Below are 431,424 nucleotides of genomic sequence, written 5' to 3'. Positions count from 1 at the left end.
TCCACTGAGCCCGTCTCAAACGCAAGGCTGTGCGAGTGTGCCGGGCGTGATGTTATAGGAGGACAGTGCGGCAACCCAACAAATTATTTTTAAATATTAGACATTCCTGTTCTTCAAAGCTTCTCAGTGACATTAGCACCAGGGACCTCACTCCCTGGACACTTTTCTGTAGCTGCCACCTCCCACCATGGTGCTTGGCCCTTCTCTCCTTTCAACTCTTCCCCTCCTGTCTAACTTTTTACTTATATCCCAAATTTGAGTTAACTTTCTCAGTACACAGGTTTGGTTTCACCTTTGTCTTCTATTAAACCTTGACCTTCAGGCCTCACATCCCACACCCACAGCAGTTTATCGATATGCTTTTCCAAACATAGTCCACGGCCCAGAAGTCTTGTGCCAGATGTTACCGTCCCCACGTAACCACACACAGCCCCGTCCCGGCTCCCGCTGCCTCTCCAGTTTGTTACAACTTGCTCTCTCCACTCTGGAGTCTCCTATGGCGAGAACACGGGGTCGGGAATCAGCCCACACTTTTTGATTGAATTATACATAGTGTCCGACACAGAGTGGACACTCAACAAACTTTCTCTAGTTAAATAAAATAAAATTGAAACCAGGCTTGAAATTGTTAAAGCGGACAAAACCATTAAGTCACATCAGCGATATGCAATCTAGTTTATTTCTTGAACATAAGCACAGCCTAACTTAGGTTGTTTCTTGTAAACGTCTCTGGTAATCATAAAAGAGGCTTAAATCACCCTCTTCACATGGTGTAAGATAATCCCCTTGAACCAATCCCGAGCCTTCTGGAGACCCCAGTGAAACAACCAATCGTTGTAAAGGCAAAAGAACTTCCTCGCTCTATAAGCCATCTTGTGAGATCGTGCCTCTGAGCTTCGTACCACTTTTTATTTGAAGTATCCCTGCTCGTGAACATTTGTTTCTCACTTCATAAAACATTCATATCACGCGAAGCTCTGTAAATTCCCTTTAACGCTTTCCTTCTTCCCCAACCTCAGTCTTCACCACTGTTGTCGATGAAGCTTCCTGGGCCTGGTGGAATCCCTGTTTCCACTGACCTCTGACCCTCCTACCTGACATCTCAGCTCTCCTGTGGCATTGAATCAGGTCCCTGCTTTGTCCCCGGTGTTCATTACTCTGTGTTCCCGGAGTCTGGAACCACTTAGAGTTCCCAAAGTTACTCTTTCTCATCTCTGGGATTTTGCAATGCCTTTCTGCATGGGCAGCGTCTACTCAGCTCTGACTTAAAACACCACCCTCTCTTCCAGAAAGCCCCCCCCCATCTCTCTAGACCACATTGAAAGTCACTACTCTCTGCCCCTCTAGCACCTACGATTATCTGCATGGCATCCACTAGTGCTCTGTTTTGAAATCACTCATTATTGGGCTGCCCCACAGACGGCAAGCTTTCTGAGGTAGAGGGACGCTCATTAAAGTTCCATCCATAGGCAAAGATCTGTAGCAACCGTTCAAGACTGCTCGCAGTTGAACACATGCGCAGTGCGTTGCCTTCATGTTAGGGACGGCCCACCGTCCGGGCAGGACAGAGAACAATAATCACTGCCCTCCAATCACTTAAAAACCACCCTCCTCCTGCTGCCATCGCCACCTCCCATCGGCACATATACGTTACCAAAGAATCTGAGCAATGGAGAATTCCGAAGAGGGATAAAAGGTAAGAGCTGTGTGTAACTTACCTTTGATAAAAGGATTGTACAACTTGGGTGAGAGCTCTCAAGTTTGGTAAATACAGGTAAGGAACAATAAACTGCAAAAAAAAAAAAAAAACCCCAGTGAATGAGAGCCGATGCTGTAGTGAACTGGCATTTGACGATTGATAGGCAACTGTGGAGAGAAGGCAACATATTTAAAGAAACTTCTTACAGAAACGACAAATTTCTGAACACAGTAGTGATGAGGGGACTTTTGTTTATTATTTATTTTTAAACCTTTATTTATTGATTTTAGAGAGAGAGAAACACCATTTTGTTTTCCTATTCATTTACACACTCATGGGTTGATCCTTGCGTGTGTCCTGACATACACATACAAGGGATCGAACCCACAACTTTAGTGTAAGGATGACACATTAACTAACTGGCCAGGGCAATGAGGGGGTTTTCACATCTATGCGTATAACATGACACATTATTTTTGTTGTACTCAGTGGTTAACAAGTACTTGCATTTGAAGAAAGAAATTTCTCTTTCTGCTCCTCCCTTTGCTTTTCCATATGATCCCAACTAACGTGGGAATAGCTACAGAAATGATTGGTATTAAGTCGCAGCTCACAGATATAGCCGAGCTGCCTTACCCCAGCAACTCTTAGGTCAAGACCAGAAATTTCCAAATGGCATTAGCACTCACAAGATGACCAGGAAGATGCAGAAGAGCTGGTGAGAGATGCCTGAGAGAAGCTCTGAAGGTCGTTATCTGCTCTCAGCATCTCTCAGGTACCCCCTTGGAAACCCTGAGAAGAGGACAAATCAGAGATATTGTAATAGTTCTAACGACCCAAGTCTCTCTGACACACAATATTTAAAAAATTTAAATGAATGAATAAAATACCTTGGAACATCTCTGTGTTGGTGCTAAATAATCTAACATAAATATATGAAATCTCAAATATAAGCCATTAAATACAAAGTGCTATGAAGTTGGTACTAAGTGAAGATCATTATTTTTATGATTTATTAACCTACCACATAGGTTATCTGAATCTCAAAACTAACCCAGCCTCTGATGAGGTCAGAGTTCCAAGGAGAAGGTTACCCTCTGCCCAGCCAGGCAGGTGTCCCAGAATGCACACTTGGCTCAGACTCGGGCACTCCTCCGGCATGGAGAAGGCTGTGTGGTTTTACTGCCATTTCTATATCAGGGGGGAGTACTAAGAGAAAGCATCACATCTAAGCTGCTCGAAGGGATCGTTCTACAAGCAGTGTTAGGCAAAGTACTTGTCTTTTTGAGTCTCAGATGCTCGTTGCACCGAAGACATAAAATGAATACCGGTATCCATTAGTAAAAAGTTCTGGCTATTGTAAGAAAAGTCAAAATAATTGTGGCTTAAAAGAAGCAGGAGTTTATTTCTGTCTTCTAATATAATCAGAACAGAGCTGAGAGGGCAGCTTGACAGTTTTGAGACCAGGCTGCTCTGATTCTGTTTTGCGTCTCCAACACTCAGCTTTCATCTTAGGGCTAAGCTGTCTCTTTCCAGCTCTTGCCTTCACGTCCACATTCCAGCCAGTGGGAAAGGAGAAGAGGAGAAGGGGGGGACATAATCCTCCCCTTCGTAAGGGTACACATCCCATTGGCTAGCATGGAGCACGTGGCCACATCAATCTGGAAGATGAGCTGAAAGAAGGGGGTCTTTAGCTGGGATGCCATGTATCCTGCCAAAATTCAAGACTTGCTAACAAAAAGGAGAATACACACTCAAGGACAGCTAGCGAGTACCCAGGGGATTCTTGGCAATCTGCTGAAATAATATAGGTAGAACATTTGACATAAAACCAATGTTCAGTTGGTAGTAGTTAACACGTCTTTTGTAATACACAAACATTTAAATCAGTCAACTTGATTCTGTTTGATAAAGAGACAATAGAAAAGGGTGTGTGTATTTCCACCCAGGGACACATGATGTGGGTCTGATGAAGCAAGAGAGAGGTTTGGAGACAGAGTGATTCTCACTGCATGGCCCTCCTGGCCTGTCTCAGTCTTAGGTAGGGAAGGCTTATCCGTGGGCTCCGACTCACCCAGTTCCTACAACCAACCCTGAACAGCTTCCCAGGGGTCCAACAGCTCTCTGTTCAGACTCCGGGCTGTCTTGGGTGAGTACACATGGCTGCCCTCCTTTAATGCCCAATTCGTTTTTTCAGTTCAGGCATCTGAGCTCCTGTTACATTTCTTCCCATTCTTCATTGGTTCACCTGTCCCTCGTAATCAAGCCCACTCAACACATCACACAAGGGAATGTCACCTACAACACTTGGGTGCGGCAGTATACCATTATCATTACCTTCAAGGCAGAGATTCCCATCACTCCCCCTTCTCGGAAGTTCTCTTCAGTGCCAATCCTGTCTGCAGGCTGTCAATGTGTGAAGTTTTATTCAGTCACATACTGTCCAAGTAATTAGTACAGTTTAGCTGAACGCACAGGTTCTCCCATCTTTATCTGGTTACCTGAGACCGAGCTAAGCAGGTCAAGGTTAATCAATGTGGGTGCTCACACACTCGTGCGTGATACAGTGGAAAACACTGAACTGGCCAGAGACATCACTGCTCTGTGTAACTTTGGGGTAGGAGTTGTTAAAGTCTCCAAATAATAGGGTTTGCATCTTCCAGGAGTGTATCAATACCCTTGCTGTCCACTTCTCAAAATTGTCACAGAATAGTAGTAGCTTGGAGCTGGAAAGAAATAACTTAGAAATACTAAATGCGTGATTATACCGAGGGAAGTATTGTGACTTTGCCCTTGAACTCGGTCAGTCAATAAGAGGACTGGGGCTTAAGAACCAGGTGTCTTCCTCCCTGTCCTGAGTTCTGTAAAAAGAGCGAGAGGAAGGAAGGTGGTGTGGACAGAGGGCCAGATGTGTCTCCTGACATGCCCTCTTGCAGATGTGGTCCATCAACGCTTGGTCTTCCAAATGTGCCTGAGCAGCACCAGACTTGATCCGAGGATTAAACGAGCAGGGATGTGAAAGCACTCTGGAGCCTGCAGACTGTGAACCTGTCCCCAAATGTAAGGAGGGTATTAGTACTAATTTTTATCTGATGTGTGACCACAGGCAGCTCTTTGGCCAGTGGCAGTGCAAGTGCCCAATGCTGATGCAAGGAGGTCAGAGCCAGAGCATGTGTCTGGCTCAGTCTAGACACTGTCCCACTCCTAGAAAACACCGTGCAAAAGCAGGTGTTTGGGGTGCCTTTCGGTGCCATTGGTGTGATTGCAGAAAGGCAGCGGTGTTATAGTGCCATAAGGACAGAAGGTACAGTTAAGTTGTCATGATGCATTAATGGCATCGGAAAATAAATCTCCAAGGCTAATCCTGGTTTACAGGTATCAGAAGCTCCACCCACCTCTGGGCCTTCTCTGAGTACCTCCATGCTTCCCTGCCTGAGACTTTGTTCCCTACCGCCTCCTGCTGGGGTCTAACCCCATGCCCTCCGTGAAGAGCCTCATGTAGCTCCACAGGACCCCGGCATTTGAGACTTTGCCTTAACGCAGAGCACACCCTTCTGTTCATGCAGCTGGCTTTCCAGTGTTAGGCTGAGTCAGGGTCTCACCCGGAGTTCGTTCTGATGCACGCCAAGCCAACCGGATTTGCTATCCGGCTTTGTGTTATTAGAGTCAGTCATCTTTTCTTAGCCAGCTGTTTGGAGTTACATGAGAGATGCCCCAATTCTCAGCATTCAGTTTTTTTCCCTTAAATATCAAGCTTGCTCAGCGTTAAAGTGTCTCCGAAGTCCGTTATGCACAACCTGCCGTATGGTAGGTGCGGTGGGCGATCCAGAGATGTTACTGCCGCAGCTGCTGCCACAGGCTTGGCGCTCCGGCGAGTGTCACACTTTTCAGCGCAACGATGGAATTTTCAGTTACTTCCAGGATGTGATTATAAATGCATGTTCATCTTATAACCTGCTTGATAGGCTTACTCTTCCATTAATAGGGCACTGTGCTTTTGGGAATGTGAGTACTACCCACTGACCTTCCCTTAAAGCTCAGCTGGAGCCCTACCTCTGTTAGGATTTCCGGCCATATTTTACCATCTAGTTTTCTGTTATTCAGGATATAATAAATAATATAATTATATTATGTGTTAATTACATTGGTTACAATTAATATATCAGTTATTGATAGGTTAATAAGCAAGACCAAGACATTGTCATAATATAGTGAATGAAATAATATGCCGGTATCATTATTACAAAGGGAGTGGGGAGGAAGCTCTGGGAAGCGGAGGATGTGCCCATGGACTTGACAGTGGTGATGCTCTCATGGGTATATGTGTATCCTCAAAATCATTGAGTTGTATACACGAAATAGATACAGATTTTTACATGTCACTTGTACCTCGATACAGTGGCTTAAAAAAGAAACTATGACAAAACTATTGATAGGAGTGGGGCCCTGCTATGTTCAACCACTACCCCTCTGATGATGACCTGTTCTGTGAACCCTTTGGAGGTGGCAGGGACACGCCAAGGGGGAGAGGGAAGGACTGTGTCTTTCATGTGAGTTGCAATCAGTGGTGATTCAGAAACAAATATAAACTTAACTAACCTCTCTTCTTTCCCAAAATACACCATAGGTAATTGACTCATAATGGGGAGAGAAACCTGACCCTGGGGTTACTTAGGGCAAAGTCACAGCTGCCTTGATAATACAACTATCTATTTTCTTTGCATATTGTAGAGGCCTTGTGTATTACAGCTGCATTTCCAAAACATAAACTGACATAGATACTAATCATCAGCCAAGTAAGGGATGTTCAACAGTCTTGAATTTCGGCCTATTGTGCGCCTGCTTCCTTTTCCTAATTTTTGTTTCTATAAATAATTTACGGACTTGTGCAACATGCAGATGACACATGGAAATCGGAATTACAACTTTTTTGTAGACCACAGGTTTTTTTTGCCTGTAAATCACCTCCAAATGGTTTGGAAGAGAATACTGTTTGATGCTGTTTTCAACCAAGAAGAGCCAATAATACTCAGCAGAGCCTCACTCCATTCAGATGGGACCCCTATCAGCTAGTGTCTCTTCTTCAGGAATAATCTCACAGGGTTGCAGGAGAATTTAGAATTCTTGACAAGAAGTTAAAGAAAGAAAAACTGCTTGGAGAAAATCTGGAGCATTCTAAAAGTTATCGTAATTAAAACACAGCAGTTTATAATTATCCCAAAGGAAAAAAAATTATAAATAAGGCTCAAAAACACGAATGTGGTTTACCCAAGGCCCTGCCACATTAATTCAAATTGACTTGGACAGATAGGATATCCTTAGATGGACCGAAAACTAGTGGGAAGCCTTAAAACAAAAGAAAAGGCAATATAATTAGGTGGAAAAAGTAGTGGGTTTGGAGTCGCTGGTGTATGGTCAGTCTGCCTGTGACTGACCGATTGACCTTTGGCAATTCATGGAACTCCTCTGTGACTCAAATTTTTGAAACTGCAAAACAGGATACTACCACTTAACCTTGGGTTAAAGGAATGTGTGCGAAGGTCCCTTTCTGTTCACAAGCGCCGCTCCCCACACCCCTGTACTAGCCTCTGTTTCTGTTCTCTGTACACAGTGAGAGACAGCCTCCTGCCTGCCGTCTCCACCAGCCACCTGCTTCCTTTTAATCTCTACGTTGAAATTCTTCCTTAGCATAAGCTCTCAATTTACAAGGTGTTGTTTTTCTAAATATTTCATTAAGCCAGCATTTAACATCATATTTTTAAATGAATCCATTAATAGTATATTTATGTTCAGTGTTTCTTTACACTACATTCCAAATTAAGAGACATTTCTCTCATCACCCCTTTGCTCTGGTTGACAAAGCATCTCCTTGGCTCCTATGAGCAATTCTTTATTCACTGTTCAAATCCTGGGCGCAAGGGAAGGGGTCAAGTTCGGACGTGTTCCACGGAAAAAGTCACAGTTGCCCCAACTTCCCGGGAACGATGACTGTGGTTGTGTTTCAAGAGAAGTCCTTAAACTTTATTGTGTATTGAAGTCACCTGGGAAATACGTTCAGAATAAAAAGTCCAAAGTCATTTTCAGAAGACGCTGCCCTGGGAAGTGTAGGCCTGGCGCCCACATCCGCAGTGGTGACCAGCACCTGCGGGGTTCTGACGCAGGTGCCTCGGAGATGCTGTTGGAGAGTATTTTGGCAATTCCAAGAATAACTCGGAGTTTTGCATCACTGTGGTTAAAAAAATGAATATTTTACAAAAGGAAAGACCAGGCAAAGAATCCTTTATATTACAAAATGTCATGACATGTGTCCTCAAAGCACACACTCAAGTTGGGATGTTGGTTTGTTACTGGATACCTGTGCATCTCAGAGAAGTTAGTCTTCCCTCCCTAACATGGAACACAGCACTACCAGTCGGCCCCCAAGGGGGTACTGTAGAAATGAAATAGCATCAGAAAAAAAGTTAGTCATGAAAGGTAGGATAGGGACATGAACAGTTACCTCTTTAGCGTGGATAATTTCAGGAACTAGATTGTCCAACTAAATGAAACAAAGTCGAGGCCAGATTTTCCGCTGATTTCTTTCCCATGGAGTGCGCCCACCCACTCGCAGTGGGAGGGGTGAGTGCGTGAGCACTCAGTGAGGAGCGGGCCAGGGCGAGCGCGGGTGTGCCCGGAACGGCAGTGTGACGGAGCGGCCGCTCTCCGGCGTTCACAGTAATTCAATAAAATCTGCATTCGATTTAGTACAAAGAACTGCCACTAAGTGTAAATACAATGTAACAGCAAAAAATTTGTTTTTCTTATTGTCCTAATTCATTTCAGGCAACCGTAACCCATTCTGCAAGAGAAATAAAATAAAAAGAACATTACTAGTTACAGACTGGCTGAAAGCGAATTCTGTGATTTCCCTGTTATCTGGGAGCCATTTTAAAATTCTGTTTGAGGCAGACTATAGCTACACTGGTTATAAATTTATTCTGTATTTTGGAATTTAGCAAAAGACCAGCTGCAAAATGTGGTGCCGTTTATCTTTCATTCTCTCCCCTTACCCCTTCCAATGTATGTATGCATGTATAGCTACAACATGCATACACTCAGTGCATAATAATACAGAACATATACATACAATGAGTGTGTGTGTTTGCGTACACCATTTTCAGATTTGGGGAGGGGAAATTGTTTTCAGTAATATTTCCCAACATTGAATGGCTTACCATTACCCCAGGAAGGACTTTTCTAGCAATCTGAAGGCACAAGTTTCTATCCTTATTGCCTTGGTATCCTGATGTCTGCGTAGTGCCCACACATGGCATGCGCTAAACAATATTCATTAGGGTGATGTGATCTTCTTTGGAACAATGTTCTCGAAGAAGTGATAATGCAAACAGGCCAGATTTTCTCCTGAGTTTTGTTTCATCTTGTTGAGTTGTATTAAGAAAGATCAGATTGTGTTTCAATAATAGAAAACTCCCAGGACTCAGGGACTCACACTCAAAAGAGGGTTATTTCTCATTCAACTGAAACCATTTGTGGAGATGCTCCAAGCCAACAGTCCTTCGCACAGCGGACTGCAGGCTGTTTTGATCTTGTCTCCACAGCTGCGACACAAAGACGCTTCCACTGTCACCCGGCAGGGGACCAGGGTTTGGGCTGGTCACTCTGGCAGCAGTCATCAGTTGTTTGTCTTGGAGGGACACACATCATCGCTCTGACCACAGCTCATTAGCACTGGTAGCACTGCTCCCCCAGCAGGCTGTGGGGAAATGCAACCCTGTGCCCCTGAAACAGGAGAGAACTAGAGTCTAGGTTCAGAAATCTCTACCATTCAGTGCTTCTCAAGGAAATACATAACAGGGTAGTAAGTTTCTTTTAAGAGGGGGAAATCATAAGAAAATAAATTGATTTATGAAGAAACTACTTAATTATAAATAAATTTAACACATCTTAGATGCTGATTATAAAGAATTTTTCAGTTTGAATACATTTTTAAAAATCTAACTAAAGCTAAATGTAAATTTATTTTAAATGTTATGGATCTAATATTTTCAAATAATCTACCTCTTCTTTGTCAATGTATAGCTGAATAAATAATTCTAAACAATAAAAACCATAATGATGTAAGGCCCAATGGGAAGCTGATTAAAATGCATTATTCTAGAGGGATCACAATACCTGACATTAAACTATACTACAAGGCCACTGTAACCAAAACAGCCTGGTACTGGGATAAGAACAAACATATAGATCAATGGAACAGAATAGAGAGCCCAGAAATAGACCCGAGTCTCTATGGTCAATTAATATTCCACAAAGGGGGCAGGAACATAAAGTGGAGTAAAGATAGCCTCTTCAACAAATGGCGTTGGGAGACCTGGACAGCTACGTGCAAAAATATGAAACTCAACCATTGACTTCCACCATACACCAAAATAAACTCAAGGTGGATAAAAAGACTTCAATATAAGTCGTGACACCATAAAAGTCCTAGGGGAGAACATAGGCAGGAAAATCTCAGATATTCCACACAGCAATGTTTTTACTGATGTATCCCCTGGAGCAAAGGACATAAAGGAAAGAATAAACAAATGGTACCTCATCAAAATAAAAAGCTTGCGCATGGCTAAAGAAAACAACAAAATGGAAAGGGAACCAACCATATGGGAAAATGTATTTGCCAATGATCCCTCAGACAAGGGTTTGATCTTCAAAATATATAAAGAACTTACATGACTCCATTCCAGGAAGACAACAACCCAATTAAGAAATGGGCAAAGGACCTGAACAGACATTCCTCCAAAAAGGACATACAGAGGGCCCAGAGACATATGAAAAGATGCTCAGCATCACTAGCCATCAGAGAGATGCAAATTAAAACCACTATGAGATATCAGTTCACACCAATCAGAATGGCCATCATAACCAAAGCAACAAACAAGTGTTGGCAAGGTTGTTGAGAAAAGGGAACCCTAGTGCACTGTTGGTGGGAATGCAGACTGGTGTAGTCACTGTGGAAAACAGTATGGAATTTCCTTTAAAAAATACTGAAAATGGAACTGCCTTCTGACCCAGCAATTCCACTGCTGGGATTATACCCTAAGAACCCTGAAACACCAATTCAAAAGAACCTATGCATTCCAATGTTCATAGCAGCACAGTTTACAATAGCGAAGTGCTGGAAGCAACCTAAGTGCCCATCAGTAAATGAGCGGAACAAAAACTATGGTACATTTACACAGTAGAATTCTATGCAGCACAAAGAAAGGAGTTCCTACCTTTCATGACAGCATGGTCGGACCTGGAGAGCATTATGCTAAGTGAAATATGCCAAGGGGTAAAAGACAAATACCATGTGATCTCACCTGTAAGTGGAACTTAACAAAACAAGTAAGTGAGCAAAACAGGTCCAGAGACATGGAAATAAAGAACAAAGTAACAGTAACCAGAGGAGAGGGGGCAGGGGAGTAATGGGGGAAAGAAGGGGAAGGGTTGTCAAGGAACATGTATAAAGGACCCGTGGACAGAGAGAACAGAGTGGAGGATTGAGTGTTGTAGGAGGTGGGGGTGGGTAGGGTGGGGGGAGAGTAGGAGGGGAAAATGGGGACAATGGTAACTGAACAACAATTATAAAAAAGAAAAATATTTCATAGATTCTCAAATAAAATATGATAAAACAAAAAATAAAATGCATCATTCTGAGGCAAATTGTTGTGCCACTAAATTAGAGGTATTCAATTCATTGAGAGTGTGATTAAAATTTTTTTTCTTTCCTTAAATCACATACATTTTTTTTTTTAGGGACTTCTTAGAAAAATATAATATAATGAAATTATTTAATTCATGCTAGACCAAAGCTTAAAGTATTGTGCTTCTGGTCATCCCAAAATCTTTCTAAAAGAGTTGCTAGAATTGAGTTGATTCTCTGAGAGTCCTTTACAATGGATTTTGTCTGGGACTCTTTCAACACTGGATCCCACCTGGATTTAAAAATCGACCAATCCCAAACCTGACATATAAAGCTGACACCAGGAATTCAGAACTAGGTTGTTAACATATTTATGATACTTCATTTCCTCCTCAGTCACAGAGGTGTGATTAAACTTACTGATCCGGCCATTGGAGTTGGCTAGAGAGCCTTAAAACAAGAAGAAAAAAATTGTATACATTTATAAGAGATGCGAGCCAAGCTTGGTTTTAATTTTTGTGTGAAAGAGTCTTTAATCATATAATTAGCCTTCTTGTTTGGATGTCGCTTAGGACAGTCTGAAACACCATCTGCTACGGGAGAGCTCAAACGCAGCACCTCTTGGATATGCTGGACTAGGTAAAGTCTGAATTCCCCTCCAAACCTCGGATTTGATGTGTAGACAGAGCGTGCAATTTTGCAATCTGCCGAGCCAGAAGAGGATTTAATATTACATTCAGAACTGTACTCAAATTGTCAAAAAATGTTCAATAAAATAACATTGCAAATCATACTCAGTGAAATGAGCTGGCACAGGCAGTACGACAAAACAGAAAAATACAGCATATGGGACAGAGCGTATTTACATGTTTTAAGGGCTGACGCCCTGGGTGGCTCGTTATTTACAAGACAGCAGTTTCCACCCTTCCCCTCTGCTTTAGGTTTGAGACGAGGCCAAGTCCTTCATCTGACTTCATATGACTGTGGTCTAGTTCAGATTAGCATTTGTCACCACTCCTCACAGCAGACAGGAAGGCAGCAGACTGGAGGAGGAGGAGGAGGAGATTAAGGGGCGAGTCTGTTCAAAGGAAGCATACCTGAGTCGATGGAACAGTGAAATACGGAGTTGAACCAATTTTAGGTAAATCTTGGAGGGAAAAGCATTTGAGAATTCTCCAAACAGTTCCTGCCACTAGGGGAAACATGTTACTCAGTAAAGCATGACAACGCCCCCTCCCTGAAGATGCTTTACAGGGTTCTAAGCTTCTTACTTAGAAACTTAATGCGACAGCTGGCTGAAAGATGGCAGATAGTAAATGCTCCTCGAACAAATTAAGACACAGTTCAACAGAGCAGAAGAACTATTAATCAGCACAAATGAATCAACATAACAGAAGTATTGTGAAAAGCCAAAAGTAAGGCTTTCTCAAAAATAAAAATAATAACAATGAAACACTTAGAAGTAAAGATGATGTAAACAGCAATTTATTTTTCTTTACAAATACAGAACATAAACTCTTAATTATGGGGCTGACATTGTTTTATTGGCTTAACATGTGTTAACCTTCTAACCTTACGATGTGACTTCTAGTGTTTTTCTAAAACTGAGGAAACTGAGGCTGAGAGGGAATAAACAGTAAGCCAGTAAATACCATGATACTTGCACCAAGACACTCTGGCTCCATCCTGTATAAACTGTGATAGATTATGAAAGGAAAAAACACATATTTACACTGAGTCAAGTTTTGCAATGGGAACAATATTGTGTATTTCTAAATTACTTAATATGTGATGTAATTTCTGATGTTAATCTTTCTGGTTGGTTGTATCAATTTCAATTAATAGGTAAAAATTTTTGTACACTAAAAACTTACGTAATTTTATTAACCAATGTCACCCCAATGGTCTTTTTAAAAATTTGTATTGTATTGTTTCCATTCCAATCGAGTCACCTTGTAACTGCGGCCCCCGCCCCCAGAAAGCACCACATCGTCGTCCATGTCCACGAGTCCTTTCTCCATTTGAGGAAAGGAGCTATTCGTTCGTGGCTCTGTGTTGTGCTAGGATTTAGAACAAAATTAAATCACTTTATTCAGCCATTGCCACTTTCTTCTCTAAAAAAATGTAAGGTTATGATACTCAGTACATTGTGAAGTTATTGATTCAGACTATGATTTCCCCTAAGAACTGGTTAGAGCTTGTGGGGGAGATCAGTCTTCTGGAAGAATCGTTACTGCTACTTTATGGTAGTTACTATCGTAGCAGCTGATGCCTTGACTTTATATACAAGGCAGGCCTTCTTGACATTTACCTAGTGTAACTTCAGGTTAAACCACAGAATTATGTAGTATTGATCTGCTTGAGCTGTGAAACATAAATCTTTTCTCGCCAGGTCAACAATAGCAATTAAACAGAATTTGGCTCAGAAAAGAAATGGTTTTCCCACAACTCTGTCCCAACAGCACAAACCCTGTTTCTCCAGCAAACCGCAGGGTTTAGCGCGGGCTTCGGGGCTGCACCCGACTCAGCAGGGCCTGGTGGCCGCGAGGCTGTGCCTGGAGCTCTTGCTGAGAAAGATCATCAGCACCTTTTGAGAGAAGATTACAAACATGAACCTGAGCAGCGTGAGAATCTAGGTTAGAAAAAAGAGATGGCAAAGGGGAACATGTGCCCCTCTGGGAAGCTTGCACTTCATCCTTCGGGAGACCTGGGTTGGGTGTCCAGCTTCACGTCATAGATGCAGTGTCACAGGTGAGTTGCTGAGCCTAAGCCTTTGGTTTGCTCCCCTTTGAAAGAACCATTAAGCACATTAACTAGATGTAATATGGCTAGCACAATACATGAAACGTAATAAAAGCTCAATAATCTTTTTTTTAATGAAAAGCTACTTTTCAATAAATTCAATGATTGCAGGGGGAGGGGTGCAAATAAAGTATTTTTGAAGACTCATAACTAACTAGACATTCTTTATTATTCACCAAAAATCCATTCTAGAAGTCTGAATCCTTATTATTCAGTTTCTGGATAATGAATAATTGGAAGTATTCTGAATTAATATATGAGGTTATTCAATTTTTGCTTAATGTTAAAAGTTGCTCATATTGACTCTCTAGGTACCTCTCAAAAGCAAAGCAACAGTAAGGCCACAGTATTTCCTCAAGTCTAGAAAGTGGGTTTCTGATTTTTAGCATAATTTTGGCCCAGGATCAGAGAAATCCCTTCCTGTTGCAGGCACTCCATTAGAAATGTGCTCAGCTCCAAGAGCCATTCATTACTGAGAAGGGTTTTTCAATAAGGTGTCTTTTACTGGCTACTCATGATAACATTAAAATATATCTACAGCACTAGCTCCTTGGCCTTCTGCTGGTAAGATCCTTCCTTAAAGTGTTTCACATGCATTTGTACTCATGATGTGTCTACTCCCCACGGCAATCTTCAGGAAGAACAAAAGAAACACATTTGTACTGAAGATCAAAGAACCCGGCCACTGCTTCTCCCAGGAAAGGGGATTTTAATCCCCACTGTCAAATAGAAAAGCTACTAGTCACATGCGACTAAGTAAATTACAATTAAATAAAATTAAAAGTTTAGTTTCTTCAGTCACAAGAGCCACATTTCCAAGTGTTCAGTAACCACACGCTACCACATTAGACAATGTACATGCAGAAAGTATCCATCCTCCCCAAAAGCTCTATCGGGGAGCACTGCTGAATACAGGGTTTGGCACTGGGCTGGAGATAAAAGTCTGCTCTTTAGCACAGGGAGATTATATAAAACCATGGAATCAGATGGGATCACACTGAAAGAATAAAGAAAACAAAACAAAACCAGGCACCAGTCCTGTCACATTTCAAGTTAAGGCCTACGAGGCAGTGCGTTATTGGTGATAGGGCATTTGAAGGCTGCCCTGGTGGAGGACAACATGCACCATGGGCGATGGGTGATGGGTGATTGTGCATCTCCGGTTCCGAGGACGAGAGATAAAACACACTTCTGAACAAGGGCATTCTTCAGGTGGGGAACTGCCAGTGTGACAGAGGGTTTACGTCAGGTAGAGTCACTGAGACATTTTCAAAGAACTGCATCCGTGTAAAGTGAATACATCTTACTCCTCAGTAACTGTAGCTCATTATTTACCTGGATTACTTGGAACCTCCCGACCAGAGTTTTCTAAAACATCTGACTTGATATTTCTACCTTGTTTACCTCATTTTTATATAATTGCTACCCAAATGCCAGTTTTGATTTGCTGCAAAGTATAAAAGTCTTTTCCATGCTTTGTGAGAAAAGAGGAGGGAATTATGAGAAAAATAAATTGTGTTGCTTCATTCTCTGAAAGACCATGAATATAAAAACACATTGGCTTGCCTGTAACATTGTAACATGGAATGAATTTTAAAGAGTATTTCATTGAGATACCAACTAAAATTTTGCTTATTGAATCACTGTTTAAACACTTTTATAGTTTAAATTAAACATTTACACTTTGGAAATTATGGAAAGCAGACAAAAAAGGTAAAGAACATTAGAGAAAATGTAAAGGTGGTGCTTTCCATGGTGTCCGGAGGCGACTAACGTTGTCGGGGCACCTGCACAGAGGCAGCACCTCCAACTCAGCACATGTGTATCTCGCCACAAGGAGTTCTCTACGATCTGTCTCAGTATCAAAGCTGTGTTGCAGTCAGTGATTTGTACATTCTGTGGCTTCAGTGTTTCCTTTTGAAATCAGCCCCCAGACTTCTGAGAGCTGAATGTTTGCCAGGACTGAGTCAAGTTTTCCTACCTTTTGAATTAGTCCGTTTCTTGATTTCTGTGTGTGTTTCAAAAAATACAAGCCCAGTACATATCACAATTGGGAGATGGAGGCACATTGAAGAATTCTCTCGGGTATTCTTTGGCGTCCTTTATCAGCAGGACTCTCACGCCGCACTGCTCTGGACAGTCCCTGATCTGAGCCACGCCCAAGCTCCTCTCCTCCTCACCCACAACTCCCACTGGACCTCCTGGTCTTGATCACAAAACCAGGAATGCAATCTCTTCTTCCAGCTTGCTCCTTCCCTCCCGGTCGTAACTAAAACCTGAGAACCAGGGCCAGTGAATGTAGTACATACCCTATAGACTTCTCAGTGGGATGCTGTTTCTTATTCCTATGGCCAGACACCTCTTGGCAACCTAATAAATTATTTCATGTATAATTTTCCCAGTGTTCTCCAATACTTCCACTCTTAGAGGATCTTCTAAATTTGGGTTGCACATTGCTATCAATTTATTAGCATTCTAGAGCTATGATTTAGCAATTTATTTGTTCTAGTAGCTTTCAGAAACATGAATTCACCTCAGTGTCCAGAAGTTTTGTTGATTTATGGAGGCTGGTTACTGTTTCGTGAGAGTTCTTTTGTGAGAATACTGTTTTGAGTTCTTAGGGAACCTCATTTAGAAACACAGGAGTTTTAGCTAATTCATTAAATTAGTAGTCAGAATCTATTAGCTGGGGAGTAGCTGAGTTATATTACAGGTGCAGTGATTGATTATTCAATGATCTATGAACTCACAATTACACACTAGGTCCACTCCAAAGACTAGGCACAATAAACTGCCTTTATAAGAAACAAGACAGATGTGGGCTCTTCAGGGAGAGATACAAGCTAATAGAAAAACAGATCATTAATTATACATGACAACACAAAATATTATTTAATTCTCTAAGTACTCCATAGGAAAAATCTAGTACGTAGTACCTGGGGTGGGGACAGGTGGAGTACAAAGGGGACCCACTTGCTGAGAATGGATGCTTCAGAAACCCCCCCCCACAAAATTAGAATGAAGAAAATTTTACCAACTCTTTTCCTTCTATTTGTATTTACCGAAGATGGATGCCCAAGTAGCCCCTGCATTATGGCAGCTTGGGTATAGGAAACGTGTTTGTCTCTCAGTGAAATAACAGGAGGTTTTGTTTTGCCTGGATTAAGAAAAAAGTCTGGAAGTCAGTCAGCTGTGAATTCTCATATGTTGTTTCTGCCCATTTACTATGAGGCTGGTGGCGATGCCTACAAGTAAATGGCCTGTGGACTCAGAACGCATGGGCTTCTGCTTCTTCAGCAGTTCCTGGAGTCGTGTTTGACTGGCGTGTACGCAGAAGAAAGACCAGAGGCTACGTGCTTCGATCCGACTCTCCTCTTTCCATAGTTTTATGCTGTCTAGTTTCTTCCATATGGCCTTTTGAAAAATGCAGGGTTCTGCAAAGAACACCTTTGTAATTCAGTAAATGAATAATTATTTTGTTTTATTGTTATTTAAAGCAAAGGCAGCCTTTCCTGATTCTACCTAGTATAACTGTGAGATAAAAGAATTTAAATTCCAGATACCTGACTCAGGGCAGAATAACACCCATCACAGGGGCATAGTTCCGGTTTTGATTTCAAAGCAATCTTGAGCAGGACTCCTTTGAACTGGAACATGAATCAGCATTTAGCAGAGCTGAGTTCAAACCTCTACTCCAGATTGTGAGTGACAGAGAACTTCTAAATAGGGCACTGTTTGTTCATAGTCTTAGGTATCTGTGATTTACTTGGCCTTGTTAGACAATAGGGGCTTTGATTCCGTTATATTTTTAACACCCCTTAAAATAAACTGGAGAGTTCCCATTTTGGGTTAGTACGGTGGAGGAAATGAAGAGCTGCCAAGCGCCGGTATCCAGGGGCTCTGTGCTGGACTGCCTCGGGTAATATTTTTTTTGGTTGCACACAATAGAAATGGGCTCTGGAGAACTCAGGGGGAGAAAGTAAGTGGTGCTGGCATATTAGAAGAACATTTGGTTATCTTATAGAATCCAAGACTCAGGAAAGATAACGATCCGGAGACTTCTGACTTCGGAAGTAGCGTTCATCTCTGTCTCCCCGGGGAAAGTGGCTGAAGTGTCTGACCATGTGACAGGGGGCCCAGCCGGGATCGGATCTTCGTCTGTGGATCAGTCAGTCAAGGTCAGAGGGGCAGAATTATACCATTTAGCCAGTTGTTTGTGGGCAACCACACCTGTACTTTGTGGGCAGTTCTCAGAGAAAGGGGGAATTACTGTGAATTGGTGGCCACGGCGGTGAGGTCAGCTATGTGGAGCATTTTACAAGCTTAATTTAATTTTCACAAAAAAGCTTATAAAAATTGCTTTATGCACCTCACAAACATGAAGACTGACACTCAAATTGCTTAGGCAACTCGTCCAATGGTCCACAGTTAGAATGTGGCCAACCTAGACTTCCAAATAGGTTTACAAGAAGAACTAGATGGCTTTCGTCTTAAAATATTGTGATAAGACTCCACGGGATAGAAACTTCCAGATATTTGGTCTCTCTAGAGTACTGGAGAGAGTAAAGCTGAGTGTTGAAAGCTCTGGGGTTGAATCCCAACTCTACCTGGTCATCATGGGCAAGTAAATAAATATCTAATCCTCTCCACTTGTATACACCAATCATCTACTTCGTAAGGTTCTTTTAACTTCACAGGGTTATTGAGACGTGTGAAAGTATTTGGCACAAAGCACATACTCATTTTACTGATGGGGGAAAATGAATCCTTTCTATTCATGAATCCTTAAGCATGTTGCTAAAGAAAGAGTCACAGTTTGATAGTGGCTTTATCACTCCAAAAATACAATGGCTCTTACTCTCAGCCTTTCAAGATGGTGCCTTATTCACTTAAACATAAAATAAGAAGATTCGATGTAAAAAGGGTTAAGAAAATCATACAATAGGCAAAGAAAGTTTTAGATACAGAACATACTTCTTCTTTTGGAGACTTTGTCTTCATACTTCAAGGAAACCCCTTACCTCTGGTCAGTGCTTGACCATCTCTTCTCTTGGCGAACACCGCCCTGACGGCCAGTGCCCTTGGGTCACCAGAGCAAACACAGAATTCGGGTCTGTGGGTGGATTTCTGTAACTTGAACATCATTGCCACATATTAGCTAATTCACTGGCTATTCATATTAGCTAATTCATTAATTATTCATTGGAATAATTAATGTATTTAACAAATAACTTTAAGCCCAGATGATTATTCTCAGTTATCTTTAAGGGCAGCTCTGAATGGGGGAAGTACCATAGCAACCCAAGAGTTTATGGTTGTGCACGGTAGCTGTTCTGCAAATGCTCAGACTGATTGGTATTAATTTGTTCCAAATTACTTCAGACACTGAGTCTATGTCAACAGTGAAGTTGAACCCTAAATGGAAGAAGGGAACTCTTTCTGTGGTGGTTGGGGTGAAAGAGAGGTGCGGACTGGTACATTCTCTCAATATCTCCATTATCTCTGGGTCGCAGTCTCGTAAGATCTTAGTGTGTGGTCTTCAGTGCTTCCTTTTCATATAAGACATATCTGAGTTAAGTTGTAAATATCTTATCATTTTAAGTTTGATGACAGAGAATAAAGTGATTTCCTTTCTTTCATTTTTTGGTCAAGTGATTTTAAATATGACCATAACATTGCATTACTGGCTTGTCCCAAAATTCAGGGCCTTCTCCTTTTATTCCTATGCTGCATTTCAGTCAATGACCTCTTTGCTTGCTTTAATTTCTTATTTAAACACGTAAGAGAAAACTAGTTATTCACATTTCAATATTTTCAGTACATATTATTGTAGCTACTTAGGGTATATGTTTAAAACATCATCATCCATGAACACATAAGTTGTAAAAATTTTTATTCATTGATTTTTTACAGAGAGAGAAAGGATGGTGGGGGAGGGGGGCAGGACAGAATGAGATACTGATTTGTTGTTCCACTTATCTATGCATTCATTGGTTGGTTCTTATATGGGCCTTGACCAAGAATCGAACCCGCAACCTTGGGGTATCAGGATGATGCTCTAACCAACTGAGCCACCCAATCAGAGCAGAACAAATTTTTTAAAGAAAGAATTAACTTAAAAAAGAAAGGATAAAAAAATATCCAAATAAGCTTCTGAAGCTCTTTTTATTATACTTATACCCCAGAAAAGTACAAGGCCCATGAAAATAAAAGTATTTCTGAAAACAAGACAGAATGTTTACATAATTTCAATGATAACACTTAGTTTTGATATTTAAAAAACCTCATGATTTTGCATTGAAGCACAGTGCTCATGAATCAAGTACATTCTGAAATTCTGGGAATTTCATATTCTTATATGAGCCCAACTTCATATAAATGGTTAAGTCACATTCCCTTTCTAGAGATGAAGTTCATGGCATGATTTGTTTAAAAAATGACTATTGATTTATAGTGACTCTGAAGAACAGAAACAGGAAATAAGCATATATCACACACATACTCATGTAAGTAGTACATCAGATCACAGTTAAATTAATATAATAATCTTTAGTGTTTACATTGTTACCAATAAGAACAGACCCCATTCAAGATGTGTGGTGATACCGGGAGATACTGAAACCCATGCTGTTTTTATCTTCAAAATCAAGTAAACTTATGATTACATTCTAACATCTTATCGAGTCACTGTCAAGCAATAAGTAAAGATATTTACGACTTTTGCCAAATACAATGTAACAGGCCACCAGGGGCTATAAGGTTTACCTGATTAACTTGTGGTGATGTGGCCATTTGCGATGGCTTCTGAGTCACATTATACTTTTTGTTGCTGCTGCTGCTGCTGCTACTGCTATTAATACTACTATTACTAATAAAATGCTAGTAAATGTAAAGGAGAAAACAAAAAGAAATAAGTTAGATCTCTTGATAGTCCTAAATATTGTTTCGGTTTATCCTTGAAGTGAAAATCAATTATCCAAGATGTGGAAAGAAAACAAAGGCGTCTGTATCATTCACAGCATGTATTTAGAGGTCTACTGATTTATCCATCACCAGTGTGGGTCGACTCGGCGGGCTCTCTTTACTCAACGTCAGCTGGCTCTGTGGCTATCAGAGCACTTAACTGCTTCTGAGCACAGGAGAGAAACAGTTCCAAACTGGACAGGCTCCTCTGGCGGATGACTTGGTCAAGCTGTCAATTTATTTTTAAAGAGAAAGAGAGAGAAATGGAAGAAAATACACTTAGTTGGAGGATAAAGACTATTATGTCACTGAAGCCTACTCAAGAAGTCATTCGCATGATGGTTTAGAAAACCAAACAGTGCATTAAACTCAGGGACCCTGGGCTATTATCTAAGGTGAGATGCTAATCATTACTGTTTTATAGTTGATGTTATTACTCAGTTATTGCAGGAATGCAAAAAATTTGATCAGCATGATTTAAAAGTACATATAATAGTGTGAAATGCTAGTTCTTGAAGAATTTACAGATCAAAGATCACATACACGTTACAGGTGCAAAAAATGAAAGAAACGCACAGCCCAGAAAAACCCAATTCCGTCGCACACAGGGTTTAGTGAGACGGAGGGTAAGGGGGGAGGTAAAGGATTTTCTGAAATTAGAGACAGTTTTGGAAAAGATGTACTTTAAGAAATACTTGAAATTATAGAACTATTTGACTTCGTCTTCCTGCTGAGTTAGAGATTTTTTATTAGAATTTTTTAATGCTTCAATAACAAATTAATAAAGTAAACAAGAGGCTTAATAATGTATCATAAAGAACCTACAGCATGGTAAGGATTATTGAATACATTACAAAAAATTTCCAGCTGTTCTGCTCTAAAAAATTTGTCCATGGTATAAAAATGACCAATGACAACACATCACCTATAGTTACAGACAATGAAGGAACTCAAAAGAAAGCCAAGTAAATCCCATCTCAAAATATGTACCTGTGATAATTTACCTAAAAGTTGACATGTTCTTTGCACAAATTCCCACCAACATAAAATTTAAAACACAAATACAAACAAGAATTCTGTATAGAATTACACTTCTATAATCCACTGATATTCAAAAGGATATTGAAAAAAGATTAAAATTTTGAGGTATCATAAAAATTAATATGAAAAGAATGCATTTACTTAACAAATGCTCATGTAAAAAGATTGAATGCTACTAAGATTCCTTTAAATTCTAATATCTGGGGACTTTAATATACCTAAAGAAATAGGATTTCTGCTTATCCTTTTTCCTCATTTTTCCCTTTTCTCTCAAATGACACCTCTTGGTGAATACTATATACCTTTTGTTTATAAACGTCTACTAAACAAGGCAGTTCTTTGCACTGGAAACCCTGGGTAAGCAGAGACCTGTCCGTCTGGCGGACTCATGCACTCCAGCACCTGGAAGAGGCTTGGGCCCTGTGTGAGACCCTCATAAAATATTTGCTGGGATTGAATGAATCAATAAATATTTAAGCCTAACAGATCAAGGCAATGTACTATGAAACAATAGATGCACTTTTAAAATGAAACATGCTTAACCTAACCTAAAAGATATGCAGGGATTAAAGTAGAATTTTTAAAAGTGCTATTTTACTATATATGTAAAACAGATAAAAATCTAAGTATTGCAGTTTTTGAGATTATTTTGCATGTGGTCCAAGTTCAAATAATGGAGAAGACTTTACCAACAACAACTACTACCAGTCCGTTTCCAGTAGTTTCTGTCTACTTTGGGATGCTTTCAAGCATTTAAAGACAGTTTTTAAAAAGTACTTCATCCAGGTCTTATGATCGTAACCACAGGAAGGATCACACAATCAGTTAGTTCTGCTGTCATTACTGGAAGATTTCCCCACCTCCTCTTTAAGAAACTGCTTGAGTGTATTCCATGATTTATTCAGCCACACTTCCACGGACAGACATGTGCTTACTGCAATTCTGCCTTGCTTTAAAAGCACTGAAGAAATTTACAGGATGAGTATGCTCCCTTCAGAATATATTCAATGGCTTCTCTTGGACAGATTCTAATATGTGGAATTTCTAGGTCATAAGATTTGCATATTTTAAATTGTGATAGAGATTATAAAATTGTTTCCCAGAGTGAGGGTATCAATTTATCAGGACCATGTACAATGTATAAGAAGATCATTTTGCCCTGTTTTCTTAAATGGTTGCACAGTTTTCCATTATATATTTATAATTTAATATACAGTAGATATTTTGTTATTTATTTATAAATTATCCTATTCCTAGACTTTTGGAGCATTCCTAATGTTTTGCTATAGTCTTCAGTGTGGTAATAAACATCCTTCAACACAGACCTCTGTACATTTGCTAGTATATCTCGTAGAAAGTGCTTGAAAGTAAGCATATGTTACCTGCGATGTTACCTCTGAAATGAATCACGGGTCCATTTATGCCTGAGTCTGTCTTTGGGCTCCCTAGCCCTACTCTGTTCCCACAGAATATTCACCTGACCCTTCAGAAACATGGGGCCGTCTTAATTACTAACACTTCATAACAAATCTTAGTATAGCACATCCTAACAACCATATTAACAACCATTCCGTCAAATATTTTAGATGAATATAAATTAGTGAACATGGAACAAAACTGGATTTAAAAAGAAAGCGATCAGTCTACAGACTCTCCGATACCCTTTTTTCATAAAGCAAAAAAAAAAAAACACCAGACCTAGTTCAAAAGTGTATTCCTTTCAGTGACATCAATAGGCTATCATTTCCAAGGCAAGGAAATTATACAGGTGAGAACAGCAGTACTGGAGTTTTACTAGGAGGGCAGCGCCAGGCAGGATGAGGGGCAGAAGTCCATTATGGAGGCTGCTGCATGGGTGTCTGTTTTACTACTACTGTGTTTCATGACTTGTAAGTGTTAGCTAATAATTCAAAGTCTTTTAGAAGCCCTCTAGAACAATCAGGAGTTTCATGGAAAACAATTGTGACTCACTATCTTAAAATGTATGGATGTTAGATAAAGAAGAGACTGTTCTCCTTTTGAGGGTATACAGCACAAACTTACAATGTGCCTGGATAGCAGTCAGCCAGTGATTTTTGCTGAGTAATAATAATCATCTGGATTTATGCATTCAGGATGAATACTCCATAATTTTTTAAAAAGTGAAGATATGTATGAGGACAAAAAGTTTCACAGATTTTTATATGAACACACCAAGCGCCTTTCCCTTGCTTGTGTTAGCAGTTGCTCTGGTATGAGCGACTACAGGGTGAGGGACACACTGGTGTGGGGTTCAGGCCGCTGCAAGACTCACTCGCTTATTTCACCATGCCTCCCAGAGATGTCTGGTGGCAAGGATCCATTCAGTAAGCCAGGGCTCAACGCTTTAGAAAGCAATGAGGGGGTGCTGATACTCTGGGAGGATGAAGATAAAATGGGCCATCACAGTGCTGAGCTTCTGGTTTGGTGGGTCCTTCCTGGGCGTGGTACATAAGGTCATGTCTGTGAGGGGGACCCTTGAGACCTTTCTCTCACTTAAATGGTGAATTCCTCTCTCAGAAACAAGAACATTAAACTGATGTTCTTGGCAAATTACTGAATTTCAACAGTTTCTGTTTTATTAAGCATGACCTTATTATCCTTCATTGAAGCAAGAAGAATTTTGGCAAAATACTGAACTCTTTTTTGCCCCTCTAAAAGTGGGGCTTACCTCTGCATTTGTGACTTTCATTTCAAAGTGAATCAAAGATTTGTGTTCTGTGACTTCATGTGGGCAGTATCCTATCAAGAGTAGGCAGACATTTTTGGATACAGGTTTACAATCTCTTCTTAATGGTGTAGCTCTAACTGCTTTGTTTTCCCTCCCACTTTCTGTTGTTACAGCTGCTATTCAGCTCTTTCAGATACCTGAAAAATAAAAACAACTAGAAATTCTTAAGTCTCTGAAATAGACACTGGGCCTTTATGAACCTTTTTTCCCCTCTTTATCATCTTTTCTGTTTGCTGGTATCCTGTTAAAATCAAGTTGGAAGCATACTACTTGCTAAAAGTTAATATTTATAAGCTTAGGAGGAAAAAAGAACACATGACTTCCCAATAACTCTCCATGTTAGATTTATCTTTCCATTAGTATTTCATGCCATAACAAAAAAAGCAAAAAACCAAAAAAAAAACCAGGAAAAAAAACATCTCTAGACCTTTGGTTTTAGCCCCTCATCACCAACACACAGTACGATGGATATGAGGGATGGTAGATTTATACTGGTGTAGAGAGCAAAATTCCAAATCAATGGCAAACACATGTGGCTTATTTTAATGGGACTGTTAAGAATGCTGTTTACATCCAGGAAATCTGAAACATTGCTGTTCAATATATACATCTTACACGTGTATATGTATCTTATATGTTATATGTAACACATATAAGATCTTATATATAGATATATCTATATCTTACATGATCTATATATGTACATGTATATATACACAATACTTAGAAATTGTGATTTCAATATCTTTTGGGCTTCTTCCAACAAGATATACCAAAAGAAGTGAAAATATTAGCTATATCTTTATTACTGTTACTTTTACAATCTTCCCTTCTGAAATTTTAAACTAATGATTAAAAAGTGATCTAATTTTCCCAAAAAGCTAGAATGGATATTCAGCAAATCCACCAACAGACAGGCACTCAAACACAAATGTTGTTGCTTTAGTAATAATACATTTGATGGGTTCGGTTTTCACGTTCACTAACAAGTTCCCTCATGGGCACCGAAGAAAGGTCAAGTATGATGATCTTGAACTTTCATTACTTAGGCAAATTTTCCAGTTAACATCATCATATTAAGTAATACGGATTGCTTATGTTTTGATAAGAAACAAAATAGTTCTTTAGTCTCTTATTTATTACAATTGCTCTTTTAACATTGTTATTTGGATACGAATGCCTCTCTTTCCGACTATATTGTACACCCTGACAAAAACACACACATGCAAGCTGTTATTTCATTTCCATATTTGAGATGGAGACAATCAATTAGTCAACCAGCTGATAGTAACAGAGTCATGGGCAAAAAAAAAAGTACCCAACAATGTCCTTGTCCTTAGAAGGTTTATATCTTTCTGGAGAGATACAAATGCAACAATTAGGTACTGAATGTGGGTGAAGACTGAGTCCAATGGGAGACCCGAGTGGGGACATCGAGCTGGGAGAGCGTGACAGAGAAGGCACACAGTGCAACCCGCACGGGCTCTCAGAGCATCGAGGCACCTCCTTAGACGAGGAGGAGCGATACACAAGAGAAATTCTAGGAAAGCAGATTGGCAAGAACAGAGGCAGAAACAGAGGAAGGAGACATTATTTAGAGACATAGAGGGAAGAGGCTTGAGTCCAGAGGAGAAAGTCTGCTAAGGATATTCAGTCTTTCCTTTGCCCATTTATACAATATTTATTTAGTGCCTCCTATGTGCTAAGCACTGTTTTAGGCACTGGAAGTATAGTGGTGAATAAGATAATTCTTTGCTTTTACCTAATTTTAGTTTGAGGAGACAAACAAATTACTGGAGATGAGTACTATAAAAAATAAAGTGGGGTGATGGGTTTGACAGAGACCGAGGGGCAGCTTTGGGGGAGATGATTAGGGAAAACCATTGAAGAAGGCGGTAACAAGAGACGTGAGTGGAGTGAGGGAGGAGAGGAACCAAGCAAAAACATCAGGAAAGAAGATTTCAAGGCAGATGAAACTACAAGAGAAAATCCCAAAATGTGGCTCAGACTTCATTTGACTGACTATTGGCAAAAAATAGAACAAGAATGGAGCAAAGTGAGCAAGGGGGCGGGGGGCTGATAGGAGAGAGGGTCAGAGAAATGGGAGGTGGCCAGAGCATGTGGGGGACGAGGGGTCGCAGGAAGAGGGTTTGCAGCAGGAGTGTGACTGTGCATTTGAGAACTACCACTCTTGTTACTGGGAACAATGGGTTGTAGGGCCACAAGAGTGGAAGAGGACAACCCAGTCAGAACACTTTTGGTCTGGGTAAGATATACAGTTAACCAAATCGCTGGCAGCAGGTCAGATTGGGGACATATTTTGAGAAAGGACCAACCTGAGTAGCTGAGGGATTAACAATGTGAATAAAGAGAAAGGTGATTCTTAGAATGATGGCATCATTTACGGAGATACGATGAACTGGACCTACAGTGAGTTGAAAATTAGTTTTGTTTTGAACCTGGTTAGTTTGTCTAATCATTACTATTAAATATGTCAGAGATATTGGGTTACAAGAGCCTGCAATTCATTGGAGAGATCAGGGCTAGTGATAAATCTTCTGAGTGGAGACGGTGCAGAAGAGATTACCTAGGTAACGGATGCAGATAAAAGAGACAAATCCAGAAGACTAAGCCCTGGGAACTCTAACACAGGATCTGGCAAAGGAGCATGGGATATGAGGTTTGACAGATATTCACTGTGATGGCTGAATTATATCCCCCATAAGGATATGTTCAAGTTCTAACCTCTGGATTTATGAATGTGACCTTATTTGAATATAGTGTCTTTGTAGATATAATTAAGAGGTAATTTAAGAGGAATCCAAATGGATTAGGGTGGCCTCTAAATCCAGTTACTGGTGTCCTCGTAAAAAGAGCCACACACACACAGATGCAGGGAAGAACACCATGTGGAGGAGGAGGCAGAGATTGCAGCGATGTGTCTGTAAACCGAGGAATGCAGAGAATTGCCAGCAACACCAGAAACTGGAGAGAAGCATGGAACAGATGTGCCCTAGAGCCTTCGGAGAGACCACAGCCCTGCCAACACCTTGATTTTGGACTTCTATCCTCTAGAACAGTGAGATAATAAATTCCTGTTGTTTTAAGCCAGCCAGTTTGTGGTGCTGTGACGGCAGCCCAGGAAGAGGGCTGACGATGATTTCTGCGCACTGTGGAGGCCCCTGTGTACCAGAGTAGCATTCCCAACAATGTGCAAAACACCATTTCTATGTAGAAGGCGTTTTGTTTAAAAGAAATAAATACAAGGCTTGTGAGTTAAGTTTGGGAAACTGGGGATCAAAAGGCCTCTTTTCCGAGGAACCTCTCAGGGCACCTGTGCGGAGAAGCACTGAGGTGCTGCAGTGGCTCTCCGGTGCCCGCCGTGTGGGTCAGGGTCCGGTCCCAGAGCCGTGTGTGCGTGCGTGGACCAAGCACGCTGCAGACAGATCGGTTTCTCTTGAGACTCAAAAGAAACTGTTAACATAGGAAGAAGATTACACTGATTAGGTTTCCTTTTGATAATGTGTGACCATGAAATCTAATGTCAGGGATTTTGAGGCTGCTGAGTCTAACATCTCCATTTTACAGCTGTGGTCAGCTGGTGCTCTGAGTGGTTAAGAGACCGATTTCCCCAACCCAACAGAGCCTTCTTCATTTAAAAACATATATGTACATATTTCTTTAAACACGTTAATCTGAGATTATCTTTGTTTAAGAAACCCTACTACGTATCCAGTAGATTTTATGGCCTCACTCAGGTCTCGACAACGGGAAGATCAGATGCCCTGGGAGGACCGGTGCTACGACCAGAAAGGTGGTGAACACTGTTTGCAGTGAGATGACTTTGCTGCCTTTGCTCTTGATGTAAACATGAAGGAAGTGGGTTCTGGGTCAATTTTAAACTTAATATACAAACATAATTGTAATGCAATTGTCCCTGTATGAAATCGCCACATTAAGGGCTGGAAACGTGAAGAAGAGCAAGTCATTCTTGGGGGGGGGGTCTGGAGGGAGTCATTCTGGATTATTTTTATTGTAACATTTAAACATTTCCCCTCTAAACACCACTATCTTTACTCTCCTCCTCTCTCCTCAAACTCTGCGTCCCATCATATCTGCCTCAGAAAATTGACTTATCTGTGGCATTATGGTTGCCTTAATGGAGGTTCTACAGTATCTATTTTATTACTGGTACACTAACCATAAAGAGTTTCTCTTTTAAAACAGTCTTTTCCTTATATTTTCAAATAGGTAAATGCAATTTATACAGGAATATACTGTACATAAAACTGAAGCTAAGACAGGAAGTCCCCTCACTGGGAATGTAACTATGCCACATGGTAAATCATGTTGGAAGAGACTGTGAACCAACCTCAGGATAACAGTATTATATACAATGCATGTTTAGAATGACTCTGACTTAAAGATTCAATATAGGTGGGCAGTGGTTAGAACTAAGGCAGTACCAGTTGGCTCAACCTTGAACTCAGAAAATATAGACCTAACCTCTTTATCAGAATGTTTCCAGGCCATGATTCACGTCCCGCGAAGACTTGCAATCCAGAGTTGACATATCCTGTTCTTTTTGAGAATACTTTTCAACTTAAGAGTATATTTCAAGTCTGACTATATATTTAAAAAATGTCAACATACAAAGAGGCTGTGTAACTTTCTAGCATGCACAAGATGAATTACAGATGCTCTTTTGGAGTAAATGAAAAAGAGTCTTAAACCCTACTGGCCACAACTTAAAAACGGGTTTTGGGTTTTTTTTTTTTTTTTTGGTCTTGTTTTGTTTTAAGATGTCTTAGGGTAAGTAACTTCTCCACTTCTGAATCATCTAAAATAAATTCTACATATTTGGGTAGTTCTGCCTTTTTATTCCAAACTACCATAGAATCCAATGGGAAATGGGAATATTCGGTTTTGCTCTTAACTAAATCATCTGGGCAGAATAAACCAATATGTATTCCAGACTCTGATGTGCAGGCACCCCTCCTTGGAATACAGGCTTATCCACCATTACAAACTAGGCAACAGCGATGAGCCAGGGACAGGTCCACTGTAGTAGTCAGTGAGGGCTGCACTTCTACTTGCCTGATAGCAGGCACTACTCTAATACAACATTCCATAGTGAAGTTTAATGAAACTGAAAAGAAAAGAATCCCAGTAATAACGGCTTTACTCCTCATTTAGACAACTTCCAAAGAAAGTCTAAAGATTTCCAAAACACTTTAAAAAGAAAGCTTGAGATTGAGGGAAATTTAAGGAAAAAGTTAAGACACCTGAAATAGTTACAGGAGTTGCCCAGAACTCCTCCCTCAGGGCTCTGATCCAAGGGTTATTTTTCCCCATCAATGCCTTCTCCATCCTACTTTCTAGAGTTGAATCTCAAGTAAAGAGTTTATCTCAAATATGAGAAGGACTGATTGTGGCAAGAGGGGCTACCTGGTTTTAATTCAATGTTACACAGAACGTTTTTAATAACAACATTCCACAAAACTTTTTTAATACAATTTGTTACATGCACCCAAACCACGAACAACTTTTCTCTACAAATCTTTCTGAGATCTTTAGTGCAAATATTGCACAGGATGGCCTTTTGAAAATTAAATTAACATAAAGATCCCAAAATATTATTAAGTAACAAACTGTTCAAGTAACACAAACTATTGCATTTTTATTGACTTGACTTAAAGATTTTATCAATTGTTTTGTGCCAATCCAAGGAATGATATCTACAGATGACTTTCCCCTTTGGTGTTGACTCTTGGCAGTACAAGTATTACCTTAAAATTCTCAAATGACTGATACATTCTCCTTATAAGTTTTAATTTACAAAAGCAGGCAAGGGACAATCCGCGAGGCTCATTCCTGAGCTTTCTGCACACATTTATCAAAAGCAATTTATGGTGCATGATGAATAATCCTGTAATGCTGGGTTGAGTTTGATCTTTTCTTGTTTTGAGAATAGTGTTACTAATTCTTGATTGGTGATGTTTGCTGTCTCCTAAGCATGGGTGAACTTTCTTATGTGTTGTATTACTTATAGTTACTGTGTAACAAATCACCCTTCACCCAGTGTTTTAAAACAAAAAAAAAACCACAAGTATTTATCATCTTAGTGTTTGTGGGCGAGGAACCTGGATGCTGCTTGGTTGAGTGCCTCTGGTTCACTGTCTTTCCTGAGGGGTTGCAATTAAGTTGTTGGCTGGGCCTACTCAACTCAAAGTTCAACCTGGGGAAGAATCTACTTCCAAGCTTACTCAGTGGCTGTTGACATCCCTCAAAACACCCACTTCCAACAGAGCTCCTGTGAGCCTCTCCACAAGGCTGCCTAATGTACAGCAGCTGACTTCACCCAAAGCAAGCGAATCCGAGAGAGAATGGGAGTGAACACGAGCACACCAGGAGAGTGGGAGAGCACCCACCATGGAGGCCACAATCTCATAACAACCCAATGCCACTCAGTACAGCCCAAGCTCAAGGGGAGGGAATTAGACAAGTGCAGGACGTCATTGGGAAGCACCTATGTGTTATATCGTTTCTATTCTCTCGAAGCTCTCTGAATGAGGCCACTGAGCCTTAGCGGTGTTATAACTTGCCCAAGAGGAAGGGCTAGGACTCAAATCCAGGTGTGCATGACTCCAAACCTGTTCACTAAACTGCACTACTACACTACCTTCTCAGATCAGAACTTCAGTTATGGCTGGGGCCCTTGGCACAGCATCTGTTTTGCTATAATACATAGGGGTTTATTGCATTGCATACATTAGTACAAAAACCCATTAAGATGCCCAAAGCCCTGTAGATACAGTCATTGAAACATGTAATTATCTTCTCTTCCTAAACAGTAGGTTCAGGAAAGTTGCTGTTCCATTAACACACAAATGGTTCCCTGAAACGCAACAGAAGCACTTAAAAAAAACTGGCATGTTAAATACATCATGCCTTAAAGAATTTGTAAAGGTCAGTGGTTGTGTATAAAAACAATAAAGTAGTTCGTTCTAGATCCATACAAAAAAAGGGGAAACATTCATAAAGGTGATGTGAGGTGTGGATTTCACCTTGCAGTACTTCAAAGCTTAGGCTATATTTGTTTGCTTATCTTCACATCTCCACTGCTGATAAACTGGCTCAGTTCACAAGTGTGAGCTGGCTGCAGCTGTGATGCATACCTGATTCTCATTAGGAAACCCTCAGTACCCAAAATTAAACCAATGGAACAAAACACCATTTAATCAAATGAAAGCTAGTGTGACTACCCTTTTCCCTCTCATTTTAAATAAACAGGATTGCTCTTCCTCGTCATTCAGGATTTTACGGTGTGCGCTTGATCATTGAAGCCTTATTAAAAAAACCAATACCATCTGTCTGGCACATTTTTAAACAGACTTACTCTACTGAAGGAACCAGTGGGAAAACACCCTGTCAGTCCACTTAAAATCCACCACTGCCTCCCAGCTGGAGTGAGGAATGCAAGAAAATCCTAACCTTCCTCTTTTTTGTAAACAAGTAAGGGAGGAGTGCTTTCAATTAAGGAAGCTCAACATGGCTATTAAAAGTGGAAACAGCACCTGCTCAAATAGAAGATGCTAAAAATAATTAACATTAAACCCCTACCAAACAGAAGACATGAGAAGCCAGGGATTATGGCAATGCCCTCAAGTTCTATCCCTAAAACCCATTCTTCATTTCTTTCTTACAAATAACATTTCAGCTTAGTTCTAGGGACAGTGTGAACATTCTCAGGCCACCATTCCTGACTCCTTGCTAGCTCGGGGAAGCTCAGGAGATGTGAATGTAAGATGTGAATGGAGGCTCTCCAAGAGGGCTCCTTAAAAGTGGGACAGGCATCTCCCCTAAATTCCCTTTCCTTTTTTGCATCTTTCATTCTACCTTTTCCCTCCCTCTATGACAAAGGTGTTTAGTAAGTAAATGAAATAGTGCTAAAGACGGAAAAAGTGCAAAGACAGAAGGATCCTGAATTCCTCATGACTTTGTTTGGCTTACAAACTAACTCTAAACTGCTTACTTTGAACTTGATCACACCATCGCTATTTCTAGTTTCTGTTACTAGGAGGCGAATATAGATCTTTTGTTTCCATTTCAGTTGTTCACTTTTCTTGTCAACTAAGGAATACTGACCTACTGTATTTGCTCTTTGGGGATCTAAAACAAGCAAGTGGTTGAAAACTACAATTCCTAGGTAATTGATAAATGTTATCAATTGATTAAAAAATTTCCATTTCTCACCTTTACTTATAGGTAAGAAAGGTTCAGTAGAAAATCTGGTAAAGCAGCTAAATGTTTTATGTAACCAATGTTTACCAAGCAACATTATAAAAGGCATTGGAATTAGGAAGTAGAAAAAATGAAGGTTGGGATGTAATCTTTTAAAAAAGTCGTTATTCATAGAGTACAGGGCAGTCAAGATGCCCCTCAACTACCAGGTATAGTAGCAACACAGGCCCCAGACATCTGCTCTCCCTGCTGCACAGCACCTGAGGGCCCATCGATCCAGGTGACTCAGCCAAAGCACTGAAACTCCTCCCGTTCTTGTGTTTTAATGCAAACAAATGACATGCATGGGAATGAAAGGATCAAGTAATCTAAATGACATATGTTAAATCACATGCAAACTATTGGGGGGGGTGGCTAGTTAAGATATCTTACTACACCTTTGACACCTGTGTGGGGAGCAGCCCCTGCACCTGGGGTCGGGCGCGCAGAGGAGGCCATCCCAGGCCCAGGCCCTGCAGCCCAGGGGCCAGACTGGACTGAGCTATGGAAACTAACACAGTATGTGGCCATTTTCATTGGTGATTACCAATAAAATAATCATAATAAAAATTAAGTATCTGTTCTGAACACTCTTTGGGTTTTTCCTGCTGGAACAGAAGTGTACAAAGCTGTAAAAGTACATATACAGAGTTTTGCAAACCTTAAATAATGCCCACCCCACTTTCCTGATGGTTTGCCCAATTCAGCAGATGAAAACTATTACCTTATAGAAATGCCACAAGTATGGCCCAAACGACTTACCACATCATTTACTCTATGGGTATTACTACACTTAAGTGAAAAATTAAGATAGTTTTGTTGATGTATATCTAGATTTCTCCAAATAAAAAACACTACGTAGTTTAAAGTCTCCAGGAATACCAAGATAATGATACCAAATATAATTGTATGCATTAAAAATGTATGAAATCTAAGTATGCCAAACTAAAACTCGAATTATATTCTCTGAACATTTGGAGGTCTTACCCCTTCTTTATTAAAATCTAGTAGTCTTGCCCTGACAGGTGTGGCTCAGTGAGCTGGGCATTGTTCCGCAAACCAAAGGGTTGTGGGTTGGTTCCTGGTCAGGGCACATGCCTGGGTTGCAGGCCATGTCCCCCATCAAGGGCATGCGAGAGGCAACCAATCAATATTTCTCTATCATGTCAATATTTCTCTTCCTCTCTTTCTCTCTCCCTTCCCCTCTCTAAAAATAAGTAAATAAAATACTTTGTAAAACATATAACAGTTTTAAAGGTTATATGGATTGAGAGAACAGAAGCAGAAAGAATACTTTCTAACTCATTCCATAAGGCAGCATTACCTGTATAACAAAACAAGACAAAGACATTGTGAGAAAAGAGGATGACGTGCTACTCTCTCTCGTGAACATGCAAAAATTCTCAACAAAATATTAGCAAATAAAATCCAAAAACAGTTTAAAAAGAATTATACACAATGACCAGGCAGGATTTTTTCCAAACTGTGCAAGGCTGGTTCAGCTTCCATAATCAACAGATATTATCATCACATCAACAGGCTGTTGGAATCAACACTGACCATATCAATAGATGCAGAAAAAGCAGGTGACAAAATCCAATCCCCATTCATGATAAAAGTTCTCAGTAAACTAGAAACATGGGGGAACACTATCATATTGATAAATATTATCTATAAAAAACTAGAGCTAACATATTTAAGGTGACAAACTCAAAGCTTTCCCACTGAAATCAAGTGTAGACAAAACTCCAAGTCCTAAATCAGTGCTTCAATGGACATTAAATAGAGTCCTTTCAGTGGCTTCCAGATGTGTAAGCTCTGCTTATTCGAGCAGGTTTTAGTAACTAGCCCTCTGGTCATTCTTCTTTGTGCATTTCAAGTAAAATATTAGCTACATGTGCTTATTTAAAATTAATCTTTGAATCCAAGCCATGCTGTCCAGACATGAAATTATCTATAGAAAAGAATTTGCCCCTTACACGAGAGGGAAGAGGGCAGCATGGTAGGAGGGAGCAGATTCCACTCCCTGCTACACACAGGAGAAAAACCTAACTGATCTACAGAGGAACAGAGCAAACAGCCAACAGCACCACAGCATATATAAAAAATAGATAAAAAATTGCAGTGGACATTGAAAAAACAGATGGTAAGGAGAGTGCTTCAGGACAATAAGGGCCAATGGATCAGCACAGGGACCAGGGAGGCTGCAGCCCCAGGCCCTGCACTCTCTGGGTCTGCCACAGGGCTCTTGGGAGAGAGCTGGGTCAACTGCTCCCTCCCCAGAAAAACAAGGTTTGAGCAGCACCACAAGAGACCTGGTTGCTTGAAGTCGCAGAGAGGGAAATCAAGACTAAGTGGCAAACACACAGGGGCTGTGAGCACCCACGCATAGCCCTGGGAAGAGTGTGCACCCTAACCTGTGCGACCAGAGGAGGCCTAGCCTCGTGCGCCCGGGCCGCGACCCGGGGAAAGTGTGCTTCGTGGAATACCTGGAGCCCACACCCGTAAATCCGGGGTGAGCGCGCAAGCTGCAGGAGGCCTGGAGCCCACATCCAAGACCCTGCAGAGAGGCGCCAGGCTAGCCCTGGGGAGAGTACACAGGAGGCTGACTTAGTGCTGAACAGGAAGGGAGAAAAGCCATACCAATCGCCCTGCAGCCTGCTACAGCCAGTAAGACCAGAGAAACCAATTTGGCCAGTTTGAAACTGGCCAAGAGATTTTTGTTTGTTTGTTTGATTTTTTAAAGTATTTTTTAATTTTTAAAATCTTATTATTTTTATGTTTCTCAATTCCTTTTGCTTCTCTATCCTTTCTAGTTTTATTCCTTTTTCCTTTCTTTCCAATTTTATCTCTTCTTCCTTTCTTCTGCTTTTTTCCCCTTTTTGTTTCTTCTTTTTAAATACTCACAAGTGAGACAAAAAAACCTGGAACTGTGAAAAGACCAGAGTTGGACCCAAAGGGTGGCATCCCAAAAGCTGAGACAGTGAGACAAATTTCACTTTGATATTACAGAGAACTGCAAGTTATTGCGTATTTGTAATATTATTTTTTCATTATTCTTACATCTTTTATTTTAATAGTATTTTAGTATTCCTCTTCTTTCTGTATAGTGGTCTTTGCTTGGCTGGTTATATTGTATCATTTGACAGGTTTCCCCGATCTCTCATTCATAGTGTATTGTTAATTTACTGTCTTTCACTTCACTTGTGTTCCATTAGCACACACTCAAGGGCCTATGCTCCCTATTCTTGTTATCTAAATCTCACAGATTCTGTCATATGATTGTTGCTCTAATATTATTGTAAATAATAGCTGTCCCACACAATTGTAAATACTACACCACACCCCTCCCAGATCTTAACCCACTTCACAGTTTCCTGAAATCTATTACTGTAGTGGTTAACTCTATTCTCTCACACACTACACCTATTTACTATTCTTTACTCTCACCTTACCTCAGAATCTGACCTCCCACAACCTCACTGCTTTCTAGATACAACTCACAATCCTTCCCTCCCCAACAAGAGTCTTCTTTCCAACCTTTCTAAAAAGTGGCTAGTTGGGTGGAATATCACGGTTAACACTATACATAGTGAAAGAATCTGCTATCTCTTCTCCACCAGCTGCTACTGTAAGCAGCATAGAATACTCTCTTGCTGTCTTAAACCATTTTGCCTTCCCCCTCCAACTGATCACAAAAAAGAGGAGGTGGAAGATGTGAACACCAGGACACCTGAAGGAGACTGCAACACTGAATCCCACAGGTATTCTACCACAGAAGTTCACACCATAAACCCAGGAAGCCAGAACAGATCAATTTTAGAAGCTGAGGCTAACAAGAAGAATCTCACAAACAATGGAAAGACAAAGAAACAATCCCCAAATGAAGAGAAAGGAGGAAGCCTCAGAAAGAATGCTAAATAAAATAGAGGCAATTGAACTATCAGATACTGATTTTAAATCACTGGTTATCAGGAAGCTCCATGAGCTCACAGCAAATAACCAGAAACTACAGGGAAACTACAATGAACTCACTGCAAACTATATCAACATGAAAAAGAAAATAAAAACTATCAACAAGGGCCAAGAGGAAATGAAGAGTACAATATCTGAACTGAAGAACACAGTAGAAGGAATCAAAAGCAGGATCAGTGATGTAGAAGACTGGATCAGTGAGCTGGAGGACAAAATAGAAAAAACCCAGAAACAGCAAGAAAAGGAAAAGAGGCTCAGAGAGAATGAAGAGGAATTAAGAGAAATGCAAGACAATATGAAACATAATAATATCTGTATAATAGGGATACCAGAAGGAGAAGAGGAGGAGCAAGGGATAGAAAACCTATTTGAAAAAGTAATGATGGAAAACTTCCCTAATTTGATGAGAGAAAAAGTCACCCAAATCCAGGAAACACACAGAGTCCCAATTAAGAGGAACTCAAAGAAGCCCACCTCAAGACACATCATAATTAAAATGGCAAAATTTCAAGACAAAGAGAGAATCTTAAAGGCAGCAAGGGAGAAACAGAGAGCCCTGATAAGGTTAGCAGCAGACTTCTCAATGGAAATGCTCCAAGCCGGAAGAGAATGGCAAGAAATATACCAAATAATGAGAACCAGAGGCCTGCAACCAAAGCTACTTTACCCAGCAAGGCTTTCAATCAAGGTAGAAGGCCAAATAAGGAGTTTTCCAGACAAAAGAAATCTAAAAGAATATACCTCCAGCAAACCAGCTCTGCAACACATGCTAAAGGAACTGCTTTGAGGAAATGAAGGAAAAGAGAGAGAAAAAAAACCCACAGGTACAAAAATGGCAATGAATAAGTACCTATAAATAATAACCTTAAATGTAAATGGATTAAATGCTCCAGTCAAAAGACATAGAATAGCTGAATGGATAAGAAAGCATGACCCACATATATGCTGCCTGCAAGAGACCCTGCTCACAACAAAAGACCTACACAGACTGAAAGTGAAGGGCTGGAAACAAATTTTCCAAGCAAACGGACAGGGAAAAAAAGCCAGGGTAGCAATACTCACAATCAGACAAAATAGACTTCAAAAAAAGGGCCATAAAGAGAGACCCAGAAGGTCACTTCATGATACTCAAGGGAAAAATCCACAAAGACATAAACATTGTAAATATATATGCACCCAATGTAGGAGCACCCAAACATATAAAGAAAATATTACAGAGTTCAGGAAAGATATTGACAGCAACACGATTATAGTAGGAGATTTTAATACCCCACTGTCAAAAATGGACAGACTTTCCAAACAAAACATCAACAAAGATATTGTGGCATTGAACAATGTCCTATATGAAATGGACTTAACTGATAATATATGGAGCCCTCCATCCCAAAGAAGCTAAATACACATTCTTTTCAAATGCACATGGAACATTCTCAAAGACAGACCACATGATAGGACACAAAACAACCCTCAACAAATTCAAGAAAATTGAAATCATACCAAGCATTTTCTCCAACCACAAGGGACTGAAACTAGAAACCAACCCCAAGGAAAAAAACCCAAAAGACTCAAAATCATGGAGATTGAATACCATGCTATTAAACAATGAATGGGTCAAGAATGAAATTAGGGAAGAAATCAAAAAGTTTCTGGAAACAAATGAACATGAACTCACAACAACCCAAAACTTATTGGACACAGCAAAGGCAGTCTTGAGAGGGAAGTTCATAGCGATACAGACCTACCAAAAAAAGATAGAAACATTTCAAACAACCTAATCCTATGTCTACAAGAACTCAAGGAACAACAACTAAGACAGCCTAGAGCAAGTAGAAGGAAGGAAATAACCAAGATCAGAGCAAAATTAAATGACATAGAGACTAAAAGCACAATTCTAAGGATCGAGGAATCTAGAAGCTGGTTCTCTGAAAAGATAAACAAAATTGACAAGCCTTTAAGCAGGCTCATCAAGAAAAGAAGAGAGCACACCCAAATAAACACAATCAGAAATGAAACAGGAGAGATTACAACTGATACCACAGAAATACAAAGAATTGTAAGAAATTACTAAGATGAATTGTATGCCAAGAAATTTGAAAATGTAGATGAAATGAACAAATTCCTGGAAAAATATAATCCCCCAAAACTCAATGAAGAAGAAGCAGAAAGTCTAAACAGACCAATAACAGCAAATGAAATTGAAGCAGTAATCAAAAAACTCCTGACACACAAAAGCCCTGGACCAGATGGTTTCACAGGAAAATGCTACGAAGCATTTAAGGAAGAGCTAACCCCTATCCTTTACAGACTATTCCAAAAAATCCAGAATGATGGAACACTCCCAGACTCCTTTTATGGAGCCAGCATCATCCTAATCCTAACACCAGATAAAGAGACAACAAAGAAAGAAAACTTCAGGCCAATATTGCTGATGAACATAGACATTGAAATCCTTAACAAAATACTGGCAAACCGTGTCCAGCAATACATTAAAAACACCATACACCATGACCAAGTGGAATTCATCCCAGGGATGCAAGGATGGTTCAATATTTGCAAATCAGTAAATGTAACACACCACACAAACAAAAGCAAACACAAAAATCACATGAGCATATCAATAGACAAGGGAAAAGTTTTTGATAAGGTACAACACCCATTTATGATAAAAACACTCAGCAAAGTGGGAACAGAGGGAGCATTCCTCAACATAATAAAGGCCATATATGAGAGACCTACAGCCAACATCATACTCTATGGGCAAAAACTAAAATCTTTTCTACTAAGATCAGGAACAAGACAAGGTTGTCCATTTTCACCACTTCTATTCAATATAGTATTGGAAGTTTTAGCCACAGTGATCAGGCAAGAAAAGGAAATAAAAGGCATCCAAATAGGAGAGGAGGAAACAAAACCGTCACTGTTTGCAGATGACATGATAGTGTACATACAAAATCCTATAGACTTGGCCAAAAAACTGCTCGACCTAATAAATAAATTTGGCAAAACAGTGACATACAAAGCCAATATCCAGAAATCAAAGGCGTTTTTGTATACCAACAATGAAACACCAGAAACAGGAATTAAGAAAAAAAATCCCATTTGCTATAGCAAAAAGAAAAATAAAACACCTAGGAATAAACCTAACCAAAGAGGTAAAAGACCTCTATGCAGAACACTACACAACACTGAAGAAAGAAATCAAGGAACACACAAACAAATGGAAGCATATACCATGATCATGGATTGGAAGAATTAACATCATCAAAATGTCCATACTGCCCAAAGCAATGTACAGATTCAATGCAATACCTATTGGTGGGCAAAGGACTTGAACAGACACTTCTCCAAGGAGGACATACAGAGGATCCGAGACATGCGAAAAGATGCTCAGTATTGCTAGCTGTCAGAGAGATGCAAGTTAAAACCACAATGAGATACCACTTTACACCGGTCAGAATGGCCATCACAAACAAAGCAACAAACAAGTGTTGGAGAGGATGTGGAGAAAAGGGAACCCTATTGGACTGTTGGTGGGAATGCAGACTGGTACAACCACTATGGAAAGCAGTATGGAATTTTCTTGGAAAACTAAAAATGAATCTGCCTTTTGACTCAGCAATTCCACTGCTCGGATTATATCCTAAGAACCCCAAAACACCAATCCAAAAGAACCTATGCACCCCAGTGTTCATAGCAGCACAATTTACAACAGCCAAACAAAAAAACAAACTAAATGTAAACAAAAACACTGAAATGGAGAACAGGCTGACAGTGACCAGAAGGGAGAGGGGAAAGAATTTCAGGGGGAGAAGGGGTAGGGTTTACAAGAACAATTATAAAGGATACATGGATAAAAACTAAGGGAGTGGAAATGGGAGGGAAGTGGAGAGAGATGAGTGGGTGGGCCAGGATGGGAAAAAAAGACAGAAAACTGTACTTGAACAATTAAAATAATATTTTTAAAAAAGCTATTTATATTCCATTAGTTCATATTTTAAAAATGCTTCAAATGGATATGTCTCTGAATATGAAGTATTTTAACCTCCTGGGGCATTTTATTTTTCATTAATGCTTCATCAAGAAATAGCTTTTTAAAATAACCTAGTTTTAGAATTCCATCAATAAGTACAAAGCTCCATAAAAGGTCCTTGAACCTCCATTCTCAATAACAAGTAACTTTTACCTCTTTGTTTTATACACACTATACACCACAATTAGAGCCCCCTGTAGAGACGTTAGATTAGAAATTGTAAAATCAATATGGCATGCAGTCATTGCCCCACTATTTTCAAACCATCAGCAAAAAATTGTAAAAGGGGCAACTTGACTCTGCCATGTGGGACCATATTATGCAGCAGAGTATATCTATAAGATGCAGTAACTAAACTGCCTGTGTAAAGTTAGATAAGTGGTAGGCTTAATGATGAGGAAAACTATAAAAATTATGCAGTCCACCAAGTGAAGTGACATTGCACCCTGAAGAGTCTGAATCAGATGATTCAGCATGTGAGGAAAAATATTTGTATTTAACTTGAATTTAATTTAGTTTCACATCCTCACTATAGGTAATTGTCCTTAAAAATAGGTCAGTAAATTGGTAGCAATTTGAGGTATGAATTTCTTTTAATGGTAAAAGTTTTGAAGTTTATAATATAAATTCACATGGATCCAGACTAATTTAATTTAATGGTGATAGGTGAAATGGCTAAAATAAAGACTATTGTTTCTTAACAAAAAAGAAAAAAAAAGAATTTGCCCTTGTCTGCACATATCTCCTTTTCTGTCTCTCTCTGAGTGGAGGAGAAGTGGCCCTGTACGAGTCAGTATGGCTGAAAAACAAATTACCCTAAAGCTCAGTGGAATAAAGCAACCATTTGTTGCTTGAGAAAATTGTGGGTTAGGAACCCGAACACTGCATAGCCATGACAGCTTGTTTCTGCTCCATGATGCCTGAGACCTCAGCTGGAGGACCTGGAGGCTAGAAGCTAGAATCGACTGAGAGCTCGTTTACTCTCATGCGCGGTGGCTGATGCTGGCTGGGGGCTCATGCTGGCTGGGGGCTGAGGGGCTCAGTTCCTCTGCACATGGGCTCCCAGGTGGGCCCACCACACAGGCTAGTTTGCGGAAAGAAAGACAAAGAGAGAGGAGAAAGCCTTATTACCTTTCATGATCTAGCTTCAAAGTCACACAATGCCACAGCCATCACATTCCGTCTGTTGAGGCAGTGACAAAGCTTAGCCCCAAATTCAGGGGGAGGGGAAACAGCCTCTGCTTACTGATGGGGGATAGCAGGTAAATGTTGGACTGGGAACACTACTGGGGCCATTCTGGAAAACACAATGTGCCACAGGTCTTAATTAGATGCTATTTCTTAGCATTCTTAGTTTCCTGAGGTGTTAATCCTATCTCCGGTTCAGATAAATGTGGGTGTAAGTCACGCCTTACAACTAAAATTCACCTAGATGACAAGAGGTAATATGAGTCCCTCTGAATTATAGTCAGGAAGAATGACTTCAATCTTTATGGCTCAAAACTTAGGAAAAAGCGAGATTGAGAAACAACACATATAGAGGCATTAGCAAGTAATGATGAAGATAATATAGTTAGGGGAGAAATTATTTTCCCTATTAGTCTTATTTTCAGCAAACCACTTGTAATTGGACTTGCTTTACTTGTTAACAAGGTAGAACTTCCCTAAAAATACATCCCACTGTTGTCTCCTTGAAAAATATGCCCTTGGCTACACATAACATTTCTGTCCCGATCTCAGGGTGCCTTCCTCTACAAGCAAAAAAACAAGGAGAGAACAAGGAACATGCACTCCTTTTACCCTACTGACTTCATACACATCCCGTTCCTAATACTGTGGGTTTATATGAGAGTTGAACAGGATAAAGACTTTCCTAAATTCTCAGTGTAAATGTTTCCTAATCCTATTAAAGCCACAAACAAACCAAGATGAATGAGTAGGAAACTGAACTAAAGATCTTCCCCTGACCCTGGTACCACCCTCAGGCTTTGCATTGACGCCACTGGCCGGCATTTCTCTCCAAGCACAGCACAGCTTACATGGGAAACCATCACCCCAGTCCACTCCTGTCTAGTTCACTCAAGCCAAATCTGTATGCTGTTGTAGTCACAGCTCTAGAGAATTTAAAGAATAAGGATTGAAATACTAGACATATGATAACAGACACAAAACAAAATAACAGTCTATTTAAATAGATTTTCTCTATTTAGAGCTAAAACATCAACATACCCCATATTGTCAAAAAAAGAAGTATAAAGTAGGAAGCAAAATTCGTCTCATCCCCCCTCCCAAAGACAATCACCTTTGTCTTTTGTTATTTAAATATATTTTATAATACAACATACACAAAGTGATACATAGAAAATGTATTTAAATACACAGAATCATACAATGCAGGTGATTCCGCTACCATGTCAACAAATGCAGATGAATGTTGTGCTTGTTAGTGGATGTCCAGTGCTCTGCTGTAACATACTTCATTTAATCAGTCCCCTCTTGTTGGACATCACAGTTGTTTCTAACTTTAAAAATGTCAAGAAATAAAATTCTACTGTGTGAACATGTGTTGTGGGATACTGAACAAAAACAAAACTTCCAATTTGAGAAGGACTTACTGTTAAACTATCTTAAGGGGCAGCTGAAAGGGAAGAGAAGGTTGTTTAAAGTTGTACACATGTAAGATGATACTCTATTTCATAGAACAGAAAAGTTAGTATAAGGTTTTGCTAGTAACATTGAGGACACGGGCCCTTGTTAACGAGACCCTTGGGAAAATACAAGCACGCCTCTTGAATTCAAATCTCGAGCCTCCCCGCCACATTCCGGTTTTCAGCTTGAGCTCCCGGCCCTTTGGCCAGCAGTCGAGGCCACGCACCACAGGCCAAACGAAACAGGCAGAACAAAAATTGTCATGACCTCCTTTTTTGTTTGTTTGTTTTAAGACATTTAAAAACACATGCCATGAAAGAAAGCAAAGAAAAAATAGGATGGGGAAATAATTCTTAATAAATAGGAAACATCTTTCAAAGCATTTTTTTGTCTTCATACCTCATTCAGAGTATGTAAGAAACTGCCAGGGTAGATTAGCACGGAGGAAGGCTAGATATCAAATCTCTCACAGATATTAGCGAAAACCCTCCGAATAAAATTACCTACATGCACGGGTAATGGCAAAACAAAGAGGCATTCAAACTCACTTTCCGCATCTCCGTGTCTAGCTAACTTTGCGTGACTGACTAATGGGCATCCTTGTGAAACCACAGCAGATCAATTCTTGTTGTTTTAATCATGAACTTTTTCATTTAGTTGAAGCCTGCTTCACTCTATTTTAAGAGGAAAATACTGGTCTGTCCTTGAAGGCTTTCATATTCAACATGTCAAAGAACATTACTGATGACGTAAAAAGCACTCTGACATGATTAGCATGAAATACTTCAGTGTCAGAAGACTATTCTCTTCTTGAAATGCCGGATTGTTCTCCAAGGCCTCAAGGAGTCTGTGGACTTAGTAAAAGAACATGCTAACATCTCCTCGATGAGTCCTTACAGTGTCTGTTCCAAGGGCAGGAGAGTGGCTCCCGCTGGGGCCAGCAGTGGTTGGAAGGAGGCCTGGGGGGCAGGCTGGGCCTGGCCTCGGCGCTCGCCACACAGGTGCATTTCCTGTGTGAAAACGTGGTGAGTGGTATTCTTAGAATTTATGTTAAAGTAAAATTTTTAGAAAAGGCAGCAGCTTAGTAGATACGGCCTCATATATACAGTTAATTTCTCTTAATATTTAAAAGATATTAATGGGATATTATGGATAATCAGCACATCGAAATGTAAAAAAATGAATGTGTCTACAATGATGAAACAACAGCTAACTTTACATTATTGTGAATCATTCTGTTATGTATGTCCTACATACAAACATTTTCTTAATTCTTGAGAGAGTGATGTAATCAAGAGTTAATTTATGTTTTTCTTACTTTCAGGCATATTAGCATAGTTAGAGCTGTGTCTAAAAGAAATTAAGACAATTTCTTGTAAATAACAAAAGTGAAGGTTTATTAAGCACCTACAATGTGCCATGTGTCAGGCACTTGCTGTGGTTTACACGCCCACCACCACTGACTCTTTGGAGCACCAGTGTCTTTCCTGCTGAGAAACACCACTCTGAGGTGGCACACGGTGAGCACGCGATAACATGAGCGGTTGTTTACACAAAACTTCCTTTCTTTCTAGTTTGCATGACTTTTCACTTGTGCAAACATAGCTGGGGAGGCACAGTCTGCACAATACTGCATCTTCCCGGACCTACTTCTCCAGTGCATCTCTGTGAGCGAGTTAAGGGAGGCAAAGAGTTTGGAAACCCTTGCTGACAAAGTTTTGAATATCTTTTAATTTTATAACATATCTGGAGCTTGACAAAGACAAGCACAGAACAAGGGGAAAAGGCAGTACAAGGACAATTTCTGGACTTTGACATACTGAAATAATCAGCTCTTCTGCAAAGTAAATGTGCCAACCAACCACCATTCTGAGGTGTCTGTTTTCTTCATTATCATACAATTGGGCACTTATTGATTCATCAATTACTCCATGTTTTAATAACCAATCCAATTAATTAATAAACTTTACTAGAATGTCATGCTTTATATACCAGGGTTTAGCAAATGTTTTTTGTGCTGGGACAGAGAGTAAATATTTTAGGCTTTTTGAGTCCTATTTTCTCTGCCATAATTACTCAACCCTGCTCTTACAGCATGCAAGCAGCTGTAGGTAATATTTAAACAAACAGCTGTAGCTGTGTTCCAATAAAACTTTATTTTAACCCCCTGCAGCTTAAACCCTTGTCCAACGTATCACTGGCACATCTCTTCTCTCAAACGGTCGGTTCCCTTTCCATTTTGGTGATGGTTCCTTTAGCCGTACAGAAGCTTTTTAATTTGATGTAGTCTCATTTGTTTTTTTCCTTTACTTCCCTTGCCCTAAGAGATATACTGGCAAAAATATTGCCACATGGGGTATCTGAAATTCCACTGCGTCTGTTTTGTGTTAGGACTTTTATGGTATCACAACTTACTTTTAAGTCTTTTATCCATTTTGAGTTCATTCCGGTGTACGGTGTAAGTCAGCTAATGAGAAAAACAGAACCAGAGACACGGGAACAGGGAACAGACTGACAGAGGCCAGAGGGGAGGGGGATAAAGGTGGAAAGAGAGAGAAGGTACTAGGCCCAGACGTGTTCAACCTTTTGGCATCTCTAGGCCACACTGGAAGAAGAGTTGTCTTGGGCCACACATTAAATACACTGTGACATGTAGCTACACAAAAATCCCATCATGTTTTAAGTAAATTTACAGTTTTGTGTTGCCAATACACGCATGCATAGCCAAGCCAAGCTCACGTGGTCCACAGGCTGGACACCGCCAGTAATTGAAGAGCATGTACTGATGACCCATGGACGTGGACAACGGTGTGGGGACTGTGGGAGTGGGACGTGGGCAGGGCAGAGGAGGGCAGAGGGGGGAAAATGGGACAACTGTAGTAGAATAATAAAAAATAAAAATAAAAACACCCGTCTCAAGCTGAATTTGAGCCATCAGTCATAGTTGGCCAACCCCTGCTCTGCCCCCCAGTGCCTTTTCTAGTGCTACACGGAGAGCTGGCCTTGGTAAGCATGTCTTGCTTGGCAGAGTAAATGACAGTGAAAAGGAAATGGAGGAAACTGGAGGGAAGTAATACTCATTTTAAGTTCTCTAAGGGAAGTTACTAGCATTAATAAATACCTATATTTCCTCTGCTTCTAATCTGAAATGTACCTTTTTCCTCATTTAAGTCATATTCTAGAGCCACAGAGAATATTCCTTTTAGTGATTTAAGGAGTTTTCCTATATTAGGAAAAAAATATGACAAGAATTTCAAATTGATGGGGAAGTACAAACATGTGCTCAGCATGGTAAGTTTTTGCTTGTAGGTAGAAAACAGATATTTGTAGATAAGGAGAAAATCCACTGAAACAAGAACCTATGCATAAAAGAATGCAGAGAAACCCAAACATGGGTGGTCCAAGCAGGCAAGAGTGGTTGGCAGCGGGATTTAAAAACTAAGATTAACACAAGATGTTAGGTACTGAAACCCATCTAGTCGCAAACATGTGTGTTTTTAATGACATTCAGAGCCATTTCCATAAAATGAAAGAACAGAAGTTATTTTACATCATTGCGAGCATTATGAAAAATCCTAGAATACCCTAGAACTAAGAACCTTTCATTATTTTCTCATGGCTGAAAATTCCATTCATCTGCCAGCGGAGGGTAACGCTCACGGGGACAGCGGAGGCAGAAGCCTGACAGCACAGATGATGGCGGAGGCCACACCAACACATCTTTTCCCAACATACAACTGACATGTGAGAGGCAGACCCAGTGCAGGGGGTCCTTCAGAAAACAGTGTGCAGAGTAAGCGAGCTTTTCCTCAGACTGTGCTGAGAGGAACAAGTATTTCAGTAAGAGGAATGGCCCTGGGCCCAGTCCTTGCTCTGACCCTCATTCTCACTGAGTCAGAAAGGTTCACTGGACGCCTACAGAGTATCGGGCATCAGTGTGTGTGCTGGGGAATACACAGATTTTTGTCTTTTAAAGCATGTCATTTTTTATTGGGGGGAACAGAAAACAACCACTTAATAAGTAAATTCAAGTAAAGGTGAGTGCAAGGAGGAAAACGCTTTGGTGGGACAGCGCAGCAGGTGGGAGGAGGAAAGCAGAGGGTGGTTTGAGGTGAGCTGGCCTGGGATGGCCTTTCTGGAGAGGTAATTGTGGGGACGCCTTTGGAAGACTTCGGCTATGGTAATGGAATGATGTCACGGTGCTCCGGGAAGATGGCTGCCTGGTGGGGAGGGACACGGGTCCTGCAAGGCTGACGGCGGCGGCTTGCTCTTGTGACACAGGAATGGAGATGGCGATTCACGAGCTATGCTGAAGGCAGGTTTGACCTGCTCAAAGACAACGGTGGCTGGGGCTAGAGAGCATGCAATGGAGAGATGATGATAAATTCACAAATTAAGAATTATTTCGGAGTACAATTGGCATGCTTGATGAAAGACTGTGTGTGTTCTGGAAAGAAGATGACTTGTAGAATTCTGGTTTGAGGGATTGGTGCTATTCATTGTGATAGGAAAGATTTCCAGAAGAGAAAATCAGGCAGAGGATGGGATGAAAAGTTGAGAATTCTGCTTTAGACACATGAAGTCTCCCTCCCCGGCCCAGATCCTAAGGTAGACTCCACCAGAGAGGAAATCTGGGTGTTGTGTTCCTCTAGGAAAAAGAGATTATTTCATATTTATTCATATTACCCAAAGAATGAAGCCTATATTAGAGGTTCAATAAATACATAGTGAATGAATTTATGAAACAAGTCATTATCCAACTATTTTTTGAAGTCTAATTATAGGAGAAGAATTAGCCAGCTGGATAAGGATAAGAAAGGCTTTCAGGGAAACCATTTATTTCCACGTCTTATCTAAAAAACAGCTTCTCCACCCTTTCCAATTGCAAGGTTTAACCCTTGGTGGCCACAGGCCCTGCCACACCGGTACCCCTGGGGGTATAACCATACTCTCAAGGGGTCAGAGTGCAAGAATGACTACTGGTACACTGCTGGAGCCTGCGCAACTTTTATCAGGCCAGAAACAGGAGAAGAGTTGTTGGATCACGACATACAGATTTTTACATCGAAGTGGAAGTAGTACTCTTCCACCAACACGTTAGTCTAGAATTAGCCTTGAAACATGAGAACACTCTCCATTAATGCCTACTTATAAGAAATAGAAATTCTCTAACTAGGTGCTTCAGAATTTACTCTGCCCTCTGCTTGTTCCCATAATTATCGACTTTAAAAAGCAATCCAAATATTTTCATTTGGATAGTGCACAGCTAGCTATGACACTTATCTTCTTATACAGTGTACAGTCTATAAATAGTTCTTTAAACATCTTTAGTTGACTTCTGCAATGATTATCTATAGTTATTTTGAAAGTGAACTTAATAAGACAAAATTATTTTTAAAAAAACCACTTTTAAGTTACTTCTGGCATCACCTAGGACTAAGCTCTATTAAACTGTGATATACATTCATTTCTATGAAGAGATTCCCCGCAAACATGTTACTTGAAAAAACTAAGTAGCCACCTGCCTAGTGAGATGGCACCCGAGCACCCCACCCATACCCTGTCACTGAGATTCACACCTCCATCTTCAAGACCTGGCCCCCAGACCAATGCCGCGAATCAAGTTACTTCATAATGCAGCCTGGGAAATGCTGTGTCTGTTAAGGAAAGAAAAGGACTGTAGGACTTCACCAACACATACCAGCAGGCGGCAGGAAGTTATGTATGAGAGAGTGATGGATCAAGAGAAGACAGAATTTAAGTTTAGATAATCGAGAGTTTATTGATTGGGTACATTCAATAAACAACCTGAGATGATGCTAAGATACTGCTATGATGACCCTTGGAAGTGTATAGAAAGCGATGGGCCTCATAATGTGAGCTAGAGATGCCAGGTAGACAGCAGAAGTCCTATTAAAGGTCACACCGCCCAGAAGCTGCTGGCTTAATAGGATGGCTTACAGAAGGTACAGTTGAGACTGCACCTTGGAGAGGGCCTCCTGTAATACATTCTCTAGGACACGGGATATGCCCTAAATCGACAACCATTATAAGGAGCTGCGTTCCCAAGAAGCAGAATTCATAGGTCCAGGAATCAAGAGGTGGCACTAAGAGTGGCCCTATTTAGCATCATTCTCAGTAACTGACTTGGAGGGTTTGCACTTCCCAGTCTTGCCAACTCTGAGCTTTGGAGATCCTGGTTCCTGGAAGAGTGATATGCTACTGAAGGACATGGTATAAAGTCCCACAATGTAACTTTAAGCTATTGCTATCACCTGGTCACTGCAGGCTCCTATGCCAAGGACTGTAGACAAGGAAAGAAGGCAGGGGAATCGATCCTGATCAGCAAGAGGAGATGGCACTGTCAAACAACAGGTTAAGTTAAAACTGTAACTGACATCCAGGTGACCTGGTAAGGGCATCTCTTAGAACTCTTGACTAGAAATAGGTAAGCTCAGCAGCACAGCCTGAAAAACACGTGGCAACGGAGCTTTAGAGATCTTACGTACGCAGCTCTGCGTTGTCTCAGCAGGTAAGTGCCTACAAGAGCAGAGTTCAGCTGAGAGTAAGAGGAATGCACAGAAAGGAGAAGAGGAAGGATATGAGAACCTTGACACCAAAGCTGTAGGAGTTACAGCTCACCCTAACAACTAAACTTTTTAAAATTTCCCCACAAAAGACAATGAGAAGACCCAGCAGAATTTCTGGAGGAACTGTTGCAAGAAATCACCTAAACGACTGGAGTGGTGCGCAGGGTGGACTGCAGTGCACCACCTGCAGCCAACCTTCCAACCTTCGGGACTAACAGAGTAATTCCACCAGTTGCTGGGAGCGTTGGTGGCAGGAACTGCTCCCTTGGCCATCGTCATGCCCTTTCTCTGAGTGCCTCCCATATTCAATGACTGGTCATTGCAAGGATATAAAGGCCCAGACACCTGCCTTAAAGTGATTCAGTTCTGAAGGGCCACCCCAGCTCCAAGGCTTTATGGGATTAGCTGACCCTTGTGCAAGTATATTATAACTTTTCCCTTTGCCCCTGCCTTCCCCCCAGGAGGTGTTCACCTGAAAGGCATTTCCTAATAAATTTCCTGCACACAAATCTCAATCTCAGAGCCTTCTGGGGGGCATCTGACTTAAGACAAACTGCTAAGGCTGTGCTAGCATCAGATGATTACTAGATCTGAATGAGGCATAAAGATGTTAATTAACTCCTACAGCTGAAGGATACCAGGAAGAACATGTTGAGTGATAGTCACTCTTTTTCCCCCCTAAAAGATGAATTCAGAAAAGCAGTGGGAAGGTAGAAAGATACCATCAAAACATTCCAAGTAGTCTTTATAAGTCTCTTAAAAATATCTTCATAATTTAGAATACTTACTTTAGTAAATAGAAGAGTATCACTGAGGAGAGTGGGAGTGTAGTTGGAGTCAATTGTTCTGGTGTCACAACTAGGGGGTGGGTGCCTCCAGCATCTACCAAGTAGAGGCCAGGGATGCTGCTTGACATCCGACAGTAATGGTCCAGCTCCCATACAGAACTGTCTGGCCCCAAACACCAACAGTGCTGATGCTGAGAAGCCTTGGTTTAGAAGTTATCAAGTATATTATACTCATCATCTCATTCTATTCATGGGACTATGGGATTTATTAGAATGTATTCATTACAGATGGGGAAATTGAGCTCAGTAAAAGAAACTAACTTGCCAAAGGTCAAAAACAAAGCTACCAGTAAAAATGGGTCTAGTAGTTCATTACATTTTATGCATTTTTTTCTGTCCCACGTGGCCAGACCCACTGCCTAAACTGGAGAATACTGGAAACCTTTTACACCCTGCCCCCACCCGTACTCACCTCCATACAATACAGGAGGCTGCAAGCCTATGAATGCAGCTTGATGTACAGGTTCGGCATTGTCATTCACTGATATTCAAACTCTTCATTATATTCAGAAACTAAACTCTTAATTTGCATTATAGAAAAAAATCATTTGCAAATTTATGCATTCTGTATTTACATAACATTTATTTCCAAAGCTTGATTCTAAAGCAGTACTTCTATGTTGTACAAAACTACTGGAACATTTATGTCTAGCATTTAAAATAAAAATATTTTTTGTTTTGTCTTTTACTCGAGAGATAGGCCCAGTACACACTATCGCTGCTGCTAGTGCACAGACCCGTCAGGAGGCGGCCTGGAGTGTGGTCATCGGGCGCATTAATTCCTCTGTACCAGTTCTGCCATTTTCTAGTGTTGTGCCTTGGACAAGTTTCCTAACCTTTCTCAAAGGCTGAAGTTTTCTTACCTGTAAAATGGCAACTGAGTATGTGGTCTGTTATAAGGATTAAGCAAGACAATGCACACGAAATAAAGTGACTGATAAACCACACACATTGAATGAAAGGTAGCTGTACTGAATGTTGGTTGCCTTTTGGCTTCCAGCATTTATTTCTCCTCTTTAACAGTGCCTTGAATTCCATTTGGGGAATGAGTTCTCCCCCATGAGATAAAGGCTGGTGGACTGTCATTAGGAGTCTTGTCCTCCTGTAGTCCACAGGAAGGCATGCAACCCCAACTAGTGCAATCAGGTGGCCCACCCTGGAATTTATATACAGTGTGGAGGAACAAAGAGACAGAAAACGTTGAGTTCTGTCCACTCCTAGCAATGATATCCTGTCCAGGTTCTTTTATTTTTTTCCACTATGACACCACAGTTAACATTGCTGTCTCTGAATTTCCAAAGACAATTAGCTTCTTTTGCTCATTTCCAAGTCTGGTGGATAGCTCCTCATCAGTTCTGCACACTTCTAATATCCTAACTAAATTTCTCTTCCTAAACTAAGCCTGATCCAGTTTCTATTACTTATATCCAAAGAACCCTACAAATATACATTAGCTATATCTCACATCAGCAGCAAATTAATCTAATCAATATGTGATTCAATTAAGTGAGAATGAGATTGGGTGACTTCTCTCAGCTTTCAGAAATATCTTAATCATTGATTTGCCTTTTAGCTTTAGCCCCGATGCATTATCCGCAGGCAGTGAAATCTACATAGGAATTGAAGTTTGTTTACCTAAAAGAAAATTTTCCTGTGGAGCAAAGGTGCTGTTTAAGCAGTCATCTCTGTTTGCTCTCTGTTGGAGCAGTTCTTGGTAGGACTTGAAGAAATATAAGGCAAATAAAAAGCAACTGAATGTCCGATTGAAGTCTGACTTCCTGGATCCACAATTCTATAGACTTACCTGAGATCTTAAATAAGAATCTTTACAGATACAGAAGCTTTCATTAGTTTTGGCTTCACTTGTGGGTCTTGGATGTGGTTGCTCTTTGGGTATAGGCTATGGGTCAGGCTCCATGTGGTAAATCTGAATCTGCAATTACTGGCATCAGGGTCAAAGGAGGGAGGGGAGCAGTGGTGTAACAGCTTGTTTCTTAAACAAGAAAAAAAGTGAGTAATCACTTTGGTTTTTATTTTACAGACGTTTTCATCCACTTCATTTTTCACTGTGGGAAGACAGAATGACAGTTTTCTGAGTTCCTTTAGCATTCACTTCCTAGGACGGCTCTTGGAAGGCCGTGGAATGTGATCTCTGTCAACTGGGTGCCAGATGAAGCCAGTAGGATGGCATTCCAGCGTGGGGCTCAAAAATAAGTTCTCTCCCATCACTTGGAGTGCAAAACTCAGGCTCCATTAGTTCTCCCACATTCCAGATTAAAGGATTCTAAAGGCAAACAGTAACGATTTTTTTGCAGGGACATTTGGAAAAATTAAACACATAGTTAAGAAGGTCAAGACTCCCAGGTTCTTGTTAAATAATTATGCCAAACACCAGATTTTTGTTAAAATATATAAGGAGAAAAGAAATCCACTTGCAGATACTTCTATGGGGAACAGTCACTATATTCAGTATTACTGAAGCAGTTATTACCAGTTATAATGTGTACAGTTCAGGGTGTTCTATAGCACCATTACCCACACAGAAAGTCATTTTATAGGAAGTTTCTAAAACCAAATGGCAACTCCTTGAAGATCTCCACAGATTAATTTATAGCAACGGAGAAGCTGTCCTTCTGCTAAACTTCACTCAAGTCAGGTACCTGCCAGACAGGGCCTTTTTTTTCCTTGATCTATATACAAGTGAAATATATGCATAAGAATCTTTTAAGGGACATAAGCATTTCCATGTGTATAATTTAGTAACTGATTCAAAACTCCCGAAAAAAATAGAGGGTATGGAAATATTTAGTTATTATATAATTTATCCCTTCTCATAAGAAATACTTTATCCTCTGGTGGTAAGGCAGCAATTGATTCAGGGTGGTCTTCTGATACTCTTTCTTCTTCATTGTATACCCTCTTTTTTCAATCCACTAGCTAGGAACTCTATGTTTTGTGAGAAATGCAGGACACCCTGGCAAATCTTATGGGTTATGCTGTGCTGAACACATAACAGAATTCATCAAAGGTCTTTTTAATGCCCTTAGTGACATTTTCAACATCCTGTCTTATGATAAAACCTTATTCGTAACACAAATTTCAAGCACCATAAATTATTTCAGTAGGTACTGTTTAAACCATACTCTAATTTTGTAATTTGCAGCCTGGTTCAAAGCATGCTGTGGGGCTTATAATACACTAATTTGAATTCTGAAAGCAGAATAAATGTTCTTCTGTGTGTAGCTGCACCTGTTCACCCCCTCACTCCTTATAGGAAATGGGAGAACATGGTAGGTATTTCAGCGATTCTCATTATTTCCTACCTGAAATTCTACTAGCCCCATCTCATCAGGGTCAAGCTGAATGCTAACTACTTTTATTAAAGTATAATATTTTAAGCTTTTATCATTTTATAATGACATTTTTCAGTTCAAACACAATTAAGCCAACATACTCACTGCCTTTTACATTACTTTTGAGAATTTTATTTTTCATTAGTTTAAGTCAGAGATTACTGTATTACACCTAAGAAAACTAGCAGATGGTACAGACTTTAAAAAACACGATCCTTTATAGTAATGCTGGGTGTCCATCCTTTATACAGACTGCCCCTTCCTCAAAATGCTGCGGACAAACTACATCAACATCAGTGACTAATTCCTCTCTGAATACAGCATTTCTGTGGCACATACTTGTTGAAAAGAAAGGCACAATTACTGTAATGGCTTGTCTTTGATCACAGAGTGAGATCTTTAAATAATGGGAGAAGCCTGAAGTCTACAATGGATGGACTATTAAACAACTTTAAATGTATGGACCTGCAGAATTCTGCCTTCATTTAAGAAACCTGGACAGAAGAAAGCCATGTTCTTTCAGATGATTCATAGATAAAAAAATAATTCAAAACACTACCCTAAATAATTAAGGCAGTTTACATATTCAAAAGTACTGATAGGTTAGTTAATACAAACGCCACTTCTACACTCTGCTCAGACAAGTAACCTCCACCTCAGTCTGAAATGTACTCACGTTGCTGACCTCCCCTGGGACTTGATGTTTTGTTTCTCCCTTCACTTTCTTACCTATCCTAATCCAAACTATTCTTACCAGTCAGAAGTGCATTCAGCTGTGCGTAACAGAAATCTGACAAACAGTGGCTTAAACAAGTTTATTACTTAATATACCCTCCCCTGGGGGTGAGCAGTGCAGGACTGATAAGCATGCCAGGAGCTGGACCATTTTTCTCATGTGGGTATCTTTAGTGCACGCGCACACACATGCACACATCGTGTTTTCCCTTTGGTCACCCAAAGGTGCAAGTCATCAGTCTATGTTAAGATAGGAAAGAAGAGAAAGGACAGGCAAAATATACTTGCCAAAGGAGTCTGTCCCTTTTTACCAAGAAAACAATAGCTTTCTAAGAAGCCTCATGCAATATACTCCCTCTGGGACCTCAGTGGCTAGAACTATGTTACCTGGCCCCTAGAGGCTGCAGAGGAGTTTCAGGAGCCACCTGTTTGTAACTGTGCACAGCTCTACCTGTAAGAGTCCCAGGCCCTATGGAAGGGCTGAAGAGGGGAATCTGTGTTACGTAGCGCTTAGTACTCTGTGCCACAGTTCCTCCGTGCTAGATGAGGTGTGGTCCACACAGTCTTTCTTTCCTGTTACAGTTCAGTTTTTCTTGATGTTCCAAGGTCTGAATGATCAGAGCAATAACAACTGTCTGAGTCACATACTGCAATTATATACTATCTCACATAATAATTTTAACTACCTTTTTTTGGACTATAAGACGCAAACGCCGAAATTTGGGAGGAATAATGGTTGCTAATGCTGCTGTTGAGTTTTGTTTACATTTATATTGGTGAAATATTATATTATTTATGTTATTAAATATTTTACCACATTTTTTGCTTCAAAATTTTTTTCCTATTTTCCTCCTCTAAAACCTAGGCATGTCTTATGGTCTAAAAAGTATGGTATATATTTAGATTTATCCCCAAAGTCCTTAAAAATAAGAATCAAATTCTATATTACTTCTGTATCATATAAATATATGGATAACTTACTCATGAATTTACCCATGAGGAGTAAATAGCCTATTGTTTTCATTGTTATTTTATTCTTGACTACCATCTAAGCAATGTACCTATTATCTGGATTGCTTTAAGTCTTACTGGCTCTTTATTATATTCTCTAAGTTTAAAGTTTTCCTATCAACTTTATAACAATAGAACAAAACAAATGAAGTGAACACTGTCCTTTATTATATCACAGGTCTTAGGGAGTGAGTTATATTTTAAAAATCACTTTATATGTAGTATTGAAAGAACTGTAGTACAAATAATGACAACTACTTTGCATCTCTTTCCATCTAAATTTTTCTTCTCAAATATGTCTTCCAACTAAAAGAATGGAAGAACAGACTGAGTAATTAGTGTCTTTAGAAAGACAGGAAAACTTTGTTACGAAAGATACAAAACTACTATCCTCACTACACTGTCTGCTTTTTAAAATAATATTTTTATATATTTATTTTTAGAGAGAGGGGGAGGGAGGGAGAGACAGGGAGAGAAACATCGATGTGAATGAGAAACCGCTTGGTTGCCTCTTGTACACACCCTGACTGTAAACCAAACTCACAACCCGGGCATGTGCCCTGACTGGGAATTGAACTGGTGACCTTTTGCTTTGCAAAACAATGCCCAACCAAGCGAGCCACATAGGTCATGGTACTACACTGTTTCTTTAAAAATTCTTTATGGAATCTTTCTTGGACATAAGAATGGAGAAAACCATAAATGCTCCAACATCTGAATTATAGGGGTACCAGAAGAGGGAAAGGAACAGCCACCAGTGGAAAACATTTGCACAAATAATAAAGGAGAATTTCCCCAATCTGCCAAAGGAAATAGACTTCTAGGAAATCCAGGAAGCTCAGAGAGTCCCAAAGAAGTTGGACCCAAGAAGGAACACACCAAGGCACATCATCATTACATTAGCCAAGATTCAAATGAAGGAGAGAATCCTAGAAGCAGCAAGAGATAAGGGGACAGTCACCTACAAAGGAGTTCCCATCAGACTGTCAGCTGATTTCTCAAAAGAGACCTTATAGGCAAGAAGGGGCTGGAAAGAGGTATTCCAACTCATGAAATCCAAAGACCTAAAACCAAGATTGCTCTATCCAGCAAAACTTTCATTTAGAATGGAAGGGCAGATAAAGTGCTTCTCAGATAAGATCAAATTCAAGGAGCTCATCATCACCAAGCCCTTATTATGTGAAATGTTAAAGGGACTTATCTAAGAAAAAGAAGATAAATAATATGATCAGTGAAAGGACAGCAAACTCACAGTTATTAAGAACCACACCTAAAACAAAAACAAACTAAAAGGACAGCTAGATCAGGAGCAGAAACATAGAAATGAAGATCTCATAGAGAGTTAGCAGCAGGGGAGAGGGAGGAGGAGAAGGGGGGAGAAGGTACAGAAAATAAGCAGCATAGACAATAGGTAGAAAATAGATAGGGGAGCAAGAATAGTAGGGGAAATATAGATTCTAAAGAACTTGAGACACATGGTCAAAAACTAAAGGGGAGGAATGGTGGGGGCGGGGGGTGCAGGGTGGAGGGGAATGAAGGGGGAATAGAACAACTGTAATGGCATAATCAATGAAATAAAAAAAATAGAAACTTTGTTCTCCAAAGAAACATCTATAAATTCATAAATATGTATTCAATTTTATACTAATATATGCATATTATGAAATACATACTTTTTAAGAAGGGAGACTAATGCAATTGAATGATGATGCTTCATTATATTTGAAACTATTGATTAAGTAGTTAAGAGCAGTGCCATGGTGTGAATTCAATTTCAAAACATGACTTTGCCTACTGTGTTAAGGATAAACTTTGGAGGGCAAGAGTGGAGGTGAAGAAATCAGGCAGCAGGGCCCTTTACAGAAGCCCAGGCAAAATGAAACAGTGGCCTGGACAGCGGTGAGAGCAGTTGGTGGTCAGGATCTGGACATATTTTAAAGAGAGATCTCCCTGTGTACTGGATATAGGGAGAAGTGATTTCTGAAGTTTTAGCTTAGAAACCATCACACTGTGGTGGGTTCTGTGAAGTGCTGGGATGTAATTACGTCCTCGTATCCTGTGCTCCTACTTATCCTGCCTGTCCCTGTCCTATTTATCTTATAGCACTATCTATCATGTGGCAATTGCCTGTTGCTTTTTCCTGGTATCCTGACTAGACTATAAGCCTTGAGAGTGTAGGAATAGTGTCAACCTTGTTTGTAGTGTATACTTAGTATAGACACACTCAATAAGCATTTTTTAGTGAATGAATAAGTCTACACAATAGAACTCCATACTCTATTGGCAATAAAAATAGTGGGAAAGATTTTCTTGGTAAGATTGTAAACAGTCTTCTTTGTTATTTTTCAACTGTGCTGCATCACGAGTTCTATAAAATAGTTCATAATCACTTACATTTTATTTGGAGCCACTATATTTACTTAGAGTATGTTCTTCAGCCAGTGATGGTTGTTCTTGAATGACTATATCAATGACATCTAATTTTTTTCATAGCCTGATGTATAAAAAAACTCTAAGAACCAAAAGTTTATATGAGAATTGCAGTGACTGGTTTTGTTAGAAATGTGAGATTGTTCAGACTGTACACTGTCAGACACTAACAGGATGAGTGTAAAAATAAAACAACTATGGCTTCAGAGATGGTGCAGGGGGTGGGGGGAGTTCCTGTGCTGACTTTTCATCATGCAGTTCAAATCTCCATGGAGCAGATCTGTTCTGACAGCCTTCTGTTGGGCTGTTGCTTGGTTTTGTACAGCATATACATACTCCGAAACAGAGTTCTGAAAACACAGCTTTAGAAGCCCCAAGTAAATAAGTACTATGACTTTTATGGTATCTGTTAGTCAATTTAGCTCTTCACCATACCCTTTGTGTTTGCTATGTATGAGCCTAATGCAAAAGGATTAATATTTTATCATCAAAACTATTTTGGGTGGAAACCGTGAAGCAAAAAAGATAAGGTGTTTCAGGTGAGCACAACTCCCATGAGACACTGGGAGTCACATATCCTGTGTGAAGATCCTTGTTCATTATCTTTAATATGCTGTATCTGTTTAGAAGGGAATTAAATGTATACTTAGTTAATGGTGTCTATCTCTTAAGAAGTTTCTCAGGATGGTTTTACACCTTGGCGAACTTACTACATTCAGAAACTGGCTTTCATCTGTGCAGGTACTGACCTCAGGTTTGCCAAAATACTACAGCACAGATCTTTGTCACAAGAGAAGACTTGGAGTAACTCAAGTTCACAAGACTCACTATAAAGACATCCCTGTGTTGTAAACGAGTCACAAGTCAGAAAGCTGCCTAAGGAGCATGGGATCTAAGCAATGAAGTTAGAGAACATAAATGTTCAATGACATTCCTTCACTCATGAAACATTCCATTGAACCTCTGCTATGTGTCAGGTTTTCTTGAGACACTAAAAATAGAGCAGTGAACAAAACAAGAAAGTTCCTTTCTCCCTCTGAGCTTATAGGTAACATAGATGTTTGTCTTTTTTATTTACTGATGCATCCCTAATATTAGAGTATGGCCTGGCACAAATTAGGTATTTGACAGTATTTTTTGATTGATTAAACATGTAACAAACTATTGACATGGTTTCAGATAATGATATGTGTTAAGAAAAATATAAAACAGAGTAATGTGATAAAGTAAGGGTAGTAGGAGAGCGGATAAATAACTTACTTACTGGGTGGAGTGGTAAAATATTGTCTGGCAAATATTTATCCATTCTTTTCCTCCACCTCCAAGGGAAGAACAGACCTTCCCACTCTACTGATGCTAAATGTGAAGGTGCAGACTGCTTGGCCTCCTGGTGGATGCCATGTACTTGGCCATGTGACTTGCTTTGGCTGACAGGTGTCAGAACTTGCAGTGTTATGTGCTTGGTTTTCCCTTCCCTACTTCCCCCACTGATCTGAAAAGAACATGCTCTGGGCGGCCTGTCACAGATTCCTTCTGAGTTTACAAACTGTTCAAGCAGCTTAATTTCTTTCACGAAGTACAAGGGATTTGATCCTCGCATGTCATGCTGCTGTCACTGTCTCAGGACTACTGATGCGTGAGTCTTAAATACAGAAGAAATATGAGTGAATAAGCTGCATTTGGTGGGGAAGGTGAAAGAGATTTCCACCATGAAAGTACGCAATAAAAAAGGTAGATGAAAACTTTTTTATTAACTGGATTTACAGTAATTTAACCACTAAAATCAACTAAGAGCAGAAAGAGAACATGTTTGTTCAGTCCAGTGGCTTAAACTCCACCCCAGACAAGATATTTTCATTTTCAACCCATGATACATAAGAAAAGGAAAATGTGAACCACAGGAATGGAATAAATATTGAGAACAAAAGCAAAGTGTTGAATATATTATAGTCACACTAAATCATAAATGAATAAGCATTTTCCTTTAAAGCACTAAACTGTAAATGAAAAACTAAGCAAGAAAGGTATTTTATATGCCAAATAGCCTCGGAGATTAATAAAAATCAGACATTAAAATTCTCATAAAATGGCAAAAAACTATGATTAATATGTTCTTGGTACGAGGTAATAATCACATTATACATGTAAAAAGATGAAAATATGAAGAACCATGGTGACAAGAAAGTGGAATTATTTAATGAATCAATCCCAATGTACGCTGAATATTAGATATAGGATTTATCCTTAAAAGTTGTACTTCAAATTAATGTTCAGAAAGCCGTCTACACTGGGGAACTTCATCTAGAGAAGACTCAGCTGGATTGCAGAGATAGTGTTGAGCTTATAGGTACAGTGATGCTCTAGGCAGGCAGCCGGGCTTTGAGCAGCCACAATTCTCCGAAACTGCCCACGATCTCAAAGGAAGGCAGAAGTGGAAAGAACCAGCGAAAAAAGCCCCACCAGAGCCTACATACTTATTAAATAGTTAAGGACTGAAGCCTCTTCTTTTTCGGGCTTAGAATATATGTGACTGGACTTGATAAACAGTACTTGTTGTTTAGTTTCTCATGTTTTTCTTTGGGTTTAGACTTAGAATTGAAACAAATGGCAGAGGCGATGAATAACGGGTCTGACGGTGACAAAATGGAGAGGAGGGCAGGAGAGACAGACATTTAGGCAAATTCAGCAGAAAGGTTAATGAAGCTCTTTCCACTGTAGCAACCTTCGTGGCCATCATTCTATGAAAACTACTGTTATGTCTAATGTACAGAGGATGTCCCTGAATTAAGAGGGGAAATCGTTGGTTGACTCAAGGACCATTTCATAACTAACACACAAACACTTTAAAAATCTATTTATACATACATTCTAAAATTACCTATTTTTAGCATACATCCACAGAAACAAAACTCATCTGCCCAAAATATTGTCTATCCTTTGAATAGTGCCATATAATTTGGGCATAGCTGTAAAAACCTCAGTTTTTTTTTAAAACAATGAAATTGTGGTAGCCAAGTGACAGATCTTCTACAAGATGTCAGATGAGTCTGGTGGTCCCTAAAACCCAGTCTTATAGGAAGAATGAAACTCACCTAGTTTGACTTCAAAGAATTAGTTTTTAAATTAGCCAAGAAACTAAAAAGCTGGAAAAATATTTCTACAGTAACCATAGCAACTTGGAAAAATTCCCAAAGTATGTAGTAGCCATTTGTAATGTTCTCTGATTGCTGGTACCCTTTCTAGGCTTGATGGATTTCTAGCCTTACGAGGGATGACTTCCCTCATACCTCAGGTAAAACCCAGAATTCTCAGTTACTGAGCCTGCTTTACTCCCAAGGATCAGTCAACTGTGAAAGGCTCTGATCAGAAGGGAGCAATTACAGGAGGAGACTCTATAGAGCATCCATTGTGCTCATAAGGATGTGAAACATTCAACTGTTGGGCATCACAGTGATTTAATTAAACAATGAGCTCTCATAGTGCTCGATAAAAATGTTGTAGCAAAGGGAGACACATCTCTACCCAAGTTTTGAGGTGTAGTTTTGGTATTGTTTCTGGAAGCTTACCCTTGATCCTGGTTCTCCAGGTCTCAATAATAATTTCTTTTTCATAAACTTTTCTGCTGCACAACTAGCCAGAGGCAGCTTTGGTGCTTAAGTGACCCCTGGTTGATACTAAATGGCTATGGAAGTTGTTGAAAGCGATATAACCTCAGGAAAATCAGAGAGCTCTCCAACTAGTTATCAGGCTCTCTAAGGGTTGATGGCTCTAAAAATCCAGCTGGTTTTCTAAAAAAAAGTAAAATCCATCACCTTCAGTAGCAAAGTAAAGATTACTAAGTACAGTCACTTAAAACGAAGTGACCAAAGAAGGCAAGTGGCTAGCAACATGCAACAACAATATGAAGAGTATGAAGAATTCAAAGAGCCCTGGCTGGTGTAGCTCAGTGGATTTAGCAATGGGCCTGCGAACCAGAGTATTGCGGTTTGATTCCCAGTCAGGGCACATGCCTGGGTTGCAGGCCAGTTGCAAGCAGGGGACACACAAGAGGCAACCATACATTGATGTTTCTCTCCCTCTCTCCTTCCCTTCCCCTCTAAAGATAAATAAATAAAATCCTTAAAAAACAAGAATTCAAAGAGAAAACTAGTTGCTTCTAATTGCACAGGACAGCATTTGAACAGATCATGAAAATGGTCACAATCCTAAATTCTCACTTCAAGGCACAGATCACAATCAAGAGCTACTCACTATCTAAAATGTTCGCTGGGAGGGAAAAGACATCATCAGTGAAGGACACAGTCTATCTTCCACAGGCCAAGAGCCTGTTATTGTTGGTTAGCACTGTTTTCAATGTATATAACGGGAGGCCAAGGTGGCAGATGTCAGACAGAAGCACTTAATACAAGAGGCAGGAGGGAATGGCTACTGCTATTGCTAGCAGACCTGACTTGTAATCAGAATTCTTTATCCTGCAGTGACCACTGGCTTTGGCCACTTGATCAGATGATCCACATGGAATAGATGGGCATGCAAATGCTTCAACTGAGTCAAATTATAAAATACTGTAGGTTTAACCTGAGTCTGCCTCATATCCAGCTCAGTAGGGCCCTAAACACATGGAGTGCAGCTGGCAGTGGAGAAGGAGAGTGGGTTACTAGAGCACCAGTCACTCATTTCAGATGCAGCTGCAGGTGCAGATGTACATTCTTTACTGGAGCGCTTAGCACCAGATGTGTGACTATTAACCTGGCAAATGCTTCCCCCTTCTTTCCCCAAAATGGAGAACACCAATAACAGCTGTGTTTCGTGACAGGCAGAACAATACATCTTTTCATCCTAGGGTCATATAAATTAACTGGCTCAGAACTACAGTATATTTCACAAAGGCCATTACTATATCACCACCACACAAGACAATGACACAGGCGACATACATCTCTAGGACCTGGAAATTAGGAAATAATAAGAACTCAAGATTTTTGGTATGTAAACCGTATCTATGAGTCCAGTATTCACGCAGTACGGCGTGAGATGTATGACACAACAATCTAAGAGCTACTCCTCAGTGAAGTGTCTGAGGGTCCAGCAATCTCGAGCTTAACAGGATGGCCTCCACAAAGGTAAAGGTAACTTCCTGCACCTGCACCTCCGGCAGTCGACACAGGCGTAGCGCTCGGTGGATCTCTTTGAAGGTAATATATGTGACCTTGGCAATCCTACTTTGACCTATTTATGAGGTGTCCCATAAGCCTCCAGCTGTGAGTGAGCCCCAGAGGAAAAACAGAGGCTTCCTAGTTAGTCCAGGCTACAGTTCATCTACCTGGCCTCACTGACCAACAGGGTCAGCAGGTGTTATACCAGGATGCTCTGGTATCTGTGGCAAGTTCCGATAGAGGAACTGCAGCAGAGATCTCTAAGGCTTTGGAAAAAAGTCATCAGACAGGAAAACTCCGGTCCCTTTGAATGCAGCATTTATCTTACTAAGTGCTATTGGAGTTGGTATATTTGACTGTAAAACAACAAGTGTGACCTGATCTGTCTAAAATGAACTTGGTTTAGCTGGTTCACCCAACTCTCAAGTCGCACACGCTCAGTACCGCGCCATACTAAGTGACCGTGACATACGTGGAGTGGGACTCGAGAAGTTCCGACAGCAGATGTCGCACAGTTAGATCCCCCCCCCCACACTCGGGACTTGGCCTGAGGCAGGCAGGCTGCCACTAGGGACTTCCGGCCATCCCCTCTGTGAGCGTAATTTGTTTTATAAAGGACAGCTGAAGTGCTCTGTGACTATTTTAGTTGGTGTTAACTGTTACTCTGTTAAGAACAGAAGAAGGGTATATTTGGAAAATTAGGCTTAAGTATTAACAAAGAGTGTACACTAATGTTGAAGAGTCAAGTAATGTAGTACACATTGCTCATGTTCTTTTGTTCTGACACTTTTTGAAAACTTCTAACATATCACAGGATTATTCATTGCAAGACAGAATGAAAGTTTTTCTTAGCTTCTTCTGTTCCCAGTAGGCAGGCATGTGACCAGAGTTCTACTGATCAGGCTTACCCCAAATTGAAGAGTGAAACTCATGTGGGACTTTGCCAGGCAAGGTGGTAGCAGTCAGTGACTTTGGCTTTTGGCAGAAGTAGTAGTTGTGAGATGGAGTTAGTGATAAACAAACGACCTAAGGGGGGAGTGAAAGCAACCACAGCTGTCTTCAGTGCTTGGCGTGGAAGCAGCAGCAGTGAGATTTCCTCATTAGGTCTGTTCTATACCATGGCCTGCCCTTTGCCTCTGGAAGCTGAGCTTCGAAGCCTGTTTCTCCCATTGAAATAGCCTCTTACTTAACAGACCCCTTTTCTGCTAAACCAGTCAGAGTCAGCTGAATTGTTTTAAAAGTTATAGTTTTCAAGACCAAAAATCTATCAAATATTTATAGGATCTTCATAAGAGGTTAACCTGAAATTCTCTGATAAAAAGAATGATAAAAGTTAGTTCTTGGAGCAAACTGACATGAATATTGGAACTTTATGTATAAAACTGAGGATCATAGACTCTCAAACATAGAATCTCAACTGAACCAATCCATAATGAAAACAATGAATGAAAATGTGCTAGGAAAGGAAAGGATATTAAATATCTTTAAAAAGAGATGGTTCATCAATCCTAGAGAAGGAAAAGAAGTGCTGGTAAAGTCACTGTCTTGATTATCCATTTAGTCTTCCTTGTTTAAAAAAAACAAAAATAGTCTGACAATTTAGTCAAGACTAAGTCAGACATGTGATTCACCCATAATCTAAGGGATTTCATTTAAAAACAGTTCGATGATTATAAATGATGTATCATCTTCCCCTGTTACAGCCTAGAGTTCACGTATATTAAATAACTGGCCTTCCTTTAAAGAGTGAGCACGAAGCTTCCAGAGCAAAGGAGCACAGAGAGGTCACGTTGGTGCATATGAATCAGCATTGAACAGAATGTCAATGAGGTTTTCTCTGTTTTCATATGAGAAGAAAAATACCACATCTTTTAGAAAATGATTTTTCATGCTGTTTCTAAAACACTATTAGTTACAAACCGAATTGTTATTTTTTCTATTTTTTCAAAGGAAAGACCTGATGGCCGAGGAGACATATATGATGGAAAACAACCATATAATAAATCAAATAGATTAAATTTTAAAACAACCAATGTCTTTTAGTACTAATACCATCTCCTTTCTATTTAAAGAGATTTTGATAATGGAAGAAATAAGAAATAGTCATTTCAAGAGTTTCATTTAAAAAACACACATGAAAAATAACTCATTTCTGAACTATTTATATATTTGAAAAATAAGTCAAAGACTGGAAAGCAACAGATATTCATAAATATTCAGTATAGTTTAAAAGAATATTCATCATTACGGAGTAAGCCTACAGTCCCATAAACACAATTTCTATAGTCCAATTATTTAAAGTACCCAAGAGAAATTAATTCTAAATGTTTTATAAGAACCTTTTATAGACATTAGTGCAAAGCCTGAACTGTTATCGTTCGATCTTGTACCTTTCTTGCATATGGCAATAACTTCTTCTCCTACCTAGCAGACAGTATGAAGAATTCAGAGTTGTTACAATATCAGATGAAGTGAATACTAGGGTTATATTGTTCAGCTCGATGCTAAAATAGAATACAACTAATGTTAAAATTAATTCTTTAAGCTAACAAAATTTCAAACTTAACAAAATGAGTGGTTTTTAACAGAAAATGTTGGGATTATGACTCAGTTTTTTTAATTTGCTATATAAAAATTTGTTTGCAATAATGACATATATTTGGATGTATTTTAAAGAACTAAATAATTCTGACATGTTATTTTTGTTTTGTTTTTTAATTCCCAGAGGGAGTATAATTTTAAAGGATTTTGACATTAGCCTGTATTCCAGTAGAGATGTGCATTGATTCCAAAGGTTTACCTCGGACGACTTTTCCAGGAACTAACAGTTGATGGTCTAGACTGGACAGAAGGCACAGATAATACGACATAACACAGCAGAGCTCAACTGCGTTTAAAAAAGCAAAACTTGTCTTCCCTTTATTCTTCTTCTTCCCCCATTATTACGTAAGCTTATAATGGTGGTTTTAACTTCATGGCCAAATTCATGCTGTGCATTTTATAAAAAACCCTTAAAAACTTTGTCAGTCTTTTACCACTACCTAATGTGGTCATAACAATTAAGAAAACACCAGGAATGTTTTTAATAAAAATCAAAACCTTAAAACACTGCAGGATTGAAATAATATTCAAAGTATCTAAAATAATACTTTTTGTTAGGATACTAAAGAGTTCACAAAGATATAAAAACTATTTAAAATAATTTACATATGTATTTAATACACAATTTCAACAATCTCCCAAGTGAAGGGTGTGTGTGCTCACAATCCATGCTCTTTTACTTTTCTTCTTAATATCCGGATGGAACTAATTTGTCTGGATAAATCCTGTAAAATTTAACTAATTTACATAGATGAAGCCTGGAAGTAGAAAGATATATTAAAATATTATTAGTGGAGAAACTAACACTCCTAGAATAGGCAAAAAATAATGTGCACAGTAAATGATCCAACCAGACTTAGAGTTGCTGAGCAATCTCCCCATGTGGTTTACAGTCAGGCAGGACTAAGTTAAAGTCTTGACTTTATACTGACCTTGGGCAATTATCTATCTGAGTCTCAATTTTCCTTATATGTAAAAAGCAGATACTATTTTTGTGTTCTTTTGAGAATCACATGAAGTAGTATGTATAAAGCAGCTACCATAATATTTTAGACAAACCTGGCATTCAATAAATAACTGTTTTATATTTTTCTGTGACATACATCATTTTACTTTAAACAACTTATTATTGATTCCACTTGAACTGAACATGTCCAGGTATTCCTTTAGCTTTGGGGTCAAATTAAGGTGTTTTCTGGGTTTCAATGTTGCTGAATTTGCACAGTAACTTTTTCTTTAGTTGAACAAGCTCGGATCTTTCAAACTCCAAAGTTATATCCTCAATTGTTCACTCTGAAAATCTTGATTTCCATGAGAATATCTACATCTTTTCCAAAATATAGAACTCAAAACTGAGCACAGTTCGGTAGTTAAAGCAGCATAAGAAAAGAAGAAGAATGTGGGCTTCTGTTTTTGTGTTGAGTCCTTGTATCTCTGAGTACCTCCTGTCCAGTTCTCTTAGCTGTGGGGTGTTAGGATTGTACCTGGTCACTGGTTTTAACTACTGTGGTCTTTGATAATCACCTTTAGATACTGGCTTCCTCGTAATAGTACAATGAAACTACTACTGTGCATGAAGTTAACAAGAGCAGCTGGTGTGACACAGAGGAAAGAGAAGAGGATCAAGAGCAGGAAAACTCAAATCTCAGCTCTGTTATTTATTACATGGAACCTTGGAAAAGTCAACATTTCTATCATCTTTGATTTTCTGGTTTGTAAAATCAGAATAGTAACTATGCAGGTTATTGTAACAGTCACATAATTTACGTAAAATTCTTTATAAGTTCTAGTTGCTAAATAATATATATCATTATTATGGATACTAGGGTGTAAGCTCTCCTTTGCAATCTCATTTAACCTCGTGTTCTGAGCACAGTGCTTAAACACTAAGGACGCTCAACATTTCTCTATAGATTGAGGAAAAAAAAAACATTTCTATTGAAGCTTCTCAGTACACAGCCTAGGATAGAACACGAGAGGCAGATGCTGATGCATGCCGTCTGGATGTACAGACAGATCAGCATGCTGGCAATCTGAAATGCCACTTGATTGTTCTTTTTTTAAAAAAAGTTTAATACTTGTGGTTGGAACAGCATGAAGAAGGCAACTTTGGGCCTGCAATAAACAACTCATGAATAAATCACCAAAATAGGAAGATTAAGAAGACTGTTTAAAGTGGAAGATAGCAATAAGTTTGATTTTAAAGTGTGTTGTATGAAATAAGATTTCAAAGAAATGTGTAAGAGAAAAACAGTAAATACCTTTTTAGATTACCTGTACTAATTTTTTGAAAACTATAAACCTTTTAAAGCCTATTCACCTCACTGGTTTTACTAACCTTCCTTCTGAATCAAAATTTCTATTTTTTAACTTTAGAAAGGGGGTCAAATTTATGACCAAGTGAAATATCATTTGGTAAAATGATCTGTACTATTTATTTCAAAATCCAAATTATCCTTCCATTTACTTGTTATTGTGCCACTTAAAATGGGTGAAATTTTACAAATTTGAATGGTAAATTTTTGATTGTTTGAATTAAAATATAGGTTGTGTGAAGTAGGTTAAATTCCCTCTGGCATTGAAAAATGAGGCACAGCTGGAAGCACAGAAAACTGAATGTTAGGGTGTAATGTTCATTTCAATGTACCTTGATCATATAAAATCACTTTCTAATATGAGACCCAAATCGTGACTTAACAAAGGCAGAGGCTGAATTGCTACTGAGATGTTGCTTGCATAGGCAGCTGGACAGCTTGCCTCAGGGTAAGTAAAAGCAAGACTAATTAATTAGGATAAGACTGGGATAGGAGGATGGGGCAAAAAAGTGTCGTTCTCTACTCAAATATATTAATATTATATAAAATAACTGCTATGATAAAACTGATTTATAGCAAGAATTAAAGCCTCTCAAAAATTACTCACTTGTCAAGGAAAATGTTAGTTAATCAGAGTCTTAGTAGATTTTAGAACTGTTAGGAGACATGAGATATCACCTAGTTCAAGTTCCGTATCAGTAAGATGAAAAAGTGAGGCACCATAAGATATTAAATAACTTGTCTTGCAATTATGGTTAATTCAAGTAAATGTAGAACTGATCAGACAATAGAGAGTTCATTTTGGCTAAATAGTGCATTTTAATAAATAATTTGAGATGTAAGCACTCACAGATATTGCAGCAGAACCAGATTAAATGAATTTTTATAATTAAGAAATTATGATAATGTCTTGACCACAAAACATCCAAAGTAAAGATAATTACATCTTATTCCTCTCTGAAGATCTAAATTAAAAGGATCCTCTAAAGTGAAGATTATTTTCCTGGAGGGGATTTAGAAAACACAGGCCATCATTCAGGTTCTTAAGAGGAAAAAAAAATAATCTTTTATTACATTTGGATGAGATTTTATTTTTTAGGAATCACTGCTTGGCTGTGAGTAGTTGTTGCTTGCTGAATGTTATTCACACTTCCTCCCTCATAGGAAGCTCATGTATAACAGTCTTAACTTGTGGAATGGGCTGGAACACTCCATTCTAATCCAAGGGCCATAGGTCATTATGAACCACGTTCTTCCTCCCTAGGGAGTGTCAAAGGATGTGGTCCTAACCCATCTCATCTTTTTTTCCCCTCCAGTCTTTTTCAGGCCAAAATAGAGTTTATGGCACCAATGCCCAGATCTAACATGTTATAATGCTGTATCTGGCAATTAGTTTCAAGAGAGAAATCTTTTCCAGAATAGCACCTAATGAACTTCAATTGTCTATTTGTAATTTGGCATAATAAAAAGAATAGTTTAAAGGGCAAAGGATAGGAAAAGAGTTTCACCACAAGATGATCTCAGTGACTTAGAACAGGAGTTGACAAACATTCTTCCATAAAGGGCCAGATGGTGTCTCTCAACAGCTCAATTCTGCTTGTCACAGCATGCAACCAACCAAAGAATAACGTACACATGAGTAGATATGGCTATGTGTGTCAATCCAACTTTACTTCCAAATATAAGCAGCAAGCCACATTTAATGCATGGGCTATAGTTTGCAACTTCTTCCTTATCTAGAATTTACCATATTCAAGAGAGTTTGAAACCAAAATAACTATACTTACAGATACCTTGATGATTCTCAGAGAAATTAAATATATTTTCAAATCTTTTTTAGATTTTCCTGTTTACCTTTTCTTCTCAATATATTGCACAAATTATACTGATAAATTCTAAATTCATTAAAGAATTATACAATTTCTATTAAATGATATGGAAACCTTATGAGAGCTGAAGCTGCAAAAGTTAGCTTTTTAATTCCATACTATATTTGTGAATTCAATATAACATTTTCCTGGGCTTACCAAGATAGATTTCACAGAGGAATTTTTTAAAAACTAATTTAGAGTACTTATAAGAAAGGCATTTTTTATCACTGGAACTGATCCATTATTAATTTGAACTATTTTTCTAGTTGATCATTTAAAAATTTCTTCTTGTTTTATATTTTGAGTAGACATGAATTTTTGGTTATTATTATGATTTAGACTAACAGTATAAGTGCTTGTATTCAACTTAATAAAAAAAACTAAGGATGCACTCTGAGTATAAATTATCATTTAGTTTATTAGTTTATGTACGGGTAGCTACTTTGACCTAAGATGTTTAGGCCACATGAATGGGGTGTATTTGTAAAGATGGGAGACATCTCACCTGAGTTGCTAGAAGAAATGGAGAAGTAGAATTTAAAAGTAAAACATTTTTTCATTGTAATTCTAATTCCAGTAAAATCCTAATTCTAATTCTAATATTCAAAAGGATTGTATAACTGATTAAAAACTTGTTAATTATTGATAAACAGAAAAAGGTAGGTTATCTTCTATATCTGTGATCCCACTGCATTTTATATGGAAAGGTAAGATGTATTTGAAAAGTTTGCATTTTTTCTCATTTTGTGTTTCTCTGTCTTTTAAAAGTAAAAGACTAAAGAAAATGCAGGAGAAAAAAGTCTTTATTTCAGTCTTTTAGTAAATTTGTTAAGGGTAAGATGATGTCAAAGGAAAGAATGTTCAGGATAAAAGACATATAAAAACAGGAACTAACACAACATTAGACTTTTTTTTTCAAAGATTTTGAAAAACTTCAAGAGTAGATTATTTCACAGACTGTAATGTAAGCCCAGTTGGAACCAAGGTCTGTAGGGCTTTTGAGGTGTCTAATGTTGAAAATCTCAAGTTGACTCTCTAGTTAAAAAAAGTTGGAGAGGAGAAAGGAAAATTTTTGTTCTGGAAAAGTGTTCTTCTCTGATGCAAATAGAAATTCATTTTACAAAGGAAGAAGCAGAGATGAGTTGCCCTAGTTTAATGTTTTGGAAAGACTCGGGAGATTATGAATTTGCTAAAAAACATTTGTTTCTTCTAATTATTACTTTATAAGCTTTGAGATGTCTTATTTTATGTGAAAAAACCTTCAATCCCTGAAATAGTCATAAAAATTAACTTTAAACTCACAAATCAATATTTTTTGGAAAGAAGAGTATATAGATCTTAATTATATATAAATATAATATATATATACATATATATAAAAGAGGTCTAGTAATTATTTTACATATACATACATAAAAGAAGTCTAGTAATTATTTAGTTCTTTTATCAGATATTTTATCTACCTTCTTTTTTATAGCTTTTATGTTCAGAAAGACAGAAGCATTCAAATCTTGAAAGTATTTCATAACATGTATTATTTAAAAAAAACCCCAAATCCTAAAGTGGAAGTAATAAACTTCCTTCTAGTAAACTGATTAAATCAGTTTTAATTTGTCAATCCAGTAACAAGCATAGAATAAACTTTGAGACTCATACTATAAACTTCAGAGGACACAGAATGCCAAACATTAATCTAAAAAGAACAATTTAAATGAGTACAAATGATGCTATTGGGAGTTTCTTAGTTTTTAAAAATAATGTGGTAAAAATAGTAATAATCATAGCACATATTTATTGAGTCCTGATTTGAGCTGTTTGATTTTATTATTCAATACATGTAACTCAAAACAATTTTGTAAGGGAGGTATTAGATTTATTTTCCTTTACAAATAAACAAGCATAGATTAGTTAAAGTCAGATATAAGTAGGATCTAAAGTCATGATTTTGTTATTGTTATTTAATAATCATTTTTATATGTGATAACTGGTTTATCTAACACAAATGAATAGTACTCCTTTAATTCAATTTGCAAGAACACAAAGATTAAACGACAGAGCTCACTGTGAGTTCCCTTCAAGAGGTAAATTTGCGTCACATAAGAACCAGATAAATCCTAACATGGCATTTCTTGCTCTCATTTAAAACATTTATTATGGAAGCCCCATTACTCCTTTTGATGGGAGAACAGTATGGTTGAAAAATAATTTTAAGAAAAGCCTTACAGTTTGATCAAAAAAGTATTAATAAAAATCATATTAATGAATGGATTTGCCCTGTTATATAATATTTTGTCAAAATATGAAGCTCAAGTAAGGACTGGCCATAAATAATTACAAAACATGATAAAAAGTATACATCTTGATCCCAAATAAACTCTTTGGGGTCATGCATGAAAAGAAGTGTTTTCTGAGAATATATCACTTCCTGAAAAGTCAACTACTTTTGCTTCTAAATTTTCTCTTCAGAAAGTTAGGCACCTACCAGGTGATGTCATGAAGAAATTCAATGAGCTACAAAATTAAAAAAACAAACAAACAAAAATAAAAAAACCCTCAATGATAGTTCAATGAACTCAGAAATAAAATTAATGAACTGGAGTGTTTTAAATAGAGTTTGGAATTCTAAAAAAAGAACCAAAAATAATTTGTTCAGCTGAAGATCTCAATAAAATAGCTGAAGAAAGCATTAGAAAGCACTGGGAATAAAGCAAACCGTACAGAAGAACAAATTAGTGAGTTTGAAGACAGAAATCTAAAAATTATTCAGTTGGAAGAGAAGAGAGAACTAAGGCTTTAAAAATATAAAGAAGTGCCCTGACCAGTGTTGCTCAGTTGGTTGGACGTTGTACCACAAAGCAAAAAGGTCACTGGTTTGATTCCTGATCAGGGCAAGTGTCTGGGTTATGGGTTCAGTTCCAGGTGAGAGCAATTAGGAAATGCAACTGACTGATGCTTCTCTCTCACATCAATGTTTCTCTCCCATCTTTCTTCCTCCTTTCCCCTCTCTAAAAATAAATGAAATCTTTTGTAAAAAATGAAGAAGCTCTCTAAGAACTATACAGCTCCATAAGGAGAGGTAACAGAAGGACAGTGGATACCCTAGCAGGAGAAGAGAGGGAGAAGGGAACAGAGATATTATTTAAAGAAATAATAACTGGAAACTTCCCAAACCTGGAGACGAAATTAGATATACAAGTCCACAAAGTATCATCTCAATGCAAACAGGCTTTCTCAAGATAAACTATATTAAAACTGTCATAGTTAATGGTAAAGAATTTTAAAAGAATCCAGGGGGAAAAAAGGCAGTAACCTACAAAAAAACCTCCATTAGGCTATCAGCAAATTTCTCAGCAGAAACTCTGCAGGCCAGGAGAGAGTAAAATGACAAAATGACATAGGCAAAATACTGAAAGATAGAAACTGACAGCCAAGAATACTGTACCCAGCAAAGTCATTTTTCAGATATGAGTGGGAAGTAAAGGCTTTCCTGAACAGTAGGAGCTGAGGGAGTGCACAACCACTAGCCCTGCCTAGTGCTGAAAGGAGCTCTTCCACCTGAAACATAAAGGTATAAGCACCCAAATTTGAGTAAGATGACAAATAAATTGGATCAGGAACTTACAAATCTGTCTCAGAATAGGGAGTTAAAACACTCGGTTATAGCATAAAAGTTAAAGGAAAAATAGTATTAATATAACTACAACTACTGCAGTTCAGTGATAATCTCACAATATAAAAAGGAATAATTTGTGAAAATAGAAATGTAAAAGGGAGGAGTGAAAAGCAAATGAAGATAAGATGCTATTTGCACAAAAAGGACTATTGTATCTGGCAGTTTTTATACAAACCTCATTCTAACCACACACAGAAACCATCTAGAGCAAAGACATAAAACGCAACAAAAAAGAGAAAACTCAGGAAAAACATTAGAGGATCCACCAAACTAAAATGGCAGACAAAAACACAAGGAAAATGAAACAATAAAGATACAGATCAATCAGAAGATAAAAGATAAAATGGCAGTAGTAAGTCCTCCTATATCATAATTACCCTAAATGAAAATGGCATAAGTGGTTGGCAAGATTATAAAACAATACCTGACTATACACTGCCTTTAAGAGATACATGTCAGCTTTAGAGACAAACATAGGCTTAAAGTGAATGGGTGAAAGATGAAGCTGCAAGCATATGTTCGCCAAAAGAAAAGGTGGATGTAGCCATGTTTATCAAAGACAAGACGGATTTCAAGCCAAAATGGTAACAAAGGTCAAGATGGACACTATCCTGACCTAGTTATCTTGTCTAATGATAACGGAGACAATGCATCAGAAAGGCATGTACAGGTTCCAGCAGAAGTAAGACCTGTTTGAGTGTGGTTGACAGGGTAACAGTATGATTATAATAACTTTCAGTCTTAATTTGAACATTTCACCTATAATGTCATAGAGTGTACTTGAGTGTATTTTATTATGTTACAGAATTACATATTTATGATTTTGTAATAAAAAGGGGGCATTATTTGTGCCGGACCCTGTATTTATTAATATAAATGCACCCAACATAGAAGCACCAAAATATATAAAGCAACTATTAACCAACCCGGAGGGAGAAACTGACCACAACAGAACAGTAAGAGGGGACTTTAACACCATTTACATCATTCAGATAAAGTATAAAAGGAAACCTTAGCCTTTAATAATATAACCAAATGACTTTAATAGATATATAAAGAACATTCTATCCAAAAGCACCAGAATACAGTTTTCTCAAATGCACACAGAAGAGTCTCAAGGACAGAGTATGTTAAAACAAGTCTCATAAATTTAAGAAGATTAAAACTATCAAGTACATTTTCCATGACAATGGTATAAAAATAGAAATCAACTAGAAGAAGAAAAGTGGAAAGATTACAAATAGATGAAGATCACACAATATGCTACTGAAAAATTTTGGCTCAAGAAAGAAATCCAAGGAAATAAATAAGATGGAGACTAGAGATGATAGAAAAAATCAATAAAATTGAGCTGCTTTTTGGAGGAAAAAGATAAACAAAATGACAAACCTTTAGCTAGACTCAATAAGAAAAAAAGACAGAAGGCTCAAATAAATAAAAATCAGAAACAAAAAGTACTTAAATGGATACCACAGTTAACCTCTATCAACAGCTGTAAGCCAACAAATTAGAAAATTTAGAGAAAATGTATACATTGTTAGAATCATACCACCTTCCTGACTGCACCATGAGGAAATATAAAGTATGACTAGAACAATGACTAGCAAGGAGATTAAAACAATAACCAAAAATCTCCAAGAAAACAAAGTCCAGGACCAGACTGCGTCACTGGTGAATTCTACCAAGCAATCAAGTAAGATTTAATACTAATCCTCCTCCACTCTTCCAAAAAACTGAAGAGAAGGGAATGCTCCCTAATTCAGTTGATGTCACCAACACTGCACTGAAGTCAAAACCACAAAAAGACAAAACACAAGAAAAATTACAAGACAGTATTTGATGAACATATGTGGTGGGCAAAAGTAGGTTTACAGTTGTAACAAATAATAATACAACAATACACTGTGTTTTGTGTACTTGCAACTGTAAACTTACTTTGCCCACCCTTGTAGATATAAAAATTCTCAACAAAATATTAGCATAATCAACAGAGTTATTCTAGGATGTAAAGATAGTTCAACATACATAAATCAATATGATATGCCACATTAACAAAATGAAGAATAAAAATCATATGATCACCTTAGTAGATGCAGAAAAAACATCTGACAAGATACAGCACCTATTTATGATAAAAAATCTCATTTCAATACCATGGAAATAAATAGAAAGTATTTCAACATAATAAAAACCCACAGCTAATGTCATACTCAATGGTAAAACACTGAAAGCTTTTCCTGTAAGATCAGGAGCAAGACAAGGATGTGATTTCTTGACAATTCCATTACTAGCCAGAGCCATCAGGCAATAAAAATAAATGAAACCCAAATTGAAAAGGAAGAAGTTAAGTTGTCACTATTTTCAGGCAACAAGATTTTATGTATAGAAAACCCTAAAGATGCCACCAAAAATAGCAGAAAAAATAAATGAATACAGTAAAGTAGCAGGATATAGAAATCAATATACAAAAATCTGTTGCATTTCTATAAACTAAACATGAGCTATCAGAAAGAGAAATTTGGCAGGAGACAGCAATGGGGGAAATTTGGGACAACTGTAATTGAACAACAATAAAAAAGATGAAAAACAATCCCACTGATAATCACAACAAAAAGAATAAATACTGAGGAATAAATGTAACCAAGGAGGTAAAAGACATGTACATTAAAAATTGTAAGACATTGTTGAAAGAAATTAAAGATATAGAGAAATGGAAAGCTATCCTATGCTCATGGGTAGAAAGAATTGACATTGTTTAAACGTCCATGTTACCTAAAGCAATCTACAGATTCAAAGCAATCCTATTAAAATTCCAAAAACAATTTCCACAGAAATAGAACAGAAAATACCAAAATTTGTATGTAACCGCAACAGACACTGAGTAGTCAAAGCAGTCCTGAGAACAGAACAACAAAGCTGGAGGTATAATACACTCTGGTTTCGAACCATATTGCAAAGCTATAATGAGCAAAACAGTATGGCATGGGTAGAAGAACAGACACATAGATCAATGGAAGAGAACTGAGACCCCAGAAACAGACTCACACAAACACAAAGAACGAATTTATGACAAAGGAGATAATAACATCAAATGGAGAAAGGTATTTTCAAACAATGGTTTTGGTAAATCTAAACCACCATATGCCAAAGAATGAAATTACACCACTATCTTACACCATAAATAATCAAAATAGATTAAAGGATTAAGTGTAAGGCCTGAAGCCATACAGTACATAGAAGAAAATACAGATGGTGAGGTCCTTGACATCGGCCTTAGTGATGTTATTTGTGGACTTTACTCCAACAGCAAGGGAAACATAAGTAAAAATAACAAATGGGACTATATTAAACTAAGGAACTTCTGCACAGCAAAGGAAAGCATCAACATAATGAAAAGGCAACCTACTACATGGGAAAAGATATCTGAAAATCATATACCTGAAAAATGGTTAATATACAAACTATACAAAGAACTCATACAACTCACACCACCAATGGCAAATAAACCCAAACAACTCAATTAAAAAATGGTCATGGGTTCTGAACAGACATTTTCCTAATGAAGACATACAAGTAGTAATAGGCATATGAAAAGATGATCAATGTCAATAATTATTAGGGAGGGTATTATGCTAGTTGAAAATAATCAGATAATGAAAGATAAATACCATATAACTTCACTTATGTGCAATGAAAAAAGCAAAACAAAATGAAAACAAGCTCACAGAGGCAGACGCTGGGTTGGTGGTTACTGGTGGGAAAGAGGGGTTGGGGGCAGGCTGAAACGGCTAATGGGGGTCATCTACACGGCGGGCGACTTCTGGTGGGGAGCACAAGGTAGTGCATACACGTACTGAATTACAATTTTGTAGACCTAAAAATTACATAATGTTATGAACCAAGGTTACCTCAACAATAATCTAGAACTGTCGCCTTTTTTCACAAGTGTAAACTTAAGTTGAAAATGGTACAGGTCATTTCTATGAGGGTGGCAAGAAATTATTCAGTGTTGCTTTTTTATTGACAGATGGTATTTATGTCTATAGAGGTAACTATCAGAATATATAATTGTATCAGAAAATAACCCTGGATAGATATTCCTAAATTAGATGACAAAGGACTTTTAAATATTTTAACATTTCATGCTACTGTATGGAAGCTACTGCTTCTGTTTGGGGAAGCACAAATTAAAACCCTTCAGGAGATACTTACCCTTTTCTGTTCTTTTACATACTCTATCAATTCGTCTCTTGCTTTTTTCACTGCCTCTTCCACAGCCTTTTCACTTCGTTTTTGCTCCTGGATTATTGCTGCCTTAACAGTTTCCTGTTTGTGGGAGGAGGGAAAAGGTCAGGGAAGTACATACTATGACAGAATCTCTGTCCGTTTTATATTAACTAAAACCCTCTTCAAAGGTTTGAGCCCATTCTGTTCAAAACGTGTCTTTAAACAGGAATAAGAAACTACAAAATATTCTGAGATCTGTTAGAGATTCCACAGAATGCACTTTTCTAAACTGAGTGAAAGGGAAAAGAAATGGAATAAGCCATTTATTGCAGGGAGCGACTGACAGACTCCAATGGCTTCCTTACCAACCTTTCATTTGATGTTTACATGATTGATTGCCTTCCTGTACTTTGCACTATCCACATAAGACTTCCAACTTGTGTTTATTCTTCCAAGAACACCCTAATGCTCGAGCTGTTTTATTCACGTTTAATTTTCCCATCATACAATAATCAAGTGTGGTCTGGGTGGTAAGATTTACAGCGCGTTTGGTCCTCCTGCCAGGTTAAGATGTTGAGAGCTGGACACCATGAATAAGAGGTAAGAATTCCACCCTCTGTGCTAATATTTGAAATGAGAAATCTAGGGAGAAAAATGGTACTACCCATTTTACTGAAATAATAATCAGGTACCTAACAGATTTCAGAATTTCAGACAAGGAGAAAGAGGGCTAAAATTTTGAAAAAAAAATAACACCTCAAACGGCAGTAATATTTTCTGCTAAAATAGTGTTTTTTGATTGGATGAATTCCACAAAACAAACTTCTTTAACTTCTATTTATCTATATAGGTAGCATCCTTTTTTTGGACAAGCTCTCAATTACAAAACACCTTAAAATTTCTCATGAGTATTTCCTTCATTTTGTTGTTCTTAAGGACTCTTAACATTGTAGTTTTTATTTACATAGCTTTTCTCAATTAATTTAATTAAAAGAAACCTTCGCCCAAGGATATGATTTTATTGTCTTTAGAGAGAGGGAGGGAGAGAGAGAGAAAGGGGGAAAGGAGGATGAGGGGAGGGGGAGGGAAAGGAAGAGAGAAAGAGGGAGAAAGAGATATTGAGAGAGAGAAAGAGAGACAGAGACAAAGAGAAAGAGAGAGAGAGAGAGACACTGTATCGACTGGATTGGTTGCCTCCTGCATGTGCCCAGACCGGGGATCAAATCCACAGCCTAGGTATGTGCCCTGACAGTAACTGAACCCACAACTTTTCTGGTGCGTGGAATGACACTCCAACCAGCCTTGCCACCTGGTCATGGCTAATTTTAGATATGTATATATGACCCAGAAAATATGAAATAGTAACAGTTTCTTATTCTGAATATACTTACTGTAGAAAAATTCAAAGGACAGAAAATATGAACACAGAACAATACACATATACCCCACATGGGTAAAGCAGGATGAAGCTCGAGGTGCATATACTATTTTCTAACTAAGGCGTTTTCAGTTAAAATACATTTTGAATATTTTAAGCTATTATATATTCTTTTATAATTTAGATTTGATTACAAGGATTTAACTATAATAGCTTGTTTTACCAATCATTACTCATGGGTATTTTGGTTATTAATAGAATAAAACTGGGGTAGCATTTATATGTGTATCCTTGTTCTATATGTATCTTTGTTTCATATGTATCTTATATTTCCCTAAGATCAATTCAAAAAGTAGAATCATTTTGGCTAAAGGATATAATTTTCATATAATTTATAGCTTTTGACATTTTGCAAAAAAAAAATTTCCCATGAAAATGGCTGTGATCTTATATACTTGATTATATTTAATCTTCACAGTTTTTTGAGGAAGAATGACATCTCACTTCATTCTGCATTTTAAAAGGATTATTATGTGATATATATTTTTACAAATATACACAGTATTTCTTATCATTTGCTTGATCATATACTCTTGCCACATTAATATTGGTATGCTCTTAATTTGGAGGTTTCTTTTCTATATAAAATTAAGCCACAAATCTGAAAATCCCCATAATGGTGACTTTGAAAATTTTTACTATTTTATTTTCAATAAGCTGCAATTTCATTGATAAAATGATAAAATACTAAGTTACTTCCATAATTATTTGAAAAGTTGAAAAACTATAGTAATTTTAAAAAGAAAAAAATTATATTTAAAATAAAAGTATTTACAATTAAAACTCCTGTTGGTTGCATACTTAATAATTTAGAATTTGAAATTTTTCAGATTTTTACAAGGCAAAAATATTTCATATATTAATAAAGCCATTGAAACAAATCATACAAATACTTCTGCAATGAAGAGTATGAATATTCAACTATGAGGGTAAATTAAAAGTATCATAGCTTCACATCTGTCCAGGTAACATTAGGTTTTGCCAACAAATGAATTACAAAAATCAGTTTTCAGAGCTTTCAGAATTTTAGAAGTGCACACAAGCACTGCAGACCTGGATTATTTGGCTGTAAAGCTAAATGTGTCCTGTACTAAATGTCAATCAGAATTTCTACCTAGCAAGGGTCATACTGGTTAATTTGACCAGACATGTTTGAAAGCAAAAGCTCAGTTTAAATAAAAAGAATATATCTATAAAAAAACATGAGGAGTTTACTAATATGTTCAGTTGACATTTTGGGGGGATTGAGAGTTTATATTAGGTGCTCAGTCCACATTTTTGAGAATCTTCTAATCTTCCAGCTGATAAAGAACCACTCACAGAGAAAGTTCCCCTGGACCCTTTCCTCTTAAACTGGTGTTAGGTGATAGGCAGGGCTCTGAAGTCAGTCCTTACAAAGTGCTGATCAGTAAACAAATCTCTTTAAATATAATGCAAAAGGAAAGTTTAAAGCCTTCCATTTTCTCACCAAACCAAATTCTGAATTAGTTGGAGATGATTAAATAATTGCGTATGCCTGTATCTGCTTGAATGCTCTATTGAATCCCATGAATGAACTAAACTGTGCCAATGAGTCACGAGAATTAGTCCAAAATAAAATATACCTAACAAGGAATGGTGATTTGACACAATGAGTATATTCAAATGAGCAATTTAAAAAATCTATATTCCAGAATATTTTAGTAACGGCCACACCACTGGAACACGGTATATTCTCTGAGGAAAGTTCCCTCAACCGCAGACTACTGATCATTCTTTGCTGGAGGAGGGGTGGGTGTTTTCTGATAAACAGCAGACTTGACACGTACTCACTGGATCGCCTCCCACTGAGAAACACTGCTGCTCTAAGGTAAGCAGTTTGGAGGGAAAAACACCCATTTGCATGTATGTTTATGGTTGGCTTGTTAAAACATTCAGTTATGTTTCTCATCATATACTAAATATTTTTTGTCTAAAAATATATGCAAGAAATCATGTCCAAATAATTATATAACTAGTTTTTAAGTGTGGAAGAAAGTTCTACATACTAATTTTTGAAAAAGTGAATGACTGGAATCAGTTTCTATACTGTTACAATAAAACAAGTCACAGAGAATGTCAATGGGACTGAAAGCTTATATGAAATACCTGCACAAGATTTTAAAAGTTCTCTTTATTGGTTAAAGTACAGTTATGCAAAATAACTGTACCCATTAAATTGACTCTACATTCCCGTAATCACAGGATCTTGAATTAATAAATAGCCTTGGTTATTTGTTCTTTATCAGTGCAATTTAGTTTAGGATTATAAACACAGTCAATACCCAACAGTTCTCAGCAATCAACTCCATTGTGATCTGCAGACAGTAACCTATCGTATCAAAGATTTTCTGGGGCAACTGTCTGCTTTAATTATTTTTTGTTTCTATACACAGTTTATTCTTTATGTATTTAACTATGTATCATTTAAAAAGTTTCATGTGCTTGTGAAAATACACCATAGAAGATGAGTGTTTGAATCACAAGCAAACTAACTGCTTTATACACTTCCTGGGCATCAATGACTAAAAGGAGAAGTGAGACTTCCATTCCTACGGAGATTTAAGAGCCCAAACCACAGTTTCATCGGTAGCACAAATGAAATGCGCATATTCTAAAACCTATTTATTGTGCTTCTGAGACACTTTCCTCTAACTTTTAATGAAAAGTAGTTTGCACTGTAATTACATCCTAAATGGAAAATATTAGTGAACCATAATTATAAAAATGCCTGTCAAGTGATGAATATGCTCAATTAAAATCACATACTCATTGACTGATATCAAAATTTGCCAGTATCTGTGTGAAAGGCATTTTAAAAGATGATATGAATGTTGAATCTCAGTCATATCAGCATTAATAAGTATTTACAACCATTTTTGATAGGGATACCTAACTTTAAACCACAATAAAGCAAAATCCACCCCCCCACAAACTCTCTTCTTCTTACTAGACCTATATTATTATTACTGTATAAATTAGGACTGTATTGACTTCTGCCAAGATGGAGGCGTAGGTGGAAACACTGTGCCTTCTTGCACAACCAAGTTTAAAGACAACAAAGTTTTAATAAAACAAATACGTAGCCAGACCACAGAAAATTAAATTACCGAAGTCCCACAACAAGGAACCCTTCAGCTAGACCGATAAGAGGGGCGGAGCCAGCGGCTGGTGGAGCAGGGTTGTGCAGGAAAACCAGGCACAAGGTCGGCGGTTGGCAAATCCCCAGATGTGGGGTTGCGATGGGCAGACCCAGTGAGGGCACAAGGCAGCAGGCTGACCTCAGTCACACATTCCCACGCAGATAAACCAGCGAAGGAGGGAGCAGTGAGACGGACCACGCAGGCCCCAGAAGCAGAAATCAGCAGAGGGGACCGCTATTGCCCCGCTCTGCCCCCGCCCCCACATATAGCGTCACAACCCAGCGACCTAGGTGGCCCCGCCCTGGTGAACATCTAAGGCTCTGCTCCTCATACGTAACAGGTGCGAACAGATCAAAACATGGCTCAAGAACAACTCAAAGTCCCAGAGCCCATAATTCTAACCAACGAAGAAATAGCAAAACTTTCAGATGCACAGTTCAAAACACTGGTGATCAGGCTGCTCACAGAACTGGTTGATTTTAGTCACAAATTAGAGTAACATGAAGGCTAAACTCATTGAAATGAAGAGAAATGCAAAGGAAAGAAGTGGTGATGGAAAGAAAACTGGGACTCAAATCAAGGGAGTGGACCAGAAGGAAGAAAAAAATAACCAAACAGAAAAATATGAAGAAACAAGAATTCAAAAAAATGAGGAGAGGCTTAGGAACCTCCAGGACATCTTTAAATGCTCCAACATCCGAATTATAAGGGTACCAGAAAGGGAAGAGGAACAGCCACGAGTGGAAAGCTTATTTGAACAAATAATAAAGGAGAATTTCCCCAATCTGGCAAAGGAAATAGACTTCCAGGAAATCCAGGAAGGTCAGAGAGTCCCAAAGAAGTTGGACCCTAGAAGGAACACACCAAGGAACATCATAATTACGTTAGCCAAGATTAAAATGAAAGAGAGAATTCTAGAAGCAGCAAGAGATAAGGGGACAGTCACCTACAAAGGAGTTCCCATCAGACTGTCAGCAGATTTCTCAAAAGAGACCTTACAGGCAAGAGGGGGCTGGAAAGAAGTATTCCAAGTCATGAAATCCAAAGACCTACAACCAAGATTGCTCTATCCAGCAAAGCTTTCATTTAGAATGGAAGGACAGATAAAGTGCTTCTCAGATAAGATCAAATTCAAGGAGTTCATCATCGCCAAGCCCTTATTATATGAAATGTTAAAGGGACTTATCTAAGAAAAAGAAGATAAAAAAGATGAACAGTGAAAGGACAGCAAACTCACAGTTATTAACAAGCACACCTAAACAAAAGCAAACTAAGAGGACAGCTAGATCAAGTGCAGAACCATAGAAATGAAGATCACATGGAGAATTAGCAACAGGGGAGTGGGAGGAGGAGAAGGGGGGAGAAGGTACAAAAAATAAGAAGCATAGATGGTAGGTAGAAAATAGATAGGGGGAGGGCAAGAATAGTATGGAAAATACAGAATCTAAAGAACTTGAGACATGTGGTCATAAATTAAAGGGGGGATGGTGGGGGAGGGGTGTGCAGGGTGGAGAGGAATGAAGGGGGGAAATAGAACAACTCTAATGGCATAATCAATAAAATTAAAAATAAATTAGGACTGTATTTTTAGTTTCGTTGAGAAAAACTGCAACAATTTGTGGGGGTGTTTTTCATTATGAAAGTACCTACATAATACTTTCAATTAAGCCTCTTGGCCCATTCGACCCCAAATATTTACTATCTGGCCCTTTCCAGAAAAAACCCTGACAGTAATCCCTGATGTAGGTCACGATGCTGCATTGGCCACCTAGACTGGGCTCAGCTGGACAGTTGTCTTGGTCTTGGCTGGGCTCTCCCAGGTATCTGTCTGTAATCAACTGCTGGGCCTGACTTGCCTGTTTATTGCTAGAATGGAACTGAGAGGACAGCCTGTTTCTCCTTCCTGTGGTCTTCCATTCTGCAGCAGATTAGCTCAGGACTTTTCACATAGCCTCTGGATAGAGTTGCAAAAGAGCAAAAGAATGTAAGGTCTCTTAAGACTTGGGCTCAAAAACAACAGTGTTACTAAAGCAACATTATACTGGCCTGAGCAAATGTGTAGTATGAACTGATTTCCAAACTCTCACTGTCTAAGTATTTAGTCATTATTTTCAACTATACAAGAAATTCTATCATGTTAATGTTGGAGAGATGTCTCCAAACTGGGTTGGTTGTTCTCTAGCTCCGTGAAATAGCTATTTTGGGATCGCCCTCAGGTTTATCTCCAGGGATCCACTGTATCTCTGTGGAATAGTACCTCCAGCTTCTCAACACTGTGGGATTCTTTCTTTTTGTTTTGATAGAGCACCACCCCCAGCAGATTCCTGGGAAAAGGTACACGGGGGTAAAGCTTTAATACCGCCTTTGTCTGAATATAATGCCTTTATTCTATCCTCACTCTTAATTTATAGTCTCGCTAAGTGTGGATTTCTAGCTTGGAAAAAGGTTGTTGAGTCTGATTCCATTCTGATTCCTCATCATTTGCATAATTTTTTCCTGTATAACAACTTTTATGCATTTAGCTGTTTCTCAAAATATTCCTGACAAACCTAGTTATAGGCCTATCTAGAAATTCATATCTTACACTCTAGAAACTCATGTCCTTCAATTCTAGTAGTTTTTTCCTTTAATAATAATAATTTATTATAATTGTAATAGTTATAATTTATAATAGTTATAATTTATAATAATTATTTCCTGCACTGTTTTTTTTTGCCTCAAAATCCTATGATTCAACTAATGAACCTCCTGAGTTAATTGCCTAATTTTCTGATCTTTTCACTCCTGTTTTCTTTTTTGTATTTTTACATCCATTTCTCTGGAAGACTTCTATAACTTCCTGGTTTTAACTTTCTACCATATTTTAAAGTTTTAATGTTTCATAGAGGTAGAATCTTCTCTTAATGCTGATGAGGTTAATGATAATTTTTTAAAACTCTTCGCGTCCCCACAGCATCTGCTTTCTTCTTGCTTTTCACAGAACTTGACTCTTCATACTTGGCTGTCTCTCTGCTCATGTTTAACGAGGGAGCACGAAAATGCTGAGTAACGTCTCCGTGCATGCAGCTGTGGTTTGTAGACTGTGATCTTACAGCAGAGCAATCTGGCTGAGTTGCTTCCTCGGGGCAATTTTTGATACCAATATATTTAGGTCTTTTTTCTTGAGCTGTCTGGATTCCTCAGAAAAGAATCTTCCCATTTCCTGTCTGGTTGTCAGCACTCTGAGAGCTGGGATGGGAAAAATAGCTAAGGTTTTCAGTAAGCAACAGAAAACTCTCTACCTTGCTCTCCTCCCAACCCCATTTCATTATAGCACCTGCATCTTCAGCTGCGCTTAGTGATCCCCGGGCCACAGACCCTGAAATTTGTTTCGTTTTTTGCATAGAACCTCAGTCCTCTGCCAGGATTGGAAAGAATGAGTGGGAACTTAACTGCTTATTAAACAGATTTTTAAACTTTCCTCCTATTTGAAGTTTCATCTTCATTTCCACTTCCAGAGGTATCTGGTGCCACTAACTAGTAAAGTTTTGGAGTTTCTACAAGGTATATTGATCTCAGTTGTCTCTAGTTTCAGCTGAAGGTTCTGTTTCAGAAAATTTTTATTTCAGTGGGGTTTTAGAAGGCAGTAGATAAAAACGAATATTCTAACTGTTCCTTTGAACTAGACAGGTTTTAAGAAAAAGGTCAAACTTTTATTCTGAACAAGTTTATGTATCTTTATTCTAGCTTCCCCTAATATAACATCATATAATAATTTTATTCAGACTATAGATTTTATTTGTATTCCACAAAGATTCCCCGAATGTTTTCTCTGTTCCAGGAGTACTCTAAGGTAAAACACTGTACTCACACATCGTATCTCATTGCTCTGCTCTAGTCTGACAGGCTTTTGGTTTTTCTTACTGTAATGACACTGATACTTGGGAAGAGTACTTTTCAGGTATTTGAAGAAATGTGGATCTGTCTCCTTTTCTTTATAATATAGACTGGTGGTATAGATTTTGGAAAAGAGTACTAAAGATGAAGATGCTTCTCATTACGTTGTACGAGGGGGTACGTGTCACTAAAGGTAATTTATCAGTGAAGATGTTAACCTTGATCATTCAGTTAAAGTGATGACCGCCAAGTTTTTTTAGTGTAAAGTTAACATATTCTCCCTTTCTACAGTTTATTAATTTGAAAGCAACAACTAAGCCAAGCCAACACTCAAGGAGAGGTAAATCAAGTTCCATCTGCTGAGAACGGGAGTATCTACATTTATTTTTCATCAAGACATATGAGTATGAATATTTAAAACTACAGATACAGTTTATTCTATAGCTATATAATTATGTAGCATTCCTAATTCTACTTGCATCAGTTTTGGAATTTATATTTTTCTTGGAAATTTTTCATTCCATCTAAGTTTTACAATTAATTAGTATTGTTATTAACACTGCTTATGTAACTTCAAATTTGTACAGCATATACATTAGGTCACTTTATTCATTCCTCTAATAATGTGTATTAATAGCACTCCTCTTTATTCATCAATCTTGTCAAAGACTTGTAAATTTTATGCCTTTTAAAAAATGAAGTACGGTATTTTGAAACTTTCCAATCTATATCATGATTATCTTTTATAACCATTATTATTTCTATTTTCTTTGGCTTATTCTGTTTTTTCTTTTCTAACTTCCTTAATAAATTAGAAGTGTTAGACCTTATTTCCCAATCTTTTCTATTTTTTAGTATAGGTATTAATATTCTAATATGGCTAAGATTTTCTCTGAAGTGACAACTTAGATGCTTCTCATAATTAAAAAAAACTATTTTCAATAATGACTGCATTATTTTTCCTTTGTGCTCAGCTTTTAAACAAATTTATGCATAGTAAAATACACAAACCTTAAATGTATAGTGCTATATGTATATTTGCTTACCCACTACCCAGTGAAGAAAAAATAATTTCTATGCCTTAGAAACATTTCTGATGCATAAATAAACACTATTGTGATTTATACCATCATTGATCATAGATTCTTTTTGTCTGTTCTTAAAGGTTATAAAAATTAAGTAACAGTATTTATGCTTCTGTGACTGGCTTTTATTCTACACATTTTTGAGATTTATCCATACAGTAGAGTATATCATTAGTTTGTCTTTCTTATTTTGGTATAGTTTTCTTTGTATGAATATATCACAACTCATTCATCCATTCTACTACTAATGGATATTTGGAATATTTCCATTTGGGATTATTATGAATAAAGCATCCCTTCCTTTACGTATCTTTCGGTGGATGTGAGCATTAACTTCTGTGACGTGTACAGGCATGCCTTGTCTTACTGTCCTTCACTTGACTGTGCTTCAGATACTGCACTTTCACCAAGGCAAGACCCTCCATTACAGCTCACTGAAGGCACAGCTGATGGTTAATATTTGTTAGCAAAAAAAGGTTTTTTTAAAGTATGTACATTGTTTTTAGACATAATGCTATTTATACATTTAATAGACTATGATATAGCATAAACATAACTTTTATATGCACTAGAAAACAAAAAGTCTGTGTGACTCACATTACTGCAATATTTGCTCTATGGTGGTGTTCTGTAAGTGAACTTGCGATGACTCCAAGGTATGTCTGTATACATAATTGTGGCAATAGGGGTATCAGAGTATACATGTGTTGGGCCAATCAGCAGATGGGTCTGCAGTTTTTTAAAGTGGGTAGACAAATTTAATTCCTCCAAGAATGTATGAGGTGAACCTGCTCCGCATCATCATCATCGACACTTAGTATTGTCAGTCCCTTTAGTCAAACTCCTACCGGGGCAGAGATATATCGGTATCTCACCGTGACTTTAAGTCACATTTCTTGGAAGAAAAATGATACTGAGCACCTTTTCACATGCTTTTGGACATGTTTACATGCTCCTTTGTATAGTGCTCTTACTTTTAGGTTGTAGCCTTTATTCTGGAGAGAAAAGCCCTCTGGGGTTCTCAAGTGAAAGCCCTTGATTTACCTGAGCCCGTCCATGTTGGCAAGACTTAGCCTCCAACTCTCCTTCCCCGAAAGTGTCTGGTCAGCTCCTTAGCCTCCCAACTTTTCCTTTTTTGTTAATGGATTTCAGGAGTCTTCCCTCTGTGTATGCAACTTGGGATCTGGCCAGTCTTGTGAAGTGGTGGATGTCTGAACACTAATTTTTGTTGTCCTAGAATTTGTTCTGAAAATCTGCCCCTTGGCAAAGCCTGAACTTCTGCCTCTAACTTTTATAAGACTGAAATTTTCTGCTTGAATTTTAATTCTACATGCTGCCAAAGAGAAAATGCTTTTTAAAGCCTGATTATAAAATTTACCTTGATGAGTTTCATTTTCTCTAGTACTGAAATCCCTCCACCCACCTGCATTTGTTGCTCTACAAAGCCTTCACAAAGCTGTTTTACCTACATTTGTATAGCTTTTATGAGTGTGTGTGTGTGTGTGTGTGTGTGTGTGTGTGTGTGAAAGAATTAGTCCCACACAGTATACACCATAATGGGTAGAATAAGAAGCTCTACTCATTAAGTTTTAAATTCCAATATTATATCTTTCACTTCTAGAAACTATCTTCAGTTTTCTTAAAAATTTAGCTGGTTGTATTTTCACAGTCTTTTGTCTTTTTCCTTACTCAAAAAAGAGATTTATGAATGAAAGATTTTTCTTCTTTAAATAAGTTCTACAAAGTGTCACTTAATTTTTAAATTCTATACAATGATACCTCCGTTCCATTTACCATCTAGCTTTTTTTCTCTCCTGTCACATGATACTTTGTTGGGGATAGGAAAGATGCAGTCCTTGCACAAAGGACCCAGTGAGAATCTCCAGCAGTACGACAACCTACAGGGGACCTTGTGAAGCACAGATATTAGTATCTCTCTGGGACATAATGGTCCTCGACCACACTCACTTAAATAAATGTATGACACTATAAAGCTGTTAAAACAGAAGCCCCAAAATACTTAAATATTCTGCTTTTCATAAATGCAAATAAATACAATGAATATTTGCTATTTGAAAATAAAATTATTAGCAATAAATGCTATACCTAAAGAACTCTAAAGCACTTAAATCTTGCTGGTTTATTAAAATGTATTTTGTTTACTACTACTCAGAATGGAATCACCCTGAAAAAGATCAATTATTGGTTGTTTGCCCCAGATACAGGTGACATGAATTTTATTAGTCACTGAAATTTCATGTCTCAGACACGTGTTTGATCTGATACCCTGTTTGCAGTCACCAGGGTCAGTCTTTTCCCCTCCAAAATGTTTGTCTTTTCTTTGCCATTTTAACTGCCATCACTTGGGCCAGGCTGCCCACTTCCTGCATGTCAAGTATTCTAGCAACTTCCAGGGAGTATTCTTAACTTCCAACTCCTCACATTTAAGGCTGCCAAGGTCATCTTTCATAAAGGACACTTAGCCCTTGTCACTCTAGTGCAAGGAAGTCTTTAGTGGCATTCTATTTCTGGTAGTAATAAAGGGGAGTTTGATTATTTACCTTCTAAGTTCTTGCAATCTGTTCAAGCATATAAATTCAGCCTGTTTTATACTACTTTCCCAAGAAACATTTTCAATTTCTGTTGCATCGATACCCACCACCTACTAGGCATCCTCCTTTGTGTTCTCAATGCCTCAACACACAGATGCGCTCTGTCAGAGCTCACTTTGCCTCACATTAGGGCAATGTATGGATCAGACATACTCCCTAGTTCATTGTAAGGTCCCGAAGACAATGGCAAAGTCTCCTTCACGTGTGCGGCCTCTGTGAAACTACTGTTCTGTCATGCACAAAGTAAGTATTCCATTTGCAGTTCCCTGAGAGATCAGTTCTGTGCTCTCAGCTTGAATGGCTTCCCCTTATGCTTCTCTTCTAATAACCGAGCCGACTCCTCCTCCTGCACAATTCAGTTTAAGCACTGCCATCTCCAGAAGCCTTCCCTGAAATGCTCCACATCTCCATTGCTCACAGTGTGCCTGGATCTACTACCACTCGTACCTGCTCTAAGAGCACTATACATTTACCTCTAAAAGCACTCTGTAACTCAGAACTGTGTAACTGCTTTACTTGTCCATCTTACCCAGTTGAGATACCTTTGAAGTCAGGGGTTATATTTACCATAGTTCCTATTCTTTATGACTCGAACTCTAATGTAGTATCTGCTACAGAGTTCAGATGCATAAACCATCATCAGAGAATGAGTGACTTGTTTCCCCAATTCCAAGAAAATCTACCTAAGTGTAGCAACTATATCTTACACTTCTTGAGCCCCCCAGAACACCTGATAAGGTGGGCATAGACTAGATAAAGCTTCCCAAACTTTCTCAGTTCATGGCTTCACTGCTGCCCAAGTAATTTTTTCATGATGCTGTCTAAGCCAAAATAAATACCTAACTGTTCCATTTATTAATTAATTAGGTTATAACATAGCAGCTATTTAAGATACACAAAAAATGAAAGAAAAATACTTTTATCTCATCCTCAACCACAGTTACTTATTCATGAGTTTTGTCCACACTCGGCATTGCACAACTTCGTAAATCCTGGCATGAGGTTGAGCAATAACAATCTCATTTCCTGTTCCACACTGACATTTGCACAGTATTTGCTTTTTATCACAGCCATCCCTAAACCAAACCCAGGTTCACTAAGACATGAAATAACAGAAAGAAATACAGACAAATTCGAATGGACAAGATAGTGGTTTACCTGGTTCCCGTGAGGTCTGTAGTATCTCTGCAGTGCCCTCTAATATTTAAGAGACCCTGCAGCGAGCACCGAGATGCATGCTGGAAACTAAAGCCCGAAGTATTCACAGTAACCATCCAGTCACTCAGTGTTTCTCATGCACAGCCCTGAGATGGGTGTTAAAACTACAAACTGATGAAGAAGGTCATAATAATAATAGTATCGGCAGCAGCAGCAGGCATCTCAGCAACAAATACACATACTATGTTCCAGGCATGAGGCTAAGTTAAATAAATTTATGCTGGATCATAAGCTTGTTAATGGTACTTACAGTTAAAGAGTCAGTCAACTAACAGAGATCTGTGTGAAAGACACAGTAGAGTTAAGCAAAATATAAAGGGTATTCATCAAGGAATACGTAAAAAGGACCCAGGGACAAAGCCAAAGCAGGGAAGGATTGAGGGTGGGAAGTAGGGGTGGGTGGGGAGGGGAAAGTGGTGGCAGAAAAATGGAGACAACTGTATTTGAACAACAATGAAAATATATTTAATGAATATTAAAATAAAAATATATAGGTAGTAATATTTGGTGTTATGTATTATTTAATCCTCAGAACCATTTTGAGAAGCAGATATACTCTGAGGTTTAAAGCAGTCAAAGCTACTTAACTAACGTTATATGTTTAAAAAGTGGCAATATTTTCAATGTATTTTAACGTGATTGTATCACTATTATTCCTGAAAAGGAATGTTCAACAGTTAAATGATAAGCATGTCAGCACCTGAGTGAAAGTCTGCAGGGGCTGCTGCTGCCATGTACCTGCAACAATTGGGGAACAGAGTTCCTCCGAGCAAGAAAAGGACAGCAGAACTCACAGTCTCTACACGTACATTCCTCAGTCTCCCGCCCACTCCATGTCTCACCATCCTGGACAGGAGGGTACACTCTTTGCTAGATAACTTGTGATTTGACAGCTTCATGTTGTACTGAACTGAAGTATTTCACCTCTGTTTCTAATTTGTTCCCATTCAGCTATTCAAAACCACATGACTAAGAAGTAAAAAGTGTCACTTTGGGACGAGTATAGGTACCAATAAATGTCTAAAAGAGTCTCATCCTGATTTGGAAATGTCTGTCTCAAAACACGGTCCACAGAAGTGAAAGTGCTCTCCCAGGTGACCAAGGAGAGACACTGTACCACTTACTGTGACCTAAAGCTTCCACCGGCTCCCGCTGCCCCTCGTCACCTCACAGGAAACCTGCACCAGTTGTTCGAAGTTGACACTGCTCTGACGTTGGCAGTAACTGCCCTTCTTTCTCCTAGATTACTTCCTAAGTATGTCATTAAAAACAGTAATCATCATCATCTCAGCTGAGCACCCTACAAAAAAGTTGATAAATACTTTTTGTAAAGGGATCATAACACAAAGCACTATTTTTGGTGACTCAACTCTTGTTAAAATATTCCATTTCAAAACAAGTAAAACCCTAAGAGCCAAACTGTGTTGTTAAAGATTAAGTCCATTTTTAGAAGATTAATCTGTCCCATGAAAACAGTACTGGGCCTGCATCATTTTATAATCTACTGAGGTCTGTTCGAGACTCAGTTCCTACTTTCAACATGCTGCTAATCTAGTGGAGAAGATACAAACAGATTCTTTTAACGTGATACGGCTGGGCAGTGGCATAGTTATATACTGAATACCAAAGCAAAAAGAACATCTGATTTAACCTGAGAAGCAGAACATAAGTTTTCTGGATTAGAAAATGCTTACTCACTAAATAAGAGTGGGTTTTTCAAGTTAGGGAAGCAGTGGCATCCCAGGCTGAGGTGCTGTAAGGCTAAGGGTCCAATACCCTAGAACAGCATGGCTGCTACGAGTACCAGCAGTTTGGTCCAAAAAGCACAAAATGTGGAGCAGCTGTAGACAAGCTGGAGAGGGAGGAACCAGGTTACTGGTTCATGGTAAGTAGCTTGAATGTTATCCTATTGGCGACAGGGCAGCAGTGAAGAGTTTATAGCAGGGGAATGGCATTTTCTATTCCAAATACAAAGAGGACAAAATTGGAGGCAAAGAAGTCAATGTCGTTGGTCAAGGTAAGCAATAAGAACCATAATTAAGAAAATGAGCCCTGGCTGGTGTAGCTCAGTGGATTGAGAAAAGGCCTTCCTTGCGAACCAAAGCATCGCTCTTCTTTATAAATAAGTAAGTAAGTAAGTAAGTAAGTAAGTAAAGAAAATGATAGCTGGTAAAAAGGAAGTGTATATGTTTAAGGATTAGTTAACAAGTAAAATGGGAAGGTTTCAATAATTAAACAGGCATGACAATGGGGGTAAGAGAGGGCGAGTCTAGGAGAAATTCCAGTTCTCTGGACAGAAGGAAAAGGTTTCGAGATACGAAAAGGTAAGCTGGCACACTGTTTGTTCCCTTGTCCCCAGATAACAACACTTGTCACGGTTAAACTGTAATTGAGATTTTACCTACAATTAACTAGGTTACTATCGAAATGTTAAATACAAAGTTTAAAACAAACCACTGAATTAAAACTAAGTAAGTCAATACAGAAAAGTTATTTCAGTTTGGTGAAACTATCTGGCCTGCTAAGCTAAAACAGAAATGCTATTTCCTTTTTTAAAAGAAGGGTCAGGTGGCAATACTAAATTTCTTAAAAGAAAATGTAACCACTGATTGTAATGTCTGTGGCTTTTGGGAAAAACATGACCCCAAATTACAGTGGCTGTGGTGAAGAACCATTACGATGAGCGTTTGGCGTCAGAAACGGTCTAAGCGTCGGTGCGCACGGGAGCCCTGGTTGGGACTCTGCCAGAACAGCAGGACTGGTGACTTCTCCTGGTCCATGCTGGTGTCAGGAAGAAGCGTACTTCCCTTTCTTACCAAAGATTTTCAAGGCACACAGAATTAATTTAGTAAAGACGAATACGTCAGAGTCAAGTTTTCTGGTTACTCAAAAAAAAAAGTACAAATGTATAATCAACACTATGACTTAGTCTTAAATTTACGACCGAGACTAAACCAAATGGGCTCTCAGAGGAGGTGGAAGAGACATGCGCCGCCCCCTCAGCTGCTGCGTTTTCTATCGAGGTTTAACGTTTGCCCCCTCAGTTAAGGACACTGTTAACACAGAGAAAATCCAGAGAGAAATTAAAGCAGAAGCCGTTTTATTTTCCGTACTTTCTCAGGAGTAATTTTAGTTGCTGAAGTTTACACTGACTGTTTCACTTTGCCATAGTCTATCCTTTCCTAATTTCTGGTGGGACTCGGTGGCCAAAGATGCTGATTTCTGTTAATTCCAAGTTTAAGTTTCAGAATTCTATTTATTAAAGAAACATCTGAGTGCTGAGAAATGACCTAAATCTTAGAATTAAAAAACAGCTTCCAGGCTTTTCTAAATCAGTGCCTTCAGTCAGTACACAAGCAGTCTGCAGTTTCCTGGAAAGTAGCTCTTCCAGCTCCACGGACCCCAGCTGGCCGCCCGAGAACTAGCGGACACAATGAACGGTGGCCTGGGAAGCCAGGCGGGAGGTGGGCAGAAGGTGGCAGAAGCTACTGTTCACACTGGTGACCCTGCACTTCCTAGACAAGTAGCTGAAGCCCGGCCTCTCGGCCCTGGGCAGCAGTGTGATACGGAAACCACCAACCACTTTAACACTTTCACAACTTCACCTGAAATATAATTTTAAGAGACTATTCCACTAGTACACAGTTAATCTGAAGTAATCATATTATTTGTAAGTAGAAGATGGCTACATGTCATAAAAGAATGTCACGTAGAATCTTGTACAGAAAAGTTTTTTTGAATTTATTTAGCTTTAAATACCATCTAATTCTTGTCATTCCGACTCTGCAGCGCTGAGAAGCCACGTGAACTCCAGAGCCGCGTTTCCAGTTGCCTGCCCCACATTTCCTCTGTCTCGGATTAAGAATAGGCACCTCTAATTTGATATGAACAAACTGGGCTTTTTATGCCCATGAAACCCAACCCTTCCTTACTGTAGCAAATGAAGTCAGCACCTGAAATCACCACCTACACAATAATTTATTCTGGGAGGAATTTGTTTGAAAAATATCTTTATGAAAATATTATATACATATAGTAAAATGCATCATCATTAAATAATTGGATAAGTTTTGTCAAATGTAATCACCACCACAATTATAACTAAAACATTTTTCCATCACCTTCAAAAAGTCTTCCACAACCTTCCCAGGCAAACACTGATTTCTTTATCTTTTCTTTTTTTTAGATAGGAAATAAATACTTTATTGCTAATGTAAAGAATAATCCTGTATCACAAATATAGTGGATTTAGGGAACTTAACAAGAAGAACACTTACAATGGGGTTTTAATCTATTCTCTTAATTTGTAGTAACTGTATTTAGAAAAATGCATGCAAATGTGACTGATATGTACATATAGATACATATAAATGCATCTAAAATTCACTGCTTGAAATATAATTATAAAAATACTACTTATGACAAACCTTACTACTAATTCTTCACGTAATTTTGAATGTTATATATACTTCAAAGTTGAAACAGGTGTTTCCGTTATTTTCGGAACAACTGATGCTAGGATTAGTCTGCTGCCAAAGCGGATGAGAAAGAAACAGTGGACACCGAGGTGAGGGCAGGCAGGATTCCCAAGGCCGCAGCCCCCAGAGGTGGCTGGGGCGGGGAGGGAGCCGGGGCAACCTCTGCAGCAGCTCCGGTGCATTACAATGTGTGGCTATGATCAAAGGACACGCCTTGGGATCTTCTGGGAAAAATACAAAATGAATCAGCTGCTTCCTGCAGGGGTACATGAACTTCAAACTGATTTCAACGTGAGTATAGAAGTTGGGAAGGGCTGGGCCAATGATATAGCTATTTATGGAAGATTTACATTAATTTACAGTGTTTAGTATAAGACTCTTTTTCTTTTAAATTTGATCTTTATTGTCTTTTTCCCATTACCATTTAGTCTCCTTATACCTTCAAAAAGTCTTCCCCACCATTCCCAGGAAAACACTGGTTTCTTTCTTCTCAAATTACTTTGGCCTTCTCCAGAATTTCATGTAAATAGAATCATGTAGCATGTAAATTTTTTTCGGTCTGGCTTTTTCCCTAACTTCTTTAATCTAAACAAGTACCCATTCCCAGCTAAACACATAACCCTGAATTTTTTCTTCACAGCCTATAGAACTATATGAAATTACCTTACTTATAAAGGTTTTTTTAACTTGAATATAAGCTCCATGAGTGCCTAGGAACCTTGTCTATCTTGTTAGATGCTATACATCAAAATCTTCCCACAGTGCCAATACAGAGCAAGTGCTTAATAAATGCTACTGAATGAATAAAGAAATTAAAATAACCCTTTGAAGTACCTCATACTGAAATTACACATTAAACGACCAATAAGCTGAATTCGTACTGTGTTCTAAGATGAGAACACTGGGGAGAGATAGTGTGGCGGCGACTTGCAGGTCTTGCAGGTCCTACTGAGTGTGGCTGCCCGATTCTGGATCCAGACTACTGCCTCTTCTGAAAAGTTATGACGGCCTTGAGCAACTTACAGAACCTTTCTAAGCTTTAATTTCTGCTACTGCAAAAATGAGGATAATAATAGTTTCTGCCTCACAAGGCTATTATGAGGATTAAATGAGATGAAATATGTAAAACAATGAGAAAGAACCTAGTACTTAGAAATAAATTGATAGCCAATACTATAAATATTGCCAATCCTAGCACCACCGCCACCATGACTATTATTTTACTATTTTCTGCAGCCAGAACTGAAGAAAAATTCCATAAAACAGCTTTTCAGCGAATAGCCTAAAATATTTGTTTAGAAAAAAGCCAAATAGATAAAACTTGAACATAAAGAACTATTATTATCTTCCTTACTGATATGTGATAACATTCTGTCAATTTCTGTAATGTCTAAAATTCCAGGTATTTTTCTGAAAGGAGTAACAAGGATGTTAATTATAATTGTGAAACTCGCAGTTAAAATCCTCAATATCATGAACAAGTTTAAGAGGCAGGATTTCAGATTCCCATTGCTAGCAGCTCATGGACAACGTATACTTACAAATTGTATTTCTAGTCCTGCAATTTAGTTAATTTGCACTATTCAATCAACTTCATGCGACTTTTACAGAGCACTCTGTAATACTTTATTACTTTTTCTAATTTGCTTTCTGGGAATTAATGTGATCGATGAATGAAGTGATGTATATAAATGACTGCACATCGGTGATCCCCTAAACCCAGTATTAAAATGCTAACGCAGTGCTTTCCACACTGGGGGCTGACAGGAGTTTTCTTCCTATCAAAGTGCCCCTCTAGGAAACACCATACATCGAACAAATGTAAGAATATATAAGAATATATATATATTCTTACATGGTAACAGGTAAGATCTGTTCATTTTTACAGTAAGTGGGTAACTGTGTTAATAAAAAAGTGATAACTTTTAAAAATGTATAACATTTATCTTGGATATTAGAAGCATTAAGTTTTTGAGGGCTTCAATAAAGTTAATGAGTTATAAGAAAATAATTTAGGTTGTTTTATCCCAAAAGATAGTCATTTTATTTTTTGATTTAATCCTTATTGTATTTTTTCCGTTACCATTTAGTTCCCTTTTTCCTTCCTCCAGCAATTACCACACTGCTGTCCATGTCCACGAGTCCTTTCCTTTTCGCTTAGTCCTTCCACCCACTAACCTCCCCCACGCTTTTGCAACTGTCAGCCTGCTCTCTATGTACGAGTCTGTTTTCCTTGTTCATTCAGTTTGTTCAGTAGATTCTACATGTGAGTGAAATCATACAGTATTTGTCTTTCTCTGACTGGCTTATTTCACTTCTCTAGGCCCATCCATATTGTCCCAAAGGGTAAACTTTTTTCTTTTTTATGCCCAGTAGTATTCCGCTGTGTAAATGCCCCACGGTTGTTTTATCCACTCATCTACTGATGGACCCGTGGGCTGCTTCCATATCTTATGATTGTAAATAATGCTGCAATGAACATAGGGGTGCTTATATTCTTTCAAATTAGTGTTTTGGGTTCCTTTGGATATATTCCCAAAAGTAGGATTGCTGGGTCCCACTTTTGGGAATATATTGAAAATTCAGATCCATTTTCAATTTTTTGAGGTATCTTTATACTGCTTTCCACAGTGGCTACACCAGTCTGTATTCCCACCAACAGTGCAGAAGGGATTCCCTTTCTCCACATCCTGGCCAGCACTTGTTTTTGATTTATTGATGATGGGCATTCGAACAGGTGTGAGATTGTATCTCACTGTGGTTTTAAATTTGCATTTCTCTGATAATTAGTGATGTTGAGATCTTTTCATATGTCTACTGGCCTTGTGAATTTCCTCTTTGGAGAAGTGTCTATTCAAGTCCTTTGTGCATTTTTCAATTGGGTTATTGTTGTTGATTTTTTTGGTGTTGAGTTTTGTAAGTTCTTTATAAGTTTTGCATATTAACCCCTTATCAGATGTATCCACAAATGTGTTCTCTCATTCTATGGATTGTCTTTTCATTTTATTGATGATTTCCTTTGTTGGGCAAAACCTTTTTAGTTTGATACAATACCATTTGTTTATTATTTTTTGTTTGTTTCCCTTGCCTGGGGAGATATATCTGATAAAATACTCTATGAGCAATGTCCAAGATTTTGCTGCCTTATGTTTTCTTCTATGAGTTTTATGGTTTTGGGTCTAACATAATAAGTCTTTGATCCATTTTGAATTTATTCTTGTGTGTGGTATGAGAAGGTGATCTAGTTTCATTTTTCTACATGTGTCTGTTCAATTTCCCCAACACCATTTATTGAATAAACTCTCTTCAGCTCATTGTATGTGCTTGCTTCCTCTGCCAAATACTAACTGACTATAAAGGTGTGGCTTGATTTCTGAACACTATCCTGATCTATGTGTTTGTTTTTATGCCAGTACCAAACTGTTTTGATTACTATTGCCTTAAAGTATAGTTTCATATTAGGTGAGTAATTCCTCCATCCTTTTTCAGGACTGTTGTTGCTATGTGGAATATTTTGTGGTTCCATATAAATTTTTGAAATATTTGTTCTAGTTCTATGAAATACATCATTGGAATCTTGATAGGTATTGCATTGAATCTATAGATTGTTTGGGTTATATGGACATTTTAATGATGTTACTTCTCCTTATCCATGAACATGGTATGTGCTTCCACTTATTTGTATATTCTGTTTCTTTCTTCAGTGTCTTAAAATTTTCTGAGTACAGGTCTTTTATATTCGTGGTTAGGTTTATTCCTAGGTATTTTATTCTTTTTGCAGCAATTCTCAATGGGATTGTTTTCTTCCCTTTCTGTTAGTTTGTTACTGGCGTATAAATTTTTGGATGTTAATTTTGTATCCTGCTAGTTTGCCGAATTCATTTTTAAATCCTAGTAGTTTCTTGGTGGAATCTTTGGTGTTTTTGATATACAGTATCATGTCAAAAAGAGTCACTTTAGATACATTTATAATGAGTGGTTGCATGAACGATGGTAGTAATGTAACAGTTTGATTGTGTAAAAGAAAAGACTTCTATGGATTTTTCTTTTTTGGCTTTTTATACTTATTTAAGGAAATGCTTTATTAAGATATCTTTTTGCCTCTATAAAGAAAAGACTAAGTACAAGTAAATTAAAACCATGTAAATTCAATTATAAAAAATAAAACCACTAAAGTTTTTAGTTGTTCATATAAGTAATCAAGTTATACTGTACGTAAGCCATATTTGTACATATGTATATATCTCTTATGAGACTGTAAGAATTATTTCTGAGGTTCTATTAAGTATTACTATGAATTACATCTATAAATATATATAAATTAGACATAAATCAATCAAATTGTTTTCTACATATATTTTTTGTATTGGCTGTATGTGTACATGTGCTGTTTGTGAAAAAATCCACATACTTTAAACAGGAGGCTTAATGTAGTGGCAATGACTACACATGAATCTGTACTGTGATTTGTCTTGAAATATGGTTAAAGGTAAGATTATAAGTATGAGAAGGTAAAACTTTACCTATATTAAGAATTACTTATTTAAAATATTAATACCAAAGGCAATATAATTAAATATTGATATGTCTACTAAGTTGATTTTAAGATAAAATAGGAAGTATACTGCATTTTGAAAAAAACAAGAAAAAAATTCACAAAGAATTTGTTTTACTAACCTCACTAATTTTTCTTTGTTCTTGTATAGCTTTTTGAATTGCCTGAGATACTTTTTCTTGATCTTTTGCATGCTCAGTCTTCCATAATTCCCGTTCTTCAGCATGAGCTTTTTCCAATTTTTTTCTTTCTTCTTCTATGGCTTTTAAAACTTCATCCTTCACTGCTTCTTTCTCAAGCTTCAAAACAAATAAAGACCCAAACGAAACAATTGAAAGGATGACTGCACAATAATTCTTTGAATAAGACAGACTTGGGCTAACCTAAAAAACACAAAACTTTGATTCTACAGAGTTTAGTTCTGATTTTTTTTTTTAGTTCTGATGTTTTTAAGCACATTTAATAACTGCTATGAAATCAAATCAATCTGTTTTTGTACAAATGATCAACTTATTTCCGTGGCATTTCTAAACTTAAAAGAAACCAAGCCTTTGCTTAAAGTAACAGTTGTTGAACTATTTGGTCTTAGGGTCCCTTTATACTGTCAAATATTACTGAAGACTTCAAAGAGCTGTTGTTTGTAGTGGTTGTACATATTAAGATTTACCATATAAGGAATTTAAACCAAGGCAAAATTAAAATACATATTTATTAATTCATTTAAAACTAATAACATTAAAGGCATTGTATAATAATACTATATTTTATAAAAATAAGTATATTTTGCAAAATTAAAAAGTGAAAAGAATGTTTCTAAACCTCCTTAATATATGACTTAAGACATCTAGAGTTTTATATCTGCCTTCTATATTAAACCTGTAATGATATTATTTGGTTAAATTATATTAAAAAGAAAAAAAACAGTCTCACAGAGATACGTAGTAGAAAAGGGAAGAATATCTAGTAGCCAGGTTGAGAATACTGTATTCTTATGATTCCACACAAAACTTAATAAGAGGTAGTTCTTACAAGCTACTTGTAATAAGGAAAACCAAATCATGTCAATGAAATTTTTTTACTTTTACCTTACAATCCTTTCTTGCACTTTGAATAAATTCTTTATCTATGCATGATTTTAAAAACATTTTTACTTGAAAAACACTAAATGAAAACAAATACAAATTTTCCAAAATTCTAATTTTTGCTTTGAAGCTTGAAATTTACCATACATAACAAAAACTCTCTCAGTTTTTTTCCCCTTCATCTGCTGGGCTCACTCCACATATTTTGGAGAAAATGTCTGTCAAATATTAAAGTCTAGTAACTCTATATAGTACAATGGATTTCCACAAAAAGTGCCTACACTTCAGCTGGAATTCAAAAACTGCACAAGAATTTTCCTCAAGAAAACTATCCACTCCAGCATGCAGCGAAGTCCACAGACCTCCCACCCCTAATCCCTAGAACGTACCACTCTTCTATTGCCTCTAGTTCATGACTGATTTGACAAAAACTATAGAAGCTGATAGTTACCACTTTCTAGATTTCTGTTAGCCGGCCATTCTTTTCTTAAACTACTCTTACTAGGCTCACCAGTACCTTCCAGGGTGTTATTTTTTGTTGTCTTAGTTCTTACTTTTGTTAACTTCAAAGCAGCATTCTACACAGCTGCCTATTTCTGTTTTCTTGAAGCCCTCTCTTTTGTTGGTTTGCACGACTGCATACAGCTTTTATTTCTCCTACCAATTTGGCTGAGTCTTGTCGGTTTTTGTAACCTCTTCCTTTCTCTGGATTTTAAATTTTCTTTCAGGGCTCAGACTTTGGACCACCTGTTACCTTACACTCTCCTGTGCACATACATGACAATATTTCCATGGCTACCACTGCCATCTATTTGCTGAAAAACAAAAACCATTATTAGTATCTTCAGGTCACTCCTTTCTCCCGAGTTATAAATGTCAGATTGATTCAGTTATCTGCCTGACTCTGCCATCTGCATCCATCACAGGCACCTCAAAGTCCATACCAAAGAAATAGCCTTCGTTGTCATGTTGCTGTTAAATCAACGAGAGTTCACAGAATGGTGACATCCTTTACCATCCAGACCAACATGCATGTTGATCTCATCTGCTATTTCTAGAGTTTGCCTATTTATTTCCTTTCCAAGCTATTCCTACTGCTCTCTTTCTGCCAGTCACTGTATCTTAACCTGACTTCTGAGGCGCTCAGTTAATTCTTTCTCTGCTTCTCACCTTTGTTGTATCTGATTTCCCAAAAGTTAATGTCAATTACCAGTATGTCACACTAATATTAAAAAATGTCATGGTGCCTACCCTTACCTACAGAATAGAATTCAAACTTATAATTCAGAATGCACGCCATCTTTCAAGACTCATTTCGAAAGTAATTTATTGTTAAAAACTTCATATTTATTGTCACATGGAAATACTACCTATACACTCATAATAATTTCATGCATTGCTCCTTGCCTTATTGGTGCATAAATCACATTTTTCTTACCTGACTGTAAGTTATTTAAGAAGAAAAAATCACAGTCAACCTTGAAATTCTTACCCCAGCATAGTTATTGACACATATGAGACTTCCAGTATTTGTTTACTAAGTTTAAATCCAAATCTCAAAAGTTAATATTATATATGCATTTGTTGGTACATATCTATGAATCATTACTCAGATGAACTATTTCAAAGTTGGCTTTAAAAATCACATATGTAGACAAATAATTAAATATACACACATGAACATACATGTATATACTGTGTGTACACATAAATACAGATGCGCATGGTGCACTCACACATTTAGGGTCCGGCACAAATCACACCCCTGTTTTACTACAAAGTCTTTTATTACAAAATCATAAGCATGGGATTCTGTAACATAACAATATCCCACTGAAACACACCATATGACATTTCAGGTGAACTGTTCAAATGGAAACTATACATTATTACGCCCACATTATCACCCTGCCACCCCCACTCCAGCAGCCTTACCTGGGGCAGACCCTCTATTACTCATATGATGCCTAGCGAATACCAAGTGGAAATTAGTGTTCATATATGTATTCTTTTAAAAATTCTTTTAACAATTCACTAGTGATCTAAATGCAAAACATTTCAACATCTTCATAATCTTGTACAATGTGAATTAACAAGAATAAGAACAGTGATATCCTAAAAATTTAAGAGGAAAAATAAGGAAAAAATATGTTTTTACTGGAATAAAATATACAGAATTAGGTAGGTTGCACCATCAATGAACTCAGTTTTTTAAAATTCTACTTACAAAGAATTATTATAGATGAGTTTATACCAGCCAAATAATTGATAAATACAATTTTCATATGACTCTCAAAAATATTCAATTTAGGCTCTGAGGTGGAGGTACACATAATAACAAATAGAATCAATAAAAGTGACTGGAATTAAACTATAGGATAAACTTTTCAGGTGGAAATACCTTTGCAGCGGACACTAATGTCTCCTTATTTTTTTGCCTTTCTTCCTCCAAACATCTTTCCAGTATTTCCTGTAAATAAGGCAGACTAAATGTATTATCCGAATTAACAGAACACATTCTCCCCACACTCTGAGCAAACTTAAAGTGTTACCTTCTGTTCTTGAGACTGCTGCGTCAAAGCTTCCTTTATCTTTTCTTTTAACAGGTCCTTCTCTACGTCTAGCATTTCGAGGAGCCTCTGGTGCTACAAGGAATGGAGAATAGAGTATGATTACACTGTGAGATCCATAATCTATCAACAAGGAAAACAGCTGCTAGAATTCATTTGCCCCAAAACATTGTACCTTACCACACATTCAAAAAATGAATCTATGAAAACAGTCAATATTATATCAGAGCTAACGATAAAGTACACAGGGTTCCTGTATTTACTTTAGTACACAGGGTTCAAGTACACAGGGTTCATTCCAGCACGCTAGTTAGAAACACACAGAACCATCAGGCAGTCATCATGAAGTAGGCGCTTGGAATTTGAATTAAGTTTTCTAAGAAAACCTGACTTTGTAGCTTCAGTATATTCAATCCAGATGAGCCAGACACTTGCTCTGTAACAAGTTTCTTATGGCGAACCAGAAACAAAAGAAAATATATGCTCTTATTCTCACAGATTTTTCTTTCAGTTACTGAGGACAAATAAGCTATTTTCTTAAATTTAGAATGCTCTTTACATATAAGCCTCCTTTAAATATAAATTTATCCTGATACCAATATTTAAAAATAAATGTATATCTTTCAAAGTTGTTCTGATTTAAAACTTTTTTAGGAAGGCAGTCTGCACAGTCATGTGTAGTTCGCATAATCTATTATTCCTGGTTTTAAATGTTATTTTTAATCTTTATGTGTTAAGAAAATAAGAAAGAAGACACCCTTACCAACAAAAGCAGAACAGAATTGCATGGACTGGGAGAGCAGCTAACCAAAGAAACCGTTCCACATTTGGAGCACAGAATTCTTACCCCCAAATACTTGGTATTAGCTATGGGCTATCATTGCTGATTATTTCATCATTCTTCCCTTTATAAAATAGAACATTTGTTGCAGTTATAGTTGACCCTTAAACAACACATGGATTGGGGCAATGCCCCTACGTAGTCAAAAAATCCGTATGTAACTCCTGATTCCCCCCAAACTTAACTGTTGTCCCTCAGTATCTGTGGGGGATTAGTTCCAGGATTCCGTGAGGATGCCAAAGGCCATGAACGCTCAAGTCCCTTATGTAAATATGGCAAAGAACAGTGCATGCAGGCGGCCCTCTGCATCCAGGGATTCCCCACCACAAAGAAAAACACTATTTTCCATCCTTGGATGGTTAAATCCACGGATGTGAAAACCAGAGATATCAAGGGTCAACTGTATATTTATTGAAAAAAATACACCTGTAAGTGGAGCCACACAATTTCAAACCTGTGTTGTGCAAGGGTCAACTGTATTCCGTTCCTTCTCTTCTTTTTGAATTTATTGATTATACCTCTTATTAGGGGGGCAAGGGTACTTCTACTTATTTTTTGAAGATTTTATTTATTTATTTTTAGAGAGGGGTAAAGAGGGAGAAAGAAAGGGAGGTAAATATCAATGTGTGGTTGCTTCTCGAGTGCCCCCCACTGGGTATCTGGCCTGCAATCCAGGCATGTACCCTGACTGTGGATCGAACTGGTGACCCTTTGGTTCGCAGTCCGGCGCTCAATCCACTAAGTTAGTCACACCAGCCAAGGTGCCACTTTATTATCCCTGTTTCTTCAAAGTTCCTTTTTATTAGTTTAAGTCAGTAACTTTCTCATTTGAAATGTTTCTCCAATACTTGGTCACCTTGTTTTGTATGTTCATAATTAAATTTCAGATGCAGTAATGCTGGTAGGAAAATCTGTGTATGTGGGTGAACTTTGTAACAGGCACAGAAACCTGGCTTTCATGGTTGTGGTAGAGTTTCCCAAGGGCGGGTCTGTAAGTGTTTTCTCTTTTTTGCATCAAAAGAAAAGTATTAGTTGCAATTCAAAATTAAAGTTCTAAGAAGGAGCATCCATATTCTTCTTCAATAATATTTTTGAAAATACTTCTCATAAGTGTTATCTTTTCTGATCATACAAACGTTATTTTAGTGTATATACCTAAGAAGTAGACCTTATAATCAGGGCTTCATTCCTGTCACTGACAACCTAAATCCAGGGGAAAGAAGTCAAAGAGTAAAAGCAGTAGTTCTAAAAGCTCAGTTTTGAAACCTTTTGATTTCTTCAATAGATACGATTTAAACAATATCTATTGTTGTTGGATTTTTCTATTATTCTTTATCTAAGATGTTCTACTTGTCTTTTCTTTCTTAAAATTGTTTAAATTATAAATCTTCATGGTTGAAATTCTGCTACTACCCTTTGCAACAGCATGGATAGAACTGGAAAGCATTATGCTGAGTGAAATAAGTCAGGTGGTGAAAGACAAATGCCATATGATCTCACCTTTAACAGGAAGCTAAACAACAAAACAAACAAGCAAGCAAAATATAACCAAAGACACTGAAATACAGAACAGGCTGACAAGGACCAGAGGGGAGAGAATTTCAGGGGAAAAGGGGAAGGGCTTACAGGAACCAGTATAAAGGACACATGGACAACTAAGGGGGGTGGAAATGGGAGGGAGGTGGGGAACACTGTGGGGGGTGGACTGGGATGGGAGTAAAAGACAGAAAACTGTACTTGAACAATAATTAAATAAATTTAAAAAATTAAATATTAAATATTATTATACTACTACAACTACTTCTACTTCCTTTTTTATTGGGATAAAATATAACCTAAAAATTTCTGTTTTAACTATTTGTAATTGGACAGATGTTATTAATAATATCCATGATGTTGTGCAACCATCAACACTATTTCCAAAGATTTTCAAAATCTCCAACAGAAATTCTGTGCCCATTAAGCAATAATCGCCCATTCCCCTTCAACCCACCTAATGATAACCTCTAATCTTCTGTCTCTGTGAATCTGCCTATTCTAAATATTTCATATACATAAAATTAAACAGTAGTTGCCCTTTGTTACTAGCTTACTTCACTTGGCATAATGTTTTCAAGGTTCATCTATGTTGTAGTATGTATCTAAAGACCATTCCTTTTTTATGATTGAATGATATACCATTGTATGTATGCACCACATTTAGTTATTCATCTCTTGATGGACACTTGGTTTGTTTGCACCTTTTAGCTATTTTGAATAATATCTCATACAAATATCCATTTGAGTCCCCGTTTTCCATTCTTTGGGCATACATGTATACCTATGGTAGAACTGCTGGGCCATATGATGTGATGATTCCACTGTTTAATTTTTTGAGAAACTACCAAACTGTTTTCTATAGCTGATGTACCATTTTACATTCCCACCAGTAATTTGAAAAGGTTCCAAATCTCTCTATATCCTTTACCATATTTGTTCCTTTCTGCTTTTGAAAAAATTATTCTCATTTTAGTAGTTGCTGAAATGGCATCTCATTGTGGTTTTTATTTGCATTTCCCTTATGATTAAACATATTGAGCATCTTTACAAATGCTATGTCTACTTCTGATACTAACTACTACTATTCCTGTGAACTATTACTATTATTACCTTCACAAAAGAAAAATAATCAGAGCTTTTTGCAACTTAATAAGGAACTGTACTAGAAAGTGCATTAGATTTGAGGTTTGTTCATTGTCTGAGATTCTGCCAGAAGTAGGAATACCTTTCCACTCTGAGCTACAGATTATTTTAATTATTTTATCACAGTCAACTAGAAATTATAAATATCATGAGAGAGCTTGGCTGAAAAGGTTTCAGCCACTCTTTATTCTATCTTAAAAAAAAGTATAAAACCTATCTGGAGATTGCCTGCATTACTCTTTTCCTCTGTCTCAATACAGAATTCCTTAACTGTCCAAAAGGTCTAGTACCTGGATACGGTTCATATGGTTTCTGATAGTATGAGAGATGGTCAATACATTTCTGTACCTTATTAACTGATCATTCCAAGGTAGGGATGTTCTGAACAGTTTTTGCTACAGAGAGGTTGAAACTGAACCAGTGGCAACATTGAATCAAAAGATTCTTTTTCAAATATTTATAACTTCTCCACAAAGAGAGACTTTCAGCAAAGTTTGCAAGACAGACTTGCAAAATTTTAAAAGTCATTATGAAAATTAACTGAAAACTATACCAGTACATTTCATCCAAGAAAGGTGAAGAATTTGCTACATTTTACTTATCTAAAATAGTCTGTGAATGTCTTAAAATTATATTGTATTTTGGAATTTTTAAAGAAAATTGAAGAAACAAATTCAAACTGTAGAGTTCCATTAATCTTACAGAGTAGAGGCTTAACTCAAGGGTGTCAAGGACAGTGCTTCGAAACTCAACCTGAAAAGAACAGGCACTCGGGATAGGTTCTGCTGTCACTCCCCGCCCCACTTAGGAAGGAATTCTTCCAAGTGAAAAAGATGTAATGTACACTCAAATATAAATATAGATGTTCTGTGGGTTTTACCGATTCCTGTCAAAAAAAGAAATACAAAAAAGCTCTCTTTTTTTTTCCTGGAATGTGAGTCATAAGAGATATTGTAAACAGAGTTAATCACAATCGCACATGGATAGTTTTTATATATTAAATTTTAGACTAAGCAGTTGTGGAATCTCATGTTCAGTTAGTTATCCATTTATCACAGATCCACAAGCTAGCTTCACATCATGTCTATGTGTGTATGCACGTGTGTAGAATGTACCCTGTGATGCAAACCCAAGAAGCAGGATCTCATACCTTCTATAAATCACAAGCATTGAACAAGATCAAGTAATCCGGCAGGATAGTCTTAAATCACATGTTCTTATAGGCCTCCATTCAATCTGACTTGAAAGATGCTAAATAAATTTAATAAACATCTTAATCTAAAGTAAGTCACAGACATTTCACGTCTTCATGAGCCAATATACTAAATATTATTTGGAAAGAAAATCTAAAAAAGATAAATGATGAGGTTAAATATACTTAAAGCAGTTTACCACAAGCCCAATAATATCAATAAACTTTTTAAGTGAATAAAACAGAACTATAATATAAACTATACTAGTTTTACTTCATCCAAATAGATATATTTCTAACAGGCATTTAAAAATGTAAGCAAATAAGTTATTCACCCTTTTTAAATAGGCCATTGACTTAAGGGAGTGATATAAGGAATGAAGCAAAAATTGGGAGACATGTCAGCTTTATTAAAAATACAAGGCCAGTTTATATTTTCACAATGGCATTTCTTTAGTAAATGCCAAAGACATGTCACAATCCTGAATTTAAGCAGAGTATTTCTGCTTCAATCATTTTCAAATGAAATAGCTTTTAAAAATGAAACTTAATTCTGTTATTCCCCATTTGCCTAAGCACAGTGCAGTAAATTTACTTCAATAAAACAGTAGCCTTCAAATGGGTATTTGAAATAAATGACCCATGTATATAAGATAATCCCTTCAGCAAGCAAGAAAAAAAGAAACAGATTTATGCACACTTCATGAAAAGTATAACATAATTTGTATAGTACTTTTCAGGAAACAATTTGATGGTATACTTAAGAGTTATGAAAATTTCCGTGGTCTGTCCTCCCTATTCCTAGATTTTATCACCAGAAAACACTATACAGCTAGCTCTTGGCTTCTCATGCTTCTCAATTTTATAACCTCCACTTTCAAACTTTGCACAATAATATCCTTATGTCAGTTACAATAAAACATTTTTCCAACATCAATGGACAAAGAAATATTGTAATTTATTGCAGGGTGAGGATCTGCCAGGTAAGAAATCAGTTTCAGGAGCATAACTTTTACCTTTTGTACCGTCTCTCCTGTGCTGGATCTATGGTGTGCATGTGTGTGCACACGTAAATGAAAAAGAAAAAGCGTTGGTAACAAGTGATAGGAGACAAGTGTGTCATAAAATGAATGAAATTATAAGACAGAAATTATTAAACTTGTTGAAAGAAAGGGATTATCAGAAAAAAATGGGTACTCACTGAACCAAAGACAGTCTATCTAAGGTCCATAGCACTGACAAAACATAATTGAACAATCTAACAACAAGGATAAGGTTTAATTACTGGTATCATAATTTTGAGCTGCCTAGGAAATGAAAACACTATTAAGTAAGTTTATTTATTACTGTTAGCACATTTCCAAACAGCATTAAGAACAAAAAAGTACAAATGAGTAAAAAGAGTATTATGAAGATGTATATAGCAATATTCCTTGTAAAAATGCAAAACTCAAAAAACATTTTAAATGTTCAACAAGAGGGGGTTGTATGATAAACTACGGTGTGTCAGCTAAAAGTATCATGTCAGTAAATAAGTGCAAAACTATGAATTAATACAGAATTATGTTTATAAAATAAAATTGCTTCAAGGCAAAATATTTAAAGCCATCTTCATTACTGTAACTGCATATATTATTGTTTGTATGTATAGATACATATATATAAACTATGTATATTATAACCATATATAATATTATATATCTGAATAAATATTGAAAAGGATCACCTAAAAACCACTGTTGTATAGGGGAACTGATTAAGAAAATATTTTAAATTTAATATTAATATTAAAAATTTTTTAAACTTCTTTGATGCATCTTTATTTTTATTTTTTAAATTTATTTAATTGTTGTTCAAGTACAGTTTTCTGTCTTTTACTCCCATCCCAGTCCACCCCCCCCCCAGTGCTCCCCACCTCCCTCCCATTTCCACCCCCCTTGGTTGTTGTCCATGTGTTCTTTATACTAGTTCCTGTAAATCCTTGCCCTTTTTCCCCTGAAATTCCCTCCCCTCTCCCCTCTGGTCACTGTCCCCTTGTTCTCTATTTCAGTGTCTTTGTTTTTATTTTGCTTGCTTGTTTGTTTTGTTGTTTAGCTTCCTGTTAAAGGTGAGATCATATGGTATTTGTCTTTCACCACCTGGCTTATTTCACTCAGCATAATACTTTCCAGTTCCATCCATGTTGTTGCAAAAGGTAGTAGCTCCTTCTTTCTCTCTGCTGCATAGAATTCCATTGTGTATATGTACCATAATTTTTTTGATCCATTCATTTACTGATGGGCACCTAGGTTGCTTCCAGCTCTTGGCCATTGTAAATTGTGCTGCTATAAACATTTGGGGTGCATAGATTCTTTTGGATTGGTGTTTTAGGGTTCTTAGGATATAATCCCAGCAGTGGAATTGCTGGATCAAAAGGCAGGTCCATTTTTAGTTTTTTTAGAATATTATTAAAATTTTTAAAAGAAATGGAATCAATAATCAATAACCTTCTAAAATAGAAATCAACAAACCCTGATTCATTCAAAATGAATTCTACCAAACATTTAAGAAAGATATCAATTCTTCACAACTCTTCCAGAAGGTATATATAAGTGAGAGTTCTTTAGTTTTCAACTGTCTATGTTCTCTATGACATCTTGCAGAACTTAGAAGAGAAAATATTCTGAGGGTAACATTAATACCAAAACCAGACATGACTAATAACTGTCATGAACATACATGCAAAAATTCTCAACAAAATACCAACCAAATGTATCCAAAATTGTGTAAGAAAATTATATGTCGTGAACAAGCGGGATAAACCTCAGATACGAAAAGCTGGTTCAGCATTCAAAAAGCAATGTAATCCATCGATGAATACATTACAGAAAAATTACATGACCATATCAATACATGCAAATAAAATTGAACAAAATTCAACAGCCGTTCATGATAAATACTCTCTGCACCTATGAGTATAGAGAAGTTGCTAGGGTTGATAAAGGACATTTACAAAACAGTGTACAGCTAACATCATACTCAAGAGTGAAAACTTGAAGCTTTCTGGTCAAGAGCAGAAATAAAACAAAGATGATACCTTTTATAACTGCTTTTCAACACTCTACTGAAAGTTTTGGCTGAGATAAAAACAGAAATTGGAAAAAGAAATTAGGCTGTCTTTGTTCACCAACAAACAAGATCTATTTAGAAAATCCAAAAAGATCAAAGACAACAACAAAACCCCTGGAACTAGTGACTACAGCAAGGCTATAGGATACAAAGTTAGCGTACACAAGTCAACCCCTGTCCCAAAGAGCAGCAACAAACATGTAAAACCTGAAAAAAAATCACAATACAATTTATACTAGCACCCCCAAAATGAAATAATTAGGTATAAATCTAACTAATATGTATAAGATCTATATGAAGAAAATTAAAAGACTCTGATGAAAGATATCAAAGAACAGTGAAATAAATAAAAGTATAGACCATGTTCACAGAAAGAAGACTTACTGTTGTCAAGATGCCAATTCTTCCCAACTTGACCCAGAAATTTAATGCAACCTCAATCAAAATCCCAGCACGTTATTTTGTGAGCAGTGAAAATCTGATTTTAAAGATTATATGGCAAGTCAAAAAAACAGAAAAGCCAACACAATATTGATGGAGAACAATATTGATGGAGAACAAAGCTGGAAAACTACCACCATTAGACTTCAAGATAAGCAATGGTGATCAGGACACTGGGGTCCCGGCCCAGAATAAACAGACAGACCAACAGCACAGGGAAGGGAGTCCAGAGAGAACTCCCTACAGAGTCAACTGATTTTTGACAAAGGAACAAAGGCAACACAATGGAGCAAAGATAATCTTTTCAACAAATGTTGCCAGAACAACTGGACATCCAAATGCAAAAATATAAATCTAGACACAGACCTTACCCACTTCACCAAAATTAACTCAAAAGGGATCACAAAGCTAAATGTAAAGTGCACAACATGTAAACTGCTAGAAAATGACAAAAGAGAAAATCTAAATCACCTTGGGTATGGTGATGACTTTTTTGATACAATACCATAGGCACAATTCATGAAAGAAATAATGAGTAAGCTGGACCTCATTAAAATCCAAGCCTCAGCTCTGGGAAAGACAATGTCTAGAAAAGAAGATAAGCTGCATATTGGGAGAATATATTTGTAAAAGACACATCTGACAAAAGGTTGTTAATCAAAGTATACAAAGATCTTTTAAGTAATAAATAATAAAGTGATTGAAAAATGGGCAAGACACCAAAACAGACACCTCACAAAGGAAAATAGGCAGCTGGCAAATAAGCATATGTGAAGATGTTCAACATCACATGTCATTAGGAGATCACAAGTTAAAACAACAAGATATTAATATACACCTATTAGAAGAATAAAAATCCAAAATGCTGGCAACAGATGCTGATGAAGATGGGGAGCAACAGGATCCCCTGTTCATTGATGGTGGAAACGCAAATTAGTACAGCCACTTTGGAAAACAGTTTGGCAGTTTTTAAAAAAAATAAAACTACATATACTCTTATCATTTCATCTAGCAAAATAGCTCTTGCCATTTATACAACTGAACTGAAAACATGTCCACACAAAAACCAGCACACAGATATTGTAGCAGCTTTATTCAGAATTGCCAAAACATGGAAACCAACAAGGTGTCTTTCAGTGGGCGAGTGTATAAATAGTCTGTGGCATATGGACAACAGGGTGTTATTTAACGCTAAAAGGAAACGCATTCTCGCATGGAAAGACACAGAGGAAATCTGAATGCATACAGCTAAGTGGAAAAGTCAATCTGAAAAGGCTACCTAAGGTATGATTCAAACTATCTGACAGTCTGGAAAAGGTGAAACTATGGACTCAGTTAAATGATTAGTGGTTGCTAAGGCATGGGTTGGGAGGAGGTGTAATAGGTAGAATGCAGAGGATTTTACAGGGCAGTGAAAATATGCTTAATGACAACCAGATGCAATGGTGGACACAGATCATTACACTCTTGTCTAAACCCCAGAATGAACAACACCAAGAGTAAACTGTAACATAAGTTATAAATTTTTAATGATAATGATGTAACAATACGGGTACTTCCATTGATGGTGAGGGAAGTTGTGCATTTGCAGGGCAGGAACACTGTACTTTCCTCCTAGTTTTGCTGTACATCTAAAGCTGCTCTGAATAATACAGTTTATTTAAGGAAAAAATGGTCAGGCCAAACTAACAAGAAGAATCTAACTATATGCTGTGACAGTAGTCACAGCGAACCCCAGAAAGACTGATAAATAACAGTCTTAGTCATACTAGTATCAACAGCAGATGCTAGGCAAAAGGCACTCTCAGAATAAAGATATCATTGCAAAATGATACTAGGAGGGTAGAACAAATACAAATTTGTATACACATAATAGCATAGTCTCGTAATATATGAAGCAAAAATTGACAGAACTCCAAAGGAAACCCGACAGTTCCATTATGGGTATCAGAGTAGGAGGTTTTCATGCATTTCTCTCAATAATCAGTAGATCAAGCAGTGGAAAATCAGTACAGTAAATTAACATTGAACATAAATCACAAGCTTGACTGAGAGATATGTAACACTCTCCCAATAGTAGAATACACAATGTTGACATGTGTGTATTACAAGCACACACATTTAGACTCAAAAAGGGGCCACACACTACCCCTGACAAGCTCAGGGGTAGTGCGCCCAGCAAGGCCTTACAAACTCAGAGGCCGTAAGTAACCTCATAGGAGAGTTCTGAACATAAAAATTCCAACTAAAAGTGAGTTGTGGGCAATAGTTGCATCCTAGGCCATTATCTTCCTTGACAAATGACAATCTATACCTTAACCGAGCCTGTCTACTGTCTTTTTGCATATAAGATAGCATGCCTTTGGAAAGTCAGAGTAATCGCCTTTCCCGGACCTGGACTCCTCAAGGCACAACCACCAGCACCAAGGCAGGGGACCCCAGAAGCATTACCATCTTGTTCTCCCTCACGGCATCTGTGTGTGTGGTCAACATTAACTGTCCTGTACCCACCAAAGGAAAAGTATGTATCTCCGTTTTACTTTGCATCCAATCCCAGAGATTTTCCTGCTTTGCTTTCTCCTGTCACCTTAACCAATCACCAGTGGATTTCATGTAACCCTCTTCACTCCAATGTATAAAATAAGCTGCAAAACTGCTATCTTCCAGAGCATTTTCTCAATCCCCTGAAATTTTACTTCCTGGCTACTGTCATTAGTTTGGCTCAAATAAATTCATAAGAATTCTCTATAGGCTCCGACATTTCTTTTGTCAACGTATGGACCATTCATAATATTTTGCCAATTAGTGGGTCCTTTTTACACTTAAAGATGCAGTGTCATTTAAATATTATTTTCTGACCACATTATAATAGTTAGAAATCAATATTTAAGAGATATTGAAAATGAACAACTATAGTATATTTACACAATGTGCATATTTACACAATGGAATCCTATGCTGCAGAAAGAAAGAAGGAGCTCCTACCCTTTGCGACAGCCTGGATAGTATTGGAGAGCATTATGCTAAGTGAATAAGCCAGGCAGTAAAAGACAAATACCAAATGATCTCATCTTTAACTGGAACCTAAACAACAAAATGAACAAGCAAGCAAACTATAGCCAAAGACACTGAAAATGAGAACAGGCCGACAGTGTCCAGAGGGGAGAGGGGAGGAGATAAAGGGGAAAAAGGGAGAAGGGTTTACAGGAATAATTTTAAAGGACACATGACAGTAACAAGGGGAAAGTGGAAAGGAGGGAGGGAGTGGGGGAAGGCTGGGGTGGTGGGGTGGAGGGAAAGCCAAAAAACTGTACTCGAACAACAAGAAAAAAATAAAAGAAAGAAAAGAAAAATGTCATACCTGGAATCTTAAAAATTCTAAACATAATTTTACACTAAATTAGACACACTAGTTTATCACCGTCAACTACAGGACTGAGCGACTACAGGACATCCCTGTCTCGGGCACAGCATCCTCCTTTCACAAAGAAACAAGGAGTCGGGGTATGAAATAAGTTTTACTGCAACACCTCAGTATGTGCTTGATTACTGAGGAATTCACTGATGGGATATCCACCCTGTAATGGAGTTCATTATCCCTCATATAGTCATCTTTAATGATATTTCATGTAGAAACATTTAATTAAATCTATATACAACTTTTTATGTTTCTTTCCAATATACACACAATCTCTTTATAGGAAATTCAATGACATATCTACTTTTAAAATAATCTTTTATGTAAATACATGTAGCATTAAAGGTTAGATTCCTATTCCAAACTGCACGTTTCTAGACGGCAGTAAACGTACCAGCTTTCACAAATTCTGCAAGGACGTGCTGAGAATGGTGCTGGCAAAGCGAATGTATCCTGGACACTCACATTACTGTTTGCATTCATTGCCCTGAATATGCCAACACACTCGTTTTGACTATTGTTGCCCTTTATTCTATTTCCACCCTTTCATTTTCTCCTTTTCAAAGCCATCAGTCCGTCCTTTATGTCATGCCTTGGCCTTTACAAAAATCACAAAACAAGACTGTGTATTTAACATTATATTTTTTAACTATATTTTATTGATTAGGCTACTACAATTGGCCTGATTTTCCCCCTTTGCTCCCCTCCCCCCAGCAACTCCACTCCCTCAGGCAATCCCCCCACCATTGTTCATGTCTGTGGGTCATAACATTACGGTTTTTAATCACATCATTTCCCCTTACCAATAAAAATAGGTATTGTAATTTAAGGTTAAAATAATATGCATCTGTAAATGATTAAACATTTGTAATAGTCTTCCTAAGTTACCTTACTAAGACAGTCTTTTAAATAATACAAATTTGAAAGCTAGAAAAGAAATGTCTGGCAAAATATACCATATAGGATGAAATTATTCGGTATCAGTAGTGTTACACAAAAAGTTTTCACTCAAAATTTCTACTTAATATATCTTAAAAATACTTGTATAGATTGACTACAAAGGAAATGAGGGAATTTGGGGGCTGGAGGGGTTGAAAAAATGTTTTTTAAATCTTGACTTAGGTAGCAGTTACAACATTAAGTGTCAAAATCCAAAAAGTGGTACACCTAAAATGGGTAGATTTTACTATATATGATTTATGCATCAATAAACAAAAAAAATACACATACATTATAAGTAAGTTACATTTGAACACAGACTACTTCTGTGTACTTACAATACACTTTCTCTTCAAGTCAAAAGCCAGTCTTCCACGCCCATCATGAAAATGGGACCTCTTGGAGCTGCTCCCTCAACACGCAGGAAGCGTGTCCTGCCCCTGACCCGTGGCCCCAGAGCAGTTTGTTTCCATCACTGGTGTGGTTTTTTGTTTTGCATTACAATTCCTTTTACATCAGTCTCCCGTAACAAGTCTAATAGTTCTTGAAGGCAGAGAATGTTCTTACATTAAAAAAAAGAAACTTAAAATATAGTGCCTAAACTACTGGGAGCTCTCAATGTAAGCTTATGACATCACAGATACTAGTGTTCAAGAGAAATTCTACCAGTTGTTAAAACAACTGCTTAAAGATATATAGTTTTTAAAAAGAGTATTGGATTAATACCTGACTCTGATAACAACAGGCAACTGTCTCTTTCTGAACTACGATGAAAGAAAAAAAAAAAGTAGTGGTCACCTAAAAACTGCACACAAATATTATTGGGACACTAATTAAATAACTCTCCTAAGTGCAACCTGACCAAGGCTTTAACAAGGTTACAGCTCGAACCACACTCATCGTCTGGTTTGCAAGATTTCCTGCTGGACATCAACACCAACCGCTCGTTAGACCCAAAACCACCCTGGGAAATAGCTGTGGCTAAGATTTACACAGACCAGTAATGGACTAAATTACTGGTTCAGTTGAAAAACAGGTCATAAGCATATATAACATGACAGAAATTGAAAAGTCAATAAAAAGAATTATATATCAGACTCCCGGCCCCACTCCTCAAAATCTAGCCGAGAGTTTTAAGACTCTGAAGTTGTTGGAAGACTTAAGAAATGTCTAACAATTTTCTCACACAACCTTATAATAAACATGAAATGCAGAGTTGGTGAATAACACCTTGGGAAAGCTTATCACGTTTTTAATATCTTTTAGGTAGGAAATAAAATAATCCCACCAAACACTTTTAACATGTTTTCTTAAAGATTATACATCCATCTAGAGAAAAAGAAGTGTAGAAAAAAATGCCCCCTTCTCTTTTCTATGCAAGATTAACATATTCCATAGATGAGAAGGGTCATTTCTTCAAGAGGATTATTTTATTTTCTACAGTCACATGAACACATATTCTAAAACACAACACACTCCACTTCCCTCTCAAATAAACTGTATTTCTATGAAGTATATGCGGCCACACAAACACTGTAAATGGTGAGTGAGCACATTATGTAATTTAAAACACAGTATTAAGTACTAAGAAGAATAAAAGACAGGATGCTTGGCAAAAACCAACAGAATACTCATAAGGGCTTGGTCATGGACCTGATCACTTCATAGAAGGGACCGGCAGTTTCCGAATTCTGTTCTGCAGAGAACTAGACATCCCATCCCCACTTCAACTAGAGTCACCATGACCTTGTTAGTCTTAATTATAAGGAGTTTTCAACAGATGCTTTTAATCGAAGGAAGGTTTTGATAGATAAAACACATTTGTAAACTGGATAATAAAAACATATGTTCACACTGCTGCTTTCAGCTCTGACATATAAAGAGCCGGGCATGTCACCCCAATTCTCAAGACCAGTGATGTGCCTCGGACCCATCAGAGAACTATGACAGGGCCAACAGCCACCCAAAAGTCTGCAGAGACAGGAAAATCCAGGGAGACACAGCCAAGACCCCCATCCCTGGAACAGAAGCTGCTGAAGGTGTAAACTTGTAGGAACACTGAACTGATAAATTTGAGGAACTGCTGGAGGCTGAGTGAGGATAAGTATGACAGTAAGGACTCGAGGGCTGATGTCACAGGGCAGTGGTTTTCAACCGCTGAGCGGCCAGAAGTTTGTAAAACACGCAGTACCTGACTATTTAGTCAGGGGCACTGACCTCTTTTCCCTAAGACTGTAAAATTAAAACAAAAAAATGACAACAGCCAACAGCAACAGCTGTCCAATGTGAATTAATCAAATTTACACATATTTTTCTGAATACATTTTTTGGTGTGCTACAGAATTTTAGTAATTAGTTTATATGTTCCATGAGATTAAAAAGGTTGAAAATTCGTGTCATAGAGTGTTTTCCCTACACTCTCATGAGTGTAGGGAAAAAACTTCCTCCACCCGCCCCTCTCCCACCCCAAAATTTGATCAGGATATCAATGTGAAAAGCCAAAATTTTTCCCCTCAGGGCTCTGGCAAAGGGAGTAGAAAAAGTAACCACTGCAAATTATGCCCAGAGCATTATCGATAACAAAGGTTATTTTTTTAATGAAAAAAACTTTCACAAAACCTTATAAAACCTTCCACCTGGGGGAAAGGCATTACCAAGATTCCACTAGCCTCCTCCAGCCATCTTGTCTCTTATAAAACTGTGGGGGGGGGGGGGGAGTCAAGAAACCCTTGTGAAGGCCTGAACCCACTAAAAGACAAAGATTTCGTTCTAAGATAACAGCATGCTTCCCTGCCCCAGCACCTTATGAGCCAGCCAGCAGGGTGCCCGTGTGATAACAGCAGAAAGCTGTGAGGTGCAGGCTCTGCCTACGGAGGGTGCTCTCGGAAGCCAAAGACGACAGGGGAGACAGAAACAAGGACTCGTAGGAATCTTAGTCCTCTGGGGCCTTACAACGGGAAACATCAAACACAGCTGCGCACTCCTGTCAAAATAACACATCTCTGCACTAAAAGCCTTTCACCTCAATTCCTATTACATAGCATAATAAAATCATATTTTGAGGTATAACTGCATATAACATTATATTAGTTTCAGGTATACAATGTAATTAATATGTGTACATATTGTAAAATGATCTTAATAAATCTCATACACATCTGTCATCATACACACTTACAAAGTCACCTTTTAAACATTATAAGGCATGCTAAATAGCTAAAGAGTCTGAAGGAACAAGGAAAGCATCAAAACCTGTTTACGTAGGACAGATTTTGGAATGATAAGACTAGAAATTCAAAATAAAAATAGTATGTTGAAGAATCTAATGGAAAAAGCAGATAAATGCAACAACTGATGGATAATACATAGATGGTAACTCTAGGGAAGAATCAAAAGGAAACATTAGAAATCAAAACAGAAAGAATGCCTTTGACAGGTGCATCAGTAAAGTCAACCTAACCAAGGAAAAGAATCATGAAAACGAAGAGACAATAAAAACTCCAGAGACTGAAGCACAAAGAGGAAAACAAAACAAAACACAGACCGGAGAACAAGAATTATGAGACAATTTTCAAGGGCATAACATACGTATAACATTTGAAATAATAAGACATATTTGAATAAGAATTTAAAAGATATATTTGAAAGTAATAATGGCCAAGAATTTTCGAAAATCAGTAACAAACATCAAACCACAGGTCCAGAAGTATGGAGAAAACCAAGCAAGATAAACACTAGAAAACTTACACCTACATGTATTGGACTCAACAGAAAATCAAAGAAAAAGAGGGAATTTGAAAAAAGCCAGAGCAAACAACCAACAAGTTATAAATAAAACTACTTATAACAGGGAAAGGATAAATTTTACAGTAGACTTCTCTTGGGGAAATCACGCAAGCTAAAGAGTGGATTGAAATATTTAGTGTGGAAAGAAAGGAAAGAAGAGCCGAGGCCCATCACGCCACGTCATGAGATTCTCCCAGAGTAACAGAACACAGTAAGAAAACCAGTACGGTGTCTATACAGGAACAAACCCATGAGTGAATGGGACACAAGCGAGAGCTCAGAGACAGACCCATGTAATATACGGGAACTTAATATGGGACAAAGAGGTGCCACAAAACAATGTGCTAAGGATACACTGTTAGTTCAGTGGTTCTCACACCTTTGTGTGTATCAACCACCTGGAGTATTTAAGAGTCCAAGGGCAGAGTTTATGATTCAGTAGTCTGGGGTAGTGCTAGAGATTTGCATTTCTAACAAGCTCCCCAGTGATAATGGTATCAAAGCTTCTGGTCCAAAAACTGTACTCTGAAAATGTCACCTGAGTATTGTCCGGAGCTCAGCTGAACTGGAAAGAGTAAGCTCTTGGGCGTGGACACTGCTGACTAAGCCACAACAAGCCAAAATGAAAGTGGCAGAGAAGCCTTTAATCACTTACTGTATAAGCAAGCGGCTAAAAACCGGATGAGCACTGACTCCTTGTTCCATTTCCCCCCATGGAACTGCACACAGACACAGATCTTGTGAGGTAGCACAGAAGGGGGAGTCATCTCTCTGCTGTGGGAACCCTGAACAAAAATCTCTGGCTGTTGTATGGACCCTAAGATGGTGGTCAAAAAGGCAGGCAGGAGGAGGAGTGGGAAAGTACTGAACACTGAATCAGAGCAGGATAACATATTTTTAAGGTTTCTCCCTCATCCTCCCAATAAGGAGGCCTAAGCAGAAATGCCTCAAGCAGACCTCTGCCCAAGGTCTCGGACAAAGAAATAGAAATGTGGACCCCTGAGCTAGGAATGCAGCTCTGTGGAGAGCATGGCCAGCCAGTGGGGCCAGAGTACTTGAACGCAACTCCCTTCAGGCTACAGTCCAACTCCCTTCGGGCTACAATCCGTTAATAGTTCACCACGCGTCTAGTGAGGGAAGAGTAGTTTTTCCTGAAGCTTGCCAGGCAGACCTTTGCAACTGCCTACAGTTGGGCCTGAAAGATCACATACAGGTTTTTAAACAGATGCTGCTCTGTAAGCCACTAGGAAAAGTGGCTCATTTTAGGCGGGAACATACAAATCTTAGCTGGATCTTTAGCTAACATTGCATACAGAGTCAGACTCTACAGAGATAAAACAAAATTTAAAATCACAAAGTTAGTAGGAAAAAAGTGTACAGGTAAGCCTTTGGCTATAAGGACAGTAAGGGGATCCTTAAAGAAACTTAGTACAAATTTTAAGGCAAAAACTGAAGAATTGGATTACATCAAAATTAGGGGTTTTTGTTTAGTAATAGACACTAAGGACAAAGTTGGTATTCTATTTACAGATAAAAGATATTCACTGTATAAAACCCTCAGGGGATTAATATTTAAATGTACAAGGAACCCCGCACATTGATACAAATTACAGATCAACCTCAATTTCAAAAAGACTAATGAGTAAGCAATTTACTGAAAAAGTAATCCCCAAAATTAACAATTTTATGAAACGAAATGCAAATTAAGATTGAGGCATCAGTTATTAAAAGAGTGAAAATCAGAAGCTGGACAATGTCGAGTCCCTGAGGGATGTAAGGGGTTGCATGGTGCTGGTAGGACTATAGTCCGTCACTGCCATCCTGGAGGACAAATTGGCAATATTTAAGTAAATGCACAGGCCGTCATGTAGCAATTGCCTTATTGGATGGAGATGATCAACAATTGATCAACAAATGGACGGAAAACCTTTTTCTTTTCTTGTACTGAACTGTAAGAACACAGAAAAATTATTGGGCTGGTGAAAAGTTAAAAGTCAACTAGTCCATTATGGGAGAGTGCGTAGAAAAAAATACGGTGGATTCATTCTATGGAGTCCACAATTTAGCAAAGTAAATTAGATTTACACATAGTAACAGAAAGATGTTAAAACAGGAAATCATGCACACATGGCAACAATGTTGAATTTATGAGCATAATGTTCAGTGGATTTTATAAGCATAGACCTTAGTGGGAAAAGTTGGAAACAGAATTTCTACACATTATACCATTTTTGTAAGATAATAGTAAATGCACACAATATCCCAGAGATTGCAAAATACAGACACATATTAAAATTGGTCCCCCAATGACGGGGAAGACAGGATAAAAATTGGGGAATAAGGATAAAAATTTCAAGTATGTACACACACACAACAGAGGCTTTGCGGGACCCAATAGGATAGCATGCCATGAGCTGATGAACTAAGGTTAGGTCGGAAAAAGATTACAATTATCCTGATAAAGTAAAAGACAGTATTACTGACAACTAACCCAAGAGGGAGAACTCTCAGTGGAAACAAAAACCACATTTTGCAAAACACAGTTGAGTCACAAAATAAGTAAATTGTGCCAGACCTGGCCACGATGTGCAGAGCAGACTATCTGAGGTCAAATCTTCTAACAACACTCCACTCAGATCCATGTATCTTAAGATAAGCCCACAGAAAAAACTAGTCTAATAGTAACTTTAGACAGACTCAAATGTGTTCTAAAGATCATAGATTGTTCCACTTTTTAAATACATTCTGATGAATCTCTGCAGACCATTCTATGACTAATTCTAGCCCCCAAACCCTGTAATATTCTTCCCTACTCCCCCCTTTTAAAGACGTTCATAGTTCCCTTGGTATATATTATCCCTTGTGCAGCAACCTCAGAAACCTAACTTTGTTAGGCTACAGGTGGGTTCCTGGCAGCCTCTGATTTATGGGCTTTAATAGCACAGCATTGTGGGTTAAACAGAAGAAGCTGAACGGAGCAGGGGGAGGCTGCTGCCACTATAAAGCCTTCCATTTATTCCAGGTCCTTTTGTGACTCTGAGGAGACATAAAAGGATTACTATTTTGGGCACAACTCAAACTCTTCTTGTACTCTGCTCTAGGGAGTCTAATCTATTTGTTTAATGCCAGTAACACTGAAAGTGAAATATAAATATTAAATGAGTTAATACAGTAAAATGCTGAGAGCACGCATCTATTACATAATGTAATTGTACATGCTTTTTTTAGACATGCTACTTATGGAGAATCTGGTCATTTCATAATCTGAACTTCACTCCTCACTTTGCCTATTTACTTATTTCCTCTTTCACTGCCATTCATACAATCAAGTGATACAGGCTTTATAATAATGGTTAGGTCACGATGGGGATAAATAGAGAGCTCATAACTATCCACAAAAAAATTTTATAGTAAGTAATGGCTCATCATTTCTTGAAACAGACCTTGAAAGTAGTGCAAATGATGAGAATTTAAACGCAGACTATTTCAGAGCTTGGTTTAGCTAACCCCTGTGGCCACGGAAACAGTGCTGTGCTTTGAGTGTACAAGCGATAACACTATGTTTCACCCACCATCACACTTCTGATTCATGAGCTTTAACTGTAAGATACCAAAAAAAATAAGCTGCTGTCCAATCGGAATGGTTAAATTGCTTATATGACAGGGAATCCATCAAGTATAAAGATCTTTCTCATGTCTCCTTTTCATCAAAATTGTGATCATTTACAACAGAACAAAAACTATTTAAAAAATCTCAAAGCAAAGATATTTAGTGGGTAGATATATTTTTTACAATAAGCAGTTGTTTTACTATTAGTTCTGCCATCTGTTTTCAATACTAAACCTTCTATAAACTAATAAAAAGTATTTCACAAGAAATTGTTTCTGCCCAAGGAATTAATTTTATCCACAGTGGATATTTTAAAGAAAATGTTAATCTTTCTGAAGGAAAATATCTAAGGCATTGGTTTATAAAAATAAAATCATGTTTTTAAAAAAAGATGTCAGTAAAGATATAAATTATTTTTGTTTTCTTAGTATATTTTATTGATTACGCTATTAAAGTTGTCTCATTTTTTCCCCTTTATTCCTCTCTGCCCTGCACCCTCCTCCCTCCAACATTCCCCCTCCTTAGTTCATGTCCATGGGTCATACATATAAGTTCTTTGACTTCTCCATTTCCTATACTATCTTAACCTCCCCCTATCTATTTGCACCTATCACTTATGCTTCTTACTCCCTGTACCCTTGTCCTCCATTCTTCCTCCTCCCCCTCCCCACTGACAAACCTCCATGTGATCTCGTTTCTGTAATTTGGTTCCTATTCTAGTTGTTTACTTATTGTCTTTGTTTTATTTTTCATTTTATTTTAAAAAATATTCTCTCTAAGGATTGGAGTAAACAGCCCAACAATATACAAGTATAAAATATTTTCTTTTCATGTCCTTAAGTATAGTAAAAAGTATTTATGTATCTAGACAAATAAGGAAATTCTAAGGCAAGAATGATGAAGTCGACTATACTCATGCCCATGTCTATATGGATCTCCACTCAGCACATACCCAGTAAATGCAAATTAAACTCCCTTTCTACAATGACAAAATATTAGGCCCAGAAAGGAACTTAAAGAATACTTAACTTTACTTCAAACTTTAAGATAGGTAACTTTATTCAAGTAGTTACATTAATTCTTCTTCATACTGTACGTTTTTATGTCCCTTGAACCCTATATGCACTGTCCATGAATTATTTTCCAATTTAAAAATCTTAATCTTTTGAAAATATGACACCTAGTACTAAAAGGAACTAATTGATATAAGTTCAAAGAGTAGGACTCCATTCTTCCATTTCTTCCCCTTAGGAAAACTGACTTCAATTATATCAAAGAAAAATTACATTAGTTTTAAAAATATGCTTTTGAAACTTACTAAATAAAACCCTAAATGTTCAACACATGTTATATGGCTGAACTGGGCTCCTCGTCCTCTACTGATGCCTAAGTTTTAAGTATAAAAGGCTAATATGCATTCCTTTTGAATTTTACTATGGATATAGCCCCACTACTTCAGCCTCTAAAAAACATTTTAAATACAACTCACTTCACACACAAAAGTAAAAAATAAAATCCTGTATTTTCATTGAAATCATTGATAACATGGAGCAAACTAAGGATAACCATGGTACTCTGTGGCATTTCACTACAGACTATTTCTCTAAGTGGATAGTAATCCACATATTTATATATTTGATGTGACCGCTTAGCCAATTACTTATCTAATGCCCTCTCTCTCAAATATTTAATACTTTTGTTCACAATGATCTTGTGAGAGGCTTTATTTGTTACAGCTTAGATAATCTTCACCTGGCTGACCATCTCGATTCCGAAAGTGTCAGTTCAGCCAGACAGTGTTTTCTGAGCAAATCAGTCTGGTCGCATTGTGACCATTCATCTTTAGCAGTCCACCTGGACTCATGCCAGGAACCATCATTACAATCACAAGTTTGTGAACATTCTTCTTTAAAGTTCAGAGTACTATTCCATTTTCAGTCTAGGGAACTTAGCATCCTCCCCTCCTTTTTTGGAAATCCTCAAAAGATGACAGGCCATGTTTCACTGTTTTCATCTGTGAGCTCCTTGACCACAATTCACCTACGCAGGCAAATTGCGTACCTATCACCAGCAGGCACAACAGCAATCGCTTCACTACTCTAGGGCTTCTGTTTCCCTTAATATGTCCTCTGTCAAAAAAGAACGGTCTCTGTACTGACAGAAAGTTGTGAAAGGATGAAAACACACAGGCAGCAATCAGAGAACAAAAAATTACACAGGAATTCACAAGTTCTAATCTCTCTTTATCGTCACTGCAATTTTGTGCCCAAGCAGTAAGTAGGACAGTTCTTTCTATGGTTTTCTTCTTAAGGCAAACATTACATGTATTATTTTAAATGAGAATGATAATCTGCCTACTTTCTCGAAGAATATAAAAAGAAATAGCAGGTAACCTTCTTATTACTTTCTGGGTAGTGGGTTTTAATTTACAATTTCACTTCTCTATTCACTCTTTTAAATTTATTATATATGGGGCATAAAGAAAAGTGAAGCATGTGGTAAGAGAGAAAAATAATTTTATGGCTAGCCACAATCTGCCAACATATCAGTACACACATTTGGGACAATAATTAGCAGGTAGTAAAAGGTGTTTTTTCTGGCAGATAACTGGTCTCAAGGTTCACTTTTTCTGCCTATTTTATGAGAATGAGACTCAAGTGATCCTGATGGTATGTTAAGAATGGATTAGAATAATAACACCACAACTATTATACAAGTAATAAAATTAGTGTTGTTACTGGTTTATAACTAAGTAAAAAGAAAATACAGCAAGTAAATACCAATCACTAATTCGTGTAAACTCTGGATTCTGATATCTACTCTTTCACCTATTACTCATGTAACTGTATGAAAAATTATTACCAAAACTTGATTAATTAACATAACTGAGTGAATTCTGTTTGAATTTGAGAACACTAACTTTGACTATTTAGATGTAATTATAGCACTTACTTCTAGATATACACACTGCAGACAGCCAGAATTCCTCAATATCTACATATACAAATTAACAAATACGTCATAAAATTTCAATATGCATTTGGCGTGTTCTAAAGCAACAGAAGTGCTGAAAGTCACAGACACAAATACAGCTTTCTTGCACTTTTTCAGTGACTACATAACAAGTTAACCGAAACTCGGTAGACGAATAGCGTATGTATGTATAGAAAAGCATGAGGAAGTTCTTAAGCATCCTTAAAAAGTCACAATAATCTCAAAGATGAGCAAAATAAATAAACTGTTACAGATTACATTAGACAGAATTTTCCACAGAAACAGAACCAATGGAATACATGGAGACGAAGAAAGAGGGAAGCAGGACAGAGAGAAACTGAGATTAATTTACTTGAAGGAATTAGTGCATGATACTGTAGAAGCTAGCAAGCAGCCATTCCCTTAGGGCAGGCTAGAAACTGACAGGACTTCTGTGTTAGAATATTAAAGAAGAATCTCTTTTTTCAAGAAACCACAAGAAATACCTGTAGTAAAGGTATTTGTTCTTAATACCTTTAATTGATTGGATGAGGTCAACTTAAAGTCAACTGATTACAAACGTTAATAAAATCTACAAAATACCTTCACAATAATATCTAGACCAAAGTTTGACCAAACAAACACCACAGCTAGCAAAGTAGATACATAAAATAAACTATCACAAAAACCTAACAGGTTTTACTATCAAATTATAAGTTTAAAAATGTGTTAGTAAAAGCTCAATGAATATCTTCTTGTATTGCTTATTATTTATAAATTGGTACACATAGAATTTTTAAACATATATTACAAGGCCTTGAACTGTTAATAATAATAAAGGTTATATCCATATAATTAACTTCTAGACATCTTTGCTAAAGAAACAATGAGAAACTCATTTTCCCTTGCTTAATGCATTAATGCTTTAGAAAATCAAACCATTTTGTGGGGGGGGGGCACTGCAGTCGGGACCAGGGGGAAGGGAGGTAACATATGTGCTAAATTAGTCATTGCAGCATAGTGTATACTGGAAAAAATGGGAATAAGCTCCCTACATTAGGAACCTTAGTACATAACCATCAGTACAAATTAGTCTGAGAACTAAAAATATGAAGGAGAAAGACACACACACACATACATCAGAACTACATTATTCCTAAGGATTCATTTAGCTGTTATTTCAAAAGGCATCTCAAGAAATATGATTTGAAAAAATAAAAAGCATGGAATAACCATTTCTATACTTCACATGGCTTTACCTATTAATAATATCCCCTTTTCGTGTTTGTTTTTTAATAGCATTCATCATATTAAGCTGCCTATGGTCCTCTAAATGTCCTGTGGTAGACCTGAATGCTTGCCACCAAATATTTCTAATTGATGGGTATGGGAGGATTTTCCATTTATTTAGGTTATCTTTACTTTATTTCAGCAATGTTTTGTAGTTTTCAGTGTACAAGTCTTTTACCCTGTTAGTTAAATTTATTGCTATGTATTTTATTTTTTAAGTTGCTATTTTAATTTGAATTGCTTTCTTAACTTCTTTTTTGATTGGTTCATTGCAGGTGTATGGAAGCACTACTGATTTTTGTGTGTTCATCTTTTAACCCACAACTTCGCTGAACTCATTTATTAGCTCTAGTGTTGGTTATATTTAACATGAAATTATTGAGTATTTTTTAAAATGACAGGTTTAGCACTGAATTCACAAGAAAAAGATAATTTATAAGCAATAAATTATAAGTAATAAAAAAGTTCTTAAAATTGAGATTTGCAGAGATGACCATGTTCCCAACTTCAATTAATTAAAAAAAAAAAACTCAGAAAACCTTGGAGGAACAAAGACCAACTAAATTTAGCTTTGCCACACGTATTCAAGCCAATGGTATACTATGCAGCTATAAAGAGAAGAAAATCTGACCTTTTGTGACAGCATGGTTAGACCTGGAGAGTATTGTGCTGAGTGAAATAAACCAGTCAGAGAAACACAAATACCATATGACCTTACTTATATGTGGAAGTTAATGAACAAAATAAAGTGATGAAAAAAACAGAAACAGAGGCAAAGATATATGAACAGACTGATAGGTCTCAGAGGGAAGGGGGAGGGCGGGACTAGATGAAAGAAAGTGAAGGGACTAGCCAAAGAACATGTGTGGGTTACACACAGACACAGACAACGGTGAGGTGATGGCCAGAGGGAAGGAGGGGGGTGCTGGGGACAGGAGGGCAAAATGAGGGAGAAGGAGGACATCTGTAAAAGTGTCAATAATAAAAATAAAGAAAAAAAACCCAAGCATATGTTAGCCATACTCTCTGTTAACTCAATCAATGAGGGTGTTTCCAAGCAAAGACCCAAAAAGGCTGTGATTGTATGTACTATATATACTTTCGTTTGGGCTAAATAGTTTGGGGGAAAGAGATCATTGGGATTTCTTTAAACCAGATTTGATAAATAAAGTTATTCTTAACCAGGAAAAGAGACAGACACGGACAGACAAGCATGAGGGTGGAAAGCACAGACACACATTTGATCTAGGGAGTAGGTCTCTGAAACAGCTATGGGTTTGGTCTGCCTTCTTAAATGAAGCTTATTGTAATCAATAGATAAGAAGCTAAAAGAACCACTCCCTAGAACTATGACAATTTGCTACCTAAAATGACCCATGGCTCCCAATTTTCTGTAGACAGAAAGCAGACAGAAAAATGGTATATTCTCTAATACTACATTAGATATAGCCAACAAAGATACTAAAAAATTTTAAACCTACAAGATCATAAAAACAATGTACTTTTAGAAACCCTGTTCCTAAACCCTGAAAAGAAAATCATGGAAAATCCAAGAGCAATCCTATCGCCATGGCAGACATTCTCATTCGATCCGTCCATTGAAATTTTAGAATTGCTACATATTAATGACAGCTGTGCATCTCTGATTTTTAGTATTTGCTACTGAGCGATTACATACCCTACCTTTGCCTCACCACTGTATACTAGATTTGCTGTAGGTAAACAACATATATTTTAGCTTCTAGCTCTTCAGGTCAAGAAGAACTATATACCTGGACCTGATAATGTAGAAACTGCAGCACATCACTCACCACCTATCATCCAGAAATCTGGACTTTTGAGTTTGAGGCAGTAGCTGGCTAGCTCTTTCACATTTTCACTCAAAGCAACAAGATAAGCAAATTTGCCTGTGAGATGGAGGCTGAGTATTTTGTGATCAAAAGGGCGGAACTGTGGTATATTAGTGCTGTTTATCACATATTTCCTGCTCTCTCCCTTCAAGGTTCCTGGTATGATCTCACTAGTTGGCCCCATTATGACAGGCGGAAGGGAAGAGGCATTGTGAATATAATTGGGAACGGAAGTGTCATTTCTAGTCCAGAATATTGAATTACTGGTAGGAAATCTGACTGGGCTTGTTTTCACTATGCAGCAATAACAGGTCATGTTTTACGTAGGAATGACACCATCAGGCTATTTCCTAGGCTTAGGACAATATAAGACTGCGCCCCAAGATAATCCTCAGTGTATGTTTGGCATGAATGAGATACAAACCTCACTATCTGAAGCCGGAGAGTTCAGGGCATAACCTAGACTGTCCTGTGCTAACACATGCCTTATGCTGTTTTCACAGTTCTATGACCTTAATTTTTCTCTGTGATTTTTCTGTTGTAAAGTCACACAACTTCATACCTGAGACAACCTAGTAGTTCACCACCCAAAAGAGTTTAATTGTTAGATCAAATTTATAAAATTCCTTGTGCATTTCCTCTTTCAAGCCATTTATCAAAATGACATCAAAAATATTGAATAGAACTGACCCCTGTCTTGGGGATGCAATGGCCTATTTATAAATCTTCACTTAATGCCCTGGCTACGGTGGCTCAATGGGTTGAGTGCCAGCCTGGGAACCAAAGGGTCAACGGTTTGATTCCCAATCAGGGCACAAGCCTGGGTTATAGGACATGTCCCCAGCTGGGGGCATGCAAGAGGGAACCACACAGTGTTTCTCTTACCCACTGATATTTCTCTCCTCCTCCTCTTCCCCTCACTTTAAAAATAAATAAACACATAAATTCTATTCCTAATTCTCAGTTTATTTTCTTCCCATGATACCAAATAGGTTCTTTAAATAAAACTGATTTTACTTTCACCTACCAAGTTTTGTTATTCAGAAGTGTTGCTGAGAATTTCCTGCATTATTATTTACATTACGACACATCCATAAACACTCTTTAACTGATAGTTTACTGTAAATCAGCCAGCCATGTCTGTAATGCCTTCTAAGACATTAAATCAAGAAAATTTAAAAAAAAATCAGTGGAAAAACTCAAATAGAAATCAATGCCAAATATGCAACAAATGGTAACTCAAGCATAAAAACTTCTAAAAATTCAAAAATTATTTATAAGTCTTACAACACTAAAATAATTACACATGCTATAACACATTTATAGTCTTCTATTTGCTTTTCTTATTTGGTTAATACAATAATACTATAACCCAGAAATTAACATAAGAATTATTAATTTGAGGACATCCTACACATTTTAGCCCTTCAGGCCTATTTTTAGTCTATCATAAAACTCCCAAACTCTAACACTGGGTTTACATAAGCATATTTTTTCTCCAAAATACACCATGGAAAGTAAATGGTACGAAACTGAATAAATAGTTATAAAGCTCTCAGGGGAGGAGAGGCAGAAGAAAAGTATAAATATACAATGGATGTGCAGTTTTTCACCTGAGCATTTAGCAACTCTTCACACTTGTGTGCTTGTTTCTCAATTGCAGAAATGTACTGTTTTTCAATAGCTTCTACTTGCTGCTTAACTGAAGACTGCAGTAGTGCCTAAAAACAAACAGAAAAGAGTCATTTGGATCATAGACAAACCTGGAGTCCACTGCTGGCGTGAGAATTTTTTGAGAGTCATACACATGTGAAATATGATCCTCTTCCATATTAGAAAATACACATTTGCGAATATTAAAGCACATTCATACATAACTGTTCTTTAAGCTTTGGGCTTTAAGTTTTCTTATTACCGAGACTATAGTTTTTTTGGCCAGATGTTCCTTCCACACACCTCTCCTTAAAAAAGACCAAGTCACAGAAGATGATAAAGAGAGTGAGTAGTTCTGTTAAATATAAATTCAGTTAAGTGAAGACCACACAGGATGAGGAGTGTATGAAAGCTTCTGAAAAAAGAAGAAAGAAAAAAAGCCAGACATATTTCACTGGCTGACAAAACTCTACATCCTCTCGGCACGCTGTAACATCTCAGGGGCCAAGCATGATCTTCAAGACCACAAGTCAAGTAAAAGCAGATGGAAACTCTGAGGAATTCCAGACATAAAAGAACTGCCCCCCAGGAAATTCACACCCATAACGTGGAAAGGTATAAGTCAATGCGTGGAAGTCGGTCGGAATCTCAAGGCAGTATTTGTAAAAAGTAATAAAACTTGGGAGACTGGACAAACTTAAACAGGTAATGTACAGGCTGGAGCCTCAGTTGGCTAAATACAAAGACTTTAACGCTATTCTGAGGGAAGCCAAATCAGTATTTGAAGATGTTCCACCCACTCACTCCCTTATTGGAGATGCTTGGAATATTATCGTTCTTTCTCTCCTTCCTTTTTTTAAAGCATTATATGTTATACTTAACATGTTCCCAATATTATCTTACATGCTATTTATAAACCCCAAATCATTCTAAAATATGTACTCAACCATATATATAAGAACTCTTAAAGCAAATATTCTATTTTTGAAGGTCTATCTGGATAATAAACTACTCATACAAAATAGTAAGTTGAAACAGACACATGTCTTATAGAAAACAGACATTTGGCACATTCACCAAAAAAGAAAAATAAGCCAAATCTCTTAAATAATCTGTTATGAAAATAGATTTACTTGGTTGGAAACAACATGCATTAAGAAGCTAAATAAATAGGCATGTATTAAATAAAACTAAAATAAAATATTTTTTAAACCTCTGGATAAGCCTCAGATTTTCAGATAATTAACTTTTGCTTGCAAATGTTAAGACTGTCTGATGATGCTACTATTCCTATAATTCAACAGCCATCACTCTGAAGCTGCAGAATTACTAGCAAGTAGTAAAGGAAGACAGACCTCTGACTGGGGTTTAACGAAAACATGAAGAACTGCTTAATAGAATTGCTTTACCTCTTCATGTACAGTTTGTTCTCTATAGATTCCATAATAATTACTTTATACAAGGCACCAAAATGTAACCTCTTTAATAGTGACCAGACAATGCAAAGTTCTAATTCATGTCTGGCAAAATATAACATGCTATTTGTTGGACTTCAGAAAATTTAAAGAATGGTATAATTATAGACAATTTCCTTGGGTATATTTGCTGCATCTTTTATAGAGAGAAAAAGGTCACTTTTTGTAGACTTGGGATATGACAGTTGTTTTGCTTAATTGTAAGAACTGTTTTCACTTCTGTATTTGCCATGGTTCTAAACAATCTCATAGTTTAAATACCCAACTGTGATTTTTAATAGATTGTATTCTTTGGTGGGACAAGTAAGTCCATAAAATAAAATATTTATTCACTGTAATTAAGAAACACTATTGAATAGTATGTTTTTTCTCTAGTAATTGGTGTGTATATCATATATTTGTTTTCTTCCAAACTTCCAGGAGGCAAGCACTATAGGGTAGTAAGTTAAAGAAGAACCAATGCTGTGGTTAGGGAGCATGGAGAAAAGGAACCAGCCTTCCATATAGTTCAAACCTCTCTTCTTAGCCACACTCAGTTATTTAAATCCACCCATCTACCAAAGATACCTTAAGGTATCATTGAGAACTATTCAAAGAGATCTATTCAAAGATACCTGAGAACATGAATATTTTTTAAAGTCTGTTCTTACTAAGTTCTTTCTACTGTTAAAGAGAAACAATCTCTAGATAACCACACACTATAGGTATATGCAAGGTGTGTATCAGAGAAGGAAATGGTACCCAAAGCCTACCTGTAAGACTCACTGCTATACACAGAAAGTATTAAATAGGTAAGAACAGCTTGAGCCCTGGCCAGATGGCTAAGTTAGCTGGGGCACTGTCCCAACACCAAAGTGTTGCAGATTCGATTCCCAGTCAGGGCACATGTCTAGGTTGCAGGCTTGGTCCTTAGCCAGGATGCGTATGGAAGACTACTGATTAATGTTTCACTTTCACATAGATGTTTCTCTCTCTCTCCCTCTCTTTCTCTCTCCCCCCGCCACCTTCTACTCTCTCTAAAATCAATAAAAACACATCATAGAGAGAGGATTAAAAAAAATAAAAAGAAAGAGAAAGAATAGCTTGAATTAAGAGTGGAGGCAAATAGTAATACGGGAAGGTGCAAAAGTAGGCAGGTGCCAAATATTAAAAGAGCTGTATGTGATAAAAAGGCAGTTGGAAAATGTGCCCTGTATTATTCAACAGTGGGATTATCAGTGCCCCGCTCCAAACAAAGGAGGTGATTGCAAAAACTACCTCCACAACTAGAGTATTAACCATTACACACACACTTACAGATACACGTTTGGTACTTCCTAGCTGCTTTTACAGCTTCATCTACCCATATAAAATTGAATGTTTATTTTCCAATGTTATTACATACTAATTGTCTCTAAATTTCCCATGTTGTGAATATAAAAATAAACATTAATCTTAACATTTCCCTGCAAGTTATTTTTCTACAAATACCAAAGACACAAGGAAGCCTTCATGTGGGCTTATACAAAATATAGAAAGATACATAAAGAATTATTTCCTTCACATGACCTTTTAAACTATTTTCAACAAATAAAAGCATTAAGACTCACAACGTGGAGAAACGCAAAAATAAAGGTGTAGGCAAACATTGTATAATAAAAAAATGTTACCAAAGGCAGGGAATGTTGCTGATTTTCAACATGCTTAGGTTTTAGCCACAGCTCTATCAGAGATTTTCTGTATCATCCCAGGCAATTTAATTTATTGAACTTGAGGCAAACTAGTTCCCATACTCCTTTAACAATAGTTTTTACAGATAGGAGTAAGACTGCAGAGTTCTTTAGTGGAGGAACCCACACTAAAGGAACACAAAATTTCTCCAAAATTTTTCCTTGTACATTGTAGACACAATACAACAGCTATTTGGTGAGTAATGATTTTTGTATTAAGATTAATATTTTTAAATCATACTATGAATGGTACCAATATTCACCGAAAAGTTCATTAGGCCTCAAATTTTAACTGCCAAGTTCAGTTACCAAATTTGTTCCTGAGTATACTTAATCCCTACCAGGGATTTCAACTTTTATGTTATTTTAGACTAGAAATGTCTGTTCTTTCTACTATGCAAGATAAATTTTGAGTAAATAAAATAAAGCATGTGAAAGACTATAAACTCCATGTAAGGGATAGTATGTCATAAATTCTACAATTATTACACTTAAAGAAAAAGATATTAGGTCAGAAACTACCCCACAGCAATACACGCTGGAACTGAAACGAGCAGAGAAGCAGAGCCACAGCGGATGGACTACTGCAACCCAAACTACACTCTGCTGTCCAAACAAATACAGTTGTTCTTCCTCCCCTGAAATAGCCCAGTTCTTACAGATCTGATTCCAACCTTATCAAGTTAAATGACTCTTCCAATTTGGGAGAGCAGACATTAAGGAGTGAGATGGTCCCTGGAATGTGAATATCATGCTGGTATTTAGTATATACCCTTGAGGTACGCTTTGTAGATAATTTTAGGCTATAGTAACTAGATTACTTTACAAATCACACACATAATGTACCTATGAATCCTCTAAGTCATACTTGACAAATAATTCACTGAATTATTCAAGCATTTTCCCCATGAGCTTTATATACCTATTTTGAAAAACAAACAAAAACAAAAACAAAAACAAAAAAACCCACACTGGGTTTAAGAAATGTGCCCAAAATCAAACTAAAAGACTCAACGGAACAAATAACTGAATTCAGATCCACTTATTTGGTTCCCTGTGTGTGTCTTAGTTGTTACAAGCCAGTAAAGCAGATTTCTCTTTGTGTATTAAGCATTTATTTGATTTTTATAGCCTCTTAATTATTTATTCATTCTTCCATTATTTAGCTAATATTTACTAAATGTACACTTTATTCCAGGCACTGTTTGGGTACTGGGGAGACAGACTTGAACAAATCAGACATCAGCCTCTCCTGAATTTGAATCATGGCAAGGGAAGGTTGAGGGTAAGAAAGTCTGCAAGATAGACAACAAACAATCCATTTCTGATGGTAATACATGCTATGTAGGAAATAAGAAGGAACAAAAAGAAAAAGCACAGTGGAGGAGAAAATTTTCTGAGGATAGTCAAAGAGTTGCAAAGAGTTGAGATGTCACAAGTAAAAAAAAACCTCAGCCATATAAAAAGTCTTGGAGAACATGTCTATCACAGGCAAAAGTACAAGTCTCAGAGTGGGAATAAGGCTGATGAGCTCAAGAATTAGGAGGCCATTGTAGATCAAATGAACCAGGGAATTCCATCAGATACTATAGCTACAACAGACTTCTTTTCAGCCTTCAACAGGTCAAACTTCTCGTCACTGGGTCAGTGGGCTTGCTCAGCCCTATGCAAGAAAGTAAATCAGAGATAAGGAAAGAAGATAGAGGACCAGAACCATGCAGAACAACAGAAACTCATTTGAACTCTTTCCCAATTGCAACAAGAAACCCCTAAAGGCTGTATCTTTGTGAATAAATGGTTTCAAGTGTTTTGGGTAGCTACTCAAAAGAGGGGTTGTTGGGTCATATGATAACTCTGTTGTTAGGTTTTTTTTTTAATTTTGAGAGAGAGGAAGGGCGAGAGAAGGGGTGGAGAAGAGAGGGTGAGGGAGAGGGAAGGGGGGGAGAGAGAGAGAGAGAGACAGCAACTTATTTCATTTACTGATGCATTCATTCATTGGTTCTTTTATGTGTCCTGACCAGAGATAGAACACACAACCTTGGTATATCAGAACAACACTCTAACCAAGTAAGTTACCCAACCAGGGCTATTCTTAACTTTTTGAGGAACCACCATTCTATTTTCCATAGTGGCTGATTCTGTCTACATTCCCACCAGCAGTGAATGAAGGTTCCTTTTTCACCACAATCTCTCCAACATTTGTTGTTGTTACAAGTCTTGTTGATAATAGCAATTACAATAGCTGTGAGGTGGTGTCACACAGTTTTAATCTGCATTTTCCTAACAGTTAATAAAGTTGAATATCTTTTTATATATCTGTTGGCCATTTGTATATCTTCTTGGGAGAAGTGTCTGTTCAGGCCCTCTGTCCATTTTATAAATTGGATTGTTCTTTTTTCTCAGGACTGCCTTGGCTATTCTGGTTTTTTTTGTGGTACTGTACAAGTCTGATGATTTTTTCTTCTATTTCTTTAAAAAACGACATTGGGATTTTGACTAGGATTGCATTAAATCTGTATATTGCTTTGGTTAATATCGCCATATTAACTATGTTGACTCTTCCAATCCATGAACATGGGATATCTTTGAATTTCATTGTGTCTTTTTCAATCTATTTTAATAATACTTTGCCGTTTTCAGTATATTGGTCCTTCACATCTTTTGTTAAGTATATTCCTAAATATTTTATTTTTGGGGTTGCACTTGCAAAAGGAATTTTCTTGATTCCTATTTCTGAAATTTCATAGTTAGCACACAAAAAAACAATGGTTTTGTTATTGATTTTGTATCCCGCAACTTAACTGCATTTATTCATTGTTTCTAATAGTTTTTCTGGTAGAGTCTTTAGGATTTTCTATATACAGAATCATGTCATCTGCACAAAATGACACTTTTGCTTCTTTATCCCCAATTTTGATGCCTTTCATTTCGTTCTCTTGCCTGACTGCACTGGCTAGGACTTTCAGAACTATGCTGAGTAATAGTGGTGAGAGTGGACATTCTTGTCTTGTTCTTGATTTTAGAGAAATGGGTTTGTTTTTCACCACTGAATATGATATTAGCTGAGGGTGTCATATATGACCTTTATTATGCTCAGGTATTTCCCATGTATACCATTTTATTGACTTTTAATCACAAATGATTGTTGTGTCTTACCAAATGCCTTTTCTACATCTATTGATAAAATCATGTGATTTTGATCCTTTTCTTCTTAATGTGATCAATTTGCATATGTTGAACCATCCTTGTGGCCCTGGGATGAAAACCACTTGCTCGTGATGTCTCATTTTTTTAATGTTTTCTTGTATTCAATGAATTACATCTGTATTCATCGGAGGTATTAGTCTGTAGTTTTCTTTTTGTGTGTGTTATCCTTGCCGGGTTTTGATACCAAGGTTATGTTAGCTTCATAAAATGTATTAGGAAGTATTGCCTCTCCTTCAGCTTTTTTGGAAGTGTGAGAAGGATAGTTATCAAATCTTCTTTTAATATTTTGGTAGAATTTACCAGTGAAGCCTTTTATTTTGGGAGAGGTTTTTGATGGTAGTTTCAATTTCCTCACTGTTTATTGATTTAGATTTTCCATTTCTTCATGATTCTGGCTAGGAAGGTTATATATTTCTAGGTACTTACCCATCTCTTTTAGGTTATTGAATTTGGTGACATATAATATTTCATATTACTCTAGTAGGATCCTTTGCATGTCTGTGATGTCTGTGGTAACTTCTCTTTCATTTATGATTTTGTTTATATGAGTCTTTTCCTCTTTTTTTTCCTTAGTGAGTCTAGCTAGCAGTTTGTCAATTGTATCAAACTTTATGAACTCTTTGTTATATTAGTTCTTTATCTAATCTTTTTGTTCTCTATTTCATTCAATTCTGCTCTAATTTTCATTATTTCCTTTCTTCTGCTGACTTTGGTTTGGTTTTGGTCTTCTTTTTCTAGTTCTTTAACATTAGGTAATGTTGTTTATGTGGTTTCTCTCTTCTTTCTTCAGGTAGACCTGTAATGATATAAACTTCCAACTTATTACTGCTTTAGCTGCATCCCAGAAGTTTTGATACATTGTATTGTCATCCTCTTTGTGTAGTAATGTTTCTTAACCTCAACATATTTCTGGTTTTTTAAAATTCACTTTTGCAGTTTCTTTCTAACTGAAAGCATTGTGGTCGAGAATGTGCTTGTCATGATTTCAATCTTCTTGAATTTGTTGAGGCTAGTTTTGTTACCCAACATATGGTTATCTTTCAGAATGTTCCATGTGCACTGGAGAAGAATATATAATATGATGTCCTGGGATGCAAATCTGTAAATATCAACTAGGTCCATTGAGTCTAATGTGTCACTTAGGGCCAATATTTTATTGTTTTTTAATCCTCACCAAAGGGTATGTTTATTGATTTTAGAGCAAAAGGAAGAAAGAGAGAAACATCAATCAGCTGCCTGCTGTACAAGCTCCGACCGGGGACTGAACCCACAATCTAGGTATGTGCTCTGACTAGCAATCAAACCTGCATTTTAGTGTGTGGGATGACACTCCAACGAACTGAGCCACCTGGCCAGGGCAAGGCTGATATTTATTAATTGTCTGTCTAGAGCTGTCAATGCAGCATTTAGGTCCCCAACCACGATTGTGTCTTTGTCAGTTTCTCCCTTTAGTTCTGTTGGCAGTTGCTTTAAGTATTTCCATGCTCCCTGATTGGGTGTATATATATTGAGAAGAGTTATGGCTTCTTGATGCACTGTCCTCTTTATCATTATAAAATGTCCATCTTTGTCTCTTTTTACTTTTGTTATCTTGAGATCTATTTTGTCAGATATAAGTATGGTTACACCTGCTTTTTTGTGGATGCTGTTTGCTTAGAGGATTGTTTTCCAACCTTTCACTCTGACTCCCTTTGTCTCTGCAGCTGAGATGTGTCTCCTAAAGGCAGCATATGGTCGGTTTTTTGTTTTGATTACTCTGTTACTCTGTGCCTTTTTACTAGTGAATTGAGTCTATTAACATTTAGGCTGATTATTGATGTATGAGGATTTCCTATGGCCATTTTACTTTTTGTTTTCTGGTAGTTCGGTGCCTCCATTGATCATTTCCCTTTGTGTTTCTGTCTGTTGTTTTTTGTTCGGTGGTATTTCATACCTCTGTCCTTTGTTTCCTCTTTTTTAAGTTATGCATCTCAGTTTGGGGCTTTCTGCATGTGGTTACCGTTAGGTTAATGAGGAAAAAAGTTTAATACATAGAGTAGTCCTCTTTTATATCTGATATATCTGATACATCCTCCTTGGAAACTCTGACCTTTCCTACCTCCCGTTTTATGTTTTCACTGTCACACATCATCCCAATGTATGCTGTTAGTGTAGTGGAGATTGCACTCATACTTTTGTGACCTTTTGTTCTTTGTTTCGGGTAGAACGACCCCTTGAGTATTTCCTGTAGTGCAGATCTTCTCGTGATAAATTCCCTCAGCATCTGTATGTCTGGAAAAAGTCTTTATTTCTCCTTTATATCGAAAGGACAACTTTACTGAATGCATTATTCTTGGTTAGTAATTTCTCTCTTTCAGTAGTTGGAATACTTGGTCCCACTCTCTTCTAGCTTGTCCAGTTTCTGCTGAGAAGTCCGACCCTTTCCTTTGCTCCGTTCTTTATCTTCTTTTCCCTGACTGCCTTGAGAATTGCTTCTTTGTCCCTAACTTTCTGACAGTTATAATACATTGTACCTGGAGAAGGCCTTTTTGAACTGAGGTAATTATGTGTTCTGTTTGCTTCTTGGATTCAAGGATCTAGCTCTTCTCATAGATTTGGGAAGTTCTCATCAATTATTTGTTTGAATAGGCTCTCCTTTACCTCCTCTCTCTCTTCTTCTGGTATATCTGGTATTCCTATGTTGCTTTCTGATGGAGTCAGATAGTTCTTGTAGAGTTCTTTCATTTTTTTTATGCTCATGTCTTTTTCTTTTTCCCTCTGTGTCATTTCTAGATTTCTATCTTTGATATCATTAATCCTTTCCTCCATCTGGTCTGCTCTATTTCTTGTACTCTCCAGTCAATTCTTGATAATTTTTATTGGTTCTTCATCTCCAGGATTTCTGTCTGGTTCTTTTTTAAAGTTTCAATCTCTTTGGTAAAGAACTTTTTCTTTGTTGATTTGTTTTCTGAGCTCATGAAACTGCCTATTTGTATTTTCTCACACTTCACTGAGTTTTTCAGAACATCAACATTGAATTATCTGTCATTTAAATCATATATTTTCATGTTTTTAAGTTTGTTTTCTGCAGATTTTCCATTTGCTTTCTGAGCTGCCTTGCTACCTTGGCTATTCATAGGATTTAATGGATTCCTTCTCTGTCTAGGCATCTATGCATGAGTAGCACTTCTATAGCAGATTGATATGAACAAGGCTTACTATTATTTTTAGTATCCCTGAATCACAAACTTTTTATTTATTTTATTTTATTTTTACTTGTATCCACTTTTAGTAATGATATGCTATGAAGACACTTGGCATACCATCATAGCTACTTTGAAAAGGAAGACCTTTCTTTTGCATGGTCTGGCTGTGTAAACTACTGACAGAAAAAACACAGTATTCAGCCATGCCTGAATCACAAACTTTTTAGGCTTCTCTTGCACTTCTCTAGCTTTTCCGATCTCCACAGGCTGGTGGAAAACAGGGAGGTGATCCAGTCACCCCAGTTCCAGGGGACCCACCCCATAGGAGCATGTGGTGGGTCATAAGGCTCCAAATCTGTGACATCCCAGTTCAATCCCCTACATCCAGACATTGCCATCAGTGTAGCAGTTATGCATGGGGGTGAGATGGGCTGGGTTAACCCAGCTGCCTTCTAAGTTGCTTTGACCTCCAGATAATGGAGGGCATCCTGTGCCCCAGATCCTAGGACCAGTCACACAGTGTGCCCTTTCCTCAGGAAAAAAGCGATTCTGCAATACCAGTTTTCAGATTTGCAAATAATGAACTCTGCAACCCAACATCAAAGGTGAAGGGAGGCAAGCTCAGGGAGGTTAAGGAGTAGACAGACTCAGTGGCTTTGTTTCTCTGTCTGGAATGCCAACTGCCAGACTACAACAGCCGTACCTCTGTGTTCTGTCCCTGCCCAGGTCACTGGGTTCAGCCACAGTGCGTACTGCCCACTCCTGCAAGAATGCCCACTAAATCTCTTTGCTCCTCCCTGCTGAGGGGAGTTCCAGCCACAACCTGATTTCTTTCATCTCCAAGCTCAGCCCCACTGTGAACTCCTGGCTGCAGGGTTGTATCCATGGCTCATCTCACAGTTTCTCCTTCTCACCTCCTGCTTGTTCCCACTTGCCCACTTTATATAATTCAATGAGTGGATCTCTCAGGTGCATTTGTGTGTTGAGTATGGAATCCTTTGTTGAATTCTAGCTCTTCAAACTACTGAAACTTCAAGGGGAGAGACCAAGGGGATCTCTCACACTACCACTCTTCTGATTTCACTCCACAATATATATATTTTTGAGGAATTGAGATGATCTATTTTCCCAGACCCCATTGAGGCTTCTCTGTCTCTGGAGACTCCAATGAACTTCATGGTACTGCCATAATCTTAGAGGTTCTCTGCTTCAGGTCCCAGGAAGGGTTAAACACAGAGGACAAGGTCAGGCAAAGGAATTTCTCTATGGTCTTGGTAGGGAAAGTGTTGTCTTTGAACAAACAGAACTGGCATCCTCTGGAAGTTTATTAGAAATGTAAAATTGCAGGCTGTTGGTTACAACCTTGGGATTTCCCCAGGTGAGATTCAAAACTGGTCACATGAGGTTTGTCTTGGTGACTACAAGACTAGTAGCTCTCCCTCTGAAGGCTTTTGTTTTCTTAAATCCTCACCTGAATGCATGCTCATTGATTTTAGAGAGAGAGGTAGGGAGGCAGAGGAAGAGAAACAATGATATTAGAGAGAAACATTAATCAGTTGCCTCGCTCATACACCCTGACCAGGGACCAAACCCATAACCCAGGCACATGACCTGACTGGGAATTAAATGCTCGACCTTTCAGTTGATGAGACAATGCTCCAACCAACTGAGCCACACTGGCCAGGGCTCCCTCTAAGGGTTTTAAACAAGAAAGTTTCTATAATCTGTTTTTTAATCATCTTAAAACAGTGCTGCAAAGTACCAAAAGTACTCAAAGGCTATCACAACTTTCTCCATCAATGGACAATTTGTGAGATAGAAAATATGTGAATGTAAATATGTAACAATGATTTCTGTGGGCCATACATATATATGTAAGTTAGAAACTTATAATTAATGTACCATGCATGAACATTTATTAAAATTTATTGGGTGATATTGATTAATAACATGAGTTTCCATTGTACAATGCTATAATACCCGATCTATATATTGCATTATGTGCTCACCTCCCAAAGTCCGGTCTCCTTCAATCACCATGTATCTGACCCCTTTTATCCTCCTCATCCTCCCTCTACTTCCCTTCCTCTGTGATGACCACCCTATTGTTATTTGTGTCTGAGTTTGTTTTGTTTGTTCAACTGCAGCTCTCTGTTTCACAGCCCACACACGAGTAAACTATATGGTTCTTGTCCTTTTTAATCCGGCTTACTTCACCTAGCATACTATTCTCAAGCTCTCTCCATGTTGTCACAAATGGCAGTACTTCATCATTTCTTATGGCCTACTAGTACTCCACTCTACATATGCACCACATTTTCTTTATTCAATCATTCATCAACGGGCACTTTGCTTGTTTCCATGTCTTGGCTATCATGAATAATACCACAATGAATACAGGGGTACACATATACATACCTTTGAGAGTAAATGTTTTCAAATTTTCCAGGTAGATACCAAAAAATATGGGTTTGCTGAGTCTATTCTTAACATTTGAGAACCTCCTCCATACTCCAAATGGCTGTACACATTGACATCTATCAGCACTGTATGAGGGTTCCTTTTCCTCTACATCCTCTCTAACGCTTATTTCTTGTCTCATTGATAATAGCCATTCTAACTGGTGTGAGGTGGCATTTCATTGTGGATTTGATCTGCATTTCCCTTATGGCTGATATGTCTTCTTGGGAAAAGTCATCAATGTATTTTTTACTGAGTAGAATTAACAATAATGCAATTATCCTCATTAGTAATGAAGGAGTTGATCATAGTAAGAAATAATTCAGTGTTTTTCATTTTCTAATAAAAAAGTACCCTATACATATTGGATACAAGTATAGTGGGCAAGTAATACTTAACGTGCACTTCGTTTGGACATTGTCCATTAGCATTCAGCTCTACATTATTACATTGTCCATTTTATTGCAAATGGGCAACAAAGACTATGCAAATGAAGAAATAGTGTCCAAATGATGGCAGCTAACTAGATTTGGATCTGAAGGTTGATCTTGGTTTCCAACTTGTCTTAATGTTCAAGAACTCTTGGCTAATGAAAAATATATTTTGCCAATCCAGGGATCTAAAACTTCAATCTGCTTTTTTCATTTGTAGTTTGGGAGGAGAAACTGATAGAATGATATATCATACAAATATAGGAACTGATATATCAGAGAGCTAGTAATCCAATTTAGATAGAGATGTGGCTGTGTTAAAAAGCAATATTAGACCATCTCTAAAAAACACGTTTAGACATTTTAGAAAACTTTGTTGGGATACAAAAAGAAATTATGTAATTAAAATCTATTATTGAGAAATGATTTAAAAGTATAGTGTAAAAATCTTTAATCCATTTTGAGTTTATGTTTATGTATGGTATAAGGTGATCTAATTCCTTCCATCCATCCTTCCTTCCTTTCTTCCTTCCTTCCTTCCTTCCTTCCTTCCTTCCTTCCTTCCTTCCTCCTTGCTTGCTTGCTTGCTTGCTTGCTTGCTTGCTTGCTTGTATGTATCTCATAGGTAGACAACAGACTGACAGATGTCAGAGGAGAGGAAGGGTTGCAGGGCTGGGTGAAAAGGGTGAAAGAATTTAGTAGTAAAAAAAACCCAAAAACAAATCTTATAGACCCAGACAACAGCAATGGTGAATACCAGAAGGAAAGGTGGGTTGAGGGAGACAGTGAGGTTATAAGGGGAATATATGGTGATGAAAGGAGACTTGACTTGGTGTGGTGAACATACAACACAATATACAGATGATGCATTACAGAAATGTACACCTGAAATTTATATAATTTTATTAACCAACGCCACACCAATAAAGTCAATATAAATAAATGAACAGTGTGAAAGGACTAGGAAGTATAATTCTTGAGGGGAAAGACTTCCATCCGGATTTACGGCTTTCATTTACTCAAAATTGTTTCCAAATTCAAGGTCAGGTTCCTGGTCTCCTGCTACCAAGGTTGGCAAAAGTTCAGCAATATTCAGACCCTGTAAATTTAACCCTTGAGGAGAAGAAGATGCATGTTTGTCAAGAGAAAACTCTAGCTATCTGAGGAGTGATAGTGATGAATTTGGCCAGATTTCTTTTTAGAAAGCAACAAAAAAATTATGACCTAAAATTATGAAAAAATGGATTAAAAAATATTTCTCCCTTCTTTTCCTAATTTAAAAAAGGAGGAGAAGTACAAGGTCATATTGAGGTTGCTGAAAATTGTATCCTGTTACAGATCTCAAGCATTGGGAATGGCAGTGATCCTCAGTTTTTGTATGTGTTTGAATTCCAGTACCAAGGCACTATACTCAAAAAGAGAAAGTTAAATTATGGGCGTAGATCTAAACATGGAGATTCAGTACAGTCTAGCCATGCTATAAAGTGTTTTGGAGGCCCCGAAAGCCAAAGAAAATGTTCAGAACTGAAGGAATCATTCCTGTTGGCCTTGTTGTTAAGGGATTCTAGTAACATAAGAGTTGTTACCTCAAACACCACAGAAGTCTCCCAGGGAAAATTTCTTTTGTGCCATGGACAACACATTAAAATTAAGAAGTTTCTAAAATTAAGTACAGCACAGATTCTGCATGTCTGCCTTCCAGATAGTTTAAACTTCTGAAAAGCTGCCATACGGATATGCCTCTCCCTTGAATGCCACAATATTGTTCCTTGTGACTGGAGTGGGAGCAGCAGTTTCAGAGAGAAAGAGACAGACAGACTGACAGACAGAGAACAATTCTAACTAAAACAACCTCTTCAGAATCTCTGTCAGGGTTAAAAGAAACACCTGGTTTTTAAACACTAAAGACCCATGCATCTCATTTTGTGAAATATCAGAGACCATGGAAAGAAAGAAATCCATCAGGATGTCAGAAGTATTTGGCTTGCATGCACAGGCATTAACATTCCAAGGAGGCAGTGCAATTTGCTGAAGGGAACCCTGTATCAAGCTTTGAGTGACCTGGCTTTGCCTGAAAACCCCTCCTCTGCCTCTGTGCAGGGGCCCTGCTCCTCTGGGTCTCACAGCCCTTATCTAATGAATGGGAAGAACAAAAGAGGTTCTTCTTGCCACTGATGAAGGAATAAAGGGATTCTGTAAAATTGTAACAGTTGATTTACTTTTTTATATTGATAATATTGAAAACTGGGATTGTTATAAACATTTGCTGATTTTTGAGAGCTAAATTCCTCACTTCTTCATGATAAATTAAACTCATGCTCTGTGGATTTAAGTAAAGAACAACATTATCTTTTAAATTACTAGATTTAAGGCCATTAAAATGAAAAATTTCCCTCCAAGTTAACTGAGGTCCATTCATCAGATGGAAATCTCAACGATTAGAAAGAATTTTTACACACTGAAAAGACATGGGAAAATATTAGGTTCCATTTAAATCAAGTTTATTAAAAGACACACTGACGAATATTAAATTTTCCTTTATTTTTTTATCATAAAGAAAATAACACTGTGAACTTTTATGACAACATAAGATACTTCAACTGGGCTCTTCTCCAGCTAAAAGTTAATATATTATAGAAGTTATAATATTCAGAGTAATATGTAAAATATTTAAAATCCATTGGACTGGGCATCAAAAAATTAGAACTGCCATCCCCTGGACTGGAGCAGGTGCCAGAGGCCACCTGCACTGCCACCTTGAATTTGACTGTGTGGGGTCTGGGGAAAGCCCCAGGGGAAGGGACAAAGTCATCCAAGTGGCTTGGAGGAATTATTACTACACCAACTGGTATGCATATTTCACTATTATAAGATGGCACAAAGTGGTGCTTCTGGCTGGGCATTAGCCCACATTAGGTTGTTACAATGGTTTGAATACCAAAACATGTGGACTACATGAATATCCTGCTAAACATCAAAATAGGATGAACCTGAAACTTTGTGTTTTTGACTACATGGACTAAATCACACTGTATATGGAATATTCCTCAAATGGAATTCCTTTCTCATTGCTATAAAGCCATTTGAAAATCAGTTCATTGTAAATTGGAGATATAACAAGTTTCAGTAACTTATCTCTCATCTGGAAAAGATAATGCCTGGGAAGTTAGAGGGAACTAATAGCCAGATAGCAATGGGAGCAAAATCTAATTTTTACTATGTGTACTTGCAAGTCTTTGTAATTATGTACTGCATACATATTACCTTGTCAAAAATAAGTTATTTCAAAAATACTAGGGAAAATCATTCTATTCTCTAGTAATTTATCCTTGGCATAAAGTATATATTCTCATATAGCAAGATTCCCCAAAGCTCATTAACTAGACCTTAAGGTAAAATAAAAACCAGCCTTCTATTTTGATGTGGGGTTGTATATTAATTAGAAATGTGACAAACATCTTAAAATGTCATTCTCCCAAATGTCATTGGTTCTTACATCTCTGCTTTCCTTCCGCAAAGTCTGTGTTTTACAGATGAGAGAAAGGTATAAACATTCTTCTCTTATAGCTTCTCAAACAGGCAAAAAAAAAAAAAGGTAGTTTTTTGTAATATATATCTTCAATTTGAAGTTAGAAAATTAAATGAGTATAAGAAAACTTTCAGCAGTTTATCTTTTCTGCCTTTAGAACTGTGGTATGCATCTTTTTACTAACTGGAATATTGGTGGCCAATAAAAAATGAATAAAAATAAATCTGTAACACACATTCCTTTTTTTCCTTCAATCTAATTACCAAATGCTTTTCAGACATTATCTAAAAATGAAAATGCCTAAATCCAGATAGACCTTGATGACAATTCAGTTCACTGGAATAATGAAAAATTAAGATTCACAAAAGTGATATATTATATTAACTGGAATAGTTACAAAAATGATATTCTTTACAAATACTACTATGTAATTACTCTTCAAGCATTATTACTAGAAATAGAAACCTGCTTAATAAGCTTAGATAAAGGAAGATTTGAAAAAAACATTCAACTTCATCAGAACAGGTCAAGCCTTGTTCAGGTCAATGCGGAGAGACAATATTACTACGAAGGAAAGAGATGATAGAATAGCCTAAATTTTTATGATAAAAGAAGAAATCTATAATAATTAATAATGATATCTAGGTGGGACAAGATGGCTATTTACAAAATTTCCAAGTCTGATCAACATTAGTCACAGTATTAACTTGATGTTTATTAATACAAAAAAGGACTCAGAGCCCTGGCTGGTATGGCTCAGTTGGTTGGAGTGCCATCTGGTACGTGGTAAGGATGGGAGTTTGATTCCTTATCAGGGCAAGCACCTAGGCTGTGGGTTTGATCCGCAGCCTGGGCACATACAACCAATCAATGTGTCCCTCTTGCATTAAAGTTTCTCTTTCTCCCTTTCTCTCTAAAAGCAATTTTTAAAAAGTTTCCTTGGGTGATGATTAAAAAAAAAAAAAAAAGAACCCATGACACTTAAAGAGCATTTCACAAATAAGGCAAAAATAATGAAAAGGCAGGTCTTATATGTCTTAAGAAACTGCTAACTAAATAAACCTTGATCGTTTAACATTTTTTATCATTGAAGTTATTTTTCAAGGTCTGTTTTGAAGCCTAAATTTAAAATTTATATCTTCAATACAGAATAAAGACTTCCCCCTCATTCCTTTAACTATCCGGCTGATGATCCAGTCACACTATAAAGGCAAGTCTTAAATCTATATTAGAACAAGTTCTCTTGCAAGGTTTCCAATGCCTTTTGGTTTTGGCCCAGCTAGAAAAACCACAAGAATAGCCTTGCATGCAAAATTCTGGCTTAGCCCAGGAAACTCAGAGCACACGAGAACTATTCTCAACTACCCAACCTTTCTCTCAATCTTCTGCTGAGGTTAAGTTTGGTGGGAGGGATAAGAATGGACAAGCCAAGTCAGTATTTCCAAACCAATCACTAGTATCTAGGATGGTGTTAGGCCAAACTCTACTGGCAACAGCAAACATCTTTATTTGTCCAGGAAAAATCTGATCATACGATAAAAACTGGAATTTATGAGAATACTTGTTCAATCAAATCACTAAAACTATAAATTTATTTCATACTTTTAGACAAACTAAATACTGGAATTTAAACAACAAGATATATGTCAGCTGTCACATATCTTAACTTTCACTGCTCCCCTCTTTGTACAAAAAGTTAGCAATCTCCAATCAAGAGAAAATACCAAAAGAAGAGAAAACAACATGGTCTTGCCCTCCTCGGAGTGGAGCTTCAGACAACACAAGTAATTCTACACCCTGGGAAAAACTGGTTTCCTAAATGCAATATACTCTCCCTTATAAAACAGTACAAACAGCGCAAGAGTTCAAATAAAACGCTAGCAAGTGGGTGCTTTTGAGAAATGGAATACAGCAGACATTTGATACTCTAAGCTGGCATTTAACATATGGTACATTGATAAAATTCAAAGCAATCTTACCAAAGGTATTTAAGACATACTTAACCTTTATGGAGAATGCACAGAGGATTGTCACACTCAATAAAATAAATGTTGGGAAATGAACATATCAATAATTTAATCAAGATAACTGCAGAACAACTTAAGGTTATGTAACAATTTTGCATCCTTGTTACCATAAGTAGAAGAAAATTTGTATGCCTAAAACTCAAGTGTAACTGAATAAATTTTCTGATATTCAAACAACACAAAAAGAGAAAATATTTATATCAAAAATTCTCATCATAAAAGGTTCTAAGACTTTAGAAAAAATCCTCCCATTCTGTTTTCTCATTAAAACAGCAAGTATTTATAAGCACTACTCACATGACTAGCACTCGTTGGATTATGCCATCTAGGTTTCAATACACAGAATTAAAACTCGTCAATTTGTCAAGCTTTAGAAACAAAGAATATAAAAGAAAAATTGTTGAGTATGTCTATATGTCTATTTTAGTGTGGATATCTTGAAATGCATAGAAAGCTGTACAAAAGGATGACGTTTTTTTTAAATTTTATTTAGTTATTTTTCAAGTACAGTTTTTTGTCTATTTTTCCCATCCCAGCCTCCCCCGCCCCTTGCTTCCCACCTCCCTCCCATTTTCACCCCCCTTAGTTCGTGTCCCTGTGTCCTTCCTATTTGTTCCTCCAAATCCCTCCCCCTTTTTTCCCTTAACTTCCCTTCCTTCTCCCCTCTGGTCACTGTCCCCTTGTTCTCTATTTCAGTGTCTTTGTTTTTATTCTGCTTGCTTGTTTGTTTTGTTGTTTAGCTTCCTGTTAAAGGTGAGATCATATGGTATTTGTCTTTCAGCACCTGGCCTATTTCACTCAGCATAATGCTTTCCAGTTCCATCCATGTTGTTGCAAAAGGTAGTAGCTCCTTCTTTCTCTCTGCAGCATAGAATTCCATTGTGTATATGTACCACAATTTTTTGATCCATTCATTTACTGATGGGCACCTAGGTTGCTTCCAACTCTTGGCTATTGTAAATTGTGCTGCTATGAACATTGTGGTGCATAGGTTCTTTGATATTGATGTTTTAGGATTCTTAGGATATAATCCTAGCAGTGGAATTGCTGGGTCAAAAGGCAGGTCGATTTTTATTTTTCTGAGAAAATTCCATACTGTTTTCCATAATGGTTGTACCAGTCTGCAATCCCACCAACAGTGAATTAAGGACCCCTTTTCCCCACAACCTCTCCAACATTTGTTGTTTGTTGCTTTGTTTATGATAGCCATTCTGACCGGTGTAAAGTGGTATCTCATTGTGGTTTTAATTTGCATCTCTCTGATAGCTAACGATATTGAGCATCTCTTCATGTGTCTCTGAATGTTCTGTATGTCCTCCTTGGAGAAGTGTTTGTTCAAGTCCTTTTCCCATTTTTTAATTGGGTTGGGTGTCTTCTTAGAGTGGAGTCGTGTAAGTTCTTTGTATATTTTGGAGATTAAACCTTTGTCTGAGGTATCATTGGCAAATATGTTTTCCCATACAGTTGGTTGTCTTGCTAATTTAATACTGTTTTCTTTAGCCATGCAGAAGCTTTTTATTTTGATGAGATCCCATTTGTTTATTCTTTCCTTTACATTCCTTGCTCTAGGGGACATATCGGTAAAGAAGTTGCTGCGTGAAATATCTGAGATTTTCTTGCCAATGTTCTCCTCTAGGACTTTAATGGTGTCACGACTTACATTTAAGTCTTTTATCCACCTTGAATTTATTTTGGTGTATGGTGTAAGTCTGTGCTCAAGTTTCATTTTTTTGCACGTAACTGTCCAGTTCTCCCAACACCATTTGTTGAAGAGACTATCTTTACTCCATTTTATGTTACTGCCCCCTTTGTCGAATATTAATTGACTGTAGAGAGTTGGGTTGATTTCTGGGCTCTCTGTTCTGTTCCATTGGTCTATGTGCCTGTTTTTATGCCAGTACCAGGCTGTTTTAATTACAGTGGCCTTGTAATACAGTTTGATATCAGATATTGTGATCCCCCCTACTTTGTTCCTTTTTCTCAAAAGAGCAGTTGCTATTTGGGCTCGTTTATGGTTGCATATAAATTTCTGAAGTGTTTGTTCTATGACTGTGAAATATGCCATTGGTACTTTAATAGGTATTGCATTGAATCTGTATATTGCTTCGGGTAGTACGGACATTTTGATGATGTTAATTCTTCCAATCCATGAGCAAGGTATATGTTTCCATTTGTTTGTGTCTTCCTTGATTTCGTTCTTCAGGGCTGTGTAGTTTTCTGCATACAGGTTTTTTACCTCCTTAGTTAGGTTTATAAAGGATGACTTTTGTAAATATACTCTACTTGGTCAAAAGAATGCACACAAAGGGTGAGAAAAGAAAGCTCTCACAGTTTAAGAAGAGGGTAAACACCTTAAATGATCATAGCTATAAACTCTTTGGTGTTTGCATATTAATATTAAACTAAACTCCATTTTCTTTTTTGCCTTTTTCAGACTATTTTTCTAATCACTATTTTTGTTAATCTGTGCAACATCAAAATTCAACAATGTTTCCATACTTCTATGATTTGAAAAATGTCTAAATCCTCTAAGTTTAAACAACAAAAATTTATGGACCTTGGTCTTAGAGAAGATTTTTAAATTTGACCCCAAAGGCAAGAGAAGTAGGCAAAATAGGATTTAGTAAGATTGCATCAAACTAAAAACCTCTGCACAGCAAACAAAACAGACAACAAAGAGGCAACCAACAGAAAGGGAGAAGATACTGCAAACAGCTGTGAAAAGGGGTTAACATCCAAAATATGTGATGAACTCGTACAACTCAACAACAAACAATCCAATTTAAAAATGGGCAGAGGACCTGAACAGACACTTCTCCCAAGCAGACATACAAATGGCCAATAGATATACATGAAAAAATGCTCAACTTCACTAGCTATTTGAGAAATACAAATCAAAACTGAAATGACATACCACCTGAGACTGGTTACAATGGCTATTATCCACAAGACAAATAATAACAAGTGTTGGAAAGGTTATGGAAAAAAAGGAACCTTCATTTACGGCTGGTGGGCATGTAAATGGTACGGCCACTATGAAAAACAGTATGGAAGTTCCTCAAAAAATTATTAATGGACCTACAATATGACCCAGCAATGTTTCTTCTAGGTATACCTGAAAAATCGGAAAACATTTATTCACAAAGATATGCACACCTATGTTCATTACAGCATTATTCATGATGGCCAAGACAAAACAAAAAAACAAAGAAGAAAAAAAACCCCACCAAAGCCTCCTTTGAAAGAACACGTGATACATATGACATACAATGAAATTACTACTGAGCCATAAGATAAAATACTGTTATTTGTGACAATGGATGAACCTTGAGAGTATCATGCTGAGCGAAATGAGTCAGTCAGAAAAAGCTAAGACCCATATGATCTCACTCATATGTGGGACATAAAACTGAAATTCACAGACAGACAACAGTATGGTGGTTACCAGAGGGAAGGGGGTGGGGAGGTAAAATAGAGAAAAGGGACCAAATATATGTCAACAAAATACAATCTGGCCTTGGGTGGTAGGCACTTAATGCAGTATACATACACAGCATGTATCACAGAAATGTATAGTTGGAGCCTATATAATCTTATTAACCAATGTCAGCCTAATAAACTTAATTTAAAAAAACCCCACAGTGTAATTGAATTTAAAAAATAAACAAGTTGAGCCAGAACCAAGAAGATCATTTGCAAATGTAACTTCAGGATAAAATTAAAAACTATGTATAGAATTTGAAAAGGGGAAAGCTCTTTTCCTAACTGATCTTCCTTAAAGTAAACACCACATTAAAAAAAAAAAAAAGAAAGAAAGGAAAGCGAGGAGCTTGTTATCGTGGCCTTGATCAAAATAAGTCTATATACAGTAGCAGAACAAAAATGTTAACCAAAATATAAGTTTATATGTTATTTGTGCCAAATTGGATTTTTTGATGAACTAGGCTCAAAGTAAGATAAAATAAAAACAATCATTGAACTTAATATCTTGAGCACTTTCCACTTGCTGGTGTAGCATATGAGCAAAACTCCCAGTTCTGAACTGCAACGTACTGAGTCAACTAGTACTTCCTTTGGAAAATTCTTCCCCCAATTATTAGGATAAAAAGAAAGTCATTTTAAGAATGTGTCCACAACTAAAATGGCTTTATCTCAAGCACTTTTATATGCTGTATTAGTCCAACAGATGTGTACAGACATAATTCTAAAAAAGATGAGAAGCAATATGTAATATATCTATTTTACATGATGATATATTAAATCTATTTTAGCAAATATGTCTGTATTTTCCCATCTATGACTTACTTTGATAGTCCCTCTTTGGCTAATTCGCCAATCCCCGCTATGAAGAAACTTTTTCTCACTGTGATCACTTCTCTCAAATTAAGGAAAGCAACAAGGTATAAAAAAGAAAAACCTTGATGCAGGATAAAATCCATTTCCCCAGTAACAGTTGAAACTCTTGATTCTTTTTAATTTTCAAAAACAAAAACCAGTCTACTCTACAGTTATTTAAGTTCTGTTAGAGATCTCTCATTTTCCTTGCATAAAAAATTATCGCAGTGATTTTAATGGGACACATGTGCCCATGTGCATGCATCCGCCTACATGCACACACACATAAATTGACATATGTGGTTTAGATGAAACCAATGAGAAAAAATGGCAACAGGCTGAAATAGATAGAATAGAATCAATACTTACATGTGAGTGGAAATTATGATTAATGCCCCTTAAAAGTAACAAAATTACTTCTAGAACTTTAAAGAAAATACAACCAGCTAGACTGCACCTACATCGACTGAGACAGAATTTTCAGAGAAGATATTTGTCTTGGCAGATGCATCTTTTAAATACAACACAATTAATATCTTATATACTGCAAGAGATGAGAACCAAAGGATTAAGATACCCTTACCCATGGATAAGGGTACAACAACCACTGAGGGCATCTTAAACAAACTAGCATCCCACTAATACAACTAGTTATTATCTTTAAATCAAACTCACATCACTGATAGTAATGTTTGATAGAGAAAACTACAGACATAAAGAACTGTGAAGTCTGAGCCAGTGTGTGTACTGGAGAATAACAATTTCAAGGAAAAAATGCCCAATTAAACAAGTAAAGGAAAATTCTTATGTTACTTGGAGTAAACAATTTTAGATGTGGTGTGCTCCTCTGGAAAGCCTTCCAAAATGTACATTTACTTTACTGTTAATTCTCAGGATAAATGACTTAAAAAATCATGACAAGGAAAAAAAATAAATGAAATTAAGTAAACATCATGGGGAAAGTGGCATACGTAGTAGCGCATTAGGTTAGTTTTAGCTTTGTTTTTCCTCTGTACTTTAACAGGATTTCACATGTTTTTTTCAGTCGGGAGTGAGCTATTTATTTTCTGAAAGAAGAAAAGAATTCAGGTTTTTTAAAAGGAGACATGACTAGGAAGGGCGGGGCCACAGTTTCTTTCACTTAAGTGGACAGTTCCAAAGACTGAAATAAGAATCCAAATTGTGTGATTTGGGGATGACAAGATGTTGAAATTGCTATGCTAGAAAATTGTGTGTTAAGTATAAAAATATTAACTATAATAGCTAATACTCATTAACAGCTTTATTCTCAGCCACGTAGTATTTGTTGTTTCATGGATCCTCATAACCCTTGTATGAGTAAGTTCTATGGCTTATTCTCTAATTTACATATAAAGAACCTAAAATTTCCATATAAGAAATTGTCCAAGGTCATAAGTACTTTATCCAGCTCTGTCTGACCTAAAAATAATCAATCATCTCTTCTAATAGAAGTAAGTACTGCATAGAGCAAAGGTAATTAAAGGTTTTATATATCATTATTAAGTGTAGGAAAAGATTGGATCACTAGCCATCGTAGCGATGCAAATTAAAACCACAATGAGATACCACTTCACACAGGTCAGAATGGCCATCGTAAACAAATCAATAAACAAGTGTTGGCAAGGTGGTGGAGAAAAGGGAACCCTAGTGCACTTGGTGGGAATGCAAACTGGTGCAGCTACTGTGGAAATCAGTATGGAATTTCTTCAAAAAACTAAAAAAGAAATTGCCTTTTGACCCAGAAATTCCACTGCTGGGAGTATACCCCTAAGGATCCTGAAACATCAATTCAAAACATACTATGCACCTCAATGTTCAAAGCAGCACAATATAGAACAGCCAAGTGCTGGAAGCAGCCTAAGGGCCCATCAGTACATGAGTGGATCAAAAAACAGTGGCACATTTACACAATGGAATACTACACAACAGAAAGAAAGAAGAAACTCCTACCCTTCCTGACAGCATGGATGGACCTGGAGAGCATTACGTTAAGTGAAATATTCCAGGGGGTAAAAGACAAATACCGTGTGATCTCACCTATAAGTGGAATTTAATCAACAAACCAAACAAGCGAGCAAAATAGAACCAGAGACATGGAAAAAAAAGAATAAACTGACAGTGACCAGAGGGGAGAAAGAATAGGGAAAAGAAAAAGAAGTGCCATCAAGGAACATTATAAAGGACCCATGGACAAAAACTGGGGGTGACTGAGTGTAGGAGGTGGGGGTGGCTGGGGCAGGGGAGAGTTGTGGAGGGGAAATGAGGACAAGTGTAGCTGAACAATAATAAAAAACTAAATATAGAAAAAGATAATAAATACATAATGATAGTTCAAAAAATTTTGGCATTTACAGTTGTTCCAGTATATATTAGGTTGCAGATTTTTTTAACTTAGTTCCTGCGGTGGATGATTTGAAGTAGTATGAATAAGGAGTTACTAAAAGTACTAAATTCCAGTTTGATGAGGTTGGCTAATCCCTGAAATACAGGATTAGTACAAGGTAAATCAGAATTTTTAATTCTTTGTGAAAAGTTTTATCATAACATAGTTTATTTCTATTTTTAAATCAGGAAATGCTGATCACATTATTTGGGAGCTTTAAAAAGTACTATTTCACTTCAACGGTGGCAGGTACACAAGATATGGTAACAAAAATATACTAGAACTTTAAGATTTCTTTTTAAATCTGATTGCCAGTGTAAAAAATTAGGTGCTCATTCAGATTAATGTGGTTTAAATTAATATCTGAATCCATGATAACTTGCTGAAATAAAGCCCCAAAACATTTTCTACAATTCTAAAGAGGTACAATATGAGAACTTACTCATGCAAAAGAACAGTTGCACTTTTTTTAAAAAAATGAAGTGCTAAATAAAGCATGCAACAAAATGGATGAATATTGAAAACATTTGCTAAGTGAAAGAAGCCAGTCACAAAGACCACAAATAACGATTCTATTTAGAATGAAACGTCCAGAAGATGCAAATCTATAGTGACATAATATGGATTAGTGGTTAGCAAGGGCTAGGAGGCAGAGTACTTGGAAAAGTGAAGAGTGATTGCTAATAGGTAAAAAGTTTCACCTAGGAGTGATGAAAATGCTCTAAAATTAGATTGTGATTATGGTTGTACAATTATGCAAATATACTAAAAACTACTACATTAAAAACTTTAAATAGGTGAATTTTATAGTATGTGAATTATATCTCAATAAAGTTATTTCAAAATCATAAAATATTAAAATAAAATAGTATCATCAGCCTTCTCTAAATCAAAATACATGACTAATAAACTTCCCTCTGTAGTAATCATTACTGGATTATTATTTCAGCTTCTTGGGAGTCACAGTGACAAGTGAATAAAAGCCTTCTGTATTATATTTAGACTGATTACAGTTTCGGAAATATGTATGGAAAAATGTAAACTAGCTCCAAATGATTTGAATAGTTTAATGTCCTGCAATCAAACTGTTTAATAAAGAAATCCCTAAGCCTTATCATAAGATGAAATACAGAAACAGTAAACAAGTTTGGAGTAATAAAAAATAGTAAGTCACACCATCGGTGGTATTGGCATTTTACCAGTTCAAGTTAAATGTAGAAGCCTCGCTCCCTTCCCCCTGCCTTATGTCCTTTATTCTCCTTTGTTTACAATATAATTTAAAAGAATTTTTCCTTCACATACATACAGAACTACATCAGGCATTGCTATAATGTATTAGTACACATAATTTAGAAACAAAAAAACAAACTCTATTGCATTAGCCAAAGACTAAATATATAGACAAAATATACACAGACAAAAATATAGCCATATTTTTTTATCTTTGTTTTTCTCTAATGTTCTAGAATTCTTTCCTTTATCTTTCCTTTTGTATAGATAACATCCTTGGCCATCGTTCCAGGGTAGGTTTGCATGACAAAATTTCTTAGTTTTCCCTCATCTGAGAACATATTTTCTCCCTTCAACTCCAGAAGTATATTTTCACTGAATATAAAATCTGGTTTGATAGTTGTTTTCATTCAGCATTTGTTCCATTTCCTTTTGCCCTCCAGGGTTTCTGATGAAGTATCCAGTATCATTCTATTTTTTTAATTGATTTTACAAAGAAAGAGGAAGGGGGAGAAAGAGATAGAGAAAAACATTGATTTGTTGTTCCACTTATGTATGCATTCATTGGTTGATTCTTGTGTGTGCCCTGACTGGGGATTGAACCTGCAACCTTGGCATATAAGGATGATGCTCTATTTAACTGAACTACCTGGCCAGGGATGTTCCAGTGTCATTCTGTTTATCTCATGTAAGTAAAATGTCATCTTTCTTTGGCTACTTTCAAGATTTTTTGTTTTTAATTTTCAGAAATTTGACTATGATATGTGTATTAGTCACAGTCTCTAAAAAAATAGAACCAATAAAATGGACAGACAGATAGGTACTTTAAGGAACTGGTTGTTATGGAGGTTAGCAAAGTCAGTACATGAAGGGTCGGCTGTCAGCCAGAAGACCCAAGGAAAAGTCTAAAGGCTATCTGCTAGCAAACACGCTCTTGCTCGGAGTCAGTCAGTCTTTGTTCTATTAAGACCTTTAATGATTAGATAAGGCCCACTCAATCAGGGTGGGCAATCCACTTTACCCAGCCTATGGATTTAAATGTTCATCTTATATAAAATAGTCCCTCACAAAAACAACCACAATGACGGCTGACCAAATATCTGGGCACCATGGCCCAGCCTGATTGACACAGAAGTTAACCATCACAAAAGTCTTGGAGTGGAATATTTTGGGGTTTTTGTTTATCTTGTCTAGAGTTCACTTGTTTGTTTATCTTGTCTAGAGTTCACTTGGCTGCTTGAGGATGTACTTTCATTTCCTCTGACAAATTTGGAAAATTTTCAGCCATTATTTCTTTGAATATTTTTTCAATTCAACTCTCTTTTTTTCTTTCAAGGACTCTGACGACATGAATTTTAGATCTCAAAGATCTTTAAATCCCTGTTTATTTGTGTTCAGTCCATTTTCTCTCCATCATTCAAACTTAATGTCCTCTGTTACTCTATTTTCAGATTCACTGATTCTTTCCCTATTATGCTTTTGAGTTCATACTCTATTTATTTTGGTCATTGTATTTTTTAGTTATAAAAAGTCCATTTGGTTCTTCTTTAAATAATCTATTACTCTGCCGAAATTTTCCATTTGCTGAAATTTTTTACTCTTTCATTTGTTTCTAGCATATTCATTATTGCTCATTAAGTCACTGTTATGATGGATGCCAGCAGGGTGCTGACTGACTGTGGGAGTAGAGGGTGGTGGTAGACGGCGGAACGGGGCAGCAGGGAGCAACAGGGGAAAGCGGGACAACTGTAATAGAACAACAATAATTTTTTTAAATCCTTGGGCAAGAATTCCAACATTGCTGTCAACTCAGTGTTGGCCTCTGCTCACTGTCTTGTTTTACTCATGATGAGATTTTCTTGGTTCTTGGTAAGGTAATTTTCAAATGAAACCTGCATATTTTAAATTGCATATTAGCAGATTTCCTCTAATATGATACTACTTCAGCAGGGATAGAGGAAAATGTCAAGAGAAGCCCAGGCCCCTGCCTCATTCTCTACCAACAGTCAGGGCAAGAAGAACAAAGACCTCCTCACTGTTGATGGACATGGTTGGGATTTCAACTGTCCCATTAGAACTTCACTGTTATCAGTCTGGCTAGGAGCAGTAAGGGTGCTGCCTTAGTGTGGCCCAATGGCCTCCGCTGACACTATGAGGTGAGGGGTGACCTTATTACCACTGAGCCTCTATTAAATATTCATTCACACATAGCCAATGGGGAAAGAGAATAGCATCTCATTACCATGGGACGGGTGGAAGTTTGCGTTTCCCACATGGCTTACCCTGACACACAAGCGGGAGAAAACTTACCACCCAGGGGGACCCAAAGTCCTGGTTCCCAGTCACCCTTCTTGGACACTGCCCCCGTGGGGAGAAGGAAGGGTACCCTGTCATGGCCTAGGGTGAGTGGAAGTCTAGGTTCTCTAACTGGCTCTTGCTGGTAGGGCTGGGGATGGGGCCACAGTTTATGCTGCAATGTTTGGCGGGAAGAAAATAGTTATTATCTAATAGTTTTCTGCCTTTTTGAGATGGAGGCTTTTCTTGTCTTTTGGGTAGAGATAACAGGCTTTCCCTGGGATTTGTTGTCTGTGCCTATTTGGTGTGTTGGGTTTTTCTCTTCTCCAGCATCTGGTCTGGAGCAAATGAAGTAACACAAACAAGGAGACAAACAAACAAAAAACAGGAAACCCAGTGTCATGTAGTTACTTGCATCCCAAGATTCCAAGCCAGTCTCACTTTTACTAGTCAGTGTCAACATCTCATGTCTGTTTTATACATTAATGCTCAGGGTTTATTTTTAGCTGTATTTAGTAGGAAGAATAGGAAAAATGTCTACTTCATATGTCTGGAAGCAGAGGTTGATGCAAAAATAGTATATCTTTGTATTTTTTTATACCTTAGTCGGTATGTTCTACTATCTTTTCTAATGAAATATTTTCTTCAAACTCCTCAATAATGTTTCAGCTCAACTTGGAAGGGGTAAAAAGACAAATCACACCTAGTCCAGGATGTGTCAGATCCCTGGGAGCCAAGAATGGTGGTTGGAGGGTAACAGGTTTCTCTAGTTCAGTTGCCTACTTGAGTAAACACCTGCACAGGTAGAAGAGGTAACAGTGTAAAGCCCTGAAAACCAAAGTATCAGGAAAGATATGGTTTTAGGCTCCTTACTTCTCATATACGTATATACACTTCTGGTATATACATATACACTGGTGTCTATGTAGGGAATACATATCCCATTAGACCAAGGACTCATCTATTTTGTTCAGTGCTACACCTGCAAGTCTCTGCCATAAAAATGATGTCAATAGTGTTTCTTGAATTAAAGAATACAATGCAAAGAGAATATTCACACTGAAGCTATTCTCATAGCAATGGTTGTTAGAAGGAGTATTTTGGTTTATTTTTGAGTTACTTAATGATTAATGAATCAGCTATCAAAATGTTTAAATATTTTAACAAAACAAAACTTTAAAATATACTAATAAAAATTAAGTTGCTATCTTAAAAAAGGAGAAACATAATAAAACAATCAAATGAATTTCTCATGTTTGAATTTAGCAAGAGAAAATACGAAAAAAAACCTTTTTTTCATATTCCATAGTGAGACATAATTAACACTTATAGACATGTAATCTACCAGAAAAATACTGCTCACTTTTCCTGCCTGATTTACTTTCATTATTTTTCCATACTACTATGAATTTGGTGCTCAGTATGTTTTTAGATCACCTGGATTATAAAATTGCATGTGATAATTAATAGATTAGATATTATTCTTCCTGAGGGTATTGTAATGTTATTATACCAAATGTTAAGTTCATCACTAAATCAATATCTAAAGCTATATAAAATATATTTACATCAAAGTTCCCTGCTGTAGAAGAATTTACGTAGTTTTCATGTTAACTGGCTTTAAGTTACTATGACAAATAAAATATAACTTTGTATGTGATCTGGTTCGATTCCTAATCCTTTTCAGTAAATCATAATACCTAATGCTTGATACTTTTAAATCCTTTTTTTAAAGTTATTAACAAGTAATGATACTAGACAAAAAGGAAATAAAGTAGCTTACAACCAAATTTCCTCAAAATACAATCGCAAAATATATTTACAAATTTTTCACATAGGATTTTAACCACATTAGTTGGCAGTGTTGAAAGTAATATACAATAAACATATTTTCAGCAAAGGAAATTGTATGAATCTAGAACCAAAAAAGGATTTAACATACTAAATACTGAGCTGTTTAGAAATATATATAAGTATACACTGTAAATACTTTCAAAACATTTAATTTAAATGTCATAATAAACAGTAAAAAATAAAATTCATCCAAGAATATATCACTTACTATTTCAAAAGAATTATATAAATTCCAGTGTTTTAATTCTACCTACCATTACCCTCAGGGAAAAAAAGATGGTTCAAAATAGATCTTATACTTTTCCCCAACTCAATAACTAAAGCTGGTTTATATTAGCAGAACTAAAAATTCACAACATTATAGAAAGAGCCAATAATCACAGCTGTAAAAACCAGACATTTTTTGAATGACCTTCTCAACAACTACACCAGTTTCTATATGGGGCCAAGTTGCAAAAATAACCTTTCATGTCCCAGGAGCTATCTACCAGATCATTTTATGGAAAGGGGGAAAGTTTTTCATTTAAAGTAATTTTGGATGTACTTCTTATGTACTTTTATACAAATGACTTGCTACAGGAATCTTTTTCACATTAAATTATCAGCTAACTAAAATGACATTAATTTCTATCAAGCTTAGGAATAAAGATTAATTGACAAAATATTTATATATTCCACATGAAATAGAAGGATTTTTAAGAAAACATTTAGTGTAATAATGAACAATCAAAAACAAAACCAAATTCCTATACAGGTAAAGCAATTGTGGTATGTATGTACTATGGAATACTACAGAATACTGACAAAAATAAAATAAGTGTATATAAACTGACATTAAAATATCTCTAAGTCATATTGAGTAAATATAGCAAGAAACAAAGAACAGATTGAGTAGAAAAACATTTTTGTAAAAACAAATCCAAATTACAAAGTATGATGTGGAGATATCTATATCTATATCTATATCTATATCTATATCTATATCTATCTATCTATATCTACAGAGAGAGAGAGAGAAAACTTTGAGAAAATGCACATCAAACAGCTAACAGTGTTACCTCTGGGAAAATTGTTTGATTTCAACAAGAATGTATGCTTCTTGTGGAAAAAAAATGTAATATGAAATGTTAGGAAACATTTTATTATTAAACACTAAATTGCTTTAAATGATTAAGCTTTGCCCTGGCTGGTATGGCTCTGTGGCTTGAGCACCGGCCTGAGAACCAAAGGGTCACCGGTTTGATTCTTAGTCTAGGGCACATGCCTGGATTGCAGGCCAGGTCCCCAGTGGGGGGCATGCGAGAGGCACTGACACATTGATGTTTTCCTCCCTCTCTCCCTCCCTTCCCCTCTGTCTAAAAATAAATAAGTAAAATCTTTAAAATAAATAAATAAATGATTAAGCTTATACAAGCATAGAATCAAAAGAATAGTACTGCGTATTACTCATATTGACATTTATCACAATTTCTGCCATACTTAAATAAATACTGAAATCTACTTAAAATATTTAAGAATAAAAGTATAACAATGCTTTTCAGGTTTGTATCATATCTTTCTTTTTCTATGAGAAGTAGAGCCATAATATAATCCAAAAATTATTTCTATAGTATTTTGTTTTTGAATCTTTAGCTGCCAATCTTATATCCTCAAATATTCGATCTATAACTTCTCAAAGGCAGCACTACATCCAGCATTACTAAGCAGGCTTTTAATGAACATTATAAATCAACTGAAAGGAATTCTTTACCAAAATAAGACTACACTAGAATTCCACAATTTGTGTATGTTTGCTTATGCCTATGTTAAAATTTTTTACTAAACTTTATCAAAGTTTAAAAAACTCTCAATCCTCTACCTTATATTCATCCACAATAATGCTGAGGGCTTCATGACCAGCTTTCCTCATGTCTTCCAATTCTTGTTTGTGTTTTTCCTGAAAAAAAAAAAAAAAGAAATTAAATAATGATTTGTTCTTTCATTTACAAAATAGTAAAACTACTGACTTTTGTAGACATTAATAAGCGTGTGGTTTGTGAAACATCAGTGTTGCAGCTGAAAAATGAAAAGCTATTCATTAAAAAAGTTCTGTTTAAAAGCATTAGGGAGGGCTGGGGCAATTAAAAATGAAAGGGATAACTGAAAACGGAAACCTGTCAGCTGAGAGGCGAGATCACATAAGGCAATGGTGCTGTCCCTTTGAGCATGTGGCAATTCTGGCCCTGGATCAAGAGGCAGAAGGCCTTGTATTACTTGAACAAACCTTTGTCTTTAAACTTTTTTATTACTTCTCTAGTAGTACGTATGCGGATCCCAAGAAGAACGATTCACTTGATGTGAACCGTGAGAAGGAATTTATCTCCTGAGACAGACTCCTCATGATCACTGGAGGACCCAATTTTATGAATCATAACAGCCTAGCAGCCATCTGCTGACTGGGGCTCCTCACACATCTGTATACCTGGAAGAACCCTGGGCTGAACTGTGGGCTTCCTGCACTGCTTGTGTATGTGAATTGTGAAGAGCAAGACCAATAAAATGGCATTGGTCCAATCAAAATAGAACAAAGTACATAAAACAAAGCTAAGTCACTCATGTCAGCCAAGATGGCTGCCAGTCAGCCATGACACTTTGGTTCAAGAGGGAAACCACCTAAGTCAGAGCAGACACATTTGGGAAGAAGACACAACTAAGATATCTGCACATGTGATCAAAAAAGCCATGTCTGCATAGCAGGACCACCCACAGGCTCCTTGGGAAATTCCCCACTTTCCATCAGGGGTGCCAAGACACTTATCAAAAAGGCCCAGAAGGGTGGAGTACACCACTTTCAAGATATAACTGAGGCAGGCTCCAGACCACTGCAGAGACAGCCGAGTTCCACACACCACAGTGCTGCTCCACGCCACGCTGATCTCCCTTGGCATCAGCTGCTGGCAGCTCTGCCCTGCTGGACTAAGGACTTTGTCTCTGCCCTGCTGCCTATGTGGCTCCAGAGATCTTTCCTTGTAAGACACTGACCACTCCCTTGCCCACCGTGCTGTCTCCTGGACCTGCAGCCTGAGACACTGGGATTTGGGTTCATTATCCCCCACTGATTGCTCTGTGTGTGTGTTGGAATTCTCTTAGATTGTTAGAATGTGAGCAGGATATTAACATACGTTGATGTTCTACTTTGAGTGAACCTGCACTTAATAAAAGCTGAGTGAATAGCACAGTTGCTGTGTGTGACTCTTGTCTCTTCCTTGGTGCCGGCTGCTCAGCAGCCCGCTAGCTGAGTGGTTTGCCCAGCTCACTTATAGGAAAGATTGTATCACGAACGTACTCTCTGGACACCAATGCAGGGAAACCCTGGTTTCATCTTTCTACCAAAGGACTGAGAACTACCCAAGCCAGTCAGAACCACACAATTTGGACACCTAATTTACATAAAACAGACCTTTTGGAAACTTGGATGGGAACTCTAGCTACAAAAGGCAGCCCTGTCCTGACTAGCATGGCTCAGTTGGTTGGGCTTCCTCACACAAAGCAAAGCAAAAGGTCACTGGTTTGATTCCTGGTCAGAGCACGTGCTTGGACTGCGGGTTCAGTTCCTGGTTGGGGCACATGCAGAAAGTAGCCCATCAGTGTTTCCATCTCTTTTCTTTTTTAAATTATTTTTCAAGTACAGTTCTCCGTCTTCTACTCCCATCCCAGCCCACCCCCCCATGCTCCCCACCTCCCTCCCATCTCCACCCCCCTTAGCTGTTGTCCATGTGTCCTTTATACTAGTTCCTCTAAATCCCTTCCCTTTTTCCTCTGAAATTCCAGTGCTTCTATTTCTTTTCGATGTATCTCTCCCTCTCTTCTCTCCCTTACCCTCTCTCTAAAAATAAATAAATAAAATCTTAAAACACAAAAAGGCAGCTTCTCCTTTGCCTGGGGATCCTACCTGAATTTTCTACTTGAATCTCTGTGTCCTGGGCTATAGCTCCTTTTGTTCAAATAAATGCTTTTTATTCTTTCTTACAGTCTAAAATTAATTTTGGTTTATACATATACACCAACAGTTTAATACATAAAGTTTGAGAACCACTGGATTACGGTGATCGACCTCCCATTTTATCTTCCTAGGGAAGAAAAAGAATGGACTTTCTTTGGACAATGTTAACATTCCACAGAGCCTTTTCAATTTTTCAAAACACACAGGTACACACAGCTTTCAATACAACATTATCAGAGAAGACAATAGAAGACACCAAGAAAAAAAGAACAGGAAAAAAAAGGCCCATCAGTGATTCAGTTATTAGTTATTGAGAACATTAAAATATGTGTGATTAATGTGTTTGAGAAAAATATTTAAAAATGGATAGGCTAAAGACTGTCATTCAGAAAACTGGAATTCCTAAAATAAAAATTCTGTATCTGAGAAATATGTGCTGTTAACAACTCAATAGATGAGATGAATAGTTGATTAAATGGAACAGAAAGCAAGATTAGGGAACCAAAAGATAGTGGAAGTACAGCCTACAGGGAAAAGAGAAAAAAAATGATGGAAAATACCAAGAAAACTTTAAAAAGATATGGAACATAGTAAAAAAATCAAATAGACATGTCAAAAAATGAAATGTGGTAAGCTGATAATGTTAAAAATATAAAATAAATTTTAATATGCATGAATTCAGAATATTACATAACCTACAGATATTTCTAAAAGTGATCAAATATTGTAAAATACTGTATCAGTAAAAATGACTTTTAGGATGAAATAAAAAACTCCTAGAAAAAAACACAACTTTGGAAAACTGAAACATATGATTAAAAAAACTGAATAGTTCTGTATGTGTTCAAGAAATTGAAGCTATATTAAAAATAAAAAAACCGCTGACCAAGGAATCTCTAAGCCCACACGTCTTAAGTAAATTTCAATAAACATTTCAGAAAGACACAACAGAAATCTAACACATATTCTTCCAGAGCCTAGGAAAAGAGAGATTATTGCCCCACATATTTTACTACGGCAGCATATCCCTTATACTAAAATTTACAAATGTGTCTTTAAAAAATAAAATTAGGAATAATCTCTTTTAAAAATATAAAAACTAAAATATTAGCAAACTGAATCTAGCTGTATATAAACAGGGTAATGCATCTCAGCCAACTGGGAATCACTTCAGGAATGTCAGCTTGGTGGAAGCGATGTACACCATTCCAGGGCTGAAGCACAAAAACAGCCCACACAACCCTCCACACATTTCCTTTCTTCCTCTATTTGCTTGCTGGGTGTCAATGCCCAGGAGGACAATGAAAGCCACGTGTGGCAAACAGCACAGCCTCTGCCAGCAAAGGAGCCTGAATGACTGCAAGGAATGACTGCACCATCACTCCAATGACTTTTGAGAGAATATTAAACTTTAACTACACTAAAGATAAAAGATAATGTGAATGGTTCTCGTTCATATACTGCTACACTTACTTGTTCTTCAACTCCCTCACTTACTATATTTACTGATGTAACAGGTTCTGTTTCATCACATCATCTAATTTCCCTTTCTGCTACGTCCCTAATATATCTTATTGTAGCTAAGCCATTATCTTCCCAAATTGCCTAAAGTTCCAGGCGTACCCAACTGTTTGGCATCTCTGGGCCACACTAGTAAAAGAGTTGTCTTGGGCCACACATTAAATACACTGCAACACATAATCACGAACACACAAAAATCTCATAATGGTTTAAATAAGTTTACGATTTTGTGCTGGGCTGCATTCATAGCCATCCTAGGCCACATGCAGCCCACAGGCCGTGGGTTGGACAGCCCTGGACATAAAGAACCACTAGAGAAACTTTTTATAACACTGATTTTTATTGGCATGATTATCAATCTATGGCTCATGGTAGCATTCTTTTTAAAGTCATTTTCCATTTCTGTAAAAGCTGTTCTAATAAAAACTACATAATATGCCATCAAAATTCAATTACCCAGTTATGCAAGCTCATGCATTACTTTATACTAAAAACAAGGAAGCGACTCAGGGCCTCCCTACTAACTCATCACCCTGGAAGTCCCACTCAGGTCAGGTTATTTCACAAATGGTATGCAAATGGTCTCATGTAAGGACTTAGGAAAGGCAAAGCATCAATCCATGTCATAAATAATCACATAGTTTTTCTCTTGCCTTTCAAGATTAAAAAAAGTAATAGAAATAGGCATTTTGACATTTTGTTTCTATATTAACATCTTAGGCAATTCTTGGGACTCCGCACTCTCTGCCCCAGATATCTCACCCATTTCCTGCAGATACTGCTCAGAAGTCATCATAACAGAGAGATGTTCCTTCACCCACCCTGGATCAAATAGTACACGCTCATCATTTTCTATTAATCATGCTTCATTTTTATTCACAGCACCTATCACTACTTATTACTTTGTATTTATTGTCCATTGCCTATCTTCCCCTGTTACTATAATGATGGAAAGAGAATGATGGTACTCTCTAACACTATGGCACTTGGCAAAGCAGACACTAGAGAGATTTCAAAGGTGAACATTAACTTCCCATTTGGGAAGCTGAAAATTTACTTGCCATTGAATACATGTACCTCAAATACTGCCTTGTGTATAATGTCAGCTCAATATATAACGACTGAATAAAGAAGTAAGAATGGACAGGATTTGGAGGCCAAACATATCTGGGAAGAAAGAAGTATGTTTCAATCTTCATCAAAAGGACAGTATTTAACATTGTAATAAGAATGTTAGAAGTGTATGTAAAACCTAGTCTTCAAAAATGAGGCTACTTAATAGGTTCACATATATGTTTGTTGAGTGAATGAATGTGATTACAGTCAATGTTCTCAATGTAATTTATAATTGTCAATATAAATTAACAAATATTTTGGACATCTTTCTTTATCTATTAAATGAGGGAGTGAGATTAAGTCATTTCTAAGAAAACTCTTCTAATGTTTCTGGCACTATTCTATTATATAGTATGCTAAAACTTAATTTATTAATCCCCCTTTGCTTACTTCAAAGTTACTGATGGCAATCATATAACCACACTGTAATGCACCAGGCTGCCCAGTTACCAGCCTCCTCAAAAAAAAAAAAAACAGAGGAATAACCAAAAAATCATACATAGCCTGAAATTTTTATTTCAAAAATATAGAGCCCCAAATTTTCAACCTATCTACAAAGTAGTCAAAAACAACTTTGGCCACAATGATAGCTTTCTTTCAAAATGTCAAACCCAAAATCATCATTATAAAGGAAAGATTCATGAAAATGCCCTCAGCTTAAATAAAACTATAAACTTTTTAAATAAGAAGAGACTTTAAAGGTAAGCTATTCCAGTATATTCATTTTATAAGTGAGAAAACTGAGCCTAGAGAGGTGGAGGAGACTGTTTAGGGTCACTGGGTTCAGTAAGGGCAGAGTGGAGCCTGAATCCCACCTCCCGGCAGCCAACCCAGTGCTTCGTAAGAAATATCCAAAGACTAAAAACTATTTGAGTATACTCCCAACTCCTCATCAATAGATTCATTTTCTACATAAATCCATTAGCACATAGAATCACATGTCATAAGTTGTATCTTTCAATGAAAGCAAGACGCAAATTGGTCACTCTTGATAAAACTTGAAATAGTCATTCATCGATTCATTACTGCCAACCAGAAATTTTGGTCTGAAAAAATAATATAAAGTCACATTGTCAAAATTATTAAATGTACCCAGGTCTATTATCCTTAATATGCCTAACACAATTGGTTTTGAAAAATATTTTTAAACACATATGTAAATAGGAACCATGTAATTAACAAATATAGATTTTTCACATTAAAAGAGTGAGAAATTAGCAAAATTTTAAAGTAGGCATCATTAGTATATTGATGACAAAACTCAGTTCAGATACTGGAAACAAGATTTATACACAAAAAAAATTTCAAACCCCAAGCTTAAGGCGCAAACTGATAAACATTTCTCAATTCACACTATGTTATTATTGGCCATTGCTAACAACAGAACTCATACTAATCACCACTAATAAGTTAACCCATGCATAGTAACAGGATCCTCTGAAACACAGATGGTTAAAAACCAACATTTGATTTATGTATTAGGAATAAATCACTACAGTACTTAAAAGAGAAAAAAAGAAAGAAGAAAAGAGGGAGGGAAGGAACTGCAAACGCCAATCGACCATTACACCCAATTAACTGAATGCAGTTGCTTCTCCCTTTCCAAATTCTTTGGTCAAGACCAGTCTATAATTAGACTGAACATAATTAGCAGAACATAATTAGTTAATATCATCTGATTGAGAAAGGTTTCCAATATAAGCTTCACTACCAATCTCTGAGAAGCCACAAGATCATATTCCTTTCACAACAACTAATCAACTATATTGGCTAAGGCAGCCATAAACACCTCCAAATATTCCAAAAGGAAATTTGCAGGGCAGTAAATCAAAATAAAGATAGAGGAATAACATCCAACCAATGCACTGAAAAGTTCTAACTGAGAAATAATATAAAATCCCCCCACCAAAACCTGAGGATTCCAATGCACTAAAATGGCCTTATTATAAATGTCAGAGAAGCACAAAGATCAGATTATCTTATTTGTACCCTTTGTCAAAATAGACCAAAAACAACAATGCACCACCTCTCCATCACTTACAGAACCCACGTTTGACAGCTGCAACAAGTCTAGTTGGTTTCTGAAAGAAAATACCTTTCACTGGCATGACACAGCATTACACAACAGGAAGTTTTTCCCACTGAATTAATGTTTAATCCCCACCTCCCATTCTATGTCATTTCTTAGTCTTCCCATACAATCACTAACAAATAACAACACATGATACAATCCTTCAGAGTCTTCAAGTCAGTTTCACAGACTAATTTGAACATTTAGCCAAATATAAAATGAGAGAAGAAATGACACAAGCATGTAAGAATCAGTCTGAAGGTATAAAGTAATATTACATATAAAAACAAAGCATCTTTTCCACAGAAAACTGTATTTAATACTGAAATATATAACCTTAAACTTCAGCTGAATATTTCCAGCATCTTTCAAAAAATTAATTTTCATCTCTGGCCCCATTCCATTAACGGCTGCCTTAATACACTACATGAATTCATTAGCACACAGACTCCAAATCAGCTTTGCTGAATCTTCTCAGTCAAAAACAAGACAACAAAACAAACTCCTTCTGGAAGTTTCCCTAACCAAAACAATGGTGAAGGTATGGAGAAAACTCCGTAATTTGTTCACCCAGGCACAGAAGTAATTGATTCTTCTATATACTAACTAACAAAACTCATGAAAGTTCTGAGTTTTGACATGAAAATGTTACATCTGTGTCTAAACTAAAACCTTAAGGAATCAGTAGTTCACAAATGAGAAATGAATAAGCAGGTCACATGTAATTTATCACTCTGCAAATGAAAACAACTACAAGTAATATTCATAAGATGGTGCGTTTACAAAAGTGCCATTATTGTTGCCTTTATCATTTCTTCATTAGCACAGTATCTCCTCTACCAACTACAATCTGTTAAAGAAAAAAGCCAAATTCTGTAGAGCCTGAGAATTTGGCCTCTTGTGTAACCCTGACTAAATTGCTGGCTGATTTGTTGATTGAATTGGACCTGTTCCGACTGCCACTTCAATGTCACCTTATTATTTGCTCCAACAGAAAAGGCAGAAACTCCACTCTGTGCCAGGTTTAAAAGAAATTACTATTTATCTTCAACTTTGTTGAAGTCTTCAAAGGCCAAGTGCCTAGAGAAAGAGATGCTCAAAACTAATTCAAATCAAGCAGGGGAAAAATAAAAGGAAATGAATGGAAAGGAGATAAGAAGGAGAAAAAAATTAAGCAAAAGAGGGAAGGAAGGAGAAAGAACTGGGGACCAGAGAGGAAAAGAGGGATGGGAGGACAGTTTGCGATCATAAAAAGGGCTGTAGCTACTTGTATCAGGATAATTACAACAAATCATTCCTACTTTGAAGTTCTCCACTTTGAGAATATCAAGGAACAATTTCCAGCCTGCTAATGTTAAAGAACAAACTTATGCCTTATGAATACAATAAATGCTGAAATTTATCTCAATCTATAAAGATATGAACTCTCAAAAATTCTAATTTCTTATGACTTTTCCCACTTAGGTATACTCTCCAAAGTTTGATTGTATTTTAACTCTGATAACCAAAAGGGATTTTCTAATAGCACAGCTTCTCAAAATATTTAATATGTTGATCAAAAAAAGAAAACTGCCTTAATAATGAAAATCACTTTTTAATATCTTGGTCATTTGTCTTTATATTCTGAGTGTTTTGGTCCACAGTATTATAATTTACCTTCCTATTTTTAAATACCTGAAATTCCTCTTTGGTGCTTGCAATGGGCTGAATCGTGACCCCTCCACCCTCCTAAATATGTTCAATCCTGATCCCAGGTATCCAATCCCTAATCCTGATCCCTGGTATCTATAAATGTAACCTTAATTGAAATAGGGCCTTTGCATATAAAATTCTTGCAAGATAAAATCACACTGGATGTAGACATTCATGAGAAGATGGTACGTTTACTGGATTTAGAGTGGCCTTCTATCCTACAATTAGCTTCCTTAGAAAAGAAAGGTGAGCGAGACTGAGACACGAAGGCGGAAATGAAGATCCGCTGCCACGAGGCAAAGGACACCACGTGCCAGCAGAAGCAGGAAGAGTCAAGGGAAGATTCTCCACTGGAAGTTTTGGTAAAACACAGCGCTGACGACCTATTGATTTTAGACTTCTGATTTCCACAACTGTATGAGAATAAACTTTTGCTCTTTTAAGCCTCCAATTTTGTAAAATACTGCTATAGCAACCTTAGGAAACGAATAAAGATTTTGGTACTGAGAACAGGGGTGCTACTATAATACCTAAAAATGTGGAGCACCTTGGGAATTGAATAGTTGGGTAGAAGCTAGAAGAATTTCAAGGTGCAAGGCAGAAGAAGCCCAGATTGCTTTGAAGAGATCATTGATAGAAATATGGATGTTGAAGATGATTCTGGTAAGGGCTCAGAAGGAAGTAAAGAGCACATTAGAGAAAGCTATCATTTTAGATGATAGATGTATCATCAGGAACAGAATACCAGTGAAAATTTAAACAGTAAAGGTCCTTTTGGTGAGGTCTCAGAAAGAAATGAGAAAGATGTTACTGGAAACTGAAAAACAGGTGATCTTTGTTATAAAGTGTTAGAAAACTTGGCTGAATTGTGTTCTACTATAGGGCAGAAAGTCGAATGTATGAGCGAATGTATGAATTTCCATACTTAGCTGAAGAGATTTGTAAGCAAACTATTGAGGGTGAGGCCTGGTTTCTCCCCACTGCTCATGGTAAAATGTAAGAGGAAAAAATAAGTTGGAAAACATATGTTAACAAAAAGAAAGCAGAACTGGATGATTTGGGAGGTTCTCAGTCTCTCCAGGTCACAAAGGATGTTAGAATTAAAAACATTCATTTTTTTTAATGAATGCTCTGAGAGATCAAGGGTGTGACTGGACAACTTTTTGCTCAAGAGATTAGGTATGTGACTCACAGATCCAATCAACCATCTCAGCAGAAGCCAGGAAGAAAAACAGGAATTCTGCAGAAAGGACCTGTGGGAACCCAATTTGCGTAGGGGCGTGAATCACCTTGACTGACAGAGGATATCCACAAGGTTTGTGAGAATGTTATACTGGCAAAAATACTGTAAGCCTGGGCTGAAGAGGACCAAAATAAAAAGAAATGACGAAAGTCTATTTGTTGAACTTCTGGGAGGAAATAATTTGATAGGGCTACGTGTCTGCAAACATTCTCTTGCCTTGAAGAAAAAGAAGAGACTCTGGGGGCAGAGCGCTGGGTGCAGAGGCTAGAGCCACGGGCCCAGATACAGCAGCTCAAGTCATGTGTGCAGAGGCAGCTGTTGGCAGAGGCACAGACACAGAGGGTGACAGTGAGAGCATAAAGAGTGAGCAAGCCAGAATCATGAGCACAGAAAGCAAATGGGCTGCATCCACAGAACCCGACGCGGACCAGGCAGAACCATAGTTTCAGAGGCTCACCAAGCTGGACATTGGCTCACAGGGTGGGACATCAAGGCACAAAAGATTCTTCTCAGGCCTTGACACCTAATGGACTTTTCCCTTTTGTGTTTCAAAGTTGCTTAGAACTGATAGCCCCCTTTATCACTTCCAAGTCCTCCCTTTTGTAATGGGAATGTGTCTACCCCATACCTTTTACCTTTTCCACCACTGTGTTCTGGAAGTAGGTACCTCTTTCCCAGTTTAACAGGTACCCCAATGAAGAGAATTCTGTTCCCAAGATGGCCTATATCCAGACTCTCACCCATATCTGGTTTAGATAATTTTGATAATAACGTTTGGGATTTTTTAGCTAAAGATATTTAGATGAGATTTTGAACTTAGACATTATGCTGAAATTGGTTAAAATTTCTGGGGCTGTGGAGATAGGGGGAGTGTATTTTGTACTTTGCAAGAACAGAAATTTGGGAAGACTATCATAAGTTTGATGGCATTTTTATTGACTTTACTGGGATGACAATGGTTAATAAAATTGCATAGGTTTCAGGTGTACAATTCTATGATACATCATCTGTGTTGTGTGTTCACCACCCTGTTAAGTCTCCTTCCATCACCACTTAGTCTCCCTTTACCCTCTTCTCCCTCCCCAGTCAATTGTGTTTTTAAAAATGGTATGTACTCATCCTAATTTCCAGTACCTATGAATGTAACTTTATTTGAAAACTAGATTTTTTGCAGATATAATTAAGGACTATGAAAAACAAGCATCTTAGACTTTGGGTAAGCCTTCAACCCAAGATTTGTTTTTATTTTACTTTTTTGAAGTATAATTCACATCCATGTTTCAGTTATCAGTTATGATTTGATATTTGCATATATTGCAAAATGATCACCACAATAAGTCTAGTTAACATTCGTCATCCGAATTATTTTTCTTGTGATGAGAATTTTTAAGATTTGAAATCTTGCAATTTATAACATGATTGGACCTAGACTGTATTATGCTAAGTGAATTAAGTCACACAGAGAAAGACAATACTGCATAATTTAACTTAGATGTGAAGTCTAAAAAACCGGACAGAACAGAAACAAACTCACATATATAAAGAACAGACTGACTGATGGTCAACACATAGGATAGGGTTAGGGGAATGGGCCAAAAATGTGAAAGGGATCAAGTACAAAGAGCCAGTTATTAAAATAGCCATGGGATCACAGGATATAAAGACAGGACAGGGAAGCTAGTCAATCATATTGTAATAACTATGTATCGTGCTGGATGGGAACCAGACTTACAGGAGTGATCATTCTGTAAGGTATATAAATGTCTAATAACTAAGTAATACACCAGAAATGAATGTAACATTGTATGTCAACTGTAACTAAAAAGACAGATTTTGAAAAATTTACTCTCTTAAAAAAGGACTCATGCACATGGACGACAGAGTGGTTACTGCCGGAGGGGGGAGCATAAGAGGACTACATGGTAATGGAAAAAATACAATAAAGGTTAAATAAAAAATTCTCTCTTAGCAACAGTATTATTAACTATAGTCATCATGCTGTACATTACATCCCCAGAAATTTTTTATTTTATATAAATATAAGAAGTCTGTACTTGTTGACCTCCTTTACCCATTTTGTCCACCTTCTACCCCCACCTATGGAAACCATCAATCTGTTTTCAGTATCTATGAGCTTATTCATTTGGGGTTTTTTTTCCCTTTAGATTCCACATATAAGTTAAACCATATGGTATTTTTCTTTCTCTGACTTTTATTCCACTTCACGTAATGCCTCAAGGTCCATCCATGTTTTCATAAATGGCAAGACAGTTTTTTATGGCTGAATAAGATTCCACGGTACACGCCATCACAGACGCAGACACGGACACACTCACACCTCGATTTCTTCGTCTATTTGTCCACTGCTGGCCACTCAGGCTTCCATATCTTGACTACCATAAACAGCACTGCAATGAATGTGGGGTGCATGTATCTATTCAAGTTAGCAATTTAATTTTCTTTGAATAAACAGCCAAAAGAGAAATTGTTGAATCATTTGGTAATCTTATTTTTAATCTTTTAAGGAACCTCCATAATGATTTCCATAGTGACTAAAGCAAGTTACATTCCCACCAACAGAGCCAAAGTGTTTCCTTTTCTCCACATCCTCAACAACACTTGTTATTTACTGTCTTTTTAATGACAGCCACACTAACAGGTGTGAGGTAACAGTTTATTGGGCTTTAAACTGCATTTCACTTACGGTTAGTGATATTGAGCATCTTTTCATGTTCCTGTTGGCCATCCATATGTTTTCATTGAAAAAATGTCTGAGCTTTTCATTAGTTGGTATTACATTTCATGCTGTATCATTAAAATTCCATAACCAATTGTGAAAATTTCCCCTTGATATATTTGTCAATGAAATATATTTTAACCCCATAAACACCAACAAATTAATAAAAACATATGTATTTGGTTCTTATCCTAATTTATCGTTTTATATTGGTTTTTAAATTTATTTTAGTTATACTTGTCACAAAATGTTATATTCGTTTCAGCTGTATAACAGTGATTTGACATTTCTATATCTCACAAAGTGATCACCACAGGAAAGTCTAGTAACCATCTGTCAACGAGGGTTGTCAGTTATTAGGATATTGACTATGTCCCCTCTACTCCACACGCCATCTCCATGACTTAGTTTATACTTGCAAGTTTGTCCTTCTTCATCTCCCTCCCCTTTTCCATCCATCCCCTAGACCTCGTTCCTCTGGCACCTGTCAGTTTGTTCTCTGTATCAGTGAGTTTGTTTCTGTTCTGTCTTGTTTGTACATTGGTATTTTTTTTTAATTTCACATTTAAATGAAATCATAGAGTATTTGTCTTTCTCTGTCCAATTTACTTCACTTAATAGAATACGCTCTAGGTCAGCGATTTTCAACCGGTGTGCTGCAAGAATCTTTAAAACACACACTATGCCCTGGCTAGTGTAGCTCAGTGGATTGAGTGGGGGCCTGCGAACCAGAGGACTGAGGTTTGATTCCCAGTCAAGGGCACATGCCTGGGTTGCAGGCCAATTCCCAGCAGGGACGCACGAGAGGCAACCATACATTGATATTTCTCTCCCTCTCTCCTTCCCTTCCCCTCTTAAAGATAAATAAATAAAATCTTTAAAAAAAAATGCAGTACCTGACTGTTTAGTCAGGGACTCTGACCTCTTTGCTCGTAGACTGTTCAATTAAAAATGACAACAGCCATCAAGTATGAATGAATCAAAATTATACCCATTTTTTCTGTCAGACAGGCTAAACACATATTTTCTATTGTGCCACACAATTTCAGTAATTATTTTATATGTGCCGTGAGATGAAAATGGTTGAAAACCACCGTTCTAGGTCCTTCTTTGTCATCACAAATGGCAAGACACCATTCTTTTTTATCGCCAAGTAATATTCCATTATGCATGTCACATTTTCCTTATTATTCACCTGTCAATGAACACCTGGGTTGCTCCCAAATCTTGATATTGTAGACACACTGCAATGAGCATAGGAGTGCAAATGTCTCTGGGAATTACTGTCTTTGTTTTCTTTGGATAAATACCCAGAAGTGGAATTGATGAGTCATATGGTAATTATATTTTTAATTTTTTGAGAAATCTCCATACTGTTTCCCAGAGTGGCTACATGAATTTAAAATCCTACCAGTGCAAAAGGGTTCACTATTCTCCATATCCTCATGAACAATAGCTCTTTGTTGCCTTTCTCATAACAGCCTTCTGACAGCTGTGAATATCTCACTGTGGTTCCGATTTGCATTAGTGATGCTGAGCATCATTTCATGTGTCTGTTCATCACCTATGTATCTTCTTTACAGAAGTGTCTATTCAGATCCTCTGCCTGCTTTTTAATTGAATTGTTTTTATTGTTGTTGAGCTGTATGAGTTATTTATATATTTTGGATATTAATCCCCTATGGAATATATCATTTGTAAATATCTTCTTCCATTCAGTAGAGTGACTTTTTGCCCTGTTGATGGCTTTAGTTTAATGTAGTTCTATTTGTTTATTTTTGCCTTTATTGACATTGCTTTTGGTGTCATATCCAAAATATCACAGCCAAGACTGATGTAAAAAGCTTACCACCTCCTATGTTTTCTTCTATGTGTTGTCCGCTTTCAGTTCTTACATTTAAATCTAAGTTAATTTTTGTATATTGTTTAAGGGACTAGTCTATTTTTAATTTTTTGCATGTCGCTATCCAATTTTCCCAACACTCTTTGTTCAAGAGGATGTCTTTTCCCCATTGTATATTCTTAACACCTGTGTTGTAAATTAATTTACCATATGTGCATAAGCTTATTTCTGTGCTATTTGTTCTCTTCCATTGATCTATGTATCTGTTTTTGTATAGTTTGAAATCAGGAAGCATGACACATACAACTTTTGCTGTTCTTTCTCAAGGATGTTTTGGCCATTTTTGGTCTTTTGTGGTCCCATATAAATTTTAGGATTATGTATTCTAGTTCTGAAAAGAATGTCATTAGTAATTTAAAAGAGAATGCACTGAATCTGTAGATTGCTTTGGCTATGTGGACATTTTAACAATATTAATTCTTCCAATCAATGTGCATGAAAATATCTTTCCATTTATTTGTGTCTTCTTCAGTTTCTTTCATTAATGTCTTATAGTTTTCAGTATATAGGTCTTTCACCTCATTGGATAAATTTATTCTTAGGTATTTTAGTCTTTTTGATACAACTGTAAATGAGATTATTTCTCAATTCTTCTCTCTTATAGTTCATTATTAATGTACAAAATAAGATGAATTTTGTATATTAATAGTATATTCTAAAACTTGACTGAATTCATTTATTAGATCTACAGTTTTTTTGGTGGATTCTTAAGGGTTTTCTGCATATACTATCATGTCAGATAACAACAGTGAAAATTTTACTAATTCCTTTCCAATCTGTATGCCTTTTATCTCTTTTTCTTGCCTAATTGCTCTGAGTAGGACTTCCAATACTACGTTGAATATAACGGGTGAGTGTGAACATCCTTGTTCCTGATCTTAGAAGAAAAGCTTTCAGATCTTCATCATTATGTGTTGACTGGTTCCCAGGAAATCTATCGTCAAATACAGAGAAAAGGCCATGTGGACGTAGAAGAAAATGGAGTTATGCTCCATTCCCTGCCACAAGCAGGGAATGTCAGGCACCATCAGAAACTGAAAGAGGCAAGGAAAGACTCCCTAGAACCTTCAAAGGGAATATGGCTTCTGACCTCCAGAACTTTGAAAGAATAAATTTATCTTAACCCAAGTATGTATATGCATTTTATAGCAGCCCTAAGATTCTATTACAGTACTTTTCCAATGTTGCCTTTGAAAGAATTTTTCTTTACTTACCAATAAACCTTGAGTGCTTCAACTTTTATCTGATCCCAGGCCACCCAGTATATTGACACAATTAGATATTTCTCTTAATGATATCATAAGGTAGCCTTTCTCTCCTACACAAAACATTGGCAACTTAATACAGATCTCAATCATTATCAGCATAGTAGCAACAACAACTTTACAAGAGATGGCAAATTATACCCAGATATTTACTGTTGCTGCCACCCAAAATGCAACTAAAATACCTAAAAAAAAGTTTTGGTTTTCTGATTTTGCTTTGATTTTGGTATTTGCTTTGTTTGTAATAACACAAAGCCATAAAGGCAAAGAGTCAAAGAGTTCAAAAAACAATGAATAGAAAGCAGATGGATGTGTGCTAGCTGAAATAGCAACACCAAGAAAGCTGAATGTTAAAGCAGCAATGTGAAAAGTTAAGAAGTAATTCAATAATACTTCAGAAACTACCAACATTCTTGACTCAGCAGCAGCAGCGAGTACTCTGAAAATGAAAGTAAAGGGAGCACTAAAAACAGGAAAAATGACAGAACATCTACCTCTACTTATTTTTTAATTTTTAATAATTTATTTGAGAGGAAAGGGGAGAGAGAGGGAAAGAGAAACACTGATTTGTTGTTCCACTTCATTTATGCATTCATTAGTTTATTCTTCTACGTGCCTTGCCCAGGGATTGAACCCGCAATCTTGACACATTGGGACAACTCTCTAACCAGCTAAGCTTCCCAGCCAGGGAAGCCACTTCCAGATCCCTCCCACGATTCTGCAGAGCAGTGAGCCTGCCCCTAAACAGGACGGGAGCAGAATAAATGAATCTTTAAGGCCCAGAAATCTCCCTGTTTAGTCTAAATTGTCCTTACCAAGCAGGAGCTTAAATTGGCTGTTTATAGGAATGTAATAAAATCTAAGAAAAAAGACAGGACCAGCTACAAAATTGTGGCCCTCATTGTAAAACAGAAATGTGGGGTCCTTGCTCAAAAATTAACAATTTTAAGATGGCAACAGCAGATCATTATACCAAGCATCACACCCCCGTAATCACAGGGTCCTCCTATGCCAATGCGCAAGCTGTGTGCCTTTGAAGCCAGGCCTGCTTAAAGGTACAGGTAGTGAGAAAGGGATAACAGTCAACAGATTTGTCAGAAAACCTTACAATGAAACCTACCCTACAGCTTGTCCCATTCACCATGAGTTTCCAACCAACCTCTTGTCGCCTACTCCTAAGAGATAGCTATAGATCACCAGCCATTTAAAAGAAGCCTCTAAATGGAAAACGAAGGCTGGAATACAATAGTGGGGCGGGGAAAGCTTCTTAGAATAAGCAGATTATACAAGGATAGAAAATAATATGAACATCTCAAAGGAATAAAAGCTCCTGGGGGTTCAAAACATAATAATATATATGAATACAATACAAGAGTTGGAAAATAAAGTTAAGAATATCAACCAGAAAAAGGAAGGAAAATAAAGGAATGAGAAAAAAAGATACTGTAAGACAATCCGGTGGATCAAGGATCCAAATAACAGGTAATACAGAGGGCAGATAAGAGACATTATTATCCAAATAATAGGGAAGCATTTCATCAAAATTAACTCAGGAAATTCTCCACACGCAAACACCAAACACTGAAGGGATGCTTAGAGTCCCCAAAAGTGGTTAAACACAGGCCCCAGGACATCAGCATCAGCACCACTGCAGACTTAAAAGGGCTTCCAGTGAAAATATAACCAGATCGCACACACAGCTTGATGTTTAAAGTATTGCTTAGCTTATAGGAAGTAAGGAAAATTACTGAAGAACCAAAACAAAATAACAAAAAAAGCAAAAGAGAAACTGACTCCTGACCAGCATAGCTCAGTTGCTTGAGCATGGTCCCATAAAGCAAAAGGTCATTAGTTTGATTCCTGGTCAGGGCCCGGGATGTGGGCCAGGTCCTCGGGTGGGGTGTGTATATGAGGCAATGATCGATGTTTATCTCACTTTGATGCTCTTCTCCTTCTCTCTGCCTCCCTTCCCCTCTCTCTAAAAATAAATAAAATCTTTTTAAAAAGAGAGAGAAACTGAACTGAACCTTAATTTTTTAATGGGAAACATTCTTAATAGAATCAGAACAAAGACCAATACAGGCTTTTCAATCAGAAACACACATATGACTTGGTCCTGGGGTAGCACCAAATGGAAATAACTAGTGACTAGGCAATCACAACATAGAAACTCTAAAAGTGTGCCAGTATACTACCGAGACAGCTCATACCCCAGTTCCCAACAGCAGCTAGCACAAAACACCTGTGAGAGACAGAATTCTCAATCAAGGCCCAAGAATGCAATTGATTAAGATCAAACATATATGAACTCACAACAAAAGTTTTTTTTAAAAAACTGCATGAAAAAAATCACAATGAGTAAAATACACATGAAATAATATTCACTTCAAGATAAAAAGTTTTCAAGAAGGGAAAGTTAATCATAGTGTATTACAACTCAGGTGTCAATTACTTTTAACATAGTCATCATAAAGTAAACACTGAATGCTGACCTAATCAAATATATTATAAAACTATGCTGGGAAAATGAAGTATGGCCTGGAAGTAAGAATTTTAAGAATCTGAAAAAAAAAATCAAGAAGTAGCAGCATTTTAAGTCTGTTACTTAAAAGCACAGGCATAGACATTAATATGAGAAGTTGGAAGTTATTGCTATTGGGAGGTGAGCAAAAAAGGCAGGAGCAGAGAAAAATCAGTGAATGCTATTATTTTCATAACAAGCCTCTTAGCATTTAAAACTATATGACTCTTTAAGCTATGTTTATGGTGTAATTTTAATGAGAAATTTTAAAAATAGAAACAATGCCTGTAGCTTAGATCTTATATTCTGCAATAGCTGTTACTAGTAAATGAATAAATAAAATAAAACCTTGGATGTTCCATATTTAGTCCCAGTGTCTAAATGCATAAGAACACATGTACAAAATGACTGAAATAAGAGGTCAGAAACCACTTACATCGTCACCATGGGGAACTTGTTATATAAATGGTAACATATCGATTTAATATATTACTAAGAAACTCTTACTATACTGATGTGGAATAATCTTAGGTTTGCTATTAAGTGAAAACACATGATGCCTTTGTCTTTTAAAAAAGGAAAAATGAATGCATGTGTCAGTACATGTGAATATGTATGTGTTTATGTGGGTATGTGTGTGTGCAAACATTTATGCACACAGTATGTTTGTCCATTCCCAAAACGTCATTAGAAGGATGTATAAGAACTGCTGACACGGACTGACACCCGGGAGTCAGATAACTGGACAGCAGAAACTGGGAAAGAACACCTTTTACTACATACCCTTTGGTACTGTGAACAATGCTGAATTATGTAAACATATTACCATTTCAAAAAATAAATCATTAACCTTCAAAATAATAAAATGCAAAGTATCTTAGAAATAGAACTCAACAAATAAATTACCTATGATAAAATTTCTAATACCAAAGCTGAGAACTACGAGTTGACCTTTGAGGGAGGTCCCTGTGACCCTATGCTCACTGGTAGCTTCTCTGTCTCAGGGTGTCTGGCTGGCATTTAGGCAAAGGAAATACACAAGCGTTTACTAAATATTTATAGAGGGAGAGAACAGTGGGCCTAGATGAAAGACCTCCTCAACTACCCACAGCGAAACTTGAATCTTCTCATCTGTAAAAGAGATGATAACCTTCTTGGACTACTGTGAGAGTGAACTAAACACGCACACAAAGCACAAAGCACAGTGACTTGCACATGGCAGCCAGTGAGTAAATGTCAACTTTCTTCCTCGTCATCACTGTCCCTTCACTTCTGATAAAAATCGAGAGGAAAACAAATCAAAGGCATTTTATTTTAAAGTTCCTGTCTCACACTGAAGACTATATACACCAATAAGGTTTGACATTAAATACAAATAAGTATATTACACATATGAAAGAAATCTATGTTTTTTTCAAATGAAGGAAGAAAATATTCATAGAAATGAGGAGAAAGACCACGCTATAAGGATATTTCTTTTGTGCTCTATCTGTGACCACAAAGATGCTACCTTTTCTAATACATATTCATTCACTAGAGTTAAACAGCGCCCAAAAACACAAGAGAAGCAGGCCAAGCGATCTGCCGCACAACCATCAGAATTCACTACTGTCTTATAAAAACAGTCACATAATGACTGCTGTATAATTTCATGAACTCCAAATTAGATTTATTCTTTTAAGATTTTGGAAGTTTCTAGACTTTATTTTTCCATTAATTACAGTTACATAAGTTATAGTTACTTTCTTACTATAATTTTGACTTCTTCCTATTTGATATACTCCTCAAATTTCACACTGCACTTTATTTCATCAAAATATCTATTGTCTCTAAAGTACAAGAATAATAATTATTTTAGATATGAATTTAAAATAATAGAATAAATTGTGACTTACAAAATGTGAATTGCATTTTTCAGCTGCTAAATTAATTATGTCTGGCAAAACAGCCAGCAAGAGCCAAAATATCACCTCACTCTGAGAAAAGTCATGTCAATTTTTCTGTTATTAATGTTAGAATAATGCATATCATTTGTCACAAAACAGAGGCATTCAGCTTTGACAGGATTATAAAATCCTCAATGCACACAAGTGTGAAATTACACATTTCCAGAGAAGGTGTTGGATAAAATAAGAAAAAAAATCTGACAAATAGTTACTATATTATAGAAATTGATGCAGCAGTGAATTATTTAGTTTCATAATTACAGACCTAAAAAATACCATAAGGATGAAAAAGACACATTCCTTGTCCCTACTCTCTATTTTATATATGATGAAACTATATGTAATGATACCAAGAAATTGTACTGTTGGGAAATACTTTCCCATAAGCTCATTGTTTTACATAATAGAAAATTCAACAACTCTTTTGTCTTCTTGCCCCACCTACCCACTTCCTCCTCCCTCCTTTCTGACATACAGAAAGGAGGTGATCTGTATTATCCTTGAGCTGGTAAGAAAATGTGAAATGTGTGGCTCAGCACCCTTACTCTCTCCCTCCATCTTTTTCGTTCAGTCTCTCCCTTTTCACCTCCACATATAGACATGTTTGTATGTGTGCAATATGTATGTATGTATCTATGTAATGGGTATGGGCATCCACAAGCAAATGAAAATATGTCATAATGCTATATATTATATATGAGAAATTGATAAGGATATTAATAAAGGGGACACAAACGTATGTTATAAATACATAAGTACACCCATACATACACCCGTTATTATGACATATGTCTGTGTGTGTGCATCCCCTTCTCTCAGTATCACATTTAATCTCTCTCGAATGACTGCAGGAAACATTCATTTTCCACTCTTCAATGCCTTAAATTTTCAGGGCCAGGCTCCCAGGCAGAATATCCAAGATTACATGTAATGACCCATATAAATATAAAAGTTAGAATAGTTATCAAATTTTTGCTCTTAAAAAATTTCCCACAAGGTATTCTGGCAGACTATTTTTTTTCCTGTTTTTTTTTAAAGGTGATGCAACAATGAATTACCTGAAGTGGTAAGAGCATAAGCAATGAGAGACCTTTCTGTTCTCCTGTCTACTTTTGTGTTTGTAAATCATCCCTGAAATGCCTGTTCATTTCTGAAGATAAAAAAAATATCATGCATACCAGAAACCAATTTATTAGGATCTGAACAAAACTCTTCAAATTTTAGAAATACATCAGTCACTGACGCACTAAGTCTAACCTTGCCGAAATTAGCCTAAAACATTTTAGAGTTGAATTTTAAGCCCTTTGCAAGTTTTTTAAAGAGATAATATAACTGCAACTATAAAAATCACCACATTGTAACCACTGCTGAAACATCCGATGTGTGTAATAATATACAACATAAACCTTGTTTGCTCCAACAGGACATAAGAAACACTTTTAAAAAATCACACTTAGCAGTATGATATGGGTATGTTCCAATTTTCCAATAATTATTATTCTGGTTAGTATACCTGTGAATCAGATCCTCTTCCTGCCCTGACATCAATTGCTAATTATCTTCTGCTCACAGCTGACCAGGCTAGACGAGAATAAAATATTCCAACCAATTCCACTCTGGGAGTATCCCGTTCTGAATTAGGGCCTTAGTAACTGGGAGTTGCCTGTTCGGTTTTTCCACTTATTAGTAAGAAATTAGATGAAATGATCTATTTGTATTTCTTTGAGAAGATGATCAGGGTAAAAAAAAAAAGCAAGAAGAGCTGCTTTTTTTAAATCTACCACTCAGGGTAGCTGAAACATTGCTAAAAAACCAATAATCATTTCTGAGGAAATTAAAATCTGTGCAAATATATCTGCTGCAGATGTGATGAGAAAAACTGTTGCGTTTCTCCCTTGGTTTCCCTGAAGGGACATGACCCCTCTAAGGAAGGGGCCAGCGGCACTGTTTGCATGCAAAGCCACGCCTCCACCAAACACATGGCAATGGATACTCAGTATGAGCTCTACAAACAGATTATAAAAACCAGGGATGGGAAGATGTTTTACCATAGACTGAGTTTTATTTAAAATGCTTGAAGTATTTAAATAAGATGCTTTTAAAATTAAACCCTGAACAAAGTAGTAACTAATAGTTATCTCCTCTAAGTAAATAACTGCAGTACAATTTTACCTCCAATCCCAATGTAGTAAAAAGAACACATAAGGTCACATCAACTTATTGTTAAATCTGGGAAATGTAACTTACTAGGTATGTGACCCAGGACAAGCAATTTACTATTTCAATCACTTCCTTTGATTGTAAAATGGGATTAACAATACCAATCATACCATCTCTCAGTGGCAATTAGGTGAAAGAAAGTATGTCAAGTGATAAGTGCAGCATTTGGTAGACAATAAAATACTGAAGCAAAGGGGTACCTTATAGGAAAACTGGGTTATAGTCAGAATACATGGAGAAAACTGTATGCCATAATTTTGCTACCTTCTCTAACACTAAAAATAAATCACTCTATCTCTGGCTAATTATTGGATGACCTAGTTGACTTGCATTAAGAGGTCGTGTTTTATGAGAGGGAAACCTTAAATATTAGAAGGGCACATAATTACAGTGTAAAGGTAACCAGTATAAGAGAGACACTTGAACCCTGGCTGGTGTAGCTCAGTGGATTGAGCGCGGGCCTGGGAACCAAGCAACCACGGTTCAATTCCCAGTCAGGGCACATGCCTGGGTTGCAGGCCAGTTCTCTCCTTCTCTCCTTCCTTTCCCCTCTAAAGATAAATAAATAAAATCTAAAAAAAAAAAAAAAAAAAAAAAAAAAGAGAGACACTTGACAGAGTCTGGACCAAGGGCACACAAAGCGGTATCTGCCATTTCACACTGTGGGACACATGTTAATTTTGTTTGTTTAGGAAGAGGATTGTATTATTGTATTTGCTTATTTACTTTAGGGTCCACTTGCTTTTGCTTTTGCCAGTACACATAAAGTGAAATTTCCTAGAAGCTAAATACATATGATGCCACACTGCTGATTTCCTTACCTTATTAGGCAAACTGAAAAAGAAAACACTTTTAAAGTGTTGTAAAAGATAAAATAAAAATAAAGGTATACTAAGGAGAAAATACAGGTGACACAAATTAGTGCTCCAGAATTTATGTTCTTTACACATAGGAGAACGTCCCCAAAGCCTAATTCAGAAGTCATTTGCCCTTCTTCAAGCTCACTACTAAAGATAGTTATCTCGTTTCCAAACCTGCAGCAGATTAAAAAGGGCAAAGGAAAGAGAATATTATATTCTGGGACAGGGGAGAAATAAAAAATAGATGGTTTTAAGCCAACTATTCCCCTTTACAGAAAAGGAACTATATATTAACACCATCAAGGAAACAATGAACTCATAATAGGTGCTTTAAAAATTGTTTTAAATTAAACCTGTTTCCTTTCAAACATCATTCCTTTAAATTGCTTGAGGCAATCAAGCTAGGTAAAGAACAGAAATACGCTAACAAACTGACAACCACACAGAATGTGGAAAAAAGCAGCTATTCCATCCTAAAGAAAACTTCCCAGATACCTTTAGCACCTCACATTCCTTAGGCTATTAGAGTTCTGACAAATTTAAACTAGTAAACACTTCCTCCCATTTGAAACTTTAATACTAAAAGACACACACACACACACACACACACACACACACACACACACATATTCTACCAGAAGTCATTTCAATTCCAATAAAGGACAATCATAGAATTGCATCTTAAAAATACGTAGAAAAACAATTCAAAATAATCATCATATGGTATTTGTCTTTCAACCCCTGGCCTATTTCACTCAGCATAATGCTTTCCAGTTCCATCCATGTTGTTGCAAAGGGTAGTGGCTCCTTCTTTCTCTCTGCTGCATAGAATTCCATTGTGTATATGACAAATACCATATGATCTCACCTTTAACAGGAAGCTAAACAACAAAACAAACAAGCAAGCAGAATAAAAACAAAGACACTGAAATAGAGAACAAGGGGGCAGTGACCGGAGGGGAGAAGGAAAGGAATTTAAGGGGGAAAAAGGGGAGGGATTTGGAGGAACAAATATGAAGGACACAGGGATGAGAACTAAGGGGAGTGGAAATGGGAGGGAGGTGGGGAGCATGGGGCTGGGGGGGGGGGGGGGGGCTGGGATGGGAAAAATAGACAAAAAACTGTACTTGAAAAATAACTAAATAAAATTATTGAGAAAAAAAATAATCATCAGATATGTTTTTAAAATGGTAGTAACTAAATAATTACAAAAAAGGTATTCTACAGAAACATTACTACAAAAAAACAGGAAAACACTTTGGGAAATGTATACAGAACATTCACATTAAACCTTAAAAGGCAGCTATACATACGAAAGCAGACCAGACAGTCACAAAGTCTACACACTCTGAGAAAAGGCTGTATAAAAAGTGATCCCGGTAATGCCTGCATTTAAATATACTACACAGGCAATAAGAAATAGATTTTAAATGCAATAAATAAAATAATAAAATGTAAAATAATAAAATGCAATAAATAAAATAATAAAAATCTTACTCTTTGAGTAAGATTCCTCGAAGAATATCTCCAGAAGTATAAAAAGAGTTGAGACTGAAAAGCAAGCAATGAGAAGTCAACAGAGCCATTCGTTTCCAAACACAGTGATCACATTATTTGCAGAGCCCATGTATGCAGATTTGCCTCCTAATGAAATTTTAGTTGTGACCCCAAATCAATACTTCAGGCACCCCTAGTCAGCTGTGGACATATACAGAGTACTGAAAATGAGTCCCCCGACACACACATTCCCAGGGCAGGTCCAACAAGGTGATGCTCTCTACCTTCTATTCTAGCTCTTCTTCTAAAAACAAGTGTCCTTTTCACAGTCTATTTCTAACAGTGGGAAACTGTAGCCCAGCCCACCATTCTTTTAACACTATTTCTGTAAGTGTTGACCCTAACTAATACATGGCTTATAGATGAACAACATGTTTCTATAAGAATCCTAAGGACTAACTCCAAAAGATACAGACTCTGACCTCCAAGCATCCCAGCTCTGGGAATTTGCTGACCTTCATCCGTAGGTCAGGATGAGGTGAAGCCAGGATGACGTGAACCCAGACTGACTAAACCGGGATGATGCACACTGGACCGTCACTTGCCTGACTGGAATGGAATGTGCTCATCTTCACGTAGAGAACTTTTCAACCCCTCTCTTAATGTCTTTGTTCTGTTTCCCTCTCCCTCCTTATAAAAAATCCTCTGCCTCCACTGAGAAGTGGAGATGGGCTTTGAGACTGGAGCCCCCCATTTTCCAGATGGCCGGCATCTACAAACAAACCACTTTCCTTTACATCAGCACCTGCCTCTCAACTTCTGGCTTTTGTAGTGGCAGGCAGTTGGACCTACGTTCAGTTACATATTAACTGCTATATTTTTTAAATATTTTTCTGCTTATTTTGGAGATTTCATTGTTTCAAATGGTCCCTAAGCACAGTGCTGAGTGCTGTCTGGTGTTCGTGAGTGCTAGAAGGTTGGAAATACTTGTGCTAGCTGAGCTTCGTTCAAGCACCAGTTACAGTGCTGCTGGCCAGGAGTCGATCGTAAATGAGTCAACAACATATGTTAAATAAGGTAATTGTAACAGAAACACAAAACATAAAACAAGGTTATATTTTCATTGGCTGATGAAATTGTGACCAGAGGCTCTCAAGAACCTAACCTGTATTCTCCCCTAAGCCCTATGGTTTATATTCACCCATTCAGTGTTTGAAGTAATTTCATAGAACATAATTACTGTGAACAATGAGTAAAAATTCCAGAAAGAAAGAGAGAAGATAAAAAAATTCGAGAACTTTCCTGACCTGAAAAACTCAGTTTAAAAGGGGCCACCACAGTGGACAAGGAGTTCCTTTTCCAACACTAAAGAAATAGCGGGAAAACAAGTCTGAACGTATAAAAAATTAACTTAACTGCTGTTGCAGGCACAGCCTCAGCGGCCCGCCTCTCCCAGGACCCATGCTCTTTTGGTAACACCTTTTCATGCTGGCTCTGGGTATGGTCATGAGATCTACTTGGGTCACTGGTTTGTGAGCAAACATGATGCAGGCAGAAGCTCAGAAAGTGTTCGCACACTGGAGCTTGCCCTTTTGATGCATCTGGAACCCTTCCCAGCCACCACCAAGAACACATTCAAACTAGCCTCCTAGACAATGAGAGACATGTGGCCTATTTACCCCCTGTCACCCTAGCCAGTAGCCAGCCAAGTACCACACATGACAATGAGGCCAACCTAGATGTGCCTGCCCCCAGCCTAGCCAACCAACGGACTACAGATACGTGAGAGAGATGAAATTTCATCCCAGATGAAATCAGCTGAATCTGGCCTAGATTAGCAGAACCAGCTGATCTGCAAGCTCACAAACAGTAATAAATGTTTACTGTTTTAATCTACTACTTTTGAGGTAATGATATTCACAACAACAAACTGATACATCTATAAATACAATTAATAAAGAGTTAAGATGGCAAATAAACTATATCACGTTATCTTCCTCTTCCAATATCCAATGAATCCATTTGTTTTCAAATAGGACAATTTAGTTTAGAAAAGCAGCAGAACAGAAGCTTTGGGACAACACAAAGAAGCATAGCATGGCGCTGCGCTCACCACTGTTCACCTAAACCCAGAGTTCCCGAGAATTCTCATCAGCACGCTGAACGTCAACACCCCTGATCTTTATCACATTTCACGGGTTAAGAGAGCGCATTTCACTGAACGCAATCTCTGAATGAAAAACCAAAACAAACAGACTAAAAAAGGATTATTTTCCTTTGTGTTAATTTATTCCTAAGAAAGGTAATATACACGTATATAAAAGTAGTATGTTTAGGCCCTGGCTGGTGTAGCTCAGTGGATTGAGCACGGGCCTATGAAGCAAAGGGTCGCTGGTTCCATTCCCAGTCAGGGCACAAGCCTGGGTTGCAGGCCAGGTCCCCAGCAGGGGACACATGAGAGGCAACCGCACATGGATGTTTCTCTCCCACTCTTTCTCCTTCCCTTCCCCTCTCTCTAAAAATAAATAAATAAAATATATTTTTTAAAAAGTAGTATGCTTAAATCATTATTAAAAAGAAATATTCTGAAAACTTCAACATAAAATTCACCATGGCTTTAGGTCCCATTTCCCCTTTAGCTATTGTGGAGGTTCTCTTCTAATTCCCCTCCATGTTTTTAATGTCTTTGTTAAAATGTGAACAGTAAAAACTAGAAAAGCCATTTTTCAAATGCTCAAAGACGTTAAATATATCTTAACTCAAGCTAATGTATCATCATCTTACAATTTTGAAATTTTTATTTACTAATTATTTTTGTCATTCATGGAGGAATAAGTTTCGTATGGTTTGAATGTACCTCCGTCAATATTTTATTTACAATATCTGTATAGTTTAATTATACAACTTGCATTTGTAATTTCCTAGTAAGTATAAACCAGCCACAACGGATCTTTACTGAATGAAGGGTATACATTTATATAACAGTTTTTACAAACTTTAAACTACTATATTGTTTGCCAACTATGAAAGAAATAAACCATTCCTTTAAGGAAGGACTGGAGCTTAAAATGTGGACCCCACCTTAAATAATTATTATATTCTACCCCTATCTTATATAAGTTATCATATATTGGCTTGTCTTATATATATTATTTTACCTCACACTTCAGATTTTAATAATAGACACCATTTCTTATACATTTTTAGTTTTTTAAAGATTCTATTTATTTATTTTTAGAGGGGAGGCAGGGGAGAAAGAGAGGGAGAAAAGTATCAACGTATGGGTTGCCTCCTGGCCTGCAACCCAGGCGTTTGCCCTGACTGGGAATAGAACCTGTGACCCTTCGGTGCACTACTTGGCTGGCACTCAATTCACTGAGCCACACCAGCCAGGGAGGGCTCTTACACGTGTTTATATCCTTCACAACCCACTCCTAGAGCAAACGGCTGGTAAGAATTCATTTATTTTCAAGCCCTAAGAAATTGGTTTCCAAAGAGAGACACTTTAAAGGGGAGAGTTCATAATAATAATAATCTTTAAAGGCATTATGCTGATGAAAAATCTTAACTTCTGATTTAATAGGATGAACATTGGGTTGCATTTTTTTGCCTCTCTTATTCTTACTAAATAAGTGTATCGGGGCAAGTATAACTTCACGAAAACAGCGAACTGTCTCCTAGCTCAGGATAAAGAACTGCGGCACACAAAGTAATCTTTCCAAAAATAGAGTAATTTGTTATGACTATCATCCTCCTAATGTTCTAGGCTTCAAAAGAAGGGGAAAATTATATTTCAAGATCAGTTGCATTTCCACAGTGTTTTCAAAATGATTTTCCAAAAGGGCTTATTATGAAAACTACAAGACCATCACCACTTTCATAGAATGCAATGCCTCTGCTTCTCTTTGGTCCTGTAATTTTAGCCCAGCCTGACTTTTTTTCCTCACATGAACCTCTGTCAGGAGGACGCTGTGTTGGCTGCACACCACTAGTCCACAATATTCATCCTGGAGATTACTGACAACTCAAAACCACAAGCACGGAGTGAAGATAGTCTTTAAGCATGCCTTTGGGTTTAGAAAGTGGTATTTGTCTGTAGTTCATCAGCTGTTATATGACCAAGGTGAAATAAATATAAGGAGAAATCTACAAATGACTGTCTTTGATTCAGAATGTTTCCTGATCTTTTTGAGTAAATTTAAAAACCATCAGATCACAGCTTTGACAGATGCCTTTGAGCTGGATACTTAGTTGAAAATATAAAAAATAAATTCTAATCTGGGAACATGAACTTTCTGTGCTGAAATAAGAAAAATCAAAAAGAATGGACTAAAATCAGTTTTATTATCCTTAGTAGTGAAGATTAATTTTCTATTTTCAAGACTCCCATGACTAAGTTGGTTTTGTTTTTGTTTAAAAAAGCAAAACTTTGAAGCACAGGAAATGGTAGTAGTTAAATACCTGTAACCCATCAGATTGTAATACGCTCCACAAAAGCAGCAACCTTGGCAGTCTCACTCACTGGTCTAGCTACAACAACTAGCAGTGTGCCCATCAGGAAACTCTATTAAATTTTTTTATCAAGTATCTCAATGTTAGGTTAATGTTCCTACTAATGTCTGATAATTTGTGACATCTATACACACTTCAGAACTGTCATTTGGCCACTAATAACTGATTCAACTCCTGTACAACTAAAAAGCGCACCAAACATATGTGGATTCAATGATGTAAAATAAAAGTATATGCATTTACATATATGTAATGAGGTTAACAGAACATGGAAAAGACTTTAGCTTATGGACTGTATATCGTTGGGTTTTAGGTTCTGTGCATCACCATTTGTGCCAGGGATGCAAAAGGAAGAAATTTAGTTGGAATGAAATAAATACCATGGTACTATAAACAAGACTCTAAAATGAATAAAATGAGAGAAAGTCAACCAAAGGACAGAGACTACAAAATCCAACCCAAACACCTTGCTTCAGTAATACTTTCATAAAAATTATTGGCCCTTGAAGCCCAACACTAAACTGAGTCATTATTTGCATAACAGGGAGCTGATTCACAATTTAACTTGCTTTCTTCGGTATTATTTCAGGAAGAATTCTTTATTTTCCATTCAATAACATATGCAGAGTCCAGGTATAAAAAATGCACTTTTATTTTTGAAAGACCAATTTTTTGAGAGTAGTGGAAAGTAAATGGATACATTTGTTTCCCAAACACCATCATGTATCTTTCCCATTGTCTGAAGCTTACCATTTGCCTCTACCTTGAAGCTACACACTGAGAGAGAATCACCCGTTACAGGTATCCATTTTCAAAAATGATCCTACAGCTGAGTGGCCTAAAGAAGAAGATAAAGAATACACTTCTTACCCTGGCCAGGTGGCTTAGCTGGTTGCAGTGTCATCTCGTATATCAAAAGAGTACAGGTTTAATCCCCAGTCAGGGCACATACCTAGGTTGTGTGTTCGATTCCCAGTTATGGTGTGTGCGGGAGGCAACTGATCAAGGTTTCTCTCTTGCATCAATGTTTCTCTCCCTCTCTCCCCCATTTCTCAGTCTCTCTAATCAATAAACATATCCTTATGTGTGTGTGTATATATATGTGTATACATATGTATAGATATATATACATATATACACATATATATGTGTATACTTATATATAACCCTGACAGTTTAACATCTGCTTACCCTTAATTCCTTCATAAAGAAAATCAGTAATAATAATTCTAAGAATAAAACAAACAAGCAAACAGAATAAAAACAAAGACGCTGAAATAGAGAACAAGTGGGCAGCGACCAGAGGGGAGAGGGCAGGGAACTTAAGGGGGAAAAGGGGGAGGGATTTTGAGGAACAAGTATGAAAGACACAGAGATGAGGACTGGGGGGGGGGGATGGCAGGGAGGGGGGAGACCGGGCAGGGGGGTGGGGTGGGATGGGAGAAATAGATTAAAAAAAAATGTACTTGAAAAGTAACTAAATAAAATTTTAAAAAATAATTTAAAAAATAATAAATAAATAAAGTTCAAATTTTATTAACTTTTTATGAGAAAGTACAATGAAAACACCAACAATTTTAAGATAGCACATGTAAAACTATTAAATATTTAATTTTGCAAAAAAAAAATAATAATAATTCTAGTTCGTCACTATCACATGGAAAGTGCGACCCTCTCCCATACAATGAACAGGAGAAGGTCGGCACGAGCAGAGGAAAAGCTGTACGTGCTCACTGCGTCTTTTGCTCACCATTACCACACTGTTTGTAGGCACAAGCCTTCACCCAGATTCTAAGGCCTTATTATTATAAATGCAACTTCTCTTCACTTGGCCTAATATTCCATTCTATCTGTATATTCCCCGATCCTGATATTTCTCAAATTCATAGTTTTCTATGTTTAAAATCAAAAGTGACACTCAAAACTTTTGTGGAAGGAAGTAAATTGCAAATAAGTAAATGTGAAAACTACAGTAAAAAAATTTTAGTTGTAGAAAATAGACAACCAAAGCTACAAATAGCTGAAGTAGAAACCTGAGTTAAAATGTAGTCTTTCTCTGGATAATAATGTATGGTAAATGGAAATATCTTTAAGATTCATTTTTTCTGTATTCTTTGAAAGTTTCACAGCAATAGAAACATCAACTAAATCAGTAATGCCTTTAAAAGCCATACACATTTAAAAGTAAAATTAGTATTCAAATTAGCAGTTTCTCTACAGCATCAAGGATATATGACACAAGGGTATCCTTTCAATTCTACATTCAATAAAATCTATCTCACTTATCAGCTGCCATTTCTTTAAAAAGAACTGGCTGTGAAATTTTCTATAAATACAATGGAAATTTAAACATCTCAGAACATGGCTTTAAAAATCATTAAAACACTACATTTGCTGAAGGTCCATGAACACTGCATTACACAAAAACTATCTGAAAAGGTCCTCAAGTCTACAAAGCCTCATTTGAGTCTCAGCCATGCTTCATGATTACAGAGGAATAGAGATGGACCTGAGTTTTACTTCTATGCAGGTATCTATAATGGCGCAGAAAAAAATCTGCAAGCCACTGAGGGAAAAATACAGACTGCCACAAACATATTTTATATTAAAAAAAAAAGCTTAAAGGAAGAGTATGGTGAGCCATGTTTGAGTCACCCATGAAGTAAAAAACTTTTTAAAAATGTTACTACTGCTGACCAGGTTCCATTTTCAAAGAACATACATGCTATGAAATGACAATAGATATCCTGCCTTATAGATCATAAAGTCTGTTATTTCTTACAGTACTTCTTACCGTGGCACATTCTACACAAAATGTGATTATGTCTATACATTTTAAAAGTAAAATTAAACATACTTTTATATAGCAATTTTCCTACATAAAAATTAAAGTTATTAGGCCCTCCCCCTTCCCTGCCCCACCTCTATTTTAGCTGACTTTATCTCCTTCTACATTTCCTTACTCTGCTATAGCCACTAGTCTTCTTATAGCTTCCTACTTCAGAGCATTTTCACTGGCTAGTCTCTGGGCCTAAAATCTTCTCCCACTTCCGATATTAAAGTCTCTGCTCAAAGGTCAGCTTTTAAACAAAATCTTGATCATCACTGATTAAAATTGTAATCCACTTCTTCCCACCCCCAGTACTCTCAATCCCCCTTATTCTGCTCAATTGTTTCATAACTTACTTTCTATCTTATAATTAACCTATTTCATGTTTATTAAATACTCTCTCCATACACTAAAATGTAAGCTCCGTGAGCAGTTTGGCTGCTGCTGTTGTTTTTTCATTAATGTATATCAAGCACTCGAGCATCCAAAACAGTACCTGGCACACAGAAGGTACCTGATAAATATTTCATAGAAGAATAAACACATAAACAAACATTTATCAACCAATTAGGAAAAAATGTATACTCAAATCATGATATGATACCTATTAATCATGTTATGATACCTATTAATTTTAATAAAGTTGCCACTGTTCTTTTTTATTTGCATATAATCAATTGCTTTGTTTTTACTCCCTATCTATCTCATGTATCTTTTCAAACAATAAAAAGCATTTCAGAACTGCTATCTTACAAATGAACCAAGTAAGTGTAATTGTCCTTTTCTAAGCAATGCAAGATAGTATGAATGTTCATTCTTCTGTTACATTGTAACAAACAGTACAATCCTATGTGTGCTTTAAAGTTTTTGAATGCTTCATTATCATGCTTCCAGATGACATTCATTCATTCTTACATAATATGACTATGTATTGTGCACTTAGTATTACTATATTCAGTGTTAGACACAGAACATAATACTGAAGAAAGACAGACATCATCTCAGCTTCAAGGCTCCCAGTTTGACAAAAAGTCATTAACTAAACAAATAATAAAAATAATATGAACAAACATTTACACAGTGTTGTGTGCTGGATATTCTTCTCAAACACTTCAGAACATGAAACTATTTAATCTTCAAATAACCCAAAGGGAAGTATCACAACTGCTGTTCCTACTTAAGACTTTGAAAGGCTGGCCTTAAACCTAAGAAAAACAGATAGCCACTGGAGGGTTTTACGACAAGATACAATGATCAGATCTGAAGACTTATTCTGGGTCAGCATGGACGTTGAACTGGAGCAAAGCCAAGTGACATGGAGTAATAGTCCAAATGAAAGGTGACTGGTATCTAGGCTGGGGTCCTGGTACCACTGAGAAAAAAAGCTCTAAGGATGCAAGAGAATGGAAAAGAGAAGCCAGAGGATTTAATGATTAAATGCAGGTACAGATTACCTGTCCACTTCTGACAGTCCCTTACCACAACGTTTTCACATCCCACTGCTGCTGTTAATTTGCTACAGGGTAAACAAAACAAAGTTTGACCATGAAAGTTTACAAATTAAAGCCTAAAGCATTTCTCAAAGTTGAAAGCCAAGCCATCCTAGACTCCTTACTCTTCCTTACTCCCAGCACATATTCCCTACATGTTTCTGCCTAACTATCTTTAACATGTCTCTCTCCTTTTCATCTTTTTTTGTATCCCCCACTTCATTAAGATCTCCGTCTTATTTTTCTTGGACTAATTAATGCAGCTATGTCTAATTCCCTCCTCTCCCTCCAACTCATAGTTATCAACTGCACAAGATATTTTTCCAAAATATGGCAAGTATGTTCAGTGTTACTCCATTACAAAACACTTTTCAACAGCTTCCAGCAATCTTTTCAGTCAGATTCAGCTACTAAAATACCTCCCCATCACATCCTATGCTAATATACCAAACCAGACACCCTCACTATTTAAACTCTCATACTAGCCATTTTTCAAACAGGTCATGCTACTGCATAATGGCAGGACTTTGCACATGGTGATCCCTCTACAAGATCCCTTTTTCCCAGTTGACTACATGAGAAAGAACTGTTCATCTTCTGAGTAAATTCAAATGATTTTTCCTCCTCTGGGATCGCCCATATCTTGTACACTATCTCCATTCTAAACTTCATTAGACTGCACAGCAATTGCTTACATTTCTCCTCTCACTCATTCTCCCAATGAAATGACAACTCTCTATATTCATTGTGTGACACAGTTTCTGGGACAGTACATGTATTCTATTTGGTTGCCCTAAATCTAAGCACAAAATTGATAGCCAGTTTAGATCCTAAAGGGCTTTTCACCCTCCAGACTGAAAGTCAGGTAACAATTACAGGAAATCTGGTTCTAAATAAGGAATATATTACTATATCTGAAATAAACAAAAACTCTAAGATTTTTGGAACAAGTTAACAATAAATGTTCAGAAGCTCTAAGAAGAAAACTATAAAACTCAATTTAGGAATGTTCAATAGTATGAAATAAATAAAAAATAAAGAAAAGTGTACAAAATAAAGAAAATCTAAATAGAAGGATTAAATATAGGGAATAACGTCAATTTTCCATGTATTAACTAATAATTTAACAAAATTTCCATCAAATTCCCAATAGGGTTTTCTTTTTAAATTTAACATGATTAATAATTTTAAATTTTAACTGGAAGATCAATAGGCAAGATTAGCCAAAAAAGGAAGCATGGTCCTAGTAAATAAATATCTAAATATTCAAAAACTAGTAACAGTAATTGTTAAAAATGCAGTTGCTACTGTCACAGAAATAGACACACATATCAACAGAAATAAAAATAAAGTCTAGAATACATCTAAGTGTATATTTAGTATATGGGAAAGGTACATTACGAATGAGAAAGGGAAAGAGGGATTATTCTATAAATACTGTCAGGGCAATAAGCTAGACATTTGAGGAAAATAATAATTAGATGCTACTTCATTATACCAATAGGAAGTACAGACAGATCAAAAGAAAATGTAGAGTGAAATTGTCAAAAACTATAATAAAACAAGGCTAATATTTTCTAACCCAAAATTCATACAAAAATAGACTAAACTTCTGTTTTACTTGCTACAGAAGATACCAGTAACATAAAACATAAATAAAATAGAAAAAAATTATCATTAAGATAATGGCAAGTGTAAATAACTGTCATATATAAAGGTTCTATAAATAATTAAAAATAAGATGAATAAAAAATTTCAAGTGAACTGAAAAAGATGTAGAAAATTTAAAATATATTTCAAAATTTAGATTAAAAATATAGATCAGTAGCCACATGAAAATAATCAAACATATAAAGAAAATAAAAATTCAAAAAGCAGGAGATATGTTTTACTTTTCTAATTAGCAAATATTAAAAAGACTGGCAATACCTACTGTAGGCAAGGATGTAATAAAACAGGAACTCTCATTTATTTCCTGGGGAAAGTATAAATTTGTATAATATCCTAGTAGATTGACATATCTAAAAGCTGCTCTCTGTAGGAAGTGACATTACAGCAAGTTTCACTGAGTTACAGATTTCTATAGTATTTAAATGCTTTAGTAGACTATGTTGCTAGAAAAATTGTTTTAAGAAAAACAACAAAAGAAAAAATGTAAGACAGAAGAAATAATAAGGAAGACAGACTTAGGCACATGTAAAGTATATACGTACTAAAAATAAGTAACTTTCCAGAAAGCATATTATTACTTGGGAAGAAGGACTAAAACGAAATGGTAGAGACTTCGAAACCTAAGTGGGGGACAAGTTAGAAATGAGAGGAGAAAAGTATCATGAAACCAGCAGCAAAACAGGGGTCAATGAATTTTTTAAATTAAATTTATTGGGGGGAATACTGGTTAATAATATTATATACTTTTTAGGTGTACAACTTAATTTTTTTCATAAAACCAGCAATTGTGTATTGACCCCTACTATATGCCAAGCAGTGGGAATTCAAAGTAACAAAACCCATATAATATAATACATTATATCAATAGCTTCAGGTGTATGACATAGTGATTAGATATTTATATAGCTCACAAAGTGTTCACCCTGATAAATCTAGTGTCCATCTGACACCATACATAGTTACTACAATATTACAATATTACTGTAATATGTAATATTGTGATTACAATATTATTGACTATTTTCTACACTGTACTTTACATTTCTGTGACTGTGTGTATAACTGGCAATTTGTACATATTAACGCCCTCCCCTTTTAAACCCATCCCTCTAGAAAGCATCGAAATGTTCTCTGTAAATATCAGTTTGTTTCTGTTTATGTTTTTTGTTGTTATTGTTGTTTTTTATTGTTGTCCTAGTATAGTTGTCCCCATTTTCTCCCCACCTCTCTCTCCTGCCCCCTCCCACTCTAAAACCTACCCCCTTTGGTTTTGTCCATGGGTCCTTTATACATGTTCCTTAAGGACCCTTCCCCTTCTTTCCCCATTATCCCTTCCCACCTTCCCTCTGGCTACTGTCAGTTTGTTCTTTATTTCAATGTCTCTGGTTACATTTTGCTTGCTTGTTGTTTTATTGATTAGGTTAGGTTCCATTTATAGGTAAGACTATATGGTATTTGTCTTTCACCACCTGGCTTATTTCACTTAGCATAATGCTCTCCACTTCCATCCATGCTGTCACGTAGGGTATGACTTCCTTCTTTCTTTCTGCTGCATAGTATTCCATCGTGTAAATGTACAACAGTTTTTTGATCCACTCATTTAGGTTGCTTCTAGCACTTGGCTATTGTAAATTGTGTTGCTATAAACATTGGGGTGCATAGGCTCTTCTGAGTTGGTGTTTCAGGATTCTTAGGGTATAATCCCAATAGTGGAAGTGCCAAGTCAAAAGGCAGTTCCCTTTTCAGTTTTTTGAGGAAATTCCATACTGTTTTCCATAGTGGCTACACCAGTCTGCATTCCTACCAACAGTGCACTAGGGTTCCCTTTTCTCCATAACCTTGTCTGCACTTGTTTGTTCATTTGTCAATAAATCCAGGAGCTGGTTCTTGAAAAGGTAAAATTGGCAAAGCCTTTAACCAGACTCATCAAGAAAAAAAGAGAGAGGAACCAAATAAATAAAACCAGAAATGAAAGAGAAGAGATTACAACTGATACCACAGAAATACAAGGATTGTAAGAAATTACTATTAATTACTATATGCCAAGAAATTTGCAAACCTGGGATTAATGGACAAATTTCTAGAAAAATATAATTTTCCAAAACTGAATCAAGAAGAAGCATAAAGCCTGAACAGTCCAATAACAGCAGATAAAATCAAAGCAGTAACCAAAAAACTCCTGACACACAAAAGCCCTAGACCAGATGGTTTCACAGGAGAATTTTATAAAACATTTAAGGAAAAGCTAACCCCTATCCTTCTCAGACTATTCCAGAAAATCCAAGAAGAGGGAAGACTCCCAAACTCTTTTTATGAGGCCAGCATCATCCTGATCCCCAAATCAGACAAAGACATAACAAAGAAAGAAAACTACAGGCCAATATTGCTGATGAACATAGACACTAAAATCCTCAAAAAATATTGGCAAACCGTATCCAGCAATACATAAAAAAGATCATATACCATGATCAAGTGGGATTCATCCCAGGGATGCAAGGATGGTACAATACACATAAATCAGTAAATGTAATACACCACATAAACACACATTTCCTTTTGTCTAAAAGGAAAGACAAAAATCACATGATCTTATCAATAGCTGCAGAAAAAGCATTTTATAAGGTATAGCACCCATTTATGATAAAAACACTCAGCAAAGTGGGAATAGAGGGAGCATACCTCAACATAATAAAGGCCATACATGGAAAACCTACAGCCAACATCATACTCAACTGTCAAAAACTAAAAGCTTTCCCACTAAGATCAGGAAGAAGAAAAGAATGTCCACTTTTAGCACTTCTATTCAAGATAGTATTGGAAGTCCTAGCCACAGCAATCAGACAAGAAAAAGAAATAAAAGGCATCCAAATTGGAAAGGAGGAAGTAAAACTGTCATTCTTTGCAAATGACATGACAGTACACATAGAAAACCCTACAGACTCCATCAAAAAAGTACTTGACCTAATAAGTGAATTTATTTAGCAAAGCAGCAGGATACAAAGTCAGTATTCAGAAATTAATGCATTTATGTACACCAACAATGAAACATCAGAAACAGAAATTATGGGAAAAAACCCCATTTGCTATAGCAATAAGGAAAATAAAGTACCTAGGAATAAACCTAACCAAGGAGGTAAATGACCTGTACTCAGAAAACTACACAACACTGAAGAAAAAAATTAGGGAAGACACAAATAAATGGAAGCACATACTGTGTTCACGGACTGGAAGAATTAACATCATCAAAATGTCCATATTAGCCAAAGCAATTTATAGATTCAACACAATCCCTATTAAAATACCAGTGAAATATTTCACAGATATAGAACAAACATTTCAAAAATGTATATGGAACCATAAACGACTCCAAATAGCCACAGAAATTTTGAGAAAGAAGAACAAAGTAGGAGGGACCACAATACCTGATATTAAATTATATTATAAGGCCACTGTAATCAAAAGAGTCTGGTACTGGCATAAGAACAGACACAGAGATCAATGAATGGAACAGAGGTCAATGATTTAAAAAATGTGTGAGATCCTTGGTAAGGTCTTAAAGCAGAAGCAGGATAGGATCTGTTGCCATATCCATAAATTCCTAAGCTGTAAAGGGCAGGTTACTGTTTGCCATTAAGTTTTCCTTTTTCAGATTCTTCATGTTTCACAATGCACTGTGATTTCAGACACTGCTGTAACTTGTGAAACTCCCTGGCAGCTAGTCAGTCATTCTAGAAGCAGATGGGATAGATAGCAAATTTACATCTGTTCTTCAATATTAAAAGGCTCTTCACTGTGTATCTACAGCTGAAACCAAATTTAGTATTTTCCTAAAAGATGTTATATTATTAATAGGATGCAAGGGTAATACATGTATTACCTTCTGCATTAGCTTCTTGAAAGAAGATATATTTCCTAAGTCTTTTAACACAAAACCTCCTTCAAACCCCATAAATTCTTTTAGCCACTTTATAATATGAACTAAAAGGTATTTATGTTTTTAAACATTGAATCCAACTAAATTTTAGCATGGAAATGGATCACAACAGGGAACATTCTATGGATGATGAAATACACGGTGGCTTTACATATAAAAGTCCTACATTCCCTGTCTTAAGTATGCTCAAGCAGTCATGACAAAATATTAAAAACTGGAGGGGTTAAAGAACAAAAATTTATTTCCCCACAGTTCTGGGGAAATAAATCCAAGCCCAGTATAGTGGGTTTCTGGTAAGAGATCTCTCTATGGCTTAAAAAAGGCTGCCTTCCAACTGTGCCCTCACCTGGCAGGGGAAGAGAGTAACAGAGCTGTCTGGTGTCTCTATTTCTTAAAAGAGCACTAATCTCTCACAAGGGCCCCACTCTCATGACCTCCTTAAAACCTAATTATCTCCCAGAGGCCCAACTTCCAAATACCATCATATTGGGGAAAAGGTTAGGACTTCAACATACAATTTGGGCATGGGGCAGAAAGAGACATATTTAGTACATAGCAACCCACAAACCACACACTTCAGTCAGCCAACCAATGTGCCAGGCACTATTTTAGAAGCTGATAATGAAATGATTAAGACCAAAATATGTCTCCCTCCAAGAACTTACATTCTGGAAGAAAGGAAGAATAGTCAAACAATAAACACATGAACAAGATTCTGCTAACTACTTTGAGGAAAACACAGCAGGACTAAGCTGGGAGACAAAAAAGGATGTGAGCCAGAGAAGCTAGGAATAGGCTGTCTCGGGAACTGGTATTTCAGTTGAGAGTTAAATCAGGAAGACCAAGTAGCAATGAAGAAGCTAAACCAATCACAAAATGCTCAGAAAGCATTTAGTCTATATAATCATCTTTCCAGTTTCACATTAGGTCACTATTCTCTCTTATGTGAAAGACTTTTGATAGTGAATTCTTTCCCTATTCCCTTCAAGATCACAGCATCTTTCCTTCATATAGAATCACACAAAAACACAAACTTCTGAAAAACTAAACATTAAATGAGGAAGGGAGAATTGAGCTCTTTAAAACAACTGCTATCTATATATTTATTTTGTTTGTTTTTTAAAGATTTTATTTATTTTTAGAGAGAGGAAGGGAGAAACAGAGGGGGAGAAACATCAATGTGTGGTTGCCTCTCACACGCCCCCTCTGGGGACCTGGCCTGCAACTCAGGCATGTGCCCTAGACTGGGAATTGAACTGGCAACACTTTGGTTCGCACGCAGGCCGGCACTGAGTCACACCAGCCAGGGCCAACTACTATTTACACATAGCAAGTATCCCTTATATCACCTCTTTCCACATTAAATGCTTCTACCTGAGAAAAGTCCAATATAAAAATTCATTAAATATACAGAAAACATAATCCTGGGAGCCCCTTAACTCTACCCCCAAATTTCTCATATTTTGAGGCCTCAGGTGTGTCTTCTCCTTTGACATTTATTTCTGGCTAATGTGAGTGCAAATACATCCTTTCTCCTTTACTTCATACTCAACTGTCTGCTTGAAACAAAGGCTCCATAACTTACCTACCAAATAAAGTACATGAATTTTAGAAGAATTTGCTTCAAACCAGTCATTTCATTTATTGCTAAAGCCTGTGGCTTTAATCTAGAATGACTGAGGTCAGAGTTTGACCTCAGAGAAGTAAGAAAATATAGTAAATACATCTTTTGAGATTGTAAACCAGGGAGTTCAAAAATAAGTTTTCTCACCATTGAATTTTTTGATAATACCATTATGCATACATACAAAAAACTATCACAATTAACTTCTCAAAACATTTACTGGGTACAAAACATATGTGTGCACTCTAAAAATTTTCCTTAGGTAATTTACAATAGGTAAAGAAGATAAAACATCCACCCCTAAAGTGATAAATATATTTACAAACATCCTAATAGCACAGAGAATGACTATAAATAAACATCAAAATTATATTTTACCAAATTATATGCTTATAAATAGATCATTTTTAAGTTATTTAAATTTGTAAGACAAGTGCAAGATCAAACTCAATGCCACAGAATAAGTATCATAATAACAATGCTATAGCATTTCTGATATGTCTTCATATAAACTTTTGTATTAGCACAAATTACAAATGATCATGTACTATGTAACAAGAAATTATGGCTATGAAATTCTCCTTGAATAATTCATAATTAAAAATAAGTAAAAGTTTTAAAACTAAGTAAGTAATAGAAACAACACATGTTTGCTTAAGAGATTCTATGCAGAATCATTATGAGAACTTAGGTACCTAAATTTACAGTATACTCATTCCATTTTAATATTAATATATTTTTCCTTTAGGAAATCTCTTTAATGAGGTTAATTCATTTCAATTAAGGAATTACTTTTTAAATTTAAAAACAGGAAAAAGAACCTTCATTGTCTATTTACCGAAATATTTGAAGTTTTTAAAATAGTCAAAACAGTTCACTTGGTTTGTTTCTATTTTTTATTTACTTTCAAATGTTTTATTGATTTTCAGGAGAGAAAGAAGGGGAGAGCGAGAGACAGAAACAGCTGTGTCTATTAACTGAATTCTTTAAAATGTGATAACATTAGGAGACCTGCATTTTGATGAGTTGCCAAGTTTGCTCAGAGCTCATCACAGGTGCGACAGACTTGCTCTGGGAGTCAAAGATGATAAAACGGAATCCAAGCTGTACCAAGATGAGTTCTCTCTAAGTTTCATGAAAAGCCCTTAAATAGCTACCTCTAACAAATATACATGACTCACTTTTCTTCCTCTGGCTAACCCACACACCCTGGACAGAACAGGAAAGGAGAGGTGTGCGCACCCCCATTGTACTGCAAGTTCACAGTGTTCGTTATTTCCTCTGGTATGGGCACAGTCCCAAACCTCCACCTATCCTGCTAATTAGGCCGTATCATAAAACAACACCGTTAGAACTCCCTGTAATAGTTAATGGTGTTTTAAGAAAAAGTTTGTTAAAAGATTTCACAAACATCCCATTTTACTCTTTCTCTAGTCAAACTAAAATTCTGGCAAAGGCACAGCCAACACTAACCTAAGTAAGAGTAAATTAATTAATAAAATTAAAAATTCAAACCCTACATTTTGAGATCTCAAGAAAACACTTAGAATTTTCATGGTGGTGAATAGGTATAAATTTTGTTTTCTTTTTCTTAATTGTCCACATTTTATACAATAAACATTCTTATAAGCACATAAGCATACAAATATTATTTCAGGAGAAAGGCTTCTCAGCTAATTTAGTCTGACAATACTATCTCTTCACATTCCTAAACATTTTGCTTTAGTTAGTATACCAAAGGGAGGCAGGCACCAATATATTATACCTCACAACACATAGCAAAAACCTTTTTCTACTGTACTAAGTTCCAAAGATATTTAAAATACCTCTATGCCCTAATATTTAAAAAGCTATGGATTGTCATAATCTACAGAAAATGTATGTTAAATATATTTACTCCCAAATAACTGAAGAATGACTGTCAAACTATTAATTCAACCAAAAAAATTTTATATATTCACTATTAAATATAAAATTCATTTTCACTAATATTTCATCGTATGTAAATATTAGCATACAGTGGCTTCCTTTCATACTCACAAATTTAACCATATGTATTCCTAAGAAATTACTAGATAGCATTTTTTACTGGTTTGAAAAAAGGGCTATGTCCCCAGAAAGAAATGGATTACGGAAAGAAATGCATTACAGAAGGGGTAAAAAGCCCAAGATTTTCTAAAATCTTATTGAATCATTTTCAATATTTTATTGAAAATATATTTTCAGAAAGTCTAACACACATACCTATATATGCACAAACTAGATAAATAAAAAACAAATATGGAAATTGATGGATTACTTCCCAGTTTGTTTTCCAGATTATTTACCCCTCTTATATCAATGACTCCATGAGTTAATTACTCAAACTGTGTTATAACTCAAAATATTTGCTTTAAATTAATGTATCTTAAGATTGAAATTAATTTTCTGCTGTAGATACAAAACTATTATTTAGTTTTATTAAATAGTTATTTAATAACTATTTAATCGTTATTTATTATTTAATAATGACCAATAGTTTCAATCAAATAATTAATAGTTTCAATTAAATAACTAATTATTTGAATAACTAATTCAAATAGTTATTTAATAAATAACTAATATTTATTATTTAATAAATAACTAATAACCAACAGTATTTATTAACTATTTAATAAATAAATAGTTAATAAATAATATTTAATTATTTATTAAATGATATTTTGTTATTTATAAATATTTTATCAAATACTATTTTATTGAATAATAAAATTTATTGTTTAAAATTTTAAATGTTCCTTGCTAATCCACTTCCAGACTAAGATGAAGGAGATGGACTCCTCTCTACGTTTATGAATAAGGATAGCTAAAAGGCCTGACATTATATTTAAAACAAATGTAGGAAGATTTTGGAAGGTGGTAGAAAGGAAGACCACCGTGGGACCTGAGGACCCAAGGAATGACAGAGCAGTAAATTCTGAGTTTCCTATTAGCCTCATATAATAAGGTAGCCAGCAACCAGGAAATGCCAAAGGGCACAAACAAAAACATCCTCCAGAAATGCCATCCCTCTCCAGCCAAAGAACCATGAAAGGGGCAGAAAAGGACACTTTTAGATAAACAACACCCTCTGATAGCCATACCCCACGGGAAAAAATATGACCCCTCCTGCTCAATGAGCTAAGGCCAGAGTGCTGAGCCCAGACCTCCACCCTCAGCCAGCTATAAAGTGCTGCCCTGGCTGACCCCTGAGGTGGTGACAGAAAACCATGGGGTGCGGAGGCATTTTTAGGACATGCGTCCCCTCCCATAAGTAAGGAGGCTCCATCTCCCCCACCCTCCCTGTGAGAGAAGAAGCTTAGTGGGGAGACAGAACTGTCAACCGTTCAGAAGTAACAAGGCCTCCTGGCTCCAGGGTGTTAGCACAAGCAAACAGCTACAGAGTGCCCATCCTCCTCCAAGACAAGGCCTGGTGGGGGCCTGAAATCCCACTTTCTCCCTGGAGGAAGGAGGCACTCCTTCTACCCAGGGTGTCAAAGGAGGCTGAGCAGGAAATCTGCAATCTCACCCTGCACCTGCACTAACAAAGTGGCATCCAACCCGTGCAGTGTCAGGTGGAGCGGCCTGGCCTACCAGAGGCCTGTTAAAATACAGTACTTTACACAAATACCCACAATGTGCAGGATAGCATTAAAAACCACTCATCATACCAAAACAAGCACTTAGCACTATTTTCACTTTTTGCCTTTTTAAAAATAAAAGCTAAAATCCTCTTTAGAAAACAGGTACTAATGTAGGTTTTTCATAAAAGCGAACAAAGGCATACCTTCAAAAAGGCAGAGGTTACCTGTATCAGCTGAACAGCATGCCTGCCTTTGAGTTCAACTTGACTATGAGACCTCCTAGCACATTTTCCTATCACTCATTCCTCCTAGGTGATAAAATACTCCATAAATTAATTTCTTCTTTTAATCACATGGTATAAAAAGGAGAGAGGTCCTTTTTAGTACTGAACTAAAATCATCTGAAAAGATATTTCTTTGGAAGTACTGCTTCCTGTAAAAGGAAGATCTTTTCAAAATGAATATTAGTTTTGAAGACTCAAGTTGTAACTATTAAATTATCACTATTAATAGTAAAAGCAGTAAATCAATGATAATGCCACTTGACGTTTATATCTCTTTATTATGAAAATCTTGTGCTGTCCTAGATCAGATCCTAGATGGTTTCTTGGGTATGGTCTCATTAATAGATTGAGAAACTAAACTTATAAAGGTATACATCACACTACAGGGCTCAGAAAAAGTTAGTCAATGTAGACAGAAGAAAGCTCCAAGTTCTGTCAGTACTCAGCACTGTGCCTTCTAATAAGCGCCTCAGTTCCAAGTATGAGGCTGGCAGTTGTCTCTGTACACAATGTAATTAGCCCTTGGTGCACAGGGTGTATGATAGTAGTTCACATTCATTCAAGTATATTAATTGAGCCCACACGATATGCCAGACATTGCTCTAGGTACAAGAAAAGAAAGTTCCTGATTTCATGGACCTCACACTCTGGTGGGTAAAACAAAAAATAAACAAATCAAAATAAAAGAACAGGTGGAGATAAATGCTATGAGGAAGGGGCCAAAAAGCAAAGAAAAGAAGCTAGGGAATGCTGAGCATGTATACAGTTCTCGTTTTCTACGGTGCAAAGAAAGAAAGCCTCCACAAAAGAAGTAGCTATCTGAAGATTCTCTGAGACTTCTTAGAGTATAATTTTCAAAAAGTTAAAATATGACACACATAAATATAAAGTGAACATACATCAAAGATTTCTTCTGTTCACTTATTAATGAATAAATCACTTATTTAAGACTAAACTTGTCTCATACTCCCTAACCTAACACATTGGTATCATTCAAGCCCTTGTGCATCCCTATTAGAGTAATTCATTTACAACTGGCAACCTGACTTGATCAACAATTCAAAGCATACCTGTTTTTTGTAAAGGGATAAAAAGTTCCTTTCGGTGGAGTGTCAACTGTTACAACAATAATTAAATATATTTAAAAAAAGACTAAATAAATCAGAAGTTAAAACTGGTTCGGCCCTGGCTGGTATAGCTCAGTGGATTGAGCACAGGCCTGTGAACCAAAAGATCGCGGTTGCAGGCCAGTTCTCAACAGGGGACGCATGAGAAGCAACCATACATTGATATTTCTCTCCCTCTCTCCTTCCCTTCCCTTCTAATGATAAATAAATAAAAAATGTTAAAAAAAGACTGGTTCAAAGTTCATTTGAAGGTATATATCAATATATGTACTTATGTATTCATATAATTTAAATCATGGATGGTTAGACAAGAAAAAGTGCTAGGCTAGAGGAAAAAACTGCTGATTGTCCTCCTATAGGATTATCTTTTCTACCAAACAGAAATTGTTTGCACTGTCTCTGAAAAATATATAATTAGCATGTAATATTAATAAAGCATGAGTCAAACAAAGTACAATCTCCTACATAATCCTTGGGTAGATCTATTAAATGATGTTCCCACAAATACTGAAAGAACACACTACTCAGCCTTTTCCTTATTTTCGTGTTTTGCCTCATTTTTAACAGAGCTATGTAAATATCTAGAGGTAAGGCATTCCAGGCAGAGAGACTCGGACTAAATCATAAACCATTTCCCTCCACGGGCCACTCCATCAGCCAAGGAATCCGCCCCACAGAGAGATGCACACATTCCCCTGGCCCTTACCATGAAGTGCAGTGTAAGTAAACAACCAGGGTAAACTGGAAAAGGTGAAGAAACCAAAGGATTTACACTGGAAGGAGAATGTGAACTGAGGCTGGGAAATGATTTGATTCACATTTTAAAAACACTACATTCTGAAATAAAGACTCATTAAGGAGAATAACAACAGTAGAAGCTAGAAGACTACTTAGGAGACTATTAAAATAACCTAGACAAAAAACAAGTTGGTCAAATGGAAAAGTGCTAAGGAGGAAAACAAAAGCATAGTATGGAAAAGTTGGGAGGGGATGCCAGCTTTACCTGGGAAGGTGATAAGGTGATACCTGCCGGATGACCTGGATGATATGTAAAAAGAGAAAATGCAGGAAATTAAAAGACTATTTCAGGGATAGAGATAAAGCAAAATGACAAAAGACAAGGGAAAGAGGAAGAAAGCATAAAGGAGAATATAGGGCATTGCCATGCATTGTAGGGAATGAAGGACTCACTTGACCTGTAGTTTGGGTGAGATGAGAAGACACTAAAAGTTTCAGAGAAGACAAATGGCAATCAGCTCTAAGTATTAAAGATATCATAGTGGCTACAAGGTAGAGAGCAGTCTATACAGAGGCAACAATAAAAGCATAAAGATTAGTTAGAAGACACTTTACTGTTCCAAGGGAGAAATAAGGATGGCCTAGAATAGGTTGGTAGCACTGACCATAATGACAAATAGTCCAAATCTGGATGTTTTGAAGGTAGAGCCAACAGCTTTTCCTGAAGGAACGGACATGGAGTAAGTACAAAAAAGGGCAAATGCCATTTTCCGCCTTAGCAAGTGGAAAGAGTTGCCATTTACTGAGAGGGGGAAGAACAGGAAAAAAACAAGATTATTAAGGAAAGTTGAGGAGGCAAAGAAAAGGAGGATTATAATATATGAAAAAGGTTAAATATCTCAATTTGGGATTTATAAGATTCTAAACTCTTTTAAAACATAATCACAAATAAGAAAAATGAGACTGCCTAAATCCCATATTTTATCCATCAGAAGCAGAATATTTTTCACTAAACTGAGTTTCAAACAACCCTCACAGCTTCTCATAGATTGATACTCTTCACAACGACATTTATCATTAAATTCATCCATGTTGGTCAATATTTTACACACTGATTGTTCATTCCAATCATTCCAGTTTTTATTGAGCACTTTTTGAAATTATAGTACATACTTCATCAAAACACCTATATATTAAGTTGTAAGCACACATGGTTTACCTGGAGTTCTTTGTATCTATCTTGAAATGAAATGGCCTCTTGCTCTTTCTCTTTAAGGAAATCTTTTTCCAAGACACTATGCTTTTCTATCAACAGTTCCACATCCTAAAAAAGAAATCCAACCACAAATTATATAATATGTAATCGTATGAAATACATTTAGTTTTTTCAATGAACATACCAGAAAATGTTTGGTAGAAAAAAAGCCCACAGGGAGTTCAATGTTATTATAGATTATATGCTTCTAACACTAAAGTTATTCATGCTAATAAATGAATAAAAGCATCTAAACTAATTGCAATCAACACAATCTATTTCAACATATACTTTCTATAAATTTGCTATAGTCTTTTTGCAGGAAAGAGGAATGAGACCACAAATAAATAATGTACTAAAATAGCTATATATCTAAGTACTCTTGTCATACCCCATGACACCTGACTCACATAGGAGCAAGTGCGGTATAAGTAAATAGCCTGGGATAAACTCACCAATGTTTGAGACTGTATGAGAAAAACAATACTACCTACTTTCAAAGCAAATAAGAACAAACTAGAAAAAAAGGGTTAGTTAGAAAATAAGCCCAGTAAAAGATGTTAATATCTTTAAAAGTACACATTTAAGACAAGAGATTCCTTATCAAAGCCTTCTAAGTGATAAACTCTAATGACTGATTTAAAACTATTGCTTGCTAAGGAGAACTGTATCTTCTCCCACTCACTGATGAGTTTGTAATCAGAGATTGGGATTATATCCTATTTCCAGAATGTAACATTCAAACACTTATTTTTTTAGGAAAATGTGAATACACCTTTTTAATTCTCTGTTTTTCTTCTTCAGAAACTTTAAGTTTCATCTCCAGACTTGAAATTTTCTGCTGAAGCTGTATGTTTGATACGTTGGCTCCAGGATCCTCAGAATCATCCACAAGAGCAATTGTTCCATTACTTTTCTCATCAGTTAAACCCAATGGAAAAAGTGAGATATCCAGATCAGTGTGTGTTGATTGCTGAATCTAAACCACATTAAAAAAAAATATACAAGAGGGAAAAGTTTACACTGCACCAATAATGAAAACATCCAAAGGGCACTAGAAACCACATTTGGAAATTAAGTTGTAGCAAGGGTTCTGAAATTATTTCACCCTCTAAGTAAATCAACAGAAGACCTCAAACTGTTACAACAACCTAATCTTTGCAGTAAGACACAAAATTTCCTCTAAACTTTAGAGTTTAAAGTGGTATTTATTACTCTGCAAACAAAGCACTGAAAACTGAAAACTTTATCTTAACCTTGAAAATGTATAGACACATCTGATACCCACCAGTCCTTGGATTTACACACACACCCAGAATTTGCTTGTATTTAAATTTTAAATCCGAATTTGAGATTTATCAACACTCTCTCATTAATTATCACTTTCTAGAAGATAACAAGTGACTCAATTGGGTATATAGCCCTTGAGAAATCTAGACGACATCTAACATCTAGCACGATGCCTAAATCAACAAATATTTGAATGAATAAACCCCAGAACTGTTACCTTTTTGGATTTCACTCTAAAATCGCAAAGAACACTCTAATACTTGAAAAACTATAATAAGCATCCCTGAAGAGAGAAACCGTTATTCTTTTTTTGTTCTTACTTTCCCTTTTGAAGTAGAAGATTTGAAGTGCAAAACGAAGCCAATTTTAATAAATGAAATACTCAAACCATATTTTGGTAACTAAGGCTACTTAAATACCTTGCAATTATTCCACAAAACAAATACATTATTCAGTTTTTTAAATTCTAGATATTAGCCTCAATGTTAGAATGTCTACAGAAATATTTTTCAGGAAAGACATAAAAAGAAATCAGAAAAATTTTAAAGCTTTGATTAAGTCAGTATGCAGTTCTTTTAAGCATGCAAATTTCCTATAAAAATATCACTGCCTTTACCGGTGTTTTTGGAACAGTCTGGCTGACAACGCTGTTGTCAGCATGTGTCATCTCCGGTGATGAAACGATGAGCTCAGAAGAGAGGCAGCCAACTGAAGGGGAAGAGTGGTCATGGTCCAGCACAATCGCAGGAGAAGCTGGAGAAAGATGGACTCCAGATACTAAAGGAAAACAAACAAACAAAATGATTAGAGAGGAAATAAAGCACAGGTTACAGGGAATAAAGACAGCAGAGGGAGGGAAAGGGGAAAGATAAGGAAAGTTGAAAGCAAAATGACTGAAAATGAGGATTCCATAACTATTCTTGAAGGACTAAAATCTAAAACAAGTGTTTCTTACTTTAACAGGACATTTCCACATGAGACTCAGGCAAACAGAATAATTTAATAATAATGCCTCAGTGTTTATCTAATACATTACCGTAAGAAGTGCATTTCCAACTCAGAGAAAGCATTCAAACCTATTACCTATTTGCCGAATTAGTTAACACAAAGCACTAGCATACCTGTAAGTGCCAGGCACAGACAGGCACTAACTAGGCACTGAGAAGAGAGCAGTGAGCAAGACAGGCATTTATGTACTCAGTGAGCTTATGACCTCTGTAGTCAAGTCAAATCAATTATTTATTACAACAAAGTGAGCTAAGGGGAAAAGAATTACTTTAAAATAATTAATAGCAACTGCCTCTGGGTTAACTTATTTTTCAACAACAAAAGACTTTTCACATTAAAGTCATTGTTAGTTTATTGAATGTTTTTTAGAAAACCGATGTTTTTCTAACAATTCTGTAATTAGTTTTGCAACAAAACATTAGATTGTGATTGGTTCAATAACAAAAGTCACAAAAGGAAAGCCAATTGATGAGGGCAAAATTTACTTTACTTTCAAATGTTCTTTCTAAAAATTCAAATACATTGAGCTTACTATATGCTTTAAAGTTTAAGAAGAGTATTTTTAGCAATAATCATTTACATGTTCTAACTTTCTATATTATAAAGACCTTTACTCCACATTGGCATCAGTGGCAACGTCAGCGAAGTTCTACCATAATTTCTGGAAGGCAGCTCACAATGCAAATTGCATTTTTGCCTGAAGAAAAATATTTATATGGTAATTAGGTATTAATAAACTAGAAAATACATCAATTTCTGATTGGCATCCTATGGGATCATTTTCTTTTCTTACCTATGCTTTTATAGCAACGTTGTTTTTGAAATAGTATTTTCCATACTCAATAAGGTATTCTAGATTCTCCCATAAGAATTTCACTGTTTTAACTAAAATACAGAAAACTAGAATTTCAAGTCATATTTGTATTTGATATACCTTTTTCAAAAATTGCTTTCTTAGAAAGAAGTTTCTACAAAATTTCAGTAACTTTCTTAGAAATTTCTGAAAAAGAAATGACTATTTTCACAAGTCCATATGTTAACAGATTTCTCTGAAATGTCAAAACATTCTTTCTAATTCTAAACTACAATTTATAACAAAAATATTATTAATTTTAAAGGTATGAAATCAATACTATCATATACAGTAAGAGGGAATCCAGTCCTGTTATTAAGACCTCAGACTCTGGACCCTAACTGCCTCACCAGGTATAGAGCAAGTGGCAAATTTACTTCCCTCAGTTTCCTCATCTGTAGAGTTGGCACAGATTTACCTATCAGGCATAAATTGACAAAAAGATATGTAAATCTTTTAGCACTGTGCTGATACCACTTTCACTATTATTTCAAAGATTAAATTTCATTATAGAAGTATGTTTACTTGTAAGCATAAAATGTACGTATGACTATGACCCTGGATTCAAGAAACTGTTGAAAATATCATTCTGATCTAACACCTGAACATTTACAAATATCTTTACGTTTTCATATTTATAGCCAAAATCTAACACAAGATGGCATGCTGACCAAAGTTAGATAATCAAACTAGAACATTAAATGTTCTAGTATGTCATATTAGAAGTTGAAGGGGAAAGTGGTAGAATAAAGGGAGGGAGAGGGGAAGGAAGCAAAGAGATAAAAAAGGGAAAGGGAGAGGCTGAAGGAGGGAAGTGGGAAGAGGGCACAAGAGAGAGGCAAGCTCAGCCTCAGACCTTTCGCTACTACCACCTGTCACACTTTCCCTTCAAATCCAATGGTTTTATCTACAAATGAGCCTGTCAATTTTCTTCTTCACCTAGCCCTCATCACTTGACTTGAACACTTCAATTAAGACCCTTATCAGTTGTTTAAAAATTTTGTAATTTTTAGTTTTAATTCAAAAAAAGAAGCCTCTTATAGGTTGCTATTAAATAAAATGAACTTCTTATTTTATCTTTTTTTAGTTCTCCAGAACACTAATACTAACGACTCTCCCTTTACCTTACAATTTCCCTTGGCATCTGTGTACCATTATATCCTTGATTTCCTCCTAATTTTTGCCTATATTTTCTTATTTTCTTTCCAGGCTTTTTCTCCACTCAGTCTTAAAATTCAGTGTTTCCTTCATACTCTGGTCTCAATATTTGCATTACTCTTACGTCTTTCGAAATCTATTATTTAAATTATCACCTATAAGCTAATGATACCTAAATTCATATCCTTAGCACTAACCATTCTGCAGACCTCCAGATCCATACAGCTATCTAGTATGTACATCAAACTTACCCATCATCTTATATAAGCATGCTTTGCTTTATATTTTCCATTTTAGTTTATAGTATCTCAATGAGCTATTTGTCCAAGCCAGAATGATACCACTAAGGGCTAACTTTAATCTAATCACACTGTGCAACCAACAGTTACTGATTATGTCATACTGTTTCATACCTCTGTGACCTCACAATATTACTGCTTGAGTAAAAGCCACAGCTATAGAGTCAGAAATGGTTTTACATTCCAACTATAGCAACGACTTATCTGCTATGCAACCACTGACAAATTACACAAACCCATCTAAACCACAGATTCTTCTTCTGAAAATGGGGAAATGATATGTATCTCAAAACAACATAATGCTATTCTTTTTTATATGAGATAAGGTAAATAATACAAAAACAAGTAAATCCCATAGAGTTCACATAGTATTAACCCAATTTTATAAGGCACATAAGCAAAACTTTTCTTTATATACATATAATATATAAATATATATATATAAATAAAATGATTTTTACAAAATCAAGGAAATGACAACAAATTTTTAGGGTCGTGGTTTCCTCTGGGGAAAAGCACAGGAACGCAGCAGAAGAACAGTCCTAGAACTGATAATGTGATTGTCTTAAGTTAAACAGTAGATTCATGGGTGCAATTTTTGAATATAATAAATATAAAACAGACATGCTTAAAAACACAGTGCTGAAGACTTCTTGTTTCAATGCCCTCCTGGTTGTGGTACTACATTTCCATGGGCTATATATTTTCACAGATCGAAACTTGTTCTGAATATGTAAGTTAGGGGGAAAACAACCTAATCCAAATGAAAGACTAATAGGGACCAATAAGTCTACTTGAAGAATGATGCTTTTTGTGAAAAGATGCCAAAAATCCACTCCAGACCAGTAAACAAGATTTGGAGTTGCTAGTCTTTCTGCAGTCCTGCTAGTCACATCAATACTTACTGCAGACATAAGGAAAGTTGAACCTAAAATGACTATAATTTACACGTGCTTTCAACATATGAGTAATTAGTGGGTCTTTTCAGAAATTTGTTTAATTTTATAAATAAAGTGAAGTGAAAAAATGAATAAGTGAAAGAAAAGAGAACATATAAACATATTACCCTCTAAATGGAAACAAGATTTTATTCATTTAACCTCTAAGTTTTTCGCTACACTCAAAAACACACATCTTCACTGAATTTTATGTGACTAGTCATCCAATAATAAAACTCACCCTCAAAAGATACATATTGGTAAATACTGTCCACATATATAGAATCAAAATATTATTAAGAATTTTGATTGTATACATGTGTTATATGTTTTCTTAATATATGGAAAAATTTAAGATTAATAGAAAATTACAAATTCCAATATGTAAAATATAATTATATTCTCACCTAGCCAAGAAGATTAGATAATTTATAAAATTTCGAAATGTTATAGTATTCTGTGGTCTATTAAAAGTTGACTGGTGTTAGTCGTCATGCCCAAAACCTTTGAATTCAGGGGATCAAGTATGGCTGATCAAGTATGGACCAACAGCACCAAACTCAGCCAAAATTTTTTAAGAAGTAGGAACTACAAAACTTGGTTTTTGCTATCTCATTTGTTTGCTATATATTTTAAGTCTTAAGCCAGAGTATAGAGACAGTCTGCCTCATTTCAAATGTTGATTTCCTAGGGCTTAGAGGATAAAAGGTCAGCATATACTCCTTTACAGCTATAATGCTAATCGAAAGTGCAATTAATGGCAGTTCATCTTTAACTCTGTAATGGCAATTAGCAAATTCACTGGATATATCAGTTTTCACTGATGGACCTCTTCTAAAAAACAAAAAATGCCCACTACGTCAGAATACCACATCAGCAAAGGACACCAAGTTTCCAAGTAATATGCAATTTTTTCCAGTAATTCTGCCTGTGGTCAGCTCTGTTTTGTTTCCATAAGAATAACTCCTGTAGAGTCTAAACTAAAAACAGGTGTAAACATCCATGCATTTAACTATACACACACAAAAAACTGTTTACCTCTGTTAACAGTTAAATAATTCAAGAGGAAAACAATAAAATGGTCATAGTTTTTATAACTCGTAACTTAGAAAACCTTTTTGGTCTGTAATTTTCATTAATTCACTCTCTTTTCTGGCCAGGCACCCTTTTTCAGCATTCTTCTCATCACACGGGGACATCAGAAGCAACTGATTATCTTTCACAAGTTGTCATCTCATTCATATCCTCTAAGACCCTGATTTATTTTCGGGTCTATTATGAACCCACTTTCAGCATTCAGTGCTCATTCATGAGATTTTTGCAGATCAATTATTTACTGAAAGTACTCATTTATGGAAAACAGAATATTCAAGAATTGAGGAAGCTCCAAATAATAAACCAAAACATGAAGATTTGTTAGTAAATATAAAGTAAATGAAAAGATTTATTTTTTAACTGAGTAAAACAGTGTAAAAGTCACTGTTTATAAAAAGTATTATCTATCCCTGGAGGGTTCCCTACAGAGAATGTCCTTTGATTCACAATTTTAAAAATGCATCATATAACTTAATGGATATCCAGATATATCTAAGGTATCTACATTAAAGATTTAAGAAGAAATATATTAGAGTTTTAAAAAGCTAAATGAAAAAATAGGAATAGTCACTTCCTTAATAAAAAGAGGACTGTAAAATTGATGAAATTCTATCATTTTAGTTACTTTTAAATTGTTCTCTAGACTATTCTTTTCTTCAAATAACACACATTTGGGGTTTTTTTCACTTTTGATGTTTCATTATTTTATGCTATTACAGAGGTCCCATTTTTCCCCTTTACTCCCTCTACCCAGCACGCCCCCCACTTCCACAGTCAATCTCCACACCACTGTCCATGTCCATGGGTCCTTCATGTACGCATTCTTTTCCTTCACCTTCTTTCTGTCAGCCCCCAACTCCCCATTCCCCACTTACAGCTGTACATCTATCCCATACTTCCATGCCTCTGGTTCTATTTTGCTCATCAGTTTATTTTGTTTACTAGATTCCTCTTATAAGTGAGGTCATATGATATTTGTCTTTCACTGACTAACTTATTTTACTTAGCCTAATAGTCTCCAGTTCCATCCATGGTGTCACAAAAGGCAGAAATTCCCTCTTTTCTTTTTGCTGAGAAGTATTCCTTTGTGTAAATGTACCACAGTTTTTGGATCCACTCATCTACTGATGGGCACTTAGTTGTATCCAAATCTTGGTTACTGTAAATAGTGCTACTATGAACATAAGGGAGCATAAGGTTCTGTTGAACTGGTGTTTTGTGATTCTTAGGATATATTCTCTGCAGTGAAATCACTGCAGAAAAAGCATTTGATAAAATACAGAGACAATTTATGACAAAACCATCCAGCAAAGTGGGAATAGAGGGAGCATAACTCAACATGATAAAGACCATATATGAAAAACCTACTGCCAACATCACTCAATGGGCAAAAACTAAAAGTCTTTTCCTTAAGATCAGAAACAAGTGTGTTTGTTTACACCACTCTTATTCAACATAGTACTGGAGGTCCTAGCCACAGCAATCAGAAAAAAGACGAAATAAAAGGCAACCAAATTAGGAAGAAGGAAGTAAAATTCTCATTATTTGCAGACAACATGATAGTGTACATAGAAAACCCTATAGGCTCCACCAGAAAACTGCTCAACCTAATAAGTGAATTCGGCAAAGCAGCAGGATACAAAGTCAATATTCAGAAATCAGTGGCATTTTTGTACACCAAAAATGAACTAACAGAAAGAGAAACTAACAAAAAAATCCCATTTACTATTCTCTAGAGTATTCAGTAAATAAAAGCTGCACTTCCTCTTGTTTCTTTGAGAAATAATAGCGTGTTTCTATGAGAAATAACAGTGTGTTGGTAAGGACTGTGTAGGGAACACCATACATATCAAATTTTAATGAGAAATTTTTAGAATTATGCAAATTTCTAAAAAAGCTTTTAATTTCTAACCAAGACATACACAGGTGGAGTTCTCATAATCCACTGCTAGCATGAGCAACACAAAATATCATATTAATATAAGTTTTTGAACAGGAAAATAAAAAATAAGCTATTTAAATCAACATTGCTTCTTTATTATCACAGCAGAAAGAAAATCTCACAGCATCAAAAAACAAATTAAATGAAAAGAGACACAAGCTAATAAAATACAGACTATTACCTAATGAGTCCAGCAAGTTTGAAGAATACAGAAGAAATATTTCGAAATCATCAATATACTTAAGCCAAGCTACTTTCTAATACATATACACACACACACATACACACACAACAATGTTTGCTCATAACTCAATAGCCAAAACAAAATAAAAAACTAGGCAGAGAATCTGAATAGACATTTTCCCAAGGAAGACATACATATGGCCCAGCAGGTACAGGAAAGGGCACCCATCTTCGCTAATCATTAGGGAAATGATCGTCAAAACCACAAGGAAACACCACCTCACACCTATTAGAATGGTTATTATCAAAAAAGCAAAAAATAAAAAGTGCTTGTGAGGAAACAGAGAAAAAGGAATCCTGTGAACAGTTGGTGGGAATGTACTTGGTACAGCCACTAGAGAAAAAACAGTTTGCAGATTTCTCAAAAATTTAAAAATAGAATTATTATATGATCCAGCAATTCTACTTCCGGGTATTTACCCAAAGAAAACAAAATCACTAACTCAAAAAGATAACTGCAACCCCATGATCACTGCAGCACTACTTACAATAGGCAAGACAGGAAACAGCCAAAGTGTACCACAGATGAATGATAAAGAAAATTTGGTATATATACACACACACACACACAATGGAATATTATTCAGCTACAAAAATGAAGAAAATCTTGTCATCTGTGACAACATGAATGAGTTTTGAGGGTATTACAGTGAGTGAAATAAGTCAGATAGAAAAAGACAAATACCATAATCTCACATGCGGATCAAAACAAACAAAAAAGGGAAAAAAGCAAAAAGTAAACGAACAGAAAACTAGCCCATATATACAGAAAACAGATTGGTGGTTGTCAGAGGTATAACATGAAATGTGGGTGAAAAATGGGTAAATGGCATCAAAAGATACAGATGTCCAGTTATAAAATATATTAGTCTTGGGAATATAATAATACTGTATTTTCCATTTGAAAGTTGCTAAGAGAGAAAATCTCTAAGTACTCATCACAAGAAGAACAATTATAACTATGTATGGTGTCATATGTTAACTAGACTGTGATTATTTTGCAATATTACAAATATTGGGCAATTTTTTGTATACCTGAAAGCAATACAATGATACATGTCAATTATACCTCAATTTAAAAGAAAAAATATTTCTTTTAAAACTCATTACAACATGATGAGACACTTAAAGGAAAAAAGTGCTTGTGCTCTTTCTGGACTCCTTTTTCTGTTCATTCAAAATATAATCAATGGCAGTGTGACACCAAACTCAAGACACTATGCAGTGAATGATACAATGCAATCCTTGACAGCAGAAAGTTTGCCCTAACAATATCATATTGATATTGAAACAAATAATAAACGAATAAATCCTTATCTAAAGTACTTAGTAGTTAGATATGCCTGATCTGCATGGCTCAGTTGGTAGAACACTGTCCTGTAAAGCAAACGGTCACCAGTTTGATTCCTACTCAGGGAACATGCCTGGGTTATAGGTTTAGTCCCCAGCTGGGGCACCTTTGAGAAGCAAGTGACTGAAGTTGCCCTCTCACATCAATGTTTCTCTCTCTCTCTCTTTCTCCCTCCCTGCCCCTCCTCTAAAAATAAAGTAGTTGGATATTATGAAAAGACTTGTCATTACTAGTAGAGTTGCTATCACTGTTAGAACATCCGAAATATCAAATGATTAACATAAAATATTAGTGCACTGCACTTAATAAGCATTTAATAAACCAATTTACCCTTCAGGACTTATTTAGACATTTCTTCAAAATTATTTTGAACATTAAATATTTGAAATGTAATATAAAAATATAATTTTCCTAAAAAGGTAAAATTTTACTCATAAAGATATAAAACAAATACATGTGATTTTTTTATTCTATTCATACAAGGAGGGAACCAGGCAAAAGTTATAAAAATTTCAAAGAAAAGTCAAAATAGAACTAACTTATGAGGAGTAAAGCAATGTAGAAATAAATTACAAACTGAAGAAAGATGTTTTTCCAAAGGATAGAAGTTAATCAAAACTCTACTAGACACCACAGAATTTTTATGTCTATCAGTTTTCTACAGTATATACAGAGCTGTAAAATATAAAATAACTCAAAGATAATGAACAGAGCCAGAATCAGATAAACTTGAAACTTGTGCTGAATGTAAAGCATAGTTTTCATTAAAAAACTTCTCTTTTCAATGATCAAAAATAATAGCTCAGATTTATTAAGCTAACTAACTAAAGGGGAAAGAACTGTCACTGACTGAGTCTATACTTTGTACCAGGCATTATGCAAAATATGTTTGTGTGCCAACTGATTCGATCCTTACAATAACACCCATGTTATAAATACAGAGCCTAGTATTTCGGGTTTAACTATTATGTCCATAATCTCACAGCTGAAAGACTGTACAGTCATAATCAATTTCATGTCTATTTGCCCCCAAAACTTACACTCTCTACATCACAAAGATTAAATGCATTAAAAAAGTTAAAGCCATGTAGGGTTTGGGGTTTGTCTGCCTGTGTGTGTGTGTTCTAGTATGTAAATAAACAAAAATACAAAACAAGGAAATAAAATAAACCACTTAATAGTAAGAGCATAAAGTACAAAAAGGAAGATGAAAACTTAAGAATTTAATAAAACTAACTTTCTCAATAAAATGTATATTTAAATCATACCAACAACTGAAGTTTCTTGTTATTAAAAGCTTAAAAGAAAAGAAAGCTTAAAAAAGAAAGCTAGGATATATACAGTAATTTAACAATGCCAACTAAAAGAATAAAAACCAGCAGTCCTCAAATAAACTTAACTATATCCAACTGCCAATGGAAAACAAAGCCAATAAAGTAAAACAAAACTAGCTGAAAGTCCATTTCCACCCTCCCAGTTAATCAAATGGCAAAGGAATCTAATTATAGTATGTGAATATTAGCAAAATTGCAGGTCACAATTATTTCTCCTTTCCTCTTGCTCTTAAAACCTTCAATATAAAACTTGCTACAATTTTCATTCTCTTTAAACTATGGAGATTATTTTCTACTCTGCCTTCCACGTGTACTTTTCTTTTTTCAATTGCAGTTTTCTTCTCTTATTCTACTATTCTTACCATTTTCTTTCTGTCAGTCCATGCCACTCTTGAGTTTTACAATGTATGTGAAAACTTTTGACTTGATTACTACGTTTCTTGAACTTAAAATATCTTCTTTTTGTTATCTAAATCATAAGTTAGAAATATCCAAACTCTATATGTAACTCTATTCTAATTCCATGTTCGCCACACACCTTCTGATCATAGAGTGGTTTACCATTTGTTTCAACTACAGGCACAGAATGGACTCAGTATTCCATTCTCCAGCAGAGAAATTTCTCACTGTAAGTTAATAAATTAACATTCTGTTTTTATATTTAAATTTTATAAACTGAGTTTGCTTCTGAGAGATGACTCTATTCTCAATACATTGACAAAATTAGATTACCAAGTCTGCAAAGCCCAATTCCCAACCTTGAACAGAAGCAAATTTAACAAGAAAATAACTGCCCATCTCCAAGGCCTCTTTGGAGAAAGCGTGCCAAACTTCTCACCTGGCCACAAAATCCCAGTGTCAGAAGCCACAGCAACATACAGAAGTTTTACATTTTACACTTACTGAAACCCAAAAAATTCAAGTGTGTGGCCTAGATTTTCCTGCTAATAGTAACAGATTAGGACTAAATGGACTTTCCCTGACTCCTAATATCACTTCTTTCTGCCCACTCTCCATCACATCATACCATTTGGAGGAATATTCCATGAAAGTTCTCAAGTTCATGAAAAGAGATGAAAAATCTTGCTTCTTCAGAAGCGATTTATACAAGGAGATAGTTAACATATGCCATTTCATAGGGAGTAGTATAAAAAGTCTAGCAAAAATAAATAAATAAAAAGAAAGAAACAATTATTATAGAGTAAATAACCTACTTTTTTTTTAATCCTCATTGCTGACTATGAATAAAACTGTGCTACTTTCATCCCAGGATACACAATCCACAAAAACTAAGTAAATCCGGGCCATGTTTATGGAGGTGAAAAAGGACAGGTCGACAATTACAATTGCTATTGATAGCCATTAAATACAAAAAGGTATAGTAATCATAAAAGATGAAAGCATGAAGTGTGAGAAAGTCCAAACAAACCTAATTTGTATCAGACATCCATAAAAGCTATCTGTGAACACTAACATTTTATCAAGAAAACTAAGTTTTTTGGTACTACAACAAATATATGCCTAGAAAATCTAAAATTTGGGAGAAATGCCTGCTTCACAAATGAGTTTACTGCCACACAAGCGCACACACACACCAAAAAATTAGTTTGAGAAACTTATGCTTGTCGACGTAGACTTATGGGCAGAGATGTATTAAAAGAATCACTATTGTAGTTTCATTGAGAATGGACTGCTGTGGTGAAGAACAAACTAGATGGACCATGTTTAGTAAGCTTTCTTAGTAATCCAGTCACAAAATGATGGTGACCTTCACAGGTAACCGTGAGGCCCACCTTGGCTTAGATACCAGCCATATTCCATAAGAGTCAATATCTCTTGAAGCAATCTTATGAGCAAAGCTAAGAGGGACTCAAAAAAGACATGTTCTGTTATAAGAATTTCCCATAGTTTTGGGAAAGTCCAAAACTATGGCTTCCAAACAGTATATATACGTCATTTTCAGAGCACCTAGACAGGACAGAATTTTTATCTGGGTCATTTTTTATATAATTGGTGCTGCCCGTATCAAGAATGACATTCTACTTCATCATGCTTCCAAGGGAAGGCAGCCAGAAAGTTAACCCAACATCAGTTATGTTGGGCATGTTGATTTTGAATATCTAATAGAAATCTAAGTACAAATCCTGGAAGATCTATGGATTACAAGAATCTAAAGAAACTAGAGCCTTAAATCTACTTAACAAGAGTAACCTAGAAATAAACAACTGAATCAAAAACATGTAGCTTAACTCTCTCTAAAAGGAGATTATCAAAAGGTGCCTGTAAAGTGTCCCCACCCTGTCTACAACAAAAAGAGCTTATTTTTCCCTAGGGCACAGGTGGCAAACAAAAGGCCCACCGGCTGAATCTGGCCCTCTACTTTGTTTTATCTGGCCCAGCACCTTGTTTGTTTTTTACCAAGCTCTTGCTTAACTGTTAAGGAGCAGTTACATTTATACAGTCCTAAAATTACATTCAGCCCTTTGAAGGCAACAGCAAAGCTGATGTGGCCCCCAGTGAAAACAAGTTTAACTTCCTGCCCTACCATATCATAGAGAGACATACCATAGAGAGACATACTGATAAACAAACACAAAACAGATGTGCCATGTAAATACATTTTAAATATAAAATCTAGAGCAAAAATGACAATAAAACAAAGATGATATTCTATAATTTCAATCAAATTTTAGGGTTATAAGCAACTCAGAGTAATCTTATGGTGAGATTAGTAAAATTACCAATAATTCTACAGCTTCCGTTCTTTTATATATTTCAGTTTCTATGGTGAATAGTGTGATTATCCCACAGTGATCCTTAAATCATGATAATTAGGTGTAGTTTGCAGTTTAAAAAACTGCTTTGTACTAATAGGGTAATTGAATTATCAAAGGGAGGAAAAATTACCAACTTAATGATAATATACAAGGCTTTACTTTATTCATTGTATATATTCTGAATAAAGTATTTTTTCATTGCTTTAGTTGTTCCTTACTTGTGTCATACACACATTTTAACCCCTAAAGTATGATATTCAGAAGGTTCCTATTACCTCTGAAAATGTCTCTCAACTAAAAGGTTTACAACTCCTTTCCATACACACAGAGCTAGCGTAAAGCTACATTGTGTCTGAGTACCCTTGTCTTTGAACTACTTACTATACTTAGTCCGTTTCTATTTCAATGTAATTACTGATGTACATATATAGTTCTTTCTTCCATCATCCTAGCTTTGCCTTTCTATTTACTCTACCATTTTACGTTTTCCTTTTTTGTTTTTTTACCATTTTTTGAATTGACTTTATTTCATTTTCTTATGTTCTGTCAGCTTGAAAGTTATATAATATTTCTCTTCTTTTTTTTAATAATTAATCTTTTTTTTTAATTTTTATTTATTTATTTATCTTTAGAGGAGAAGGGAAGGAGAGAAGGAGAGAAACATCAATGTATGGTTGCGTTTGTGCGTCCCCTGCTGGGAACTGGCCTGCAGGGAACCTGCCTGCAACCCGGGCATGTGCCCTGACTGGGAATCAAACCGTGATTATCAATATTTCTCTTCTTTTGATGGTTTTCCTAGAAATTATAATATGCATTCTTAACTTATTAAAGCCTAAAGCAAATGAGTACCATCATCTTCTTGAAAAATAAATACACAGACTGTGGAATATTGGAACTTGAATAATTTGCTCTCTGGTTATTTTGCAGATATGAATTCTCCAATGGCCAGGATAATCAACAGTCTTCCTCCTGGGGCCTTCCCCTTGGGATAGATGAGAACCCTATGGAGCTTACCAAAACCCTGCTCTTTTGCTTTGAATTGATCAGTCAGCTTTAGCCCAGGAACCCCACAGCACTCCATCCAGGGACCCCAATAAAAGCATGTACCCAGGTCCCATCCCTCTCTCTCCACTCTGACTTGACCTCCCTGTGTGGCCCCTAGAGCAGGGATTTTCAATGGGTGTGCGGCAAGAACTTTTAGAGCATGTGTTCTAATATCTGACTTTAATCAGGGGCACTGATCTCTTTTTCCTTAGACTGTCAAAAAAATGACAACAGCCAATACAATTGCAGTCTGGTGTGAATGAATCAAAATGATATCTACTTCTTGTCAGATCAGCAAATAAAATATATATTTTGGTATGCTGCAGAATTTTGGTAATTACAGTCAGACCTTGGTAGTCCTAGGCTTCCCAATTCATCAAACCCCGTACCCATTGCATTTTGATGAGAAAAAAATGTTCCAGCACTTGGGGAACAAGTGCTTGCTCGGGACTCGTCGCACATGCTAGAACTTGTAAGAGTTGCGACACCTCCTCGCAAGAGAAAACACTTCATCATTTGGTACTTGGTATCAGCACTTGTCACAAGTTCCAGAACAAACTGACAATGAGTACGGAGGTACCACTGTATGCAGTCTGTGGGCGCCATCAGATGAAAAAGTTTGAAAATCACTGCCTGAGAGGCATGCCACATAGTTCTTCTAGGACCTGCAAATAATAATCTTCTGTTTTTCAACTTCTCTTGAGGTCTGCTATTGAACTACATACAACTAAACCATATGACACCCTATGCCCCCTTAAACATTAATTTAACAAAGTCACTGCACTGTCTATCTTGTTTGTTTTCCATTGCTCCACTTGTACTTAATACACAATAGACACTTAGTTTCTAGGAGAAAAAAAAATAAGATAAGGTAGAATATAAATAGTCTCACACCCTGAGTTCAAACAGGATCATAATCAATGGAAACCTAATCTATCTTCAAAGACTTAAGAAATAAAATTCATACATTTCATCAAACATTCCATCACAACAAAGTACTTGTACTTAGATCATATGACCAAAACTTTAAAATAATGTAAGACTGTTCCTTTAGGAACCTAAGGTTAAGTTCAATGAACGTTTATTCGCTAGATAAATAAATAATTCTATCTGCTAAATTTTCATGGTTTACTTGTTTTGTGTTCATAAATGTTAAGGGAATGTCTGAAGAAGAAAATAGTTGATTTAGTTAGCTAAAGGGTTTCTTAATAACAAAATTATATGTAATCCTTGCTTACAGTATTTTTTCAACTCTGTGCTATCTGCCAAATTGATTAAAATTTCTATCCAAATTAGCTGAATCACCTCATACCCACTCCTTTATCCTGACCTCAGACTTGACAGGTACGAAATGATCTAAACCATTATGACAGGCAGGCAAACTTTCTACAGGATTCAGATTTGCTCAAAACTTAACTATTTATTCACAGTTCTAAAATATGTCCCCAAACATCTCCCTGTTCAAATTTGTAAGTGTGTTAGGCAGTGTCTGTATTGTTTATCCTAAAATTACTTGGCCATTATTAAAAGTACAATATCCAAATAATCCATTGAGGAGGTCCACCACAACAAGATATCACCTCACACCTATCTGAATGATTATCATCAATAAACCATCAAAAAACAAGTGCTGGCAAGGATGTGGAGAAAAGGGAACCCTCATACACTGCTGGTAAATTAGGGCAGCCACTATGAAAAAACATATGGACAGTCCTCAAAATTAAAAATAGAGCTAATATATAATTAAACAATTCTATTCTTGGTTTTTATCTGAAAAAACAAAAACACTACTTTGAATAATTATATGCACCCTTACGTTCACTGCAGCATTACTAGTAATAGTCAAGATATGGAAGCAACCTAGAGGTCTATCAATAAAAGAATCAATTAATATATACAAAGAAATGAACATATATAAATAAAAGAATGAATGTATATAAATAAAATATTGCTTAGCAATAACAAAGAATAAAACCTTGCCACCTGTGACAACCTGTGTGAACATACAGGGTATTACACTATGTGAAATAAGTCAGTCAGAGAAGGACAAGTACCATGTGATTTCACTTATTTATTGAATCTAAAAGACTAAATAAATGAATAAATATAATTAAATGAATAAACAAAACAGACACAGACTGACAGATATGGAGAACAAGCTTTTGATCGCCAAAGGGGAGGGACTGGAGCAATGAGTATCAAAAAAAAAACCACAAGAATCCCAGGACTCTAAACAGAGGCTCTGACCCTCTGGACCTCACAGGTCCCAGCACTAGGATCCGAATCGCAGAACAGTTTGTCAGTGAGACCACATACTAACCCCTTAATGGTAGTGCGAGGACGGTATTTATGTTTATGATTCTTTCATGCAATGTGTAGCTACAGTTCATTAACTTAATAAGGGTAGAGTGTTCCACTATGTAATACCCCCAAATACTAAACGTACTTTAGATGGACATTTGGGTTGCTTCTAATTTGGGGCTATTGTCAACAATGTTGCAATAACATTATTTTATACATTAAAAATACAATGAGACAACTAAACACCATTTAGACCATTCACGCTGCTATAACTCTATCCATGATCAGCTATATGTATATCAAAAATATACTTCTAAAATTACTATCATATTCAGTGTAGCCAACCAACAATGTTTTTTGTATGACCATATAAATATGAGGTTTGACATTATTTAGAGTTAGAGAAGTTGTCCTATACTTATGTTAATAGAATCAGGAAGTGAACTATGAATTATAAAAATCTTTCCATTAATTCACAGAAATAAATTATCATCTAAATTAAAATAGCTTCATTGAAAATACATACAAGAATATTCATGCACATTTTGTAACAGCAAGAAACTGGGAGGAAAATAACTGGTTGCATAAAGAATGGTGCATCCATGCCAAAGACTACTATGCAACCAGTAAAATGAACTCAGAAGATCTCTAAGTACTCCTGTAAAAACATCTATTTATATACTGTGAGGGTGGGGGGGAAGAAGTGTTAGTATGAGTACAAGAGGGTACCAAAAAACAGAATTATCTTCTGGAGAGTGGGCGCCTTGCAGCGCAGGTTTCCTCCACTAGGTGAGTGTTCTAGGAACCTTCACCTGTATCAGTGTAACCAGCTGGTGTTGTTGTGAGAGACTGCATTCAGCTTCAGTACATTTTTTTTTTTTATGCTATTTTAGTTCCTGCTTTCTTCTCCCTTTCTCTAGCCCCACCCAGTCCCACCCTCTACTCTCCCCAAGCCAATCCCCAAATTCCTGTCCACGTCCAAGGGTTATGCAAAAATATTATTTGGTTAAACCCTTCACCATCTTTCATCCCATCCCCCACTCCTTTCCAGTATCTGTCTGTTTTAAGTATCTAAGCTTCTGTTACTATTTTGTTCATTGGTTTATGGTGTTTATTATATTCCACATATAAGTGAGATGATGTGGTATTTTTTTTTTCACTTACTGGCTTATTTCACTTAACATAATTTTCTCCAAGTCTATCCATAATATTGCAAAATGTAAGAGGTTTTCTTCTTTTTTACTGCTGCAAAATACTCCATCGTGTAGATGTACCAAAGCTTTTTTATCCATTCATTGACCAACAGGCACTTCGGCTATTTCCAAATCTTGGCTGTTGTAAACAGCGCTGCTATAAACACAGGGATGCATACGTTTTTTGTATTGGTAAAGAACTTAGAGGGAGAACAGATGGTCTCGGTGAGAACGTAAATAAAAATCTGAGTTAGTAAGCATTCAGTAAATATTTTTGAGACTCAGTACATGTACCCACTTCATGAGGGTGATTTACGAGCACTCCTGCCCACACCGCACTGAGTGTTCAGCAGTTTTTGACCAACAATGGCATGGCCCCCATGTCCCTCCCTCCCTATTCACCCAATCTTGCCCTGAGCGACTTCTTTTTTGTTTCCCCAGATCAAAAACATCTGCAAAGGGAAACATTTTGCCAATGTGGGAGAGTTGTGAAACAAAAAATGGTAGAAGTACTAAAGGCACCAAAGTCACTGAGTTCAAAAACTGTTTTGAGCAGTGGGAAAAGTGGTATGTAGAGTACATTGAAGGTGACTGAAGTTTAAACATGTAAGAATACACAAATTTTTTAAAAGATTTTATTTGTTTATTTTAGAGAGGAAGGGGAGGAAGAGAAACATCAATGTGTTGTTACCTCTCACGCCCCCTCCTAGGGACCTGGTCCGCAACCAGGCATGTGCCCTAGACTGGGAATTGAACTGGCGACCCTTTGGTTCAGAGGCCGGCACTCAATCTACTAAGCCATGCCAGTTAGGGCAGAATACACAAATTTTTATAAATAAATTCCAGTTTGGGGCATCCACCATAATATACAGTACACTGACATTTGTGTAAAAAAAAGGATGCATTCACATTTTTTTGTGTGTGCCTGGGAGATTCTAGAGGGTTAAAAAGGAAAATGTAAAACAAGTTATATCTGGGAAGAAGGACCAGAATATAAAAAATTTTTCAATGAATACCATTAATACTTCCCTTTTCTTTTATGCCTTTTATACTACATATGTGTATGTATCTACCTGTTTCTCAAAAACAACAAAACGTTTATTTTCTTAAGCTGCAGAAACATAATTCAGAAGAACAGCCTGCAGAAATGTATATATTAGTACAAGAACGCTAGGCAATGGTTCCTCCTGTTACTGAGCCACATACGATCTAAGATTGTTTTCCTGCTAATTCAGGATTATGATAATAAAGGGCAGAGCACTATCTTCATGTTAGGGAAAAATTATGTGCTGCCAAGACTTCAGTATTTTAGTAACATGAGAAAATCCCTACAACTCTATTTTCAAATTGCTTCTTTTTAGAAATGTATTGTATAATATCCTAAAAATCAAACCAGTCTTTTTAAAAGCAAGTTCAGAATCAGAGCTGATAAAATACTATACCATTAAATACTGTAAGAAAACCAAGTGTAAACAGTAACCGATAATAATTCAAATTTATTTAAAAGGACGAAACTTCCCTTCAGTATTACAGTTCTTCACATCACTATCTGTGTCCTGTATTTACAGTTCTTTCTTCAGAGCAGGTGTAATAGATTAGAATAGTGCTCTGGCAACAGGGCCAAACAGTTCAAGTCAGGTACCACGACTTACCTAGTGAAAGCTACTCACATTACAGACACTGAGACCAGGAAAAAAACTGAAAACTAAACTTAGAACTCGAAATCTGCAAGAAGGCACAAAAATCACCTAGTCCTTTAATTTACCGATTAAATAATTCAGTTTCAGTGAAGTTACACAGTTGGTTCAAGGCAAAGGCAGAACTCTTCATTCCACAGTCAGAGAGATTTGATTCTCAACCACATTAAAAACCTCATCTTCGGTCATAATAAATATCACTGATTATTATATGCATTAATGAAAACAGGAACTGACATAAATTACTGCAAATTCACATGAAGACTCATACATGTGCAGTCATAACTCACAGCTTATACAAGCTATCACCACTGTGATCATTAAAAAAAAAAAAGAACTGGCTCCAGATAAAACAAAGGAGAGTTGGTAACCTGGGAGTTAAGAAAACATACTGGAGGCAGCTAAAAGCAGCTATCTGCCAATCTTCTATTCAAATAATCAGTATAAATATATTATAAAATTATTACACTGCAATGGAAATCCACTTTAAATCCTGGTAAAAATGTCTAATATACACATAAAGTAGAAGGTATGAAAAAATTTTAAATAGTACGGTACATACTTCCTATTGTAATACAAGTATATGCATAGGTAATATCATCTTAAAATTTTATTTCAAATATACATCATAGTAAAATTTAGTTAATACTTATATTGCTATTTTTCATATTAATCTGAAGAAATGTATCACAACAATTCTTTCTCAAACAAAAATATGTGAACTCGGGTTCTGAACTCTTGTAGATGTGTAACACAGATTCGACTGGAAAATCAGGGTTAGCAAGGAGAGTAATGGGATATTAATAAAATGACCGATTTGTTGTCCTAGGTTTTCCTGGCCAGGAGAATGAGAATGGAAAAACTGAACCATGAAATCAAAAAGGCATCTGTCTTCCAGGTTTCTCTCTGCCAATGTCTTGAGAAAAATGTTTGAACTTTCCTGTTGGCTTTGTATGCAAATAACTCCAGATGCAAAGTGAACCACATCTAAGTTACTTGGTTCAACATCTGCTGGACCAATTCCCACTATTCCTTCTAAAGGGTCGGCTTGTGACAGATAGTTTAGTTTGCCTTCTATATAAGTTGTTTTGAAAGAGCTAATTTGGATTAAAGTATCTATCTGGACCACTTGTTTTTCCCTTTGATGGCCAATGCATTCTAATGTGGTCTGTGCAGGGCTACACAGCACTTAGAAACATATTGGAAAGGACAGTACGCAAGGTTTGGCCTCCCACCTCGCCTTCTAGACAATTTATATCCTACAGTTAAAAGTAAAAAATGAACAGTCATTTGCCTCTAAAACAGCACCACCCACACTGTACACAATGGTAACAGAACAATACTTTCTGACCTCGTATTTTTTTCATGCAAAGATTTGAGCCTGAAGTTATTTACTGATAAAAGTGCTTGTCAACAGTAATACCTCTGTGCTGACAATTTCCATATGGTATCACTGAGAACAAAATAAGGCCCACAGCAATGGCACTTAGTGTCTGATGCACAGTGTATTTTAAAAACGTGATAATAAATGAATCTGCGAATAAATGAACACTCTAAAACTTAAATAAATCCCATGAATTCAGAAACTTTGGGTCTACTGCAATCAAAAATGAATCAAAAATATACTAAAGCCAAACTAAGACTGTGTAATGCTCTTAGAACTTGGAAGGTCAAGTAAACATAAGCTCCCTCCTTCACAAGAGTTTGATAGGAAAGAGAACTTACCCTGGAAAATAAAAGTGGAGAAAAAGGAAAAAATCATAACGTATATCTACCTATATATGTCTACATTCTGTACATCTTTACATTTATATATACGTATACAAGTGTATGAATCAGAAGGCATGGATTTCAAAAAGTTAGTTTCCTAAAAAGTAAAGCATTACTAGTCTTACACAAATTCATAAAAGATACTGAATTGTTTAAGAATGATGTCAAAAAACAAGAGATTTCTTAGCAAACAAAGTGTTTTTATAAAAATAAAGTTCTATGAGTAGCCAACTGAAAAACTTACTGACATAAATACTATATAAAATCTGGAATAATTTTCCTTTAAAAAATGGTTAGGAAAATAAATATAAAAAGGAAGAGGGAAAAAATGGATACTACAATTATTGCTCCTAGACACTAATATTTTGAAACACACTTTAGTCTAACCTATACTGTCCTATACTGTTCCCTGGTGACACACAGTAGGACCAGTGAAGATATTTAAAAAGAAAAAAAAAGCAAGCCATTCTCTCTTATTCAGACTCTGTGACCACTCTTGTTAATCATTATTTCCAGATAATTTGTCTGAATTGGGAATACCAGAAAAGAAAACTGAGGCCTAGAAATAAAAGCTTCTTAGCCATCTTTGGGTAAACTTTCCAAAAGTACATCTTTTAAGTAAAGTTTAGGTTTGCCTACATCTAGCTTGTGATTGAGAGACTATTTGACTCCAAAGAATTAAAAATAATCAAAAACAGTTACTTTAAAATAAATATTTTTCATTAATAATAAAGAAAAATTATTGAACATTATTTATTAACAAGGAAAAATGCTCTAGTGAGTACTTAGGAAGCGAAAAAAATTAAAACACAGTCAGCCCTCCAAGGCTTAGATAAAAATAGACACGCAGAAATGGAAGACATACTGATGTGATTTTTTTTTGTTTTTCAATTACAGTTTACATTCAGTATTACTTGGTATTAGTTTCAGGTACACAGCTTAGTGATAAGACAATCACAGACTTTACAAAGTGGTCCCATGACATTTCAAGAACATACCTGGCACCATAACTAGCTGAAGCGATAAGAATGACTAAATTCCCTAAGCTGTACTTTACATCCCCGTGACTATTTTGGAACTACTAATTTGTCCTACTTAATCCCTTACCTTTGTCATCCAACTGCTTCAACCGCTACCTCTCTGGCAACCATAATTCTGATTTCTATGAGAAATTTCCATTTCTACTGCATTTGTTCACTTATTTTGCTCTATAGATTCCACATATAAATGAAATCATACAGTATTTGTCTTTTTCTGTCTGACTTATTTTACTTAGCATAAAACCTTCTAGATTCATCCATGCTGTCACAAACGGTAAGATTTCATTCTTTTTTATGACTAAGTAATATTACATTGTATGTCTGTACCACACCTTTTTTCTTAAGTCCACTCATCTGATGGGCACTTGGGCTGCTTCCATAGCTTGGCTATTGTAAATAATGTTGCAATGAACATAAGGGTGCAGATACTATTTCATTAGCATTTGGGGCTTTTTCAGATAAATTCCCAGAAGCAGAATCACTAGGTCACGAGGCAGTTTGATTTTAATTTTTTGGGCAACCTCCGCACTGTTTCTCATAGTGGCTGCACAAACATTCATTCCCACCAAGAGGGCACGTGGATGCCCTCTTCTCTACATCTTCACCGACGCCTGTTGACTTGATTTATTGATGATAGCCACCCTGAAAGGATTGTGGTAACACCTCATTGTGGGTTGTTTTTTTTTTTACAATTTTTCTCCTCATCTGAGGACACTGTCCCATTTTAGAGAGAGAGGAATGGAGAAGAGAAACATCACTGTGAGGGAGAAGCATCAATCGGTTGCCTCCCACACATGCCCAGACCAACACCAAACCTACAACTCAGGCATGTGCCAAGACTGGGAATCAAACCTCTGACCTTTTGGTTTGTGAGATGACATACAAACAACTGAGCCACACCATCCAGGCCTTAAGTTGTACGTGTAAAAGTCTTTATTTGTTTTTGGTTTTTTTTTTTAAAAGAACATGGTTGATTCTTTTTTTTTTTTTTTCAGATGTTATGTACTTATGTTTTAGAAAGGGGAAGGAAGGAAGAAAGAGAGGGGAAAAAAACACCAATGAGTGGTTGCCTCCCATGCACCCCTTACTAAAATTGGGGACCTGGCTCACAACCCATGCATGTGCCCTAAATGGGGACTCGAACCAGTGACCATTTGGTTCACAGGTTGGCATTCAACCACTGAGCCACTCCAGCCAAGGCTAAAAGTCTTTAATCCGTTTTGAGTTTATTCTTCTATGTGGTCCAAAAAGGTGGTCTAGTTTCTGGGGGGTTTTGTTTTTTTGTTTTTTGTTTTTGCATGTATCTGTCCAATTTTTTCAACACCATTGGTTGAATAGACTGTCTTTACCCCACTGTATATTCCTGCATCCTGTGTTATATATTACGTGACCATGTAGGCATGGGTTTCTTTCCAGGCTCTCTATTTTGTAACATTGATCTATGTGTTTGTTTTTCTGCAAGCACCACATTGCTTTGATTACTATAGACTTGTAATATAGTTTGACATCAGGTAAGATGATTCTTCCAATTTTGTTCTTCCTTCTCAAGACTGCTATGGCTATTGAAATCTTTTGTGGTTTCATATAAATTTTTGAGTTATTTATTATAGTACTACAAAAATGTCATTGATATTTTGATAGGTAATTTGTTGAGTCTGTAGATTGCTATCAGTAGTATGAATATTTTAATTATGTTAATTCTTCCTATCCAAAAGCACAGCATACACTTCCACTTATTTGTATCTTCTTCAATTTCCTCGTCAATATCTTATAATTTCCTAAGTAATTCATGCAAAGATTTACTGCAAAGATTCATGCAAAGATTTACAAAAAGCTGACATTTTAAAGGTTTATTACCTCCTTGCTGAAATTTATTCCAGGGTATTTAATTTTTTTGATTAAATAAATCAAACTGTAAAAGGAATTGTCGGTTTCTCTGATAGTTCATTATTGATGCATAAAATTGCATCCAACTTATGATTATTTATTTTGTATCCTGCTCCTTTACTGAATTCATTTATCAGTTCTAGTAATTTTTTAGTGGAATCTTTAGGGTTCTCTGTATATAGTATCATGTCATCTGCAAATAATGACAGTTTTACTTCTTTCTTTCCAATTTGGATGTCTTATTTCTTCTCCTTATCTGATTAATGTGGCTGCAACTTCTAGTACCATGTTGAACAGGCATTCAAAGTGGACATCCCTGTCTTGTTTCCAATCTTAAAGAAAATGCTTTTCCATGTTGAGTATGACGTCAGCTGCGGGTGTGTCATGTGTGGACTTTATTATGTTGAGGTATATAATATTCCTCAATTCTCACTTTGCTGAGAGTTTTTATAATAAATAGGTGCTGCATTTTGTCAAGTACTTTTTCTGCATCTATTGATATAATGATATAATTTTTATCCTTCCTTTTGTTTATGTGGTGTATCGTGTTAATTGATTTATATCAATTTAATATGATACATGTTAAATTTATAAATGCCAGGATATTATATCAACCTGGCATCCCAGGAATAAATGCCACTTGATCATGGCCTATGACCTTTTCAATTCATTGCTGAATTTGGTTTGCTAATATTTCTTGAGCATTTTTGCTTCTATGTTGACCGGGAAATTGGCCTATACTTACCTTTCATTGTAGTGTCCTTTTCTGGTTTTAAAATAAGGATAATGCCAGCCTCAGAGACTGAGCCTTGGAGTCTCCCTTTGCCTTGCATTTTCAGAAATAGTTTGAGGAAGAGGGGCGTTACATCTTCTGTGAATATTTGGCACAATTCACCCGTGAAGCCATCAGTTTAGGACTTTTCTTTGTTGGGAGTTTTTTGATGACTGCTTCTATTTCATTGATTGTATTCAATGAGTTGTCCCAGAGGTCCTTTAAAACATCTTCATTTTTTTAATTCTTTTTTCTTTTTGTTGCTCTAATTGGGTATTTTCTGCTACACTGTCTTTCAATTCACTTATTCAATCCCCTACTTCATTTAAGCTTCTAATGATTGCATCTCTGTATGCTTCATTTTAGATAACTGTATTCTTTTTTTTTTTTAGATTTTATTTATTTATCTTTAGAGGGGACGGCAAGGAGAGAAACATCAGTGTATGGTTGCCTCTTATGTGTCCCCTGCTGGGAACTGGCCCACAACCCCGGCATGTGCCCTGACTGGGAATCGAACCTCGATCCTTTGCCTCACAGGCCCGCACTCAATCCACTGAACCACACTACCCAGGGCTAGATACTGTATTCTTTATTTCTGACTGGTTCTTTTTTATGGTTTCTATGCCTGTTTTAATCTGTCAAAGTTCTCACTAGGTTCCTTGAGTATCTTTATAACTATTGTTTGAATTCTGTATCTTGTAGATTTGCTTACCTCCATTTCATTTAGTTCTTTTTCTGGGGCTTTCTCGTTTTTCTTTTGGGGCATATTTCTTTGTCTCCCCATTTTGGCTGCTTCTCCGTATTTGTTTGTGTTACATAGATCTGTTTATGTCTCCCAGTCTTGGTATGGTGACCTCACATAGTAAGCATCCTCTGGGGCTCAGTGGTGCAGTCTCCCTGATCACCTGAGTTGAGTGCTCCACGAATGTCCCTTGTGCACGTTAGGTAGGCCCTTTATGTTTTAGTTGAGTCTTGACTACTGCTGGACTGTCCACAGATGGGGTTTACCCTTAGTCTGGCTGACTGTGAGGACTGATCCCGACCATAACAGCATATGAGCTGCTGTGCAGGTGCTGATCATAAAACGCAATTCTCCCCAGCAGGTTGGGGTGTCTGTGCAGATCTCCCTTTGGCTACGCTGCTTCTGGAGCTAACTTCCTCTTGTTCTGAAAGTCATTGAGGAAATTTAGAAGAAGAGGACTTTCTTCAGATCTAATGTATATAAGGAAGTAAGGGAGACTCTGTGTATATACAATAGAGGTGTTGTTCTTTAATTCTAATCTGATTAAGCTTTAAGGACTACACCTGTGTGTGTGTGTGTGTGTGTGTGTGTGTGTGTGTGTGTGTGTAACAGCAAACAGAAGAAACTAAAACATTATATCAATGATTATCCCAAACCTTCCTATCAATTTCCATTAACACTCTAGTCTAGTGATTTATTCAGTTATTTATTTATTCATTCAATTAATTCATCATTTGTTTAATTATTCTTTCTACAAATATTGAAGGCCAACTAGAAGCTACTCACTACACTCAGCATTTAAGACACGATGGTAAGACAAATATACATGGTATGTAATCCCACAAAACTTACAGTCTAACATGAAAGTCAGAAAGCGGGTACACATAGATGTGGAGGGTTCTCTGGGAAGGCTTCCCATAAAAATAAATTTTAAAGAAATAACACATAAAACAAAGGATAGTGGGAGGAAGTGGCAAGGTAGGAAATTCTAGGCAAAGGAAACAACATGTATAAATAAGTATAATGTCCTCAAACAAGAATGAGCCTCCTAATTATGCCATCCTCTTTCCTACCTTTGTACCTTTGTTCCATTTATTTTCCTCCCTTCAAAATCTTTCCTCATTTTCCTATTCTGCCTAATGAAGTCATGTACATCCTTCAAGGCCCAGATCAAAAATACACACCCATCTTCAATGACAGTACTTGAATCATACCAAGCATGAAATAACATTTGCTAAATGAATGGACGACAAAATGGTCATTCTTCCCACATCACAGATACCCATGTGCCTGCCCCTTGAAGTAAAGGACATACCCCACAGTGCCTAATGCATAATAAGCACTAGAAGAATATTTGTAGGATGAATATCTCTGATAATCTACGACTAACCAGAGCTGTGAAAGAATTGATATTCCCATCTTCTACTGACTGTACAATGACTTGGCAGAACAAAAAGTCTAGAAAACTTAATATACTGTTTAGACATGAATTATATTAATATTGAACATCAGGTCTTCCACCAAATATCTCTAAATAATGAAATTTATTTTTGTATTTAATTTCTTGGATGGTTTATTTTTAATACTTTTGAATGAATTTTCTGGAAAAAAAACTTCTACATTTAAATACTGGTGGATACAATAAATGATTTTTAGAATATATTTAAAATATAATAAGGAATCTTTAATTAATGAACTAGACAACCTAAAAATACTATTTGAACCTCACCTTTTGAAACTAGGACAAATTAAGAAATGTAAATTGTACTTTAATTTCATTTAATGTTCATGATATTATGTTTTGAATCAGGCCTCAAGCCACCACTGCAGAATTTGTTATGCAATTCGTAATGTGTTATGAAATAAACCTAGACTAAAACTGGGCCACTCCAGTTTTTCAGATCAGAGAAGGCCAAGTACAATGTAGAAAGAGGCACCCAAAGAAAAGGCAAAAATGTTAAATAAGAAAAAAATAACAAAACTCCTAGTTATTGTATAGTAGTAGTACCTGTAGGAAAAGCAGCCCAAGGAATAGCAGGAGATGTAGTTTGGGTTTCACCGCTTCCACCATCAATAATCTCTGCAGCCTAGAAAACAAAGGCAAAATTACTTTAGACGACCTGGAAAATAGAAATGCTATTTAAGCAATCAAGCTTTCCATTTCTACAAACATATTCTCTGTAAAGCACCACATATTTTCAAATTCCTTCTGAATACTCAACTGCTTTTCAGTCTTCATTATTACCACCCCCACCAATACTCACGACCCCCAGTAATTATGTTCTATTATCTTTAAGTAAAAAATTTCCTTTCTTACTTAAATACATCTCTTGTCAATGAAATTTTTATTTTATATATCCTTAATCACATTTTCACTTGTGAACTTCATACCTGAGTATTCACTTTAACTTACCATATTTACCCATGTACATGATAAAAAACAGATCACTTTTCTTTAAAAGACTAGAGACCAAATTTTTTTCATTAATTAGCACAAGACCTACTTTGAGATCAAGCTAAAAGAAATGGCATTCGTCTATATTTTTGAATAATCTGCCAGCTGGGCCTACTTACTCCAAATTTACAGAATTCCTAAAGCTGACATTTTAAATTAACAAGGCCTACTATTAAACAGTTTTAAAACTGTGGGACAATTACTGAAATGTTGGGATATGTGTAAGAGTGCAGTTTTCTGCCTCTTAAGTGTCCGGGTCACAGTAAAGTTATTACTGAAAAAAGAGCCACAATTTCAATTCAGACTCTTCATTGAGTTGTTGCCAAGGAGAAGTCAACTGGGGAAATCTGCCCAAAGAGGTAAGTGATATAGAATATAATGTAGCTACTGCTACTCTACAAACTCTGGAAAATGAACATGGTTTATATGACCAAGGATAGAGACCTTCCACATTTCTATAACAGGATGTGGTAAGAAAGAACCCTAATAACCACAATTAAATTGGAATGGTTGGTTAAAACTGTACCTACGTAATATTGAAAATAACAGGCCCATTAACTATAACACTGAAGTATAACTGTTACTCCAAGAAGCACTACCCACTCAATTTTTTTAATATATCAAGTCAAACATGGTTTAAGTAAAAGAGACTATACTAAGTTTTAACCTTCAAATAACTGACAACTCCTAAACAATATATAAACGAAGAAAATATCTGAAATGCTTTCCTCAAAATGAAAGAATTTTAATAAAATTATAACGTTACGTTTCAGAAACATAAATAAGACTGAATCACCCAACAAAACCCCAAAAACAGAAAACACATAAATGTGCTAAACAAAAAAGTTTTAAATGAAATGTAGACAACAGGTATGTTCATATTCTAAATATCTCCATATGAACAGATTATTAAAGATCAACAGAAAATGGCCCTAACCAAAAAAAATTCATGCCATTCTTTCATAATATTCAGAACACTGAATATGCACTTAATAGCTTACATTTCCTAACAATGTCATTAATTACATTCCGTGCTTTTAACAATCTCATTTTACCAGATCCCAAACTAGGAGAGAGTCTCACTTAAAAAAAAGTCGCAGAGCTCACTCGATGGTGGTTCCAGACTGGAGCTCAGGCATCCTGACTCCTAATCCAGAGACTTTCCTGCGAGACTGTACTGGCTCCATAAAAATAACTGGGTTACAAAATATTTCAATAAAATGAACACTCACTGAAAAGGATTAAGGAAAAGCAGTGCTTCTCCGGCTAACAATTTCCACTTACAAAATACGAACTCAAACCTAAGAGAAGATTCTGACACAAACATACTATACTAATTAGCTCTGTGAGCCACTGAAAGGCTATGTAGTTAATAGTCCAAATGAACTCATTACAGGTGTAAACATGAAAATATGTGACAGATCTTCAAAGTCATCTCTCATCTCACAAATATTTCCTAATTGACATGTATCCCAACAAAATCATCTGCTGACAATTTTTGAAACCTCTTCTTTAGTGCTTCCACTAGTAGCACTTAATTACCCTAATTTAAACCATTCCTACGGGCATGACCAAATGTTCAATAATAATAAATCAGTTTAACTTCCAGATGGGATGTATTTTAATTTGCCTTAATTTCATTTTTTATTCCAAAATTACATTCAAAATGATTGAGAAAAAGATCATGAATGCCAATGATAAATAATACATTTTTGAACTAGTATATACTGCATTATAACCTCACAAAGTTAAACCAATTACATAAACACAATTAAGGTACATAATAGCACATACCTCAAAACCCCCAAAATCGTCATCATCCATTCTTCCCGAGCACCTGGAAACAAGAGACGACACTGAGACGGGCCCCACGCACACGTTAGGCTGTGTCACAGCACTCTGACTTAAAGGTGTGCACAGCTGGATTTGTAAGTTAAAACTATTATATTTGGGATAAGAAAACTTTCTAAAACTATATGTGTATGCGTTTTTAACTAAAAAAAGAGGGTTTTTTTAAATTAGCTTTTCTGGCAAAATTAGCAATTTCTGACTTTTTTCTACAACCATGTGTTTTGCCATTTTATGTTGAGACGCCAGGAGTGGAAAAATATTCTTTTACATTTTAATTTGCTTTTCCCAAATTGGCGCTAGGGCTCAATTCAATAATGCTTCCTGCTTTATGCATCTATTCCTCAGTTGTCTGGCAACATCAGCACAAACTCCAGTTAAGAACAGGACTGTGGTGAATTTTTGGAAATCTGTCCCCCACCACAAAGGTTCTTCCCTTGGTTTCATGGCCGATGTTGATTTAGATTTTCAAAATTGATCAGCATTTTTGAGCTGTGGCCACAACTTCTGGAGCATTTTGATATGTGTATTTTTAGCTGAAACTGCTTTGCACTTTTGGAAAAATGTGGAGCAAGTTACTAGGCTGATCAAGATAAATCAAGTCATGTATTCGTGGGAGACCAGGGAAGGAAAAAACACAAGCGAATACCCAGAATCCTTCTCTTCTCTACTCTTAAAGTATGTAAGGAAGACAGTCAGTAGAACAACAACTTTTATTTGTTTTAAATGTATATCATAAAAATGAAGAACTTATCTAACAAACCAGGAAGAACTAAAAGATCTGGAAAGGTAAACAAGTAATAAGTGGTATACATTAAAATGAAAAAAATTCACAATAAATTGTGAATCAGTAACCACAAGTGGTGCTCTTATCAATAAAAACTGGTTTCCTTTCCTATATTTCAAAAGTGAACATACCCATATATTAATTATAGTTTCCTCGACTCAGAAATACAAGATGGACTTGATTACAGGAGAAATAATATTCTCCAATTTCTAAACGAAAAGTATCTACAACAGACTAAACCATACGTTAAGCAGTAATTCTACAGGCACTTGCTCTAAGTGATGAGGCGGTGGCTATCTATGCCACACATCGCCTTCTCACGGAAATTCATAGCACTGCTTTCGAAAATCAAACAAAAATAAATAGGGAAAAGCAATCTCAAGAATTATTTTGCTTTAACAAGCAAAGGAAACTTATTTTCACAGAAACTTAGTAGGTAATGGCACTAAAAGAAATATATGTATATATATATATATGTAGACAAAATGACATTCTAAAAAGGAAGGACATTAAACTAACTAGGATACCAGTATTGTCACCATTATTCACATCTTAAAAATCTAATGAAAATATTTTTAAAGATGTACTTCCCCAATAAACAAAACTAAGCAACCATCCACCTAGTGTACTTAAAAAATATAAACCAGACTTTCAGAGACTTTTGACAGTGGTTATTTTGAAATGGAATTCACATTAATTTTGTGTTGCAAGTGAATAAAAATCTGTATGTGATTACATTTTTTCATGAAGAAATTATGAAAGAGTGATATGGATACAGAGAATTAACCAAGTCAAACTAGAAACACTAAGTTTGTCTTTCCACATGTCTCCCACAAATCTCAAGAGACAATTAAAAAATATTTTTAGCATCTACGAACACTGTACCCAAATAATATGGTTTCAAAAGAATGGAATTTTTAGAGTAATACTTCCTTGTGTTTTCATAAGTCATATCCCAATAAATTATTTGTAAGGTGCCAAAAAAATTGAAAACAAAAACAAATACCCGTGCCTAACAATCATTTCAGCTTTGTTTGCCTGTGGTAATGAAGCAAATACCATCAATTTCCTAAGTACTGATTTAGCTCTACAAAAGAACATAGTGTTGACCACTGATGTTTTCCATACCTCTCAGCAACTTCTACATATTAAAATGCAGATAAAATTCTTCCTCTATTTTCAAAGAAATATTAATACATTTTTAAAATCACTGCATGCTAAGTTTCTTAAAAATACAGTACTAAAAAATAAACATTATTTGAAAGCAGTAACTTTTCTCTGAATAATTTAGTTTCAAATCCTAAAAAGGTTTGTTTCCTTCTGAACATTTGAAATACCAGAAGGAAAGAAAATTACCACACTGATTAATAAAAATCTATTTTACAAAATACAAAAACTAAAAAGTTTTTAAAAGGAAAATTACAAATATAGGCTTCTTTATGGATTTACCCTGTCTAATACATTAAAATATTATTTTATCTAAAGTGCATTTATAAACTCTTTGGAATATTTCTAAGCACTTAACATTGTATCTCACTACACTACAAATACAATATAGCAACACTAAATTTATCTGCCATCTAAGTTATACAATCATGAGCCTGAACAAAAAACTGACAAATCACAGTTTTTCCTTGACTGTCCTGGAAAAAGAGATGTATACTATGTTATGATTATGTGTCTAAATTGAGAGATTTCATAATATCCATGTTTAATAACTATCATACATCTTTATATCTAAATTTAATCTCTTATTGCACTATTGTATTAATTTCTGCCTTTGCTACCCTCAGTATTTGATATATTGCTAATATTTTACAAGAACATATATACAACACTTCCTGTAACAAATTTTTTTTGAGCATCTTTTGAAATCCTAAAAGCAGCAAGAAATAAGGGGACAGTCACCTACAAAGGAGTTCCCATCAGACTGTCAGCTGATTTCTCAAAAGAGACCTTACAGGCAAGAAGGGGCTGGAAAGAGGTATTCCAACTCATGAAATCCAAAGACCTACATCCAAGATTGCTCTATCCAGCAAAATTTTCATTTAGAATGGAAGGACAGATAAAGTGCTTCTCAGATAAGATCAAATTCAAGGAGTTCATCATCACCAAGCCCTTAGTATATGAAATGTTAAAGGGACTTACATAAGAAAAAGAAAATTAAAAAGGTGAACAGTGAAAGGACAGCAAACTCACATTTATTAACAACCACACCTAAAACAAAAGCAAACTAAGAGGACAGCTGGATCAGGAGTGAATCATAGAAATGAAGATCACGTGGAGGATTAGCAACAAGGGAGTGGGAGAAGGAGAAGGGGGGAGAAGGTACAGAAAATAAGTAGCATAGACAGTAGATAGAAAATAGATGAGAGGAGGGTAAGAATAGTAGGGGAAATACAGAATCTAAAGAATTTGAGACACGTGTTCATGAACTAAAGGGGGAAATGGTGGGGGAGGGGCATGCAGGGTGGGGGGGGAATAGAACAAAGGTAATGGCATAATCAATAAAACAGTTAAAAAAATAAAAAATTTAAATAAATACTAATAGCTTTTGACCAGTCTTTCCTTCTCAAAATACTCTTGCCCTGTGCTTTGCAAGACAACCATACTTTTTCCCTCTTTCTTCCTATTTTTCTGACTGCTTCTTCCCCATCTCTCTTGCAGGTTCTTCTACCGTCTCTTTAAATTTTTGCATCCCTAAGTGCTTCAGCCTAGGCCTTCATTTTTGTCTCATTTCATATACACTACACTCCCTGGACTACCTCATCCACCCACACCTTTGGGCTCACTTACAAGTCAAATAAATATACACTAAGAGTCTCTACTTCAGATCCATCTCCTGAGTTCCAGATCCATATACCCAACAGGTAATTGCATAGTTTCTATTGCAATCTAACAGGCACCTCAAATTCAATACAACCAAATTCAATGCAACCAAAACTAAACTCAAAGTATCTCCCATGAACCTCAAATTTCTTTTTCCTTTAGGATTCCTTCACCCAGCCATTGGTACTACCACCTATGACACAGTTTGTCCAAGACAAAATCCTGAAGTCATCTTCGTCTCTTTCTTCTCTCTCTCACTCCATATATTCAATTGCCAAATCCTATGTCTTAAATACTGCTAGATACTATCTAGTCCACTCAATGCCCAATACCTTCATCCTAGTTATGGTCACCATTAACTTTCATTTGGTTTATTTACAGCATCAGCCTCCAAAATAGTTCTGTTTCCAGTTTCCCCTTTCTACTCCACCCTCCACTCATCTACCCAAGTGATACTTCTAAATACTGTTTAAATCCTTACTATGGATCCTCCTCATCTTATGGATTAAGTCAAAATTCTTAACATGAATATATTTGTAATTTAACTGTTGCTACCATCCTCATCTCGAGCACATCTATATCTTGTTACAATCATGTAAGAATTTGTATCTGAGCCATGTGATTCTGGCCAAACCACCACATCTCCCTTGACCACAGTGTCCTCATATACAAAGTACACAGGTTAATTAGATGACTTCTAAGATAATACATTACAAAATCCTTTCAACATATTATTCTATAACTAAAATCAAATTCCTTTCTTCTTGACAAAGACCTTCGTAAATATTTTGTACTGCAAATCTGTTATGTTCAGACAACAGTACTGTCATTCTTTAATCCATCCAGAAAGCAGACACTAGATGTCACCTTTTAATCTTCACTTCACACCACAGCCAGGTGTCATTCAATCCTATATTGTGATTCAGAGTGCTATCACTATTTTTTGAAAATTATGGGAGACTACTTCTGGCCATTCTGCTCTCCAATCCATTCACCGCACAGAATAACCCATTACAAAGTAATAAAATGTTAAACTCTAAAACTACCACCATGTCAATCTCAGCTCTAAATATTTCAGAACAATAATAACAAATCCATGTCTCTATGGAACACAATCATTGAAGGCTCACATATAAGCAAAATAAGCATGGAGACAAAGCTGTAAATTGTACTGGTGCTAATGAGTATAAGTAAAACTATGTCCTGTAAAAAGCCTATAATTATATCACAATAGTAAGGCACTCTATACAACAAACAATAGAGAAAAGCATTAGATAACAACACAATAAAATCAGTATTGGCATTATTAAGTGCAGATTACCACACATTTAATGTTCTTCCTAAATAAGAGTCTTTCATAGTTTTATATGCTCTCATCATATTCACTTATACTTATAGTTAAGTCTCATGTCTCAACAGATATTTTAATAATCTCATCTCCCTAGAACATGGCTATTCTGACACAATAAACACAAAACTCTTTGGGGTAGACCAGAATGCAATTATAAATCAGTGTCTCAGTGTTCAAATACTTTAATTTAGATGGCTTTAAATCACTGTTGAAAATGTTTACAATAGATATAATAGGAAGCCCCCATTACCTCTCTAACTTCATCTATTAGTGCCCCTTGGCTCCCTTTGTTCTCCCTTTGTTCTAGCTACACAGCATCCCTACCAATCACACACCAGCTTTGAGGCACCAGTCTTTTTGTTTGTTATGTTTAATAAAATTAGCATATAGGAACCCACCACCCAGCCTAAAACTGAAGGTCTAACAGTAAGTTACATGTAACCCCTTCCTGTATCTCTCTAGACTCACAAACCTGATTTTTCATCATTACCTTGTTTTCATTCAATTCATGAAGTTTCATTCAATTTGTATCAACTACCAAAAAACATATTATTTTTATTTTACTATTTTTGAAGGATACATCATGACACATAAGTTTGGAAGGACTTAAAGTTTCACATAAACTATGTTGCTAACATTTTAGGGACCCTTTATTCTTTTGACTGTTATAATATACCACAGTTTATTCAGTCATCCTTTTGTCAATAGACATCTGGGTACTTTACAATATTTTGTTACTGAGGACAGAGCTGCTATGCACATTCTTCAACATATCTACCTCTGCATATGCAGAGAATTTCTCTTGGGTGTATTCTGACAAGTAAAATCACTGGATTGTAAGGTTTGTCTACGTGTAGTTTCACAAGATAATGAAAGAGTATTTTTTCAAAATGGTTATACACATATTGTACTTGTAGAAGTAATGTATGAAAGGACTGTGAATTCTCATCCTTTCCAACCCTTGATTTTAAGAGGTTACTCATGGTGTACGTAATTTCATTTTCCCAATCATTAATAAAACTAAAGGAGATTACTAATCACATATGGTTCCTCTTTTGTGAAACACCTACTTATAACTTTCGTTATTTGTGTACTCTCATTATTTGTGTCTGTACTTTTTTATTTGCATATTTTTAAAAATTCTTGACATTAATCGTTGTCAGCTACATGTATTACAAACACCCTCTAGTTTCTAATCTCTTTTTTAACTTTCTTTAGGCGGGTTTTTATAAACAAAAATTCTTAATTAAATATGTTAATTGTATCAACCTATTTCTTGTATAATAATTTATCAGCTTTAAGATTTTATTTATTTATTTTAGAGAGATGGGGAAGGGAGGGAGAAAAAGAGGGAGTGAAACATCAGTGTATGATTGCCCCTAGCACACCCCATACTGGGAATATGGCCTGCAACCCAGGCATGTGCCCTGACTGGGAATCAAACCAGCGATGCTTTGGTTCACAGGCCTGTGCTCAATCCACTGAACTACACCAGCCAGGACCAGTTTTTAAACATATTTTTGAAAATACTTCCCTCTCCCTAAGATTAAAAGATACAGGACATCAGTCCGAGGGGTATCCATCCAAGTAGTATAAAAAATGGAGACATTTATTGAAGAAGATACGAGAAACATTGTACTTACAGACAATGACATCTCACTCCCCTTCAAAATAGGCACCTTGGGACCACACACCATTCTTCCAAATGCCATCAGCTACTCTGTCATATTTTCCTGAATCTCACTGACAGTCTGAAATCTCTTCCCTTTCAAAGGTGATTTTAGTTTTAGAAAAGCCAGAAGTCCAAGGGCACCCAATCTGGACTGTAGGGAAGCTGAATCACCAGGGCTATGTGATGTTTTTCCAAAAAACTCTGCAAGAGATATAACATGTGAGCGGGCATGTTGTTGTGATGAAGTTGCCAATCACCAGTGGCCCATAGCTACAGCCTTCTGAATTGTCTGAATACTTTCCACAGAGAAATACTCAAGCTTAAAGCAAAATATGATGCAAATTTTTTGCTCTACTGGCTCAGTCATTTTGAATGCAACTGCCACACAATACACATGCTCACTTATCAGTGTCTACCACCACCACTGACTAGTACAGTGAAGTCGTCATTGTTCACACATGCAGATTCCAGTCTACTCTCCTTGCATGCCAGGTTACATTGATGATGTCGCACAAACCATTCTTTTTACATTAACGATGGCTGGACTTTAGTCAAACAGACTTCATACACCTGCATCATATTACAAAAAAAAAAAAAGTTAAAAGAACTTAACACATCTACAGTTTAATTTTTGTATGGCGGAGACAGACATCCAATAGATATCTATTTGTTGCCAATAGATAATTTTTCCAATTTAATTTATTGAATACTAATTTCTTTCCTCACTAATTTGATATACCATCTTCATCATATACCACAGTTCTATAAATGTGTATATCTGTTTGTGGATATAGAGATAGCTATTGCAGTAGAAACTTTAATGGTACTGAGCCTTCCTGTCCCTAAGCATGACATATCTTATAATTAAAATATACCACGTTTAAGTCTCTTTTCAATTGCCTTTTACTAAAGTCTTATAATTTTCTCTAAAGAAGTCTTTGCATATTTCCTCCTCAGTTTATTTCTAGATGTTGATATTCTATGATACTATTTTAATGATTTTTTAATTACATTTTCTAGCTGTCTGTTCTACTGCATAACAATGCAATGTACTTCAGTACATTAATCTTATATGCATTCATCTTTGCTAAACTCATACCTAATAATTCATAATCTTTTGATTTAATATGTAAATGATCATAATACCTCAAGACAACAACAGTTATATTCCTCCCTTTCCAGTTCTTATACCTATAATTCCCTTTGTATTAAAGAACTGGATATGTCCTCCAATACAATGCTTAATAACCATAGACAAACTTTCAATACAATACTATACAAGAAGTAATGTGGTGATTATATTACCCAAAGATGGTATCAAAATATCTCCTACCCCACATATTCTTCAAAGTATGCATTGTTACTACTCCCAATGAACTGCAGTCTTGTCCTTTCCCCTAGAACATAGATCATTATGACTTCCATAACAAATACAGTACAGATGGCAGAATTAACATTATGTAATTTCCCCAGATATTGTCATAAAACGCAATGCACTTCTGCCCTGTGCTCTTGTATTGCTTGTGCTTGGAACTTAGCTGCAAAATGTGAGAAAGGCCAAATCAACCCACTTGAACAGAACAAATAGAGAAGACACGTGTAAGTTTTCCAAGTGATTGCCTCAGTTCCCAGGCAATGACTTGAAGCAAATCACCAGATATATGAATGAAGATACTTTCAGATGATTACAGTCCAGAACAATAAAGTTACCTCCAGTGTTCAAGTCACTCCATTCAGGCATTAGGAAGAGTGGAGCAGTAACAAACCTTCCTGTTCTGCACTGTCCAGGTTCCTGACCTTTAGAATCCACAAGCATAATAAAATAGTTGTTTTATGTCACTTAGCTGAAGATAAATTATTATGTAGAAATAATAACTAGAAAAGGTAATAATAGCCAACCCCATATTATTACTATTTTTAAAGTGGATGTTTTTAATATTTTCCCATTTAAAAAGTTGTGTACCAATGACTGATTATTGGTGGAGATTTTTTAATAGTACCAACAGGCTGAAGAATTTCTCTCTTATACTAATTTACTAAGAATACTCATGAATTCACAGCAATTATCAAATGCTCTTTTGTAACTATTGAAATTATAGTATTATTCTCTTTTAATTTATCAATATCAGTTACATGTATAGATTGTATAATAGCAAACCATCCTGCATACCTGATATAAACCTACTTAGTGTTTGTCTTCTTCTACAATGTTGATTTCAATTTGTTAATATCATGTTTGAGATTTCTACATCTACATCCACGAGTGAAATACATTTGTAATTTTCCTTTTTGTAATGTCTTCATCTGGTTTAGATAAAAGGGTTATGCAGGCTTTCCAAACTGGGAAAACATTGTGATTTTTCCTAATTACAAGACTGCATCAGGTGGGAATAAATTATTTGTTTTTTAAATTTTGGATAGAAACTTGCTTAGCAAATCATCCGAGTTTGTTGGTTTCTTTGGGGAAGATTCAATTTCTTATAATTACAGAACAATTCAGACTTTTAATCCCCCCCATTTTTGTAAGTAATATTTTTTCTAGAAATGTGTCTCTTTCTACTAAGTTTCAAAAAAAATAGTTGGCATATAGTTGTTGACGGTACTGCCACTACTTGGGGGGTAAAATAAATATAACATAAAAATTACCATCTTAACAATTTTTTAGTGTACAGTTCAGAGATTTTTAAGAAGATCCACATCGTTGTGTAGTCACCACCATTCATCTCCAGAACTACATTTTGTAAAACTGAAATTCTGTACCCATTGCACAGCAATCCCCCATTCTCCCCACCCCCCAATCCCTGACCATTGCCACCCTACTTTCCATCTTTATAATACTGACTACTCTAAGTACCTCACATAACTGGAGTAATGTATATTTATGTGGCTGGCTTATTTCACATAGCATAATATCCTCAATAATTTTCCATGTTATAGCATATGTCAGAATTTTCTTCCCTTTTAAGGCTAAATTATATTCCATTTTTATGTACACATAACATTTTGTTTACCCATTCACCTATTCATGAACATTTGGGCTGTTCCCATCTTTTAGCTATTGTGAATAATACTACTATGAACAAAAGGGTGTACAAATATCCCTTTGAGACCCTGCTTTTAATTCTTTTGGATATACAAGGTCTGACCAGAAAAAGTTCAGCCATTGTTAATATAACAAGAACTTTTTGTACAATATCATTGTAACCTGGTAGCCCGGGAGAGTGGACTGGAATGCACATGCATGAACAATGATGACTACATTATACTAGTCAGCAGTGGTGGTAGACACCATTGAGTGAGCATGTGTACTGGGTGGCAGTTGCATTCAAAATGACTGCGCCAGTAGAGCAACAAATCTGCATAAAACTTTGCTTTAAGCTTCAACATTCCTGCACAGAAAATATTCAGATGATTCTGAAGGCCGCAGTGATGGACTACTGATGATTGGTAGGTTTGTAACAACGATCTGTCCACTCATGCATCACCATTTCATGCAGAGTTTTTTGGCAAAACATCACACCACCCTGGTGACTCAGGCCCCTCACGGCCCAGATTTGGTGCCCTATGACTTTCGGCTTTTCCCAAAACTAAAATCACCTTTGAAAGGGATGAGATTTCAGACTGTCACGATTCAGGAAAATATGACAGGGTAGCTGATGGTGACTGGGAAAACTGTGTGAAGAGCCAAAGTATCTACTTTGAAGGGGATTGAGGTGTCATTGTCCTAAATACAATGTTTCTTGTATCTTATATCTTCTTCAGTGAATGTCTCTGCTTTTCATACCACGTGGCAGGGTACCTTCTGGACAGACCCTGTGTATCCTGAAGTGGAATTGCTGGATTAGATGGTAATTATTTTGAGGAACTGCCATATGGTTTTCTACAACAACTGCACTATTTTTCATTCCCATCAGCATTGCACAAGGGCTCTAATTTTTCTACAACCTCATCAACTTATTATATCCTTCTAATAAGAGTTACCTAATGAATATGAGAAAGTATCTCACTATGGTTTTGGTTTGTATTGCCCTAATGATTAACGAGGTTGAGCATCTTTTCATCAGCTTAGTGGCCATCTGTATATATTCTTTAGGCAAATGTTTATCTCAGTCCTTCACCATTTTTAAAATCCGGTTGCTTTTTGTTGTTAAGTTTTAGGAGCTCTCTGTATACACTGGATAGTAATTCCTTATCAGATACGATTACAAATATTTTCTCCCATTCTGTGGGTTGATAGTATGGCCTTTTGCTGCACAATTTTTTAAATTTTTCATCAAGTCCAATTTGTCTATTTTTTCTTTTGTTGTCTGTGCCTTTGGTGGAAATTCAAGATATCACTGTCAAATCCAGTGTCACAAAGTTATGCCCTACATTTTCTTCTAGCACTTTTATAGTTTTAGGTCTTACGCTTGGGTCACAGATCCATTTTGAGGTAATTTTTATATATTGTATTAGGTAAGGGTCAAACTTCAACTATTATATGTAGATATTCACTTTTCCCATCAGCATTTGTTGAAAATACTATCTTTTCCTCATCTAATGGTCATGAGACCCTTGTCAAAAATAACTTCATCACATATGTAAGGGTTTATTTCCAGACTCTAGTTCCACACTATTTTGATCACTATTTCTTTGTAGTAAGTTTTGAAATGAGACAGTATGAGTCTTCCATTTTTCTTCTTCTTTCAAGTTTAATTTGGCTATTCAGGGTCCCTTGAGATCCCATATAAATTTTTAAATGGGTTTTTTCTATTTCCCCAAAATAGTCATTGGGATTTTTGATAGGGAATTCATAAATCTGTACATCGGGGGTTCCCAATCTCTGGGCCATGGACTGGTACTGGGCCATGCCTGTTAGGAACCTGGCCTCACAGCAGGAGGTGAACTGTGGGCAAGTGAAGCGTCATCTGTGTTTTCGGCAGCACCCCATCACTCACATGACCATCATTTAAATTTGTGGCAGATTAAAAATGGCCACAAATTCTTTGGCATGCCTCCCATAAAGAAATAGAGTCTATGTCTCCTCTCTGTGAATGTGGATGGGCTCTGTGATTGCTTTAACCAGTAGTCTGGGGCAAAAATGACATTGTAACATTTTCTGCTCCCGCCTCAGCCTTAGGAAACTGACAACTTCCACTTCCTGACTTTAAGAATACTTGGTCTAGAGGAAGCTAACCTCCACAGAAGTAATTTATCCTTGGACCACCATGCTGTAATGTAACTCAAAATAGCCTATGAAGAGACCACATGATGAGAAAAACACCTAATAAATCTCCCACTCTTTAAGAAATCATAGCCTTGCTACTAGATATGTGAATAAAGAGGCCTTCCAATGACTCCAGCCCTTAGCTGCCACCCGACTGCAACAGTATAAGACAAGTAAAACCATTCCCAAACTGCCAACCTACAAAACTAAGACAAAATATACTAGTTTGTTAAACCATTAAGTTTAGAGATTGTTTGCTGCACAACAGATAACTCAAACAAAAAAAACATTTTATTCTGTGGCATGAATAAACTCACTATGACAAAAGGAAAAAAGCAGACTTCCAATCTGTAACTGTAAGATAATGAAACTTTTAAAAATTGTTATATCAAGTCACTATTTAAAGTAGAAGTTCTTTTAATTGTCTTCAATGACTTAACCATGAGATAAGCCAATGATCCCCATTACTTTTTATCCTCATAGTTTGAAGGAAAGTGCTGAGGTTACTAAAACATGTACTTCAAGTTACTAAAATTTGACACTATACTTCAATCAGTTGAATTGTATCGAGAATCAGTCATTTTTGTTTTAAGCATTTTTTATCTCAGTTTTATCTGTAAATAGTTACATAATTTGATTAAATATTACTTAAAATTATAAGAACTGGAAGTAGTTGTTTTGATGAATAGGTTGAATACTTCCTAACAACTTGATAAAGGTTAATCACTTTAAAAATACTGTAAAGATACTGTGATTATACCCTAAAAATCCTGAAACACCAATTCAAAAGAACCAATGCATCCCAATGTTCACAGCAGCACAATTTACAATAGCCAAGTGCTGGAAGCAACCTAAATGCCCATCAGTAAATGAGTGGATCAAAAAACTGTAGTACATTCACGCAATGGAATGCTACACAGCAGAAAGAAGGAAGGAGCTCTCACCATTTGGGACAGCATGGATGGAACAGGAGAGCATTATGCTAAGTGAAATAAGCCAAGCCATGGAAGACAAATACCATAAGATTTGATCTATAAGTAGAACCTAATCGACAAAACAAACAAGCAAGTAAAATAAAACCATACACATTGAAATAAAGAACAAACTGACAGTAACCACAGATGACAGTGTAGAGGTATAGTGGAGAGTAATAGGGGAAGGGCCATCAAGGAACATGTATAAAGGACATATGGACAAAGACACAGGGGTAGGTTTGAGCATAGGAGGCGGGGATAGGGGAGCACAGTGGAGTGAAAATGGAGACAACTGAACTTGAACAACAAGAAAAAAACATACTGTCAAGAGACAAGACTATAAAAATTCAGTGCAATAACCATTGGGACTGTTTTCAAGTGTCTCACCACACTTAAGTGAAAGGACAGCAAACTCACAGTTATTAACAACCACACCTAAAACAAAAGCAAACTAAAAGGACAGCTAGATCAGGAGTGGAAACATAGAAATGAAGATCAAGGAGGGTTAGCAACAGGGGAGTGGGAGGAGGAGAAGGGGGGAGAAGGTACAGAAAACAAGTAGCATAGACAGTAGATAAAAAATAGATGGGGGGGCAAGAATAGCATGGGAAATATAGAATCTAAAGAACTTGAGACACATGGTCATAAACTAAAGGGGGGTAATGGGGATGGGGAGGTAGGATGGAGGGGAATGAAGGGGGGGAATAGAACAATTGTAATGGCATAATCAATAAAAAATAAGTAAATTTAAAAAAAAAGGATTTCAAACTACAAACTGAAGATAATAGTTAAAGGTGTGATTTCAGAAAGTCCATGGTAAAACCAATCAGGAGACCTATGCTCATAGAAAAGATGTGAGCTCTTTTCTATGAGCATAGAAAAAATTTCTATGACCAATATAAAAAAATTGGACTATAAGGTATAGACCTTAAAACATAATATAGTTATAAGAACATATAATTATGTTCTTAAAAACATATCACTTTTATGATTACCCACTCTAGCCAAAAAATGTTTATAAACTTAATAATTACAACCAACTGAGTTGCAAAAAAGAGCTTATAATATAACTTCTTTTAAAGTTTTTATAAGTTCAATAACAGTGAAATTTCAGCATTGGAATATTGGTAAGTTCTGTGGATGGATGGTGATGGCGGCAGCACAATGTGGGCGCACTTAATGGCACTGAATTGCGTGCTTTAAAATGGTAAAGGTAGAGACTTCCGGCCAAGATGGAGGCGTAGGTGGAAACACTGTACCTCCTCACACGACCAAGTTTAAAGACAACAAAGATTTAGTAACAAAAATGCAACCAAAGCAGAAAATTGAACTATACAGTATGGAAGTCCAACAACAATGAACCATTCATCAAGACCTGTAAGAGGTGCAGAGTTAGCAGCTGGTGGAGAGGGGTCACCCAGGAAAAAGCAGCGGACCAACCCAGGCATGGGGTGGCAACGGGTGGACCCAGTGAGGTGCAAGGCAGCTGGCTGACCACAGTCACACAATCACACATAGGTAAACCAGGTGAAAAAATGAACAGTGAGACAGACCACACAACCCAGGGCTCCAGCAATGGGAAATAAAGCCTAAAAGCCACAACTGAAAAAAACTTTCAGGGGTCGAGGTGCTGGGAGAGGCTCCCAGGTTCACAGAGAGTTCTTGGAGAGACCCACAGGGTCCTGGAGGGTGCACAAGCTCATATACCCAGGAACCAGCACCAGAAGGGCCCAATTTGCTTGCAAGAAGCAGCAGAGGGGACCAAGGTCCAAGAGAGAGTAGAACAGATGCCACTGCCCCTCTCTGACCCCACCCCCACATACAGTGTCACAACCCAGCCACCTGGGTTGCCCCACCCTGGTGAACACCTAAGGCTCCGCCCCTCATACCTAACAGGCACAAACAGACCAAAACATTATGGCTCAAGAAGAAGAAAAGCTCAAAGACCCAGAGCCAATACTTCTAAGCGACCAAGAGATAGCCAACCTATCAGATGCACAGTTCAAAACACTGGTGACCAGGATGCTCACAGAACTGGTTGATTTTAGTCACAAATTAGATGAACAAATGAACGCTAAACTAAGTGAAATGAAGGGAAATGCATAGGAAACCAATTGTGATGGAAAGGAAACTGGGACTCAAATCAAAGGAGTGGACCAGAAGGAAGAAAAAAATGACCAAAAAGAAAAGAATGAAGAAACAAAAATTCGAAAAAATGAGGATAGGCTTAGGAACCTCCAAGACATCTTTAAACATTCCAACATCCGAATTATAGGGATACCAGAAGGGGAAGGGGAACAACAACAAGTGGAAAAGTTATTTGAACAAATAATAAAGGAGAACTTCCCCATTCTGTCTGACAGAGGAAATAGACTTCCAGGAAATCCAGGAAGCTCACAGAGTCCCAAAGAAGTTGGACCCAAGAAGAAACACATCAAGGTACATCATCATTACATTAGCCAAGATTCAAATGAAGGAGAGAATCCTAGAAGCAGCAAGAGATAAGGGGACAGTCACCTACAAAGGAGTTCCCATCAGACTGTCAGCGGATTTCTCAAAAGACACCTTACAGGCAAGAAGGGGCTGGAAAGAAGTATTCCAAGTCATGAAATCCGAAGACCTACAGCCAAGATTGCTCTATCCAGCAAATAGAAGGGCAGATATATTGCTTCTCAGATAAGGTCAAATTCAAGGAGTTCATCATCACCAAGCCCATATTATATGAAATGTTAAAGGGGCTTATCTAAGAAAAAGACAATAAAAAATAGGAACAGTGAAAGGACAGCAAACTCAGTTATTAACAACCACACCTAAAACAAAAGCAAACTAAGCGGACAGCTAGATCAGGAGTGAACCATAGAAATGGAAGGAGGTTAGCAACAGGGGAGTGAAAGGAGGAGAAGAAGGGGGAAAAAGGTACAGAGAATAAGTAGCACAGAAGGTAGGGAGAAAATACACGGGGGGGCAAGAATAGTATGGGAAATATAGAATCTAAAGGACTTGTGACATATGGACATAAACTAAAGGGAGGAATGGTGGGGGAGGGGTGTGCAGGGTGGAGGTGAACGAAAGGGGGGAAATGGGACAACTGTAATGGCATAATCAATAAAATATATTTTAAAAATAAAATAAAATGGTAAAGGTGATAAATTTCATGTAATGTCTCAAAAAGACTGAATAGACCTTATAATAATAATGAAAAAATAAACAGAAACTTTGCAAGCCAGAAGATATTGGCAGAAATATTCAAAATGATGAAAAGCAAGGACCTACAGCCAAAATTGTTGTACCCAGCAAAGCTAGCATTTAGAATCAAAAGAGAGATAAAGAGCTTCCCAGCAAAGGAAAAGCTAAAGGAGTTCATCACCACAAAACCAGTATTACATGAAATGTTGAAGGGCGTTCTTTAAGAAAAAAAAGAAAAGAAAAAAGATAAATAAAATGATTACAAATACATATCTATCAACAACTGAATCTAAAAAATAAATAAATAAACAAACAAGCAGAACAGAAACTGACTTGGATACAGAGAATATTTTGACAACTGCCAGATGGGAGGGAGGTTGAGAGGGATAGGCAAAAAAGGTAAAGGGATTAAGAATAGTCATGGGGATGTAAAGTACAGCACAGGGAATATAGTCAATAATATTCTAATACTATGTGTGGCATCAGATGGGTGCAAGATTTATTAGGATGATCACTTAGTAAGTTATGTAATATCTGATCAATGAGGTGCACATCTGAACCCAATATAATAATGTACATCAACTATAATTAAAAATTTAAAAACCACTACAATTTTTTTTAAAAATCCAAAACATTACTTTGAGTAAAGTAAGCCAGTCACTAAGAGTATATATTAATTGTATCCAATTATATTAAGTTCAAAAACAGGTAAACTAATCTATGTAATAGAAATCAGAAGAGTGGGTAAGAGGACAGGGTTGAGGGGCATAGAGACTGATTGTAAGAGGAACTAAAGAACCTTCTGGGAAAATGCAAATGTTTTATATCTTGATTGGAGTATAGTTGCACAGTTAGATATTTGTCAGAACTCAACAAACTATACACATCCAATCTGTACATTTCACAAGATATGTAAATTTCATATTAATTTTTAATGGTGGGTGTAGAGAGAGTAAAGAACTAAAAAAATTAGTCTAGATGTTTTAACAAATAGAACTACTATATAGTAGTTTATTGAAAAGCAAACTGCTAGTTGGTAACAGAACAAGGACATGTTATGATTTATCACTAGTCAGTCAAAAGGGTTTTAAAGGTAAATACAATATGACCATTCCTAATTAAACTAAAACAGGATATCTAGAAAGATTACAAGATTTACATCTTTCCTCCGGTTACCCTGTTTTTCCACCTACCTAATTCTTCCACTCTAATGCAAGTCAATTTAATTCAACAAACCCATTATAATTACTCTACACACATTATTATGTGAAGAAATAAGTATAACAAAATACAAAGATGGATGTTCAGTAATCTCTATCCTCCAGTCATTTAAAATCTGATAGATGGCACAGCACATCTATCAGCTACAAGTAGGTAACAGCTACAAGAAAAGACTTGGAGGGACTGCGATATTCAAAGTGAAACCCCATGTAATTCAGACCAATATTGTGAAAAGTGAAATTTTTTAAGTAAGGCAAAAGAGTAGTGAGTGGCTTATGCTCCAGGCTTACTCCCCACTCCTCCCTTTTTATTACCAGTGCAGGAAAATTCCATAAATATTTATGTGTTCCCAAGAAATTTAAGAACGCAAATACAAAGGGTTTCCTGCCATTTCATAAATAAAAGATAGAAAATTCACGTTTACAATTTTGGGAGTAGGTGAATAGAAGGTTCCACCCTATTTCTAATAACATATTCAGTGTGATTCAAACTACTGAACCTCAGTGATCCCGGCAATGTGTGGAAAATCACAGATTTTGGACTTTTCTGGAGTGAATTTTCTGCTTTAAAATCTGAAACTAAAATTAGAATTATGAAGTGACAGAAAACATCACAATCTGAATTCTACTTACACAAAACCACATGGTTTTCAATGCCAAGTTCTGAATTTACAGCTGGGAAAATCACCATTGAAGATAGCTGAGTCTGGATCAGATTTGCTTAACATAAAACCAAATGTAGACCTCAAATTACATGTGACATCTGCAGCCAGTCATATAAAGAAAAATAATGCAAGTTTGAAGACAATAAATTCACGTAGACCTTTCTATATTTGGCTACCCTAATAGTACTACAATGTTCCGTTCTTAAAATTTTCAAATAAATTAGAACAAATGTATCTTCATTTAAACACAATTAAAAATCTAAAATTACTCATTTCAGTTCTTCTAGGAAAAGTCCTTTAAACGAATCAAGATATTCTAGATCTTGAAATACACCTGTTATTTAAAAAAACATAAAAGAAAAAATCAACGAGACTGTTAGGATAGCAAGCGTTGGCATGTCATCGCAGAACCCTTCTCAAAACAACTTGTCACAAAGAGAACAAGAACAGACTGTACTAAGGATGTACAAAGATATTTCTTTGCTTAATCAGCTACTGATTTCTCGCTAAGTTAAGACAACCAAATGGAAGTCAACAGCAGCCTGTCTGCAACTACAAAATCACTTTACATTATTTGGCTTCAGAAGTCTGCAGCCTATGGAAAGTCCATTTAGAACTCTACCTGGCACGAGCTAACGTATTTTGTTTGCCGTTTGAAGCCGCACCAGATTCCAACCCACACAGACAGGGCTTGCCGTTTATCTCTCACGACCCACATATACAAAACCCAAACTACAACACAGAAAATAGTTGTTAAAGTTCTAATAATAGTGAAGCCCAGTAGTTAACCACAGAGCTCTGTTTCTTCCACATTTTTAAAACCTCTAGTATTCATAGTGTACAACATTTCAACATCTACATCAAGTATTTAAACACACAAGGCTCACCTTGCAGTTCTAATGCAGGAGTTCTTTCTGGGTTAGAAATCAAGCCTGATCTAGTACAAACACTGTAAATAATGGCATGATTTCTTAAAAAGAACATGGTATCAAATACAGCAATTATTTCACAGTTAATTAACAATATGCCTCATATTCAATTCTTTATGGAAATTATCATCATGCTTCTTTACAGGCAATGATTTCATGTGTCATCAAGAATTAAGATGGTCATATAGCACCACATATGTACTGGTATGTTACAACTGCATCATTCTGAAACCTCAAAATCTAGTGCCCAGTTTTGCCAATTAACAGTGAATACCACTATGAGTCAATATCATGTCCACTCACTGCTATAGAGTTCAAACATGAGACCTTCTCTAACACATGAAAACAAACCAATCTGCAAAGATGTCTCCCAAAAATGTTTACTCAAAAGACTTAGAAGATGAAACAATATTGGGTTAACAGACCTTTGTTATTCAGAGACATTTAAAAACACCTTTTGTTTCACCTTAATAAAATGCTTTCTAAAATACACTGACCAATATCCCTGCTTTAGGAAATAAAGTTCCGAGTCCCCAAATTATATATGGCCTTATATATCAGTGGCTATTCAGGGTATGGAATGAATATATTCATAGAATGCACTGAGACATCTATCTTCTCTTTCCAGCTTTCACCCTCATCACTACCATGTTAAAGTAATAGATGCAATGTTAAAGTAATAGATGTTAAAGTAATGTTAAAGTAATAGATGTTGTTAAAGATTCACTTCAGGAAAGAATAAAAAGATACTGCCAAAACTACAAAAGTGCAGCCTTGGTTAAAAAGTCAACAAAGATAAGGAAAAATAGGCATTATCAAATATGTCAAGACAAAACACTTAGCTAACAAAATGGAAAGTTCTTGATCCATAGGCCTATACTAAGTAGCATCTCTGCATTTTGCCAGCCCACGCCCTTCTTTCCAAGCTTCTTTCTGTCATAAGAGAGGCAATCAACCCAAGCTGAGCTAAGTAAAATACATGTCCCAGTCATAACAATTAGGCCTACAGACAGGAAACTACAACTGCCTCAATCAACCTTTTTGTGACGTTTCCTCCTAGGGTTATACAGGTGAAAGATCCTCATGTAGTAAGTTCTGAATGCAATGACCTTATCTTAACTTTAGCATGCAAGTTTAGTCAGACTTCAGAACTCAATTTGCCTGAGCTTTTTGCCTGTGCCATTATTCCCTGGAATGTTCTTCCTACTGACATTTGCATAGTTGACTGTTTCTTGTGATTCAGCTCCCAGCTTCGATGTCCCCATTGAACAAAAGCTTTCCTGGGCACTCACTTAATCACTGTCACATCACCTTATTTTATTCTCTGCACAGCACTTATAACTTTAATATGCTTCTTTTTATCACTCACTCCTATAACCCCAGCACTAAGAATAGTGCATGGCACAGACTATATACACTTCATAATTTGTTGAATAAATAAATGAGAGCTGTGAAAAAATCAGCCCAAACCAATAGCCATTGTCCTAGGCCCAAAGATAAGCTGATCTGGAAAAGCAAAGCCATTACATAAAAAGAAAAAAGACAAACAAAATAGAACTCCTAGAGGCATCTACATGTCTTCGAGTAATCCCAAATAGCAGTTCCAACCCTGCCCATACCACAGTTTGATTACATATACCAGAGGTCTTTAAAATGGCACACACATGCCATCATGGAGACAGAGGGACATATAAAGGGATCCATCAGCATGTGAGAGGAATTAATACATATAAAATAAAGTACGTGTCTTTTGCATCATGCTTTACAAAGTACTATATATGTATCTGTTTTATAATGTACATGATGTATTATAGTGATATATATGTCACTATATATATATATATATATATATACACACACATACAATGCACAGATAAGGTTATCCATACTGAATGTATACCTGATACCTGATAAAGGTGAACAACAGAAAAAACCTGGAGGCTGTTAACAATAATGAATGAATTTCTTTTTCTTAAGCTAGAGTGTTTCAGGTTTCTTTTCATTTCTAACTAAGGGCTCAAATAGTTATAAAATGCTGAATGCAGAGACTAATACTCTATGGCTTCAGAGAACAGACCAATGAAAGCTAAAGGCGGTCAGATTTCAAATTTACATAAAAGTAACTTTCTAAAATTTAGACCTGTCCAAAGTAATAACCACCACTCCAACTACAAATGTCCCAATACCAGATAGGTTTAAGTACAAGCCTAATGATCATTAGTAACAAAAGATAACTAGACATGATTTTATACTTCCAAGGTAGTGTATGTAACAAAAATTAACAGTGATGCTAAAGATGTAATGACAAGTTTAGTCCTTGTCCCCTTAGAGGTCATAATTAAATGGACAAAAAGACAGACTTGCAAGCATATAGTGATATACAAGGTCTAATCAAAATGTACCCAGACATGTAATATGAAAAATAAAGATATTTACTGAAAAAAATACAAGATACAAGAAACATCTTACATAGGACAATGATGCCTCTGTCCCCTTCAAAGTAGACACCTTTGGACCTCATGCAGTTCTCCCATTCGCCATCAGCTGCCCCATCATATTTTCCTGAATCTCACTGACAGTCTGAAATCCCTTCCCTTTCCAAGGCAACTGTAGTTTTGGGAAAAGCCAGAAGTTACAGTGTGCCAAATCTGGGCTATAGGGGAGCTCAGTCACCTAGGTAATTTGATATTTTGCCAAAAAGCTCTACACAAGAGGTGATGCATGAGCAGGCACATTGTTGTGATGAAGCTGCCAATCACCAGTTGCCCACATCTGCAGCCTTCTGAATCATCTGAATAGTTCCCGTAGAGGCATATTCAAGGTTAAGTAAAACTTGATGCAGATCTGTTGTTCTACTCAGTCATTTTGAAAGCAATAGCCACACAGTACGCATGCTCGCTGAATGGCATCTATCGTCCCCACTGACTAGTGCAGTGAAGGCATCATTGTTCACACACGCACATTCTAGTCAGCTCTCCTTGGCTGCCAGGTTACATCAATGTCACACAAACCATTCTCATTATATTACCAATGGCTGGACTTTTTCGAACAGACCTCCTATAGTTAGTACACATAATACATCTATCTGCCTGTGTGCTGCAGTGACAACAAAGGTGGTGATTAACTCTGCATAGATGGGTATATTTAAGTAGAATATTGAGGGGTAAGTAAAAGCCAGTTTTTCTGTTAGGCTACAAATATAAGGGCATTCCGGACAAAGGAACGAGTATAAAAGGACAGGTACAGAAAGCAAATAGTGTGGCAAACCTAAAATACATCAAATAAGGGATAATTGTTGAATAATACGGTGCCTATGGTGAGAGAATAACCACAAACGGAGCTGCTGGATGAGCAGTAGGAGCCAAATTATGAAGTGCCATGCTACGGAGTAGCCATACAATAATAATAAAAATGACTGCCTTTTACAGTGTACTGCTTTGTACCACACACAAACCTAAATGCTTAAGACACTACCACTTTTAATCGTCCAAAGATCCCTATCATTATATCCACACTTATTAAATAAAGAAACTTAGGTGAGAGAAAAAACAAGCAATTTGCCTAAAATCCTAGTTAAATTAGTGTCAGAAACTAAACTTAGTGGAGGATTCTGAGAAGGGATGTTAGACAAGAAGTATTTCAAATAAGTGACCTGTTTTTTTTTAAATGGCTATTAGGTAATGTGAATAGTGGTGTGGAAGTGGAATAGGCTAATTTCAGAAAAATGCTACAGATAAATCCAGTTCAAGTGAAAGCTACTGGAAGAGTGGGAATAAGGAAAAGGATAACTGAAGGATTCCACTGATTTCCAGTGTGAGCAAGCAGATGGAAAAGCCAGTTTGGTAAAAGAAATAAAATGAAGGAGGCATAAAATGAGGGAGATGAAATCAAAACTGATTAGTTTAACCTTAGGCAATAAAAGAAAGACAAAAGGGAAAAGGTCCAACAGGAAGTTGACCAGAAAGAGCTCCTTCTAAAACAAAGGCAGGAAGATGTCCTAGGATAAGCTATTTAGAAACCATTACCATACATACAGCAATTTGAAAAACTTGGCCAAGAAAAGTAGAAAATAAATAAGCATGAGTCCCTACTGATATGTGATAAAATAAACACATGAATATATAAATAAATTAGAAAGAATGAATCAAATTTCCATGCAGAAGAATTCCAAATAATATACACAGACACTCTTCCCTCAAGGAGGAAAACTCCCCACTCCTTAAGCGTAGGTTGCACATAGCGCCTTCCTTCCATCGAAATCTAAACTAATCCAAGTAATAAAAATTTTCTAAATTAGGCCAAGAAATAAAACAAAGAATACCATTACTATTCAAGGGACAGGGAGAAGAAAATGTCAGTAAACAAAATTTAAAAGAAGTTATCATAAATGTAGAAAGCTAGAATGATGTCTTAGAAATCATAAGGGGAAAGTTTACAAGGATGGATATAGGTGTACTATGCATATAATAGATGTTAAGAAGATAAGGAATAAATAGAAACCATTAGATTTAGAAGGTTAATGGTAAAATAAACAAAAAGTTCAGTGAAGCTGCAAGGATGAAAGGTTGATTACAAGGGTTATGATGCCTTTATGACCCATGAGTTTATGATTCTATCAGTCACAAATCTCTTTAAAGATTCTTCTGGTTTCAGATCTGCTGAAAATTTTCCCTTTCTCAAATTCACACCAATTTCGTTACCAAAACCTAACTCTTTCATATTCTTTCACAGTATAAAGTATTAGGAGATAACATCAGAAAGATACATACTCTGATCTAAAGTTGAGAAAATTCCAAAAGCAGACTTCCAGTCAATACAGAGACATAGGTAAAACAAGGCTCACCTCCTCGCATAACCACAGCAAATATCACAACTAGACTACAAAACAAGAATCACCCAGAACCATCAAAAAGTCAAGCTGTATGGAAGTCTGACAAGAAGAAATTAAAGAAGCCACATTCATCCAGATAGGCAGGAGAGGTGGAGATGCATGGGGATGAGGAGACAGGAAACTGGTGGCCCAACACCCACGTGTGGATAAAAATTAGGAGGGATACCTCAGGAGGAAAGGACCCCATCCCCACACCACACCACCCACCCCAGAGTTCCAGTGCTAGGGAGATAAGTCCCCATAACTCCTAGCTATAAAAACCAGTGGGGTTTTGGGTGGCAGAAGAAACAGTAGGATTCTCAGTAGTCTCCTCTTAAAGGGTCAGCAAGGGGCTTAGGACTTATGCAGACTCACTCCCTCTGGACCTCAGCACTGGCAGCAACTGGAAGGGCACCAGTAGCATACAGGGACAGTGCCGGAGGACAGCTTCCTCCCAGAAAAAACTCCAAAAGCCAAGCAGTGGCACTGTCTGCTTTCTGAGCCCTCTTCCACACAGAGGCACAAAGCAGTGACACCATATCAGAGAGTCTACCAACCTGGTCCACACAGGTGCCCCATTCTGACAGTTACCTAAGGCTCTACCCCATCCAACTTACAGTCTGCTTTTCCACAATAGGCCATGCTACTAAAACAGGGAATCAAAGCAGCTCTACCTAATACATAGACAAATGCATGGAGGCTGCCAAATTGAGGAGACAAAGAAAGAAGACGGCCCAAATAAAAGAACAAAACAAAACTCCAGAAAAGAACTAAATGAAATGGAGATAAGCAACCTATCAGATGCAGAGTTCAAAACACTGGTTGTTAGGATACTCAAGCAACTCAATGGGTACTTCAACAGCATATGAAAAACCCAGGCAGGAATGAAGGTTTCACTAAGTGAAATAAAGAAAAATTTACAGAGAATCAATAGTGGAATAGATGAAGCTGAGAATCAAATCAATGATCTGAAACATAAGGAAGAAAAAACAATTAGAACCGCAAGAAGAAAAAGAATTTAAAAAATGAGGATAGGGAAAGGAGCCTCTGGGACAACTTCAAACATACCAACATTTGAATCACAGGGATGGCAGAAGAAAAAGAAAGAGCAAGAAAACTTCCCTAATTTGATGAAGGAAATAGACATATAAGTCCAGTAAGCACAGAGAGTCCCAAACAAGATGAACACAACAAGGACCACAACAAGACACATCATAATTAAAATATCGAAGGTTAAAAGGTTAACGATAAAGAGATACTCTTAAAAGCAGCAAGATAAAAGGAAATAGTTACATACAAAGAAGTTCCCATAAAACTGTCAGCTGATTTCTCAAAAGAAACTTTGCAGGCTAGAAGGGACTGACAAGAAGTATCAAGTGATGAAAAGCAAGGACCTACAACCTACATTACTCTATCCAGCAAAGCTGTCATTGAGAATGGAAGGGCAAACACAGTGCTTCCCAGGCAAAGTAAAGCTAAAGGAATTCATCACCAAGCCATTATTATATGAAATGTTAAAGGGACTTATTTAAGAAAAAGATCAAAACCATAAACATTAAAATAGCAATAAATTTGCAACTATCAACAATTGAATCTAAAAAACAAACTATGCAAACAAGCAGAACAAAACCAGAGTCATAGGTATGGAGATCATTTGGAGGGTTACTGGTTGGGGGAAAGGGGGAGAAAGAAGGATAAACTACAGGGAGTAAGAGGTACAAATGGGTAGATACAGAATAGACGGGGGAATGTTAAAAACAATATAGGAAATGGAGTAGCCAAAGGACTTATATGCATGACCCATGGACATGAAGTAAGGGAGGGACTGCCAGAGGGAGCGGGGGTACCAAGCAGAGGCAGACAAAGAGGGGAAATTGGGACAACTGTGATAGCGTAATCAATAAAATCTATTTTTAAAAAAGAAAATTCCAAAAGCCAACTGGCTTAAACAGTAAGGAAATATATGGCCATGATCTGATATTACAAGGAGTCAATGGTGGAGCAGGCTCTAAAAAGACTACAAATCAGAGCTTCAGAAATTCTCTGTCATTCCCTTGGATCTGACCTCCTATATGTAGCTAGAAGCATGACCAATATAGTCTGAAATTGTGACCTGCCCATCTCTGAACCTGTCACTAGCAAAGAAAGGAAAGTGCCATGTTTCACTTAGACTTACCAGAATCAATTCTGCAGCTAGGAATGAGGACTCCTTTCTCTGAGTCACATAAAGGATTAGATGCCTGAACAGAATAGATTCTTTCAAAAAGGTACATAGAATAAGAGTTAACGCTGATAGGCACTCAACAGTAGCCAACACAGGACGTCTTAACTTGCATGTTTTCCTACCTTTGGGGAAGTCTTAAAAATTACTTTAATACAATGAAGAATAGGCTTGAACGAAATAAGGACCAAAGAATTCCCTTCCTCAAATAACCAACTGACAACTCAGAGATGATCAGTGCTGTTTTGCAGACCGAGAGGGAAACTGTGGCATGAATTTGCATGGTTATCACTCCAACTCAGATCACACAAATTCAATGTATTTGGGTGTCTAAAAACCAGAATCCTGCTACACTTTATACTCTATCAGCAATTTTCAACTGGTGTGCTGGAAGAATTTTTAAAACATGCAATCAAGGGCACTGACCTCTTTTCCCTTAGAGTGTCAAATAAAAAAATGACAACAGCCAACACAACAATAGCCATCCAGTATGAATGAATCAAAATTATAACTATTTTAGATCAGCAAAAAATATATTTTGGTGTGATGCAAAATTTCAGTAACTACTTTGTGTGTGCCATTAGATGAAAAAGATTGGAAATCGCTGCTTTAAATTGCTATTTTGTTGTCCCAACAACAAACTAACATAAGATGTCAAGAGATGCCGCCATGGTGGAAAGAACACTGGATTCGAAGTCAGGTCCCTGGGCTCTGGTACCAACTCTTCCCCCAAATCACAGCTGAACACCTAACCTATGTAGGTTTCAATTTTCTCCTCTGTTAAATTAGAAAGTTTAGAGGGGTAATTGTCTTCTTCCTAGTTAAATCCTAATTATAAACGATATTAATTTATTAATTATAAAATTTAGGCAAACTTTAAGTTTTAATTCTGGGTCAGCCAAATCTGGAGCTACCTTCCAAGACTACAAGCTGATGACACAGAATTTTTCCCACAAAACTTTATTTTCATGAAAACCTTCATTGTGGCCAGAAATGTAAATAGCATAATGTTATAACTCCTGAAATAACTCAAGAACTGAATTCCATTTCTCTTTAAACCCAAATTCACTATTAAAAGGTTGCAGTGTACCTACAGAAGTCAACTCCTACTGTTGGACAGGGGAATGGAAAATGACAGAAACTAACCACTTTGAAATGCAATTAAAGAAAAGATTTCTAACCACTAAGACTAAATGAGGAAGAAGATGAAAATCAAAGCCCAATAAAAAAGCTGGAATTCAAGTCACAATCAGACATGGAAATTTCTACATACAAATTTTTTACATAGAGTAAAAAATAGCGGTGTGGTAAATATCCCCCAAAAGTAAAACCAGTATATACGCCTAGAAATTACATCTAAATGTCTCATGACTTTCTCTCAAAGACTGATTTACCCCAAATTGATAGAAATAATTTCCAAAAACAAACTGGTGACAGTAAGAAACAGGAGAGGAAATCATTACTATGCCCTCTGGGAGCCTCAAATTAATGGATTTTGGCAAACCAGAAACAAATCATATGGGATGACTCTGGATAAAAACCTGCCACTTTAGCCAACTGCATTATGATCTGGAATTGGTTCTTCTCAAAATTATTAATAATGAAAAATACTTACACAGGATACACATGATTGCCAGGAAAAAAATGTACTTCTTTGAAACAGTTTTTAAAACAACAAACCACCCGCAGAAACCACATGGGCACAAAATGAAACGATTCTGGTCACTGATCTGTGGCGCATTTAAGCACTCCCCAAGTGAAAGACTCAGCTTTAGACTCTATTTCTGGGACCGGCAGAACATCCATGGAAATACCTGATTTCGAGCTACCAAGAAAACAGTTCACGTATATGTCTCCTGGCCTGAGTTTCAAGAGAAATAATTTTCCCCAAGGAGATCCTTACAGTTTTGAGACTAATATGATACAGACATTTATTTTCTTCACAGTAAACCTCTAAATAAAGCTAAAATCTCTCAAAATAATTTCATTCAAAGAATTTAACATTTAATATTAGTGACTTATAAATTAAAACCTCCTGGAACTGTCCATTTAAAACCCCAAACTCCCTACAATCAGCAGCAGCAGCACTAGTATGTAAAAATACTCCATTTATCAATTATATAATAACACCCTAGTGAAATGGTATTATTTCACCAGGTAAGCTTGAAAAGTGGAAGTAAATGCAGAGGAAGGGACATTGCTTAGGGGACTGCACTGGATCCCTGGAAGCTGAGCTGGGTAAATTTAAAAGGTCAAGAGGCCTAGACAAAAGAAACCAAATGAAACCGAAGTCAAACACAGTCCTGCCCGCAGCACTGCCTCAGGGGAAATCCAGACTAATTAGAAATTTCATTTTTGTACAGAAACATCAGCTTGGGTGCTAGATATATTAATAGAAAACAGAAAGTTTATCTTGACCCTCAGCAGAACAAAGGAAAGAGAAAAACACCCATTACTTTAACTGAGTGGAAAAAAAAATCTTGCTTTGACCATGGCCTACATTACATTGTCTCTACAAAACTTGCAATGGATACAATAAAAACCCAGCAGACTGCAAAAGCTACATGTTTACATATATCCACAAGCATACTCCTCACCACCCTTTCAATTTCCTGACACAATGCCATAAAAATTGGGGATAGTTTCCCCCTCTACTTTGGTTCTATGTAAGGTGCTAATGACTTTTCCCTTGGATAGGCTGACAGAGCTCAACTTGTCAAAGCTCACGTAACTTTGAAGAACACATTATTTCCAAAAGAAAGAAAGGACGGAAAAATAGATGAGTTTCCAAGAGAAACAATTTTAAATTGTGCATATCTATAGTTCTTGTCTTTTAGAGATGATGTTACTAGTGGTATTTGTTACCACATGCATGAATCTTAAAAAGATCATGGAGCCATCTTATAAACTACAGTTTCAACATGATAAAAAGGATAATAATATCAAGGATGGAATGAATGCCCTGGGCTTGTCAAGTAGAAAGGCTTGTCAAGTGTCAGAAAGAATACAAATCTGAAGAAAGCTCAGATTAGACTTATTTCAGAAAATGAAAGGGAAACCCTATAACTATAATTCAGATTTCTAATTAAAATTTGAAATCTGAAGTAGAATAAAGTAAAATTTGTACACCAATATTCTTCATATTATTGTAGAATAACTGTGTTTTCTAAGTAGCTGCTGAATACAATCATCTACTATGGACATAAAAATGAGAAATTCTAGTTTCTCAAGGTTTACTAACAGCAAGAAGGGATGTGTCTAAGATATAAGGAAACTACCATAAAAAATGATGCATATTCCAAGTGTGTAAATTTTATTCGATGATTTAATGACAGTTTAGGAGGAGAGACTTTACATTTGTAGATTATAAAGTATACTTCATAAAGTACAAAATAGAATGAGATATAAAAAGAATAAAAAAATAAAGCACTCATTTCCTAAATATTACCAGTAGTTTCATCACAGACATTGTGACCACCACCCACTCCTGGAGCATCCATTGTTTTGTGCACTGTGGTTGTCTCAATGTAAAAGTACGGTAAAGGTTAGCAGGAAAGTTTAATTTACAATATACAGATAACATTCTACTTTCAATAAAAATGAAGACACAGGAACCAGATTTAACCTTCCAACTAAAACCAATAAAAATCTGAACAAAATATATGAAAAAAACATTTTCAGATACTGGACAACCAGCAGCACAGAATTATAGTTCCTAAGAGGAAGTAAAAAAACAAGGCAAGCATTGTAGCTGCCCAGCTTACAAGCTGGAGGCAGTTCACAGGCCACAGACTCCCACAGACATGGTGGGAGAACCCAAGCAAAACTGGCCTCTCTCAGATTTGAAGGGCAGAACTAAAAGTCTGCGAGGCAGCTAGTGCTCCCAGGGCCAAGAATCTGAGAAGAGACAGCTACACGGGGTGAGAATTCCACAGACAGAAAGATGTGCACAAGTCTTGGGCTAAGTACTAACAGGCATACATATGAGAGAGAACTACACAAGGACAAGAGAAAAAAACCAAAGTGAGCAGACAGAACAACATCTGGAGCTCACACACAATTGGTGATAGTTTGGCTTCCTCCCATTTGGAGTAGACAAATCTCGAAATACATAGAGTATCCAGCTGAATCCTTGGGAGAGCATCTCCTTATTGGTGGGACAAAGTCAGATCTAGAACAAAAGGATATTTTGAACCCACACTAACAGATCTTAAAAATATACCTCAAAATAGCCCAACTGATTCCAAATAAGTGAGAAACACAAAATGTAGCACTATTTGAAATAATACAACAAATTCAGCAACCAGCAAGTTATAATTCAAAATGCCTTAATCCAATCAAATAATAAAAAGCATACAGAAAATCAGTATAAAGACCTATAATCAGTAGAAAACTATTTAACAAACACGAAAATGAATGATGAACTTAGCAACAAGGATATGAAAAGAACTATTACAAATATGTTTCATGTTTATAAGAAGGTACAAGAGGAAATAACCATAATGGTAAGAGAGGTCAAAGATATGAAAAAGATTCAAATGGAGCTTCCAGAGAACTTCTTAAAAAAAAAAAAAAAGAAATACATAAGATGGGTTAACAGCAGGTCAAACACTACAAGAGACAAAATCATGAAGTTAAAAAACTGTAATATAATTACTCAACATAGAGCACAGAAACAAAAAATACTAGGAAAAAATGTGGGATGGGATAAAGGAGTCTAAAATGCATGTAATTGGAGGTCCAGGGGAAAAAGAGGAGTGTAGAAAAAATATCTGAAGAAATATCCCTGAAACTTTTCTACATTTTTTGAAAACTGTAAATCCAGAGATCCAAAAATCTGAGCAAAAGCCAAGTAATATAAACATAAGGAAATTATACAAATGCATATCATATACTATTGTGAAAAACTAATAAAAAATACACATGGACAAGAACTAAGGGGGGTGGAAATGGGAGGGAGGTGGAAAGCACAGGGGGGTGGGCTGGGTTGGGAGTAAAAGACAGAAAACTGTACTTGAACAACAACTAAAATAAATTAAATTAAAAAAACTAATAAAAAAATTCTAAGTAAGCCAGAAAAAAAGAATGCAGTACATACAAAAGAAATAAAATAATAAAACCAGATTTCTTGTTAAAAAACATGTAAGCCAAAAGACAATAAAGAGATACCTTCAAAGTACTGAAAGGTTAAAAATAAATGTCAGCATAAAATTCTTTGCCCCAAGAAAATACCTTTAAACCTGAATGGGCAATAAAGATATTTTTCCAGACAAACAAAAGCTGACAGAATTCTTTGCCAACAGACCAACACTAAAACAAATACTAAAGAAAATTCTTCAGGGAGAAGAGAAATGAAACCAGATTCAGATTTGAATCTGCACAAAAGGAATCAGGAATGCCAGAAATGATAAATGCATGGGTAAATACAAAACTTTAACTATATAACATTTTATTTTAAAAAAAATAACTGACTATAAAAAAACAAGACCAGTAACAAAGTATTGTTGACTTTATAGAATATTTAGAAGTAAACTAAATCATATCAGTATCACAAATGACGAGAGGAAAGTATAATGCTGTAAAGTTCTTACACTGTATATGAAATCGAATATTATCTAAAAGTAGACTAATAAATATATATGTAGAGGAATTAATTGATTGACTAATTAACAAAAGTATATACCTGGGAAGCCCATAATGAGCATAAAATGAAATCATTTAAGCAAATAAACAAAAAACCTCAAACCCAACGAAAGATAGGAAAAGACAAAAAACAACAAGAGGGGAAAATGGATAGTAAGTAGCAAAATGATATAAACTCAACCAACTTGATAACATCAGTGGCATTGAGCAACTTTTCATATGTCTACTGGCCATCCGTATGTCCTCTTTGGAGAAGTGTGTATACAGGTCCTTTGCATATTTAATTGGATGGTTTGTTTTTTTGGTGTTGAGCTTCATAAATTCTTTATAAATTTTGGATATTAACACCTTATCAGATGTATCGGCCCATTATGTTCTCCAATTCTGTGGGTTATCTTTTCATTTTGTTGTTTGTCCTTTGCTGTGCAAAACCTTTTTAGTTTGATGTAGTCCCATTTGCTTATTTTTAACTTTGTTTCCCTTGCCTGAGAAGATACAAGGGGGGAAACAAAAAAATGAAATTTATTTATAAAAAATTGTGCATTTATTCTTATATGTTTAAACTTCAGTAGCCTTTAAAGTATTCTCTATTTGATGCAATACATCTGTTGAGACATTTTTTCTACTGCTCAAAACAGTTTTTGAACTCACTGATTTTGATGCCTGATTTTAGTGCTTCTGCCATTTTTTGTTTCATCTCTTCTACATTGGCAAAACATTTGTTTCCCTTTGAGGATTTTTTTCATCCAGGGAAACAAAAAGAAAATTGGTCTGGGTAAAGTTGGGTGAACAGGGAGAGAGGGACATGAAAGTCATGAAATTTTTGGTCAAAAACTGCCGAACACTAGGTGCAGTGTGGGCAGGTGCGCTTGTAAATCACCCATCATGAAATGAGTAAACATATTGAAAGAGTCTTAAAAAAAAGTCCACTGAAGCTGAATGCAGCCTCTCACACCACCACCAGCTAGTACACTGATACAGATGGGTTCCTAGAACACTCACCTAGGAGGGAAAGCCTGTACAACACTGGGGCCACCCTCCAGAAGATAATTCTGAGTATTCTGGGGTCTGAACTCATGTATCAGAAAAAAATATTGCTATAAGCAACGTCCAAGATTTTACTGCTTATGTTGTCTTCTAGGATTCTTATGGTTTGAGTCTAACATTTAAGTCTTTAATCCATTTTTATTTTATTCTTTTTTTCAAAGATTTATTTATTTTTAGAGACAGAAGGAGGGAGGGGGAAAGAGGAGAGAAACATCAATGTTTGGTAGCCTCTTGTGCACCCCCAACTGGGAACCTGGACCGCAACCCAGGCAAGCATGTACCCTGACTGGGAATTAAATCAGTGAGTCTTTGGTTCACAAGTCAGCACTCAATTTACTCAGCCACACCAGCCAGGTGATTTTATTCTTGTGTGTGATGCTAGAAGGTGGTCTCGTTTCATTTTTCTGCACGTAGCCATCCAATTTTCCCAACACCATTTATTGAATAAACTATCTCTAGCCCATTGTATGTGCTTGCTTCCCCTGTCAAATACTGACTGTAAAGTGTGGGTTTATTTGGGGGCTCTCTCTTCTGTTCCACTGATCACCCATGTGTCTATTTTTATGCCAGTACCATGCTGTTTTGATTACTATAGCCTTATAGTTTAATATTAGGTAACATGATTCTTCCAACTGTGTTCTTTTTCCTCAAAATCACTGTTGCTATTTGGGTTATTCTGTGGTTCCAGATAAATTTTTTAAATACTTGTTCTAGTTCTGTGAAATACATCTATTGGTATCTTCATATGAATTGCTTTGAATTCGTAGATTGCTTTGAGTTGTGTGGACACTTTAACAATGTCAATTCTTCCTATCTAAGAACACAGTATGTACTTCCGCTTATTTGTTCCTTCAGCTTCCAGTGTCTTGTAATTTTCCATTATGGATCTTTTATATCCTCGGTTAGATTTATTCCCAGGCATTTTATTATTTTTGAAGCAATTGTGAATGGGACTATTTTCCTAATTTCCCTTTCTGACAGTTCCATTATTGGCATATAAAAATGCAACTGATTTCTGGATATTGACTTTGTATCCTGCTACTTTATTGAATTCATTTATCAGTTTTATAGTTTCTTAGTGGAATCTTTAGGGTTCTCTATGTACAGAATCATGTCATCTGTAAATAAGGTCCCATTTACTTCTCCCTTTCCAATCTGGATGCATTTTAATTTTTTTCTTTTCTGATTGTTATGGCTAGGACTGCCAGTGCTATCTATGTTGAATAAATGTAAATGGTCTAAACAACCATATTAAAAAGCAGAGACTGTCAGACTGAATAAGAAGGTAGAAGAAAAAATAATCATGATGACAAGAGATGTCAATGAAAAAATTTTTATTTTGGCTATGACAACAAAAAAGATTAAAATAAAGATATACCATGCAAACACAAATCAAAAGAAAGATGAAGTAACTATATTAGTATCAGAAAAATTAGTCTTCAGATCGAGCAATATTACTGGGAATGAAGAGACAGATTTCAAAACAAGGAAGTGAATTTATTAAGTAAATGTAACAATCCCAAATGTGTATGCATCTATAACCATATCTAAAGATCTCAACACTTCTTTCTAAGTAAATGATAACATGAGCAGAAATAAAATGAGTAAATAATACTCATTTTATAGAGAAGACTTGAGCAATATGAGCAACCAACTTAATTTTAACATTTCTGAAAAACACTAACAAGCGATGATTTGGCATTTTTTCAAGTGCACATTTTGAGTCCTTAAACAAGTCTCAAATGATTTTTAAAACTGACATCATATAAAGTGTCTTCTCTAAGCAAAGAAATATATTAAAAATCAATTAAAAAAGGGAATTTGGAAATGCCTTCAAAAACCTGAAAATTTAACAATGTACTTCTAAATAACCCACTATACATCACAAGAAAATTGATGGATAGTTTGAAGTGAATGTAACTGAAAATACAACATATCAAAATTTGTAGGATGCAGTTGCCACAGTGCTTTGAAGAAAATCTATAAACATATAAGAAAAAAAGAAAGTATTCAAATAAGTGACTTAGTTTTCTCCTTAAGACACCAGAAAATGTGGAGCATATTAAACTCAAAGCCAGAAGAAGAAAGGACATAAATAAGAACAGAAATATTTAGGTAGGAAATATAAAGATAGACAAGTTAAAGCAAAAGATGATTCTTCCCAAATATAAATGAAATTAATAAACCTCCACACTAAATGACAGCAAAAAAAGTTACAAAAATTACCAAAAGCAGGAATCAAAGAGTTTCAATATCAGTATATTTCTAGAAATTACACAGACATTAAAAAAATAATAAGGGAACATTATGAAAAACATTTGGCAGTAATTTTAAATATTTATATGAAATGAGTAAGTTCCTTGAAAGACAAAAAAGTTCCTGAAGTTATTCTATAAAAATAGATAAACTGACTATATTTGGATCTATAAAGGAGTTGATTTTATAGTTAAAATCTTTCCACACACACAAAAAGATACTTCAGGTGACAAAAGCATTACTGGAGAATTCTATGAGAGTCAAGAAAGAAACACGAATTTTTCAGAAACTTCAAAAATAAAGAAGTGACTGGTATTTGGTTTTATCCTGATATGAAAACCAGACAAAGACATTATGAGAAATAAAAAATATTCCATATTAATATATTAATATAGATGCATAAACCAGTAACAAAGTTTTAACAAATCAAATTCAACAATATGTAAGAATACTAATGTATCACGAAAAGTAACTTTTATCCAAGGATTCAAGCTTGGTTGAATATTTGAAAATAAATCAATATAATTCACCCTTAAAAATATATAAAAATATATATGATCATTTCAATGAATGCAGAAAAAATTTGCAAAACTCGAAACTCATTCATAATAAAAATTCTTAGCAAACAAGAAATAGAAGAAAATATCTTCAGTCTGAAGGCTATTATAAAAAGAAAGGTGAGGGGAGAGAAGGGAAGATAAGGGGAAGGGAAAGGACAAGAGAAAGGGGAGGGGAGGGGAGAAAAGAAAAGAAATTCTGCTAACATTATATTTAATGGTCAAAAACTAATGCCTTTCCTTCACTCTAAGCTCCTGAAAAAGTCCAAGATACGTGCTCTTACCAGAGGGTCTAATGTAGTAAGGCAAGAAATAGAAATAAAAGGCATAGAGACAAAAAATCCTTAGTCACAGGCAATGTGACTATCTATGTAAAAGATCCCAAGGAATCTACTTAAAAACTACTTGAAGAATACAAGGTTAATATTAAAAAATTAAACTACTTTATATATTAGAAACTAATAACTGAACATTAAAACATGCAATGCCAATTACAATAGCATCTAAAGTATGAAATACTTTGGGACAAATTTAACAAAATAAGCAAGACATACACATGGGTCAGACAATTAAGTATTTTTCTAATTCTCTTCAAATTGATATAAAGATTTAATACAAGGTCTGCCAGAAGTAGTGCCTGCTTGAGTGCAGTTGGTAGGGTAATAGTATAGGTGTAATCATTTATAGTTTTAACTTGAACATTTCACTTAAAATGTCATATGGTGTGATTGAGCATAATATTGTTATGTTACAGAATTACATGCTTATGATTTTGTAATTAAAAGGGGGCGTTATTTCTGCCAAAATCTGTATACTAATCAAAATTTCAATAGGCTTTATTGTTGACACTGTCAAACTATTTATAAAATATGCATGAAAAAACCTGAATAGTCAAAACAATTTTGAAGGTCAAAAACAAAGTTGACTCACGCCACATGACTATCAATCTTACTATAAAGCTAGAGTAAATCCAGATAATGTGGTAAGAATACAGTCCAGAAGTAGACACACAAATATGCCACAAAGCTCCCAAGATAATACAATGAGGAAAGAATAGTTTTTTTGAGCTGTTGCAGAATAATGCCCCTTGACACTTACATTGTATCATACAAAAAAAGAAATTAACTTGAAATAAACCTAAACATAAAACTACAAAATTTCTAGAAAAAAACACCGGAGAAAATCTTTGAGACCATGCCAGAGAGGATACGTTGATTTTAGAGAGAGAAAAACATCCATCGGTTGCCCCAACTGGGGATCTAACCCACAGATCGAACCCACAACTGAAGTGCGCGTGCCCCTTCAACCTTTTCAAGAACAGGAGGACGATCCAATGAACTGAGTCCCATGCCCAGAGTTCTGTCTTACACTTTAAAGTTTCTGTCACGCCTTTGTCCCTTTGTCCCATTATTTTTTCAGACTGCTACACAACAAAATGATTCCATACTGCTTTGACTTTTTCCCCTCAAGCAGTAAACAAGGGCATCAGCCCATCCTGCCCAGGGTTGACTTGATCATGCCCACACTTAACTTCTCATTATGCTGTTGGTAATCTATTCCTTGAGATCCTACAGTCCCTTAACAATGTGGGTCGAATTCACATTTCCAGTCTCACAGTCTGTCTCTTCCAGCCATTATGAAAAATTTGCCACTCTTCCTTGCTCAGAACAACAGTTCATTAACAAACTCTAATTTGTTGACTGGCTTACTGTCTTCAACTTCTCAAACACATGGAAAAAATATGAAGCATACATATAACTATGAATATGATTAGGTAGTTGGTTCAAAATTGCTATTTCAGAAAATTTCCTAAAAAAATTCCATAAACTACACACAATTCAAAGATGCACAAACTTGGTTGATGTGCTAACTACTATTAGGCTGGGATACTACAAGGACACAATGAATTGGAGGACCTCAATACTCCCAGGAAATTTAATCTGAAATGTGTACATACAGACAAGTGTGTGTTTATCAATTGTGTGTCCTGTCTGCGCCAAGTTCACTTCTGTCAATACCACAATACTATCATCTAGATCTTTTCATGTGCTCCCTTAGTGCAGGAACATAATTTTCCTATCACCAGAGAAATGTACATGAACTAAGCAATGGTAGTGATATGAACAAAAGTGCAATGCTCCTAAGTATTGGTTCCTTCACTATCATTATTACAGATTCCCTGATGCTTACATTAGCTTCACAATATCCTCAAAGGTCAAAACTAAAAACCTCTTATAAGTAAAGCAGCATTCTATGTACATCTCTTACATGACTTTCTCTCTCAACATATGCATCCACACACAATAAATTTCCATTTCAGGTACACAGTAATTATAACAGCAATGCTGTGACCAATTGCCCATTCTGTTATTTGAAGAATGGATAAAATATTTAACCACATAAAAGAATGCTATAGTTCATACACACACAAACACATGCCCCAGCTTCTCCACACACATAACCAATTAGTTGTGTTTTATTCAACTTTTATAGTTGCCTCCCTCGTAGAAAATTAAAAATTGGCCACAGTTCATTACACATAAACTCCCCAAAAGATGGCACACCTTCTTGATTAGAATAACTTAGTTCTGTGCTGTTTTTAAAGCATAATACATATTTTCTTTCAATTATTAAGACAATGTTAAAGTAACTAAATTTCAGGAGAATGAGGATTAGAAAATCATTATACATTTTCTAAAACTGAGAATCAAGAAAACCTTGCTATGTAATCCAACATCGGAGACACGGAGGAGTCTGCTGAGAGTTAAGGGGCGGGGGGAGGGAAGCTCCGAAGTGATGTGCCAGATTCCAGACCTCAGCATTGCCACACAATCACAACGGAAAGAATGTGTGGTGATTAACCAGCTTTTTAAATGCTGAAAATATCCAATCGTTCTTTTTCCCTAGAAACTTTTTATAAAAGGGGAAATCCTGTAGTCTTCATGATTATTCCCTCAGTTTACTTTACTTAAAAAAAAATAAAACTAAGTAGTGAGTTGTGCTATTCAGTTTCTTCACTCTCTTTTTTATTTAAGCAGTAACTAGGCACGTAGTTGCTAAAACCATGTATGGTATAGCAACTGCAATCATAGTAATCTACTAGCTTGGTTTACATAATCAATTGTCATTTCCCAAGAGCCATCTGTCTTCTGTAAAAGCCAAACAGATGAACGGGGATGTGGTGGGAATCACAATGCTACGCGTTTGAAGTCCTCGATGGTGGCATTATTCTCTGCAATTCATCCAGAAACAAGGTATTGCTTTTAGTCACTATTTTATTAGGCAGAAGCAGTTCTAGTGGTTCCACTTGGCCCTTTTCACCATCACAGCCTTTGCTCCACTGGTCAGGAAACTACTAAGGAGATTCTGCCAGCTGCTTACTTTCAGAAGCAAGAAAATAACTGCAGATTGGGTTTGAAAACAAGTATCATCCCAATTTAGTCTATGGCATTGGAAATGATATTCTCAATTAAGATTCTCAGGTACTACAAGATGCTAACTCAGTTAAGCGCTGGGCAGGGGGGAAAGTTTGGTTATTTTCAATTACTTGGGCACTAAACTCCACAAGTACAGGTCAAGAGATTTTCACCAAGTCAAATACCAAAGAAACCTTGGGCTTCTGGTTGTCCTAGTTACTAGGAAATCCTATTAACTAGAAAATTCAATTTCTCTTAATAATACATTCAGGCATAACATACAGTAAGTGTTTGAGAAATGTTTCTTTGCTTTCCCCTTACAAAGTAATCATTCTGGCAATTCAAATAACATTTCAACCATAATTCACAGCCCTACCAAAAGATTTTCTCAATTTAAATAGATCCAATTATATAAGATGAAATGGCATAATACTAGGATGGCCAAAAGTTCATTTGGTTTTTTCCCATTGATGATTTTAGCAGCAGTTAGCTGTCTTTAACTTCATTCAAAACAGTTTTGTTAGACTGTATTGTGACAGCTACCATATCAGCATGCATTTAAAAAAAACATCAAAATTATTAAATTTTTATGTAGCCATTTTCATATTGAAGGTGGAAGAAAACAAGCAACATTTTCAGCATATTATGCTTTATTCATTCAAGAAATGCAACTGAGACAAAAAAAGATTTCTGCAGTGTATAGAGAAGGTGCTATGACTGATAAAATGTGTCAAAAGCGATTTGCAAAGTTTCGTGCTGGAGATTTCTCACTGGACGATGGTCCACAGTTGGCTACACCAGCTGAAGTTGATAGCAATCAAATCAAGACATTTATTTAGAACAATTAATGTTATACCATGTGGGAGATAGCTAACATACTCAAAATATCCAATTAATAAAGTTATTAGTGAAAATAAAAAATGTGTCTTTTATTTTACAGAAAATGACTAAAGAGACATTTTTGCCAACTCAATAGAGCAGCTAGTAATACCCTACCCAATGGCCACACAAGACAAAGAATACATAATCTACATGAAGAGTTTGAAAAGTCACTAAACAAGCAAACAGCAACATTAGTAACAATAAAGAGTAACAATAACAAATGAGGAAGAGAGAGAATGTGATTTTCAGAGTTGAAAATATATAAAAATTTTAAATGCCCAATTTTCATCTAAATTTATGAATTAGATATACAAGAACAAGAAAGTACAGCCCAAACACAAGGAGAAAAAAAAGCAGTCAATAGAAATTGATCCTGAGGAAACATAAGCACTGGATTTATTAGACAAAGGCATTAAAACCAACTACATTAAGTATGTTCATAGATATAGTCTCAAATCACTAAAGGAAACTATACCTAAATAACTCAAGGAAAGTATAAAAATGTATCATAACATAAAGAATATTAATGAAAAGATGGGAAGAATAAAAATGAAATAGAAAATCTGGAGTAGGAAAGTACACTAACTGAAACGAAGAATTCACTAGAAGGCATCAACAGCACATCTGAGTAGAGAGAAGAAAGGTTCAGTGAACTTTAAGATAGGTCATTGAGATTATTCACTCTGAGGAAGACAGAGAAAAAAGAATACATAAAAATGAATAGAGCTTCAAAAACCTGTGTAAAATCATCAGTCTTATCAATATATACTCTATTGAAACTACCAGCTAGAGAGGAGAAAAGGTGTAGAAAGAATGTTTGAAGAAATGCTAGTCTGATATCAAACTGTATTACAAGGCCACTGTAATCAAAACAGCCTGGTACTGGCATAAGAATAGGCACATAGACCAATGGACCAGTGGACCAGAACAGAGATCCCAGGAATAAACCCAAGTGTCTATGGTCAATTAATATTTGATAAAGGGGGAAGAAGCATAATATGGAGTAAAAATAGCCTCTTCAACAAATGGTACTGGGAGAGCTGGACAGCTACATGCAAAAATATGAAACTAAATCACCAACTTACATCTTACACAAAAATAAATTCAAGGTGGATAAAAGACTTAAATATAAGTCGTGACACCATGAAAGTCCTAGAGGAAAATATCAGCAGAAAAATCTCAGACATTCCATGCAGCAACATCTTCACTGATATGTCCCCCAAAGCAAGGGACATAAAGAAAAGAATAAACAAATGGGACCTCATCAAATTAAAAAGAACTCACACAACTCCACTCCAAAAAGACAAACAACCCAATTAATAAATGGGCAAAAGATCTGAACAGACACTTCTCCAAAGAGGACATACAGAGGACCCAGAGACATATGAAAAGATGCTCAGCATCACTAGCCACCAGAGAGATAAAAATTAAAACCACAATGAGATACCAATTCACACAGGTCAGAATGGCCATCATAAACAAAGCAACAAACAACAAGTGTTGGAAAGGTTGTGGAGAAAAGGGAACCCTAGTGCACAGTTGGTGGGAATGCAGACTGGTGCAGCCACTGTGGAAAACAATACGGAATTTCCTCAGAAAACTAAATATGGAACTGCCTTCTGACCCAGCAATTCCATTGCTGGGATTATATCCTAGGAGCCCTGAAACACCAATCCAAAAGAACCTATGCACCCCAATGTTCACAGCAGCACACTTTATAATAGCCAAGTGTTGGAAGCAACCTAGGTGCCCATCAGTAAATGAACAGATCAAAAAACTATAGTGTAAACAATGGAATTCTATGTAACAGAAAGAAAGAAGGAGCTCCTGCCCTTTGCCACGACATGGATGGAACTGGAGAGCATTATACTACACAAAATAAGCCAGAATGTGAGGGACAAATACTATATGATCTCACCTTTAACTGGAACATGATCAACAAAAGAAAAAAAGCAAAATAATTTAACCAGAGACATTGAAATTAAGAACAATCTTACAATAACCACAGGGGAGGGGGGAGGGAACAATGGGAGGAAGGAGAGGAAGGGTTTTCAGGAACTAGTATAAGACACCTGGACAAAAACAAGGGGGAGGGTGGAAGCAAGGGAGGGAGATGGGTTTGGTTGGGGTGGCAGGGGAGTGGCTGGGGAAAAATACAGACAACTGTAATTAAACAACAATAAAATGATTTTTTTTAATGCTAGAAAAAAACTGATAAAAACATTAATCTATATTTGCAAGAAGTTCAACAAATTCCAAGTAGAATAAACTTAAAGAGAACCTATCACAACCAAACTTTCAAATGCCAAAAACAAAGAAAGAATGTTGAAAGCAGAAAGAGAGAAGCAACTCATCACCTCCAAGAAATCCATGCACAATAAGATTTTAACTTGATTTCTCACAAACAACCATAAATGCCAAAAGGCTGTGGGATTACACATTCAAAGAGCCAAAAGAACTGTCAACTAAGAATTCTATATCCAGCAAAAGTAATCTTCAAAAATGAAGAGGAAATTAAGACTTCCCCAGATAAACAGAAAGAGAATTCATCAGCAGCATATATGATTTATAAGAGATACTAAAGGGATTCATTCAGTCTGAAATAAAAGAACAATACATGGTACTTGAATCCACATAAAGAAATAAAGAGCACCAGTAAAAGTAACTACACAGGTAAGTCTAAAACACAGTATAGGCATAACTCATGTTATCATACTTCAATTTATTGCTCTTAGCAGATATTGTTTTTTACAAATCAGAGGTTTGTGGTAACCCTGTGTCAAGCAAATCTACTGCTGCCATTTCTTCCAACTGGCTCAGATGATAGTTTGCATTTTTTACCAATAAATTATTTTTCATTAAGGTATATAAACTGTACTCTTATACATAATGCTAACACACACTTAATAACACTACAATACAGTGTAAACATGACTTTATATGCCCTAGGAAACCAAATATCTTGTGTGACTCAATTTATGGCAATATTCACTTTATTCTGGTCATCTATAAAAAATATTTTTTTGAATATTTGGAAAGTCTCAGAGTGCAGTACCTGATAGATTACCAATACTTAAAAATAATGGCTACTCTTATTGCCACAATTATATATTGTTACAGTCATTGCAATGTACAATATTATTGCAATAACTGGGCCATCAACACAAGTAGTTACCGTGCTATTTGTTATTTTGACATAACTGCTTCAAATCCAGGCCCTTAAACTCTGAAATTTCACTCAAACCACCACTTTATATCCTCCTACTTAAATTACTCTATTACCCCACAGAACCAGCTATTCCCCCTTACTGAAATTTCTAGTATGCCAATCCCTCCTTATTCTCACAGCCTACCAATAACCCCTTTCTAATTCATCACTTTCTTTTACTATATTGTTACTTAAAGCTTTTGTCTTATGATTCCAGTTTTTTTATTGCTTTTTGTCCTTCTGAATGCTTGTTTCTTTTTCATGTTCCATATGGTATGTTAATCACTCAATAAATACACTCCATGTACTCTACAGATTGACTGATGGATAGACAGATAGAAATATAGAAATAGACAATATGTCCAGTGTCTGGACTTATTCAATTCAGAGATGCAGTATGAGGAACAAAAAAAGAAAAAAAGAATAAAGAAAAGTGAACAGAACCTCAAAGACCTGTGGGAAACCTTCAAGCACGCCAACATATGCACTATGGGAGTCCCAGAAGAAGAGAGAGAGAAGGGGAAAGAAGGTTTGAAAAATATTTGAAGAAATAATGACCAAAACCTTCCCAAAATTTGCTTCCCAATGTTTACTTCCCAAAGTACAAACACAACTTCATCAACCATTACTCTGGTATGTTTTTTAAAGTGGGAAAAAATTATATGCTGCTTAAAGAATCAGATCCAGCCCCATGATTCCCAATTCACCCCCATGAACTACATGCTGAATTATTTGGCTGAGATAAAAGTAATGATAATACCCATGACCTCTCTGTGAGATAAAAAATATTCAGCCAAAATTTTTATGTATATGTTACTTAACTTTGTTCAAGATTTTCTGCTCACATGTACTGGAATCATACCCTAAAACATTTTGCAATGAGGAGACTCTGAGTGGCTATAGCATTTCCCATCAACCTTATAGGAGTCACCTTTCATGTTCATCACTGTGACACTGAGAATAATAACCTTGTGGCATTCTTTTCTTCTCCTATACATAACAAAAGGAGAAGGATAAATAACACCCAACTTTAGAAATATGAAAATCAAATCAGTATGCCAATGAAGATAAAATTTCCTACAAAACTTTCTTGCAACCAAAGGTACTAGACAACTATTCTTAACTACCATAATCACCGAAAAAAATCAGATACACTAAATGAGCAAGTGACAATTTACAACACCATTGTCTTAAAGCAAAGCTAGTCCTACAAAGAAATTAATATATTCTCATAACAGATAAGAGATGAAACTTAAAATACCTAATGCCTAATAACACCCAGCAATTAAACAAAGAGTTTTTGTATTCAGCTGAATATAAAATAAGTATTTATTTCAATTTATCTTCTGATTCAGGGTGGCCCATTTAATGCTATTCAGCTTCTGTAGGCTTATTTTTCATTTTTCATACCCAATTTAGGCAAACTATGAATAAAAGGTATAACTTCATTTTAAGTTGTTTTTATTAAATTCATCATTTAAATGATATTTAATCTCATCTTTAATCACAATCTTTTACCAATGTCTAAGCATGTAGTTTTTTAGTAATATTCAGGTAAGCCCCTGCCTACTGACAAAGCGTATTCATAGATTGATGGATCACGCATAATACTACAGCACTGTCTTCAGTACACTTGCAGAAGTTCTGAACTCTCACAAAAGCAACGCATCTTGAAATGGTCGTGTACACCCTCTTTTACCAAATGGCTGGGCACAACATGAAAGGCAATCTGGCTGGCCTCTGCTTTATCTAGTCCTACTTTTGGTAGGAGATGCACATGGTCTGTGCTAGCAAAGCTGGCAAAGGGAGAAGAGAGTCAATCTTCTCTAGTAGCAGGAAAAAGTGATTTCAAACTTTGTAACAGAGCACCATATTTTTCAGACTATAAGATGCACACTCCCACCACAAATTGGGAGGAATAATGGTTGTTAATGCTGGTGTTGACTTCTGTTTACATTTACATTGGTGAAATATAATGTTATTTATGTTATTAAATATTTTACCACATTTTTTTCTTCAAAAAATTTTTTCCTATTTTTCCTCCTCTGAAACCTAGGTGCATCTCATGGTCTGAAAAATATGGTAGTTATTTCATTCAGATGGTCAGTCTAGATAACCATCATGTGTTGGACTGTATTATGTAAACACTAAAATGTGCACACCTGTCTAAGGAAAACAGTTTTACTAGGATTATAACATGATGCATTTTAAAACAGCTAACACTACTTCTAATCTTCATTAATTAAACCTATAATTTAAAAAATTCTTCTCATTTCAAAAATTTTTTTAAATGTTGTACCTTCTGCTAGTGACAGTAAATACATCTCCATAATCTTTAGGTAAGATTCTATGGCATATAGCCAACAAGAGTCTTTGTACCACTTATTAAGTATCTGACAGGGAAGAGAGAAGGTACAGATCAAAAATGGTCTAAACTAATTTAAAATTACAAAATATAAAAGGACATAAACCTCAGCAGACATTTTAAAAATAACTAATACGGTCTCATATTGATTTATTTATCATTATTTTATCATACTGATAAAATTTTGCTTTATGAGTAAAATAGTCATTTAATTATTCTAGACTCTAAACCTATGAAATAAATGGTTTGAACTAGACATAACCAAGGAACTCTAATTTTCTGAAATTCTAGCATTCTACCTTAATATGATGCCAAAAAGGTCAATTATATTCATTATCATATTTTTCTACAAAATTTATCACAATAAATGGCCTGGAGGACAAATTATAAGAATATCAAATGAAACAGAGGCAATGTCTATTAAGAATCTGAAGAAAACCATATATACTACATATAACCACATTTTAAAGAATCTATTAAAATATTATCAGTTATGCACAAATATTTAACGTTAATTTCAATGGGGAAAACTTAGCCATCTTAAATACAAATCAAGAACTTAACAGTTCTTGAAAACTTCATGATGTGGTAAACACTCACAGCGTGATGCTAAGTGAAAAGGGAAAAATATAAACAATATTTACCATTTTGTTTTTTAAGTGTTTTCAAAAAAAAGATTTAAAGAAAAGCCAGCAAAAATGTTAGAGAGAATTATCTCATATTGGAAACAGATTAACTATTTTCTTTACAGGATTCTTTATTTCCCAATTTTCTACTGTAATCAACTACAATTTCCAAAATCAAAGAAATCAATACGATAATCATCTATGACTTAAAAAGATTCTCGGCATACTAGAAGCTAAAGAAAAACACCTTCAATCTGATAAAGGGTGTATATATTCATGAAAAACCTACAGTTACTACTTAATAGCAAAAAACAACATGCCTAACTTGCTTAGATGAGAAACAAGGCAAGGATATCTGCTCTGACTTGTCCTATCCAACATCATACTAAAGGTCCTAGCCAGCATACTGAGATGAGAAAATAAAATATAAGGTAGACAATGGAAAAATATGCAATAAAACTGTCTCTGGCAGACAAGACTGCCTACATAAAAAATTCCAATGAATCCACAAAAGCTACTAGAACTAATAAGTAAATTTAATGACGCTGATGATTGAAAGTCAATATAAAGTACTAAATTAATACTTATTTACAGATGTAATAAAATATATGCAAGAGTTTAATGGTGAAAGCTTCAAAACATCAGTGAGAAAAATCAAAAACCAAAATAAAGACGCATGCTTTAACTAACTGAATTAGAAAACAATACTAAGATGTCAATTCTCTCAAGTTCAACTCTAACTTCAAAGTTTGCCCAGTCAAAATCCCATAATGCCTATTCATACAGAGACAAGCTGATTAAAATTTTACATGGAAAGAAAAGTTAGGATACCAAAAACAATTTTGGAAAACAACACAAATTTGGAGTTTCAGATGTCTCAATTTCAAGGCACACTATACAGCTACACTAATGAAGACGATGTGGTTTTGGCCAAAGAAGACACACAGACAGATGCAACCGAATTGAGAGTCCGCAAATACATTCCCAGATACACAGTTGACTGATTTTTTACAAAGGTGCCAGAAAAATTTACTGAAGAAAGGATAATAATAGTCTCCAATGAATGGTGCTGGATAAACTGAATAGCCATATATTCAATACAAAGAGAGAAACCGAACCTTGACCTGTACCTTGTACCACATATAAAAATCAACCAGAAGTTGACCAAAATATATTAGACCTATACGTAAACCCTAACATATAAAATTTCACCCTGGCTGGTGTAGCTCAGTGGATTGAGCACGGGCCTGCGAACCGGAAGATTCGCAGTTCGATTCCCAGTCAGGGCACATGCCTGGGTTACAGGCCAGTTGCCAGCAGGGGACGCACGAGAGGCAACCATACATTGATGTTTCTCTCCCTCTCTCCTTCCCTTCCCTTCTAGAAATAAATAAATTTTAAAAAATTTAAAAAAAGAAAAGCTGAAATTTTAAAAGTATTTTAAATAAATAAAATATAAAATTTCAAAAGTATTAAAAATCTTTCCATCTTTCAGTTTGGCAAAATTTCTTAGCTAGGCCACAAAGTACAAATCATAAAAGTGAAATATTGATAAACTGGACTTCATCAAAATTTAAAGCTTCAGCTCTTTAAAAGACACTGCTAACAAAATGAAAAGACAAGCCACAGACTGAAAGGAACTGTCTATGAATATATGTATAATAAAGGATTTATATCAAGACTATATAAAACTCTTACAATTCAGAAAGAAAATAACCCAATAAAAACAGACCAAAAAATGAAGGGTTAAGATGGTGGCATAATAAGTCCTAAACTCAGCTCATCCCCAGAACACAACAAACTAAAAGCTACATATAAAACAATCCTTTGGTGGGGTGGGGGGCGTGGTTGGGGGGTACTGAGAACTCGCTGAACACCTGCTGCTACCGGTAAAGGATAAAAGGGTCACAATAAGAGATGGGTTTAACAAAATAGTAATAAACAGCCCTGGCTGGATGGCTAAATTGGTTAGAGCATCATCTGGTACACCAAAGGACTGTGGGTTTAATCTCTGGGCATGGTACATACCTAGATTGCAGGTTCGATTCCCCAGTCAGGCTGCATACAAGAAGCAGCAACTGATGTATATTTCTCTCTCACATCAATGTTTCTATCTCTCTCTCTCCCTTCTTCTCTCTTTAAGATCAATAAACATATCCTTGGGCGAGGATTAAAATATTAATATAACAATAATAATGAACAAAGCTTTCACTGAGGAGCAAGGGATGTGGTATCCCATTCCAGGCACCCCAACCCTTGGGCCCTGCACTATAGGGACGAGCCACCAAAAAGTCTGGCTTTGAATACGAATGTCACTTATGTCCAGGAGAAACACAGGGCTGTCGAGAGCCATAACTCCACTCTCAAAGGGACTGCACATAGACACATGCACACTGGGACCCAGTTCGAAAAGCAGCAGTTTGAAAACAACCTAGACTTATATTAAGGAGATGTAGTTACAGCATCTGCCACATAGCTGAAGTCTGCTGGAAATCTCTCTAAGAGCAGATGATATTTTTACAGGCTCTGTCTACCTTGCAGGTGCATTTTTATGCTCTCAGTCTAATCTGCTAAAAGCAGCACACGGCCCAGCCTCACATACCACCCACTCTACAAGGCCAGACACAGAAGGCAAGCAGCCCCACGCCACGATGGATATGCCAAAGCCAACGGGAATGTGCAGCCCACACAGGGGATACCCCTTGAGCCAGACTCAAATCGCCAGAGAAGACTGCACTGCTGGAACCTACAGGTCTGAAACAATCAGAGACAGAGTTCAAGAACAACCAAGAATTAGGGCCAGTTAAATGATGAAGTTCATCTCTTATAAAGGGCAACACCTTCAAGACAGGAAAAGAAAGCAGTTTTGTATAATACACAAAAACAGACGCAAAGAGTTTACAAAATATGCAAACAAAAGAATATGTTCCTAATAAAGAAACAAGATAAAACTACAGAGACAAACATGAATGAAACAAAGACAAGTAATTTACCTGATAGAATTTTAAGTAATGGTCATAACATGCTCATCAAACACAGGAGAATAGATGAACATATTCTATTGAAAATATTTGAAGTGAGAACTTTAAAAAAGAAAGAAAATATTAAAAAGTACTAAACAGAACACACAGAGCTGAATGATTCAATAACTAAACTGAAAAAAATTTTCACTAGAGGGAATCAATAAGACTAGATGGTAGAGAAGAAAGAATCAGCAACCTAGCAGACAGGGTAGTACAAATCACACACAAAGAACAGCAAAATTTAAAAAAAAAAAAGGATGCCCTAGCTGGTGTAGTTCTGTTGGTTTCAGCATCATCTCATTGACCAGAAGCTTGTGGGTTTAATTCCCGGTCTAGGCACATAACCAGGTTGCATGTTTGAGCCCAGTTCAGGGCACATATCCCAAGAGGGCAGCCAATGTTTCTCTCTGACATTGATGTCTGTCTGTCTGTCTCTCTCTCTCTCTCTCTTTCCCCCATTCCACTCTCCCCAAAAGCAATGAGAAAAAAAATGTCCTCCAGCGATGATAAAAAAATAGAAAGAAAAAAATGTTTAAAAATGAACACAATTTAAGGGACCTGTAAGATATCAAGCATTCTAGTATTTACAGTATAGGCATCCTAGAAGAGAGAAAGAAAAAGGGGCAGTAAACTCATTTGAAGAAATAAATCATCACAAAAATCTCCCTGATCTGGGAAAGAAAACAGACATTCAGGTCCAGAAAGCACAGAGAGTCCCAAACAAGATGAGCCCAAAGAGATCCATATCCAAATACATCACAATGAAAACGTCAAAAGTTAAAGGTAAAAAGAAATCCAAAAAGCAGCGAGGGAAAACCAGCAAGTTTAATTCAAAGAAACCCCCGTAAGATTATTAACAGCAGAAACTTTTTTCAGGAGAAACTTTGCAAGCCAGAAGGAAATGGCATGACATAGTCAAAGTGCTGAATGGAAAAAAAACTTCTAACCTAGAATACTCTACCCAGAAAGGTTATCATTCAAAATTGAAGGATAGTTTCCCAGAAAAGCAAATGTTAAAGTTCATCACCACTAAACTGGCCCTATGGGACATATTCAAGGGCATTCTCTAAGATGAAAATAAAATGCCATAACTAGAAATAAGAAACATGTCAAAGAAATAAATCTCACCAGTAAACATAACATACCAGTGGAGGCAAACATATAGTAAAGGTACTCGAGCAATCACTTATAAAACTAGTATGAAAGTTAAAAGATACAAGTAGTAAAATCAACTGTATTAATTAAAGGATACATAAAATAAAAGGACGTAAAATGTGACATCAAAAATATGCAATGTGTGGGAGAAGGATATGAAAATGTGGTGCTTTCAAAATGTGCTCCAACTTAGGTGACTGTCAAGTTCAACAGACTGATGTGTATGTGTTTGTGTGTTATAATACATGAACCTCGTGGTAAGCACAAGCCAAAAATTTGTAATACCTACACACAAATAATAAGAAAGGGACCTACGTATAACACTAAAGACAGTTATCAGACCACAAGAGAAGCAAGAGAAGAAGAAATACAGAACTACAAAAGCAACTAGAAAACAACAAAATGGCAGTAAACATACACCTTCAATAACTACTTTCGATGTAAATGGAATAAATTCTCCAAACGAAAGACATAATGTAGCTGAATGAATAAATAAAATCCATGTATATGCTGTCTGAAAGAGATTCACTTAAGATCTAAAGACACACACAGTCTGAAGTGAAAGGATGAAAAAATATATTCCATGAAAATAAAAACAATAAGAAAGCTGGGGTAGCAATACTTACATCAGACAAAACAGACTTTTTAAAAATATTGTAACAAAAGACAAAGTAGGGCCTTAAATAGAGATAAAGTGGTCAATCCTAGAAGAGGACATAATATTTGTAAATATATATGCATCCAACATAGGAGCATCAAAATATATAAATATATAAAGCAAATATTAGCAGACATAGAGAGAATTAACTATCACATGGTCTAAGAATCCCACTTTTTGGCATATATCCAAAGGAAATGAAGTCATTGTCTCAAGGAGATATCTGCATCCCAAAATCATAGCAACATTACTCAAAAAAGCCAAGAGAGAAATAATCTAAGTGTCCATCAAATGGATGGCTGGATAAAAATATATATATGAGAGCTAGATAAACAGGGAGACAGACCCAGAGAGACAGAGGGAGAAAAAGAGAAATACTATTTAGCCATAAAAAAAGAAGGAAGTCTTGCCTTTTGCAACAGCATGAATGGACCTTGAGGGCATTGTGCTGAGTGAAATAAGTCAGAGGGAGAAAGAAACGCTGCGTGGTATCACTTAAAGGTGGAATCTAAAAATCCAAACACAGAAACAGAGAGTGGAATGGTGTCTGCCAAGGACTAGAAAAAAGGTAAAAACTTCCAGCTACAAGATGAATACATTCTGGGAATCTAATGTACTACATGGTGACTATAACAATTCTGTGCTATATACAATACTTGAAAGAATTTTTAAAAGAGTATATCTTAAATATCATCACAACATAAAAACATAGGTAATTATGTGAAGAGACAGAGGTGTAACTAACCTGATGATGGTAATCATTTTGTAATATATATGTGTATCAATCATCACACTGTATACTTTAAACTTATATGTCAATATCTCAATAAAAGCTGGATTATTGTAGCTTTTACTGAGATATTACAGAAGCAAAAAAATAAAAATACTCCAAATATTTGAAGAGACACTTCACCAAAGAAGATTTACATGACTATATGCACTTGTCAGAGTTCATAGAACAAGATACTAAAAATGATTTTTTAGCTTGTATATTATACCTCAGTAAACCTAAATTTTAAAAGACACAGGGTTACCCCTTTGAAAAATAAGCATCAAATTAAATGAGCTAAATCAACTTACCAGGTATGGGGTTGGGGAGAGACAGTAAGGGAACAAAAAAATCCTTACAAATATTGCAAATCGAACAAACTGATTTACCATAGTAAATAAGAAACAAACAGATATTGACATAAACAGCTAAAGACAGGTGCCTTAAAAGTTCTCATTATTTAGACAGAAAAAAATGACAAAATCTGATGAGCTTTCAAGAATGGCCAAAAGTTGCAAGCATCAGGTGATAAAGAGGACAGCGACTATGAGCTAAAACTTGGAAACAAATCACTACACACTCCCACTCTACTAATGGAAGAGGCTTCATCCACCTCAATGCACTCCCACCCCAACTTCTGCTGCCAGGAGAAAGATGATAAAAGTTCAAGTAGCTGTCTTTATTCATAACAATCTTATATATTTTACAAATCTTACACCTACCGCTAGGGATACAAGATAAAATGCCTCTTATTAGGCAAATTCCTATTTACCCATTGAAGTTTCAGACCAGCTAAACTGGTAACCATCTCTTCTTTCTTTTTCTGTCCTCCTGAAAAGGTGGTGTCCCCTCTGTGATGACTTTTCTGCACTTTCTCTTAGTCTGGTATTAAGTATTAAAATGACTAAAGTAAAAAGTTTTCAAGTTTTTGAGCTGATGGCTCCAATAAGAAGATACATTTTTCCACTTAATAAATGTTAAGAGGTAAGTTGTAAGTTTCATCACTTTTGTTTTATGTTTATTCCTTTTGGCTTATACTGTTGCTAAGAAACCAGTGCATAATAAGATTTCCCAGCTCACAGAACAACCTCCTAGCCTGCCTGGAGGATACCAAACTTTGTAACCAGGGCAATTCTCAACCACACAATTTATTGGCTAGCCAGCACCATACAGGTGCACTCTATCCCTGGCATCCTCCCTCCTCCATTTACCTAACAGGCACATTAAAGGCCTAATCCCTAACCCTCAATGCAACAGAAACTGTAGCAGAAGACAAATGGGATGATTAGGAGTGCAGAGCTCTTCTACGGCACAGAACACAGATAATTTATAGTCAGGCCCTGTCATCCCACCAAACTAAATATTCTGACTATTTTGCCTTAAATCGTTGGGTGAAATGTTAGCCCATCCCAATGACAAGATGAAATGTCAGCCCACCCCAATCACACCGCCAGGGAACATGCAAACTGTTTCCAAAAGCCATCATCCAACTGCCTCCCTGATATTTAAAGAGGAAGGTGGCATCAGTATCTGCCCAGTTCAGAGCGGGAGGAAAGTAAGAATAGGAATTCTTAAGGAACCCTGAGTCACCTACAGCTGTAGCCAGCACTTTACCCTCCAGGAAATCAAGGCTTTGCCCCAACTCTCATCAGGGAAGCAAGTGGGAGAAAGTAGAAGCAGCAACATCATCATCCTACCAAAAACACAGTGAGTTTTTTAGAGATGCCACTCCTTACAATGAAGCCCAAAACAGGTTTCACGTCCAAAGGTTCCCCCCGCAGTATACAAGGGCAGATGGAAGAAACATCTTTATTGTGAGGAGAGGGGGCGCACTGGTGGGAATGAAGGATGCCTCACCACTTTGGAAACACCTAGCCTTAACCCTGAAATGCCACTTTTATTGCAACGAGTTGCTGACGGACACAGGAGTTTTTATCCCGGTGGACTTGGCAAAGTGGAAGGGGAAACAAACCCGGAGCGATCAGTGAGGACTCTACAGGGATCACTTTCGGTTCGATGGGAGTTTCCGTGACACAATAATCACGTGTACTTGTGCGTAGACTGTCGAAAACATTCGATTATGAAACGTGCAGGGACCGAAAGCTGCCCGCGACAGCAAGTGCAGTGGGCACTCCCTGCGGGGGTGGGGGCCCAAGGCTGGACTCCAAACCGAGGCGGGTCACGCCCCAGGCTCTGATCCCCAGACCTCCGGGGAAGGGGAGGCGGAGGCGGAGAGCGGAAGATCGGCAGCGCTCTCCGCCCCGTGGGGCGCTCCCGGGCCCGCGCCCTGGCCGCCCGGGCGCACCGCCCGCCTCCAGCGGCCCGGGTACCCAGACCCAGGCCCGGAAGGCAAGCGCCCATTTACCTGCTCCCTCTTGCTGCCGCCGCCTCAATCACGCCGCCGAGCTGCGCTGTTAGGAGAGGCACCCACCCAGCACACAGACCCAAGGCGCACACCCGGGGGCGACCCCAGCCACACAAGTTGGAAGAGCCTAACAAGCCCGGCTTCAAACACCTCTGCCCCCGGAAGTTGATTTCCGCCAAGCCCCGCCCACCGCTGCGGTGCGTCACTCAACGCCACGGGAAAGTCACTAGGACCCGGGTTGAGGACCGAGCGGAAGGAACCTTGCTCTCACTCTGGCACCTCTGGCTGGAGTGGTCCCCGAAGACATCCCCTCAGAAAGGGGATGATTCAGAGGCTATTTCCTGTCCTAAGGAGCCTCAGTGACAGGCCCTGTGTCCATGCAAGTAAAACCAACCCCAACATGACAGTCCCACGTGGACTGTGTAGAACTGTTCTCGAGAAGAACAGGGCCTCATTCTTTCACCAGCTCCATGTTCAGAAAGAACTGGAACCAAGCGAAGTGCGTGACACACAGTTAAGTGCTTGAGAGACAATTGACCAGACAGCTGCTCCATCTCATCGTTGCATGTGTGAACTCTTCAACTACTGGAATGTACCTAAGCAAATAGCTTCTCCGGACCAGCACTGTATGACTTCAAAGAACTCTGCTGTACAATTACATCTTGTCCTCAACTCCAGAGCACAGCAATTTGTACGTGCCGTCTCAGTTTCAGACACAGTTGATTTGCAGCTACCAAGCTACCCCCCGTTTTTCTCAGCCTTCAGGCAAATAGTTTCTCCAGAAGAAAAGAGAATGAGAAAACTCATGAGTTTTATTTGCAAGAAAGCATGGATATATAGAGTCTCTTTGCCCATTTCAGACCATCAATACGTCTAGAGGAAATTAGCAGCTACTTGTTAAAGATAGTTCCATTTTGACATGAGAGGGATCTGAAGAATACTTATTGAACATTTTTTAATTTTATTGATTTTAGAGAAGAAGGGAGAGGCAGAAACTTCGATATGACAGAGAAACATCAATTGGTAGCCCATACACACCCCAACCAGGAATGGAACACCCAACTTTCTGGTGTACCGAATGACGCTCCAGCCAACTGAGCCACATCAGCCAGGGCTATCGAACAATGTTTTATAAGTGCATGCCATATTCCAGCACTAGGCCAAGATGCGGCAATTCAAGAGTGAACAAGATCAACTCAAGATCTGTGTCTTCTGGAGTTTAAAGTCTATGGAGAAAAAAAGACAACCTGAAAAGTAACCTGAAAATGAACTTACATCTCTACAATATTCACATTAATTGTATAACAGACATTCTTTAACATCTTGGGTAACATTATTTTCTCATCTGTGTATAGAGCAAAACTTGCTCAAACCAGTAATAATCTCTGCTCTGTAATGACAACCCTCCAGTTGTGCAGGCTCGAGTGGTTAGCAAACAGTTCCAGTGTTGGGCATGAGCAACCCCTCTTCTGCACCCCCTTTACCCCCGACTTCCAACTTTGTGTACACGGCAAACAGATTTCTATTATAGGAAATCTTATGCTTCTTACACATATTTGTTTACCAGTCTACTAGACCACCAAGACAAAAACCACCTCTTCTTTGTATATCTGGCAACCTACTTCTCATTTGCCTTTGTATACCCAGCAGTCTAGCACAGTGTCTACTAGTTAGAAGAAAGGTATATAATAAATGTTTCTTAAACTGAGTACAATTATCCTCATATAATTCTATGTCTCCTCTCTTTTTGCTGGAAACATCAGATGAGTTTCTAGGTGTTTCCAGTAGTTTATCTACATGCATACATTGTCCCACCTATACTTAATAATATTTAATAAACATTTCTGATAAAAATAGAAGCTAATATATATTGAACACTTGCTATGTTCCTGGTATTAGCATACAAATTCATTTTCTCATTTGTCACCACCATAATCCTCAAAAGTAAGTATATTAATATATTAACTTTTTAGATGAGAATACAGAAATAAGGAAGAGAAACAATCAACTGGCAAGCAGGATTCAAAGCCAGATGTGCCCAACAGATTTATTTATTCACTATAATACACCACCTCTGCTTTTCACATCACTTGTTTATTAGTGAATTCATATCCTGCCACCTACATAAAGTCTTTCTCACCTCCCCACAATAATCTGTGCCTTTTATTGTTTAATAACTCTGGAGCAGTCACAGATGACCTGAAAAATACAGCAAACTCTTTTCTTAAATATTGTTACATCTATCAGTTGCATAGGTTCAAGGTCATGACTAGCTTTAATGTTACAGCTTAACAACAGTCACGTACAAACACATATGCACTGAATATATGTAATAATATTTAAGAAAAGAGTTTGTATCTCTCAGATTAGCCACAACCTCCAGCATCAAATGTACAATGCAATGGCTTTAATATAGTCACAGAGCTATGCATCCATCAAAACCATCAATTTTAGAACATTTCATCACCTCAAAAAGAAACCTTGCACACTTCGTCAATCACTCAATTCCTCCCATTTCTCACTTCATTTCTAGGCAACTGCTAATCCACTTTGTATCAAGGTAGATTTGCCTACACTGGACATTTCATGTGAAGGGAATTATACAATATCTATTTTTTATAACCAGCTTCTTTCACTTTGCATTGTGTTTTCAAAGTTTATTAATACATTTATCATTGATGGACATTTTAGTTATTTGCACTTTGGCTATTATGAAGAATGCTTTCATGGACATTAATATGCCACTTTGGTCTCAACATATATTTTCATTTTTCTTGAGTATATACCTAAAAGTGGAATCACAGGGTCATATGGTAACAGTATGTTCAAACTTTTGAGAAACTGCCAGATTATTTTCAAAGTAACTGTACAATTTTACATCCTTGCCAACAGTGACTAAGTGTTCTAATGTCTCCACAGTGGCTCTTCTTATCTCCTCTAGAACTTATGACTCTTACTTTTCAAGTTACTTTCCATATGCCATCTTGACTGATAACTTACCTTTTCTATGTACATATCTATGCGTCCGGTACACTAGTCTGATGTGACCTTCTAAGATGAAAAACATGTTCCTTCTCTCAAAAGAATCAAGTTTTGAGAAAGATACAGAGATATTAGAATCAAATGAGATATTAGAATGATAATAAGCAGTGAAATCAAGGTTATTTTTTAGTGTGGAGGAAAAGGACCTCGCTTACTATGTTAAACAGGAAATAGTCCTTGTAAAATATAAAGCTCAAGGTGAGTCTTAAAGAAACTGTAAAAATTGGCCAAACTAAGAAATGACAAAGTATGTTCCAGAAAAAGGAACATGTACCTTTTTCTGTATTTCCTTGACAATTACAGACGTGGAGGTAGGTATAGTGTATAGGTAAGTCATATATGAAAGACCAACAGGTACATGAAAAGATACTCTACATCTATAGTCATTAGGGAAACCCAAACAAAAGCCAAAATGAGATATCACCTAAAAGCTGTTAAAATGACCATCAGCAGAAAGATAAGAGATAAATGGTGGCTTGGATGTAGAGAAAAGGGAACCCTTGTGCACTGTGGATGGGATTGTAAATTAGTAGAGTTACTATGGAAAAAAATTTAAAATACCACTATCGTATGACCCAGCAATTCCATTTCTGGGAACATGCCCAAAGGAAACAAAACTGTAACTTGAAAAGATATTTCCACTTCCACGTTCATAAAAACATTATTTACAATAGCCAAGACACAAAAACAAGCTGAGTGTCCATGGATGGATGAATGGATAATGAAGTTGTGTATATACATACAATGGAATATTATTAAGCCCTTAAAAAGAGGAAATCATACCAGTTGCAAGTACATGGATAGACACTGAAGGCATTATGCTAAATGAATAAGCCAGACAGGGAAAGACAAATACTGCATGATTTTACTTACATGTGGAATTGAAAGAAAGGAAGGAAGGGGAGTGGAGGGGAGAGGAGGTTAGATTGAAAAAGAGGTCAGACTCAAGGTTACCAGAGACTGCAGGCAGAGGTTGAGGGGAGGAGGAATTAGAGAAAGGTGGTCAAAAGGTACAAATTTTCAACTTTAAGATAAATACTAGGGATGCAATGTCAACATGATGACATTAGCTAACACTGATGTATGATGTCTAAGAAAATTGGTAAGAGATTAATGCTAACAGTTCTTATCATAAGGAGAAAATTTTTATCTTTTATATTGCATCTATATGAGAAGATGAATATTAACCTGAGCCTATTGTGATAATTGTTTTAAAATATGTATAAATCAAACCACCATGCTGTATACCTTAAACTTATAGAGTTTAAATATTTGTCAAATATATGTCAAATATTTCTCAGTAAAACTGGGGACAAAGAGTTCTCATCACAAGGAAAGAAACTGTAATAATGTGTGGTATGGATGTTAACTAGGCCTGTTGTGTAGTTTATTTGCTGCTAACTAATCTCAGACTAGCAGGATGTAAAGGAAATATGAAGAAATTCCAAGATGTAGAAATTTGAACTACCCATGGTCTCTGTCCATGGTTACCTGCCTACAAAAATACCAAGAAGCAAGTGGTTTTTTAAAAAAAGGAAAATATATTGGTATATAAACTTCAAGCCTGATTGATAATAGCTTTTTTTTTCAATCTTAGGACAATCCTCAGGTATCTATACTCAACTCAATAGGAAATGAGCTGCCAAAGTAGTGTGACCTTCTGAAAAGAGCATCTTCCCAATGACCACAGCAGATGGTGTCTTAAAGGACACGGAGCAAAACTAGCTGCCAGGAGTCCTCACTATTCCTGTTTACAGAACATGACAGGGATCAGTGACCACTGTGTGATGTTCCCAAGTTTCCTGTTTTTAGTTGGGAGTTTTTATTGCAATTGTCTTTTCTCTTTCATTGCATTTTGCACTTTGGGGGAGTAGGTGATGTGTCATTGGTTGCTAGACCATAAGGAACTCTAGATGAAGCTAACCCACTTTGGACATAGAAAGAAGATATTTATAGTTACAGCAAAAGGGTATATGCCACTGTTGATCTAGTTATTACCAAAAACGTGCATTTCCCCCATCGGGTGGTATTCGGGCATATTGAGTTAATATTGGCTCTAACTCTTTCCATGGTTAGTCCTGATTGGTGTAAGCCAGAAGTTACTCCCAATCCCCTTGCTGCAGTTATCGGGTGGGATGGGAGGAGGGAACCCAGCCCTATGTCAGTCCCAGCCATATCCTAACCAGTGAATTGTCTCAGGGATCATCCAGTCAGTGCAAAGCTCAGCACAATGGTTCAGTGGTTGTTGGAAGGAACTTTCTCTCACCCTGAGGATAAAAAGTAATAAGCATGGACTTGCTAGTACTTTTAAGAATCATCTTATGACCCTGAAGGAGACCAGTCTGAAACAAAGAAGATGTAGCTAGGACAACAAAGCCGATAGAATTCAGAGAACTGAAACTGAAGTTTTGATCAAATCACATCTAAAGCTTCCTTCACCTCCATGGGACTTTTCATTTATGTAAACAATTTCCATTGATGACATAATACAGTTTGAATTTGGTTTTCTGTTACTTTTAACCCCCCAATCTTTAACTGTTAGAAAAATTCTGTATCTCTAGCTTCATTGTAAATATCAGAAAATACATCGTCATTTCTCAAAATGGAAAAGAGCCTCACCTAGCTTCCTCCCTTTGTCCATGCCCATGTTACAGTGAAATTAAAAATGATCTGCTGTCCAAGAGCAATTCTTTCAGATTCATGTGATGCTCAGCTTTCACATTAAACCAATGGAAAACTATTTCAAAAATTGATTGATAACATTGTATATAAAGTATGTGAAGAGTAAACTGTGGATGTTTTAGTACCTTCTAGTCCCTCCTCCAATCAGGTCTCCTTGGAATGCTGTGTAGCATGTACCCATCTGTGAAGTCCCTGTTAGGACATTCGTGATCCCTAACTTCTCACTCTTTTGAAAATTGTCATTGGCAACTGTTTGGCTCGCACAGTTCAGCTTAATTCATAACTGGGCAAGAATCACTCCCTTAGTATTTGAAAATGTGAACTGCTTCTATTATCAGCTCAGGAGCTAATACACAAAAGAGGGCCCAGGCAAGAAAGAGAAACAAGACAAGCCATCACGTCATCTATTTAATCATTATAATGGATTAACAAAAGTTAATTTACAGGATCAGTTGCTTTTAATTGTGATCTCCAAATAATAACTCAGAAATGTGGTGACTGTAGATTAAAATCACATGTGTCTACTCTATTTCCTTTATTCTTCATTATATCTTAAAAAATTAACTTGTGTCTGTGGAATTAAACTTTCTAAAAACATAAAAAATTAATGCTGGAATATTTTATATTATTTTTACATAATTCTCAATGCTTAACTGAATATCATATCTGTGGCTGTCAAACACTACTTTGAGGGTGCAAAACTCAAAAAGTGAGCTAGATCAATATGATCTATATTGAATGATCATATTGCTTTCTTAAAAATTATCATTTTTGCAGATGGAGCAAACAGTACTCTGGGCAGAAGGCCATGCAAGAACCTCTACAATTAAGATAAATTGAGTTTGCATTAAACTTCTTCAAAATTTTTGGTGTACCACAAAATTAACACATCATGAGAAAACTCTAAGCTTGAAAAATGGAGTTTGAAAAAACATGGTCGACCCTAAGCAATGGTCTCCTGAGAGTCTGATCACTCTTTTAAGTCAAACAGAAAAAGCCAAGTATTACATACAAAAAGAAGCCCTTTTTATTTATTTCTCTTTCTTTAAGTTTTGTATATTAAATGACTCTAACGATAAAGAGAACTTTGTGTCCTTGTGTCTGACGTTAACCTAGCATAGAAAAAAAAACATCCAAACCTCTGAAAGTTATCTTTATTAGAGACCAACTCTGCCTACATATTTGTTACTTTATCAATTCAGGATTAACTAATTTACAGTTTAAATTATCAATAAAGAAAAGACTAGTCAATTTTTATGACATTTTTCTTAGTTTGAAAGAATTGTTGTAAGCATTTAAAGAAAGCACAGTGTATCAAACCTGCAGGGTCTAAATCTATTTCTGGCAATAAGCCACAAACCTGCTGGGTTTTTTTTTTTTGGGGGGGGGGAATTCCCTAACAGGTAAGACATTGTTTTACCTATTATTCATACAATATGTTTTTGTATTATTTAGTACATTTATTAGAATCTTTGCTTAAAATGTGTATGGTATACCCCAGTATCATATAATAATTTGCCTAATTTTTTAACCTAAAGTTATAATGTAATAAATGTTAATAATGCATTTAAATAATAATGCCTAGAGATTGTGACTGTAAAATTAGCTTTTGTATTAATGAAGTTATTTTTTAAGTAAAATTAGGTTTATGAGTTGCCCCATATTTGGGTCCTTATAGAAATGTTTATAATCAGGCTCCTGAGTAAAATACGGGTTATACAAGTTCTGATACAAGGAGCATGAACAATGGTGTACTCTTTGCTTTCCATAAAATGCTATGAATCCTCAGTTACTATGGGATTACATCTTGCATAGATAACATTCATCTGAAGTTTATAGTAGTAGTAGCCTAAAGATTTATTGTTAACAATCTATAGTGACATAAATATGCTTTATAATTACTACCTACAAAGTATATATATCACCCAATTACATGTATTCAGTAAAATACACATACATTTGAGACTATTAGTTGGTCATTGTCTCTTTACAGAAATTTATCCCCCATTAAATTCAACAAAATTATTCTCTTCTGATTCTCTGGGTTTTCAGACTTTCCTTTATCCAATTCACAGGGTTTCCTCTCTCTGCCCTCTACTTCAGTGTAGCTGTTCTGCAAGTTTCCAGCCTTTGTTCTGTTCTCACTCAGATTTAGCCATGTTCTCTGGGTAAGTTTTTCTACTCACCATAAACCGTATTCCCTTAATGCAAATGATTCCGAAACACACAGGTGTCTTCAGAACAGAATCTTTTCTCTCAATCTTCATTAGTACACTCTGCATGCCCACCCAAAACTCATTCACTGCATCTATCTTTGGTGATTCCAGGGAAGTTTTGCTTTGTTTTCTTTTAACTCCCTGGCCCAGAATTGTCTCTTGAGTTCAGAGTAGATTTTGTAGCTGCCTACTATGCACCTATGTGTCCACAGGCAACTTACATATTCCAGAACCAACTCCTTACCCATCCTCCACAAAAACTATCTATCTATCTGATTAGGTTTTTTGCTTAACTGCTTTTGTAAGCCTCTGCATTAGTTAAGACACTAGTTTTACCTCCTTTAACAAAGGCTCAAATACAATAGTGGCTTAAACGAGATAAGCCTTGATTTCTATCTCACATAAAAACATAAGCATCCACAGTGCCGGGCTGACATGGTGGCTCCATGGATTCCCAGCCCATCCTCCTTACATCTTGTTGCTCTCCCATTGTCCCATTTGACACATGGCCTTTGTGCATGGTCACATATTCATGCTCCAGCTCATGCCATCACATCTTCATTCCAAGTGATGCAATAAGGGAAAAGGTTTAGTGAAGGTAACACCTCTTCTTTTATTAGTGCAGAATACAGAAGACAAATATTTCTCTTGAATTCACATCCCATTGCTCAGAGCTTTGCCACATAGCCACGCCTAGCTATAGGCAAAGCTGGGAAATGTCTCTTTCAGCTGGGCAACTTTGGGACCTGCTAAAACTCAAGCACTCTATTACAAAAGAGGAAGGGAATAATAATACTGCAGAACAATCATCAATCCCTCTCACATTCAGTTCCATAGGAAACTCTTTGCCTCTCTGTCCTCTGCTTCACTACTGCTACTGCTTTGTTAATTCTTCCCCTGGAAATGTACGCTGATGGTTTCTGATCCTGTAATCTGAGTGGGATGAAAAAGAGTGCCTACACCAAACTGATGGCTATGCACCATGCTTCTAAGGCTATATTAATTCACTGTAATAGTGACTAACCTCTAACAAAAACACTATACCTGGCCTTGTTAATAGCTGTGATGAAGAACAGTATTTGATTTAGCTTGTGATAGTCTATAGACTTCTTCTAGACTATAGAAGTTTCCACAGGAGCCAGACAAGTGAATCAAGGGGAGATATGATGAGGACCACCACCCCTGAATCCTTGAGATCTAGCATCAGCAAACTTTTTCTGTAAGGGACTAGAGAGTTAATATTTCAGGCTTTGCAGGCCACGCAGCATCAGTTGCAACCAGTGCAACCACTGTAAGCTAACCCTTGAACAGAACCCCATGGTTTAAGTGCCTTTCATATGCTCTCACTTTAACTGGGGGTCCAGATGATGTGTTAGGTTTCCTCATAAAGATATCAACTGTGACTCAGTGTCCAACTACTTTTTAAATGTTGTGTTGCACATTATCTGAGTAAATGCCCTTCCATCTTTTTTGGGAAGGAATATAGGAATCATAACCAGGTACACCTGCCAGAGCCTCACTTGGTCCAGCCCCATGGGGACCTAGTCCTTAATTCATTCATTAGTGGATTTTTGGTCTGAAAACTGGCTCCATACATTGGACAAGGGATTATGACACTTTCATTTTTGTGGCCACACAGCCTCTCAGTTATTAATCCTTGATTTCTTCCATTGGTACATGCTGAATGATTCCGTTTTCACTGCCCATCAGTTTTGCCCCCAAGGTTGTCACATTTTGTTGACTTCCATAACTTTGTGAGTCTTGACTGCTATTCTCACCTTATTGGTCATTGCAACATTGAAATCCCCTGGCTTCTGGCAGTGAACTACCACTATGTGGTCTCTAGCTTCAGGGTCCTAGCATCTCCTTGCTATCAATGAGTCAAGTCTTCTACTGTCACCTCTGGCCAAAGAGCACCACCAATCCCTCCTTTAATGATACTGGCGTTTCTCTCACCAGTGCGTTTTTTTATGGCCTTGGTAACTCTTTGTTCTCTGAGCCTTCCCATGGAACATATTCATCTCACTATCTGCCAGCCATATTTGTGTATTCATTCTAGCCTGCCTATTCCTGTGAGCTTTTCCCTTCTCCATCCTTCGGCCATGGTAGTACTAGCATTTCAACTCTGCGTGGCATAACCTGTCTGTCTTGGTTAGGATTTTATCATCTTTGAAATTCAGCCACTCTAACTACAACATCTGGGCCGTGGTCGACAACTTTCTCCAGTCTCCCCAGCAGGAAACAAAACCTTTTCTTTTTGTTTGTAATCAAAGATGTCCCCTTGTCTTCTCATTCAGCTTTTAATTGCTTGTTATTCATTCTCAGTTGTTCATTATCCTTCTGTAGAGCATCAGTGCTGCTTAGCAATAGCCATCCAATCTCATTAACTTGATTTTTTATAAGAAGCAGCTCTTTTTTATTTTATTTTATTTTATTATTTTTTAAATTTAAATTGTTGTTCGAGTACAGTTTTCTGTCTCATTAACTTTAGAGCTACCATGTTCTCTACACATCTCAAATTGACCAGACAATCCATTTGGCCAATTCACCAACAGTGAACATTTTAACAATTGAACCACCCTGTGGCCAGGGATGTCTGTACTCAGTGTATCACCAGTGATAAGGTTTTTATTGCCAGCAGACAATGAATGATTCAGGCCAAAATCCTATCTTATCACCTATTTGAGGAAGCAGAAGCTGGGACAGAATTTGGCATGCAGGATGCTTATTAGAGATCAAAACTTTGATAGGAAGGAAAAAAGGAAGCTGGATTGGGCAGACAGATAAGTTGAAGAGTGATGTAGTCAGAATAGAGTTTCAGCCAACCCAGCAGAAAGCTCTGGAACAAATATGTCTTTCAGAGTCCTGTATCAGGTCAAAATGATCAGGCCTTTGTATTACCACTTCTCCCAGTCACCAGAAGCAGATTACGCTGAGAAGGATATCGGACCTTTGATAGACAGCTTTTTGTATCTGTGCAGATCCTAAAAGAGCAGACAACTGTAGAATGATAACTATCCCTCCTGCAGCTAGGTAGCTAGGTAGAAAGTTCTTCAAAAGAATCTGATGGAGACTCTTTGTATCTAGCACACTAAATCACTGGCATTCTCATCTTTGTGCATTTGATCATACTGCCTCCTCTTCCAGGCATATTCTTTCTTCTAGGGAAACTGAAATTTTCAAGCTACACAGTTTCCCAGTCTATGAAGCCTGGTTACAAATGATTTATGTCATTATTATAGCTGTTTTCAAGCTATATTGTTATCATTTACTTACTCCTTTTTTCCAATATATTGTAAAATCTTTGAAGACATGAATTATTTGTTTTGTTTTTATATCCACACATCTAAAACAATGTCTTTAATATAGGAAACACTAAATAAATGTTTCCTGCCCTGGCTGGTGTAACTCAGTGGATTGAGCGCGGGCCTGCGAACCAGAGGATGGAGGTTCGATTCCCAGTCAGGGCATATGCCTGGGTTGTGGGCCAGTTCCCAGCAGGGGACGCACAAGAGGCAACACACATTGATGTTTCTCTTCCTCTCTCCTTCCCTTCCCCTCTAAAGATAAATTAATAAAATCTTTAAAAATAATAAATTAAAATAAATAAATAAATGTTTCCTAAATAAATGAAAAAACTTGGTTTTTACCCTATCTTTATATGAAAACTAAACCCCTAAAGATTTTGAAAATTACTATTTATCTCTTATTGCATTTTTATACAATTTTAAATTAATGACAGAGTAGGTAGTAACAGTAGAATCTATACACTCTGTTCAAACTACTTCCCCATCCTTGCATTTATATGTCTTATTGCCTGATGACAATTTTCTTCTGACTGTCCAAAGACATCTCAGACTCAACATATCATCATATCTCAAAGGACACACATTATTTTCCATCCCCAAGCTTGTCCTTTCTTCTAGTCTTTTTCTCCTTCAATGCTGCTGTCTAATCATCCAGCTAGAAAACTGAGTACCTCCCTAAACTTCTTTTTCCTGCATTGTCTGTGCTCACTAAATCCTGATCACTTAACTTTCTGAATAATTACAGCTATGTTGTGTCCTTTCTGTCTTCTCCATTCTCCTAATATTTATGGCCAATTTAGATAATTCTGCCATTTTCTGGATGAATTCTTAAGTGATCTTTAGTCTTACTTCCTTAAAATCTATGCTTCAACACTTTCTCAAATAGCATTACACTAAATGGTGAGAGACTCGAGCCTTCCTGCAAAGATAAAAAATAAGGTAAGGATGTCTCCACTCACCACTGCTTTATAACATCATACTGAAAGTTCTGGCTAATGTAATAAGACAAGAAAAGGAAATAAAGATATATAGATTGGAAAGGAAGAAATAAAACTTTCCTTTTTTGCAAATGAAATGACTATCTATGAAAATCTGAATGAGTTCATAAAAAAAACAACCCTGAAATCAATAAGTTTTTATGGCAAGATCAAAAAATACAAAATTAATATACAAACGTTGGTTGCTTTCTATATATTTGCAATAAAAATGAAATTTGAGACTAAAAAGTACATTACCATTTACATTAGCACCACCAAATATGAAATACTTTGGTATAGATCTAATAAAATATGCACAAGATCTATATGAAGAAAATGATAAGACTAATAAAATATATCAAAGAAGAACTAAATAAATGAAGAGATATTACATGTTCATGGGTGGAAAGACTCATATTGGCAAAATGTTAAGTTCTTCCAAACTTGATCTATATATTCAGTGCAATTAAAATCAAATCACAGATGGTTGTTTTGTGAATACAGACAAAACAATTCTAAAGTTTATATGAAGATGCAAAGGACCCAGAATAACCAAATCAGTATTAAGGGAAGAAAACAAAATCAGACTGACACTATCTAATTTTAAGACTTACTATAAAGATATAACAAAAACATTGTAATATTAGTCAAGGAAGAGATAAATAGGTCAATATAACAGAAGAGAGCCCAGAAATAGCCTCTCATTAATACAGTCAACTGATCTTTGACAGGAGGAAAGGCAATACAATAGAGCAAAGATAATGTTTTCAACAAATGATGCTGAAATAATTGGACATACACATGCAAAAAATAAATCAACACACAGACCTTAACACACACATACACACAAAATATGTGTACTCCCATTCACACACACACACACACACACACACACACACAAAATGGATCACAGACCTAAATATGAAATACAAAACTATGAAACTTCCAGAAGATAACATAAGTAACCTTGGGTTTAATGATGACTTTTTAGATAAAATGCTAAGGGCGAAATCCATGAGAAACAGGACTTTATGAAAATGAAAAACTTCTTAGTGAAAGACAATATCAAAAAATGAGAAGACATACTACAGTCTGGGAGAAAATATTTGCAAAAGACACTTCTGTAAAGAACTTTCAGCCAAAATACAAAAAAAAGAAGAGAAAAGAAAAGAAAAGAAACCACTTAAAACTCAACAATTATAAAATGAACAACTGGAAAAGTGAGCCAAAAACGTAACATACATCTTACCAAACAAAATGTACAAATGGTTAATAAGTAAACTAATGAAAAGATATTCAACATCATATGCCTCTAGGGAATTGCAAATTAAAATATCATTGGAAACAGAATTTTGGAGTTTAAAGAACCTTTGATGTTATTTTATATAAACTTCTCTCTGAATTCAGGATCTATTTACCCACATTTAAGTAACAACTCAGCAGAAACCAATGTTAAACCTCCCACATAAGGTTTTCTTATTTGAAAGTAAAATACGTGTAAATTAACAAGTGAAAGACAGTTTACTGAGTTTGCATGTAAACAGCCTCAGAAAATCAAAAGATTGAGAGTAACAAAATGACTTTCATTCTACTGTATTTTCAACTTTCAATATGTAATAAAGAACATGAGGGAAAATTACACATCTATTTTAGAAGATTAGAACTTTCTAAAGCAAGATCAGATGATTGGAGTTTTAAGAAAGGCAAAATTTTGATAGAAGTGGACTTTTTTTTACAACATTAGCACTCCATTAAACAACAAGAAGCCACTTATTCCATGTTTTTACAAGTCATGCTTTTTCTTCAGAAATAAAATTTCCATTTATTTGAAGATCACTCATTACTAGTTTTATTCCTTCAAAATGTAGTTTTCCAGCCCTAGCTGAGTGGCTGAGTTGGTTGGAGCATTGCCTGCACACTAAAATGTTGCAGATTTGATTCCCAGTCAGGGCGCGTGCCTGGATTGCAGGATCAATCCCTGGTGCATGTGTGTGGGAGGCAACCAATTAGTGTTTCTCTCTATCATCGATCTTTTTCTCCCCTCCCCTCCCCTCCCCTCTTCTCTTTCTTCTCTTCTCTTCTCTTCTCCCTCCCACCCCCTCTTTCTCCATTTCTCTTCCTCTCTCTCTAAAATCATTACATTATATATATATATGTATATATACATATATATATATATATATATATATATATATATATATATATGCATATATTTGGGTAAAGGTTTTTTTTTTAATGTAGCTTCCCAAAGTTAGGAATAGGATAAAAAAATGACAAATGTTCTATGTACAAAGGTTAAATAGAGCTGATTACGGAAGCCAATGAAGCACCTCATTGTACACTGGATTATTTGTATACCTCCTAGAATATGAGTTTTGAGCAGTTCCATGTCTATTCTGAAACTTTAAATTACTAATTTAATAGTGGATGATATCTGTTCAGGTGGCAATGAATGAATGAATGGATAACATCACTCAGCAACATGGAAATTTAGTACTGTCAAAAGCCAGGTATACTTGTGGTCCTTCAGAACCATACACTACTTCTAATGTTATTAGGTTGGTTATTTTGTTTTTGGCATTCTCCTGAAGAATGAGAAAGCGCTATGCTTTTATACATGAAATGGGACTTGTGAATGTGGTTGTAGGAGAATTTAGTATGTCAATTGCTGAGTCTATTTTTCTTTCAAAATGAAGAGAATATTTTTTAGTATTGTCTTCATGCAGTGCTTTAGGGATATTTGAAGATGCAGGAAAATGTCATGGTGGAAGTTATAGTAATATATTTTTTTAAACATTGGGTAAGTGAGACTCATTACAACTATTCTCGATCCATTTTTGGCTAAACAAAGAGGGAAGTTTTACCAGCTGATGGCCATTTGGTGACTTGCATGGAAAGAATTGGTTCACTCAGAAGAGCACAATTGAGAGAAGTGATCACATCTCAAAATGTGACATCATTATTTGGCACCAGCTGGCATCCTGGGCATGGAGAGTGAGTTTTACTCTCAACCCTGAATTTTCCCCTCTAGATTACCTTTGTGGCTCACCAGAGGGCAGTGTGCAGTAATCGGCTCTACTGCTTCCTGCATTGGGCGTCTCCTATGGACAAGCCAAGGTCAAATCATCAGAAGCAGACAACAGGCAAGATAGTAGATTATGAAAGTCATTTTGTTACATTTGTTGTATTTGTGCCCCCTACATAAAATTCTTAATATTGAGAAATTAATCAATTACCACATAAGATGTAATGTAATGAGTTTTTAGTAAATTCTATTACACTTTCAACTTTCTAACAATAATTTGGGGATTACTGAACTCAATTCTCCTGCATAGATTTACAAATGCATGTTATCCAAAGGTGGGCAGATTGCCTTCCTTCACATATCTCACACCTGTGTTTCCAAGGTTTTCAATCTTACAACCAGATTAAATAATTCAGTAAATATGTATTGAACAACTGAAGTCTGGTATATAAGATAAAGTATCTATAACAGACTCCTGTTAAAGAAGTGCTTGAAATCTGTCAAGGGATTAAAGAGTAAATGAAAACTTAAATGCATAATGAAAATTATACAAAGTGGATGATACATAGGGAATACAGTACTTTGAAAATTAAGAGGGTGGTAGAGATGAAGGCTTTGGGGAAGGGTTCAGAATCTGAGCTGAGTCTTACAGGTGAAACATTCATTTAGAAGTATTGAAAGTGATAAAAGTAAATCTTAGATAAAGGAGACATCATGGGTATGGCAAGTTAAAGGGCCTGTGGAGCTTGCATTATGGAAAAGGTGGTAGCGGAAATTAATGCTAGAGATGTATATTATGAATAGGTCCTTGAGTTTATTGAATACCAGGCATGTTCCAAAAATTGAACTGACAACAGGAAGTTGTGGAACTGAAGATCAGAGTTAGCATTGTACACTGTCAGAAAATTGATCTGGCAGCCTTGTGTGGAATGGACTGGGTAAGAATGTAAAGGTAGGGGAGTTGAGTTAAAGAACTATTTGAATAATTCTGTAGGCTTTTGGATTGAAAAAAATAAAGGCAAGCAAGAGGTTCTGTAAGAGTGGAATTGGTAAGAATAAAAACTAAGTAAATGTGGGTGGGGTAAAGAGCGAAGTTAAAACACAGTTTGAGGTTTTGAGCTGAACCAGAAAGGTGACAATTTCATTCATTGAAATATAAGACTCAGGAGAAGCAAGTTTGGTAAAGAAATTGATATGTTTACCAAAAAACAAATAGAAAATTGTAGTGAAAATTTTTATGAGTTTAAATACTCCTTTTTTCCAAACTAATTTAGATGAATTTAGAGGACTTCATCTTGATACCTCCAAAAGCCCACTAAAATAACAACTTTTTGTTTATTAAAATGTTTCAAAATCTTTAAACATGAAAATCTGACAGAAGTTTGTTAGGTACTCAAGGTTAACAGATTTGAATTACATACATGGTTAATGGGAGGAAGTGCAAGGTGTTAAGCTTTACTGATGTTAAAAATTTAGGAGTATCCTAATTTTTAAAATGGTGAATTTCTAATTGTTAAAAAAAAAGAATTGCAACTTTTCACTGATGCAACTATGTTCTATGCATTTTTTCTTTCTAATAGAAAACTATAATAGAACATCTAAAGGTATCCATAATAACCTTGGTGAAAAAAACAAAAAGAACAAACACAACTTCTTTTAATATTTTTAAACATCTTCTAGGAATTAAGTGAAAAAATCTGTAATGGAGTGCAATTTGCTCAAACACATTGTAATCATTTTTCTCAAATTGGCTGACAGTAACAAAAGCTAGAGACCAACCTGTGAAAGACACTTCCAGTTGAAGCATCTGCTTTTGGTGCAAAGTTTTCAAGCAATCGTATGGGAGGTTTTGGAGTTGACTTGAGTTCATCTGTTAATTTTTTCAGCTCAAATTAAATAATGACCTCATAAGTGACATGGATTTGTTTCTTGGCCAATAAAAATAAATAAAACCAAACGAACAAAAACCTAGTAGTAAATTTTCCACCTAAATTGAATTCTATAATCCTATCTTTCACTCTTGACCCTTGAAAGACCTGCTAATCAAATAGCTCTTGTCCATACTTGTGGACCCTACAGCTTGAATTTTTTCTGTGTAAACCACAAAGAAGTCTTTTGCATGTTAATTATGTCCTCTCTACCCTGACCACATACCTATATAATTATTTAGAACAAAATTAAGCCATTCATCTTGATAAGCAATTCTACATGATATTTCTTAGTATATGCCTTGTCAAATTAAAACTTCCAGGTTTTACACTGCTTTTAATGCCACTTTCTTAGTTATTAGATGTGCTAAAATATAATAGGAAGCCCTCCTGAATTCCACACCATCCTGGCTTCAAGCAAATTTTCCAGAAATCAATATCACCACATCCTGTTGTGATTGCCCCTTAATGAAAAGTACGTCACCTAAGAGGAGGGATGGTATCTAGTTTAAGAAGCCCTCTGAGAGCAACACCTTCTTAGAAAACAAGGAAGAGATGGAAGAGTCAGCTAGTACCAAGATTTCTGACAGTGGGAAAGGTCACAATATTGGCTGGTATTCTGCTGGAGGAAGGAGAGGGAGATCCCCATGAAATGAGATTACAGCTATTATCCATGGGTCAGAAAGCATAAGAGAATCAAAAATTTCTGGGCCTGCTTTTTAGGTTTCCCCTGATATATCTTTACTTGTGTATGTATATGATTAGTTAATTGTGATAAAATACACATAAAATTCACAAGCTTAACCATTTTTAATGTACATTTGGGGGTTATAAATACTTGATCATATGGTCATTTTATTTTTTTAATTTTTTCAGGAAGTGCCATAGTGTTTTCCATATTGGCTGTACCATTTTTTATTCTCACAAGTACACAAGGGTTTTTCCACATCTTCACTAACACTTGTTTTCTTTTTTTCTGTTTTTTCATAGCAGTTGTCCTAATAGATGTAAGGTAGCTTCTCATATGGTTTTGATTTGTATTTCCCTCATGACTAGTGATGTTCACGATCATGTCATGTGCTTATTTGCATATATTCTTTAGAGAAGTGCCTATTCAAGTATTTTGCCCATTTTTTTAGTTGGGTTGTTTGTGTTTTATTGTTGAGTTGTAGTTCTTTATACATCCTAAAAATTAACCTCATTTGAGATATATGATTTGCAAATATTTATCCCATTCTGTGAGTTAACTTTTTCACTTTGTTGTTCATGTCCTTCAGGGCACAGTTTTTAATTTCTTCTGTAGTCCAATTTATCTATTTTTTCTTTTATTGCCTGTGTTTTTAGTGTCATAGCCACAAAATCACTGCCAGATCCAATGTCATGAAGATTTCCTCCTATGTTTTCTTATAAAAGTTTTATCGTTTTAACTTTTAACATTTAAGTTTTTGATTCATTTTGAGTTCAGTTTTGTATATGATCAAGGCGAGGGCCCAACTTCACTCTTTCTGTATGTGTCTTTCCAATTGTCTCAGCACCATTGGTTGAAAAGAATGTTCTTTGCCATTGAATGGTCTTGGCACCCTTGTCAAAAATGATTTTACCATGTATGTGAGGGTTTATATCTGAGTTCTTTATTATATTTCATTGGTCTATATATCTGCCTTTATGCCAGTACCACACTATTTTAATTGCTACAGCTTTTTCTTAAGTTTTTAAGTCAGGAAGTGTGAAACATCTAACTTTGTTTTGACTACTTGGGATCCTTTGAAGTTCCATGTAAATTTTAGGGTAGATTACTCTAATCCAACAAAAAATTATTTGGATTTCATTAAAGTTTTGATTGACCCAAACAACACTTTTGGTAGTGTTGACTTTTAAATTTTCTAATCTCCAAAGTATCTTTAAGGCTGAAACCAAGGGCTAGTTCCATAAAGCCCATTTATTGGATAGAAGGCACTGTGAACATTTCATCGTTGGCAATAATAATGTGAAATTTCAAGCAATTGATGAGGGAGTGAGGAATGAAGTTGTTTGTCTATTAAAAACAATGAAACAGCCAGTGGTAGACTAGTGTGGTGGAGAAGATAGCAAAAAAAGAAGTTTAAAAACAGTTTTGCTCTTATTAAATTTCTATGTATATTAGGTTTTGTTTACTCATGTTTTGTTTTATTTACATTGATCTGTATTTATGGTGATGTGGCACTGTCATATTTTTATTATTATAATTTTATAATTTGGTAGATGAATTATCTATACATTGTTTGCTTTTTTATAATAGTTTATCTTTAATAATTTTTTTCAGAAAAGTATTATGAAAATTTTATTGAGCTTAAAAACATTCTCATTGAATTTTTATTAAGTCATATTAAATATATAATTTGAAGGGACTTGCTTGCTTTATAACACTGAATCTTCAATATCCAAAAATGAGGTATGCCTCCCCATTTATTCAAGATTTTTCTCAGAAAAGTTTTATATATCTCTTTATGTATTTCCTACATATTGTTGCTAAGTTTGATATATATTTTTCCACCATCTTTTCTAACTTCATGTTGATTGTTATTGCTGACATGGAAAAGCATATCCACAAATTATACTGATTTTAACTTTAATTCATTTGAGCTGTATGGAGAAAAGTATATCTGACAATAATGAATATTTTGTTCTTTCTCATCCTGTAATTATACCTTGTCATTCATGGATTAAAGACTAAAGATTATGGAACTACGTCAGTAAATAATAGTGGTGTTAGCAGTCATCGTGTTTCTAATTTTTGCTGGAATGACTCTAATCTTTCACTGTTAAACATGATGGAACTCAGTGAATAAGATATTATCATGTTTTAAAGGTATCTCTCAGGTTGCTATGGGTTTTATTTTTTGTTTAAAATTTGGATTTTGATTTTATCAAATATAATCTGTTGTACCAATCAGTGATCATCCAGGAAAACAAGGTACTTCATGCAATGCAGGTGCAAATAGTTTAAGAAGAACTTGAGATTTATACAACTCTTGGAAGAATTAGAGAAACAGTGGTCAGGGAGATCAAAACTGAACATGTCAGCCTGAAACACCACATCAGGTGTTCCTCAGAAACCCTTGAGCTCTACTTGAATCTCATGTTTGCTCATTTGTCTGTTTGCACTGCCTCTAGAGACAAATGTCCTCCTTCTCTTGTGTTCTCTACATCTCATGTCAGTGCATCTCTTTGGCAAGACCTGACTGGGAGTGGTAGCCTGTGGCTTCTCCCCTGCAGTGAAATGGTATGGAACTTAATGCAAAATGAACAACTATCCAGCCCAGTTACAGAATATGAATATTATTGCAATGAGCATAGAAATTTTTTAATGTGATGAATTATATTAATGGGTTTCCTAATTTTAAGCCATGTGTGAAATAAAGCCTACCTTATTTTGCTATATTTTTAATATATTGTCAGATTTAATTTAAAACTATTTTATTTAGTTGAGTATTTTTTGTATTATATTTATGAGTGATTACTGCAGTTGTATTTTGGTACTGTGTCCGATTTTGTTACAAAGATTTATACTTAATTTATAAAATTAATTGAGAAACTTTTCATCTTTTTCTGTATTGGGAAAATGTTTTAATTTATTACATAGGAACTTTGCTTAATAATTAGAAATAACTCACAAAAACTTCTGGGTCCAGTACATTTTTTACCCCTTTCTTCCCTAGCTCATGAGTAAATATTGATCTGTGCTCTTCTAAATTTAACCAATATTATAATAAAAAGAAAACTTTCCGATACTGCAAACACATTTACTCATAATGGGCATCGTTCAATAACTGAATCAGACTAAATTAATGGAAAAATACTAATACCTACACATATCATGATTAAAATTTTTAAATATAAAAACTAAAAGACAATGACTTACAGCACAGCAGCCAATTAACACAGATTGCCTATAAAAAAGTAACAACCAGTTTGGTTGGCTCGGAATTAGCATTAAAAGAGAGAAAATAATGTATTTTTTGGAGAGAAAGTTTGTTACTCAAAAGTGTTAAACTCAACCAAGTTGTTCTTTACATATTAAGTCAACAGGAAGACATTATTGTACATGTAGGAACTTAGAGAGTACAGCACTCATATTCTTAATGAAAAAAGATATGTCTTTGTCCACTGCAAAATGAATCAAAATAAATAGTTAAATGAGATAAGGAAACAATAGAATAAAGGAGAAATTGACAGTTAAAAGAATTGAGATGAGCATCAAGGTCGGTTCAAGACTGAATTAAAGGTCAAACATTCTAAAGGGATGTCTAATATAAGTTATGTTTTAAGATTAAAAGTATTCATTAATAGAGCTTAAGACAATATAGCAACAAAGAGTTTAAAAATATTTATAATAGTCATGAGATTGTATATGAGACAGTTTTTATTTTTTTGAGATGATTAATCACTTATTTATCCATCAAACATTACATGTTTATTGCACATTAAACAGGGCGCTAGGCAACAAGAGAGGTTTCAGTTATTAATAAAACATGACCCTAACTGCAGGTATTCAAGTGTATAAGAGGTGATGAAAAATTTAATAAATACATTAAACTGAAGTGATAAAGGCAATAATAAAATGTGTACTAAGTTCACTGGTGTTACAACAATAGGAGTGGAATTCAGAATTCAGAAGTTACTGTAGCAGGTAATGTTTTGATAAGTAAGGTGATTTGTTTATCAAGAATTGCTAATTAGAATTCATTCATTCAGTTATTAAACAACTTGGATGCTTCACAGGGACCAGAAAATTAAAGAGAATCTCTGTCCCTTCTCTTCATTCCCACTGCTTCTACTTTAGTTCAAGTTAGCATTGTTGGTAGCTGATGACTTTTTACCTTCATATTTTCCCACTCCTAGTCCATTTGCTTCATTGCTTATTGATGCTAGCAATAGTCTCCTACACCTACATAGCCTTTCAGCGTTTACAAACTCTTTTTGCAAAGGTCTAAATTGGTTGTCAGCACAACCTAATGAGGTATGGGAGGGACGGAAGTGATTATCCTTATTTTATTTTATTTTATTTTATTTTATTTTATTTTATTTTATTTTATTTTGTAGTAATTGTATTTTTATTTATTTTTAAACTTTTTTATTGTTTTCCAAGTACAGTAGTCTCCACTTTCCCACCACCACTACCCCTACCTGAGCCATCCCCACTTCCAACCCTTGATCCCACCCCCTTTTGGTTTTGTCCATGTGTCCTTTATAGAAGTTCCTGAAAACCCATTCCCCTTTGGTAAAGTCACCTTTGGTAGAAGAAAATCTATGCAATAATTTTGCAAGATAATTGATAATACATTCTAGAAGTTTTCTCAGTGCTTACCTTATGAGCCATTACTTCCACAATTAGAAATCTGTTGCAAGAAATATGCAGTAACGTGCAAAGACTTACACACAGAAATGGTCTTTACATTCCTGTTTGTAACCGCAAAACATAGGACTCATTTCCTCGCCTTTGTCTCTATCCATTCGATCTAAATGCTAGTTTTATTTTCTGCAGTGTTGCTTTTTTATTATTGAGAGTTTAAAAAACCCCATTGCATTTTTAAAATGTATTAAATCTTCTCTTTTCTAATTCAACAAGAACAACTAATTCAAAGAACAACTTTGAAATTTTGTTCTTTTTAAAAATTTACCTTCCTTTGACTTAATTTATAGACTTGCTCTCTGATCTTTCCTCCGCTATTTTACACAGATCTGAGTCTCTTGAATTTTAATTACGATACATATGAAATGTCATTTTTCTTGAATATGACTCCACCTGCACTGTAATCAATAAAACCCCTTGAATATTATGACAACCGCTTGAGTATTATGATCCTTCCATAGATTTCATTGCTGATGCTGGGAATAATTATTTTTGCATCTCAGAAAGAAGGGGTTAACAGGGGAGTTAGATAGCTGTGCTCACACTGCCATGCCAACAAAAAGTGCCCTTCGAATGGTGCTATACACAGCAGTGGCGGCAGTGTGATGGTTCCAGCAGCAACGTAAAAAAAGAGAACAGTAAGAAAGATGTTCACATCTCAAGCAGGGGACCCACTTACAAGCATACAAATATAATCGGTTGGGCGGGGGATATGAAGGTCTAAACTATACTCATTTCAATAGAATTGAGAAGAGAGGGCCAATTTGAGAAATATTTAATTGGAACTAATAAAAAATATGGTTGGTTATTCACATGGGAGTTGAAAGAAAGACTGGAATAGAGAATTATTCAGAAACACCTACCTTAGATGACTGGGCTAAGGATGGATTGCTAATTGAGACAGGAAATAAAGGAGGAAAATCAGACTTCTGAAATTTAGACAGTAATTTCAGTTTGGTACTTACTGAGTGTGGATATGCAAAACAGGTGGAAATGTCAAGTGGACAATTTAAAATATGGAACTGAATCTCACGTTCTTGGAGGGGGAGGTAGGAGGATTTGAGCATTATCAATGAACTGTAATTTTAAGAAACCTCTGACTCAAATTCCCAGAAGTGATAGCAAAGATGAAAAGTTTGAGGATAGAAGAACATCAATATTTAAGGAATAATTAGAAGAAAATCTTGCAAAGGGAGCTGAGAAAGAATAATTTAATAATTAAAGTTAGAATGAGGACAGTATAGTGTCACAAAAGCCAAATGAGGAGATGAAAAAATTATTTTGAACTATGCTAATTTAGAAAAAAAATGTTAAAGGAAAGAGTGGTCAACGAGTCAAAGAGAAGAGCCATCCCAGGAGAGGCAAAGGTTGACGAGCGCCCAGGAGAGGTGCTGCATCTGTCCTCAGCTGTCTCACTGAGAGCTGGGTTGTCGGACTGTTGCATGGAGTTTACTACATGTTGTAGTAAAAGAGTAATTTTAAAAAGCTGAAAAATCCTGGTTGAAAAGGAAAGGAAGACATACCTTTCGTATATGTATTAAACAGTTCCCTGTCTTTTTTTTCTTTTAATTTTACGTAAATGTTTACTAAAGTATAAATTCAGGAAAGTGTACAGATCATAAGTGTGCAGCTCAATGAATATTTGCACAGTTAGTTCACTCACACAACCAACACACAATCAAGAAACAAACTACCAGGATTTCAAATGCCTATTTCGTGTTCCCTTCTTTTTTCTACCACCCCCATCTCCTCCAAGCTTGACCGTTATCTTGCTACCTGACACCACAGATCAGCTTTGTTGTCTCCGTACTTCCACGTCTTTTAAAATGAAATGTAACTAATCTAATTTGATACATTTTTCAATTGCTCAGGACAGTTAATTATGAGCATAAATTACAGGACAGAAAAGCAGTAGCAGCCGCCTTATTGGCCTCTATACCCACAGCGCCTGGTGGAGGGCCTGAAGCATCACAGGTGCTGCTGAATTAACTGAATGAAAGAACAGATCTTCATGATTAGTTGCCATGCTACTGAACTTTTTACTCCTCTAGCTTTTACAACTGTCTCAAGGCCATTGCAACTGCTTTGGATTGAAACCATTCTCTCACTACAATGTATGAAAGAAAACAACACCCAATGAAGGAATACGGCAATGATTACTCAAAGAACTAGAACCTGTTCACTTACTTACACTTGAGAGATTTCTTTTAGCTTGCCCCTTCCTTCAGTATTTGTATCACATCCTGTTCATTATTTCTAGCACTGCTCAAATACTGCCTAGTAACAACCTTCTCCAAGTCCGTCAGTTCTGCAACTCATTAGCAAAATCCCTGACTCATTTTTCTACTTCAGGCTCTTTTATAGCTTTAATAAATGTAGCTGTTGTTATTAATAGCAAGATCCTTAAAAACTGGGACTTGTTTCATTAACCTTAAATCACAAAGATATACTCTAAAATAGTGTACCATTCAAATATTTATACACTTTTACTATAAAATGCAGTTATTTGTAGTGAAAACCAGCTGAGTGGAAATTTGATTAAAAAGCAACTGTCATTGATTTCATCTGGCTTTGTTAATTGTCTGCCATTCCTTCCACATATTCTCTATTTAATGTGATCTGATACTATTAAAATATTAACCTCAAGGGAACATACAAGGATTCAAATGCTGAAGATTAAAACCATAAGCTGATGCTGCTTCTTTGCCCATACTCTCCACGCTTGTTTCTAACAAAAGCAAAGATTAAACAGAATCCTTTCTTCCATTTGGATAGCTCATTTAACTCACTTTTCCTGAACAATACATCCATTATGAAAAAGCACAGATGACTTTTATGAATGGGTATAGAGATACAATTTTTTTCTGTCCAGAAAAAGAATTCAAATCTTCTTTGTAACAACTAGGTTGTATTGTTTTATGAAAAGCTCATTTGTGAACACAGGGTTGCTCTTATCAAAAACAAAGCAAAACATTGTTATAAAGTGCTATTTTTACAGCACCCAGGTATGAAATATCCTACAGCATGAGAAAGAACAGACTTTTTGAGTTGTAAATTTTTTGAAAAAAATTTATTTTAATTGTTCAAGTACAGTTTTCTGTCTTTTACTCCCATCCCAGCCCACCCCATACTCCCCACCTCCCTCCCATTTCCACCCCCCTTAGTTTTTGTCCATGTGTCCTTTATACTAGTTTCTGAAAACCCTTCCCCTTTTCCCCTGAAAAAAAATCCTCTTTAAAAAATTATATTTAAAAAATAAAGATTATATAAAAGTTTCTGAAACATCAGGGCATCATGAAAGTTTATATTGCAGATTAAAAATAACTTGAGGCACTTTTAAGGCAGATATAAACTTTAGTTTATTAATTGGGTTTTTATCTGAATTATAAAATATCAACATTTAATAGCCTTAGCTACCTTTACATTTGCAAAAATTTTCTTAAAAAGTAAAAATTCAAAGGAAAGAGAATTTAGGAAAAGAAGAAGAAAGGAATTGACATTGAAAGACATTTATTTTTGTTGACTACAACATCCTTGTATTAATTTTTTTGGTTACTCTTTCCCTGTATTTATGAGGCATAAAGATATGAATAATTTAGAAAAATAATCTAAATGCTTTAGATTCTGTACTGAAATAATAGAACCCATATTTCCTAATTAGTCTCCTAGTTCTTCCTTTGTCTCTTCAAATATGTGGTTTTACAATATACAATAATTTCAATTATTTTCATCAACACAACAAACATTTGATATTTATAATACTAGATGTGCTATTTTTGCAGCATCCAGGTATGAAATATCCTACGGCATGAGAAAGAATAGACTTTTTGAGTTATAAATATTTTATTTTAGATAAAATATTTACTCATTATCTAGTAAAATACTAGATGACTTTTTCTGAAAAAATAGAAACCTATGTCTAATTACTCAACTGTCCTCTTTACATTAATTTAAAAATTATTTCTGTGAGAAAAATATTTTATCTGTGAATGTAGGTATAGGAGATAGCACTGTTTTCTTCCTTATATATAATGACTTTTTATTTCCTTTTGTCTTATTGTATCATCGTATACTTTCTATGCTTTTCACTTGCCTCACCAGCTGCTACAACAGAATCTGAGAGTACAAGATTCTTAAGAGCAAAACATTGCAATAGAATAAAAAAAAGTGGCACTTACAAACTACCCAGGGTGCTGCAAACTTCTGGCAATTAATTTCAATTAAGTTATTTACAAGGTGTGCCACTACTAACTTGTGCCCAGATGTTTCAGTTGGCAAACTGTGATGGCCACCAATGTAGTCAGTTTCAGTAACAATCATTCATTGATGGAATTTTCACACTGAATTCACAGCACCTTCGTAACATTAGTACATGATGTCATCACCCTTTGCCTCATCATACCATAAAAATGCCAATACGAGTTGCAACAAATTACTGCAGGCAATTGCTGAGTTCTAGAGAGGTTGTAGTGAACACCTGGGCTGGCTTGAAACCTAGCAGCTTTCGGAGTTCCGTCACCAGATGTCTGTGGAACAACTTATGCATGTATGGAAAACACACACTCTTTTTCTCATTTGCACGGACGATTACCAACTCTTTGGAAGTAGTAGAAACACATGTTTCATGAAAAAAAAAGCTAATAAGAATTTATCAGAGAAAATATTTTTATAAAATTAGCATAGTTTGTCTTAAACATTGTGATTTGAATTTGCATTATCATGTTTACATGCAATCATTGGTTTATATAATAAGGCACACCTTTTCAAGTAAGTGGTACAGTGATTAGATCTTTCCTGGGTGAAAAAAAATAAACACTTATGAAAATTTTATTAATGTGAAAATTAAAAATCATCTAATTGTCTGATTTTATTTAATAATTAGGTATATTTTAGAATTATACTTGTTTAATAATTTTGTCTTCCTTTCCTTAAATATTTTGTATCTTACTAGAAAAAGATAGAAACTATTTTAAATTGTCTAGATGTTTATCTTTGCCATTAATTTAATATTGACTTTCAGTATATTTTAGTAAAATTGTACTTTGTGATTATATGATATTTTTAGAAAAACTCTTTTCCATGTCATTGTAAAATATATTCTCCACCCATAATGAGAGTATGAATAGGGAGAAAGTCATTACTAATTTGTTTTTGATGGGTCTATTTCTTTGCCGATTCTTGTTTTTATTTTAAGGAAAAGTAACATCTTAATATTTTAGCAAACAGAAATGTTAGTCCTATTAAGAGTTTTAAAATAAACAGGACTCTCCTTTATTAAACTATTGTTTCCATTGTAATTCACTGCATTTTATATAATGGACCACATTTTCCTCCCTCTGGGCAACTGCAGAAAGTTGTTCTAACTATTAACAGCTGTCTGGTAACTTGGATTCTCAGTGATTTCATTTAGTTCAAAAGAAGGCTGAATTTATCCAGGTGTTAAGTATATTAAGTCCTGGATAAAATCAAAGGAAATTCTATTAGGGATCCATTTTAGAATTTGATGAATACATTATGCTTATAAAGGCCAAAATATAAGAAAAGGTGTATTTGCTACTCAGGAAATGAACAGGTACGTGAATGTTAAAAACAAAACAAAACAAAAAACAACTCCTGTCTTAAGCAAACATTTCAACACCTTTCCTGAGAAATGATTATTATACATCCCATTAAGACAGAGTTGTGCACTATCAGGATATAAACTGAATGAAGTGCCAGAAGCAAACACACATTAATAGGCTGGATAGTAAATTAGAAATGAAAGAACTCTTTGCAGTTTTGACACTTAGAAGATGGATACACAGCACTCTTTGCACTGCTCTGAAGTTCATGGTGGTCCTGGGGTGCTGCCCCGATGACTTAGTCTGCCTTTCCTTGGTATATGTCCAGGAATCCCTCCCGCCTCCAGGGAGTCAGCACGGGCTGCGGGGTAGTGCCTCACGCAGGCGCCTCGTGGCGTCTCTGTGGAGGCGCAGACCAGAGACACACTGAGCGCCACTGTGGAGCCCACACTCTCTCATTCCTTGTTTGTTGTGAGACGCGGGCCCCAAGGGAGTATGAAAGAATGCCGCGCCAATATAGTCCCCTATGTTTTGTTAAGAAAATGTAAATGTCTTACTGTTGCATTTTTAGCCTGAAATGATCCTGAAAGTTTAATCTCGACCCAAAGGCAAACTAACAGAGTACCTCTTTAGTGCCTATGTTAAAAGCAAGCTGCTATTGGTTTTTAGTCCTTGGGACATTTTTACACTCCCATTAAATAAAAGAAATAATCACGGAGGAAATTAAGCCTCAAAGAAAATATGTTAAAGCCATGTTTAGAGTCTGACCTAAATATATAAAACAAAGAAAGTAGATGGCTGCGGTTACCACTTTGTCTTTAACTCATCCGTCGCATTTACAGCACGCAGAAACGTGGTAACAATATTTCAGGGACATTCTTAAGCTGGTTTTACTCAAAGCAACATATCTGGAAGAAGAGTGAAATGTCCACTGAATTATCTCAAAGTTTATTTATTTTCCAGTTCTTTAGAAGAGTCTATACTGTTGGAAAGGCCAGAATTGGTGATTTGGGGATGTTTACTGATTATATCCACTCTACATGCAAATAGAATTTCCACTGAAAAAAGGTGAACATCCACGGGCACAGAAAGTCACTCTTGTCAGCACACCATGAAGTTCTCTCCTCCACAGGCAATCTGGTCAAATAACTCCTATTCCAGCTTCCCCTGTCCTTACATTTTCCAAAGAAAGGAGCAGTGAAGGGAGGTCGGCATTGGCACCCCAAAATGCCTTTCAGTGGTCTGATAATCACTATATGTTACAGGTACTACATCACATTTCTTCTCTGCTCCATGTGATGACCGTAAGCACATACACATGAAGGCAAGCAAACAAGAGCAGCAGTCTGGATTATTGCTTTCTGCCTACAGGGTCGTCCTGACATTACTCAATCTGAGACCCAGGCTTTGCCTACTGCCTGATGTTATCATCTCAGACTGAACCTTCAGGATGTCAGCCATTCCCAAAATTTAATCCAGCTCAATTTGCAAGTGGTTACCTTCATGTTAGATCACTTGAGAAAGTAGAAATGATTAGCAATTAACTTTTTGACATTATAAAATGATGAACAAACATTTGTATTGCTACTTGGAGGCACTGCACAGTGGGTATGGCATTTATACAGTGCATAGCTCTGCAGATTAGTCTATCAGACTGCTAAGAAATCAGGTATGCTCCAAGGTAGCCAGGTTGTTAGGACCCTCCTCACGCATGGGAGAGGGGCTGGAGAAATCCACTGTGGCGGGAAGACAAGCTCCTAAGACAGCACCTTGGGTCCATTTCAAGGAGCTGGTGGAAAAAGTGGAGTTCTGCTATCCTTTCGGCATGAATCCTACAGAAATTTATAAATGTGTATTTGGGAAGTTTGTCTTTGTTGAAAAAGTATTATGATAATATCTTACATTTTCCTAACTCTTTCCACAGATTTTTTTTACATAAATTTTCTCTCTTAATTGCATTTCAGTTTTCCCCACCAGGTGAAGGTGAGCTGATTATTTTGAAAGTATTCAAAAACCACTAGGAAATTTACAATTGAAATAGAAGAAAGAAAAATTGAGTTCTTTGTTGAAGTACTTGTTTTGATCATGATTATATTTTGCCCTTATTTGACAGTACCCTCAAACAGGGCATCAAAGCAAGCAGAAGTCTAACAATGCAACACAACATGTCTATGGAGATGGAGGTTTAGTCTACTTAGAAAGAAGCCATTATGCTACATGGGAATTGCAAAGTGCCTCACCAGGGCAGGCTTTAGCATCTGTGCCAAAACCTTCTACTCAACAGCTGTTGAAGTCCTGAGAGACAACCCACAGAGCAAGCAGCTCAGGGACAAAATTAGACTTGGGAGTTTCCTGCCCCTTAATTAAATTTCAACTGTTTTCTGCAATGACAGGGCTCCAATTAGAGAATGAGTTCAAAGAACATCTAACATAGTTACCTGTGGCTATATCATAAGCTTTAATGCAGTGCAGGGTTTGGACAACCTTAAGTGAGCCTTCTGTATCTATCTCAACAGTGACAAATGTAAATCTTATAAATCATGAAGCCTGGAGGGAAAGTTTCTTTTCTTTGTTGAGTTTTTTTCTTAAGTGTTCTAATCCACATATATGAATCACACATAAATACAGTTCTTGAGAGACTATTTCCCTGTGTTCAACATGAACTTCGCCTTCCCACAAAACCATCCACAAAAGCCGGGTCTAAGATTTTCACACACACCAGCGAATACTAACACCAAATAATGCTGATGTGCCGTAAGCATTTACTGTATATTTAAAGTTCTCAAAGAGTAATAAGGATAATAGAGGAGAATATTAATGCACTGTGTGATGATATATGTGAGGCTTATAAGTTCTCAAGTCTCCAACCTTTTCACAACAGAATATATGGTGATTTTTTCAAGATGTCACTCAACATTTGTTCCCCTTCCCCCTCCACTTAAAATTAGTATGGACCGTCCATTTTAAGTCAGCATTTTCAAAAAAGATCAACTGAAACTCGAACAGGCAGAAGGAAAAATGTTTCCACTTCTACCATACTTAAAAGAAGTCGGGCATCTTTTCATATTTTTCTTATTAGCATGGTAATATAAAACATCTGTAATGATTTAGTAAATTAAATACATTAAAACAACAAATAAAAGGAGCTGTAATGAATCAAATACAGCAGACCCCATGCGGCTGCCTATTCTTTCCTTGACAAGCAGCGCGGTGAAGTGGTGAGAGCTCCCAGTAACTGTGCTGGCAGGAAATAAACCCATGAACAGGATTGAGAGCTGCTGTGTGCTAATATGAAAACCAGCTTTTATTTATTTCATCACCTCTGGAACAATGTTTGATTCTGCCATTTTTCTCCAATTTTTTTACTCTCAGTAGAAACAGCAGTCTTACAACTTCTTTTTCCTTTATCGTTCTTGTCTAAGTCCATTTCTCTCGCCTGCCAGTTCTCTATCTATGTCTTTCCACATCAGAGCTACCCCTTTAATCCAAACTGGTATCTCCTACCTAGATTGTGGCAAAAGTGTTGAGCTCATATCTTTCCCTCTGTTCGAAGTTTAACCACTATACAGTCATGAGCCACTTAACGATTTGGGTAGTTCTGAGAAATGCATCGTTAGGCAATTTTGTTCTTCTATGAAGATCATAGAGTGCACAAACACAAACCTTCCGCGATAGTGTAGCCTGCTGCACACCTGGGCTATCTGGTATACCACCATCGTACATGCAGTCCATCGTTATATGGCATATGACTGTATATTAGTCAAATAACTTTCCCCAATAACTCTCAAATATAAGAATGCAAAGTGACAGACAACTTCTTAATGGAGAAAATCTAAATTCTTTGACCTAGTACTTATAGGTCCTACTGAAACTATTTTTATAATTTTACTTGTAGAGTGTCTTGCCTTCATACGGACCAGGGTCTATTATATCTTTACTCCATGCACACATTCACAGCTCACATCTATTCACCTTTGCATGTACTGATCTTCCAAGAGTGGATGGTTGTCCAATCTCTCATTATGACCATCTATATCCAGGCACTGAAAACTCAAATGTCTTCAGTAGAATAGATAATAGAAGTAAAATGCTATGGAATAACAAAGATTATGGCTGAACTGGAAAGAGCAGGTCCCATGTAAAGGCACTCAAGTGTAAGCTGTGTTTTAAAGTATTGGCACATGCTGGCCCAACAAAGCATAAGTAGAACTGATTTGGCCTGTGAGTCATCAGCTTGCAGCCTCTAAGGCTTAATCACCATTAGCTTCTTTAATATCTATTAAAAACTTGGCTTTAGAAAATCTCCCTGAAGATATTGATCCTTTGTCATTATTTTCTGTTCCTTCAGTAATTTCTGTGTAGTTTGGAATAGATCGCTATACATGTGCCTCTGCGTCTATTTCATTCACATATGGATATGTTATTTTCTCTGATTTAGGAAACTTATTTGGGGATAGTGGTGGTCATGTGTTTTGGTTCTTTTCTCCCCATGTCATAGTGATAAATTCCCTTTCCCTGTATGTATAATAACATTCTTGTTTAGCATAAATATTTATTAAATCGATATATTGCCTGAGTAAGATCTACAAAACTGTCTCAACTTACATCTAGCACTTTCTGTCATTTTCTTAGAGACAAAAAATAGGAAAGTACAGGGGAGAGGACTTGTGGGATTCGGAGTGGTACAAAAAGAAGCAAACTAGTGTTTTGGTATACTGTACTCAGTGTTGATCAGTCTACTGTCACGAAAGTTTAATCACATACCAATAGAGCATCGTGTTGAGAATTCTCACTTTATAGCTTGGCCAAACAATTTCATATTTGGGGGGATGTTTTCTTACGTATAAAATGGTATGCTTGGTGCATGCCGTGTGGTCAGAGTATGAGTAGCTATTCTCATAGACACATTAAGGCTTATCTGCTTAGCCCACAATGATCCCATTAACTATCCCCCCACTACACGCCAGACTACGGGAATATATTTCAGGAAGTCATGTTTAAACAATGTGATCCTCATTTCTGGACCACAACTAATTGTACGAATAACCATCAATCATTACCTCTCTCACCCAGGGCTTTGTATCTGTGGTGGAATGAGATTCAGTATTTAACATTATTGGGCATAGTTAATGTTGTCACCTATAAACCTGGGCCATGTTCTCCTTCACTGGCCAGGACATAGAGGAAACAGGATTGGAAAAATACAGCAGGATGAAGCAGAGATAAGAGGTAAGTGATAGACTCTAATCTGCAGGAGTTCAAGGTAAACCCTTCCTGCTACCAGTTCCAGTCATTCTGCTTTCAAGTATTAGCAGCAAATGACCCTAATCTTCAAGATCCTCTCTGTCCAAAAATCCTGGGACGATATACATTTTAAGTTTTCTCCTCTGTGAAAAAGAGGCTGTGAGTGGAAAAACAGTTAACAGAGGAGTCAATTTTAGTGGAATTCCTAAAAACCAGGTAGTGAGCCAAAACTGTCTGAAAAGTTATATTTCTCCCAGGACAGGGGGCAGAATTTGTCATGACACATATCTTATTTGCCACCTGAGGTGATGATATGGAGTCCAGAAAAGAACTAGAAAGCTGTGAAGAATACTAAGGTGACATCTGAAAGAGGTTTTACATTTCCCAAATGTAAGAACCATATGGATTCAAAGCACTTTGTGCATTTTATTTCTTTTTACATATGTAAGGAACCTGAGGAGAGACACTCAAGTATGTTAGTACCTAAATGTCATAAAATCACTCACAACACTTTCAACTTTGCACAAAATAAATGCTTAATAAGTAGTTTTTAATTAATGTTTTATGTATCAAATGCACTTATAAAGAGAAAAATACTATGGCAGGTATTAAACCCTCACACACTGACCTCAAACAACTTAATTTTAATGCTATCTAGTTTCTGTATTCTTGGAATTTCTAGCTGGTAGTTTCACATACTCTTGTGTAAGTGCTGTAGAATCTTGTTGTAGGACAAAGGGCTATTGACATAGAGGTTGGGTCATTACACATCAGACGGTGCTCCTGCAAACACAACTACAGATAAAACCTAATATGAATGAATTGTCCCCAAAAGCAGATGTTTGTAGTAGCCACCCAAATCAGAACATTGCTTTGGGATAGAAACTCTTCCATTTATTTTACACTGATTTGTATTTGTTTCTTGGAAAAGGGGAGAAAAAGTAAGGAGAGAAGGAGGAGGAAGAGGAAGAGGAGGAAAAGAGAAGGAGGAGGAGAAAAGAAAAAGAAAAAAGAGAGGAAGAGAGAAAGTTCATCTTTGCCTACCTTCATAGACTCAAACTTTTTGGAAGAGGTTATCACTCCCTCCCTTCCTTTTCTCTCTTAAAGCCATTACAACCTTGCTTCTACCTCATTCACTCCAAGAAAATTGCTCTTGTGACAGCCTCCAAAGAACTTGCAGTGCGAAATTTTGGTGAGCACTTAATTATTATTGCATCAATTTTTAATAGAACTCAAAATATTGACAGAATTTTGTTCGAAATGCTTGTCTTTCTAACTTGATGTGGCAATTCATGTCCACCTCCATTTGCTCTTCCCCTTCTTTTTTTTCTGCATTGGTCCATTTACACTGTAGCTTTCCTTCAAGATGCTGTCCTTGCACTTGACTATTCTCTTTCTACCTACTCTTCCACGATAGTCTCCACTGCCCCTATAGTAGCAGGTATCATGTATTTATGACTTGACTTTTTATCTTTTGTACAGACCCTTTTCTTGAACTTCACATTTGTATTTCTGGACTCTACTAGATATATCACAAACACCTAAAACCTAACATATCCCAAGTGAAATTCCCTTTTATCCTCCTTCAAATTCTGCTCCACTTCATTTCATTAGATCTAGTATCCAAGTCAGAAATATCACAAACACTTCCTCTTTGTTACTTGCTTATTTAATCAGCCATTAAGTCTGGTAGAGTCTATGGATATCTCTGGAATCCACTTCATGACCATTGTTTCTGTCTTACTCAGACTCTCATCATTTCTTGATATCTCATTTGCAGTAGCCTCTGACCAGATCTCCCCATATGCAGGCAGCCCCGCCTTTCCTTCCTCTTGAACCTGTATTCTGCATTGTTGCCTCTTATATCTAAAGCACAGAACTAGTCAAGGCACTCGTTGGCTTAACTCCTTTTAATGACTTTTCATCAAATCAGCTCCTTTCCTTGATGAACATAAAAAGCCTCCATGACAGAGGAGAGCCTCCTTTCTCCCCTGTTAATTTCGTCTCCCTATGGTTCTTTATGAATTGTGGGTGGGCAGTTTCCCCAATACACCAATCTATTCACATCTCCACCATCTGAGACAGGCTGACACACTTGCCTGGACTGTGTACCTAGCAAATTCCTACTCAGTATTTAAAAATTTCACAAATATCACCCCCATGTGCATCATCTTATGACCATTCTCACAGAGGTACACGTCTCTATGAGCACTTTTCTTCCCCTGTGGTAGTTTGTATCTTGGTGTGGGGGTGGGGACTCCTTAACCCTCGAGCCCCCAAGAAACATCTTATTCATCTCTGTTAAAGTGTTTTATACTATGCTTTGGCACGTAATATGTGCTCAAAGAATTTTGATTGAATGAGTCACAAGTGAACAAATACAGAAAATTGTGGGGGCGACTTTTCCTGCAAGTCCCCCGCCTTCCACCACAGATGAAAGTAAACACTACCAAGACATGATCTGCTTGGGGAGGAGAGGTGGCCAGTTTCTCTGAGGAAAAAAAGGCTTTGAGCCCCTTCCTCCAGAGGCTTGTATTGGTTTTTAATACACAGGAATACAGGGCGGCAAGGATCAAACAGTAGATAACATTTCAAAGAAATCTGAGGGCTTAGTCTGAGTCAGAGTCTGTCAGGAAGGAGGTTTTGCAGAAAATTTAGGGTTTCCTGCTCAAACCCTTAAAATATGAATGAAAACACTCTTAGCAGAGCAGGTTTCACAGGTTTTTTAGGAATTCTTTGTGATGCCAGATTTTTCCCTGGGGAACCGCTCTAGCAAGGCGAGGAGCTGCACCCCTCCCTGTCAGGTTTTCAGGCTTAAATGGATTAGAGCCAGGAAGTGCTTCTCCGAGAGGATGTGGGGACTCAGGCTATGTCACATAGCCGGGGGACAAGGGTCCATTGCTCGCTCTTTGTTGCAGCCCCCCCCCCAAGTCCTTCCATGATGGCCTCCCAAGTGATTGAGTCTGGCTTAGGTTGCCCCTGTCTCTGTGAGGAGACTTACCCATCATGGATTTCCGACCATGCTTTGGGGGCAAGGAGGAAACTGAGGCAGCATTTGCTACTAGAGACAAACTTTGTCTCCTGTGGCTCACATTCCAGAGGTCACTCACTCATCCTTAGCCATGGGAGGTAGTTACAACTCCTGAAACCAAGCAGAGCATCCAGAACAAAAAATGGTGACAGAGAGTAGCTAGTTGAAAGTAATTGGTACTACTTTCTTGTGCCATTTGGACTTTATGTAACACTATGCAATGATTTTTTAAAATCTTATAAAAGCTAAGTTTCAGAGAAACAGAGAACTGCATAATAAAGCAAAAGTTCGAAAACCAAGCTCCTTTATTAACAAAAGAAGTGGTTTTTTTTTTTTCATCTAAGACAAGTATCTGAAATAAATTAGAGGACAAACTTTTGCCTGCTGTTACTAGGTGATGATAGAAGAGCAATTAGGTCTGGCTTTCTCAGTGTTAATTCTTCCTCTAGAAATATTTGGAAAATAGTAACCAATCTTACAGCCTGTGGGGTCAATCCTGCCCAGTGAACAAAACACGAACGTGTGCGTCACCATCTACCTTGCAAAATTCTCTAGCAGGCTTGCATCTACATGCACGTCTCTGGGTTTATAAGATCCTGTACGTGACAATAAACACATCAACAGTGTGTCTAGACTACGAGGTCATATTCAGAAACTTATGACTTCAACAGGGGTGGAGACTGTGGGGGAGCAGAGCCTGGATCGAGTGAACTTCTAAATAGAAAAGGCGTGTGTATTTTCATGCGAAAAGGGAACAAGGAAAGAAGCATGTTAACAAAAGAGTGACTTGTCACAATTCTGGGAACTATGGGAACAGAGTATTATAAACAATCCAATACCTGGATAATTGTCATGACGGATATAGCTTTTCAGGAAGAAGATTTCTACTAATTCTTGGATGAGAATGGGCTAAAGAATAACAATCAAAAGTGCAGATTAAGATCAGTTTGCAAAAGCAATTTCCATTTAAACTAAGAAGTTTTTTTCTTTGGACAACACATGGCATCAGATTGAAAAAAGAGTGGCAAATTGAAAGAATATTTCTTTGAATAGAAAATAGAAATAAAGGTACTTCCTTGAGCTTATTCTGACAGGCCTGGTCAGAATAGTTTCCTCTTAAGACATTTTTATACTGTTCCCTCTTCCTCTATTGCCATACCCCACTTTTAACCCCATGTCTTTCCACTTTCTATCTGAAGAAACTGTTCATATCAACCCTAATAACTTATCTGTTTTTATTTGCAAGGAAGGGTAACTGTACCAATTTCAGAAACCAGAAACACCAGGCACAGCACAGCCAAATTCCACTAAACCACAAGTCAAACTGGGACAAACAAGTGCACAGAGAAAACAAAGAGCAGCATTACTTCTGTGTCATGTTTGAATCTTCTTAGCAAAGCCATAAAAATCTATTCATATTTCCCCTTAAATCCCTAAATTACCAGTTTTGAAAACAAATAATAAACTATCATTAATCTGTCTTCCATTAATTTGGAGTTCATAATGGGAGAAAAGACTTTCGTCCAGGCACAGCTTCACACAACTCAGATAGATGCCTGTCGCAGGAATAAAAAGGCACGTGTCCACACGGAAATACATCGTTGACGTTCCTAGGGTCAGACCCAAGTGTTAAGAAGAACTATGCTCTCAAATTCTCCATTTTCTTTCAAGAATCTAGTGTTGATTTTATTTTATGTAAGAATTCTTTCTTCAACCCATTTGTATATAAATTCTCTCTTTTCTTCTGGAAGTCATAAATTCCCCGTTTTTTTCCCGTTCTCTAAAATGTTTTTCTTCTAAATTATGGTTTAATGGGAACTTTCTTTTTTTAATCAGATTATCAATATACATCATGATTTTAGCAACTTAAATTTTTTGATACTTCACCATCATTTTCAGCTGTTGATTCCTAAATGCCTTTCAGCTCCTCTAGATCATTCACACCATGCATTTGACTTTATCTAGCTTCCTGGGTGAAAACATGTAATTATGGTTCAGAACAAAAGATACCCACTGTCACAGACCTTTTTAGCTTGTTTTGACTGCGGTTGCACATTGGGTTGCTGTCACTTGATTTCTCCAGCAGCATTTTCCCAAAGGCTTCAAGTTTTCTATTTATTTTTTAAATAAAAATTATGCTTTCTTTTCATGAAAAAAATCCAACAAATAAAAAATCTATTAACACATTTAAAAAATCAAAATCACCTGAATATCTTACTTCAAAGATAATTATAATCCACATGCTTCTGGACATTTTTTCTGTATATATATATATATATATATATATATATATATATACACACACACATACACACACACAAAATATATACATAAATTTATAAATATATTTAACAAAGTTATATGTGATATAAATTTTATATAAATATATACAACATATATATTTATACTAAATATATACATTAATACTAAAAGGAAAAAAATGCAGCCATGATTCCCAACCTGGAAAAGTCTGGGAGGAAAGGAGGGATGTGGCTGGTGGTTCAAACCCTGGGGATCTTTCTCCAAGTACACATTGTTCCCTACTTTACTCAAACATGATTCCTGCAAAGACAAATCAAATTTTTGAGGGAGCAGAGAGAAGAGTAAATGACATACTTACTTCTCCCACTCTTCTAAACCCCTCCATTTGACAATCTGTGCTATAAGGGCATTTTGTAATCTGCTTTTTTTCTTTTTCTCATTAACTCTACATTGTAAACATTTTTCTCTGCTAATGACCACGTAGCAGCTATTCACCCAAATAAACATGACTACATCACATTTTAAGTGAAAAAAATTACAGAACATAGTGTTCAATATGAGGCCATTTATGTCAATTATATATATATATATATATATATATATATATATATATACACACACACAAAAAAAAACCTTTTGAAAGGACATATGTCTATTTATTAGTAGAAGTTATATCTGGAAGTTTTGAATGCAGTAACGTTGAGGGCATTTTCACTTTCATGTTGTTTGAGAATACAGAGAAAAAATTATATTTTGGGAGGAATGAATATAGATATAGAAAATCATTCTAATGGCCACTTAATACTGTATCAACTCAAGTTGTTAAAGTAGACCCCTTTTGTATGACTCTTCTCTTTTAAAAACATTGTAAATAATGTTGCTTTGAATATTAATATATCTATCTTTTACTGTACTTCTTTATTTTTAAACACAATTCTTAATAATGGAATGGATAAGGGAATACACCTATGTTTGGAATCTGTTGTCAGATTACTGACGGGAAAAAATGCTGCGTCAGTGTTTCTTTGGCAATGAGCATGTCTGTTTTCTTACAACTTTACAAACACAAGACATTTTCAACTATTTCCATCACTGTAAATCTAATACATGCAAAAAGTTTGCATTTTGCATTTTTTTGATTACTACTGAGAAAGAATACATATAACATAATACATATAATATATTTATATACAAAAACCTTTGTGAGCATATATATTTCTTCGGTGACTTGCCTGTGTAGTTCTTTGCTCGCCTTTCTATTGGGTTGTAAATATCTTTGTTATTAATGTGTAACTGTTTCTCATAAATATACTAATGATTGCCATATATTATGCAGCCATATATTATGCCAACATAAAACTTATGTGCAGTTTGCCATTAATTTGTATAGGTTTTCTGTTGATTATAGAGATCTATAATGCATATCCATTCATATATTTGCTCTTTCCTTATAATTATTGGCTTCCCTCAAAATTCTAACTCAAAATTTAATTTTAAATTATAATTTAATTAAAATAGCCCAAAATTATAAAATTATTTACCTCTGTTGATATTATTGTTTCCTATATGCATTTAAATCTTTATCTGGAATTTACTCAGGCATTCTTATTTCCTTTTTAAGTAAACATTCTTATATAATAGTCTTACCTTAATTAAAGAATATTCAACAAATTCCAAATGGTTATTATAATAATACTAAAATAAGCATTTTGCCTGTACTATTATCATTTGTTTAATACTATTAAATTATAGTTTTTTAACCTCGTTTTTTTCTCATACTTTTTTCTTTTCATTTTGTTTTTGTTGTGAGCAAGTTTTATTAATTATACACATAATACATATCCTTTTTAAAACATGGAAGTATTAATTTATCCTGTTTTTATACACTCTATATCACTGTCAGGAGTGTCTGGTTATTTCAAGAGTAATTGAAAACACTGCATCCTGCTTTTCCATAGTGTCTGACATACTGCAGGCCCTTGGTAAGGATTTTGGGGATCGCTAGACTGACAAACCAAAGACAGTATTTAGAGTATAGCAAAGAAATGGCACTAAAATCTTAGAAATAATGTGATGTTTCTACTGATGGTTCGGCACAAGTTTGTTAACCATTCATTCATTCACTTTGCCAGGATACTGGAAAGCACATCCTTTAACACCCCAGGCTTTCCAACATCCTTTCGCCATAGGAGTCCAGCCATTTTTACTATTCTCCCCACAAGACTTTCTGACGACTAACAAGATGCAGACTCTGAAAGTACTTTGAAAGAAAATCATTTCACATGAAAAAGGCTCTCATGTAAACAACTAGTGGTGGCCATGAATGGTCTGTTGCTGTTGTAAAAAAACAACAAAAGCTTGGTAGACCATCAGCAGGTTTCCAGCTGGTCAATAAAGGTTTGTGATTTTGATTCAGAAGTAAAAATGAATTTCCCACATAAAAATTCATGAAGACAGGTACCACCTGTCCTGCCAGACCACAGTGAGGAGGAGGCTGATTGCAGGGTAGGTATTTCCCGCGGGCTCCACTGTGTCTGTGATTATAAGCGGTGAGTGTTCATTTTTCAGAGTTGATGCATGTTGATGACACAGTCTGTACTCTGCAGCTTGTCTCCAAGGTTCCACATTACAGCCAAGCCGTGATAGGGAACGGTACTATGTAATAGTGACCTACCTCACCTTCTTACATAATACTTCACACTCTCACGGTGCTCTGTACTCATATGGCAATTATTCCTTATGGAGTGGTTGGGGAAGAATGTTGTTAAGTTTCATTACTATACATAATGTATAGTAATATGTGTCATATGAACTTGTCATTAGAAAAGTTAATTTACAGAAATATGACTTGGCAAAGTTCAGCGTATATACTCCACAAGTACAGTCTCAATGGTGAAATAAGTTTCAGAACTGAGGTTTATCCACAAGTACTTGTTTAGAATGACTATGTGTCTACAGCTGTGGTAAATGCAAGAGCTTCTTGTGTTTCCATAAGTTCACAGTCTGAAGTAGACAGAGTGAAGACTTGAAACTCAGAACAGACATGATTGAACAGTCCAGTGTACCTCAAGGGTTGTAGCCACCCCCACGTGTAAGTCAATACACACCAGGAACCAGAGGCAACAAGCCAAAATCAGGCACCCAGGCTCTCTCACATCTTCAAATGATAGAGGAACGGTGGGCATCCTGGATTCCCTCTTGAGGGAAGGTTTAAAGCTATTTTTCAAATACGTATGCTACTGCATGTTGCAGTAGTACTGGGTTGGCCAAAACATTCATTCATTTTTTTCTGCAAGGTGGCTCTAGTAGTGCTTACTTGTTTTTAACTTCATTCGAAATAATTTTGTTAGATTGCATTGTGACCACTGTCATATCAGCATGGTTTTAAAAGAAAAAAAATATGCAACATTTTTGGCATATTATGGTTTATCATTTCAAGAGAGGTAAAAACACAACCGAAACACACCAAAAACGATTTGTTCAGAGTATATAGAGAAAGTGCTATGATTGATCAAATGTGTCAAAAGTGCTTTGTGAGGTTCATGCTGGAGATTCTTTATGGAGAATGCTTCCCAGTTGGGTACACCAGTTGAAGTTGATGGTGATCAAACTGAGACATTAATTGAGAACAATCAACATTATACCATGTGGGAGACAGTTGACATACTCACAATACCCAAATCAATAAAGTTATTGGTGGAAATAAAAACTGTGTCTTTTATTTTATGGAAAAAAATATAGAGAAAAATATATGGCCTTTAGGCCAACCCAATACAATTCTTTGCAGAACAACAGCAGTATAAAGGAAGGGGGGAATCCTTAGTAAGCATGAAAGTTATAGAGTCCTCACACTTACCCAATGCCCCCCTCATAGGTGGTTTCTTCCCCAGATGAGAACCTATGGACAGTGGGATATTCTGGAATGTACTTTGTCTCTTTAGCCCATTTTAGCTGTGAAGATGCACCCAGAGTCACATGAAGCAAAATTCCATTTGGTTATAATGATTGTAATTAGCTCTGCTTCTGATTTCTGAGGCAGGTCATTTCATTCCTTAGACAATTTTAACGGTTTAAAAAATTATTAAAAGGAGGCTAAAATTTCTGGTCAAACATGTAGATTGAACTCTTATACACCATGACCAAACCTTACAAAAAATCACAATAAGAGGATTAAAAGCTCACAAAGACCACAAAAACAGGAGAGGAGACAATGATGGATGTAAAGGGTAAGCCTGATCATATCACCACCTATTCAAAATGCCTGTCTACATGACTTGGTAAAGTTTAAGGTGTGTGCCAAGCCTACAGAACTGGCACAGATACTGTCACCACCACTATTCTCTGGTAGCACCTTCTCCTTTCCTGCCACATTGGCCTTTTTTCTGTTTTTATGTAGACTATGCTAGTGCTCCTACTTCATTCAGGTTCTTTGCACTTGAATATCTCTGTCCTTGGAGCACACTTCCCTGAGAAAATCCTCACAGCTCCTACCCTGTTTCCTCAGGCTTCAGTTCAAATGCTTGCTTCCTTATCAGAGAGACCTTCTCCGGACATACCCAGTAAAATAGCACTCCTGTCCCTCTTATCTCTCTCCCCCAAACATAGTTTCCTTCAGAGTATTTATTGCCATTACACATATTTCATTTTTGTATGTATCTGTCTCTTCCCTTAGTACATAAATTGTAAAAGGGAGAAAAAAGATGATGTCAATTAATTGTCAATTTGGTCAAGAAATGTCAGCATTTTCCCCCCAAAATGGAAAACATGTATGTGAGAGTTCACTGACTTCATAGAGAAGAGAAAGCTGTAACCTAAGAACCTGCAGGACAGATATCGGCCCCAGCCAACCAAGTCATATTGCAGAATGGTAAATATCTGAGAAACCGGAGGCCCTGGATTCCTCAGAGAAAGGGGGTGGATGGGAGATTTGAAATATAGAACAGTGAGGATCAGTTGAAATTCCTGTGAGAAATTAGATCCCTAGGATTCTTTCTAACTTTATGGAATATCAGAGTGACCATAAAAGCTTCCAGAGAAAGAGATTAAAAATAAGAAGGTTGGAAACTAAAACAAAATAATATTGAATGTAAACTGTAAATGAAAAAATTTAAAAATTAAAATATAAATAAATTTCTTTTTTAAATAAGGTTATATCATAAATATTAAAAATTAAGAATTACAACAGATTTCTCACAACAGTACTAGAAGCTAAAAGGCAGCTAGAAAAGAATCCAAAATTCCCATTCTAAATTCAATCAAATTATCACTCAAGTGGGAAAGTAAAGAAATTTTCATACTTGGAAGACCTAATAGTATGAATCTGGTTATTCTATAGAATAGCTGTTACCTCTCTAGTGTGAAAGTACAGGGCTAAGCAGCTCAGGACAGGCATGGAGGCCTTGGCTCCTTGGAGCCCTCAGGGACCCAGGCCACTTACAGCGCATTGCTCCACCGTCCCCAGTTGGACTCATGTTCTCATAGTCCAAGGTGGCATCCATCCTCTAGGGATGCAAGTGGTGCACTGCAGCTCCCTCTCACAGGAGGTCCACAGAAGATGCCACTTAGTGTTTCAGCTCCCAATCCATTCTACATGATTTGGTCACAGTGAACTCATATAACGGTTCAGGAGTCTAGGAAATGCAGTATTCATTCTCGGCAGGTAGGAATGCACTCAGCTAAATACTCTTAACTGTAAGAAAAGAGGAATGGAAATGTTGATGGCAACAAGCAGCTTCTCTCATGCAAGGACTCAAGCAACTGGGCTAAATCCCTCTTAGGTAGCTATTAGAACATGTGTGCCCCTAAAACAGGGAAATAAACCAGAAAGGAGGAAGATGTGCTATCTAGAACAAGGGACTCCAACAGAAGAAAGAAAGTCCCGGGATGATGGCAAAGGATCCGTCATCCTCCAGAGAGAGAGCAGCTCTGTGGTTGGTACACCCAAAGAGCAACCTCTTGAGATTGGAGCAGAGTAGCAGAGAATGACAGGGACGTTACTCAAAGGGCAAAAACAGCAACTGATAAATTACATAGTATGTTTGAGATTGTATTTGCAGCAGTTTTATAGCTAGATTAACATTTCAATTATACATTAATAATAGGTACCTAGAAAACAAAGAGACTAAAGAAAAACCAAACATGGTGTGTGTTACCTCTAAGGAAAACCAAAACGTCCTGCAATAAAGGAAATGTAGTCATAGCCCCGCATATGGCTCAGTGGTGAACAAATGGAAAAACACAGACACTGAATATAATGTAACTCTCTGAGGAAAAGAGGAAGGAAATTCGAAACGTGTGTGTATGTAAAATAAAAGCAGCATTCTTATCTCCTGTACTGGGAAGTCAGTGGATACATTTTCATGTTGAAATGTAAGGACAGAAAGGATATCACCATAAGCGTGCTACTTAGAAATGCCAGAAGAAATAAATTAAAGCGTTAAAGGATTATTTTTAGGGGGCAGGATTTGGGTGAAGAGGAAATGGTTTAGGTAGCTACTAGTTTGATCACCATTCCTGTGGTAGTCTTTGACTTTTTAGATTGTGTTACTACAATCCTTTGATTTAAAAGGGACAGAAGAAGCTATGGCTAAGAAAGATGAGATGAAATTCAAACCTTTTCTATGAAGGGTTCTTCATGGATATTCTTTCTCTACCCCTGCCTGCAACAGTCAATGTAGAGGTTTCCAAGGTTTCATTCCTTTGTGTCAAAATTAATAGTCCGTTGGCAGAATTATTGTTATTAGACAACTAACATTATTGAGCACTCACTATGTGCCAGGATTGTTTAATTTAATCCTCGAAATAGTCCAGTGAATTAGGCAGTGTTATTACATGTACTGTACAGAGGGAAGTAAAGCTTGAGCAGCTTATTTCACTTTCCCAAGGGTGCAAGTTAAAAATTTTCAATAAAGCAACATAATTCAAAAGAGCAACTCACTGAGGGGTCTCTAAGTCTGACCTGCAAATATGATGTATCCTTTAAAAACTCCAGTAAACGTAGTGCAAATGCAATTTAGACATTTGCAGCCCTTGTCATCTGACCGGACACCCAAGAAGTCTCCAACAGACAGCCTCAGGCCAGACCTGTGGCACCCAGATTCTGACCTGCTCTGCACTGAGTATGTCAAGAACACTAACGGATGCATGATGTCAGTGCCTTCATAATGTGAATATCTCACTGAGACTTTGGGGATCCATCAGTAAAAGTACACGTTTATAAGGGCTTTAGTGAAAAGTCAAATTAGGCAGTAGTCACCTGTCTGCTGTGTTTAACAGGATGCACATCTAAGAGATCAAAGAAGTAGAGGAGACAGGAGAATGAAAGAAGAAAGTGAACTATCTGGTTGGCCTTTGCAGTCTTCACCCTTTACCTACCAGTGAGGCAAGGCTCTAAGCTCATTTCCTTATGACCGACCTCTCTGAGCAGAATGATGAATTGGAAAATGTGAATCTCTTTAGTGCCTTTCCATTCCATTCTAGTCTTTTTAGTGCCTTCCCATGGGTTTTGGATGTCCCAGTTGTTTTGATCCTCTTTTCTCTGATAAAAGGTGTACTTTTCCAGTGTTTCCTTTTAGATTATCATAAGGTTCTAGGAAACTAACCCTGGTGATCCCGCGACTTTGGCTTGACATGCCAACAAGTCTTTGAATAGAGCTTTCCTGGGGACTCGATGGGCCATTGCCACCCCTCCCCCATAATGGCAGTGATATATCTTCATTCAAATAAAATGACCATTTGACAATTTGAACAGAGGAGAGAGTGGGTAGGATAGTACATACACAAAACCATAAGGCTTGAGGGAAGCCTCTGATTTAGATGACTTTGGTACTGTTAAACTATAATGTTGAATACCAAGAGAGGAACAGCCTTTTGGAAGAAGATGAGAAGTTCAATTTCGATGAAGTTGAGTTAGAAATCTGACGAGCACCCAAATGGAGATGATCAATAGGCCTTCGTCCTATCAGGGCAATGTGGTAGCAGAATCCTGAAGATAAACCCTTGAGTCCAAACTAGGGGGACAGCGATGAGAACAGCTTCAGTCTTATTCAGGGTGTGGTCCCATAGTCTGGACCAAAAAGATTGTTTTTCCAGACATCAAGGGATGAACGGAAATAGCTCAATCCTCTGTTTTAGTTTCACTGCTTCCTTCTACCCTTCAGAGCAATCCCTTCTAATTATCCTCATCTGTTTCTGCTTTGATCGCTTTTCTGGCTCACTGTTTACCTCAGTCTGGGGCTTGCAGATACCATGCTGCCCCTGCCCACTCCCATCCGCACTGGAGACACTGCTGATTGAGCAAGGCTCTCCTCCCATTGGGTGCAGGTGATCAACAATGCTTCTCCACCTGGTGTTCCCGGCAGCAACCAACAAGCGGAGCTGGCGCAGGGATGAAGCCCACCTCTCTGCATTGTCCTTGCCTAGGCTGACCCTCTAATATGGAGTCAGTGATTTGGGTTTTCTTTGAGATTTTTTTCCCTCTCATTTTCTAAACATCGCTACACAATTTTTCATATTCCAGCTCCTCCTTGGTTACCAGTCATTATCTGGGGCCTCCAACTTCCAAAGCCAGACCACAAATGTAACAAACTGGAATTAGGAAAGTGCAGTGGAAAAGGCTTGCGCTGTGAACTCAAATGTGGGTTCAAATCCTTGCTCCATTATTTGCAAGCCATGTGACTTGAAAATGTTACCTGACCTCCCCAAGCCTCTGTGTCCAGGGCTGCAACATGGTGAAACTGACATCTCTCTTGCAGGGTTGTTTGGAACCTAGCCAATTTACATAAAACTGAAAATAGAGTCCTTGGTCAATAAATATTTATTTTTATTACCATGGCCATTCTCTGTTTTATGCATTTCCTCTGGAAGACCTTAAGTTCCTTGAAAACTAACTGCATGTGTTTTATTTATCTTTGTATCTCTCACAATGCTAGCACAATATAGGTCTCTGATATATCCTCAATACATTTTTCTTATATAAATGGATAAATTACTTAATGATTTTTGCCAAGGGATCTATTATTTTTATTTTAAATAAACCAGGGCACATCACGGCATAGAATGCAAGTGATTATCTTAAGAATAAAAGCTAGCATTTACTGAATGCTCACTGTCTGCCAGACCCTCTTGGGAGCACTTCATTTGAATTACTCATTCTCCCCATGCACCAGCCCCATAAAGAGGATGCTATTATTACTCCCACTAAACAGATAAAGCAATTGAGGTGGAAGAAGGATAGGCTACTCATTCAAGGTCACCCAGCTAGTAAGTAGTGGCACAGGGATTCAAGACCCAACCATCTGGCTTCAAGAATCTATGTTCGTTAAACTATATACTGTACATTTGGGGAAACTTGAAAAAAACACCTGCTTTTGGCTGACCTCTTCAGGTTTTGTCCCTAACTCTTATTCACTTTTGGCCATAGTTACATCCACTTCCATGGAAAAGTTGGAGAAGCTGTGCCTAAGCTAATCTAAGCACCAACGTTCAAGCTCAAGCAACTTCCTATTAGCAGACAATTTATAACATTCAAAATAGATTCAGAAAATCTTCTCAAAACAAAGCCAAAAACTTACTTCAAATAAGGAAGCCACACCAGTTTGTACAAAAAACTATCATGTTCCTTTTTCCCAAGGTCTAACCAAAAAGTTGTTTATAAGCATACACTGCTGTCATTATCTATTTTAAGATTTTATTTATCTGTCCTCATATGCAAATGTATTCACCTTTATATGTGCTTTCTGTATGCTGATGAGTGCACCTGGAATCGTGACACAGGAGATTAAGCAGGTAGGGGCTACAGTGGGTGGTGAAGGGGATGTGTGAAGAGATAAACAGAAAATGAGGTTTAACATGCTCTCCACACAAACCTGCCTTTCTTTCTCTCTGCTGCTTACCTCCTGCAGGAAAGATTCCCCGGGGGGGAATCTAGGCAAACAGGCCCCTTCTCCAGCTCATCTGCACAAAAAATGCTCTTATAGTGTGCCCACGTTTAGCAGATTTGGGAGAGGTTGTAAATAGTTCAATAGTCTGCTCAAACACTTCATGAATTCTTTGAGAGGTAGCGATAGTTTTTATTTTTTCTTGACAATCTTTCTTAATCTTCCTCTCTTGCTTTGCTGCAGGTTTTTTTTAAGTATTTGTTGTTTAAGCAAAGAAAAAGCCACAGATTGTAACAGCAGAAATTTCAACCTCCATCTAGTGTAGAACTAACCCCTTCACTGTCAAGCATCAAGCTCTCTATAACACCAGCCATGAAGATCAATGCCTAGAACTCACATCTTCACTGGCTAAGTGGTAGATGCTTAGCTCTTGTCCATGTGGGAGAAGTGAAGAATATCTAGAGGCAAAGCCAAGATGAAAAGGAATTGGTGTTAGAGTGGAAAGGGATGAAGACTGAGAATCAGAAGTACTAGGTCCTTTCCCTCACCAGTAATGAAAATATGACCATGAGAAATTCACTTCCTCTCTTGACCTTGATTTACTCATTAGTAAAATAATAATCATAAATAACATTTAATGAGGACCCACTGAAGATATCAGACACTGGTCTGCTCTCAAATATATTACTCATTTAATCTGCAGAGCAGCACTATGAGGTTGGTATTAATAATGTCTTCATTTTTTCCAAGTAAGGGACAAAGGAGTTGAGGAGTTTGTTCAGGATCTCAAAGCCCCTGAAGCACAAAGCCAGGGCTCCCAGCCAGGCAGTCTGAGTCCAGAGTCCCTGACGCACGAGCGGATCTAAGACCCTTTGCGAGTCTAAGCTTCTGTTTTACTCTGAGGTGTCCTTCCTACCACCACGGCCAAAACCATTTTCCAACTCATATCTAAAAGGGTTCATTTACATGGGGCAGCTAAAGAACAAAAAAAGTGAACAAACCCATGGTATAGAGAACAAACCAATGGTTGCCAGAAGGGAGGCGGGTGGGGAGGTTCGGGGGCTGGAGGGAAAGGCCAAGGGATTTGAAATACAGATTTGTAATCACAGAAGAGTTACAGAGCTGAAAATTACAGCATAGGGAATACAGCACATGTACTGTAATAACTGTGTATGGGGCCGAGTGGGTGCTTGAAATATCAGGGGGGCCACTCTGCAAAGTATATGGTTGTCTAACCACTGTGCTGCACACCTGACACTAATACAGAATACTATTGAATGTAAACTGTAATTAAACAATTAACCAAAAATTAAAATAAAGAGATCAAAGAGTTTTAAAGTCATGCTTCATAAAATTACAAAAGTGTTTGGAACAAAAAAAAAAAATCCAAAAGTTTACGGTCATTCAGATTTGAGTTTCATTTAAAAATTTTTAGCCCTGACTGGTGTGGCTCAGTTGGTTGGGCTTTGTCCCACAAACCAAAAGGTTGCCAGTTCAATTCCCAGTCAGGGTATGCGTGAGAGGTAACCAATCAATGTTTCTCTCCCTCCATCCCCTCCCTCTTTAAAATAAATAAATAAATAAATAAATAAATAAATAAATAAATAAATGGCAACATTATAAAAAGTTTTAGTTTGCATATATAACCTATTTCCTGTGGGTGGAGCTTATGAATTTTACATAGTTATAACAGGTCAACTTTTATTATAACCGAGAAATGAGAAAATTGAAAGTACTCATAACATTGACTAAAATTTTTAAAAATATTCATAGGTACATTCATTTATGAGATAGAATAATAATAACTAACATTTATAGAAAACTTAAATGGATCAGAACACTTTTCAGAGTACTTTACAGGGGCCATCCCCTGTCAGTTTCATAACCCCTAAAATGACAGACTCCTCACACAATATCCCCATTTTCCAGAGGGGTTAAGGAACTTGTACATAGTTACACAGTTTAGCAAGAACCTTGGGATTTAATCCAGACACAGTCTTGCCCCAAAGCCCTTTTAGTTAGTATTTAACTTCTCTATGGGGAAGGAAAGTGAAATAATGAAAGATGGGTTTTGGAGGAAGGTAAATACTGGAGTCCAGGGAGTGATGTATTAAGTGTTTTAAAACCTGCTCAAAGGTTTAGAATGGCAAACTTAAGACATGAACAAAAACCAGTCCATAATGACTACTGGTCTTTGCCAATTTAAGCATATCATTAGCATTAAAATTAATTTTCCATTATCTATGTCATCTAGGACTTGGAAGAACACAAGGAATTCCAATCCTCAGAAGAAACTCAGACCTCACTTTAGTCAGTACTTTCAGCCTTTTCCTGACCAGACATTCTACAGAACCAGCCCAGTTATTACAGTTTGTAAAATAGAATGTGATGGAATTTTGTTAGTTCTTTTTTCCCTGCTGATTTATGCTGCAGTATAAGATAAACTTGAAGTGGACAAAGTCTGTTTGGAGAAAGAAAGGTAAGGGAGAATCATGTTCTGTGCCTGGATACTATTTCAGATGAATAACCAATTCCTTATTAATTGTTAGCCAAAATTCCTCTGAAATCTGTAACATACAAGATACTGGGGTAACCATTATATTTATTTTCAAATTTCTGTTGTAAAATATGGAGAGTTGAACAAGTCTGAAGGCCAGTTACAACGCACCCAGGGAAATAGGCAAACCAAGTACACAGCAACAAGTCCAAGGAACTCAAGATAGGGTAGCCTTTTCTTTATCTAAAAAACCACAAGGTTTTCCTTTGTTCTGAAATATGTCATACTATACATCATAGAAGCATGTTTCATGGTCATTACAGCAAACAAAAGGTCAGGGTATTCCCTGCAGAAATGTAAATATGCATTATTGGAGATAGTTGGGTATCTTTTTTATAAGCATGAAGCAATGGGAAAGAATTTGTTGGGTTGTTTTTTTTTTTCATCTGATGCTTCCATCAATTTCTTGCTATAAACATGTGATGTGCTTTAGCAAATTAACATTTAAATATGGGGTTTATATCCTTTTTTAGTTTGTTTTATGGCCACAAAGAAAACCCACCTTTTCTTAGCTTTCAGTAGCATGAATCACAGACCTGTTATTTCCTCCTTCCCATCTCCATTTTACAATTTTCAGACAAGTAGCACAGTCTCCAGAAAAGCAGTAATTTCATTTCTGCCAGTTTATGTTCTCTGTTCTGTTTCTACTTGACTTCCCAGAACCACGTAACTAAAAGGAACATCGAGTGATCATCTGGTGCAGCCACTGGACCGTGGCATGCGGATAGATGGAGGTCCTCTTCACCTACAGTTCTCTTCCAGTGCAATAGCTACGCAATTCATCAACCAACAAGTATTTAGACTTTACAATCATTACAATGATGACAGGGATAAAAAACATTTCATTAGTTTCCTTATCTATAATATAGGGGATGATACTACCTACCATGCAGGGTTGATGTGTTTTGCATAGAAGTCCATTGAAAAAACTCAGCACAATTAGCTCATTCTGCAGATAAGGAAACCAAAGTTAGAAAGGTTAAGTGGCATCATTAAACTATTCTGTGTTAAAGTCATGAAGCTATTAAGTGGTTAAGTCTTGATCTTGGGTCTTCAGATATCAAGTTTTAAATTCTGATTCCCGGTTGGTGGTGGTTTTTTATTTCCTGTCTCTGAATGTCCTATATTATGTAGCAGTACCCAATTTTTAAAGTTCTTCCACACCCATTCTTATTTTAGGTAGGTATTCTTATTTTCATTTCACAGATGAGAAAACCTTAACAGAAGGTGAACGGTTGCTCTCTTGGCATTTGGCTGGAGGGCAGGCTAGTTCTGAAACAACTCTCCTCTGGTTGGTCCCAGACTTGGGGTTTTCCTGTGCACCACAGCAGTTCCCAGAGTTTGCAGTCTTGCTTAGGAACCCACATAAACACATGTGATACAAAGAAAACTTAAATCCTAAAATTCCACACTACTACTTATAAGTACAAATGGGAGAGCAGAGTTCATCTATGCTTTTTCAAATAATTTCCATACTATCTCCATTCTTACCAGCTCTCTTGTAATTTTCCTGAGCTCTGCCTCATCGACCCTTTCCATTGCCCTATACCAGCTTAGTCACTGTGCTTGCTTTCTCTTCAACTCCATTTCGCTTGTGCATTAAATATTTTCAAGTGCAAGTATTACATTCCTTTCATCTTCAAACATGGTTCTCCTCATAGATGTTCAAATTTGCTTAGAACTATTTCTCTTTCTGTTAATTGAAGAGACAGATTGCTCATTATTACACTGGGTCTGCATGTTCATACAGACTGCTAAATACCTTCCACGTTATTCCCCAGCTCATGTGGCTGTGCAGAGAGTTCTCAATGACTCAGATTTCACAGCCTGCCAAGCACTGTAGCTGTGAGCAATTCTCCTGTGTCCTGCCTTTGCCTTCCACTGAAAAGTACCACTGTGATGGCCCATCCTATCTTGGATTATTATCCTTTCCATAATCTTTTGGTCTAGAAGAAGGCCATGTTCATTCTCTAAGGCTGTCTTGTATTATTCCTCATGGTAAAGCCAAAGCAATTAAAGAAGTACCTTGAGCAGCATACAAGCTGTGGGCCATGCTATCTAGGCTTGGTGCTCTCGGTTCTGTCACAGTTGTGTGGCCATTACTTTGCTAATCTATGCCTCAGTTTCTTTGTTTGGAAAAGGGAAATGATAATTGTAACAGCCTCCTAGGATGATCGTGATGATTGAATGAGTCAATGAGCATAGAATGTTTGAACACCAGTGGTCAATACTTGTTACCTATGGTATCGCATTTTGAGTTCATCAGCAGAATATGGCTGGCAGAATGTGGGGAAGGTGATGTGTTATATTTTAGTTTGATGCACCCTCAATAATAACCTGAAAGATCAGTGTGATTATCCTCATTTATGAGGAAGAAATTGAGGTATAGAGAATAATAAATTTGCTCAATATGACTAAAAAATGGTGAAGAAAGTAAACTTAGATCAGTTTGACTTTTGTATACCAAATAATTATAGCAATAGTTGATATTTATTCAATGTTATGAGATGCCAGGCACTAGGCTCCTTTGTCCATCATAACAGCCCTTTAAAATCAGCACTATTGTGATACTCATTTTATAGTTCATGAAATCAAGGTTTAGTGAGTTCAGGTAGCTTGAAAAATAAGTCAAACTGATTCAAAATACAAAGTTTTTCTGGCAAGAGAAATATCTCAAAATTAAAAGGTTAAAACTGAACAAATTCAGTAGTGTTTTTTTGCAAATTACTTTTGTTTAATGGAACAAAACAGTACAGTTAAAAAAACTTTCTAATGGAAGATTAAATGTAAGATTATGTTAACATCTCTTTAATAAGTCATGTACAATTTAACACATTTCTAAATGAAGTCTGAAAGAACTGTACTTCCTCTTCTACATGAATCCATGAGCTGTATTTCATCAAATCTAAGACACATTTTTCCAAATGTTAATATCTGAAATTAAGATTCTTATTAAAATTATAATTGGGAAAGTTTTTTAGTGACATAAGATAATAGTGCTTCTTATAGTCAACTTCGTAAGACTCAATGAAGCCTAGTATTTTATATCTTCTCTATTTTGTGATATCATTATTATAGCCTTCGAGATAGGTTTTTATTTAACAGCAAGCAAGCTCCTTACTTGGGCTTAAGGAAGGAATAAGAACACTTAACGAAAACACCTTTTCATTCTTAATGCTCCATATTTCACATAGTTATGATAAATCACAAGCTGATTCCTCATGGAGGGAAATACATGAAGGGATTTCCCTGGACAGATTTAGGCTGATTCTATACAAGAAAAAGGGTAACCACATGAGAAAGTTGGCATGCTGGTTGAACATTTCTCTTCTCAAAGGTTTCCTTTGGCTTCAGAAAGTCACAGTTCAAACATTTTTAAACTCTTAATTTTGAACGATACTAATTACTCTCAAAATTCCCCTATATATTCTTTGTTTTATTTTTTTTCTGTGACACTGATATCTTTCCAATTCCCACCTCCAGTTTAACTTGAAGTTTTTATCCACCCCTTGCAGGTGGGAGTTTTAAGGACTGTTCTTATCTCATTTGTTTGAAATGAGTATTGCATCACTCCGGGCTCCTTAGAAAATTACTCTTTCATTACAAATTTCTATTGGTGTTTCGCTTTCTTTTCTTTCTTTTTTTTGTATAATCAGGATAAAATTCAGTCCTATTCCAGTTCTTTCTCCTCTCCTGTAACATATCCCATTATATTCAGTATAGGTAAATTGTGTCAAGAGTCCTACTTTAGCTCATTGAAAAATAGATTTTCAAATCCATAGAATATATATAACATGAAGAGTGAACCCTAATATAGAGTATGAACTTTAGTTATTAATAATTTATCAACATTGGTTCATCAATTGTCACAAACATACCACACTAATACAAAATATAAAGAAAAGGGCCCTGGCTGGTGTAGCTCAGTGGATTGAGTGTGGGCCTGCAAACCAGAGGATCACAGTTCAATTCCCAGTCAGGGCACATGCCTGAGTTGCAGGCCAGTTCCCAGTGGGGGATGCATGAGAGGCAACCATACATTGATATTTCTCTCCCTCTCTCCTTCCCTTCCCCTCTAAAGATAAATAAATAAATATTTTTTAATGTAAAGAAAAGGGAAAATTCTATGTGTGGAGGTGGGGGTGGTATCTCGCTACTTCCAGATCAATTTTTCTGTAAATTTAAAAATGCTTTTAAAAAATCTATTAATTTTAAATAATCCATTTTCCCAAATTAAGGTGATATTGCCCATGGCTTTATGACTTTGAAATTCAATCTCCCTAGTTACCTTCCAGGCACAGGCTCAGCCCTGATCACCCTGGAAGAACAATTTTATTTTTCCAGGAAATGACCAGGAAACACAGAAAGGAGGAAAGAAAGCTGGTGATTCAAGGTACAGCATGCTTCCTTTCCTCACTGAGCTAATGCTGATGTAGCACTCCATGCTTTTAGGCTGCTGTACAATAGCTTAATAGCTGAGCTTTTCAACACTTCTGGGAGGTAGGTGGTCAGCAAATACCTTGGTTAGCAGTTTCATTTGTACATCATGCCCAAAATAGCCAATGACATAGCCCAAGGTAGCAGTGAGTCAGGGAGTGGGGAGGAAAGTGGACATGGGAACACCTTCTGAATGCCTTACCCTGTCTCGTTGGCCTTTGCCAGCTCAGCATGCTGTCAGGAGTGTAATTATTAAAGGTCTGTTTGTAATGGTGTAACTATTCAGAAAGTGGGGATGACTGAGTCTGAGATGACAGGTTTCTGTATCCTGTGCCTTTTGTAAGCATAAGGTACACATGCCAATTCCCTGAGCCTAATACTAGTAGAGAGGGGGTGACTGGGAATCTCCATGGAAACAGCTTCCCCAGAGGTGAAAAACAAAGAGGAAGTTAATGGGGAAACTTTCACACTTCTTTTAAAATGAGGCCATTACTATCATTTTCCTCATGGTCAAAGCAGGAACAGGCATTTGTTCCAGCTGTTGGCCTCCATCATCGCTCCGTGTTTCACTGGTGCAGATAAGAGTCCAGCTGAATGAAACTGACGGCATTTTCGGGGATCGTCTTCCATAACCATTACGCTTTAATTCTAGACATGTGTGCATTTAGAATCTAGAATTCTAGCGGCTTTTAGAATGAAGGTGTTACGTACAAAAGATGTGATGCAAGGCATTCGGTGCTGTTCTGGCCTTGAAGCCACTTATTTCTGAGAGAAATCAGATACTAAGGGGAAAGCAGCGTAGGTGTGTAACCTTTGTCTTTATCCCATTTAGAAGCAATCTGTTGTAATTTTGCCCAGAGCTGGTGAAGCAGGGGAAAGTAAGATACTGGTCTTTAGATTACCTGCACATTTGTGTTTGAAGGGGAATAGTAAACGAAATGTTAAGTGTGAATGAATTAATTAACAAAGGAATGTTAAAGTCGGAGAAAGATCTGCACTGAACTCTGCCAAGGGAAGTGCTTATGGTAAATAAATAAATAAATAAATAAATAAATAAATAATAAAGCAGACTAGGCAGATGTCTCATAAAACCTTGTGTTTTGAACAATAAAATTTAAAAAATAAAATAAAAATAAAAAGATAAAATCTTTTCTTTCTGGGAACTGGACAGAAAAGTTTGCGTGAGATTATTTCATGTGAAATGATGTTGGCTTTACCTGCTGTCAAAGAACAATTATTCATTAAGCATCAACTATGTAGTAAATGCAACTATGTGTCAGAGTGCATACAAAGATAATCTCTGCATAAAAATTATCAAGGTAGCTATAAACTAGTAAAAGTTTTCTACACATAAATATTAAAAATTGTAACTAAAGAACCCATTCACTATAGCATTAAATTTTAGTCAATACTTCTTGTTGGGATCAGTGAATGATGATCATTTGTTTATAAGATGTGTAGAAGATAAAAACTTCAACTTCCTTCTTAATTAAATGCCTTATCACAATAATATAGATACATAAACTTTAAAAAAAATGGAGCAATCAGCAACTAAAATCTGAAAAGACCACAATTACCACCATAGCCCTTTGTTACTTAGTGACTATTTTAAAAAATAAAATAGGTGAGGGATCTCTTTCTATTTCATCTATACAATGAGAACTGTATTAGTTAAGTTTTTGTTACAAAATTATTTCTGCAAAAAGTGACACATCTATAAATCTCAAAATTAGATGTTGCAACTTTTTTCTTCTATGAAGGAAAAACACAATTTTATAAGTGTTTCAGAATCAAAATAGCAATGTACTTTGGAAATTTAAAAAAAGGAAAACAATGCCTATTCCACTTCGCTGAACCACATACTAGTTAAGACTAACGAGAAAGTGTTTTTCAGTTGAAAGGTAAACATAGTGTTAGGTCAACAAACTCTATCATCACCATTTTCTAGTCTAGAAGACCATTTTAATTAATCACGGATAAACATTGTTGTAATGATAGGATATAAAAACTTTCTGTTCACAAGTTTTTAAATAAGAACAGAAATATTACTAAGCAGAGGTGACTAAAAAGAGTAAATGTTCAAAAATTATTAGTTAAGAGTTTTCTCATAAAGAATTCTTTATTTCCTTAATTTACTTCATCATTAAAGTCCTTTAAAAAAAAAATCTTTAAAGTCCCAGCATTTTGAAAGCTACAGCAAACCAGATGTTTGAAAGCATTTTAGTTTTGTTTATTTTGGACTGTACGTGATGTACGATATCTTTTTTCTTTTCTAGTCTAAAACAAGAAAAGTACTAAAGACCCTTTTGTTATCAGTATGCATCAGAATATGAAGAAATGTTAGACATAAAATATTTTTTGGAAAAACAATAAGCAAGTTCTGCCAGTCACAACAAGCCAAGCAATTCAGAACTATACTATTTGTGGTGTTATTAGTAAATGGGGAAAAGCATGGTGGGGGAACCCGGAACCAAAACGTTTGCAATGTACCAACGAGAGAGGAGCACGTTTAAAGAGATGGCAAATTCACACTGTCTGTGGATGTTCGCAGCAACACTGGAGGCTTTCCGCCTAAGCCAGCTGGCGTTCTGTCCTATCTGTCTGGATTTCTGTGCTACTTTTCAAGCTATGAGAAATTTGATCAAGCATTAGGTTTGTTCTTTACAGCAAGAAATTCTCTTATTTGCTGTAAGTCTGCCATTTTCATCCAATTTTGTAAGGAGAAAAACTATCAAATAATGATCTACTTTGTTCAATAAAGAATGAGACCCACTCATTAACCCATCATTAACATGGAAAAAAAAATCAACCTTTTCCCTGTTACTGTTCATACCCTTGGGGTTGAATTTGATTTTTCTTCATTGCTTTGAGGATGTCAAAGTATAAACTTCAAAGTTATAAAATGTATGATATATGGTATTCACAATAGATTATTTCAAGTAATGCATGTATGCAGTAATTCATTTTAAACATTCCTTTGATACTTAAAATATTATTGTTAAAGAGAATACTTAAAAATAGGGCATCACAGAAACTGTATCTGCTTCTTATTTCTTTTCAAAGTTATTATTCCTTAAGTATATTAAATTCCTATATATTTGTTCCATTTTAATTTTTATTCCTACTTTAATTTTTTTGTACTTAAATATTTTTTTGAAATCTATGGAGTGCTTTATTTTATTTTATTTTTTAAAGTATATCTTATTGATTATGCTGTTAGGTGGAGGGGGTATAAAGAACAGAAAAAATGTGAAAACTGTGTTTAAATATTTTTAAAAATATGTTTTGGCCTAATGTAGAAATTGCTTTTCTGTTTCTATGTCACTTTCTTAATAGTCTAATTTTATCATAAATATACTTTAAAATTCAGTATATTTATTTTGTATCTTTATATTTTTATTGTCAGTGCCTTTTAAAGCTCTTTTTCAAATTTCATAAAAAGAAATATTTTACAAAACATTGGAGATTAACATTTTCTTACTAAAAATGGTGCTTTGCACATTTCAGGGAGATTAAAAAAGAGAACAAATTTAAAACTGGTTAAAAGTGGTACTAATTATAGCCATTAAGGAATGGAAAAGCAATAATTTCAGTCCATTCTTTACGTGAGACCATGTCAAATCCACCTGAGAAAGGCGAAGGGAGGGAAAGATGGTATCAAACAAATTCAAATGTGCCATCAAAATACCCACACTTTTGCTTTGGTAGGCAATACACTAATCTAAGAATTCTCTTAAGAACATAAAACCAAACCTTATGAAGCAGAGAATTAGGGAAGGAGTACCACATAGAGGTCTCAGTAATTATGTTGAAAAACTTATCAAAAGGATTTCCATTTTTTTATAGTAAAGGCAGTATTCACTTACTGAGGAGGGATCAGGGCAGAAACTGCTGAGCCGTAGCTGGCTGTGTGGCCACTGATTAACACACTCGAGCGCTGCAGCCCTCCGTCTGCCTCAAAACCCAAGTTCATTGCTGCACCTCTTCATTAGCTTTTATACACCATGCATTCGAATGCTTAAATCTTTCAATGCTCTTTTAAAAACAGCAAAGAAAATAAAATGCCAAGTTAATGCAACTTAAATGTAAATGTAACAAAATATAAATATAATGTTTATGAATATGTATGCTTCATTATAAAATATGTGTTCTTTTCCTGTTGGTGTTAATTAAAAGATCAGAAAGACTCCAACCCAGCAATGAGATTACTTGTCTCCTCACCATCTGTAGTTATTCAGCGAGAAATTCACCACTGCTCACCGTAATGACCTGCTCTTAACTCCTTTTACTCCTAGAGATGCTCTGAGAGAAAAATTAGATGGAGGACAGTAGTGGCGGTGTGACAGTTTGGCCAATATTACAACTTTTTTTGCATGGTACACTGTCACTAGGGTCAGACTATTCCCAGAAGGTAATTAACCCAAAGCACTTGAGGTAACACAAACATTCCAGATTACAAGGTCAGGAGGCGGCAGTTAGTGGTCAGCTTTTGTTTCTGAAAGGTATGTATACTGGAATCCAATCACGCCGACCACCATGCCCAGCTGTGGAACCAGCTCAGCCTTGACCACACTGGCCACGCCACACCCTCCAATACTCTCTGATGCTCACAGCAGAACTCCTCTTCCCTTAGGGCTGCTCTCCTGCAGTTACGTCCAGACACTTGCATTTTTTCTAATAATTCAACTGCATGTACTTCTCTAGTCTTTCTGTCAGTCAAGTTCATTTTTCGTTCCCTTTTTTTCTTTCTCCCTCTCCACTTTGTCCTCCCTGTCCCCTCTTCTTTCTCTGTTCTCCTTTTTTAATCTCAACTTTCTGCTTTTCTACTGAGCGTCTAAGCAAACAGCAGCTAGTGTAAAATCTTTCAGAAACCCTTTTGTTGTTTTACTTAAAGCACTTTCTTCCCAGTGAATTAACTACTTTGGATTAGCTACTTTTATTTCTGTCATTAATAGGCTCATTTACACAATTTGAAGCTAGTGTGTTTAAAATCTATGAGGGTTTATTCCTACTTGACTAAAATAAAATTCAGTGACTTTTTACTTGGCGGTGCACATTTTTCATGCATTTCTCATCTCACCAAGTAAGAAGCAGTTAAATACATTCCTTCAGATCGAATAATAGTGTCTGTCATATAAAAAAAAATGGACCACATAGAGTTACTAGGAGGTGAAAACTAGAATTCAAATCCAGATATGTGATAAGATTCTGAAGTCCTTGTCCTTGTCCTTTTCTGCTGTAACACAGTGTTTAAGTCCTACATCAGAATGAACTAAAGATACTGGTTAAGAGTCAGGCCAAAGACAATGCAACTGAAGTTTGATTTATATGATCCTACTTAAATAGGTAAATAAAAAGATGAGGTCAGCCGTATGGCCTGAAAGTTGTTTTTTTAGTTTGGGTCACTTTCTCAAAAACAAAACAAAAAACAAAACTACTCCTAACTCTGTGGTGTGTTATAATGATGTAAAACCCAAACCAAAAACTGTGCAGAAAAGACTAAATGGAAATAAAGGAAATGCATCAACTTTAAACAGGAGTGATCTTTGGGTGAGAGCCCATGCATCTTTTATTTATTTTTCACTTTCTACAGATTTTCCAGATTTTCAGTATTTTCCAGATTTTCCATGGTAACTCAATGACTTTTTCAAAGAAATAAATCTTCAGGAAAGTTAATTGGTAGAGTAAAATTAGTGGAAAGAATTTTTCTGCTGTTATCAGCTTACATTTTTGTCATGAAATATTAAAAAATCTACACAATATCTGGCGATCATGTATTATGTTTGTAAAAACTATTTTAATCGGGGCTTAGCGAACTAAGGAACCCCCTGCCATGACAAGCATGCTACCTGTTCAACGGAAGAAAAAATGTCTTAACTGAGTTAAGCTTTGGAGTTTAATTACTATTCGAATGAAGAGTTAAGACTTTAAAACCCAGTTGGGCATTAACTCATCAAGGCCTCTGACACAAACTGTTTTAATAAAGCTTCTGAAGTTGATGCCACATGGTAAACAAGGGTGAAAAGGAACCAACGCAGTGAATTCCAGTGTTGCGTTTGTACCTTGTGAAAGCTGTGGCTTGTCTTAAGCAGCTCAGAGAATGGGAAATCTCATGCAGCTCATTCAAGTTCAGGCTCAGTTTCTGCAATCCTTCATTCGGGTATCAGCCTCCCCTCCAAGTTTATTCCCCACTGAAAGGGAAAGGGCAGTTGTCAGAAACTATGACTTTGGTGCTTTCAGTTTGAATCCTTTAGTGGAAATATATCTAATTTGAAAACTGCAGAATCTGATTCCAACAATTCATCTTCCATAAAGGTAGTTCCGATTTTCCAAAAGTCTGTTACAGTCATCCTACAGACATGGTAGGCTATGGGCATTTATATTCTACGCATAAAAAACACTTTGAGAAGTGTTACCTTATTCATTTATTCATCAAATATTTATTTGTATGCTAAGGATAAAAAGACAAATTGAAATTATCTTGCCTTCAAAATGCCACGAGAAGGACTAGAAGACAGGGATTTTTTGTGGTATTTCATTGAGAATTCAATTCCTAATTTCTTTCTCTTTTTCTTTGCTTATTTTAACAAATTGACTCTTAAGATGATGAGGAGCTAGCAAGTTTGATCTCTGTGGGGGAGACCAACAGGCAGAAGACCCAGGGAAGAGTTGATGTTCCAGTTTCTATTGGGGAGAGAGTCTGCAGGCAGAATTGCTTCTTCCTTGGGTTCTTGCTCTTCAGGCCTTCATCTGATTAGCTTCTCTCTGCTTTCCTGTCATATATGTACTCAACACTTAAATCAATTCCTAATTTCTTAAAGTCATCCCAGGATTGTGTTTGGTGAACATATGTATGTACATAGGTAAGTATGTACCTATGTACATGCACATGTACATGTGTGTGTATTTGTGTATACACAATATGTATCTTTTAAGAATTCTAGCTCTGGAGGTACTAAACCTGATTTCGATTCACAGAAGTGCCATATAACTGTTCAAATACTAACTAATATACAACAAAAATACTTCCTTCAGTTATTAAATTGGCAACATTTAATAAACTCTGGAGAAAAAATAAATAGAGGTCACTTTCCTTTCTAATGTGGGATGACTTTCAGGTGAAGGATTTATGAAAGAGTACAAAATGAAAGTACATAGTAAAAACAGTTTTTACATTTAATTTTTAAAGATTATTTTTAAATAATAGTCAAAGAAAACAAAAGAGTATTTGGTAAGTATAAGAGTCATTTCCTTGTCCCCCAAATACAGTGAACACAACTGTTAGCAGTTTCTTGTAAGGACTGTTCTTCCAGACTCTTGTTATGATTGCAAATGTATCAATATAAAAAAACCAAATAACAGGATATATGCATTCTGTTAGTCACTTGGCTTTGTTTTCTTACCTCATTGCATGTTTAAAAACCTTCTGAAACATTTCAAACATAAAGATAACATGCATTTTGTTTTATGTTACCACACGGGCTGTGGACCTCACAGCTGCAGGGGATCCCCTTCACGTTGGTTCTAACGCGTGCCTGGTGCTCTCAGACCAGGGACAGCTCTCTATGGAGAAGGACAAAAGATGGCTACCCTTGCATCCCAATCACCTCACAGCTTTATTAAGCCAAATGAAATGCCAATATGGGCTTCAATTCTGTGAAACTTAACAAATACAGTTGAGGTCATTTGAGTATCCCTTCTTGATGCATTACTCTCTTGCCTACCCACCACAGTCACAGATTATGTGTTTCCTAAGTCCATGCATAACTGATATCTTTACTCATATATATCCAACAATGTACTTAAATACTACATAATGTGGTAATGTCTATGGGATTTTAAAGTTTACTTCAAGTGTCTACAACTGTACATACATTCTGCAACTTGGTTCGTTTTTCATCCATCTGAGCTTTTGACAGTTCATATAAACGCATGTATTTCTAGTGTATTCTTTTAAAATGCTAGATAGTATTCCATTATATAACTATATCACAATTTATTAATCTGCCCTCCTATTGAATATTTATTTCTGCTTTTAAATTTTTTTCATTAGAAACCATGCTGCAACAAATATTTTTGCACCCATTTCCCTCCACAGATATTACATTTTCTCAGTTATCTGCCTAGCAGTGAAATCACTAAAATGGAGAGTGTGATCATCAGCTTTACCAGGGATTTTAAACTTCATCTCTAGAGTAGTGACACCAACGCACATGCACCCTAGTGGTGCCTGAGAATCACTGTGACTCTGCAACTTCGACAGTTCTTGGGACTGCCATGATTTAAATTTTATGATATGAGATGTCTTGCTGTTATTTTTTTACTTCCCTAATTATTAGTAGGTAAGCATCTTTCTATTTGCTTAGATTACTTTTTTCTTTAAATTACCTGTTAATGGACTTCCTTCATTCTTCTATTTAGTTACTTAGAAAAAAATTTGTCATTGTATGAAATATGAATATCTTTTCACAGACTGTGGTTTATTTTTCACTTTGTTTTTGGGTCCTCACTCAGCATAAGAGGTCTTTTAAAACTTATCATGGTACATTCAAATTCACCAATCCTTTGCTCTACTTTTTGTGTCTTGTCTAAGAAATTTCTCCACATCTAAATATTATGAAGATATTTCATCATTTTTTTAACAAAAGCTGCCTTAAACATTTAGATCTTTAACCCATATGTAATTTATTTTTGCATATGGTGTGAAAATGGGATCCGGTTTTACTTTATTTTTTCCATATGGTTAACCCGTTGTCCCAGTACCATTTATTGACTAATTCTGCCTCTCCTCATTGATTTGCAGTGCCACCCGGGTCATATTTCAAGTTTCCACATATGCAAGTATCTGTTTCTGGGCACTTTATTATGTTCCTTTGGTTTATTTGACTCTTCCTCTGCCAAGACCACACTGTCTCATTTTCTATGGCTCTATAAATTCTTAATATACAGGCAAATTTCCCCCTCCCCCAACTTATTCTTCTTCAAATTTATCTTGGCTATTCTTGACTTTTTGTGCTTCCATATTAATTTTAAGACTTGCTTTTCAAGTGCCATAAAGTCTCTTTTGGATTTTGGTTAGAATTCTGTTAGGTTTATAGAGTATTTTGGAGGAAAATTCACATCTTTCCATTTCTTGAATGTGGTAGTGTATGTCTATATTTGAATCTTATTTGTTCTTCAAATAGATTTCATTTTCCTGCTGGAAGTCTTAACATCATGTACTAGGTTGATTACTAGGTATTTTGTACATTTTGTTCTTATTTAATTTTCTAGCTGGTTGTTGTTTTGCTGAAATAATTTTTGTATGCTGATTTGAGCCTGGTAAACTTACAGAAGTTACTTATTAGTTTTAGTAGTTTGAAAAGCCCTTGGATTTCCTTTGTTTAAAATCCCAATGTTTACAAATAAGGACAGTTTTATTTTCTTTTTCAAATTTTATACCACTTAATCCTTTTTTCTTGTATTGCTTTGGATGAGACCTTCAACACGTGGCTGACTACAAGTGGTTATGTAATGTTGCTGTTGTCTTGATGCTGGGAATACTTTTAAATCTTTAATGTGAGTGTGATATCTACAGAGTTTCTGTAGCTCTCCTGTACTAAGGACTATTCCAAGTTCACTGTAATCGTTTATTTTACATGTCAACTTGACTGGGCCATGGTATGCTTAGACATTTTGGTCAAACATGATGCTAGCTAGGTACAACTGTGATAGCATTTCTGGAGATTCACATTTGAATGGGTAGAGGGAATAAAGCAGATTGCCCTCTCTACTGTGGGTGGCCCACCCAATCAATTGAAGGCCAGAATAGAAAAAAAGGCTAACTCTGTAGTGAATAAAAGGGACTCTTCCTGCTTAACTGCCTCAAGGTGTGACACTTTTTCTTCCTGCTTCAGTCCCACACTGAAACGCTGGTTCTCTCTGCATCTTGGGCCTGCCAGCCTTCAGGCTAGAACTACATCCTGCGCCCTCATGGACTTGGACTAAGAACTACACCATCAGCTATCCTGGGTTCCTAACTTGTTGACTGTAGCCATGGAACTTGTCGGCCTCCATAGCTGTGTCGGCCAATTCCTTATAATAAAACACACATGTATTCTACTCATTCTCTTTCTCTGGGAAACTGTGAGCAATATATTTGCTACCAGATTTTGTCCATTAATCAATTTACACAATCACCGTGGCCACCACCCTAGTACAAGGCATCCAGTCATTTCATCTGGGGTATTGCCATTCTTCTTAACTGACTTCCTCTTTGACTGGTTTTCAGCTGTCCTGGCCTGGTGTCTTCGAGGAAGGAAACTTTTAATTTCTTTAATAGTTGTTGATTTACTCATGTTTTCAACATTTTCTCAAGTCAAATTTGGTAATTTATATCTTTGTAGAACATTACCATTTCATTGAAATTTTCAACTGGTTTTATATGTTTCTATTATTTTTAATATCTGCACTGTGACTGTATTTATGTCCTATTCTCATTACTAATTATACATGCTCTTTGTTTTTTAACTCTTTCATGTAAATTTCCACTTTTAGGCCTAGTGATCCTCTCTATTATTTCTTTATTTTTGACTTATTAATTTGTGCCCTTAACTTATTCTTTTCTTAGATTACTTTATTCTCTTGTTTTCTTTCTTACTTTTTAGCCTCCCAAGTTAACACTTAACTGATTTGTTTTTCAATCTTTCTTTATTTTATTTTCTATATTTATTTATTTATTTTTAAATTTTTAGTGTATTTTCCCTTTTGTCCTTCCATTTTCATTTTAAACACATGAAAGGCCCTGTTCTGCACCCATATGACATGTTGCTGTGTCCCTCTAATGTTAGAGTTACTTCTATTGTTATTTATGTGAAACTATTTTTCTAACTCATGAAATGTATTTAAAATCCAAACATATGTGGGTCCTTTAAGACTACATTTTTAATATTGATCTTTTATTTAGTTGCATTGTGGTCAGAAAAATATAGTCTATATAATATTTATTTTCCTGTAATTTATTGAAATGTCCTTAGTGGCCTAACACATAGTCATTTAAAATATATATATTTTATATGTAATTGAAAGAAGCATATATTTTTATTTGAAAAGATAAAAAGCTATATAATTTTTAGTTGACTCTTCTATATCCCTTTTGTTCTTTGCCTATGTAATAAAATTTTAAGTCAACATTCAGAAATCAAAGTCATCTTTATACATCATCAATGAAATATCAAAAACAAAAACTAGAGAAAAATCTCATTTACTATAGCAACAAAAAATAATAAAATACTTAGGAATCAACTTAGCCAAGGAGGTAAAAGACCTGTACTCAGAAAACTACACAACTCTGAAGAAGAAAATTAAGGAAGGCACAAATAAATGGAAGCACATACTGTGTTCATGGGTTGGAAGAATTAGCATCATTAAAATGTCCATACTATCCAAGGCGATTTACAGATCCAACACATTCCCTAATAAAATACCAAGGACATATTTCACAGACATAGAACAAATATTTCAAAAATGTATGTGGAACCACAAACAACTGTGAATAGCCCCAGCAATTTTGAGAAAGAAAAACAAAGGAGGAGGGATCACAATACCTGATAAAAACTATACTACATGTCCAGTGTAATCAAAACAGCCCGGTAGTGGCATAAGAAGACATATGGATCAGTGGAACAGAACAGAGAGCCCAGAAATAAACCCATGTCAATACTTTCAGTTAATACTTGAAAAAGGGGGGCAGAAGCATAAAATGGAATAAAAATAGTGTCTTCAACAAATGGTGTTGGGAGATCTGGACAGCTACATGCAAAAAAATGAAATTCAACCACCAACTTACACCATACACAAAAATAAACTCAAGATGGATAAACGACTTAAACATAAGTTTTGACACATAAGAGTCATAGACACAGGAAAGTTTCAGATCCCACACAGCAATATTTTCACCAATACATCCCCCAGGGCAAGGGATATAAAGGAAAGAATAAACAAATGGGACGACATCAAACCAAAAAGCTTCTTCACAGCTAAAGAAACCATAAAAAAAATGGAAAGGGAACCAATTGTATGGGAAAGCATATTTGCCTATAACACCTTGGAAAAGGGCATACCTCCCAAATACATAAAGAACTCACAGGACTCCATACCAAGACCACAAAACAATCCAATTAAACAATGGGTAAAGGATCTGAACAGATACTTCTCCAAGGAGGACATACAGAGGGCTCATACACATGTGAAAAAAATGTTCGACATCTCTAGTCACCAGAGAGATGAAAATTAAAACCACAATGAGATACCACTTCACATCACTTAGAATGGCCATCATAAATGAAGCAACAAACAAGTGCTGGCAAGGTTGTGGAGAAAAAAAAACCATAGTACACTGTTGGTAAGAATGTGGACTGATGCAGCCACTGTGGAAAACAGTATGGAATTTCCTAAAAAAACCCTAAAAGATGGAACTGTGTTTAGATCAGGTGATCCCACTGCTGGGTCTATACCCTAGGAATCCTGAATCACCATTTCAAGAGAACCTATGCACCACTGTGTTCCTAGCAGCATTATTTACAATAGCCAAGTGCTGGAAACAGCCTAAGTGCCCATCAGCAAATGAGTGGATCAAAAAACTTTGGTACATTTACACAGTGGAATGCTATGCTGCAGAAAGAAAGAAGGAACTCTTACCCTTTGCAACAGCATGGATGGAACTGGAGAGTATTATGCTAAGTGAAATATGCTGGGGGTGAAAAACAAATACCATGTGATCTCACCTATAAGTGGAACTTAATCAACAAAACACACAAGTGAGCAAAATAGAACCAGAGACATGGAAATAAAGAACAAACTGACAGTGACCAGAGGGGAGAAAGAAGGAAGATAATGGGGGAAAGAAGGAAAAGAGGCAAGCAAAGGAACAGGAATAGAGGATTGATTCACGGGCATGGACAATGGTGGTGGGTGCATTGACTGTGGGAATTGTGGGGGATGGGGTAGGGTTGAGCAATGAGGAAAAGGGAGGGACAACTGTAACTGCACAATAAATACAAAAATTAAAAACAATAAGGTTATATAGTCAAGTATATAGAAGTTCATGATATACATTCTTCATGGATCATTACTTTAATATCATGTGATATATATCTTCATTCCTATTAATGTTTTTGGCTTTAAATTCTATCTAGTCTGATACTCATATTACTACAGAAGCTTTTGCTTAATATTTGTTTAGTATATCTTTTTAGCATATCTTCAATTCTTAGCATTAAGAAGTTATGAATGTGCTCCAGGTCATGCAGCTAACATGCAAAAACACTAAAATTTGAACCCAGGCAATCTTACACCAAAACCCACATTCTCAGTTGCTAAACTATGCCATCTCCTGGAATGTGCTTCCAGGCTTTGAGCCAAGTGAGCCAAGTTCTCATACTTCTCATTCTACTGAATTTTTCCCCCAGAGGTATTTATCTTGTGTTTGATATTCTGTAAGTCTTTTTATTTTCCTAATTTTGTTATTTATGCATCATTGCCGTGGACTTCTTGATCTGCTCTATATCTTGCTTAACAATATGACTTGAGATGGTTTCACATCCTTGCCAACAGAGCTGCTTCATTATATGTAGTGGCTGCATAATATTTCATTTTATGTGTTTTAATGTTTATTTAGTCCCATAAAAGTGGACATTTAGGATATTTTCAATATCTTGCTATTACTAACAATTCTGAAATAAATAAGCTTGTACATAAGAAGTTTGCAACTATTGCAATGTATTTACAGAATAAATTTATAATAATGGAATTGCTGGGCCAGAGATCATATGTACCTACCAATTTACGAATAACTATCACATAATTGTTTTCCACAGAGACTGGATATGTTGTAGTTCCCAAAATGGTGTATGATGGTTTCGATTTTCCCCACAATATCACCAATTGTATTGTTTTAAACTCTTCCATCTTTATAAATCTGAGCATAAAAAAAGCTGTAAACCTGTTTTAATTTTCATTTCTTTTCCCTTTCTTTGCATTTTAACAAATTTATTTACTTTTTCCAGCTTTATTAAGATATGATTGATATATAACATTGTGTGAGTTTAAGATGTACAATGTAATAAATTTATTTATACATATGTGTGTGTGTGTGTGTACACACACACTCATACATACACAAGGTCTGTCCAGAAAAGGTCCAACCATTGTTAGTGTAATGAGAATAGTGTGACATCAATGTTACCTGGCATCCAAGGAGAGTGGACTGGAATTCACATGCATGAACAATGATGAGTTCACTGCACTAGTCACCATTGAGTGAGCATGTGTACTGTGTGGCTGCCACATTCAAAGTGACTGAGCAAGTAGAGAAATAAATTTGCATCATATTTCATGTTAAGCTTGAACATTCCTTCATGGAAACTCTTAGTAGTCACCCAGATCACTCAGCCCAGATTTGGTGTCCTGCAACTTCTTGCTTTTCCCAAAACTAAAATCACCTTTGAAAGGGAAGAGATATCAGATCATTGATGAGACTCAGGAAAATATGAAGGGGCAGCTCACTGTGATTGGGAGAACTGTATGAAGTCCCAAGGTGCCTACTTTGAAGGGGACTGAGACATCATTGCCCTATGTACAATGTTTCTTGCATCTTGTATCTTCTTCAATAAATGTCTCTATTTTTCTTTTCTTGAAAAAAATTCCTTATTGTTGTTTAATTACAGTTGTCCCCATTTTCTTCCCATTGTTCTCCCTGCCCTGCCCACCCCCTACCTTTTAATTCCCCCTCCCCCATTGTCCTTGTTCATGGGTCCTCTACATTTTCCTTAACTTGACCCTTTCTCTTCTTTCCCCTGTTATCACCCTCTCCTGTCCCCTCTGGTCACTGTCAGTTTGTTCTTTATTTCCATGTCTTTGGTTCTATTTTGTTTGCTTTGTTGATTTAGCTCCACTTATAGGTGAGATCACATGGTATTTATCTTTCACCTACTGGCTTATTTCACTTATCGTAGTTCTTTCCAGTTCCATCCATGCTGCTGAAAAGGGTAGGAATTCCTTTTTTCTTTCTGTTGTGTAGTATTCCATTGTATAAATTTACCACAGTTTTTTGATCCACTCATTTATTGATGAGCATTTAGGCTTTTTCAGCACTTGGCTACTGTAAATAATGCTGTTATGAACATTGGGGTGCATAGGTTCTTTTGAATTGTAACTCAGGATTCCTAGGGTATATTCCTAGAGTATAGTCCCAGTGGTGAGATCACTGGATCAAAAGGCAGTCCCATCTTTACTTTTTTTAAGGAAATTCCATACTGTCTTCCACAGTGGCTGCATCAGTCTGCATTCTTACCAACAGTGCACTAGGGTTCCCTTTTTTGCCAGCACTTGTTGTTTGTTGATTTATAAATGATGGCCATTCTGACAGGTGTGAGGTGATATCTCATAGTGGTTTTAATCCTCATATTTCTGATGCCTAGTGATGTTGAGCATTTTTCACATGTTTATGGGTCATCTGTATGTTCTCCTTGGAGAAGTGTCTGTAGAGGCCTTTTGCCCATGTACAATGTTTCTTGCATCTTGTATCTTCTTCAGTAAATGTCTCTATTTTTCTTTTCTTGAAAAAAATTTTTTCAAGTAATTTTTCAAGTAATTTTTAAAACTAATTGGATTTCCTTTGTGATTTTGAGTCATATAAGTTCTTTATGCATTTTGGAGATTAAATACTTGTTCAATTTATCATCGGCAAATCTGTTCTCCCATATGGTCAGTTCCCTTTCCATTTTGATGATGGTTTCTTTAGCTGTGCAGAAGGTTTTTAGTTTGGTGTACTCCCATTTGTTTAGTTTTTCTTTATTTCCCTTTCCCTGGGAGATGTATTGGCAAGGATATTGCCATGTCACATATCTGAAATTTTACTGCCTGTTTTCTGCTAGGATTTTTATGGTATCACAATTTACATTTAAGTGTTTTATCCGTGTTTTAGTTTGTTTTGGTGTATGGAGTAAGTTGGTGGTCTAGTTTCATTTTTTTTTTTTTGCATGTACCAGTCCAGTTCTCCCGACATCATTTATTGAAGAGACTATCTTTGATTTCATGTATCCTCATGCTCCCTTTGTCAAGTATTAACTCACCATATGACATGGGTTTATTTCTGGGCTCTATATTCTGTTCCATTTATCTATGTGTCTTTTCTTATGCCAGCATCACAGTAGAATACTACACAGCAGAAAAAAGGAGCTCCTACCTTTTGCAACAGCATGAATAAAACTGGAGACTATTATGCTAAGTGAAATAAGCCAGACAGTGGAAGACAAAAACCATATGATATCACTTATAAAAGGAGTCTAATGAACAAAATAAACTAGTGAGCAAAATAGATCCAGAGGCATAGAATCATGGGACAGACTATCAGCTGTAAGAGAGGAGAAGGGAGGTGGGGACTCCTTGAAAGAAGGTGAGGGGATTAGCCCAAGAACATACGTGAAGGACTTGTGAACATGGACAATGGTGTGAACATTGACTATGGAAGTGGGAGCCAGGCTTGGTGAAGGGTGTCCAAGGGGCAAAACTGGGACAATTATAATAGCATAAATAATAACATAAAAAATTAAAATATACAGAAATAAAATGTTTTTGTGTTCATTATTCTAAGTCAATTTTTTTCTAGGTCATGCTGTAGGTGCCCTTCAATCTACATACCTGTGGCTGCTTCTATTCTACAAACTTCTTTTTAATTTTAACTTTAAATATTTTTCTTCACAGTTTATGTTCCAATCTTGAGGACAACATATTATTTATAGTTTTGATATTCTAGGTATTGGATCTTTTATATTAGATCTTCAGGTCTACAATTTTCCTTCTAATCCTTCTAGTTTCCTTTTAACTTTCCATTCTGTTTTGTCCCCTTTACAATACTGCACATCTGTCACTGTGTTCTGACTACAGTCTATTCATCTTTGCACTACTTCCAAGGTGCCCTTTATTCCTGTGATGGTTTTGTTTTCTCTTCCATTTGTCTTGAGTTTTTCAATCCAAGTTTCATCACATTCTGTTGTCTCACCCTATTTTTCCTACATTTTCATGTCTGTACTCAGAATTCCTATTTAATAGGAGCAATAAGTTCTTAACATTTTTTAATTTATGACAAATAGCCCTGGCTGGTGTGGTTCTGTGGACTGAGTGCTGGCCTGAGAACCAAAGTGTCGCTGGTTCAATTCCCAGTCGGGGCACATGCCTGGGTTGTGGGCCAGGTCCCCAGTTGGGGGAGCACAGAGACAACCACACATTGATGTTTCTCTCCCTCTCTTTCTCCCTACTTCCCCTTTCTCTAAAAATAAATAAATAAACCTTTAAAAAATTATGACAAATACTTGTTCATAGTTTTAAAACAACTCTAGATAAATATAGAAATGCTTATCTAGTAAGGGTTTATTACTTGATATTCTTTCCTCCTTTTTTCTCATAATATTTTTAGATAGTTCTATGGCAGTTTAAAGAAAACAAACAAACAACAATAAAAAAACCCACTCCTGTCTGAATGAGGTTACTTCTTCCCAAACCAGCTATCTGTAGGTTGACATGGTAGAGAGTGCCTGGGACTATATTCTTGACCATCAAGAATTCTCTTCATGATCGGGTGTGTGGGTGTTCATGAGTCACTTCTCCCCAGCTACTAGAGATTGGTACTTCAAGGCTTCCCACAGTATTATTTCTCCCCTGTCCCGCCTCACCCACAGATTGCTTCTAACAGTATGGCTTACCTCGGTAATTTTACTTCCTCGTCCAGTTACACCTTCTTCTTCATTTTAATACCAAATCCTATCTAAGGAAACTGTTGCTGTTCGACAGTTTAACTGTATTGCCCAGGTAAAGAAAAGTTGGGATTTGCTAGCCTTCAGTGAGATGTGCAGCCCCTGGCGGCCTCCCTCAGCATCTTCCTGGACCTCTATTTCACTCAGAAGATTTGGCGGCCTTCCTCTTGTGTTGGGGCTCAGATATAAAGATATCCCTTAGTGTCCCAGAACATGAGTTTTAGGTTTTTGTATCTTGCTCTTCTTGTTCATTTGTGGGGTTTCTAAGAAGAGAGGGTACAAATATCTTCTTTATTTCACCTATTAGAGAACTGCAAATCTTGTATTTAAGTTTTAAAGAGTTTCTATGATCAGTAACTTTTAACACCCCCTTTGAATTTCTTAACTGCTTTTATTTGTAATATTTTGGTTACATTCATTCCTTTCTCTATTATTATCTATAATTTATTTTTTATACTGTTCAATTAAATCTTAGAAATAAGGGTATAAGCCTTATACACATAAAGAATAGTTGCCGACAATCTCTGGCATATATTTCATGATCATATAACTCTTCTAAATGATCACTTCTGGTATAGTATTACAGTTCAGAAAAATTTATAAATGTATGTTCATTAAAAAGATCATAGTGACATGAAAAAAATTTTCCTGTCTCATAAACAGAAAGCATGATGATGAATAATGTACAGATGAATTGCGATGGCTCATTCCAAAATATACATATAACCTTCATAGTCATCGTACAAAGCTATGCTTTATTTGAAATTGTTAAACTGATAGAAAAAGCTATTATTTTGAAATGGCATGACAATCAATGATGTAAAAGTATGTTCATATACATTTTCATGCCAAAGACTTCAATTGCTGGAAGCGTCTTTTCCTTTAGTTACTTAAAGAATCCAATATTTGGTAACTTTTAAAAATAAAATGTCAGTTTATCAGTTTGGTATGGGAAGACCCAGGTCCACAACACACTTCGGGCTAGTTTTTGGTGGAAGTATAAGGTTTTCTTAAACTTCCTGTTTCTGCTGGCTTCTTGCTTGGGTAGCTGTGAAGAGCCATGTGACTGTAGCAAATGCTGGATGTAAGTTTATATCTTTGGCATATGATGAAAGATAAACTTATCAGAAATCTAAAAATGTTTTTGCTTGTCTAACAGTTTGATCTTAGAGGTTACTGGATACCACCTAGGAGAGGGAAAGGGACAGAATTAATGTCAATAGTCTAAATATTGCCTTGGGCTTCTGGAAAGTTTTCCATGAAAGGCAGTGGAGGTGTGATTAATGCTTACCAAGCAGAACACTCAGATATCTCCAGGATAGGCCCACCCATAATCTGGGGGCTGGAAAGCATCAAATGCTAGGTCCCTCGATGACCAACAATTAAAGCCACTTGGTCCAATACAGCATTAAATCTACACTTTAGAACTCAATAATGCAAATTAGTAAAAGTGAGAGATTTAACTTCACATTCACATTTTTGAAGACAAAATCATCAACGAATGCAAGCAAGTATGGTTTCCTACTAAATTAAAAACTCCCTGCCCTCATAGTCACAGCTTCTTTTTTTTGTTTTTCATACTCAAACTTCCTAGGCACTTACAAATCAGATATGCTTGTTCTCTAACAATAAGGTTGTTGCCACAGCTGCACCAGTTCTAGCTCCCCCTCTCTGATTTTGGGGGGGAATGGAAACCAGTGTGGTTTGTTTTTGTACATAGTGCCTTGGCCCAGAGCACAGGAAGACCACAAAAGATTCTGATAACACATTTTGGACTCGGACTCCACACACAAAAATAAAAATAGACCCGTGTGTCCAAAAACCCCTTTTTCACTCTCACTCCTATGCTCAAAACACCAACGTTGCTTTTGTTGTTGTTGTTTGTATTCCCTCTTCCACTGCACGCCCCTGGTGGTCAGCTGGGTGTCTGCCCCTCCTCTCAGCCTCACTGGGGGCGTGCGGCACTGCTGGTTTTCTGTCTTTTACTCCCAGCTCTATCTTTTTCACAAAGGCTTAGGCGGTTGCTCTGTCAGAACAGTTTTTTCAGACTACATTATACAAAACATGAAAAGCAAAGTTATTTTCTTCTTCCCTTAGATGATGACAAATAAATAAGCACACCTGGACCAATGTAAAAGGAAATAAAAGTGTAATGAAGCATTAAAGAATGTCCCTCAAAATCTTATTGCTTTTACGTGCATCCCACAAGCAGTAAGAACATTAAATGCCATTTTAAGGCAATGTCTTGGAGGCAGGCCAGGCGTGCATACACCTTTTTAGAACAATTGCTCGGCTTTCAAAACTATTCACTCTATAATTATGATTGAACTATTTTTTTCTGATCAGCTATTATCAGTTTAAATATAACATGTATCCCTATAAATTACAGGGTGGGACAAAGGTTGGTTTACAGTTGTGAATACATGAAACACTGAGTATTCTTTCATTATTATGTATTATTGTATTATTTTCCATATGAACAACAGTACACCTACTTTTGCCCCACCCTGTATGTGTGAAATCACCCCACACCTATTAGAATGGATATCATCAGTAAATCAACAAACAACAAGTGTTGGTGAGGAAGTGGAGAAGAGGGGACCCACATGCGCTGGTGGTGGGAATGCAGACTGGGGCAGCCACTGTGGAAAACAGTATGGAGGTTCCTCAAAAAATCAAAAACAGAACTACCATATAATCCAGCAATTCCACTTTGGGGATTTACCCAAATAAATCCAAAACATTAATTAGAAAAGACATATGCACGCCTATATTCAGTATAGTGGTATTTACAATAGCCAAGACATGGAAGCAACATAAGTGTCTATCAATAGACAAATAGATAAAGAAGATTTGGGATATACACAAGGAATACTACTTAGCTATAAAAATAAAAGAATGAAACCTTGTAATTTACCATAACATGGATGAACCTAGGGTGTTTTATGCTAAGTAAAACAAGTCAGACAGAGAAAGACAAATAACATATGATTTCACTTGTCTGTGAAACCATATAATAAATGAATGAACAAAACTGAAACAACCTCATAGATGCAGAGAACAAACTCGTGGTTACTAGAGGGTGAGGGGGTTGGGAAAATGGATGAAGAGGGGAAGGAATTAAGATGTAAAAATTGCCAGTTATAAAAAAATCACAAGAATTTTGATAGGGAATATAGTCAATAATATTGCAATAACTATGTGTGATATCAGATGGGTACTAGGTGTGTGGGGATAATCACTTTGTTGGTTACATAAATGTCTAATCACTATACTGTACACATGAAATTAATACACTATTTATGTCAACTATAATTGAAATTTTTTGCAATTTAAATTCTGAGAGACCAGTTCAGTTTTGCCCTTACCAAAATCTGTGTGGTGGGTGCTTGAGCATATGAAAGCAATGTAAAATTGTAGATATTGGGGTTTTCTGGAAACTAGATGTTGAAACTAAAACAAAACAAAAAAGATGGGACTAATTTATTTTTGCCTTCACTCTCCTTTTCTGTCCTGTAAAATCATAACAAAAATTATTGAAAATACATTTAGAATAAAGACAAAAAAATAAATGTTTTTTTTTAGTTTGGATTATGGAATTCTAGAATTTCCATGATGTAATTTTCAGATACACAGTTCAAGGATTTAGTATCTCATGACAAGGTAACTCAGGAACTTTCTCTCCATTAGATTTTGAGGACCACATCTTTAAAAAGTTGACCAGTTATATGGATGGGTTATATATAATCTATGAGTAGTAAAGTAAAATTAAATTAATCACTGGAGCAGAGCTTTTAACTGAGGGAAAAATCTAGCTAAATTTATAGAGGAAAGCATGATTAGTTAGGAAGGGTAGTAAAATAGGTTTTATTTAAATGTTGGAGGTAAACTCAGGTTTCCTACTAAATACATGCTTGAGAGAGAACTATGTAGAGGGAGAGAACTTGGTGGAATTTGGTGACAGAATATTATTAGCAGGTGTTTGTTAGGAAGATACACATTAGTATTAATGTGCTATGCCAGTTGGTTTGCAGGCCCCTTAAACTGTCTGAAAGAGCTGCTGAACAGAGCAACTGCTTATAGCTGGGCAAGCCACGCACTGCACAGAGAGCACATAGAAGCAGGTGGCATAAGAGCCATGGGCTCAAATATCCATTGTAACAATATTCTCTATGGAAGTAAAATGTCAGGGGAAAGGGGCACTTCCTTTTCTAATTTGCACAAAGCTATTATGTGTGCTAGCAATAGTCCTATCGTGTATTTTAAACAAGTGTTAATTCTTATGTAGAATCACTTCAACACCATCCAAGGTGTTCTTTGCCTGGAAGAATAGATGAACCATTCCTCATTGTTTCTCTTATGCTCATAAATGAAGGCTAAAATGCTCGTTAGATCTTTGTACTCTTTGGGCATCCTGAAAGATGTTTGCATCCAAAAGCTTGGGAATAAACCCAAAACCATTTGCTTTACTAATGGAAGATGAGGATTGGGTAGTTTCAAATAGAAAAAGAATAATTGGATTCGGCAAAGGAAATATTATTTTCTGGATTGTTTACTGCTTGGCACATAGTAGCTACTCAAGAAAATATTTCTGGAATTAATTTAATGTCCATAGAAGTTGTCATCTCTAGAATCATCTGGATCTTCTATACTTTCCGGATCAGTTCAGAAGCTAAGTATTGGCAACTTCAGATAGAATAAATAATATTATACACAATGATGATGATGAAACTGATATTACATTGTAGAGCTTTACATAGATTCTGGCAACCAGCCTTTACTACACCCCAGTGGTTTTCTAGAACCTGACATTCAGTCAGCTGTTCTTTCTATTTAGCCCAAAGCCCACTCTCCATCTGGACCCTCGGGCACGTTTGACATTTTCATCGAGAGAAGGAAAACCATTTGAAGCCCAAAGGATAAGCACCATCATGGTAAAAGGTCATAAAACACTAGGAGTTGCTCTTTTGCAAGAGATTTTGAAGATAAGTCCAAAGAAAACATGGGACATGGTTTGGAACAAGCTTGCGTGTACTTCATCATCAGGGCTGTGGCACACAGTGTGAGAAGGCTCCAGGGGGATAAAAACACCAGAGAAAAGGAGGGGCTTGCTTGCATTGGCTACAATAAATATGTTTTTACAATAAACACACGGGGGGCCACAAGACATGCATGTCTGATGTTGAAGGAAAGCCTGCTCGCACCAAATAAATTACAGAAACAGTTCAAGAATAGTTCATTCTACTGAAAATATTATCCCTCAACTACTGGCAGGGTTAGTGTCAGGTTAGGTTATCTTTTGTCTGAGAGCCAATTACACCCGCTAAACCTGCTTAAGGGCAGTCTGTTGTAATTTGTATACACTTTGCTGTTTTCAGAAAACTCGTGCACTTTTTAGTTTAGTTACATACTAACTCTAATTACTGTTACCCTAGGATCAACTTCTCCTCTGACTGTCTCTGAGTGAGGAAATCATCCCTCACTGCCCTCATGTCCCCCTGCCCCTGCCCTAGTCTATGTGACTGCATTCTAAGTGAACGCCCGGGATGAAGGCCAGGCTGATGATGCCAATCCTGCACAAATCACAGAGCGGACACTGATCCAAAGGGCATCATTTATCCAGAGTCCAGTGCTTAGTTCACTGAAGGTGAATCGCTTTTAAAGTATGGCCAGCAAAAACAATGAAGTAAGAATCTTTTGAGGGCATTAATTTCAGCAAATTTCTTGGAAATTTTCAGGCATTTGCAAACTTTGGCTTTTTAGAACACTCCAGGAATGACATATTCTTAACTTAAAATGGAATCGCTCAGCATGGCTTCTGGTCCCTTTGTTGTCTAAGCCTATGTACAAATGTGGGCATAGAATTAATGGGGCGGCTAATGAATAGGCACTTCTCAGTGGCTGACAACACCGCCTTCAGCAGTAGCCATGAGCACTTCCAGTGCTACAATCTGCAAAGTTTTGCAAGGAAATCAAAACTTCAAGTCTGATGAAGGATTTAGTGAGCCCTCGCAGATTCGAATGGGCATCTGCAAAAAGTGATCTATGGACTCTGTCTCAATCACCTTTTTGTTTCTTTCAGTGATTCAGTCATAAAAATAAATGTCTGTCAAATGCTTGGTATTCTTCATGTCTGTAATGCTGTATCTTTCTTAGACAACGTATCCCTTTTTAATTTTTTAAAAAGTAAGAACAGGTGTTCATTCCTCCTTTCTCTGCTTATAGTACATTGGTATGATAGAAAAAAAAAGTCTAGAGCTTCAAGGCAAAAGAGCAAGAGATGAGTTTCAACTCTATCTCTTTAAAAACTGGGAAACTTATTGAAACTCTCTGAGTCTCAGTCCCTTCAATCATAGAATGAGTAACTGAATATCATAGTAATAGCCTCCTAACATAGCTTTTGGTGAGGATTGAAGGCAATAATGGGTGAACTGAAGTAGCCGAGCCCTATATAAATATAATTGTTGTGGGTTGCTGTTTATAACTGGTGAAGACTCACATCTCCTAAGTGATATACAATGTGAGGTTTGTACACATGCACAACTCGATAAAACTACAGCATTGTGGGCTCCACCATCGCCGATCTGGTAGGGGTGCCTGCGGTTGGGCCTGGGAATTCCTATTTAAAACTGCACAAGTAGACCAGGGTTTGAATACTGTTGTCTGAGTACACAAGAATCTCCCTCTCCTTCAGGGTGATTCTGTGGGTACAACTAATGCATCTTTTAGGTGGACTGGCTTACAGAGAGAAACTTGATTTCCAGGACAATCTGTGATGGTCTTTCTGCTAAAAACTCTGGTAAACGCTAATAATAGGTTCTAAACCTGTAAATATAAAAATGCATAGAAATGCAATTTACCTACTGGTATCAAATTGAGTTAAGAGACAGCAAGTAAAGTTGGTATCAATTCATTAAGGTATCTGCCATGTCATCACTAATGTCAGGGAACACATGCTAATGACACTGACCAATCATTCTATGGGATCTGCATTCCCATAAATGATGGAGAGTGTCTAAAAAGAAAACAAGAGGAAATGGTGACTTTCAGCTTTCTTATTTGTTAATAGTGTTCTAAATCTCTCTTAATGCATATTCCAAGGCCTTTAGTTGTTAACTCTGACTTGATATATCCTTAAAAGAATTTTATACTGAACTTTTTTGAAGCACAAAAAAAAAAGATCAGTTACAATTTCATTATTTTTCATTCCCATTCACCTCTGAACTTCCTGGTTCTGTCTGAGGCCAAAGTAAAATTTGCCAAAACACCACGGGAAAGGCTGCTCTCACAGTATTTCTGGCTCACCAAAAATTTCTTAAGAAAGCCAGTTTCCATGAGATTTCAGTTCCAATTTTACAGACCCAAGAAAACTCGGGATAGTTCAGATAAAGTTCAGATAAGCATTCAAATTTTCAGTTACTTGTGCCAGATGAACCACTAAGTCATTTGATATGTTCACATCACTGTTTTAGGGCAAAAAGAAAAAATCAACTAGAATTCTAATCCAATGTGGACAATTTTGGAGGAGGCCAATATACTGGGAAGCCACTAGAGGTTAATGGATAATTTGTTCTTTCTTTAAAATATAAAAATATGAATTAAAAATAATGACCCTGTGGCTTATTCCAGGTATAAATGAGATTTAAATGATGTAACCCAGCAACATCAAACATTGAACAAAAGTTACCGTGGTAACCAACACGAGATTTTTTTTTTTTTGGAGGGAGGATAATATACCCTCCTGTTTAACTTTCTTAGCTCTCTCCTTCCTTCAAAATGGAAACAATAGAACCAGCACCACCGTATGCTCCAGGAGGTTCAACAAACTACTGATCCTGACACCTGAAAATTCTCTGAGCATCAGTTCTCCTACTGGTACAAGGTGGAGCTGGGAGGAAAAGATTATTTTAATTTTCAAATAATCATGTAACACATTGCCTTTGAGGCTGGAAATTATCCTCTGAGGCAAGAAGCAAATTGTGAATCTCTCAGAGAGGGAGTGATTTGACAATGCAATTACCCCTCAAGAATCTAGATCCTCTCATGCATCACCATCAAAGAAAAACATTACATGAACATCAGAGTCTCATTATGATACAACCCACCATGACGTGACACTTGGCGTAGCAGTGTTTTGTTCTTGGATCCAAAGAGACTCAGTTAATGTTAAGTGCTGCAAGAAAATTAGTATAACATGTTTTTTTATGGCATGAGGTCTAAAGACAATGATAGAGCAAATGTCTGTCATGCTCAAATACAGTAATTGAGAAAAACAAGGGCATAAGAAGCTGGCAATTACTTCCATTAAAAAGAAGTGTAGTACGTTTATCATCCCACTAAATTTTTTCCCAGTCTTTTCCCATTCTAGGAGATATATATAAGCATTAGCAAATCAGATCAGCATTTTCCTCACCCAGCGTAAATCATCATCACTTAGCAGATTGGGAGAGTGTCTACTTGAAAAAAAGACTGTCATTGTACCTTTTGACTTTCCAGTGATTTTGCTTACAACCACAGAAGCATATTTAAATAAATATTTCCAGTGTAGGTAGCCACCGGAAATTATTTAGGCAAGGAAAAATTAATACCTATAATCTTAAAATGCCTACTGTATTTACTTTTTTTTATTCTACCATTCTGCCACCCCACTTGAAAACTCAATTACTCATGTTATCTGTCTATATATACCACACTTAGTAAATAATGATTAATTCATACATCAGAAAAATAAATGCCTCTTAGTATCATTAAATCCTCCACTTTTTTGAAAGATGAAGCAATTAACTCTGGCCATGTATGCTCCCTAATAAATATTAAACAAAAGTGTAAATTATCTGTAATTTATAGCATTAATCAAAATTTTTGTTTCAACTCTAACTTAATAGTCATATATTTTGAAAGGAATAAATTATACCACAATTGGGGAAATATACTGTAATTAATATACTATAAATATATTAAAGACTATGAGTCAATATCCTAGTAGACTGAAAATCCCTTGAACACTTTAGCATGGCCACCTGACTAATGTAAATTGGGAAATAATGTTTGATTTCTTTCTCTTCCCCTAACCACTCATTTGAGTAGAAACTTTACTTGTAGTAAACAGTGAAGCAAAGGATGATAGAAACAAAAACACTAATTCCAAAAAATATATGCACCCCTAGGTCAATTGAAGTGTTACTTATAATCGCCAAGATTTGGAAGCAGCCCAAGTGCTCATTAGTATCGAGTGGATAAAAAAACTGTGGTACATTTATACAGTGGAATACCACTCAGCTGTGAAAAGAAGGAAGTATCCTATTCAACAGCATGGATGGAACTGCTAAGTGAAATATGCCAGTCAGAGAAAGACAAACACAATATGATTTCACTTATATGTGACTCTAATAAACAAAATAAACTGACCAACAAAATAGAAACTGACTCATATATAGAGAGAACAGACTGGCAAGCTGTCAGAGGGACAGGGGTAGGGGAGCTGAGTGAAAGGATTAAAAAAAACTCGCCTCATAGACAACAGTACGGTGATATGGTGATTACCAGAGGGAAAGAGCAGTATGGGGTGAGGATAAAAGGTGAGGGAAAGAGACTTGACTTGGGGGCGGTGAACACACAATACAATATATAGATGATGTACTATAGAACTATAAACCTGGAACCTATATAATTTTGTTAACTAATGCCACCCCAATAAATTCAATAAATAAATGCATAAATAAATAAAAAAGAAAATATACATATAGATCCAGACTACAAATATTTAAATCACTAGCTATCTTTCAATTCAGAATCCATTATTTATTAAATACTATTAGCTGCTAGACACTCTCCTGGGCATTGCTTCCAGACTACACTCTCAGACCTAACCACTAACTCTATTATCACATTAGGTTTTCAGTTGCTTGTGAGGCACCACCAAAATTTTGAAATATAACATGTTAAAAATTGAAATTATTTCACCCATTATGAAAGTGACACCTACTGATATAAATACAGGGCCCAACACAAATAATGCCCTTTTTAATTACAAAGTCTTTTATTATAAAAGCATAAGCATGTAACTTTATAACATAACCATGTCATACTCAAGCATACCATGTGACATTTTAGGTGAAATGTTCAAGTTAAAACTATAAATTAGGACTTCTGGCCAAGATGGAGGCATAGGTAAACACACTGTGCCTCCTTACACAACCAAAAGAAGGACAACAACAATTTAAAAACAAAAAATAACCAGAACTGACAGAAAATTGAACTGTATGAAAGTCTGACAACCAAAGAGTTAAAGTAGACACAGTCATACAGACCGGTAGGAGGGGCAGCGTTGGGCAGAGAGGACGCTGGACAAGGCAGAGGCTGGTGGACTTGGTAAGGCAGTGGATTATGGAATGGGGCGCAGTGCTGCAAGGCTGCAGCTGGCCCACAAGGTGGCAGGTGGTGGACTGGGCAAGGCAGTGGCTGGTAGAACTGGTGATCCCATATTCATGTGCAGATAAACTGGGAGGAACAACTGGAGAGCAAGACAGACCACATGACCCAGGGCCCCAGCATGGGAAAATAAAGTCTCAAATCACTGATTGAAAACACCTGTGGGGGTTCAGGCTGCAGCAGGAGAAACTCCCAGCCTCACAGGAGAGCTCATTGGAGAGATCCACAGAGTCCTAGAACATGCACAAGCCCACCCACCTGGGAGCACCAGAAGGGCTCAATTTACTTGTGGGTAGCATGGGAAGTGACAAAGCCAGCAGAGAGCTAAGCAAGGGGCACTGTTCCCTCTCAGACCCCTCCCCCACATAAAGCAGCCAGTGAGTTGCCCTGCCCTGGTGAACACCTGAGGCTCTGCCCCTTACTACATAACAGGCATACTGAGATGAAAAAAAAATGGCCCAAATGAAAGAACAGATCACAGCTCCAGAAAAAATACAACTAAGTGATAAACAGCCAACCTATCAGGTGCACAGTTCAGAACACTAGTTATCAGGATCCTCACAGAAATGGCTGAATTTGGTCACAAATTATATGAAAAAATGAAGGCTATGCTAAGTGAAATAAAGGAAAATGTACAGGGAACCAATAGTGATGGGAAGAAAACTGGAACTCACATCAATGGTGTAAACCAGAAGGAAGAAATAAACATTCAACCAGAACAGAATGAAGAAACAAGAACTCAAAAAAATGAGGAGAGGCTTAGGAGGAGAAGAAGAGGAGAAGGAGAAGAGGCAGAGCAACAAATTGAAAACTTATTTGAAAAAATAATGGAGAAATTCCCCAATCTGGCAAAGGAAATAGACTTCCAAGAAGTCCAGGAACTCAGAGAGTCCCAAACAAGTTGGACCCAAGGAAGAACACAGCAAGGCACATCACAATTATACTACCCAAGATTAAAAATAAGGAGCGAATCTTAGAAGCAGCAAGAGAAGAAAAGACAATTACCTACAAAGGAGTTCCCATCAGACTGTCAGCTGATTTCTCAAAAGAGACCTTACAGGCAAGAAGGGGCTGGAAAGAGGTATTCCAAGTCATGAAATCCAAAGACCTACATCCAAGATTACTCTATCCAGCAGAGCTTTCATTTAGAATGGAAGAGCAGATAAAGTTCTTCCCAGGTAAGGTCAAGTTCAAGGAGTTCATCATCACCAAGCCCTTATTATATGAAATGTTAAAGGAATTTATCTAAGAAAAAAAGATTAAAAATATGAACAACAAAATGACAGCAAACTCACAGTTATTAACAACCACACCTAAAACAAAAACAAAAGCAAACTAAGCAAATAACTGGAACAGGAACAGAACCACAGAAATGGAGATCACATGGAAGGATAGCAACAGAGGAGTGGGAGGAGGAGAAAAGGGAAAAAGGAACAGAGAATAAGTAGCATAGATGGCAGGTGGAAAATAGACGGGGGAGGTTAAGAATAGTATAGAAAAAGTGGAAGCCAAAGAACTTACATGTACGACCCATAGACATGAACTAAATGGTGGGGGGGAATGTGGATGGGAGGGTGTGTGCTGGGCAGAGGAGAATAAAGGGGGGGAAATGGGACAGCTATAATAGCATAATCAATGAAATATATATTTTAAAAAACTATAAATTATTACATCTATATTGTTACACTACCAACCACACTCAAGCAGGTGTTACTTCTGCTGGGCCCTGTACATTCCCAACAATGTGTGTGAAAGATTCTTATCTATTTTTAATTATCTTCCTGATGTAAGAAAAGAAAGAGCTAGACGGCAAATAATGCAATGATTAGGGTACTGAGAGAATCAATGGAACCGACAGCCTGAGACGTGAAGGTCAAAAAAACAAGCGAGAAATAGGAACTATAAAGATGACTAAGTGGAAGATTCACTGAGGCACTGACCTGTCAGATGTGTACAGCATACAGTCTTCAGCTGATCCTGGAGGGATAGTTATATGAAATAAACCGGATCCTGAAAAATGATGTCAGCCTCTGAGACCACTTGAATGGGAAAGAGACCAGTCCCAGAGCCTAGATTGGCTTGATTCAAAAAGACAACCAGCCTGGATATAAAGTTTTGGAACTCGCCTCAAACAATCTGAATAGTACAGAGAGACAGTCAGTAATAAGAAGAACCCTTTAAAAGCAAAAACCTTCTCCAGAATTAAGAGCCCATCTAGTGTTGAACAAGCCACTCAGCTTCTTTGTGCCTTGGTTTTCTCATCTTCAGAAGTGTAGAGTATCTCTTTCTTCAAGGGATCACCCAGTGCCTGCCTGGGGGCACACTACAAAGGACAAGGACTTTCCCCGGGTAGCTACTATCATTCCACAATGTGCTCTTTTAGATTCTGGCTACACAAGAAGGCACCATAGGACTATTTAGTTTAATAAGCAACTCACCACATCTGCTATTAGGTTCTCTCACAAATGCTTTCTGTATTTTTATATACAAAGTCTTATTTCTCTAAATAAACTATAAATGTTTTAAGAGCAAAAAAATCTTGTCCTGGAAATAGGGGTTGGCAGGGGAGAGCAAAGATTCCCCCTATGGATAAAAGTAGACTAAAGCCCACTTTCAGCACATCAGATGGACGAGTGCAGGGGCCAGCAGCGTCAAGTAGAAATGGGCACACTCTTCCATTAAAACGTGAAGATTGATTGAAAGAAGGTGAAAGGATTAGTCTAAGCACATACATGAAGGACCCATTGACATGAACAACAGTATGGGGATTAACTTGGAAGTGGGGGGGAATGAACTGGGTGGAGGGGGGCAAAGAGGGGAAAATGGGACAACTGTAATAGCATAAACATTAAAATGTAAAATGTAAAACAAATAGAATGTGAAGATTTTTCAAAGGGTATGGCGATCAAGCCCACGTGCTGTTGACACCAGGTTAACTAAAAAGTTTGGGGCAGAGAGGTTCTGAGTGTCAAAGAAGGTAGGCTGTCACTGCTGTTGTTTTCATTTCCTGTCACTTTTGCTACAGAACCAGGAGGACATGCTGTAGACTGGAGCAAAGAGAGATTGGGGCGAACCTTGAGAGCCGTGCACATGAGGACAGTTATGACGTAGTACTCCTTCCTCGTTCAGAAGAATTACATTACTTAACTAAGTGTAGTATTTGTTTCTGCACACAAATTCAAATATAATGTTTAAACAATCTCTGAAGACATTCGGCAAATCACAATGGTCAATCTTTTGAGTCTGTCAGAAGTCTCTACCTGAGTTCTCACACTGAAGGTAGGATGTGTACCTGTGATGTGCCCGGATGAACCCCCATGGCCACTCCCAAGTACAGGCTGTGTGGGTAGAGATATTGCTTCTCTAAACCAGAATCAAGAAGCTTCTTCCATTCAATTTTGCCACCTTTTATGTGGAAGAAGGTAGATGAAACAAATAGTAACACAAGTTCTAAAAATGCAAAGGCAAAGAATCAAAATAGGTACTTGTAAAATTTAAAAATTATGTTTTTTATTTTTAATGCCAGAGATGGCTGGCATTTCTATGCAGAAAGGACAGGGGTGTGAATTTCATATTCATTTTGGACTACAACACATGTGGTCGAGCCCCTAAATGTGCAGCGTCACTGCAAACAAATGCTCTTGGTAAGTGACACTTCCGATGTTCTGTGTGGACTCACCTTGTCTTCTTAAGTTCCTGGCGGGCAAAGGCTGCTTTACTTTTCTTCCACATCCCTCTGCTCAGGAGATACTTCTTGGGACTTGCACAAGACATTCTCACCCTCTTAGTCCCGGGTACACTCACATAGGCCCTGTTCTAATGTCTAGCATGACACTAGACACAGAGTGGCCACTTGTGTTCGTATCTGGATGCATTTGGTTGACTTACAAGCCCACAGTCTGATGGCGTCTGCTCACCTGAGCTCCAGAGAGCAGACTGTGCACATCTCTCTGCAACTCCACCTTCAGTGTCTGTGCCTTGGTAGCTTGAGATCAGCCAAGGTGAGAGCATTGGCCTGATGGAAACCATCCAGTGGGTTTAAAACATTCTGAACGTAAGCATGTGTCTTCCATTGCTACTTCCTTTCTATTTGATCTGTCTTATAAGCTGTTTTATATTTAGCAGCTAGTCTTTTATGTCAGAATTATCCTCTGAATAACTATATCTTTTTTAACATCACTTTAAATTTATCAAAGAAAAGCAATTATTTTGTACATGCCTTTTCATCTCACTTTGAACAATTATTATTGGATAAGACAATTATCCCTCTCCTTGGTTTGTGAAAACAGGAGTTATTAAAGGAAAAAGTGCTCTTTTATTTTCACCAAAAACATTATTAAACAATTAGCAAAGACTCTAAAATTTTCCTTTTTAAAAATGACCAGGAAATTAAATTGTCTGGTTTGTAGAATTAGAAAATATGTTTGTGTACTAAAAAGTTAATTCCATTCCATTAAAATTAGTCTTTGGGGGAGTTCTATTACTATCTGACAAAATAATTGTTATTTGAACCAAACCTGTAAAACTTGTTTCCTAAAATGGGCTTTGTAATTTTCAAATACGAACTTTTGTTTTCTAGAACATGCACTGGAGAGACTACGGTCTTTTGAGGTTTAATTAAGTGTTTAAAGAGAATAATGCCTAGTATTCTCTGGGCATTATTCAGACTAAGGCAGCAAAGTGCTATGCTTAGGAGGGAGACTCTCAGGCAAACTGCCATGGTTCTAATCCCGGATACTCCCTTTATTGTCCATGTGACCTTAGGAAAGTCACTTAACTTTTCAGTGCCTCAGTTTCCTCATATGTAAAATGGAGATGATAATAGAACCTGCTTCGTTAGTTCATGATGAGGGTTAAATGCATAAATACTGTATGTGGAAAATGTTTGGAATGATGCCTGGTACTTAGGAAATGTTTGGTAAATGCTTATTGTTATTATTTCTAGACACAGAATCTTACACACACTGGGTACTTAACAAGCATTTCTTAATTGGTTAATTGAATGACTAGCAAGGGAACAAAGACTGAGAGCCTAGCAAGTACCAGAAATACAGTGGTGAGCAAGCTAGGCAAGGTTCCTGATCTCTTACAGTTTTCATTTTAGCACCATACTGTTTCACCCAAAATGTCTGGGTAGCTGATCTTAATGTTTAGGGATAGAAAGAAGGGTCTGGATTGTAAAGGCCCTGACAGTATGTATTAAAGATTTTATTAAAGATATCATGAATGAAACAATAAGGTTTTGGCTGTATGTAACAGAGGCCCAATGTAGACTGCTGCATTAAAAAGAGTCAAAATTCTTTCTCAGGTAACTGTCTAAATGTGGGCAGTCCAAGATTCTTCAGGAACTTAAATCCTTCTGTTTTATAGGTAGGTCCACCATTGCTGGGGTACACTCTGCCGGCAAGGTTCTGGTAGCTCCTCGCCACATCCACTTTCCTAGCAGTGGGCTGAAGGAAAGAGGAAGAATATGTCCCATCCACTAAGGAAGATATGGTTAAATTATAATAAATCATGCTCTTTACTTCTGCACATAATCCATTAGGTGAAACTTTACACAGCCACCCATCTACAAGTGAGCCTGGGAAATATTTTTATTTTGAGTGTCCTTGTGCTCACCTAAAATCAAGGAGAAGCAGAAAACAGATCTTGAGGGACAGCTAATAGTCTTGGCCACATTTCACCCTTTGACTGTGTTTGCATTACTCATTCTCCATAGAGTATGCCCATTCCCTTCCCAAGGAATCCAGTCCCAAATCCTGTCTAGTTCCTGGGTCTAGGTCAAGGTTAAGAATTCTCTGGGTGAGTTCAGCCCTCTACGTCAGTTCCAATGTGGCTCTTTGTAATATGGTGGCCTATGAACTAACAAACAAGTAATCTTCCCATGAAGACCCATATATAGAAAGAAGGAGTAGGAACAGAATAACTGAAAAACTCCCATCAGAAAAGGGAGAATAGGAAACACAGCTGTCACCAATCTATTGGAATGGTTAAGTTGTGTTGGACAGGAACTGTGGAAACTCCCACCGTGCCAGTGGTGTGAGTCCTTTTGTCAGCCATCTGTCAGCTGTAGCTTTAGCTCTCTGGGAGGATTTTCTCTTTTTCTTTTTCTTTCTTTCTTTTTTTTTTTGTACATGGTCTCCCACAGCCACATCAGAAGCAGACATGGAGAGTAGACCTTCTTGCGGCCACCACAACTTTCACATTCTGCTTCTTGCCATTGTTGATTTACAGACCCAGGAGTTGGGTGGATTTGTCACAGGCTTTGGAAGGTTGGTTTTCTGGCTCCTATAGCAATACAATTCCTTTATAATTATCAGAATGCCTCACGGGCCATTTGTTTCTGCTCTGTTCCCCACATGAGTAATCAGAGGAAAGTCTCTGGTCTTGATCCAGATTTTCAGACTAAGGGTTCTGGTCTTTATGACACCAGTGTCACTTAGATCCCCAAAGGAAAGGTACGTTTACAGTGGAGACTCTCTTTCACTTTTCTGCCCAACACTGACTGACAAAGGTGTTAAATCATAGCCCACTCATCTGTCAAAAGGTGCTTGTGGGTGATCCACTTAATCCTGGCCACAGCCCCTGCTTCTCCATGTAGGGTCGTGGTCTTCCAAGCTGTCCTTATGACCACAAGCATGTGTCAATTCTCAGTTTAAGATGGCAAATAATTATCACTCTTTCAGCTTAACTCTTCAGCAAAGTCTGCTTCCTTTCACTAAGCCTCCATATAAAAAAATGTCCTCTCTTAAGGTGTCCTCATAACCACATGAGGGTGCAGAGGTCACACCCAGAACTTTAGAAAGGTGCTCTTGTGTGTGTGTGTGTTCAGAAACATGTCTCCTCTGCCTCTGCCCAGCACCTAAGCTCCAGGAACCAGAGAGGTAACTGACCTAGAATAAAGAAAAGACTATCACCTAATCTCTTGAGAATTTAAAGAAACATCTCCACCTCTTTAAGTCTAAAAAACTTTTTTAAAAGATTTTATTTACTTATTTTCAGAGAGAGGAGAATGGAGGGGAAAAGAGAAACGTCAATGTGCTAGAGAAACGGCAATCAGCAACTGGTTGCCTCTCTATGCCCTCAACTGTTTCTTCATCATTAAAACAAATTAGTTTGACTAGATGACCTCCATGTCCCTATAATTTTAATTCTATAGCTTTGATAAATGTATAGGAATATATATACATGTACATCATATATATGTTTTATATATAGAGAGAGAGTTCTGATGTTTTTATAACTCTTATTCTATGATTAGATAGTACTCTTTATGATACCATGAGTAAATGTTAAGAGGCTGCCAAAATACTCTCTAATTGTTCCTATTTATTTCTATAAGGTATTTTGAATGTTATGCAAATTTAACAAGACCATCACAAGAGCTGTAGTACATTTTAACAGAATTATTCTCATTAAGTTCACCATAAAATTTCAGGGGAAATTCCATGTATTAAAAACACCATGGCATTGGTAATCAGACATAAGTTTACTTCCAAACTCTGCCATAGTCTACCATAAGCTGTGTAGTCTTGGTCGAGTTAATAAAAGCATTTAGTTGCTCATATTAAGAACTCAAACACATTCTGTTGAGTACCCCTTTCTTGCTTTGTGGTGACATTGCAAGCAGAGTCATTAGTCTTTAGGTTACTTATAGCTAAAAGAACAGCCTAATTTCATTAACTAGGACTCACTTTTAGATAAGGGATAAGCACTAGATAAAGTATCATGGTCTTCTCTTTCCCCCTTTGCCTATTCCCCTTCCAGGGTTGGGGAAGAGGAAGAAGAGTACAGAGAAATATAGATAAAAGCATATATTTTAACCTAATGGCCCTGCAGTTGTTGGCCCCAAGTGAACCCTACTGCTGACTGGCTAGCTGCCGTAGGCATTCAGACACTGACTGGCCCTTTCCTGGGGGATCCAGAGATGTAGGTTCTTCAGGAACTCCACAAACCACAGTTCACATAACTAATGAGCCACACAGCCTACCTCCAGTCACCCTCTCCTTGACCCTGGCCATACACCTCCTGACTCCCAGTGCTGACAGTCCTCCCTCTAAACCAGATATCTTAAGGTGGCCCCAGCCTGCCTGGCTTGCAAGGCACCCACCTGACCCCCAGGAATCTCACAGGCCTTCACCCAGGGAAACAGTGGGCATGCAAGCTGGGCCATTCTCGCTGTCTTTCCTCACCCTGCCCATCAGGAGCTTCCTCTAAAGAATCTACGGGAGAAGAGGCAAGTATGAATCAGTCTGTCCCCAGGTGGTCAGACTCCCCACAGTCCTCTCTCCATGCTGCACTCCAGGACAATGCCAGCACAGCCTACATATACCCCAGCACAGGAAGCCTCCAAGTGAGGAGGCTGTCTCACTATGTTTAAAGCCTTGTATTTGTCTTGGGGAAATACCACAGCACTACGCTGCCCACTAGATTAAAAATATACTAGTCCTGTGAATTCTCTGCTTTGAAGGATTCTTGAATTTCTAGTTTTTTCTCTGTGTGAGTGGTAGGGGGTAAAGGAATCAGAACTACTCAGCAACATTTCAGTAAACCCTGCAGAAGTGCATCTAGCAGCTCCTCTTTCAAATGCTCGCAGCTTTGAAGCTTTAGCTGAAATCTGAGACAAAAGTCTCATTCAACATTACATTGCTAATAACAATAGTAAGAGAAATAATAGCGATATTAGCTAACATTTAGAACTCTGTGCCAGGCTTGCTCTAAGAAGTTTGAATTTGTGTCTCCATTCATGGACACAGAAACTGAGGCTCAGAAAATGTAAGGAACTTGCCTTGGTGCCAGTGGCCAGCCTGGCATCCGAAGCACGCAGCCTGGCTGTACCATGTGTACCCTTGCCCACTGTGCTTTCCTGACTCTCCCTGTTAAGAGGTTGGAACTTTATCCTGAGGATGTCGGAAAGAACTTCATTTTCCTCCATTGCCTATAAACTAAAGATAATACCTACCTTATAAGTGATTTGGGAAAGAAAGATAATATAGATGACTCTGGAACCAGCTGTAATGCATAGTGGAAACTTATTAATAAATGCCAATAATGATCATTATTTTTCCTTTTCTGTATGAGGTAGTGGGCACCAAGCCAGCACCAAGAAAACCCAGAATAGTCATTCCTAGAGGAATAAGAGAGCATGCACCCACCCCTCACCTCCAAACCCTCTACTCAGCAATGGAGACGTTCAGCCCCGTTTTTGATTTCCCTGTATAGGAACCAAAGGATGGGAATTGTTTCCCAAATCAAAATACAGCCAGTCGTGACCATATGCAATAGTTTGTTTCCTGTTTGGTTTTATTGCTTTGAAGGCTGAGCCAAAGCATCAGAGACAAGCTTGAGAAAGTGAGACTGAGTCTAAGCTTGCCGATCCCTTGATCCGGTTCCCAATGCAGAGCCTGGATTGGGCAGCAACTAGAGAAAGACCCTCAGTTTTATCTTCTCTGGTTGGCAAAGTGGCAGAATTAGTCCAGACGAGGACCTACGCAAAAACGCTAGCATGATGTACAATAAATCCCCTCCATGGCCTGAGCTGACTGTAAGCTTTAGAGAATTCCAGTTTGAAGCTGGTGATACCCGTACAAACCGGATGGGTTTTAGTTTCTATAAAGCCTGGGGTATTAGTGAAAGACTTGATTACCTGTGGCTTAGTCTGAATTAAAAGGCAACGCAATTACACAAAAGCTCTCATTTAACTTTTAAGTGGGATTAGGTCCGCCCTAACTTTATGACACTCGGTTGCTAAAAACAAATGGCAGTTTCTCACATGCCCTAGGAAAAATCTGGGGCTTATGTGCTTTTTCCAAATCAGGAGGCATTGTGCCCAAGACAAGCAGATAGAAAGGGCCGAGAACCAAACGTACCCACTCTTGCAACTCCAACCAAGGGACAGGAGAACAGTTGTTTCATTTCTGTTTTTCCACTCACACACCAAGGCAGCGTGGTGACAGGGAAGAATCAGGTTTTAGTCCTGCCTCTGCTACTGAAGTCCCATGTCCTGGCGGGGGAAATATCATGGAGCTGCTTTTTGTCTCACTTTCCTCATGTGTCTATAGGAAGCAGAACCCTGAACCTCTGAGTTTGTATTCTTGGGAAATTAATTACTAGCCCCCAAAGACAGCAGGTATAAAAGAAAAAACAAGGAAGAATGTAAAAGAGAGCGAAAGAGATGGGAGGACAAGTGGAAAAGTGAGCATCTTCAATCTTTTGATAAAGACTTCCTTATACTCCGTAACTTGAGACCCCTCAGGAAACTCTGGCTCCTGGTGGGGAGTGAACTGAGATCGAGCACAGGGCTTGTTATACAGGCGACAACTTAAATGTTTTCCCAGAACCCAGGAAGCATCAGTGCAGTCCCGCGAGTGGGATGGGACGGGTCTCTCTTGCGAATAGGGATAACTTTCCAATGCATACACAAATGTTATATTCTCTATTTTTCTAGCATCCAGAAAAATTCAAGAACTTAAGACTGATTCAAAAATCAAACCCAGATTAAACTAATATTTTGTAATGAAGTACCTCTACCTGGGCTGATACTGATTCCAGTGGGCACTCAAACAGTTTTTGATGGCCAGGGACAGCTTACCAGGAGTGTAGTAAGGAATAAAATAATGCACTGGCTTTGCAGCATGAAAGCGGAGTCCATAAACCACAATATCTCTCTGCGAGGAAAAAGACTTCCTGTCTGCTATTTTTTTTTATGTGCCCAATTAAGTGCAGATTTTTGGCTGCGTGAGCAACATAACTGCAACATTTTTTCCAGAAAAACCAAGAAATGAACTAAAAAAGCTAAACAAGAAAAAGCCTTATAAAAAGATGGTCTGATAAGTGCTGTGAGATACTATTTTTCCCTCATTTATACCTGATATTGTCTAACCTGGGTATGACCAACCTCGGGCAGAGCAACTTTAGATCACATTTCCAATGTGCTGGCAACTCCCCATCCCAGAAGGATTTTCACTGAGTAAGGTGAGTACGTTTCAAGGCCATATATGGGATAAAATAGCAGAGCACTGAGGCAGGGTGGGTGGTTCAGCAAGTTGGGTGTCTGAGAATGAAAAATCAAAGTTAACCGAAATTCTCTGATGTCAAATAGGGGCTGGATGACCTGGTTCAAAAGAAATAAGAACCTGCTTGAACCCTAGTTGCCAAAATAAAACTGAACCTGAACCTGTGAGGTCTGAGAGAGTTCACAGATTTTTATTTGAGTCCTGAGTTACACACACCTGGGCACTTCCTGGCTTAGACCACAAGCGAGAAGGGTCGAGTCCTGGGAGAAAGACTGATGGGGAAGGCAGCTCCAGCAAAGCAACCGCACTTCACAGATGCTCTCTCTCCTGGCTCAGAGAGCCCCCGAAGGCTTTAGTGAGCTTGCATATACTCCTCGTGTCTGGACAAAAGCTCAAGTGGTTTTGACTAGGTCATTCTTTTTCCTATAAGGAGCCATTGAAAAAGTTCCTCGGTGCCTGGGCTGGAATCAGTATCAGTTTTGAAGACAGAAACGGTTTTTTTGGCAGCACCCAGCACAAGCGCTTCTGTGTTTACCTTGTAGAAATAAAGGGCAACAATGTTTGTTTTTTTTTAAGGAGGCACCCAAACCTGCTGGAAATACCTTTGCTCTTAGGCGAGGGCCCCAGAGTTCCCCCCCCCCCCACAAACCACCTCCTCCAGGTAAATAGATTTGATATTTTCTGAGCTTTTGGCTTCTCATCTCTGAGTTGCCAAATTTCTGAATTGACATTAGCGTCAAGATACAGGGCTACATGAAAGGTTTGATTTGCCCAGTGTTTCTGGTCTGGGTTAAAAGTAAGGGTTTTCACTATGTCCCTTTGAATCTATTCTTTCTCAATCCAAACCTGAAAATTTTATTGTTGGCTTGGGCAAGGTAATTAACCTACCTTCATTTTCCCCATCTATTAAATGTGTTTGGAAGTGTATGATGTACCTAATTAATACTGATGGGATGATGGAAACTCAGATAAGACAGCTAAAAAAGACTGTAAAACCTCCAGGAAAAAAAAAATGCTTTATGAGCTTTTTTACACGTGTAAAACTCAGCCCCTTGGTAAAAACCGAACCACAATTGTTGTTTTCAAAATAAAGACTATAAATAGGGAAGGGAAATAAAAACCTGGGCCTCGGTGTAGAGTGGTGTATGTGTTCCGTGCATTTGCACGTTCAGCGGAAACTGCTGTTGTACAAGGAAAGGGGAAAACAAGACGTCAGTGTCCGAGCTATAGTGTCAGTAGGCAGGTCCAATGTTTGTAACGAACAGGCTGTGGCAACGCTGATACGCTATTGCCTGGTTATGCACTAATCTGTTTTGCTCTATGTGTCATTGAAAGGTTCTGTATAAGCCCTGGGTTAAAATGTAAATCATACTGAATGTGAAATAAGCTTGGTAAATTTCGGATCACACCCTCTCAGGAGCCTGCATGCTTTGTGAACCACCACCGAGCTGCTCAAAAAAGTGCCCTCCCTAATGAGGCCAATTCTGACTAATGCATATTCCAAGAATAATACTAGACCAAAATTGAATGCAATTCTCTTGTACTTGTTATAATTTTCTATGACAGAGAGCAGAGGCTAAATTCGGTGAAAGTATTGTTTTTCTTCTAAGCTCGGGTCTGCCAGAATTTGTTTTTATTTCTCCCCCTCCTCACCCCTACCCCAGCCATCCCTTTTGGAATGATGTGGTGATCACAACCAACTAGGAAACTTGCTGGCATCTGCGTAGTGCCTGTTCTCACCACTTTTCCTCACCCCTTAGATAGGTTTTTGGTACAGAATGGAAATATTCCCAAATGGAAGAGTCATTAACATCAGCAATGTCAAAAGCAGCCTTGAAATGAGGCATCTGATACTCCATATGCACAGCGCACTTATCACATAGACAATGTAAAAGCCATGTGAGGTCTGCAACTTCCTTTTCCACACAGAGGGAAATGTGACAGTGAATCAAATTGATACAGGAATTTTAAATATGTGTGGTCACACAAAGTTAGAGAAGATTATAAATTCAGCATTAAAAACCAAATAAAAAAATAAGCCACAGGTAGTATTCTCATATTATATTTGTTTGAGCTGTCAGGACAAAATACTAGAGAGAAATATTTTTATGACATGAAAACTAAGATCTACTTTCCAAAACTATTTTCCACTAACTTAAAGCTACATATCATTGTGTGAACCTGAACACTCCTACCCTTGCAGAGTCCGACGTCCATCTTCCAGCGGGTGAGAGGATGCCTATCTCAAATGCGCAAGCGTGCATGGTCGTGATGGGGTCTAGTCCCAGCAGCAATGCTTGGGGAAGTAGAACGTGCCCTCCAGTCTCCTGAGTCATGTTGTTTTGACACACTTTCATGACTGATCCGGGGCAGATGCCCAAGCCCCTCATTTCCTCTGGTATAGAGGGAGGAGGGATTCTACAACAAGGCAGGCTACTCTTGATAACTTCAATAAGACTGTTTTATCTTGCACTTTTATACTGCAAGAGCATAGTAAAGACTCCAACTCACTCTTATGAATGGTAGGGGGTGTGAGGTCCTAGAGAAGGATGGTCTTTCAGCAGGATGGCCCTCATGTCTTCACAGGTCTTGAGATTTATCGTGAAAGCAAGGCCTGAAGTCTAGACTCCAAACACATAGTACACCTCACTGTGTGTGTTGATTTTTTAAAAAATGAGAATGGGTAATAAAGTTCAGTAGAATCTATGATATGGGGACTCAGTAGGTTAAGAAGTTTTTCAACCCCAAGCTCCTTGCATGCTTTCCCTTGCCTTTCCTAGGACCCTTAGTTGTAAATCTTTAAAATTTAAAAATACTCCTGTAACATATGCAGACACTGCCATGTGCTCAACCTATTGTTACTGTTGGGCTTTGCTTCCCAGGTGTGGAGAATAAAGCAGGTGTCTACTCCTTCCTCTTTTGCTGCATCCGTCTCCCACAGAACCTATTGCTGCAAGTGCCAAAGCACAAATGACTAGTGACACCAGCCCTCCCCGGCATGGGCCCACAGGAGAAGCACTAAGGAGCTATCAGAACATGCCGTGCCCTTGCCGGAGCTGCTGGCCTGCCACCCATCTTGTCCTGACACCTTGAGCAACCTCTCCAGTCCACTCAGGACTCAGGGCACAAGCAGTACCACGGCCGTGGCACGCAGGGGAGAGCTGATGCTGACTTGAACCAAGGAGGCAATGGGAGAAGTGGTGAAGCATAGCAGACTGAGAATATGTTTTTAAGGCAGAGGTGAGAGACAACGTGTCAAGTATGGCACGAGGCACTGCAAGTTCGATGGGATTGCCATCGACTGCAATGGTGGAGTTTTGGGGTTTTTTTCTCATTTTTAGTTCCTTTAGTTTTATTTTGTTCTTTTTGTTCATTTTAAATTTGAACACTTGGTATACTCTAACTATCACTACTCTGTTGTTTTTTTAAATTTCTTTTAATTTTTTAACAGTTTTTGTCATTTTTTATTAATGTTTGAATGCAGTTGTCTCCATTTCCCCACCACCAACTTTTCCCACCCCACCCACCCCCATCTCCCACCCTCAATCCTACCCCGCTTTGGCTTTGTCCACGGGTGGAGTATTTTTTTTCAGTGGAGACAGTTGTGGCTCAGAGAGCTGAGGTAACTTATCCATAGTCACACAGCGAGCACACAGCATGTCAAAGACTCCAACACAGTTTTTCAGTTCTGAATTGAATGCATTGCCCAAGACGCCACAGGGCAGGGTCAACAGTGCATGGCTCACCCAGTAGATGACTGATGAGAATTTACTTTTCTGTGACCAACTCTAAGTCAAGGTTTAAATGCAAACTTTCAAAGTCTAAAATTTGGGGAATCTGCTATAAAAGGGGAGAAGAGTTTAATTTCAAACTAACTTGAAAAAACAAGTTTTTTTCACCTTAAAAAATAAAGCAGCACTGAGGTGAGCCCCGGGCCAGCATGCTGATTGCATCAGAGAGAAGAAGATGAAAAGGGGAGAAAGGAAAATGGGCATGAGCCCCAAGTCAGCACGTTAAAGGGGCCGGCCTGAGAGCCTTGTATTATCAGACGTTAGTCAGAGAGGAACGTTCTTTTGCGGGCTTAGAAAAAAATCTGAAATAACACATTAATTTTAGGTCCTTTGATAATTTTTTTCCTGGAGATGTTTTGTTTTGATACATCCAACGACAGCCAAAGAGAAAGCCTCAGAATACAGACATAATAAAAACAGTTGATCCATAGTCGCTCAGTATAAGTTCCACTGTCTTAGTCTTGCTCAGCCCACATTGGCAGCTCACTCAAGCTACAGAGACGTCCTGGAGGATTTAAAGAGCGAGCCTAAACGTTTTTAAAGTTCTAGTGGCAGGACTTCCTCCTTCAGCTAATGGCTCTGAGGTCTGTTAAAACTCAGATGTTTCTGAGAAGGGTAATGTTTTATAACTAATCAGGAGATAACTGAGTGCGTTAGAAAGGATTTACCAACAAAAACCAAATGGCATGACATGGGAAGCTCTTTCACCACTTGGCAGAAGGCTGGCTTCCAGTGGCTTTAGAAATGAGGGGACCATTGTTTGGCTAAAGAAATGAAGCAGGGAACTGGATTGCATACTCACCTACTCAACCATCATGTGTAGTTCAAAAGTAATAACATAATTATAAAAACTGAGACCTGGTGGGGGAGTGGGGAAATGGTCTAAGTGAAATAAATTCCTCACCTTTCATTTTGCAGCCAAAGGTATTATCCAAAACTGATCAATCAATAAATATGAAGTCAATCACCAGAAAAACTTAAGACAGAAATTGTTTAAGGTGTTTTGGTGAGGCATGGGAATAAGGAGGAGTTAAGATAAGTGAGGATAAAATACTTCGAATTTATACTCTCCTGTACTGCTTGCCTTTTTTTTAAAAAAAATGCATGTACATATATTTCATTCAAAAATTTAAATTGAATCAATACATTAAAATTTTATATGAACATGGCTCTGGAGACGCATGGTAAGATCTGCACATTCCCTGCGGTCATGGAAGCTCCTGTTCAAACACCCCAAAGCAGGGGAAGAGTAAAGAATCTGAGGAGCAATACGGGAGAAACTGAAGTAGAATTTCATTTTTCTTTTGAGGGGAAATGTAAGTCTCTTTCATTGTTAGTACCTCATTCCGATGTTGTGGGTTAAATTAAAAGAAAGAAAGTACATTAATGTTCCCAAATGGTAGACATTTTAAAACTACATAAAGGCAATTTATGCCTGGCTATACCATCGTTCTTACCATATTCCTCTCTCTTTCCTGAAAAGATAGACTCCAGTTTTCCTCATCAGGGATTAAACAACCCACAGAAGATGTGCAGAATGAATAGACACAGGAGAGGAAGTCAGTTCTTTCTCACATTTCCCTCTGATTCTAGAACTCTGGCCTGGCTGTATACTTACTGTATTCCCTATCTGGATCACAAGGAAGAATGCTTCCAAAAAAAAACCTGCCAGAAGTGAAGAAGTTAATAAATTTAAATATGCTAAAGGTGAATCATTCATAGCACTTCAGACTTCAAACATGAATCATTAAAACCATTAGTGTTTCAGTTTTGTTGTCCAAAAGCTGGGGGTGTCAGGCTACCTTGGTTTTAATAGTTCTAGTAATTGTTTCTTCACATACTTGTGTTAAGTGTATCAAGACTGTTAGGCTGTATTGGAGGATTCCTGATTTGGTCAATTTCCTAGAAAAACCTTTTCAATGTTGTGGTCCACTGTCACTACAAACCAAGGATAATCATCCTAATTTTGCAATTAGAACTCAGGCTTTTTGCTGACAATAACACTCGTTGACATTTACACCCAAGCAACCACGCTCTGCGTTCAACAAAACTTAATTAGTACCTATCGTATGCCAAAATTATAATTAGGTGTAAGGATCCTAGGATGAAATAAGAGGTCTCTACTTTTAAGGAGTACATAATTTCATTAAAATCAAAATAAAGCATAATAAATGCTTTAATGAAGTTTTAATTGGGATAATATTTTTGCATCTTTTAAAATTGGAAATCCATCTGCATTGCTTCTCCTCTCTTTATAGATGAGGGAAAGAAAAAGGATTAGATGCCAACTGGAAATGGATGCACTATAGGAAAAGGCCACCTCATAGAGGAAAAGAAAGCAGAAAGCCTGCATCACCCACCTCGGAGGACTGTGAGAAGAAATGAGGATGTAGATGAAGGGGTCAGACTCACATAATTGCTTTTCACCACTATCTCCCACTTCAAAAAAGAGGCTTGGTTTGGGTGGTGGATATAGAAGTATCAATACAGGTATGGAGACTTCAGGAATAAAGGTAAACAGAAGATACTACATGCCTCTAGGAGAAGCCAGCATTCCACTTGAGGAAGGAGCCTCTTATGCTGCCAACAATTTATGCTGTAATTCTTTTTCTCTGGCCTTCCCAAAAGGGCCCACAGCTGTTTATTTAGTGACTGCATTGAGGAAGCAAAAATAACCAATTATGGGGGGAAATCATTGGATGCTGACTGTACTGACATTATTTCCTGACACCCAAAGACACAGTGGCTCACCAGTTAGAGTAGGGGCAAATCAAGGCCAGAAGATCGATGTAGTTTGGCCCATGTGTGTCTCACAATGAGCCAGTGGGTCCCCCAAACCACCTCATGGTTATTTTCAGAATTCCAGAAAGTATAGTTGGAATATACTTACTCAGCCGATGGCGGTACCTCCATACTGGTTCTCTGACTCATAAACTCAGGGCTGCTATGATAGGAAAGGCCAACTGGAAACCCTTAGACGTTTTCCTCTGTTTACCAGAATATTAAACCAAAAGCAGTACCACATTCCTGGAAGGTCTTTGGAGATTCCAACTATTATCAAGGACTTGAATGATGCAGAGGTGGTCATTCCTAACACAACCCTATTTAAATAACATGTTAAGCATGTGAATAAGATAGCTGGGTTCTAAAGAATGACAGTGCATAATTATAAACTTAATCAGGTGGTAACTCAAATTGAACTTGATGTTACAAATGTAAGGTTTTTGGGGTTTTTTTGCTGGAACAAATCAGTACATTCTTTGGCACCTGGTATAGAGTTATTGATTTGCTAGATGTTTATTCGCTTGTTAGTAAAAACTGCCAGGAGCTTTTGCTTTCAGCTTGAAGGGTTGCCGATACGCACTCACCATTCTACCACTGCTCAGGGCTGTATTAAATCGTAGCTTAGTCCGCAGGACTTTGTTCACCTCTCCACTCTGCAGAACAGTCTCCAAATACACTGAGGACAAGCTGATTTAATATGTTGGGTGAGAAGTAGCAATTACTCTGGAAAACTTAGTAAGACACATGTGCTAGAGATGAGAAATAAAACCCACAAAAGCGCAAGGGCCTACAACAAAGTTGCTGGCACAAACCCTTCTGCCGCCATAAACAGTTATAAAACTGGACAAAATCTGTGGCACGACAGTCAGTGTTCAGATATCTGGACAACAGGTAGCAGTCTGAGATCTCTAAGAGATCCTTCTCTAGGAGAAGGAAACAACTGATATAAGACCTAGAATCACCCTGGACTTCTCTCTAGCCTGCATCGCAGTGTACAGTGGTCTTGCTGAGTTGAGGAGACAGGATGTAAACTTAAAGAGAATGAGGCAGCTGGAATTTGTGGGGCAAAGTACCAGAGAGAAGGAAGCTATACAGACAGAACTTGCTCTAGGAACTTGGCTACATGTCCCTTGAGTCTTGCTGATTAATAAGCTGTACATGTATAAAGCAAATCTGCATGAAACCAGGCAAAAATAAACTATTGGAGTGCTATAGGATTAACAATTCCAAATGCTTACACAGAGTAGAAAGTCATTTATGTTCTGACCAGTCAGAGAAGAGAGACCTTACTGAATACTGGGAGCATTCAGTAGAGACTCCAGAAGAGTCACTTATTTATGGAAAGGTTAAACAAGCTCTAGAAAAATGGCTATTCTAGGCCCACCCTAAAAAAAAAGTTAAAAAGGGAACCTAAAAAAGATTAGGCAGGTCTGCAAGTAACTTACGTGCTTACCAGAAAAAGACCAATAAACTTTTAAAAAGACAACCACAACCCATCCTTCAACAGCAGAATATTCCATTTCTGGCATCCAATAAAAAAAGAAGCAGGGAAAAATGATCTATCACCAAGAAAAAAATTAGTCAAGAGAAACAGAACCAGAGCTGATGGAATAAACAGGCCATGACTTCAAAATAGCCAATTTGAAAAAAAATAGATGCACCCATATCTTCCTTACAGTGTCACTTGCAATAGCCCAGATTTAGAATCAGAGCAACTGTGCATCAATAAATTAGTGGGTAAAAAAGCTGTGTACATTTATACAATGGAACACTACTTTGTTGAAGGAAAAAAAAGGAGAAAAATCTTACCTTTTGCGACCACATGAACAGAAGTGGAGAGTATTAGGCTGAGTGAAATAAGACAAAGACAAATACCATATGGTCTCACCTATATGTGGAATCTAATGAACAAAGTAAACAAACAAAACAGAGATAGACTCATAGACAGAAAGAAAAGACTGACAGCTGTCAGGGAGGAAAGGGCTAGATGCAAAAGCTGAAGGGACTAAGAAAAGAAAAACTTATAGACACAAATAACAGAGTGGTAATGGCCAGAGGGTGAGGGGAATGGGTTTAGGCAGTAGAGGGTAAAGCGGGGATAGAAGGAGACTTGATTTTGTGTGGTGAACAATGCAATATACAGATGGAGTACTATAGAATTGTACATCTGAAACCTATATCATTTTTTAACCAATGCCACCCCAATAAATTTAATAAAATATTTTAAAAGCTGAACTCATAGGAAATAAAAAAAACATTCTCTGATTTTTCATTTCTTAGAAATTAAGTAAAACTTTGGAGTAAAATTTAGCAATATATTGTGAGATTATAACACAGTAAAATATATGATGATGATAACAAAAAATGGGGGAAGTGGAAAGATATGTGTTTAAGTTTCCTAAATTATGCATGAAGTAGTATAATAGTCTTTAAAGGAAGATTGCGACAAGTTACCAATGCATACTAATAAATAAAGCAAAGAGCAACCAGTAAAAGAAATTTCAAAAGAATACCAAGCCCTGGCTGGTGTAGCTCAATGGATTGAGCACAGGCTCGCGGTTCGATTCCCAGTCAGGGCACATGCCTGGGTTGCAGGCCAGTTCCCAGCAGGGGATGCAGGAGAGGCAACCATACATTGATATTTCTCTCCCTCTCTCCTTCCCTTCCCCTCTAAAGATAAATAGATAAAATCTTTTTTAAAATTACCAAAAATTTTTATCCAAAAGAAGGCAGGAAAAGATATTTTTTAAAAGTAGCAAACAAAAAAGAGAGATAGCATTATGAGAGATTTAACCTAACCATATTATTAATTATGTTAAATGTAAATGTACTAAAAGTAGTGACTGAAAAGCAGAATTGTGAAATTAAAAAGCAAGACCCAACTACATATTGTTGATATGAAACTCACTTAAAATATAAAGATGCTGGTAGATTTGAAGTACAAGAATGATAAATGATATGCTGCAAAACCACTAATCATAAGAAAGCTGTAGTGGTTATAGCAGATAAATTAGACATGAAATAGTACCAGAGATAAAAAAGGACATTTAATAATAATAAGTGAGCCAATTTATAAAGAAAACTCAACAGTTCAAATACACGTGTAACTAATTTTGGAACTTTAAAATACATGAAGCAAAAACTGATAACTGGAGTAGACAAATCAACAATTATAACTGGGGATTTCAGCCATCCTCACTCAGCAACTGATAAAGCAGGCAGACAGAAAAATAGTGAGAACATATAAAACTCTAACAACCCTGTCAACCTATTTAACTAAATAAGCACTTATGTAACACTGGATCCAACAGTGGCAGAATAGACGTCCATAGCAAGCGGAGGTGTAATAATTGCTGAGACAGATCAAGTTTTGTGTCACTAATTAATTCTCAATAGAATTAAAATAATTGAAATCCTGTGGTCTTCCACCACAATGAAATAAACAAAAGATCAATAACAGGAAGAATAATCTCATATGTACTTGAGAAACTGAACTTGAAATTACAACTTTTTCAACAAAGAAAATCCCAAGCCCAGCTTGTTTCAGTGGTGAAATCTATCAAATAGGTAAGGGTTAGGATTAGGGTAACATCTTCCTTCATATTGTACGAGGCCAGGATTCTCTGACACTAAAACCAAAGTCATTATATGAAAAGAAATTAAAGTTTCATGTTCTTATGAACAAAGACAAAAAGTTTCTTCACCAATTATTAATGCATATAATAAAGAAATATTTAAAAAGTTAATACTCATCGCCAATTAGGGTACATCTCAAGAATACAAGGTTAGTTTAACTTTTGACATTTAATCAATGTAATTCATGTTAACAGAATAAATGAGGTAGAGAGGAGCATTTGAAAAAAAAATGAAATCCATTCATTACAGTAACTCTCAGCAAGTTAGGAGTAGAAGCCAAATTCATCCATCTAATATAGAGCATCCACAAAAAAATGGTAAAAGAAAAAATGCTTTGCCTGACCAGTACTATATTGGTGGTCCCAGCCATGCAATAGGCAAAGATAAAAGTCATAAATACTGGAAGAGAAACTTAAAATGTCTTTATCTGCATGATTGTATATATAAAAATTATAAGGAATAAAAGATGGTTACAAGTGGTTTTAGCAAGGTTTCAGTATATGAACTGAACATACAAAAACCAATTGTATTTCTATGTATTGTAATAAACATAATATTTAAAAATGAAATAAAAATAAAAATATTATTTATCAGCACTAAAGACATTAAATACTTAGGATACATTCAATAAAATGTATAGATCTGTTGCACATTGAAAGCTGTAAAACAAGGTTGAAAGAAATTAAGGGAGACCTAAATAAATGAAGAGATATATCATGTTTATGAATTAGAACACTTAGCAATATTGTTAAGATGTCATTCTCCTCAAACAAACTTTTCAGATATAATATAATCTGAATCAAAAACCCAGACAGAATGCTTTTTTCACAGATATCAATAATCTGGCTGTAAAATTTATTGGAAATTTGAAAGAAAGTATGCTGGTCAAAGCAATTTTGAAAATGAAGAACAAAGGTGGGGGACTCACACTACCTGATTTCAAGATTTATTATGAAGCTAAAATAATTAAGAAAGAATATGTAATATTGGCAAATGGTTAAACATACAGAGAGATGAATGAGAGAAAATAAAAAGCTCAGAAGTAGATCTCAGTATATACATGGTCAACTGATTTTTGACTAAGTAACCAAAATAATTCAATACATAAAGGTTATACTCTTCATCCTTTGTCTTTATCATATACAAAATTAACTCAAAGTAGGTCATAGATTAAATCGTAGAAACTAAAACTGAAGGGTTCCAAAAGAAATCCTAAAAAATCTTCGCAACCATGGATGGAAAAGGCAAATATATCTCAGAGAAGTCACACAAAGGGCTAATCATTAAAAAAAATTGTATTTCATCAAATTTTAAAACTTGCCTTTGAAAGACACTGTTAAGAAATTAAAAAGGTAAGCCTCATACTGGGAGGAAATACTTGAAGTACAAAGGACTAAAGTCCAAAATACACTAGGAATTCTTGGAACTCAAAATAATTTTTTAAATAGTCAAAAGATTTGGAAAAAATACATCATTTAAGAAGTTACATAAATGGCCCCATCTGCTGTAGCTCAGGTGGTTGGATCAACCTCTCATAGACCAAAGGGCCTAGGGGTCAATTTCTTTTTTTTTTTAATATTAAATACAGGTTTATTTTTATCATTGTTGTTACCATTGTTAGTGGTACCAATTATCATTTTTATCGTTGTTAGTTTGCTGTTATGAGCACTATTATTTCATCTTCCAGAGCAATATATAAGCAGAATGTATCCTACCCATCCAATCCCATCACCCTTCCATAGAAGATATTTCCACTCTGACATTTAGAGTGTTTTTTTAACTCATTTATCATTGAGAGCATCAACTCAATTTCCAGCACATGTGTTAGGAGCAGAGCGAGCATAGAAGGGGTATGAGGTACAAATATTGATAAGGTGCCTGGGGTCCATGCAGCTAAGACTGCTGATGCAACAACAATAAAAATAGAATCTGTGCTTCTCTCCTTCACAGCATTTAAATTAGCTAGAAAAAAACCAAATTAGTGAAGGAGTGCCAGTCTGTTTCATATGCTTCCAGAATGAAATTAGTAATAATAAAAAGGTTTGCCTGCCATCCAGTTTATTTTTTTAAATTTTATTTAGTTATTTTTCAAGTAGTTTTTTGTCTATTTCCCCCATCCCAGGCCCCCCTGCCCTGTGCTCCCCCCCTCCCTCCCATTTCCTCCCCTCAGTCCTCATCCCTGTGTCTTTCATACTTGTTCCTCAAAATCCCTCCCCTTTTTCCCCCTTAAATTCCCTTCCCTCTCCCCTCTGGTCACTGCGCACTGGTTCTCTATTTTGGTGTCTTTATTTTTATTCTGTTTGCTTGTTTGTTTTGTTGTTTAGCTTCCTGTTAAAGGTGAGATCATATGGTATTTGTCTTTCAACGCCTGGCCTATTTCACTCAGCATAATGCTTTCCAGTTCCATCCATGTTGTTGCAAAGGGTAGTAGCTCCTTCTTTCTCTCTGCAGCATAGAATTCCATTGTGTATATGTACCACAATTTTTTGATCCATTCATTTACTGACGGGCACCTAGGTTGCTTCCAACTCTTGGCTATTGTAAATTGTGCTGCTATGAACATTGTGGTGCATAGGTTCTTTGAAATTGATGTTTTAGGATTCTTGGGATATAATCCTAGCAGTGGAATTGCTGGGTCAAAAGGCAGGTTGATTTTTATTTTTCTGAGAAAATTCCATACTGTTTTCCATAATGGTTGTACCAGTCTGCAATCCCACCAACAGTGAACTAAGGACTAGGGGTCAATTTCTGATCAGGGCACATACCCAGGTTGAAGGTTGGATCTTGGGTCAGGGCGTATACAAGAAGGAAACCAATTGATGTTTCTCACTTCAGTGTTTCTCTCTTTCTCTCTCTCTCTCTCCCCCCCCCACCCCACCCCCCACTCCGCCACCTCCCACCCCTCCAGTCTCTGAAGGCAATGAAAAAATGTCCTCGGGTAAAGATAAAATAAATAAATAAATAAAATAAAAGACAAGAAGCTATATTATAAATTACCAGTAAGTGCATGAAAAGATACTCACTATCATTAGTTATTTGGGAAAGAAAAATGAAAACCATAAAACACTATTTTATCATTGCTGATGTTAAAATTAAACAGACCGACAATAGCAAATTTTGGCCAGAAACTGAAGGCAATGAAACTCTCATATTTTGCTGATGAAAGTGAAAATTGTACAGTCGGTTTGGAAAGGTGTTTAACAGTTTCATATAAAGTTAAACGTACACTTTTCATGATACCCAGCCATTCCAAATAAGGATTTACTTACCAACAATGTATACACACATGTTTATAGAAGCTTTATTCAAAATCCCCAAAACTTTGAAACCCAAATCATTGAATGCTGACTGAATACACTAACCACAGTACATTTATACAATGAAATAAAAAGGAACTACTCACAATGAAAAGGAAATACTGATACAAGCAACAATGTAGAAGAATCTGGAAAACCTTCCCATGAGTGATAGTTACAAAGGAAGGTATGGTGTATGATTGCATGTATGTGAGATTCTGAAACAGGGAACACTGATTTATAGTGACTGAAAGAAGATTCCAGCTGCCTGGACCCAGGGGTGAGGATCTGTTAACTGCAAAGGGACACAGGCATCTTTTAGAGTGATGGAAATGTTCTCTCTCTTGACTGTGGAGGTGGTGACTCAGGTGTACACATTTATCAAAACTCACCAAACTGAACAGTAAAACAGGTATAGTTTAGTGCATGTAATTATACTTCAATAAAGTTCCTTTCTTAAAAAAAAATCTGAGTGTACCATCTCAGTGATATCTTTAGAGGTCCAAGGTAAAGAAAAGTTGCTCTCATTAGCCCTGCTAATCTGTAAGAAAAAGGCCCACCTGGCTGCCCTTCAGGACTGGTTGGTGACTTATTCTCTGATTCTCCGTCTCCCTGCTGGAAATTAACTTTCCCAGCTCCTCTCACGATTGTATGAAGTCTGATTCCTATAACGACTCCCTGATTTCATAACATGCATAGTTTCCCTGCTGCTCGAAATGGCTTCCTAGACAGAAACAGTATTCATGTTACACATGGGAAAATATAAGAGCCAATGAGCTAATCATTTTTGCTCCCAGGAACTACACATGAAAACTCATCACCTTGGGGAGCCTTTAATTACCCACTCCATTAGTTTTCTGTTGCTCTGTACCAAGTTGCCACAAACTCATTGGCTTAAACCAATACTCTTTATTATCTCTCAGTTTCTGTGGGGCAAGAGTCTGGAACACTCCAGAGGGCTCTTCTCCTCAGTCTCATAAGGCTGAAATCCAAGTGTCTGCCGAGACTATGATCTCATCTGAAGCTCAGGGCCCTCTTCTGAGTTCACTGGCAGTTAAATTCAGTTCCTGGCCATTGCAGGACTGATGCTCCCTCTTTCTTGCTGGCTGTCAGCTGGAGGCTGCCCTCCACCCTAGAGGCCAACTTTAGTTTCTCATCACATGACCCTCTCTACACCACGGCCGTTTGCTTCTTCAAGGCCAGCAGTTAGTATCTCTTGCTTCAAATCCCTTAAGCCAGTCTATTACGGAGCCTTAACTAATATAACACTATCACAGGAAGAAGTATCCCATTACCTTTGCATACACTATAACCTCATCAGGAGGTGACTATCCCATCATAGGTACAGGCCCTGCCCACACTCACTCTATTATCTCAGCAGTTAGTCTACCCGGGAATCACAAAAGATATGGGCATGGAAGAGGAATAAAACTTGGACAGATGGAGAGGAAAGGGAAATGAATTTCAAGCAAGGGAATAATGTAAGATTTTTATATGTATGTTCTAGGGCTGAGAGAAGAATGCAGTTGGCATATTAAAGCTATAAGCCAAATGAAATAGGGCATTTGTGGTAAAGATCAGAATTTGAGAAGCAGAATTATAATTGGAGAACGGGGTCAGGTTTTGAGAGTTTTTACCACTATACAGAGAAACGTGGGCTTCAACAGAAAAGCAGAAGGGATATGATATAAACAAAAGGTGTATTTAGGATGATAGGACAAGTGAACAAAATTCAGAAACCATTACTACAGCCAGACGCCATCTGAGTCAGATATGAGGTGGAGGACCTTCAGTTCACCGTGGAAGTCGGAAGTAAAGGGAAAATCTGAAGGACTGCTGAAAGACAATCCATGATGTATTCGTCCCTTTTATATACAGTCTTTCCCAACACACTGTCCTTGACTGTGTGTTGTACCCTTGCTTACAACCGTTTTCAGTCTTATCTTCTGAGAAACAGTGCCTGTGTTATGCCATCAAGTTAGATAATCAGTAATAAAAGGGCTGCCCTGGCTGAGTCATTCAGGAGATTGGAGTGTCCTCCAGTAACCAAAAGGTTGTGGGTTCTATTTCTGGTCAGGACACATACCTACGCTGCAGGTTCAGTCCCCAGTCTGCGAGCATATAGCAACCAATCGATGCTTCTCTATCACATCGATGTTTCCCTCTCTCCCTTCCTCTCTCTCTTCCTTTCTCTCTAGAAGCAATGAAAAAGTGCCCTCTGGGGATGATGATGATGATGATGATGATGATGATGATGATGATGATAATGCCTACTGTTTGGGGGAGTCATTTACTTTTCTCAACAACCCCATGAGGTAGGTACTCTTTCACCTCCTGTGTATTGATGGGAAAAAGAAGGGTAGAGAGTAGAACTCACATAGCTAGTCAGTGCCACAGTTCTGAACTGAATCCAGGCATTCCTCCCTCTTCACACCACAATATAGCCATGCCTCCATATACTGCTCAGTTTGCTGAATTTGTGTGTGCAAGGCAGTTTGAAGACTTGTTTTATTGCGATAGCTACAGTTGTTTCAAGTGAGAATCTGATCCATAGGATGCCATGTGGGGGAGATCAAAAAGCAAAAAGCTGTTCTCATGACTAAATGGAAATAGAAAATAGTTACCCTAGTGATTTAAACTTATATCATCTTAATAATATTACGGGAATTTATGACATAATCTTCATTTTAAAAAAAGCAGGATGCTGCCTGGCATGGCAACCCCTCAGTAAATATCAGTTCCCCTTCCCCTTATCCGTCTTTTTAGTTTTTTCTGTTAGTTACTCCTGTTGTACATTAATAAATTAAAATAGAAGGATCAGTTTAATGCTGTTTTAAGAAAGATTCCATGTCATTTGGGGAGAAAGGCAAAGCAATAATTCCATCAGACTCACGTCTGACTCAAGAGGATGCAGGAAAGGAACCAGGAGAAGATTGTACATTTTTTAGAGAAAGAAAAGAACTGATGGAGATGAGCTTTGGGGTAACAGAAAGCTTATGGCAAGAGAGAGCAATGCCTAGGCTCACCATCAACCACCTTTCATGATGACCTTAGACTGTGGACCAGTCTGGAGTTGGATGTGCCCACATGATTACATTGGCTCTGCGTGTTGGGGTACCAGAGGACCAAAACCTGTGGTCGTGCTGCAGACTGAACTGCCTTTTGGAAATCTACTTTTCTCCCTAATGAACTTGACATCCGTTGAGCCCCAACCACAGCTGATGGAGACCCCTCTACTGGCCCACTAGCCAACAAGTACAAACTTAGCCTCCAGGCCCCATAAATCCAGGCACGCATCAGTTCATCAACAAACACCCGGCCAGCACACGTGCTCCATCAGTTAAAAAGCACTTGGCAAGGGAGCCGTTAGAAAGTTCAACATGATTAGTAGCTACCAGGGTTTTTGTAGCCACTTTTAACGTCTCCATTATTTCAACTAAGACCTCTGGTTATTATTTTTTAAAGTTTTTATTAGAAGAAAGGGGGAGAAGAAGAAAAAAAGACATAAACTTGCTTCTCAGGCAGGTTAATACAAGCTCTTCCTCAGCTCTGTGCTCTTGACCTAAGGAACATTCTCAAAGGGAAAGCAAAGGAGTTTGGGGTTGTATGGAAAATTTGACTCAAACCAAAATCCCAGCCAATACCACAAAATGGATTGGAGTCAAATCAGATAAATAGAAAAAGAAAAGAATACAAAATATGTTTGAATGACAGTATCAAAAAGGTTAAAAACCTTAACAAGAACCCGATTCAAAACATCCAGACCACAGGTTAGCTTGATCCTCACATAAGGCACTTTTAAGCACTGATTAAATGATGTTTCCTTTCCTGTGCCCATAGAAATGTAATCAAAAGTTCACAAATGTATACGTTCCTCTTGGGTTAGGTTTCTGTAACTACCAAAAACACTGTCTGAGAAATCACCCAAACCCCCCGGTGTAATTTGCTAACCTAGATATCTCACAAAAACAAAATGTACGAGACTCTAGTGCCCGTTAGCATGTGAAAATATTTGGCAACAATGTTTTTACTTCTTTGATAAATGGCATTGTCTTTTTGTTATAATGGAAAAGGATTAGTAAGGCTTACCAAATAAACAGCAGCTTCCTCAAAGAAATTGACCCTTGTATTTGGTAAAAACCGAGAAGTCAATTCTGAGTAGAATATGGGGGTCTTTGACAGACTAATGAAGGGCAACCTTCAAGGTCTGTAACCACAAAAAGCTCTGGGTCAGATGAGGATTTGGGCTAGAGATACGTTTTGATACTTTCTATTTTAAGCACCTTAAAATTTAGATGCTTTATACACAGTTAATCCACGTTTTCTTGAAAATCTTTAGTCTGCAAAATTGTGTTCTTCCAGGACGTTTTGCCTGTGTTTGGCCTGGAAATGAAAATATTTATAATAATATATCTTGAAATGCAGAGGTGTGCCCAGATGAATAATAATAATAAAAAATGGAACCAGACACTTTCAGACCTCAAAAAATGTTTGACTTAGTGAGTGCTTTGCTTGAGCACTCAAAGGGTGGAGGTAAGATACATTTTTTAAAATCCAGATAAGTTTTTCTTATTCTTTGCTGAAACATGGTTGGTATTTTCCAAACAAAATTTAACTATATACTGAATAAGTAAAGGAAAAGGGGAAAGATAAAGGTGAGCACAGTTGAGAATTTAACTTCTGGGGGATAAACTTAAAGCACTTAAGAAGTAGAAGCTACATTTCAAATACGTGTCAGCTCTTGTACTGTCTGAGGTTATAGCACCTGTTTGATTTAAGACCAGAGCCTGAATTGCTCTTTTTTCAACCAAGTCCTCATTTGAATCAGCTTTTCTGTATCATTCCTGTATCATTCCATGAGTAACCTGCTTTCTTGACCACTAAAATCTGGTCTGAGCTCCTAAAATCAACATCCCGATACATTAATCCAGAAAACCCATAATTGATGCCGACATAGGGTTATATCATTAGGTGATAAGCCTTCAACTTTATTTTCTTCCGTCATTCATAATGAGGAAGTTCTGGCTTCCGAGATAATTAAAGGTCGGCAGATTTATAAGTAGGTTTGCTTTGCCACTTTTTCCCCCACATGGTTTCTTTTCAGTTTCTATTCCCTTAATAACTGGCTTAACACCTTTATATAATAAAAAGGTCAGATATAGACTCCACACAAATTACTCATAATAGCTGGCAGCCTACCCCACTGCCATTAGACATCTCATAGAGCTGGGTAGAAGTGTCGGAGCATGTATGAGGAACAAAGAGACAGAGGAGCATCTCTAGCAGCTCATCCGTGAGAGAGCAAAGAGAGAAACAGGGACAGAAAGTCGAGGCTTGAGGGGAGACGCACTGCCTCGAAATGGCAGCCTGGCTCCTTTTGAAGTAGGTGCCAGGTTCTGTGCAAAACCAGCAACTCATCCCAGAGAAATGGATGCTTATGGGAGTGAAGTCATGTAGTTTGGGGTCAGGAGCTAGGCACACGTCTAGCTTAGGACATGGCTTTTCCACTCATTCACATTTTTCAGGATCCATGGTAATTCACTACACCCAGGTAAAAACTATAATCATCTATATAATTTTAAGGAGACCAATATGAATGTAAAAACCACAGTCATTTGAATGTATGGACAGAATTTAGTTACCTACAGCTCTTTATTACATATTATTAGGTTGAAGTATAAGAAAGTGCTGATAATTTGACTATTTTGACCTATAAAAAATGTAATTTCAGATGGTTCTATCTATGTCCAAAAATAGAATAGTGTAAAGATTTCCTTTGGCTTGAAAATTAGTCTAATCTTGTGGATTTTTCAGATTCAGTGCATTTAAAAGCCAAACACTAAGTTATTTGTGTTTCTCCTTTTCCTAGAGTATCTCTATCTCTTGCCCATTTTCATGGATATCAAGTGTTTCATAAATATCTGGCCCCACATGCCAAGTTGTGGGAAGATTTAACTCTCAACTTAGTGTGAAATCAAGGATGCAATTTCTAGTTAAGCCAGTAAATGCCGCACAAAAAATACTCCTTGTTCTATGGCCATATTCTGTATATTGTGTCCTAGCCAATTTGCCAGCAAATATTAGTTCTCTTTCAAAGAAAGACTGAGGGAAAAACTGCTCAGCTCTGAAAAAAAGCAATGACCGGTATCTTCCTGTTGTCAGGGAAGTTGGATGTATTCAGCAGCACCTTTCTGAGGTTGGACCACGTGAACAAGGAGTTCCCCCCTTGGTCTGAAGTCCGCTTTTCCACTTCCGTACGTATTATTGTTAACACTCATGGAATTGTTAGGGTGGGCTAATGAGTCAACATAAGGCCGCAGGCTGAATCTGCCCCAAACCTTTAAAAGCACACAAATATGAACCAATAAACCTAAATTATAGCATACTGTACACTGCTGCTAGGAAACTTCCTATTATCACTACCTTTATATAAATGGTGGCTCACTGTATAAATAGGAGACAAACCACTTAATAATGTCCGGCCCAGTGAACTTCTCCCCAACTTCAAAATAAAGTTGCTGTTCTTCCTTCAACAAAAGTTTAGAATACATCAAATCTAACAAGAATGAGTTACCAGGAAAAAAAGGCCATATTCTACTATATGCCTTGATACAGGTTCTTTTCAATGGGTAGCCGGAGAGCAACCATAGGATGTTTCTGTTCTGAGACTGTACGAACAAATTTTTTTCTTTAAGAAAAAAGAATTTTATAGTAACTTTAAGGCTACGTGCTCAGGGGGAACAATTCCAAATTCAGTATCGCCAGTTGCCAAGAACTGGGGTCAAGTCTTGATGCTTCCACTGATATGCTCTGGAATTGGAAACAAGTCGATTTCACCTCCCTCAAGGTCTTGAAATAAATGTTTTATCTGGATCACCTACGTCACAGTAATCAAGGCTTCCTAAGAATAAAGTGGAATTAGATGGCATCTTAGATTCCTTCCAAAGGTGGTGTCACTATTTCTTTCTCCTTAATTATTTGATGATATTGCCAACTTTCCCCCAAGGCATTGCACTTATTCCAACAAACTTTTATTTAGAAAGCTCCCATTACAATGACCCTGTATACTTTATCTGGATTGGCAAATTTAAGCCCCATCCACTAATTTATGTTTTATTAAAACTGGTTCAGTTGAGGGAGCATATCTAAAAGTACTGTAACTAAATTTGTTGAAGGCAAACATCAGATTAAAGGCTACACCAAATCCCACTTTTATGGATAGATATGTGCATGTAGGTAAATGAGTCTGTATATGGTTGCACAGGGGCAGGGAGTAGCCATGGTGTGAACCAGGCATGCCCTCCATGGCCAGTGTGCTGGCCAGGACAACTGTATGTTGGAGGGGTGTGTTCCATGATGGGCCCAAAGGGGCTGACAAAGGTTAAGCTCCTGCCAACATGGGACTGATCATTCCATTTCACGTCTCGGTGACAACTTGTTATAATGAGGCAGAAAAACATACATCTCACCCCCCCCATAGGTTTGGAAGATGCACTTACATTAAATACAATGAGCCATAATGCAAGAGAAGAGGACTGGGGCATCAGTTTAAAGATGTGGGCAAGCATTCTTAAAAAGAAAAAGGATGGGTGCAGGAAAGGAAGAACGGAACTTGGGAAGCATGAAGAGAAAAGGGAAAATACCGAGAAAATACATGCAAACAAAATTGAGAAGAGAAAAGTGGATTCTTTTGGAAAAAGATGATGAATGAAGAAAGAAACATCTTCCTTCTAAGCCTGAAAATCAAACACTAACTTTAGTCACTAGATATAGAAATAATAAAAACCTTCCACAGTCCAAATGGGCTCTTTTGCTTAGTCTTTTTTTTTTTTTCAAAATATGAAAAGAGAAACTCATTCTCACTTAACAGAGGATCTCGCCAACACTAGTGTCTGGCTTTAGTAGGTACTTTTGTTCTTTTAAGACATGAACATAATGCTAAATGAGAAATAGAGCATCTGCTAAACACTTCCAGACCTGGGAGCTCAGGAACAGAGTCATTCTCACTCTCCATCATTTTGGCCTTGAATTCCAACTTCTTTGCTGAGGATCATGGGACCTGATGCCCTGTTTCAGGAAGTGCCTTTAATCAGATGCTTCTTTAAGCAGCAAACACTTGTAGTGGCCTGGAGCCAGTCCCTTGCTAGTGGGGTCAACAATTCACAATAAACTCCAACTTGCTTTCAAATAATTTAGAAAATATAATGTTAGGTATAAATAAACAAAATAATTTGTTTCACTAAATCCAGAGTAGAGATGTCTGTGTCTATATACTTACCTTTTCCCATATATATATGTATGTAGAGATAGGTATATATATAAAGAGACACAGAGAGAATAATAAACCAAACAGGACAAAATATAATCAACCAGTGAATATGGACAGAGGGTATATATGAGTTCCTTGTGCTATTTCTTGTAACTATTCTATAATTTTGGAATTTAAAAAAAGTTAAAAGCTACAAAAAACGCAGAGTAGAGGAAGTAAACAATTTCTTAAACACATAGCTCATTGTATTATTAAACACTCCTGAGTACCCTGACATCAAAGTTTTCATCTACCCATTAACAGGATATGCAGTGAGAGAAACAGGAAAGCAAAGACTCTAGTGTATGCTCTTAAAGTTTCCTGTCCACTTTCAACAGCAGTTGTGTACCCTGTCATCACTTGAGGTTGCCATTCCTATATCTTAAAAGTCTTAAGATTCAAACAAAAACCCTTTGTTCCCAGTCCTAGCAAGCTTGACTCGAAGTATTGACAGCTTCTGAGGACCACAAAGCCAAGGCGAGGAGGAAGTAAACCTAATGCTCTCTAGATAGCTGTATGTAGTCCAATAATTGAAGAGGCCAGGAGAGCGCAACTTTAGTGTAGTATAGCAGTTCTCCTTCTTCAGTGGGCACTGTGAGCACTGGTGAAACTTCCTGATTGCCCCCAGCGGTTCTGAAGGATCCTCCCAAGCCCTTAGGGACATGATGCTTCATTATCTTACAGAAAGCCAGTAATGGTATTTTGTGGTCATGGACAGATTACACACACACACACACACACACACACACACAGATACACATCCTCTCACGAAAATGAGTTTCTGAGGCTGCATGACTCATGTCTTCTATTCAGATAGGGAGTGTATTATGTTTGGCTGAAACACAAAAACAGGTAGCTTAACTGGTAGCGCGAGCATGTGGCCTTTGTCCATAGCCCAGAGGAGATCACCTGTGGGGCCCTCAGTGGAATTTCCACTCCCTGTCCAAGTCAAAGCATAATTGAAAAAAGATGTTGTTGTTGTTCTCCAGGTGTTTCTTTGAGTTGGCCAACTTCCGCCTTCTCCATTGTGTTTCATAGGAATGGGAGGTTTGAAACGGAGTGATAATTCATGAGGTTATTGCAGAAAAGGCTGGATGGGAAATGGCACCCAACCAGACTGACTGGAGAGCTCTTTCTGAGGACATTTAGCAGCTCTCATTTGGTTTTTAAAGAATTGCTCCTTTCAAAGAATGCTCAGGTCTTCCTGAGCCACCAGGCTGGATATAACTGATAGGCCTACCCCCTGCCCTGCCTTCCCACTCCCTTCAAACTTATCCGTATCTATTGGTGCCTCCCGAACCCTTTCAAATTGCACTTCTGGGAAGTCTCTACAGATGAGCTTCACTTAATCCTGTTCACTACTCTCCTTTCTATTCTCTCAACACTTAAAACATAGGCTTATTTTTCCTCACAAGATATATATTCTTGAAAAGTTCAATGTAAATGTGATTTGTAACTCACATTGACCCAGTGATTCCACTTCTGGGGATTTATCTGAAGAAACTCAAAACACCAATTGAAAAGAATATGTACACCCCTATGTTCGTTGCAGTGTCATTTACAATAGCTGAGATTTGGAAGCAGCCCAAGTGTCCGACAGGAAAAGAATGGATAAAAAAGTCATGATACATTTACACAATGGAATACTTCTTGGCCATAAAAAAAAAAGAAGGAAATCTTACCCTTTGTGGCAGCCTGGATAGAGCTGGGGGATAGATCTGGAGAGCATTACACTAAGTGAAATAAACCAGTCAGAGGAAGACAAGTACCATATGATTTCACTCATATGTCAACTCTAATGAACAAAAGGAACTAATGAGCAAAATAGAGACAGACTCATAGGTTGACAGCTGATAGGGATGAGGGGGTTGGGTGAGGGTGGTGGAGGGATTGAGCAAAAAAAAAAAGAGAGAGAAGAAACTCATGGACAGGAACAACAGGGTGGTGAATGCCAGGCAGTGAGGGGATGGGAGGCGCTAGAGAAAGGGTATAGGAGAAATCAGTAATGATAGATGGAGACCTGGGCAGTGAGCACGCAGTACAGTGTACAGATAATGTATTGTGGAATTATGCACTTGAAACCTATATAATTTTGTTAACCAACGTCACCCCAAATAAACTCAATCAAAAGAAAAAAAACCTTACAACCTCACTATGTATCAGTCAGATCTTGGTTGAAAGCAACAGAAATACATTCTGACTTAAACAGAAAACAATTATTAGACGTGTATAACTTAGATGATAGTCAACAGGAGGACTAGAGAACAGAAGCTTAGGGAAAAACGACAAGAACTAAAAAACATAGGAACCCTAGATCGATCCACATGAAAAGCCTGCGAGAGCCATTGCCAGTGATCCCGCCACCACGGCCACAGAGGGCACCACTACACTGAGCAATAGCAACTGCTGTCCTGGGAATGGTTTCCAAACTGTATCTGTGTCTTAGCAACACTCCTCAAAATTCAGAGTTCCACGTGGGAGCCGTCAAGCGGCTGAAACTAGGTCACATGCTTCACCCCTAGTAATCTCCTCTTTCATCAAAAAGGGTCCAGATTCTCAGGAACAAAAACAAATGCCAACCAACATTTGTTTTAAAACTTCAAGGGACCTAAAATTGAGAAACTTTATTTCTAATTTATTTGCAAATTGAAAAAGTCTTATTTTAAAAACACTTGTGCCCTTGATTAAAGTCTGTTTAAAGTTATATTTTGGGCACACCAGATTTATTTATTACATCTCCTATCTCTGTAATAGCATGTACTTTCTTCTGTGCTCGTTCTGAAAAAAGAGATAAAATGATTTGAAAACCTTGATCTTAGCTTACGAAAATATTGGTAAATTTTTGTCCATTTTTCATTATCTCACAAGAGCAGGGATAAATGTATCTAATCAGAAAAGATGTTAATTGATCCCTTCTTTTGCATTGCTTTGGGCAGGTGGTACAGGATTATCATGTTTTTTAAGGCAATGGTCCCAACCATTCTGGCACCAGGGACCAGTTTCATGGAAGACAATTTTTCCATGAACCAGGGTGCGGGGGATGGTTTCAGGATGATTCAAGCACATTACATCCAAGCTCACCTCCTGCTGTGTGGCCCAGCTCCTAAAAGGCTTGAACTGGTACTGGGCCAGGGCTGGGAGGTTGGGGACCCCTGTTTTAAGGCATCTCCTCTTCAGTCAGGTAGAAGTGAAGCTGAAGCTGTTTGCTGGTTGCCTTCTCCTGCCATTAAAGGTTCACAATAAATCTTGAGGAGAAATAAAAACACATTGCATTTAAACCATTGCAGAGTATCTCCTCATATATACAGATAAGGTCTCAAAATACCTTAGGCAGCTTTTCAAGGGCAGGTTTTCAAGTTACCAAATGAAGGCAGAACTTCTAGCGCAGAAACAAGCCTCTTTTCATTGCACTTCACAGGTCGTGCGTATTTTATGAGTTGGAAGCGTGTGGCAAACCTGTGTCCCTTGGAGCATTTGTTCACTTCATGTATCCGTGTCACACTTTAGTAATTCTCACAGTCTTACAAACTTTTTCATTATTATTATTATTATTATAATATTTATATTTATATTTATTATGATGATCTGTAATTGTTTTGCTATTGTTTTGGGGTTTTACAAACCGTGCTTGTATAGGATGTGGGTGTGCTCTAATTGCTCTGCTGTCTGGTTGTTCTCCATAAAACGATACTAAAATTAGGCCAATTCATAACCCTTCCATGGCTTCCAAGTGTTTGTGTAAAAGGAAGAGTCCGATGTCTCTCACTTTCAATCCAAAGCTAGAAATTATTAGGCTTAGTGAGGAAAACATTTCGAAAGACATGCCAAACAGGACAAGTCGTGAATGCAAAGGAAAAGTTCTTGAAGGAAATTAAAAATGCTACTCCAGCACACACACAAATGATAAGAAGTGAAACAGCCTTATTGCTGATATGCAGAAAATTTTAGTGGTCTGGACAGAAGATCAAACCAGCCACAACATTCCCTTAAGCCAATGTAGAGCAAGGCCCTCACTCTTCAATTCTACGCAGGCTTAGAGAGGTGGGAAAGCTGTAGAAGAAACTTCTGAAGCTGGCCAAGGTTGGTTCGTGGGGTTTAGGGAAAAAAAGCCTTCTCATAACATAAAAGTGTGAGGTGAAGCAGTGAAGGCTGGTGGAGAAGCTACAGCAGGTTATCTGACACACGTAGCTAATTAATGCATGTAACCACACTAGACAAGAGACTTTCAACGTACACTAAACAGCCTTCATTGGAAGAAGGTGCCATCTAACACTTTTATAGCTGAAGAGTGGAAGTCAATGCCTGGCTTCAAAGCTTCAAAGGACTGGCTGACTCTCCTATTAGGGGCTAAAGCAAATGGTGAGTTCAAGTTAGAGCCAAAGCTCATGTACCATTCCGAAAACACTAGAGCCCTTCAGAATTATGCTAAATCTCCTCTGCCTGAGCTCCATACGTAGAACAAAAGAGCCTGAAGGACAGCACATCTGTTTACAGCATACTTTACTGAATATTTAAAGCCCACTGTTGAGAATGACTGCTCAGGAAAGAGGATTCCTTCCAAAATATTTCTGCTCATTGACAATGTAACCGGTCACCCAAGGGCTCTGATGGAGATGTGTGTGAAATTAATGTTGTTTGGGGCAAAACATCAGCCATTCTGTAGCCCATAGATCAAGGAGTAATTTTAACTTTTGTGTCTTATTAGTTAAGAAATACATGTGCTGTAATAATTTTTAAAACATGCCATGACTGACTATTAGTCAGGGACACTGACCTCTTTTCCCTTAGACTGTCTAATTTTTTTTTTTTAAAAAGACAAAAAAATGAGAATTGGCAACACAACAATAACCATCTGGAGTTAATGAGTCAGATTATACCTATTTGTGTTTTGTCAGATTGGCAAAAAATATAACATGTTTTTTGCTGTTCTGCAGAATTTCAATAATTAGTTTAGGTGTGCCATAAGTTCTAAAAGATTGAAAATCGCTGATGTGGATTATATATGTGTGCTCAAGATAGCTTTTATTATATGAAAAGGTGTTGAATTATAGTAAATTTGCTTAACATCTTGATGTAATTACGTTTTTTTCAATCTTTTAATCTATTGTTTTACAGCAAGTTACATTTAACAATTTTTCTTCCAAAGGACAAGTATTACAATAATTCTGAAATAAATTCTATTTGTTCTTCTTTAAAAAAAAAAGAAAGAAAAACATTTCCTAGAGCTATAGCTGCCATAGACAGTGATCCCTCTGGTGGATGTGGGCAAAGTACATTGAAAACTGTCTGGAAAGGACTCACCATTCTACATGCCATTAAGAACATTCATGATTCATGGGAAGAGGTCAAAATATCAACAACAGGAGTTGGGAAGAAGTTTGGAGGAAGTTGACTCCAATCTTCATGGATAACTTTGAGGGATCCAATGCCTCAATGGAGGAAGTAATTTCAGACGTAGCGGCAATAGCAAGGGAACTAGAATTAGAACTAGAATCGGAAGTGGAGCCTGAAGATGTGACTAAATTGCTGCAATCTCACACACAAAAAAAAAAACTTGAAGGAAGAAAGAGCTGCTTCTTATGGATGAGCAAAGAAAGTGGTTTCCTGAGATGGAAACTACTCCTGGTGAAGATGTTGCAAAAACTGTTGAAATGACAATAAAGGATTTAGAATATGGCATGAACTTAGTTGAAAAAGTAGCCACTGGCTTTGAGAGGATCGACACCCATTTCTCACATGCTACAGAGAAATCATTCATGGAAGGAGGAGTCACTGATGGGGCGAACTTTATCATTGTCTTGTTTTAAGAAATGTTCACAACCATTCCAACCTTCAGCAACCCCCACCCTGCTCGGTCAGCAGCCACCACCATAGAGACAAGGCCCTCCACCAGCAAAAATGTCATGGCTTGCGGAGGGCTCTGGTAAGGATTAGCATTTTTTAGCAACAAGGTATTTTTAAATTAAGGTTATGTACATTGAGTTTTTTTAGACATAATGCTATTTTAGCACACTTAATAATTTTTTAAGTGCACTGGGAACATAACTTTTAAATACACTTGGAAACCAAAACATTCTTGTGACTTGCGTTATGCAAGATTCGCTTTATTGCAGTGGTCTAGAACGGAACCCGCAGTCTCTCCGAGGTTTGCGTATATCTGTGTTCCAGTTGTCTACCCTCCTTAAGGAGGCATCAAAGACACAGTATGTCTCCCCTAGGATGTAAAACATGCTTATGGAGTCAAAGGTAGCTAACATATATTAAGTGCCTTGAATGCTCCAAGTTTTGTCATGGATGCATTCTATATCATTGTATCTAATCCTTACAGTGATTCAAGGAAAAGTATAGTATGTTCTCTCTTCAGGTGAGTACACTTAAGCTAAAATAACTACATTGCCCAAAGCCACATAGCAGTAAATAAGAAAGTTAGGATTCAAATGCATACTCTCAGAATCACTACTCTTTTCATTTGTCCTATGATGCCTTGAAACTGTACTCTGCATGGCTGAGTATTGCACTTTATCTGGTCTCAGGTGTTTTCCCTCTAACCTCAAATTCCTATAAAACATAGCATGATTTTCTTTACCAGAATGGCCAGTGTGGCCATAGACACTGGTAACTGTAAAAGCTAGAACAACTGTCACAAATGCCAATTTAGGTCATTTGCTGAAATTATCATATTTCTTGCATTTATTCACAAGGTATGTTGTTTTATTTCTCCTTCTGTGTAGCCAGCTATGTTAGTCACATCCAGAAAAAAAGGAAACCAGGCTATACCTTCTAAATGCTATATGCTGTTTGAAGTCCTGGGTGAGATGTGTAAAAGTTTTCCCCTTTTTTTACCAATTAGAAAAATATATCCATGATATAATTAATTTAAAAAGTATAACAATGTATAAGAACAAACTAAGTCATCCAAAATTGATGGGATGGTTTTAATTTGGTTAATATATCTGAATAGGAGGAAATCACAAGACTTGAGTCTACGCAAATGTTTTTAGTTGTAGAGTAAACTCAAATTCCTCCGGGCTGGCTCCAAGCAGAAGATGGGCCACGAGTGATCATGAGCACCTGATATCGGAAACATAATATTCACTCAACAGCTATTTGGTTAATTAACCTCACCTAACTTGATCCCTGGCAAAAGAGGCAAAATGACTATGTTCATGATGAAAGACTAACATAAATCAAGTACTGGTAGCAATCAGTTATCTTTTCTGCAGCTGAAGAGGATGCCAATAGAAGCCAGCCCAGCCTAACACGACTGTTGCCAGAGATCCATTCATCCACTCAACAAATATTTATTGAGTGCCTACTATATGCCAGGGCCTAGCAAGTCTTCTAGGTGCTGGGGATTTAGCAGTGAGCAAGACAGACAAACGAGAACAAGTCCTTGTGTCTAAAATTTCCAAAAGAACTTCAAGTCTTTTTGTGCTTTCTAGATTTACGCCAGGACTAGAGGAACAAAGCGCCCACCAACGTTTGCCGGAAGGCAGTGCCTAGTGAAATGCTGTGTGACGATATTCAAACTCACTTTATGGAAAGAGCAGGAACAAATTAGATTGACATACAGGTAAAAAGAGGCTCCAGGTTGGAAGACAGTTTATATCCGCGGACGCGAGTTGGTGGTTGGGTTTTTCCCCCTCTCACCTACTCATGGACTTGGCTGTAGACGATGCGACATCCAAATAAAGAGGAACACCAGAAAGTGTAACTCTGTCCCCCAACAGCCTTAGAGAACACTCTTTTCCAGGGAGCTATCCCCTATGCCTTTTCTACATGGGTGTCCTTAGGCATGTTTTACAGCGACTTCTGGGTGTAGCAGGCTTCTCCCTTTCTTGTCCAATACAACACACCTAAGTTAGCACATAGAGTTCTTGGTATCAAAACATTGGACAGATTCCTTCGGCCTTTTCATAATTCCTTTATTCTTTTCCATGACTGCCCAACATAGACAAGTTATGAAACTTTAATTTGGGAAAACCAGCGTCACCCAATCACACAGATGCATGTTTATAAATTGTTTGTCTCCACACCCATTAAGTTGCCCTGTATTTGTTGGTTTCGGCCGTTTGCCTCTCTCTCTGCCCACCCAGTTTCCTGTTTGGGAGCGCAGGCTGCAGGGTGGGACTAGATACCTAAGTGGCAGGGCGGGGCTGGGCGCTCAGGTGTGAAGACATTCAAAGGCACTGTGAGTTTTGGTCTGGTATCTCCTGTCTCCGGCACATGTTTCTCATTGCCAACAAAGGACATGGAAAATTTTCTTTTATGTCGGTATCCCAGTTCCTCTCCCATACTTGTGGAATGACTAACTTCATTGTTTGGGGTGGGGCTTATACAGAAGGAGGACAAAGAAAATGCAACCTCCTCTTTGCAGTATATAATCCACTAGTCTGAGCAATAAAGGGAGAGGAAAAGAGGCAATGACATAATCTGATATCACATTCTAGCACTGTCATCCTACATCAGTGATTCTCCACGTTTTTACGTTTGACCATTTTTTAAATTAAAAAAGCAATCATGAATATATCACCCCCTCTCCCACCACTTGGTTATGCTCTTGGTGTGTGTTATTTAAGAAAATATATAATCTGCTGCTCTACTAGGTATTAAGAAATACTTAAATAAAGTATTATTTTCATTGACCATAAGAGCATCTATATACATTTGAAAAATAACAATGTATATATTTAGGAGACATTTTTAAGCCACAGGCTGTTTGGAACACCAGTGGGTTTATAGATTCCTGAGGATGGCACTCAGGTTCTCATAGATTCGGATCAGTCCACAAGTTGAAAAGTTCAGCTGGGGAAGGAAGACTGTGCTCCACTTGATTTGGACCAGAAGCCGTGTGGGCCTCTGGAGACCTCGAGTCTAACTGTGTCTGTGCCAGGAAGTTACATGCACTTGGGCATGTTGCTTATTTACTTTGGGCTACATTTTCTCCATCTGCAAAGTGCTGATGATAAGATCTAATGATGTTAATGTGATTATTAAATCAGATAACAAATAGGAAGGTAGGGAGGCTAGATACTAGGGCCAAAGTTAGTCTTTCCCCTTCCATTCCTCTCACACCTGGTACTACAGCACAGCACAGCCAACATGTACTTGCTTCATAAGGCCAAAAGTGAAAGACATTTGCAAAAGACTCAAGCCATATGGGTAGTGACATTTATCCACCACCGACTCTGCTGAATTTACACTGATGACCTATTCGTGAAACCCCTGGTGTCTGTTCTCCAACTTACCACGTTATTTCCCAGACAGAAGCTCTGCTAATCCTTAAGTCTCCTTATACAACATGCAATGTTGCTCTCTTAAGAACTGGCCTTTTTATTTTTATAATGTATACGAAGATTTGCAAAGAATACAAATTCACAACAGAAATGAACTAAGTACCGCATTTGTAGAAGACAGGGTACCGTTGAAATTCTAGCATTCAGCATCCCTTATGTAATCTATTATTCTCAGCAAGAATCGTGGGCTCAAGTCTATTTATTTTAACTCAGTTGTTCCCATGTCATCTGGTAAGATTTAACCATAACTGTAGCAGCTGCAGTCCAAATTACCATGCTGCTCGGAACAGGCTCATGGTGTGCTGCTCTGTGATGACTATGTCTTTTTCCTCATAGCCAGCCCGAGAATGCGGGTCCCCTCTAAGCATATAGTCATATCCCAGGAGGAGTGAGCAAGGCAGCGGGGTGGGGTGGGGGGGGACAGGTAGCATCCCACAGAGCAGTACTCAGTGTGCTGCAGCTGCTCAGCCCTTACCCCAAGGGCAGCTAAAACATCCAGATCAAAGGGAGCTTAGAAAGAATGAAGGCACAACCCTAATTCAATACAGGAAAATTGCCATGACTGTGGTGCTTAGTTCATTCTTCCAAGACAACAACAACAAAAGAAGGAGAAAAAAAGACCGAAGATCCCTAAGATCAGGCTCTGGCATCAGAAATTAGTCTGCCAAGGCGGAAGGCATACCCACTGGGGAAGGAGGTTCATTTTCCTAGATTAATCAGAGTACTTTGAGTCTGCTTTTATTTCCAAATGTACTACTGCCAAGGTACAACATAAGCCACTTAATTCCTTCCCACAAACTGGAATATTAGCTGCCATACAAAGCTAAACAATTTTAATAAAACCCCAGGAAAAGTGAAATCCATTGAAGGTGGGATAGTTAAACCAAGAGACAGGTAGAGAGAAGTTGGTTTTGAGTCATCCCAGAATGCTGATGAAGAGCAGTTAGCCCAGGTGGTTGCATGTTGACACCTGTCCCGTAAGGTGGCTGGTAAATCTTTTCTGTGACGGACCGAGAGCAAGGTGTAGCCACCATATGAGTCAAGACTGGTGATGACCAAAGTTCCTCTATGAAAAGACTGAAGGTACAAAAGCTGTGAAAATATTTTTTTTTCCTATAGAAGTTTTTCAGGCTGGTTTTGGTCAATAGAGGTCTAAAACTAGGCAAAAGAGGCAAAAACATTTGCCTCAGAGGGCTTTTGACCCAAAATATTGTGCCACAATGGCTAATATTGAAGACCCTTTCCCTACTTTCGTTAGTCTCTCCTCGGCTTTAAGACAAGTTTTCAGGAGGTACCTGTTAAAATGCTAATCCAGTTACTTAGGAAGACGGCATATGAACACCCATGATCACATCGGGTTACCAGGAAGCCTGGTGGTAGATCAAGGCTCTCAGCCTAGAGAGGCGTAAAGCCAGAGAGCTCCACAAGAAGAATGTTTCCAAGGTGGAAAGCAATGCTCCCTGGAAAGGGAATTCCTGTGGGGAGGGCTCCAGAAGGAGCCCTCCTCCAGCCCAGAGAGTAGACAAAGGCTGGGGAGCAGGGAAAGGGCAACAGACCACTGAAGGGGCAAAGAGGACTCAAGCCTCCGGGGGCGATTGCATTGACTCTTCCTTTTACTCCAGAACAAGAAGGCAATGACTGGGACTGCAGTGTTACTCTGAACTCTAAGTCTGGGGCTGTCAGCTCTCATGTTTTCCACTGTGACATTAATCGCTTTGATTGGAAGTACTGCCAACTCAGACCTAAATAATTCATTAAAAATTATTTTTAACCAGCGAGGGAGAGTGGTGGTGGGAAAATGGAGACACCTGTACTTGAATATTAATTAATATTTTATTTAAAAAAATTTCTTAGCCAAAAAGATAATAACCCATGGGTTAAAGCTTCGTTTAACATATCATTTTAGATCAAAAGAAATATATTCATAATCATACAGTGAAGTTCCCCTGAACTAACCCAGATCCAGTAATTTCTAGAACTGCATTTTCTGCATACTATGCATATGGGTAAACTTGAAGAATTTAACTTGGAAAAAAAAGAATTTGACTTGTTTTGGTTGTAAACTGAAAAGCTACATAGCTTGTCTCTAGTTTCGCACTTGTCTGCCTCTCTTTCAACATTGCAGAGCAAAATCAAATTGGAAAAAGATTCCTATTTACTATATTTTTGGAGATTATTTTCCTATCTGTACTGAATCTGTTTTTATTGCTATTTACCTTTCCTACCATTGGTGTGCTTCTTTGTACACAATTTCTAAGTACGATAAGTTGAACCAGGAAATCGATGCCAATTTTCGCCATTTCCTGGTGAACTCATCCATTGATACTAGGCGAGGTCCCTTTCTTTTCTAGCAAGGGAGCTCTGCACTGCAGCTACAGGCTTCTGTGCCGAATGGGCTGTGTGGTTCATCTCGGCTCTGCTTCTAATAAGCAATTATTGGCATTGCGTATCCTGAGTGAAAGCAAATATCCACAAGGACTTCCAATTGTGAATTCCTATTCTTACTGGGGCAGAAAAAGGTTGTGCGAAGAACATAGATTCTTGAGGCTTTTCTCTCCAAGTTTTATGGTTACTTTCTGGAAGAGAGGGAAGTTGAGATGAGAAAGGGAAAGAAGGGGCACGAGAAGCAGCTCTCACCACTGCTGACGCCTCATGCTCAGAGCTTCTGGGTTAGGCCTGGCCTTGGTGAGGCACAATAAGGCTTCACAGTAACGCACAACAAAGCTCTGTTGCTCCACCCTTCTACCTGACCAGCCCTCGCCCAAGGCTCCTGATACAAAAGTATCCTTAGAGCCAAAGTCACTCTACTTCCTGGCAACTTTAACCGCCCAACATCCAATTGTTATATAGACATTTCTATTAATTTGCATAAGACAGCCCAAGGTAAGATTCTTATCTAAACCCTCCTTTGAATTCATTAGTCACGTCATTCTTAACAGACTCTGCCCTTTAAAAAGATTAGTGCCTCTTGATTAGATCTGAAAATAGGAAAAGTACATAACATAACAGAACAATGAGACTGTTTCTAGTGGGTCTAGAAAAGCGTTAGTTTTTCTGAAGGTACCTGAAGTCTTCAAGGTGAGGTGCAGGAATGCAATCTGATCGAAACTCCTATTCATGGAGTGAATCTTCTCTACCTCACCCCCCAACAGATGGCTAGTCTCCATTTCAATATTTTCAGTGTAGAACACATACAACCCACATGTTTGCAGAATGACTCACTTCTGTTTTCCAACAGCTTCAAAGTTTAAGTTTGTGTTCATATCATCCAGTTGTCTCCTTCTCTATATTTTCATTCATCTGATTGTTCACTCCCTTACTCAAAACAGTCATTACCCTCTCATGGCTCCAGAACAAGTCCAATGTCTTAGCATGGCACTCTTAGAACGTTACAAACTGTCTGCATCTCATCTTTTCCCCACCCAAACCTACTTCTATTCCCCACTTGAACCATTTATTCAACAAATACACTGAACTGCGCTATCTGTTGGACGCTGCAGTATTTGCCGGCACTAAAAGATAAAAAAGCAGTCTCCCGAGCTTTAAGCTCATAGGAGCTCTTTCCAAGTGTCCTTAGTATTAGCAACCCCAAGCTGTTAACTGTTTCTCAAAGACAGCAGATCTTTTCACCCACTGTGGACTGCTCTCTCTTCTTGAAATGCCCTTTCCTCCCTACTCCTGCTAGTAGAAATTTTGCATATCAACACCACCTCTTATGGGAGCCCTTCTCCCACACTAGAGTCAGAATTGAAGGCTCCTTTATCTGTACTCCCATAGCACTTAACTTCTGGAAACTAAAGGCCAAAACCATATCCCTTTTCACTAATTTATCCCCATTATTTGCACAGTGTCTGATGTCAGATCAGCACTAAGCAATCGTTTGCTGAATAACTGATTGTAATGAAAGAATGAGTGAACAAACCTGCACAGTGGCACTTGCCAGAGTCTAATCTGTTTTAGTACTGAACATGTGTGTGTCTTCCTCACCAGACTATTTCTCATCAACAGGGACCACCCTCTGCTCCTCTGTGTCCTCTCCGTCTCTAGCTCACGATGAGTACTAAAGCAATCCATGGGCACTAATTCATCTAGTGCATAACACTGAGTGACTAATACACGTGCAAGACACCGTCAGGCCCGGTGTTCTTCTTACAACATTGAGGACTTGCTCGAAGAAAGTTTATGATCTAATAGGATAAGATGCTCACAAATATAATTGTTAATATGTCAAACTGCCTTGCCATTAATTTTTTGATGAGTCATTCATTAGAAGAGTGTCTAAACTTCTTAATTTTTACAAAATTCCAAGTTAAAGCAACTTTTACTTAAATAAGAGCTGGTGTTTATTTTTCTACTTATACTATGTGTGATGTCCCGTTTGCAGCGCTTTTTATGTCTTTTCACATTCTCCTTACAACAGCCTCTGTGGTCCATGCCATTATCAGCCCCCTACAGGCAAAGAGAAATTGAGTAACTTTCCCAAAGTCATGCACAAAGTAAGTTGTTGCAGAGGCAGGATTTGAACTCAACTCGTACACTGACCACATATATGGTCTTTTTGGCAAAAGAAACACAACTCACCTTAGGCAATACGTAGACTGTCTCCTGATATTTAGAACAGAAGTCACTGTTTTAGACATTTGGAGCAATATCTAGTTGTTGATTTTCCCAACTACATGAGGACATTCTCATTGATAACATTGATATCTACTATGCGAACAGCCTTGAAGATACCAAAGCAGACTCTGAGAATGGAGGACATATAAATATAACAATGGAAGAAATCTAGCTAACTTAAGAAAAGATAGAAATTTATTGGAAAGATATAGAATATCTCTGAGAATGAAAAGGGAAGTTGAAAATCAGATTTCAGAATCCACAGGAATCATGGTAGCTCTTTGGCTCCAGGAAGCAAACACAGAAGGTGTTTTTTGTTGGTCAGAGAGGGTCAAACATTTTGTTTTATTATATACCAACAAGGCAGAAACCACTGAGGGTGGGGCTGTTCTCCAAACCACAGTGAATATGCTTTTACCAGAAAAAAGAGAGAGAGAGAGAGAGATGACATGAGGCAGGAATGCGATAGTTGTCCACTCCAGTAAATGTAGAATGTAGAAAACACAATGGGGTGCAAGCTATAGGAGTTAGCAAATTTTCAGAATAAAAGTGCTCATAAATTTCTAGAATCCTGATTTAAATACAGACAAATTAATATATGAGAGATCTACAATGGGATGCCGACCCTGTACAAGTTGGGGTCTAGTTACGAGCAACCTACCATGCGTCACTTCACATAATCCCCCCTCGTGGCTGTACAGCTGAGAGATCATCTATAGACCACCCATTTTCATCCTGCGGGGGCAGAAGGGCTGCCATGAAAAAGGGAAGAGAGTGAGGAAGGGTGTGGGAGCTCACACCAACCCACTTTGTTCTTGTAACCATCCCACCATCCCTTCTTCTTATAGCACCACTGATGCCTGCATTTTATATACCAGCTCCCCCACCATGCTTTCTTCCCCAGATCATTTTCCCTGTCCCTGCAGAAATAATCAAGAAAAGCCACCATGAATGGGACAGCTGAATGACTCCATTCCTTTGTGCATACAAGCCCTAAATTTAGCCTCTCTTGACAAACCTTACCCAAACCATGTTGGGGGAATCAGTGGTAGCGGAGGAGAAAGAATAGGATCTGAGACCCGAAGGGACCAGGGGAGCAGGCCTTTCACTGGCAATTCTGAAGCTGGAGCAGGCAGCTGACATGAGGACAAAGCACCTTCAAATGAGCAATCCAATTCGTAATGTAGTTCACAGATGGGTTTTAATAACAAGGCTGAGCCATCTGGTAGCTTCCTATTTTAGCTAATTATTCTTGGTAAGTGCTAAGCTTTTAAAATTATTGTTTAAGCTTTTTTTCTTTCTTTCTTCTTTTTTGTCACCCTCCCTCTATATTTTGGTTTCCCTGGGTAAATCCTTGCCCTAGTTACTTTTCTGGGGAAAGCCTGGCTTGCATACTATTCTTAGCAGAAAAGCCTCTAAGAAAACATCAAAAATGCTTCCTTTAACATTCTTATTCTCTAAGTTTTCCATCAAAGAGCACTCTCTTAAACAAAGTTAATTAAATGCACACCCCAGGGGTGTAGGGTTTTAGTCCAAACAGCACCACTGGAAGTCTTGTGTGTGCTGTACCTTCAAATGTCCACCAAACCTGCTTTCCCCACTTATTATGTAAGTACCTTATTGGAATTTAAAATGGTTCAATTATTATGTAAAATTGAATCTCCAGGAAGGTACATTAAATTGTCCTGTGACATCACACGCCCTTCGCAACAGTACCACATTGCAAAAGCAGAGCAGGGAAAATGAATTAGGAATGAAGAGAAGAACAGAAGATAGAGGCCCTGGTCAAGAGGTAGGTAGCAGTGGAAAGAAAGAAGCACATACGTGAATCCCTGAGGAGCTAATGAAGGTATCTAGGAAGCAGCCTAGAGCCAAGAAGCATCACTGGAAAATTATATCAACCTGAGGCCTTTGTTCCTAAGGTTTCCGCAACCTTATTCTTCATTCCATGGACCTTAACCTTCATCCATTCCCAGCCCTGGGCCCTGAGAGTTATTGACCCATTTTGCCCAGCAAAAAGAAGATAAGGAATATGTGATCCAGATACTCCAAACTGTAACTCTGAATCCTTGGAAAAATGATGAATTTCAGAGCTTGGCTCATGAATTGTTGATTTAAATCCCAACTCCTCCCATCAGAAGCTGCGTACTTTGGGGCACAATGGCTTTAATTTTTGAGGTGACAGGGCCATAATATTGATCTCATAGGACTCTATTCTAAAGATAACTTGAGGTTAAGCACACAAAATGATCAATGATTTATACTTTTATGAAATGTCCAATATGCAAAAAAATGAACCCTAAAATTTATTTCTTTTATGTAACTAATCTGATACCCCAAATAAGTTTTCACTCTGCTGGGGGAGAGGGGGATGAAATGAAGAGAAATAAACAGGTCACATTTGTCAAGTGACAGTAACTGTGTACCTTCTAGGTGTCTTGAATCTGTGTCCAGCTCCTTGGTTTTTACCACTCCCCACAGCAGAATGTTGGGGCAAGCCCTGGAGTGGTCACACCAGAGATCTGGAGCTTGCTCAGGGCCAGCAGGTAGGCAGGCCCTCAGTTTGGCCGGAGGGAGGACCAGTGATGTCTCATGTCGCCCCTGTGTTGCATGTTGTCTCTTTGCTGGAGTTTGAAACAGTGAGCAGAATGAAACGGCCCCCCTTCTTCTAGCTTTTCCTTTAATCCATCTGAATCTTCCCTCAGTTTTTAACATCCAAGTCTAACAACTTGCCTCCCATCCTGTCTGGCTTCAGACTCTGCACTCCACCCCTCCTGAAGCAGAAGCGCCTCTTCCACGGCTCTCTGGGCTCTCTCCAGCTCTGCCTCACAGTGCCTTGAAGGTCTGACTCTGTAGGTGTGAGGCTACGGCATGAGTGGTTACCAAATTTAAGAATCTGTCCTCTCTGGATCAATTCTAGATTTTAAGACTTTTGTCTCCAAAATTCTATTCTAGTTATCAAAAGCGAATACAGACTCTTTGCATTCCTGCGGTAACAATCCTAAACCCCCTGATACAAATGGATGCCTCTGGCAAACCAAAGAGAAATACAAACGAGAAAAGCACACTAATAGATTTAAAAAATTTTTTTTTCTCATGACACTTTTTCTTTTCCCATCAAGGCAGCGTTTTAGTTGGTAAGCAGGTTACATAGCACTATGCTATCAATACCATACTTGGTGTGATGGGAGTTAAACAGGTTCCATAGGCTTGTCTAGGAGTGTAATCATCATAAATAACATTATTTCTATGGGAAAATTTCTTGAGAGTGCCTAATAACTGACTTCCAAATGAATTTTTGGAACGTAGCTGGTTTGTAAGTTGAGAATGGACAATATTCCATTTTAATACCAGAAACTTCCCTGAGTTACACAAACTGAAACCTAAGGAGGATGATTATCTTGGACTTGAAAAATTAATATTTCTAGTTTCTCTGTTTTTATAACTTACTTCCTTAGCTTTTTAGCGCAAATATAATAGATCAGAGGGGCCAAATCTGAACTATAAACTTGGGGCTGTGGTAAATTAAATGTATTTGCTTTGTTCTGCAGATGTTAAACAAAATTCCCACAAAATTTGAAAGGTGGAGTTAATTCAGACTTAGACGAATCTAATGAGCATCTGTTTTGATTTTTCTAACCATTGATCTGATTTTCTTTTAACTTGATACTGGTTGGT

General features: G+C 36.9%; 1 protein-coding gene, 1 long non-coding RNA gene and 1 other non-coding gene across 4 annotated transcripts; 1 reads left to right on the top strand and 2 right to left on the bottom strand.

Moving 5' to 3' along the window:
- Nucleotides 1-20,059: 20,059 nt before the first annotated feature.
- On the bottom strand, nt 20,060-297,405 carry CCDC91 (coiled-coil domain containing 91). 2 transcript variants are annotated; one of them, XM_037144864.2, is made up of 13 exons: nt 297,241-297,405; nt 243,307-243,349; nt 241,066-241,144; nt 214,230-214,390; nt 213,099-213,302; nt 212,288-212,392; nt 164,541-164,618; nt 132,502-132,609; nt 104,741-104,833; nt 104,590-104,658; nt 101,229-101,405; nt 78,669-78,782; nt 20,060-21,375 (listed from the first exon to the last, which is right to left on the bottom strand). In XM_037144864.2, exons 2-13 carry the CDS (start codon nt 243,334-243,336, stop codon nt 21,265-21,267), a joined length of 1,329 nt encoding a protein of 442 aa, XP_037000759.2. In that variant the 5' UTR covers nt 243,337-243,349; nt 297,241-297,405; the 3' UTR covers nt 20,060-21,264. The 2 variants fall into 2 exon arrangements, with proteins under 2 accessions (XP_037000759.2, XP_053517475.1); XM_053661500.1 differs by lacking the exon at nt 78,669-78,782.
- Nucleotides 79,099-87,646, top strand: LOC128626822 (uncharacterized). Its single transcript, XR_008390883.1, has 3 exons — nt 79,099-79,283; nt 81,795-81,970; nt 87,450-87,646. It is a non-coding gene; the product is annotated as an uncharacterized LOC128626822 (long non-coding RNA).
- LOC119049072 (small nucleolar RNA SNORA15) lies at nt 142,186-142,324 on the bottom strand. The gene has a single exon (XR_005082443.2). It is a non-coding gene; the product is annotated as a small nucleolar RNA SNORA15 (small nucleolar RNA).
- Nucleotides 297,406-431,424: the final 134,019 nt, after the last annotated feature.

Source organism: Artibeus jamaicensis, unplaced genomic scaffold (assembly GCF_021234435.1).
Source record: "Artibeus jamaicensis isolate MK-2021 breed Jamaican fruit bat unplaced genomic scaffold, CSHL_Jam_final contig_233, whole genome shotgun sequence".
NCBI classification, from domain to species: Eukaryota; Metazoa; Chordata; class Mammalia; order Chiroptera; family Phyllostomidae; genus Artibeus; species Artibeus jamaicensis.
This window is presented reverse-complemented; position numbering and strand designations above follow the sequence as displayed.

Coding starts and splice junctions, on each gene's coding strand:
- CCDC91 (XM_037144864.2), bottom strand. CDS start 243,336: ATGGATGATGACGATTTTGGGGGTTTTGAG. Junction 212,393..213,098: donor AAAAACAGAGAATTAAAAAG/GTGTATTCACAT, acceptor TTTCTTTTTTAG/GATGTGGAACTGTTGATAGA. Junction 21,376..78,668: donor ATGTAAAAGAACAGAAAAGG/GTAAGTATCTCC, acceptor ATAAATTGACAG/CTTGACCAAGTCATCCGCCA.